The sequence below is a fragment of the Canis lupus genome, chromosome 32, assembly GCF_048164855.1.
Source record: "Canis lupus baileyi chromosome 32, mCanLup2.hap1, whole genome shotgun sequence".
In the NCBI taxonomy this organism is placed as follows: Eukaryota; Metazoa; Chordata; class Mammalia; order Carnivora; family Canidae; genus Canis; species Canis lupus.
Window position 1 is genome coordinate 23,945,484 of NC_132869.1, and position 549,540 is coordinate 24,495,023.

Sequence of the window (549,540 nt, forward strand, 5' to 3'; positions counted from 1 at the left end):
ACAAGCCTTCATGTTGCAGCTGTTCAACCAGTAGGCATGAGTTATTCCCTAATGAGCAACAAAAGGGCACTGAGTTGCCAATGAAATAGTAAAGCACAATGACTAAGAGTTCAGTACCTGAAATCAGATTCCTAGATGCAGATCCTGGGTCTTTTAATTGATAGGACTTTGGGCAAGCTATTTAACCTCTTAACTCCAGTTTTTATCAGTAAAATATATGATAGTACCTAGTTCATAGTGTTGTAACAATTATGGTATATGCAAATAACATGGCATACTGTATAAGCAAACCTGTATGTTGTGATGGTATATTTAGACTAGTTCCCAAGCAAATAAGTGTTTAATGAATATTAGTTATTTTCTGTCTTGTATTTTGTCCTTGTTTTCTCCTCTGACAAGATATATTTCTTAAAAGAAGAAACCATGTCTTCTTTCTCCTTGATAATGATTAATTTTAACTAATAAAGTGTTCTAAAATAAAATGTGTGTACTCATTTTAGAGAATTCCCTTCATTCCCAATCAGTAATCTCCACATATATTTTCCTAAAGATAGCATCAAGTGTGAAGTTGTTAGAAAGGCCTCATGAATTTGTGGGTGGTTAGTATGCACCTGTGTGTTATTTTCAGGTAATAGTCTAATCCTTACCATTTCTTTCTCTATTTCTCTCTCAATCTTACTGTTGTTTTCTGTATCATTCCCCTATTTCAAAAAGTTGCATTGTATATTTGCAGCTAAACTCTTCCCACTGGTTTGTTTTATACTTATTTGAAACTCAAATCATATACTCTTATAAAACACAATTACCTAATTGATGAAAGATAGTATGATTTCCCAAGGTAGGGCTCTGGTCTCTCACCCCTTCCACTTCTTAAAATGGAAATGCTGCTCCTCTTATTAGCAGGAATGAGAAAAAAGCATGGCAGACACCCTGTTCTAGAATACTGAAGCCAAAAGGTGAGATAACAGTGCTGACATCCTTAACCTTGGTCTGCAGTTCTAACTGAACTTAACAAATCAAAGATTCCCTCTTGCCCTTGTTGAACTATAAGAAACTATTCTATTACCTCCACCAACTTCAGTGCATCCATTTGTCCTACTTCTTTCCCCCAGATTCATATGGGGGTCCCAGTGCTGTAGCAAGAGTCTCCCATCCACCATGGTGCCCATCGGTACCACCACAATCCAGGCACTTGCCATAGGAGAATTAAGAAAGGTTAAGAAAGAATGGCACCTGGGTGGTTCAGTTGGTTAAGCGTCTGACTCTTGATTTCAGCTCAGGTCATGATCTCAAGGTTGTGAAATTGAGCCGTCAGACTCCGTACTCAGCAGGGAGTCTGCTTGGCATTCTCTCTCTCCCCTTCCTTTGTCTCCGCCCCCCCCCCCCCGCTAAAATAAATAAATCTTTAAAGATAAAAAAGAAAGGTTAAGAAAGGAAGAGAAAAATGAGCAGATGTCTGCACATGTAAAAAAAAAAATGTTCCAATGTCTGCCATAGCTTAGCAAGCACAATGCATTGGAAAAATTATAAACTTGAGGATCAGAAAAATAAAGGCACAGTTCTAAAGAATAGAATCACATTTAGAGATCACTGAGATAATTCCAATTTCGATGTGTTCCCTGTGGAGAAAAAAATCTGGGTTCATCAAGCAGAAATGCTCCCTACATCTTCTGTATTTAAAAACTTCGATTAACTTGAACTTTTAAGTTCACCATCTGCTAAAAGTCTAAGTCTGTTTTCTTATATAATCAAAACCTGGGTTTCAGCTGGTATTAATAATACATCTGTATTACCCATAATTGCTTCAAGCTTCATTTTGGCATGATTAAGGGTAATCATAATCCTTTGAAAAGTCCATAGTTTATTCCGTTTAAAGCTGCTGTTAGAGTTAATACATTTTCATTTTTCTACATTCCATTCAATTAATCTGAAATCAAATATGCATTTCTTCATTTATCTTTCATTTCATATACCAAACTAATAAGTTTGTCTAGGAATAGATTTATGTATTTTGGTTACCAAATCCTTAAAATATGCACAATAGTATCACATTTATGCAAAGGTCATATGTAAAGTAGCTTCAGCCATCTGGGCTGAAGCTAAGAACCCACAAGTAATTGAAGGTCAAGGTTTCTGGTACAAAAAGTAGAGGTTGTTTATTGCTGCTGCAGCAACCTAGTGGTCTCCTATTGCTTCTTTACTGCCAACTAGCCACAGCTGCAACCAGCCAAAGTCAGAAACATTCTGCCAAGAGCTGGTGGAGAGAAGGAGCTGTAGGCACCGGTACTGCCCAAAAACATTCTCCCTTCAGATACGCTCTCACACTACTAGTTTTGCATATTTCCTTATCATGACTTTCTTGGAAATGGTGATAATTCCTCATCAAGACTTCTTTCCTACCTAAAAGGTAGAATACTTGGCTTTACTCATTTCTTATTGCACTTTCTTTTAAAAATAAAAAAAAGATTTTATTTATTTGAGAGGGAGAGAATGGGGGAACACAAGCAGGAGGAGTGAGAGGGAGAGGAAGAAGCAGGCTCCCATCTGAGCAGGAACCTGAGGCAAGGCTCGATCTTAGGACTCTGAGATCATGACCTGAGCCAAAGGCAGATGCTTAACCAACTGAGCCATCCAGGTACCCCCTTATTGCACTGTCAAGACAGCCTCCCAAGCCTTCAGGAGAAGGAAGGGGCAAGAATGTAGTTATTAGTATTACTGCCTACACAGTATATACTCCTACAAAAATGCCAACTAATGACTCCAACCTTCCCTTCTCCCAAGCATTCAGCTGCTTAGTTGAAGGACTGTACTCCATTCTATCTACTGTAGGTCTTACTTCCAAAATCAAAGCATCTGTCATATCCCCCCAAAATCTTCTAAGCTTCCACCAAGAGGGAAACCTCTCTGGTTTCTGCAATCAGCATCCCTCTACCTCTAATCTACAACCACTCCCCTCAGTGTCCCAGCCTCCGAAAGATAATGTGCCAATTACCTGAGACCACTGAGCCTGATAGCCTCAGGGTTTTTCTTTTTTCTCCTTTATTTTTTTAATTTATTTTTTTCCTTCAATTCCATGTCCCCCCATTCACAATACAGGCAGAGGGTCTGGGCAATGGTGTATACGAGTGAATTTATTTTGCCTCCTTTTTCTGTACAATCATTGTAAAAACAGCCTGTGATAAGCCCCCTTAAGGTTTGGCTGGGCAAGTCTCCTAGATCTCTAAAACCAAAACCCTGCTAAGTGGTCCACCACACTCTATGATCCTGTTTATCATTGAACCATGTACATCCTAGGACATAGGTCTTGTGGTAGACCTACTGGTGTGCAAGGCAACACATCTTCCAGAGCATCTAACATCTGCAAAAACCATGCCTGAAACAGGTTTAGGAGCCCTACTAATAATGTGGCAGGGTGATGATTTAAGCTTCCCTGTTTCACAAAGGTTTAAATCACAACAGGCTTTCAATGGCTATGCTTCCATGCAGTCCCAGACTGAACACAAAACTGACACAAGTGGTATCCAGTGGTTATTAATAAAAAGATGCATCTAAAATGGAATCCTATTGAGGATAAGAATTCAGATTTAAAGAGCTTACACCAAGTCTCAATCATATGTGATCCAAAGAGAGAGATCCTCTTTGCATATCAATCTGACCAATATGATTTGATTGCCTATAAAAAAGCAGTAATCTGGGGTATAGTGAAGGATATATTTGGAAATTCATTATAAACCAACCTGCATTAAGGCATTTTAGCTAGAGAGTCGAAATGTGTTAGGTTTTCAGAGCAAAGTATAGATGTGCTTTAGGAATGGAGGAAATTTATGAAAAGTCCTAAGTTTAACATTACTTTAATCCTTTTCCCACTTCTTACTGTCTCAGGAGATGGGAATAATTCATATTTCCTTGCCTTTTTATATTCATTTACATGTTCCATAAATTATCTTTCTTATATTTATTTCACAAGTACACTCTTAAATTCTCAAAAACAAATCTTACCGTATATCTCTTATTTGCTTTTCCCCATTCTCCATCCTTCTGCCTGCTGCTTACTCTGAGGGTCAAATTTTTCTTTTCTCAAACTTTTCCTTTATGGATATCTTCAATCTCTGTTTCAGCTGGCTTGCCCTAACCCACATTATCTGCCACTAATTTTACATGAATTAATTACCTCACAACCATCCTAAGTCATATGACTCTTTTCAAGATAAATTATTACCCCTAAAGAACTTGAGTCTAAGAATCCACTGAAGTTATATGAGTGAGGCTTTATAAATTTTTAACTGTTTCAGAACAGGTGAGATTGGTTTAACTAAAAGTACAGATGAATTCAAAGGGAAGATGAAACATTCCATGTCTAAGCACATTTATATTGCTATAACCAATTTGTAAGTCCTGATAATATATATGTAAATTGTTTTTATTAGATGCTTTAAACCTTTAGCAGTGAAAATCACCTACTTACTCAGCGAGCTGTAACCATGATGCATTATCTGAAGAGAGAAAGTTGAAACAGTTTTAGTAGACAACAAATATCAGAGGTCTAAAAATGTATTGGACAGATGTATACAGAGTGAAAAGGGAAGAGCTCCTAGGAATAAAATTAAGAGGTTTGGCCACATGACTAAAGCAGGTGCCTGGGGTTGGGGTGGGGCGGCTGGAGGGAGAGGGAAGGAACCCAACCAGAAAGCTACTGAATATGTTTTCCAAACTCATTCAACCTCCACTGCCCCAGATTCCTCCATTTTCCACCTCCTTCCTAATTTTTTCCAACTGAGATCTCTGACAAAGGAGAGAAGATAAGGCAAGGGACAAGAGTCAATCTTGATATCCAAAGACATCAAGGGAAGGAACAGGAATAATAAGCTTACCAATCAGTTCCCCTAAGGAAGATTATGGTAACAAAGCACCCACTTGGACTTCTGAAGGAAGATAGGAAGGAAAGAATGGAGGAAGGGAATCAGAATTCTAGAGAGAAAAACAATATTCCTTAGAAACCAGGTATTGCAAAAAAAAAAAAAAAAAAAAAGGGATCCCTGGGTGGCGAAGCGGTTTGGCGCCTGCCTTTGGCCCAGGGCGTGATCCTGGAGACCCGGGATCGAATCCCACGTCGGGCTCCCGGTGCATGGAGCCTGCTTCTCGCTCTGCCTCTCTCTCTCTCTCTCTCTCTCTCTCTCTGTGACTATCATGAATAAATAAATAAAATCTTTAAAAAAAAAAAAAAAAGAAACCAGGTATTGCATAATCAGCATCTCTTTTATTCCAACTATCTCTCACAAAGTTAAAAGAGTCAAATTACTTCGAAAACCTGATCTTTGAATAATTTAACTACTTTACCATTGCCCACAGGCAAACTGAAATATATCAGGAAAAGTATATCAAGAGAGTATGTGTGCTTGTTAGGTTGAATAAGCTCTTTGTAACTTGGGATCCCTGGGTGGCTCAGCAGTTTAGTGCCTGCCTTCAGCCCAGGGTGTGATCCTGGAGACCTGGGATTGAGTCCCACATCTGGCTCCTGGCATGGAGCCTGCTTCTCCCTCTGCCTGTGTCTCTGCCTCACTCTCTATCTGTCTCTCATGAGTAAATGAATAAAATCTTTAAAAAAAATTTTTTTAAACCTCTTTGTAACTGATCAACAGCCAGCATTGAAAACTTTCAAAGATGAATTTTTCCATTATCACTTTTTAAAATTCCATTGTTCTCCTAACAGAATTAGTGGGATAAAAAATGTGTACCTTTTTTTTCCCTCCTCACTGAAAGGCTGGTTAACGGACTTCCCTAGTCCTTCCAAAGTTATCGCAAATAGCCCAGTGCCCTCTATTGGCATTTCCATCACACTGCTTCTCTAGCCTCCGCAGCTACCTGGGTTGTTTTTAAACATTCTGCATCGACAGCTCTTCAGACAAATTAGTGGCTTAAAAAAGTGCTGTTTGAATTGAACAAAAATCATTTGACAGACAGAAGGAGAAATAGGTACAATGGACTCTAAAATCAAGCAGTACAATTATTTATGGCAGGGTCAATGATTATGTCATTGCCCTCTTTCAAAAAAAATTCAATTTGATTTCTTTAAAAAAAAAAAAACAGCTTTGTCACATGGCTTAATTACCATTAATTGTGGATTTATGTGACTGGCTTCAGAATCAGACAATGAACTGAATAAAACCTAACTCAAGTGACCCAGCAAGCAGGGGAATGACAAGAGACCACCATGCTAGGCCAAAATGGCGGGAACCTAATTTTCTCCAGATTTACAGCCTGTTAGTCCTAGCTGGGAATGGGCTAAGGAAGTAAGATGCTATGAGGAAAGGAAGCTCCCTGAGGAGGACAAGTTGAGCACTTCCAGAGAGGAAACCCTTTCAAACTTCTTGAGAACCATTTCTTGACTGAACCTTTAGCCATACAGTCCTTGATCCAATGGTTTTATAAATGACATTATAGGGTGACCTTTGTTGGTGGGTTTTTTCCCAATAGGTGACTTCATCCTCAATACAAAGGTTCATTTTACTCTCATATGTGAAAAAAAAAATTAGAACCTCCAAATTTGCTACCAAAAACTAGCAAATAATCCAAGAGGAATTTCAATCTGGGACCTATGAGGTCTCCATGTGAAAAAGAGAAAAGACATCACCACAGCCCCCTGCTACATTCTGACAGGTCTATTCCTGGGGCTAGAGGCCTCATAAGTGACATTTCCTTGCAACACAAGGTTATCAAGAAATGATTTCTTTTGCCACTAAAATAGTGAATTGTGGTCCTGCCTCAGCAGTATTGAATCAGTTATGCGCAAGGCATTGAACAAGGGTTGGAGGAACAGAAATAAAACACAGTCTCCATCTACAAGGATTTCAGTCAAGTAGAATACAAAGACAAATGATGTAATGAATATAACACTGTAAACTCAGTAATAAAAATATGCACAAAGTAGGAGCAAAGAAGAGACGTTTCTAGCAAGATCCATAATTTCAAAGACATAGTTTGTTTTGAACCTCCAAATTCATCACTTTCATTCAGTGAGAATTTGGAGACCACCTGGGTTCCTCTCATACATTTTTGATACAGGTTGCAAAGGAAAGAGCTAATGATAAGTACATTAGCCAAAATATGATTTACTCTTAACCAGAGAAGTATCCAACATAAATAGCAAGCTACTCAAAAACATAGAAGAGAGAGTTTCAAGGAGAAAAAGATAGGTTATGTTAGATGGAGATTAGGTTGAGGAAAATTCAAATTGACAGAAAGGATAGCTGGATTTGGCAGTAAGGAGGTCACTGCTGAGTTCAAGACAAACCACTTCAGTAGAGTGATGAATACAAGAAGCCAGGTTGAAAAAGATGTGTTTAAATAGGAAATACAGCAGTCACAGATAGTATTGTAGGTGCAGTTACCTTAAGTGAATGACATGGGAGACAGCACAGGGAAGCATTTTCCTCAGCGACAACAGCCCCTCCTATGCAGTAGAGGTTGAGAGCATGAGTTCTCAGTCATAGAGATCTGGGTTCAAATTCTAGCTATGCCATTTAAAACAATTTCACTCCAAGCCTCTATAAAATTAGATAATCATAATACTTACTTCAAAGAAAAAGTACCTAGCAGAGAATAAACAGTCATTGTGGAAGCTGGAAAGAAATCAGAGAAACCACTATATTTCTTCAATTCTAAAACTTCTATTTTAATGTTTCTGAAATCAGGATGCATTATAGTTAATCATCAGCATTTCCCTTCTTAGCAACATATAAAGTAATGACTCAGCTAACAATCAATGACACCTTAGTGTTTAATGAGTTAGTCCCTAACCCTAGAGCAGTTAGGTAACTAGCCTGGCTGTCTGCAAATTGGCTTAAAAAGAAATGTTAAAATGAATGTTTTGCTTAAATTCACAAGGGCTTAAAAAGGTCTTATGAGTCCTTGCTCCTCATTATACAGTTACAAATAGTAACAGCAGCATCACCTGGGATCTTGTTAGAAATGCAGAATCTCAGGCCATCCCCAGATCTATCAAATCAAAATCTTCGTCTTAACAAAGCCCCTAGGCAATTTGTGTGTAAAGTCAAGTTTGAAAAGCACTGTTCCAGCTTTTTTGTTGGGATTTTTTTTAAGTTGAAGATACTGGTATAATTGGAATTTGGATTCATTTCCTTAACTACTCACCAAAATTTTATTCTTTCGTTAAAAATATAATGGCAAATGGGCATGAAGCTGATTCTTCAAAATCTTTCAACATTTATGATATATCTGGGGATTAATATAACTGTATATGGAAATCAAAATCTCTGGAAATCACATGATATTAATATCAAAGTTGGGGAGATGGAGAATAAAGTTTTACTTGAAAAATTTTTTTCTTCTGTAGCATTACTGAACTTGGTTTTTATATGTTGTTCCAGAATGACCCATTTGTACTGTTGGCCAAGAGGAGTACCACCCAGAGTGAAACCTATTATACACAAGGATTGAACACTTAAGGACTCCACTTAACCCAGCCTGACCAACCCAGATGAACAATAGGCTGCCAAATGTTTGACTGAACATCATACAATAGAAATACTGGATTGTTATGAAATTTGTTGTTTGGTGATATCTAGTGTAGAAAATATAACTCATTAATATGGTCTCTTGTGATGCCCTGAGTAAGGATAATAGTACAACCATGACCAGAGGTAGTGTAACTTTGATTATTCTAGTATCCTCTATAGTGGGATCAATCAAAAGGGAATGTAAAATTAGAAAGCATAGCCCTGAAATGCAATAGTTAATCCTCCACATACAGTCTGGATTGGCTGCCAGAATACAAATAGCTGGAGTGATAAATGTGAAAAGATCAGCAGTCCAGATAAGCCCCTGGACACTGTTTCTTTATAGTGCAAATAAATTAGGTTTTCTATAATTAATGTAGGCAGGAGGAATTGGATTTGAGACTTTTTTTTAATCTCCTTGGTTTTATTACATTGAGTAGGCACATGTGCTCTCTCAATAGCCCCCAGGAATCTGGTATCCATCTCCAGCTTCTTGCTACAGGAGTTCTTTTGCCAGCTGGTTAGGACCTAGCCAAGCCCACAGAGGCTCTTTCTCACCAAGTTCTATCTCCGCTCCATGGAAAACACTCACATCACTTTTATTTGCCCCAGTAATTATGGGGTGCAAGTTAATCTCTAGGCAGTAACCTTTCTATTGCTGCCATCAGCAAAGTAGTCTATTCTTTCAGATTCCCTGGGCAAGAGTCACATCTCTTTTTCCTTTACCTGGCAACATCGGTGGACACATTGTAAGCTCTCCAAGTAGTACTGTAGCCAAACCTCTGTCTTGGCTTCAGTTCCCCTAGAAGCAATCACTGAGACAAGGATTCAAGATCAAGTGGTTTACTTGGGAGATTAGCTCAGAAAATGCTGGTGGAGGAATAGGAAGCCTAGGTATGGTTGGCACTGTGATGCAACCAGATTCCCTCAAGAAGGAAGGCTGCAGGTGTTACCAAAAGAGCCTCAGCTATCAACCCTCTTTGGAGATTACCTTGGCTAAAGAAAATTGCCTCTCCCAAGTCAGTTTTCTTTCAAGCACACCTCACACCCAATTACTAATCACTGTGGGGTTAAAAATGTCCAATCATCCCCCCCAGCTTGGGATGACTCTGAAGAGTATTCCAGCTCCAGAGCTCCCCAAGGGGTCAACTGAGGCCTCTGCTTGGACTGCACTATAGTCCAACTTCTCCCTCTTCTACTGTTTCCATGTGATCTAGTTGAGTCCTCTGGTTTGGCAAACTAGAGGCTTTATTCAGCAATAACTGGGGATATGAATTAGTTTCTCTGCCTGGGCACTGTGGGAGAAACAGCTATAAAGCCAGGAAAACTTTGTTGGCTGACCCACACTCCAAGTTCTCTGACCAAACAGGTCTCTAGTTTTGTTCTACAAACTATTATCTCTGCCTGCCCTTCTCTTGGCCCTCATGCCAATGGGCTGCATAACTTCCAGGTTTCCTTGCCAGCCTTCTGGTCAGATGGGAACAGGAACCACAGTGTGTAAGGCTGTGTCTTAGTCCCTTGCCTAGATAGTAGGGGAGGGGCTATTACAGGTAACTCTCAACTTCCCAAACAGGCTTTCCAATTGGGAGGGCTTGGGAGCTACCCTTATCCTTGGCTACGAATTAATCCCCCTCTGTGTGCTTAGCAAAAGGGCCTTCAATGGCTTGCACTGGCTTTGCTCTGGGAGTGATAAGCTCCACTCACCTGTTTCTCTGAGTGCTACTGGGCTGTACAGCTTCCAGGTGTTCTTGCCAGCTCCCTAGTCAGATATGGCCAGGAGACAATCTCCACAGCAGGTGGGTCTGTGGCAGCTGGGTGTGGGCTAGCCAGGCTCCAAGATCAGCACAATTCTTCATTTGGGGATCCAAATCAAACAGATCTACAACCTGCCAAGTTCCCTGGTCAGAATACATCCCCAACTTGGTTCTGCCCATGAGCCAAACTGCCGGTTGGGATTTCTACCTGGGCACTGCAGGTGTGAATTCAGTCTGCCAACACCCAGGTGTGCTGTGCAAGCCCCTCCTCCCTTCTCCATCACAGATTCCCAGTGGCTGGGCCCTACAGATTCCTGTGAAGTCCCTGTGGGGTGCAATCCAACCGGAGGTTACTTCAAAGTGACATACAGGAGCTACTTGTTTCTCCTAGGTTCTCTCTTGTCAGTGGAGGAACCAGAGGCCCAGGTCTCTCGGCACTGGCATGGGTGAGGGATGAAGCAGTTAGTATGTGGCTGCTACAATTACCCTCCTACTGCAGTCTATCTTGGTCTTTGAGGTGCAGGGGCACTTCAGCATCGCACCCATATTCTCTGGTTCTGTCAGCGGGATCTTATTCATGAGCAGTAGTTAGTTGTTCCTCCTTTGAGGAGAATTGAAATCAAGAATGACTGCTGTTACCATCTCGGTAAGGGCACTCCTCCAAGATTTTTTTATATTACCTTTGCTGTCTCTCTAAATCCTCAGGTTGTGTCCTCAACCATGTCTTTTTTGCTTTTGTGTGTTGCAATCTTTTTATTTTAGATGTTTCCTCTTGTGTGAAAAATCATTCTACTAGCCTTTCAAAACCAGTATGTAGAATCTGGAGCAAGATCTACAACTGATATCATCCTCTGCTTTTTTTTTTTTTTTCATGCAAAAACATTGAACTCCTCTGCACTGATTTTGCTCAGCTTGCCTTCGTCTCTACTTACAGATACACGAGAACCTCTGGTCAGGTGGACCTTGTTTTTCTATAGGGTTATTAGGGACTCTATTGGCAGGCACTGTTGAAAACCGATATAGAAGAATAAAAGTTTGCCAGGATGATATTGTCATTTTCTATCAGCTAGTAAAGTACCAGTGAATATACTACCCTTAATTCCATTTCTTTCCTGCCACAAAGGATAATAAATAATGGTTTTTGACTCCTCCACTGATCTTGTTTCTTCAATTCACTTGTATTTACTTTTCACTCATGTTTGTAGTTTTGAGTTTTATCCTTACATTTCTTGGCCAATCTCTCTGACAGACCCTTTATATCTTATTTCCAGAGAAACATCCACTGCACAAGCCAAGACTGGATTGGCTGTACCTGGATATCCCCATTTATTATGCATATATGTACTGTTCTTAATTTTGTTAGGTGTTTCCCATGAAATGACCCTGAAATTCCATGAATTTCAATGGACCTCAAGGAACTACTGGAGCAACCTGTTTACTCTTACTTTAGGTTTTTGTGGATTTTTTTTTCCAATATCCAACTTAGGGATACATAGTGATGCTATCATATCAAAACATCCACAGCCTTTTAGGTGAAGGTTATTTTGCAAAATCCTCAATAGGAAATCATCTATTAGATTGACAACTTTTAAATATGTTCTTTACATTTCCCTCCTTTGTGTTCTATGGGGTTTTTTTCCCTAAAGCTCAATCAGCTATTTTCTATCCCTTCATAGCACTTACCACTCTCTTTTGTCATTTTGAAGTTTTGCTAAGTACAGCATGTGTTTTGTCCAACTGCATTCTTTTTCTTGCCATGACTCTGTTCATTAAGAATGTTCTAATTTATCTTCTCTAATTTCCCACTTCTTAAATTCTGTGTGTGTGATTTGTTAAATGGGTGTAATGTGTAATATCTATTTGGTTCCATAAAGCCTCTGAATTTTCTACTTTAATTTAGCTTTTCTTAGTTTTCTATTCTTCATGGTTTAAATTTTTGTCCAGGCACGGAAATATATTTAGTGTGTATACTATACCTCTCTGCAAAATTTCTCAACTTTTGGGAAAAAAAAAAAAATCACTGCCATTGCATGTTTAGAAAATTAGTATTTTTCTAATCTACTTTTTTCCCTGCCTGTGCTTACTTCCATATTCTGAGAATTACTGGGTCACTTTGTTTTTGAGTAAATATGTTCCATTTCTCTGAATTAATATAAATATTTGTCATATTTGGATTCCCACATGGTTACTTCTGTCTTTTCTCCTTTTTTGAACTCTCTCTTGCTCCAACTATAATCTTTCTTGTATTGGGTAGGACTGTATTATATTTTCAAATCATTTTTTTTTCTTTTCTGGAAGAATTAGACAAATAATAACCTTCTAACTTAGGTGTCCTTTGTTTGTTGTTTATTCACTGAAAATTGATAGTAAGTGAAAAATCAAGCTTCATCATAGTCTTTCTGTGGGCACTAGTGTTAAGTGCCTCAAATGGCCTGCTGTGTTGCCAGTTGATATGTAGCACAGCCCATGTATTTGGATAACAAGACTTTTTGGTAGAAAAGAGAAAAATCACTCTGCCTGTTTCCCCCTTTGTGATGATTTTAGTCCTTCAAGGTTTTCTACAAATCTTTTCTTGTCACTCCACCTGGCTACCTCATCTTCTGTTTCTTGATTTTATTCTGGATGTTGTCCTTATGAATCTTGCAGCACAGATGCAATGGTCTGTTTTTCTCGTGCTTTCAGGATTTTTCTCTGAATACTTTCCATCCACTTTCATTCCTAATTGACTTCACCGTCTATGTTCTAGAGACATGATTTCCAACTCTATTTCTTTCCCCTCCCTCCACTGGTATTGATCCCAAAGGAACTCTTAATAAATATCCTGCATGCTAATGAACCTAGCCCACAACTATAGAAAAGGGAAGGAAGCCAATGTAAGGTATGTTATCAACTTACCACTGTGGGTAACTAGAGCTCAAACACACTAGAAAACTTTGAGAAACAATATGGAACATGTGCCTCACAATTATCCCACCTGAGGAATAATTCGTTGAGGTATTCATTGGTTGAGAACATAATTCTTCTACAACTATCCTGCCCCATGTACATCAGAGCTGGCTGCAGCTGCCAGAAGTAGCCCTCAGGCAGAATCGTGGGGCTTGGTTAGGAGCTGGGCTGGAGTGCACAGAAATGAGAGGTGCCTGTGGGATACGGGTGGGCTCTGACAGGGTCCACTTCTAGCCACCTGCTCCAGTTTGGGCCTGAATGGAATCATCATCCCAGAGTAATGATGCTACAGAAAGAAAAAACAGATATGGAAGAGTACTAGAAATACCTACCACAATCAAGAAAGTACTTGGATTGGAACCTAAAAAGTGACCATATGTCAAACATTTATTGACTAATATCTACCAGACATTGTATTTGGCTATTCTCAGTCATGAACTCAGCTAATTTTCACAACAATTCAAGATTTTATTTATTCATTCATGAGAGACACACACAGAGATAGAGAGACAGAGACAGAGACCTACGTAGAGGGAGAAGCAGGCTCTATTCAAGGAGCCCGATGTGGTATTCCATCCCAGGACTCCAGGATCATCCCCTGGGCTGAAGGCAGGCATTCAACCGCTGAGCCACCCAGGGGTCCCTGTGAGGCGTGTTTTACTTAACATATCAGGAACTGAAGTTTAGAGGGAAACTTCCCCAGGTTACAAGCTTAATCCCAAATCTAACACAAAATTGCACATTCTTAACCAGACTACACTATTCTCTCTCTCTAGGATCAAGAAGTAGATTTTTTGAAAAGAAAACATTGTTGGTGAGTCTGGGAAGCAAAAGGGCACTACCCATAAAGGTAACTGACTATCCTATAGAATTCACATTAACAGTCTTCCCAACTTTAAAAACTATAGAAATTATTCATACTATAATAACTACATTGCATACCTGGGTTTTATTTCCAAACCTCACTGTTCTTACCTTGAAAAGAGATTTGAGGGGCCACTCATCTAAATGGATAGTGCTCTCACCACTTACTTTAAGATACAGTGAATGACACAAGAGGAAGGGGCAAGGCATCTGAGGCACCACAGTAGCTCCAAGAGAGACTATGCTCCTTTCTTTCTCCTCAGGCATCAGACTATGAAAATTTTTAAATGTTCCCTTATGATAAATGGCCAATTGTTAGGGCATTGTACCATGATTGGGATTTCAGCCTGAAAAGAAAAGAAAAGAAAAGAAAAGAAAAGAAAAGAAAAGAAAAGAAAAGAGAAGAGAAGAGAAGAGAGAAGAGAAGAGAGAAGAGAAGAGAAGAGAAAGAAAAGAAAAGAAAAGAAAAGAAAAGAAAAGAAAGAAAAGAAAAGAAAAGAAAAGAAAAGAAAAGAAAAGAAAAGAAAAGAAAAGAAAAGAAAAGAAAAGAAAAAAGAAATTTCCACTCAGGACCACAAAACCAGGGAGAAAAGTAAGCATGTGGGATGAGTGAGCTGGTAAGAACAGAAAGAGGAAAAATACAAGAGTCAAAAGAACAGAAGTAAAAAGTAGCAAATTACTTTCAGGAAGGAGAGCAAATATCATAGAAATAGAGGCAAAGATTTATTAATAAGAAATAGACTATAATTCTAGAATATAAGTAAACCATTAAGATAATCTGTGAAGATTCTGAATGTTTCTCCTCATTTCCTTTTAGAATCCTAGTTAACTAATAGGTCATAGGTCACAGTTTATCAGATGTCCTTTATCCATTTAAAATAATGCATGAGGAAATGTTAGCTCAAGACTGTTAACAGTGTCCAAACAAATAATACGTCAGAAGCTAATCACCTTGGGAGAAGGGGAGAATGCCTTCAATTCCACTAAGGAAAATTGCTAATATTGTGACCCCAGTAATTACTTCACAAATCAAAGAGTGGTTCTTTGTTATGGTCCTGGGTAAAACCTCACCATTTATCTACTTTGAAATCTGGGACATTTGGCTACCCTAACCTTGTCTGCTAGGTAAAGCATAAATTACAGGCCTGGGAGCTATGAGCAGTAAAAGGCAAAAAGTTATGAAAATTTATGACCTTCCAAACAAAAGCAAGAGATGACTTCTATATATACTGTTTTATTTTTAGATCATCTTCCAGCCACTTCTCCATCATGGTTTGAATTTAGGGAAAGACAAGTTTGACATATCTGGTCACTTATAACTAAAGTTCATGTTTAAAACAGCACTCAAAAAAAAAAAAGTGGCAAAAACTTCAATTGCTCCCAATAAAAAAATATTATTATCAAAAGATTGCTTTATTGTTAGGATTTTTTAAGGAATTGGTCATTGGTCCAGATGTTTTTCTGAAATCCTATTACTATTGGCGTATGCATGAAGAGATCAGAAGTAGATGATTGGAGGGAGTAGTAATAGGTAAAATTATTTTATATTTCAAGCTATCAAAGGAGAAAAGCAAATTGCAAAATTTAATATATATTGTGATTACTCTTTTTAATAAATTCTAAAAAAAAAAATATATATATATATATATATATATATTAGTTTTCTCTCTCTCTCCCTCTCTCTCTCTACATATATAAGATAGAGAGAGAGAGACAGAGAGAACTGATAATATCCTGGAAGAATATTTATTAAACTCTAATATCCTGGAAGAATATTTATTAAACTCTAAATAAAGATAATTCCTAGTGTGTATACTCCTGTATGCTTGATTTTGTTTTCTTTTAAATAAACTATATATTTTTTTAAGACAACAAAAATACCTTTTTTAAGATTTTATTTCTAAGCAATCTATACACCCAATTTAGGGCTCAAATTCACAACCCAAGATCAAGAGCTGCACGCTCTACTGACTAAGCCAGCCAGACACCCTGAAATGCTTTTTTTTAACCAAATTTACTCCTAAGCTTTTCTGGCATGCAATCTTCAACGATTTTCTCCCCAATGGTGAAAACAAAACATACATACAGTTTACAAGAAAAGAAAAGAAATTTATAAGAAAATTAGACAATGTATTTAAAGTACCTAACACCACACTTAGCCAGCAGATGCTATATGATCAAAGGCTAGTAGTAGTGTCCATTGGCTTATAACATTTTCTAAAACCAAAGATCCAAACTTAAAATGTGTATCTATTTTTTATTTTTTAAAAGAAATTACTGCCTGTGCTCTGTTCTGGGATTTTTATGGTTTCAGGTCTCACATTTAGGTCTTTAATCCATTTTAAGTTTATTTTTGCGTATGGTGTAAGAATGTGGCCCAGTTTTATTCTTTTTCAGGTAGTTGTCCAGTTTTCCCAACACCATTTGTTGAAGAGACTTTTTCTCACTGCATATTCTTGCCTCTTTTGTCAGATTAATTGGCCATATATCATGGGTTTGTTTCCACGCTTTCTATCCTGTCTCATTGATCTATATGTCTATTTTTATGCCAGTACCATACTGTTTTGATTACTACTTTATAACATAATTTGAAATCTGGAATTGTGATACTTCCAGTTTTGCTTTTCTTTTTCAAGATTGTTTTAGCTATTTGGGGTCTTCTGTGATTCCATACAAATTTTAGGATTTTTTTGTTCTAATGCTATAAAAATTGCTGGCTTCAGAGCCTGAGCCATCTCACAGTATGCTATGCTCTCTCTCCATTGCAAAAGTCTGGATACAGCTAATGGAGACTCAACCAAGACAACAGCAGATGAGACAGATATAAGGGGACTGATATGACAAGTATTAACAAATTAGAATTTATAGGATTTTATTTCATTTAGGTGTGGAAAGTAAGGGAAAAGACACAAAGATGATGCATCCCAGGTTCCTGGTCAGGGCTGGAAGAAGAATGTGCTATTCCATAATAAGGGGAAGATACAAAAAAATGGAAACTGGCACTAGGTTATGTATTCAGTTTTGTACATGTGATAGATTTGAATTATCTGGGGATGCATTAAGTTTCCCATTAAACAACTGAGTACACAGGTCTAAGCTCAAGGAAGAGGATAGGGCTTAATAGGATTATTTAGAAGTCATCAGCGTATAAGGAGAGATGAAATTGTGAACAAATATAATCACCCAGAAAGAGTGAGCATTGTGAGGTTCAATGTCTTAGTGCAGCCAGGCAAAGTGGACTCCAGTACCCTGGGGCAGCCTGCTGTCAAAAAGAAGCAGGAGCAGGCTGTTGGGAACCCGTATTTAAACTGCAAAGAGAGGGGCGCCTGGATGGCTTGGTCAGTTGAGCCTCTGCCTTTGGCTCAGGCCATGATCCCAGGGTCCTGGGATCCAGCCCTGGGTCAGGCTCCCTGGTTAGCGGGGAGTCTGCTTCTCCCTCTCCCTCGCCCCTCCCCCGCTTGTGCATGCTCTCTCTCTCTCTCTCTCTTTCTCTCTCTCAAATAAATAGGTAAAAATCTTAAAAAAAAAAAAACTGCAAAGAGAATCTGGTGGATCATTGACATTGTTGAATAGAATGATAGAACCCCAGGAAGTATCAACATATAAGGGCTGTCAGAGGCAGAGGAGTTGTGTCAGCAAATGAAACTGACAAGTAGCAGCCAGGGAGACAAAGGAGAAAACTAATAGAGGAGTTAAGAAATGAGTTTCAAGGAGAATGAAGTAGCTAACTGTCAAATGTAGCAGAGAAGTTCACAATTCTAGCAAGATCAGGAGAATGTACATTGAATTTGATAATGGGGCTCATAGGAGAGTGCTAGGGAAGTGTTGGGGATTGAGGGAAGCCTTGCAGCAGTGAGTGAACTGGCATAAGAAAATTAGAGATAATTTAATTATCTTGAGTAAGTTGGCAGTGATAGAGAAGGGCTTTAGGAAGGTAGGTTGAAAGGGTTACATGGCTGAAGGACAGTTTTTAAAAGATCTTAAGGGAGTTCAGGAGAAGAAGGAAAAGATCTGGGAAGAGAGAAAACTTCCATTGGCAATGGATGGAAGCATGACAAGATGAGTTCAGATACTAGTACATACATAGATATGGGGACAAGAAAATGATGGAATTCATGCCTCATGTTTCAATCTGGATCCAATTCTCTTTTCCTTCTGATTCTATATAGCATTATTTCCACTGTGTTTTCTGCTGTCATTTAAGTTCTAATGTTTGGGGCTTTGTTTTTCATATTGTACTTGAGTTGGATTATGATATGAGAAACAGTGTTTCCAACATTTTATTTTGTATAATAGTGTTCTGGTAAAAATTCAATAAATGGCAAAGAAGCAAAGTGTTATAAACTCAATTATTATTAATGGGAATCATTATGTAATACAAGATTGTTTTACTAAAACACTTTTTTTCCTCAAGATTCTAATTTTCATTTGATTTGTAAAGGTTTTCATACAAACATGAAAATAAACAACAATTCACAATATTATTTGAAATGGGACCACTTTCTCACACCATACACAAAAATAAACTCAAAATGGGTAAAACCTTAATATGAGACCTGAAACCATGAAAAATCCTACAAGAAAACAGGCAGTAATTTCTTTGACATTGGCTATAGCAACTTTTTCCTAGATATGTCCCCTCAAGCAACAGAAACAAAAGCAAAAATTAACTACTGGGACTATACCAAAATAAAAAGGTTTTGCACAGTAAAGGAAAAAATACTTCCAAGTAACATATCAGATAAAGGGTTAACATCCAAAATAAGGAATTTATACAACTCAATACCAAATAATAGTAATAATAATAATAATAATCTGATTAAAAATGGGCAGAGGACCTAAAAAGACATTTTTCCAAAGAAGACATCCAGATGGCCAACACACACATGAGAAGATGCTTGACATCACTCATCATTAGGGAAATGCAAATCAAAACCACAGTGAGAGGGATGCCTGGGTAGCTCAGCGGTTGAGTGTCAGCCTTTGCCTCAGGGCGTGATCCTGGAGTCCCACATCCGACTTTTTGCATGGAGCCTGCTTCTCCTTCTGCCTGTGTCTCTGCCTCTCTCTCTCTGTCTGTCATGAATAAATAAATAAAATCTTAAAAAAAAAAACCCACAGTGAGATATCACCTGTTAGAATGGCTAGTATCAAAAACACGAGAAAAAACAAGTGTTGGCAAGGATGTGGAGGGAAAGGAACTCTTGTACACTATTGGTGAAAATGCAAACTGGTGCAGCCACTACGGGAAGTAGTATGCAGGATCCTCAAAAAAATTAAAAATAGAACTACTCTATGATCCAGCAATGGCTCTACTGGGTATTTAACCCCAAAATACAAAAACACTGATTCAAAAGAATACGTGCACCCCTATGTTTATTGCAGCATTATTTATAATAGCCAGATTATGAAAGCAGCCCAAATGCCCATTAGTGGATGAATGGATAAAGAAGATGTGATATATATGTATATCAAACTCAAGTGTGAGCTTCTCTGCTTCTCCAGCATTCATTGAACAGCTTCCTTGGGTCTCTGCCATTTGGCTGTGGACCACCAGTTACTTAACTTTAACCCCTATATCACAGAGTTTTTAGCTTCTAAATTTGACTTGAATGTTAAAGTCCTTAATGGAGAAGCTTCTCCCTGCTGATATTCTAAAAAGCTGGTGACAGCATCTGTTTTCACCTGCACAGCCATATCAGCAGGTTGTCTGATCCATTTTGATGGTGTTTGGCAATAACAATGGCAACAGTTGTTGCTGAAATATCTCCATCTCATAAAAAGAGAAAAGTGATGAAAAGCACTTCTGGCTGAGTGTGGATAATATAAGGTGTTTAAACAACGAGAGGTTCTGATTTTGCAAAGGAGCTTGGTTTCCATCATATGTCCTATGAGCTCCCATCCCAAATCTAAATAGTTCAAACTCAGTTCATAGTTTCTGGTTGACTGTCAGTGGGGAGGGACATTTTTAAATGATTTCTCTGTGTGGCATCACTCAAACTCTCTCATCCAGGTCTTCAGGACTTGTGGCAGATTCTATAAGAGAAAGCACTTTAAGAAACTGTAAGAATAAATCAAGAAGAATATTAGGTCTAGGAACTAATCTAACACACTAAGAAGCAAAGCAAGCTTTCCATTTAGCCATGTTAAAGAGTTGAAGTAAGGAAGACTCCCTTCCCTGTCTCAAGGCTTTGAAAAGACAGCTATGGTAGTAGGGATAATGCTAATATCAGTGGCCTAACTGCAGTGGCCAAGCTAACAATAAAGAGACAGGGTGGCAGCAACAAATGAGCTCAGAAGAGGAGACCAAATATCGCTCAGAAAAGAGGAAGAAGAAAGAAACCCACGAAGACAAAGCACCTAAAAAGGGGCTTCAGAGAAGAGCAAATATGTGTTTGTGATGGAATATATGACACAAACTCTCTCCTCTACCTTTCCTACAAAGTTTTCTATCTCAACTGTTGGTTATTTCAAATGATCTGAATGGTTTTTTTGGTTTGTTCCTATTGACCCTAAAGAGATTATGAGTTTGGCATTGAGAATGGTCCAGAGATGAATCATGGAAATGCTCAAACTGGACCACAGTGAACATCTGGGTGAAGTTCATATTCTTCAACATTCACAAAGTCCCTGCTAAATCTTGAAACTCTCCACTCAGTTCAGAAGAGACTGGATTGGCTCAGGATTTATCAACTCTGAAAACACTCTGAGATTTATTACAAAAGAAATATTTGCTCCTGTGTTAAATATCAAATACTTTCAAACTGTCCCAAACACAAAGCCAGAAAAGAACCATTCCCTAAATTATAATAAACAAAGTAATAGTGTGTGTAGGCATCTATCTTCACCAAGAATTATTGAGGCAAGTTTAATTTTTAAAATAATGTATGTTTTCTTTTTTTATATGTAAAATAGAAGGCAAAGGCATCCAGGGTGATGCAATGAAATAATGAAAGAATGATGTTGTACATACACCATAGCAAAGTTGCATAAAAGGTAAATGCCAGATGGTTACATCACTCCAAGAAGGCTGGCAAAACACAAACACCTCCAACCTCTAATGCAGCAGGGCTTTGAGAAGAGGCAACCCAATCTCAATATAAGAAGACTTGAGCTCCATCTGAAACCACTGGTAGCTGTCCATCTTCCTGCTACCAACAGTACAGGTTGTTCCCAGCCTACAGGGCTGTTGTCTAAAAAGAAACAGAAATGGCATCAAAAAGAAACCAAAAGATAAGACAGATTTTTACACTTCCATCTGCCAAATTTCACACAGATATGTTTGTAGGAAAAATATGAGTGGATTTAGCTAAAATAATAAATAAAATATAGCACTTAACCGTTTACAAAGTACTTGTAGGCAATCCTTAGAGATAGATATTATCTAGAAGTTCTCACTGTAAACTAGTATTACCAAAATCAGTAAGATGGGTAGGAGATTGGAGAGGAGAATGCAGTAGTAGCAGTACCTGGCATTAGTGTCAAGAGAAAACAGCTGCAATCCTAGTTTTCTGGAATGCCAACATCAACTTCATCCAGATGGTAGGCCTGTGAAAGGAGTAAAGCATCCAGGATGTAGGGATTGGCTTGGGAAAGACAGAGAACTGCATGAGAAGAGGATAGGTGGGGATGGCGGAAAGAAGTTTTGTTGAATTCTCCTTGGAAGCTGTGATTCATGCTAACTCAAACACAGATACATTCCAATCAATTTGGGGAGGGGCAGGGGGCTCTTTGTTACATAACTAGTTTACCAAGCCAACTGAGCTCTCAGAGCTGATTCTTCAAACTGAGAGAGGAAAAAGAAGGGGAAACCTAACTAGCTAAATAAAAACCCAAAGACATAAGGTGCATTCAGTTGGCAAGTATATTAATAAGTATGAACTAAATATACACTTGCTGTAGTTTGCTAACCTCAGGTAGCAGTTGGTCTGGCTAGTTCCATCTTCAAAACTTGAGACAAATGAGTGGCTTTACCCACGGAAATTTGGAGCTCTGAAGTACTAGTAAGGCTTAGGCTCACCAGCAGGATGCCCCCTGTGTGAGGGGGGAGAACGGCAGGAAGCAACTTTCTTATCTCAGCCATTTCTACTACCTTCAGGAAGACTGAAAAGCATACTTCAGGAACAAAGCTTTGAACCCCAGGGAAATCCCAGGGAAGACTGAATTATGAGAGGGAATTTAAGATATATATACCTGTCTAAGATATATATCTATAATCTCTCTCAGTACTGATTAATCATTCCTTTGCAAGCATACATGTTCCAGTTCTTAAGCTCTCCATTCATATGGAATAGAACAAACAAGGTTGGTTGTTGTTTGAAATTCATAAGGCTCCTGAGATAGAAAGTTAAAAGGACCTATGATGCTGGCTGGATCTGAACAAATGCAGAGTGGTATTGTTTTTGTTTTTGCTTTAAGATTTTATTTATTTATTCATGAGAGACACAGAGACAGAGGCAGAGCCACAGGCAGAGGGAGAAGCAGGTTCCCATCCCAGGACCCCAGGATCACGAGCTGAGCTGAAGGCAGATGCTCAACCACTGAGCCACTCAGGTGCTCCCAGCAGAGTGGTATTGTAGACCAGTTGTCAGGAGACTTGGGAACTACTTCTGAATCAGCCTCCAACTCTATGTTTTCTAGCCCTTGATTTCCTCACCTGTGAAATGAAGCTAGCATGATAAAAACTGTATTTCAAGTCATGCATGCCTTGGTTGACTGGCAGTGGACACCTGGATGGTTGTTTGTGAGGCTTTGGAGGCTGAAACTAAATTCAAAGGGAAAGAAGATTGCAATTGACTAGTGATGCTTGCAATGCACACAGGATTAGAAAGTATTGACATGTAATTCATCATATGTGGAAGTCCCTTTCTGGGGCTGCAGCTTTATAAACTTATGATTTATGTACTTCAACATTACTGAATCAGGACAGTTGCATTCTTATAGCCTCCATTATTTCTGTCAGTAATTAATCTTATTGGTGTTCCCTTGTACATAATAAATCATTCTTCTTTTGATGATTTCAGATTTTCTCTATCTGGATTTTATTATATTTACAATGACGTGTTATTGTGAATCCTTGAGTATATCTTACTTGGAATTTGTTGAGCTTCATAGGTATGTAGATTAATGGTTTTCCTCAAATTGGGGGAATTTTCAGTCATTATTTCTTTGGAATTTTTTTTCTAATTTCTCTCACCTCTCCTTCTGGTACTCTCATTACACATATGCAGGTATCCTTGGTGGTTTCCCATACTTTTCTGAGGCCCTGTTCATTCTTTTCATTTTTTGTCTCTGTTTTTCATATTATATAATCTCTATTGATCTATCTTTAGGTTTGATGATTCTTTCTTCTGCCAGTTCAAAATGACTGTTGAGCCTACATGAATTTTTCATTTCAATTACTGTACTTTCAGCTCCAGAATTTCAATTTAAATCATTTTTATAATTTATATATTTTATTGATATTCTCTATTTGATGAAACAATGTCATCCTACCTTCCTTTAGTCCTTTGAACATATATAATGGCTGCCTTGAAGTCTATCTATTAAATCTGACATCTGGGCCCTCATCTGGGCAGCTTCTGTTGCCTACTTTTTTCCCTATACATGAGTCACACCTATTTATTTGTATGTCTCATAATTTTTTGTTAAAAACTGGACATTTTGGGTAACATATTGTAGAAACCCTGGGTACTGATTCCTATTCCCCTTCTCTGTGGTGTTCTTATTGTTGTTTGCTATTTTACATGTTTAGACACTTGGATAGACTATTTTAGTGAAGTCTATTTCCCCACCAGAGACAAAGCCTCTTGGATGACAGTGGTTATAGCCGGGCTCTCTTTGTCTCCTTTCCTGATCTCTCTGTTAAAGTGTCTGCCTCATTTGGTATCACACCCAACTGTTCCACTTCGCTAACCACCATCTCAGGGCTCTACAGTTTTCAACAATGCCCTTGGACATAAATTGCTCCATAATCTCATTCAATTAAATTCGGGCAGTAGTAGTTTTTAGGACCAATCTTTGAGGTTTTGTTCTAACCTGAAGAAGGCTCTTCCTTAGCTGTCCCTCTCCAGTTCCCACTAACTGGTCTGTGATTTATTGCTCTTAATTTAGAGCAACAACCTGCAGCATCTTAATTGCTTCCACCAAAGTTTCCATTTTTAAAAAATTTCCATTGTTTTTGAGAGTACCCTTAGGTTTAAACTTCCCCACTTTTTTTTTTCCAAATAAAATCAATCCCTTTGGGGAGAACTTCGATTCATCTTTCTGTGTAGATTGCCTCTCTCCTTGAGCAAAATTTTCAGCTCCCATTCCAAGCACTGGCCAACTATGATAGCCTCTGATTTTCTTGGTTCACCTCTCTCTTGGAATTTCTGCTCTACAAGTGAAATGGGACAAGGGCATTTGGGATCTCCATATTCTTGGCCTGCCATATCTGGGTTAGATCTTCTGCCCTATGAGTGGTGGTTGGGTAGATTAAGGGAACTCTGATTTCTCAGTCACATACAACAGTAAATTAGCTTCTTTAATTCGGAGTTTGAGGGGATGAAAAGTGCTGGATTCCTACCCCTCCTGATGAAATACATTCCTTGATCAGGAATCCAGGGGAGAGAGATCCCACACCCACTAGAATTAGAGCTTCTGTCAAACTGATGGGGAAAGAACTAGTTACAGCTCAAGTGCCACAGACTCTCACTGTTCTTACTCAATTTAGAGATTTTCTTGAATAAATGTTCTTTCATCAGTTGTATGCCCTTAGAAAAATATGTAGAATTTAAATGTTTGGGCTTTATTTTATAGTTTCCAGTAGTTATCCTTGTTTCACTGAGGAGTGGATCCACAGAACTCCTCAAATGCCATCCCAAAAGGGCTGCCTAACAACTGCCTTCTTTTCTTAATAAGCAAACTTAAATTTGCTTTAGTTGCATCTTAAAGTTGTCACATCTTGCTTAACTAAATGGCTGATCATCAGGTATCTTCTGTTACCCAGTTAAAATTGACAAGTGGATAAATACAGATCTATGTTTATTTTCTACTCCATAGAAAGTATCTGTGTCAGCTAAGGCTCTTGGTCATTGTTGAACCAATGATTCTTGAAGGAATGCCTTCTTGCATTCTGTGATGACTAATTTTATGTGTCACCTAGGTAAAGTAGACTAAGTAAAAAAGATTGCCCTCCCTAGTGTGGAGGGACTTCATCCAATCAACTGAAGACCTGAATAGAACAAAAACTAAGTGGAGACTCCTCCTTCCTGACTTCTTGAGCTAGAACATTGGTCTTTTCCAACCTTCAGACTCAGACTGAAACAGTGGCTCTGCTTGAGTGTCAAGCTTGCTGGTTTTGGGAGTGGAAATACATATCCACTCTCCTGGGTCTCCAACTTGCCAGCTGAAGATCTTGGGACTTCTCAGACTCTATAAATACATGAGACAATTCCCTACAATAAATCTCTGTATAGATACACATACAGATATAGGTAAAAAAAATATATAGGTAGATAAATTTATAAACATAAATATATCTATCCTATAATAACATATACCAACCACTTCACCCTTTGCAGGATTTTGCTGCTGCAGATAATTCTCATATTTGGCTTTCTCCAAATGATTAAGAAATTTAGCCTCAGGAAAAACTCCAGGGAATCACTCATGGTTTCTTCTACCTTTTTTTTTTATCATAAATGTTGATTAAGAAAGTAAATTGCACAAATAAAGCTATTTTTTATCCTTTCCTGCTGCATTTTACTCAGAACTACCATAAGGCCATAATGTTCTCAGAATGCATAAAGTCAAACACTATGAGGCTAAAGTAAAATAACATTAACCAATCTGATGGAAACTCACATGAATTGAGAACAAGAGCAATCAGACCAAAAATAGTGATAGAGTCACATATTTTACACTGATTTCTCTATCATTCAGCAGAGAGCAACCCTCTGACCACACAAAGCATCAACTATTTCTAAAGGACTTCCAAAATTAATTTAGACCACCTCCAAATTTAGTTAAGGTAGAAGTTATTGAAATCTAGTGACAAACCTACAACTGTTACAATGTTATTATCCATGTACCATATCCATAGTCCATGCCAGTACTGTGAACAATCGTCTGAGCAGGTTCACACCACTGGCAAAATAATCTGGCAAAAACAATGACCCTGAAATAACACAAAAGACAGTAAACACACATTGTAAACAACTCTGTTTAATTCTATTTATATGATGCCATGCCTACTTCATTAAACATTTGAAGAGAAAGTGGACATTAGGGGTTTTACTGGCTTATCATGACAAATCACTACAAATGACAATCCTATGTTTAAAAGGATTACACAATTGCATCATCACACAGAAATCTTGCTGGCTGCATCTAAGGCAGTTAGTTCTATGGGTTTCTGCTGTACTACTCAACTTGAATCTGCTTTTAAGCCAGTCAGAGAAGATGAGAACCAGCCAGCACAACAGAATCCTACAAACTGATCTGGAAGACAGCCCTTTCCCCATCAACAAAAAATTTGGTCCTAACTTAAACCTTCATTGCCAAGCACCATTTCCAGCCTCTCTTGAGACAAGAAGTGAGACCCCCTATTTTTTTTCAGAAGGAATATGTATGACCTCAGGTGACAAACATAGGTCTAAATCCTCCTGAATCTATTCCTGAAAGAAAGGGATATAGAAGAGGGGTATTCTTCATTCATTCCTTCAAATATTTGCATGCCCTCACTCTGTAAACAGACAGTGAATCAGGTCATGGGATGCAAGAATAAATCGGATACAGGGCCTGTCCTCAAGAAGCATCCAGTCTGAGTATGAAACCAAATAATTGCAACCCCATGTTATGAGAGCTATAAGTGATACATATATTTATGTATGCATTTAGAACTTAGAAGATACTAAAATCTCTAGCTGAGGGGAGGGTAAAAGGCATCTATCTTCACAAAGAATTATTGAGGCAAGTTTAATTTTTTAAAGATTTATTCCTATTCCTCCCTAGCTGTATATTAGTTGCTTTCAATAACCATCCAGCTTCTCCTCAAAATCAAGGGATGCTCAGCCCAGAAAGCTCGCAGATATATATCCACTTCTATATAGGGTCAAGAGATAGTTTTTAACTGTTTTGTTCTTGGTGGTTAAACCACCAGAATTCAAGTTCCTAACACTATTAAACTCAGCTTCCCAAATCTACCTCACGAAACTGCAGTAGAAATTACTTTATTTTTTAAAGTTTGTTTATTTATTCATTCATTCATTCATTTGGAGAGAGAGAGCATGTGCACGCACATGTGAGCATGAGTAGGGCGAGGGGCAGACAGGAAAAGAGAGAGAGAGAGAATCTCAAGCAGACTCCTTGCTGAGAATGGGCTTGATCCCATGACCCTGAGATCATGAACCAAAACCAAGAGGTGGTTACTTAACTGAGTTACCCAGGTTCCCTGGCAGTATAAATTCTATTAATTGACTGCCATTTAACCATTTCCAGATTAATCAACTCTGTCCATTCCCTCTATAAAACAGACAGATGCACAATGCATACTGAATAGACGCAGTATGTCAGCTAGTCAGCTATTCCCTAGCACATCCACAACTTCTACTTCCCTTACATTAATCATATGTTTGCCAGCAGTCAATTGTGTTTGTCCCCAAACCTGTTTATGTCTTGTACTTATAATCTGAATGGGGATTGTGGTAAGCAGAAAAATGCCCCTTGAAGATCGCCCCATCCTCATCCCCAGAATTTGTGAATATGTTACCGTATATAGCAACGGGAACTCTGCAAGTGCAATCAGGGTTAAGGACTTTGAAGCGGGGGGGAGGGGGGGTTGGAATAGATTGGATTATCCAGGTAGGCCCAATCTAATCACATGAAACCTTATAAGGGGAGATTCTTTCCTTGGTGTGCTCAGTCAGAGAGAAAGGTAGTGATGGAAGAGTACTTGGATGCTTGCTGGCTTTGAAAATGTAGGAAAGTGGTCATGGCTGAGGAATGAAGACATGGTCTTCTAGAAGCTGGAAAAGGTAAGGAAACATACTTTCCTCTAGAGTTTCCAGAAAGGAATGTAGTCCTGCCGCACCTTGTGAAAGTGAAACCTAATCCCGTGAAACCCATGTCAGATTTTGGACCTATAGAATTATGAGATAATGCATGTGTATTGATTTAAATCTCTAAATTTTGGATGACTTGTTATAGCAACTATAGAACAAAAATACAGGAATTCAATATCCCAATCTCCCCACATAAACTGTCCCCACTTGGCCTTGTTCCAGCTGCTATGTTTTTCAGGTGTGAAGGAAGGTCCAGGACCATAACCAGATTGCTTGAATTCTGCAGGATTAGAATTAACGTACTCAAGAAAATGAGAAAGCCAGTCTCCAGACAAATTTCTTATAACAGATTTGCTAGATCAAAGCCTGCATACATTTCCAAGATGGGGAATTACAGGGCTACATACTAAGTTATGGAGGATGGAAAGCTTAGAAAAAAAAGTCCTATTTCATAATCCCCATACTAACAACTTATGAATATACAAAGAATTTGGAAGAAGCATGTATGATAGTAAAAAGAGCACAGTCTCTAGATACAGGACTGAGTTTAGTTTCTTCCCTGAACAAATTGCTTAACTTTAAATAGGAATAAAAATACCTAGTTCACAGAGCTGTAAAGATTATTAATAATGCATGTTAATCTTCAGACATACACACACTTAACACATTCATCATTATTGCTGTTACTACTTGTAAATTGTGCTGCTTTTTGACTTTTGTTTCTTGTCCTCTAATGCTCCATTAGGCCTCACTTAGATAACACCTGCCACACTCAAGGCTTCAAATTTTTCATTCACATATGTTGCTTCAGTTGGTTTTGACAATACCCTGAGAGGAAGACAAAGTAAACTCTTGTTTTGTAGAGGTAAAAACCAAGGTGCCAAAATATAAAGTGATTTGCAGACTGCTATTAAGCAGCAAAGCCAAATCAAGAAGGCAAACAATTCAGTACTCAATCCTTTGACTCCCTCACCTGCTGTATATTGATCCTGTCTCTGGTTATTGGAGTAGCTCCCCAGCAAGCCCCTTCACACTGTTTTGTTTGAGACAGCATTGTGATGTTCCCTTTCCTGCACTTTTCACACTGACAGCCTCGTGCATCCTTCCCTGTGCAGTATGTATTGAGCTGTCTTTCCCTCAGCCATCCACTGCACAAATCCTCCCACCTATGTTGTGCAGCAAGAGCACTATGTCCAGTCTGGCTAGCAGGGTCCAGATTTAGAGTCATGTGCTTGCCATAGGTTGGCAATAAGGATCCAAGCTGATAAAAGTTTAAGTCTGTAAAGAAATGTGACCGTCACCCAAATCACTCCACAGATCTATAGAATGGCCTGAAAGTAGGTGTATTTATTATTCCTTTAGTTTCCCCAAAGGGATCACTTTTCAGGATACCAGTGGAAATAAGGTCCAAAAGCATGTAGTACAATGTTTGATGGCCACCTTCTGCCCTTGGCACTCTGGAAGCAGTCTCCATGTTTTGTGTATAAGGACTTCAGCAGTGTGTTGTAAATCATGTGCAAATTTACATATTCTTAGAAGTCTCCTACTATAAACTTCTTGTGCATTCTTTATGGCCCAACCTGAAATGTTATGCTTTTCTATGTTTATTGGACTCACAGAAACTCTGATATGGGTCAGGGATTAGAATCTGGACCAGGAATGTCCTCTATTTTCATCCTTTGGTCCTCCTGCTTTCACAGCCCCCACTGGGGGTAAGGGAAAAGAAGAACCGGAGGAAGCCTGGGAACTAACCTCTAATGAGCCTGGATTATGTCTGGTACAAAGCTGCATGAGTTCTAACATAGCCCAGAGAAGTAGGGAGGCATTGTTATTCCTCTTACAAATGAAGAGCCCAAGATTAAATAATTTACACATGGTCCCACAATAAATAAGTGACAAAACTGGGATCTAAACTCAGGTTTGAGCACTCCTTAAACCCTGGTTCCTTCAACGAACTATGCTACCAGAAGCCTAAAGAGAACACCAAAGAAGACTGATTATATCACAATTTATTAGTCATCAACAACAGCTTTATTAGCCTATAACCCTGATTCTCAAAGAAAGCAGTTTTGCCCTCCAGGAGAAGTCATGTCTTGAGACATTTTTGGTTATCACAACTAGGGGAGGGATGCTACTGACATCTAGTGGGCAGAGGCTAGGGATGCTGCTAAGCATGCTACAGTGCAAAAGATAGTGGACAACAATCCATTATCCTGCTCAAAATGTCAATAGTGGCCAGGATGAGAACCCCCGACCTGGAGGAATCAGTCTCAACATGGACAACTCCTTCAACTTGACCATTCACTCAACCTTTGTTTTCTTCTGCTGTGTTTTTTTTTTTAACAAACTGACCAGAGGATTCAATAATGTTTATTGAGCACTTGCTGTGTGCCAGATATCACCCCTTTAATTTAATCCTCCAAACAATCCTTAGATATTTTCATCCCCTTTTACAGATAAAACTTAGGTTATATAACTTGATAAGTAGCCAATTATTATAAAGTAAAGTTAGGATTCAAATTCAGGCAAGAGTTGATTCCAGAGCCCATGTTCTTAATAAGCATGCATACATAATTTCTCTAAGTTTCTCTCACCATTGTAAAATAAATTAATGTTTTCAAAAATCTTATTAATTTTGTATCACCTTCTTGACTTTTTCTATTAGACTCCTTATATTGTTTGCTTAATATTTTTCTTTAAATCTAGTCAAATTTTTTTACACAGCTTCAATTTACATGTACCTAAATGCAAAACTAATTGACACAATGGTTGTAATTTTTCAAAAACACATTAAAATAAATACATACTTAAACCTACTTGGCTATGCACCACCTGTATCACCTGTATATTATTCTGTGCCATCAAGGCTATTCTAACCTTCTTTGGTAAATACTGACCCAGGCACTTGCTAATGTCCTTTCCAGTATAATGGCTTCTACCTTGAAGTGGCCTAAAGTATAAAACCCAATATGGCTTCATAAGCCATAGATTTAATCTAGGGTCCAAAATACTTAGAATGATAAACAGATTGACACATTCTGTTGTAATGAATCTCCAAGGCACCACGCACATGAAGATGGAAATCTGACAGAGAATTGGTAAATGGCTCAGAACAAGGAAGAATATGAGAGGATGCACACTGGTGAGCAGCCAAATGATGTGCCTTTCTGAAAGAATCAGGAACTGGAGTTGCCCAGTGCTATAGAGGGGGCTGAAAATAGGATGGTGGCTTAAAATTCTGTATAAACAATTTAGTCCTCCCGAATCTCCATCATCTAAAAGTTCTTAATGTGGCCAAACTAGCAATCAAGTGTAAAGGTAGAATAAAGACCTTCTTTTTAAGTCCCATAAGGGCTCAAAGTGTGTGTGATAGGATCACAGGTATACATTCATATAAAACTTTTTATAGGTATACATTAAATTTTAATAGTGGAGAGGATACACCATCTCCAAAGGAAGTTCTGCTGCAAGGGCTAGTCAGTGGAGCATTCCAGAGACCCAGAAAAGACAACTAACTGTCTATTGAACAGCAATTCTAATCTTGTAAATTTTTTATTTAGAAAAGCAGCAAGCCTAATTTTAAAAAATGAAATTCCTATTTGTAGTTATTCACCTCTCACAGAACCTGAAAAACAGAAACACTTAAGCTCATTTCTTTCAGTGTCTACCCAAAGTTTGGTTTTGCCATCATATTGGCTCTCTTGTATTTAATCCTCTCTGGATGTCCAGTTACAACACTCAGGAGCAGTATATCCCATCATATACTTGGTAGATTGTCCACTGTTGAACCCATGCAGAAGGTATTCCCTAACGTTCTCCTTAGAAAATGTTTTTTTTGTTTTTGTGGCAGTTAACCTTTTCTTTGAACAGATCATCTGTATCCTTTGGATGTCTCCACAGGCTTCCAGAGCTTCTCTTTATTCATGGCCTTTATCCTGAACCACAAGCCCCACCTACCTCCTACTCAACTATCCAGTTTATGCCCACCCCTCCACTTTTGACTCTGTTTCTTAGTTATATTATCATTTGATCCCCTTGAACCTTAGACAGTACTCCAGCTCCAAGACCTAACTTTACCCTGGATCACAATTTGGCAGTCAATTCCTACTTCAGCTTCTTTCTGCCATCAGTAGTAAATGCTCTGTATAAGTCAGCACTTCAGTCCTTGTGACTCATGTCCCCATCAGGTCAGCCCACAGGCAGAACCCACACGACTCTGAGAATCCATCCAAGTAAGGGAAATCCTTCAAGCTTCTCCATAAAGTCATAAACCAGATGAGGCACAAAATCTGAAGCCTGGTTCAGATCAAATGACTGAGATGGTGTTTTAGTCCCCTGCCTATGTTGTTGATTGGGATAACTAATGAGAATCAACCCTTGGTCCTGAGGAAAGGGAGAGAGTCGTGAATATTTTTTCACCTTAAACAGCTCCCCAAGGCTAAGGACAGTTTTTACAAACAAATGCTCCCTATCAGGTGTGAAATGTTGATTGCCCTTAGAGAAACGGCCTCTGACTAACAAAAGAAACTCTCAACTCTACTGTAGCCTTATAAATTGCAGACAAAATAAGAGCTCTCCAAAAATTAGTAATGCTTGCTCTATTTATGGATCTTATTCACAAGAAATATACCTAGTTAATATTGTTTGGTGTAGAAAATAAATATCAATGAAGGAAACATAAAACATTAATTCTGATGATATAGCTATCTTTGCCCATTCTTCTATATGCTTATGTTCTAAATAAATGCATTTTTATTTGACTAAAATACATCATTGCAATATTAGATCCGTAAAATTAATTGGAATTTGATTTGTTCATTTTCTACTTACTGGTATTTGGTGAAATTGTGTTATTTAAAACTCTCCAAGCATAATTTTGGGGAAATAAAACTATGAACCAAGAACTCAATTGATTCAAGCCATCATAATTATCTCTGCACTAGTCTGCTACTAAATGGTCTTTCTTTTTTCAAAACAGATTTGTAAGGGGAAATGTTCACCTCCAAGTAATTAAATAGACTTGTTATTCTTCTTGAAAAGAAGCAGCAGGTACCACCCCTAGCTGCCCCTCTGAAAATATTAATGTGCTGGAATTGCCCACCAGAGAAGGAAGTTCAGCCTCTTTTCTGAAATCTGAGTCGTCCTTTAAACCTGGTTCAGGTCAAAGCAGAATGTCATCTGCTAGTCATGCTAAAACCATTGTAGAAAAAATTGCTAACAGTATTGAGATTTGGGCTTCAGGCCTAGTTCTTTTACCTGAATTTGTGACCTTGAGCAAGTCCATTGGATCTGTGTGAGCTTCAGTTACTTGTCATAGGGGAATAATATGTGCTTACAGAGTGGCTATGTACCTCATATGAGAGAAGTGTATAACAGTGTTGGAAAAGTTTAGATCCCTGTACAAATACCAGATTACCATCATCACTGAGTGAAATTTCCTGGTAATTTCCTGGTAATAGGAAGACAGTTACTGAATTCCAATGATTTCCATAACCTATACTTGCCCCATTTCTAGGTATATAATCTAAAATCATTTCTTGCAGAGCCTGGCTGACTCAGTTGGAAAAGCATATGACTCTTGATCTCAGAGTTGTGAGTTCAAGCCCCATGTTGGGTGTGGAGCCTACTAAAAATAATAATAATAATAATAATAATAATAATAATAATAATAAAATCATTTCTTGATGCTTCATTGACTGGAAATAACTGCAATCATCCTTATAAATCAGTTCATTTCACTATTTTCTTTCACACAGTTTTTCCATTCAAATCAACAGCTATGTAATTCAACACCTGCATGTAAGCCCACTGCCTTTCTCTGATAGAGGTAAAGATATAGGGGAGATGAAAAGCAGAAGAATGATAACCATTCTTTTTGTATTTCCATTAGAGACCTTGACCACAATCTAGCCTAATCTTCTTTTTGGTGACTATATTTCCTGTTCCAGCTTTAATCACTGCCTTAGAGCTAGATCACCAGCAGATTGATCATAGGATTATTAATAGCATCAACAGATTCATATGACTGCTTGTATTGTCTTTCACTTCCATCCACATTACCACAGTAAGGTCAGCCAAAGAGAGGTACAGCTTTTCAGCTGCACTTATAACTATACCCCTACTCCATACCCTATTCTGATCACCATTATTCAGTCTGGGTCTGAAGCTGTGGGCCCATTTTCTCTGCCCAGAACACACAAACTTTAGTTATTCTACTCCCAGCAGTGGAACAAATATAAATGCCATATTCAAACACAATTCCTATCCTATAGTTCAGACCTAAGGAATGTCTAATCTTTCCAAATAGTTCTTCCCCCTGACCCCATTAGATGAAACATGATTTGAATTGTACATTGGGAGTCTTGGGAAGGTTTGAAGGAGGAGAATTTCCTATTGAGATATAATTGGAATATTCTGAAGTTTAAAAGGTACAACATGTTGATTTGATACATTTATGTGTAGCAAAATGATTACCATCATTAACTTCATGTAATCTTCATTGCTTTTTAGTGGTGAAAACACTTAAGACTTCTCTCTTAGCAACTTTCAAGTAACAATACAGAACTATTACCTATAGATCATTATGCTGTGCACTAGATCCCCAGAACCTACTCATCTTATAACTGGAAATTGGCACCCTTTGACCATTTCCCCCACCTCCATTCTACCATTCTAGAGTAACTACCATTCTACTCTATTTCTATGATTTCCAGTTTTTAAGATTCCACATGTAAGTGATGTCATACAGTCTTTATCTATTTATTTCACTTCGAATTATAGCCTCAATTTCATCCATGTTATTGCAAATGGCAGGGTTTCCTTTCTAATGGCTGAAATATATTCCTCGTGTGTGTGTGTGTTCATATCCATCTTCTTTATTCATTCATCTATTGAGGTACATTTGGGTTGTTTCCATATCTTGGCTATTGTCAATAATGCTGCAATGGACATAAGGGTACAGATATCTCTTTGATTACCTGTTGTCATTTCCTTTGAATATATACTCAGAGGTGGGATTGCTGGATCATGTGCTAGTTATAAATTTAATTTCTTGAAGAACCTCCATAATGTTTTCCATAATGAGTGTGCCAGTTGACATTGCTACCAATAGTACATAATGATTCCCTTTTCTCCTTATCCAACATTTATTATCTCTTATCTTTAATGATAGTCATTTCTACCAGATGTGAGATGACATCCCATTGTGCTTTTGATTTGCATTTCCCTGATGATTAGTGATGTTGAACATCTTTTCATATGTCTATTGACCATCAGTATGTCTTCTTTGGAAAAATGCATATTCAATTCCTCTACCCATTTTTAATCATATCAGTTTGTCAGTAAGTTATAGGATGTCTTTATAGATCTTAGCTCTTAACCCCTTATTCAATACATGGTTTGCAAAAATTTTCCATAGTTTTGCTTTTTTCATTTTGTTAATTGTTTCTTTTACAGTGCAGATGCTTTTGAATTTGATTCCTACTTGTTTTTTTTTTTTTTTCTTCTTCTTCTTTAGCTGTTTGTGCCTTTGGTGCCATATCCAGAAAGTCCTTGCCAAGACCAACATTAGGGAGCTCCTTCCTTGTTTCTTCTAGGAGCTTTATAGTTTCAAGACTTACACTTAATTCTTTGATCTATTTTGAGCTTTATATTTTTCTTTTTTCATATCCTAACAGACCTTATAATGGCCAAATAGCATGCACATGAAACAGTTCTGTATCAGGATTAGGGTTAAAAGTGGAATGCCAGAGTCTTACTGTTTTCCATGACATCTTTAACTTTAGGAGCTGTACCAGCAAACTAATGTTGCAATCTTTGCTAGGTTAAGAGTTGACAAGAGCCCAGTTTTCTGTTTTCTATTTAGGATTAGGATAATCTTAGAAGCAAGGAAAAGAAATACAAATAGGACAGAATGTGCATCTATCTTTCCTTTTCTTGTCATCTTCTTTCGCCCACAGTATCTCTCTCTTGAAGCTTCCTTGATAATAGAATGTTTCTCACTCCCTCCTTTCCTTCCTTATCCACTATGTGCCCAAGCAGTTTTCTGTTGATAAGCAAGGAAAGGAGGATGGGGCAGGGGGGTGTGGCATGAGGAGGAATGCAGCCTTGGGATTAAACTCAGGGAAACAAAATAAGCAGCTCACCGACTACTCATGTATGGAGTTTCTCTTTTTACCTTTTGATCCCCCTTCACCTATTTCTTTTGAAATAATATTTTGAGTGGTGTAAGACAGGGGTCCAGTTTTATTTTTCTGCATGTGGCTTTCCAGTGCTCCCAGCACCACTTGTTGAAGAGACTATCCCTTCCACAGTGTATATTCCTGGCTCCCTTTTCAAATATTAACTATGTATGTCGAGAATTAATTCCAAGTTCTCTATCTGTTCCATTCATTTCTGTGTCTATTTTTATGCCAGTATCATACTTTTAAAACTATTACAGCTTTGTAGTATATTCTGAAATTAGAAAGTGTGATGCCTCCACTTTTATTCTTCTTTCTCAGGATTGGTCTATTTGGGGTCTTTTTAGTTCTGAACAAATTTTGAGATTCTTTTCTATTTCTTTGAAAGAAATTCCATTGGAATTTTTATAGGAATTGTGTTGAATCTAAAGATGGCTTTAGGTAGAATGGACATTTTAGCAATATTGGGTCCTACAGTTCCCAAACACATGATGTCTGTCCATTTGTTTGTCTTCTTCATTTCTTTCCACAAAGTCCTATGGTTTCTCACTTTGGATAAATATGTTTTTAGATATTTAATTGTTTTTGATGCTATTGTAAATGGGATATTTTTATTTTTCAGAATGTTTCTTAGTATATAGAAAAGTAACTGATTTTTGTGTATTCAGCTATTATATCCTGCAATGTTACTGAATTTATTGATTAGAGCCAACATTATTTTAGTTGAGTCTTTGGAATTTTCAATTTATAACCTCATATCAGCAAATAGTGAAAAGTTTACTTCTTTTCTGGTTTTGATACCTTATTGTTTTTGTCTTGCCTGATTACTCTAGCTAGGATTTGTTCCTAATCTTAGATGAAAAGCTTTTAATTTTCCCCACTGAGTATAATGTTAGCTGTGGGTTTGTCATTTATGGCCTTAATTATGTTAAGGTATGTTTATTCTATACCTAACCTGTTGAGGGTTTTGTCATGAAGGGATGTTCTATTTTGTCAAACGGTTTTCCGTATCTACTGAGATGATTATATGATTAACTACCACCAGATTGTTCCCTGTACCTGTGAGTCTGTTTCTGTTTTCTCTTGTTTGTTAAGTTTGTCATATATGGCCTTCATTATGCTGAGGTATGTTCTCTACCCATTTTAAGTTTTTATCATAAATAGATTTTAAATTTTCTCAAATGCTTCTTCAGCATTTTTTAGATGATCATATTGTTTTTATCCTTTGTGTTAATGTAATGTTACCCATGAACTAATTTGTAGATGTTGAACCATCCTTGCAGCCCTGGAATAAATCCTAGTGTTTTTAATGTATTGCTGACTTCAGTATGCTAGTCTTTGTTAAAGATTTTTGCATCAAAGTTCGTCAGGGATATTGGCCTGTAAGTTGGGGGATGAGGGTCTTTCTCTGGTTTTGGTATCAGGGGAATGTTGAACTCATAAAATGAGTTGGAGGCATTCCTTCACCTTCATTTTTTTTTGGATTAGCTTGAGAAGGATAGATATAACTCTTCTTTAACTATTTGGTAAGATTGATCTACAAAGCCATCTGGTTCTGGGCTCCTGTTTATTGGAATTTTTTATTATTACTGATTCAATTTAGTTGGTAGATATCAGTCTTTTAAGATATTCTATTTCTTTCTGATTCACTCTTGGAAGATTGCATGTTTCTAGGAATTTATCCATTTCTTCTAAGCTATCTAATTTGTTAGCATATAATTGCTTATAGTAGTCTTGAGATTCTTTGTATTTCTGTGGTATCAGTTATTTCTCCTCTATAATTTTATTTGTACCCTCTTTTATTCTTAATGACTCTAGTTAAACTGTTTTCATCAATATACAAACTGTTTTCAATTTTATCTTTTCAAAGAACCAGTTCTTAGTTTTACTGATTTTTTTTCTATTTTTTTTTTAGTTTCTATTTCATTTATATCTGCTATGATCTTTAGTCTTTCCAAGAACTTCAGGCTTTGTTTGTTCTTTTTTTAGTTAATTTAGGTGCAAGTTAGACTGTTTAAGATTCTTCTTGTGTCTTGAGGTGGGCTTGTATCACTCTAAACTGCCTCCTTAGAACTACTTTTGCTATATCCTATAGATTTTGGACTATTTCCATTTTCACCAGTCTCAAAGTATTTTTTTATAAATTATTATAGACTGAAGGAGACTTATATAAAAGGCAAGACATTTGATGATTATTTGCACAACTAAGGGACAATAACATCTTTAAGAATTCTGTTTCTTTTTCTTAAAGAACAACATGTTTAGATTTTATGAGATGGCTACATTTTTTTAGTATACTTGACATGCAATGTTCCATTCTTTACTTACAAGTGTATACCCTAATGATTTGACAAGTTTATACATTATGCTATGTTCACCACAAGTATAGCTACCATCTGTCCTATTATATCAGTATTACAATATCCTTGACTGTATTCCTTATGCTCTGCTTTTTATTCCTGTGACTTACTCATTCCATAACTAGAGAACTGTATCTACCACTCCCCTTCACCCATTTTGCCCAACCATCCCCCAGCAATCATTGGTTTGTTCTCTGTATTTATAGTTCTGATTCTACTTTTTCATAATACATTTTTTAGGCTCATTTATGAGTGGAATCATATGATATTTGTCTTTCTTTGACCTGTTTTACTTAGCATAATACTCTCTAGGTCTATTAATGTCATAAAGGGCATGAAATCCTTTTTGTGGCTATGTAATATTCCATTGCGTGTGTGTGCATATATATGTATACCACATTTTCCTTATCCATATCCATTCTTCTATTAGTGAAAACTTAGGTTGCTTCCAAGTCTTGGCTATTATAAATATTATAAATACCCTCTCTGGTGTGAGCTCTTAAGGAGAAGGGGAAGTATAAACCATGTCATTCTCCCATCTCTCTGACCTGAAGTTTTCCTGCAGCTCCCCTGACACTTGGCAGAATTCTAGTGCTGTCTCTTTTATTTTTAAAACAACAGCTTTTATTCTTTGCCCAAGGATGGAGGAATCTGTCCCTCAGTAGCATCCCTCCCCATTGCAGTTCACAGCATTAGGGGTGGAGTTCCCTTTGTTTTTCTGTTGCTATTTTCAGTATCTTGGTTGTTCAGTAGCTGTTCAGTCAACCCTCAGTTCTTCTTCAGGAGGAAATGATTCTATTAATAGGTATAATTTGGTATGTTCTGTGGAAGATGTGAGTTCGGAGTCTTCCTAGATCACCATCTTGAACCAGAACTCCCTCAAGGTATTTATTTCCTCTTTTATTTCCTTATTAACCCATAGGTTATTCAATAGCATGTTGTTTACCCTCCCTGTGAAGTCCATCTGGCCTAACGTGTTCATTTAAAGCCAATGAACTTCTCTCTGATGATTATTTCATTGATGTAAGTGGAGTATTAAATCCCCCCCACTATTGTATTACTGTCAACTTCTCCCATTATGTCTATTAATATTTGTTTTGTGTATTTAGATACCCCTATGTTGGATATTTATAATTGTCATATGCTCTTTTGGATTGATCCCTTTATTGTTAGGTAATGCCCTTCTTTGTTTATTGTTACAGTCTTTGTGTTAAAGTTTATTCTGTCTGATATAAATATTGTTACCCTAGATTTCTTTTTATTTGCATGCAATATCGTTTTGTATCTGTTCACTTTCACCCTATGTGTGTTTACATCTGATGTGAGTCTTATAAGGACCAGGTAGATGTACCTTGTTTTTTTAATCCATTCACCACTGATGCATTTTAATTGGATCATCTAGTTCATTTACATTTAAAGTAATTATTGATATGTATTCATTGTCATTTTGTTGATTATTTCCTGTATGTTCTTGTACTTCATTGTTTCTTTTCTTGCTGTCTTCCCTTGTGATTTGGTGATTTAGTATTATATTTGTATTCCCTTTTATTTTTTTGTGTATGTACCTTTGTGGGTTCTGGTTACCATAATGTTCATATATAACATCCTGTGTCTATAAGTCTATTTTAAGTTGAAGATCACTTAAGTTCAAGCACATTATAAAAGCACATTTTTACTATACACACACACACCATTTTGGTTTTGATGTCCTATTTTACATCTTACTATTTTGTGAATCCCTTGACTTATAAGTCTAGATGATTTTATTGCTTTTTCCTTTTAACCTATATACTAGCTAGGTAGGTGAGTGGAATACTGCCTTTACTATGTTTACCAGTGAGATTTTTTTTTTCCTCCTATAATATTTTTATTTCTAGCTATGGCTTACTGTTCCTTTTAAAGAAATCCTTTAATGTTTCTTGTAGGGCTGGTTTATTGTCGACTCCTTTAGCTTTTGTCTAGGAAATTCCTTATCTCTCCTTCAGTTCTGAGTGATAACCCAGAGTATTCTTGGTTTAAGTTTTTTTTCTTTTATCACTTTGAATATATCATACTACTCCTTCTTGGCCTGAAAGTTTCTTCTGAAAAATCAGCTAGTAGTCTTTTTTTTTTTTTTAAGATTTTGTTATTTATATATTCATGATAGAGAGAGAGAGAGGCAGAGACACAGGCAGAGGGAGAAGCAGGCTCCATGCCAGGAGCCCAATGCAGAACTCCATCCTGGACTCCAGGATCACTCCCTGGGCCAAAGGCAGGCGCTAAACCGCTGAGCCACCTAGGGTTCGCCCTCACTGTTAGTCTTATGGGAGTTCCTTTGTATATAACTAGTTGTATTTCTCTTGCTGTTTTTAAGATTCTCTCTTTTTATTTAACTGTTGGTGCTTTGATTATAATTTTTCTTAGTATGGTCTAATTGGGTTCATTTACTTGGGATATCTGTGCTTCCTAGACATGGATATCTGTTTCTTTCACCAGGTTAGGGAAGTTTTCAGCCATTATTTTATCAAAATAGGTTTTCTGGTCCTTTCTCTTTCTCTTCTCTTCTCTTTATGGGACCCTTAAAATGTAAATGTTAATATGTTTTATATTGTCCAAAGGTCTCTTAAGTGATCTTCATCTTTCTTATTCTATTTTCTTTTTGATGTTCAGGGTACTGATTTCCACTACCCTATTTCCCAGACCACTGAACTATTCTTCTGCATCATCTAATCTGCCATTATTCTCTCTAGTATAGTTTTGTTTTCAATTATTGTGTTCTTCATCCTTTGATTGGCTTTTAAAAAATATTTTATATCTCCTTGCTGAAGTTCTCACTGTGCTCTTGAATTCACTAAGTATCTTTATGACAATTATCTTGAATTCTTTGTTTGCTTATCTCCATTTCATTTAGTTCTTTTTCTGAGGTTTGCCTTATACTTTCATTTGGAGCATATTCCATATTAAGGTAGATCAGTTATAACTCCTGATCTTGAAGTGGCTTTATGCATAAGGTATCCTGTGAGGTCTAATAGCACAAGACACCCCTTGCTCTGGTGCTCCACATTAAATACCTCAGGAGTGACACTTGTGTAGGCTGCATGCACCCTTCTGTTGTGGCTGGGCTGTTATTTTGCAGAACCAATGGTGTGCAGGATTGTACACCAGCAGGGGGACATGGTTACATGGTCCAGTTGTGACTGATAACAGGTTTATATTGAGGAGCAGGCATGAACCCTCCCTGTCTGAGAGGCCCAACATTGACTTTTGTAGCTATACTGGTGTGCAGGGTTGGCCCTTGGTTTGATTTGCTGTAATGACTGGTTGCAACAGTTGTAGGCACAAGATGGATAGGGCAGGCCTCTGGCATGCTTTGCTGCAAGGTCTGGCTATATGTATTATAGTTCTAATGTGTGAAGCTGGCCTTCCTAGAGCAGGGAACTTGAGAGTGTCTCTGATGCTGGCAGAGGCCATCCACCAGGGATAACAGTGCAGTAAGCTGTCTGGCGGGAGGGGTCCTGAGACAGGTGGGCAGTGTGTGCATGGTGTGACCTGGGAAAACTAGAGAACAGGCAGTGCTAGCACAACAGATAGTGTCAGAAATGTTACTACTAGCACCAGGCAGCTAGTTAAAAGGAAAGTGACAAAGGTGCCCACAGAGTGCTTCCATCCTCAGAGTATGTTCCAACAGATGCCTGACCCTCTAGCACACATCCTTGAATTAGTCAGTGGGTCTTCTTCACATGTAACCCAGGTGCTTTTCAAACTGCTCTCTCTGCTCTGGGACTTGGAGAGAGCAAGAATGTGTGTACATCCTTTAAAAGCAGTCTTCATTTCCTACTGCCCTTTGGTTCTCCCAAACATAAGCCCTAGTGGATTTCAAAACCAGTCATTATTAGGGTTCATCTTCCTTGCGCAAGACTCCTGTGTGGAACTCAATGTGGAGCTTGGAATGTTTGTTCCTTAGGGAGGGTTTCTATGGTTGTGATACCCCTCCTACTTGTGGATCACCATGCCACGGGGTGTGGGTCCTAACTAAACCACTTCTTCATCTCTCCTACCTGACTTGATGTTTTTTTCTTTATATCTGAGCTGTGTATGATATGTTGAGCTAATCTTCAATTTGTTCTCAAACACAGTTCTGTGTATAGTTGTAGATTTTGGTATGTTGGGGTGGGGGTAGATATGAGCTTAGAATCTTTCTATGCTACCATCTTAATCTTGCCTCTCCTCTATGATCCATTTAATGAGTTCTTAAATTCAGTTTGCTAATATTTTGTTGAGAATTTTTGTATCTGTCTGTCAGGGATATTTATTGATCTATAGTTTTCTTGTAGTGTTCTTATCTGGCTTTGGTATCCATATAATGCTAGTCTCATAAAAGGAGTTTGGAAGTGTTCTCTCCTCTTCAATTTCTTGGAAGATTTTGAGAAGGATTGGCATTAATTCTTTAAATGTTTAGCAGAATTCACCTGTGAAGCCATCTGGTCCTGGGGTTCTCTGTGCTGGGAGGTTTTGATTAGTAATTTAATTTCCTTACTCATTGATCTGTTCATGCTTGCTATTTCTTCCTGATTCTTCCAGGGTATCTAATTTATTGAAATATAATTATGGGTTTTTTTTAAAGATTTATTTACTTGAGAGAGAGAGAGAGAGACAGAGAGCACAGAGGGAGAGGGAGAAAATACAGAGGGAGAGTAGCAGACTACCCACTGAGCAGATAGCCCAACATGGGGCTTCAACCCAGGACCCCAAGATCATGACCTGAGCTGAAAGCAGATGCTTAACTCACTAAGCCCTCCAGGCACCCTGGCATATAATTGTTCTTAATAGTCTCTTGTGACCCTATGTGCTTCTGTAGTGTCAGTTGTTATTTCTCCTCTTTCATTTCTGACTTTGAGTCTTCACCTTTCTTCTTAGTTACACTAAAAGTTTATTAATTTTGTTTATCTTTTTGATAAACCAGCTCTTATTTTCATTGATCTTTATTGTTTTTTGGGCTCTATTTCACTTAGGTCCACTCTGATCTTTATTTCCTTCCTTCCTACTTTGGGCCTAATTAGTGTTTTTTCTACTTCTTTGAGGTGTTAAGTTAGTCTTTTTTAACTTGTGATTTTTCTATTTCTTAACATATGTATTTATCACTATGAAGTTCCCTTTCCGAGCTGCTTTGGAGCATCTCATGGATTTGGTAAGTTGTGTTTCTATTTTGATTTCTTTTGAGATATACTTTGATTTCTCATTTTATTTCCTCTTTGACCCATTGGTTGTTCAGGAATGTGTGTGGTTTCCACAGATCTGTAGATTTTCCAGCTTTCCTCATGTTACTGATTTCTAGTTTTATATTGTGGTTGGAAAAGATCTTAGTGTGATTTCTATCTCCTTAAATTTGCCAAGACTATTTTGTGGTCTATCATAATAGAGAATGCTTCATGTGCGCTTGAACAGAATTTGTATTCTGCTGCTGCTATTGCATAGACTGTTCTAAAGATGTCTTAGGTCCACTTAGTCTAATACATAGTTCAAGTCCAATGTTTCTTTGTTGATTTTCTGTCTGTATTATCTATTCATTGTTGAAAGTGGGGTGTGGAAGTCCCTTACTGTTGTTGTTATCTATTTCTTCCTTCATATCTATTAGTATGTGCTTAATATGCTTAGGTGCTTCAATGCTGGATATATATATATATATATATATATATATATATAATACACACACACACACACACACACATCTGCTTTCTTTTGGTTTCCACTTGCATAGAATATCTTTTCCATTCCTTCACTTTGATTCTATTTGGGACTTTAGAGCTGATGTGAGTCTCCTATAAGCAGCAGGTATTTGGGTCTTGTGGGGTTTTTGTTTGTGTTTGTAAGTCACAAATTGGCTAGATGGATAAAAACAATTAGAGAATTTGAATAAAATGTATGAAGTGTAAATGTAATGAAATATAAATAGCTACATTTAAAGTATTGATATGTAGGACTTACCAAGTAAGCCACTTTATTAATTTTTGTTTTTTTGTATGTCTATTGCTTTTCCCTCAATCTCTAACTACTTTTGTATGTTAATTTCCATGGTGGTATGCTTGGTTTCCTCTTTTGTCTTTTGTAGATCTACTATAAGATTCTGTTTTGTCATTACATTGTAAATTACATAAAACATAGATAAAACAGTATATTTTAGACTGATAGCCATTTATCTTTGACCTAGAAAGGCTCCACCTTTTTGTTCCTTCTTTTAATATTACTGATGTTACAATTTACCTCTTTTAATGTGTTATTTAATGTGTTAACAATTTACAGTTATTTTTGCTCGCCTTTAACTTTTATACTACTGTTGAGTGATTAATACACCATCCTAATATAAAGTTACATTTTTCTAGTCTATTCTTCACTTTTACCAGTGCTTTGTGTATTTTCATGTGACTGATGAGTGTCTTCATTTCAGTCTGAAGAGCTCTTTTCAGCATTTCTTGTATGGCAAGTCTGGTGGTGAACTCCCTTAGCTTTAGTTTGTCTGGAAAGGCCTTTATTTTTCCTTCATAACAGAAGGATAACTTTTCTGGATTAAGTATTCTTGGCTGGCAATTTTTATTTTTCCACACTTTGAATATGTCATTCCATCCTTCCCTGACTACTGTAGAGTTTCTGCTGGTATCCTAATAGGGATTTCTTTATAGGTTACTTTCATTTTTTACTCTGGCTGCCTTTAAGATTCATTCTTTATCATTGATTTTTGATAGTTCCATTGTAATGTCTTAGAGAAGATTTTTTGCATTGAATAACTTTTTGCATTGAATAGGATGTTCTATTAGCTTCGTGAACTTCTATGTCCTCTTCCTTCCCCAGGTTTGGCAAGTTCTCAGCTGTGATTTCTTTAAGTAAATTCTGTCCCCTCCTACTTCTCTTCTGTTCTGGAACCCCAATTATTCAGATATTTGCCTTTCTCACGGAAACTGATGGCTCTTGTAGGCTTGTTTCACTCTTTTAAAAATCTTAGCTCCCTCCTAACTGTATTATTTCTATATTCCTACCCACCAAGTTACTTCTTTGTTTTATCTGGTGTGCCCTGTGCAGACATATTGCTCTTCATCTCATTCATTGAATTTTTCAGCTCTATGATTTCTATTCAGTTTGTGTACCTAAATTTTATATTTATATATATAATTTTATATTTTCATATATAACTTTACATATATTTATATAAACTATATATATAATTTCATTCTTTCTGGTAAAGAACTTCTGTTCATTAATTTTATTCTGATTTCATTGAATTTCCTTTGATTTTTCTTATAAATCATTGAATTTCTTCCTAATAACTATTTTTGAATTCATAAATTAGAACACAATATTCCATGCCTTTGAGTTTGGTTGCTGAAGAATTGTTTCTGTGATAACATATTTCCTTGATTTCTCATATTGTTCATAGTTACATGCTTCTGCTTTTACATTGGAAGTAGCAGACACTTCCTTAACTAAGCCCTTATACTTTGGTTCTTACTATTCATCATGCTGGCTTTTAGAAACCTGTCTTTTGTATTCCAGAAACCTGTCTTTGTTGTTATAGCTCAAGTTTGTGGTTTCTCCCCCTTTGCCCTTGACTAGGTTCAATTTCTTGAGTACATCCCCTATCTGCTGGAACTCACTCTCACAGGTGCACTCAGGAACACATACAAGGATGCAGCAGAGTAAGGGGTGTGTATTTAGCAGTCAGGGTTTTGGGGATGCCCTGCCCAAGCCTTTTAAGAACTGATTCTCAGTTTAGTATAGCCAATGGGTCTTGTGAATGTAAGTCCCATTGGCTTTCAAAGCTAAGTGTTTGGGGGGTTCATCTTTCAATTGTAGATGTTAAAATTTGCAAGTGTTCAAACACTTCATTCCTCAGGTAGGTTACCGTACCAGGGGTGGGGTTATGGCAAGTCTGTCAGCCTCTCCTACCCATTTTGACTTTGGGTTTTTTTATTATTCACTTGATATGTAAGAGTTGCACAGGGTTTTTTTCTATATATCTTTTATAGGAAACTGCTACGTATGTTGCTGTAGACTTGGTGTGTCCAAGGTAAGAGGTGAGTTCAGGAGCCTCCTTCAGTGACATCTTGGTCCACAACTCCTTCATTCCTTTTTACTTTTTTTCCTTTTGCTCCTATGATTGGTTATTTTCAAAAAAATTTAAAAGATTTTTTTAGGTATTTATTCATAGAGAGACAGAGAGACAGAGACACAGGCAGAGGGAGAAGCAGGCACCATGCAGAGAGCCTGACACGGGACTCAATCCAGGGTCTCCAGGATCACACCCCAGGCTGCAGGCAGCGCTAAACCACTGCACCACCGGGGCTGCCCGGTTGGATATTTTCAATGGATATTTTCAATTGATCTATTTTCAAGCTCACTGATTCTTTTCTGCTTGGTCAAGTCTGATGTTGAAGCTTTCTAACAAATTTTCAGTTCACTCATGATATTCTTCAGCTCCAAAATTTGTTTGGTTCTTTTTTGTTTTCTCTTTGTAGACTTCTCATTTTGTTCTTGTATTCCTGATATTGTTGAATTGTTTCTGTGTTCTCTTGTAGCTCTTTGAGCATCAAGAACAATTATTGTGAACTTTATATTAGAAAATCCCTGGATCTCCATTTCTTTGGGACCAGTTAGTGGAGATTTACTGTAATCTTTTGGTAGAGTTGTGTTTCCTTAACTCTTTGATTCCTGTAGCTTTGCATAGGTGTCTGAATATTTGAAGCAGTTACCTATTCCAGATTTTATGGACTAAATTTAGTAAAGGAGGCCTTTCACCTGTAGGTAAGGGCATGCTGGAGCATACTGTGACCCTGGGTCTAGTGGTGCAGGGTATCAAGTGCAGGGGCACGTGGCAGCACTGGGTCTAGGGGAATGTGATGTCTCTCTACTCAAGCTGCTAGGATCCAGATAAAAAACTGCATGGATGTAAGCATTGTGGGTGTCTGCAGTGGCTTCAAGGGCTATTGGATTCCTCAGTGGTGCCTCCTGATCTAGCATCTGGGGATCAAAGTAGACAGCAGTGGTGGCTGGAGCTGGTGATGTGCACACACTCAAGTGTGGAGGCCAGTGCCTTTTTAGTGTAAAAGGCCAATTGCAGACACACAAGTTATAGTTGTGGGAGCCAGGGTTTGCAGCAAAGGCTAGGGTCAACTGTGGGCACACTGGAAGCTGCAGGTGCCCTGAATATCATTGTATACCACCTTAGCTGCTGTAATGGCAACTTTACCTGAGACCACAAACATCGGGGAGGCCCTAACTGTTTGTGTGTTCTCCCCTGGCTGCACAGTCTCCACTCAGACATGTGCACTGCACTGAAGGACAGTGATGCGTGTTCAGACATGTGCATTATTAGAAGGGTGAGCCCTGAGTATGCACACAGCAGTGGAGGTCAGCCAAAGGAAACTAGGCCTGGTTTCTTGCATTTACACAGCCACAGAGGTCTGGATTGGTTGCCAGTATAATTCCTGGGCTCCAGAGGGGCTGTGGGAGAAGTTAAGAGTGAAGAGGCACTCAGCTGCCACCAGTGAGTGTGAATATCTGAGGTAAAAGCAGGTGAAATCTTCAAGGAGTTCATAGCAGCTGTGCTGGCTATTAGTTTCTTTGGTGGTGAAAGCTATCAGGTTTGTCTGCAGAGCAACTCATTGGGAGCCACCATCACTCCCACTGTGTGGCTTATACATACAGCCTTTGCTTTTCTTCCTTGTTTCTAGCCATCACTATGTACTAAGTTTTGCCACTCCAGGTCCTTCATGCAGCGCTTTGAAAGTCTAGGGAAGCTGGATCCTCACTCACCAAGAGAGGGGAACTCTTTCTAGCTGAGAAGTTGACTCTTGGTGCTAAGCAATGCCAGCTTACGGAATAGGATGATGCAGGCAAAATGAAGCTGTCTTCCCCACACACATACTTTTTTTATTTTTATTTTTTATTTTTTTGCAGGTATTCTCAGGTGTTTTTTTAATTTCTCTGTGTTGCTAAAGTTTCTTAAGTTCGTTTCCAGAGCTCTCTCAGAGCTGTTTTTGTTCATGGATAATGGTCTAATTTTGATCTTTGTTGGGGGACAGAGATTAGGGTCTCCTACACCACCATTTTAGTGACATCACTCTTGAATTCTATTAAATATTGTCACATCAGCTTCATTATTTCAATTCAATCTTTTTCATCTTTTTTTTTAAGATTTTATTATTTATTTATTCATGAGAGACACAGAGAGAGGCAGAGACACAGGCAGAGGAAGAAGCAGGCTGCATGCAGGAAGCCCGATGTGGGACTCAATCCCAGGACTCTAGATCACTCCCTGGGCCAAAGGGAGGTGCTCAATCGCTGAGCCACCCAGGCATCCCCAATCTTTTCCATCTTGATCAGTGCCTACACTAAGGAACTGCCTTTCTAATGACTGGATCAAGGAGCTTCCTTGCCCCCTGTAGAATCTTTCTGATCTTTAAACAAAAAGTCCAAAGTGACTTTGGTTGTAGTTGGTAATTAGCCCTGAAATCATCAACTTCATTTGTCTTTTTTACTTTCAAAACCAAAGTGACAGGTGTGTTCTCTTGGCAGTTAGCCAGCCCTTCTAGTATCATTGTTCTGTCACCAGTAAGCACGCAGTTTGGAGTTTGAGATGAAAGCCCTGGTGACTCCATAATAACTTTCCAAGGCTGGGAGTTCTGATAGCATTTTGGGAAGGTTACCACTTTGTTTTCCTATGTGTAAAAGCTCTCATATACCAGATTCTTCAGCAAATAAAGGTGATCAAAAATGAGTCTCTTAGCAGTTATGTGGGCAAATGTATACCACTTTATCCATCATTACTTTCCAAAAGAACAGCCTATCTTTTTAAATCACTGTTTTCCATGGCAACTTCTTCACATTGAGAGTCACAATAATACAAAGGTGGCCCATGAAAACCCACAACTTTTGTTCCCAAATTATTCTTTCAAGCAGCCCACACAATCCCAGGCCAAGTCAGCCTTTTCATCCCTTCCGGAGTGGAAAAGAGCCTTTGGAGAGGTCAATGAGAACAGCTCATTCAGGTTTTTTTTTGTGTGTGTGTGGTCATTTTTGGGGAAAAAAAGACCAAATATTTTACAAAGCAGTAGAATAAGTCCTGAAAACTTCTATATACTTCAGCACAAAGCCAGTGCTGAAATCCCAGCACACTGAAAAGTTTCCCTGCAATAATGTTGGTTTCAGAAGGCTAGAGGAAAAACATGAACAAATAATTTTCTTGTTGAAAGAATAATTTGTCCCTTGGTAGAACTGAAAGTCTGCACAGCATTTCAAAATAGAGTCCTTGGGAATAATTTGAAACAAAATAAACTACATTCATAACCTCATTCATCACTCAACAAATATTGATTGAACATCTACTACATGCCAGGCTATATGGGGACTCATGGTTTCCAAAGATGAATCAGCCCTGTATCCTTAACTATAGGAATCTGGCCAAACTGGTTGAAAAGGAAAACCATAGCATTAGCAGCATCAACATGATAATTCCTAGTAAGTACTAGGAACTAAGCTACATATTCTTATTTTTCATAAGAACCTACCCAAGCAACCTACCAAGAAAGTACAGATGATGTATTGTAAGTGATATTCTAGTGTACTGGCCAGCACATACACAGCTAGGTGTGTAGGAGAGTCAAGGTGAAAATCCAAGCCACTCTGATTGCAAAGTCTGTAACTTAACACTATAATATAAACTCAGAGAAAGGACACTGGCAGTTCTAAAGAGAGAGAAATTACATCTCGGCCTTTTTTGTAATTTGGGGGTATTGGAAACCATATTTGCCTAGACTTGGTGTCATATTTATGCACATTTAACATAAAATTTTCCTCAGCCTAGGAACAATTCCAACATCTTTCTTCAGTTTCTCAGGGCTGATTACAACTTTAGGAAAAGTTACCCATTAGATTATGGATTTTAGCATCTTTGTGGGTTTTGTTGTGGGGGTTTTGGGGTTTTTTGTTGTTGTTTTGTTTTGTTTTGTTTTTTTAGATTTTATTCATGACATGCACAGAGAGAGAGACAGATTCAGAGAGAGGCAGAGACATAGGCAGAGAGAGAAGTAGACTCAATCTCAGGACCCTGGGATCCTGATCTGAGCCAAAGGCAGACACTCAACCATTGAGCTACCCAGGAGTCCCTGGATCTTAGCATCTTTGGATGAAACCTGTCCTGAAGTAATCAGTCCCACTCTGTTCTAGGACACTGTCTGTCCTATTTGCCCACTTCTGTCTCCTTTCTCTTCCATGGGGAAACTTACTAGGTGGTTCCCATAGGGTTCATTCACATCATCATTCTTCAAGAACATGATCTGATCCACATGGCCAGAATATTCCATTCCCACTAACCAACCAGTGATTGATCTGGTTGGGTTCCATGCCCATATGTGAATGAATCAGTATCCCCTGGGAATTTTTGCTACCTCAGAAGAGTCTTTTCCTACCAGGTATTAAGTTGGAAGAGTATACCATTTACCATCTTGTCTAACACAAAGGCCTGAGAGACAGAGTGAGGGCACTCTAACAATATTATTGCAGCCTAGGCCCCACATATCTGAAGCTAACCACACACTTGGTCTTTTCAGTACAGAGCTCCAATAAGTACCCTCTCCATAAGCTTAGTATGAGTGGGTTTCTTTCACTAGCAAGCACAAATTATGAATAATACATTAAAGCAGTTGTCTACAGGCTTCTTTGATTATATGTACCCTATCACTAAATTTTGTTCACCCTCAATATATATGCATGTGTTTATTATATACTTGTATTGCTGTTTTAATATATAGTGTAGTTATAAAGAATACATAAAAATATACATTATAATAAAGTGATTAAAAGTTAAATATAAATAAAAGTCTTAATGTTTTCTTTCTGAATCCCTTTGAATTGTCTTGCAAAGTAAAGCCCCTGAATAGTTACCTCCCTTGTTAGAGATCACTGAATAAGTGGAGACTGGGCAAGGCTTGACAGTGCTGAGAAGAAAATCAGAGCTCAGATATTAAAAATGGAGCAGTTCCTCATGGTGATGGACTCTGTGGTAACACTTTGATGGTGGGTGATATATATCACTAGTAAAAATCACAGATATTGAGCCTTGAGAGAGTGGGGAATTTATGGGACAGAATGATGAGTAGCTCAGTAATGTTCTCTACTTTTCAACACCATCATGGAAGCCCTATGTATTCTCCCTGTGGAATTAATTACTCTCTCATAACTCAACTTTGGCTCCCATCACCTTGTGTCATAGATAGGTAATAGCCTATCTATCTCTTTCACTTAACTGTAAACATTTTAATCCCACTTCACTAATGTCTGCATCCCTAACGTTTACTTAACATGGCACTGGGAAACTTCTGTGATGAACAAATGCATGCATTACATCAGTCTAGAGCCAGAAAAAGAAATCAATTTAAGGCTCTTGCTTGGCAAGAGATAAGATAGTAAGAATTCCAATGTATTACTTCTCAGCTGAGGGAACTTCATGTTGAGCTTTATATGGGTAACTTTAAAACTTTGTGGATAAGACCTGCAGCCTGAGTCTACCGCTTCAAAAGAAGAGACCATCTCTTATGCTTTCTCAATGACTCATTAAAATAAATGATAATAATAGCAAACATTCAGTATATGTGATAAGCTCTTTACATGCACCAACTAAAAAATATATATATATGTGCTATTATCCCTGATTTACATATGTGAGAACTGAGACTTTCAGAGGTCAAATAACTTGACTGAATTTGGGAGTCAAACAGAATTATGACTTCAAAGCTGTGCTGTATTAGAGCTTTCGTTGTTAAAGCAGAGCTATGTCCTCTAAATTGCCTTGGCTGCAATCTCTCTCAACCAGATCTGGATCCTCATTGGCTATAGTTCCGTTTAACCCCTTTGCTGACATTCTGCCTCAGCTTCTAGGCCTGTAGTAGAGCACTTCTACCTGATGCTACCCTATCTGAATCCTGATTCTAGCAACTCTCTGCTGCTGCCACCTGGCACCTAGAAAGTACAGAGGCCACTTCAGCCCAAGTCATTCTTTACCAGCGCTGTGCAATCAATAGCCACGTATGTGACTAAATTTCCCAGAGGCCACATTAATAAAATAAAAATAAAGGAAATTAATTTTGATATATTTAACCCAATATATCTAAAATATTAACTTTGCAATACCAAAAATTTGTTAATGAGGTATTCTACATTGTTTTCCATCAAAATTAGCATGTATTTTCTATTTACAGTACATCATAATTGGCACTAGCCACATTTCAAGTGCTCAGTAACCACATGTGGTTAGTGGTTACTGAATTTCTCCATTTTAGCTTTAGACATTAAATCCATTAGCTAATGTGTTCTACCAAATTAAACTGGATTATAACAGGAGTTTATCACTTGAGAGCCAAACTGATATAGCAAGGAAAGTATAGGCTTTATAATCAGATGGTCTTGAATTCAAATCCCAGCAAAATGATACAAAAAATCTTCACTAACTGGTTGTTTATAACAGTGAAAAATTAACATTTCTTAAAAATTGCCTTCACTAGTGTAATGGATAAAAATTGTGGTATCTTTCCATGATGACATATTGTACACCATTTAAATGAACAAACTAAATCTACATGTGTGCACAACATGGATATAACTTAAAAAATGACAAGTGCAAAAATGTATTAAATGATAGGATACCTTAAGTATGAAACCATTTTTTAAAAGTTTAAATACATGTAAAATAATATAATGTTTGTAGATATACACTAATGAAGTGAAATTAGAAAGACATGCCTAGAAAGCTATATATCCACTTGGGAATAGTGGTTCTCTGGGAATGGAAGGCAGGAAATGGGATAACAATGTGGAAGGGAAGACTTCAATAGTATTTGCTATGACTTACTGAGGAGGAGGGGAAAAATTCTAAGACAAAAACTTAATCAATTAACAAATAATATCAAGAAGCTTGCCTGAAGAACACTACATGTATACCCTCTCTTAGCAGTTTTGAGGAAGCAAAACCAGTAAGTACAATTCTTAATCTAGAAAATTTGTAGACAAGCCTCTATTTGGAAATCAGTTTTCCAAGGTAGCCCATCTTCCCACAAGGCAAACCCATACTTCAAAAACACTGGCTTGGAGAAGGTTAGAGAAGCACAGGGGGATGACTTACTAAATATTGAACTTACTACCTAGACAAATCTGGGAAGAAACACCTTTCTGAACAATCTAATGACTTATGTGAAATGGAGCATGACAAAGAAGTGCCTTCACAGGCTACTCAGTCTGTAGGATTTCTACTTGGAGCTATATAAAGCATAAGAAAACTTAAAGTAATTAATGCAAAGTTAATTGCCTTGCAAGCATTGGAAATTTAATACAATGCTTATAAGAGATTTATTCCTGAACATATTTTTTATCAACGTCTCCTAACCCATCTGTGCTTCTGCAATGAGGCTTCTATGCTAAAGTGCTATGACTATCTCCATTTGCTCCATAATAATTATGCAAAACTTTTTTTCTGCCCATCCCAGTTTAATTTAAACACTGATTAAATGAGAAGTAAATTACTGTGGTGATAGTATTGATAGAATCATCATAAACTGGCACTTACCCATGGAAACAAACTGTCCACTAATGAAGTAATTGTACTCTTTATTTTGGGGTTGAGAACATTTCATGTAATCAGATGAAGTGCATACACATTCATGGGTCTCAATAAATGGCTATGTTATAAGAACAACAGGAAACTAACTTCAAGTTTTTATAGCATATAGGCTCTAGTTAGAAAATGAGTCCAGGGAAAGAGAAAATATATAATTTACCTTACCCACTTGGACAATGCTTATCCTGCCAAGTTAATATGTCTTTTAATGAAAGAGAATAGAAACAATTAATTCCCTGAAGAATAAAACATACACATTCAAAGTAATAGAAATCCTGAGAAAGTTTCTACAAAGACCATAATAGCCTTCCACAAACCAGCATGCCACTGGTCCTGGGTTCCCTGCAGATAAACTCAACTGCTTATTAAAGATATTTTATGGTTAATCTTTATTTCCATGGTGGATTTTAAAAAAGAAGTGGGTGAATTAGCCCACGTAGACCCTTTTTTAAAAATCACAATATTAAACCAAAAAGAGACAATTAACCATACCACAGCTTTTCTGGAGAGGAGTCTGGATTGGATCTGGCTGAATAGAGTTCTTTGCAGCTGAAGAATACTTTACTGTGCAGTCTCATCTTTCTGGGTCCTGTGCTGAGGGATGACAGGTCCTTTAACTTCCCTAAAATATAACCCATGGATATCTAAGAACATGCTTTTCAAAACCTAGAACGATAAACTCTCTTGATGGATAAAGCTCATTACTAACTCAGGCAAGTATCTCAACCCATGTAATAGGAGTAAACTAGGACCAGACATAACCTCGATCCATCAGAAATAGAGGCATCACAAATATAGGCAATCAGGTGTGCATAAGCCAGGAGAGCAGTCAGAAAAGACAAAAATGCCTGAACTTCTTAAGAAAAAACATTCCCAGGCAGAGATGAGTCCAAACTTTAGCACATTTTAAAATATTTTTTGTTTCTAATTATGAAGTTAATATGTTCTGATCTAAAGTAAAATCCAAACAAAATAACATTTAAAAACATCCATGACCCCATTTGTTCTTTCAGTGTTATACATAATTAAGAGGAAGGTCTCCCAGCTTCAGCACTATTGATATTTTGGACCACATAATTCTTTGTTGTGGGGGACTGTCCTATGCATTGTAAGATGTTCAACAGGATCCCTGTCCTCTACTGACCAGAAGCTAGTAGCATAACCCAGTGTGGCAGTCAAAAGTGTCTCTGGACATTGATAAATGTTCCCTGAGAGGCAAAGTAGCCCCCAGTTGAGACCACTCTTTTAGAGGAATCACATAAAACTCTGAACCCAGCAACTTTCACTTAATATATTTTCTTCTTTCTATGTAATTAGAAACATATCTGCAGCATCTTTTTTAATGGCTTCAGATCAGTCTATTACATTATAATGTATTCAACTGGTCCTTAATTTAATGTTCCAACGTTCTATAATATGATGAAGATCTCTGCACATACATATTTTGGCACATAATTATTTCCTTAGAATATATTAAGATTTTGGGGTCAAGGTTTTTTACTTTGTTTTTATAACCTCATTTTAAAACTTTGACATACTGTTCGTTGCATCATTTTCTGTTTGAGACTGGTGTCAGCCTTTACTTGGGACATTTTCTCCCACCCTAATCCATGAGTGTAGGTATTGACTTCCATATGTTCACTACAATATCCACACAGTGCCTTGAACAGTACCCAACATACTACGAGCTCAATATTTATTGAATAGAAATATGGATAAATCAAAGAATAGCAGTTAAAATTTCAAACACGATGCAAATTACTAGTTTTGAAACTTACTTTGTCAAAAAAAAGCACATTTGAGATTGATCCTAAAATAAGCTATAGATGTATTTTGATTTCCCAGAAAAAGGAAGAGTATTAAGAAGAGGCAGATTAAAAGTCTAAGACTTGAATACTTTCGAGTTTCAAGTTTGCAGCTGGAGTGAAGAAATTTTGGTGGAGGTAAGAAAGTAATGAATTATTTATCGAATACCCCTATTTCTGGATGTTCTTTAGAAGACAATACCTGTTCAACTGTCCTTACGACTGTATAGCTTCATTCCTGGGAAGAAGAAAAAAAAGACAACGTGGTTTCTTTGAATATTTTCATAAGTCAAGACTAAGAAATTTAGAAGATGCTGCTGCTTTGGCCAAGTATTTGTCTTGTAATGGAAACATTCCAAAATGACATTGTACTATGTACTTGTCCAAATCTAATTAGTGGATCTTGAATCCCAAAGTCATTGGGGAAAATATAAATCTAGTTATAACAAGCACAAAAAATGCTTCAAGTAATAGTCCATTTTGCAGTTATGTCCACCCATAGATGGTATAATACACTTCTCAGAGTAAAAACCCCAACTCTCTTCACTCTTAGATCCTCTCCAACTATTGTTGAAGTAGGTGAGTTCTATGTTTTGTGATAGGCTACACCTTGACAGGAGCATAAATGGAAGGGCAAGAATATGGTATGTGCCTCATTTTAGATTCAAGGAGGAGTCCTAGCCAGGATGTTCATAAGTGGAAGAATTAAAGAAGATAAACTATGTAGATCTTGGAAAATGGACCATACCATCCTCCCTGCTTTATTCCAAGGCCACATCAGTTGAACAGGATATTAATCAAACTCCAATAAAAAATATTAAAATTATTGTCTTTGTACTCCATTTTCTTTTAAAACTTAAGAAACCTCCAGTTAACTATCATAGTGGAATCACTAAGTAATTGGAAAATTATGTAACTACCGCTGAAATTACACAAACATCATGCCAAAAATATTCCTTATTTTGGAGAACAATTTAATAACAAAGAATTTGAGTGTTTAGTAAAATTCTCTTTGAAAAGGGATTATTTGAAAACCTCTTTGCATTAACTGCCTAAATTAAGAATTCCTAGATGTATTAGATGGTAGTCATCAACCTTGGGAACATTAGAATCACCTGGTAGCCTTTTTCCTTTACATCTCTGAATTATAATTGACAAAATTGCAAGATATTTAAAATGTACAACTAGGAGATTTGATATACATTCTGAAAATTCCCTCCATTCAGTTAATTAACACATCTATCACCTCATATGTTTATCCTGTTTTGTGTATGGAAAACATTTAAGTTCTATCTTCATAGCAAATTTCAATTAAACAATAGCGTTATCAACTATAGTCACGTTTTATATTAGACTCTCAGAATTTATTCAACTTACAACTGAACCTGTACCCTTTGACAGACTTCTTCCTATTTCCACCTCCTCCCACCTCCAGCAAACAATTTTCTACTTTTTCTATGAGCTCAACATTTTTGCATTTTAATATTAGTAGTATTAGATTCCACATATAAGTGATATCATGCAGTATTTGTCTTTCTCTATCTGCTTATTTGACTTAGCATAATGTCCTTCAGGTCCACTGTTGTTACCAATGTCCATGTTTCTTCCTTTTCGTGGTTGGATGACACACACTACATTTTCTTTATCCATTCCTCATCCAGCAATGGACACTTAGATTGCTTCTATGTCTTGGTTGTTCTAAATACTGCTGCAATGAACATGGGAGTACAGATACCTCTTCAGTGTAATTATTTCATTTCCTTTGGATATATACCCAGAAGTAGAATTACTGGATCATATGATAGTTCTATTTTTATTTTTTCTAGAAATCTCCATATTGTTTTCCATAGAGGCTGTACCAATTTTACACTGCTACCAACAACGTGTAAGAGTTACCTTTTCTCCACATTTTTGCCAGCATTTGTTATCTCTTGTCTTTTTTATAAGAGCCATCCCAACAGGTATGAAGTGAAATCTCATTGTATTTGTGATTTGCATTTCTATGATGAGTAATGATTTGAGAATCTCTTCATGTACCTATTGGCCACCTGTATATGTTCTATAGAGAAATGTCTATTCAGGTCCTCTACCTATTCTTTAATCAGATTTTTTTCTATCAAGTTATATTATTTCCTTATATATTTTGGATATTAACTTCTTATATATGATATGCAAATATTTTCTTCCATTTGGCAGGTTGCCTTTTCATTTTATGGTTTCCTTTGCTATGAAGAAACTATATAGCTTGATATAATCCTGTTTGCTTATTATTGGTATTGTTGCCCTTACTTTGGCTGTCAAATCCAAAGAATCATCACTATGTCCAGGAGCTTACCACTTATGTTTTCTTCTAGGAGTTGTAGGTTTCCATATCTCTTGTTCAAATATTTAATCCATTTTGTGTATTGTGTAAGATCGTTGTCTAGTTTCATTTTCTGGCATGTGGCTGTCAAGTTTTCCCAATATCATTTACTGAAGAGACTATCCATTCCCTATTGTATATCCTTGGCTCCTTTTGAAAAATTGACCACATATACATGTATTTATTTCTGGGCTCTCTATTCTGCTTTTATGCAATATCACACTGTTTTGATTATTGTAACCTTGGAACTTAACTTGATATCAAGGAACATAATGCCTCTAGATTTATTTTTCTTTCTCAAGATCATTTTGACTATTCAAGGTCTTTTGTGACTCCATAAATATTTTATGACTGTTTATTCTATTTCCATGAAAAAAGCCATTGCAATATTGGCAAGGATTGCATTGAACTTGTAGATTGCTTTGGTAAATGAACATTTTAACAATATTAATTCTGCCAATCCACTACTATGGAATATTTTCTTGTTTATCTATATCTTTTCAATTTCTTCATTCCATGTCTTATAGACATCAATGTACAGGTCTTTAATCTACTTTGTTAAGTTTATTTTTAGGTACTTTAAACTTTTTGATGCAATTGTTTTCTTTCTCTGATACTTATTAGTGTATAGAAACAACCAATTTTGGATGTTGATTTTCTATTCTGAAACTTTATTGAATTAGTTTAATTATAACTGGTTTTTGGAGTCTTTAGAATTTTCTATATATACCATGTCATTGACAAATAGTGACAGTCTTAATTCTTCCTTTCTGATTTGGATGCCTTTTATTTCTTTTTCTTGCCTAATCACTCTGGCTAGGACTTATAGAAACATGTTGAGTAAATGTGGTGAGAGCAGACATCTGTTTTGTTCCTAATCTTAAGAGAAAACGCTTTTAGCTTTTCAATGTTGAGTATGATGTTAGTTGGAGACTTGTTATATACTGCCTTTATTATATTGAGGTGCACTTCCTCTATACCTGCTTTGTTTTTGCCATAAAGTTGTAAAATTTTCTCAAATGCTTTTTCTGCCTCTATTGAGATGATCATACAATTTTAATCTTTCACTTTGTTAATGTGGTATAGGCTATTATTGATTGATGGATATTGAGCCATCTATCTGTGCATGCTTAGGATAAATTCCACTTGATCACCATGTAAAAACCATTTAATATACTATTGAATCCAGTTTGCTAATATTTTTTAAAAGTTCATTTATGTAATCTCTACAACCTAGGTGGGGCTTGAACTCTAACCTCAAGAGCAAGAGTCACCTGCTTCTCTAAGCCAGCCACACACCCCTCAGTTTGCTAATATTTTGTTGAGGATTTTGCATCTATGATCATCAGGATTATTGGCTTATGATTTTCTTTTCTTTCTAGTGTTCTTATCTATTTTGGTATCAGGTAATGCTGTCCTCATAAAGTTTGAGAGCATTCCCTATTCTTTTTTTCTTAGAGCTTGACAAAAATGAGTACTAATTCTTTAAATGTTTGGTAGAATTTAGCAGTGAAAATATCTGTTTCTGGACTTCCTTGTGTCCAAAAGTTTTTAACTACTAAATTAGTCTCCTTGTTCATTATTAGTTCAGATTTTCTGTTTCTTTACGATCAGTTTTTATGGGTCATATATTTCTAGAAATTTATCTATTTTCTTTAGGTTATCCAGTTTGTTAGCAGATATGTTTATTTTTTTAATTTTTTTTCAGATATTTGTTTATAGTATCTTCTAAGATGTTTCATATTCTGTAGTTTCTGTGTGCTGCCACATCTTTCATTTCCGATGTTGTTTATTTGGGTCTTCACCCTTTTTTTCTTAGTCTAACTAAAGGTTTGTCAATTCAGTATCTTTGTTTCATCTCTTCTGCTGTTTTTCTGATCTCTATTTCATTTATTTCTTCTTTGGTCTTTGCTTCCTTCCTTCTGCTAATTTTGGGTTTTGTTTGTTCTTTTTCTGGTTCCTCAGAGTATAAAGTTTGGTTTTCTGAAATCTCTCTTGTTTCATGATGCAGGCATTTACCATGCTGAACCTCCCTCTTAGAATAGCTTTATGTTGTATCCCATTAGTTTTGGTATTTACATTTTCATTTGTCTCAAGGTAATTTTTACTTCCTTTTTTATTCTTTGACACATTGATTGTTCAGTAGTATACAGTTTAATCTCTGCGTTTGAATTTTTCCAGTTTACTTCCTGTAATTGATTTCTAGTTTCAAACCATTGTGGTCAGAAATATGTTTGATTTCAGTCTTTTTTTTTTTTAAAGATTTATTTATTCATGACAGAGACACACACATACAGAGAGGGGGGGGTGCAGAAACACAGGCAGAGGGAGAAGCAGGCTCCATGCAGGGAGCCCAACATGGGACTCGATCCTGGGTCCCCAGGATCACACCCTGGGCGGAAGGTGGCGCTAAACCGCTGGGCCACTGGGGCTGCCCAGATTTTAGTCTTTTAAAATGTACTAAGACTTGTGGCATAACATATATTCTGGAGAATGTTGCTTGTGTACTTGAGAAAAACGTGTATTCCATTGCTTTTGAATGGACTGCTCTGTATATGTCTATCTGATCTAACATGTTAAGGCCACTGCTTCCTTACAAATGTTCTGATTTATGCATTTGTGAAAGTGGGTTATTAAAGTCCCCTAGTATCTTTGTATTACTATTTCTCCCTTTAGGTCTCTTTACATTTGCTTTATATATTTAGGTGCTCCTATGTTGGATGATTAAATATTTACAAGAGTTATATCCCCTCATAGATTCGACCACATAATCATCATATAATAATGTTCTTTGTCTCTTAATACAGTGTTTATCTGAAAGTCTATTTTGTCTAAGTATGGCTGTCCCAGCTTTCTCTTGGTTTCCATTTGTACAGGATACCTTTTACCATCTCTTCACTTACAGAATATGCATGTCTTTACATATGAAATTAGTCTATTGTAAGCAGGATATAGATGGTTCTTGTGTTTTTGTTTTTTATCCATTCAGCCCATCTAGGTCTTTTGGAGAATTTTATCCATTTACATTCAAATTATTTATATTTAATGCCATTTTGTTCATTGTTTCTGCTTCGTCGTTCATATATTCCTTCCTTTTCTTGCTCTTTGTGATTTAGTGACTTTTTTTATTGGTTTGCTTAATTCCTTTCCCTTTGTCTTTTGTGTATCTAATGGAGATGGATTTGTGTAGCTATGATCAGTAGGCTTACAAAAAACAACTTGTAAGTCTATTTTAGATTGGTAACATAAGTTCAAACACATTCTAAAGCTTTTACTTCCCTTACCCTTTCAACCTGTTTTTAATATCACAAACTTTTATCTTTTTATCTTGAGTATGCATTACCAAGTTATTGTGCTTATGGTTATTTTTTATTATTTTTATCTTTTAAACATCATTTTAGCTTTATAGGTGATTATCCTCCACTACTACACCATGAAATTATTCTGAATTTTACTACATATTTACCTTTACCAATAAGATTTACACTTTGTTTCCTTGTTAGTAATTATCACCCTTTCATTTCACCTTAATATGTCCCTTTAATATTTCTTGTAAGCCTGGTTTAATGGTGATGAACTCCTTCAGCTTTTCTTTGCCTGGAAAAATCTTCATCTTTCCTTCAATTTTGAAGGACAGTTTTGTCAGGTAAACTATTCTTGGTTGGCAGGTTTTTTTTTTTTTTTTTCTTTTAGCACTTGAATATATATCATGCCACTTCCTTCTGGCCTACACAACTTCTGCTGGAAAATCTGCTCGTAGTCTTGTATACCAGTTGATCTTTTGTTGTTGCTTTTAAGATTCTCTCCTTGCTTTTAGCTTTAGGTAATTTAATTATACTGTGTCTTTGTGTTGTTCTCCTTGAGTTGATCTTATTTGGATCCTCTGGACTTCCCTACCATGGAGCTCTATTGCCTTCTGTAGATTAAGGTTATTAGCCATTATTCTTCAAATATCTTTTCCACACCTTTCTCTTCTCCTTCAGGGACAATTATAATGTGAGTTTTAATCCATGTGATGCTTTCCCATAAGTCTGTTAAGCGATCTTCACTCTTCAATGTTTTTCTTTACTGTAATATAATCAACATACGTTAGTTTCAGATGCACAACATAATGATTCAACACTTTTATACATTATTCAATGCTCACCAGTGATAAATGTAGTCACCATCTGTTACCATACATTATTACAATATTATTGATTATATTCCCTATACTTCATAGTTTTCATCTCTGTGATTTGTTTCATAACTGGAAGTTTTGTACTTCTTAGTCATCTTTATCCATTTCACCCATCCCCCTACCTGCCTCCCCTCTGGCAACCACCAGGTTATTCTACTTAAGAGTCTGTTTCTGTTTGTTCAGTTATTTCATTCTTTAGATTCTGCATATAAATTAAATCATATGGTATTTGTCTTTCTCTGACTTATTTCCCTTAGTATAATATCCTCTAGATTCATTCATATTGTCAATAATGGCAAGATCCCATCCTTTTTTAATGGCTAAGCAGTGGCCCACACACACACATTATATTTTTATTGATTCACTTACGGATGGACACTTGGGTTGCTTCCAAATCTTGGCTAGTAAAAATAATGCTGCAATACACATAGAATGCATATATCTTTTTGAATTAGTGTTTTCATTTTCTTTGATATGAGCTTAGTAGTGGAATCACTAAATCATAAGGTATTTCTATTTTTAATTTTTCAAAAAACTTTCATACTGTTTTCCACAGTGGTTGCACCAATTTACATTCTCACTAATGGTGCATGAGGGTTTCTTTTTTTCCACATCCAACACTTGTTTTTTTCTTGTCTTTTTGATACTAGCCATTCTGATGGGTAAGAAGTGATAATTCATTGTGGTTTTGATTTGCATTTTCTTGATGGTTAGTGATATCGAGAATCTTTTCATGTGTCTGTTGGCCATTTTTATGTATTCTTTGGGAAAATGTCTATTCAGATCCTCTGTCCATTTTTAAATCAGATTATTTGATTTTCTTTTTTGGTGTTGAGTTGCATAAATTTTTCATATATTCTGGATTAACTTCCTATCAGATATTATTTGCTAATATCTCCTATTTACTGGGTTCTTTTGTTTTGTTGATAGTTTCCTTTGCAATGCAAAAACTTTTTATTTTGATGTAGTCCCAGTACTTTTACTGGGACTTTTACTGGAACTTCTACTTTTGTTTCCCTTGCCTGAGGGGACATATCCATAAATATGTTGCTAAGGACAATATCCAAGAGATTATTCCCTATATTTTCTCTTAAGCACTTTATGGCTTCAGTACTCATATTTAGGTCTTCAATCTGCCTTGAGAGGTTTTTGCTTGTTTGTTGCAGGGAGGGGTTGGTGTATGGTATAAGAAAGTGGTTCATCCTTTTACACGTAGCTATCCATTTTTCCTAATACCACTTAGTGAAAAGACTGTCTTGTCCTCATTGTATATTATTGCCTCCTTTGTCATAGACTAATTGACCATATACATGTAGGTTTATTTCTGGGTTTTTATGCAGTTTCACTAATCTACTTTTTTTGCCAGTGCCATACTGTTTTGATTACTATATTATTAAATCTAGGGTTAGAATATATCCAGCTTTGTTCTTTCTCAAGATTGCTTTGGGTATTCAAGATCTTTTGTGGTTCCTACACATTTTAGGATTATTCTAGTTATGTGAAAAAAGTTGGTATTTTATAGGGATTGCACTGAATCCATTGAGTGCTTTGGATATTTTGAACATGTAACAATATTTTCAACCCATGAGCATGGTATAAACTTTTCACTTATTTGTGTCATCTTCAGTTTCTTTTAACAATATCTTACATTTTAGGTCTTTCACCTCCTTGGTTAAATTTTTCCTAAGTATTTTATTCTTTTTGGCACAATTGCAAATGTAATTGTTAACTTCCCTTTCTATTATGCATGTTCAGTGTATAGAAATTCAACAGAAAAAAAAAGAAAGAAATTCAACAGATTTCTGTATATTTTGTATCCTGCAATTTTACTTAAATATTTTATTAGTCCTAATAGTTTTTTAGTGGTGTTGTTAGGGTTTTCTATACATAGTATTATATCATCTACAAGAAGTGAAAATTTTATTTCTTCCTTACCAATTTGGATGCTGTATTATTTCTTGTCTGATTGCTTCCAGTACTACATTGAATAAAAGTGGTGAGAGTGGCCATCATTGTGTTCTTGAAGTTTTCAGTTTCCCACCAATAAGATGTTAGCTTTCAGTTTGCTATATACGGCCTTTCTTACATTGACATATGATCCCTCTCTACACACTTTGTTGAGAGTTTTTATTGTGAATGTTGAATTTTGTCAAGTCTTTTTCTGCTTCTATTAAGATAATCATATGGTTTTATCCTTTTTGTTAATGTATTATATCACATTGATGGTTTTGTGAACATTAAACTACTCTTGCATCCCTGTAATAACTCCCACTTGATCTTTTTTTTTTTTAACATATTGTTGAATTGTTTGCTAAGATGTTGAGGATCTTTCCATCTATGTTCATCAGAGATATGGGCCAACTGTGTCCTTTATTTGTAGTGTCTTTGTCTGGTTTTGGTATCAGGATAACATTGGCCTCGCAGTACAAATTTGGAAGTTTTCCTTCCTCTTTCACTTTTTGGAATAGTTGTAAAAGAGTAAGTATTAACTCTCCTTTAAATGTTTGGTAGAATTCACCTGTGAAGCCACTGGACCCAGGATCTGGGAAATTAGATTACTGATCTAATTTCATTGCTGGTAATTGGTCTGTTCAAGTTTTCTATTTCTTCCTGATTCAGTTTTGGAAGATTGTATATTCCTAAGAATTTATTCATTACTTCCAGGTTATCCAATTCGTTGGCAAAAAAATTATGATAATCCTTTGTGTTTCTGGTGCTGGCTATTTCTCCTCCCTCACAGCTGATTTTACTTGAGGCCTCTTCTTGATAAGTCTGGCTAAAGATTTATCAATTTTGCTTATGTTTTCAAAGAAACAACTCCTGGTTTCATTGATCTTTTCTATTTGCTTTTATTTCATTTATTTTTGTTCTAATCTTGGTTCCTTCCTTCTACTAACTTTATAATCTGTTTGTTCTTTTTTAGTACCCTTAGGCATAAGATTAGGTTAGCTTTTTCTCGCTTCTAGAGGTAGAGTTGTATCACTATAAACATCCCCCTTAGAACTTTTACTGTCCTAAAAATTTTGGACCATTTGTTTTCATTTTTGTCTCCATGCATTTTTTTTTCTTGATTCACTCATCCATTGCTTAGTAGCATGTTGTTTGCCTCCATGTATGTGTTCTTTCCAGATATTTTCTTGTAATCAACTTGTTTCATACTTTGTGATTGGAAAAAATGCTTGATAATTTCCATCTTCTGAAATTTATTGAGCTATATTTCGTGGTCTAACATGTGGTCTATCCCGGAGATGTTTCATGTGCATTTGAAAAGAATGTGTATTGCTTTTGGATTAATTTTACTGTATATATGTTAGGTCCATCGGGTCCAAAGTCATTCAAAGCCATTTTTCCTTGCTGCTTTTCTGACTGTATGATCTTTAGATTAAGTGGTGTTAAAGCTCCCTATTATTGTATTACTCTGAAACAGAGATGAGCAGTATGCTTGATAAAGAATTCATTTAGCTCTTTCATTTTGACTTTCTTGTTCATTTGGAACTTCTCTGTCTCATTTTGTCTATTTCTCTGTGTATTAGGAAGACCCACTACATCTCCTGGTCTTGAAAGTTGTTACCTTGTGTAGAAGTCCTCTGGTTCCCCATAGCACAAATCCTCCCTGGTTAACAGAACCAGGATTCCAGGGAGGTCTCCTAGGTGGGCTGCATGTGCCCTAGTGTGGGTGAGCTGCATTTGAATTCAGCCTGCTGCAATGACCTGTTTTGCCTGCTGTGGGTGCTTGAAGCAGGGTTTGGTCACTGAGCAGAGTCTGCTCCTTTTCTGTTAAGAGGAGTGTGTGAGATGGCTATGGGCTTATAGGTAGCTAGGTAGGGCTGCCTGTCAGACAAGGTGTCTTGCAAATAGCCTGTCTGCCACTGGGGCACTGAATGGCAGGACTTATCCCCTGCACAGCCACCTAAGAGGCTCAGCTGCCAGAACAGCAGGCACATTGGTGTGTGTGGCTGATTCTCCTCCCCAGTGCAGTAGTTGGAGTGGTGCCTGTCCCTGCTAGGATTGCTTGCAAGGTAAGACAGACAGAGCAGGAGCTATTTTAGAGGTATTCTTATGTTTGCAATATAATCCTGTTTTCATTTTCCTTGACCATGTTGACTTCTGCATTACTAGGTAAAATAGCCACTTCTCTGTCTTGACAAGTGGTCCTATATATGAGAAGTCTTATCAGGTTGGTCTCCGCTCCCTTCATAGTTGTCCAAGCTGCCTTCTTTGTTGTTAGCAGCTTCTAGTTGAAGGTGAGCCAGAACCTATCCCAATGTGTCCATCCCAAAGTGGAAGCTCTCAGTAATTACCTAGATGCAGGCTGATTAGAAGGCAGACCCTCGGGCAGGCAGACCCTCGGTCAGCCAGGGTGGCTAGCGGTTTAATGCCACCTTCAGCCCAGAGCCTGATCCTGGAGACCCGAGATCGAGTCCCACGTTGGGTTCCCTGCATGGAACTTACTTCTCCCTCTGCCTGTTTCTCTGTCTCTCATGAATCTAAAAAAAAAAAAAAAAAAAAAAAAAAAAAAAAAAATTTAAAAAAATGTGGCAGACCCTCAGGCAATAGGTGAAAAAGTATGTAGTTAAGCCCCTTCCAGGAAAACACTGGGAGTTGGACCTTTTTGCCTGCTCCCTCTGCTCTGTGCCCACATGTATGTATAGCTGCAAGTAGCTACTCCTGTGCCCCTTAAGAACTACTTCTTTATTTGCTACTGTCCTGCGGGACTCATGAATGCAAGCCCCAATTCTATGAGAGCCAAGTGATTAACAGGTATGTCCCTTGGGCAGCAGTGCAAAAGCTGGGGCACAAATGTGTGTACAAGTTTCTACCACAATGACGCTGGTAACTTCAAGTGGCTGTAGGGAGACAAAAGGAAGAGATGTCCACTAGTTTCCTCAGTCTCCAGGGAATGCAGGTTGCCCCTAGAGGTGTGCTAAAGCCTGATCTGCAGTCAGCAGCTTTCAAAGTATGCAGATGGTCCCCTTTTAGTTAAAAAACTAGGAAATACATGATTTTGCCTGCTCTCTTTGCACTGGGCCTAGAGAGGGTAGCCACACCAAGTGTTCACATGCCAGTAACCACTCCTTTGTTTGCCACATTCTTATGGAACCCAAGTCTCACTGGTGTTCAGAGCTAGGTGTTCTGGGAGTCTATCCCTCAGGTGGAAGTCTTAAAAGTTGGGGAATGAGATGTGCAGTCCAAAACCCTTCACTCCATAGGGAGAAACTACTAGTTGGGTTTTTTCCTGATCACTGGTCTTATGCTAGGTGGGGTTTAAGAGTGTGCCTTTCACATCCATTTCAATGTAGCTATTTTTTCACTTGGCCAATGTGTAGTCACTTAGTTTCTGGATTTTTTTCAGCAGTAATTGCTCCGTATGTAATTTTACATTGTATGTTCATGGGTGGAAGTTCAAGAGGCCTCCTATGTCAGTCAACCCTCTCATCTGGTAGCTTGTTTAAAAATACCCATGGCTGGGTCTCATCCCAGAGATTCTCATTTAATTTGCCTGGGATACGGCTCTGGCAATGTTAATTGTATGGCTGCCCCATATGATTCTAATATGTCAGAAGACTTGCTTGCTCTGGCTATGCATCAGGCTTGCTCTCTGGATGCTACTGTAGCTCATCCTCAACTATTTTGACCCAAACATTCCTGAATGCCTAATCTCTACTTCTCATTAAGCCAAAGGAAGTAAAATCACTTAGTAGGATCCACATTATTTCTGAGATTCCATTTACCAGTAGGAATGAAATGTTACCATATATGTTATGCATTTTGAGAACATGAAGATTCTTTTCGCTATCAGTTGTGAGACAACTCAGCATATTGAGCATCTTCAAAGCCACTTCTGACCTCAGATGAACACTGAAGGTTGTCATAATCTTTCAGCCCTGGGGAAAAAGAACTGTTGTTGGCAATAATCTCAACAGTCCTGGAGAATTTTAAGAATTGACAAAAGAACGATAAATACCAGATTTTAAAAGTCCTATAAACTATAACAAGACAAATACAATTTCCAATGATTCAAACTTCTCAAGTATAACGTGAATTAATTATTTTGTTGCTAAATGAGGCGAACAATGCCTCACAACTAGCAGACACATTTTAAAACCTAATGAATAAACATTGAAATTGAATAAATAATTGAAATTTATTGCCCCAATAAATAAAAGCAAGCATTGATAAAATTTTAAATTTTTCTCTGGATAACAGGACTAACATATATTTCAGGCCCAATGAATATTTCTTCCAAAATTATAAACCGTAATTATTGGCATTGCTATGCTAATTTTTTAAAAGACTGTGAATTTCAAAAACATTTCATTAGACTTGCTGTCTTAATTACACTCAAACTGGGAGAGATGATCACCTGTCAGTCCTGGAAGAACTGGTAAGAAAAAAGATCCAGTCCAGTCACAAAATAAAAAAATAAAAAAATAAAAAATAATCAAATTACTCCATAAAAATCTATCCAATTTTCCAGAACACCTTTTGGTGCTAGATTTTTTTTTCCTTGAATGAATAAACATATATTGAGCAACCACCTGTGTGCCGGGTATAATACTAGATGCTGTTTAGAATATCAGCTAGAGGGAAATCCCTGGGTGGCTCAGTGGTTTGGTGCCTACCTTTGGCCCAGGGTGTGATCCTGGAGTCCTGGGATCGAGTCCCACATTGGGTTCCCTGCATGGAGTCTGCTTCTCTCTCTGCCTGTGTCTCTGCCTCTCTCTCTCTCTCTCTCATGAATAAATAAAAACCTTTAAAAAAAAAATCAGCTAGGATGGAGTCAGACAAAGCTTAATTCTAAACTCTGCTCATTGTTAGTGACATGGATCAAGCTACTCAATTTCTCTTAAGCTCCTGTTCCTCATCTGCAGAATGAAGAAAGATTAAAGGGTTGTGAATATTCTAAGATATTCTATGCAATGTACCTGGCTGTAGTAACTGGCCTTAGTCTTACAACTCTTGAACTAGATGGTACTACACGTATGCAAATGTGTCAGCAATGGTACTGAGAGGTTTTGACCTACATATTTTTTTTAACATTTTATTTATTTATTCATGAGAGACACAGAGAGAGAAGAGGCAGAAATGCAGGCAGAGGGAGAAGCAGGCTCCTCGCAGGGAGCCCAATGTGGGACTCGATCCTGGGTCTCCAGGATCATGCCCTGAGCCACAGGCAGACAGACGCTCAACCCCTGAGCCACCCAGGTGTCCTGATATTTTCTCCTTTGCGATGTTTTCCCCTACATAATTTTCATTTCCACTGTATAGTCTTCTAATGTATTTTCTGGTAGTTTTTCTAGTGTATCTTCTAAGAAATAGGGGAAATATATTACTACTAAGTCAAAAGCTTTTAGCTCTGTTGTTTTGCTAGTATGAAGAATCTGAGGGCACTGAAGAGAAACTCTGAACAATGCAATGTAGACACCTATAGTTTAACAAAACGTTGAATATGTTGTATTATTATTTTGCTTGGCAAATCCTTTTAATTAGGTGGGCTATCTTTAATACTCCCTACATTGCATTCCTTGTATCATGAGGGCACCTGGGTGGCTCAATCAGTTAAATGTCCAACTCTTGATTTTGGCTCAGGTCATGATCTCTGGTACTCAACAGGGAGTCAGCTTGGGGATTCTCTATCCCTTTTCACCACCCCCAACTTGTGCACACTCTCTACAGAAAACATCTTAAAAGAGAGAGAGAGAGAAGGAGGAAATATGTAACAGTCTCATTAGATGTACGTTAGAAAGTTGTGTTAAGTACCACACACTAGATAGGCATACTTTTCTTGGTGTTCTAAGCGTTGAATGCTTGGCACCAAACTAAACATATATCACTTTATTGTAATATACTAAAGCAAGTATTTAAAAGAATTGAAAACTGAGTTCCTCAGAAAACTAAAGAGCCTATCTCTTGTATTTTTTGGTTGGCTAATATTCTTTGGAGCAATACTCTTTAAGTATTAACTGATTCTTACCAATTCATTGTCCTTATTTTTATTTGTATGCTCTGTGGCTCCTGAAGTAAACTATTTCTTCACCAGCAAAGCAAGTTACAGGCAAAACCTCTTTAAGAACTCTGCCATACAGTCTATGCTCAGTCCCTCCTGGGATTTCTTGACAAGTGAATGCATCAGCCAAACCCAGAAATGCAGGTTGATCTATCACCACTAAACAAGTAGGCATAAGCAAAATTTGGTATGCAACCTAAGAAAACCCTGCTGTTCAGCAAATGTTCCCTACGGTGCAGATTTGATTAATGCTGAAGTCATAGAATGCTTCTTTTCGTATTGTAGTTCACTATTCGTAACTTATTCTTTGTATCTTTCAAGTTATTGGTTATTTAAAAAATAAACTCCAGTAAACCTCACGTTTTCCATTCAGTCACACTTACCAAATATCTTCTATTCACCAGGTACCCAATATGTGCCTGGGATAAGATAGAAACCATCCCTGCACCTTTGGAGATTATGATAGTAGTGGGCTGCCTGGGTTTGCTGAATGATATGGAGAGGTCTGTTAAGATTTTTTTTATTACTAACATTAAAAAAAGAAACCTACTGGCAAGATCATAGGGAAGCCACAGAATCAATGAGAGGTTAGAGAATGAGATCCAGTAACTGGTCCCAAAGGGAAGGTTATGCAGCAGAAATATCACTTTCAATCCCTGTATGATAGCTTCAATTAAGATATATAAGCCAGGGAAAATTTTGGAGCAGGACTCACCTAGTGGCACCAGAAAGTAGAGATTTTTACATTCAGAACATAATACATTTTTAAGAAAAAGGTCACTTCTTTCAAAACAAATTCATCAACAGACACAGAAATGATTCAAATCAGCCTGAGGCTAATTAATACTCAATATAAAGACACGCAGGGCAAAATTTTAAGTCACCTTTTCAATTCTATCACATAGAATAAAAATAGTGATTTTAGAAAATTCTTCCTACAGACTTTGAAACTGGGTTCTATCTTTTTTAATATCAACTTTCCCCTTATCAACAATTTTAATTCAGCAGGCTACTATGTTAATTTTTACAAGGCAGTCTTCATTCAATATTAGAATTTACACTATAAATCTGTGTGATTAAAGTCTGATGTGTTCTTTTCAAACTTCACTTAAAATGTAATCTAAAGGACAAGGGAAAAAAACCCATATATAAATTAGCCCTTAAAATCATGGGTGACAATTCACTGTTTTAAACTACTAGCTGACCAGTAGGAAATATATTGCCCCTCTCCATCTTCCTAACAGAGAATGGGAAATAGTATGCTCATAATAAGTAAATTTTCTAGGTGACATTAAATGCTAAAAACTAACATTTTAAACCCTATGTAACCCTGTCTTTGTGGACTAAGTGCACTGCACTCAATTTAGCCATAGCTATTCCCAAATCCTAATACCCTCAACCTTTCTCCCAAGACAAAGTGCATTACTATGAGGTTTATGTGGTCACACAGCCAATCCTATTAGTTAACATTTTAACACTAGCTCCAACGATAGTGGCCTTGAATGATTACTTTAGATATATTACCTGATTGGTTCCTCATAAAAAATCCTGAGCTTAGTCATGTATCATTTCCATTTTCCCAATGAAGAAACCAAGGCATAGTCAAGTTGACCATCACTCAAGTAACTTTTACAATCCTCTCTCACAGCAATCACAGGAACTTGTGAGGACCAGATCTGAGGCTCTGGATAAATTCCTTCTACACACAGGCACTTGCATGAATATAAACCACTACATCCTCCATCTTCTGTGTGATAAAAAGGCAAGTCACCTAAAAATTTTTCAATCTATAAAAGGAGAATCCTTATCTAACTGCTATCTATAAGATAAACATCTTTCAAGGTTTTCTAATTATAAGAAATGATCTGAGTTTTCTTTAAGTAAACTCTATATCCTGACATCATAAGTTGCATGCTCTCCTGACTGAACCAGCCATATGCTCCTCAATTAGTTTTTTTTTCTGCTACCCTACAGGGTTTTGTAAGACAGATGTTAAAGGAAATTCTTTTCTATGACTTCCAATGCTACATTACCCTTAAGCATTTAGAGAATATAAAAGTTCTCTGTAGCAAGTGTCTAGAATATTTTATGCTTTTGTGTTATACTAACTGCCCAGCAGAGGTCTCAATCAGACAAATAGAAATAATAGCACTGTACCATGCCACTTCTCAGGCACCATTTTAAAGGGACAAGTCAGTGATCCAACCAAGCTTATGAGGTTGCAGGGGGGTAAAAATGGCATCTGCATCCATATAGTTTATAATGATATCTGGGGTCTCAAAATACTATGAATTCCTGACAATTAAGAGAACTGTCTGGATGTTAAAACTGAGATGCAATGTCAGTTCTTCCTTTCAGCTCAATTTCCCAAATTGATAGTCTCAGGCAATAGCTTGCTAACAGGATAGGAAATTTACTAATGGTAAGTAATCTTAAAATGTTTATATTAAAGCAAACAGAAACCTACTTTAGAGTGAAAACTTCAAGTAATTTAACATATGTCTTTGATTTCATATCATTTCCCCTAATTGTTTTATCAATAATGTTGTTTACAAATAAGAACACAAAGGCAAAAACCACACTGGAATTCGGATCTTCTAACACTTGGTCCAGTGATCAGTCACTTTTTCACTAATACCAAAATTAAAAAGTTCTGTCCTCAAAAAGCAATATAAAAACTAACTTAATATCCTTAAAGTTGCAAATAATGTAGAAATATAAAAACATTAAATATGCAGTATATATTTTTAATTAAATATATCTCTTGCTTCAATAGTATTTGGGAGGGAAGGAATTATTTTCTTCCCACTAATACTTTTTTAAGTACCTTTTAAACAAAAAATTTGTACTTTAGAAATGGTCTTATGTGCAAATAATTTGTGACCAAAAACTGTAAGTTGTTTCCTAAAAACAATTAGAGCTCTTTAAAAAAAAAAAAAATCATACAACATATCTTAAAAGGCATTGCGATTCCTTTGCTTCTACATCATTACCATGCTGGAAAAAATCTGGTTCTATCAGGAATCTCAGATTGAATAATGTCCAAAGTGGAAAGTATACAGTGCCATTTCAGGACACACTGTTCAGCTCTCACCCCCAACATTAAGAGCTACCTATCAAAACAATTAAACCAGGTCAAAACAGTCCAACATAATTGGCATAATGGCCTCACATATTGAAACCTAAGATGCTAAGAAACCAAAACAAATACTGAAAATCTTATTTTGATGAGACTATCAAAGTTTTTAGTTCCTTTTTCTAAGCCCCCTTTCTATAATATTAATAAAAGGAATATTTTACTGCAAAGAAAATTTATTTTACATATTGCTAGCCATGAATTTTGTCATTAGTTCTTACATAAGTACCACCTACTGCCACCATCCAAATGGCAGAACCATTTTATGTCCACATTTCACTCTGTATTTATAAAAAAAATTTGCATGACTTACATAAATGTAACTATCAGTGAAGGTTTAACAATGAAGATGCAATCTAACATCCACAATATCTGATGTTCTACAGACAGCAATGTACAAGAGATGTACTTTTAATTACCTTTCATTTGAGTGACCTTATTTAAAATATAAATTGATAATTTATAAGTTCTTAGGCTCCTAAGATTTTCAAACGCACTTATAGAAATGGAGTGAGATTTTTTTTTAAGAAATATCTTCCATGTCCACATCCTCTTGTAATTTCTGCACCATTTTTTCTTCCAGCTGCTTTCCTTTGCCTTTAAAAATAAATTTAAAAAACTATCAATTCAATGTGACTTTGCCAAACTCTTATTAACATTTTATAAAGGATCTTAAATGTTTTTAAATAACAGCCATTTCTAAGAAATTTACACAGGTCTTATGATATGCCATGCATGAAGTAATAAGCATTCCATATACATTTGCTGACTTCACCATCCTAACAACTTGCATTTTAAATATGAGAGCATGGAGACCCATAGGCAGATATAATTTTCCCAAACCACTCAATAAGCCCAGTAAGTCAAAGAGCAAGGATTCGAACCTTGGCCCTCTGGATCCAAGAAACCTACTTTTAAACTGTACTTACCTACCCACAGAGGGTTACCTAAAAAGTTAAATAGTGGCTCAATTCCTTTGTTTTGGGGTAAGTTCATATTGTCTATACATGAAATAATGCTCTAGAATTTTGTCTATTTTGTCTTAATAAAATGAGTACAAAAATTAACCTTGTTAAGACTTTTATATAAATCTATTCAACATGTGGTTACAGAATTTGACCTTCCCCCACTCACCCCCCCCACCCCCGGAATTTGACCTTTACTAAATAAAGTTTAGGCATGAAATCACTCTCTCACCAAAATTTCTCTCCCTTCAGGTAATCTGTATATGTAAATTATATAAAAGATGGTATCTGTTGCCAGCTGAGTAAAAGACTGGTTTTCTAGCACCTCACAAAAGAAACTATGTGCACAGATGACTACCCAAAATGCAAGACTACAAGCAAGTTACATAATCACAAAAGAAAGGTTTTAATATAAAACAGTAGTTCTCAAACCTATATATCAAAATCAGTATCAGAATCCAGAGAGCTATTAAGGAACAGAAGCTCAGACTCAAAATTAACACTAAGTTCCCCAAGCAATTCCCATACTAACCAAAGTTAGAAAACCACTAGTATAAAATGTTGTTCTTTTATAAAAACAAGTCTGAAGCAAAATCTATGAAATTAGTACTCAAATCTTTTTTGATTAGCTTATGGAATATGATTTTATAAAGGGGGGAAAAGAAACACCATATGCAATAAGTTGGAACTGGGAAATACACAGTACAAATTATATTTTTATAAATCAAGTCATATCATAAATGATATATTTATCTGAAAAAATACCCATAGAAAGTTGGCTGATACCCATTAGACAGACCTCAAGGATACAGATTTTTCAACTCTTTACTGAAAGAGAACTCCTGTGTAATGCAGTACTTACCTGCAAGAGGGGCCCGGATAAGATGAATGTTTTGCTTGACTTCTTTGATGTCCTGAACTTTCTGTAATTCTTTATTTTTCTTTAATCTAGGATAAAACATACCAAAGTCAAAATTTCAGTCAACATACCCTAAAAGACATTAATTCATAAAAATCTTATTAGCCACGTATATGAGCAATGAGAACTCAAAATTATTTTCTAGTTCCTAATTAGCTTAATAGGATTCCTACACTACAAACTTGTTCATTGGATTGTATCCCTAGTACTTACTTGGGAATAAAGTGGGATTTATATATTTGCTAAGTGAATGAAGAAATGTGATTGAAGCAGAGAACGAAATCTTAGACATCAATGTCTATTATACAAATATAGTACAAATCTCTATTTGTTAAAATACCTAGATCTTTTCTCCTCCAACTGAGAATACAGTCTCTGTTACCTAGTGTTTTTAAAATCAGTACAAGAAAAAATAAACAAACAAATAAATCAGTACAAGAATACAAAACATATACAAGACTGTCATTTTAGATAAACATTTGGGCTCCCTTTCAATGCTTCAACATTTTTTTAAAGCCAGAAAGCTGTTGGCAGATGCTTTTCAGTGACGAAATCAAAAACAAATGACCCTCCTCTAGAGAAACAGATTCCAGGCTGGAACCAGGGAAGTATAAGATGAGGCCACATCCTGTTAGCCATAAATCAAGAAAGCACCTAAAGAAAAATGAGAAATTGTCAAAATGACATGGGAGCCTGCTGGAAGGAACTCCAATTGGCCAATCTGGAGCACTTAGAACATCTAAATAAATAACGACAAGTAAGTAATAACCCATTAAATATCATAAGAATGAATACACACAGACATATGAATAAATAATGAATATATTTTGAAATTGGAAAAGTTCTTTTATATGGGAAAGCCAAAGAAGAAATTACTGAGTTAGAAAAATCACCATTTGGCAACAATCACTGTAGTAACAGATTCAGACAAGACTCTAACGGATGCCAATACCAGTAGGTGCCAGTTTCAGAAATAAGGCATCCTATGCAGAGTATCAAAGTATTTCCACTAAGATATGTACTGATTAAAAAGGAGGAAAAAAACCTGTCCAATGGAGAAAATTGGCAGACACCTCTTAACTAAGGGATCAGTCACTTGCGACATCTGCTTCCTAAAATGTGTGTCCTTCTCATGCATCATCATTTCTATGATATTCTGCCCAAAGGTGTACCTAATCTAATATAATCATGAGGAAAGCATTAGACATAATACAAAGTGAGGCACATTCTACAAAATAAATGACCTATACTCTTCAAAAATGTCCATGTCATTTAAATGTAAGATGCAGGATTTTCTATTGCTATATTCTAGTTCTATTGCTAAAGAACTGGTGAAATCTAAGTAAGGTTCTATAATAGTACTGTTCAATGTTAACTATACTGTAGTTACATAAGAGCATGTTCTTATTTTTAGAATATATACACTGAAACATACTCAGGAAAAGGGCATCATGTCTTCAACTTACTATAGACAAGGATACAGTAAATGTGGCAAAATGCCAACAGAATATACAAGAGTCCTTTATACTTTCTTGCAAATTTTGAAGTTATGTGAAAACAAAAAGTAGGAAAAAATATCTCTGGATTTCTACTAGTAAATATTTTTCCAAAAGTTACTTGATACATTTATTCATACCTATTCATTATAAATTTAGCTTGACGCTTCTGTTTGATCTCTTCAACTCTCTTCATTGCATCAACTACGAAAAAAATTCATACAAGTTAGCAAATTTTTGCACATCCAAGCAAGAGCTTTAATGATCATTCCTTTATTCTCATTTAGGAATGGGTTAAATGCAAAACTCATAGCAAAAACAATCCCTGCTAAAATAGCTAAAGAAGATAGATACTCTTGACTGACATCACTGTTAACTTTTTACCTTTCACAAATATGTCTCTATTTTACAAAAAGTCTTTATGGCTACATTTTCCCTCTACTTTAAACCAGCTCAATGCTTCTCAAACTTTACAGAAAACCTAGATTAATGGCAACTAATCCCATTCTTAGCTTGTCCTCTCCATTTATAAAAGCACCATTCCAGGCATAAATACCACTATTTCTCCAAATGCCTGGGATATGATCTGCACATGATGAACATTGGTAGAATGAATGAAACCAATTTGCCATGTTCCCAACCACTAATATCCAACTGTTTTGGAAAACGTGTAGACGAACTGAATCCAAACATGCTCTAGAATCTATATCGGCATTGTATAAGACAAACCATACATGTAATTCTACATTTTCTGGCAACCACATTAAAAAAAAATAAAAAAATAAAAAAAAAAAAGGAACATGACAGATTTTGTTTAACCACCCAACATATCCAAAACACTGTTACTTCAACATAATATATAAAATTACCAAGGTTATTTTATGCTTGTTTTCACAGAAGTCTTCAAAAATCATGTATTTTATGTTCACAGCAAACCTTTATTCAGATTAGCCACATTTTAAGTGCTCAGCAGCCCCTCTGGCTAGTGGTTGCCATATTGGGCAGCACATTCTCAATCTAACTGCTCACATTCTATGGATGTGAAGAAGAGCAGGATATTCACACAATCTTAAAATATCTCCCCACGATTTACTTATTAATTACAAAGGATAAAATACTAACTTTACAGTGAAGAAACTGGCCAGAGGCCACCTTAACCAATGATCAAAGCTAACATGGCCAGTTACAGGACAATAGCAGGTGCCTTCTGACAGGACACAATAACAAGAACTCAGCATCGTATCTACGGTATTCCTGTCAAATATCCATTACTCAAATCTAATCTTGAGGTAGCATCAGACAAAAGTCAATTAGGGGTTTTAGGGGTTTTATACCAAACACTTGACCCATACTCTTCAAAACTATCAATGTCGGGGGCAGCCCCAGTGGCGCAGCGGTTTAGCGCCGCCTGCAGCCCAGGGTGTGATGCTGGAGACCCTGGATCGAGTCCCATGTCAGGCTCTCTGTATGATGCCTGCTTTTCCCTCTGCCTGAGCCTCTGCCTCTCTCTCTGTCTCTATGAATAAATAAATAAAATTAAAAAAAAAAAAAAAAAACTGTCAATGTCATGGAATATAAAAACTTGCAAACCATTCCAAATTCAAAGAAACCAAAGAGACGTGACATGTACTATTCTTACACAGGTCTGATTAGATAATAATACTGCATCAATGTTAATTTCTTGATTTTAATAACTACCTCAGTTATAAATGAGAAAGTTCTATTTTTTGAGGAAATATTCTTATTCTTTAGTTCTATTAAATTATTTAGGGAATAAAAGCATGTATGCAACTTAAAGTTCAGAAAATTACAGAAGGATAGAAAGAGAATAGGTAAATTTAATAAAATGTTAACATTTCAGGAATCTGGTGAAGGATATCAGAATTCTGTGACTTTTCTGTTCAATATAAAATTAAGTCAAAAACATTTAAGTGTAACCTGGGGACCAGCCACATTGGCATCATCTGAGAGCTTGTTAGAAATGCATTATCTGGGGCCCCTGGGTGGCTTAGTCACTTAAACATCTGCCTTGGCTCAAGTCATGAATCCCGGGGTCCTGGGATCGAGCCCCACATAGGGCTCCCTGCCCAGTAAGGAGTCTGTTTCTACCTCCCTCTGCCCCTCCCCCCCTGCTTGTGCATACATGTTCTCTATCTCAAATACATAAAATCTTTAAAAAAAAAAAAAAAGCATAATCTTAGGCTCTACCCAGAAATACCATATCATAATCTGCATTTTAACAAGACTCCTCAGAAGGCCCTATGGGACCACTGGTATTAAGAGGATGTTTGTATAAATAAGACAAAGTCAACTCTAATTAAATTTGCACATGCTAAATATGCTAGATATACAACTTTGACTTTCAACAAAAATTGATAAGGCCAAGTTCTAGTACTCAAAAGTATATTTATATCTTAAAGTTCCTCAGGAGGCAAAAAAAAAAAAAAAAAAAAAAAAGAAGTAGCAGGTAAATCCTTTCTAACTATCCTTTTCTAAACTAATACATTTCAAATATTCCAGAAGACTGAAAAACTTTAAATGTAAGAAGTACATGATATTACAAATTGATCTGCAATACAGAGACATGAGGAATAAAATACAAACTATTCTTCCTAGTATTCTTGTTTTTGAAGTTCTCCTGTTTCTGTGAACATCAGCATCTTAACAAAGAATGCTGAGTCCACATCTTCACACTATTCAAAAATGTAAGCAATGAATATAAAACTGTCAACAGATTAGCTTACAGACCTGATATGTTGAAATAGGGGTTGTGAGGAAATAACAAATCTTTTAGAAGAGTAAAAACATATTTTTCTGGAACACTACTAACACACTACTAACAATTTTTATTACTTGTGTTAACCAGCAGGAAATAGTTTTAAGTTCCAAAAGACTCCTACTGTCTACACCAAGCAGATTTTCTTTGAAAAATCTATTTTTAGGATTTCAAAAGGAAAGGATAATAGAATCTATGCAGGAAAATCAACAGGGCACTGCTTCTTACAGATTTTACATATGTATAAATAAGTGGGAGCAAAGGAATTAGAAAATTCCTGGTATTCCTTTGTAACTTACTAGTTTTATTCCATAACTCTCGCTGGTATTTGACAGGTTCATTTCTACGTTTTTCAAATTCAAATGAATTATCCTGTAAAAAGGGAAAGATAGGATTTTAGGAGAGATACAAAAGAAGCATTTCTTCAAACTTTTCTCTTTTTCACAACAGTTCCAAGTGTTCAACCATGGACACATACTAAGATTTCCCCAGGGTGACCCTAACAGATGCAAGTTTCCTTACTTCTCCTCTACATACCAGATGTACAAGACAGCCCAATGGAAAATATCAATCTATATACAAGTGATTTTTAGAAGACAAGAGGAGGATATCAGCCTCATCCTCTAAAGGGTCACACACCAATCATGGAGATTTCAAACAAACTGAAGAGGCTTCCCTAGTTTCCCATTCTTAGCTGAGACTCACAGGCAGAAAACTTTCTTTTAGGCTAAACCATATGATTACCACTTTTCATAGATCAAAAAGAGTCAGATATTGAGACCTTCATATGGTTCAACCTACCTGCCTAACATGTTTATGTATTTCAATATTTATATACCTTTATTATAGTATAAAGGTAGAAAACTACATATCTTCAAAAAAATGTGGTGCTGCTCTGCATGACATACTTTTCTCTCAGAAACTCTTCAGGTCTCCTCTAAATACAGTTGGTATTTTGACAGTTAATAATCCTATTTACCTTAAAACATGTGAAACAATTTTAGAAACACTACAGATTTCTTAGAATAACTATAGGTGTACTTCTTAGTTTTCAAATCTTGAAATAGGCAAATGGAACAGCACTAACTCTGTATTTACCTATTTCATTTATATACACATGACCTATTCAGTCACAATAACCTCAGCAATGACAAGGTAACTGGTCACCAGCAAATGACTGTGATTGGCATCCTTTTTTCACTAATGCAGTTGTCACTTGCATTTGAAGTGCTGTTTATTCTCATCCATACTGAAAATTATTTTTGTGAAAATAATTGTGATTTAGCTTTGCATCTTGTCAAAAAATATTCTCCCCATTCATTGAAAATGAAGCCAGGAAGGGGCATCATTGTAACTGCTTAGATACTGCCCTTAAAGTGGTTGGAAGGAGGAAGTCATGGAGAGAAGGAACAGATTACAGATCTTCTTCCTTCAAAGGTACCTCATGCAGCAGCTTTCACCTCCTTTTATAGGGGTCAAATACGGATAAGTTCCACCAGGCCCTTAGAGCAACTCAGTAACAATCTGGCGATGGAAGCTCATGCATGAAATTCCCTCACCTCTGACTTCCCACTATTCCTCCTTCAAACAACACTATTAACTAATTTCTCTGCTCTCAAAGTCCTGTAAGGAAATCCAGAAACTGACAAATGAGTCTATTACAAATCTCATCAAAGCCTTCAATGCTGTTCAAGAATCCTTTAACCTCTTAGGTTCCTCTCAAAATCCTTGAGTAGTAATTTCCAACTTCACCCCAACCCATTTAAATGATTTTCCTTTTTGTTTGCAGGAGCTAAAATAAGGAAAATCACTTCCATAAATTGAATTGGGAATGTTTTTTCTTTTCAGAATTCTACAGATCTATGGTTTTTAGGATCATGTGAGAATATTATTATGATAGCCAAATACAAATAAATCGCTCACCAATCTTGTCATAGAAAGTCTTGTTATAGTTAATTAAATTACATACCCTCCCACACAAAAGTTAAAATTTTGAAAACTCGTAAAAATTATATTGATAGCTAACTATACTCACCACTGTAAGCTCTTTACCAGCTGCTTTACGGAATGCTTTAGTCCACCTGACCTTGCGAGGATTGCGCTTCTTTTTAAAGTTTTTATGACATTTGGATTTACAGAATCTGAATACCTAAAAGGAAAGTTAAAATAGTGGAGTCAACATTAGGAATGTTTCTATTCTAGGATGTTACCCTGCCAGATAAAATATACTGCAAAGTCTGAGAAAAAGGCAATGGCTCTCACTAACAATTCTTTCTACTTACAACACCATCTAGAAATATATGAGGCATGTAAGATTAAATGTAAACTGAACTATCTTTTGACTATTTTTGACTATCAAATGTCATCAAAACTAAAGATGCAGGGCCCCAAATATATAATTCAAAACTCCTTTTCATAGATTAGCAGTAAAACCTTAAAATCACCTTGAATAAAAACAAGTTTCAAGGAAAGTCATTTATTTAAATCCTTTCGCACTTACAAATTCTCTATATACCTCAATGGGGGTGAAAGTCAAAATGAAGTATAAACATTTCAAATTGTGTGTAGATCACGAATCTGTATATATTATCACAAGTCAAAATACTTTTCATTTAATGTACACTTTGTTCAACGGGGGAAATTCAAGCAGGTCCCTATACACACTAGAACATCATTTTCTTAGAAATAGTATGTAATATCAATTTAATCTGACCTAGGTCAGTCCTTCCTAGCGGACCCTCTCCTAAGAGACAGGAGTCAAAACATGTCTTTATTGTTGAATTACTTTCAAAGCACACAGAAATATAGGAATACAAGTGGGTCTCCTGGAATATCTCACTATGAATCCATATCAGTAATTTCTTTCCTTCATTCCTTCTTTCCTTCCTTCTTTCCTTCCTTCCTTCCTTTCTTCTTTTTTTTTTTGTAACTATTTTCAGCCCAAAGGACTATTACCTTTGAAGTAAAAGCCTCCTACATTTATTACCTACTAGGTAACTCCTAGACAAGTTTCTGAGGTCTGAGGTCTACCAAATGAGAGGTCTGAACTTGTCTTGGGTCTCAATTCTAAACAGACCAATGGAAAGTTACAGAGAAGTCTCCTTGACTTCTGTACCTAGATGTTAACTAAAAAGGACAATGAAGTACCTGAAGAGACTGGAATCATTGGAGATTCAATCAACAATCAACAATTAACAAGGAGAAGGATCTACTATGTATCTGGTATTACCAGGTGCTAGGAACACAAGTATAATTAAAACATGATACTCTACCTCCAAAGCCTAGGCTAGCATTGTAATAAAGTCTCAATTTACAAAGGAGGGACTGAGATCAGGATTGGACATAAACAATATATACAATGATCATATTTAAGTAATATAGAAATACAAAATAAGTGGTTAAATCTACGGTGGGGTAGGTGGTGGATGGATTGTGAGGCAAAACTTCATAGGCTCAAGTTTCCCTTTTAAGCTAGTCATCCATCATCATTCTCAGTTTTCAACATGCAAACAAATGATGTAATACTTCAGCTTTGAAGTTCTTCTTCAGCTTCTTTCTTCTACTGTAAGAATACTTACCAAGTACCCATTAAGGGTGCACAAGTTTTTTATGTTTGTAAAATATATGAAAATATGGAACATTAACACCTATTCTACCCTTAAAAAGCTACCCAGGAAGCATGAGACCGAGCTTTCTATGAAGAACACTCTGAAAAGCTAAGAGAAAAAAGAAAGACTGGTTAAGAGGCTATAAAAATGACAAGTGCTTAATCTGGAACCAGAGTGGGAGGGTAGAAAGAAGGCAAAGACCACTATACTTTGCATAGGCAGACTGATAAGACTTCGTAACTAGATTAAAAAGGTAAAATGTTGAGGCACCTGGGTGGCTCAGTGGTTGAGTGTCTGCCTTAGGCTCAGGTCGTGATCCTGGGGTCCTGGGATGGAGTCCCACATAGGGCTCCCCATAGGGAGCCTGCATCTCCCTCTGCCTATGTCTCTGCCTCTCTATGTGCGTCTCTCCTGAATAAATAAAATCTTAAAAAAAAAAAAAAAGTGAAAGATTCAAAGATGACTATCATATTTCTAGCAAAACTGTCTAAGCATATGACAGCGGTATTAATTCAAAAAGCAAAAAAGATTTGAGGTAATTAGGAACTCTTTCAGTAGGCTCACCATTAGACACAAAAGGGATTTCCCCATCCGGTGGAAAATTCAGACTAGAGCTAAGAAAATACATATTTAGGAATCATTAACACAGAAAAAAACGAGATACCTATCTTCCTTAGTGCTTCAGGGCCTCTGCTTTTTATATCCTCAGGCAACTCTTGCTTTGAACCCACAGATCTTTCCTAGAGTAGACTGGCTCCTCACCAATTCAAAACTGTCCTTGCTAGCAAGAGACTTCCTAATCAACATGAACTTCCACTGTGACTGCCAGATGGACACCTAACTCTAGATAGCTCCCATGATCTGTTGTTCTAGTTCCTATATCCACAGGATAAACAGTGCTCAACAAAAATCATAAAATTATGATGACCTACATCTACAAAGCCATAGTGCCACTGTGAATTAAATGCCAACCTAACAATCATTTAGTTCGTTTCTACAGACTTTTTATCATGTTCCTGAGAGCAAATATTCAAAATCTTTGCATGTTCTTTCAAGTTCCCAAACCTAGGTTTGGTCCCACACTTTCAACAAGAACCCCTTGCTCCTGTAAGAGACAGAAGGTGATGAAGCAGGATGTAATTCCTTAGTACATTAAAATCACCTGTTAAATATAGAGTCCTAGATCCTTTTCTCCTCTACACAAAGATACCAATTTAATAGATCTAGTGGAAACCAGGAATCTTTTTTTTTTTTTAACAAGTGTCTAGTGATTCTGAAGCAAATAGGAGGTCAAATTCTAAGAAACAATGTGTTCAACAGAATGAGATTCATTCTGCTAGAAGACAAATTCATGTATCACTCACAGTCTTTCACAACCAGGCCCCATATTTTATGTTTATATACGTATCTTTTTTTTTTACTTTTATTTATTTATTTATTTATTTATTTATTTATTTATTTATTTTACTTTTATTTTATTCATTTACTTTTTATTTTATTTATTTATTCAAAGCAAGAGTTGCCTGAGGATATAAAAAGCAGAGAGAGAGAAAGAGGCAGAGACACAGGCAGAGGGAGAAGCAGGCTCCATGCAGGGAGCCCGACGTGGGACTCAATCCCGGGTCTCCAGGATCACGCCCTGGGCCGAAGGCAGGCGCTAAACCGCTGGGCCACCCAGGGATCCCCTACGTATTTTTTTTTTTTAAATATAAACACTTACACATGTATTTGTAGCTTTACCCCAAGCCTCTATCACCAGCCACAACCCACCTACCTCCTTAAAGAGATTGCTTCGCTGCGCCTCCGCTCCACGGTTCACTTTACTTCCACCTAAAATGTCCTCTCCTCACTTTAGGCAACATTCAAAATCCAAGATAAATGACCTCTCCTTTCTGGGCCGTTTCATATATGACCCTGCTCAACTCTCCTCCAGCACCTTTGTGATATATTACTACGAGGCCATTAGGCAACATTTCTATCAACTTCTACACGTCACGGACATTCCCAAGTCTTACTGATCTCTTTGGACACAGACCTTAACAATGACGCTTGACTGGGCACGCACTCAACAAAGTTTTCCGAATTCAAGAATTTCCCTCACGTACCAGAGTGGCCAAACGGCCCCAACCCCCCCCCGCCCCCCCCCCAACTCCCAGACTCCTTCCGGCGCAGGCTCAAGTAACTCGGGAACCTCATTGCCGCCAGTATCGTCCAAGGATGAGCCGGTGACCCAGCTCGGCAGGGGTCACCCACAAGGAGAAGTTCCCCAGGTCGAGGGCAAGGCCAGAGCTCCTCACAAAATCACCCTCTCGTGAAGGCGGCGCGGAAAACCCGAGCCACCCCCGCCCCCCCCCCGCCCCGGCGCAGGAGGGCCCGGCGCCGCGCTGGCGAGGCCTCACGCCTGGGGGAGCGTCGCAGAGCGCGCGCTGGGCTCGGCCGCCTCACCTTGCAATCGTTGCGGACAAACATCATGCCGTGGCCGGGGTAAATAGGCCCCGAACAGAAATAACACTTCTCAATACGCATGCTGAAAACGCGTGGGTTCCCACCGACCAAAAGCCCTTCTTGAAAGGAAGTGACGTAGCCGCGTCACAGGAAGTGATTCTCTTCAACACCCGACCCGGAAAAGAGAGAGCGTCTTTCGCCCCAGAGAGCTCGGAGTCCTACGTGACCGCGCCTCCGAGCGGCCGTGAGGCGCAGGCGCGGAGCTGCAAACTCGGCCTTGCGTGGTGCTTGTCTCCCTGCGAAGCTCGCCCTCACAGCGCCTGGTTTTCCTCTCTACCATGGCCTATAAGGTCAGCGTTTACTCATAGCTCATGTGGTTTGTGCTCTGACCCCGGCCGACTCTCCGCACCCTGGGAAGTCTCCGGGAACGCCTTTCTCCTCAGCCCGGCCTCAGACCCGCCCCTTCCGGGCGTCCCCGGGCCAGCGGGGCTGCAGCCTTGAGGAGCTGCGGCCACCGGCGGCTTCGGACGCTGCGACAGAAACACGATTCTCTGAGGCTTGGGGAACGTTACCAACAATTTTTGAAAGACTTGTAATTATTTTTACCTTTTCTCCTTTCAATTGGTATACATGTGGTAAAAACAAAAGACATTTTCGTAGGAAACTAAGGTTCCTTCCTCAGACCCCAGGACTTTCTCCGCGGTGGCAGTCGGTTCCTTTTATTACCTGTCAAGAGTTTTCTCTGCCTAGAAAAAACGTGGTTTATTTTGTTTTAGATTTTATTTATGCACGAGAGACACACACAGAGAGAGAGGCGGAGACACAGGCAGAGGGAGAAGCAGGCTCCACGCAAGGAGCCCGACGCGGGACTCGATCCCGGGTCTCCAGGATCACACCCTGGGCCAAAGGCGGCGCTAAACCACTGAGCCACCCCGGCTGCCCCAAAACATGTTTATTTTGGGGCCTGTGCCTCCCCCTCCTTTTTGACACTAATGAGCATCCTATGCACCCTTTTCTATGTTTCTCTGTTACCTGTCTCCCATTACTGGAATAAGTGCTCTGTGAGGATAGGGTTTTTTTTTTGTTTGTTTGTTTTTTGTTTTTTTTTTTGTCGTTTTTGTGTACAGGCACAGAACAGTTTCTGGCACATAAATATATATTTTATTATTGATGAATATTTTAACATTCTTTTTTTAAAAGATCTATTTGAGAGAGGGGGCACACGAGTGGGGTGAGGGGCAGAGAGAGAGAGAATCCTCAAGCACACACCCTGCTGAGCCAGGAGCCTTTCACCAGTCTCCATCCCAGAACCCTAAGATCAGGAGCTGAGCCAAAATCTAAGGTCTGTGGCTTAGCCAACTGAGCCACCCAGGTTCCCCTAACATTCTTTTTAATAGTTTTGTATTACTACATGAGAATACCATTTTTATTGGCCGCCTCTGGATGGATATTTGTTTCCTACTTTTTAACATAACAAGCATCCTTATATTCCTGATGGGAGAGTCCACGTTGTGTGAATGAAGGTATTGGTTGTTGGAAATCAATCAATCAAGATAGAAGGAAAGTAGCAAGCAAAAAGCAATTTATTAAGGACAGTATTCTCTCAAGGTGGGAGAGCAAGAAGGCCCAGAGGTGGGAACCCCTCTCAGGGCAGAAGGGTCCTTTCTTTTTATAGCCACGAGGTCTTCCATATAGAGGGGGTGGTTTCTAATGGAGGCTGCTTCCAATCACTCGGGAGACTCCTCCTACTGGTTGGGTGGGGGAGTATTTTTGACCCTACAAGGTTTGTACCAAGACCACCATAGTCTTTGCCCATGATGCGCTGGGAAGCCTAAAACCACAATGTAAATGTATTTTAATGAGTCTAGGGGTTACCCTGTGGCAGAGGTGGAAGAGAAGAGCCATGTTCTGCACCTGTGGCTCTTAGTCTGTTAGCCCCAGGTCTTGGAATCCACAGAATTAGGATATTGGGCTCCCAAGCTTCTAATGTGTAACCTATTTATGACCATCCTTGCCTCTAGCTCATGTCTAACTAAATGCCCACTGTATCACTTACTGATACACTTTTTTTTTTTTAAAGAGAACTTATCTTCATAGAACTAAGTCAGGATATGATATGTAAGCTTTTAAAATTTGGAAGATAGTACTGAATGCTGTCTAAAAGGTTTGATCAGTTAACATTCAACCAATAAGATACTAATTTTACATTCTTGTCAAAAATCTTTACCAGTCAAAGGTTAAGATTGGTTTATTATTTTAATTTGCATTTCTCTATGAATGAGGTCATGAATCTTTCCAAAAGTTTGAAATCCATTTTGTTCTGTGAATTGTCTGTTTATGTCCTTTACACAGTAGTCGACTATGTTGATTCTTAAGAGTACTTTACATATTAAGAAACTTAATGCTTTGCTGATATTTAGGTATTATTTCCCAATATATTGATATTTTAAAACTTTTTCCTTTTGTCTGGTAATTATATTTACTTTTCTTCACTAATCATTTGACTAGTAATTCCAGAACAATGTTAACAAAGGCACATACCAGAAATATTAGTAATAAACATTTGCCCAATACTTCATTGTCAACCAAGAGACTAAAACTTATTTTATCCTGGTCTAATCCTCTCCCTATTCCCATCAACAATTGCAGAAGAGCCTCACCAGTCCTCCCAAGCTATTTATACAATTCCTTCCCAACTCAGTTTTCTCCTGCTACTTGAACAAGAAATTTCCTGCCCTTCTCACTTACATGATCACCCAGCATCCTCCTCTTACCTTCATGTCAGAGACTACATCCCTTATCTGTGCTCTTAATTCCATTCCCTAAAGTTTCATTAGAGGCTTTGTTCCTTTCAATCTATGAGCATAGTCAGTGCTTCACATTAGGTTGAATGGATGAGTAGCCTGTCTTTGAAGCTTTTTTCTTTCCAATTATTACAACAGAATACATGAGAAAGGAAAAAAAGACATGTATTCCACATCCAATAAATTAAGCTAAAGTCTTGGAAATACTGTTTCATTTATCCTGCTTGAGAGGCATAACTCCTCAATCTGAAAATGTCTTTTATCATTACCAAAAAATCCTCAGCTCCTGTCTTTGCATATATTGCTTCTCATTTTCTCTAATTTCTTCTTCTAGAATTCCTATTGGACATAAATTGAAGCTTTTTTTTCCCCTCTATATCTCTTCTCTCATCTCTCTTCTCTCTTACTTGCTCTTTATCACTGCTGAAGTCTGTGTAATTTCCTCCAAGTTTCTAGTTCACTAATTCCCTCTCCAACTGTGTCAAACTTGCCGTTTAACTTTTGACCATTAAGTCTTGAATATCAGTGACTAGATTTTTCATACATGAAGTCTTTTTTTAAAATAAATCTTGTATCTTTAATAATGCCTTCTTTTCCCAGATATTTCCTTTCCTTTTGTGTAATTATCTTAAACATTTTTACTTTATGGTCCCCATCTGATGGATATGTTATTTGAAGTCCTTAAGTGTAAAATACTGCTGTTTTTGATTTACTGATCCTTGTTCATGATTGACACTGAGTGAGGAGGAATGCGTTGTCATTTTTGAGAGTTCATCTTTAGTAGAATGTTTTGGAAGAGTCTTGTAAAGTGCAGATGGAGGTCCTCCCTCTGAAAAGATTTTGCTTTGATTCTACCAAGTAGTTCAGAATTATTACCACAAATCACAGTTTTATGTTAATTTCTTGGCTTAGCCATTCAGAGACAAAAAAAAAAATAGGTATTATAAATGTGATCATCAAACCTGTGTAAAAGACTATACATTTTACAGAAAAGACTAAGACATAGAGTGAGCCCTGGCTTTCTGTTTGGGAGTAGGGACTTCCCCATTCCCGTGCCCTATCTCCGCTATATCCAAGATTTTCTCTCCCTGCTCTTGGCCTGTAGTCCTTAAAACCAACACTGGTTGGCAAATGAAACCAAAAGCAAACCACTCTCAGAATCAGGCTGTAATTTCTCTCTTTTGCTGCCATTGCTGTTGCCCTTATTATTGTCTGTTTTGTGGGGGAAGAGGTGGTCACAGGATATTTCCCCTACTTTATTCAGAGATCAACAGTACATTTAAAAAATACATTCATTGTATTTTATCCAGCATTATGTAAATGTTTTATAATGGAAGAACTTTCCAGTTATATAGTCACCAATATTGTCCAAAACAGAAGACCATGAAATGCCTTTCAGAAATTTCCAGTTTATAAAAATATCAAAACATTCCCTTTGAACATCTTAGATTGTTAGCAATCTTGACATCAACTTTAATATACAGAACATACTTCTCAATTTTCTAATTTTTCATAATAAACCATAAACATGTTAGTCTGTATAAACATTTGTTTTTTTAATAAATTTATTTTTTATGGGTGTTCAATTTACCAACATACAGAATAACACCCAGTGCTCATCCCGTCAAGTGCCCTCCTCATGCCCGTCACCCATTCACCCCCACCCCCCACCCTCCTCCCCTTCCACCATCCCTAGTTTGTTTCCCAGAGTTAGGAGTCTTTATGTTCTGTCTCCCTTTCTGATATTTCCCACACATTTCTTCTCCCTTCTCTTATATTCCCTTTCACTATTATTTATATTCCCCAAATGAATGAGAACATATAATGTTTGTCCTTCTCCGATTGACAGCAAAGGATACAGTCAACAAAACTAAAAGACAACCTACAGAATGGGAGAAGATATTTGCAAATGACGTATCAGATAAAGGGCTAGTTGCCAAGATCTATAAAGAACTTATTAAACTCAACACCAAAGAAACAAACAATCCAATCATGAAATGGGAACAAGACATGAAAAGAAATCTCACAGAGGAAGACATAGGCATGGCCAACATGTACATGAGAAAATGCTCTGCATCCTTGCCATCAGGGAAATACAAATCAAAACCACAATGAGATACCACCTCACAGCAGTGAGAATGGGGAAAATTAACAAGGTAGGAAACCACAAATGTTGGAGAGGATGCGGAGAAAAGGGAACCCTCTTACATTGTTGGTGGGAATGTGAACTGGTGCACTCTGGAAAACTGTGTGGAGGTTCCTCAAAGAGTGTGTAAACATTTTTGAAGCTGTTTTTATTTTCAAATTCTATTCCTCTTTGAACATTAACAGTGACTCCTATTCTGAAAACTGTCTCAGTTAACCCTGTTGCCACGGAAGTCTTTCGTGCAGTCCACCCATAACCTACTGTGTCATGGCCCTTTTTTGTGTAGTGGCAACACAATTTTGAAGAAGGCTGCCTAAGTCCCATTTGTCATGGAGTTTATATCTTTTTTTAAAGATTTATTTGTTTGAGAGAGAAAAAAAAAAAAGTGTGTGAAGGGTAGAGAGAGAGGTAGAATCTAAAGCAGACTCCAAACGGAGCACAGAGCCCTGTACAGGGCTCAGTCTCACAACTTTGAGATCACACCATGAGCCAAAACCAAGAATCAGATGCTCAACCAAATGTGCCACCCAGGAGTCCCTGTTGGAGCTTATATCTTAATAGGTAGAGACAAACATAAAACTGTATCAAGTAGTGATTATTGACAGCATGAGTGGGAGGGGCAGAAGGAGAAATATAATGAAGTAGGTTCACACATCAACTTGAGTAGACCACTTTTTAATTATAAGCTTAATTGGCACAAAGTTCACTGAAAATACACTTCACTTTTACAGTCTTATAAATAGAAAAATACACAGATGCACAAAAATGATACTATGATACCAAATTCAAACAAATGATTTCCAAAGAGAATACAGGTTTATTTCAATAACTGAAGATGGTTCTTGCATGTGCACTATATCATATGTATGTTTGTGTGTCATGCTTAAGTCCAATGGGATATGTAGCTGATTGCTCATTAGCAACCTAGAAATATTGAAACATACAAATATTGTCTTCTATTTAACTACATAATAGACCATATAAAATGCTGTGTGATATGTAGCTGTAAAATTATAATTTGCTCCACTGAAGTCTACAGCAAATTTAGAAGGCACTGCTTGTGATAAGGACTCTGCCCTGGTAATGTCTGGATCTTTTCCTCACTGGAATACAGAATTCAAACAGGACTCAATGACTTTCTTAGTATTTAAAAGACGTATTCATTTCAAGAATAGAAATATGTAAGATCTCACTACCACAGCTAACTTCTTTAAAAGACTGGTAGTAAGTGGCAAAGAAACGGGATACATACTCAATCAAAAGCTATTTGAAAATTACCATGTAAAAGTAATTACTTCCATCATAGCTGTATTTTTCTAATTACAGTTCTTCCAAACATTTGCCACCACAAAATATGTTGATTTTTATTCTTTGTTTAAATTATGATGAATGGTATTTCTTCTTAAATAGCCATTAATCTCTTTGGAAATTTTACTCTAATTTACTTAAACCACTTTAATCAAGAATTTTCCCCTTTACCTTTATAAACACCTACCATGAAGCATATTTTAAAACCACCTTTAATATAAAGACACTTAGGCAATGCAGAGGAATCCATGACGTTGGCAAGACCCAGCAAGTGCAATAAATGCCTGTGATCTCAATAAAAAATATAGGCTATAAAGGCTTCATTTTTCTTATATTGAGCTATAGTATCAATGCAACTGCTTAAATACAACTTTTCTTCTCCCAATAGCAAACATTTTATGTAATTAGAATCTAATTCCTTGAATTCCACCAATGTAAAAATAAAACAAGTTGCAAATATCAATAACAAAGTGTGATGGTGAAAACAAAAGATTAGTCCACAAGCTAATTAAAACTGAAGTCTGAAGATGCCCGACCAACATTATAAATATGAAGAAAAAGAAGCTGAATGCTTACTTATAAAAAATAACTTCAGCAGAAGCACCAGCTATGTTCAAATGTGGCCAGCACATAGGCCAAGTATAAATGCACAGATCACAGTGAAATAAAGCCATTAAAATATAATTCCCTGATCCTTTAATCAACCCTTCAGAGCAGTGGGAATATGGTAAGGAGCTAGAAACCCCACTTCAGTTGCTCATACTACATTAAGATACCCCTAGCCTCATCCCCAAGCCCTTTCCTACTAATAAGAGTCACAGTGAGTATATTATTAGTCAATCTGCCTTATCCAGAGTCTATAGATATAACCATAATTTATTCTATATTCATTTTAAAGAGATTGTTTATATAAGTTAGTACTCAAGGACATTGAACTGATGTTTGTATATATTCATATTTAACATTGAAGCGTTTATTTTTTTGAAGTGGTTTAAATGGCATTTTACAAGGTCACCTACACTACAAGTAGAATTTTTTTTTTTAATTTGGATTAAGAACTGATAGTTTTAGAATTGTATCTAAGATTTTGAGTGTTAGACTCTGGACTGATGTATTTTAAGGCAGGAAATGGTATCTTTAGTCATTCTGCATAATAAACTCACTCTTCTGTGGCTACAGAATCCTTAATCCTGAATCATCTACTGCAATGGGCTAAGGTTTTATAAGGCACTTTCGGCTGTGTGAAATACTTCTCATAATTCTCGGGCTGAATCTTAAATATTTACAAAGCTGCAGCAAATTAATCATAAAACCAAATGCTTTATTGATCCTAAGTGGGACAGTAGAAGCCATTTGTACACAATGCCTGTTCATCACTCTCTCTGCTATGTATCACCCATAGAGAAGATCACAGACATGGGCCACTTGAGTTACTGTGTAGCTCACTGGACTCTTCAACAGCCACAGATCCCCTTCTCCTTTGCTTCATTCAAGTGATCTGTGGAGGTATGACCATTGGATCGGACCACTCCTTCAGGAATCCAGGATTTATCTACACATCGTTCCATTCGCTTCATTATCAGGTCCAGGAGCATCTCGATTGCTTGGCTTATGTTTGTCCCATTGGCAGCACTAGTTTCAAAGTAGGGGATTCTGCAAGACAGAGACAACTCAGGTAACAACATATGGAGGGAAAAGACAGTGACCTTTGCCCTTGATAACTTCAAAAATGAGCGTGAATATATAAGATGATAAAAACACTTTACCACAGAGGCACCTGGGTGGCTCAGTTAAGTGTCTGCCTATGGCTCAGTTTGTAGTCCCGGGGTCCTGGGATCAAGCCCCACACTGGGCTTCTTGCTTGCTAGGAAGCTTTCTTCTCCCTCCGCCCCGTCTCTACCCATCCCCTTCCTTGTGTGTGCTCAATCTATCTTTGTCTCTCTCTCTCCGTGTCTCTCATAAATCTTAAAAAAAAAAAAAAAAAAAAAAAAAAAAACTACCATAACAGTGTACACTAAAAAGTTTTTTTTTTAAGACAATAAAATAATTGACACTAAATTCCTAACAGACAAAAACTCCTGGAAATTTTCATTCCCATTTCACAGATGATTAGACTGAGGCTCAGAAAGATGAAGTAATCTGCCCAATTTCATAAAGATAGAAAGTAGCAGGGCTAGGATTTGAATCCACAGCTGCTTGATTCCAGTGTAACCATAAATTCTACTGGTTCAAATTAATCTACTTGTATGAGGATTTCCAAAACAAATCCCTTTCACTTGCTGCACTTGGGGGAGAGAGGGACTCACACTTCCTGTAGGAGCTGACAGGCCTTTCAGCTGGACCTCGGCAATTCTCTCCTCCTTTAGAATAGCTCTTAAAAACTGGTTGAGGAACTCTCAATTCATTTAAACATTTATCCACCCACCTGTGAGTACTGCAAGACATTGTTACTCCACTAATTTTACCATGCCCATGTTCAATCCCCTTCATATACTGACTCTCAAATATCTTAACCAGAGAATGGTATGCTGAGCAAATTACATGGTCTTGGCATACCTCCTACCTGGCTACATCTTTGGTTATTGTGAGTCTTCTTAATTCCATCTTCATCTGCTGCCTTGCCAACAAAATGATGATAATGCATTTTTCCCACTCCTCTGGTCACATGCAGTATTTGATTACCAAGTATGAAGAGGGCATCCTTTGTGTGGATTCAATAAATATTTATTTATTGAGTAGTTATGATGTTATTGAGTTAAATCACTGGAGCAGTGTGTGATGCTGCCATTGTTACAAGAATACTCTTAGATTGAGAAGTCTCAGAATTTCAGCACTTATATTTTTTTCACCATGCTTTTTCTCAACTATGCTATGAAGACTCATTTAATGTCTACAGAACATTTCTCATACTTAAAAAGAAGGCTTAACCATTCTACCACCCTTCAGAAATATATTGTTTCATGGAAAAGCAGCTGAAAAACCCATCCCTCTCCCCAAGAATAATGAGCTGAAACTGAAATACAAAAAGAGAGTGAGAGAGAGAGGAGGAAGAGGAGGGAAGAATGAAAGGAAGGAGAGAGGAAAGGGAAGGAAAGAAAGAAGGAAATAAAGTTGTTGGATGGAAGAACTTGCTTATCATAGTATTGCACATCTAATTTTTTGAAATCCTCTCAAAGTCCATTATAAATAGCACATTCAAGTCCTAAGTGTCGAGTTCCTCAACTGACTCTCCATTAACCTATTTCTACTTTCCATAGTTTTTCCCTCTCAGCTCCTAAAAATTGCCTCACAGTTATTTTTGAGGTATAAATTAGAAACCATAGTTTAAAATACCTTTAAAAACTATAAAATATAGAAGTTACAAACATCTTGGACAATGGTTAAGAGCCATAACCTCGGAAGCCAGGCTACCTGGATTTAAATCCTAGTATGACTTCTTACCAACTATATAACTCTGGCAAGTTATCAAACTGTGTGTGTCAGTTGCTTCATCCGTAAACCTAAATAATATCATTAATCATGGAATATCAATACTCTTATAAGGATTAAATAAGTTAACATTTGAAGTGTTTATATCAGAATCTGACATATCATTTCTGACATGTGTGTCATTGACAAGTGTTACTTATTTCCAACACAGAATAGGTTAAGTTACAAAAGTTTGCTGGTAATTTTGTTAACACTCAGAACACATCATCTCATAGAAAAAATGTCCCTGAGTCATGGACAATCATAGCTCCAAGAGATGTGAGCAATATTATAAACATTCAATTTCCAAAGTAGCTTACAAACTATTTGATTTAATTTATAAGGTAGCTGATCTACAGTACTGCCCTAAATTCTAGTACCTGGGACCATGCTTCCTTCCCTATGTCAGGGATGATTCACTCAGACCTGTCCTTCCCAAAGTGCTTCATGCTCCAAAGCATCTGCCTACCATGAATCCACATCAAATTCCTCATTCCCCCAAGTGATCTTCACTAAATACAGAGAGAAACAGATTTTACTTTACTGATTAATACTGAGGTATAAATGACTGGTGCTTCTAGCAGACCTATAAGCTATTGTCTAATATATTTACTCAAGCAAATATTTAATTGGTAGAACTTCAGGGTTATAGTTGTTATAAATGTTTAAGTCATTCATGTTAATATTGTACATCTTTTAATAAGATGTAGCTTAGATTTAGAACTCTAAATTCAAGTAACAACCTTCTCTCCTTCAAGTATATTTTCCTGCCATTTGTGAACCTCCAGGTCATGTGACCAAGAGTCTAGTTAACAATCTTAATCTTTAGACTAATCATTCAGACTCTTCTGAGCAACTGGGGCAATGCAGTTTTTGTTTCTACAAGAATTAATGAATGTTCAAGTTCACCTGACTCTGTTCTCCACTCTTTAAAAGCTGCCAGAGGAGAAGTGAGATCCACAGAGAATACTCTGAAATAAGACCTTCTTTCCACAACAAAATTATGCTCCAGAGACAGAAAAATGGACTGCCCAGCTTGTCCTAAGGGCAAGGGAAAGGCTAGACGATGGAGTTAGTACTATTTTTATGTCTGTATCTTCTTGACGTCCACTTTTATAAGGCATTTAGGCTACATTATCTGAACACTTCTTATCTGCAAAGAAGATAATAGTGGTTCATGGGGTCATGGCAAGGAGGAATTCCATGAGATAATACAAGTTAAGGACTTAGCACAAGCCTAGCATCCAGCAAGTGCTCAAGAAATCTTAACCTAATGGATTTTTCTTCTCTAAAAATCATACTCTGCTTTTCCTAAAGCTTACTAGGCAAAAATTTAGTAAAATTAGCTTACATTCAGGAGGGTCAACTGTCCCCCTTTTTAGCCATAGAAAGAATGATAATGTTCCTTCTCTCCACATGGTGGTGCTAATGTAGCATTAATTTACTAGGGGCAGTGTCGCCAAACCTTTGAAAAAACCCCATGCAGCTAATTGTGCTATCAATCCAAAAATGACCACTCAACAGCCATTTGGAATGCATGCAGAACACCAATTTTGGTACATTTTTTTAAAAAGAGGTTAATCACAAATGTTAAATAAAATGAGCAAAAGGGCAAACTACTTCAAATCAATGACAAGGGATGGTATTATTATCATTTGCAGGTTTTTGCCAGGATATCTATATCCTGCTCATGCAATAGGTCAGGATCCACATCAATCTGGTTTCTTTTGTATTATTTATTTCCACAAAACTAGAAAATCCTAGATTACAGTTAGAGGTTGTCAGGAATGAAAGCAATTATATTTGATGAGTCTGTCAAATAGTTCTAAATATTTGGCTCACATATGGAGCTAGATATTATAGAAAATGTTTTCACTTAATTAAGAAATGAGTCTCACTACTTTTCACAGTCTGTTGTCTTACAATAAAGGGCTGATGTATGGACTGGTTCAACCTAGGAGATTGTGCCAAATGAAATCTAGATCCTCTACTAAGTTATGTGGGGTTCTGAAAATCAGTTTTGTATGTTTAGGTTTTTTTTTTCCCCCAAGTTTTTCACCACCAGGTTAAGGCAACTATCCCTTAAAATTTCCTACCAGGTGCCATGACTCTCTGGATATGCCATCCATCACTGAACCTCGTGGTAAATCCCTCTGGGAAATGTGATTTTCATCCAATGAAATGAATCAACAAGGCTGGAATTTCCAACTTATATGTGAGTTCCCAAATAGGACCACTGTTGTTTGTTCAGGCACAGTACTTGGAGGAATTATTATTTATGCCAATTTAGAAAAATGTTCCCATGGGTGGAAATTGCACAAGTCACGAAGCCTATAAATCAGCGACTCTTAATACTGGCATATGTTACTGATGATACAATGTATGTCCTACAAGGAATATGGATCAGTCAAATCCTGATGTTTAGTTTCAGCTTATGTGTGTGGTTTTAAAACATGCCCGATGATACAGCATTATTTCTTAAATAAAGGAAGGATGTCATGAAGTATGCAATAAATCAAATTACTCAAGATAAAGCTATTCATACATTTCATCTAGTTCAGACTAGATAGGACACTGAGCATTCTGCTGAGCTAAGCCATTTGGAACCCAGAAATGGTCTGTACTCATATTATTACTGTTGTAAATAAATGTTCTTAACACATTCTTCAATCCAGAAACTCGAGCACTTTCCTTATTAAGAGCCATCCTCCTACAGTGGGGAAAGAATTATCTTAAATTTGCTACCCTTAAGAAAATAAATCTTAAAGGTTCTCATCAGAAGAAAAAAATATAATTGCATGTAGTGATGGATGTTAACCATACCTATTGTGATCGTTTTTGCAATATATACACATATCCAATCATTACATTGTACACCTAAAACTAATACAATGTTATAATCAATTATTTATCAATTTAAAAGCATGTGCTGCCCATTCCTTTGTATAGCACATGAAATATGTATACATTCAATTACCATGCTTTCATCATATTCATAATTTTCTGTATTTCCTTCAACTCAGAATCAAAAACAAAAGGCTTGTAATGACTTTCAACTATCCTGTGTGAAAAAAGAAGAGTGGGAAGGCATTTAGATGCAGCCATTTTTACTCACCAAGTCCTTGCCTGGCAACTTATGGCTGGCATTCCCTCAGTACCAATCCCTGTGTCCCTTCCCAGTCTAGATCACAGCTGATTTAATCAACTATGAAAAAGAAAAAAACCTTTCCTCAAACATGGATTTTCCAGTGATGGGTCATTAAGCACACTTCCCTCACCTATGCATGGCACAGTAAACAATTGCTTCATATTCTGTGCATAATGATTTGCCAACTATACTGTCAAGGGAAGTATCTGCCAGCACACACACCTGATAGTAACTTGACATGCATGCCAGTGGTTCTCAAAGCGCTGTCCTCAGCCACCTGCAGGAGCAATATCTAGGAATCATTTAGAAACAAATTTCTGGGCTCCAAGCCAGATCTACTGAATCAGAAATTACTTGGGAGCCAGAGTTCAGGTGATTTTTGACACACACTAAGTTTTGAGACCCAATAGTATCACCTGAAAGAGGAATGTTACCAATGCTGTTTTTTTTTTTTTTTTCCCTAAAGATTTTATTTATTTATTTATTCATGAAAGACGCAGAGAAGCAGAGACACAGGCAGAGGGAGAAGCAGGCCCCATGCAGGGAGCCCGATGTAGGACTCAATCCCAGGACTGAGAGATCATGACTTGAGCCCACGGCAGATGCTCAACTGCTGAGCCACCCAGGCATCCCAGCCAATGCTGGTTCTGTCTGCTCTTCTAACATATTTGACTTTGTAGCTATTTTTAAAAATGTTTCAGCAACAGTGTAGACTGTCCTCATTTTGACTGGCAGGAGAACAAATTCAGACAAACTTCTGTTTTGCTCCTTTGTCTGACTTCATTTATATTATTATTGAATATAACATACCAGAAAGCATTATTTTGCCCTTGTTCTAAAAAAAAACTAAAAATTACAGGAAATTAGAGGTAAATGGATTATTTGCCTACTAAACATAAAATGTCTGATATTCTTCATTATACATTCAATTCACCCTTTCCATTTTTGACTGCTACACGAATGTCTTATTCTCAGATTTACTTGTCCTTGCAGAATAGAATTCTTGCAGACAAATATATTTTCCATATTTGTACTACAACATGCTCTTTATTAGGTTTGTGAAGTTTTTCTGAGACAGTCTTTCATTCTTCAAGCACATATATATTTAAGAGAAGCACTTATGAATCAATGATTTATTTTTAGGTACTGGGGAGAAGAGATAGCACAATAGTAACAAAAAAATGTGAATTTATCAGACAACATACAAATGATACAAAGATGTGCCATAAACCATACTCTACCACTATTAGCATGGAGATAAACTGACCAACACAACCTTTTAGTACATGTGCAATCAATAAAAATATCAGGATTACAAATGAAAAAAATTCTGTGAAAATGATCATTAAACTTATATACCAAATTTGTGAAATGCATGTGTACTAAATCATTTCATTAAATCTTCTGAAACTGCCAAACAGCCTACAGAACTATATATTTTTTTAAGATTTGAGAGTGAGAGAGTGTGCACGTGTGTGTGCGTGTGTGCGTGTGTGTGTGTGTGTGTGTGGAGGGAAGGGGCAGAGGGAGAGAGAATCTTAAGCAGGCTTCATGCCCAGCGTGGAGCCCAACACCGGGCTTGATCTCACAACCCTGAGATCATGACCTAAGCTGAAACCAAGAGTCAGACACTTAACCAACTGAATGACCCGGGTGCCCCCAGAACTTTATTTTATTCTTCCAAATTCCTAAGGAAATTCTGTTTCCATCTCTTTCCATTCTTCTCCAGTAGATTCCATTATCTTACCTGCTAATCCTTTCTCTCATTTTAACTTAATTCAGAAACTTTAGATAGAGCCCCTCTTATGAAGTACTCCCCAGACCTTGTGAGCTGGGCACAGACAAAAGACTCCCTCCAACTTCCCCTACAGACAGAAGGCAATGTTGGGCTTTTTATACCAGGCAGGATGTGGAATCCTAAGAACCAGAACAGAAGAAACCAACAAAGTCTGAAGAAGTCGAGAGGGGGATAAAGTCAATCCTGGCTCTCTTCCAGCCCTTGAGAACATACTTGTTGGATCTAGCCAATTTTCCTAAATGCCCTATTTCTTTTGGCCTCACTAACCTACTTCTTACAAGCATAGCCTAGGTGCACGGTTTCCATTGCTTCATCACTTACTTCCTCCTTAACCCCTTGCAACATAGCTCCCAGCTCCCAGTTTCGACACTTCACTATTCTCGGTATCTGGCCCTCCCTCTTTCCTTCCCACTACACAATATGAATGCCTCTCAAGAGTAGATAAGCATATCAGAATTGCCTGTGGGGCTTTGCCAGTCTCCACCTCAGAATCACTACACCAGATCAATTGTGTCAAAGCTCAGAAGTGAGGCCCAGATCTGAGTATTTTTTTAAAAGCTCCACAGGTGCTTCTAACGTGACAATCACGTGGAGAGGTTTTTAAAGACACCAGTGCCCAGGCCCTCACCTGTGGTGGTTTTGTACCATGTCAACTTGGTTAGGTTGAACATTTCTCAGAATTTCTTTTCCAGTTAGGGAAGATCACAGGAGAGATTCAGGGGAGTTTTGGGGGTGGAAGCGAAGCAGCAGCCATTCTGTAGCTCTCATACATCATTGCTTACCTACTGGCTCATCTGGTTTTGGCATAAACCAACAACCAGACCTATACCTGCTCCACCTTCCTCCCTTAGTTTCTCCAACTCCTGGGCCAGGTGTGTGTGCTTAGCTCTGTGACAAAGGTCCCTGGCTTCTCTAGGATACCCACACCATCCAGGTCAGAGGTAACCCAGCACTGACCGGGTTTCAGTCTGTCATTATGGGTCCCAGCTGGTGTCTGCTGGTGTTTGCTCTCCACACCTTAAACCCACCTTCTTCCTGACTACCTGACCTGTGGACTTCAAGTTTCCGCATCAGAAACACCACCTTATATTATTTACCTATAATAATTTTTCTTACAGCTTAACCAGCTCTCCAAGTGCATAAGGTCAGATACCTGTAACAAATCCCTTTATATGTAAGTATGTTTCTTCAATTGAATATTGAACCACTGATAAACCACTCCAGACCAATTACCTCAGAAGCTCAGAAGTGAGGCCCAGACACAAGCATTTCTTAAAAGCTCTTCAGATGCTTCTAACATGGTTAAACACCATCTACCCAAGAGTGAAAATCTCCACATCCTATTGCAAATCTGTGCCAGATTATGTAAGCCATTAGAGTTGAGGGGACTACACTCCCCAGCCCACCTTGCCTTGTTCCACCCCTAGAATTGAAAAAGATTTAAAATCCTGTTCTGCCCTACCCTATTTTTTCTGATTTATTCCTTTTTCTTTTCCACAAATATAGCCCCTACCCACCTAACAGATCACCACAATCTCCCTGTCTCTAGTCTTTCCTCCCTCCATTTCACCCCACCCACCACCCCTAGACTGATGTAAAGAAGTACTTATCACATCCCTCCATGCTCAAAAGGCTTTCAGCAACTCCTTGCCACCCACCTCCCACACTCACCCAAGATCAAATCTACCCTCCTTACCTGGTATTCTAAACTCTCCAGACTCCGACTTCTTCCCACCTGGCCAACCTATCTTTCTACTTCTTTCCCAATGTGAACACTATCCTCAAGTGTTCTCTGGTCCTCCATCAGCCCAAAGAAGAAAAAATAGTCATCACACAATAAAGAGAGAAAGGCCCTCCTCTGGCCTCCTTGGATTCTGTAACCAGGGCCAGTAGCTGGGTAACATCCCCTACATACCATTCCATACTACCTCTCTCTCTCTCTACTTCCCGTTCTCAATTCTACTTGCTGCCTCCCACCTATATTAAGGGTAATTAGCATACACATTTGAGTTCTCATTGTATCAGAGGTAGAAAGTAAAGCACAAATTCCTTTGTAGAGGGGACCTTGACATTTTTAATAAGCAGCACCTAACCCCTTCTTTCAGGTCCATTTAATGCTACTGTGATGCTATTCCCAGAGCTCAAGGAAGACCAGTTTTTAGATGATTCTTCACCACAAAAATATAACCTAAACCAAGGGAATCTTCACAATCCTCTCCCAGTCGAGAAATTTCAAAGCCCATAGGCCTCCTTATATGCTGGGGCTCTCTACAGCAGCACATTGAAAGTTTCTTGCTGAATAAAGAGAATTTTCTTATCCCATGCATCTCCTACGTTCATTTTGGGGACACTGACTTATAGTTTGGGCATCTGCCCTCAAAAGTGTCTTCCTTTAAACATCAAGAGATTAATAAAATGGTATTTTTTTAATTTATTTTTTATTGGTGTTCAATTTACTAACATACAGAATAACCCCCAGTGCCGTCACCCATTCACTCCCACCCCCCGCCCTCCTCCCCTTCTACCACCCCCTAGTTCGTTTCCTAGAGTTAGCAGTCTTTATGTCCTGTCTCGCTTTCTGATATTTCCCACACATTTCTTCTCCCTTCCTTTATATTCCCTTTCACTATTATTTATATTCCCCAAATGAATGAGAACATATAATGTTTGTCCTTCTCCGACTGACTTACTTCACTCAGCATAATACCCTCCAGTTCCATCCACGTTGAAGCAAATGGTGGGTATTTGTCATTTCTAATAGCTGAGTAATATTCCATTGTATACATAAACCACATCTTCTTTATCCATTCATCTTTCGTTGGACACCGAGGCTCCTTCCACAGTTTGGCTATCGTGGCCATTGCTGCTATAAACATCGGGGTGCAGGTGTCCCAGCGTTTCATTGCATTTGTATCTTTGGGTATTGAAGCATGGCCCTCACCCAATATTTTTCCTAGGGTTCCCACTATCACATAACATTAATATGTAAAGTAGGTGTTTATACCTCCCAAGGCCTACATCTGAGTGTGTTGTTTCAATTTTTTGCTTTTGCATTTTCCATTACCCATTCATGTGCTAATTTTTGAATTGGGAATGTTTTCACTAGATTTTTCTACAAAAAGACTCACCCATATTTCTCTGCAAGTCCTCTTGCATCCTCCTCTTTTACTACTCTCTGGTCTTCCAGATCACTCTTATTTCCACATAACACTATATCTGGGTTTTCACAATATGCATGCATTTGTAGTTGGCCTGTAAGAAAAATTATTATAGGTAAATAATATAAGTGTGTGATCAATGGAGAATATATGAAAAACTGTAATATGGATATACGGTCATAAGGAAATGATATGCTTTCAAAGCATCAATAACCTAATCTGCAAAACTGAATGATGGGATAGAGATCTAAACCTTATCCTTAAGCATATATCCCACCCCACCTTATTTGTGTCAGAGAGGAGTAGAATTCGCTACCCCTCCAAATGTGTAGGTGTAAACGTGAGCAACCATGGTTGCACACACATGTGGTTTCTACTGAAGAAAAACCATTTGAAGAAAAAATTGAAGAATTTTTAGTGCTTATTGCTAATCTTAAAGCTCTGCTTTTTGTATAGTGTCTCTCCACAGCAACATTTTAAAAAGAACTGTCTTCCTATGAACTAGCTTGTTTCTATCTGAAATGTTTTCACATTTTTCTACAATCCTAAGGCAGATTCAATTCAATTAAAATAAGCAAAATGTAAGACTAATGAGAGAAAACCTAGAATAAATAGGAAGTGAGTCTGTCACCAGAACCAAGGGGAAGCAAAAGACTATAATTCTTATTCCACAGCTTTTATCACTTTTTACCTGAAAACCTATAAATAGGCATACTTTATAAAAAGCAATTAAACAAAAAGAGCTCCACTAATCTAATTTTCCCACTAAAAAGAGCTTTCACTAATCTAATTTCCCAAGTAAAATAAAGACTTATTTCTTATTCACCATACCCCATAATGAAATTAAAGCAGCCCAAACTATCACAAGAAGACCTAGCTCAAAGTTGGAATGACCTAATTTATTTTTTATCATGGTTAACCAAAAAGTGTCGACATTTTAGTTCCTCATTACAAAGTTATGTTCATTATATCTTATCGAGAGAAAATCTAGTCAGCAAGTATTCACTGACCATTAACATAGGCAAGACACTTGGTGCAGATTTTCAGGGCCCCGACCATTGCCTTCAAGAGACAACTGGGCAACAAGGCCTATAGAGAGGCAAAACCAGTCTATTCATGTTTCCAATAACTGCCATGTGCTTTTTTTCCTCCAGGAAGCTGGTAACACATGCTGTCCCCACATGCTTGAATACCCAACCACAACCTTCCTTCCAGGAATCCCCACTCTTCTTTTATGACTTGCCTCTCAGTTACCTCTACTGTGAAAGCTTTCTAGTCTCCAGAGTGGCTCTGTGCTCTATTAACCCCCATATGTGTCCAGTGTCATGATTATGAACATGAACTCAGAACTGACTATGTCTAAGGTTGAATCCTGGCTCTGCCATTTATTAGCTGTGTGACCCTGAGGAAGGCCATTTCTCCATCTGTAAATGGTAATAATAATGGTACTTACTTCACAGAGTTAAGGTATGGATTAAATGAGTTAATTCAGTGATTCTCCAGGTAAGGTCCATGGGCCTTCTTCAGGTGCTTCTAACATGGTTAAACACCATCTCACCTGAGATCAAGTCTACTCTCCTTACCTGGTATTCTAAACTCTCCAGACTCTGACTTCTTCCCACCTGGCCAACCTATCTTTCTACTTCTTTCCCAATGTGAACACTATCCTCAAGTGTTCTCTGGTCCTCCATCAGCCCAAAGAAGAAAAAATAGTCATCACACAATAAAGAGAGAAAGGCCCTCCTCTGGCCTCCTTGGATTCTGTAACCAGGGCCAGTAACTGGGTAACATCCCCTAAATACCATTCCACACTACCTCTCTCTCTACTTCCCCTTCCTTTTCAATTCCACTTGCCTTACCCTTACCAGGAAACTCGTTAGAAATGCAAATTCTCAGATCCCACCCCAGATCTACTTAATCAGGAATGCTGGCATATGGAGCCCAGAATCTGTGTTTTTTTTTTGGTTTTTTTTTTTTTATGATAGTCACACACAGAGAGAGAGAGAGAGAGGCGCAGAGACACAGGCAGAGGGAGAAGCAGGCTCCATGCACTGGGAGCCCGACGTGGGATTCGATCCCGGGTCTCCAGGATCGCGCCCTGGACCAAAGGCAGTCGCTAAACCGCTGCGCCACCCAGGGATCCCCAGAATCTGTGTTTTAACAAACACTCTAGGTGATCCAGATGCACACACACACTTGAGAACAATTAAATTAATATGATACTAACATAGCATTTAGAAGTGCTATGTAAGTATCACCAGTAATGATGTTTAATAGTGTTTATTTTGGAGACTCCTGGAAGTATGATTATTGGTAATTTTTCTTTATATTTTTTCCTTCCTAATTTAAAAAGAGGGGTGTAGGGATGGCTTTTCAGATAGAATACTAATAATAAAAATATAGAGGCAAAAACATGTAAAACATATACCTGTTGGGCTCTGATACCATTCATGTGAGGCTATAGAAGCCATGTTTACAAATTCAGGCTACTTTAGAGTTTCTTTATGAAATAGGCTGCCACTAAATGAGGAATGACTATGGGCATGACTTTCCCATCTGAGCTCCAGGAGGACAGATGAGTGAATACAACACCACCTGATTCCTTTCAGCTATCAGATTTAAGTTCAGAGGACTCAGCTCTCTGTTCAGTCTCCTGAATTCAGCAGGGCTCACCTTTGGACTTGTATGTATTCCATTTTCCGCAGTACATGGACAGCTTTGGAGTCAAGAGAGAAAGGACTGCAATGGCAGCTCTGGAGAAGCAAAGGGAGGGTGGAGACCTGCTCTCCTCTCCCTGGGCAAGTCAGGCCCCAGGAGTCAACTACCTGTTCAATGCAACAGTACCTTTGTTCTAGTATATACCCCTCAAAAAGAAGAAATGAATGATCCCTGTAATATTCAAAATGCTAATAGGCAGAGGACAAATAAAATGTATAGATAATAAATTTTTATTCCTAATTAAGATTTGATATTATGACCTTTGACACTGAACTTTTTTTAAAGGGGGGTTGGGGGAGAGAATATTTTCCATTGAAGATATGAAATCCTCAAAATGTGTAAGTTTTCTCTACCTGTGCATTAAGACTTCTTTTACACTATAAGGAAAACAAAAAATGTATAGATTACACATAATTTCCCATAATTTTGTTATTTATCTAAATCATCTAAAAAGTCCAGATAGGCAAGAGCCATCTGTCTCAGAATTTCCATTTCTACCTGTGAAAACAGGTGGGTTGTTGATCTCCCAATGTTAAGATTGTATGAGCGCATCTCTAATAAGAATCTTATAAAGTGTTTGACTTAAAGCCCAGAACTTGTTAGAATGATACAAAGAAGAGGATGATGAGCAAGGGCTGAGGATAAAGGACTAGAAAATAGCCATCATCATTCAGCTTTAATCGAAATAATGAGGTGTGCAACACAAGCACCTAACAAAGTGAAGCCCATAAGCATAACTAAATTTGAGGAATTTGTACTTAAAGTATTAAATAGCTCTTCAAATCATAATGATTAACTTAGTTGAGAAGGAGCATAAAAGGCTACTGAACTGAAAGCCAAATTCCATGTCCTCAGAGAAGTTGACTACTGGTTAAGTCCCAGAGTCTTCATTCTAAAATAAAGACACACCACCTGCCTGAATCTTCCTCCAGGGTGCTTGCAAGGGTCAGATACAAAGTATGTGGAAATACTTTGAAAATCATGATCTACCACATAAATTACTTATTTAAAAACTCATTCTTAAAAATAAGATTTTCTACTATTAAAACTACAGCCAATGACCCCTTCATATTTTTTTATTTTTAAAAAGCAGATATTTTTAAAAAAGTGTTTCATTTTAAGGATTTGGATGTTAAGAATTTAACATCACAGCCTTCCCCAATAGATTCTCTAGGTTTGTGCTATTACAAACAATAGAGAAAAATGTAATGTTTGCCAACTGTTAGTGGCAGGATTTTAAGAGGCTACTAACCAATCATTTAAGAGATTGGGATCTCTGCAAAGAGCCAAGATGAAGGTAGGTGTGTGTTTCTCTCTCTCTCTTTCTGTGTGTGTGTGTGTGTGTGTGTGTGTGTAGCTCTGAGTACAGAAGAGACAGAGCCAGGGGTGTGATCTATTAAGCCTTCAAGACATATTTAGCTCTATGTAGTAGATGTATTAAGCCCTGGTTGATATAAGCCTGATAGCATACAATAGGCAAGCAGATACTTAGAGATTTAACTTCTCTGGGCTTGTTTCCTTATCTATAAAATGGGGATAAGAGCATCCTCTGTGGAAAAGCCAAAAAGATTACATGGAAAGTGCTTCCATGTTCCTACAGGATAAGTACTCAAAAAAATCAAAGTTAGTATTACTAGGGAAAACAGTATTTCAGTAATGTTTGTCCCCAAAGTAAAACCTTGCTCCTTTAACAGCATTTTTAATAGTACTAGGAGCTCCTCCAAAACAACTTACAACAGAAGCAGAATTTCAGAGAGCATTGTATTGTGAGAAGTGGGGAGCAGGAGACAGAGAAACAATATCACTTACTTATCCAGTTTCTGACATTGAGGAAACTTTGCTCATTTGTCAGATCAAAAAGCAGAAGAAATCCCATAGCATCTCTGAAGAACGCTGTTGTCAAGCTACGAAACCTAGGAACATAAAAGCAGATTGGTCACCTAAATCACGCCCCCACTCCTGAATATAAAACTAACAATAGTGCCATTGGCCTCTTCCAATAATTCATCCATGACAAATTGGGTTTTTAATAATGTGCCATTGTTTTTAATAACTTCACATTATATATGCATATAGTATTTTTTAATTACACAAAATCTAGCAAAGTATGCTATCAAATAGATACCTAGAGCTAGAAAGCATATTTGAAAATATATTGAGGCTTTATAAAATGCCAACAATTATCAAAAGTTCTATTTGGAATCCAATCTCTTAGAGAACAAAGTGATGGGTACCAGAGGGGAGGTGGGGGTGGCTGGCTGGGTGGGTGAAATAGATAAAGGGGATTAAGAGAACACTTATGCCAAGCACCAAGTAATGTATGGAATTGCAGAGTTACTATATTGTACACCTGAGACTAATATAACACTGGACATTAACTGTACTGGAATTAAATAAAAATAAATAAAAACAAGCTGTGTAAATTTTTAAAAATTAAAAAACAAATTGAATAATGATATTCCAAAAGTGTACAAGACAGTTATTTATCACTTACATAAGTTTTTGTGTTAATGGACCATGTGATTTGAAAAACTAGACTGTTGGACAGGGATCACAAGAACTAGCTCATGAGGGATGCCTGAGTGGTTCAGCAGTTAAAGTGTCTGCCTTCTGCTCAGGGTGTGATCCTGGAGTCCTGGGATCAAGTCCCACCATCAGGTTACCTGCATGGAGCCTGCTTCTCCCTCTGCCTATGTCTCTGCCTCTGTGTCTCTCATGAATAAATGAATAAAATCTTTAAAAAAAAAAAAAAAAGAAAGAAAAAGAAAAAAAGAACTAGCTCAGGAGATCTTAGTTTCAGTCAAGAATTTACTGTACAAAAAGAAAAGAATTTACTGTACAATTAAGAGTTAATTAGACTAAAAGCAATGGTGCTTGCTGTGTATATTTTCCTCATCCTGAAAAAGTTTGGCTTGACTTGATGTTACAATGGGTTCCATGACCTTCTAATTTCCATCTCTAAAGACGTCTCATAACTCTGATAACCATTTCTTTGGCTTTAAGGTGGGAGTGGTATTGACTTAGTCCCTATGCTTTCTTGGTACTCTCTCTCCCAAAGCTTTATTCTGCTCTCTCCCCTCTCTCTCCCTCTAAAGGTTGGTTTCCATTTTATTTCAATGGAAAGTCTGCAACTAACAGGCATAGACTCCAGGAAAGGAAATACTGGTATGAATTTGTCACCTAATCTGTTATTTTAAGTTTTCTCAAATATTTCTAATCCATGTTTTTACAAAAAGAGTTCTATATTTTACGAATACATACCAGAGTAGTTATAAATGAAAATATCTGATATTTAGATTTGGCTTCAATATAGTTTGGAGGAGGGGCTAAGAAAGGGTAGAGGTATATATGAAATAAGGCCACAAATTGATGACTATTGGAAATATGTACATGATTTTATTATACTATCCACTGTAGTATATATTTAAAGATTTCCATAATAAAAAGTTAAAAAGAGAACTCTTCAGGTGCACCTATGTGGCACAGTTGGTTCACCATCTGACTCTTGGTTTTAACTCAGGATGTGATCTAAGGATCATGAGATTAAGCCCCTTGTTGAGTACTGCACTCAGTGTGGAGTCTGCTGAAGTTTCCCTCTGCCTCTCCCTCTGGCCCTCCCCTACCCTCGCTCACTCACTCTCTAACTCTACATCAATCAATCAATCAATCAATCAATCAATCAATCTTAAAAAAAATACTTCGAGGAAACTGTGAGAAAAAAAGCTATAACTAACTGAAAGAAATTTTATATCAAGATTTCATGTGGCTTATTTTAATCAAGCAACTTCTGACCATATGAGTTAATTCCAATCAGATTTTCTGTGAGGTTTCAATAATCAGCTGAGAATAATGCATGTATGTCTGTAGTTGTCTTTGTGGCTGAGTAAATAACAAAAGTAAATGGAGCAAAGTGTCTTTAAGAAAAGAACAAGAGAAACGAAGAAAGAGGAGGAAAGAGAATGGGGGGAGGAAGAGGAAGGAGGAAGAGAAAAAAGTAGAAAAAGTAGAAAGTCCCTAAGTAAAATAGTCTATTTGAAAAGGGCTCATTTTTCCTTTGACCTTGTATGAAATAGACATCATTATCATTTCAGACTGAAATTTCCTGCAGATTTAGCAGCAAGTCTTATCTAAGTTCAGTCAACTAATCAGCTGGCCTTTTCCTGGCTCAGGTACTGTGTGAAGGGCATAGCTGGTTTTCGCTTTCCTCCAATAAGGAACAGATAACTGAAGATCTCATACCTCTCTTGCCCTGCTGTGTCCCATAATTGTAGGTGGATTCTCTGGCCTCTGCCAATGGCTCCATCTGGCCCATTGGCTCTGTATACCTAAAACAGCAAAATGAAAAAGAAAACTTTTGAGACCAGTGAAATCTTCTCACTTTTCTGTTCAGTAAAGTGCCCATAAGCATCTAGACTTCTAAAACATCCCATATGGAATACAACCTTGTTTGTATGCTATTCAAATAATTGTCTTTGGATAATATAATAATTTGTATTAAAACATAAATATACACATATATTTTTATAAATATATTATGAAATATATAAATAACACATAATTTGTATAAAAATAATAATCCATTCACCTTTCCTCAAAGTTCCCTCAAATCACTAGTATTTTTCCCTATACCATCTTTATTTATTTTTAAAGATTTTATTTATTTATTCATGAGAGACACAGAGCGAGAGAGAGGCAGAGACACAGGCAGAGGGAGAAGCAGGCTTCACTCAGGAAGCCTGTGCAGGACTCTATCCCAGGACTCTAGGATCATACCCTGAGCCAAAGGCAGACGCTCAACCACTGAGCCACCCAAGCATCCCTCCCTATTCCATCTTTAAAAAGTATTCTGAAGCAATTTTATAAGAAGGACCTCTAGGGGATCCTTGGGTGGCTCAGTGGTTTCGCACCTGCCTTTGGCCCAGGGCGCAATCCTGGAGTCCCAGGATCGAGTCCCGTGTCGGGCTCCTGGCATGGAGCCTGCTTCTCCCTCTGCCTGTGTCTCTGCCTCTCTCTCTCTCTCTCTATGTCCATCATAAATAAATAAAAATAAATAAATCTTTAAAAAAAATAAGAAGGACCTCTAAAGATCTCTTTCCCCATAAAAGCAATGAAACACTGGCAAAAAAAAAAAAAAAAAAAAAAAAGCCAAAATCCACTTTTTCCAAACTCTGAAAATTAACAAAGGCTCACAACATTCTAAGAAGCATCTATTTAAGAAAAATGGCTGAATATCAGTAAAAACAATAAATTTTGTGCCATTTTAACTTTTCCTATCCCATACCATTCTCCCCAACTCCTAGTAGCCTTGAAAACCAAGAGATGAACCATCTGGGGCTAACAAAAGCCTAACCAAAAAACTTGAAAAAGAAAAGAAATGAGATGTACATAGGGATATTTGAAAAGCTCCAAAGTGTTCCTTGGAAAGTTCCAGGCTGGTCTCATGTAAAGGGCTGAACATATGCCTAGGAAAGAATTGAAAAGACCTTATTGTCTTATCTCTAGCTAACTTTGATGCTCTTCTCAAGCAGGAAGTGAAGGCTAAGGCAGAGCTACAAATTGACTGCAGGAGCATTAGGCACATGTTCCCAAATGGGCATGCACACACGAACATGAACACACACACATACACACACACACACACACACACACACAATATGTGTCAGAAAAAGATGACAGACTTACTAGTTCAAGAAATCTGTACACTCAGGGACACCTGGGTAGTTAAGTCAGTCAGTTAAACATCTGACTCTTGATTTCAGCTCAGGTCATGATATCAGGATAACGAGATAGAGTCCCAAGTCAGGCTCTGTGCTCAACACAGAGTCTGATTGAGATTCTCTCTCTCCTTCTCCCTCTGCCCCCCTTCTTAGGAAATGGGGAGGAATCGGACTCCAGAGGTGCTAGATTATATTATTCAAAATGTCCAGCTTTCAATAAAGTATATGAGACACAAAAATAAAGTATGGTTCATACACAGGGGGAAAACAAAATCAGCAGAAACCATCCCTAAGGAAGGTCAGATGTTGGACTTACTAAATAAAGACTAAATAAATCAGCTATTGTAAACATAATAAATCAGCTATTGTAAACATGTTCAAAGAACTAAGAGAAATCATATTTAAAGAATTAAAGCATGGGGGTGCCTGGGTGGTTCATTTGGTTAAGTGTCTGCCATTGGTTCAGGTCATGATCCTAGGGTCCCGAGATCAAGCTTCAAGTCAGGCTTCCTGCTCGGCCCAGAGGCTGCTTCTCTCTCTCTCCCTCTGCTTGTGTTCATTCATTCTCTCTCTCACTCTCTCAAATAAATGAAAAACATTTTTTTTTAAAGAGCTAAAGAATAATGCCTCATTGAATAGGGAATGTTAATAAAGAGATAGATATTGTAAAAAGTAAGTTGCTGTAAAAGGAATAATAAAGACAGTGCTTCAGGCTGAGATAAAAGGACACAGGGCAATAAGTCAAACCCATAAAAAATAAAGAGCACCAAAAAGACAACTACATAGATAAATATAAAAGACAGTAGAAATGCATTTTTATAATTCTTCCATCTGATTAAAATACAATTGAATGAATAATTATAAATCTATTGATGGGCACATAGCATATAAAGATGTAATTTGTATGACAATAACAGTGCAAAGGAGGGAGTAGAAAATGAAGCCATATGTAAGCAGAGTTTCATGATAGTATTGAAATTAAGTTGGTATTAATCCAAACTAGACTGTTAAATTAAGATGATAGTTGTAATTCCTAGGGTACCAACTTAAAAAATGACTCAAATATATAGTAAAAATAATGAACGACAAGGGAATTAAAATGTCATACTAAAAAGTATATGACACAGGCAGCCCTGGTGGTGCAGCAGTTTAGCACCGCCTGCAGCCCAGGGCATGATCCTGGAGACCCTGGATCGAGTCCCACGTCAGGCTCTCTGCATGGAGCCTGCTTCTCCCTCTGCCTGTGTCTCTGCCTCTCTCTCTCTCTGTGTGTCTCTATGAATAAATAAATAAAATCTTTAAGAAAATAAAAAAATAAAAAGTATATGACACAAAATTAAGTAGTCATGAGAAAATATAGGAACAAAAAATAAGACAGAAAACAAGTAGCAAAATGGCAAACATAAATGCTTTTTATCAGGAATTATATTAAATAAATTACTCCAAATAAAAGGCAGATACTGACAAAATGGATTTAAAAACATGATCCAACTATGTACTGTCTACAAGAGACATACTTTAGATTCAAAGACACAAAGAGGTTGTATATAAAAGGATAGGAGGAAAATACCATGCAAATAGTAACTAAAAGAGATCTGGAGCTGTACTAATATCAGGGAAAAAACACTGAGACAAAAATTGTTATTGAGGACAAAGAAAGATATTTTATAATGATAAAAGGGTTACTCTATTGAGAACATATAGGGAGAAAGGGGGAGAAATAAACATGCCAATCATTATATTGGAAGACTTCAAGACTCACTTTCTATAATGGATAGATGAATAAATAGGCAGATGAACAAGGAAACAGAAGGCTTACCACCACTATAAACCAAGAACATAAAAGACATCTATGGAACACTTCAGAACATATTCTTCTCAGGTATACATGAAACATTCTCAAAGACAGGCAATATGTAAGATCATAAAACACGCCTCAATAAACTTAAGTCTGAAATAATACAAATTATGTCTTCACTCAAAATGGGGTAAAATTAGCAATTATTAGCAGAAAAAATTTGGAAAATTCACAAATACATTTTACACAGTCTTAAATTAACAGAGTCTTAAATAACTGATGGGCCAAAGAAGAAACACAAGGGAAACTAGAAAATACTTTTAGATGGATAAAAATAAAAGCACAACTACAAAAAAAAATGATCAAATGAAGCTAAGGCAGTTACCAGAAGGAAATTTATAGCAATAAACACCTATATTAAAAAAGAAGATCTCAAATCAATAACTTAACTTTCAAACTTAAGAAATTAGAAAATAAGAGAAATTAAACCAAAATCAAACAGAAGGAAAGAAATAATAAAGAGTGGAAATAAGGTATCTTTTCTTTGAAAACATCAAACAAATTGATTGACCTTCAGCTAGACTGATCAAGGATAAAAATAGAAGACTCAAATTCCTAAAATCAGAAGGCTTTCAAAAGATCTCCTGTATAACCAGATATACTATAAATAATAAAAATTAAAATTAAAATAATTTGTTAAAGATTTAGTTATTTGAGAGAGAGCACAAGCAGAAGAGGCAGAGAGAGGGGGGAGAGGGGATCTCAAGCTAACTCCATGCTGAATGGGGAGCCCAATGTGAGGCTAGATGTCACAACCTGAGATCATGACCTGAGTAGAAACCGAAAGTCAATGAACTATGTCACCCAGGTGCCCAAATTAAAATAATTTTTAAAGAAATTTTTAAGAAGGACAACACTACCAACCTTACATATATAAAAATATTACAAATGAATACTATGAACAATCATATGCCAAAAAATTAAATAATCTATAATAAATTGAGAAATTCCTAGACACAAACAACTGAAACTAACTCAAGAAGAAATAGAACATATAAAGAAACATATAACTAATAAGGAGACTGAATTAGTAATCGAAAACTTCCCACAAAGAAAAGGGCAGGCCCAAATGTCTTCACTGGTGAATTTAAGCAAGTGCTTAAAGAAGAATCAACACCAATTTTCCCCAACTCTTCCAAACACTTTTCAACTCATTTTATAAGGCCAATATTATCCTAACACCAAAACTAAAGGTATCATGAGGGGGAAAAAAATCTACCAACCAATATCCATTCTAAGTATTGACAACAAAATACTAGCAAACAGAATCCAGCAACATATAAAAAGGTTTATATACCATGACAAAGTGAAATTTATCACAGGAACAGCAAGGATGATTTAACTTACAAAAATCAATCAATATAATACAATACATTGTAGTAGAATAAAGGACAAAAATCAATAACTATCTCAATAGATGCAGAAGAAAAGCCTTTGAAAATATTCAACATCTTTCATGATAAAAAAAAAACTACTCAAAAACAGAAAAGAATGTCCTCAGGTTGAAAAACAGCATCTATGAAAAAACACAGAGCTTACATTATACCTAATGGTAGAGGTCTGAATGCTTTCTCCCTAAAATCAAAAACAAGATGAGGATGTCCCCTCTTATCAGTTCTATTCAACATTTTACTAGAGGTTCTTGCCAGGGTAATCAGGCAAGAAAAAGAAATAATGCATATCCAAATTGGAAAAGAAGAAGTAAAAGAGAAGATGGTGTGATCTTGTATATAGAAAATCCTAAGGAATAAATATAAATATACACACACAATTTGAACTAACAAACAAGTTCATCAAGGTTTCAGTATACAAGATAAATTCACAAAATAAATTATATTTCTATAGTGGCAATGGACAATTCAAACTGAATTAAGAAACAATTTACAAAAGAATGAAAAAGATACTGAAGAATAAATTGAGCAAAAAAGTGTACAACTTAAACTTTGAAAAAGCTACAAAACATTGTTGAAAGAAATGAAAGAAGATCTAAATAAAATGGAAAAATATCTCATGTTCATGGATCAGAAGATGTAACATTATCAACAACCAATATTCCTGAAATTTATCTACAGATTCAGTGCAATTCCTATCAGAGTTTCAGCTGGCTTCTTTGTAGAAATTCCACTTGAATTCAAGTGGAATTGCAAGGAATCCAAAACAATCTTGAGAAAGAAGAACAAGGTGGGAGGACTCATGTTTCTCAATTTCAAAACTTAGTACAAAGCAGATGTAATCAAGATAGTACTGGCTTAAGGATAGACATCTAGATGACTAGAATAGAATTGAGAGCCCAAAAATAAACACATATTCATGGTCAATTGATTTTTCAACAAGAGTGCCAAGATCATTCATGGGGAAAAGAATGGGCTTTTCAATTGTTGGACCCCTACCCACACTGTATACAAAAATTAACTCAAAATGGATCACAGACCTAACCATAAGGGTTATAACTACTTATATGTATATATTTAAAAGGACATTTATCCAGAATGTATTTTTAAAACTCTGAAAAGTGAAGAATAAAAAGACAACCAATTTCAAAATAGGCAAACAATTTGAATAGACATTTCTCCAAAGATTACACAAATGGCTAGTAAGTACATGAAAAATAATTATTGCTCAAAAACGTGTCATTAGGGAAATTTATGTCAAACCTACAATGAGATATCACTTCACATGCACTGGAATGGCTATAATCAAATAGACAATAACAAGAGTTGGTAAGGATATGGAGAAAATGGAACTCCTTCCATATTGCTGGTAAGAATATAAAAAAGTGCAGCAACTTTAGAAAATTTGGAGGTTACTCAAAGTTAAACAGAGAGTTATCATATGGCAAATTAATTCTATTCCTAGGTGTATACCCAAGAGATTTGGAAACATAAGTCCACACAAAAAAAATGTATATGACTGTTAATGGAAGCATTATTCATAATAGCTAAAAAGTGAAACAATAAAATTGTCTATCAATGGATGAATAAACAAAATGTGGTATATCAATGCAATGGAATATTATTTGGCCATAAAAAAGAATGAAGTCATGATACATGCTACAATATGGATGAACCTTGAAAACATTATGCTAACTGAAAGAAGCCACACACAAAAGGAGGCATATTGTATGATTCCATTTACATGATATGTCCAGAATAGTCAAATCCATGGAGAATAGATTAGTGGCCAGAGAAGGGATAAAAGAGGAATGACTGCTAAAGGGCATGAGGTTTCTTTTGGGAGTGAAATGTTCTAGAATGAGATGCACAACTGTGAATATGCTAAAAACCACTGAACCGTACACTTTCAGTGGGTGAATTTTGTTATGTGAATTATATCTCAATAAGGTGATTTTTAAAAAAACAAGATCATAAAATGGAAATTAATAAATATAATCATATACATATATACTGATTCTACAATTATATTTCAATACTAAAAATTTCATGAAATCCTATTCTCACTCAGTGGGTCTGAGTCTCTATAAGACTCTCTGTCAGAAAAGACCTAGAGTAAGAGGGAATGCATTCTTCTATCCTGGAAGCCAGAGACCCTGTACCTTTTCCAGGTAGAATATGCTCCATTGAAAGATCTTTGTCATTAATCTCTTGACCACTTGTTGATCCATGTCATGGTAACAGTTGATTCTTCAGCAAGAAATGTAGTTCATGTGAAGGCAACTCTAACACAGTGACCCCCTGCCATCCCCTCCACCATCAGAATAACTATCAGTCCTATGGCCCCTTATATTAAAAAAAAAAAAAATAAGTGCCCCTTCACCATTCAGTAGAACCTCCTCCTTGGTTTCTTCCCAGATCAACATTCACTACTGGCATTCTCACTCCTAGGTCAACCTCCCCCTCCTGGCAGCATGATGAGTTCTGCCACTTAGCGTTCCACGTGGGACTGAATTAAGATAAAGGTAATTAAAAATGACATCAAAGGTGGATGAAATAGTCCACAAAACAGGAGTAGGGGGATCCCTGGGTGGCTCAGCGGTTGAGTGCCTGCCTTCAGCCCAGGGCGTGATCCTGGCAACCAGGGATGGAGTCCCACATCAGGCTCCGTGCATGGAGCCTGCTTCTCCCTCTGCCTGTATCTCTGCCTCTCTGTGTCTCTCATGAATGAATAAACAAAATCTTAAAAAAAAAAAAAAAACAGGAGTAGGAGGGTGAGGGTGGTTTGTAAGCTTCATAACAAAGGCAGACAAATAACTTTGTAGAGTTCTGAGGGACCATACAAGCCAAAAGGGTATCAAGGGAAAATTAAAAGAAATCTTCCCTTTTGTCTCCTTGGTTTTATATTAAATGTCATTTAGCACAATCTTTTAAATCACATTGCAAAGACTGAACATACTACACTTTCACATGCACCCTTCAATTATATATTCCTAACTTTGTCCTTCTAATTCCTACAAATAAACTAGACAGACAGGAAAGCACTGATTCACAGATCACATTGTCATATAGAACTTACCACTCTTTTCTCCCTGAAATCAATGCCCACTGTCGTGATAAATTTGGAGTTAAATTTGCCATCTGTGTACTGGTAAAGTACACTGGTCTTCCCTACTCCAGAATCTCCCAAAGCTAAAAACTTGATGAGGTAATCATAGTCTCCATCAGACATAATGAAGAACTCAGTGCTTCACCTGTAAAATACAAACAAATGCATATTTTTAAAAAGCCATTAGGAAATATTAGACTATTCCATGAATACTATCGGTTACTCTAATATCCAGTTCAGTAAGTACTATGTGACACTTATATGCCTAAGGGTTCTGTGAAGAGGATTAGATACTATTCACTGCCCCCAAGGGTCTAATAATTTGCTAGAGGAGATGTAACAGAAATAATAAATAACAGCTTAAACTTAATGTGCATATTACAGTACCATTAAGACAAAAATTCAAAGTGAGAATAAAAATTAAGAAGATAACCACCACTAAGTCTTACATGCAGATGCAAAAATTTTAAAAAGAAATAAGGAAGGAGAATGTTACAGGAATAATAATAGAGTGCAAGTGGTTCCAATTCCCAACCCCCCCCCCCACACACACACACACAACTTTTTTCAAAGTCTCCTGGTCCTAGATCTCAGGCTTTTCTCTTTTACTTGGACATTTAGGCAATTTCATTTATCCTATTCATTTCAAATGTCACTATAGTTCTTTCAAAGACAATACTAAATTCACAAGTAAAATTTGGCTTGTGGCATTATTATTATTATTATTACAATTACATACCTCATGTTAAGTCAGACTTTCTTAGAATACCACTGCTCCCCTGGAAACTGAGTTCAGATTTGGGCAGCCACTGTTCAGAAGTCACAGTTGGCTCATCTACCTATACTTGCCTTGGTATTCAAACAAGAAATGCTACCAATTCAGGTTTTTGATATTGACTAAAACAAAAGTGCAACTTAGAGAAGAAAAATTCTTGTTTTTACCAGCAAAGCCTAACCACGGTTATTTTTATCCTTTGCAATGAGCACTTCTCAGGATTTGTTTTTATTCTCTAAATAGATTCAAACTACTGAAAATATCAGTCCAACTGAAAATGTAGTCTGTCTCCAGGAAAGGCTTACTTATTTTTATGCTCCCATTTCTAATACCAATAAACCCTCCTCAAAATCAGAAAAATAATGAGCTACCCCACTACCACCTGCAACTCTACATGCCCATTCAAACATGCATATTCTCCCATCCATACACACATCAGATGCCCTATATTAGATGCTAATTTTCCTTTCATTGTCTATTTCCACCCAGCCTCACATTGAAAAACTTTACTACCATTCTCATGCTTCCTATAGGATTATTTCTATAGGTCCATAAAATTAATAAAAATTCAAGCAAGGACATTTATTGATTTTCTATGTTTTTTCCACTACCCCATCCTCAATTTGGTGACTCGTCTTATGCTCAAAAATCCTGAATACTAACCCCCAAGAGCCACTGCAATTTACTTCTTCATGGTGCCTTAGTAAAGAGCTAGGACCTCACATTCAGATATGGCTGGTCAGCTGATAAAGGCAGAGATTCCACAAACATTCATAACTCTATTTGCACACTGTAAAGAATGACACTTCACAGATGATGGCTTTCCTACATTATAGCTTCTGTATTCACAGGTTTGGGTTGCCTGTATTAATGGTATATAACATAGTCCTCTCCAGAAGATAACTAATATGGTACAAATAAATATGCTAGTATCGTATTATAGGATCTCATTTGGCTCCAAGTTATTCATTAATAAGAGCTAAGAATTTAAAAGCAGGCCCAAATAATGTTTAATCATTTTGGAAGTTCCCCTAAAAATGAATAAGGAAGCAGAAGGCAACTTCAAATTCTGCAATGAGAATGATACAACAACACTGTGGTTACCTTACTTCCTCTCTACTTTCAGGTTGAACAAAGGTTGGTCATTTCTGTATCTATGTTTTTATATCATTTAAGGTACAGGAGAAAATGTTATCACCAATGGCATCACTCAGAAGAGTGCCATTAGGATTCTCTAAATCCACTTGAATGGAATTCAAAGACAGATGAAACTATCTCTGCTGCACCAAAATTTAATGTGTTAGTTACTAGGGGAGAAGAATCACAAATATAAGTCTAAAAATGTTCTTTGTGGGTTTTTCTATTCATGTTGATAGCAATACATAACAATTTGTTCCCAAACCAAGCCATTGTAAAGGAAGTATTAACAAACCAAATACCACAGCTAAAGGTATAAATACCACCATCAATATTAATCATAGTTTGCACTCTTCAAATCACATCTCTAGGCAATTATCTGCCTTGTTAATCTGAAAATAAATTTCCAGACCTTTCACTCTCTGGGTTCAGTTTTCCCAAAGATGAAATACAACCCAGAGAGAATAACTCATTTGCATAGTCTAGAAAATAAATCTAACTCCAAGTTCAATGTCCAGTATACCTCCAAGCTTATTGTCTGTTACTCAAGTTTCCATAAATGCATGTTGGGATTAAAATTACCAGGTACTAATTGTACAAGGCAGCCTAAGAGGAAACACATGATTTTTGAAGTCAAGAAGAACTGGGCTGAATCCCATGTCTCCCACATGCCAGCTACTCAGATGTCTCGGAGTCTTGGCTTCAGGTTTCCGTTCTACGAAAAAGAAGATACTTTATACTCATTCACACCATTGTTCTAAAGATTGAACAAGACACTCTTTGTGGAATACCCAGCACAGTGTTTAGCATATATTACAACTCAGTAAATGTTAGCTCACTCTCTTCACACCATTCTGAACAGATCAGACTGGTTCTAAAGACCCAGATCAATCACTGAAATTGCCTATGAGCAGTTCAAAACATATTTCTAATACAAAGGATTTCTGACTGGCTCAGAGTAATTTGCTGAGTCAACACAGATCACTTTTAAACTAATTCTGATCTTTTTTGGCTGGTTTAAAACATTTTCAATTCATTTCAAATTGATATGCCTATTGAAAAAGAAGTTATGACCAAGTTAAAAACAGGTTCAAATCTGTATAAAACACTGCAGTCCATTCTAACAAGCTCATACTTGCTCAAAAAAAAAAAAAAATCTGAATGGTTCATTCTAGTTCAGAATGAAAGACTCAAATTCAAAGAGGTTACACCCACAAAACTATTTCTGACTGATGTAAAGTCACTTTGGCTAAAACTAAATATATCTAATGAAAATTACTTGGGTCTGGTTTCAATAGCTCAAACTGCTTCAAACTAGTTTTACCTAGCTCAAATAAGTTCTGACCTGGAAGGCAGTCAGAACTGGCTCATGTGAGGTTTGATTGGTTCAGAGTATATTTTACTGAGTCAAGTTAGTGTTGACCAGTTAAATATCTCCAACTGAGTCAAACTTGCTCTAATTTTATCAAACTGCTTATAACTGGATCATGTCATCTATAAAATTGTTTTTTACTGTCCCAGAATGATTAAAAACTGGTTCCAACCAGTCCAAGTTGACTGATCAGAAAGATGTTCAAACAGTTCAAGACTAAAAATGTAAAATGATAAACAGAAGCAAAAAAAGCAATGGTTTGGTGTTTTAAATCTATGTCAAACTAACAAACTCAGATTTTTACTGATAATTACCTCAATTGCAGATAGTCTATACCCCAAATTGATCTCCACTACAATATAGTTTCTTTCTATATCTGAACAGTTTGTATGTGTTGGAGAACAGTAAACAAGTTGAGAAAAAGGAATACAGGCACACTGGCAGAGGAGAATATGAGAAACAATAGGAAAAGGTGTGATGGGTGACAGAGATTTCCTTGGTTGACAACTCACCATTTTATCTCAGGGATCACAGCAAAACATTAATCCATGATCCAACAATAAAACAGAGATTTTTTTTTTTTTTAAAAAAACAGAGATTTCAAGTTAAGAAAAATCTGTAGCAAATTTGGAGGCTATGTAAAGTGTGCCCTAAATTGGTCACAATGACTAGGCTAGTCTGGGTTAACAGACCAGAATTCTAAAAAGTAAGGACCTGCAAGGAAATAAAAGGACTTATGAAGGAGGCAGGCCTTCACTGATAACAGAGATTTTTCAGGTTTTGGGCAGGGTATTGAGGGTAACAAGTTTCTTATCTGAGTTTGCAGCCAATTAGTCAAAGCCTAGAATTAGTGGAACCATTTCCTGCTTCAGCAGAAAATAATTCTAGTGCATAGCAAACTATAGCCCCAAACCCATCCTGCAGTCCAATATATGTGTTTCACCACTGCTTATCACCACCAGATGAAGAAAACTTAATATTAAGTTTAAACTGCTGGTAGAAAAAAAATAAAATAAAAAATAAAAAATAAATAAACTGCTGGTAGGTCTTCATATAGAACCACCTTCATATAAAAAAATTATTTTTGTTTCTTATTCTTATTACTCCAGTCTTGAGTAGTCAGGGGCCTACTCCCCATAAAGAAAAAATTCCATTCCCCAAGTATAGAAATAACATAAATTATTTTTATGTTGGCATTTTAGAGCAGGAAGGGAAACACTGAAAACACATGGTGCAAGATTTGACATTTGGGACATCCAAACAACATTTTGTACATAATATTTGCAGTGGTTGCATTCCAACCTATTGATGCTTGAGAAGTTAGTTCATGAAGGCTTTTCCCAATTACATTACTCTTGCTAAAAGCAGCTCAGAAGCCTAGGTCAGATGCCCACACACCAAGTACTTTACAATCCTTATCACAGTCCTAAAGTCAGGGGCTACATACCACACACACTTCCTCAGTGCCATTCTATAATGGATGCTCCAATGAGAATACAAGTAAGTGCGTCTTGGGCAGTCTATTCACATGCTAACATGGGCTCAATTCCAGCATGTTGTTGAGAAAGAAGAAAAAGTGGAGGTTAAGAACATGGACTCCAGAACCAAATCACCTAGATGTGAATATAGTCATTTCACTTTAGATAATTTAATCCCTGTGCTCACTTTGGCAGCACATATATTGAAATCGGAAAATTTGATCCCTTGGGGTGCCTGGGTGGTTCAGCCAGTTAAGCGACCAAGTTTTGATTGCAGCTCAGGTCCTGATCCTCAGGGTCCTAAGATGGGCCCTGGGTAGGGCTTTGTGCTCAACTCAGCATCCAACTGCTCCTCCCCATCCCCCTCACATGCACTCTCTCTAATAAATAAAAATAAAATATTTAAAAAATAAAAGAAAAAATTGGGACGCCTGGGTGTCTCAATGGTTGAGCATCTGCCTTTGGCTCAGGGCATGATCCCACGGTCCCAGGATCGAGTCCTACGTCCAGCTCCCTGCATGGAGCCTCCTTCTCCCTCTGCCTGTGTCTCTGCCTCTCTCTCTGTGTTTCTCATGAATAAATAAATAATCTTTTAAAGAAGAAAAAAAAACTTTTAAAGAATATTTAATCCCTTTGCTTCAGGTTCCCCCATTTTAAAAATGGGAATGATTTTTTAATTAATTTTTATTCTATTAACTATCACGCATATGCTTTCTTATCTTAAGTTCTTTATAACTGGGATGCATCTTTCATTTCACAGTCTTATAATGTATGACATCTTGCAACTGTTACTAAATGAGGTAGCACTGGAGATAGTTGTATGAAAATATTTCATTAGCATCTTCTAGCAAGATCACAAATGCACCATCAACACATTTTAGATTTGAAGGAGCTGTAAACCTATCTCAGGAGGCTGTGGTAAAGATAGAGTTAATGTATACATGAAGAGTTTAGAACAGTGTCTGGCACACAGTAAATCTTGTATGACTATTAACTGCCATTAGCATCATCATCTTGCAATCTAGCTCCCAATGGTAAATATGCAGACAATATTCCTTTCTTTCCAAGAACTATAAGAAAGAACTATGCCCCTAAACTAAAAACTAATGAAAGAAAAAATTAGGAACTTGTGAAGAGCACTTAAACCAAAGTTCACTTCTTTAAACTCTGTATCTCCTTCAGGAAGACACCTCAAGGAAATGTCTTCTAAAAAGTCAAGAATGACTCTAATTTGGAACATGCAAAAGACTTTCTTACTCTGTTCACTTCCATCTATCCTCCCTACACAAATATTTTTTCAAAGTGCTCTCCACCCTCACTCTCACCAGACTAACAATAGAAAGCAAGGAACACCCACTTCCTCAACATACACTAAGTAGTGGTAATTGCCTTCAGAGAGAAAGTCAATGATCTTCTTCCTTATTTAAAAAATAAAACATATCTTAATTGTTCTTAGGGGAATAAGATAGAAGAGAGTGGTTTTAGTCAGAGCAAAGGAATTAGATTTCTCTCCCTCCCTTCTCCATCTCCACCGCCCCCCCCCCCACACACACCCCTAGCCCAAATACTCCATAAAGCTTCCTATGAAAGTCAGTCCTAGACTCCAACCTTAGGATCCCCTATCATTAGGCAGACTCATTCTGAAACTAATTCAGATAGGTCAGCCATTTCTTGAAAGCCAAATTCTCTATCAGCCATATTTAGTACAGAGAATTTAAAAAGAGGGAGGGATAATATTAACTGAATAGATGTGCCACAAACAGTACTAGACATGCATGATTTTATCAGCACACCACCCTTAAAGATAACTCAAGGGTCTGTACAAGACTTATATTACACAAAGAGTGATATTTTCTTAAATATAATGGGAGGTAGGCTCAGGTTCAAATTCTGACTGTTTCTTTGTCCTGGTCTGAGTTCTTTACACTAAGCCTCCATTCTTTCAACTATAAAATGGAGATAACAATGGTTAAGTGACATTATCCACAGAAAGCTTTTAGTGCATTGCTTATATTAAATGTTCAATAATTGAAACTTGTTTTTAGCAATACTATGACTAAAAATCTCATCAAGCTCTCAGCAAGGCATGTCACTTTATGATCTATTCTTAATCCACTACCTGAACCTTTAGAAAAAACATAGGAAAAATTCAATTTAGATGCAATCACTTATGAGATGTCTATCCATTATGAAAGCTATGCTGGCATTCCAATATAACACTGAGTTTTATCTGTATGATTTTTGGCAATTTCAGAACCGAAATGTTCATCAGTTCAATACTTAAATTTCCAAAAGAGGAAACTGAATGAAGTCCAGAGAAGACAAGTGAACCATATAAAATCAATCAGCCAATTAGATGTGGAGCTGAGCTAGATTCCTAGTCTTCTAAATTCTAGTCCTATACCCTTTTCTAACATAGCATGTCTTTTGTTCTCTCGGTAATCCTTCCTTCAAAGCCAGGAACTTCAGTTATAGTTGATTTGATTCAGGAATCAAAAGTTTTCTGTAGCGCCAGCAATTATAGAGATGAATTACTTTATAAGTAAGGCTTAGACACACAGAAGTTGGTATGAAGGACCTGTACTTCTGTCTCTGTCACAAAGCTCTTCCTTCTGATGAGTTCCCCCCAAGGAGACAGGTCATAAACTGAAGGCATGTCTGCCTCTTGTTGGTCACAGCAAATCTAAGAAATTATGTATCTTGATACTTGTACTATCTCCTGTAAATCCTCTTTATGTCTTTCTTTCCTGTGGTTTCAAAATGTAAAGAGAGCAGAAAAATCATGGTGTTTTTCATTTCCTTACAGATTTATTTGCTATTGAGCTTGATGCATTCCTTTCAAATCAAGATTATTTCCTGTGGTGCTGCCTGAAATTCTCTGTAAGGATACTTCTTCAGGCTCATTCACTAACTCTTTCATTCATCAAATATTTATTGAATGCCTATTTTGTGCTTGGTGCCAGAGCACAATGGGGAGCCAATATTCAACATTAAAACCTTACACTTTTAGCCACTTCCCAATCTATATTCTAATAACTATACCCACTTCTTTGCATTTTCAAAAAAGCCAATCCTCAAAAACATTTTAATATTCCCTTGTAAACATAGTACAATAGGACATGAAAATTCACATCCCCATATTGTTTTTTCCCTGCCGATATGTGCACGTCACATGTTTGGCATGCATATAAAGATGCAAAAGGAATAAAAATGTAAAGCTTAACAGAGAAAAAAGAGAAAACTTTTAAAAGAGAAACATGAGGTATACTGTAAGAAATTTTAACTAGAAAACATTTTGAATTTCTTAGAAAGGTTAATAAGATATTACAGTGTTCCTATAGAGTTTATGGACCTCACTTGCCTTGCCCAAAGTGATTTCTACGTAGAAATAGAAAAATATGAATATAACTATTACTTTTCAGACAAAACACAAAACATCAGGATTTTTGAGACCTATATTGTCTCATGTTCTGTTGTACATATTAATGTCTCCTTATTCAAGGATTCATTTGGAGAAAAATGTTCACGCAACAATGACAGGCATAGAACAATAAAGCCTATCGGTGTTTTTTAAATTTAATGTTAAAAAGCAGTAGATTTTTCTCCTTTTGTTTATGGAACCATTGATCTATTCTTGGTTCTGAAGAATACACATAATAGAGACAGCAGAAAGGGGTAAGAGAAATCATACAGAGTGGGGCAGGACAGAGAAGGCATTTTATAACAAATCAAGATATGAGTAGGGACAACTTGTGGTTACCAAATAAGCCCTGGTTACAACTGTCTTAGATCATTTCAATTCCTAGACCCTAAAGTAAAATACATCTACTTTCACTATAAAAACAAGTGTCCTACCCAATAGTGGGGCTCCCTATTTTCGCAAGAGGAGATAGCCTCTGCCTTCTGGGCCGTGAGTTTCCTCTTTTCAATTTCTGGTCAAGGCAAGAGAAGATAGGTTTCTGCCCTAGCTAGAAATCTAGCTTTTCCTTGTCTCCTAATTGAAAGATGAGTTTGATTTTATCTAAATTGGGAATACTATATAACTGCATTAGATATTCTCCTATAACCTATGATTCATAAATGCATTCCTATCAATACAATGTAGTAATATTATGGATCCATCCTTAACAGTGAGGGGAGATATTCTTGGCTAAAAACTGACAGGATCTAAATTCACCTATCATTTGGCTTTATATTTATAAATGTGCCTGCTACATAGGAATATTTCATTCTCCCCATTTAAACAAAGTGAAAAGACTAACTTGTAGTAGATAGTGGTATTCCAGCAAAGCAAGTTATTCAGAGAAAAATAAAATTACCTGCAAATACCATTAAATATACATTTTCAAATACCGGCAGGACATTTGAATATATCTTCATTTGTAAAAAGTTTCCTCTAGACATTTGCAAATCCTTTATGAGTATTAAAGAGAAAGACTAGGGTAAAGAAAAAATAAACAGTCTCAATCCAGGACTTGATCTACCATTTCTGAAATGTTACCATCACCTCAGTAGGTGAGCAACATAACCCAGTAAACAAATAATACAAGCAACTACACATTAGGGAAGAGGGGGACACTGGAATTATTCTTGAAAATACAAAGTGTTCTCCTGGAAGGCCAGGAGATGATTGTGGGATGATTCAAATGATATACTAGATGTTTTGTTGTTTTTTAATTTATAGAGACCATTGATTGATTCATTTACTTAAAAGACCTTATTTGTTAAGTTTCTTTTAGGGTCAGAATATGAATGTTTATAGGAATTTATGGAAGGTAAGCACTGGGTGTTAAATTACTTATAGATTATGGTAAGTACCTTTTGTTTTATAGATATAAGGTTAACAGGGAAGGGCACACTATAGAATATGGCATTTATAAAATATAGGCCATACTGTGGCAACAGGAGTGGTTGTTTGGTTTGCTGAGCAATATCTCAAACAATATGAGAGCAGTCCTATAATGGACACAACCATATGTGACTTCAATGTCCAACCCATGGCTAAATATGGTTCTTAATGACACCACGAAGCTGGAGAGTCTCCAAGAATTTGACAGAAGCACAAAACCTATAAAGTCTACTCCCACACAATGGTTGCTTTTTATAAGCACATAGAAGATGGTTTTAATAGACATTGGAGTCAAGGTCTCCTATATTCAAACAACAGGATACCACCACCTATCTGTGTAGAGTGAGAAGCAAAATGCCTGATAGATATCAATATGTCACAGCTCTTCTTATGATTACAAAAGATTAAAGCTAGAACACTGATCTTATGGCCTTAAGCCTGGCACTTTTCCACAATACCATAAGAATGACACTGACACTTTATAAAACTCTCAAAGAACGTAGTAAATAGATTTTCTGAAAATGTAAATGGAGGAGTGACTTAAAGTACCTGGAAGGTAGGATAGCTTCAAGCCCAACTGGTTAACAGAGGGAATTCTGTTATTAACAAGACAAATGGTGGCATCTTGCTATGTCAGAGTGCCACCAAAGTCTAGGGCCTGGGACTCAAAGGGAGAAATATTAGAAGTGACATGCTGCTCCCCTAGCCAGGACTATAAGGATGACAAATCAAGTAGCACTCAAAGGACTTGATATTGGAATGTGCTTTTCCAAGGTTGCAAAACACACCGCACCTTTCCATTATTCACTTAGAAATGGAGTCAAGAGTTCTGCCAAGCTTTGTCCTCCCAGAGCACAGCACATGTGTGGTGAGGCCTTTGACCAGCACAGCCTGGCTCTCTCTTGCATCTCACCTGCTTCAAGTTTTTTGTGTGCTGCCATTGTCCAAATAAGAACAATTACATAAATATCCCTGAGTTAACAATAACTAGGGAAGAGAAGAGCTCCTTTATCACTGCCTTTTTTTAAAAAATGAGAATGTGAGTACTCTGTATTTATTCACCCCATAGAGAAGGTGTGTCCAGAATATATAATGCCACCCTGCCTTTCCAGACCCAACCATTTGCACACTAAGATTATTATTTTCACTGTTGTTTTATAAGTGTGATTTCTACAGTATACTGAAATCATTTCACTGATTTCTTCAACAAAGGACAGAAATCATACTGTTACTTTTCTGTGATGAGAGATGCTACACTTGTGTACTTGCAGGAACTATGAATGTTGAGAGCTCCCATCCCACATGTCCTACTCCAAAGGCTAAACTGAACCATTGGTTTCATACACAAACATTTACAATGGCTATGAAGATATGCCAGATATGGATCCACTTTTCCCTTGTCCTGCCTGCCCCATACCCTCACCCTTGTTGGCTAACATTCAGCACAGCTGTCCTCAGCTCTTAGGAATATGCTTTTACGGTACATGGTTGCTTATTGATGCATAGGACCCATCACTTCACAGCTGGCATTCTTTTCCACAGTCTAACATCCACCCTACGACCTCCCCATGTTGGGTTCTAAAAGCCTTTTCTAATAATTGCCCTTGTGCCATGACCTCTCTGCTTTTTTCCCCTTTCCGGCTTTCTTGTCTTAAGATTTTATTTATTTGACAGAGAGACAGCATGTGTGCACAAGCAGGGGGAGTGGCACACTGAAGAAGAAAGAGAAGCAGGCTCCCCCACGGAGCAGGAGTCTGGTTCGGGACTCCATCCCAGGACCCTGGGATCATGACCTGGCTGAACCAAAGGTAGACATTTAACCAACCGAGCCATGCTGGTGCCCACTGGCTTTCTTGTCTCTTATCTCCAAGTACTTTCTCCAAACTCTAGTTTGTGTGTGCAACAACTGACCTTACATCAACAATGCCAGTCAATGAATGCACTTTTCTTTTTTTTTTGTAACACAGTGAGCTGCCATGTTAACTTCAAGATATTGGACCCTCCTCAATAAGCTCAAAAGCTACTGTGTCTTTAAGGACTTCTACTTTTCCAACAAGGAAAAGAGCTTTCCCCTATCTATTTCTGGGAATAGAGCCATTTCAGGAACACAAATACTTCTCAATACTATCCTAGTTTTGGCTTTCCCATAATGTTAATGAACCGGCAGCAAACTGATACAAGTTGGTCCTGAGTTTAAAACACTCATAGGAGTCCTGGGTGACTCAGTCAGTTAAGTGTATGACTCTTGATTTCAGCTTAGGTCTTTTTTTTTTTTTTAATAGTAAATTTATTTTTTATTGGTGTTCAATTTGCCAACATACAGAATAACACCTAGTGCTCATCCCGTCAAGTGCCCCCCTCAGTGCCCGCCACCCAGTCACCCCCACCCCCCTCCCTCCTCCCCTTCCACCACCCCTAGTTCATTTCCCAGAGTTAGGAGTCTTCCATGTTCTGTCGCCCTTTCTGATATTTCCTACCCATTTCTTCTCCCTTCCCCTCTATTCCCTTTCACTATTATTTATATTCCCCAAATGAATGAGACCATATAATGTTTGTCCTTCTCCGATTGACTTATTTCACTCAGCTTAGGTCTTGATCTCAGGCTCATGAGTTCAAGGAACGAACGAATGAATGAACAAAAGACATCTGTAAATATTTCTACCATGTAACAACTTAGTTCCTTTATTTATTTTAATTATTTTAGTCACCACTTATTTGAGAGAGAGCGTGCACATGAGCAGGGGAAAGAGCAAAAGGAGAGGGATGGGCAGGATCCATGCTGAACTCAATCCCACGACCCTGAGATCATGAACTGAGGCAAAATCAAGAGTTGGATGCTTAACTGATTGAGTCACCCATGCCCCACAACTTAATTATTTTAAAAACACTGAAATACTTCTGCTCAGTGAGGGAGACCATCAACAAAATGATAAAGCAACCTACTAAATGGGAGAAAATATTTGCAAATCATATATCTGATAGGAGTTAATACCCAAAATATATAAAGAAAGTCATACATCTTAATACAAAACAACAACAACAACAAAAACAAACAAACCACCCACAAATAATCTGATTTCAAAATGGGCAGAAGACCTGAATAGATATTTTTCCAAAGAAGACGTACAGGTGGCCAACAGACACATGAAAAGATGCCCCAAATCACTAATCATCAAGGAAATGCTAATCAAAGACACGGTGAGATATTAGCTCATATCTTCTAGAATGGCTATTATCAAAAAGACAGGGGATGAGGATGTGGAGAAAAGGAAGGCTTCTATGCTGTTGGTAGAAATGGTGCAACCACAGTGTAAAACAGTATGGAGGTTCCTCAAAAAAATTAAAATAGAACAACCATATAACCCAGTAATTCCATTTCTGGTATTTGTCAAAAGAAAATGCAAAAACTCAAAAAAATATATGTACCCCATGTTCATTGCAGCATTATCTACAACAAATAGATAATTTAGAAACAACCTAAATATCCATCAACAAATGAATGATAAAATAAAATGGGATGGATACATACATACACACATGCACAGAGGAATACTACTCAGCCATAAGAAAGGAAATACTGCCATTTGTACAACATGAATGGACCTTGAGGATATTACACTAAGTGAAATAAGTCAGACAAGGAAAGACAAATCTGTATGATCTCAGTTATATGTGGAATCAAAAAAACAAAACAAAACAAAACAAAACAAAACCCCAAGCTCTTGGATACAAATTGGTGATTACCAGAGGCAGGGACTATGGGGTGGGCCAAATGGGTAAAGGGAATCAAAAGGTAAAAACTTCTAGTGATGAAATAAATATATTATAGGAATATAATATACAGCATGGTGACTGCAGTTACTAACACTATACTGCATATTTGAAACTTGCTAAGAGAATAAATCTTAAAAGTTATCACACAAGAAATTCTGTGACAGATGTTAACAAGACTTATTGTGATCGTTTTTGCAGTATACGCAAATACTGAATCATATTGTACACCTGAAACGAATACAAGGTATATCAAATATACCTCAGTTCTTAAATTTTTTAAAAATATAATAATTTTTTTTAAAAAATTGATATAGGCTCAGAATATCAAACTATTTCCTGATGTTTTAGCACCACTAAAACAATGACACTAGGATTCTTAGCCTTTAGTGTCCATTAGGTGTCAGTAAGTTACAGAGAGCTGGACAGAGATCTTTTTGGTCCCCCTCAGGTCTACTCTCTCAGCAATGTATTTGTAATGTGTGTTGAACTACTCCCTAAATAGTATCATATTCTTTAATAGCTGAATCAAAAGGAAAGAAAAGAAACTCACCTAATGGACAAGGTCTAATAGGATGTACTTATTGATTCTCAGGAAGTCTTTCCTTGTTCCACCTATTCAGTATGTAGTCTTGGAATGGACTGTTTGCATTTCTGTCAGCAGCTGTTTATAGAATGGGGTGTGCCTTGGATTTACTTATGCAAAAGGACTGAGGAACTACAATGTACTTGCAACCATCCAGCCAATTTCTAAATCAACCTGTCGGATCACAGTTGGCTATTTCGCTATTGCTATTGACTTCTAATTTTATTGCATTTTGGTCAGTAAATGTGATCTGCATAATAACAAATATAAGGTCTGTTAAGGTAAATTTTATGAATGTTCCAAGATTTCTTTAAAAAATTTGTAACCTTGTTGTATCCAGAATTACATACATACTAGTTCTAGCTAGTCTTTCACTCTTATATAGATTTATTTATGTTTTGCTCTTTTATCTGTTCGTTTCTGAGAAAGGTGTGTTAAGAAACTGGGTTGTATTTATTTTTATGAAATAAATACAAGGAAAATGTCCTAAAGGAGATAAATATAAAGCACTATAAAAGAACAAGGCTTTGCAGTCCCTATTCAGAGAGGCATTAAGTTTCTGGTCCTCAATTTGTGTTTTGTAGAACTCTGAGATCCATGAAGGTACTTCAAGAGTTCCGTAAACTTTTATTCAAATGTCCATTTTCCCTTGTTATTTTTTTGAATTGGAATAAAAACTCTTATAGTCAAATGAGTTATATACAGATTTAGAGACCTCCAAATTGTTCACTTATGCTGCTTGGCTAAGTTATTTGCTTCTGCTCTTCTAGCATATATGTTATTTGAAATTTCTATAAATGTATCATTAATTTAGAAGGCTATAATTTGCACTCAACTTTTTTCTTTTTCTCTTTTTTAAAACAATTCAGAGTGGATTCATGTGTCCACTCTTGTGAAATTATGTAAAGAAGCATATGCCAGCCATACTCAATACATGACAGCAAGGCTCAGGCACATCTGTTCAGCACGTTTGCTTTCATCCTGTTAGGACTGTCAATTGAGCAATAAAAAAAACGAACACAATATGTTTCATCAAAACATTCAATTATAAAAATAAAAAACAAAATGTAAATGCAATAAAATTCACTTATATATAATTATATAAAATGAACATTCTATTATAGATCACTGTAGAGATGGTTTTATGTTTGGGGAACTTCTTGTTTGACTTACATAAATATGATTGACCTATCCTAAGTTTGGGTTATTTCTTGTCTATAGCAGATCAGTGTCTTTCACTGCCTCAGAAAACTGCTTTGGTTCAGCTAGTAGCAAAGTTTCTTTAGCAAGTTTCTTCAAATGAATTCTTACATGGCACTCCAACATACAAAACCAATGAGAATGGAACCATTTCAATGAAAAAATGAAGATGAGACCTGACTTCCAAGGCCTGTGGTCCAATAAAGACTAATAAGAGCTCCTTGTACACATTTAGAAACCAATGAGGAAAGCTCTACCTTTAACCCAACTCTGAATCATCTCATTTGGTTTTGTTCCTTAACACTTCCTGTCTGCCTAAACACCTGAGACTGACAACTCATTTTGTAAGGCCTGCCAGACTTTTCTATTGAACAGCTCCTAAAGATGCCACCTCTTGGATCTCCTCCACTTACCACAATCTTAGTAGTTTTCTCATCTAGGGGGGAAAACCTAAAATGTATTGATGTTCCTGGTGAGGATTCCAAGAAGTGTTACCTAAAGCTTGAGAGAGTAAGATAAGCCTATAGGAAAGAGTCTTGTAGACAATGCTCAATGGATCATTCACAAGAAACCTAAAAGCCCTGGGTCTAAGTCTAAATAGTCCTGGGAAAATCCAGACCAAACTGGCCAGAAGTGAACCAAGAGGCAGCACTCCTGACACCCCACCTTGGGTCAGGAACCAGTATCCTTGAAACGGAAAATGGTAGGAAGATGTTTGTAAACAGCTACATTGGTGATCCTTTCCTAAAGGGTCTAAATGGACACATTGAGCCATCAGAAAACATATCCAGATTCATCTAGACTCAAGAAGCTATACTCGGGGTATAATTCTCAAAAGTCAAGATATGTTTTGAAGAACAGTTTGAAATATTGATAGAGCAAACTTAAAATAACTCAGAATATATTATTTTGTGCTATGTCCAAAGCCACTTTATACTAAATTATAACCAGAATAGCATAGAGACACAAACTTTTTTTTTAAATACTGATGGGAGAAAAACAGAAAATTCTCTTCACTAACTTGATTTTTTTCTATGAATTCAGGAGAAATTGCTAGTATTATATTTTATCCACAGAACCTCTTGTTACAGCTAATGGCTATGTCATGAAGAATGCTTTTATATGAAAGTATTACTACTTAAAACTATTAGAAAATTCCAAGAAAGCAGAAAGGGGTATAAGGAAAATGGGAAAAGAGCAATCTCTAGTGTTCCCCACCAGAGCAGGCAGGCTCATGTGAAGGGGACACAGAACCACTTCCAGACACAAGGGGTTAAATACAAATGCAGGTGGTCAAAGTCACATCAAAGTCAAACACCCATAAGGTAAGGAACAGATCAAAAAGGGGAGAAGTGGCTTATGGATCGTGAGAGAGTGTTCCACGAATTCAGAAGAACATCTAGTCATACAGACTGGAGAGACCTTCTAGCTCATTACAGCCAGCAGGAGCAATTATCTAGAAAAAAAGGCCCCTGGTAGCTCTTGCTTTATCAAAAACCAGAGAGATTCTCTTACCCTCTAGGTCAGGGCAATTTTTTCCATCTACTTGCTCTCCTCTGTTAGTCCATTCAATTTCAAAGGCTCCCTAATTATTCCAACCAGGTTCCTTCACTAAAGTTTCCTCTTTCTATCCTGGAAAGATGGAAAGCCATGCATCTAGGTTAGCATTTGGTCCCCCAAAGCCATACCTGTCTTTGTTATCAGCTAAGCCTGAGACGCAGGCACCTATGAGAACCAAGCTCCTGTGCCTGAATGATATTTTAAGTCAGGGTCTAATGTATGTAGGGGCCAACATGAATAGGCAAGATGGTCACTCAGAAAGAATCTAGAAAGCCTTGTTTTTTTTTTTTTTTTAAAGAGTAGATAAACCTCAATTAAATTTACTGACATAAAATAAAAATTTTGACTGTGAATCAGTAAGAGAACAAGTCAACTGGATAAAGAAAATTATAGACAAGAGGAGCATGAAGCACATGACAACACCATGAGGTCATAAGAATCCATGAATTTATAAGAAATTGATGAGAAACTTCAGAAATTTTGAGTGGTTAGAGGGCATTAAAGAAACAAATTACATTAATTTTTTTAATGAGGATGAAATGAGATTCTATTTATAAGAGAGGTGACTGTAAAGTAGTAAGAAAAGGTTTTATAAGCCACACATGGAAAAAAATCAATCTCACAATTCTATAAACATGTTCTAATAGTCCACTTTTTAAAATATAAAGACCTTCCACATACCAACAAATTAGATTATAAAAGTTTATAAGTTGCATGTTTTGACGTCAGGAATTATCTTTCCACTAAAAAAAAATAAGTAAACAAAAAGCAATGCTATCAATGGTATCCTTTTTAAATTAGAACCTTCCCACATATATCTGCATATCACATAAAAATACATTGCTATATAGCTATCAAGCACTAAAAATAAACTAAAACTTCGAATAGACCCCAATGATATTAATCAATTTTTAATGAGAAATCACCTTAAAAATTCATATATGAATGTCCCAGAAAAGGTTTTATATATTCACATTTGAGTCCACCGTATAGAAATTACAATTTTTAATTTGAAATAATTTCCCTTAAGTGCTGGTGCCTTTAAGTAGTTGAGATACACATTCCTTCAGCTTCTATAAAATAACTCTAAACTGTGAACATTTTGATAGGAAGGGAGAGATATTAAAGTTCAATTACCATTAATCTAAAAGGACTTAATCTTAAATTCTCTGTAGGAGACAAGAGCTCATAAAAAACATATATAGGCTTCTACTATTAGGAAACTGGACATTTTTCATATCCACTCTAGGAGAAGAGGTTTTACATTTTGCTCAGATGCAAAATGTTTAAGAACTCAGGAGATGCAGTGTGATTTTTCAAACCAAAATGTGGGGCATGTGGTCTGTCAGTGGGTTTTTGTGACCCTTTCAGGAAAAGGAAATATAGTTTGGAAACATAGTTTAGTTGTCAAGGTACTGAAATTTCTAAAGCATCTCACTAATTTATGGGGCAAATGCACAAGAATATGTGAAATGAGGCAGTCCCAGAAAAATTCACAGATTTGGTCATCACAACACATCTCCATGCACATACGACATGTGTATTTATTTGCATTCCCTGTACTTTTGACCCTAGGGCTCTCAGAGCTGAGGCCCTTTTGATTGCCACAGTAGGGAAAAGGGAAGGGAAGTTGTTTCAAAGGAAACATCCTTACGTATTCATGTTCCTTTTCTCACAGCCTCAGTAATTAATAAAATAATCACAAAGTAAGCCAAAAGCTCCTCTACCCACTCCACTCCCACCTTGGAAACCTGTCTTCATAAGCCACATCCTTCTCTGGATATTCCTTTAACCAACATTTGGTTAAACACAACTCAAATATGTATGAGTGTTTTATTTTGCTTAACTCATAGGAGTATTATGCTTCTTCTAAGTACTCCTCTCCCTTCTCCTGAATGTGTCTCAACTCTCCAGTAAACTTGCACATTTCCTGAAGACTGTCTCCTTGTGAATTACTTATCCACCACCCCTCATCACTAGACTAACAACAGGCCAGCTGTCACTCAACTGCTAATTGTGCTTACCATCTGGCTTTCTCCAACAGCCTCTTCCTTCCTCTGGTTCCCTCTGTTCATTGCTGATTTCATTCAGGAGTGACCCAAAAAAAGTGTCTTGGGGCTCCACTGATAGCTGCTCTTTTTTGATAAATTAAATTGTATTAGTGTTCAACTCAACAGTATTTGAGAAGCAACTTCTATGTTGCCCAATACTGTGCTAGCAACTATGAATGGCATGAAAGAAATATGTGACCCAGCCACTCTCCTCAATAAGTTGGTAATTGGGATGATGAAACGAATTCATTTTCAACAAAGGACAAGTAAGATAATCAGGAAACAAAATGTCTAGTATGCCATGTAGACCACCTAGCACAGGACATCAAAAGCACAAAGGGCTTGAAGTCAGAAGACCTAAACTCTGCTACTTACTTCCTAGCTGTGCGACCTATGGCAAGCCACATAACCTCTCCAAGTCTATTTCTTCAATATGGAAATATTTATCCAGCAAGATTATTGGAAGGACTAAAGAATACATTATGTGAATGCATTTTATAAACTATAAACTGCTGGGTAACTATAAGATGGTTTTATAAGACAAATAGACTGTAGGAGGTCAGAAAGAGGCAACTATCTGACCAAGCCTTCAAGCAGGAATCAGAGCCTGAGCTGAATACCTTCCAAGCCTAGAAGGACTTGGCAAGGTGGTCAGGAATAGGAAAGAAAAAGCACATTTGGTGCATGGCTGTGTTTCAACTTCAATTTAACAAGTATTGAGAAACCCTGTCAATTACTTCAAAGGCTACAAATATGACTAAGATAATTCTTCCCCTAAAAATTTAGTCAGAGAGAGACATAAGACCACTATAAATTCAAAGGAATGCTTATAAGTTAATGTGGCAAGTTGAAGAGGGCTAGAAAACTAACCATCAGTGTGTGGGTTTCTAGTTCTGGCTCTGCTACTATCTATGTGCCCCTCAGCATGGGTCACTATCCCTCTCCAGGCTTGTCTCCTTAAATATGAAATAAGAGGTTTTGACTCCATGGTGTCTTTCCTAGAAAACATTCTATTCTCTGATTGTAGGTTCAGAGTCCGGGGTTTAACCATAAGAAAGTTCAATGGTGTCATGGCAGCAGGTATCTCTGGTATCACTTCTTACTTCTTAAAGATGAAAGCCTAGACAAGGTCACCAGCAGTGGGAATGTGGAAGGAATTCAATAGACGTTAATTTAAAAACAATAGAATGTAGTGGCTCAGTGGGCACAAGAGAAAGCAGCAAAGACAAAGAGCTCCAAAAAATGAAACTGGGTGGGGCACCTGGGTAGCTCATTTGGTTAAGCATTCGACTTCTGGTTTCGGCTCAGGTCATGATCTCAGGGTCCTGAGATCAGGCCCCATTTTGAGCTCTGCATCAGTGTGGGGTCTGCTTGTCCCTCTCCCTCTGCTCCTCCCCAAGCTTGCTCACTCACTCACTCTCTCCCATAAGTAAATAAAATCTAAAAAAAAAAAAAAAAGAAAAAGAAAAAAGAATGAAACTGAGTGATCAGACAGCAAAGTAGTGTTGCAGATAGAAACAGGCCACTGAAGTGGGGAAAGGGAAAAAGTTGGAGAGGACATAAGGTTGTCATGGTGGGTATAAGGTTTTTAGACAGGAGAGATGACAAGATTGGATTAGGACAGGTGGAATGTTAAGGGGTCAGCAAAGACACACAGAAATGCCTGAAAACCACCTTCCATTCCCTATGGTCCCATATTTATCTCTGTCCTTGGGACAGAGGCAGGGGGGCCAATGGTGAAATGTCAAAAAAGAAGGCCGTGACTGTACCTACCACAGAAGAGGGAACACACAAGACCAAGGATCACAGCAGGCATTATCAGCCAAACTAAATTACATGGGACATGGTGGGCAATCCCTGCTGTTCTGACAAAATTTTGTTTGCATTCCTCTGTTGTAAGGTATTTTATCTGGCAGTGATTAAAAAGGAAATGTCAGGAAGACAGCTGGATGTCATTTTGCCTCCACAGCATGTTCTCCTTTAGGGAGCCAACATTAAGGCATCCACTCAGTTTCAAACCTCAGACCCTTGCCCATCATCATACACCACCCATCTGACTGCATGTTGATGAAAACATATTCTGACCAAGAGTAATATCATTTTCATTCAGCCTCTTTCTGTATCTCTCTTTCTTGACTTGAAAGCATTACCACTTTTATCACTGATATTAAGAAATGACATGCCAAAACCCTTCTCTAATTACTTAATGCCTGTGGGTTTTCAGAGAAGAATTAGCAGAACTAAACCACATTCCCCCATGTTTTTGTTCTCATTTAAAACAATACTGCTATAAATATGCATGTGCACATCTCCTGATGCACACTAGCAAGATTTTCTCTTGAAAATTGCTTCCCAATATTTTCCTTGCTATATGAACATGCAGGAGTTCTTCATATATTCCAGATACTAGTCCTTTGTCAGTTACAGATGTCACAAATATCTGTTCCCTGTTTGTAGTTTATCTTTTTACTTTTTAAATGGCTCTTAATCTTTGAGTAGTCAAAAGAAATCCTTATTTACCCAAAGTAAAGATATTCTTCTATACTATTTTCCTAACATGTTGCCTTTTACATTTAAGTCTTTAATCCATTGGAAATTTTTTAAGGTGTATGTAGGGATCCAAGTTCATAATTTTTCCCTGGAGAATATCTAATTGCCCCATGAGCATTCATTGAAAAAACCGTCCTTTCTCTAGTGACTCACTATATAAAGGCAGATCTGTTTCAGGGCTCTTTTGTTCCTTGGTCATTTTTACTATCCCTGGGCCAATGTCACAAGACCTTAATTACTATAACTTCATTATACAAGTCTTCCTCAACTTACAATGTGATTATGTCCTGATAAACCCATCATAAATTAAAATATCTTAAGTCAAAAATGCATTTGATACACCCAATCTACTAATCCTTAAGGCTTAGCCTTAGAAGTGTTCAGAATACTTACATTAGCCTCTAGTTAGTCAAAATCATCTAACACAAAGCCTATTTTATAATAAAGTGTTGACTCTCTCGTGTAGTTGATTGAATACTGTACTGAAAGTGAAAATCAGAGTGGTTGTCTGGGTACAGAATGGTTTAAGTGTACCGGTTGTTTACTCTCATGATCAGGTGGCCAACTGGGAGCTGAGGCTCACTCTGGCTACACAGCATCAGAAGAAAGTATCCTACCACATTGCTAGACTAGGAAAAGATCAAAATTCAATATTCAAAGTGCAGTTTCAACTGAATGCATACTGCTTCCACACCATAAAGTCAAAAACTCTTTAGTTAAATCATTGTTAAGTCAGGGACTATCTGTACAACTTTGTGCCTGGGAAGACCAGTCTCCTCAACCTTACTGTGGATATTCTTAACCTTTCATATTTCCATCTAAGTTCTTCAAAAACCATATGGGATTTTGATTGGGATTGCATGAAAATCTATATAGATCAAAATGAGAAGATCGACATATTCATGATATTGAACCTAGCTGTGTATGTACATGTTATCTCTCTCCACTTATTGTCTTTCTAAATGACTTTTAAAATGTCATTAAATAAATTCTCTTCATAAAGACTTTTTACATCTGCAGACTTATTGATAATTTATAGTTTTGTCACTATTGTGACATGTTTTAAAAATATACATATATCTTCTATTATTTAGCCACACTTATTCTAAACATGATAAACATAGATAAAATAATTACATTTTGCTTCTTTCTTATCTAATCTTTCTACTTTATATTTATATTTGTCTTACTGTGGCAGTTAGGAATTCCAAAAGTATTTAATAGACAGTCTTGTCTTGATTCTAACATTTCATCATTAAGAACATTTGCTATAAAAAAAAAAAAGAACATTTGCTATAGTTTTTGGTAGATACTTTTGGGGATTAAGGAAGTTCTCCGTCTATTCCTAGTTTTCTAGGAATGAGTATTACAAATGGGTATCAGTCTTATCAAATTTTATTCTGGCATCTATCAAGAAAATTATGTAATTTTTCTCCTTCAGTCTGTTAATTAACAAGCTTTTACATTTATTGTGCCTTTGATCTTTAGTTTTCCAGTCTCCTTTCTTCTTCTCTGACCTTCCTGACTTCTATTTTTTTTTGTATATTTTTTATTGGAGTTCGATTTGCCAACATACAGCATAATACCCAGTGCTCATCCCGTCAAAGTGCCCCCCTCAGTGCCCGCCACCCACTGACTTCTATTCTTGATTTACACTTTCACCCAAGATTTTTCTTTCAAAGTCATTCTCTTTCTTCCTGGTCAGTCCTAGGATGGGGAAGACTGTAGACCTCAGAGTTGTTCATACACACTTGAATGAATAAAAAATGAAGTATATAGTAAATGCCAGGTATTTGAGGTGATTACCCAAAACTGATCTTCAAATTACATTTATATAAGGTTGTTCTTTTTTGGTGCTAAATAAAACAAGGCTACTTGAGATGCAGTCCCTTAGAGACATAATTATCATAGAAAGTTTTTCAATTGAAATAGTGTTTCATCCCCTAGAGAAATAACAGAAAGTCATTAAGCTATCTTTTGAATTTTCTTTTCAAGACTATTCTTGACTTCAAGTACCAGAACTCAAGCTCCCCCGTTACAGCAGCTAGCAATTAGAGGTAATAGATTTCAAAAATAAGCATTTTGGAAAGATGCAAAGTGCTGCTTATACACACTCTGTAATTCAACATTATCACTCAGAAGGGTCAGCCCATACCTCAAAACCTTGGTTCAGAACCTAAACCAGACCAGCTACAATGATGATCTAATTTGTAACAAACAATCCAGAGATGGAGGGAAAAACATAGGCATTTCTTTTTGTTTAAAACAAGGTGAACAAATCTGATTTTGGCCATGATGCATCAAGGGGGTTTATAGTTCTAGGGAAGTCTGGGCAGGTTCTCTCTTAATAAAAGATTATATGTTTGTTTATTCATTTAATAGGTGAAGCACCCAGTGCATGCTGTGCGAGGTCACAGAAATGCAAATAAGACACAGCACCTATCCTCACAGAGTTTAGCATTTAATGGAGGGCATGGACCACCAAAGCAAGATGCCAAGTATGGTTAGTATCTATAGTAGGCATAATGGAAGGATCTCATGAAACTAATACCTAACCTAGACATGGGCTGGGTGGGTCCCAGGGGAGGTTTCTGAGAAGTGGAGGAGGGGGTTTGATGACTTCAGATACAGAAGTTCTTTAAGTACTCTGCAGTCCTAAACAGTATATATAAAGGTAGTATTCTTTGGGGGGAAACACTCCATAGCTCCATGGTGTAGAACAGGAGAGGGAAGGAAAAAAATCTGTAAGATCCATGGACCCTATCCACAAACTCGCCCCATATGACCCCACTGCCCATATACACATACAACCCAAGAAGCTACGGTTTAAAAAAAAAAAAAAAAAAAAGTCAAGATCCTCGAGAGATACTTGGAGAAACGACTGAAGATGAGTTATCACCCAGGTTCCTCATCTTTCTCGTCTTAACATGCCTCTTGGTATGCTCTGGGCTCTACCCAATCTGCCATCTCCCCCTGCTAGTAAAAGTGTGAACTTAATACTTTTTAAAAGGTGACAATACCTTAATTTTAAAATTAAAGAAGTTGAAACTACATTTCTAAGCTCTACAAATACTAAATTCTAACTATTTAGGATGTTCTTTAGAAAAAAAAAAAACATTGCAAAGTTTTTTTATTGGTCTATGTAATTATCCTAAAATCTGTTTTAGTCCATCATGTGCATCTATTTGACCAAGGATGTTAGACAAGGTATGTTCTAGAAATGAAAAGGGATACTTATGCAAATGAAACAGAAATCAGCAAGCAACTCTATAACAAAATACTAAAATCTTTAGTTCTTAGAAAAGCAATTAAACATCACAATATAGTATTAGAGTCTATATCTGACTCCAAAGAGCCCACAGCCACTTCCTCCAGTAAATAAGTTTTATAACAGTATTTAAAAACAGTGCCTTTTCAGTTTGTGATTTCTACCAGCCTTTAATCACTTTTAAACATTTTTAATAACTATTAAAGACTGAAAAAAAAAGATTTTGATCTAGCCTAAACAAAACATTTAAGTTGTTTTAGAGGGAAATAAACTTGGCTTGACTGACAAATGTGAAATGACAAAAATTCTAAAGCACAGGAGGATGTAGGGAAGGGTAGTACCACCTGGAACAGGTATGGAAGTACCTCTCAAGTAACCTACACCAAATGTCCCTTAAATATAACTGACATTAAATGCAAAATGACATACAAATACCCGAAAGGTGTCAATAGTCTCAAGTAAAGTTTGATAAGTAGACTGGCCTATGGGGACTATCAAAAGACACAACAGCAAAGCTTGAAGTCACTGAGGAGGGAGATGATTAAATTCAGGCACCAGCCTACAAGCACATCAGTTAAAACATCGTGCATTTAACAAACAAGCATTGAGAACATGCCTTGCACTCATAACTATGTGAAACAATGAGGTAGTTCTAGATGACAAGGGTCTAATAGAAGCACTCTCCATGGAAAAGAACTGCAAAATATGTACAAGATGCTAGGCAGGTGGGAATGTTGGGCAGAGAGGGTTAGAAGGAAGAGGAGAAGCCCAATATGCCTGGTGTGGCAATCAGGAAAACTTCAGAGTAGCATCTTGAAGTAGTCAAGGACTAAAATTGGTACACAAACGGACAAGTGATGCATGTGAATGGACAAAAATCACACAGTTCATAAAATGATGTGATAAAGGACTTCACATTTCATATAAACATCATCCTTTAAAGAAAACAAAAACTATTAACAAAATGATCTTTGATGCTAATCTGAAAGGTGTAAATAACTATTGATGGAATTAGGTAAGGGCTGTCTGGTATTCAAAGTACAAAAGCCAGACGAAGCTTACAGCCATGATAAGGGAGCAAGTGGCAGCTGACAGCCTGGGAGGGTGGTAGTGGAGTGAAGACATTTGCACTTGCAGAGGCATAAGAGGGAGAAGGATATGGCACACTGAGGGGGTGGGCAGATGGATGACTAAAGGAGAGTGCATGGGCATAGGAGAGGAGGTGTCCAGACAGAGGCTATGAAGGTGGGAGAGACTCTGCAACCAAGGCCTGAGAGGACTATTCCATAACATAAAAAGTTGGTGTTATCCTCTGGGCAATGGAAAGCCACTGCAGACTTTTATGAAAGAGAGGAACATAAAGCATATAACTTAGAGGGATATTTCCAGCAGCCACATGGAGACTGGGAAGGCACAACAGATAGTCAGGAGGGGATGGGAGAGATGGTGATTTGACTTGTGTCAGTGACAGTGAGAATGAAGAAGAAAGGATTAATTCAAGACATATTTAGGAAGTAGAAAAATCAGTATAATATAACTTCTTAACTCACTGGTTTAGGAGTAAAAGATAACCAAAACTTAGGTTTGGTAACAGAATGAATTAACAGAAAAGATGACTTGAGATGATTATTATAACCAACACTTACTTTTCTAAGTCCTTCTTTTTAAATTTAAATTCAATTAGCCAACAGTAGTATATCATTAGTTTCAGATGTAGTGTTTAATAATTCATCAGTTGCATACAACACCCAGTATCTAAGACCTTTAAAATACCAACTCACTTAGGGGCACCAAAGTGGCACCTGGTCAGTTAGATGTCTCTTGATTTCAACTCAGGTCATGATCTCAGGGTTGTGAGATGGAGCCCCAAGTCAGGCTCCATGCTCAGCATGAAGTCTGCTTAGGATTCTCTCCCTCTCCGTCTGCCCCTCCTGCTTGTGCCCTCTCTCTCTAAAATAAATAAATAAATCTATATAAATAAATCAATAAATATTTATAAATAAATAAACACCAGCTCATTTAATCCTCACAACAACCCTATGAGGGCTCTAATTTTCAGATGAGAAGATTAATATACAGAAAGGTTAAATAACTTCTCCAACTCACTCAACCAGTAAACCGTAGAGCCAAGATTTGAACCCAGACACACTACTACAATGCTACAGCATAACAGACATGATCAATTAAATGTCCCTTAGACATGTTGGACATCCAGGGAGTTAGTTGTGTTTAACTGGCATTTGGAAAACAGAAGTAGGCTTCAAAAGAGAAATCAGGGTTAACAATATGGATTTTAGAGTTATCAACATAATTGATTCCTGAGGCCATGGGAGAGAGAAGATGACCATTCAGAATGAAGGGAAACCCAGAAGGACACTAGTAAGATTTTTTAAACAATAGTCCACAGTCACCAAAGCACAGAGGAGCCAGCTTAAAGACATCAGGACTTTCTCCTTCTTGTGAAACAGGGGAGCCATTCAATATTTGCTGTGTGATAAATCTAGCATTCTCAGCTAAAGGTTCCCTGCTCAGATAACATCAGAGAGAAGAGAAACCTAATGGAGTATGAAATGGAGAAAACAAACAAACAAACTGATGCTCTCATTTCTTGGAAGAATGATCTGTATCTGCATTCTCAGGAAGTGGCTCCTGCCTCCAGTGTATCAGCAGTGATGCAAACTCCTCTCCTGAGCAGCCCTCTGATCTCACTCATCCTCTCTCCACCCTCCGACCCCCCACAGAACCCACTACTATTGAGAGGGTAGGGCCCCAGCCATACTGCAGCAACACCAGGAGCACCGAAGCAAGTAAGAAAACGTTCCCTTGCAAAGACAGTACAAATGAATTAGGGCTTCTGCGAAAATCAGCTTTTCTTTTTAATGGGCTTTACATGACTCATCAGCTATGAGGTATGCAATGCCCGGAGCTCTAGCTATAAATCCACCAAGTGCAGAGGGCAGAAGAAAGGAAGGGTAGCGAAAAGATGAACACAGATCTCAGGAAGCTTTCATCCTAAAAAGAGAAAACAGAAACAGAGGGAAGTGGTGAGCATTTCCTCTTTGAGCACACAAGTACTGAGGGTCTCGAGAAGGCGGAAACTGGATCAGCAGCGGAGGCAGCCTGAGTTCCGGGACCTGTTCAGAGGTGCAGGTCTCGGTTGCTATGGTGCCATCCTGCTGGCCGCAAGGTTTCATCAGCATTTTCTGCCACAGTTCCTGTCGTGTGGGTAGCAGCAGCAAACAAAAAGAAAAAATAATGGTTTTTGTATTCTAATAGCTGCAACCAAGATGGGGATAAACTCCTTTGGAATATATTAAATCCAACCTGATGTCTATGGGTAGGATGCCCTCATGAATAAACACTACTCCCCAAAATATTTTTTTTTCAAAACTGTGTGTGTGTTAATAATCCAAGAATCTAGACAAAGTCAACTTTTAATTAAGGCTTTTTCCCCCACAGTGATTCCTGACAATCGGTGTTCAGGAGTCACAGGAAAAAAGCCTGAACTCACAGCAAAGACAACAAAATGAGGAATTTGGTCAGCGGCCTGGAGTGGAAGTCAGGACATCGCCTTGACTCTGACACCAACCAGCCCCATGACCTGTGTGTCTGCATCCAGATTCCCTCTTAGTGTAAGGACTTGCATAGAGGGAAGACTATAAGATGAGACACAGTGAGACTCGGCCACCTACAAGCCAAGGAGAGGAGCTTGGAACAGATTCTTCCTCATAGTCCTCAGAATAAACCAACCCTGCAGACATCTGCATCTCAGACAATAAGTGTCTGCTGCTGAGGCCACCCAGTGTGTAGTGCTTTGTCACAGCAGTCCCGGCAAACTGGTGCATGTCCAGAAGTAGACAGAATTGTTTAATGAACATCAGACCCCATCAGAACCAAACCCCAGATCTTTCACTCCTGCATACTATCACTAAGCATCTATAAAGGGGGATCCCTGGTGGCTCAGCGGTTTGGCGTCTGCCTTTGGCCCAGGGCACGATCCCGGGGTCCCAGGATCGAGTCCCACATCGGGCTCCCGGCATGGAGCCCGCTTCTCCCTCTGCCTGTGTCTCTGCCTCTCTCTCCTCTCTCTAGGACTATCATGAATAAATAATTAAAAAAAAAAAACTAAGCATCTATAAAATATACGGTCCTTTCCTTAACATAACCACAATACCACGGCCAAACCTAACAAAAGTTAACAATTACTTGGGGGGCAAATTTAATTCATAGAAGAAATACACCTAATACTAAAACACATGCTTACATAAAGCTTTCCCCCATTAAAGCTGTAACAATATTAAAAATAAAATCCCAAAAACCCTTAAGCTTAGAGCAATTCCTTAATCAGCTCTCTTATTCAACATATTATCAGAGAATAAAAATCTGTTACTTTATTAAAGTTAAGAAAAGAAAGGAAAATGCAGTCAGTATTCCTATCCACCATACAGTAACTGAAAATGTATTTTTCAAACTCCAACCCAGAAATTCAGCATGTGTCTTAAAGTCTTTAGTTTAAAAAAAAAGTTAACATGTGCAGTGGTATTCTATGTTAAATCACACATATTCTAAATACATGAAAATTGGCATGGTGGAATTTGAAACCTCTACAAAAAAAATATATATATATGCATATATATATAAAAACACAAAACTATACCTTGAGGGAAGGAGTATAAGTTGTTGTTTTTCTAAAATTTTAGAAAAGTTGCTCCCAACACTTCACCAATTAGACAACTTCCAATCACATGTCCTCTTCAAAAAGGTTACTTCTTGCCTACATAATACAAAGAGAAATGTTAAAGTCAGAATTGCTTACTTATAAAAGGTTTTCAAAAGAGTCTTTTGAAAAGCAGTCCGCTCCATCAACTTTCAAAATCAGGCATCTCTGTAAAAACCCACAATCCAGCTAATTAGTCTCAGCTGTTCGTCATATGGCCTGCAGACCAGTCAAGTGATTTTGCCCATTTTGAGCTTACTAAAACCCAATTCCACTGGCCTCTCAGACAGAAGGTGGCTGTATTAACCTCTTCTGGTGTTAGAAGGCTAGACTTTCTTTCCCCAATCAAAAAAGTAGAATATTTGTTTTCTTAAGAAAGTCTAAGTATTGCATTCTCCAGGCCCTTAAAGGTTATATTAACATTGTTTCTTCACAAATGCAATGCCTGATACAAACCAACAACACAGGAGATCAAATGGAAGTGCAGAAGGAATGGGGCTAGATAACTTACCAGACCTCTCCTGGCCTCCAGACCCATAAATAAAACTGTCTACTGGGAGGTGCACCCAGAATTTTTGCCAGCATTTCAAATTCAACATATCCTGCCCTTGACTTACCTCCTTTGCTCTTCTTTCCAAACCCTGCTTTAGACCCCCTTCTCTTCCTGTGTCTTGAGTAACACAATCCCAACACCCACCCAACAAGAAATCTGATGGTCCGCGGTGACTCCTCCCTCTCTTCCCCTCCCATTTCCAACTGGCCACCAAGTTCTAGAGATCCTTTCTCCTCCCACCTTTATTCCAAGTTTTTATTAGTTCTTGTCTAGACAGCTACAATCAACCACTTACTTGGTTTTCTGGACTCCAACCTGGTCCTGCTACCAATCCACCTCCCACACCACACCCAAAATGATCTTTCCAAAATGCAAATGGATGTCCATCACTCTCCTCTGCAAAACCCGTCACTGACTCCTCACAAGCTCCATAATAAAATCCTTACTCCTTAGACTTCTGCCTTCGGTATCACCCACCATCCCCTGCTCCCTGACTCTAGCCACAAGAACTATTTATAACTCTCTAAAACCAGTGGTTTTCAAAATGTGAAATCAGTATCATCAGCATCAGCAAGACATGGTTAGAAATGCACATTCTTGGGCTCACTCCAGGTGTACTGAATCAGAAGACATCAGGATGGCCACATGGTCTCTGTTTTAACAAGCCCACCAAGTGATTCTACTACACAAGAAACCAAGAACCGCTGCTCTAAGCCCACCAAGCTAGGTTCACCAAAACAAGTAGCCCTTTGGCTCCTTCTGCCAATAACACTAAGTTAGATGCCCTTTCTCTGTGCTTACTCTTTCCCAGAGCTGGTCAACCCTAATGGTGATATCCAATTTATTCCTCCCTCTTGGTTGGTAACTATCTTGGAGACAGGAATTGTATCTTTAGTTCGCTCATCCCACAATCACTTGCTGAGCATATAACGTGTCCCTGAGGTGCTGGGCTTAAACTAATTAATCTATTCTTTGCCTCTAGAGGAAGCCACCCTCTAACTTTGGCAGCTTGATGTATGACTGAAAAGCCTATCCAATCTATAAATTCCTATCACTAACCTCAAGAACTGTGGGCAACTAAAAAAGCCCGAACATAATCAATCTGAAATCTCTCAGGGTGAATGTCATGGAATTTTTGGTTCACATCTGATGTTGACTCAGATGGACAGACATGGTTTATAAAGGGAGAGAGAGTGCATTTTCATGAAGATTTACGTACTCCTCTATATTATCTCACAGTAACCTCTAGAATCTGAAGAATAATAAGGGAATGTACCAAGATTTTTAAATCCCAGATTAAAATTCATTAAATTAGCTTTTCTTAATTACAGTAGTTGAGGAAAGTTTCATATTAGCACTTCAGCATGCTTAGGACTCTCATAGGGATTTCGATAAAATGTTAATTCTGATTCAATACATCTCAGTTCTCCACTTCTAACGAGTACCCGGGTGATTCCCAGGTACTACTGATGGTCCTCATCCAAGAATAGCACTTTGAGTAGCAGGTAAAGGTAAAACTTCTATTTTGCATAGAACTATTGGTCTTCCCATTACAGCAAACTTTTTTTGACCCCTCTGTATTGAAAGCTTTCTAAAATGTCTTTCCAACTTCAGGATAAAGATGGCTTTCTAAAACACCTTAGTTCTGCTACATCCCCATATCTAACACAGCAAAAATAGATGGGTTTTCTTTTAGACATTAACTCACAAGGACAAAGAGAAAATGATTAGAAACAACAGCAACAAAACGTGGAAGCTAGAAAGTAAATGGACAAGAGATAACTGATTACCAAACCTGGGAAAGGTAATTCTTTATCTGCCACTAGGGAAAGCCAAAAAGCAAGTCATCACAGGATCTGCAAAAGAGCTCAGGCATTCAGAGCCCCCAAACATTCCTGGAGGTGACGGGATGGTAAAGTCAAGACTAAAAATAATGGAAGTTTGCTTAGATCCCAATTCTCTAAATACTGAGATACCTCCACCTCCCACCTACATGCTAGAACTTCCAGAATGCAGGCATTCTCCACAGGCAGGTGGTTCAAATGTTCTTCTCTGGAGAATTCACCTAGCCCCAGAGGGAAGACCTAAAGGAAAAAAACAAGCCTGGGACATACTGATCTGACTAGAATTATGAAATAACTGTTGAGGGTGGGGATGGAAATGGCATACACATGTGATAGAGGTAGGTGGGGAAACGAGTTAAAATTGTCTTTCTCCATGGTAAAGCGTCTAGTCATAGGCATTTAAATAAGGCTTGAAACTGAAAATCGACCATAGAAATATCCAGTATGTCATTTAGAGACAAGGGATGTCTCTAAATGTCTGACGAGCAAGTCACCCAATTATAAGAACTGAAAGCAGTTGTCTCTGCAGAGCAGGAAATGACCTGGGGGAGGGAACTAATGGTTTTTTTTATAACAGGCCTGTCCATCTATAACCTTAGTAAAATTTTAAAAGTTAACTCATACAAAATACAGTAGTACATCTCACTCCCCTTCCATGGTTTTGCTTTCTGGGGCTTCAGGTACCTGGGGTCAGTAGTGGTCCAGAAGTGGATGATCCCTGAGGATTCGTCAGAAGGCCAATAGCTGCCTAACGCTACATAACAAAGCCTACGTCACTCACCTCACTTCATCCATCATGTAGGCATTTTATGATCTCACATAATCACATGAAGAAGGATGAGTACAGCACAAAAAGATATTTTGAAAGGGAGAGAGATGGAGACCACATTCACATAACTTCTACTCAGTATATTGTTATAGTTATTCTATTATTGTTAATCTCTTACTGTACCTAATCTATAAGTTAAACTCTAGCGTAGGTATGTACGTATAGGAAAAAACATAGTATACGTAGAGTTTAGTACTATCCACAGTTTCAGGCATCCACTGGGGACCTTAGAACATATTCCCTGTGGATAAGGGGGAACTACTGTTAAATGTAATGTCCATGCTTTACTTTTTTTTTTTCTTGGAGATTCAGGGCATCACAATAAACATCACTAACTTGTTGTGCTACCTCCTCAGCATCTAAGACCTACAGTATTTAGATCCCCTGCTGGGGATCTAGGCTCTGGAGACTCTGAATCTCAGCTTTATCACTCACTGGCTGTGTGATCTTCAGCAACTTCATTAACCTCTCTGTGCTTCAGTTTCTTCATCTGTGGAACGAGGATAATAATAGGACTATTTTGTAAGAATTTAATTATGTGATACATATAAGTGCTTAAAATAGTGGTCAGCCCATAGTGTTCAGTAACAGCTATCTTTATTAAGGTCTGTTTCCCCCTGTAATAAATGCCTCCTGACCACCATACTGATTCCACCTTTTATTCATTTATACTAATTCTCCTTGCTCCCACCTCCAGCCAGATGTCTCTCATCATAGTAATCAGAATGCGTTCCTAGAATAACCACTTCCCCTTCCAATGCTGTTTCTAATTGACAAAGCACCTGGGAACCAAATAATCAAGCTTCTTAGAATTGCACATTGGGGATCCCTGGGTGGCTCAGCGGCTCAGCGCCTGCCTTCGGCCCAGGGCGCGATCCTGGAATCCCAGGATCGAGTCCCATGTTGGGCTCCCTGCATGGAGCCTGCTTCTCCCTCCTCCTGTGTCTCTGCCTCTCTCTCTCTCTATGTCTATCATAAATAAATAAATCTTTTAAAAAAATTTTTAAAAACTGCACATAAAATGGAGGAAAGTGGGCACCAAGGAATGTTCTGAAAGTCTCTCTGTGAGGCAGAGCAACAAGTTTCAATATATGAACCATCTATCTGACTACTCAGAACCCTTTTGGGCTTACTTCCTAACTATCAACTGTAGATCAGTAAGCTGGGTGACACTTAGGGTGACCAACCATCCCAGTTTATCCAGGACTGTTTTTGTTTTAGCACTGACAGTCTTGCATCCCTGAAAACCTCAGTCCCAGCCCTGAGAACCTTCCTGAGCTTGTTTCATCATCTGTAAAATAAAGGGTAATATCTACTTTGAAAGTCTGTTGAGGATTAAATGAGAGAATATTTGTATACAACCTGAAAAATAGTAAGCACCAAGTGGTAGCTCTAGCTACTGTACTAGTTACAGTTACCAACTCTAATATCAGTGGCAAAATAAATTTTCTTAGATGCTTACCATGTAACTTGGTTATTTTCTTCCTGGCAAAAATAATGTGCCTTATATACAATAGATATTAGGAGACTGAAATGTGTGCCTCTGTGAATTTCCTTCTGCCCTTGTCCTACACAGTTTTATTTCAGGGACTAAGACATATTAAAGATATTTAATATTTCAACATTGCTGACATCTCCACTGGGCAAAAGCCTGGGAGGATCTAACCATCTTTTGACACATGTATCTTTTTTTATACAATGGGAGACCTGGGGTATTTATGTGAGTAGCTGCTTCCAAACCTTGGACCAATCAGCATGCCACCTCACAAAGAAGGACATCAGGCATCATACCTGACATTCTTTTTTGTTCTCCCAACATCCCCACCTGGTGCCCAAAGCCTGTGAGCACAGGAAATACTGGAAAACCACAGAACCTCAAAAACGTTGAGGAGCACCCAGTCTAACCATTGGGGTTGGAGCCAGGACTAGATTTCTCCAAACTGGCCTGATGCCCACTGGCAGCAGAATCACCTGGAGTACTTGATGAAAATCCAAAGTCCTGGGTTCTATCCAGGCTTCTGAATTAGGATCTCTGAGAGAGAGGCTAGGGAATTTGCATTTATAACAAGCTTCCCAGGGGATTCCTGGTTAGCTATAAGAAGGTTTGAGAGCAGCTGTTCTAGGGAGACAACAGATAGCAAAACATACAATTACAGTTGGTCAAATGACCTGTAAAGAAGACCATATTTCACCTCTACCAGCCTCCTATTTCAAATCTGTAAAATAAGGATACTAATACTCACCTAGCAGGATGGTGGTAAGAATTAAATGAGGTAAATAATAGCCTTGAACACGGTTTCTCACACATAGGTGCTCAATAAGTATTAATCCTGCCCCCTCCTTCCTTATGTATTGCATTCTAATGAAATTTTATAGCAACAGGCCCCTTTTTTGAATAAATGTCACCAAAGAAAGCAGATGGCTAGCCTAAGTTGAGCCTTAATGTTAATAAGTCACGGACTAAAAGGCGGAGGCCAACAGCTTTAACCAATGATTGAATTGCAAAATGTCCCTATGGACAGAGCTTCTCAAACTTGAGTATGCATCAGAATTTTCTGGATGGTTTTAAAATACATACTGTGGGCCCTACCTCCAGAGTTTCAGATTCACTACTTCTGGGCTGAGAATCTGCATTTCTAGCAAGTTCCATATGGTGCTTGCTGGTCGGCCCCAGAACCACACTGATCATCACTCTGCAGCCCCAGAATCCAAAATCTAATTGATCTGACACTTTGTAATAAAAAGGGAAAACTATGCTATATGCATTTCCTGTTTGACAGCAGACTGGTTAGTTCTATGTAAATAAAGAAAAAAGTAATAAACCAGCAATTTCCGAGGTGCTGCTGCCTCTGCCCTTGAGAATCTTTGTGGTCATGTTCTGTGAACAGTGCAGAGAGAAGGCTGGGAGATTTGAAGGCCATCTCCCTGCTCACCCTATGTGCGACCCTGAGTGAGACACTTGATCTCTCTGAGCCTCGGTTTACATATCTGGAAACAGGGGTGGGCTCAGTCACTGATTCCCAAACCTGGTCGTGCACCATTAACCATTTTGGCAGCATTTCAAAGAAAACATGGATTCCCCAGCCCTGACTGTAAACGAACACATTAGGATCACCAAAGGAGAGACAGAAAAATGTGTGGCTTTGTGTGGGTATGTTTTAATAAGTCTTCCTGTGTGATTTTCACAGGCAGCCAGATGTGAGGAACCATTACCAGGGTGATCTTTCAGGCCTCTTCCAGCAGTTCAGCTCTCGGATCTTTTTGATTTCTAAGTCCCTATGCCCTGAGTCTGTGCTTACCGAGTAACTGTCTTCTTTTATATTTGCTCCCCATGGAGTTTTACTACAGTACATTAGTCCTCAAAGAAAAAAATCTAGGCTGCTTAACAGTTCCACTTCTCACATATCAATAAACTAGCATTCTGGTTTTAGTTTAAAAAACAAAGTCCAATGTAAGAGAAAATGGGAATCACATAGGACAAAATCTGCAAAGTAATCTTCTCTATCACCGACTGCTCATTTACTGTCACTCATTATTAACTTAGCATCTGTCATGTGCATGTATGATTCTAGGGGTTAAGCACATAGCACTTCACAAAACACACAAAGTTCCTGCCCTCGTGGAGAGAACATGTTAGCAGCAAGAGACAGACAATAAGTGAACATAAGGATAAAAATATTTCGAATAGTAATAAACACTGTGAAGACAACAACACAATAACAGGATAGTGAGTGACCAGCAGCTACTTTCAACAGTCACCAGGGTGAAAGCCATCACCCACTTCTTTGAGGGGATGATATTTAAAATGAAATCTGAATGATGCCAAGGGACCAGCCAGGTAAGGATCTAGAGAAAAACACATCGAGGATGAGTTAAGGGCAAGTGCAAAGGCTTTGAGGAAAGAATGAGCTTGGCATCTCCTAGGAACAGAAAGGAAGGAGATGAGCCTGGAAGATGGAGGCACAGGGATGAGCTGAGATCATGGAGGTCAGGATGGCCCAGATCATGAGGACCCCAACAGACTACGGTCAGAACATTTGAATCTTGTACCAACTGCAATGGGAAACGGCAGAGGAATTTAAATCAGAAGAAGGATGTGATCTGATTTACATTTTTAAAAGATCACTGGCTTTGTGTGAGGAATGAGGTGTGGCAGAGGCAGTGGGAGGGGGCAAGAATAGGACCAGAAAAGCAGCAACAGAGGGAAGAAATCATGGTGGCCTTTAACTGGCAGCTGGCACACGGCCATAGTGAGCACTCAGATCTTTCTGGATGGCTTTAACTTAGGTTAAAATCCTAATATACTGGGCAGCCTGGGTGGCTCAGCGGTTTAGCACCACCTTTGGCCCAGGGTGTAATCCTGGAAACCCGGGATCGAGTCCCACATCAGGCTCCCTGCATGAAGCCTGCTTCTCCCTCAGCCTGTGTCTCTGCCTCCCCCTCTCTCTCTCTGTGTGTGTGTTTCTTATGAACAAATAAATAAAATCTTTTTTTAAAAAATCCTAATATACTTGTTTCACTTCCTGTAATATTTCAGAAAGGTCAAGGAAGAGACACTGGTTATTAAAGTTCCACCCGAAAGTCATTTCCTTCAAACAAAACAACACAACTTTGTCTTGCCCATGTTACACCTGGTTACAATCAAGAAATATTAGCATAGGGACATGGAGAGAACACAATGGAGAACCAGCAGACAGACTTGTTTTCTAGAACCTTCAATGTCATCAATTAACCATGTGGCATTGAACACAGTTCTAAACCTCTGAGGTAGAAGGCAGGCTGAGCTACCCGGTTTCTACAGCCTACCAGCCCTTAAATTACATGATGCTGTAAGTATAGTAAATAAGGTTTCCTTAGCTGGGTGGCAAAACGGGCTGATGACTTAGGGTAGGCAGTTTTTGTTGTTGACCTTTAAATCTTTCAGGGAGGCTCTAGATAAGCAGAAAACCAGTATGAATGAAGAAATTGTCCATCTCAATATATCCTTGAGAAACTCTAAAGTCCAAGGTACCCCTGGCACAAGTGTATGGTTGCTGGGTGGAAATTTGGGGAGTAGATACTCCTGGCCAGCTGAAAGCTCATCGTGCATAGGTGCTGAGAGCACAGGTCTCTGAGGAATTTAGAGACCAAGCCTTTAGTCACAATGCTCTCTGTGGGTTTCTGGCAGGCTTCCACTTATGCTGAATCACATGGCAGACTTCAGACAGGCTGTCATCACAGGGTCCATTTCTATCAAATGGTCCACCTGGCATTCCCATAAGGACCTACTCCATGTGACCTCGGAGGGTGACGGTTCTCAGTCCCAAATACCCAAGAGAATCCTTTGTGGGGACTTTAAAAACAATATCAATATCTATGCCCTATTCTACATTTTATGACTTAGAATTACAGTAAGAGAGAGATGTGAAAGACAACAGTCGTAGAGTCAAGCTAAGTTAACTTTATCTGATGGAGAGAATGTGTAACTCAGGAAAATGCAGACAAGGGAGATTCAGTGATTTGTCTAAGGCAGAGTTTTTCGCTCTCGGCACTGTTAAACTTTGGGCAAGATAATCCTCTGTCATGAGGGGCTGTCCTGTGCCTCTCTATCCACTAAATACCAGTAGTAACTCCTTGATTGTGACAACCAAAACTGTCTCCACACATTGCCAAATGTCCCCAGGGAAGGAGGAGGTCAAAATCAGACCCAGGAACCACTGGCATGATATCACATAATTATCAGCAATATTAGAGACTAAAACCCAGGCTACAAACTCCCAGCTAGGTTGGCTCCCCCACATTCAAGCAGGAGCTCCAGAACAAGGGATGAGTCACTACCTGAGGAAGCATCACAACTCAATTCATGGCTTTCTGTGCCTAAGCAGAGCAGAGCAATGGACACTTAACCTTGCCTCTGAACACGGAAGCCCAGTCAGGAATAGCCAGCAGCTTGTTTGGCCACATTGGTCTCCTGTATTTAACTAGAATAACACCTTACCTTTTCAAAGGCTGTAGACCTTTTTACTCATTCTTGGGGTCACTCCCTTGTAGTGGTGAGATTTATTATGAAAATTAATCATGTGTTGTAAGAAACAAAGAAATCCTGACTACCACCATAGGTTACATTTTAAATTTTGGGGGTATCTCAAATGAACATTTAAGTCATAACCTATTTCTATGCATCTTATTCCTCCCTATATTACAGCTACTATAACCAGAATAAAAACACCTTATCATAAGGTTTAGTTAGTTGGCTGAGAACCTGTCTTTGTTTTTAATGATACAAATACACAGTAGATAAGTAACCAGTCATACCCAGATAAGAGTTGACCAGCCCCTCATGTGGTGGGATCAAGGCAGGATAGATAAACTGCAGTTAATAAGAACGAACAGATTTTTTAGTCTCTTGGCAACCAATTTTATTATTATGCTTTGACCTGGCAGCTGGCAAGGCTTTATATGCATATGAATCAACAAACCTATGAAAAAACAAGATTAGTGGCTCTGAAACATGGTATTCTAGTGACAAGAGAAAGCATGTTCATTTTCAAGGCTGCTTTCTTAAATAGGTATAATTTTAAGATAATAATAAAATAACCCAGTGTTTTATAAGAACACTTATCGATAGGGAAAGGTACCTGTATCTATATAATTTATTCATCCTCCCATATCTCTTCCATATTTATTGTATCATAATGTGAGGGGATGGGGGATTTCATAGGAGTAGGCCACAAAGCAAGCAGGCTGTCAAGAAGACAATACTGGGTTGTTGTGGAATTATTGTCAGTAAATCCACGGTAATCAAGGCATCTTATAATAAAAACTTAAAAGGGATAAAAATGTTAACACTACCTCAAAAGGAATAAAAACACATTGAATGACAGGCTTTCTGGCATCATCACAGGGAATACAACCAAATGGTTGCTTTTGACAGTCCTTTGGCTCTCAGAGAAAAGTCAAGCGTGTCTCTTGAGAGTGGCTTTGCCTGCCACATTTGGATCTGAGGACTGGAAGGACAGTATGATAAGGGAGTGATCATAGGATGGTGACAACAGAAGTGATTTAGAGTGGAAATTATTGAATCACTATATTGTGCACCTGAAACTAATATAACATATAACACTGTATGTTAACCCTACTAGAATTAAAAAAAAAAAAAAAGAAGTGACTAACGGTCAACATAAATATATATATATATATATAAAACATAAATATAGATATATAGATATAGATATCTTATGGGAAGGCATTATGCAATAGACAATCCACTGTGCCTGGAATTCCAGTCCTGGCTCTGTCACTGACTCTGTGATCCTACAAAGTGACTCAGAGTCTGTGGAGATGAATTTCCTTAACTATAAAAGACTAAAATAAAACTAAATCTTCTTCAACTTCCTTCTATTTCTTATACTCCTTGAGTTTACAAGTCAATCCTCTCTGTCCTTAAAGTTTTTTTAAAGTAATCTCTACATGCAATGTGGGGCTTGAACCCTCAACCCTGAGATCAACAGTCACACGCTCCACTGACTGAGCCAGCCAGGCACCACTTGTCTATCCTTAAGATGGACACATGTGCAGTCACCAAAATAAGACATAGCTCAGTCATTCTTTGGACATTATCATGATCAATTCATTTCCTATTCATAAACAGGGGTTTACCAAACTAGAGTTGCCAGATTAAGTACAAGATACTCAGTTAAATTTACATTGCATAAAAACAACAAATAGTTTCTTCATGTAAGTATTTATGGAACATACTTATAGTAAGAAGTTATTCATTGTTTAACCAAAATGCAAATTCTTTTTTTTTTTTACCTGCTAAATGTAGCATCCTACCTCTGACCCCACATTAAAAGTTTGATTTTTAAGAAACAAAAGTCTGATTCCATATATGTGGGTAGTTCTAAGATGGCTGGTGCCCTAAATGGGAGGCCTTCTCAAGGGTAGCATATACAGAGGCAATAAACAAACAAATAAGTGAAAAGAAAAAATAACTTTCAGTTTTCCTCTTGAGTAAGTGAGGCATCAAATTTTAGTTAACAGTAGGTAAGATATGAGTAGACCTCACTCATACAAAACAAAGAATGTGGTGAGCCTTCTGTGCTGCTTGACCACACAGGAGGCCAACCAAGCTGGATACTCACTGCTCCACATCTCACCCTCCGGACATAAAGTTAATTACAAACCCTTTATCTCATCCTCCAACTCAGTGCTCCTGTCTGCTTCCAAAGTAATCAGCTTAAGGGAAACCAGATCATAAACTTAAACTTCCTGACCAAGAGGCAGAGGAATAAATGTGGTCTAAGCAAAAACTGCACAAGGCATGAACAGCAAAAGCAGTGAAAGGGAAAAATTACTCTCTTCAGAAGATAATCTTGTTTTGATAATACCATACAATCTTAAAAAAAAAAATACCATACAATCTTGCTTTTCAGGGGCTCACACTATTTTTTGTTAATTTTAGCTTTATTTAAGGATAATTGACATATAAAATTGCAAGATATTGAAAGTGCACTCATGATAATTTGATGGACATTTACATTGTGAAAGGATTCCCACCCACCCACCTAGTTAGCTAGGAGCTCAGACTTTAAATATGCAAGCTCTTTTATTTTCAGGAGGTTTCAAATATATAATTTACTAGGGAAAAAAATATATATATATCCCATGTATATGTAAAAATAATCCTTTTCCATATTTTGCAGTGAAGATACAGATAGGACAGACACATTCCAAGATAAGTTTAAATAATAATGGATGGCAGATTCAAGTTTTAAATAACTTATAAGGTCAATTTCCATACTCTCTAGGCTGATTAATTCCATTTTCACTGAGAAAGGGCAGCAGGAAATCCTACTCAACTGTAGCCAATACTGCTCTATCAGAAGCTGCAGGACAAGATGGACTAAAATAAGATATTTATAGATGTTGGCTAAGAAAAATTAAATGTATAGACTATAAGTTTTCAATTATAAAAATAAATCCAGGTTTATTCATTAACTTATTGGCATACTCAGCAAGAGCTTATCAAACATATAAGACTCAAAAAATCAAAAAATGAGGGCACCTGGGTGGCTCAGTGGTTGAGTGTCTGCCTTCAGCTTAGGTTGTGATCCTGGGGTGCTGGGATCAAGCCCTGCATCAGGTTCCCTAAGGGACCCTGATTCTCCCTCCACCTACGTCTCTGCCTCTCTCTCCCTGTGTCTCCCATGAATAAATGAATAAAATCTTTAAAAAAAAAAACAAAAACTCAAAAAGTGAGCTGAAGTCATGCTCTTCCTCCAGGATAATAGCCTCCAGGATATTACAACCTAGCCATAAGACATAGAAGGCAACATATGCATAAACAGTTGATGTTGATAGTCTGAAGCAATTATGTAATTAAATGCCAAAATGTGTGTCCGGAGTTGCAATTTCAGTTAGAAGCCAAAGAGAGATTAATTGTAGTGCAAAATATTCATCAATAAATGAATTTCCATTTTCTTGAACTGGAATTCAGCACAAGCAGCAGTATCACTGGAGGCAGGCCCCAAATGCCCCCACACATTCCGCCCAGGCTCCTCACTGCCACCGTGGGAAGAACCCAAAGCCTTTACCTTTCCAAGGAGGCTAAAGCCATTGTCTTGGGAGAATAAGAGGATAGAATAGAAGAGACATAGGAGATGTTAGTGTAACTATGGACATTGCTTCTCTTAGGTGAAGTGTGAAGGATCAGAGAGAAAGCAACAGTAGAGTGATCCTCATTTCTCAGCTCTCATTCCCTTTTCATTCTTTCTACACATATTTTTTAGAGCTTATTACATGCTAGAAACCATTCTAGGTGCTATGTACCCCATAGGGAACAAGACAAATTTCTGACCTTCATGATGTTTATTCTACCAGTGGGAGACAATAGCGGCATGTGTGTGTGTGTGTGTGTGTGTGTGTGTGTGTGTGATGACAGTTACTGCTATAGATACTCCAAAGAAAAGAAAAACAAGGCAAGGTAAGAGGGCAAAAAATGGTGGGTGGGGTGAGGGATGTTATTTTAGATGGGATGGTTCAAGAAAGCCCCTTTAAAGAAATGACTTTTGACTTGAATGAAACAAGTGAGAAGAACATTTGAGGAAGACATTTGAAGGAAGAACATTCCAGGCAGAGGAAACAGTAAATGCAAAGGTCTTAAGGTGTGGGTGAAGTGGAGTAGACAAGGGGAGAATGATGGAAGACGAAGCCACATACCACATAAGGTGTTTGTAGGCCATGATGAGGACTTTTTCTTCTGAGATAAAAAGCTCTTGGAGAGTTGTGAACAGAGGAGTGAGTGGCATAATGAGCTCTGGCTGCTGCGTTGACAGTAGACTGTAGAGTGTAAGGGCAGAAGCAGGGTGGCTCTGCAGGGGGCTTTTGAAGTAATTTCAGTGAGAGAAACGATAGGATCTTGGTAGAAGCAGTGGAAATGGTGAGATGGTTTTTAATCCTATATAGATTATATTTTTTCAAAGTAGAACCATTGAGACTTGCTGAAGAATTAGATGTGGGAATGAGAAAAAGAAAAGAATCAGGGGTCACTCCAGAGTGTTTAGTCTGAGAATCTAGAAGAGTAAAATTGCCATCAACTGAGATGGGAAAGATTAAGTGAAAAGCAAATTTGGAAGGGGGAAATCAAGAGTCTGGTTCCCAGAGATTGCTGCCCACTCTCAAACCCTTACATCTGTTCTAAACCAGAGCAACAGAAATTGAGAAACTGATCTTAAATTTCATATGAAAATTCAAGAGACCCAGGATAGCCAGAACCATTTCAAAAAAAAAAAAAAAAAAGAGCAAAATGGGAGGACTCACACGTCCTACTCTCAAAACCTACTACATAACTACAATAATAAAGACACTATGATACCAGCATAAGGACAGACAAATAGATGAATGGAGTAGAATTAAGGGAATAGAAATGAATCCTTACAAGTTAAGAAAGAAAGGTTAGGAGAAAGGAAAGAAGGTGGGATGGTAGGAAGAAAGCCTGAGATAGCTAAATGAGTTTTCCTCAGGCATGAAAATAAAATAAATTCATGATTGAAAAAAGAAAGAAAGAAAGAAAGAAAGAAAGAAAGAAAGAAAGAAAGAAAGAAAGAAAGAAAGAAAGAAAAGAAAGAAAGAAAGAAGAAAGTAGGAATGAAAACCGACATAAAATACAGGGAAAAAATGACCTTCAGTCAGAATCTTTCAGTACTTTATTAACCTTTCTTAATCTCTAACCATCTGTAGAACCCTGTTTTCCAGATTGTTTTGTCCGTAAAGCAAGTTTTTAGGAAGGCAAAAAGGGGGCCGGGGGGGGGGGGGTGGTTAGGAACAATGGATCACGAACAAATTAACTCAGCAATTATTACAGAAAACTTCTAGGTGGTAACACTACTCCCCCCCTCCCAACACCCGAGTAAAGAGCCCACCTTAACGGGATAATCCATGGAATAAGAAAAAAAAAAAAAAAAAAAAAACCAGCTGTTAGCCCACAGAGGTAAGGAAGAGGACCCTGGGGCAGAGCATTGTGAAGCCATGTGGCCCAGGTGGCCAGCAGGAGCCAAAAAGCTGGGAAGAAGAAGTCGGGGGCTCGCAAGATTTGCTTCATTCAGGCCTGACTTGGCTTAATTAACTGGTGAGCTACTGGGACAAAGACAAGGATTTGGCAACGGTTATCTAAGGTGTCTCCACATCAGCGCTGCCAGCGGACAAGACCCTACCAAGGGCCCGGCCCGGCTGCCAGGCTGCGGTTCCGGCCCGCCCGACAGCCCACAGCCGGGAGGGCCCTCTCGCACCCGGAGCCTCATCGACAGGGGTGCAAAGGCGTTAAATAATTAAGCTGAAAACAACAGGGGGGAGGAGAGAACTATGGGGCAGAGCAGGGGGTCTGGGAGCTTCCTGGGACCTCCCTCCCCGTCGCCCCCCTTGGGGACCCTGGCACCTGGCCGTCCCGGAGGCGCCCGCCGCAACCTGGAGCTGCAGCTAAGCAGCGCCTCGCCCAGGCTGCCCGACCCCCGCGCCGAGGGCCGGCGGGAGGCAAAGCCGCTTGTGGGGCGGGCTCGGACGCCAGCCGCCCGCGGGGCTCGCAGCCTCGGGGTCTGGCCCCAGAAGCCGCCCCGCCGTCGCCCGGGGGGAGCCGGAACCCGCCGGCCGCCGGGGTCGCGCGGCGCCTCCCACACCTCGCGCAGCCGCGGGGCTCACCTGGCCGCACCTCGAGGTCTCCCCGCCGCGGGCCTGCGCGCGCGCCGCGTCCACCCGGGCGGCCCTTTTTGGGTCCTTGGCGGGTATTTTCCGTCTGGCCCCACATCACTTCCCGTAAAGGAGAGCGAGGTGGGGGCGGGACCTCCTGCCACCTCGGGGAGCACCCCCGCCCCACGCCGCCGGGGCGCTAGGCGGGCGCCCCCTCGCGCGCCGCTCCCGGTTCCGCCGCACCCGGCGCGGGGCCCTCCTGGGAGCCACGGAACGGCTCCCGCACGCTTCGTTGGCCGCCACCGGGTCTCCACCGGCCTTTCCTGGAAAGCGTGAAATCTTGAGAGAGAGAGAGAGAGAGAGAGTTGTCCTCGTGTTGAGACGCAGGGGGGCCACTCACAAACCTCCAGGATCCGTGAGCTGCGGGGGTGCGGCTTGGGGACCCGCGCCAAAGGTCCTCCCCCCAAAAGCCATGTTCTAAAGGTGTTTTCCAGGGCATCCGATCGGCGTCCCCACTGGCGTAGGGGTCCTGGGCAGCAGCGGCAAAGCCGGTCCCACCCAGGGTTCCTGAGGCCCAGGGGGCTCCTGCGCCAGGTGCTCCCTGGTCCAGCTCCCCGGGGGCCACATCCGTGCCGAACGTCCGGCTCTGCCACCCTCCATCCCGCCTCGCCAGCTCCTCCTTCGGATCCGGCTGGGGCCTGGCCTTGCCGGGGCAAGGGAAAGCTCTGGGGTTCTTGGAAATGACAGGAAGGAGAAAAAGTAAAATTCTGGCAGGAAAAAAATAATGCATTTCTGAGAAGGAAATGACAAACGAGGTCTCTGCTTGTACAGTCTAGTTCGGATTATAAAATCACTCTAAATTTCTAAAAGAGAGCAAATCGTTATATAAAAAAAAAAAAAAAGGCAAAATACAGCACCCTGGAGAATAGCAGCTGTAAGGTGAAAACTGCGAGCCTTTGCTGCCTCCCAGCGGCCTCCTCTTAGCGCTGACGAGTGTGTGCGTGCGCTTGCTTGGATCTGCAGCTGTGAAGGTGGTTCAGGCCACCCCGGGTTACCACTCAGAGGCAACCAAATTTCTCCTCCATTGGCGTCGGGCTGTGGACAGTGGCCTTAATTCTGCGGACTCCCAGGCAAAGCACCTCTGAACCAAATAATTCCACATCGAAGCAGGGCAAAATGATTGAAAATCTAATCCAGCTTCTCTTACCACCTGTTCCATCTCACTGATCTGTGTCTACTTCCACCACAAATCTCAGCTGTCCCAGGTCCACCTACCCAACCCCATCATACTCCAGTCTGCAGCTACTCACAGTTTATACTACAATTAGCTTTTCAAATATATGTCCAATTTACAAAATCACTTATAGGATAAATTATATCAAATTGTGAAATGTTGAATATGCATTCAATGTAATATTTAAAGGGAAATATAACAGAGTAATGTCAGAGTGAGAGATAACTGGTTTCATCAGGGTGATAGTGTCAAGGGATGTTCCCCAGCTAAGAAAGGCCAAAAGACTGTTGTTGGTAGCGGCTAAGACAGGAAAAGTAGACCCATGTTCATGTGTAAAGGAGCAGTTCTGGGAGTTACTGATCAGCTAACAACTGAGGTACCAACAATGCATCAACTGCTAATGGCTGATATGCTACAAGGAGAGACTTCCCCTTCAATCTTCCCCACTCCTGAAGCCAAGCAGGGCTGTAACAGGAATTTATCAAGAAGGAGATAAAAAAAAAATAGACAATGGTAATGTGGCCCATTCATTTCCCTTTCATTCACGGAGTCCAATTTAGGTGCTAGAGATGTAATAGTGAACAAGGTAAATTGGCCCCTGTTGTCAGTAGCTTGATAGATCAACAAGTAAGTAGTTAATTCCAATGTGGTGAGATAAGATCTTCCATAAAGGAAGTAAGAGTGTTACTGGAACACAAGTGACACCAAATCAAGACTTCCCAGAGAAAGTGACATCTAAATTAAGAAGGGTGAACAAGGTAGGAAGATGAAGGAAAAGAGAGCAGAAGAAAGACCTGGAGGCAAAAGAGAGCATCAGGTATTAAAACAACTGAAAGAAGTTCAGAAAAGCTGAAAAACCGAGTAGAAGGAATCAGAGGAGAAACTGGAGGAAGAGCAGAGGCTGGATTTTGAAGAACCTGGAATTATTATAATTTATTTACCATTTACTATGAGTCAGCCAATATGCTAAGAAGTTTGCATATATCCCCTCATATACTTCTCAAAATTGCCCTCTGAAATAAGGACTATTTCTGTCTCTAAATTACAGATAAAGTGAGCCTTAAAGCAATGAAGCAACCTGACCAAGATTATACAGCTGAAAGTGGCACAGTCAGGACTAGAACATAAAACTCATTTTCAAATGGCTACAAGGTTAAGAATGGGTTTCAGAGGCCAATTAGCATGCTGAAATCCAAGTAAGGTATAATAGTAATCTGGTTTAAGAACATGACCATCAGGATGAAGGTGAATAAACAGATTTGAGATACTTAGGAGAGTAAATCAAGAAGACATGATTGTAGGTGGTGAGGGAATGGGAGAAATCCATGAAAATGCCTGTTTCTGGTTTGGGCAACTAGGAACCATTGAGCAAAAGGAAGAGAGTCCTGTTGCAACAGGGTAAAATAAGCCATAATGAACAAGTGTAGGACATTTTAACTTGACATATCAGCATTGGGAGAACGTACAAGTGAGACTGTTCAGTGTGCAATTGAATAAACTGATCCGAGGCACAGAAGACATGAATGGAAGTTATTGCCCAAGGGATACTCAAAGACATGAAAGTCAACGAGCTAGTCTAGAAAATGTACTAAGAGGGCAAAGAGGAGGCTTGAAACAAAACCCAAAGTCTGAGAAAAGAGTGCCCAGGGAAGTAGGAAGAAAACAAAGAGAAAAAGTTATTAGAAAAACTAAATATGTTTAATATATCTTATACCGATTCAAAAACCCTCTCTCTACCACTTCTTACTCTAGTCACAGAACTGGTCACAGTATCTCTGTTGCTATATTTAGCAGTAAAAGGGTATCACGTGGGCAACTTACCTTCAAAGGGTTTAAAAAAAAAATAATGTGTGTGTTCATGTGTGAATACACATATATGGAGAGAGATTAAAGCAAATGTAGTAAAATGCCAACATTTGCGGAATCTGGGTAACAGGTATACAAAAATTTTTTGTGCAATTTTTGCACCGTTTCTCTAAATGTGGCATTATTTCACAATAGTTTTTTTTTTAAAGAACTTTTAGAATTCTCTTTGTGATGAAATTCAATTTGTGATGAAATTGGAGAAACTACCACCTGATTTTTCCATGGAAGGCACTGATAACACTCCTTTCAGGATGACATTGGTGAGGAGGCCACTGACATGTTTGAAAAGCTCAATGGAAAAAAAAAAAAAAATGAAAAGCTCAATGGTGGTTGCGCTTTATGGGCTGAGATTGACAGTTGAAGATGCTGCTGCAACAGGTCTCCCTAGCATAAACTAGAAATAAAAGAATCCCCACTCACTTAAGCTAAAGGCATTCCCTGTCCCCAGCACTGGTCCCAGGCCTTGCTAAAGCCTGCAGGTAAGTGCACTCCACACAGGGGGTGCCTCTGGATCACTTGGCTCTCGTGGCCAAAAGGGCTTGTGTTCCTGGGAACTACAGGATTGTAACAACTGGAAAGTCATTTCAGGGCAAGCTACTATCCTGAGGGCACTGCACAACCAACCAAAACATGCCCCCAGTCTGCCTGTAAATAAGGCCCATTTATTTGTTTCACAGCTTTAAACTGATGGACAAACTCTAGGTTTTTCAGATATCTCAGACTACAGAGGCACTACTAGGAACATAGCCAGGGAAACACCATCTTTGCACCCTCCCTAGGCTTCATCACAGCTAACTGGTACTTCCCAGAAAGTAGTTTATACACTCATCTGAAGTCCCAATTCTTACAACTCTAACTGAGGGGATACCTCTGTATCTCCTGGTCTAGGGGTCAGCAGGGTCTACAATTGTGCGTCCAAAGGATTATATGTATTCACATAATTTAAAAGTTCTGCTTAAGGATCTGGCTTCCAATTAGCCTGAACCCAGGTATTGACTGAGATCACAGGTCTTAGCACATCATCAACAGTTGGGACCCATTAAGAATAAATCAGTCTACTTAGAAAATCACAAAGGTTTCAAAGACAAAAAAGAGGTAGAGCGAGGTTGAACAATAAAGTTCATCTCCTACATAAGACTAGTCCTTCAAGACTGGGAGAGGTAGCTGTTTTGCATTATACTTAGAAACAAATATGGAGAGTCAAGTCAATTGGAAACAGAAAAATATGTTCCAAAAAAAGAACAAGACAAAACCTCAGAAAAAGACTTTAATGAGATGCAAAAAAGTAATCTACCTGATAGAGTTCAAAATAATGGGCATAAAGATGCTCTCCAAACTCAGAAGAATGGATAAATATGTGAGAAGTTCAACAAAGAGGAAGAAAATATAATAAAGAACTAAACAGAAATCACAGAGCTGAAGGACATAACTGAAAAATACACAGTAGGGGTTCAACAATAGACTAGATGAAGCAGAGAAAAGAATCAGTAACCAGGAAGACAGAGCAGTAGAACTCACTCAAACAGAGCAGCAAAAAGAAAAAAGAAATTTAAAAAGAGAAGATAGTTTAAGAGACTTAAAGAACATTAGGCAGAGTAAGATTAGTAATGCAGGGTAAGAGAGGAAAAAGGCAGAAAATTTATTTGAAGAAATAATGGATAAAAAATTCCCTAACCTGGGGAAAGAAACAGACATCCAGGTACAGGAAGCATGGAGAACTCCAAACAAGATAAATCCAAGTGATCCACATCAAGACACATTATAATTAAAGTGTCAAAAGTTAAAGAGAGCATCTTAAAAGCACCAAGAGAAGAAGAACTTCTTATATACAGGGGGCCCCTTAAGACTACTGGCAGATTTTTCAACAGAAACTTGCAGGCCAGAAGAGAGGGGCATAATATATTCAAAGTACAGAAGAAAAAAACCCTCCAACCAGTCATACTCTACCTAGCAAAGCTATCATTCAAAACTGGAGAGATAAAGATGTTTTCCATACAAGCAAGCATTAAAGGAGTTCATCACCACTAAATCACCTTTACAAGAAATGTTAAAGAGACTTATTTAAGCAGAAAAGAATATGCACTAATATCAGCAAGAAAATATAAAACTAAAGATCTTACTGGTGAAGACAAATATATAGTAAAGTTAGGAGAATAACCACTTATAAAGCTAGTATTAAGGTTAAAAGACAAAAGTAGCAAAAATAACCACGACTACAATAATTGGTTAACAAATACACAAAATAAAAAGATGTAAAATATGACATCAAAAACATAAAACATGGTGGGGGAATAAAAATATAGAAGATTTATAATGTGTCAAAAGCTTAAGTTGCTGTTAACTTAAAAAATACTGCTATATACACAGGCTGTTATATATGAACTTCATGGTAACTGCAAAGGAAAAACCTACTATTGATAACACAAAAGATAATGAGAAAAAAAAAACTAAACATAATACTAAAGAAATTCATCAAACCACAGGGAAAAAAGCAAGAGAAATAGAAAGGAACAGACAGGAAATACAAAAACAGCTGGAAAACAATTAAAATAGCAATAAGTACCTACTTACCAATAATTACTTAAAATGTAAATGGACTAAATCCTCCTATCAAAAGACATAGAGTGAAAAAAAAAAAGACATAGAGCAGCTAAATGGATTAAAAAAAAAAAAAAAAAAACAAGACTCATCTATATACTGCCTAAAAGAGAATCTCTTCAGAAGTAATGACAGAAAGGGAAAAGATGGAAACAAATATTCCATGTAAATGAAATGAAAATGAAAAAAAGCTGGTGTAGCTGGTATACAGACTTTAAAACAAAGACTATAAAAGACAAAGAAGGGCATTACATAATGAAAAGGCAAGTCAATCAAAAAAGAGGATATAAAAATTATAAATATTTATGCATCCAACATAGGAGCACCTATATATAAAGCAAATATTAACAGACATAAATGGAGATATTGCCTGCAATACAATAATAATGGTGGACTTTAACACACCAGTTTCCTCAATCATCCAGACAGAAAATCAAAACGGAAACATTGGCTTTAAACAACACATTAGATCAGATGGACTTAATAGAAAAATACATAACATTCAATCCAAAAGCCGCAGAATACACATGCTTCTCAAGTGCATATAAAACATTCTCCAGGACAGATCACATGTTAGGCCACAAAACAAAAAGACCAAAATCATATCAAGCATCTTTTTGATCACAATGGCATGAAACTAAAAAGTGATGACAAGAAAACTGAAAAAATCATAAAATGTAGATTAAACAACATGCTACTGAACAATCAATGGGTCAACAAAGAAATCAAAGAGGAAATCAGAAAATACCTTGAGACAAATGAAATGTAAATATAACAATTCAAAATCCACAGGATGCAGCAAAAGATGTTCTAGTAGGGAAGTTCATAGCAATACATGCCTACCTCAAGAAACAAGGAAAATCTCAAACTAACTTTACATCTAAAGGAACTAGTAAAAGAATAAATAAAGCTCAAAGTTAGTAGAAGGAAGGAAGGAAGGAAGAAAGATCACAGAAATAAATGAAATATAAATAAAAATAAAATTAAAAAGTCAATGAAACTGGCTCTTTGGAAGGATAAAAAAAATTGACAAAACTTTTGCTTGACTCACCAAAATGAGAAGGCTCAAATAAGTAAAACTAAAAATGAAATAAAAGCTATAACTGATACCACAGAAATACAAAGGATAATAAGAGACCTCTATGAATAATTATTTGCCAATGAACTGGACAACATAGAAGAAATGGATAAACCCTTAGAAACATACAATCTTCCAAGACTGAATCATGAAAAAATAGAAAATTGGAATAGACAAATTGCCAGTAAGGAAATTGAATCAGTAATCACAAACCTTCCAACAAACAAAACCCCAGGACCAGATGACTTCATTGGTGAATTCTACAAAATAAAGGTTTAATATCTATCCTTCTCAAACTTTTCCAAAAAGAAAACCAAACAACAAACAAACAAAAAACTGAAGGGGAGGGAATGCTTCCAAAATCACTTTACAAGGCCCACATTACCACCCTAATTCCAAAACCAGATAAGGATGCCACAAAAAAGAAAATTACAGGTCAATATCCCTGATGAATATAGGTACAAAAATTCTCAGTGAAATATTAGCAAAACAAATTCAACAATACATTAAAACTATCATACACTGTGACCATTGACCTTATAGGAAGAACCCTGCCTTAGGCTGCTGTAACAGAATACCATAAAATGGGTGGCTTAAACCACAAATATTTCCCACAGTTCTGAAGGCTGTGAAGTCCAAAATCAAGGTGCTGGTGGATTTGGTGCCTGGCAAGAAGGCCCTTTTCTCGTTTGTACCTTCTTATTATATACTAACATGGCAAAGAGGATGATCATCTCTCCTGTAGCTCTTCTTATGAGGGCACTAATTCCATTCCTGAGGGCTCCACACTCCTACCTTAATTACCTCCCAAAGGTCCCACCTCCAAATACCATCACATTGGAGGTTAGGGATTCAATAAACGAATTTTGCCAGGGACTCTAGGGAGGGGGGTACACTTAGTCCCTACCAAATCCTTATTTTAGAAAGAACCAACTCAAAGCCTCTTAATCTATCTGCTTTCCCTAAGGCAGTAAATTAGAAGCAATTTAGTCAAAGAATTGCAGACATTAATGCTACCTTCAAAGATTTGAAGGATGTGCCAGAGGGTCTCTATATACCCCATTCAATTAATCTCTTTGGGCCTTACAAAAATTAGATGGAAAAACCTCTAGAGATGGATGGATGGTAATAGTTACACAATGTGAATGTACTTTTTTTTCTTTAAAGATTTATTTTTATTTATTTATGATAGAGAGAGAGAGAGAGAGAGAGGCAGAGACACAGGCAGAGGGAGAAGCAGGCTCCATGCAGGGAGCCCCACATGGGACTCGATCCTGGGTCTCCAGGATCAGGCCCTGGGCCGAAGGTGGCGCCAAACCGCTGAGCCACCTGGGCTGCCTGTGAATGTGTTTAATGCCACTGAATTCTACACTTAAAAACTGTAAAATAATGAATTTCATGCTATGTAGTTTTTACCACACACAGAAAACAAACTAGATGGATTATGACAGAAAACAATGGACTATCTCAATTGTAGCTATTCTGTATACAGCATCCTTTTTCTTTCTTGAAGACAGCTTTTTTGAAATATAATTCTCAAAGACTAAAGTCCACTATTTTAAAGTGTACAGTTCAGGGATCATCAGGGATGTTGGCTGATAACATTTTTTTGTGTGTGTGGTATCCTCATCTGGTTTTGGCATTAGGGTAAGGCTAGCCTTGTAAAAGGAGTCTGAAAGTGTACAATTCAATACAATAAATTGACAAGGTTGTCACTGACCACCACTATCTAGTTCCAAAACATTTTCACCTTAAAAAGAAACCCCGTATCCTAGCAGCCACTAATCTACATTTTCTGCATTTGCCTGTTTCAGACATGTCATATAAATGGCCTCTTGTGCCCAGCTTCTTTCATATTTTCAAAGGTTATTCATGTTGTAGCATGTCGCTATTTAATTATGGCTGAGTAATATTCTATCACGTGTTATAATTTGTTATGCATTGACAGACGTTTGTGTTATTTCCACTTTTTTTAAGCTATTATAATAAGGATGCTATGAACAATCATACACAAATTTTTGTATGGATGTTTTCACTTCCTTTGGACATATACCTAGAAGCAAAATTACTGAGCCATATGGTAATGCTGTTTAACTTTTTGAGTAACTGCCAAACTGTTCCACAGCAACTGCACTGTTTTATATCCCACCAGTGACGTGTGTATCAGGGTTTCAATTTTTCCATATTCTTGCTGATGCTTGTTATTCCATCTTGTTTGTAGTCATCTAAGTTTATGAAGTGGTATCTCATTGTGACCTTGATATAAATGGCTGCAGTATCTTTATCAAACAAAAAAAATTAACTCCTTCTCTGCCACTAAACTGACCAATGCATCATTCTCAAAAGGAGGATCAAAATCAGTTCAATTTAACTTTATGTTAGATAGGATTATCATTCCTTGTTTCCTGGTCTCAATTCTATATTTGCCACATCCCAGAAAGGGGATGTTCCTTGAACCTGGGTCCCACAACAAACAGACTCCTGCAACAGAATCCCAGTCTAGCTGTAGTCAAGCAAAGCTAAGCCTGTCACGTGGTAAATACTTGGTACATGAATTAGAATTTTAATGTATACTTTTATGTGCATAGAAGAAAAAGTCAGGACACCTGGGTGGCTCGGTGGTTGAGCATCTGCCTTCAGCTCAGGTCGTGATCCTAGGGTCCTGGGATCAAGTCCCAAATCAGGTTCCCTGCATGGAGCCTGCTTCTCCCTCTGCCTATGTCTCTGCCTCTCTCTGTGTCTCTCATGAATAAATACAATCTTTTAAAAAAAGTCTCAAAAGCTCACACTAAACTGTTGAATGTGCTGATTAAATAAATGTATACAATAATTTCAACCTCTCACTTTGTTCATTCCTGTAGTTTGAATTTTTTAATGTACATATACTACTTTAATAATTTTTTTTCTTCACTCTTTTAAAAATTACCTATGCTGGCCTCTATTCAACATAGATAGCTTATATGAAGTCATAATAAATTTACTTTTCAAGAAATCAATAATAAAAATGAGTTGATTTAAATAAAGCATCTTGTACATGTGATTACACTGATAGCTGTCTTTGAAAATACAAGTTTAAGATTAGAATAAAAGGTAATGAACAGTTCCTACCAATTTCAGTAACACTATATGAAAAATAGCTTCATAACAAATTAATTCCACCCTTACCACCATTATTAATGCAAATTCGTTTAGGTTACCAAACAGATCTGTGTCATATTTGCCATCTTATATATCATCTATTTTCTCTAAAACTTCAACTTGCTCTGAAATACATCATTTTTCAATTTACTCCACCATTCTGCCCGGGGCTGAAAAACTGCTCAAGTATATTAAACTGGGCTAATTGTAGGCTATTTGAGGAGCATTCTGCCCAAAATGGTTAACTTTATTTACTTCATCTATAACCAGTACTATAAACACCATTCCTAGCTATTTTATAAACAGTCTGGTCACCTCTTGCTCCTGCATTCCTAGAAAAACAAAATCTCAACTAGGAAACAAAATATTCATTCATTTATTCATTTTAGTTTAAAAAAAAGAAGCAAATAAAAGTAAGACATTCATTTTAGTTTAAAAAAAAGAAGCAAATAAAAGTAAACATTAAAATTGACAGCGCTTGTTTTAAAATCATTACATGATTTATTTGTGTTTAAAACATATTTGAGAAGTTTTCATTAGATTATTTATAGTCAATGTATAATTTCAATAGAACATTAAACAATTACAGTTCAACTCCATGTAGTATTAACTTTTCTTCTCTTCTGATTCTTGTGCCAATTTCAACTTTTCTTTTAATTCCATCTGATCTCGGTGGTACTGTTCAAATATTGGTTGATAAATATACATCCCTCCAGCAATTCCAAGGATGCTAGCAAAAAGCAGTTGTGGAAGAGTCAATCTCCCAAACATTTTTCAACAAATGGCATACAATGCTTTCCCCACACAGTGGTTTTGAAAAATAAGTCCACGTCCAGGAAAATATCTTCAGATCTGTGTACAAAGAAAATGAAAAACAAAGCAATACCTTAGCATACATCCTTTAAAAGATTCCATGTCACTACTTTCTTTCAGAGTGAGTAGTATTTTCATCATAATTTTCATAATATGTAAATATTACTTGGTTTAACTAAGACAGGAATATAAATAAATAGGAAGCATGACAAATGAGGGTTAGGGCATGGTGTAAGACAAAGCTAAGTCCCATTACAGTATGTTCTCAATGGTTTGAAGTGGGTAATTCTTAAAATGGCAATGAGGCTGGGAAGAGTCATAATCTACACCTTTATATACCATTATAAAACTAACCACTACAAGAAACAGCTCCCCACAAAAGTTGAAAGTGACTGCCAATCCAATCTGGAAGTAGAAGAAAGAGAATTGTTACTTTTCACTATTAGCCTTTTGGGTTGTTTTGTTTTGTTTACTACTTCATGTTTTTTTTTTGCCAATATGCATGATTAAAAATTTTCACAACAGGCTAAAAGATTTGGAGTTCATTCTGATGCTTTAGAAGGTACAAGTAGTCACCAAACACACACATGTAAATAACTGGCCAGCCATTTTTTTTATATATAAAAATATAAAGATTTGGGCAGCCCAGGTGGCTCAGCGGTTTAGCGCCACCTTCAGCCCAGGGCCTGATCCTGGAGACCCGGGATCAAGTTCCGCGTCGGGCTCCCTGCATGGAGCCTGCTTCTCCCTCTGCCTGTGTCTCTCTCTGTGTGTCTCTCATGAATAAATAAATAAAATCTTAAAAAATAAAGATTTGACAGATTTTACTTTTAACGTGAGAAGTAAAGACTCCATTATTTCTCAGAAAATTATAGTTGTGAGCACCATACTCTCTGGAGAAAACAGAGGCTTATGAAAGAGGAAAACAAAGCGACGGATTTACACGTTTTCTTAACCTTTCACCGTCTTCTAGACCTCCGAGGTTACAAAAATCCCTAGTGGCAGAACTAGTACCAGAAACTAGGTTGTCCTTAACATCAGTAAAATGTAATATAAATTAATCTGGGAAAGAAATGCCCGTTTGCTCCTGGGCTCTTGCGGTTAACTAGATAAACGACAGTTTACCAAGCATGCTACGGTTCATTGCCTGAGTGTAAAAAAAAAAAAAAAAGGAGGTAGGGGAGCCATTTTCAAGTCAGCTCCTTGGAAGATAAACCACAGGAAATAGGAAACCCTTGGCCACTAGTTTGCTAAGTGACCCTGACCGAGTCCTTTAACTTTGCCGAACCTCATTTTCCACATCTGTGCAAAAGGCTGAATCATCCCTAGGCCGCCTACCTCGTCCGACAGTTATTGTGAGACCACCAAAGAGTGAGATGCTACACCAACACGTTTACAATGATCATCACTATTCTTATTACCACTGAGGCACCACGGACCATCGAGCGGCCGCTTCGCGTCGCTGACCAGCCTCCCGTTGGCCCCAGCCTAGCGGCGCTCCGGTTCCTTCCAGCGGTTTCCGGAAGAGAAGCTCGGGCGCAGAGACAACGAAGCCAAAGGCGGGCAGCGGTGTCCCGAGGACGATAAGCCCGAGGCAAACAAAGCCGCCGCACTGAGCGGCGGACACCAACCAACCTCGGAGGTTCCTGTGCCGGGGCGCTGCCGTTTCCCAGCTACCCCCGCGCCTGCGAGCGACGGCGGCCGCAGAGGCCAAGTTTAGTGAGCGGAAGAGCAACGCGCGCGCTCTTCCCGGCTCCTCCTTTGCGGGGTCTGAGGTGGCTGGGGATCTTCAGCCGACCTCGAAGTGGGAGCAGGATGAAGCAAGGGGGCGACGATGGCCGGCTCTTTTTCCGCGGATTCCAGGGCCGCTCCCACGAGAAGGTGAAGCTGCGAAAGAGAAAGTCAACTTTGTACCTCAGCCCCCGGAAGAGCAGCGAGCGCCGCGGAGGTGAGGGGCGGGCGGGGGCGGGGGCGGGGGCGGGGGGAGGGCGCCAAGCTCCCCGGCTGTGGCGGGAAGCCGCGGACCGCGAGTGAGGGCTCCATCTGCTGGGCGGGGCTGCCGAGAAATCGCCGTGCGCTGGAGCCGCGCTTCTCCTTCGCTGGCCGCTTGTGCGGCGTTTTATTCTGCGTGGGTTAATTCTGCCGCGGCCCGGTGGGGTGAGTTGACGTGACGTAGCCGGCCGCATTTTAGAACGGGGGCAACTTACCTGAGGTTTACGCAGCTGCACAGGGATTGATTCCTGGGGTGAGACCAGGTCTGACTCCCACTCCATTTATTACAGCCCCTCTCCCGCCTCCAGCCTTCTCTTTGGTACGCTGTGAGGATGTTGACAGGAACCAAATCACCCCCCAGCAGCTGGGCTGTTGATCTGTCAGAGGCGGTCTTTAATATAAGGATGGACTTCTGCATTTAATAAATATTTATTGTGCGCCTTGAATGTGCCAAGCACTGTGTAAGCGGCATGAAAAGAATGCTGAGTTTCCCCTGTGGAGACCTGAGACGAAAAAGGGAGAATCATTTTTGCCAGATGAAGGAGGATTGTGACGGGGAGAGGGTGAGGGGCCGCTGGGCCTGAGTTCTCGACTCGCTCTTTTCCCCTGACCCTTCCTTCGGTAGAGAAGTTGGATCCCTCAGGGTTAAGGAGAGTAACGAGATTATAAATGAATGACCGCACTTGTCACAGACATAGTTGAACCTTTAGGTATTCACAATCACTTGTTCAGGGCCCAGTTCTGAGTATTGTGTACTCTGCACCAGTCCACAGAGTAAAAGGGTTTTTTTTTCACAGGGTTTTCTTTCAGCGGCTGTAGTTCAGTCGGGATGTTTCTTTAAGTGCTTCTGAAGGATGAACGTTGAGATGGGGCGTGTGTGTTGTGTTGAATGTACCAGTTATCTGAAAAATATTTAAATGTGTTCCTGGAGAATAATGGAGGACAGTGGCAGGAACCTAGAACTATAGCAAAAGACTCAAAATGGATTAGAGTACAAACAGGCAGGTCTGAATAAATTAAAGCACCTCTCAGAACCAGCCAGTTGTTGCCAGTTGAGCTCTGTTGTCAGATGTTATTTTAGGAATGCAGCAATACAGATTTTAATATAAAGTCGGATTTTTAAATGTTGACAAATAAATTAACATTCAAAAAAAAAATACTCTGTATTCAGCCTGCAGGCTGTCCACTTGTGGCAAAGAGGCAGCAGATAGCCCTGGTTTTGAATTCTGTTTCGCCATTTACAACCTTTTTGACTTTGGACGAGGCAGTTTAACTTCTTAGTCTTGTTTTCCTTATAGGTAAAATGGGGCCAATACCTACCCTTTCGCACGATTTGGAGGATTAAATAAGGCAACATGAAGGAATGAACTCTCGCACAGACTAAACAACAATAAGGGCTATTTAAAAACATGCAGAGGACCATTTGATATGCCACTGTTTGACTCCTAAATTAGTAATTTGTTAGCTGGTTTCTGTCATTAGCTACCTATATAGGCTATTACCTAATTAGCCTAAGGCCTTAGTTAACCTGATCTCTTTTTCATTGTTATCTTACTATTCTCTTTATACAATTAATTGCAAGAAAGATTGGTTAAATGGAAGGAGTGATGATTACCCAGTGGGAAAGCTCCAGCCCTTGTCTGTCAGCCAGAGTTCTCTACTATGCCTTGAGTCTGAGCAATGAGCAAGGCTCCAACTGGAACAGCAGATTTTAGTTCTGCAAGTAGAACTTGCCTGACTTTTGTGCCACAATTACCTGTTTTGTTTTCTTTTTTAGATCTTCTTGGTGAAAACGTTTATTTGGTCTCATTTACCATAGCATTACGAATATGTAACTGTTTTTTAGTCCAGACAAGTTTTGTTCCAGATGAATATTGGCAGTCTCTTGAAGTTGCACATCACATGGTTTTCAAATATCCTTTGTAGTTTCTTTTCCAAATTAGAAATGTGTATTCATCTTAGAAATTGTGCCAGCTTCTATTGTATTTTTTCAATTTTCCATATATTCTCCAAGTAGTTTTAACTTATCAAAGTACACCATTATTTTATACTAATATTTCTTCTATATCTTTCTTTGATGTTAATACACTTGACTCAACCTTTAACCAGCAGGTCTTCCCATAGTGCTCAGTACTGTGGAAAATATAGATGAAGTAAAAAACACATTCCCTTCATGAAGAAATTATGAGTTTAATTGGCCATTGCATTTTTAACTCAAATAACCAGTGTGAAATGCTGTGTTTTTAAGTTTCATTATCAAAAAAATAGAAATTTTTTATGCACAGACATTAAAACAGATTGTTTCAGTGCTATTCAACATTAGTCCTTAATATCACTAATTATGGTTATTTGACCTGGGAATGGACAGAAAGATTGAGGGGTTACACATACCCCTTAATCTTTGCAAGCATTTACAAGATTCTGCATCTTTTGGGAAAAGATAGTGTTCAGCTACTGGTAAGTTTATATAAAAGTAATGAAAATAGTTATCAAAAGTAGATTTATTCCACCCTTTTTAAAAGGCTCATGTATATTAACTAAATGACATTATTGGTATCACAAAGTTTGTTTGTTTGTTTGTTTGTTTTTAAAGATACTTGTTGCTAAACTCTGACCATATCTGGGAAGCCCACAGTTACAAAGACATACTATGATGTGTAACCCTTTATTATGTGCTAAAACACAAAAACAGCATAAAAGTGTCTTACTTGAAGGAATCCTGTTAAAATTTGCAGACTTTCAGAATGACTACATTATACATTAATTATTTGGACCTTAGAAGTATTCTTCCTTCATGAAAGCATCACGTGAGAGCAGTGTTGTATCTTGTTTTTTTAACTTGTGAGCAGAACACCATGTTATATGAGCTTATGAAGACTAAATGTATATAAACCTACTCAGGATTTAGTGTTGAAATTAAATCTTAGAGAAAATTAATTTGACAATTTAATGATATGTACAATCATTGTGCTATATATGTAGTAATTAGGCAGCAATAGTAATGTTGTAATTCCTAGATCATGAATTTTGGTGTCAGTTGCCAAGAAAGGGTAGTGAAGAACTAGTGGTTCCAAAGTTTTTCTAAACTCACTCTCAAAATCCTTTAAGCTGTCCTCAGATTAGACTCAGAAGTTTGGGCCTTCCCCATTTTCTGTTAGGGAAGTGGCCCAGAATTCCAAAGGCTGTCCAAATCCTGAGGGTTTCTTGGAGCCTGGAAACACATGGAAAGATCATGGGGAAAGAGAATGTAGAGCATTAGCAGAGTTTCTCCCATTGACACATGTAGAAGTTAGGAGCTGTGAATTTGCTTCTCTTGTCAGGTCTTCTAAATTATGTAGAGTAACCATAATGTCTGGAACCACAGGCAAATATGCATGATGTCATCAAGGATATCTTATATCCCAAGAAGTAGGTTATATTATGAATGAAGGAGTCTTCAAGATAGAAAACTTGCTATTCCTCCAGGACCTAGCCACTCTCCTCAACCTGTAGCTGACCCACGGGGCCATCTTGTGCTTTAAAGTAAGCCGCCTCTTGCCCTCCCCCCCATCCTCACCCCATTGTCCCCCTCAAAAAACCTCCATCCTATCTGGAACTTGACCAGGTAGAGAAACATTAAGATGCTATCAGTCATTCATACCTGTCATACTGATTTTTTTGAATGTAGATTACATAATTTTGAAACTAGAAGGGCTCAGAGAAGTGAAATAAATAGACCAAGGTCACAGCATGTTGAGCTCTTACAAGACAGCTTCTCCCTAAACTGCATACTCTCTATGAGTATAGAATTAGGAATGGCTTAGAATTGCACTGTCTGACATGGTAGCCACTGCCACATGTGTCTATTGAATATGTGAGATGTGGCTAGTCTAAATTAAGAAGTGCTATTACTATAAAATTCATACTAGATGTCAAAAACCTAGTACAAAATAAAAATGTAAAATGTTTCTATAATTTTTTATTTTGACGAATTGGTAATATTTTAGATATGTCGGGTTAAACAAAATAAATAAAATTAATTTTACCTGTTTGGGATTTTTTTTTAATTTTTTAATTTGGCTACTATAAAATTTTAAACTATGTACGTGGCTCGTGTTATATTTCTACTGGACAGCACTGGCTTAGAACACGTGAGAAGAAAGGGATATAGAAGGGAGACCTGAATGGGGTTCCACAGTGGGGGCTTTCAATAGTCAGAAGACATACAAGGGCATTTGGCCTCTGGAAGCTTAATGGAGGAATCAGGAGCTTAAAGAACAGGAGAATGGTAAGCTGCCAACACAGTATCATACTCAAGGTTTACCCCTTGCATGTTCCTTCTCTTTGCCCCAAGTTAACTTTTCACATGAACTACTTTCAGGCCTAGAGGTAAGAAGAATATAGATCTCTATGCAGAGTAAACAAAAGGTATGTACATAGATGCCTTTTGCTCTATTTTACAGGGCAATTATTTTTTTTAAGTGAAATTATGAAGTACAGCATACCTTTAAGACTTAAATATTTACAGATTACTGACAAAGAGGAGGAACATAAAACAAAAGTGTTAGAAGCCACTGACACCTGAAAGTAAAGCTACTCTAAAGTTAATAAAGATTGGTCCAACAAAAATACAAATTTAAATATATTTTTAGAAACACATCTTTTGAACAAACCTAGATTAAATTGTGCTCTATCAGTGTGTTATTTTGTTAATGATAGCTCGGACACATTTTTTTAAAAACTCTCAAAGATGTCATTGTGTAATATTAGAATTACTAACTGTAATTAAGTTATAATACATTTACTCTTTAGTTTTACTTTTTTTTTTTTAAGAATTTATTTATTTATCCATGAGAAACACAGAGAGAGAGAGAGGCGCAGAGACACAGGCAGAGGGAGAAGCAGGCTCCATGCAGGGAGCCCGACATGGGACTCGATCCCAGGTCTCCAGGATCAGGCCCTGGGCTGAAGGTGGCGCTAAACCGCTGAGCCACCCTGGCTGCCCCTAGTTTTACTCTTAAATTTACTTTTTAATGTCATCTGATTACTGTGTTTTTGTAATTGTAGAATACTTGTCCTTTTATGGGAAAAAAAAAGTAAATAATTTTATCATCTGTATTGCAGGATGAAAAACAATGTAACTTAGTAGTTAAGAGCACAGGCTTCAGAATCACAAAGACCCGGGTTTGAATCCTAGCTTTGACACTAAGTAGCTTTGTAGCCTTGAGAAAATTATTTAATGTCTCTGTACCTCAGTTTCCTCACTTATAAAGCAGTACCTATCTCACAGGGATTGTTAGGAGGACTGAGTGAGGTGATATATATAAAGTACTTGGTATGATACCCATCACACACTATTATAAATGATTCATAAAAATTTAACTTACTGTTATGCTAATGGAAATCACTAAATGTGCTTCCAAAATAGAACCTTAACGCAATGAACTATTTTGTTGGCTATCTAAATTAAAAGCAGTAGTGTTGTAATATATAAATTACAGAGAGAAAGAATGAGAATGATAAAACTACTTTGGGCATTTTCCTGAAAAATTAATGTAATTTTTGTCGAAAACAGGTATTTTTGCAGAATAGACTAATATATTTGTCTATTTTTGTACTAAGAAGAAGGGCCTTCAGTTGATAGTTGGATCAGTTTGTTGATTTTTATGCTAATTCAGTGTGAACTGGTACATGTTTTTAAATATCTTCTTTTTTTAATTAAAAAAAAAAAAAAACTATTGAAGATTTGGATTCCTAGACTTGCCCAAGCACTCCTATCTGCTATAGCAGACATCAGACTCTACTCCTTAATGAAGCAACTAGAAAATCAGCAAATGGCAAGATGGGTGGTAAGTGTTAAACCCTTTAGAAACTAGTCACTTATTTCATTCCTAACAGCGTAAAACACATGGAAAAATATCAATTCTTAAAACAGCTTCAAAAGATAATTTGAACAGTGTTATAGAGGTACTTCCATAATGAAGAACAACAAAATTCAAGTGGTGCATGCCATATCTCCTTCTGATTGCACCCTGGGTGATTGAAGCCACCGATGCCCTCAAAATCTTTGAGAGTCTGAACCCTAGGAGCAGCCTTTGGAAACATCTTCACTTCATTGGTCAAACCTGTCATAATCCTTGCCTCACTTTCTATAAAATTCAGTTAGGAATAGTTCTTTTTTTCTCTTTCTTTTCTTTCTCTTTCTTTCTTTCTTTCTTTCTTTCTTTCTTTCTTTCTTTCTTTCTTTCTTTCTTTCTTTCTTTCTTTCATTTTACTTATTTGAGAGAGAAAGTGAGAGAGCATGAGCAGGAGGAGAGGGAGAAGCAGACTCCCCACTGAGCAGGAAGCCTGATGCAGGGCTTCATCCAATCGATCCTGGGACTCAATCCCGAGACTCTACCCCAAGACTCCAGGATCATGACCTGAGCCAAAGGCAGATGCTTAACCAAGTGAGCCACCAGGTGCCCCCAGTAGGAATAGTTCTAATTATTGGCTACCTCACAAATCGCCTCCACTGTTTACATCCATTGTTCACTACCTCATACCTGAGACTGAGCCTAAGAAGTATGTTTTCACTGAAGCATTCTTTCACCTCTAGCTAGTGTTTGAAATAAACTCTGTAAGGGAGAAAATGTGTAGAAAACTGTCCTTTGTCAAACTGGCTTATTTCACAGTGGGGAGATAGATTCCTGATATCACATTCAAATTTTGATTTTCTCATTGAAACTATATTCTGAAGAGTGACTGGATTCTTTAGTACTGTGATTAACCTCCTTTGGCTCTTTCTTAAATTAAGTAAACTTATATAAGCCTGCTTAGAAATGTTACTACCTTTTTAATAGTTTCTACTGGAAAATATGTTCTGAATTCCAAGTGACCAATTTATCAACAAATTTCTAGAATATAATTTTTATTAATTTATTAATATTATAATTTGCTAATTATTAAGATATTTCTGTGGGTAGTGTTTTTATTTGCATTAAGAAGACAGCATGGTTTAGTGATTGAGTGGTTGTTAATTGATTCAAGGATGAAATCAGTCTCCTTATTTTGTGCTTATATACACTGCTGAAGGCTCAACCTAAAATGGCAAGAATGTAATACCTTTGAAATTCTTCCTCTAAAGTACTAAGTTGTTATAGTTTAGGAAAAGCCTTTATATCTACAAAACTTTGGAACATTTTTTAAAGGCTGTATTTGAAGAGATAGGAAGCCAGTACCACATGTTTAACATCCTTGCACTAGCTAACAAGTTTCTTTTAAGACAGTTGCTTTGTAGATTTGATGCTTCTGTTTGCATGTTCTTCCAAAAACTGTTTTTTTTATTTTAGTCAATTTACCTGAAAGTATGAACTTACTAACTTTCACATATAATATATCTGGTATTATTATAGACCTATGTGTAATATAACTCCTTAAAAACAATGGGCATGACTATTTTCAATATCGTTTATCTTTTGATGTGATTTTTTGCAATATGTAGACTTGATATTTTCCATAAAAGAAGATAATACTGAGCTTTTCCAATTCTCCCTCCCTATATGTTTGCTTATAATTGTTCTTAGTTTTTTTGCCAGTTAAGCTCTTGGTTCACATGGTATTGCTGTACCAGAACTCTTACAAACACCATGGAAACTGTTCTTACTATAATTGCTCTTTTCTACTATCCTTTGGAAGGTTCAAAGTCTATGAACAGGTGAGATATATTACTGTTAATAATTATGTACAAAACATGAAAGATCTTAAGTATCAACATATTATAATGTCCAGTGGACCCCCAGATGTTCATGAGGTTTATTAAAACCACATTATCAGTTGATACATTTATTATAATAGGAAACAGATATATGCAAACCAGGTAATGAAGGGCAGTTTAATAAAAGGACTATGTATACATGTTTAGGCAATGTTTAGAAAAGCCAATAAGGAAATAACCATAGTACCCCAGGGTTAATCATAGGGGGAAGTTTCTGCTACCCTTTGGCCCTAAGGAGAGGTAATTATTATGGCAATCCATATAAAACTATAACTCTCCCCAGTAGGAGACAGGCACAGCTCGCCATAGCAAGGAGGGAGCTGGGGGAATAAAATACCCTGACTTAACTCTTCTGAAACGCTCCAATCAGTCAAAGCCAGTCAGAAGCCAGAATGCAAGTGAGCTCATTAATATAGTCCAGACAGGTCAGCTTTCCTGCACATAGAGCAAGTGAAGAATAGAGGAAAACAGATCTGGAAGGGCAAATAGAAAATATATGAACCCAAGAGATTGCGTCCAAGATGGAAGCATAGGAAGATTCTGAACTCACTTCCTCACTCAGACATACCACATCTATAGGAACTTATGGATCAATTTCCCTCCAGAAAATCTGAAAACTAGATAAATTGCTGTCCACAACAAAAGGTAAAGACAGAAGAGGCAGAGACACTGTCACAAAAAAATCCAACCCACAGTATAGCAACACACACCAGCTAGGCATTTCTTCCAGAAGAGCAAGGGGTTGGTGCCTTACATTAGGCACTCTGACCCCTGGGATCTGCACTAGAGAAACAAGCACCCAGAACATCTAGCATGGAAAGTCAACAAGTTGACATCCAGGGGCCCCATGTTCTATAGGAAACTGAGATTCCCCACTTGAAAGTCTCACATGAAGTCTTGGTTACCCTTGAGACCCAGTGGAAAAATAGACATTTGAAAAGTGTCCAGCAATAACCCATAGCAGGAGGGATATCAGAGGTGAAGGTGGTCCCTGTGGAGCAAAGAGTTCAACTTCACATCAGGGACCCCCTGCCTGGGGACTCAGGAATATGAATCCCTGTAATGTCTCAGGGACATCAGTGGGGTTTAGCTCCAGAAGACCCCGAGAACTATAGGAAACCTAGACTCTGCTCTTAAATGGCCTGCAAACAGTATCACTTTCTTCAAAACCAGCAAAGCAACAGCAGTTTAAAAATCATCTGAGCTAGACATCAAGATTTATTGACAGATTTTAAGGCATGTACCATAAAGGCTGGGCACTTTTCCCAAGAACAGGAGTTCTCATATACACCATTTTTTGGCCCATCTTCACCCAGCTAGTCAACATTTGCCAACACTGGCAAATGACAGTGTGATACTTTCCATCTACCTTGCTAGCATAGTTTGCCTCACTCTGGCATTCCCCTGCAGACCTGCCCTACCCAACTTGGCAGGTGCCCCTCCAAAGCAGCTGCCACCATGCCATAACCAGGGGGCAGCCTCTGTTGGCACTGCTACCCTTCCATAGTAATTCCAGCCCTGGGTGAGGGAGGCATCTCTGCCCATCAGCTCACCCATACCAGTTGTGGATGGGCCTCATAACCAGCTACACTGAGGCCTGATGCCATCGATCAGCATGCCCACAGGAGCCACAGCCAGGCCTGTGCTAGCCTGCCCATGAGCACACCCACAGCAGTTATGGCATGTCACAAAAGGAGGTCACACAGCCCATACAGAGGATAGTCCTGGAATGCCTGGTACTGGTGACCAAGAAGAATTGTACTTCTAGGCCCATGGGACATTACCTTTAACCCAGGAAATATAGCTGACCTACCTAATACCAAGAAACAAACACAAAGAGATACAATAATATATTTTAAATGAGAACAATACAAAACCTCAGAAAAAGAACTAAACAAAGTGGAAACAAGCAATCTACCTGAAAAAGAATTCAAAGTAATAGTCCTAAAATGCTCACTAAACTTTGAAGAGTGAATGAACTCAGGGAAAACTTAAGGAGATAGAAAAATATTAAAAAGAACCAACGAGAGCTGAAGAATATAATAACTGAAATGAAACATATACTGAGGGAATCAACAGCAGATTAGAAGATGCAGAACAGCAATATGGAAGACAGGGTGGTGGAAATCATCCAAACAGAAAAGCAAAAGGAAAAGAATTTCTTAAAATGAGGATAGGGTAAGGACTTCTAGAACATTAAGCAGACTAACATTCACATTATAGGGGTCCTAGAAGAAGAGAGAGAAAAGGATAGAAAACTTATTTGAAGAGAAAATAGCTGAAAACTTCCCTGACCTGGGGAAGGAAACTGACATCCGGGTCCAGGAAGCACAAGAGAACCCCAAACAAGATGAACCAAGAGTTCTAAAATAAGACATATAATAATTAAGATGTCCAAAGGTAAAGAGAGAATCTTAAAAATAGCAAGAGAAAAGCAACCAGTTATATGCAAAAAAACACCCATACACCCATATTAGCTGATTTTTCAGCAGAAGCTTTGCAGGCCAGAAGAAACTAGTGTGAAGTATGTTCAAAGTGCTGAAATGAAAAAAACTACAACCAAGAATGCTCTACCCAGCAAGAATTGAAGGTGAGATAAAAAGTTTTCCAAACAAAAGTTTAAAGGAGTTCATTACCACTATACCAGTCTTACAAAAAATGTGAAAGGAAATCTTCTAAGCAGAAAATTTTTAAAAATTGTGAAAGAAGAATTTTACTGGCAAAAACAAAATACAGTAAAAAATAGATAAATCACTTCAGGCTAGTATAAAAATTAAAAGACAAAATTAGTAAAATCAATTATATCCATAGTAAGAGAAAATAAAAATACAAAAAATATAATATCAAATACATAATGAAAGGATAATGTACTGTGCTTCTAGAATGAATCTCATGGCACTAAAAACCCATAACACACACACACACACACACACACACAAAACAGAAAGGAACCCAAGCATAACATTATGAAAGTCATGAAATCACAAGAGAGCAAGAAAAGAGGAAAAGAACAGAACTACAAAAACAAACAGATGAATCACTGATCTCTATCTCTGGAACGAATAATACATTGTTAATTAATTGAATTTAAAAAAGATAAAGGCGGGGGGGGAAGACATTCTCAGTTTAAAATTTCATCTAAATAAATAAATAAATCCAAATAGAAAACAGTTAACAAAATAACAATAAGTACACACCTATCAATGATTACATTAAATGTAAATGAACTAAATGCTCCAGCCAAAAGACATGAAATGACTGGATGGATTTAAAAAAGGAAACAAAACTCTCATCTGTGTGCTGCATAGAAGAGACTCACTTCAAACCGAAAAATCATACTGAAAGTGAAGGAATGAACACAGATATTCCATGCAAATGGAAGTGAAGAAAAAATGAGGGTGGTAATACTTGGACAAAAATAGACCTTAATACAAAGACTATAATAAAAGACAAAGAAGGGCATTAATAGTGATAAAGGGATCTAGCCAACAAGAGGCTATAATTGTAAATATTTATGTATCCAACATAGCAGCATTTAAATATATAAAGCAAATTATTAACAGGCCTAAAAGGAGAAATACAGTAGTAGGAGGAGACTTTAATGCCCCACTAGCGACAATGGATAATTAGTCCAGACAGGAAATAAGGAAACAGTAGTTTTAACGACACATTAAACCAGATTGGCTTAACAGACATAGAATATTTCATCCCCAAACAGCAGAATGCACATTTTTTTGAAGTACACATGGAACATTCTCTAAAAGAGATCACGTTGGGCCAGAAATAAGTCTCAATAAATTTAAGAAGATTGAAATCTTATCAAGCATCTTTTTTTTTTTTAAAGGATTTTATTTATTTATTTGACAGAGAAAGATAGTGATAAAGATTGTAAGAGCATGAGTGGGGAGGAAGCTTCTTGCTGAGCTGGAAGCCCAACTAGGGACTAGATCCCAGGACTCTGGGATCATGACCTGAGCTGAAAGCAGATGCTTAACATCTTTTCTGACAACAGTATGACACTAGAAATCAATTGCAATTAAAAAAAAAAAAAAAAACCTGTGAAAAAAATGAAGGCCCAAAACATGCTACTAAACAAGCAATAGGTCAACAAAATCAAAGAGAATTCAAAAATACCTTGAGACAAATTAAAATAGAAATACAATATTCCAGAATCCTTAGGATGCAACAGAAGCAGTTCTAAGAAGTTTATAACAAAACAGGCCTACCTCAAGAAATAAGAATAGTTCCAAACAATCTAACCTAATCTAAATTTAGTAGAAAAAGAACAAAGACCCAGTTAGCAGAAGAAAATAATAAAGATCACAATGGAATAGGGACAAAAAATTAGAAATGATAAGTGAAACTAACAACTGATTCTTTAAAAAGATAAGCAATGTTTAAAAACTTTAGCCAGGCTCAAAGAAAAAAAAAGGACTTAACTCAGAAATGAAAGAGGAGAAGTTACAGCCAACACCATAGAAATAAAAAAGGATTATAAAAGACTATTACAAAAAATTATATTCTAACAAGTGGGACAACCTAGAAGAAATGGATAAATTTAGAAACATAATCTTTCAAGACTGAATCAGGAAGAAACAAAATCTGAATAGACTGATCACTAGTAATAAAATTGAATCAGTAGTCAAAAAACTCCCCCCAAAAGCCCAAGATCAGATAGCTTCACAGATGAATTCTACAAAACTTTTAAAGAAGAGTTAATTAATTTCAAAAAAATTAAAGAGGAAGGAACTCTTCTAAATTCATTCATTATGAGGCCAGCATTACCCTGATATACCAAAAAACAAAAACAAAAAGCAAAATTATGGGCCAGTATTTCTAATGAAGAGAGATTCAAATTCTTCAACAAAATACCACAAACTGAATTCAATAATATAATAAAGGTATCATTCACCACAATCAAGTGGAATTACAGAAATGCAGGGATCATTATTTGCAAATTAACATGATGTACCGCATTAATAAAATGAAGGTTAAAAATCATATGATTATCTCCATAGATGCAGAAGAAGCATTTGACAAAATTCAACATCCATTTATTCATTCTGTATAATATACAATACATGAATATACCTCAACATAATAAATGAATATACCTCAACATAATAAAGGCCATATATGAGAAACCCACAGGTAATAACCATACTCAATAGTGAAAAGCTTGAAACTTTTCATCTAAAGTCAGGAACAAGGATGCTTACTCTCACCACTGTTATTCCACATAGTATTGGAAGTCTTAGCAACAGTAATCAGACCAGAAAAAGAAAAGGCATCCAAATTGGTTAGAAAGAGGTAAAACTCATTATTGCAGCTAACATACTACATATTGAAAACTGTAAAGTCTCCACCAAAAAAAAAATATTAGAACTAATAAATTTAATAAAGTTACAGGATACAAAATGAATATACAGAAATCCGTTGTTTCTATACACTACTAGCAAAGTAGCAGAAAGAGAAACTAGAAGAACTATCCCATTTATAACTGCATTAAAAAATACCTAAAGATAAATTTAACCAAAGACCTGTGCTCTTAAAACTCTAAGACATTAATGAAAGAAATTGAAAATGATGCAAGTAAATGGAAAGATACACCATATTCATGGATTGGAAAATTAATATTGTTAAAATGTCCATATTACCCAAAGCAATCTAGAGATTCAGTGCAGTCTCTATCAATGTACTAATAGCATTTTTCTCAGAAGTAAAAGATAATCCTAAACTTTGTTTGGAACCACAAAAACAAACAAACAAACAAAAACCCCTGAATAGCCAAAACCATCTTGAGACAGAACAAAGCAGGAAGTATCACACTCCCAAATCTCAGATTATACTACAAAGCTATAGTAATCAAAAAAGTATGGTTCTGACACTAAAATAAACCTATAGATCAATGGAACAAAATAGCCCAAAAATAACCCACACTTTTTTTTTTTTTAAGATTTTATATTTTTTATTTGAGAGATGGAGTATGCATGAGCAGAGGATAGGGGTGGAGGGAAAGGGAGAAGCAGGCTCCCTGCTGAGCAGCAAGCCCAACATGGGGCTTGATCCCAGGACCCTGAGATCATGACCTGAGCTGAAGGCAGATGCTTAACTGAACTGACTGAGCCACCCACATGCCCCTAAACCCACAGTTGTATGGTTAATTAATCCACAACAAAGCTAGGCAAGAATATATAACAGGGAAAAGGCAGTCTTTTCAAAAAATGGTGTTGGGAAAACTGGATAGTTACATGGAAAAGACTGAAACTTGACAACTTTATCAACCCATATACAAAATATAAACTTAAAATGTAAGACCTGAAACCATAAAACTCCTAAAAGAAAACAAGTGGTAAACTCTTGGATGTCAGTTTTAGAAACATTTTTTTAGATCTATCTCCCCAGGCACGGGCAACAAAATCAAAAACAAACTATTGGGTCTATGAATAGCACAGAAAGGAAAACCCACCAACAAAATGAAAAGGCAACCTACTGAATGGAAGAAGGTATTTATTTGCAAATGATATATTCTGTAAAGGGCTAATATGCAAAATACATAAAGAACTCATACAATTTTTAAAAAGTAAATTAAAAAGTGGGCAGAAGACCTAAGTAGACATTTTTCCAAAGAAAATTTACAGATGGCCTACAGACATATGAAAAGATGTTCAACATAACTAATCATCAGGGAAATGCAAATGAAAACCAAAATAAGAGGGGGATCCCTGGGTGGCTCAGTGGTTTAGCGCCTGCCTTTGGCCCAGGACGTGATCCTGGAGCCCCGGGATCGAGTCCTCAGTCAGGCTCCTGGGATGGAGCCTGCTTCTCCCTCTGCCTGTCTCTCTGCCCCTCTCTGTGTGTGTGTGTCTATCATGAATAAATAAAATCTTAAAAAAAAATAAGATATCATCTCACACTTGTCAGAATGGCTATTACCAAACAGACAAAAAATAACAAGTGTTGGCTTGGATGTGGAGAAAAGGGAACCCTCATGCACTGTTGGTAGGAATGTAAATTAGTGCAGCCTCTGTGGAAAACAGTATGAAAGTTCCTCCAAAAACTAAAAATAGAAATATTATAGATGTGATCCATGAATTCCATGTCTGGGTATTTATCCAAAGAAAATGCAAACAGTAATAAGCACTCCTATATTTACTGCAGCATTAATTTACAATAGGCAAGATATGGAAGGAACCTAAGTATCCATTAATAGATGAACAGATAAAGAAGGTGTGTGTGTGTGCGTGTGCTCTACTTGCCATAAAAGGAATGAAATCTTACCATCTGCAACAACAATGGATGGACCAAGAGGATATTACTGAGATAAGTGATATTAGTGAAAGAAGTCAGACAGGGAATGATAAATACCACATAATTTCACTTAAAAGTGGAATCTAAAAAACAAAACAAATGAATAAACAACATAAACAGACTCACAAATACAGGGAACAAACTGATGGTTGCCAGATTGGAAGAGGAATGGGTGGATGGGCAAAATAGATGAATGGGATTATGAGGTACAAAGTTCCATTCATAAAATAAATGGTCATGAGGATATAAAGTATAGCATTGGGAATATAGTCCATAATGTTGTAATAACTTTGTATGGTAACATAACACCTCTTTTTGTGGTGAGAATTTTGTAATGTATATAAATGTCAAATCACTATATTGTATACTTGAAACTAATAACAATACTGTATATTGATTATACTTCAATTTTTAAATAAATTAAATATATGGACCAGCTTTGGGCTTATATAAACTGGGGATGCAAATACAAAGCAAATGGAACAACCAACATGAGCAAACAAACAGCTATAAAAGGGCTTCATTTTATTGTGGCCAGGTTGTCCATCCTACCATACACATGGTAGGAAGCATGGGAGAAGGGAAGAATAAGAGATGAGGCTGGAATGGGACTTTGCCCTTCTCCAGTATTTGGACTTTTTTCTGTAGGTAGTAAGGACCTCTTGAAAGCTTTTGAAAGTATGACATAATAAAATATTTAGAAAGAATTCTCTTGCAGTGCCAGTATTTATTTAGGATATACTGAAAGGGAGAAAGCCATAATTTGGTCTAGTTAAGAAGCTACTATCCATTCTTCCTATATAGAAGAGTTATTGGGAAAATCGAATCAAATAAGATTATTTCTGTAGTAGACTCCTGACTGCAAGAAAAGGTATTCACTTAAATTTACTAATATGATGAGAGCTTTTTTTATAAGGCTAAAAGTAAAAATAAGAAAAAGGCACCTTTTTCTTGGAAGAAAATTACCGAATATCTCAGCTACATAAATGAAATGGATGAATTATGTAGAATCCAAGGTAGTTTTGAGGAAAAGTCAATAGCCCAGTCTGTTAATCTGTTTTAGTTTTCAAATTTTAAGGCTTAGCTAGTCTTCATTTCTGTCCTCACTACCAATTGTCCAACTTTCTCACATTCAAAATCAGAAAATCTGACCTAGGTTTTTTTTTTAAGAATTTACTTATTTATTCTTTAGAGACACAGAGAGGCAGAAACATAGGCAGAGAGAGAAACAGGCTCCATGGAGGAAGCCCGACACGGGACTTGATCCCGGGTCTCCAGGATCACGCTCTGGGCTGAAGGGAGCGCTAAACCACTGAGCCACCTGGGCTGCCCTGACTTAGGTCTTTTAAATGTCATTATCACTATTTGGACATAGTTTTACACTGGCCAGACTTAGATTGGCTGCCTGGATTCAGTTAGGACAAGAGGGTCCCTGTTTTGTTTTTTTGAGGAAATTACTTGGCAAAGTTTTAAAATTGGGAGATCTTACATAAAATCTGGGTTTCTGGGTCTCTTGAAAAAATGAGAGGCTTCGCAACATTTTGCACCAGGATTCCTTCACGACAGTATTTGAACCTCCCTCTATGGTCTACATCACTTATTTTTATTACTTATGTGGTCTCTGTAAGCATCTGAATTTGAAATCCCTGCTCTTAACATCCTCACCAACATTAGAAATTTCTCTATAACTCCTTATTAGTTAGTAGATATGTAATGGTACCACAAAGTTTTATTTTTTGTACTTTCAATTTTTAGCAGAGCTAACACTATTCCCATGTGATAATCTACTGTCCATAGTCCTCAGAAGTAAATTATTATAGTGTTCTTTAGCCATTTATTGAGAGAAGTCCTAATAGTAAAAATCCACATTTCTATCCATGATCTTAGAGGTTTGTATGGTAGGCTTTTTATCAATTATACATATAGGTATTTCATTTGGATAAAATTAGCACCTTACTTTCAAAACAAAATTGTATATATTCAGAAGCCCAGTATTGTTTAAATAATCCTAATATTTCCTTAAATGCATTCATTAATTTTTTCTTAGAAAATGGCTTTGTGTGACTTTCTTTTATCTTCTTAGGAGAGACTTGATATCTTTTTCCATCAGGAAAGCAAATGGCAGTTGTATGGCTAAAAGTTAGTATGCCTTCTGGAAAAACAAGGCCAACATTAAGACATAGAATAACTTCTAAATTTAAAATACTAGAGTTAGGATATTAGAATAGAAAAAGATCTTTGTTATTACCTCTTTTTATGGATGAGAAAAATTAAGAGCCAAAAAGTATAAGTAACATACCCTAGTACACATAGCTATTTATACCAAAAGGGAAATGCTCTTATTTTTTTAAAAAAAGTTATATCACAGCATAAATAATAGAAAGTTTATAAACTCATTTCCTAGTTGTCTTGACGACATATTTTCCTTGTTTATAGTGTCAAGTACTCCTCCCTGGTGGCACTTGCCTTCATAATTCGTCCCACAGCAGTCATTCCATGGATACCTTTGGTCTTCAGACATTTCTGGCAAGAACGAAAAAAGCTTAATCTTATTCTGCACCAGTTTTTACCTATAGGGTAAGTATAGCTACAATCCATCTATTAATTTCAATAACCTATAAATTACAGATTATGAACAAGATTTTACATCTTGTCAATTGTATCTTCTAACGTCAATGAGAATTATCAGACTAAGGAAACTTTCCAAATTTATATTTTATATTTTTATATTTACAATTGCGATTAAATAGAATTATTTTAATTCGCTTAAATGGGGATCTTTTGATTTTTCTCACTTAGAACTTTTCTACACTTCATTTCCTAAATATTCCTTAAGTACGTTTTAGAGATACTTTTTTTTTTTCGTTTTAGAGATACTTGATTCTTTTATATTTGTATAAGGCTTTGTAATTTATAATGTGTATTTACATATTACCTCATGACTTTCACAGGTCTTGGATCTAGACAATGTGTTTTAGTTTGTAGTAGAGGAAATGGTTTGGGTGGGGGGAGGGGGAACTTGGTGAAATTAAAAATGCATTAGCCCAAGTCAGTGGGTTGATTGCTATGATGGAATGGGGATTGAAACCCACGTCTTCTGTGCCTAATTCAGTAGCATATATACTAAAATTGGAATAATACAATAAGATTAACATGGCCCCTATGCAAAAAAACAAAAAGCAAAACAAAAACCCATGTCTTCTAATTTTGAGCTCCTAGGGTCATACTTATCCCAAGTATCTAGTAGAGTATCCAAAAGTTATTTTCTGAAGGGCTGAATGCATTCTGACTCCTAGAACAGTAACCTTTTTAATATACTAGTATTCATTCTGTATGAGTATTTTTGGGTAGGAGTTAAAAAGGACTAAATCATCTAGAAGCCAAGTTGCCACTGTTGTCATTTCTCAGATTTATTAATATTGTTTTTAATGTATTGCATTCATTCAGCAAATACTTGTTTAATCCTAGTACATACCAGGTACTATTCCAGATGCTGGAGATATAGCACTTAACAAAGTCCCTGCCTCCATGGAGTTTATATTCTAGTGGGAGAAGACAAAAAACTAAAAACATAGGAGAAATATATATTTGTCAAGTGATAATGCTATAGGGAAAAATAATGAAAGATAAGGATAGAATGCTGGTGTAGGAAGGAAGTATTGTTATTTTTTATAGGGTAATTGGGGAAGACTGCCATGATAAGGTGACATTGGAGCCAAAACCCAAAGGAATTGAGACAAAGAATATTCCAGGCAAAGAGATCAGCACGTGCAAAGATCTTGATGTAAGATGTATTTGACATATTTGAGGAACAACAAGGAGACTGGTGTGGCTAAAGGAGAGTGAACTTGGGAGAATACGATAATGAGGTCAGAGAGATAGCAGGAGCTCAGATCATGTAAGCTTTTACACGGAGAGATAAAAAAGCTTTTTTTCTCATCAGCAATACAATGTATTCTGATAATATATTCATTCAACAAGAATTTAGCGTGCTTTATATCAAGCATTTGAGGAGTCAGAAGTAAGTTGCAGTGTCTCTCCCAAGGTCAAAATGGGGTGAGGGAAAAGAGATACATCAAATTTTTGACCAGCAATATACAGTGTTCCAAGTGTTATATAACAAAATGTTGGGATCCCTGGGTGGCGCAGCGGTTTGGCGCCTGCCTTTGGCCCAGGGCACGATCCTGGAGACCCGGGATCGAATCCCACATCAGGCTCCCGGTTCTTGGAGCCTGCTTCTCCCTCTGTCTATGTCTCTGCCTCTCTCTCTCTCTCTGTGACTATCATAAATAATAATAAAAAAAAAAATGTTGTAGGAGAACAGATAATAAAAAAGCCTAATTCTGCTTGCAGGGGAAACATTAATAGAGGGTTTATAAAGTAGATGATGTTTTAAATAATATGAAGAATAAACATGAGTTTGCCAGGCCTAGGGAAACAGCATGCTTAAAGCTGTAAAGGCCTGAAGGAGCCTATTCATATAAATCAAAATGCTTATCTTGTTTATTTTGAAGGGAAAAATATGAAAGAACAAATGAGATGATGTATGTGAAAATTGAAATTGTACAGTGCAACAAATATGATTCACAGATCTAATTAGTCTTACAGTGTCAAGTGTTGGTGCATTGAGTTGGCCCCAACCAACAGCCTTTTATGTATTAAGCACCCATTAAAACTAACCAGTTGCAGGGGATCTGGCTGGCTCAGTTGATAGAGCATGCAACTTGATCCCAGGGTCATGAGTTCAAGCCCCATACTGGGAGTAGATTTTACTTCAAAAGAACACAAAATTCATCTACACCTCACTTTACAGATGAGGCAGTGGAGGTTCAGAGAAGGAAATGAGACTTGCAAGGTCTTTGGGCTGGTCAGGGTCAGAACAGGGACTAGAACACCAAATCTCTAGCACCTCGGACCTGATTTTCTATTAGAAAGAAAGAAAGAAAAAAACAGTTGTATATCAAGAATCTCTAAATATAGAGAAAAGTCTTGCATTAGTCTTAAGAAAATTTCTAATATGTATGGATCTACTTCTTTTTGCCTTTTACATGACCTTGGAAATTTACGACATCATTTTGTCATTCATTCTGTAAAATCAAATATAATTCAGTTGCCTTTCAGCTGCCACATTCTCACCAACAATTAGCAAGACAAAACAAAGGTATGGGATATCATCATAGATCTTACAGGCATTAAGAAGATAAGAGGATATTATGGACAACTTTTTGCTAATAAATTTGACAACTCAGATGAAATGGGCAAATTCCTAGACAAATACAACTTATCAAAACTGACACAAGAGGAAATAGTAAATATGAATAGTACTATATATATTAAAGTGAATTTGTAATTAAGGACTTTAAACAAAGAAAAATCAGGCTCAGATGGCTTCACTGGTAAATGCTACCATATATTTAAGGAAGAAGAAATGTCAATCCACATAAAATAAATTCCACAGAATAGAAAAGAATAACATTTCCCAGCTCCTTTAATGAAGATACCCTTCCAAAATCTGACAAAGACTTTACAAGAAAAGTCAATTATAAATCAGTATCTCTCATGACTATGAATGCAAAATTCTTTTTTTTTTTATTTTTATTTTTTTAAATTTTTTTATTTATTTGTGATAGTCACAGAGAGAGAGAATGAGGCAGAGACACAGGCAGAGGGAGAAGCAGGCTCCATGCACCGGGAGCCCGACGTGGGATTCGATCCTGGGTCTCCAGGATCGCGCCCTGGGCCAAAGGTAGGCGCCAAACCGCTGCGCCACCCAGGGATCCCATGAATGCAAAATTCTTAAACAAATCTTACTAAATTGAATTTAGCAATATATTAAAAAGGAGAGTGGGGTGCCCGGGGGTTTAGTCATTTAAGCATCCAACTCTTGGTTTTGGCTTGGCCCATGATCTCAGGGTTGTGAGATCCAGCCCCATGCTGGGTGTGGAGCCTGCTTAGGATTCTCTTTCTTCCTCTCCCTCTGCCCCTCCCTTTTCCACTTGTGCACACGCTCTCTCTTTAAAAAAAAAAAAAAAAGGATAATACATCATAACCAAGATTAATGTTAGTTCAGGAATGTGAAGTAGGTTTAGTATTTTTAAATCAGTCAGTAGGATTCATGGCATAACAGAATAAAGGAGAAAATTCATAAGACAATCTTTATTATTTTTAAAGATTTTATTTATTTATTCACGAGAGACACACACACACACAGCGGCAGAGACACAGGCATAGGGAGAAGCAGGCTCCTCACAGGGAGCCCGATGTGGGACTCAGGTCCCCAGGATCATGCCCTGGGCTGAAGGTGGTGCTAAACCACTGCGCCACCCAGGCTGCCCACAACAATCTTAATAGACACAGAAAAGCCATATGATAAAATGAAAAGCCTACTCATGATGCAAGAGGAACAACAACCATTAGAAAATGTGTAACATAAGGGGACTTCACTAATATGATATTTCTATAAAATGTTATAGCAAATCCATACTAAGTGTTAAAGCACTGAAACCCTTTTCCCTGAGGTCTGGAATGATACATGTATGCCCATTACTTCCACTGCTATTTAGTAGATGTCCTAGCTGGTGCAGTAAGGCAAGAACAACAAATGGTTGGAAAGGAAGAAATAAAATGACGTGGCATGATTGTATGTAGAAAATCCAAAAGAATCTAGAGGTAAACTAGTATGATTAGTAAGCAAGATCACCATGTTCACTGGATACAAAGTCAACATACAAATATTGATTTTTATCTGGATGCTAAAACTAGTGGGTAAAAGGTTTTCTTTCTTTTTTTTTTTTTGTATTGTTTTTATTGGAGTTCAGTTTGCCAACATATAGTATAACACCTGTGCTCATCCCATCAAGTGCCCCCCTCAGTGCCTGTCACCTAGTCACCCCATCCCCCTGCCCACCCCCCCTTCCACTACCCCTTGTTTGTTTCTAGTGGGTAAAAGTTTAAGAAATAAATAACAGAATATTTATACAGTCTCAATGTGTCTCCCCATAAAATATTTATTAATTACAAAGGATAAAATAATAATTTTACCATGGAGAAACTTGACAGACACCTCCTTTAACCAAGGGATCAAAGTTAAGAGGTGCCTGGCTGGCTCAGTCAGCAGAGCATGTAACTCTTGATTTCAGGGTTGTGGCTTCAAGCTCCACAGTGAGTAAAGAGATTACTTAAAAATAAAAATCTTTTAAAAGTAGATAATTTTAAAAAGAAAAAATGATCAAAGTTAACATTTCCAGTATTTGGACAGATCACTAAAATGAGATTTCTGATCAGAAGCAAAGAAAACACCCTTTCACTTCTTTGGTATTACTGCCATAACACATAATCTGAATCTGTTCATGGGAAAGCATCAGCCAAACTCAAACTGAGGTACATTCTAGAAAATACCTGACCGGTATTCTTCAAAGATGCCAGTCATGAATGACAAGGAAATATTAAGGAAATATTCTAGATTAAAAGGAGACTACGGAGATGCAAGTGAACACAAATAATCACGGTTTTCTTTTTCTTTGTATAAAGGACATTATTGGGGCAATTGGCAGAATCTGAACAAGGTATAAATTAGATAGCCATGAAAATTTAATATTTCCTGGTTCTAATTGTGATTTATGTAAGAGAATTTTCTTGTTTTTAGGAAATACCCACTGAAGTATAGGGATAAAGGTGAATGATGTCTGCAACTTATTAAGCAGTTCAGAAAAAAAAATGCATAAAGAAAAAGAGAAAAGGATAAAGCAAATATGGTAAAATGTTAACATTCGGGGAATCTAGATGAAGGATATATGGGAATTCTTTATAGTATTCTTGCAACTTTTCCCAGAAATTATGTCAAAATAAAAAATTAAAAGGAAAACAAGTATCATTTACAGTAGTGTCAAAAAAATCAGATGTCTATGAATAAAATAATGAAAGATACACAAGAACTCTACACAGAAAGCTCCAAAACATTAAGACCTAGTAAGTGGAAGAGTATACCATGTTCATGGATGGAAGACTCAATATTTTAAAGCTATCATCTCTCCCCAAACTGTGATATGTATATTCAGTGCAATTCCAATTAAAGCCCAGAAAAGATCACGTTTGGAAGACTGAGCCTCCCAACAGCCATGTTGAGTGAGCTTGGAAGGAGATTTCCCCACCAGAACTGATAAAGCTGATTTAAAAATTTTAGGCTATAAAAAAATAAATAAAATAAAATTTTTAGGCTGAATGCAAAATACCAATATTAACTAAAAGAATCATAGAAATATTGGATGACTTACACTACAAGATATTAAGATTTCTTACAAAGTTACAGTAATTATGACTACTTAGAATCAGTGCAAGGTAAAACAAATAGAATGGTGGGACACAACAGTCCAGCAATAGGCCCAGACAAAAAGTCACTCATTTATGATAACAGCAATAAGGTAATACAGTAGAGAGAGGATAGTCTTTTTAATAAATATATAATTAGCTAAATATCCATATGGGAAAAAAATTAATATTGACCCCTACTTGCCACCATCAGCAAAAAAATAAATAATAATCCAGGGAATTATAGACCTTACTGTAAAGGTAAAAGAGTTGCACTTCTCTAAGATATGATAGAATGTCTTCATGACCTTGAGGCTGGCAAAATTTTCCTAAATAGAATATAGTATTAACTATAAAGGAAAAGATAGATACACTTGAATACATTAAAATTCAAGACTTTTTGTCTATAAGATTCACACCAGAAGACGTTTGCAGTATAAAGCACAACACCAAGAAAAAACTTCTATCAATTATATACAGAACTCATACAAATCTGTAAGAAAAAGATAATAGAAAATTGATTAAAAGACCTGAACAGGTACTTCAAAAGATATTTAAATGGCTAAGAGGTATAAAGGTACTCACCTCATTAGCCACCAAGGAAATGTAAATTAAACCCACCATGACATGCTAGTATACATCTACCCAAATGTCCTAAAAGGATATAGAGGCCTTATATATTCCTGTAGGAATATAAATTGATACAACCACATTGGAAAACAGTAAGAATTTGCTAAAACTAAAACTGATTGTACTTACACTGTGGGGCCCAGTAATTCAACCCTGGTATATACTAGGCAGAAATGTGTGTGTGTGTGTGTGTGTGTGTGTGTGTGTGTGTGTGTGTGTATATAAAACAAAAGGTGCATAGAAGAATGTTCATTGCACTGTTCATAAGAGCTAAAAAAGTTAAGCAGTGTCCATCAACAGAATAAATACATTGTGGTATATTAATTCAGTGGAATACTATATAGTAGTATAAATGAAAGAACTACTGCAATGTATAAAAAGTGTAGTGAAATCTCAAAAACATGATTGAAAGGAACTGGAAAGGAGTCTACAGTGTGATTTCATTTTTGTAAAACTCAGTAAAAGGTAAAACATCCACAGTATCCTAAGTCAGGATTGTGGTCACCTTTGGGAAGGGAGTGGAGATTGACTGGAAAGACAGAAGAGCCTTTTGAAGTGCTGCTAATGCTCTCTATCCTGGTCTATATGACAGTTACACAGTTGTGTCCATATAGTGATGATTCAGGAAGGCTTATAGTGTTCTTTTCTGTGCACATGTTTATGGTAGGCAGCCTCTGAGATGGCTCCCACTAATCCCATCATCTTAATATTCACACCTTTTTCTTGTATCCTCTGCCTCCCCTCCCCTGAGCTGGTGCTGGACATTTTGACTGAATTCTAACAAACAGAAATGTGGCAGAAGGGATGTCACTTCCATGATTGGGTTATTAAAGGGCTGTGGCATCTATGTCAGATGCCCATCTTACTCTCTCTTTGCTGGCTCACCCTGGGGGATGCCAGTCTCCTTGTCAGGAGGTAGTCTTAAAAAAAAGAAAAGGTCACGTTTGGAAGACTGAGCCCTCCCAACAGCCATGTTGAGTGAGCTTGGAAGGAGATTTCCCCACCAGAACCAGTTAAGCCTTTAGATGAAACTCTAGCACCAGCCAACATTTTAACAATTCAGAAGAAGCTTTGACCCAGAGACACCAAGCTCAGTTCCACTTGGATTTTTTTTTTTTTTTTTTTTTTTATTCATTTATGATAGTCACACACAGAGAGAGAGAGAGGCAGAGACACAGGCAGAGGGAGAAGCAGGCTCCATGCACCGGGAGCCTGACGTGGGACTCGATCCCAGGTCCCCAGGATCGCGCCCTGGGCCAAAGGCAGGCGCCAAACCGCTGCGCCACCCAGGGATCCCTCCACTTGGATTCTTGACCCTTGATGAACAATGAGGTATTAAATGTGCATAGTTTTAAGTTGCCAATGTTTTTTTTTTTTTTGTGCAACGATAATACAGTATTTATTACTTTTAGAAACTTTCCTTAAATACAGCTTCTATCAGTGAAAGATCTTTCAATGTGTAAATCCATATTCAGTTGGAAAAATTGTAAAGGATTTTTACAGTGACTCTTGATGCCAAGCATTTTCAAAGCTTTATGCCAATATTGAATTTTCAGTAAGTAAGTTCAGAATGTAAATCACTCTTCTATTTTGTTTTTCAGGTTTGTCACTTTAACTTTGTCTCTGATAATTGATCGTATTTTTTTTGGTCAAGTAAGTAAAAATATATTAAGCTAACAACTATTCTTAATCTAACCATTATTACACTAAAAACTCAATCTGACTTATTAATGAGTATTTGGGAACACGGGCAAATAACTTTTTAAAAATTTTATGGGATGTGTTAAAAAAAAAACTATTGGCATTTGCCTTTCATTCAATTTGCTGTTTTCCATAAAATAGAATTGCGTATTCCTAGTTGCAGTTAAAAGGATTCTATTTTATGGCATTGTTGTCAAGTTTGCATAATTTAGTCAGGTTTGTAACGATAAAGATTAAATTTTTAAATAATTTTAATTGGCCTCAAGTTAATCATCCAGAACTTCAAACAATCAGAATACTCTTCTTCAAGCATTTTATTTGCATTTTATTTCACATTTTAATGTCACGACTGTTGGTAACGGTGTATAGTTGTTTTTAAGTTCCCTGATTTTAAGTCACTTAGGGGCTTTGGAATCAGATTACCACAATTTGAAACCTAGTGCCCTCATTGTTAGCTATGTGACCTTGGATAAGTTATGTACCTTTCTTGCCAGTTTCCTTAACTAGAAATAACTGGTACCTGTTTTATAAAGTTGAAGATTAGGTGAGATAATGCATGTAAATGCTTACACTAGTGACTGGCAGACATGAGCATTTCCTGTTAACTGCTGTTATTGCTGTTACCTTGTGCTACAATTCAAAGGTGATGTTTTCAAAACTTTATCTTAATGTGTGATATCATAAGGTACTAAAGTTTTTAACATGGGTAACACGCATACTCATGTAAAAAACTATCTTTGAGGATCTTATCTCTTATTGTATGTGTAATTTACATTGTTAAAATACATGTTTATTCATGCTTTCTTGAATTGCAGAAACCTAGATTTTTTATATATTAGCAGAACACATTAAAACTTAGAACATTAAAATGAATGATTTCATGTGGTCATTAATCAAAATTATTTAAAGCATTATTTGGTTTTTAGAGTTCATTCAGGATTCTGCCAAATTCCCTAATCCCAAAGATTCATACTTGGCACTAATACATTTCTATTTCTCTTTCTATCAACTATGCCAGTGGACCTTGGTTCAGTATAACTTTTTGAAATTTAACGTGCTGCAGAATTTGGGAACATTTTACGGTTCTCATCCATGGCATTGGTACTTCAGTCAAGGATTTCCAGCTGTCTTGGGTACTCACTTACCCTTCTTTATTCATGGCTGCTTTCTGGCCCCAAAGAGGTACCGAATACTTTTGGTAACTGTGCTGTGGACACTGCTAATTTATAGGTAAGATTTTATTTGTCCAAATCATTAAATTTTTTAATGTTACCAAGAATTTAAATTCTTCAAAAAAATAAACTGTTTATCTTCTGCAAATGTATAAACTCCTATGATTTGTTAGTGGGGATTATTTAGCAGACAGAAAAGGTAATAATTAGGTTGATGCTCAGAATGAATACTTCTGATATGTACAGTTCACAAGGAATACAATTTTTAAGAAGTTGAAAAAACTGTATTTGGTTTTAAAAACTGAAACTACCACAATTTTGAGTATTGAAGGACCAGAGAAATTATATTTTTTAATGAAAATGTATATATATCATTATTCCAAATTTTGAGTAATATGACTTAATTGGATTGGTAATAGAAATCTTCTTTAGAATGTAATTGTACTTTACAACTTCACATTGACATCAAATGTTAGGATTAGGATTACTTTTAACATATCACCACCTTATAACTAAAAAATAATGAGACTACATCCTGAATCATGAAATTCAGTCTCAGTATTTAGAAAACTAGATTATATTTTCAATATATTTATTTCTCCAACTATCATGTAATATGGAAAAATAATATTTTCTCTTAATATCTTTTTTTATTATAGCATGTTGAGCCACAAAGAATTCAGGTTTATCTATCCAGTTTTACCATTTTGTATGGTGTTTTGTGGTAAGTATTTTTGTTTAACAGAAAAAGTTGAGAAATAGACAATAGAGAAATAGACAATATAGAAATAGGACGATAAATTTTCCTTAGACACTAAAATACTTTTCAATTACTAAATGAGAAATGCTTCTTAATTATAAGCTATATTACTGCAGTATTCCTTTTGCAGCCCAAATATACTTTTTTCTGTGTCCTATAATGTGATATAAAAACATAAGGATTTAATATCCAAAGGACCTTTGGGTGGTGATGTTTCTGGCTAGTAGGAATCTTTCATTTTAAAGTAAGGAAATTTGTCTATTTTAGAATAGCATTTTAAGTTTATGATTAAACTATGAAATTCTTCAGTCCACAAATATATTTATAGCTGTTGAGACTTTTTAATGCTTCTTCATACCCATCTGCCCCCTTTAAGACTCATTCTAATGCATATGCAGTTTTTAAAGTGATCCCCATGCCTGATTTTATTTTTGGCCTTTTCTCCATTTTTCCTCTAGGTCTTTTGCAGTAATTTTTTTACATGTGACTTCTACAAAGTCTTATATTACTCAGCTCTGGAAAATGTGAATTTTTACATTGGTTGGTTTGGGAAAACTATGAATTGAAACTTTATTAACTTCGGGCTAATAACAGTCATAATAAATGACTGTTGGCTTCCCTCAAATATTAATCACTTAAAAAAAAATCACGGGACTGAGGAGGGAAGAAATAAGTATACAGCTGAGACTGGAAGCTGGGAAAAACTAGAGTTAATGGTATCAAACTTTTTATACTTAAAAACAAACACAAAAAAACCCAGAGTTAAGCAGCCACCTTTGACCAAGTATACATCGTCTACAAATCTCAGATGTATGTACTCTCTCCAATTGATATACAAACATTATATAAGAACACATATATAATTGATGTATGTATATACACACACCCATATACATCTAAATATTTGATACATCCGAAGTACTGAAACTAAAAGTTCATTTTTGCCACTACTTTATAGTCTCACTTCATATACAGATGTAGGCACAAAATATAGGCATCTAACAGCAATTTGGCAAGTCATAAGAATAGTGGGCCCAGTCACCAAAGCAAACCTGCAAATCTGTACATGAATCACTGTTCAGACTTAAAATTTTTCTTTACAACCACCTGAATTGGAATTAGAGTTATAATTAAATCAAGTTTGGTTTCTGCCCAGATGTGTTGCCATACTGGAGGACAAATATTTGTGTGTTGTTTTGATAGTTTAGGAACTTGGTTTCATTCCATTTTTATAATATGAGGTTTTCTAGCAATCTACTTCTGTGCCATGTCTTTATAGTGTTTTAGAGAAAGACTAGGTTTTCTGAATCCTCATTCTCAGTCCAAAAGAATGAATCTTAAGTGGCAGGTTCCTGGTAACCTGTTTCCAATCCCAAAGATTGAGATAAAATGTTGATGAGGTTGAAGATGATCCCTAATGAACAAGAATCAGCCTTTGTTCCGTCCTTTGTCCACTCAGAAGGATCTTTAAAGGACTGAGAGCTAGCAAAACCCCTCATCTCAGAGGATGTGATGCCTCCTCTGGACACATATACCTAAGGTCCTTGAATTGAACCTGAAGATTCTAATTCCTAGGAGACTTGTTCTCCCACTAAGAGTCAGCAGTGAGCTCACCTGGACATCAGTCTTTGGATGATCAGGAACAGCGTCAGGTGTCCTCTTGGAGTAGTTTTAAATGGCTCGTTGGTCTTTTCTAACTACATAAAATCTTGAGTTTTACTGTACCTCCAATCTTTTTATTATTTTGTGACCAATTGTAACCTGATTTTTATATAAACATGACAACTCTAAATCAGCAATTGCTGTGCGACAACCACCTTAAGACCCCATGGCTTAAAACTTTATTATTGTCTGTGGTTTGGCTCACTGTCACTTCCACCAGTTTCTTGGACAAAGCAAGTCACAAAGCCAGGCCAGATTCAAGAGAGAAACTTCCGGCTCAGGTAGGGATTAGACACACAAAGAGGGATAACTGCAGCCATGTTTTCAAACTACAGTAACTTCTCTTGCCTAATCTGAATTTCCCTCAGCTCTATCCAGAATAGGACTAACTCTGGAAAACACACCTTCTGTAACTGGCTCTGATCCTTAGTGAACTATATAATCTTGTGCCTCCATTTCCCTATGTGTAAAGGAAGGTGCCATTGGTCTAATAACATTGAAATTTTTAGTTGAATCTCTTGTCATTTGAGGTTTCCAACACCTGCTACTAATTCTAGGTTGGGTATCTGCTTCATCTGTTTTACCAAAGAAGCCAATACAGACTTGCTTGTCTCTGATTAGAACACTTTCTCCATAAGCTAATTGTCTTATCAAAACTGCACATACATGTTTCAAAAGCCATTCCGTTAACTTGTTTTAAAAAACAATGGTTCTCTGCCCTCCTTCCCCATTCCCCTCCTCAGGGACATTTTCACTCTTTCAGGTGGTTATTTGGATAATTAATCTCTTGACATAAAATGCTGATAATGCCTTTCACCAAATGCCTTTCACCATCTTTGGTTTTGGCACTACTTAGGACTTCTATGAAAATAGTTTTATTTCCTTAGCAAAGTAGCAATGTAAAATTCTCCCGATACCTCTGTGCCTAATATTCTCCTTATTGTTAATAAAGCCTCTCTTGAAAAAAAGATAAAAATTAAAAAATAAAGTCTCTTTCCCAGGCCCATTCTCCTGTATTTTCCATCACAGAATTAAACCACTCTTTGTTTCGTTCATGCAAACACTGAATTTAAGTTAACCAAACAGCTTTCCCAAGGAAACATCTCTGGTTAGTAGAACTTGGTCGAGATCTTTTTCTTGGGTGTTTAGATCAGATTTTCTGTTTAGTCTTGCCAAAACATGGGTGCATCCTTCCTACCCGTGTTTGATGAGATCAGCAACGTACAGCCCTTAACTTCTCCATTACAATGAACCTTACCTTGGTAAGAAGGAACTGGTATCATTGCTTAATCTGTACAATCTGTAACACTTAAATATCCGTAACTTAAAAAATAACTGTATATCAAGATAAATCATAGGATGATTAGGAGATATGGCTGAGTAAAGAATGAACCAACTCATACAGGGCCTTCTTACATACTCAAGTTTTTAGATTTTATCCTGAAGAGTAGTCAGCTGGGACATAATGGACTTACAACTTTTAATATTAGTCTGATGATAGTGATTAAGAGTCCAATATGCTTATTATAAACTCATGGTACAAAAAGAAAAAAACCCTATAGTGCCATCCTCTAATCTAACTCCATTTCCCAGAGATAATTATCAGTCTTATAAATTCTTACAACTTCTTTTATGTATCTTTTTGTTGGCATAAATAACAGGAGCAAATTCAATATTCTGGGATGTTATTTAGCCCTGAGTTAGAGTTACTGTGGTAGCAGGCCCTTATTCACTACTCACTTTCCAGTTTTCAGTAACCTGCGGTCAGCCGCGGTCGAGAAGATGATCCCCTTTCTGACCTAGCTTCAGGTCAGTAGTAGCCTAACGCTATGTCACGATGCCTGCATCATTCACCATACTTCATTTCATCACATAGGCATTTTACCATCTCACATCATCACAAGGAAGATGGCTACAGTAAAATAAATTTTGTGACCACATCCATATAACTTTCATTACAGTGTACTGTTACAATTACTGTATTTTACTAATGTTATTAACCTTGTACCATGCCTAATTTGTAAGTTAAACTTCAACACAGGAGTATAGGAAAAGAGTAAGGGTTCTGTACTATCGGCAGTTTTAGGCATCCATGGAGGGGTCTTGGAATGGATCCCCCACAGAGAAGGGGGGAACTACTGTTCAGACAGTAAGTTTTTATTCTCATGGAAATTACATGAGAGGCTGAAGGATTTCTGTAAGTGGTTTACAGAAGAAAGCTTGTATTTGCAGAATCTTCAAGTAATTGGCAGAGGGAGTTTCACATTTCAGGTTAGGTAATGCTTACGTTACATTGTGCTATCCATCCCATTCTGAAGCTAGCTCATTTTAGGGTGGATCTTTTCAGTGAGAAGGGTGTGTGTATATGATTTGTACATACAATTACACAGACTTACTGGATGGCAGCTACTAGGATCGTGTTACCTTTTGTGAATACTGAAGAAACCATACTGCTTCCCTGTAAGAAAACCATGAATCTTAAGCTTCTCTTGTGGTGCAGACTAAGCGCTGCAGCTGTAATGTATTTCCAGCTCTCCATTTAACAACTCCAGTTTTTGAAATCCCCTTGGTAATGTTCAGTGTCAGATAGTTTGAAAACCCTGGGAGTATTCAAATTCAAGTCTATTCAACTGTTCCTTCTTCCCTTCTCTTCCCAGCATTTTCTATATATTTTTTCCCCAAAGAGGGAGATTCAGTTCTCTCTGACAGGATCCATCCTAATATCACCACAGAGAAAATATAAGCATTACCTAATTTAAGACTCTTCTCTTTACTGAAACTGCTGGAAATACAAGCACATTTTCTTCCAGCATTCTACCCACAATGCCTTTTTTACAGCATTCACCGCCATGTACTCCAGTTTTATTATCACCCATTCTATTGTGTCCCTAATGCCAGCTTCTGAAAAGCTTTCAAGGAGTATTTAGTGAGTGAACAAACTATTGATGAGTGAACATTTCATAATGCCCACGTTATGCTTCATTTGAATATTCCTGAGGGTAAGTTGTCTTCTAAAATGCCTTGCTAAGGGTAGGCTTTAATGTAGCTTTTTATAATCTGAGGCCACTAAGTATATTTAGCTTTAACTTCTCTACCCAACAAAGCATAGCTCCTAAGCTTGCTGGCCTATTAGTTCTGTACCTATAACTATTACAGATAAGAGAACTTCTGGAATCCTACTTCAATTTAATATCAGTAGGTTCCACATTTTACCACTGCAAACATAAATCTAGATATGTTTTAATGTAGGTTTAGTTTTCTTGATCTTCTCATTTTTTAGTCACACTACGTTTTAGAATATGCTTTGCCTAATCAGCTAGTTCAAGTAGTAGTAAGAGTGAGGGATACATGACATTCCAACTAATAGAATGAATTATAGGTAACCTAAAACTGCATAGAGGAACAAAATTGAGCATCTAAGATTCCTTGACCAAATTTGGTTTGGCTATCAAATAAGTGGCAGGTATCAGAGATCTTAGAATAACTTCATCTTGGAATAGATGAAGTTATTTTATTATTTTTCCTTTTTTTTTTTTTTTTAAGATTTTATTTATTCATGAGACATACAGAAAGGCAAAGACATAGGCAGAGGGAGAAGCAGGCTCCCTGCGGGGAGCCCGATGCAGGACTTGATCCCAGAACCCTGGGATCACGATCTGAGCGGAAGGCTGACACTCAATCACTGAGCCACCCAGGCATGCCTATTTTATTTTCAATTGTTAGATGTTATTTATGTACAATATATTATTTATAATCTTCAAAGCGATGAAAACAGATAAAATCTGTAAAGGCACCTTACCTAATTAAGATACATTTAACTGTACAACAAAATGTACCTTCAGTTTTTCTTAAACTGAATGTTAATACTGTTTCTTTTTTAATTTATAGAAATGGCTAAGTTGCAAAAATGAGTGCCTTCAGCTAATGTGAAGTACCAGATGTGATTCAAGTAAATTACAGGTCTTCATTTACTTCTGTTTTTGAACAGCCCTTCTGAGGCCAAGTTTATGTTAGTGTCTTTAAATGGCAACTGTTCGAAATTAATTTTATTCATGTTCAATTACTGTCAGTGTTTGAGCCAAGCTAAGACAGCTGATAGCAGTCAATTAGGTGATGATCATGGAAAACAGTGCCTTGTCCCCAGCAGGAATTAGTGCTAAAATTGCAGGCAAGCCACAGACTGGATCCTGGATACCCAAATTCCAAAAGAACAATTATCTAATTCCATGGAGACAGTACATGTGGAGTATGAACAAAATGTCAAGTTCATTAATAAGCCTATTCTTTTCCATTGCAAAGGTCTTTTCTTTTATAGGTACTTTCAACAGATCCTATGTGCTTAATATGAGGGACTATTGCTGGGGAATAGGACTATAGGAAGGGACAGGGGACTTTTAATTTACTCTATTTGTTCTGCTCGGTTTTCTGCTACATGCAAGAATTACTTTTACAAATTAAAAAAGAAAAATTGTTCAGCATCTCAGAGTTGCCCAACACTGTAGTGAAAGATAAGACATACTTTTTCAGAAAAAGATATTCATGCCACCATACACATAGTAACTACTGAAAATCTCCCAGTGGTGTATTTTTTAAGAGGACACACTGCCACACATCCTCCAGAATTATGGAGACACAATCCATTGCTAGTGTTTGGGAGATTAAAGAGGAGAGAGAGGTAAATGAACTTCTGTGTAACAGGACAAGCACTGGACAAGATACTGTTGGAAAAGTTACTGTACCCCCATTTGCAGATGGGGGAAATAATGCTCAGCAAAGTAAAGCAATTTGTGCCAGAGTGAGAATTCAAATCTGGGTCTGCTGGAATCCCTAGCCATAGTTTTCACTATCCCTCCTTTTTTCTAGAAAAAGCTAAAGACCTGAGGACAATGAGAGTGAATAGTTGGGAGAAATTATAAAGATGACCTACTGCTTATTTCTTGTTTTTCCATGACACCATTTCAGTCTGTGCTACTTCCATTAAAAATTACAAATGTATTTGCAGTTAACATTGGCTTAGCTATTCTAAAACAAGAATGGCCAGTATTACAGTTCAACATGTCTATCTTCATACAGGGTACTCACTAAACCACCTGAAAACATGGAAGAAACCAGCTCTCAGTTTCCTATTTTTATCGAATATGCTTCTCGCCCTCTATACTGGTTTAGTTCATCAACGAGGTACTCTTGATGTCATGACTCACATTCAAGAACTCTGTTACAATAATCGCAATAAATCTTCAGCTTCAGTATTTATCATGATGCCTTGCCACTCTACTCCTTATTATAGGTAATAAAAGTTGTTCCACTATGTGCTATTAAGAAAATGAAACTACTTTAAAATTCCTTTCAGATTCCTGAATTTAATTAACTGTTCAAATGACGAAGAAATCTGAAACTTCCACTCATATATATTCATTGAATTTTAAAAGCCATTTGAACTATGTCAATGAAAATCATATATATCACTTTTAAATACTGTGTTAATTTAAAAATGTGAATGACTTACATTTAAATGATCCACTTTAAATGTCATAAAATATTTTATAGGTTATTTGAAGGTACCCTTAATAAAAGAAATTATCATTGAACTTCCTACAGATCTTTGTAATACATCTTAAATTTTTATGATTTTGAATTTATCTCAAAACACTCGATTCTAATCCAGATTTAAATACTGGACTGCTGCCCTGGTCTTAAACAAGTTTTTTTTTTTTTTTATCTCTTTTTTTATATTAGTTATTTCACCTGTAAAAATTAGGAAATTCAATTAGATACTATTCTAATGCTTGATTTAAGTATTTCTGAGAAATACATCACTAAAACTACCTTAACTATGCAGGGCATTTAAAAAGAAATCCATTTGGTCCAGTGCTTCCAAATTGCCCAATAACAGTATGAGGGTAAACCAACCATTTTCCTTTAAAAAGTTCTATACCTACTTAACCTGACTTTAATCGATCTGAAGTTGATTTTCCATGTGCACATTCAATCAACTAAATATCAAAGCTAATGTCATTTTAAGATAATTTAACACTTTTGCAATACTCTACCTTGGTCATTCATGCCAATCACTAATACACAATTTGGAAAAGTTGGGACTGCTGGCAAAAGCCACAGGATATGTGTAATACCCAAATATCCCTTCAAATTGTGAGGTTCATCTACTATGTAAAAAGAACTGAGAGTGGTACATTCACTGTCCCTCCATGTTCACATTAGCAGTAACACTGCTGAGAATAGGAATTCTAGAGCCATCAAGATAGTCTCCATACATGGTTGTAGTTGTTGATGTCTTAGGTTTAGGCTGTAAGTACTTCACCAAGTTCTCATCTTATGGTTTTTCAAATTGCACAATGGAGAAAAAAAAATTCTCTAATGCTTACTTTGCAGTAGAAAGACTTGCAGCTTTTTCTCAGCTTGTTTTTTTTTTTTTTTTTCCTGAAGCAAGAGCTTCCTCTTCTAAATCATACAAGTTAAAGTATTAGGGCTTGTGTAAATTTACTTTGAATGCAGTTCATAAATAACATAAACCTCTATCATGTATTTATTCTTCCTGTGGCAGTTACAAACATGGCTTTTGCAGGGCCCAAGTGACTGCCTTAAGTTGTCATAATTCATCAATCAGTCTTTTTTGCATGTATTCTAGTCTATGCCACAATAAAACCATTACTTATTTGGATTTTAATCAGTGAACATATGTTGCTCCCTCTTACTAAATCTTAGAGGAACAACAACAACAAAAAAAAGAAACACACACACACATACACACAGGAACAACTTATTTAAGGATGTGATCCATCCCTTTTCAGAGCAGAAAGGGAAGAGAACGGGAATCCCTTCTGGTTCATGAAGTTTTCTACCTTGCCAATTAAGCCTATAGGGAATTTTACTCTCTTATTAACAAGTCATTCAGCTCATCCCAAAGGCCCCTTCCATTCTTGGAAAAGCATACTAATGTTAGAATATGGAGTCTCCCACACTGCTATCTCACCTTGAAATGGAGTTTCATGCTTTAATCTTGGATGTGAAAGTTATGTTGCTGCTGCACAGGGGAAAGTACATTAAAGGCTTGCTTCTTAACCTTAATGGGACCTGGTTTAGATTCAGACTTCACATTTTATCATGTGAACATGACAGATCTGGAGACTAATTGGAAAACTTTGACCTTTTTAACTTAACTAAATGGTAACTTTCTCTTTACAGCCATGTCCACTACCCACTTCCCATGAGATTTCTCCAGTGTCCCCCAGACCTGACTGGAAAGAGTCAGTACCTTGATGAAGCAGATATATTCTACCTAAATCCCTTAAACTGGCTATATAAAGAGTTTCACAATGATTCAACATTGCCTACTCACTTGATCATCTTCAGCATTTTAGAGGAGGTAAGGAAATATGAAAAAAGGGAAAACTCACTATTTCGCCTCTAGTTTAGCTCTCAGGTAAATAGCATAGCTTTTTTATGGTCCCTTTCAACTCCCATTATTTTGTAATTGGCTCTTTTCCCTGGTCAAAATCCATCTCAGTTCTGTAACTATCAAAATATATGTTACTTACCAGGAGTAAATTCTTTTATTAATAAATTATATTGTTTTGGGGTACCTGGGTAGCACAGTCAGTTAAAAGTGTTTGATTCTTGGTTTTGGCTTAGGTTGGGATCTCAAGATTGCGATCTCAGAGTCATGAGATTGAGCCCCGGAGTCAGGCTCTATGTTCAGCATGGAGCTGCTTGAGATTCTCTCCCCACCCCTGCTCTGCACCTTCCTACCCACTTGTGCTACCTTTCACTCTCTAAAATCAATTTAAAAAAGAAAATATAGTTTTATTAAACAAGTGGTAGAGGCGCCAATCAGGTCATTCTAAAAGTTTTGAAACCAGACTCAACAAAATGTAGCCTTTATGTAAACATTTATTTACTTATAGGAAATAAGTGCTTTCCTAATTGCAAGCAACTATGAGAGAACTGCTGTGTTCTTCCACACTCACTTGCCAGAAGGTCGAACTGGAAGTCACATATATGTCTACGAACGGAAATAAAAAGGGACACTCAACAGAAGATGAAATTCTGAATTGTGTTTAAATCTTTCCTGAAGAAATAGACATTGTTGGGTACAAATATTCAGATGCTGCATAAATATGCCTGTAAACACTGAGTAAGATTCATGGATCTAGGAAAAAAAACTACTGAACTGCTTTACCAAATATCACTACTGAGGAAATGTATGAAAAATGTCACAAAGTATAAAATATATTAATACAAATGCCAGATTTTAAATAAAGACCTTTAGTTTTCCTCATGGTGTAGTTTTATTGTTTCTTCCACAATATTCAGATGTGCAAGAAATTTCACAAGAGAACAAGTCAGCAAGCTCATAAGAAGGCAGCAAATTCTTCACAAGTCAACGGGCTCTTGAACCCACAAAAAGACAAGAAGCAAGTGTAAGATTATAAAATGTTAAAGATGAAATTCCATCACAATGTACTTTTTTCAAGCTCTACTGCAAACTTAACACAAATATCAGTGTTAATTACACTTTGTCATATGATTTGAGCTTGCTTTAAGCTCATACACTGAAAGGAAGACTCATTTCATGCACAAAATCTGTTGCATGCCCGGCTTCCTTAAAACTACAGTTGAACATTTCCAGAGCCAAAAAAATTCAGCAAAGCTAAACTACAGGAAAATGCAAGTTAGTAAGCTTTTGCTTGATGCTTCTGAGTAATAAAGTCATCAAACTGATACTTAGAAATAATAGAAAGACATTATCTTGATAATTTCATTTTAGTTTCAACACCAAACATTGTAGAAAGCATCCATGTTTCTGTTACTGTTTTCTAATTTAACTTAATCATGATGATCAATATTTAGGGTCAAAAGGTAATTGCCCCAATTCTATTTCAAGATTTGCCATGTGTCTTCCATTAGTGCGACCATATTTATGCCATTTACCTTCCCTTTTATAAGGTTGTGGCTGAGGGTGCTTCTGCTCTTGTTTTCGATGCCTGGAGTTTTCAATATTTACCATACGTTGCTTTTTATCTGGTCGACTGAAAGCAGTAAACACATTTTTCATCTATGTTAGAGTTAAATTTAAACAAACAATTTTAATGTTTTTCTCCATTAATTATCTGAACACTCTGAAAAAGGATGTTAGTCTGAAGTATAATCCTAACACAACCAATACCAAAAAGATTCAGTATTCTACTTTTATCCTACAGAAAAAATAGACAAGCATACTGTAGTGGCAAAAAGGAGAAATACTCAACAGATAAATAGAAATGTGACAATAAAATAATGAGATGTGTTTCCGTTATTTCTCCTCTCATTCAGAAGCAACCCCTCCCCACTGGCTTCATTCCTCAGCTGGAATATATACATCTCTCACAAACTAAAGGAAGTCTCTTTTCACAAAGGAAGTCTCTTTTTCCTTTTCCTCTCTTATAGCCACAGCTAAGGTTCATAAGCAAGGTCTATGTTTACTGCTCTCCTGAAACTCCATATGATTAGGCTACTTCTGTCACTACCTCACTGAAACAGTTCAGAATGCTATTCACGGCCACCCAATTCCCCAACTAAGAAATCCAGGCTCTTGTTTAATGTTTAAAGCACTTGACACATATATTCATTTCACTTGAGATGATCTTTGGATTTTCATGCCACCACATTCCGGTATTCTTAGCCTTCTTTCTCTACAACCCTGTAGGTGTTAATGTGCCCCAGGAGTTTCATAAATACCCCAGCCTAGACTATCTACACACACAGAATCTGGGCAAGACAGAGTCACAGAACTAATGGCCAACTAATTCTTTCTACTTGGCTGACAATAGGTACAAGGCACAGTTCTCATCTCCAATTCCCCTTACCCAAAACATCTGGTATCCCTTACCTTAGTGATACCACTATACAACTAGTGACCCAACCCAGAAATCTGGAATTGTTACTATCTACTTTTCTTTTCACAAGAAATACCACCAATTTTACTTATGTTATTCAAATCTGTCTCCTTCCACTCCTGTTACTCTAGTTCAGATACTCATCAGCTCACATCTATTTTTTTTTCAAAGCCCAGCGTCTAGCTTCTAGCTTCACTCTTTGAAACCATTCCTCCAGGCTGTTGCCAGTGATCCAGAATGCAATGAAGCAAGTCCTTTAGCATAAAACAAGGTCCTTCAGATCTTCACAAAAGTTCTGAAATCTTTTCATACCCTAGCACTACCCTACCTCCTAAAAGAGCCATTATCTTCACATCTCCAAATCTATGCAAATGAAGTTCTCCTTCAATGTAATGTCCTACTCTATCTGCTTAGCAAATTCTCATTTCTCCTTCAAAATCCAGTTTAAAGAAGTTCAGTTCAAAGACCACCTCACTCCTGAAGCCTTCTCAAACATCTCTGGGCTAAGGCCACCATATGCAATGTATTTCTTATATTTACCTAACTCTCCAAAAGCTTGTGAGCTCCTTGATGGCAAGAACTTTTCATGTTTTGTAAGGGCAGCCTCACAATGTTTTGCTCATTTCAGCACTAGATATTTAATGACTTAAGACACCAAAATCAGTCTCATTATTTTATAGACACATTACATTTATTCAAAAAGATATATATATAACTAACTCAAAGATAAAAATAAAGCTAACATTTGAAGATTAGGTGAGTTTCATTTACAGAATATAAAGCTGATAAGCAATGGATAGTCATTTTTAGAAATATATGTAAAGCACACACATTGTTAACTTGTGGCTTCCTAAGTTTGCCTCTACCTTTATGAACAATAATTGTGTAGTAACTGTATTAGGTATCATAATTTAATTGGTAAATGGAATAGACAAAATAAGTGGGCCAATCCAAATTGTTACATATGAGCTCTTCTGATTTCAGAGTGAAATCTGTATAGTTCACCCTAGCTTCCCAAAATGAGTAAAAGACTAAAGGAAAATCATTTCACTTAAGGTGATTATCTTAAAAAAAAAAAAAAAAAGGAGATTATCTTTTCATAAACTAGAATGAAAAGAAACAAAAGAAGCTAAAATAGGATTGCATAATCTTAATGTATTTTTAAGGCAGAAATTAAACCATTTGCTCAAGTCAAACTGATTATATAAAATTTTCAGATCTTATAACTGAAAATTTATATAATCAGTTTGACATAGCTATTAACTTAAAATTTTATCTTTTGACTTAATTTATTCTAAGTTCTCTGGCAATAAAGGACTTTTACAAATAGCACTTTTATTTTTACAAAAAACACTTTATGGATAGTAACATTCCAAGATGTTAAAATGATAAAAATGCCACCCAATCTATAAACGTTAAAAACTATTATAATAACATGGTGCTATGTAAACCGACCTGGGTCCATATGGAGGGGAAAGAGTGTGACCAAAGAAGTGTCTATATATAAATCCATCCAACTTCTCAAACACTCCATCATTATCTACTTGATATTCCTTCATGTCTTTAAGATAATCTTTAACATCATTAACAAAGTCAGTGAAGAGCTTCTGATCATGTATAAAGACACCATTTAGGAAAAACTTATTGATGAACTGATCAAGTTCTTTCCAATGATGAAAACTATCCAGTTTTTCTAATAAATACCTTTCAATTAACTGTCTAAATTCATCTATCTTTACAGGATTCAACACTTTCATATTAAAAAGGTTAATGGATTCTTGTTGAGCACATTCAAATATACCAGAACAAGACTTTCTGAAAGAATCATAATTTTCACTACAGTCATGCTCAGCACTGCATTTCTGTGAATTTGTATTTTTTCTAAATTCTTCAAAGTGAATTGGCTTTTCTTTCCTTCCTTCTTTTTTCATAGTAGGGCCTCTATTCTGGTTTTGTGTACGTGCCTTATACTGTGGGTGTATATATTCACTAAAGACTGGTGGTTTTTTAGTTGCTTCTTCTTTTGTGGCACCAAATCTTTTATTGCCCTTTTCATCAAAGATATTCTTGGTGGTATCTTTGAAATGCCTGAAAGTGGATTTAACTGAATCTGAAAATTTTTTCAGATTTTCTTTCACAGCTTCTTTAGCTTGTTTAATTTTTTCTTTATGATGCCTCACAAACTCCTTGGTAGAATTCTTCATGGCATCAAATGTTTCCTTAACTGAACCCAAAAATGTTTCCTTTGGCTTATTTTTAGCCCTGTGGTTTCCTCTGCTCCCTTTCTTTTTTCCATCCATTTCTTGTTTTGCATTTTGATCTTTTGCTTCAATATACAGTCTTTCCCACAAATCAGAACGCTGCTGTTCGAAGTTTAGCTTCTGCTCCAGGTCCGTGAGTCTTTCCCGTAAGATTTCCATTTCCTTTTTGTCAGTCGCTACATTGGGAGAGTCTGGGTTGCCATAAGATTCACTAGAGCTTAACTGCTGGAGTTCCACCTTTAAAGCCATGGTTATTAGTCGTTCTCTCTCCAGTTCCCTCCTTAGCATCTTTGCTTCTGACAAAAGAGTCTCCTTCTGATTCAGGAAGCTGTGGGTCTTCAGCTTTTCTTCTTCCAGGTGCTGCTTAAGTTTCCGATTTTCTGAGATTAATTCAGTCCCTGTCCCTTTATCTTCCAATATCCTAATCTGTTCTCTTAGTTTCCTTAACTCTTCCTGTAATAAAGATAAGGCTTTTTCTTCCTTCTCCAGAGATATTCTTAAATACTGATTTTCTGTAGCAAGGTTCTTTTTCTGAGTTTCAAAGGACATCTTCTCTTCTTCAGTAAGGGCCCAGCATCTTGCAAGTTTTTCCTTTAATGCCTAATTTTTTTTGAAAGAAAAGAAAAATGTCAAATGCTTTATTTAAAAGTTCAATTTAAATCTTTAAGACATAACCCTATATAGAGTATCCTTTATGCAGTATATAGATTTGTAGTGATTTTAATACATAAAAATTAGAAAACACAAGGTTTATATGCAGGAAAATGGATAGCACAGAGCTACATCAAAATAGTAACAGCATGCTGGAAGAATTTAAAGACTGGAAAAAATGAGAGCCTGATCCATCCCAGTAAGATTTCTAAAATAGAGCCAGGGGTAATTCTGATTAGTATTTATTAGTGATTACTGATTATTTCCCATAATCCTATGAAAGCCTGAATGGTTTCTAGGCTCACTTACAAGTCAAGAATAAAGGAGATCGGTTTTCTATCTTTTGACTACAGAACTCCAATCTCTCCTACTAATAAGTCTCCTAAAGAGAACTTAGACAGGACTAAAGGCTTCTCTGACCCTTGGGTGAAGAAGATGATCTTCTATAAAAAGGAAAATTATAGGGATCCCTGGATGGCGCAGCGGTTTGGCGCCTGCCTTTGGCCCAGGGCGCGATCCTGGAGACCCGGGATCGAATCCCACATCGGGCTCCCGGTGCATGGAGCTCCGGTGCTTCTCCCTCTGCCTGTGTCTCTGCCTCTCTGTGTGTGTGTGTGTGACTATCATAAAAAAAAAAAAAAAAAAAAAAGGAAAATTAGAGATGATTTGAGGATTCAAAATAATTCTATTTATATTCTCTACACTCTTTAAAAGGAAAACATTTCAATAATCTTATTCCTATCTGAAAGATCTTCACTTTGTGCAAATTAACATCCCTAAACAAGTTCAGGTAAGTCCTCCAAGTTCTCCCAGCACTTTAAACAGCACTGAATCTTGGTAACATTTATAACTAATTTCTCTGATTTCAAATAATCTCCTGAAAAGACTATCACCAGATTAGCAATGTAAGCCGAGTCAGCACCCTTGATAGAGAGGAAACCATGTTCAATTAGATTTACAGAATTTTGCTGCATTTCAAAGTAGCCTTAAATGATCTCTTTCAACATACATATCTGTAACCAACTTTCACTAAAACAGCAAGAAACTAAACAACATACTTAAACAGGTTAATGGTTACAGCATTACCCGGTTAAAATATCTTATGTATAAATCAGCAAATGATACTTACAACAAACAAACAAATGTCCTTTAGGACAATGACAGTATTTCCACTTGAAAAATAACTATCAGAAAGGGAGACAGAACATGAAAGACTCCTAACTCTGGGAAACGAACTAGGGGTGGTGGAAGGGGAGGTGGGCAGGGAGTGGGGGTGACGGGATGACAGGCACTGAGGTGGGCACTTAACGGGATGAGCACTGGGTGTTATTCTATATGTTGGCAAATTGAACACCAATAAAAAATTTATAAAAATAAATAAATAAATACATAAATAAGAAAAAAAGAAAAATAACTATCTGAAATGGATGGCTCACTATCTGGTTCATTAATCACCAAAGAACAAATTAAAATTTTAAATTTCATTATATTTAGAGGCACGTGGGTGGCTCAGTCAGTTAAGCATCCAACTCTTGATTTAGGCTCATGATCTCAGGATCCTGAGATTGAGCCTTGAGTCAGGGCTGAGTGTGGAGCCTGTTTGGCAATCTCTCTCTTCCTTGCCCTATGCCCCTCCCCTCCTGCTCATGCTATTTCTCTCTCTAAAGAAATTGTTTTTAAAATGTCATTATAATCATTTCATCTGTGCTGCATGTGAGAGAAAACAAGTTTCATGTACCCATAGAAGTGGACCATAGGGTAGTACGGACTAATGTAACATTCATTACCTTTAAATGCAAAAGCACAAGGGGCCACAGTGACTGATAGGTATATTCTGCATTCAGTAAACTCCATAATCTTGAATTAAGTGCCTGATAAGTAAATCCTGCGCAGGTCTCCCACCAAGATCTCTAAAATCCAAACCACACTTAATAGATGGAGGTAAAATGCCTGCAAGAACTGACTCAGTAAAGATTTATTTTTTAAGATTTTATTTATTTATTCATGAGAGACACAGAGAGAGAGAGAGGCGGAGACACAGGCAGAGGGAGAAGCAGGTTCCATGCAGGGAGCCCAACGTGGGACTCGATCCTGGGTCTCCAGGATCACACCCTGGGCCACAGGCAGGCGCTAAACCACTGAGCCACCCAGGGATCCCTAAGACCCAGTAAAGATCCATGCAGGGTCAGTCTCCTAAAAGCCAACAACATCCAATGGAACCAGAAATCTTGGTGGTAAAGAAGAATATGCCTGTTCTTTTTATAACATCCTTTGATCAAGATAGGAAAAACTACACTATTTACAAACAACTTCAGTAGTCCCTGCTTAAAAGACAAAAATCCAGATGTCAAGTGAGATTCTGCCTTCTAAAGTAAGATAATCCTAACACTATAAGGAATACATAAATTGTGAAGGAAATCTAGAGGAATGGAATAAAAAAGGAAGAGTTTACTTTTCTACCCTGAATTTTATCTACAAGCACCACACCCTTCTTATGAAGAACCAGACAGGAGACCAGCTATTACACTGGTCCTCATAAACCCACAAAGGTATTAATGGACAGCCCAGTCCTCCTGTGTTAGGTGAGTTTCAGTAGGCAAGTATAACACACTCTCTTCCATCAGACATAACAAGAAACCAAAGAAAAAGACTGGCTGATTATTTCCCTTGTTCAAGAAAAGATCTTTGAGAGAAGCTACAAACTCTCCTTCTTCTCATGACTGAAAATGTTTGGCTAGTTCTGTGAAAATGTTAATAACAATTCTTTATATATATATTATTAATGATGTTAATTATAGTAATTTAGAAAGAACATCTTTGAAGTCAGATAAATTCAGCTCCACCGATTGGTAGCCTTGGAAAAGTTAACTTTTTTGAATCTCTTTCCCATGTATGAAATGAAGCTAATACCTGATTAATTCATAGGGCTACGGTGGGCAGTAAGAGAAATTCTGTATGTGAGCTAATCACAGCAGTGACTAGGATAATCAACAATTATTACAATATTATTATTGACTCACTAATCTGCTTTGTACTTACATCTGAATAGTGCAATAATTATTAGCTAACAATGCTTTTTTATAAACTTTGTTAACAGTACATACCTTATAATCTATAAAAGATTCTTGTTCCTGTTGACATTGGGAAAGATAATCCTTCATATCATTCAATTCATCTTCATGTATCTTTCTGACTAACTGCTGACGCTTCTGAATCTGAATTGTGCCTGAAAAATGACATTTTTATTAGGGATACACACACACACACACACACACACACACACCACAAACGTTATGATGACCAATATTTTGAAACATAAAATAAAACATTTAATCTGTATATATACTAATTAATCTGGATAGGATTATTTTCTTCAAGGCCAGCATTTCACAGTTCTATAATTCTGATTACATAAAGAATAAGTAAAATCTCATGATGGCCATCATCAAATGGTGGTGGATGAATGTTAATACAAATAAGTCCAAGCAGGTTAATATTTTTTTTTAGCATACACCAAGGGACATTTAAGCAGTTCACTATTCCTTTTGACTAAAACAAGCCAGGCTACATTACCCTTAAAAAAAAAAAAAAAAAAAAAAAAACTTATATAATGTTTTTAATCTTACTATATCAACGGCACTCAAGTTTGTTGTTTTTGAGAGTTTGCTGAGGTACATAAAGTGTTGCCTAAAACAGGGAAAGAAACAAACCATGGAATCTATTCACAGGATGAAGTCAATAAGGAAAAATAAAAGTCTATTTTTTCTCACTATATTTTGCCTAATAAATGATGTAACAGCCCAAAAAGTACAACAAGGAAAATAACTGGCTGCGATTATCCAACCATTCTCATATCTAAATCATTTAAGAGTTCTGCATTAGTTAGGTCTATATTAGAGGACCACCATCCCCATACCTGCAGTGACCAGTCTTAAACCAACTAGGATTCTCTGTATTTTCACCCTAGAAACCAAATTGTTAATTTGCCAAGACATGCTGTTCACATGCTGTTGCATGCCTCATGCACGAGAGAGAAAAAAGAACACTGCAAAAATAAGGCAAAAGGCATTTGGCAACCTGGACCTTAACATCTATCAAGTGGCATACTATTATATAAAGATATCATAGGATTTGTAATGAAAATGATTTTGTAATGATATTTATTATTTCTTCCCCTACTGCTAAAAAAAAAAAACAAAAAAAACCAAAAAAACAAAAAACCTTTTAATTTCTTCAATGATCCTGAAAAACACTAAGGAGAAAACTTTTGCCAAATTACAAACAACTCTTACCAGCTATGATATTCCTCTGTTAAGGTTCACTTCCTCTCTTTCAATTTTCCAATTTATAAGCATGGCAAATTTGTCTCAATATTACTCAAAAGATTTTTGGATTTTTTAAATGTTGAAATTCATTTTTTAAATGTAACTATCAGAGTAACAGAAATCGTTTTTCTTTTCAAACTGCTGACAGGATGAATTCCTTCGCCCTCTGGAAAATAACCTATGTTGTTGAGATCTGAATTTGCAGTACTATTATATAGTTTATGTTGGACAATTATCTTAATGTGGCCTTTCCTAATCTAGTAACTACTGGGATTTTTTTTTTCCATCTTCAGCCACCTAACTATAAAGTGTTACCACCCAAAGTACAATCTTTGGCCTTCTTGTCATGTCTACAGATTTGCCTATTTTAATTATTAAAACACCAGTTTTTGCTATGACGCAGTTTTGCTATGTAAGAGTTCTCTTCTGACTCCAATCTTATCAGAGCTTCCAGCCAATACACCTAGCTGCCTGTTGGGCACAATTTTGGGAGAGTTCTCACCAAAAAACAAAAACAAAACAAAACAAGACAAAAACAAAAAAAACCCCACCTTAATACCTGCCGAATAAAGCTGGATAAAAACAAATCAAACTGCGTTATTTATCATCTAGAAAGCCTTTCCTAGAAACACCCTCAATTCCAAAAATAAAGAACCTACCACACTTCTGAAACTACCAATATCACAAGTATCCTCACTCAAAGTTTTGTTTTCCATTATTATTTTGGTGTCCCTTATTTCACTTTTTTCATCCCCATTCACTATAATTTTCAAAGTCCTGATGACCAACTATCAGGATTACAAACCCTCTTACCTGACTGTCTTAATTTTTCCCATACCATATGCCTTCCTGCACTTTTTCTGAAAAATTACTGCGAGGTCACTCTATAACCTTGAGTTACAGACCTCTATAATTTACAACACTGACACCAGCTTACATGTTCCAACATTTTATTTCATTATTTCTAATTTATCTACTCTGCTGTAGTCCAGCTAGTCTTCTCACTGCTACGAAAACCAGCAAAGTTTACTTTCAGGTTATCGGTTCTCCATTGCTGCAATGTTCCACTTTCCCACTGCCTAGCATAAGCAAGCATAAGACCACACCCCACTCAAATCCTACCACCTCCAGCATAACTCAGTAAGTATAGCCCTTGACTATAATCCCTGTCTGTGCTACATAACTTAGCACCTAGTCATATTCTATCATAGTGTCTGAAGAGCTGGGTAGCCTGTCAATACTTAAAGTAAATCCATGAGAAAATCAAATCAACTGAACTCTTCTGCTGATTAGAATACTGACAGCCTACAATGTAAAGAAAGAGTAAGGGAGACTGGTGCTTCATACATGAAGATTTTTTAAACTTTTATAAGCCCTTTCAGAATCTGACGCAGTACCAAATACCTGTAGTACACTGTTTTACTATCCTTGATCCTGCTAGTTTTCCCTTCTTTCTAGGACAGACAGGATTCTCCAAATTTATAGAGCTAAGGCTGGTGAACATTCTGAGTGATTCACTTAAATAGTATACTGTGTTAAATAATTAGCAAGCAAAGAATGATTATGGAGTATGCACTAACTTCATGGTGCATGAGAAATTCAAACTGGCTCTGAAATCAACTTCAAGGAGTTCTTGGTATGTTGAGATCAGTGCCAGAACTAAGAAAAAAAAAAATGTTGACCTTGAAAAGCTAACAATCATTTAGGTAAGTTTTTATATGTTTACTGAGCTGATCTCATCACCATGAAAAACTATTTCATATTATCCAGTCTTTTCATATTCTGAAAAGATAATTTTAAAAAGTATGGGAAAATTTTTTACTAGATATAATCATTTAAGTAAGTTTTACAAGTAACCAAAACCTTAAACAGAGCAGCAATCTCCATTTTGAAAGCACTCCTCTCTAAATTGTTCTTTCTATAAAGCACTGAAAGGTCATGCAATTGATGGGGTTTTAATGCAATCAACATGAACATTAAATCATTGCCCAACTATTTTAGTAAGAAAGAAAAGATTAAGATAAGACCTTCTCCTCTGTTACCTCCATGTTTACCTGTGGGGAAAAAAATCATGCTCAAAAATACATTCATACATTTGTTCCAGCTAGATAATAAACACAATTAAGCGTAGTACTTCAAGTCAAATCTCATTACAATAAGCTTCAAGGAAGGATACAAATTACAGTATTTCAGTATTAAATTCAAGCAGGCATCCACCAGAAGTCTAACCACTTATTTTTATCAATATAAAGTTAAACCAGAAGAAACACATTTTACGGAGTCTAACTTTATTTTTATTTATTTATGATAGTCACAGAGAGAGAGAGAGAGAGAGAGAGAGAGAGGCAGAGACACAGGCAGAGGGAGAAGCAGGCTCCATGCACTGGGAGCCCGACGTGGGATTCGATCCCAGGTCTCCAGGATCGCGCCCTGGGCCAAAGGCAGGCGCTAAACCACTGCGCCACCCAGGGATCCCCGGAGTCTAACTTTAAACAAGTGTTGTCTCAAGTTTATTCTAACATTACACTATGTTGAATAATGTATCTTTTCCACAAATTAATATAAGGTACCTTTAACTATTCAATTTTTGCATAAGGAACACACTGTTGAAAGGAATTAGCAAAACAGGAATATTCCAAAAGTTAAATTGTAGATCACATCAGCAAAAAAATCTAGAAGTACTTCATTTCATGTAAGGCAAATTGAAATTTATAAAGTTGACAAGATCTAAACATTTGTTTAAAGTGTTTTTTTTCAAAATTCTGATATAGAGTATGTTAACGAGTGTGAACTGTTCAGTTCTCAGTCTCATCTTTTTACAGACACATTAAATAAGAATGGGGGGCACTTGGATAGCTCAGTCAGTTAAGTGTCTGCCTTCAGCTCAGGTCATGATCTTGGGGTCCTGGGACTGAGCCCCCACATCAGGCTCCCTGCTCAATGGAGTATCTGCTTCTCCCTTTTCCTCTGCTCTTCTCTCCCTCTCCCAACTTGTTCTCTCTGCTCTGTCTTGTGTTCTTTCTCAAATAAATAAATAAATAAAACATTAAAAAAAAAAAAAGACTCAATGGTTAGGCTGCCAAATGAAAAATTACATGGAATTCCTTCCTCTTTTCATCCACTTTTAAAAGCTTTGCATTAAAGATACTTAATATACATAAATACTAATAAGGACAATAACAAGCAAAGCTTAGGGGTGCCTGGGTGGCTCAGTTGGCTAGGTGTCTGCCTTCAGTTCAGGTCACTGGAGTCCTGGGATCGAGCCCCTCGGTGGGGAGCCTGCTTCTCCCTCTCCCTGTGCCCCTCCCTGCTGCTTGTGCTCTGTTGCTCTGTGCTCTCTCAAATAAATAAATAAAATCTTAAAAAAAAAAAAGACAAAAATTAAAAATAAACATGCGTGCTAAAAATTCCTACATTTTTAAAATAAACACCACCTAATATTAGTAAGCAAAAATAGCTTTGTGAACTAGGTAGCACTATTCCTGTTTTTCAAATGAAAAACCTGAGGTTTAAATAGACTATAAGCCTTCCAAGGTCATAAAATTAATGATGACACAGAAAACAGATCCCAGAATTCCTCACTCTTAGCAAATGCCCATACACTACACCATCAAATTACGTGTATCAAATCTTCAAATACTTACCATAGAAATGTCCAAATCCCATGCTGATTGCAATCACCAAAGCAAGTATAACACACTTATTGAGACCACTGCTGAACTGGCGTTTACACAACTCCTTAGAGGGTTCACTTTCTTGTTCGGGGAGTAGCCTTTCCTCAGATTCTGAACTAGAAACAGTCTTCTTCCTAGCACGGCGTCGTCTAAAAGCAGGACTAGGCTGATGACTGGTTTCATCACTACTTGATTCATCGTCACTAGGCTGGGATGAAAATACTATTTTAAAAAGAAAAATGTAAATATTAAAAATTTTAGAAAAGCTTTTCCAGTAAATATGTTTTAGTATAATCAATGCCATCCCTACATGCCCTTTTACATAAGACAGCCAAAAACAAAACCAAAACAACACAAATGAAAACTCAAAGTTTTCAGGTTTATCCACATAAAGCCAAAACAAAAGATTTCAATTGTGACACATAAGAATCTGTTAATCATATTCTGTGCCTTTGAGGATCTATCTGGTTTTATTTTTAAAACCTCTCTTATAGTTAACACTGTTAGAACATCATTCTCATAAACTAGTAAACTTCTTTGCTATTAGAACCATAAACAGATACAGTTTCTAGAAAGAAAAAAATTCTCTTCTTCATTCAATTTCAAATAGAGGGAATTTAAGTTCAACTACTTAAGGAACACAGGGAAGTATATGAACAGTTCCTGTGACTTACAAAGTACCAGAACTACCAAAAGTTCTCTATTGGGTATATCTGGACCCTAGTTTCATTTCCATCCTTTGAGTCCACAATCAATGTTCAAAAACTATACAGTTTAACACAGGTTTCCAGAAGTCAGATGAGCCCTTCCCTTCGACTGCCACTCTTACTAGAAGGTTATTAATTTTACCCTCTAGTAAATATGTCAGCATGAGGAAGTGACACAACAGCTATTCCGATATTAAGGACTAGTCTGGTGCTGCTCCTTTATGAAAAGAATAGTAAAAAAGAACAATAAAAAAATCCATAAGAAATCTAAAGTCGTGGTAATATATCCACTAAAAAAAACAAAAAACAAAAAACAAAAAGAACAAAACAAAACACCTTCAGTTTTTTCAAATGTAGAGCTTATTAACAATGTTCCATCAATAAATAAACTACATATTGACACAGAAGGTTAGATGTAATTTCCAAAGGCCAGTTAAAAGAGGGGAAAAAAAAAAAACACCAAATGTAAGGAGATAAAATGTGACCCTCAATTTGATACAAACAGCTCCAAAACAACAAACATTCATGCTTCAAAAAAGTAAAACAGTTCTTTAGAAGACAGGATATCCATGCCACAGGAAAGCTAGTGACTTGGGTTAGGCAGTAATTTTTAAAGATGGGTCACAAAGGATTCAGTTAACTTTCACACCAACAACAACAAACACAAAGACAAAAAGAACTACTGAATGAATGAATATTCCTAATACTCAGTGATACAGATGCCACTGAGAGATCTTTTGGTCATGACCCTTATGCCCATCATGTTTATCTGGTTATTCTTGATCACTAGTTTTTCCCAGATGCCGTCGCCTCAGCTGTGAGGTTACATTTCTTGGACAAAAAGAAAGAAAGGAAGACTTAAACAAAGCATTACATAATACAAAGGCATCGCATTCAAGATCATGGCTGGATATTTAAGTCAGATTTCAACAATACTAAAATGGGTAAATGTAAAAACAAATCATTTGTCGAAATTCCTTAAATAAATTTAATTCTACAATAGCATATCGCCTTCATATAGATTCTAAGTAAACAAGCCAGCCTCATCCATATTAATAAATTGATATCCTTATCCAATGCTTCCATCTTTTTTAACCCATACATGTCATAGCTGAAATATTTTGATTTTTAAATTTCTTTCAAAGCTTAACTTGGCCCAGAGTCCAAGATGCAGGCAATGCAAAGGCATGCAATAAGCTTAGCCAGCTTTATTACAAGATCAATTTGAACACCTGTTTAGAGTATCACAGATGACAACAGTTATCTTTAAAGCACTCAGTAAATAGTAAATGTGACTAGGCACACTCAGCTCTAGAAAAGCTGATCAGATTTAGTCACACCACCTTGGAAAGCAAGTTGGCTAGGAACATGGTGTTTCAGCTGATCATCCCATCCCCTTATGCATTCAGGAATCTTCCACAGCTTCTCCCACCACCTTTCTTTTGTGAATAAACAGGAAAAAAAGATGTATAAAGCTTTAATATAAAGACTAAAAAGGAAAGAGAGAATTGAAAATACTTATTTTAATTATCACTCAACATTGTTATTTGTGCTCCATCAAAATTGATCACGCCTTAAAAAAAAAAAAAAAAACGTATGTGCAATATAAACTTTTCTACAACTCCCAACTTTGCTTTCTTGGGGGGAAGTCCTGTGGGGGCAGTGGATAGTATTCTTACATGAACAAAAAGTATACTGCCATAAGAATCTAATTCAGAAGAAAAAACCTGAAGTTGAAATCCTACAGAAATGGAGAAGAAAGGAAAAATCAAAATAACCAGGCAACAGGTAGTAGGGATTAACAGACCAAGAAAAACAGGTGAAAGAACGAAGACCCCTGGCAACTGATTTATATATAATATTTTCAACATAATCCAAAATATAATTTTTTGAAACTTTATAGCACTTTGTTTATTGAAATAATTCATTCCTTCAGGAGAGATAGCAATGGATAAAAATATTCCTAATAAAATATGCCTTTTAACTGAAACTGTAAAACTCCCAAGAGCTGCAAGGAGATAAAAATCAGAGTAATGAGCTTTGAAGTATCCAAGTTCCTGAAAACATTGTTTGTAAGATCAATTTCTTAAATGTCTGCCTAGACCCTTCTGCAATCCTCCTGCTTCAATGTGACTTTTTCCGGCCCATGAATATTCTCATATTCAACCACCATCTATAGTCTTCCCAAAAAAGAAAGGAAAGAGGGAAAGAAGACTACTTGAGTACAGCACAGACCCTGGAACTAAATGAATAAAATAAGTTTGAACAAAAAAGATTCTGAAGTCAATTCATTAGTCCTCGTAATACATACACTATGTATACCATTCTGGCGAAGGCTGGCCACTAAGAATGCCAGAGGAGTATTTAAATATTTGAAAAAAGTGTTTTCAAACTCTTGCTTATAAGCAAACTGTCATTAAATGAGATAGCTAAAAATCTCTATTTGACATTTTATTAGCTTGAAATGGCATAACAGCAATTCCTGGTTCTGGCAAGTATAAATATTAAAGAATGGTAAACTCTAAGAAAATGACCTGAAATAAACACATCCTTATTTCTGCATCAAATTAGGAAATTTTAGGAGTCACTGACAGTGTTCCAACTTGTCTTTCTCCCAATTCATCCTTGAGTTACAAATCTTGGTTAGTAACTGTGAGTTCATCATCATAGGTCTGCTTCTTTTATTTCCCAGTAACTTTGTGTCTAAATATTTATGTCCACCTTGAAAGATGTAATATATATCCCTCAAGCTAAGCCAAAGAAACAGAAAGGAATAAGCTAAGTACTTCAATTTTAACCTCTACATCACTGTCTGAATAGTAGGCATTAAGTGCATTAATAACGTGACTTAAAATAGGCACCCTTCCATGACTCAATCTAAAATGAAAGATACAAAGGTCAGGGGTTTTGGGATGTTGTTGTTCTGCTAGCTCTTTGAACACTGTTTAGCACATAAGTAGCATTCAATAAATGTTTGCTAAATGATTAATAACTGAAAGGATCTAACAGACTTCGATAAGAAGCTATTTCACAATTTCTAAAATACAAAATTTGTATCATTCTAAGTAGAAATCGACTTTCTTCTGCTTTTTTGTTATAATGGCTCAATCTTCCATCCTTAATATCTAAAATATGTCAAATTCATTTTGGAGTGTTTAAGACAATAACAAATCTCCTTGAAGATATTATTTTTCATCTTTTACTTAATAAAAGATGGCATTTATTGTTATAACAATTCTGCTGTAGGCCCTGTGACCTAAGAAAACACTAAACAGTAGATTTTACCAAAAAAATTTCAACTGTAATAAAAACTTGTCCATTATGTAAAATGTGGTCCCAGGAGACCTTACATCTCTAGCAGTGTATTCTTTACGCAGCTCTTACCAGTTTCTGGCTGACAGAATGTGTACTGGCTGCTGGAAGAAGAGCCCATGTTTAAGTCTTCTGGACTCTGTGCTTCTTCAACAATTAGAGTTTCTGGATTTCCAATTTCTTCTAACTTAGGTGGCTCAAGGGTAACAATATCAGAATCATCACTGACAGTTCCAAAATAGACATTGTCTTCAGATGACTTTTCTTCTTCTCTCTAAGGAATAATTTTAGACAATAAATTTACTGTCAGTGTCTAATAAATTTAGAAAGTAAGTTATTTAACACCCTTATATTTTCTATTTTCTATGTAGTTCAAAGTGTATACCAGGATTTAAGTAGTATGGTAATTTGGGCTTAAAATAAAAGATAGGAGTCCTGCCCAAAAGACAAAGATTACTCAATACCAAGTTCATCTTTTAGTTTGAAAACACCATCAAACCCCTTAGCAATTCTCTCAGAATTAGATCAAACTGTTGCTAATCATCATAGGCTGCAGAAGCTGATAGGCCCACCTTTAAAGCCAAGGACCACACAAGGGAGAGAATTCATTTCTCACTAATTCCATGGGTTTATCTGAGCATAACTCTGTAGTCAGAAAGCCCAGAAAAGAGTGATTACAAATTTCTCTGGTTACACATATCACAAACTTCAATAGCTATGTCATATACAAATCATCTAGTTTTATCCAGAAGTCAAGTAAAACATCAAAAAACAAGATTCAGTTTGTTCTCAAATTTAAAAGCGAACCTTCATTTTTAGGTAAATCCTAATAACGTAATCTCTCAATATAATTCAAGAATGCAATCTATTTCCAAAGAAAAGCATATTAGAGGGGAAATGAACAGAAATTACTTTTGCAATTACTTTGGTAAGTTAAAAGACATCTCACCTAAGAGTTTAAGACAGAAGCTAACTCTAATCATAAAGGTGACTGATCTATGGAGTCTCAAAATTTTTAATAGAAGTTGTTTATAATTCATAAAGCAATAGAATGCACAACCTGAAATGGAAGCTTTAATTATTCCTTAGTATTAATTAACAAATATTGTATGTCATATATCCATAGAGTACAACACAAGTTTACCTCAAGTGCTGACTTCGTTTCCTCCAAAGCTGGATAAGCAGCTTCTCCCATTAATGGTGTGCCATTTTGGCTACTCTCTGATAAAAAGCAAAGATCAATTCAATCAATTACACTTAACTGAGTTTTTGTAGTTCACAAAGATTATAATTTGAGTACATAAAATCTATTCCTAATTTTTAAAAGTGGATTTAATTAAATATCATATACAATGATAAAAGTCACTCTACCTTTGCGTTTAAAAAGATTTCTCTATTCAAATTATTTGAAACTGTCGGAATTATTTCAGATACTGAATTCACTTAAGATCTACTAAAAAACAATATAAATCTCTAAGTAAACATAATCTTTTTTTTTTTTTTTTTTTTGTAAACATAATCTCTACTTTACAATACCAAAGTAATGAATCCAAGGTATCTGTAAAAACCTGTTAATTTGGAGGGATGCCTAGGTGGCTCAGCAGTTGAGCATCTGCCTTTGGCTCAGGGCCTGATCCCAGATTCCCAGGATTGAGTCCCACACATCAGGCTCCTTGCAATGGAGCCTGCTTCTTCTCCCTCTGCCTGTGTCTCTGCCTCTCTTTCTGTGTCTCTCATGAATAAATAAATAAAATCTTTAAAAAAAAAATCTGTTAATTTGGAAAACCAATTTTTAGACATCTGATGGTACATTTTCTGAGTTCATGACGTTTATTCAAAATTCCTAAAAGTATTACTATTCTAATGATTGTCAATGCCTGGTAACGCAAGAATCAAAACTATAGCTTCAAATTATGAATTCTTTGCAATAAAAAAGATTCAAAAGAACACAAAAAATAAGATAATGTCACTATAACAGATATATTTTAGAAGAAACTCCTCAAATAAAAGGGTGTACAAAAAAGCTGAAGTTCATAAAATTATATTTTTAATGAAAAAAGCTATTAAAAGTTTAATACAAGTTAAAAATACTACAAAATGATAAACATATACATTTTATGCATAGCAAAGAACACAACCAAATGTTAACAGTACTTACAACCAGATAAAAAGAATTAAAGGTGACCTAAAATTTTTTTTGCTCATCATTTTTTTCTGTCATGAACATGTATTTCTCATATAAATTAGCCCCTTCAAAAATTAAAAAACAGGAGAAAAAAAGAAAAACTATCCCATTTGTATGTGTTCCATAGCCCCTAACAAAATATTAATCTGAAATTAAGACTCTTCAACAAAGATGGACTTGGATCCAAAGACTCTCAAGGAAGTTTCAAAGTACTTTTACATATGTGAGTATATGCATTACTTGGGAGTAATAATCCACAGCTTTCAGATTCTCAAAGAGCTCTCTGACCTATCAATGATGAGAATCAGTGTTCCAACACGAATAATCAATATAGGCTGAAGACAAGATTAAGAAGTATAATCTATCATACTTCTAGGCATGACATACTCACTTTAATCTCCTGAGTAAATGTTCTGTTTACATTTTAATGCAGTTTTTTAAAAAAGTTTAAGAAGTACTTTAAAAATGAAGAGTACAGCATTTAAATACCTTTTACCACCTCTAACCAACAGTAATTTGAAGCATGATAACTAGAGAATCCGAGTTTAGTAAATCCCTTATGATTAATTATTTTGTAAATCACTAGCCTTAATCAATGATTAGCAGTATTTAGCTACTTGTTACACTTGTAGTATCAGAGAGTTATACAGAGGCCCAAATATATACTACAGCTGCAAATAAACAAACCTCTGGGCATTAGGTACCACTACCTACCTAATCCACACTAACATTCTAGTCATTCAGTGACCTGATCACTTAAGTTAGCTAGAAATGCTGCCCACCTAGAAAAAAGGTTAAAGATTCATCCTGTTGTTTACACATCATATTTAAGAAAAAAAAGACCTTTTTTAATATCTTACCTCCCGGCTCTGACTGCAATACTTGTAGTTCCTCTTGCTCTAAAGATGTACATTCTGGAGCGAGCTCACAGCTGTCACTGGCTGTACCATGTTCAGAATTCACCATCTCTATATCAGACCCCTATGGAAAAAGTGATAATCAGTTATATGTCTATCAGCTGCTCAAAGTTGGACACGACTACAGGTAGATATTTCCAGTGTTAAAAGTCCTAGATGCCATACTCCAAAGGGAGTGGTATCTAATCTAACTACCTTTTATTCAATTTAGTCCATAAAGACCTATGGCAGGAAAATGGCAGGATAGAATCACAGGCTAAGATTCTTCATATATATATATATATATAAATTTAAATTCTAAAAGTCAACCAAAAATCAAATGCTCTACTCGATAATAAGCCCAAGCAATAAATTTGATCCCAGAGGATGTTTTTAAACTAAACTTTAGCTATTTCTATTAATTTACTTCTACTCAACATTTATGAAAGTACTATGCAAGGCACTTCACTATGTGTTATGAGGTATAAAAAATACAAATCCAAAATACAAGTTTATAGCCTATTCAGAGAAATTTCCATATGCAAATAACTATTTACTGTGACAATGTAGAAAACTAAAAAGCCTAAGGGCAAGGATTAAAATGAATCTATAGAATGAATGGAGTAAACCTTCCCTATAAAACTTTAGAGTATTATTTATTTTTCCAAAGTTGTCCTCCCTACTGTAATGTTAGACTGTCTTCTCTATAATAAAACAGTGGATCTTAGTTTTTTTTAATCCTTTATTAATTAGCAAAATAAAATTAGCCACTAAGCTCCTTCTGCCTATCCCCAATGCCTCTCTCCCAATTTTTCCTGTGGTTTACTGACCCATGAAATCGAAAGGTCTAAGTTCTCCTGACATATATAACTCAAAACAGTAAAAAGAATTCATGAATGAGAACTCTGAGTGTTAAGACACTTGCTTAAGGTGGCAGGAAAATGATAGAAACAGGCAAGGTTAGGGCTGAATTGGGGATTGCAGGGGAGACCAGTTCTGGCCTAGGAATGGTGCCAAAGGGAATGATGGCAAAGGGAATGATGGCAAAGGGAAAGGAAAAGGAAACCTGCATAAGAGACATTAGCAGCAGAACCTGAAAACTAGATACAAAGGGAAGGAGGATAAAAATACAAATATGATCTACTGTAAGACAGGATGTCTCTATTACAGAATACTCCAATGACACACTTGGCTGAGTGCCAGAGGTTTACTATCTTGCTTCATACTACAGACTCACAAGTAAGACTCTCACAGCTTCCTTGATCCTATACTATTAATTATCCTGAAGGAGAAGTTATTCCTATGGGAGATGATCTATGCTTTACAGAAAACAGGTTAAAAATAGAAAAGTCACTTATTAAAAAAAGAAAACAGAAACCACCTCAATCTCAATTGATACAGCTGCTATCAAATTTTCAAACTTTACTGCAGAATAAAACATCTCTTCTGGTTAATGTTGATTTTAAGAAGACATGAGTAACCAACTGTCTAAACCTTAAATTATCAAAGTAATTATAAAAATACCATTTAAATTTTTATTAATCAAAGAAAACAAGTCAAGGCTTAAGAGATCCGAAAAACAAATAGAAAATCTATAGATAAATCCATTAAAACTTTAGATATAAATGATTTTTAACTTAGTGCTTCTATTCATTAGAATTTTTTAAAAGACTTTATTTATTTGACAGAGAGAGAGCACAAGCAAGGGGAGCAGTAGGCAAGCAGGCTCCCCAGTGAGCAGGGAGTCCAACATGGGGTTCGATCCCAGGACCCTGAGATCATGACCTGAGCTGAAGGCAGACACTTAACCAATTGAGCCATCCAGGTGCCACTACTCATCAGAATTTTTATGACTTTTCTACAATAAACACATATGTTTCCAGTGTGGAAAATAAATTAATGCTTATTATATGCCAGCTATGTAATATTATACTTCTATAATAAAACTCTTTTTTTTTAAAGTGTTCTAACCGTAGTCCTTTTTCTATCAAGTTCTGTTAGTAACATAATGTAGCATAACATATCCAAAGTAGAACACATGTTCCCCATGCTCCTTTCTGATCTGTTTAAATGCAGACTCTGACATTTTCTAGTTACATAACCTTCACCAAATTACTTAACCTCTCTAAGCTCTAGTTTTCTCATCTAAGAAATGAGAATGAAAACACTCTATACCACAGAAGTTGTTCAAAATTCTATGAGAATGTAGGTAAAGTACAGGGCCTAAATAATAATAAACCCTCAATTAATATTTGCCTAATGTCTCAAAGCCAAGGAAAGCAATGTACAATAATGCAGAAGACATTAGCTCATGAGGAGTTTTCAGAAGTGAAGATTAATGTGGGTGGGAAAATGTCCAAACTATAGACAATGGAACCTCAGGTTTCAATGTAGAAAAATACTGACCTTCAAAAAAAAAAAAAAAAAAAAAACAGCTGATACACTATAATATTACAAATGGCCTTATAAAAATGTTAAATAGCATACCTCATGATTGATGACAGTCCAACCACAAGATGAATCACTGTCACTGGAATTTTCAGACATTTTTCAGGTCTACAAATAAAAAACATATTGTCACATGGGATACATTTTTAAAAATTCTATAGGAAGCACTATATGTGCCCAAATGCAAAAAGTGGCTTACTGCCTGCCTTCTAGGTGAAACTGAGACAACCCACCCACAGATTTATCACACAGGACATATAACTGCATACTTGCATGAACAAATACAACCAAACTTTTAAGACAAAGAGATCCTCCTGAACTAGAATAGTAGACAGTCATACTGTAGGAATAAAAAAGCTGTGGTCTGAAAGAAAATGTAAGATTTGGCCAAGCAGAACTGAAGGGAAAGAAGCCACTTTGTGTGGGTAAATCAAGGTTTCATTAAAAGATCAAATAGGGGAAGAGCTCCCAGGCCAAGCAAAATGAAGTCTAAAGTACTGGCTACATGAAGCAATGGAGATTTTTCAAGCAGGGACGACACGATCAAACAGTTTTTATGAAAATAACGGTGTCAGCAATACTTCACCTAAATTAAAATGGTAGGAAAACGACCAGAGATCGGTTAGAAACTTGTGGTCACTGACAATAACGTAAACTTAAGTCCTAAACCAGCATATATATATATATATATACTGGTCACTCTAACTGGTTTATTCTCCCCTTTCTATCTGAAACTCCTATTTAAACTTCAAAACCAAGCTAACTAAATGGTAATCTTACTGGCTTTGCTGTATATATTTAAGTCCTATAAATGCTTTTATTATTGTACATACATGGAAAACACACAGAATCCATCTTGATGGTTGGTGTTCTAACAGAATTCTATTTCAGACAATTTAATATGGAACCAGTGTTCCAGTAAGAACAAGGCAAAAAAGAGTGGTCTAAAAATTTTATTATTTTAAAAGGAGAAGGTGTTGGGATGCCTGGGTGGCTCAATCTGTTAAACATCAGACTCTTGGATTTCAGCGCAGATCATCTCTGCACTGAGCATGGAGCCTGCTTAAGATTCTCTCCCTCTCTCTCTCTCTCCTTCTGCCCCTACCCTTACCTCCAAAGAATAATAACAAAATGAGAAGGTGCTTAAGTCACAAATGATATAAAAATTAGCATGTTTTCAGAAAAATTATTCAAAATCTAAAATAAGATATAAAGATGACTGTATCACTTTTACAGTCATGTTAGAGCATTTTCTAATAAGTTACCTGAGATCACCAATTAACCTGATTTCCTACTTACAACTGATTAGGGCCCAGGCAGTTTATAACTACAAATCTAAAGGTAAACTACTACAGTGCAATAAATGTTTTCTTTCCAGTAGAGAAGACTACCCCAAAGGTTATAGTCTGTATACCTTACAGAGTATTAACCAATTGTATATCTTAGCAATTTTATTTCAGTATTCCTTATTAAACTGAATATATAACTCTCAATGCCTCATGAACCAGTTTTCATGAGTTTAAAAAAACTTATGATATGTTACGATTTGTACTTCATTTTTTTAATAATAATCTGAAAATTATTGGTTGATGTATGAGACTACACAAGACAGTAATTAACTTAGCAAGAGGAAAGGAGAATGGTCAAAGAAGGCTTTATAAATAAGGTTGCAATGTTTTTTAGACATGCTCTCTCGCATTAAGAGTTATTACAAAAAAATAAAGTTGTTTCCTCGTTAAAAAAAAAAAAAAAAAAAAAAAAAGACACTGGAAGGGTTTCCCAAAAGAACAGAAAAAGCATCACAGAACAAAAACAAAGGCAGAAAAAATCAAGTATGAACATTCTAAGGAAGGCACTAATCCAGCATGAGTGGAATATTAAAAGAGTATCAGATAGGAATCTTTAAAAGTGCATATATTAAGATGAGGAAGCAATTCAAGAGCCCTCAACCTGCAGGATACAAGCCATCAGTGCAATAATCCCTGGAGAAGATGAGCGCCTACATTTAACCAAGACTGACGAGGGGGAGAAATTGGGAATGATTTTAGAAAACATGAAAGATTTTTTTTTTTTTTTTAAAAGGACTGAATAACTAAATATAGAAGAGGAAAAGAGTATTGGTAGGAGAACTCCCAGGTTTCTGGTTTAACCAGAAAAACCATTCTATATGGAACAAGAAGGAAAGCTGGCTGAAGCCTAAAAAGCATTCTTCACCATGTGGAAGATGGTAATTAACTTCCTCTGAAGCCCACATTCTCATGCTCCATCTCATCCCTGAGATTTACCAGCTTTATTTTGTTAATAATCTTCCAAAATTTGTGGGTTACCAAACCCAATCAGAGATATTTAATGTGTTTATCTCCTACCCTTCTCTAAGTAATTTCCATTAAACAGTTCTTTTAAACAGATAAATTCCTAGCTTTTGTTTTCCAACAAAGTAATCTAACAGCTCAGTTGATGAAATTAACAATGCCAACAATTCAAAATAAGGTTATATACAATGCTGAATTGAGATGACTTTTGCATAACTGAGTTTTTCAAATCAAAGAGCTCACTTAAATCAGGGCCCAGTTTAATTCTTTATTTACTCATCTTGAAGGAAGAACAAGTTTGACATCTAGGCCAAAGGAGAAAAAGAATCCCTATTGGCCACAACACCAGAAACAGTTTGGATAAGTAAAATTCACAGCCCTACTAAAGAATCATTTTAAGTCAGCAGTTCTCAAAAAGTTGGGTGCACTGCAATTAAAACTTTAAAAAAGTAAATTTCTGAGCCCCACTTTAGACACACTGACTCTAAAAGCTGCCATTGTATCTGAACTTCCCCACTTGACAGTGATCTTCCTAAAATGATAATTTTATTATATTACCTCTTTAAAATGTTAAATTTTTCTTTTTTTTTTTTTAAATGTTAAGATTTTCATATGGTCTTTAGGATAATGCTCAAAGGCATTGTATAGCTAATGCTTTATCTCTAACACCTCATCCTCTCTCCATCCACTCCCTTTCCCCTCATGATTTTGATTCCCTTAAAAGGTTTGGCTTTCCCTTAACTCCAGGGCTTTTGCAAATATTCTAATCAGTTCCCTATCCCATTACCTCAACCCAAACTCCTGTACCCACCTTTGGTATCTCAGCTAATGCATTACTTCCTTTGTGAACAATTCCCTGACACCATCCCCAAAGACTAGTATTTTCCCTAATCTACTACCTGAAAGAGAACGCTGTGCTGTAATTACTTATTTACCTATTATATATTCCCAACACACAGCACATTGCTTGACACATATTAGGCACTCAAAAAGAAGAAAGGTAAAGACTTCTGGATGATGATGCAGTAAGTAACACAAGTCTAAGTGTTCCTCAAGGAACTCAAGATTCTAGAGGAACCCATGAGGTTTGTTATTTTGACCAAATGTAAATGCACAAACCCTTAATTATTAGCTTTACTAATAGTTCAGAAATATGCAGAGTTTATGGAAAGTTACAAGGCATAAAAAAATACAAAGTTATAAAGCTAAGGGTGCCTTATGAAGATAATTAAGCTTGAAGCACTTTTCTACACTCAGGCTTCCTTTCATTCCTGAGTAGTTTCTTTAATCAGTCATACATATCCATAATTGCTTAGGTTTCTTGGGTATTCAAATATAATCTCTACAAAACTAAAATCACTTCCTGCTGTTCTTCCTGTCTTTGGTTTCTGAGAAAAGCATCAGCCAAAAACAATCTGGCTATAAGGAAAAGCCACAAAATATCAGATCAAAAATCCTAGATTTAGGATAATTCAAACCCCACCTTGACCCAAAATTCCAACCAAGTCTAACTCCTTCCTTATCCATTCCCCACTTCCACTGCATAACCCAACTTCATCATTTCCCACTTCAATTACAGTAACAGTTCCCTAATGGATCTCTACCGGCAATCAATTTCCTTCAAGTCACTCCTACATAAGGCTGACTACACTAAGTTTATTCTAAAACTTAAATCTGCTCATTTAAACTTCTGAATCACACTGCCTTCAAGATAAAACCCTAAGTCCCAGAATAAGAGATTTCAGAACAGGAGACATTATTTATATTGACTCTCACTTCTTAAGAAATCTTAAAGAATATTTCTTCACAACACATAAGATTTTATATGTAGAACCCTATGGAAGAGAATGACAATAATCATTACAAACATGATTTCAACACAGAATATAACACATATTGGTGATAACAGGATTCCATGGAGTCTCATCTCGTTTATGAAGCTACTTACAGCAGAAAAGTCCAATTCTACACTGGTATAATCAAATTCTTCAGCAAACAGGAGGCCTACGGTGAATAACATTTTAAATTCATTCCTTTATCCATCTGTTGAACATTTACTGAGGTCTTAGCACTTGCTAGGTATTGAAAATGCTATACACCAAGATTCAAAACAAATAGGAGTCTTACCTCCTGGGGCTTAAATTCTATTCGTAGTAGAACTATGTTGAACTTTACCTGGGCCCTGTGCTAGACAAAAGCAAGAAACACTGAAAAAATCTCCCAGTCCTGCTTTGTCTTCTGACAAATGACTAACTGCAAAGGACCAACTTGCCCTCACAAAACGCAGTTAAGAGTCATTTCCATCCCTCCTCATGATTCCCTTGTTTACTTGTCCCTATAAAACCCCTTGGTTTTCTCCGAGATGTTTCTCATTAATGAACTTTCTCCATATTGTAATAACCTGAATTAAAATCATCTCAGTTGTTCTGTGCATTTCATTTTCCACACTGGAGACATTCAATCAACAATATAAACAGCTAGGTGTATTTGATGGTTTATTTCCTAGTATGGACAAAACAAAGGAGAGTAGCACAGAAAATGCTGGGTTGGAGAGGATTCATTTTTATTTTTTATTTTTTTCATTTTTAAAAACATAGGAAAAGCTTCATTAAAAAAATATATCTTACCATCTATTTTGAATAGGTGAGGAAATCATTATGCAGTTAACTGGTGGAAGAGCGTTTCTGACCAAACAGCAGGTACAAAGTTGGAATGAAGCCTGCCTGCATCTCTGAGTAACAGCAAGGAAGCCTGTGTGGTAGAGAAGAGTGGCCTAGCAAGAAAGCAGGAAGAGACAAGAACCGAGCACTAACAGGCAGGGATGGACCATGTAGGGCCTTACGGATCCTAAGCCTTTTTTAAGCTTTTTATTCTGAGATAAACTAAAAGTCACAAGAATTATGAGGAAAGAAACAGCACTCTGGTAGCCTTACTGAGACAGCATTGTGAAGGTAGAGCAAAGGCAGAAGCAGGTACGTCACTTACAAAGCTACAATAATCTAGCTGAGAGATGATGGGGGTTTGGACCAGTCAGAAGTGGACAGGTAACACATGTATTCTGAAGGTACAGCTAATAGCACTTTCCGAAATACTGAACGTAAGGTGTGAGAGAGGACTCCTGGGCTACACAAATACAAAAATGAAATTGCCACTGAGACAGGAAGGCTTCAAAAGCAGTAGGTTATGAAAAGAAAACTAGTGAACTGTCTGGGGGCATGTTAAATCTGAGACAGTGATGATCACATCCAAGTAAAAACATCAAGCAAGATGCTGGAGCCTGAATTTAGGGGAGTTATAGTCTAAAGATGTAACTGTAAAATAATTTAGGTGGCAGCTGTCAAAAGAAATAACACAGCAACAATTTTATCTCATAATGTACAACTAGAGTGAGTATTACCTGATATGATGGTGCCCCTCATCCTTCCTGAGTAGCTACATTTTACTATGGAAAAGTGTACGGTTTCCTGCCACCATATCTTCTAGAATTAGACAGGATGGAGAATGGAGGCATTATTCTCCCACACATCCAAAATTCCAAAGCAAGCCAACCAATGGGCTGTTAGCAAAGGTCCCAAGAAATGCTGCTGTACTTTAAAGATGAGTCAGTCCAGCTAGCTTTCAAGAACCTATTTCTAAATGCTTTTCAAAGACTCTGGAACTTTCACCTCCCCAAAAGGATATCATGGTTTAAACCAGATCATCTTAAGAAAGGGAAAAGAATCCAAGATCTCAACTAATAAAAACTTTTAAGATGTCTTTTATACTCTAGTTTTTGTCCAGTAACAACCCCACAGAAATGTTTTAAATGAGCCTACCTTGATCTGGAACATAAATATCACATTCATTCAGTCAGTCAGCATATATTTATTGGGCCAGTGCTATGTGCCGTGCATGAATTATTCCAAGTGCTGAGGATACAGCACAGTGAGGTACTAAATCACCAACACCTTCCCTGAAGAGAGCTCATATTCTAGCACCACAAATAAGCAGAATATACGGTAAACCATTTGACAGAAAGTACCGGGGAAAAAAACAAAGTATGAAAGAGGAAAACTGAATGCAGGGAATGGAGGGTGGGTAGGGATTCAAATTTTAAACAAGGTTAGGGAAGGTCTCCTACAAAACAGTAGGATACCTATTTCTCCATAACCTTAACAGAGTAATAAATAACCCTCTTTAATTTCTAATCATCTCATGAGCAAGAATGATCTCCTCATTTTAATCTGCATGTCCCAGATAACTTAGTGGGATTGTACATCTCCAATGTTTATTGGTGATCCTTATTTCCTTTTCTGTAAATTATCTAATGTTCCTATGTTACACTCTCTTATTGGGTTATCTTTATTGATGTGTAGTTCTTTATAAAATGGGTCATGAAATAATTCACTGTTAACACAACAAATATTTTCTTCTAAAATGCTTCAATTTTTAAAAAATTTCTTCTATCATAGATATATTTTTAAATTTTATGTTGTCAAAGATAGAAGATGGAGAACAAAGTGTTCTTTAGAACATCTGTATTTTAGGGACACCTGGGTGGCTCATTCAGCTCAGGGCATGATCCCAGAGTCCCGGAATCGAGTCCCATATCGGGCTCCCTGTAGGGAGCCTCCTTCTCCCTCTGCCTATGTTTCTGCCCCTCTCTGTCTCTCATGAAAAAATAAATAAAATCTTAAAAAAAAAAGGAACACCTGTATTTTATATCTTGCTTTAGAAAGTCTTTCCTAAGATTACAACATTATTCTCCTATATTGTCTACTAACACTTTTTCAATTTTGGCTTTTACATTTAGCTATTTAAATCTATGTATCCAGATTTTTTCCCTTTAGTATTAGAAATTGTCCTGATTATTGAAATTGCATACTTTCTATGATTTGAAATGCCACTTTTTATTATATAAAGTTCTACAGATTTATGAATCAGTTTCTGTAGTCTCCATTCTATTCCACTGATCTATATTCCTTGTACCAATACAATGCTATTTTATATATTATGGTACTTATCACTAGTACCATATTTCAACTCTTTCCTAAACATATACAACCACTCTAAACACTTACATACAACGATGAACTGATTGCAGGTTACAAACAATACTTACTCCAAGTACAATTTTTTTTTCTTCCCATTCAAAAGTCTCCCCCTGACCTTGAGAATAAGTATTCTCTATAAAAAGTCAAACTCTGTGGAGATATTCAGAAGCTTTCACTACCGGCTCTAACCTACCAATCACTTAGGTCTCCCTCGAACTCTCATCTGGACAAACTTGCTGTTTGCCTCCAGGACACAGAATGGACAGTCCTACCTCCACATCTTCACTTACTCAAGTTCTATTTCCTGGAATGGTTTCCTCCTTCCTTTCTTCTGATTTTTATATTTAAGGCTCAGCCCTCCAAAAAGTTTTCCTAGATCACAGTATCTGACACAATTATCTCTCCCCTTCCCTTGAATCTACGGTATTTACTTCTTACTTCTTAGCATAACGTACCTAATGGTAGTTTATATTACTTTTTTCCTTGAATAACTTTGCTTATTAGTACTACATTCAAGGCTTTGATAAAAACCTCCAATTTTAACCCCACCCCTAATTTGCCTGTTAAACTTAGCACAGTTATGAATATTTTTTAATGTTGCCTATTCTCAAAAGGGATTGAGAGCCACTAAAATCACTAACCACAATGAAGACGTCGAAATAGAAAAGCTTAAGAAATCCACTATTATCAAAAAAAAAAAAAGAAAGAAATCCACTATTATCTAACAATTTCACCCACTCTTCAGCGCTTCCCAGCAAAGTCTCCAGCAGCAAGGAAAGAAAATTTGATGATGTCTAATACAACATCACCCAGCGGTCTTACAAGGTTACTGTATTCCTCAGCTCTAAAAAGACCTCTTACAAAAGCCTAGCAGAATCTATTTTTTAAAAAAGATGGAAGTCTCCAGCTGGAGCTGGCTTCTGTATCATTTCATCTTACTTTCAGCAATCATAGATGATGATACTCTTGCATCTATCAGACCAGCCTTTCTGATGTAATACTGAAGATGCTCTCAGTTTGGTATTAAAGACAGTGAAGTCTAGTCTAGATCTATGCCAAGGCATTTTACTCTCTAACTGTTGTAGCACAGACAGCCCTCCTTAAAGTGCTACACTTTAACCTCAACCCAACATAAACTGTTGTGATGCCACTGATCTACATTAACAAGTCACTTTAAAAAAGAGCCCTACTGAACTCATTATCTTGTTCCTTGAAACTGTTAGTAAGCACATACTTCACTACATTTTCAAGCATCTTTAGAAAAATCATCAGTAGAAATTTCTTTCTGATTGTAATGTTAGACTAAATGGCTTATCTTGAACAGCTGGCTTCAGTAATAGAAGAGTTTTCCCTCATGATACCTAGCCTTGGTAAAAATATAGACATCGTAATGTATATTGTGGGTAGAAGAGTATCTTTATCCTTGGTTCCATTTTATAATTCCTATCACTATGTTCCCTCTGTCTCACTCTTCTTTTGTTACCTTCCTGCATTTTATCTACCTCTTTAAGTTGCTTCAACCTTCTGGCAACAAGATAAATTCATTCATTCACATTCATTCTGCAAATATGTATTAAACACCAGTTATATAAAACTATTCTAAATCCTTTTATTACAATTACTATCCTTCAGGGCATAAAATAGACTTTGATTAGGCAAAATGCAAAGTGAAGCAAAATGTGCAGATAAGAGTGTGGAGGGTATTTCAGGTAAAATTGAGACCATAAATAATGGCAACAAAAAGCATGGGCAAGAATGTCTTCCTCAACAGTGGGAGTACATACAGTTTATTTTTGCTGTAAATTTAATTTAAATGCACCTGGGATATATCCTTCCAAACATTTTATATAAGCATTGGGGTCAACAAGTTCCCTACCTTACTTTTTCCAATTAGCCATATAACAAATTATTTAATGTTTTAAAAATTAAAAATGACTTTTTAAATAAGATTTTATTTATTCATGAGAGACACAGAGAGAGAGGAAGAGGCATAGGCAGAGCGAAAAGCAGGCTCCCCATGGAGAGCCCAATGCAGGACTTGATCCCAGGACTCCAGAATCATGACCTGAGCCAAAGGCAGACACACTCAACTACTGAGCCACCCAGGTGTCCCCTAAAATGACTTTAATGACTACATAATGTATTATGTATCTATCATAACTTATTATCCTATTAATGGACGTTTAAGTTGCTAATGGGTTTTTATCATCAATGAAAAACAGTGATACAGGACACCTGAGTGGCTCAGCGGTTAAGTGTCTACCTTTGGCTCAGGGCATGATCCTGGAGTTCCGGGATCAAGTCCTGCATCTCCCTGCATGGAGCCTGCTTCTCCCTTTGCCTAGGTCTCTGCCTCTCTCTCTGTGTCTCTCATGAATAAATAAAATCGTAGAAAACAAAAAATAGTGATGCAAGAAAAAAAGTCATCAAAGACTTTAAGTTAGATGGTTCTGACATTATGCTTTATGGTAATCTGGCAAATTCACATTTCAAAAGTTATTTTGACTAGGGGCACCTGGGTGGCTCAGGTCAGTTAAGTACCCAACTCGATTTCAGTTCAGGGTTGTGAGATTGAACCCCGCCTTGGGCTCCATGCCGGCCACAGAACCTGCTTAAAATTCTCTTTCCCTCTCCATCTCCCCACCTAAAACAATATTGGCATAAATACTCCTGTAGTTAGATGGTGAGAAATGTATCTCTTTCAGGAATTAAGGAGTCTTCAAGCTGTTCACTGTGGGAGGGAAAAACCTTCCATTTTATTTTTCTTTTTTCAAAGTAGTCTAATCTTAAGTGATGGCTCAGTTTATACTTTTTTTTTTTTTTTTAACCACTTACAATGCTGACCCTATTTCTGTCCCCAGATGCTAGCAATAAATAAACCTAGTTTAGGAGTCCCTAGTACCCAGTAGGCCTTTTTGTGCTGTGGGAAACATAAATACTACCCTAGAGAGGTTGATTTCAAGCTTACTGGCTAGAAAGATCAAGTAAACCCTTTATTTGAAAAAGACTAAGTTTCTGTAGGACTTTTTAATCTTTACAGTAGATAAATCTTGCAACATATTTTCACCAAGCAAAAGCAAAGCTAAATGGCCTTCCAAAAACATCAAGGACAAAAGATCTGACAGGTAATTCTGAATATGGAACTAAGTTCTGGCTGCCATTTTGGATGCTTAAAACACAACATAAAAGCTTCCCACCATTGGTGTAAAAGGTAGAGGATGAAAGAGATGCATAAATAAAACAGCCACTTTCACATAAAATACTTTTGAATTAAAAAAGAAAGCGAATTTCATTGTTCTCCTATCTTGCCTCTCAAAGGAAAAAAATCAGTTTTTTGCCAAGTTGCATCATTCAGGAATCGCAGTCTCCATTAAATTTCATAAATGTGATGTTACAAAAGACTTTCAATACATCATTTTCTGTTTGCCTTGTGAAAGATCAGCATTAATATAAGACTTCATAAAATTTTAAGATCACTTGGTAAAATAGGGCTAAAGATTTAAATATACAAAATGAAACCACAAAGACTCAAAGAAAATGGAAAATAGCTTTATAATCCTGAGGTAAATAAAATATTTTTCTAAGCTTTACACCAAACTCAGAAATTGGAAAGGAAAAGATCTTAAAAAGCATAAACTTATTTGCCAAAAGTCACTATATATAAATATGAATGATATACTGGAAAGATATCTGTGATATGTATGACAGAGTTTTCAAAACACTTCAAGTGCACCAATAAGCCAGTAAGAACAAGGCTATAACACTGAGTGGAAAATTTAGCAACGAACATGCTGAAACAATTTATGGAAAACATAAAAATAAATTTACAATAGTGAAAAAAATACTCAAACTTAATACCAAAGATAACAAAGGAGAAGCAAAATTATTTTAACACCTAACCAATTAACAAAGACTCAACAGGTTAATAAGTTAGGGGAAAACAGACATTGTAAACAGTGGAAATGTATACCATCATCCTTTAAGTGATTTCTTTAAACTTTTAAGTAATCTCTACATCCCATGTGAGGCACAAACTCCCGACCCCTAGCTCAAGAGCCACATGTTCTTCTGATTGAGCCAGCCAGGCTTCGCTTCCTTCAGTGATTTTTAACAACAAAATTTTATAGGCAGATACACTGTGACCCACTAATTCTCTTTCATTTCCTATTCATTTCATTTCTAGGAATTATCTGATAGAAATACTCACCCGAGTATAAAAATATATACACCTACATGTAAGAATGGTTGATGGAACAGTTTTTACAACATAAAATTAGAAAGCAAAAGGTATACCAAGAGTGAATTTATTAAAATTAAAATTTGTAATATCTATAATTAATGCAGCCATTAAAAAGATAGAGTAGATCAACATGTCCTGTCATGGAGAAATATCAATACATTTTAAAAAGCAAGACAAATATGTATATTAAAATGCTATTTACATTAATCTATATGCAATATTAAAATGTTAGAGTATCTTTCAAATATAAAAAACTAAAATTACAGTATGTTGGCAAATTGAATTTGAATATTTAAAAAAATTATATTTAAAAAATATAAAACCAAAACTATATGTATCTGCTAAATTTTCAGTGACCAGTTACTAACTTTATAGTCAGCAGAAAAATTTTTTTTTTCTAAAATAAAAAGACAAACCCAATTTAAAGTACAGTATATGACAAGTACAAATCCAATCATCTTCTGAAGATGACAAGTTAAAGGGCTTAAAGGAGTCATAGAAAAATGTTTCCCATCTGAGGAATGAGAAGTCAACTGTAGAAAACTGACACTTTGATGAAACAGAGCTTTGATGAGGCCACAGTGCAGTAATTATGGCAATCAGATGTGGGTCCTATGGCTGCCCTGCCTCTTGTTACTATATTCATCATGTGAGTGGATACAAAGATAACCATAACCTATCTATAGTAAGTTACCCTCTCCTAGTTCTAATGGAGTGGAATTTCATTTAAAAACACTGAAATCTATCACTAAAGATAGGTATCTGGAAAAAAAAATCTAGAACAGAGTAGTAATTTCACTTTACCCATGCCCAGAAAAAGGCATCAACACAGTGACATGCAGCAAATTAACTTTTTGATCTAGAAAATAAATAAAGAAGTGAGTCAATACACAATTTCTTCACAAGTTTCCTTCTATGATGTAACATCCCTCAAATTGGGAAACAAAAGCAACCACTGCCATATTTGAATATAAAAGTACTCTTTTTTTGTTTCCCTCTAAAGGAAGCCAGCCACACCTTTAATAAAAAGTCTGAAATGACCCGAGTCAACAATATGAATTCAAACACCATAGGGAAATTAAGATGCCTGTTAATATGTAAACAATGTTTTCACCAGGTGTTTCATTCTGAGAAAAAATCCTGGTTTTCTGAGATTGTTTTATCTTAAATCTGGAAGAACCTGAAAGAGCCAACATATACATAAAACTTGACCAAGTTCCATACTCATTTGGGCACCATGAGGCTCTGGTGGCCCCTTTTTTCCTTTCATGAATAAATAAGTAAACTATTGGGTTTTTGCTTGTTTTCCTCTATTCTCAAATTTTTAAAAAGTAACTAATTTTTGCTTATTATAAAATACATATCCATCATGTATCTATACCCTTTAATTCATCCTAATTTTATGAAAACCAAAGGGATTTTGCACTTCTATTGTTTTCCATTTATAAATACAGAACAATGAAATATACATCCATTGTTACTTTTTAGTATTAATATTAGAAAGTTAGTAAAGATAGTGAGTTATCAACTAACCATATGACAGCTGTTACCAACTGATGCATGATACATATTTCTTTGCCTTTCACTTTCACTTATATTTACTCTCATAAAGTCCTCAGAAAAGTTTCTAAAAGACTTTCCTACTTGAATGTTCTGTATGTCCACCTTAAAGTTAATCTCAACAATAGATGCTATAATAGGCAGGGTTGACTCCCCCAGAAGGTGTCTAAGCTCTGAACTATTTCTGAAAGACCAATGCTTACACATGCAAAGTATCTCTCAGAGGACCTAGGATTTGATATTCAGTGTAGGCTCACTGTTATGAAATCAACTTAAAGTGACATTTTAGAATATTAAACACATTTAGAACATTAAAAAACATCCACTTCCTACTGTTAGAACTTAAACTGATGATCTTCTTAGACTTTAGATGTGCGATTAAAAAAAAAAAAAAAATCAAAACCAAAATCAAAAGCCCAACCATAAAAGCACACTGCAGTTTCAGGACCTTTAATGCAGCAGAGTGCAAAGTCACAGTCAGGAGAGGGGCCAGGTTTCCTTCAACCTAGAAAAAGCCAAAAAAGCTCTACCAAAAACGTCAAATTAAGATTCCCATTTAACTGTTATCCATCAAACTTCGCAATCAAGAAATATGTATCACATTCTAATCACACTTCAAATGTACAATGTACTTTATGTAAATGTTACTTATGTAGGCCAATAATACTTTCCATGGGCAGATCACTCTGCCACTTATAAAGTGATATCATTCTCACACCTGATTTGATCTTCACAAATACTCCATGAAATAAAGCAACTGGCTATTATGTACAACGTACACATGGAAATAAGATAGTCATAAATTATGTGCTCAACATCATTAAACATCCTGACTCCCAATCCAATGCTCTTTTTACAGTAATTTCATCATGATGGCAACATGAACCAGAAGGCTTTAGGATAATGATTTATGGACAAATACTAAAGAAAAATTAGACTTCTTACTTCCTGTAATGAAGGAAGAAAATCTTTGACTCACTTTACTAATTTTTTAATACTTCCTTCAGAAAACCCTACTGGCCCTTAATCAAGTTTCCACACATCATATGTCCTTTAAAAAAAGAAAATCCCTAAACTTATCAGTTACTTATAATCCTTCCCACATTATAGGGCTAAATTACACCTTAGAACTCAAACTGAGGAACTTTTTTCAAGTTTATCTGGTGCAATATATTGGACATGACCTCTGAAACACACTCATACCACTAATTTGTTTTAATCTAGTCAAAACTATAAAACTGCCAGCAAGGAAATTCTTGAAAATATAAGTTATCACATACATTATGGCAACTTCCTCACCTAACCACACATAAGCATGCAAACAATCCAGCCTCTAGTAGTTCTGCATTGTTAGATGAGTCTGCATTTTCTGTTTTAAAATATCCTGGGCTTAACAGGCCTTGCTGCTGTGTCTATGTTCTTTACATGTAAGAAACTACTGCTCTGAGATCTTAGCAGTTCATACTCACCTAGCTTGTTTAAATCTTTATTTAACTTAGATAAGAATATAACTACACAATCTAAACTATAATACTGTGGAACCAATTAGTAAATCAAACACGTTCATCAATGTTTCTTATGCTCTGAAAGTGGACCCAAATATCTAATAAGGATATTGAGCCAACACAATACACAAATATACAAATTCAAAGTACAAAACAGTGAAAAGGAATTGAAATCTGGGGAGGAAGCAAAGCTTCAAAGAATAAGAAAATAAAATATAACTTGAAAAACAAAAAAAGCTTTACAATGGATATTTTATTAAGACCTCATGAATACTTGGAGTTGAAGTTAAACCTCAATTTTTGAGGACTGATAACTGCAAAAATACACAGAATATTCCTACAGAAGACCAATGGGACCCTTTCTTTACAACAGAAAACAAAATGTGGGGTAAATAATATGCTTCTTACCCACCCATATCCAACATATCCATAATAGAAAATAAAAGTAAGCACAATCCAAAATATCAGTACCATATAAAATCAGGTACTCAAAGTGATTCAACGAAAACAAGTTTTAAAAGCCCTCATTTCATCATCGCTTAACCTCTTTATTTCCACGAGCAAATGCTTACAAATAATAAATTTAAAATTCTCCTATTTCCAGATCTTTTCAGATTAATATGCCCATCTTTTCTCAGTTGATAGATTTACAGGAATAATCAAGATTACACTGCCTCAACTAAACACGAAGCAATTTTGTCATTGATCTTATGTACAAAATGAAAACAGATTAAAATGAGAGGTACAAATGCTAAGAATTATTGTCATATTTGGAGGGTTTTTTCCTTTTAATTCCAATTAATGCATTTCTTGCCCCTTCCAAATAATTTACATTTCAATTGTTATTCATATATTCTGTGGATGGAATAACAGGGGCTCTATGTAGGTTTTCTTGTTGTTCCTTATTCGCTTTTTTAAAGCAAGGTTTAGAGTCCATGGAATTTGCTGCACTTCTATCCTTTTAAAAACTAAGTTCTTTCCTTCAGAAAGTTTGAAAGACACCAGAATGTATTAAAAAAAAAAAAAAAAGGTCATTTGTAGTTTCACCATCTGATCACTTTTATAACTTTGAGCTTATTTCTAGTAGACATGATCACTTCTGGTTCTACAGTTGCGTTTACAAAATTAGAATTATACTATTTTCTAACATCTTTTCATTTAAAAACTGGTATTTCCCACACCCTTGAATATTACGGTAATCATTTGAGAATGATTTAATAGCTTAATTAGAATTCTGTCTTTAGCATAAAGGGTTAAAAATTATGCATTAAAAAAAGTACCCTCATTTTCTCTGTCCCTTCACCTTTATGATAGGAACTCGGGAAAGAATAGTAAACTAAACCACTCATACTAGCGTCCAAGGTGTGATAAATTATATCCTTCTGAGAAACGTGGGACCTAGTAAGATTCAAGCCCTAAACCAAAAATATGAAGCGCTAAGACATTCCAAGTACCATCCAATGGATGTAACGTTACTCGTGGAGGCAAATCTAAAATTCGCAAGACTCCCTATTCCAGATACAAGAAAGCTCCACTTCGTTTTTAAATAAAGCAAATGTAAAGCAGGGCAAATTTCACCCACTCAACAAAGTACCGTAATTGACGGAGTTCGTTAAAATTTCCGCTCCCGATGGCAGAGCTGGATTCGTTAAACAAAGGTTAAGTAGGTAGCGCATACAAGGAACTGCGTGGAAAGCTGCTCCAGAGGAGTCACCTATTAGGAAGACCACGCTAAGATGGGCCGGCTGAGGGGGAAAGGATAAGGAAGATCTGACCCGTCAGCCTGGCGTCTAAGTAGAAATCTCAGCTGCATTATTTAATATTTAATCTTTCTATTCCTGGCATCACGGGGCTCAAACGTCACCAAAAAAGATGGGCCGGCTGAGAAACCCGGCCGGGTGACGCACATAACATCTTACCATATGGATTCTAACCCACCAAGACCAAGAAGAGCCCAGGTCAGCCCAGGGAAGGAAGGAGGGTCCCCCGGGCCATCAGCTCCCCCACTCCCCTGGCACATCGCTCGGGTAAGCGAGCAGGGATCAGAGGCTGCAAGACCTCCCGACCCGACACCACAGGGGTCGGCGCAAGCCCGGGGGGCTGCGGACTCGCGCTCAGACACCTCCCCCGCGCGCGCTCCCGCCAGGAGTCGGCGCCTCCTCCGCCCCCGGAGCAGCCCCAGCAGCAGCAAGCGGAGCCTCACAGAAGACCCCGCCCCTGCCTCCGCCAGACCACTCAGCTGCGGATGCCGGACGGTCCCCGACAGGCGGCCGCGACTCCTCTCGCGGGCTTCCAACCCGCCTAGGGCCGTACCTGAACGGGCAGCGCCACCCCCGACCGACTGTGTTGACTGTCGCGGCGGCGGCGGTCACAGCTCCGAGCACAGTGACGCCTCTCTTAAAAACAACAACCTGCTCGCAGGCGTCCGCAGCCGGGAGGCGGCGGCCGGCGGGGCGCCGCAGCGCATGCCGGAACTCGTAGTCCCGCCAGCTCCTCAGGTCCCGCGCCGGAGGAGGCAAGAACTACTACTCCCAAAGACGAGCGCAGCCCGCCGCGGCTCGGCTGCCGGAAGCTGGGCGGGGCGACAGCGATCCCCACAACATCCGGGCCCCGGCCCCTGAGTTGCTCCGCGGCCGGTTGCTATGGAGACGGGCTGCTACTACCTCTCCAAAGGATTCGCGGTTTCACCTCGGAGGCTGCTCTCTGGATTAGGCGGATTAGTCGATACCTATTGATCCGGCGGACCGTTGACATTCTCTTTGCTGCTTTAATTGGGTGTAGTAAAAACCCTGCGCGTTCGCTGGTCTTGCCAACCGCTGCCGGGAAAGACTGCGTTTACGGAAAAAATAAAGAAGATACCGAGGATGACCGAGTACGACTGGGTGGGTTTGGGTAGAGGGCTAAATGTTTTTGACAGTTCTTATTCCTTACTATAAATTTGGAGCACCTTGTACCGCCACTCGCCCCACCCCCCCAAAAATACATTCCTAGGCAACCACTGGGCTACACAGATGTAAATGTGCATCGCGTTGAGCCAGAATTGCCCCTGAAAGTATACAATTGGGGATGCTGTGCAACTCGTACCTCGTTGAAAACAGCGGTGATGGTGATGGCTTTAAATGAGGACGTGCCTTGTTAACTTTACATTTTCTTACACTGTGCCTTGTTCAAAAAGGACAGGAGCAGAAAAAAAAAAATGGTGCACTTGTATTCACTCTTGGTGGAAACGTAGAAAGTTAAGGTTTAAGGTTAAAGTTAAGGTTCTTTTCCCCAGTTGTGGCCAAAAAAAAAAAAAAAAGAATTAAATAAGAAAAGCATTAACAAGATTAACGAGGCAGATGATGGGGCTGAGAAGATACAAAAAGGTTCCTCAAAATTAGACTTTCGGAGGGTGTTTTTGTTTGCTTTTGGTGTTGCTATGGTTAACATCGCCTGTGACACACCACCAAAAACAAAACAAAACCACGATTTTTAATTTTACAATTACACCTTCCATAAAGAGCATTTTTATTATATCTAAATGGCTTGTTCTTGTTTATCTTTTTTTAAAATGTGTGTTTATAACAGAGAAGTCTGAAAAGTGACAGTGGCTTGGCTTTCTCTAATTCCAGGGGAGCCTGAGAACTACATTTGTGAGAAAGCTAATACCATGTCTTTGTAGATTTTTATTCTTTTCAAGGCACTTTCATAGTCTTAATTTTTTAAGACATCAATTTCAAAGGAATCATTTAAAATTAACTTTTTTTATCCTTAAGTAAATAATATTTGCTGATCCTGTGTGTAAACTGACAAAGCATTTGAAATAATCCTTTTATAATTATTTGAATTAGGCTGTTTGGTTTTTAATTGTATCTAATTTGAACTCCACATTTTAAGAATATCAGATTTGAAGAGAGTAAAACCCAAATAAGAAAACTGCACTGAGGCCTATGACATAAAGTAAAAGCAGTGAGTATTTTGTTTCTAAGTCTGTAAACATTTTTTAATTATCCTGGAAGTCAGAAAGATTCTGGTAGACACATTTCCAGATTGTGTGGTACAAATTATGCTAACAGAGTTTATCAGCTAATTCGTCTTCTGTTTTGGCTAGATTTGGTTTACTGTATTCCATTTTGGGCCAAAGATAACCAGAATGTAGTAGAAGGTGATTGATGAAAGAGAGTCCTCTGTGACTGAGGTTGCCCTGGCAACCTGACTGGGTGTCCATAAAGTAAGTTAGGGTTGGTACTTTTTCCTACAAGTCATAGGGCAGCCACCTTCCACTCAAGAAGCTTTCCCTCTGCTCCAGAAACCTAGACTTTGAGAAAAGCTGATCTGTTGAGAGATACCATTCGATTCTGGTGACTTCCTATTATTATCCAATGTCTGCTCTTGATGTTTAAAACAAATTAATAGGCAACGAAAAAAGTAGTAGCAAGATCTGATGAGTTCTACTTCCAGCTTTGCCACCTCCCTTCAAGATTATGAATATGAAGTATTAGTAAACTGTACTATACCAATGTAGTGTTATTAACCTGCAAACTTCAGAACTGAATCCTGGAACATCATCCATATGCATTGAGGTACCTGAAAGGAAATGGTAAAAACTAATTCTATTTATATAGCAATTTATCACTTACAATTTTCTTTCATTTTATCTCCAGAACAATAAGAACTATGGTAGTTTTTTTTTTCTTTTTTTTCTTTTTATTATTTTTTTAAATTTTTATTTATTTATGATAGTCACACACACACAGAGAGAGAGAGAGAGAGAGGCAGAGACACAGGCAGAGGGAGAAGCAGGCTCCATGCACCAGGAACCCAACGTGGGATTTGATCCCAGGTCTCCAGGATCACGCCCTGGACCAAAGGCAGGTGCTAAACCGCTGCACCACCCAGGGATCCCGCTAAACTGCTGCACCACCCAGGGATCCCGGTAGATTTTTTTCTTTATCAAGTTTTGTTTTAACCAATTTACAGATGAAAGAGGTGAAATCATGGTAAGGTATTGGAACCTAGGTCACAGTTCCTGCCCAGTGCTACTCCTCCAACACTCAAATCTGAACAAAGGAAAAGAAAGTGGATTAACTACTTCATATTTACGGAATAGAAATCAGCTTTCAAAACAGATTAGGTCCCTGACCTTGAGAAACTTAACTTTGCTGAGACATTAAATTAAATAACCCAGGAATTCAGAATGAGCGAGGTTATGCTAAAGAGGGACCTGACTAATCTGACCCAAATGTGAAACCCAAAAAAGGTTTAAATCCTTATTTAAATCTGACACAACAGCTCTGTAAACATTCTAATCTTTATTCTAGAGTGGGAGACATTGAGATTATATGTTACTGGTATTAAAGATTTAGAATTTATAAAGGGCCTCAGCCACATGCATCACAAGTATCCATTCTAGAATTTTCAAATAAAAGGCACTTTAATGCATATAAACAATCTATTTAATACCACCTCAAAAGATCAGTTACAGTACCCTGCAAACCACCTAGAAGCGATTTAGATATAATAATGTAACCTTTGATCTGGAAGGATTTAGGTCTTAAGTATTCCAGAAGCTGCCAAATTTTTTGTTGTATTTTTAAGCGATTCTTATCACAAATCAGAGACCTTATCATGAATAAATCTACATATTCCTTTATGCTTTATGAATAACAAAATCACTTAGTTCTGATAAAAAGAAAACCAGGGGCTAAGGTGGAATCACTTGCCCCCAGGACAGCAAACCAACACTTAATTGCAGTATCAACCTCTCCAGGAGTGAAATTTTAAGCTAATCAATCAGAAATTTTCTATTAAGCACCAATAAGATGATCTGTCACCTGGGCCTGCCCTCTTCCCCCCCCCAAAAAAAAAAATTGGGGGTAATCTGCATAACAAGACCCTCTGTCCTTTGCCCTAAGGGAAGGTGACCTTGTCTAAAACAATTTTTTCTTTTTTAAGTAAATTCAGTTATTTAACATATAATGTACTATTACCTTCAGAGGTAGAGTTCACTGATTTCTCAGTCTTATATAATATCCAGTGTCCATTACATCACAAGCCCACCTTAATGTCCATCATCCAATTACCCCATCTACCCATAGCCACATGCCTCCAGCAACCTTCTTTGTTTCCTATGATTAAGAGTCTTTAAAAAAAAATAAAAATAAATAAAAAAAAAAGAGTCTTTCAAGGCTTTTCTCCCTCTCTGATTTCATCTTATTTTTACCTCTATTCCCCTATATATCCTTTTGTTTCATAAATTCCACATACAAGTGAGAACATAATGATAATTGTCTTTCTCTGACTTATTTCGCTTAAGCATAATATCCTTTAGTTCTGTCCACATCATTGCAAATGGCAAGATTTCATTCTTTTGATGGCTGAATCATATATATATATATATATATATATATATATATATATATACACATATATATACACACACACCACATCTTTATCCATTCATCTGTCCATGGACATCTCAGCATTTTCCACAGTTAGGCTATTGTGCACATTCTGCTATGAACACTGGGGTGCAAGTGCCCCTTCAGATCACTACATTTGTATCTTTGGGGTAAATAGCTAGTAGTGCATTTGATGGGTCAGTCATAGTCACTCTATTTTCACCTTCTTGAGGAGCCTCCATAGAGTTTTCCAGAGTGGCTGCACCAGCTTGCATTCCCTTTCTCTGCATCCTCACCAACATCTGTCCTTTCCTGACTTGTTCATTTTAGCCATTCTGACTGGTGTGAGGTGGTATCTCATTGTGGTTTTGATTTGTATTTCCCTAATGTTGAGTGATGTTGAGCATTTTTTCATGTGTTGTTGGCCATTTGTATGTCTTCTTGGGAGAAATGTCTGTTCATGTCTTCTGCCCATTTCTTGACGGGATTATTTGTTCTTTGGGTGTAGAGTTTGATAGATTCTTTCTGGATTTTGGATACTAGCCCTTTACCTGATAAGACATTTGCAAATATCTCCAATTCTGTCTTTTGGTTCTGTTGACTGTTTCCTGTACTGTGCAAACACTTTTTGTCTTGATGAAGTCCCACTGGTCCATTTTTGCTTTTGTTTCCCTTGCCTTTGGAGATGTGTTTAGCAAGATTGCTGTGGCCGAGGTGACAGGTTGCTGCCTGTGTTCTCCTCCAAGATTTTGATGGATTCCTGTCTCAGAGTTAGGTCTTTCATCCATTTTGAGTGTATTTTTGTGTATGGTATAAGAAAATGGTCCCGTTTTATTCTTCTGCATGTGGCTGTCCAATTTTCCCAACACCATTTGTTGAAGAGACTTTTTTCCATTGGATATTCCTTACTGCTTTGTTGAACATTAGCTGACCGTAAAGTTGAGGGTCCATTTCTGGGTTCTCTACTGTGTTCCACTAAACTATGTATCTGTTTTTGTGCCAGTATCATGCTTACAATGACAGCTTTGTATTAGAGCTTGAAGTCCAGAATTGTGATGCCACCAGCTTTGGTTTTCTTTTTCAGTATTCCTTTGGCTTTTCGGGGTCTTTCCTGGTTCTGTACAAATTTTAGGAATATTTGTTCTAGCTCTGTGAAAAAGGTTGATGGCACTTTGGTAGGGATTGCACTGAATATGTAGATTGCTCTAGGTAGCATTTTTGATAATATTCATTCTTCCAATCCATAAGCATGGAATGTTTTTCCACTTCTTTGTGTCTTCCTCAATTTCTTTCATGAGCATTCTATAGTTTTCTGAGCACAGGATCCTTTGCCTCTTTGGTTAGGTTTATTCCTAGGTGTCTTACAGGTTTTGGTGCAGATGTAAATGGAATAGACTCCTTAATTTCTCTTTCTTCTGTCTCATTGTTAGTGTATAAGAATGCGACTGATTTCTGTGCATGATTTTATATCCTGCCACTTTGCTGAATTCCTGTATGAGTTCTAGCAATTTGGGGGTGGAATCTTTTGGGTTTTCCACATAGAGTATCATGTCATATGTGAAGAGTAAGAGTTTGACTTCTTTGCCAATTTGGATGCCTTTTAGTTCTTTTTGTTCTCTGATTGCTGAGGGTAGGACTTCTAGTACCATGTTGAATAGGGGTGATACTGGATGTCCTGCCATATTTCTGGCCTTAGAAGAAAAGCTCTCAGTTTATCCCCATTGAAAATGAAACTCAATGTGGGATTTTATATGACTTTTATGATACTGAGGTATGCTCCCTCTACCCCTACACCGTTAAGAGTTTTAATAAAGAGAGGATGGAGGGATCCCTGGGTGGCTCAGCGGTTTAGCACCAGCCTTTGGCTCAGGGCGCGATCCTGGAGTCCCGGGATCGAGTTCCGCGTTGGGCTCCCGGCATGGAGCCTGCTTCTCCCTCTGCCTGTGTCTCTGCCTCTCTCTCTCTCTCTGTCTACATTGAACAAATAAATAAATAAATCTTTAAAAGATAAATAAATAAGGAGAGGATGCTGTACTTTGTCAAATTCTTTTTCTGTATCTACTGAGAGGACCATATAGTTCTTGTCCTTTCCTTTATTAATGTAGTATATCACATTGATTGATTTGTGGATTTTGAACTACTCTGCTGCCAAGGAATAAATCCCACTTGGTTGTGGTGAATTATCCTTTTCATGTACTGTTGAATCCTATTGGCTAGTATTTTGGTGAGAATTTTGGCATCCACATTCATCAAGGATATTGGCTTGTCTCCTTTTTGGTGAGGTCTTTGTCTGATTTTGGAATAAAGGTAATGTTCGACTCATAGAAAAAGTTTGGAAGTTTTCCTTCCATTTCTATTTTTTGGGACAACTTCAGAAGAATAGATATTAATTCTTTAAATGTTTGTTAGAATCCCCTGGGAAGCTGTCTGGCCCTGGACTCTTGTTTGTTGGGAGATTTTTGAATACTACTTCAATTTCCTTGCTGATTTTGGGTCTGTTCAGGTTTTCTCTTCCTATTTCAGTGTTGGTAGTTTATATGTCTCTAGGAATGCATCCATTTCTTCCAGATTGCCTAATTGTTGGCATATAGTTGCTCATAATAGGTTCTTTGTTTGTATCTCTTTGGTATTGATTGTAATCTCGCTTTCTTTCAAGATTTTATTTCTTTGGCCCCTTTCTCTTTTCTTTTTCCTAAGTCTGGCCAGGGGTTTATCAATCTTATTCATTCTTTCAACCAGCTCCTAGTTTCATCGATCTGTTCTACTGTTCTTTTGGTTTCTATTTCATTGATTTGTACACAAATCTTTTTTTTTTTTAATTTTTATTTATTTATTTATTTATTTTTGATTTTTGCACAAATCTTTATTAATTCTCTTCTCCTGCTGGCTTTAGGCTTTGTCTTCTGTTGTTTCTCCAGCTCTTTTAGGTGTAAGGTTAGGTTGTATATTTAAGACTTTTCTGGGCAGCCCAGGTGGCTCAGCGGTTTAGCGCCACCTTCAGCCCAGAGTGTGATCCTGGAGTCCCAGGATCGAGTCCCACCTCCGGCTCCCTGCATAGAGCCTGCTTCTTCCTCTGCCTGTGTCTCTGCCTCTCTCTCTCTCTGCATCTCTCAAATAAATAAATAAATAAATAAATAAATAAATAAATAAATAAATAAATAAATAGTCTTTTTAAAAAATAAGACTTTTTTGTTTCTTGAGAAAGGCTTGTATTGCTATATACTTCCCTCTTAGGACCACCTTTGCTGCATCCCGAATGTTTCAAACAGGTGTGTTTTCATTTTCATTTGTTTCCATGAATTTTTAAAATTCTTTAATTTTATCATTAACCCATTCATTCTTTAGCAGGATGCTCTTTAACATCCATGTATTTGAGTTCTTTTCAAATTTCCTCTCATGGTTGAGTTCAAGTTTAAAAGCACTGTGGTCAGGGATCCCTGGGTGGCTCAGCAGTTTAGCACCTGCTTTTGGCCCAGAGCCTGATCCTGGAGCCCCAGGATCGAGTCCTGTATTGGGCTCCCCGTGTGGAGCCTGCTTCTCCCTCTGTCTGTGTCTCTGCCTCTCTCTCTCTCTCTCTCTCTGTGTGTGTGTGTGTTTGTCTCTCATGAATAAATAAATAAAATCTTTAAATTAAAAAAAGCACTGTGGTCTGAAAATATGCAGGGAATGATCCTAATCTTTTGGTACCAGTTGAGAACTGATTTATGACCCAGTATGTATTCTATTCTACTCTGTATGTACTTGAGTATAATGTGTATTCTATTGCTTTAGGATGGAATGCTTTGAATATGTCTGTGAAATCCATCTTGTCCAGTGTGTCATTCAAATCATTTGTTTCCTTGTTAATCTTCAATTAGATGATGTCTATTGCAGTGAGTGAGATGTTAAAATCCCCTACTATTATTGTATTATTATCAATGTGTTTCTTTAATTTTGTTATATAATTGGCTGCTCCCATGTTAGAGGTATAGATATTTATAAATGTTAGATATTTTTACTGGATAGACCCTTTTATGATGATATAGTGTCCTTCCTTATCTCTTATTACAGTCTTTGGTTTAAAATCTAATTTGTCTGATATACGGACTGCTACCTCAGCTTTCTTTTGATGTCCATTAGCATGATAAATGGTTTTCCATCCCCTTATTTTCAATCTGGAGGTGTCTTAGGGTCTAAAATGAGTCTCTTACATACAGAATATCAATGGGTCTTGCTTTTTTATGCAATATGATACCCTGTGTCTTTTGATTGGGGCATTTAGCCCATTTACATTCATAGTAACCATTGAAAAATATTAATTTAGTGTCATTGTATTAGTGTAAAGTCATTGTTTCTGTATATTGTCTCTGTTCCTTCTGGTTTGTGTTACCTTAAGCTCTCTCTTCACTTAAAGGATCCCCTTTAATATTTCTTACAAGGCTGGCTTAGTGATCACAAGTTCTTTTAGTTTCTCTTTGTCCTGGAAGCTTTTTAATCTCTCCTTCTATTTTGAATGACAGCCTTGCTGGATAAGTATTCTTGGCTACATCTTTTTTTCATTTAGCAATCTAAATATATCATGCCAGTCCTTTCAGGTCTGCCAGGTCTTTGTGGATAGGGCTGCTGCCAGTCTAATGTTTCTACCTTTGTAGGTTATGGACCTCTTGTCTGGAGCTTCTCTCAGGATTTTCTCTTTGTCTCTCAGATTTGCTAGTTTCACTATTATATGTCAAGGTGTTGACCTATATCCTAGGTATATTTTATTTTATCTGTTTGTTAGAAGAAACTACATCTCAAAATTGTAAAGAAAGGAAAAAAATATATATATATATACAAAAATAAAATACATTGAAAGATTAGAATGTAACTGTAAAGATGAAAATTTAAAAAGACTTTTTTAAAAAGGGAAAAAAGAGAATATGATCAGACAAGTGAAAAGAACAGAGCAATACATAGATTCTGGGTGTATTTGGTCTGTTGGAAGAAACCATATCCCAAAATTGTGAAGAAAGAAAAACATATATATACAAAAATAAATACAATGAAAGGATCAAATGCAACTGTAAAAATGAAAATTAAAAGTGACTGAAAAAAAGTTGATAAAATAAGAAAGAGGTTGAAAAGGAAAGAGAAAAAAATAAAATGAAAAGACTAAAGAATCATGAGGAAGAAGCCATAAATTCTATATACTATTTCCTCTGTATTGGAGTGGTAGAGTTCTCTGTGAGCAGTGAGCTTGGAATTAGCCAAAGGTTCTGGCTGACCTTCTGTAGGAGGAGCCTGTTGCGCTTATTCTCAAGTGACTTTGCCCCTGGTGGAATTCCACCACCCTTGCCAGGGAGCCAGGCTAAATAAGTGGCTCTGGATTGCTCTATGTGGCTTTTGTTCCCTGAAGGTTTTCGAGCCCCTTTAGAGGATAAAAATGAAAGTGGTGGCCTCCCAACCTCCAGCCCCAGAGTTGAAAGCTCACACCCCCACTCCTCAGTGTGCCCTCAGGGAGAAGCTGTCAATCCCTCCCGGCTCTCTGGCCTCCATCTGCACTCCATGCTCACCTAATCTGCAACCCAACGTTTCTATCTCAGGCGCACGACCTCATTTCAAGTCTCCAACTCTGCAGACTCTGCAGTGCGCATCTGCGCTGCTCCTCCTGAGGGAGGGGAAGGGTCTTGCGGTGGTTCTGCCACCCCCTGGGGTCCTGCACAGAGACTGGCTGCCCAACTACCACTCTCTGGTTCACCGTTTATGGCAACCCCAAGCTGAATGCCTACTACAGGCTTGCTCACTGCAGCCAGCTTCCCTAATTCCTGAAACAATCTTTTCTTTTGCTAGGAATTTATCCTTCCTATGAAAACCTTCCATTTTGTACCACTCCTCCAAGCTACCCTCCACTTCCTGGATAGGATGCTGCCTGAGTCATGAAAAGCCAATTAGATCTTCAAATTTACTTGGTTGAATTTTGTTTTTTAACAGTTGCTATTGTTACATTTGGAAGGTCCTGATATTCAAGTCCTCAGATTAGGAAACAAAACAATCTAGTCCATCTCCTTTATTTTATATTTATAGACAAGGAACTTGAATCCTTGTGAAATAATTTCATCAAATTCACAAAGCTATTAGTGCCAGTATCAGAACACAGAACTGGTGACACCTAATAGGTTCTTTTTACAACTCTTAGAGCAGAAGATACACAAATACCAACAAGATTCCCAATTAGTCTGCTTGACATGTTCTTGTATAAACCATGCAAGTATGATTATGGCCCTCTCTTTCCCCACACTCCTTTGCCTATCTCCCAAAGGCCTTTAACTCCTGACCATGGCTTAGCCACATCTTTCATAACAAGTGTGTGTAGCCCAGTACTCACAGCCTTATGTAGGGATCAGCAGCTTGAGCATTACCTGGGAATTTGTTAGAAATGCAGAATATTGGCCCTACACCAGACCAGGGGCAGAATCTACTTTTTAACCAGATTCCTGTGTATTTTATATGTACATAAAGGTAAGAGAAGCACTGTACAAGAGAACACTACTATGGACTTCTGGTTCCAGATAACTTCTCAGGGTTATTGATAAAACACTTAGTAAAGTCAAAAGAATGAAGTGGGCTTTAAAGGTGGCTAGGTCAGTAGTTCTATCAAGAGAAATATTCATAAAATAATGATCTAATTCCCAAGAAGTAACCAATGAAGTTTTTCTGAGGCCAAAGATCAAGGCTCTGAGCTCAAGATATTAAGACAATAGTACAATAAGTACCTCAAACCTTTGTCAATTAAAATGTCAATCTTTAAAGAAATGGATGGTTAACCTGGAGAACTTGAGGAAAAAAGACCAGCAATTTCATCTCTAACACCTGTTTGCAATAGGGTAATTTACAATAAGAAAAAGACTTTTTCCCCTTATGCAAATGCAGCAGTAAAACAAGTGCTCTTGGACTGGATTTTCAAGAAGATCCAAAAGATTTCTCAAAATTGTTTAAATAAATTCTTCTGAAAAGTTACTTTGCCTTGTGTATGTCATTAAGGCAAAGCATGAGAACATAGTATAACAGTCTATGATACCACTTCATTTTATAAACTATAAATTTACAAACTTTATAAATTCTATGGAATAAATGGAGTCTCTAGATGATATCCAAAAGAAGAAATAATCCAGGCTCCCTTATTTTACAAATAGGAAACTGAAGCATAGAGCATCAGACTTATCCAAATTTTCACATTCCTGGCAAGTTTAGAAGACTACAACCTGGGTCTCGTAACTCCAGTGCTCTTTTCGCTAACCTTAATTCAGATTTTTAAATCCCTTATCCACAGAAAACTACTTTCATAAAGTTTATTAAGGATACTCTTCAAGTAGAACATTAATAGTTGACTGAAGAGTTGATTGAATATGGTTTTATATTGTCCTCCTTTGTCAGAGGGTTAAAAATACCTTTCTCCTAGTTTGTTTCTTCTATAATGTGATTTTTAATCAGTATGTAATTCATTTGAAGTTTATTTTGATAATATTTGAAGCCAAAGATCTATATTTTTAAAAATAGGTAGCTAGTTTCCCAACATCATTTACTGAGTTGGTTCCTTATATGTTTGTTTTCCATAAAATAAATTGTAAGGCTTAGGAATTTTGTATTATTCATCATTACATTTCCAATATCTAACAATGTGTAGCACACAGTAAGTACTCAATAAGTATTTGCTGAATTAATGAATGAATGAATAAGTTTATATAGTCTGTTCCATTTGAATTCTTTTATCTTCATTAACAAAGCTTGATGTTTTTAATAGACTTGACATTATGAAGGATAAAGCATATTATGTGCACATGTTAGGAAGCTACAGGCACTTTTGCATACATTCTTTTTAATATCTCGCTCCTTCACATCCCCGAATAGGTAAATTATTTGTATTTTAAATATTTATATATTAAAATTTGTAGTAAATTGTAGTAAACACCACCCAAGTGTTTGTCCAGAAACCTAGTAGTCATCCTTGATCTGTCCCTCTTCACCACGACCCACAATCAATCACCAGGTCCTGTGAATTCTACTTCCAAAATATATTTCAGATTTATTTCTCTCCCTCTCTATACCACCACCCTACTATAGATCATTGTCATCATCACTTGTCCTTCTGTAGCTCCTTTCTATATCCATTCAAAGCGCTAACAGCAGCCAAAGTAATCATACTAAACTTGTTCCTTAATGACATGCATCTCCTTAAAATCCTTCAATAGCCTTCTATTGCTTTTAACATGAAAATCCAGATTTTTAACAGAGTCAACAAGACCCTTAAGATCTGGCCCCTGCCCTTGTATTCTCATCTCAAGCCATTTTCACTCTAACTTATTTGACTTTGGCCTCGCTGAGTTTTTCTTTATTCCCACTTCTGTCTTTTCTGTCTTAGATTCAGTGACACTCACTAGAATGGCCTTTCTTAGCCCCCATACTAGGTTAGTACCCCCTAGAAGTTTTCATAAATATCTTGTATTTTTTCCCTCCATAGCACTTACCACAATTGTAATTATTAGTTGTGTAATTATTTGCTTAATGGTATGCCCACAAGGCTAAAATCCCTAAATGTTTATTTTGTTCTCATCTCATTCTAGAATTCAGCAGTATGTCCTCTTCTAACTATGCCTTATTACAGATTTTCTCCAAGATTTCCAGATGTTTTGATAAATTCTCATGATTCTAATACAGGATTTTTAAAAGCTATCTTATACATACTTTTGATAAGTTTGCTTTGTACAGAGATTATGTCACTTAATGACAACTAGCCACTGCCCTCAAGAGAACAGAATTTCCAAAAAAGTGAAGTGGACGTGCTTTTTTGTTTTGTTTTCTTCTAGCTTTACTGAGATATACTTGACATATAACAGTGTATAAGTTTAAGGTGTATTACTTGATTTCTTGTAGGTATGTATTGTAAAATCATTACCACAATAATTACCTCACATAATTAAAGTTATTTTTGTGTTGAAAACATTTAAAATCTACTGTCTTAGCAACTTTCAAGTATATAATACAGTATTGGTAACTCCGCTCATCATGCTGTACATTAGATCCCCTGAACTTATTCTTCTTATAACTGGAAGCTTGTACTCTTTGGCCAACCCCCCTACCCTGGCAATCGCCATTCTTTGGGTTCCCTTTTCTTCACATCCTCACCAACCCTTGTTATTTGACACTAGCCATGCTCACGGGTGTGAGGTGATATCTCATTGGTTTTTTAATTTGCATTTCTCTGATGATTAATGATGTTGAACACCTTTTCATGAATCTGTTGACCATCCGTATATCTTATTTGGAAAAATGTCTTTCAGGTTCTCTGCTCATTTTAAATCAGATTGTTTTGTTAGCACATTGTATGAATTCCTTGAATATTTTAGATATTAGCCCCTGATCAATATGTTTTGCAAATATTCTCTCTCATTCCACAGGTTGTCTCTTCATTGTGTTGATTATTTCTTTTGCTGTGCAGAAGCATTTCAGTTTGATGCAGTCTCACTTGTTATTTTTGCTTTTGTTGCTTATGCTCTTGGTGTCATATCCAAAAAATCAATGCTAAGAACAACATCACAGAGATCTCCCCTGTGTTCTTTTCTAGGAGCTTTGTGCTTTCAAGTTTTATATTTAAGTAACTAATTTTGAGCTAATGTTTGTGAGTGGTATAAGACAGGGTTGGTGCTAACTTTGTTTTTTTTCCCCAAAATTTTGTAATGGAGAATGATTTGATGTGTTTATATTTCAGGACAAGAAATGTGCTTCAGCTTCAGATTCAGGCACAGAAATGAAACCTGAACAACTTCCTCCTTGTGTGAACCCTGGCAATCCTGTGTTTTCATGTATGTTGGACCCAAAGACACTCCAGACAGCCACCTCACTATCAAAACCTAAGATGATTATGTATAAAACCAATTCAAGTAATTATGGTGAATTTTTACCTATGCCACAATTTTTTCCTTGCAATTATACTCCAAGGGAGCAAGTATTTTCAAGCCGTATCAGAGCTACCGGATTTTATCAAAATAACTCTCTAAATGCTGCACCTGACAGAACAAGAACCCTTGATTTTCCTAATCTTCAACACACTCTATGAATATATATTCCTTTGCATATTTAAGAGAAAATATATTCAGGAAAGATGAGCTTTAAATCCAAGGCTAGAATACCTAACTTGGAATTTAAAAGTATTTTAATTTGGTAAAGAATACCTTTAAGAAATAAAGCATTTAAAAAAAAAAAGAAATAAAGCATTTGAACTGGTAAATGATAGTGACTTCTTAAATAAAAATGTGTTCAAAATAGAAAAAAGTAGACACATTTTAGTGCATTTTGGTTTTATTTAGTGTTCTCCAAAAGTTTAAAAAGGCTTTCAGGATCTCAATTGTCCACTGAGTATATTCATTAAGACAAAGGAATATAGGAGCACTACGAAAAAAATTGAATTAAGCAAGAACATCTAGTAATTTCCCACTTTTCTATTATTTCAGCTAAAGGCTTAGAACCTGGGGGAAATGTTAGTTTCCACTGCTAGGCTAGTAGAAGAGAAGTCTTGTTATTCATTCATTCATTTTGGCAAATATTTATAGAATGCCTGTTTATGACAGGCATCATACAATACAAATAGAACACAGAAATAAAAGACAGTATCTTTTATTAGTTTCAATGAACTGTATTTTAGGGGACTGAGATTAGCAAATTAGTAAATGTGATAATTTATGTAAAATATGCAAGAGGTCTTTCAGACACAAAGACAGATTACTCAAACTGAGACAAAGGACATCAGGAGAAGCATCTTGGAGAAGGTAAAACCAAAGGAAAGTTCAGTTCAGTAAGAAGAAGCAATACATAATAAGAGAACAAAGATGCAAGAGATGTGGTACATTTCTTATAAATGCAAATAATTTGATATATCATTAACACAGTGTGAGCAGTGGTGGATAAGAACTATACTATTCTTCAAATTCTGTAATTCCTCTGTATACAGAGATTTATTTATTTCAACTGCCATCTGTTGAAACCACACTTTAGTTTGAGTATCTTTACTTGAAAAAAATCACTGTTGGTTTCAGGTTCCAGATACTAATATCGAATTAGAAAAATAATCTTGTGAGTTGCTAGGGCATCAGAAAAGTTGGATCTTATGTTAACAAAAAAATGGTTTGATGTGAGGAAATAGCTCAAACTCTGCCTCATTAAATTTTTCCAAATACCTCAAGATTTTCTATTTGATAACACAAGCAAAAACAAAAATTAGTTTTGTTCACTTCCTCTAAAACATCAAAAATCCTGGAACTGTACAAGATATCCAGATGAATAATGCAAATTTAAAAATTTGAGTTTAGTACCTTTTTCTCCACAAAATCTGTTATATAACCTGTTTTTCCCCTTTGTTGAAGGTTCTCAATTTGTGGCAAGGGAGGTCAACTTTTCAATATTTAGAATCCAGATAATAATCTAAAGTTTCTTACTATGGCAGGTGGTGAGGCCTTTGTTTTGTTGTTGCAAAAATTCTCAGATAGGCTATGTCTCAGAATTAAGCTCATTATCTGGGCCATTATGTAATCATTCAGGGCCTGTTAAAGTCCAGGGATATTCTAGGCACTAAGGGCCTACCCCGATGGAACTTAGATTCTAGTATACTCTAGTAGGAAAATAAAAGACCCAAAACCATATGTATAGATATATATGTGTTTAAGTATATATACATGTTTACATACTGTAAATATGTTTACACATGTTATACATGTTTTATATACATATAGGCATATATTTACATTTATACATATGTATAAGTATGCATATGTAAATTATGTATACATAATTACATATGAATATATATGCCTGCATATACATATAAAACATGCCAAGTGATAAATATGGAGAAAAATGAAATAGGGTTGGGGGAAAGGGAGTGCTTGGGCAAAGCATTGTTTTTGGTAGATTGGTCAGGGAAGGTCTCTGATAAATTGATGCTTGACCACACCCATGAAGCAAGTGAAGGAAGTATCTGGGGAATGTAGAGCAGTTGTGAAACAATTGAATTTGTGGTCTGGTGTTCAAGGGAGAAGCCCAAGTTGAATACGGTCAATTTGAACAACAACCACACAATGAAATTATCTGAAATGATGAGACCCAATAGGACTATAAAATATTCATGGAAAAGAGACCTAAGGACTAAACTCTAGGGAACTCCATCATTTAGAAGTCATGGGAATGCAATGGAATTGGCAAAGAAGTCAAACTCTCACTCTTCACAGATGACATGATACTCTATGTGGAAAACCCAAAAGAGGGATCCCTGGGTGGCGCAGCGGTTTGGCGCCTGCCTTTGGCCCAGGGCGCGATCCTGGAGACCCAGGATCGAATCCCACATCAGGCTCCCAGTGCATGGAGCCTGCTTCTCCCTCTGCCTATGTCTCTGCCTCTCTCTCTCTCTCTCTCTCTCTCTGTGACTATCATAAATAAATAAAAAATTAAAAAAAATTAAAAAAAAAAAAAAAAAAAAAGAAAACCCAAAAGATTCCACCCCCAAATTGCTAGAACTCATACAGGAATTCAGCAAAGTGGCAGGATATAAAATCATGCACAGAAATCAGTCGCATTCTTATACACTAACAATGAGACAGAAGAAAGAGAAATTAAGGAGTCTATCCCATTTACATCCACACCAAAACCTGTAAGACACCTAGGAATAAACCTAACCAAAGCGGCAAAGGATCCTGTGCTCAGAAAACTATAGAATGCTCATGAAAGAAATTGAGGAAGACACAAAGAAATGGAAAAACATTCCATGCTCATGGATTGGAAGAATGAATATTATCAAAATATGCTACCTAGAGCAATCTACATATTGAGTGCAATCCCTACCAAAGTGCCATCAACCTTTTTCACGGAGCTAGAACAAATATTCCTAAAATTGGTACAGAACCAGGAAAGACTCCAAATAGCCAAAGGAATATTGAAAAAGAAAACCAAAGCTGATGGCATCACAATTCTGGACTTCAAGCTCTAATACAAAGCTGTCATCGTAAGCATGATACTGGCACAAAAACAGATACATAGATCAATGGAACACAATAGAGAACCCAGAAATGGACCCTCAACTCTACGGTCAGGTAATGTTCAACAAAGCAGTAAAGAATTTCCAATGGAAAAAAGTCTCTTCAACAAATGGTGTTGGGAAAATTGGACAGCCACATGCAGAAGAATAAAACGGGACCATTTTCTTATACCATACACAAAAATACACTCAAAATGGATGAAAGACCTAACTCTGAGACAGGAATCCATCAAAATCTTGGAGGAGAACACAGGCAGCAACCTGTCACCTCGGCCACAGCAATCTTGCTAGACACATCTCCAAAGGCAAGGGAAACAAAAGCAAAAATGGACCAGTGGGACTTCATCAAGACAAAAAGTGTTTGCACAGCACAGGAAACAGTCAATAGAACCAAAACACAACAGACAGAATGAGAGAAGATATTTGCAAATGTCTTATCAGGTAAAGGGCAAATATCCAAAATCCAGAAATAATCTATCAAACTCTACACCCAAAGAACAAATAATCCCATCAATGAATGGGCAGAAGGGGACACTTAGCTGGCTCACGGGTTGAATGTTCGCCTTCAACCCAGGGCGTGATCCTGGAGTCCCGGGATCGAGTCCCCCGTCGAGCTCCCTGCATGGAGCCTGTTGTTAGCAAGAATATTGCTAAGTTGGTTTAGCCAGAATCCCCACCATCGATTTTTATCACTTTCTCTTTTTTTTTTAAGATTTTTTATTTATTTATTCATGAGAGACACAGAGACAGAGAGAGAGAGAGACAGAGAAACAGAGAGACAGAGAGAGGCAGAGACACAGGCAGAGGGAGAAGCAGACTCCCATCAGGGAGCCCAATGCGGGACTCAATCCCAGGACTCCAGGATCATGTCCTGGGCTGAAGGCAGGCGCTAAACCATTGAGCCACCCAAGGATCCCTATCACTTTCAATATCTGACCAAATTCTTCATCCCCCACAATCCCCCAGATGATACTCAGTCATCCTCGCCTGCCTTCAGCAAGAATCCAGTTAGGTCAGTTTAACCAGAATCTCCCTACCACTGATGTTTCCTCTTAGTAATTTTCCATCCACTTACAACCCCAACCTCCACCCCCAACTTGCTCCTTAGCTATCAATCATTACTTGTCCATTGTCCATGGAACTGACCCCAATTCTATACTAGAGTCTCCTATCCTATACTGTAGTAGGCAGTAGTTCCCAAGTGGAATCTGTTTTTACTGCTGTAACTACTGTCCAGCTCCTGTCTTCCCTGACTCTAGGAAACCAGGACAGGATATGTTTATATAAACGTATGTGTTTACTTTCCATTAAGCTATTTGATAGCATTTATTTATTAGGACTGATATTATTATTTCTGTCAGTAAAGAGCTAAAATGTATAAAAGAAAAATTACACCAAACCTGGTTTGGGAAAAACCATTTTTGCTTGATGTAATTCACAAACCTCTTTCTGGGAAGGGAAAAATGAGTGTTCCTCATTAAGTACTTTAATGAGACAAAGACAAGTTTCATGAAACTGGTTACCCATCTACCCTAGCTGACTCTCAAGTGACTATCAGTCAAAGGACAAGTGATACATTAGAAAATATTATTTTTTAAAATTAAGTCTAACAATAATTTCCTATTCCTATATAGCATCCACTGCAAAAATGGGCTAGTCATGATCTTTCCTTTGTAATAAGTATTTTGATACAGTTTTGATATTTATTCATAGCCAAATCTGTCAAAATTTTATCTTTAATAAACAGATATACTTTGTATTTATGTATGGTAATCACATAGTAGTAGGGGATTAAAGATCCCTTTAGGCAGTTAAAGATCCCTTTAGTTTAAATTTCTGTAACAGCTACATTTAGCTTAATATCCACTTGGTATCTTAAAATTAATTTCAATCAAATGATTGACATTATGAAAAAAAAACTAAAGGACTACCATAAGAATTTTTACTTATCTTTTATTCATAGGCCTTAATAATAATTGGCACTAAAGGAGATGGGGAGTGTTGAATTTTAACTCTGTCACTACTTCAATCTAAGACAAAAGTCCCTTGCAGACTAAAGGAGATTGCTTAAAAGAGGTCAAGTATTTTGTGAATACAAACTCATCTATTGCGATAAATAAAGTCCAAGATTTTACTTAGAGAACAGGATCAAAAATATTAATAATTAGTTAAGATTAGCCCTTCTATTCCTCCAAGGATAGATCTTTTGCCCCTAAGACAGCTATTGGGCCCAGTCTTTTGGTGGGGGGAGGGGGAGATGGGTGGAGGATGATAATAAGAAGAGCCTGAAGAACCACTAGGTTGGTTAACATTTTGAATATCAAACTGGTATTTGACACACATGGAGACCCATCTTTACTTTGGTAACGTTTATTTTTAAAAATAAAAAAAAACAAACCAATGTTGATTATAAGAGAAAGCAATCCTGCCTTATTAGAAGTTCTATTAACTGGAAAAGGCTGCTATGTAAATTGTCTAAAGTTGCTTTATAAAAGTAAAACTCTCAAGGTTGCTGAACTAGGATACCCAAACATATTCAAAAAAGTATTGTGTTGGGGAAAAAAAAGGAAGAATGAAGCTGTTTTATGGTCCATTTGAATGATATCAGATGTCATTCATCTGTCAAATATTATAAAAACTTATTCCTAAAAGTTGTCTTGTTTTTCTAAAAATCCTGTAAATACAATTTTGATAACTGCTATATACAAAAGGGAAGCTGTACTATTTTTGCTTAATGTTTGCATCATCACAGTGGTACGATCCAATTCCAGTATCATAATATTCTGTGCTAATTTCACCCTTTGCTGTCTTTTTCTTTTTCCTGTTGTACTTGAAGGTACTAGAAAACATCTCATTAGAAAACTTACCTTCACCAGATAGTATGAAATATGATCAATGTTTTGGGGAACACTACATATAGTTAAAAAATAAGGTTTCCTAAAGAGTTGTGTTGCTAGATTGAACTGGTCTACCCTCCCACAACAGAAGATGGAGAAATAAAGGTTTTGTGCATTGAATTCTAAGTGAACATCAGTACTGATTATACTAAGGTAAACCATTCAATTAAGTAGTATATTTAATTTAAAAAGTTATAAACATGGTCCTTCATTTTCAAATTTTACCTTGTCAAAAATGAATCAGTAATGTCCCCATACTTGTCACATCAAGAAATATTTTGTTAGTTATAAGGGCAAGCTGAATTCAGTAACAACAACAAAATGTGTATGTAATTAATCTATGTATTGAAGAACAAAGAATTAAATCATTCTTAATTTGATTTACTTATACAGAAACCATTCAAATCAAATATTTAATTTTTTGTAGATTTATAATATTTTGTCCTCTACAGAACTAGAGAATGAAAAAGAAAGTGATTCTGTACAATCAGCCATAATATTTACAAAGATTTCTAATGCCTCCAGTTATTTTTGAAAAACTTAAAACAATATCTAGTACAGTACCTAGTTGCTTCAGCAGTCATTAAGATTTTACTTCTGTTCCTTGAATTATTTTCCGAATCTTCTCAGCATCATTTTGTACAATTTTGTTGGATGGATCAATCTTAAGGGCAGCTTCATAATCCTGTAGGCCTATATTTAAATAGTAATGATGGTCGATAAAATTAATATCTTATAAATACTTGTGTTATATGGAGGATATTTTTTAATAAAAATAACCACTAAGAACATGGTTCAGGACAAGTATCAAGTTTTAAATCAGATTCTCATTTTCGCATATGTGTCTCTATGTAGTATTTCCAAAAGATTGCATAAATTTTTCAGTGATTTCAGGAATACTTACACTCATTACACTCAGGATTTAGTAAGAAGCAATTCTGTTTTGTTTTTTTTTAAGATTTTATTTATTTTTTCATGAGAGACAAAGAGAGAGAGGGGCATGAGACACAGGAGAAGCAGGCTCCATGCAGGGAGCTCGATGTGGGACTCAATCATGGGGCTCCAAGATCACACTCTAGGCTGAAGGCAGATGCTCAACTGCTGAGCCCCCAGGCATCCCAATTCTGGGGTTTTTGAAAAAATATTTTTAAATGTATTTAAGTAATCTCTACACCCAATGTGGGGCTCAAATTCATGATCCCAAGATCATGAGTTGCACACTCTTTGGACTGAGCCCTCAAAGCATCCCAAAAGCATTTATTTTAAATTCAAGTACAAATAAACTAAGAGTATAAACTCATGAAAGCATAAACAGACTCAATAAAACTCACATATATAAAGGACATTTTTATTACCTCATTGAAAAAGTAATAAATGGCATCTTATTTGGAAATTCCAGACTTAAAAAAATCATTTTGGTAGACTCAATCCATACTTTATATAATTCATAGACTACAGTTTGTGATTTTTTTATAGATACATCTGCAGAATTCCTTTGAGGAAAATTGGTTTAAAAGGAAAGCATTGTGGACTATTTGTTAAATACACATAAATGAGTCTAAAGCTTTACCAAGATAAGCAGTGAGAAAATTTCTTTGAGAATAAGGAAACTTGAGTACCAAGTGCTACTGATTTGCCAAAACACTTGAAGAAAATCACTTAACTTCTCCAAGCCTCCATTTTCTCATCTTTAAAATGAAGAGTACTTTTAGCTCAAAAAGTCTATGATGCTATAATTTCTAAAGAATGCTTTAAAATGTTTTATTCCTGTCTTGATAATTTTTAACTTCATGAAACTGGATAAGAGACTTAAAAGAAATGGATGGGAACATAAATCTAATTTGGATACTTTGGTTAGAAAAACCTCCTAAAAATGTCAGAAACAAGTTTAAGGGCAGCCCCGGTGGCTTAGCGGTTTAGCACTGCCTTCAGCCCAGGCGTGATCCTGGAGACCTGGGATCAAGTCCCATGTCAGGCTTCCTGCATGGAGCCTGCTTCTCCCTCCCTCTCTCTCTCTCTCTCTCTCTAATAAATAAATAAAATATTTTAAAAAATTAAAAGAAAAAAGAAAAAAAGAAACAAGTTTAAAAACAAAGTCAGAGGGACCCTGGGTGCCTCAGCGGTTGAGCGTCTGCCTTTGCCTCAGGGGGTGATTCCAGAGTCCTGGGATCGGATCGAGTCCCACAGTGGGCTCCCTGCATGGAGCCTGCTTCTCTCTCTGCCTGTCTCTGCCTCTCTCTCTGTGTCTTTCATGAATGAATGAATGAATTAATGGGTAAATAAATAAATAAAATCTTTAAAAAAAAGTCAGAAATAATAAAACCTTTTAGACTAGACCATTCCTTGGAAAGGCATCATAAAGGAGTATGCCTTTAGGCCTTGAATAAAAGAAAGTTGACTGGCCCTCTGGGTAAGGAGGAATGGGAAGAACATTAAAGATAAAATGCCGACTACCACAAAATTTTGCCTTTGGAGCAACATGAATAACTGAAAATGGTCCCTAAATACATTAAAAATGAAAAACAATTAAAAAATAAATGGCTTCTATAAACAATGAGGCTGAAACCAAACTTGGTACAGTCTCACAAATATAAGCAAATTATCATACAATGTGGTAGATCAGTTGTTTCTGAGCTCATATGTGTGTCTGTCTATATGACTAAAGCAGTTCATTTTAAATTTCTACTATCTCCTAAGTGACTCATTTATAACCTTTATCACACATCTTTCCATAGAAAAGTTGTCTGGATACTACAGCATTTTCCTAAATCTAAACTTGTTCACATCTTGTTTTAACTCCCTTCTACAACAATAATTTTTTAAATATTTCAAAATCATTTTTAATTTTGTCAGATAAATTGCAAAGAATATATTAAGTGCTAAAAATATAAAACAGTAGAGTTCTAAAAAGTTATTATCTTAAATAATCCCAATAATACTTCTTTTTGGAATATAAATTGGAACTAAAAACATTTCTATCAATTTCTTACCTTCTATGTACAATTCTAGTTGACAGAATGCTGTCCCACGTCGTATATATGCCTTCATTCTTCCATTAGCATTGTCTGGAACAGGTGGTGTCAATAATTCTAGTGCCTTACAAAATAAAATAAAGACAATTTACTAATTCAAACTTGAGCAAAAACATGATAAAATCTTAACTTTAAAACAAGCCTCTAGCCTCACCCACTGAAAGTTTGAAACTAACTAGCATAGAAATTTATCAAATACTTCTATTTATGTTGAACAATTTAAAGAATTCCTCAGTTGTTCTGATACAATATTCATACCCTTTCTCCCAAAGTGATGATTTGGTATAACTGTGAAACCTCTACAGCTTTACCTTTATTAACAGAAATGATTAAAGAATATTGGAGGTCTTTATATTCAAATTGGGTGATCCAGTTTATTCATTTATTCGATAAATATTTGTGCACAAAATTGTGATAGTAAAGGGAAAACTGGATCATAAAAATATTGTCAGATCTTTCAATAGCTTAATGAGATCAAAGTATGAGGATGTGGTTATATCCTTCATATTTTCAAACTCAAGGAGCCACATAAGAGATTTGGCACGTGATTTTCCCTTAAAACAGGTTACTCTGACATGGGAAAAAAAAAAGAAAAAAACTAGATGTTTAAGATAATGACATGATATTAATAATGAAATTAGGATATAATAGGTTATTCTGAACACTGGGAAATTATTATAGCGCTATTCTTCTATTGTGTAGGTGGTAGTGATAGCATGAAAACACCAAGTTTTCCTTCTTCAACCTTGCATTAAGTCTGCAAAGCTTTACTAAAATAAAGGGTAAGCACAAACTGACAAGCATTTACTAATTTCCTTGTGAACTTCACCTGATACACTGAGGCAATATAGTACCTTGAAGTCTCAAAAAAAAAAAAAAAACAAACAAACAAAACACCAAAAAACAAAAAACAAAAAACACCAGCTCCTTGCCTATTCAAAAAAAAAATCTTTCTTCCAGTAAAAAAAAAAAACAAAAAAACAAAAAAAAACCCATAACAATTACATAAATTTATTCAATTACATAAATTTATTTTTTTTTAATTTTTATTTATTTATGATAGTCACAGAGAGAGAGAGAGAGGTGCAGAGACACAGGCAGAGGGAGAAGCAGGCTCCATGCACCAGGAGCCCGACGTGGGATTCGATCCCGGGTCTCCAGGATCGTTCCCTGGGCCAAAGGCAGGCGCCAAACCGCTGCGCCACCCAGGGATCCCTCAATTACATAAATTTAAAAGAAAAAAGATTAAGGGCATCATTTAAACCAATAAATAAGAGAGTAACAATTTTAAAGCACGATATATAAATAAATATATATCTATACCTTAGAAGAATCTTCAATGGCCTTGTGTAGGTTTTTTAGTTTTAGGTGGCAAGCAGCACGATTCAAATATAACAGTGGAATCTTGTTATTTAGTCTTATGGCTAAGTTGTATGCATTAATAGCTGCCAAGTAGTTTTCTGTTGCAAACAATTTGCTAATGAGACAAAAAGAGAAAAGGAAAACAACATAACATTGAAATACAAACACAGAAATAATATCTAATGATATTAGGCAGAGGAGATGGCATACCTCCCTTTTTATCCTCTGTGTAATGGACTTCATAGACTGCACTGACTCCACCTTTCCTCCACGTACATCAGCATGTAATCTGAAAGGGACTGACCTCGACCCCAACTCCAAGGGTAATCATCTGTAGTTTAAACCAATAGGCATATTTCCATCCTCTTGACCGTAATGATTGGCTTGGGAGAGTTTTGTGACCTAACTTGATCTATTCAGAATGAAACCTATGACTTTGTTTCCAAAGTTGGAGAATGAAAAATTAGGAAAATTCCTCTTGCTAGATACAAATGAAGAAAGCACAGAGCCCAAAACTGTTGGTGACCATGTTTAACACCATGGAAACACCATAATTAAGCTGGAATTATGAAAAGAATAAAAAAGGCAGACAGAAACGGAGTCCTTAGTGTTATAGTTAAGCTGCTGGATCAAGCTTTACTTAAAATTCAACAAACCTTTAACTTTTTAGTTATATAAACCAATAAATTCCTTTTAACGTGGAGCCAGTTTAAATTTGTATTTTTTTTTTTTTGGTTACTTGCAAACAAAACCATCTAATAGATCAAATCTTCCAAAATTCTCTTCAAATAGATGTATCTAATTAAAATATTTAGTTAAAATGTAAAGTGTTTTTTATGAAAATTCTTGGAATTCTGAAAAATGCATAAATATAAGGAAAATAGAAAATACCAAAAATAAAAGTACCATATAACACTTTGCATTCATTTCCAGTTGCTTGTACTGCATACTGTACAGTTCTAGAACATGATACCATCAAAAGTAAAAGCACCCAGTAAATCATTAGTAAAAGGGAAGATGACACCACTGTGACATCTAACCTAAGCCTGACTCAAGTTTAAAATAACTTGCACACACTGGAAAAGCTAATTCTCTGGTAACAGTTTACGTTTCTGAAATGCCTCATACCAGCCAGGATATTTCTGAATGAAAGTTAACAGAATCCCAACAAACTGGCTTAAACAAGTAAGTAAATAAATTATCTCACATTTAAAAAGTCCAGAGGGAAAGGCTACATGCCCACTGAAATCAGCCGCTTGAGGATGTTATCCTAAGGCCTAAGGTTCCTTCCATTTCTCCATTCTACTGTACTCAGCAGCTACTTCATTGTAAGGCTGGTTTTCCTTATGCATGTAAGGTGGCTGCATAGTTTCAGGTGCAACATTCAAGGACAATATTCATTAGAAGAAAATGGGACAGTATCTTCTGGCATATGCTCTGTAAGAGCAAGAAAACCTTTCCCAGAAATCTCCTGGCTCACCTCCTTTCCCATCTCACTGACCAAAAGTACCTACCCTTAAAAAAATATTTTGCCTTACTAAAACCACCAGTCTCTCCTTCTTTTCCTCAATCTTTCTCCCCCCACCCTTGTCTTTCTCTCCTTACTTTTACTCCTTAGTACTATATATTGCTGTTTTGGAGCATCTAAGAAAATTCAACAATATGATCATCTTTTCATATTAAGATATATGGAGATACACTTGTCTTACAGTGTTTTGTTTCTTGTTTTTTTTACAAAGTAGTCTCGGATCTGAGCCAAGATTTCTGAAACCAGTCTCCTCTTACTGATGGACAGAGTTTTTGTTTCCCAATTCTTTGCTTTTATAAACAACATTTTAATACATATTTTTGTACATCTAGCTAAAAACAAAACAACAACACAAACAAGCAAACCCACCAGCAGTGTAATGAAAACAACCCTAATTCGTTGAAGTCAATCAGAATTTATCCTGGGACTTGAATAGGGTCCCCATCCTAAGTCACACGGATAAGGTCTACATACCTAAATGAAAAAGGGTCTCAGCCAGTAAGGATAAAGGGAGACATACATTTTGGCTAGATAACCTATAGTGTCTACTACAAGCCTTTTGTTTTAATTGTGATAAAATATATGTAACATAAAATTTACCATTTTTAACCATTTTAAAATGTACAGTTTAGTGGCATTAAGTATATGTAAATTGTTGTGCAACTATCAATCACCAAGTCCATCTCTAGAACTTTTTCATCTTCTGAAACTGAAACTTTGTACCCTTAAACATGAAGTCCCTTTCCTCCTATCTTTGACAACCACCATTCTATTTTCTGTTCTATGAATCTCACTGCTCTAGGTACCTCATATAAGTGGAATCATACAGTTATTTTTCCTTTTGTAACTGGCTTATTTCACTTAGCATAATGTCTTCAAGGTTCATCCATGTTGTAGCATATAACAAGAGTTTCTTTTAAAGACTGAATAATAATCTATTGTATGGTTATACCACATTTTGTTTACCAAAACATCCATCAACAGGCACTTGAGTTACTTCCACCTCCTGGCTATTGTGAATAATGCTACCATGAACATGGGGTTACAAATATCTGTTTGTGTCCCTATTTTCAATTCTTTTGTATATATGCTCTGAAATGGGATTGCTGGGTCATATGGTAATTCTATTTTTAATCTTTTTGAGGAGACTCCATACTGTGTACCATCTTACATTCCTACCAACAATGTTCAAGGGTTCTAATTTCTCCACATCCTCACCAACACTTGTTATTTCTGTTTTTTTTTCATCATAGTCATTGTAATGTATGTAAAGTAGTATCCCATTGTGATTTTGATTTGCATTTTCTAAATAATTAGTGATATTCAGCATCTTTTTATGTGCTTTAGCAGGGTTGGGGGGAGAGAGGCAGAAAGAGAGGGAGACAGAAACTCATGAGGACTCTGCACTCAACAGGGCTTGATCTCACGACCCTGAGCTCAGACCTGAACCAAAAACACCAACAGTGGGAAACTATACCAACTGCACCATCCAGGGGTCCTGCAGTTCTTTATATGTAGTCTGGATTTTAACCTTTTATCAGTACATGATTTGCAAATATTTTCTCCATTCTATGGGTTGTCTTTTCACTCTGTTAATAGTGTCCTTCATGCATGTCTTTCAAGCTTTTAATTTTGGTGCATTTCAATTAACCTATTTTACTTTTGTTGCCTGTGTTTTTTTAAAAAAAAAGATTTTATTTATTTATTTTGTTAGTATATCTATCTTTGTATTTAATTTAATACATCTTCTGGAGATAATTAAATTGTTTCACAAATGGCTAAAAATATGAAGTGGAGGGGTCAACAGTCTCATCAGATTCTTTTTTTGGGGGGAGTTCTTATTTATTTATTTATTTATTTATTTATTTATTTATTTATTTATTTGTTATTGGAGTTCAATTTGCCAATATATAGCATATCATCCAGTGCTCATCCTGTCAAGTGCCCCCCTCAGTGCCCATCACCCAGTCACCCCAAACCCCCACCCACCTCCCTTTCTACTACCCTTTGTTCGTTTCCCAGAGTTAGGAGTCTCTCATGTTCTGTCATCCTCACAGATATTTTCACTAATTTTCTCTCCTTTCCCCTTTATTCTCTTTCACTATTTTTTATATTCCCCAAATGAATGAGACCAAATAATGTTTGTCTTTCTCCAATTGACTTATTTCACTCAGCATAATATCCCCCAGTTCTATCCATGTTGAAGCAAATGGTGGGTATTTGTCATTTCTAATGGCTGAGTAATATTCCATTGTATACATATACCACATCTTCTGTATCTATTCATCTTTTGATGGACACCGAGGCTCCTTCCACTCTTCAGAGTGTAGGGATAGAGGGAACATTCCTCAGCATCTTAAAAGCCATCTACGAAAAGCCCACAGCAAATATCATTCTCGATGGGGAAACACTGTGAGCCCTTCACCTAAGATCAGGAACACGACAAGGATGTCCACTCTCAGCATTATTATTCAACATAGTACTAAAAGTCCTAGCCTCAGCAATCAGGCAACAAAAAGAAATAAAAGGCATTCAAACTGGCAAAGAAAAAGTCAAACTCTCCCTCTTTGCAGATGACATGATACTGTACTTAGAAAACCCAAAAGACTCCACCCCAAGATTGCTAGAAGTCATTCAGTAATTCGGCAGTGTGGTAGGATACAAAATCAATGCCCAGAAATCAGTGGCATTTCTATACACTAACAATGAGACTGAAGAAAGAGAAATTAAGGAGTCAATCCCATTTACAATTCCACCCAAAACCATAAGATACCTAGGAATAAACCTAACCAAAGAGGTCAAGGATCTATACCCTAATAATTACAGAACACTTCTGAAAGAAATTGAGGAAGACACAAAGAGATGGAAAAATATTCCATGCTCATGGACTGGAAGAATTAATATTGTGAAAATGTCAATGCTACCCAGGGCAATTTACACATTTAATGCAATCCCTATCAAAATACCATGGACTTTCTTCAGAGAGTTGGAACAAATAATCTTAAGATTTGTATGGAATCAGAAAAGACCCCGAATAGCCAAGGGAATATTAAAAAAGAAAACCAGAGTTGGGGGCATCACAATGCCAGATTTCAGGTTGTACTACAAAGCTGTGATTATCAAGACAGCGTGGTACTGGCACAAAAAGAGACACATAGATCAATGGAACAGAATAGAAAACCCAGAAATGGCCCCTCAACTCTATGGTCAACTAATATTCAACAAAGCAGGAAAGACTATCCACTGGAAAAAAGACAGCCTCTTCAAAATGGTGCTGGGAAAATTGAACAGCCACATGCAGAAGAATGAAACTAGACCATTCTCTTACACCATACACAAAGATAAACTCAAAATGGATGAAAGATCTAAATGTGAGACAAGAATCCATCAAAATCCTAGAGTACACAGGCAACACCCTTTTTGAACTTGGCCACAGCAAATTCTTGCAAGATACATCTATGAAGGCAAGGGAAACAAAAGCAAAAATGAATTACTGGGACTTACTCAAGATACAAAGCTTCTGCAGCAAAAGAAACAGTCAACAAAACTAAAAAACGATGTCATTTTAAAGAGAGAAAGAGAGAGAGTGCAAGTGAGCAGAAAAGGGAAGGGCAAAAGGAGAGAGAAAATCTCAAGCAGACTCCCTGCTGAGTGCATAGCCACACTCAAGGCTTGGTCTCAAGACTCTGAGACCATGACCTGAGCCAAAATCAAGTTAGATGCTTAACCGACTGAGCCACCCAGGCACTCCAGTGCTTTTGATGTCACATCCAAGAAATACTGCCAAATCCAATGTTATAATGTACTCTGTCCTTGATTCTAAGAATTTTATAGTTTTAGCTCTTATGTCTAGGTCTTTGAACAATTGAGTTAATTTTTATGTAAGGTGTTAATAAGTAAGGGTCCAGTTTCTCACCACTATGTGTTAAAAAGGCTATCCTTTCTACATTGAAAAACTGTTGAAAATCATTTGATCATAGAAGGGAAGCCTATTTCTGGACCATCTATTCCATTGGGTCTATATGTCTTTAGAAATCTTATATAACATACACATTTGAAGAACAGTTCCATATTGGAGGCACCTGGGTGGCTCAGTTAGGCATCTGACTCTTTCAAGATTTTGTTTATTTATTTGAGAGAGAGAGAGAGAATGAGAGACAGCACAAGCAATGGGGAGAGGTAGAGGGAGAAGGAGAAGCAGGATCCCCACTGAGCAGGGAGCTAAACGCATGATTTGATCCCAGCACCCTGGGCTCATGACCTGAGTTGAAGGCAGATGCTTAACCAACTGAGCCACCCAGGTGCTCCAAGCATGTGACTCTTGATTTTGGCTCAGGTCATGATCTCAGGGTTGTGGAACCAAGCCCATCAGGCTCTGCACTGGGAGCCTGCTTCAGATTCTCTCTCCTCTCTGCCCCTCCCAACTCTAAAAAAATAAAACTAAACTAATAATTAAAAATTAAATGAAGAACAGTTCTATTTTTCATCCTTAATGTAAGTATATAGTTTTATAATAGAACAGTTATGTCAGAAAAATTCTCCCAGGTTCTAAGGGAAAAAGAGTTTACAATGAGCACTATTAAAAGAACCATTGTAGAAGGCATAATAGCAAGAAATGTGAAGCATTAAAATATTTTAATGTTTACATATACATATTAAAACATAAATCCAAATGAACATTACATTCTTTTAATGTAATGCCATTACAATGCCACTACAAACATCCAAAGTTTTGCTTTATGGCTTTCAGAATGATGTTAAACTTGGAAATAGCCAAATTTCAAAAGGAAAGGGAAATAAAATTAAACCTGTAACTAAAGTGCAGTAACTGCTGAACATCAAATTTAAATAGAGAAGCTAATAACCATGAAGTCTCCCTTAATGTTCCAAAAAAAAAAAAAAAAAAAGGCAGTGTCAGGGAAAAGAATTATGCAAAGGTACTCATTAATTCAACACATACTGAGTGCTTATTATATGGTACATACAGTGAGAACAAAGAGAAATGGACAATTGCAGACATTCTGTCATTTTAATGATAACTGACTGGTATGCCTTTATAAAGAAAGAAACATTCTGATTTGCAATGGCCAAAAGGGCCAACCATTTTATACAAGAGTTGAGTGTGGGAGAAGCAGCCAGGGGCAGGACCAATAGGAAAGAAGAGCTGTAGGACGAAGTAAAGAAAAGGGCAGAGGAAAGCTAGGAGAAATCAGAAGTAGTAGGGCTTAGACACAGCACTAGGGGTGGGAACAACACATTCCAACAGAAGACAGAAGAGCTCTGTTGTGTGGGCAGTAAGAACTGGAACAGCCACCTTCCCCTGAAAGGACTTTAAAAGTCCTTGTCTCTTTCAGCATCTCATTGTTCAAAACAGAAAACATTCTTGGGTCTCTTGAGAGCTTCTAAAGCTGAGTATCAGCATGCCTTAGTGAGGGTACATCAAGCAGTACGACTTAGCAATCACGAAGGAAACAGGAAGAGGAAACTACATACTAAACAAAATGACACGTTAGGCCATAATAGGTACTGTGTCACAACAGAATATTATGGGCTATAATATAAAATGCATACAAACAAGCAACTGAACAAAATGATAATTACCTCAAAGAAATTACCTTAGAATATGGATTCTAAACTTCCTTAAGTCAGGCAAAAGGTAGCAGTATAAGAAAGTTGCTTTATCTCCAGAAACAGTTTTTAAAATGTAGCAGAGCAAGGCAAATTTGGCAGCTCTGTCCTGAAAGCAGGCAGGTGCAAAGGACTGTTGGGAGACGATTCTCCATGGGAATCTTCTGTTTATGAATGTCTTATGTCAGATGCATCAACAGCTTTTAATTGGGACAATCTTTTCAAAGATGTTTATATAGCACACAGCCTTGGAAAATAGAGATAGTGTCTTCCTCTGAGACAAAGAACAGATTATTTGCTGTTCGGTATTAAAAAAGGATAGTATCTCCTTGGGGGGCAAAAGTTGGACATGTTTGGTTACAATCTTCTTATAAAAAATTGTGTTCCTTGGGGCACCTGGATAGCTCAGTCTGTTAAGCGCCTGACTCTTGATTTCAGCTCAGGTCATGATCTTGGGGTCCTGGGATGGAGCCCTGTGTCTGGCTCCTATGCCACAGAGTCTCCTTGTCTCTCCCTTCTGCTCTACTCCCCCCACCCTCCCCCGCCCCAACTTGTACACACACACACACACCACACACACTCTTTCTCTCTAAAATAAGTAAAAGTAAATTTATAAAAAATTATATTCTTTAAGTATGGTATCCTCAGCTATGGCTCAAACCTGGGCCTGCCTTTGTATTGGCTTGTAGGACTTGAGAGGCAAAGAGAACCAACATGAAGTTCACAGCGCTTGCTCTGCCTTGATAATAGTCCTTTGTCTCTGACTCATGAGTCTTCTCCCCCATATCCATGAAACTGTGGTAGGCTAACCCTTCACAGTTCGTGCCAGGGCATTGACCCAAACCTAAGGATTAGAATGAAATTCAATTTGGCAAATAGAATTGTATACTGTGTTGGGAGAACGTGGTCAATAATCAGCATCAAAAAGTCCAACATGAAGTTAAAGGACATCCAGACAGGCAGATAGAATCCAACCACAGAACATACACAAACAAGCAAAAATATAGACTGGCAGACTAGGTTAGTCTGTTAGCAGATACCAGACTTCTACAAACAAACCTGGGGTTCAGAAGTAGAATTAGTCTGGTTGCAAAAGGAAAAGCAAAAGCAAAGCAGTTCCTTAATCTTAAAAGGACTAGAATATTAGGCAAGCTACAAAATCTGGCACTTAAGCCAAAAGAACAAAAAGAAAATTCAGGGGGCACCTGGGTGGCTCAGTCGGTTAAACATCTGAGTCTTGATCATAGCTCAGGTCTTGATCCTGAGTTCATGAGTTTAAGCTCCAAGTGCAAAGAAAAGAAAAGAAAATTCAGACTTAAGATAGGGTAGACAACGACTTTATGTGATAATAGCAAAATGAGGCTGGGAACTAGATTGTAGAATAATATATATCCTTAATTCCCTCCTATATAACTTTACATTTGCTGTAGAGACTGAGGTATGACGATGGGATTCAAGTGGCCCTAAGGTGGGAAAAGAAGGGATTTAAATCTGAAGTTAAGACAGGGTCCAAAAAAACTTATGCTAAAAATCAAGTACAGAGTAATGTCAGTGACACAGAAAAATGGTCCATTTACTTTATATGATTACAAGTGTCTAGAAGGGTAGCTATTAAAGTTATTTACAGATTCTGAGTCATGTAAGGCTGTTAAATAATATCATACCATGGACATATCTAAATTAGAGCATCTAGACTCTTTTTTATGAGACGTTCTCAGTAAAAAGCTGTGTGGTACATAATGTTAATTGGAAAAGGTAAAATGCTCTCATGAGCAAATAAAATTACCTAAGCTTATATATTTTCCCGGAAGATAGACATTTGGCATTTAAAACTAAGACAGCAGTGGAAGGTTAGGCAAAGAAAAATGAAAAAGCTATTGCTCTTTTGAAAGGCTTGCCCACCTCTACCCTTTTGTGAAACAAGTGTCCCATGGGTTTTAGCATAGAAAAAACAGTTGGACTGTTTTTGTCTGTGTAAATATAGAAGGCTATCACAAAACAAAGCCTCTGGAGATAAAAGTATTTCATCCTTTGGCTTAAATTCAACACACTACTTCTGAATCAGTTCTATTATGTCTACTTCTATCTTTTGTACTGCATTACATTGCTAGCAAGGATACATTTCTAACAAGTCTTACCTTTCCTTTTATCTATTTGTACTTGGCACTATGATTAACTGTACTTTGCTCTGTTTCTCTAGGTGTTATTAGTTACTAAGTTTTCTTCCATCCCTCCTCATTTTCAACTCTCTTCTGTTGGTCCTCTTATTTTGCTTCCTTCTTGTTCTATCTAATTAGAGGTAGTAAGGAAAATGGTACAAAACCAAGAGACTAAAAGTAACAACAATCTACCAGTCATGTCTGCTGCAAATTTTACTTTTGCACTAGATTGCTGCCAATTCTTTGCTTTTGCCAGCAGTCAATTTTATCTCTATGTTTTGATTTTTAATTTTAACACACACACACACACACACACACACACACACACACACACACACGGTTTTACTGCACTGGTCAGTCAAAATTCCAACCCTGGCTCAACAATCTTATCTGCCCTTTCTACTTTTAAATCCAAATCACTTCATTAGCATATCAGAAGACCAAACCAACACTGCCTAGCACCTTTAGCCAGGCCCAGCATCATGACATCTCTACCAAAAGACTGTCTCACCATGTCAATCAACCCTGTTATCTTTGAGCACTGATCTAAAAGCACACTTCTCCCTTGTCTTTATGTTGCTGGCCTTTCCTATTCCCATCCTCACATTCCCCTCTACTCCTTAGCACTTTTTTTTTTTTTTTAAGTAATCTCTGTGCACACCCTGGGGCTTGAACTCAAGACCCTGAGATCCAGAGTCTCGTGCTTTGCTGATCAAGGCAGCCAGGGGCTCCTCATTTGTACTTTCTTATTCCTAGTTCTTTCCATAATAGACTCTACCTCCCAGTCCTGTCTTATACCCTCAACTTTTCCACAGAATCCTTTCTAACATAAACCTGGCTCTGCCCTGAAGGCAGTGCTAATCTTAATCTCTACCACCCTCTCCCCCCAACTCCCCACATGAGGGTGTGGAACTGCAGGAACTGGCATTGTCTTGGCTCTCTTCTGCTAGAGCCAAGCTATAACTCTTTTATAGAAGTCCCTATCCTTTGGGACTCCTGACATCTTTACCCTATACCCTTTTAGTCACTGTTGGTACTGGCTTTTTAAAATCACTCTTCTGATATTCATTAAGGGCTTTGAAACCTGGTTCCCATCATCTGTTTCTATCCCAACTTCTGCCATGATTCCAGAAGATTCTAAGGTTTATGTATATAACCCATTTATCAATTTAGTCTTAAAATACCTAGAACACCTACTCAATATACCTTCCTTTCAACTCTACTTTTGCTACCCACTGCCAGGGCCACACATTGGCTTCCATCATCGCCTGAACTGCACTACCTTAGAAATAGCAAACTCTGGAATCCCAGCCGCTAATCAGAACTTTCTATTCTACGACCTTTCCCTTTATACTACATCTTCAATCATACAATGCCCTCTAATTTCTTAATGGCTCCATTTTCTTAGCCCAATGGGCCCCTCGTGGCATCTCTTCCTTTCTTTTTTTTTTAATATTTTATTTTATTTTAATTTTTATTTATCTATGATAGTCACACAGAGAGAGAGAGAGAGAGGCAGAGACATAGGCAGAGGGAGAAGCAGGCTCCATGCACCGGGAGCCCGACGTGGGATTCGATCCCGGGTCTCCAGGATCGCGCCCTGGGCCAAAGGCAGGCGCCAAACCACTGCGCCACCCAGGGATCCCCACCTCTTCCTTTCTAACCCATCCTGGACTTCATGGCTAAATATCTGAGCTATTTTCCCATGAACAATCTAGTCCCTTGCACTACTAGTCTTTTACTGTACTTGTCAGTTAAAACTCCCACTCTGGCCCAAAGATCTATTCTTAAATCCAAAAGACTAAACACAATAGGAGATAAATTACACAGCTATACTGACATCTCTAAGAATTCATGTTCTCCAACCTGGCAGGGCTAACAGTATGCACTAATCAATTTCCCTTATCTAGGCCCATACTTGTCTTCACTTTCTTTCCTCCCGTCTCAGAAAATGAAGTATCTGTCCATTCCAAGTCAATCTGTCAACATTTTCTAGAGCAAAGTAATCAATCCAACAGGAGAGCCCATTCAGCTTTGGTCATTTCAGCATTCTCAGATTGCAAGGAGGAGCAATTTATAATCAAACCACTTAAGACTGCCTTCACAACTGGGATCCAAGGACAGGAAGTGGATTTTATTAATCTGTGAAGTAGTTAGAATACAAGCTTTGTAATCATATTGACCTGGAATTGAATCCTGGTTTTACTCATTAAGCATCACCTTAGCCATGTTTTCTTAACTTATCTCTCCCTGTTTTCCATGTTCGCAAGATGGGGATAAAAATACTAATGTACAACTAGTCACATTGTTATAGGAATAACATGTGAGCTATTTTGTGTATAGCTGTTAGTTTCTCAATAAACATTTGTTGAATAGTGCATAAATAGTAGGTTCTACCTAACTACAGTTGTTAGGATTTAATGAGATATATATACACAAAAGCTCCTGTATACTATCATAAGAGATGAACATATTATCTGTGATCTTGATGACAGCAGCTTAGAGATAAGCAAATGTAATTAAAGCAATGACTTAGAATGTTACAGCTGGGGGGCAGTGCAAGCAGTTAGCCAAGGAAAATGGGTGAAAAACAAGAGAGACTTCCATTTAATATGTGCTGTGTAAATTTTGCCCCTGCCCAAAATATTTGTTATTTGAAAATTTTTAGGTGAATGCAACTTTTAAAAAGAGGAAAAGGAAAACAAAATCAAGACAATCCATTCATTCTTGGCTTTCACCTAATTTTCTTCCCTCAGCTCAGAGAGATTTCAATCACCTCTTCTTTCTCTTGCTTCCAAAGCTATTCAAATCTTTTATATTCTTAAGGAAACAACACAAAACAAAAACACTTTAAATTTTCTACTCAAAAATAAGTTAATTAATTAATTAATTAATTAAAATAAAATAAATTGTCTACTCCATTGGCTTCTGGGAGTATTTTTGTGTACTCCTTTCTTTTGTAAGACCTTCAAATGTCGGTAGGTCACGGAGTGTTATCCTTAGGCTACTACTTTCCTGGCTTATACACTCTGTGGATATATCGGCTACTTTTATAAATTTAACTACAGTATAAATGCTGATAACCTCCAAATCTATTTCTACAGTGCTGGCTTCTCCTCTGGGTTCAAACTTGCTGGACAGTGTCACCCAGACTGGCCCAGAGACATCTCAAACTCAACATATTATAAACTGAACTTAACCTACATCCTCTCCTGACATAGTTTCTAACCTATATATCACACTATTATTTCTTGTCTCTTCAGCTTTTGTTCATATTGTCTCCATTATTTAAAATGAATGCCTTTCTTTCCCTTTCTCTTAAGAGTCCTACTTGTCACTAAGAGGACCTCAGGTGCTACATTCTCTACGAAGGTTTTTTTGAACCTACCTTCCTCCCTTTAAGAGTAGGTGCCCCTCTTCTCCATTCTCATTTTACCTTGTTCTTTTCTATATATTGTATTTCCCATATAGTATAATAACTATTGTGTGTATGTCTGTCTCCTCCACTGATCTTTGTAGCTCAGAGCCTAACCTACAGTCTGGTAAATAGCAAGCAATCAGTAGATGTTTATTTAATGGTTGAATAAATAGAGAGGAAGGGAGGGAGGGAATAGGGGAGTGAGGGAAAGGGGAGAAAGAGGAGGAATGATCATGTAGGGCTTTAGTGGTGGAAGTAAGAGAAACCAACCTGTCAGACCCAGGCCTCTGACCTTCAGAAAAACTGTCATTTCAGCTCAACTCCACATATAAATCCCTGGTGTAACAGGAGAAAAAAACAAGAAAGAACAGAGAAAAGACAAGAAAAGAAAAATATAGACATTGTGGTAGACAGATAATGGAAACCTTCTCTCAGGGGCACCTGGGCAGCTCAGCTGGTTAAGCATATGCCTTCGCCTCAGGTCATGATTCCAAGGGTCCTGGATTTGAGCCCTCCATCAGGCTTCCTCTCAGAGGTGAGTCTGCTTCTCCCTTTCCCTCTGCCCTTTCCCTTGTTCATGCTCCCTTTCTCTCTCTCTCTCTCTCAAATAAATAAATAAATAAATAAATAAATAAATAAATAAATAAAACCTTTATTTAAAGAAAAAAAGGAAATCTTCTCCCCAAAAGATGTCTATATCCTAATCCTCAGGACCTGTGACTATGTTGCCTAACATGGCAGGAATGATTCCACAGATAGGCCTAAATTAAGGTCTTCAGGTGGAAGATTATGCAAATGAGACTACTCTAATCACAAGGATCCTTATAAAAGAGAGAGGGAAGCAGGAGAATCAGAGTTAGAGAAGGAGATGGGATTATGGGAGCAGAGGTCAGAGTGATGTAATTGCTGGCTGGAGGCCACAAATCAAGGAATATAGGCAGCCTGAAAATTGGAAAATAAAGGAAATAGATACTTCCTTACGGGCTCTAGAAGAAACACAACCATTACTTTGATTTTAGCCCAGTGAAACCCATTTTGAACTTCTGACTTCCAAAACTGTAAGATAATAAGTTTGTGATATTTGAAGCCACAAAACTTAAGGTAGATTGTTATGGCAACAATAGAAAAATATTATAAAAGCATATGAAATGAAATATAACAAGTAACATCTACAACTCAAAATATGAATTCAAATTGCCATTCATAATGTATCAAAATTCACTGTTTTTGATAATTGTATAAAATATTCATACATAGATCAACATATAAATAAATAAAAGGACTTCCTGGACATAACATGATCATTTATAAGATAATTTGGTAATCTTTTAAAGATGGATATGAAGAATCAAAGAAGCTCTAATTTCTAAAAAAAAAAAACACTTTTTTTTTAGAGAGAGGGAGGTTTTTTAAGTGGGGAGGGGCAGAGGGAGAGAATCTTAAACAGACTCCATGCCCAGCAGACTCCAGCCCAATACAGGGCTCAATCTCACAGCTCTGAGATCATGACCTGAGTGGAAATCAAGAGTTGGAAGCTCAACTGACTAAGCCACCCAGGTAACCCTAAAAAACACATCGCTAAGAGAGGTATGAGGAAGAACTAATGCTAAATGTAAGCTATTTTAAAAGGGATTTTAATAAGTAACCAAAAGATGTCATATATTTCACTTCTGTGACATTTAAATACAAAAACAAAAATAGGAGCCTTGTTAATATGATCTGACTTTTTAAATATGGAAGCCCCGCCTACCTAATTTGCTTATTTGCATTATCTTTCCCCAACAACACATACACATAAGCACATATGTCAAGATATCTTGAAAATATTTTAAGACTAAAGTGTACCTAATTTATTATAAATCTCATAGCCAGAGTTCAAGCAACGTACTTTCCTTTGTCCTTTAGCCATTCTGGGTTCTTTTCTTCTTCTTTTAAATCAAAAAGTTCAGGAATATCAGTATTCAGTGCTCTTCGTGCCTCTGCTTGTTTGTGTAACCACTGAAATCAGAGAATAAAGTCTAATGAAGGACACAAAAGTCATATTTTTATTAACAGCTACTTTGAGATATCTCAGCTTCTACCATAAGATGGAAATACTATTTGTTATGGACTAATTATTTGTGTTTTCCAAAATTCATATTTTGAAGTTCTAATCCCCAATATGATAGTATTTGGAAATAGGACTTTGGGGAGGTAATTAGATTTAGATGAGGCCATGAGGGTGGGGACCCCATGATGAGATTAATGTCCTCATTAGAAGAGGCACAGCTCTCCTACCACTCCTTGTACTCTTGATCTTGGACTTTCTAGACTCCAGAACTTTGACAAAATTCTGTTGTTTAAGCCACCCAGTCTAGGATATTTTGTTAGAGTAGCCTGAGTAGACTAATATACTATTTGATAATGTGATTTTAAACTTACAGTTTTTGTCCTTTTGGCTTAACATTACTAGCTGGTCAAGATCAAATGTATGAAAATTTCTAGTGCAAATTTCCTACAAATTTCTGGGAGTTCATGTGATTATTATTTTATTTTTCTTGTTCATAATATATTTGTTTTTCCATATTGAAAAAATATAAATGACTTTTAAATAATTATAATTTTCTAATTCTAGAAATAATTTTACAAATAATAAAATTTAGAATACATTGTTTATTTTTTTTTTAATATTTTTATTTTATTTTAATTTATCTATGATAGTCACACAGAGAGAGCGAGAGAGAGAGGCAGAGACACAGGCAGAGGGAGAAGCAGGCTCCATGCACCGGGAGCCCGATGTGGGATTCCATCCCGGGTCTCCGGGATCGCGCCCTGGGCCAAAGGCAGGCGCCAAACCGCTGCGCCACCCAGGGATCCCTAGAATACATTGTTTAATAAGAAAATAGTAATATTTATAAATTGTCATCATGTCTTAAGGATCTTTAATTACTTCCACAACTTTTCAATTGTGAGAGGCAACAATTAATACCTTGTAGTAAAAAATGCAGTTCTTAGTGCCTACATACAACTAAAGATACAACATTCAAAATCCCAGGACCCAGGAATTTATAAATTTATAAACTGAATGAGAGATATTCTAGAATGTCATATTAGAAATTACTGATGTTAATAATAATTAGTTGTAATAACATTAAAACAATACATGTCCAAATCTCTTACCAAACACATATTGATCCCTTACTAAAATACAAGTTTATAAATCTAAGATAGGAAGTGATGCATTTGACAAAACAGATGGCAAGTGTAACAGTTTATCTTCTGGAATAAGCAATAATACTGCATACTAAATCAATGTTCTCTCATCAGTGTTCAGGAGGCAAAAAAAATTCTGCAAAATATAGTTTTTTTTTCAAAACAAAATACTGAAATGTATTCAAGAAGTAATATCTTAAGTCTAATAAATATTTAAGAAATTCAAAACCCAGTATTAGTTTTAATAGATGAAATAAAAAATCAAGTATTTTCATTTGTGATCACTGTAACTAAGAACAAGTATATCTACCTCCTCTTCTTCTGCTACTTGTGATTCTCGAAGAGCAGTTGGAAATACTCGAGGGGTAAAGTTGATTTTAATACTGCCAATAGAGCGAGGAGCAGGAATACTATCTTCCTTTAACTTCTCCAAAAATATATTTTCTGAATTTCTTCCTTCAAAAGCAATATTAGCAAATGAGTTATCTTTCTCTTATTTTCTAGATAACAATCAAACTGACCTTTAAAGTAATCACACATCAAAGCTACTTCTAAAATTCTATACAAATAAACCAAAGATAATCTCTGCTAGAAGCAATGTAAAATCCATTATCAAAAGTGTGGCACCTAGTTATCTGTTCTTTAATCAATGACTTCAGCTACTTTTCTAGGATTCTCTTTGTTAAAACAGAAAGAGAATTTTAATTTACATTCATTCCAGGGAAGGGCACCCTGAGCAACTCTACATCCACTTTAGAAAGCCATCATTACCAATGCTCTCTCTATTTCCCTTAAAATCCTACAGCAATATCTTCTATAAGCTTCCTTATCACAGTATAAAAATTTTTCAGCCATCAGAGATAGCTAATGAAAATAAACAGAGCAATAATGAAAAGCTATACATTTTTTAAAGATTTTTATTTTTTAAAATTTATTTATTTATTCAGAGAGAGAGAGAGAGCGAGAGGCAGAGACACAGGCAGAGGGAGAAGCAGGCTCCATGCAGGAAGCCCAATGTGGGACCCAATCCTGGGTCTCCAGGATCACACCCCAGGGCTTCAGGCGGCGCTAAACCGCCACGGCCCCGGGGCTGCCCAAAAGCTGTACATTTTTTGTATACAGTTTGATGTAATAATGATTAAGTCAATATAAGAGGAGAAATTATGCGTTAGAATATAACATATATGAGGAAAAGGAAGGAAAGGTAACTTTAAAAAAAAAGGTAACTTTAACGATGCAAAAGTACAAAAAATACGATACACTGATTTAAAAGGCAATGTCAAAACTTTAAAAACAGATTTTCCACAAATGTGAATGAAGAGGAATATCCTTAATATAAAATGAATACATACAAAAAAGAAAAAACTTCTAAATTAAAAAATTTGAAAATGGCCTACATTGACATTTCCAAGAGATGGAAGAGCAGGGCAAGGAGGAAAAGGTAACGACTCAAACAAGAAAGCAGTATCAAAAAAAATTTGAGTGCAAATTTTCTACAGATGCCTGTGGTTGATACATCTATCCTTCAGGATCCTATCCATTCTCCCCTCTTCCTTTTAGAGATAGAATTTGAGTTCTAAGCTAAGCAAATGACTGTGTCATGCTATAATCTACATAACTCAGCCTTCCTTAAGATTAGGTGTGCTTATATACCAAATCTGAGACAACAAAATGTAAATAAAAGTGATATATATAATGGATCATCTTACAGGTAAGCCTGCTTGCTGTGGCTCCTCTTCCCTTCCTCCCACTGGCTAAAACACAATGCCAGCTGCAGGATCAAGAGATAAAAGCCAAATGATGCGATGACAGAGATGGCCACTAGCCTGGATGGCCTTATAGAACAAAGTCATCTATCAGGCCAACATGGATCACTGTTACATAATAAGTATTAAATTATGGAGAACTAAATTCTGTTTTATTTGATCTGTAATTTTGGATCTCCTTATAACAATTAGCTTTAACCTACCTAATACAATGTCCCAAGAATTTTATATCGAAGTAAATTGCTTACTTATAAATGCAAAAGACATTCCTAGATACATAAGAACTAAGTAAATATACTACCTCACCATCTTTTCAAGTAAATTAATCAAAGGAATGTTCCAGAACATAAAGAAATGAAATTAAGAACCCAAGAATAGGGAATTTAAGGGTAAAAATTAAAAGGACTGGTTTTCTCCACAGTGGAGAACACTAAAAATGTTGTGAATAAGATCCTTAAATGTTAGTATAACGGAAGGAAAACAGAAGAAAAAAAATGAAGTATATAACTTTAGATTATTATATTAATGTTTACTAGGATACAGAACATGAAGGGAGTAGCACTATTTCCATAATTAAAAATTATTTTCTTATTAATTTTGCTAAAATAAACATTTTTAAATGTGCATGAAGAAACATTAAAGTGACCACCAGTTACATTAAAAACAGAATTATCTGAACTTTCAAACTCTTACTGTAAAATAAGACAAGCAATAAAACATAAAAAGAAATTAGCTGTTTTTAGCATAGGTTAAACTTTTAAAAACTTACAATTTCTGGATAAAATGCTATAAACACATAAAATGCTTCATAAAAATATGACAAAGGTTCAAATATACAGTTCAGTTTAAAAAGTAAGCAAAGAAAGTCTTATCAGTGATTTATAGCAGTGATCAGTGATTTACAGTCTTATCAATGATTTACTCTGTAATGCAAAACCTGACAAAAAAAAAAGCTGTTTGGAAAGATATCTATATCTGAAATCATATATAGAGGCCAAATCCTGGAAATTTAATGCTGATATAATTACAGAGGTGGGAAACTGGAAATGGAACTGGAAGCTTAGAACGGCTGCAATCTTAGTGGGATACTTATAAAATCACTGTCTTGGTCCAGGAAAAGTGAAGCCTATTCTTCCTGGGGCTTTAGACAGGAAGCTTTAGACAGCTTTAGACACACACACACACAAAAAAAAAGTCTCTTGTGAGAAATCAAAACTCCAGGTGTCCCTTGTGAGCAAGTCACTTCCACAAACCAGAACAACTGAGATTTTTTTATAGGCACGCATAAAAAAAAAATCCTTGCTGAAGATGAACACAATCAAAAACTACAAATCACATGAGGAAACAATCCAGTACAAAAGGAGAGTGAACAGACATGACAAAACAGGAGGAATGGCTTCCTAAGAATTTGAAAGAATAGAACAATCTGAAAGAGATTAAAATAATTTTAAACATGTTTATTTTAGAGAGCAAAGATGGGATAAATCCATAATAAAAAATGAAGAAGTTAATGACAAAAGAACAAACAAAAAAAGATGGAACTTCCAAAATGAAAAATATTGTCACTGAATTTTAAAACTTTTAGAATAAGTTTAACAGCCCATTAGGCATAATTGAAGAAAATATGCAAACTAGAAGAGATCTGAGGATAACATAAAGAATGCGTCAAGAAATATAGAGAACAGAGAAAGATGGTATTTCAAGATAATAGCTTAGGACTTCTCAGAACTTTATTGAAGACATACATTCTTTGAATAAAAGTGTATTTTCCAAGTTCTGACATTATGAAACAAAAATAAAACTACACAAAGACTAATAAAAGTACATCAAAGTGAAGAATTTTAAAGCAACTAGAGACAAAGGATGGCTTACCTTATAAAGGATCAATAGATCAAGAACAGACTTCTCAGCAACATTAGGGGGCAAAAAGGCAATAGAAAAATATCTTCAAATTACTGATAGTAACTATCAATGTGGAATTCTGCAACCAGCAAAACCATCCTTCAAGAAGTATATATACTGACTGAATTTAACATCCACAAATCTTCATTAAAGAACTACTAAAGGATTTACTTGTAAGGGGAAGGTAATTTAACCCACATAGAAGTGGAACACAAGAAGCAAAGACAAATTAAAAATAAATAAATATGCATCCATCTAAACTAGTATGACTATACAGTGGGAAAAAAACCCACACTAACAATAATGACTATATTTAGGGATTTAAAAATAAAGTGAAGTCAATTCATCTTCCTTCCCCCTAAGAAATGACTAAAATGTTTAGACAATTTCATAGAATATGGGTATAACTGGAATTTATGTACTAAATTTCTTTGTAATATTTACAACTATGTAGAGATTAACCTTAAATATTTGTTTAATATGCATGCTACAATTTAATAATTAGAATTATATCTATGTACCAAAACATATACAAAAAATTTAATATTAATCAAGGAACAAAAATAGAATACACATCTTTGGGATTTTTTATTCAATTAAATTTTATTATTTTTTAAGTTACACATTTTTTATTAAAATATAATTAACATACAATGTTATATTAGTTTCAGGTGTATAATGCAATCATTCAACAATTCTATACATTTCTCAGTGTGAAGCCTGCTTAAGTGTCTCTTTCCCTCTCCCACTGCCCCTCCTCCTGGCTCATGTGCTTTTGTTCTCTCTTTCTAAAAAAGAAAAAATAAATAAAGTTGCTGAATTTCATGTGCTTTGGCATGAATATTATAAAATCTGCCATAGTGGATGATAGACTCTTTCAATGGGGAAATTCATTTAAGTTTGCAGAATTTTTGTAATATCATCTCCTCTCTTCTGTCTCTCCCTCTCTCTTTCTTATATCCTATTATTTGATGTTGAACATCCTGGATGGATATTTTGATTGTTTTATCTTTTCTATTTTAAATTCCTTTGTCCTTTTGCTCTACTTTCTGAAAAAATTACAAACCATATACTAACTGTTTTATTAAATTTTTCATTTTTATCACATTTTAAATTTCCAAACTGTTTTATTCTCTTAATATTCTTTACTATAGCCTCTTGTTCTTGTTTAATGATTAAAATTTGTTTTCCTCTCTATGAAACATTAGTTATAATTAAGTTTTCTTTTGTTCCCTGCATTACTCAGTTGTTCCAAGTTGCATTTTTCTGTATCTTGTCTATTGCTTCCTATTAGAAATAAAGTATAAACATTCTGACTGGAAGTTCTGTGTACATGACTCTAAAATCTGTTTACTAGTAAGTTTCAGCAGGGTGAACCAGCTGGTCCATTACAAATGTGAGAATTTTTTCATCCTACACTCATTAGCTTCCCTATAGAAGAATTCTAGAATCTGCATCCCAGGTGCACTGGGCTTGTGCAAGCATATGTGCATGTAAGGGGAGAGGAGTGCAGGAAGGGATCCCTTCAACTGGTATTTATATTTTTACAATGCAGACTTTGCACTTGATTTCTGTATTTTCAGAGCAGAATCTCATTCAGTCTTCAACTATGCAGAAAGTAAACCCCCAGTATTTACACATTTTAAACTAATCCTTTTTTTCCCCAAAAAATTACATTTGCCCTTACCTTTAGGGGTTCCTGGTTCTTCCAAACTGAAAAATGACAGATTCACATGGCCTAAAGTCTCACCTCTCCCTTTACAATGCTTTAATTGCTTAGCAAGCAAGTCAAAACTACTTCAACAGAAGAGCAGTCTGATACCAGTAACTGAACTCTTTCTAACAAGATAAGGCAGCCCCTGTAGTTAATTACTTAGAAGCTCAGTGATTCCTCTTTCCCAGTCTCCTATAAATATACACAATAGTACAAGGGCCAGGAATGTCAAAGGAGGCTTAATGATGGCTGACCTTAAGCATAGTGTGGAATAACAAGAACTTGAGGAAATCATGTACATTTGATGCTTTTCTGCCTAAAAGTATTCCCAATAAAATTTATTCAATTTTACAAAGCAATAATTCATGTACAATAAAATGTACTCGGGGTGCCTGGGTGGCTTAGTTGGTTAGACATCCAACTCTTGGTTTCCACTCAGGTCATGGGCCCAAGCTCAGCTGGGAGTCTCCTTGAGATTCTCTCCCTGTCCTTCTGCCCCTCCCCCAGTTCTCCTATGCACATGTGCAAACATGCTCCCTCTTGTTCTCAAATAAATCTTTTTAAAAAAAATAAACTGTACTCATTTTAAAGTGCATTAATTCAATGAGTTCTGACAGATGTTTGCACCTATGAAATCAAAACCAGACAGAAATTTTCTATCACTTCTAAGAGTCCCCTATAGTCACTTGAAGTTCATCCCTTCCTTTTATCTCTGGCCCCAGATAATCACAGATGTGCTCTCAGTCATTATAAAGTGGCTGGTATTTTCTAGAATTTCATGCAGTCTGGACTGTTTTGGTCTCTTTTATTGCAGAGTAATATTTTACTTTATGAATATATGAGAATTTGTTTATTCACTCAACTGGTGATGAACATCATTTCCAGTTATTCACCATTGTGGATAAAGTTGCCACAAATATTTGAATAGAAGTCTTCAGGTTGATACATCTCTCTTGTGTAAATACTGAAGACAGGAAATGACTGAGTTACATGATAAGTGTATACTTAACTTTTAAAGAAAGAACCAACCACTCTTCCAAAGTAGTTGTACCATTTTACATTTCTACCATCAGTGTATAAGAGCTCTAGTTGCAGCATATCCTCAACAACACTTGTGTTGATGGTCTTTAGTTTTCCATTTTAATCATTTTAGTGCATACACACTACATACTGTATCTCACTGTAGTTCCACTTTGCATTTCCCTACTAACAAATGATGTTGAACATATATACTCATGTGTCTATTGGCTGTCATATCATCCTCTGTGACAAATCCATTCAAATCTTTGGTCCACTTGTTTATTGGATTATTTGTCTTCTTATGTATCTATTATGTACACAGTGAGGCAAGAGCATACCTTCATTTGTTTCCATAAAGATATTCCCATATGTACCAGACCTTCCTTCCCCCCATTGAATTGCCTTTTATTAAAATCATTGAACCATTGAACCATACATGTGTAGATCCATTTCTGGTCTCTGTACTGTTCTTTATGTTTGTCCTTTCACCAATTCCACCTTGTATTGATTACTGTAGCTTGATGCTAAGTCTTCAAATCAGGTAGTGTGAGTTCTACATCTTTGCTCTTATTTTTAAAAATCCCTTTGGCTATCCTAGGTCATTCACATTCCATAGAAATTTTAGAATCAACTTGTCAATTTCTACAAAAAGCTTACCAGGATTTCTAATGGAATTGCATTACATCTATAGATAAATTTAAGAAGAACCGACATCCTAACAGTATGTTTGGAATATGGAATATTCCAATACAGAAACAATGAGTTTCCAAATCAGGAACATGCTCTATCACTACATTTATTTAGGACTTTTGAAATATCTCTCAGCAATTTTTCTACAGTTTTCAGTGATGTGATCTTACACTTCTTTTCTTAAATTTATTCCTATGTATTTTCTCTTTTAGTGCTATTATAAATAAATTACAATTTAATTTTCCAGTTGTTTACTGCTGATAGATAATATTTTAAGTGACTTTTATAATCTTATATCCTGAGATCTTGGTAAATTCAGTTATTAATTCTGGCAGTTATTCTTCAATTTCTTAAGGATTTCCACATACACAATCATGTCACCTACAAATACAGTTTTACTTCTTCCTGTCTAACTTTTATGCTCTCATCTCTTCTTCTTGTCTTAATGTAAAGGTTAGGACCTTCAGTATAATGTTGAAGAGAAACAGTAAAAGTGGACATGCTTGCCTAGGTCCTGAACCTACAGGGCAAGGCAAAGCATTCATTAATTCACCAATAAATATGAAACTTACCATACATTTTTTTGGTAGAAGGACCTCATCAAAGTAAGAATACCTTTCTATTCCTAATTTGTTGAGAAATTTTTTTCATAAATGGGTGTCTGGTTTTATCAAATACCTTTCTGCAATAGTGAAATGACCATATGTTTTTCCTTTACTCTATTAATATAGGTAATTACATTGAATGATTTTCAAATGCTAAACCAACCTTGCATTCCATTATCCATTTCTATCAGTCAAAAGTTCTCTAGGCTACATGAAGAGAAAACATGACTACAGTTGTTCAATCAAGGATGAGTTTATCTTCTCACTTAAGAAGCTTAAAAGAAGATAATCCAGTGCAGAGGTACCAGCTTTGCAATGTCATTAATGTCCCAAGCTCCTTCTTCCTATTCCATCATTCTTAGTGTCTGGCTTGCCTCTTTGTGTTTTTGTTTTTTTTTTTAACAATCTTTTTTTTTTTTTTTTAATTTTTTATGATAGTCAGAGAGAGAGAGAGAGAGGCAGAGACACAGGCAGAGGGAGAAGCAGGCTCTATGCACTGGGTGCCCGACGTGGGATTCGATCCCGGGTCTCCAGGATCGCACCCTGGGCCAAAGGCAGGCGCCAAACTGCTGCGCCACCCAGGGATCCCCACCTCTTTGTGGTTTTAAAATAGCTATTGAATTTTCTGGCATAGACCTTCATCTTAGGTCCAAAAAGGAAAGGGGAAACAAGCAGAAAGTATTAATACTTTTCTATAAATCTTTAGCAGATTTCTTCTTGTATTTTATCAGTCAGAATTTGTCACTGGACTATCTCTAGTTACAAGAGAGTCTGGGTAAATGAGTTTTGCTTTGCTATGTTTTGTTTTACTAATTTAAAATTATTTTGTAGAAATAATTTGATGTGCTTTGTTCCTTATTTTTTCTTTTTTTAAAGATTTTTTAAATTAATTTATTCATGAGAGACAGAGAGAGAGAGAGAGAGAGAGAGAGAGGCAGAGACACAGGCAGAGGGAGAAGCAGGCTCCATACAAGGATCCCGACATGGGACTCGATCCCACGACTCCAGGATCACGCCCTGGGCCAAAGGCAGGCGCTAAACCACTGAGCCACCCAGGGATCCATTTTTTCCTTTTTATAACAAAAAATTTCAAACAGATACAAAAGTAGATAGAATAGAATAATTAACCGTCATGCATTTGTGACCTGACTTCAGTTATCAACTGTTATCAGTTATCAACTTCTGGCCAATATTATTTCATCTTTACTTCTATCTATTTTCACCTACTATATTATTCTGAAGCAAATCTCAGACATATATTTTTCATCCATAAATATTTCAGTTGGTATCTCTATGAGATAAGAACTTTCTAAATCTAACTACAATTACATTATCACATCTAAAGGGAAAAATGTAATTATTCTTTCATTACTACAAATATCCAATTGCTATTTAAATTTCCAAGAGACAAGGTTTTTAGCTGAACACATTTCTTCTGCCCTCTCCCTCAAACCATGATTCAGCTGGTAAAAAAGAAAGGGAGAATATCTGTTCAATAGGAAATCTGCAGCACCTGCCATACCATTTTATTCTGTATATAAAAAGTGGCTTTGGGAACACCTGCATGGCTCAGTGGTTGAGCATCTGCCTTGGGCTCAGGGCATGATCCCAGGGTCCTAGGATTGAGTCCCACATTGGGCTCCTCATGGGGAGCCTGCTTCTCCCTCTGCCTATGTCTCTGCCTCTCTCTGTCTCTCATGAATAAATAAATAAAATCTTAAAAAAAATAGTGGCTTGTCTGTTGTATTATAATAGTGTATATAAAAGTGGCTTATCTAATATATATTATATATACTCATATTACAAATTATGAGTCTTACTTGCTGATGTGTCAAAGAACAGGAGTACAATAACCCAAATTCCAAACATCTAAGATAATTTTTTAAACCACATAAAATCTTATTGAAATGTTTTGCTTATAAAATCATCTTAATATAAATGACTAAGCAGTTTTCAAAATGACACCACTCAATATTTCAGTTCTAAGTCCAGAAGAGTATGGAGTTCATACCACATTTTAAGTCCTATGCCTGCAAAGTAATTGTGTCATAGCTAAGACTTCTAGCTTCACGTTAAGAGATAAAATTAGTGGGGTGTGCCTTATATTATGGGATTGGTAATTAAAACTTCTGAGGTTTTCCTTTTTCATCACTAGTAATATTTTTATCAAGCACAAACTGAATCACTCTTGAAAGTTACTGTAAGGCTTTGGGATGCCTTAGAAGGTAATAGTTTTCCAAACCAGGATTATACACGTTGAGTACTTTTTCCCTAACACATTTGTGAGTGAAAATATCTCCATATAATACAGACAGACCCTGCTAAAATATGTTATGAATTAAATAATGTACATGGCTAATCTGCCTGTCTTAGCCATGTAGCAATATAACACAGCAGTTGTCACCTATTCTAAAGCCTGATCACTTGAGTCCAAATTCTGACTGCCATTTGTTAGCAGTATTACCTTGGGCTGGTAAGACTCTCTGTGCCTTTCCTCACCTGGAAAATGGGAATTATCATGGTTCCTAACTCATAGTTTCATTTATTGACTTTTCAACACACTAGATCTTACTTAAAGTAGTAAAGACATATAGCCTAGAGCATAGGTTTAGATCCAGATAGATGTGGGTTCAAATCCCACAGGTTTACTTATTGGATAGTTGTTTATTTTTTCTGAATATCTGTTTCCTTTAAAATAAGAATAGCAGCACTTATTCCAAAGTGTTGTTTTAAGGACTGGGTGGTATACCAATAAAGTCACCTGGCATAGGGAGATCACCCAATAAATGTTAATTAATTATTATTATTATATAAGTGATTTTATTACAAAATGTTCCACTACTAAATATACCTGAAACAAAGTTTAATATTCTAAAATCATATAAAATCAAACTCTTAGCTATCAATAAATAAATATGTTCTTTTATTTCTGAACACATCAGGATCAAATGTGAGATGAGCTCCTATTTGCTTACAACTAAGTTTGTGCAATAGCACTCATGTTCCTGAGTCATGTGAGGAAAAAGTCTTTAATGAAATTCCTAGTTTCTTTTCTCTAAAGAAATAAATGAATGCCCCTGGCATTACTAGTCTACAAATAGTCTTTTTGGATCTGAGTTAAACACTTATTTAACCACACCAGCATACATTTCAAAATGAAGCACGCAAGCAAAAACAACACTGAATCCTTGCTCATTGTATTTTGAAAATGTCACTATTTCCTAAAGGAAGAAATAAATCCTTCACCTTAGCCTCTATATGGTAGTACTTGTTCTCAGTATACCAAAATAATGACCTAATATTGTAAATAGATTACAAAGAAAAGGGATATGTCTACTTCAAATGGACTCACTTTCCCAGAAAATATTAAAGTAATCATACCTTTCGTGGCAAGATTTCTAGATTCCGAAATTTTAGTAAGGCTCTTATGTTTTAATTTGTTTCTCTCTTCTTCAATTTTCTTTCCTTGTTCACAAAATTTCTCATCTCTCTGAATTCTTTTTTGTTCTTCAGCTTTTCTTTGACATTCTTTCCAGGCTTCCAATTCTTTAGTTGCTTTTATTCGTTCCTTTTCTTTCATATCTTCTATTTTTTTCCTCTCTTCTTCTTCAATCTGAAAAATTACAATTATCAAAACCTTAAAATATACAAAATGCAACACTTTAAAAATAATAAATTCATTATAATTAATTAGTCTTACCTCTAAACTCTTGTCATTGTATATGAAGCAGAATAGTGAATTAAAAATTAAAATGGGAACGATAAATGATGTCATGGAATGTCATGGAATAAAGGTTTTAGTTTTTTAGTTCCAGATTTACCATTAACTATTGATAAAATTTTGAGCAATCTTCTCTAGCCTCAGTTTATCACATGTAAAATGGGGGCAGGCATTCAGTTAAATGATATCTAAGGGTTTGGTAAAAAAAAATTATTTTTCTAAAAATCAACTCACTTCTCCCAAAATTCACACACACACACACGCACACACATGCATGCATGCACGCACACACACACATTTGCCTTTCTACTTATGCCAGTCTCCCCTTGTCTTGGGACTGAAGTTGTGCCAACCTTCCCCAAAGGAATGAGGGAATAGTAAGAAAGGAAATGGGAAGGATAAACTAGGGGGTTTGTCTATGGTGGGTGGAAATGTTTGAACTTCGAATGCTGCTGCCAACTACATTTGCAGTAACAATTACTTGAAGTTTCCACAAGAAAAGCTAACTATCAGATGAATTTGAAAGCAGTACATTGTACAGGAGTGTGCTAACTTTTCTCCCTTTCACAGACTTCCTTCATATGGGCAAGGAAAGAAAATCTTGTGAAAGAGTAACTGGTTGGTGTATATAATTGATTCTATGTGTCTGATTTTCCTGTGGTAACAAAATATTCTCACCTCTATCCTCTAGAAAACAAAAATTCTCATCCCTGTCCTCTAGACAAGCAGTGGCTAATAGATATTTTCTCAATGATGGTAATGTTGTGCTATTTGATACAGAAGCCACTTGCCACACATGGCTATTAAGCACTTAAAATATGGTTGATGTGACTGAAAAACTACATTTTTATTTCATCAAGTTTCATTAATGTAAATTTAAATTAATTTACATTTAAATAGTACCTTTGGCACAGCTCTAGAATAACATGTTGGGATGAAGTTTCCTAGAGGCTGAATTATTTCAGGATACAGAATAAACATAGGTATGAAACTGCACTAAAGAAGTGTTCTTTAGTGACCTAATACCCTCCTCTGGAAGACTGTTTGTTATTTTCCTATTGGACTGTGGAACACTGGCTTTAAAATAAATTTCACATATTACTGAACAGGAGATTCCTATAGTCCCAGAATTGCATATAAGGCGTAAACGAAGCACCAAAGATAATAATTTTTACATGTTCTAAGTCCAAAGACTCGTCAGTGAGCTGCCAGTAGGTTAGGCCAGGAAGAATCTTACATGTGGCAATGAGCCAGCCTTTAAATGCCTGACAACAGGGCATGATGACCAGTCAGTGTGAGCCAGAGGCAGCCACAACCTAAAAGGAGAAGATGAAAACTTCACCCAGTTTAATGATGGGTTTGCCTTTTCTCCTGCTTCCTCTCTGCCCCAACACATGGAAGAAAGGAAAAGTGTGTGGAGTCAGAACACCCTCAATCCCTCATAACTCCTATAAGTGGAGTGAATTTTGAGAAGTTTTTAAAAATGTGTAAGACTAAGTCTTAATTACCAAAGAGGAGACTGTCCTTATAACCAAAAGGAATAGGAAAATTATGGTATTACACCAAAGGTGAGGTAATTGAGAGAACTATATATATACATACATGTATAACTTAATTTATAATAAGTTTTATAAGAAACAAAAAAAAGTCTAACTCTTCAGGAGGTAATGGGAAAGAGGAGGGATCAAAAAAGGCTTCATAGAATAGGTGAGAGACTAGAATGAAGAGAAAAACAAGAATACTACAAAATTCCTTATAATAAAAGGAAAGGGGAGACTGAATATATGAATGACAGACAAATACTAAAAATTCTTGAAGTTCTTTTATTAAAAAATATAATATGGGAAACATAGCACTTAAAGGACTGTATAGTAACAGGAAAACTCAGAAAGGTAAAAAAAAACAATCATCACACGAAGAAACTGAATTTTAAGTGCTTTGTACTATTAAAAATAAAAAGATGCCATTTAGTGTGGAGTATTAATTTAATATAGACAGCAAATGTAAATAATAGGGGGATAATGAACAGGTCCTAAACCAAATTCCTGAAGAAGGGGAAATCTATACTTAATTTGGAATGAATGTCTAGTTTATTAAGGCATTATTCTTTATAAGCCAATACATATTATGAATTACATGCAAAAATCATAAAATATTAGCAAATTGAAGTGAGGGAATTAAAATTATAATGCATCTTGATAAAATAGCACATTTCTTATTTGTGATATTAGGAAATCAAAAGAGGAAAACAATGTGATCTTAGTACATGCCAAAACAGCAGTTGATACTAGGAACAAAAGAAAAATTTTAGCTTAATAAAATGACTCCTATAATGTCATACTTCATGGTGAAGAATTAAAAATATTTCTAGCAAAGTCATTAAATCCAGTATGCCTACTGTTTTGTTACTTTCCTAGAGATCACAACCTATACAATAGAATTTTTAAAATAAATATAAAATTTTATATGTATTAAAGTTTTATGTTTTAATAGATTTTTAAAATAAATATAAAAATATAAATATAGATTAGAAGGAAATAAAATTGTCATTATTTGTAAATAACATAGTTTATTACCTAAAAGAACCAAAATAACAAACTGACAAACTATTAGAACTATTAGAAAAGTTAAGTTCAGCAAAGTAGTCATATACAAGATCAACTTATATGAACTCATAAAAACTTACCTTCCTACAAACTGGCAATAAACAATTAGAAAAATAAAATGGAAAAATAATTTCATTAGCAACTGATAACAAATTTTTAAAATGTCAAGAATAAACTTAACAAAATATGAGTAAGTCCTAGCTGTATGTTAAATAGCTTTTCTGAGGGGGCTCCTGAGTAGCTCAGTTGGTTAAGCGTCCAACTCTTGATTTCAGCTCAGGTCATGATCTCAGGGTTGTGAGATTGAGCCACATTGGGCATGGATCCTGCTTAAGATTCTCTCTCTTCCTCTCCCTCAGCCCCTACCTCCTTGCTTGCACACACACTCTCAAATAAATAAATAAATAAATAAATAAATAAATAACAATGATTTTACTGAGGGGTAAGTCCAAATAAATGGAGATAAATGCCATGTTCCCCGACGGAAATCTCAATAATGTAAATATATTCATATTGTGAAAATTAACTTATAAAGTCAATGTAGATCTAATCAAAATACCAAGAGTACTTCTTAGGGAGCTTGATAGGTAAATGTGAAATTCACCTGCAAAAAAAAAAAAAAAAAAAAGTACAGATTTTATAGAGGCACTAAGGGGTTGGCAATTCCCATGCACAAATATCAAGTAAAAGCTGGACAAATCTATCAAAGAGAACCATTTCAGAGCACTGGAAACTAAGCAAAGACAGCCTGCAAATTGAGAAGTGTTCATTCTAGAATAAATGCTAAAGTTACAGGTAAAAACAGTAAGATGCTGTGCCCTGCCTGAGGTTGCTGCCAACCACCCACTGCCAGCTTGAATGAGACTGGCAGTTCTGCCAACATGAAACTAGCAAGAAAAACCCAACAACTTTGTTGGCAAAAAGGGTAGACTCATTTCAGGGTGGGGAGGTGAAAATCCATGGCTTTGGTGGATAAAAGTGATAGACTTGGTTGGTAATGAATAAGGAAAATTTCAAATTGGGGTCTGCAGTTGAAGTCCTGGTTAAGGTGAGTGCCTGACTAGTCAGAAAATTAACAAGAAGATCATGTAAATGAAGAAACCACAGAAAGTCTATGACAAGCTTACCATACAACTCTGGCTAAACAGAAAGCTATATACTTGTTAGGGAGACCGGAGGAAGCTTGGCATAAAGTGAAGAAGGCAGGACACCTGGCTGGCTCAGTCAGTGGAACGTGTGACTCCTGATCTCAGGGTTGTGAGTCTGAGCTCATGCTGGGTGTAAGAGATTACTTAAAAATAAAATCTTAAAAAAATAAAAATGAAGCCAAGGAAAGTCTGAAAACTGGCTCCAACTTCGAATGTATTCTAAAAGCTATCCATAAACCAATCAGCAAAGGGTGGGAGCCTCTACCACCTCTGCCCATATCATTAGTTAACAATTAAGTTATGCAGACACAGGAAAGATTCCTAAGGAAGCCAGCCTAAAAAAAAAGAATTAAAAAACTTAACAGAGACATCAGCAGCTGTGTGTCAAAGGAGACTAGACTCACTTCACAAAGTACAGGCAAGTTACTAAAAAATAAACAGCCCTCAATAAGTAAACTATAAACAAAAATAAAACAAAACCCAGAATTGCTATCATCTATTAACTAAAATGTATAGTTTTTGAAAAAGTAAATAAAACAAATGGTATAGTTTTCAACCAACAAATGTTCAGAAAGTAATTGGTAACAGAAACTTGTCAAATTGGATGAAAACAAGAAGTTCAAGAAACCCAGAGATATATACAAAGAGATAAACACAAAGAGATATACCTAGATAAAACTTAGTGAAAACTGCTAAGTTAATACAAAAGCCAAACAAAGAAGAAAATCTTGGAAGTAGCAAGAGAAAGAAGGTTCATCATATATGGGAAATGACAATCCAAACAAGCCTAATTCCAAATTAGAAACAATGGAAGACAGAAGACAGTTAAATGCCATGTTCGATATACTGATGGAAAAAATATATAAACTATGAATTCTATGTTCAGCAAAACCATTCTTCATAAATGAAGATGAAATAAACATATTCCAAGTTAAATAAATCTATTGTTAGCAAACCTGCCTTGCAAGATATACTAAAGGAAGTTCTTTAGGCTGAAAGGAAACGGGCACCAGACACTAACTTAGATCCACAAGAAGGAATGAAGAGCATGGGAAATGGTAAATGTGTCCATAAATATAAGAAACAATACAAATGGATAAACAAAATGTGGTATATAAATAGACCATTATTCAGCCTTAAAATGGAAGAGAATTCTGACACAAGCTCATGCTATTATGTAATAAACTTGAAGACATTATGCTAAATGAAATAAGCCAGTCATGAAAGAACAAATATGGTATGATTTCAGTTACATGAGGTACCTAAGGTAGTCATCATAGAAACAGAAAGTAAAGTGGGGGTCTGAGGGAAGGTGGGAATGGGGAGTTATTATTGTTTAATGGGCACAGTGTTTTACTTTTGTAACATGAACAAAGCTCTGGTAATGGATGGTGATGAAAGTAGCACAACATTAATGTATTTAAAGCCACTGAACTGAACAATTAAGGAATAAAATAATAAATTTTATGTAATGTATATTATATCACAATTTAAGAAGTTTAAAAAAACAATACAATTCAACATCCATTTATGATAAAAACTCTCAAAGTGGGTACAGAGGTGACATACCTCAGTGTAAGAAACCCCATATATGACAAGCTCCCAGCTAACATCACACTCAATGGTGAAAAGCTAAAAGCTTTTCCTCTAAGATCAGGAACAAAACAAGAATACAAACTTTCACCACTTATAATTCAATACAGTATTAGAAGTCCCTAGTCAAAGCAAGAAATATAAGACATCCAAATCAGAAAGGAAGAAGTAAAACTGTCACTATTTGCAGCAGAAATGATATTATATGTAGAAAACCCTAAAGAGGGGATCCCTGGGTGGCTCAGTGGTTTAGCGCCTGCCTTTGGCCCAGGGCATGATCCTGGAGTCCCAGGATCAAGTCCCACATCGGGCTCCCTGCATGGAGCCTGCTTCTCCCTTTTCCTGTGTCTCTGCCTCTGTGTGTGTGTATGCGCGCGCACGTGTGTGTGTGTCTGATGAATAAATAAAATCTTAAAAAAAAAAAAGAAAGAAAAGAAAACCCTAAAGATTCCACCAAAAAACTGTTAAATTCAGTAAAGTTGCAGGATATAAAATCAATGTTAAAAAAAAAATCTGCTGCATTTCTGTATACTAATAATGAGCTTTCAGAAAGAAAAAGAAAGCAATCCCATTTACAATTACATCAAAAGAATAAAATACCTAAAAATAAATTTAACCAAGGAGGTAAAAGACTTGTATGTTGAAAACCATAAGACTAAAAATAAATTTAACCAAGGAGGTAAAAGACTTGTATGTTGAGAACCATAAGACATTAATGCATTAATGAAAGAAATTAGAGAAGACACAAATAAATGGAATATTCCATGCTCACGAATTAGAAGAATATTGTTAAAGTGTCCATACCACACAAAGCAATCTACAAATTCAATGAAATCTCTGAAATTCCAAAGGCATTTTTCACAGAAATTGAAAAAAACAACAGTAAATTTGCACAGAACCATGTAAGACCCTGAATAACCAAACAATCTTGATAAAGAACAAAGCTAGAGGCATCAACCCCCCAGATTTCAAGCTATTTTACAAAGCTATAGTAACTGAAACTTAAAAGTATGGTATCAGCATAAAAACAGATAGATCAATGGCATAGAATAGAGAGCCCAGAAATAAACGGATACATATATGGCCAATTAATTTAAGACAAAGAAACCAAAATATATAATGGAGAAAGGACAATCTCTTCACAAATGATATTGGGAAGACTAGATATCTGCATGCAAAAGAATAAAATTGGACCACTATCTTACACCAAACACATAATTTAACTCAATATGGATTAAAAACTTGAATGTAGGATCTAAAATCATAAAACTCCTAGAAGAAAACATAGGCAGTAAATTTCTTGATAATTGGTCTTGATGATGTTTTTTGGATTTGACATTAAAAGCAAAGATGAGAAAAGCAAAAAAATAAACAATGGGGATATCAAACTAAGAAGCTTTTATAGCAAAGGAAACCATCAACAAAATGAAAGGGTAACCTGCCGAATGAAAGAAAATATTTGCAAATTAAAATATCTGATAAGGGGCTAATATCCAAAATATATAAAGAACTCATGCAACTCAACACCAAAAATACAAACTATTCAATTAAAAAATGAACAGAGAAGATCCAAATAGACATCTTACTAAAGAAGACATACAGGTGGCCAACAAGTACATGAAAAGATGCTCACATCACTAATTACCAGGGAAATGCAAATCAAAACCTCAGTGAGATATCACCTCACACCTGTTAGAATGGCTAAACCAAAAAGAAAAGAAATAACGAGTGTTGGTGAGGATACAGATCTTGTGCACCGTTGGGGGGAGTGTAAATTGGTGCAACCACTATGGAAAACCATATGGAGGTTCTTCAAAAAATAAACAGTAGAACTACCATATGATCCAGTAACTTTACTTCCAAAGAAAAGGAAAACACATATTCAAAAGATATATGCACTGCCCCAGCTTTACTGCAGCATCATTTACAGTAGCCAAGACATGGGAACAACCTAAATATTTACCAAAGGATGAACAGATAAAGAAAATTTGGAATATAAACACAATAGGATATTGTTTAGCCACAAAAAAAAGAATGAAATCCTGTCATTTACAACAACATGGATGGATTTTGAGGGCATTATGCTAAGTGAAACAAAACAGAGAAAGACAAATATCCGATCTCATTTATATATCGAATCTAAAACAAAAAAGTCGGGGGTCCCTGGGTGGCGCAGCGGTTTGGAGCCTGCCTTTGGCCCAGGGCGCCATCCTGGAGACCTGGGATCGAATCCCATGTTGGGCTCCTGGTGCATGGAGCCTGCTTCTCCTCTGCCTGTGTCTCTGCCTCTCTCTCTCTCTCTCTCTCTCTCTGTGTGACTATCATAAATAAATAAAAAAAATTTTAAAAAATAAAACAAAAAAATCCTAAGCTCTTAGATACCATGAACAAACTGCTGGTTGCCAGGGATGGAATGCTGGGTTGGGTGAAATGAGTAAAAGGGGCTAAAAGATATACATTTCCAGTTATAAAACAAACAAATCATGAGGGAGGAAAAGAGGACTGCTGATAGTATATTACATTGTTTAGTCAAGAAAAGAAAAGACAATACAGACTTTTTTGCCTTTACTCCTCTTTATTTCTTTAAAAACCTGTGATTTTTTAAAAAGTGCTAATTTTCAAAGTAAAATTATAACAGGTGTTGTTGAGTTATAACAAATATATATACATGAATGGCAAAGCAGCCCAAAGATAATAGTGATAATAGTGTTGTATTACAGCAAAGTTGCTATGTCTTATTGGAATTGAGTCAGTGTTTACCTGAAGTAGATTATTATAACTTAAAGATACATCTAGCAACCATTTAAGTATTATAGCAACCTAAATATATATATTATAAAGGGGCTCTAGTTTCAGCTTTGACATGCAAAAAGCTTAGACGTTGTCACTCCAATCTTTGCAACAACAAAAAAAGACAAACTGAAAACTAGAGTTCTTGGACTCATCAGAGAAGAAAGTTGCAGGGCAAACAGCTACCTTGAAATCTGGAGAGAAAGATGTATCCCAAAAGACAAGGATCTGCTTGCCTGTAGCAAAAGTAACTAGAGCTATAAACTAGTAGGAACACTTAAATGGTAATTTTGACAAAATACTGGAGCCTAAGGGTGGACTAGTAGGAGAAGGATAAACTCTTTGAGGCCCCAGTCTTAAGGAGTGCCCCCATATTTTTGTGGGCTTCACCTCCAGAAACCTCATTAGGCTACAATGGTGAAGCTCTGGATAGGATAACTTTGAGTCTCTGGCAAAGGGAGGGGAAGAATAATCATTGTGATTTACAGAAATATCCAGAGCATTCTCCTTAAAGACCTACTATCCAGAAAAAAAGGACCCCACCAGAGCAGAAGTCCCTTATCCCTGCTGGGGGAAAAGAATCTCTCCCACTCCAGTCTTCTCCAGACTTCCTGTCCCCCACCTAAGGAAAGAAGAAAATAGTTAATAGTCAGGGATTCAAGAAAATAAACCTTGGCACTACAGCCAAGGAAGGGAATAGGAGACAGTGGGGAAAAGCTGCCTCACCAGGGGAAGACTTGTAAAGATCACAGCCCCAAGTTATAGGCCCCCCAAAAAAGTGATATTGAATTGAAAGATTATGGACGCTTCCCCTCCCTTGTAATGTACTACCACACCGAAAGTGTTCTAGGATAATGAGAGTATATTATATAAGAGAATCTTACAATAAAGACTCCCTCAGAGGAGGAACAGTTGAAGAAGCCAAGAGTCAAAGGAGGAGTTTAAAAAAAAAAAAAAAAAGGCACTAGAGACCTTTAAAGCCTCTCATATCTACAGCCACAGCTAACATTAAACATAGCAGCCACATTAAAATAAATCTATACCCCAACAACCTAATAACCTCAGTTTCTACCACCTAATACATATCTAGCTTTCAACAAAAAAATTTCAAGACATGTCAAGAGGCAAGAAAAACACAACATAGAAAGACAATAATCAACAGAACCAGATTCAAGATATAACACAGAATGATCAGACATGAAATTTAAAATAACTGTTTAATATGTTAAGAATTCTAATGGAAAAAATAGACAATGTGCAAAAATGCCCAACTCCAGGCTTGAGCCCATGACTGAGAGATCACGACCTGAGCCAAAATGAAGAGTTGGATGCTTAACCAACTGAGGCGCCCAGGTGGCCCAGGTAAGAATACCATAAAGTATTATCATACACATGTAGCTGTATATACTTCTAACAATGAATTCCCTTAAGAAAGAAAATTAAAATACTAATTCAGTCTGAAGTTTAATAAATAAGGTTTTTAAATTTTTCTTGGAAGTTGTAAACTTCTGAAATTATGTAGTTGTTTGTGTTCTATGGAAATGAGAATCTGATGTTTAAGAATGATATAAGCATCTGTTACAGCCAAAGCTAAAATGTAACAAAATTGATTTTTATTTTAATTCTCTTCCCACTGTGAACTAAATCATGGTCCCCAAATCTACATGTTGAAGTCCTGTCAGATGTGACAATATTTGGAGATAAGGCCTAAGGTTAAATGAGACCATAAGGGTGGGGTCCTAATACAACAGCATTAGTGTCCTTATAAGAAATAGACACCAGAGCTCTCTCTCGCTCTCTCCACTTTGTAAGAATGCAGTGTGTAGGCAGTCATTTGTAAGTCAGAAAAAGAGTCCTCATGAGAAAGTGAATTGGCCCACACCTAGATCTTGGCCTTCCCAGCCTCCAGAACTGAGGAAATAAATTTCTGTCACTTAAGCCACTCACTCTGTCATTTTTTGTTATGATAGCCTGAGCCAACTAAGACACTTCTCTTTTCCCTTTGGCAGATTTTCAAAATAGGTGAAAGGGGCCCAAAGAAAACAGTAAGAGCTATAAGGAGAGCCAATGGCTAATTAATTCACAAACCAAAAATAAAACTCATGAATTACTGAGAGGAATTTGTTCAGCTTTCCAACAAATCTGGACATAGGTTATTCTCTCTTTATTTATTTTATTTTTTATTATTTATTCATGAGAGAGACAGAGAGAGAGACACAGACCCAGGCAAAGGGAGAAGCAGACTCCATGCAGGGAGCCTGACATGGGACTCGATCCCGGGTTTCCAGGATCACACCCTGGGCTGAAGGTGGTGCTAAAGCGCTGAGCCACCCGGGCTGCCCAGTTATTGTCCTTTTAAATTTACTTCATTAAATTGACATCTGAACTTACTATAAAAGCCTAAGAATTTGTAAGTAACTTGGAAACTACACATGTACACAAGGATAAAAGCAAACTCTCATTACGCTAGTTGGTTCTCTCTCTCCTTCAATGGAAGTTATTATGTGGTAGAAAAATCTGTTTTTACACTATATAATTTCACAACCCTGTCATGATCGTTTGGTACCTTTTAAAGATTCAGTTTCAGCTTACTGATGGAGAAATTTTCCTTAAGCCAGTACCCAAGTTTACTATACACAGAGACAGTACTGATGTATTTAATGTTATGTATTTTACAAAGTTCCCCTTTGACTAGCCTTCATATTCAAGGAACAAAGGTGCCTCACTGGCTCAGTCAGTAGAGCACAGGACTCATGATTTCCAGGTTGTGAGTCTGAGCTCCATGCTGGGTATGGAGATTACTTAAGAATAAATACTTTAGGGCAGCCCCGGTGGCTCAGCGGTTTAGTGCCGCCTTCAGCCCAGGGTATGATCCTGGAGACCCCGGATTGAGTCCCATGTCAGGCTCCCTGCATGGAGCCTGCTTCTTTGTGTCTCTGCCTCTCTCTCTCTCTCTGTGTGTCTCTCATGAATAAATAAATAAAATCTTTAAAAAAAAAAAAAGAATAAATACTTTAAAAAAATTCAAGAAATGAAACAATGACAGAATTGAGGGAGAAGGAAAACTGCTTCTCAAACCAGGTTTGGACTACTGAAAATGAGTTAATATATTTTTGTATCCTGCCCTTTATCTCATCCTTGGTTCTCAGTAATAATTTTATTTGTCTCTGATGATTGACTTTTGCAATTTCCTTTTTAGAGATGCCTAACTGCATTCTGCTACTTCCATCTCAACCGATTTTGCTGTTGAGAAGACAGGAACCATTCAACAACTTCAGTTCTTTCAATTTTTCTCTAAATAAAAGTATTTCTTCTTCTACACACTGTTCTTTTGAAAGCCAACAAATACCCTAATGGGTAAAATTAATTAATTAATTAATTAATTTTAACCATGCCTCTGGAAAAGATGAAAAAGCTTGAAGTAAAAGTAGACATATGTAGGATTGCTAAAAGTCTACTTCTATACAAATGCTGTGAACCTGGAATATACTTAGACAAAAAGGAAATAGGTCAGCATAATTGACAAAATGCATATATAAGAAAGGCAGTTTTAGAGAATACTGCCTTTTCTAATGTTACCACATTAATGAGTAAAGTTAATATCTCACATGCTTAGAAATTTGTTAGATTTACACATAAAATTAGTACATTCCTATTAGAGCAAAAAGAAATTAAATGTAGGAAAAATGGGGCACCTGGGTGGCACAGTCAATGAAGCATCTGACTCTTGGTTTCAGCTTAGGTTTTAATCTCAGAGATAATAATGAAGGTAACAGGTGGGTTTCAAAGATACATTTCAAATTAAAATAGCATTGAGGAGCAAATCAAAGCCACAATGAAATGACATCTCACACCTACTAAGATGGCTACTATCCAAAACAGATTATATGTTAGACCAAAAAGTATTTAAAATGTTAAGACTATTCATCATCTCAAGCATCTTTTCTGACCACAATGCCATAAAAGTAGAAATCAGCAATGAGGAAAATGAAAATTCACAAATATATGGAGATTAAACAACATTCTCCTGAACAACAAATGGGTCAGAGAAGAAAATAAAAGGGAAATCAAAACGTATATTGAAACAAATGAAAATGAAAACACAAAATACCAAAACTTATGTGATGAAGGAAAAACAATTTATAAAAGGGAACTTTATACTGATAAACCTCTACCTTAAGAAAAAAAAAAAAGGATCTCAAATAAATAACCTAACTTTATATGTTAAGGAACTAGAAAAAGTGGATTAAACCCAAAATTAGAAGAAGGAAAAAAATAATAAAAATCAAAGCTGAAATAAGTGAAGTAGGACAAGAATGACAACAGAAAAGATCAGTGAAACTAAGAGCTGCTTCTTTGAAAAGATAAATAAAATTGACAACTCTTAAGCTAGACTAAGGAAAGAGGAGACTCAAAAAGCAAAATCAGAAATAAAAGAGGAGACATCACAACTGATAACAGAGAAATACTAAGGATCAGAAGAAACCACCAAGAATATGATATAACAAATTAGAAAACCCAAAAGAAATGGATAAATTTGTAGAAATGTACAACCTACAAAAACTGAATGATGAAGAGAAAATTTAAACAGACCAATTATAAGTAGAGACTGAATCAGTCGTAAAAAACCTCCCAACAAAGAGAAGTCCAGAATGAGATGGCTTCACTGGTAAATTCCACCAAATATTTAAGAAAGAACTAATACATATCATTTTTTAAAAATCTTCCAACACTAAAGAGTGGGGAACACTCCCAGATTCATTTTATGAGGCCAGCACTACCTTGGTGCCAAAGTCAAATAAGGACACTACAAGAAAAAAATACAGTAGGCCAATATCCCTGATGAATATACATGTAAAAATTCTCAACAAAATATTTGCAAATTGTCAACAGTACATTGATTCAAAGGATTGGGGATCCCTGGGTGGCGCAGCGGTTTGGCGCCTGCCTTTGGCCCAGGGCACAATCCTGGAGACCCGGGATCAAATCCCACGTCGGGCTCCCGGTGCATGGAGCCTGCTTCTCCCTCTGCCTATGTCTCTGCCTCTCTCTCTCTCTCTCTCTCTGTGTGACTATCATAAATAAATAAAAATTAAAAAAAAAAAGAAAGGATTATACACCATGATCAAATGCGATTCATCCCCTGGATGTAGGCTGGTTCGAATATATGCAAATCAATCAATGTCATATACCAATCTAAAAAAATGAAGAGTTAAAATCATATGATCACTTCAATCAATATAGTAAAAGCACTTAACAAAATTCAACATCCTTCCATGATAAAAAAAAGACTCTCAACAAATTAGGTCTATATGGAACATATCTCAACATAATAATGGCCATATATGATAAACCCATAGCTAACATCATAATCAATGGTGAGAAGCTAAAAGCTTTTCTTCTATGATCAGGAACAAGACAAGAATACGCTCTCTCACCATCTCCACTCAACACAGTACTAAAGTCTAAGCTAGAACAATTCAGCATGAGAAGGAAATAAAAGTCATGCAGATTGAAAAGGAAGACATAAAAGCATCTGTGTTCGCAAGTGACATACATAGAAAACTCTAAAGACTCAAAAGGAAAAAAAAAAATCCTGTTAGGACTAATAAACAAATCCAGGGATCCCTGGGTGGCGCAGCGGTTTGGCGCCTGCCTTTGGCCCAGGGCACGATCCTGGAGACCCGGGATCGAATCCCACATTGGGCTCCCAGTGCATGGAGCCTGCTTCTCCCTCTGCCTGTGTCTCTGCCTCTCTCTCTCTCTCTCTGTGACTATCATAAATAAATAAAAATTAAAAAAAAAACAAAACAAAAAAAACAAATCCAGTAAAGTTTCAGGACACAAAATCAATATAAAAAAAATCAGTTGCATTTCTACTAGTTTCTAATAATAACAAATATCTAATTCTGATAGTTTTTAATAACAAACTGTCAGAAAGAAAAATTAAGAAGAAAATCTGATTTACAATAGCATCAAAAAATAAAATACTTAGGAACAAATTTAACCAAAGAAATGAATGACCTGTACTCTAAAAACTATAAAACATTGCTGAAAGAAACTGAAGAAGACACAAATAAATGTAAAAATATTCCATGTTGATGGATTGGAAGAAGTAATATTGTTAAAATGTCCATACTACCCAAAGTGATCTACAGAGTCAATGCAACCCCTATCAAAATTCCAATGTCATTTTTCACAGAAATAGAAAAAAACAATCCTAAAATTTGTATGGAACCAAAAACAGATTGTAACTAGTTAAAGGAATCTTGAGCAAGAAGAACAAAGCTGGAGGTATCATATTTTCTGATTTCATACTGTATTACAAAGCTATAGTAATTAAAACAGTATGGTATTGCCATGAAAACAGAGACACAGATCAATGAAACATACTAGAGAGACCAGAAATAAACGTGTGCATGTGAGCCCAGAAATAAACCTGTGCAGTGAGCCCAGAAATAAACCTGTGCATGTATGATCAATTAATTTTTGACAAAAGCACCAAAAATGTACAATGATGAAAGGATAGTCTGTCTAATAAATGGTGCTAGAAAAAAATGGATATTCACATACAGAAGAATGAAACTGGATCCCTGCCTTACACTATGTACAAAAACTCAAAATGGATTAAAGACTTGAATGTAAGATCTGAAACCTAAAACTTCTATAAGAAAACATAGATGGTAAGTTCCTTGATATTCGTTTGGCAATGATTTTTTAGTCTTGACACTAAAGGAAAGGCAACAAAAGAAAAAAGGTGAAACAACATCTTAAGAGCTTCTGCACAGCAAAGAAAACATCAACAAATGAAAAGATAATGTACGGAATGGGAAAAATATCTGCAAGCCACTAGCCAGTAAGGGGTTGATATGCAAAATATAGAAAAATTCATATAATTCAGTAGCAAGAAAATAAATATAAACATTTAAATGGATCAAGGATCTGTCTAGTCATATTCCAAAGAAGATATATAAATGACAAGTGTATATTTTCGAAAAAAAAAACCCACTATCTCCAAGAAATGTCTATACTATCATACCATGTTCACTGTAGTATTATTCATGACAGCAAGATAGAGAAGCAAACTTTTTAAAAAAGATTTTATTTATTTATTTGAGAGAGGAGAGGGGCAGAGGAAGAGGGAGGGTATTACGCTGAGTGAAATATAAGTCAGTCAGAGAAAGACAGTTATCATATGGTTTCACTCATATGTGAGATATAAGAAACAGCATAGAGGATCATAGGGTAAGGGAAGGAAAACTGAATGTCATCAGAGAGGGAGAAAAACCATGAAAGACTCTTAACTATAGGAAACAAACTGAGGGTTGATGGAGGGGAGGTGGATTGGGGGATAGGGTAATTGGGTGATGGGCATTAAGGAGGGCACATGATGAGATGAGCACTGGGTGTTAGACAAAACTGATGAATTATTGAACATTACATTGGAAACTACTATATGTAGGCTAATTGAATTTAAATAAAAAATTTTAAAAAAATATATTTTTAGAAGATTTTATTTATTTGAGGGGGGAGGGACAGAGGGAGAGGGAGCCCAATTCAAGGCTCAATCCCAGGACCCCAAGATCACGGCCTGAGCAGAAGTCAGATGCTTAACTGACTGAGCCACCCAGGCATCTCTACAGAAACAATTTTAAGTGTTCATTGATGGGTGAATGGTTAAAGAAAGTGTGATAAATATGTATACACACACACATACAGTCATTATGTTCATTATGTATACATACACCTATATATACTATGTATATACTTTATATAATATATGCATGGTTTATATGAAATACTACATGGTATCACATGTAGAATTTTTTTTTTTAAAAAGATTTTATTCATTTATTCATGAGAGACACAGAGAGGGACTGAGAGAGGCAGAGACACAGGCAGAGGGAGAAGCAGGCTCCATGCAGGGAGCCCGACATGGATCATGCCCTGGGCTGAAAGCGGCGCCAAACCACTGAGCAACCCAGCTCCCCTAGAATTTCTTTTTTAAGTTGAACTCATAGAAACAAAGAACAGAATGGTGGTAGCCAGGGGCTAGGAGGCGGGGTAAAGGGGAAGAAGTTATAACAGGATACAAATTTTTAGCTAAAAGTGGTGAGATCTAATGTAAGGGTAATTATATGAAGTGACATATGTATTAATTAACTTAACTATGGGATTCCTTTAACAAAATATATGTATATCAAATGTTCACATTATACACTTTAAATATATTACAATTTATGCCAATTACACCTCAATATAACTAAAAAACAAAATACTTAAAATAAAAGCCACCATGGCAGCACTTTGAAGGAATAACAAACAACAAAGTGTATTTGGTCTGTAAAACTTCTCAATAAGAAATATCAAAGCTAATAAAGAAGAAAAGTAAAATTCAAAAGGAACAGTGATACAAAGACTGGGTATACTAACAGCATAATTAAGTGTCTTATGATGCTAATAACTGTTAATAACAAACAAGGTAAGAGAATGAAGATTTCACATATAAAGAGTAGATCAAAAAAATTAGAACAGGAGATGCCGGGGATCCCGGGGTGGCTCAGCGGTTCAGCATCTGCCTTCAGCCCAGGGCGTGATCCTGGAGACCTGGGATAGAGTCCGATGTCAGGCTCTCTGCATGGAGCCTGTTTCTCCCTCTCCCTGTGTCTCTGCCTCTCTCTGTGTATCTCATGGATAAATAACTAAAATATTTTTTTAAAAAAAGAACAGGAGATACCAAAAGCACAGAGTCCTAAGAATGGTTTATAGGGAAAATGCTAAATGTGTAAAACCAAGAATCAGGATTGTGAGAGAATCAATAGGGTCAACAAGGTGCTGAGGTACACTGAAAGGGAAGAAGACACAGAAAAAAAAAGGGGGCCTGGGAGACACAAAAAATGCTAGCAATATGACCGTTACTATTAAAAAATAGAATAAAAAAGAGCCAAGCAGTTCCTTGTGGTGTTTTTGTACATTGTACACATTTCCAATAAACAGGGCATCTGGGTCACTGATAACATTTTAAGGCCCTATAGTAAAACCCAGACAATTACAGAAAGCAATTCATACCTCATCTGCATGAGTAGGCAAAGTTGTTTCATACTTTGAGATTTCTGATTTCAACTTCAGGAAAATGACAGTAGAAGAAAGCACTTCAAATTCAATTTACCTAGATTAAAAGCTTAGAGGGCAAAAGTGAAGTAGTACTTCCCCTGAAGAAGAAAACAAAAAGAAAACTCAGAAGAGGGCAATCTCTAAAACAGGAAAGAAGAGAAAAAGCAGGCCATAGCAGTCAAAATTGTCAGACAAAGAGAGCCTGCTTCAGATGATTAGCCTGGCATCAGTATTTCAAACTTTCATTAATCACTTCAAAACCCATACCTTCATCTCAATCTTTCCCTCTTGCTTCCTTCATCCTGAAAACAAAGGCTTCTTTTAACTATGTGTCCTTAAGAATTTTCCAAATCCTGTTATTCATTATTCCTGCCCTCTAGTGTCCAAAGATAAAATATCCCACTCTTAGCTAAGACTAATTTTTTTCAGCTGTTCCAACCTTCATCCCACCCTGTTCCATCACCATCAATCCCCTCCCTTGGTTGTACTATCAACTTCTCCCTCTTTACTAGCTTCCTTCAATATATAAATACACTCAGGTTCTTTCCATCTTACAATACAAAAGCTCTGCCTCCACCCTGGCAACCACTTCATGCTCATTAGCCAGAATGAGCTTTTGCAACATACAAACCCAATTAATTTGATAGTCTTGCTGAAAAATCCCTAGGGAGTTCCTATTACCTTCAGAAAAATTTTCAAAATATTAAGATTTTATTCTGACCAACAAATCTTGCCTCATTGGGCCATGTTCTGTCATGGATTTATCCAAGCTGTCTGTAATTTTTCCATTTATTCCTCAGATACCTGTGACTCATTCTCCAATACTCAGCATAAACAACACTGCCTCGTATTTCCTGCCTATACTCTCAGACTGAGATACCAGTCTTTTGTCAGTGTTCTCTTTTTATCCTCCCATGACTTCTCATGCATCCTATGATGTAATCTCTTTTTTCTTGTCCGTCATCTTCTGTATATCACGAGTAAACTGAAAGTGAAGACTTGTTCAACTCACAGCAACACCTTTCACAGTATTCAATAAATGACTCTAAAATGAACGAATGATAGATCAGCACAAAGATACCAAAAAGCTGATGCTATAAACCAAGTGGTAAGCAACAAAGACTTCAAGATTCACTTGAATATGTGTTGCAATGTGTCCAAATTTTAGTATCATTTTACAACATCTAAAGCAATTGTTTTGTGGGGCTTACAAGGGAGCCTGTCTTCCACTGGGCCTTGTTATATGCAGACGTGGATCATCTCACTATCAACCTAAGGATGAGCAGACACAAAGAAAAGGCAGTGCTAAAGGATGATGTAGAGACATGGAATCAGAGCCTTGTTTTAACTATATCTGATCACTGCTTTATCTCTGAACTTTTCCCGCTGGATGAGTCAAGTCCTCTTTATTACTTAAACCCTAATCTTTTAAATTCAAATTAATCGAATAAAGTTAATTGCAAAATGAACACTGAGCTCTTGAGGAAATGTCAGTTATAGATTCTTTAATCATTTCAATATGTCAAAATGAGAATATGAGATAAGAAATTACTTGTAAAAATTAATCAGAATAGGTAAATCTATAAAGAAAAAAAGTGGGATTAATGGTTGCCTGGGGCTGGAGTGAATGGGAGAAATGGAGTGACTCTTAAATGGCACATGGTTTCTTTTGGGCGTGATGAAAATATCCCCCAATGTTGTAATGGACGCACATCTCTAAATACTATAAACTAATGAATTGTAAACTTTACATAAGGTGAATTTCTTGGTAAGTGAATTATCCTCAAAAAATATATTGCTGATTAAAGCTTTAACTTGAGGTGGCTCAGCTGGTTAAGTGGCCAACTCCTGATTCTGGCTCAAGGTGTGAGATCAAGCCCCACATTAGGCTCCAAGCTCAGCGGGGAGTAAGAGTCTGCTTGTGATTCTCTCCTGCTTCTGCCCCTCCCCTTGCTTGTCTGCTCTCTCTCTCTCTAAAATAAATAAATAAATCTTTCTTTTAAAAAGCTTTAACTTGGAAGCCTCAACAATTAGAAAGACATTAATATCAATATTTAGTGTTTAGCTAGGATCTTGTTTTAAATAATGTCTATTATTACAAAATTTAAAAAGAAGTAAAACACTTTTACCATAGAAAATTATAATATTTTTACTCCCTTGGAAACAGAACATTCTCCCTAAAACAATCTATTGTTCAACCTTTATACTCTTCATTTTCATCAGATTTTCACACATGTAAGTAGTAGATAGCCTCTCTAACACAGTAAGTCCTATAACCAAAGTCTGAATGAAGAGGTGAAGAAGTACAGTGGTTGGAATAAATTATCCTTACACAGTTTACTATTATCTCTTTAATTAGAGAACTTTCCTATCAATCTGCTATTTACCTTCATCATAACATTTAGTGCATATTTTTGATCTTCTCGTCTTGCTGTAGCTTTTGCTTCTGTAGCTTCTTTTGCTCTTTTTTGTGCTTGTAAAATAGATTTCTCCCTTATTCTTTGCATCATCTCTTTGTCAACTAAAATAAGAAATATCACTAAGTTAGGATTTTGATGAATGTTTGACTTACAAGAAGACTGCTTAACATACTGATGCAGGATGAGACTGCGTGTGTGTGGGGGGGGTACCCAACTTCACATGGAGAAATGAAAACCTTTCTCAATATTAAACTGGCCAAGAAGCTAACATTAAAAAGTAAGCAAGCAATTATAACAGCAATTAATTACTACAGAGGGAGAGAATGAGAGAGAAAGAGAGAAAACATGAATGAGAAAAAGTGGGAACAAGAGAGAGGATGAATAAGGGATGATTAGGACAGGGTGAGGGCCATAGAAGGGAGAGAGCAAGTAGTGAAATGAGAGGGGGAAGCAGTAAAGAGAGGGAGAGGGGACAGTATGGAGGGAAAGAGTCTATATTTATCCTTCTCCTTCTCTGTCAAGCAACCAGAGCTATTTGCTTATAAACTGAATCATAATAAGTCATCACTATGAAGTCTCCTAGAAGAGATGAGGTTTTTTTTGTGATCTACAATATCACATAAATATATATACTTCTTCATTAATGCATTAAATAATATATAGCAACAAGTGTAATAAATACTATAATATCAAAGTAGTGAGTACAAAAGATAAATGTACTTGTGATATAAATGTACTTGTGATATTTGTTGGTAACTGTTGTTGAGAATGCTAAATTTCAGTTAGCAGTTAAAAAGTATGGATTTTTAATTTTCAAAGAAATTGTCTTAAAAAGAAAAAAAAGCATGGAATTTTTACTCATTCAAAAATCTTGGCTAGGACTTAAGACTGGAATTAAGTCTGAAGCCTTTCCCAGCCCTCATCCTGTTTAATAATAAACTAGCAGACAATTGGACCAGCTTCAGGGGCAAAGATAACTAAAAGAACCTACTTTCACATCTAAAAGAAATGAAAAGTATATCAAGAAAAATTTTCAGGAAAAAAAATAAGCAAATATGTTTTGAAAAATGAGGACGGGGATCCCTGGGTGGCGCAGCGGTTTAGCGCCTGCCTTTGGCCCAGGGCGCAATTCTGGAGACCCAGGATCGAATCCCACGTCGGGCTCCCGGTGCATGGAGCCTGCTTCTCTCTCTGCCTGTGTCTCTGCCTCTCTCTCTCACTGTGTGCCTATCATAAATAAATAATAAAAAAAAAAAATGAGGACGGCTAGGTATATAGACTAGAGTTCCACATACTGTACATGAAAAATAATATTGTTAAATAATTTCACTGAATTGCATGTGTAACTGAGTTTGATTTCTAAAGGAATCTCAAGCCTGGTTTTTGAAGTAAAATCAATGTTCAATACTTATTACATAAGCTGGTTTTAAGGCTGTTTTAGTCTAAATCAGAGGTTGGCAAACTACAGCCAAATATAACCTGCTGCCTGTTTTCCTCAAGCACACAAGCTAAGAATAATTTTTACATTTTTAAATAGTTGAAAAATCAAAATAATATCTTGTGACATATAAAAATTAGATAAAATTCAAATTTTGGTATCAATAAATATGTATTGTTTATTGGCTACTTTTGTGCTACCATAGCAGAACTAAGTAATTATGACCATGTGCCTCATAATATTCAAAATACTATCTGGTACAGAAAAAAATTGTTAAACCTTGGTTTAAGTGGTCAAAATTTGGAATGGATGATCATATTACCATGAGAGAAGAATCAAGCAGGTATGCATCGAAAGCAGATGTATAAACCAGAGAGGGAGATCATGATTAAGAACAAAAATACCATTCCCACTCCTGGAAAAGATGGCCAAAGAGGTTAAGAAGGAAATTTGACATAGAAGAAACTGTCATGTAAGGAAAAGTAACAGGTTCTCTGATATGATTTTTTTTTTTTATATCCTAAAATGTTGGCAGACTAAATGTTTCCTGGAGACAGATACGCACATAGATATACACACACACACACACACACACACACACACATTTAAGTCAGTGGTTCTCAAGCCTGGTCAGTCATCAGAATCACCTGGGGTCCCACCACTCCCAATCTGTTTATCTTAAAATAAGCCATTATAGTAGATGATGGTTCTGGACCCGTCTTACTTTAAAATTTAAGTTTATCAATAAGAGTTGAAATAAATTAAAGTGTTTACATTTAAATCTTAGGTAAAAAGTCAGAACACCCTGGGTAAGTTTCATGACATAGTCCTAGTCCCCATTTCAGACTTACTGAATCACAAAGGAAGGAGTGAGTAGGACAGCAAGAATTTGGTTTTGAAAAACTCTTAAGTTTGTCTGGAACTGATTAAAGAGCTAAAGTAGTCTGGCTATGGTAATCTACCTTAACCAGTACTTCCTGAGCTGAATACTAGACTTGAAATATTTAATTTATTTATTCATGAGAACAGAGAGATAGAGAGAGATAGAGAGAGGCAGAGACACAGACTGAGGGAGAAGCAGGCTCCATGCCTGATGTGGGACTCCATCCTAAGTCTCCAGGATCAGGTCCTGGGCTGAAAATGGCGCTAAATCACTTTTTCACTTTAGAGAAAAATTCTACCTGGTCTTGGGGATTCCAAAATTAAATTCCACTGCAAGATATCAAGAAATAATTAATATAAAGAATGACTGACTGCAGGGTGCCTAGCTAGCTCAATCAGAAGAGTATGTGACTCTTGATCTCGGTGTCATGAGTTCAAGACCCATGTTGGGTGTAGAGATTACTTAAAAACAAAAAGAATGACTGCAATCTTCCCATTCTCAGTAGTTCCTACTCAAGACTCAATGCCAGAGGCCTAAGAGAAATTTTAGGCCATAGGTATAAATCCCTAGAATATATGACAACTAGAACAGGGAGAAGAAAATAGAGGTAAAGCAATAGAGGGCAATTACTGACCCACAGAGCCAATAGAGTACTTATTAAGAGTACAGAGTACAGGGATCTCAGCTTTGCACATCCCTGGAAAGCTTTGCCCACTCACAGAAACTGACTCGATTGGTCTAGGGTAAGTTTCAGACCTGTCTTATTTAAAAGTTATGGGGATCCCTGGGTGGCTCAGCGGTTTGGCGCCTGCCTTCAGGCCCAGGGCATGATCCTGGGGTCCCGGTATCAAGTCCTGCATCAGGTTCCCTGCATGGAGCCTGCTTCTCCCTCTGCCTGTATCTCTCTCTATCTCTCATGAATAAATAAATAAAATTTTAAAATAAAATAAAATAAAAATAAAAGTTATGTAGGTGATTCATATATGTAGCCAGGTTTAAGAACCACTGCTCTAGAGTCAAACCGCTAAAGCTCCGGTTCCAGTCTGCCCCTTAGTAGTTGTGTGACCTGTGCCAATTATTCAACCCTTCTGTGCCTCAGTAGCCTTGCCTTAAAAAAAAAAAAAAAACAATGGGGTAGTGGGGGGTAATCCAAGTAATAGGTTGTTCTGAGGATTACCTAATACAAAATAAGTGCTCAATAAAGACCATACCTAGAGGCTTTATCCTCTGAAGATACAAGGCCACATGTTTGAGAAGTATTATAAATGTGCTCTAACTTTTGAATTATTCAATCTTTAAGTTATTTAAGTGGTAGCTGAAGCACTATGTCATTTAAATCATGCTCACATTCCTATTTTTTCTTCTAGAAGAGAAACAATTGTTTTGGAAAAAAATTTTAAGGTATAAAATATAAAAAGCACAACCAGATGAACATCTTTTAATAAAAAAAAAAAAAAAACTTACCACCTGACACAGAAAGGGTCTCCCACATGGCCGCTTCTTTTTTATATAAGGTGAATACAATAGTGTCATTCCCAATCTTGGCTTTGCTGTTTTCATCGTCTATGGGCGCGTAGAGAAACACTTCAAATAAAAATGGAGAAAAGTTGACCTATTCAGAAAAGGGTAAACAGAGGTTAATTTAGTCACACAAAATAGAGACACGGGCTTAAAAAAAAAAAATGATAGAGGCCAAAATCATTTTTTTTTAATGCCTGTTATAAATTTACTCGAGGTCGCGAAAGATACAAGGCATATGAGGAAATTGTGGATAAAATAATCTCTGGTCTGATGATATCTGTCTATGGATGAGGTATCACCTTATGGGATTCAGTTAAAAAAAAAAAAAAAAAAAGAACTAAATTTCAGGACGCTTATCTATCTGCAAGGCCGCGCCTGTGCCGAGGCAAGCACACAGCAGCGCTCAGAGGCTGCGGACCACGAGCCCGGGACGCGGCGGGCCAACTGCAGCTCCTACCTTCAGATAGTTTTCCGTGCAGAACACGTCCGCGTCCCTGACGCAGACGCCTCGCAGAGGCACGGAGATGAACACCGCAGTCTTCGTCTGCTGCCAGTTGTAATCGCTAACGAGCAGCGGCATCCCGGGCGGTGGCTGTCCCAGAGGATGCGGATGGGTAGGGCTGGCACCTGCTCGGTTGCCAGGGAAGCCGGGGTTACCACGCGCCAGCTCTTCCGGGTCAGGCCGCGGCGCCCGGCCTTCCCAGCGTGCCCCGGGCGCGCCCCCGCAGCCCCCTCGCGAGCTCGCCTCGTGCCGGCCCGGGCCACCTGCGCCGGCCTAGAGGACTTCTTCGGCCCTTGTCGCTTCCCCTGGCCTGAGTGAATCACCCAAGAAATAGGGCTTCGTTTTAAGAAAGGAGGCTTGCGTCTGAGAATGCGAAAAAAAAAAGAAAAAGAAAAAGAGAGGGAAGGGAAAGGAAAGGAAGAAGGAAAAAAGAAGGAAGGAGGGAGGGAGGGAAGGAGGGAGGGAGGGAAGGAGGGTAGGAAGGAAGTTAGTTATGGTAAAGAAAGTATAAAAGAGACACCTGGGTGGCTCAGCGGTGGAGGTTGAGCACCTGCCTTGGGCTCAGGGCATGATCCCGGGTCAGGGAATCGAGTCCTGCATCAGCCCCCGTGTGAGGAGCCTGCTTCTCCCTCTGCCTATGTCTCTGCCTCTCATGAATGAATGAATGAATGAATGAATGAATGAATGAATAAATAAAATCTTTAAAAAAAAAAAAAAAAGGGAGGGAGGGAGGGAGGGAGGAAGGAAAAGAGTGCAAAGTCCCCAGGTCAAAGCAGCCCTGACTTTTGTTCTGATGGAGGCTGTCAGAACATCATTTGGTGTTCCTGTTTTGGAGATTTCCTGACCATACAGATGTCAAGTCCTGGGAGCTCGGCCTTAACTATTGTAGTGCTCCAAATCTTGTCAACTGTAAGGCTACCAAAAAAAAAAAAAAGAAAAAAAAAAAAAGAGGTAGGGTTTAAGACCTGGGAAGAAATGGCCCTGACTCACGTGACAAATGCTTGGCTGCAACTCAGCTGTAGGATAGTTTGGATTTACAGGGATACATTTTACATTTGCTTAAGACTTAGAACTTTAGCTCTGGAAGTAAACTTGTAGGTGATGTAGTTCATCCCGCATGTTTGAGGAACTGGAGACACACACACTTAACCCCATTGCCACTTAGATTAGTGGCAGAATTGTGATTAAAATCCTGATCTCTTAACTCCGATGATCGTTCTCCAGGTTGCTTCCTCTAGATTCAGTCTATAAGTTACAGGAATTACATGTTCAAAATTCCTGGCTGGCCTCATTCCATTGGGTGTCTGACTCTTGGTTTCCATTGGGGCTCTGATCTCAGAGCCAGAGAGCAGAGGCATGGGCTGCAGGCTCTGGAAAGAGTCTATCAGATTCTCTGCCTCCCCCTCTCTCCCTGCTTACTCTCTCTTACTCTCTCTAAAATAAATTAAATCTCTTTAAAAAAAAAAAAAGGCGAGCAAAAAAGACTGAATTTACATGAAATTTAAGCACCAATGAACCACTTGCTTCCTATGGATTTTAAACTTTTTACTTTTGCCAGCCATTAAACCAAATTTCAAGCTTCTTGAAAATATCTTAGAGGACAGTTTAGGAGCAGGAGACTTGGGAAGAAAAAAAAATATCATCTTTTCCCCCAAACAGGCCACTCTTGTGTGTCTTATCCAATTTTGTCAAGGGTTCATCATCTCAAGGTTCTATAACTTTGAATACTGGGAGCCATTCTTAGGCTTCTTTTCACTTGTCCTCACTTTTGGCATTTTCTCCCCTTTGGTTCTATTCTTACTTCTACCATTTTGTTTCAGACTTTCCTGTGTCTTGAAAAGATTTATGCATTTCTTTCATATAAAATTTTAAATATTAGATTCTCTGACTATATAAAGACACAGGTAAAAGTATAAAAGGCGTCCCTTTTATATTTTCTTTACCGTATGGAAGATAATGAAAGGGATACTTTGTGTGGTTTGGGCCTTGAAAAAAATTGTTAGCAATCACTTTGTTAAGCATATACACGCCTCTGCATTTAAGTTTTTCTCTGGACTACCATAGTCTTACTAAATTTTCTACCCTCTGAATGAATGATCTTTTTAAAATATTGATAAGTTTTATTACTGAATCATTACATCAACTAATACCAACTTAAAACATTAATTTGTATACATTGGTTTATGATTTACATATTTAAACAGTGTTTCACAGCCTTGAAACCTTCAATCTTAAAGTCTTAAACTATTTCTTATTACATTTTTAAAATGAATAAGATCTAATTTAACCCATGTTTAGGTGGAAGTTTGGTATATGGCAGAGGTGGCTCTGCATGTGATAGGGAAAAAGCACAGAAAGGAATGACATTGAATGCACTGTTGCTATGAGAAATAGTTACCAAGAAAAAGTGGGATTAGATTTCTACATGCATATGGTGTCATACACAAAAATGAATTTCAGATGAACTAAACACAAAAGTTTGGCTATTAGAAATACATACCCAGCAACAAGGAATGTGAAGATATTTTACATATAAACCCTTCAGCCAAATACTACAGGCACATATGTACTTGAACAAGTTGAGTTCAGTACTCACTGAGCAAGGTAGAATACATACCACTGAGTGTCTCAGTAAGAGGATGTTAGAATTTAAGGAAAGGTCGGAGGGAAGAAGGATTCCCTCTAGATTGGGTTCTTTCAGAAAGAAAGGGTAATTCTATGATTACTTAAAGATGTGGCTCTTCATAGCAGTTTCCAAGCAAAAACCTGAAAACAAGCCAAATGTCTATCAATAGTTATATTTACACAACAGAATATCATAGAACAGTGAAAATGAATTAATTATGGTTATACACTGGATGGATGAGTGAGAAGAGTAAGTAATCTATCTGTTAAGAATTCTTACTTATGGGACACCTGGGTGGCTCAGCAGTTGAGCATCTGCCTTCAGCTCAGGGCCTGATCCCGGAGTCCCGGGATCAAGTCCCGCATCAGGCTTCCTGCATGGAGCCTGCTTCTCCCTCTGCCTGTGTCTCTGCCTCTCTCTCTCTCTCTCTCGTCTCTCATAAATAAATAAATAAAATCTTTAAAAAAAAAAATTCTTAAAAAAAAATAAAAATAAAAATAAAAAAGGGATCCCTGGGTGGCGCAGCGGTTTGGCGCCTGCCTTTGGCCCGGGGCGCGATCCTGGAGACCCGGAATCGAATCCCACATCGGGCTCCCGGTGCATGGAGCCTGCTTCTCCCTCTGCCTATGTCTCTGCCTCTCTCTCTCTCTCTGTGACTATCATAAATTAAAAAAATAAAAAAAAGAATTCTTACCTATGTGGTAAAACAATAAAAAAAAAAAGTAGGGCACAAGAAAGGACAGTGGTTAACTCCTAGGTGAAGGCTGTGCCAATGGGACCCTTTGTGGGCTGATGTACACATAGACACATGAATTAAGACAGAGGTTCTCAGAGTGTGGTCCCCTGACCATAATATCAGCATTATCTGGGGACTTGCTAGAAATGCAAATTCCCAGACCCTATTCCAGGTCTACTGAACCAGAAATCTGGAAGTGGGACGCAGCAATCTGTGTTTTTCCATGCCCACCAGGTAATTCTGACCCACTACCAAAGTTAGAACCACTAGGTTAAGGGCTAGGATTTATTGGTGAAAAAGAAAGCTTGCTTACAAAGCTAAGGGAAAAACACAGGCTCCGGTCATCTGCCATTATCTCAAGGAGAAGTATATTGGGGCCAGAGCACTTTGTTGGATCTTGTGTGAGCTTACATTATAGGAGAGAAATTCCATCCCTTCATTGCTCTCCCTTCTTATAGGGCAAACATGAAAAGAATCTTGCCAGTAAGGTAATCACTGGGACACCAGGCAGTCTTGGTTTAGGTGCAACTATTTATAAGATTTATCCAAGATGGACACATAGGTGGCTCAGTCAGTTAGGCGTCCAGCTCTTGATTTCCACTTGGGTTATCATCTCATAGTTGTGGGATTGAGCCCTAGCTCAGGCTCCATGGTCAATGGGGAGATTAGGATTCTCTCTCTCCCTCTCTCCCTTGCCCCTCCCCCTGCGGGCTCTCTTTCTCTCTAAAATAAAATAAATCTTAAAAAAAAAAAAAAAAAGGCTTGTCCAAGAAAGTCAGCTACTCAGTATCTGCACACTTTGAGTCACATGGAAAGTTTAGTTGTAAGATAGTACCATGGCCAGTTGAGTTCAGATGCAGTCCCTCCCACTGGAAGACCAGAGGTCCAGGTCCTTTTGGCTGGTTTCCTAAGAAAACCCAGGGAAAACACCCAAAATCATTTTCATTTGATTCCATTAATTACATCAAAGCAAGCCGTCAGAGCACCAAAGAAATTGCCAAGTTATATTTCTCTCTCTGTAATTTTGGGTGATGGATATGTACTATTTGTATTAAAGTAAAAATTTAAAAACTAGCTCTATGGTAGAGGAAGGTCTCTATTTTCTTCCTACATACTGTGAAGTTCTTAGGGAGTGAAAATGTACATTATGAAGCAACAATTAAATCTGATTTGTTATTCTTAACCTAAAATTAAGTAACTATAATTTTGTTTATTTTTGATGTTCAAATTGTCATATTGGCAATTGGAAAGGGTTGATTAGGACTTTTAATGCCATTCTAGAATTTTAAAAGCTCTTTAAAGATCCTCTATTCTTAAAACACGATGATTTAGACTCACTTTGAAATTTTTTCCTTTAGGAAATGGAATCAGTCATTCTCCAAGAAACGAACCTTAGTTCATTTTAATGGCGAATAGCATTTCAGACCAAAATCTAGGCACTAGATTTTACATGCACTGATTATTTTACTATTTCAAATTTGGGCTTTAGAAAAAGACAATGTGGTTTGCAATTAGACAAGAATATATAGGTTAGAGCTCATTTAGAAATTATAAAGTGCCTATTCTTTTCCTTTTATTTTTGGTCCATATACCTTAGATTTATAGTTACAGAGTATAATTCATGATGATTTTTCCTATTAGATTCCTTTAGCACAATATCAATTATTTAATTTGTTTTAAAATGTCTGATCTAACATATAAAGAGCTTGAAAGTAACCACTCCACCTGTGTAAAAAGCTGAACAAAACAAAATATCAACACCTCTTCTTAGATCCATAAAAAAAGCAAGGTCCCAGAGCAAATCACTACCCCCCAAAATAGAGAGACCAACAAATGAATACAGAGAATCACAACCAATCAGAGAAGAAATCTCCATGGGAACCAGCATCAAGGTAGGAAACCTGAACTGTAGTTTACAAATCACTGGAGCTCATTGTGGGTAAGTCCAAGACAAAAATTCCATGGGCACCCCGCCATCAGGGATCCCCTACACTTTTGTGAATTTTACTACCTGAAGCTGTGCCAGATTCTCACAGTCCACATAAGAGAAAAATCTCCTGGTGCTCCCAATGGGAGAGGAGAAAAGGAACCATTCTGAAATATGCAGAGCATTCTGTTCTTTTTAGCAAGATCTGCCCTCAGAAGAAACTATTTAACCAGGTCCTAACCTACTGGAGTTTTATCAGAATTTAACTGAATTTATATCATCCAATGCATATATTAGAGAAGAAAAATCTAAAGTCATTCATCTAAGCTTCCACTTTAGGCAACCAGGAAAACAGGAGTAAATTAAATCTGAAGTAAGGAGAAAGAAAAAAAGAATAAAAATTAGAGCAGAAATCAATGGAATTGAAAACAGGAACTCAATAGAGAAGATGAATAAAACAGTTGGTTATTCGAAAAGATTAACAAAATTGACAAACCTCTAGCCAGGCTAACTAAGAAAAAACGAGAGAGGACACAAATTACTAATATCAGAAATAAAAAAGGGGACATCACTACAAATTCCATGAATATTAAAAGGATAATAAAGGAATACTATGAACAACTCTATGCCTACAACTTTGATAACCTCAATGAAATGGACGAATTCACTGAAAGACACAAGCTCTCAAAACTCACAGAAGAAGAAATACACTATCTAAGTAGGCCTATACCTATTAAATAAATTGAAGCAATAATGAATAACTTTCCTGACACAGAAAGCACCAGGCCTAGATAGGATCACTGGTGAGTACTACTAACCTTCTAAGGGAGAAATTATGCCAATTTTCTACAATCTCTTTCAGAAGATAGAGGCAAATGGTATACTTTCTAAATCATTTTGTGAGGCCAGACATACAAGCTTCCCAGAAATCTCCAAAGAGCTATAGCCAGCCTTGTGCCAAGTCTTTTTTCTTTCTTCTTCTTCTTCTTCTTTATTTTGTACCAACTCTTGAAGTTGGGTATTGTCACTCCTCCAACTTTGTTCTTCTCCTTCAATACTGCATGAATGGATAAATAAAAATCTTTAAAAAAAATTTTTTTAATTAAAAAAAATGAGCTGAAGACCTTAACAAAAACACTTCCAGAGAAAATATACAGATGATAAATTAACATATGAAGAGATGCTCCACATCTTATGTCATCGGGGAAATGCAAATGAAAACAACAATGAAAATAAAAACAACAACATCAACGAGATACCACTATGCATGTATTAGAATAGCCAAAATCCAAAACGTTGACAACACCAAGTTGATGAGCATGTGAAACAACATCTTCATTCATTGGTGGTAGGAATACAAAATGGTAAAGCCACTTGGAAAACAGTTTAGCAGTTTCTTAAAAAATGAAACATACTTGGAGCACCTGGGTGGCTCAGTCAGTTAAGTATCCAACTCTTGATTTTGGCTCAGGTCATGATCTCAGGATTATGAGATCAAGCCCTGAGTCAGGCTCTGTGCTGGGTATGGAGCCTGCTTAGGATTTTCTCTCTCCCTCTCCCTCTGCTCCTCTCTCTCTCTCTTTCTCTCTCTCTCAAAATAAATAAGTAAATAAATAAATAAAACTAAAAAACAAACATAAATTTTAAAAGTTAAAAAACAACAAAATGAAACATGCTTTTACTGTATGATCCAGCCAGCTCCTTGGTATTTGCTAAAAAGAGTTAAAAACCTACATCTATACAAAACCTGTACACAGATGTTTATGGTAGCTTTATTCATAACTACCTAAATTTGGATGCCACCCAGATGTCCTTTAGTAGTTGAATGAATAAATAAACAGTGGTACATCCAGATAATGAATATTATTATGTACTAAGAAGAAATGAACTATTGAGCCATAAAAAGACAAGGAGGAAACTTAAATGCATATATTACTAAGAGAAAGAAGCCAATCTGAAAAAGTACATACTATATGATTCCAACTGTATAACCTGCAAAACAACAGAAGCAGTAAAAAAAAAAAAAAAAAAAAAAAATCAGTGGTTGCTAGGGGCTGGAGAGAAGAAGAAGAGATGAATAGGTACAGTACAAAGGATTTGTATAACATAATTATGGATACATGTCATTATACATTTCCAAACCCTTAAAATGTGAAACACCAAGAATGAGCCGTAATGTAAACCATGGACTTTGTATGATAATGATGTGGCATTGTAGGTTAACCAACTGTAACAAATGTACCATTCTAGGAGGCTGTGCAATGGGATATGGGGAAGCTCTGTATCTTCTGTGAAAATGAAACTGCTCTAAAATATAAAGTATGTTAAAAAAAGAAAAAAGAAAAAAAATCTTAATTTATCATTAAGAAGAACAGCTCTTAGGAGAATTTTGTATGCCAGTTACTAAAGAGTATTATAAGAGAAGAATATAAACAAATATAAATTTTTTGTTTTGTCAACAATTTTTTAAAACATTTCATAACTGAGTAACTCAGTTAAGCCTCTGATTCTTAATTTCTGCTCAGGTCATGATCACAGGATCGTGAGATTAGGCCCCCACGTCCAGCTCTGTGCTGGGCATGGAGCCTGCTTAAGATTCGCCCTCTCCCTCTCCCTCTGCCCCTCCTCACCCCTCTCTCCCAAAACCAAAAAAAATGTATAACTGAGTTTAATTTAAAATTTTATCTTTAGATAAATGTAGATATTTGTTACCATAACATTCAACGGTTAAAAGTTCCAATATTTATCAAAGAATATCAGTAAATATTACATTAATATAAAAATTAATACAATTAATATTATTAATGAAATATTAACCCATTACTCTACAGTAGTTCTAAAACAAGACAACAAAGTATTTAGTAAAATATGCTCTGTTTTCTTACTTGGACTAATATACTGTCAAAATGACCTGGAAGGCCAAATTCAAATTTGAATTCTCAGTCTCCTGGAGTTTTCTGCAGAAACATAGCAGAGAAAAAGCCTATATTTCAGCAAAGAAATATACACACAAGAAGTACAGGCCAGCCAATGCGATCTTGAGAAAGAAGAACAAAGCTGAAGGTACCACACACCCTGATTTCAAACTATACTACAAAGCTATCATAATCAAAACAGTATGGTACTAGCATAAAAACAGACACACAGATCCATGGACCAGAACAGAGAGCGCAGAAATAAACCTGTGCATGTGTGATCAATTAATTCATGACAAAGGAGCCCAGAATATACAATGGGAGAAGGACAATCTCTTCAATAACTGGTGTTGGGAAAATTAGCCAGTCACATGCAAAACAATGAAATTGGGCAACTACCTTACACATAAACAAAAATTAACTCAAAATGGTTTGAAGGCTTGAATATAAGACCTGAAGCCATAAAACTCCTAGAAGGAGTGGTAAGCTTCTTGACAATGCTGGCATTGCATTTTTGGATTTTACTCCAAAAGCTTAGGCAAGAAAAGAAAAAATAAACAAGTATGACTACATCAAACTAAAAAGCTTCTGTACAGCAAGGGAAACCATCAATAAAGTGAAAGGTAAATTACTGAATAGTAGAAAACATCTGCAAATCATATACTTGATAGGAAGTTAATATCCAAAATATATAAAGGACTCAAAAGCAAATAAGATGAACAGTCGAATTAAAAGATGGGCAGAGGATTCAAACAGACATTTTCCCAAAGAAGCCATAGAGAAGGCCAACAGGCACATAAGAACATCTTCAATATCACTAATTTTTAGAGAATGCAAGTCCAAACTACAATGAGATACCATCTCACACCTATAGAATGGCAGCTATAAAAACAGGGGTGCCTGGGTGGCTCAGTTGGTTAAGCATCCCAACTCTTTATTTAGGCTCAGATCATGATCTCAGGGTCCTGGGGTCAAGCTCCTCACTCAGTCCAGATTCTGCTTGTCCCTCTCCCTCTGCTCCTCCCCTGCTTGCTGTCTGTCTTAAATAAATAAATAAATAAATAAATAAATAAATAAATAAATAAATAAATCTTAAAAAACAAACAAAAACAAGAAATAGCTAGTGTTGGAGAGGATGTAGAGGGAAAGGAATCCTCATACAATGCTGACAGGAATGCGAATTGGTGCAGCCACTATGGAAACTAGTATGGAGGTTTCTAAAGAAATTAAAGCTAGAATTAAGCATATGATCCAGCTATACCACTTCTGTGTATCTGAAAAAAATGAAATATGAATTTAAAAAGATATATGCACTGCGATGTTCATTACATTATTTACAACAGCCAAGATATGTAAACAACTTAAATGCCCATCAATGGATGAATGGTTAAAGAAGATCTGATATATATATATTATACTACTATACTACTATGCTATATTTATACTACTCATATACTCATATACTACTATATATATATGAGTAGTGTATATATATATATAATATATATAACTACTACTCAGCCATAAAAGAAGGAAATCCTGCCATTTGCAAAAACATGAGTAGACTTTGAAGATATTTTGCTAGGCGAAATAAGTCAGACAGGGAAAGACAAATACTGTATGATTTCAATTATATGTGGAATATATATATGAGAATATAAGAAAATATGAGAATAAACAGAACAAAACTCATAGAGAGAACTGATTGGTGGGTATAAGAGGGGAAGGAGGTGGGAGGTGGGCAAAATGGGTGAGGTAGGTTAATTGTATGGTGACAGATGGTAACTGGATTTATTGTGATTTTTTGTAGTGTATACAAAGATCAAATTATTAGATTGTACACTTGAAACTAATAATGTTATGTATAAATCTTAGCTCAGTTTAGAAAAAGAAAAAGCAGCAGCAGCACAGGCCACCCTCTGCAAGCTAGTTAACAAAAGACTTATGATGTTCCTAGGGATACTGGGCAGGAATTCCAGATTTGGGCAGCCCAAACATGGTCTAGAAGAGGGAGCATGGTGGTACATCCTCTTGACCCACAGCTTCTTTGCCTTTTGGAGAAAGTGCAAATAGAAGAAGGTCAGAGAAGGGCCCTCAAAAGCAAGGGGTTCAAGATCCAAGGCAGGAATTTGGGGAATGTTAACATCCTTTCCAGCTAAAATCACTGATTGTTTGATTATTTTACACTTGATGGTAAAATTTGGTACTACAATCTAGTATTCGAAATCAGGCTAATTGGGTTAGAACCCCACTCTACTTTTATTAACTGTATGATCTTGAGCAATTTCGGCCCCCCCTTCCCTGACCCTTAGTTTCCTCATTCTGTAAAATAGAGGCAATAATATCTATTTGTAGGGCATTAGGATGATTAAACAGGATTTTGTGTAAAGTGCTCATTATTGTTGCTATATAGATATTTGAACAGATCCAGGGCTTTTCTCCTCTACTTCAGCATAAGCATTTTTTTCTGACACACATCCTGGACATGAAATGGCTTTCCACCTGTGTGAGAATAAAGGTGAATCTTTTAATAATCTTGAACTGAATGCTGTTGACTTTGACAACTATGCTATGATAGAGACTACAAATCCAATCTCCAAGTCTAGAGTATTTCTCAGATCCATTCACTTTTCACTGCCACTGTCTTAATTTCTTGAGTTATCAGTAATCACCTAGTAGAAGAATAACTAGGTAAGCAACCAAGTATCTGAGAGTATCTAATACAATCTTATCTTCAAGACCCAAGACTCTCCTCCTTGACTGAAGACCCAATTTCTAGCCTGCAGCTTACAGCAGACACTCCAGCAAGTATGAGAGAAAAACAGAAATAAGCTCTGATGATAAGACTGAATGGCTGAAGCTAAATGAGAATGAAGGAGAGTAATATTCTCTATTAGGATGCAATACATGACTATATAAGAAGGATTTGATCACTGTTTCCCCCAAGGGGAAAAACATACTGTGGATGGTGAGGACATTGACATATTATCCTTAGTTCATAATCTTTGAAATATTTTTGTATAAGGAGTACTTACCTAAAGGTTGACCTAGAGAAGATTGAAATTTCCTTTTGATTTGACACCTCTTCTGATGCAGTTCTTGCAATCATGTTGAGCCAGTTAAGAAATAGGAAATATATCTGACAATCCCAAATATTTTTACCATTTACTATTTTTTTGTAAGGTAAAAGAACAAATCTTTGTGACTTCCCAGGGAACCTCTTGGAAACAGATGTTTTAGGTCTAAAAGACATTCTGGAAATGTATTATATATATTTAACATATTAAAATATAGAATAAAAATATATTTATATTTATTTGTAGGGTCTAATCTTAGCATAATCAAAAAAGTTATCATGGGAGATTTTGTCACTCAATTAAGAAAGGGTCATAGAAGTAAAAAAACAATGAATGAGTTTTACTTGGCTATTTATTAACCAAGGCACACTGGAAGTGACAGAAATCATAGAAGGTAACACCATTATAAGGAACTTTAGCTTTTTAGACTTGAGGACTTCTGTGTTTGTTTTCATGTTAGTAATCAAGAGCATGACAAAATCACCACAAAGCACAGAAAACTTGGAAACTTTCCCAGTGAGATACAAAATTTTAGTTATCTGGGTGTATTACAGACTGTAAAGAATAACTTTTTTTTAACTACTTTTCATTAACAACAGACTAAATGCTCTAAAACCAATTTATCATTTTAATGTAAGGGAAAAAAACAAACTCCAGTTTTGCATTGATATGATTATTGGCAATAGATGTATCTTAAATTTTTAAAAAATCTTAAATTTTTAAATATAATCTTAATAAAAACTAAGCAAAATTTGCCAGAAACTGTAACACATTTCATTGCTTCTATTTATTTATTTATTCATTTATTTTTAAATATTTTATTTATTTATTCATGAGAGACACAGAGAGAAAGAGAGAGAGGCAGAGACACAGGCAGAGAGAGAAGCAGGCTCCAGGTAGGGAGCAGGATGTGGGACTCGATCCCAGGACTCCAGGATCACACCCTGGGCAGAAGGCAAGTGCTAAACCGCTGGGCCACACAGGCTTTCCTCATTGCTTCTATTTAGACTCATTCTCTGTGCAAATAATGAGCCAAGGCAAATAAAGTTCTTTCTGTATAACTTCTATAATTTTCCTCATATTCTTATCTTCTTTAACATTCCATATCAAATACTTTAGAATAAAACTACTCTCTTCATACTTCCTTGCCACTACTGCACCTAGGATGGTCTCAATCACTCACATTCAACCAAAGAAACTACTTACACTTCACAGAAACTACTGGAAGAGACCACTGAGGATTACCTGTCATATACAGCAAGCATTTAATGGAGCAGTACAGCTCATAAGTACACATAATATGGCCAGTCATCTCTTTCATGCTTTAAGCTTCATTAACAGGACCCAAAAATAGAGCTACTCTGTAACCAAAAGAATATAATCCAAAACTGTACGCATGAAAATTAGGCACAGAGTAACATTCTATATTACTTAGAAGTTATCAAAGCATCCAAAGATTATTAATTAATTAACTCAATTTAAGATAGTTCAAGGTCTTAAAGTTAACATTTAAACTGACACACTATAGGACATAATATATTCTTGATGTTTAAAAATTTTGTTAGAAAAAAAATTTTGTTAGAATTATAAAGCAACTAGGTTAAACAAAAAAATTAAGATTTATTTATTTTAGAGAGAGCACGAATGGGAGGGGTGGAGGAAGAGGGAGAGAGAATCTCAAGCAGACTATGGGCTGAGCCTGGAGCCCAACAAGGGGCTGAATCTCTGAAATCATCACCTGAGTGGAAACCGAGAGTCAGTTGCTCAATGGACTGTACCAACCCCGGCGCCCCAAACAAAATTTTTCATTTTTCCTTATCCTGAATATGCAGGAGTCATGTTGGTTCATCAGATCCATTCTATATAGAAAACGCAGGAAGTTCTCTTTTTAAGAGAAAGCAAATCCAAATCTTTAAAAAGAATAAAATGTGTATTTGTATTTTACTTCACACTGATATAATCAGGAAGAAGGTATAGCTGTTTTTTAAACCTAAATTATCAAATAAGTTTGATTTGATTGCATGAACTTGATTTCTTATTTTAAAAAAATGCTTCTAAGCTAGCAGCTTCTGTGAGAATAATTTTTTCTCTAAAAGATTACCACATTTAAAGTATTAGTTGTAGAGTTCATTTTGGGGAAATTTTGAAATGATTAGATTTATATAAGTGCTTTTTAGTCTCTATAAACGAAGGTTTCTCACCCTTGCCACTACTGACATGGAGGGCAGCTAATTCTTGGATGTGCAGGGCTAGCCTGGGCATTGTGAGGTGTTTGGCAGCATGCCAGACCTCTTCTCACCAGATGCCAGAAACACCTCCGGGTTGTGACAACCAGAAATATCTCTAGACATTGTACTCAAGGGGAGAAGGGGACAGTTGCTGTAAACCTAATCAGAATAGGGCGCCTTTATTTTAAGAACTTTAAAATTTATTAATACAGCCCAGAGGTAGGATTGTATCTCACTTAAACAAGCAGAGATAACGGCTTTTTTCACTTGTAGATGGCCCAAAACATAAGAATCTTACAGCTGCAGCTTAGCAGGTTAGCAAGGGGTTAAAAGTAGACAACAGGAAAATTGGATTGCTGGGTCATATGGTGGGTGTATGCTGAATTTTACAAGAAACTGCAGAACTATTTCAAAAGTACAAATGTTGCATTCCTACTAGCAATGTATGAAAAGTTTCAGTTATTTTGTATATTCGCCAACACTTGACATTAGCCCTATTAAAAAAGAATTTTTTTAAGCAAATCTAATAGATGTATTGGTATCTCTTATGCTTTTGATTTGCATTTCCCTCGAGACAAATGATGTTGAGCACCTTTTTATGTGCTTTTTTGTATTTGTTAAAATCTTTTAATCATTTTTTTTAAAAAATAGTTTATTTTGCGCTGTGAGCATGTTTTGCATATCTGGATACAAGTCCTTTGTTGATCCATGTTTTTCAAGTATTTCCTCACATTCTGTGGTTTGGATAAAGCTTAATTTATCAACTTTTAAAATATTTGTCCTTTTGAGTTTTATCTAAGAAATGGTTTCCAAGCCCAAATTCACAAAGTTTTTGTTTTCAACTAGAAATTTTATAGTTTGAGGTCTTAAATTTAGATTTGAGTTCCATTGTGAGTTTTTTAAAAATACAGTGTCACATGTGTAAGTCCAGGCAACTTTTTTTTTTTTTTGCATATGGTTATCCAGTTGTTTCAGTATCATTTGTTAAAGAATCATTTTTCAACTGACTTCTCTTGGCAACTTTTCCAAAATCAATTGACTGTGTATGTGTGCATCAAAACAGTTAAAAAAAAAAGTCTTCTATATTTAACCTCTGTTTTTGCCATTTCCAACATTCTTTTAATTTTTTTGGTGTAGTTTCTCTCTGGTCTAATCTCACCTACAGAACTTTAATGTTTCTGTTAGCACAAGTCTTATCAGCGCATGAAACAGTTAATGTACTGCTCCTCTCATTGGAAAGGCTTGTCCCTCTGTGCTATTGTAGCTTTTGCAATCAGCTCTCTGATGATGTTAGGAAAAGTTAAGGTTTTGTAAGATTGTCCAACTTCTTTTATTGTTAGGGTGGAAGTGAAGTTGTTTGTAACTTTCTATATCCTAAACTTATGCTTTTAGTTTTGATATGTAGTATTTAAATTGTCTTCAGGTTTAAATGTTAATAACTTTTGTTTTAAGTGGTTAAGAGGTTATTTTTATTTACTAAATATATAGGTTTCTTTTCAATACCATTTGGCCAGGCAACATAGTGTGCATGATAAAAATTCTCTGAAATGTGTTCAGACTCCATGACTTAGGATATGGAAAAGTTTTTGCAAATGTTCCTTGAGTGTTTGAAAGGAATGTTTATTTCTTTATTTAGCACCGGTTACTAGATCAAGCTTGTTCATTTTGGGGCCAGGTGCTCTTGGTTGCTTATCTAAAAACCATTCTCCTCTTTTCCTTGCTTTCAGAACCTCTATTTTGTTTGGATGGCAGTATTTTCAGAAAAGTTGGGTCTAGCTCCAAAGGAAGAATCATGTTTGGTCTAAACTAATGATTCCTATTTCTCAAAGGGGAAGTCTGCTGGAGACTTCTGAAGGATCTTCCTCTTTCATAAAAATAGAGCAACATGAGCCTCGTTTCCTGCTTGCTTTGCATGTTATTCTGTAAGAAAATGGATATATGGAGCAGTGGTATCCATCTTGCAATCCTAAGAGGAAAGCTAAGAGAACCATAGAGAAATCTACATGGTTTCCTGATACTGAGCTGATGAATTAACTGGTCCTGGAACTATCTTCAAAGTTCATTTTATGCGAAATAATAAAATGATAGTTTTTGCCACATTTGGTTAAATATTCTAAATGCATCCTGATATATGTTTGTTTAATATATAAGCAGAACATATACTTGAGGTCTCATTTTCATATACAAATTTTTTTAAAATCTCACACAATTGCTACTTTTTTCTTCCTGTAATTCTAACTTTTGCTTTATGTATGTCGAGGCTCTGTTGTAAACATATGTATTCATGATTATCCCATCATTTTGGTGGGTTTTTACTTTTATAATTCCAAAATATTCTCCTTCCTACTGATATTTTTGTCCTTATTTTTTTGTGCAATCTTTAAAAAAAAACAAAACAAATCTTTTTTCCCCGTTTCGTTGAGATACGATTGACATGTAACATTAGTTTTAGGTGTACATGATTTGATATATATACTGTGAAATGATCACCACAGTAAGTTAACATCCATCACTTCACAGAATCTTTTTATGATGAGAATTTTCAAGATCTGTTCTCTTAGCAACTTTCAAATATATATCAATATTATTCACCATGCTGCACATTACATCCCCTGAACTTAATTATAAATTTATAACTGAAGTTCATAACTTTTGATTCTTTTACCCATTGTGACCATTGTGACCCCCACCCTTCTGCCTTTGGCAACCACTAATCCATTTTCTGTATCTGTGACATCAGTTTTTTTAGATTCTACATTAAAGTGAGATTATGTAATATTTGTCCTTCTCTGACTTATCTCACTTAGTATAATGCCTTCAAGGTCCATCCATGTTGTGCAAATGGCAGAACTTCCTTTTTATAGCTGAATAATATTCTATTGTAAATAATGCTGCAATGCACATGAGGGTGCAATTGTCTCTTTGACATAGAGATTTCATTTCCTTTGGATAGATAGCCAGAATTGGAATTGTTGGATAGTTCTACTTGTAATTTTTTTTAGGAAAACCCATACTGTTTACCATAGTGCGTACCCTAGTTTGCACTCCCACCAATAGTGCAAAAGGATTCCCTCTTTTCCACACCCTCATAATACTTGTTACCTCTTATCTTTTTGATAATAGCCTTAAATTCTATTTTGTCTAATACTAACATTACAGTAGCTTTTTGATTAGTATTTTCCTGTTATACATATTGCTATCTCTTTACTTTAAAAATTATGTTTTCTGATGACCAAAAGAATCCATGTTTATTGCTGAAAATACCAAGGAGAAAGTCACACATTCTTTCATTATCCAGGAATAACCACAGTAATATTTTGGCATGTAACCATTCCAGACAATTATCTCTAGGTAGGTATACATGAATATATAAATTATTTAAAAACTAATTGTGATCATCCTGTATATTACTTGTTTTTTTTTAAGTTTTTAACTCAACAATTGTCATCATTTGTTCCACTTTTCTATACAGCATGAAGTTTTAATTCTTCATAATTTTACATTATATAGATAGCCTTGCTTTTTTTTAAAGTATAGAATCATTTAGAATTTGGCTTTTCCACTTCTTAATGAATATCATTGTACATCCCTCATTTCTTTGCTTTTGAAATTTCTGCATGTGTCCCTGTAAATAGTATTTGGACCCAAAAAAATTCTTTGGTCTGATCTGTCAGATATGTGAATTTAATCCATTTACATATATGTAACTACTGATAATTTGGTTTATTTCCATTTTTGTTTTTTATCTGCTTTCCTATCTTCTATTGGCTTATTAAATGTTCTGTATTCTGCTTTACCCTTTTTTAAAGTTTATTGTATTTATATTTTAGTTGTGACTTAAACTGTGACTTTTTAAATACATACTTCACAATTTTTCTTTAAAAAATCTGAAATTATCCTAAAACACCTGAGCTGAGATCAAGAGTTGGAGACTTAACAGACTGAGCCCCTTTCATATATTTAAATAGAACTTCCATCCATTCAAAGTTTACCTTGATGTAATTTTCTTATTGTCATTTTTATTACCTCTTATGCCAAGTTGCATCAACTGACACACTTACATACATCTTTTCATGTAAGACTCTAGAAACCTAATGGTTATTTCCAACAAATTTTGGAGGTCTTTTGTAAACCTGATCTTACAATTCAGGCAAGTTTGTTCTTAATATTGCTATAGTGGTGTCTCTGTTTCAGGGATTGTTAAGCTGCTGAGGTTGTAGAACTTTTCTCCAATTAATTTTCTCTTAACGGAACTGAAGTCCTAATTTGTTAAAATCAATCAGAGATAGGTTATGCTCAGATGTTCTAAGGGAAACTGAGGACTCAGTGTTATGTATAAACTTTACAGGGGAAAAAAAAGAATGCATATAACACGACCTATCCAAAAATACTAGCTTGGTCCTCAGTATAAAGTTAAATTCCTAAAAAATTTTTTAAAATTAAAATAAAATAAAATTCCTGGTAAGTTGCAGGTTATTGCCCTGGTAAATGTTTTCTGGAACATTTCCTACTCAAAACCACGACTGTCATACCTATAACCTAAGATTGTTCTGTTGAATGTCAAGCACTTAAAAAAACAGTTGTTTTTCTCTTTAAAAACTAGCTTTATTCAAAAGAATCCGAAGCATAACACTATAGGAACAAACTTACAATACATATTGTTCAAGAAAGCCTGCCACACATAATTTCTACTAATAGTAGGTCTAAATGTTGATAAATAACATTCTTTATACAATGCACAAATGACATTTAGTATGAGCCTTACAAAGAATGGCCAACAATAACATGGACTGTTTTGATAGAACCTCTATTTGTCTTGCTACTTATCTACAGAATAAAAAACTAAAATGTGGAAGATAAATTCTTCTTAAATTTTACCATGGTGTTTAAAGAAGAAAGAAAGGGATCAAAAGGAGGAAATTATAAGAATTAAAGATTTTAAAAAGAAAAAGTAAAGTTGGCTTACCACTATTAATAGTAATTATTAAAAAGTAATTCAGAATTGATAATTTTTGGTTTAATACTTGGAAGCCCTTAGACAAACTATCCATTATTCACTATATTCAATCAGTTACCAAGCCAATTGTATTTCTCTGAAAACTGTAACTTGTACAAAACCATACAAAAAAAATAAACAATTTGGGGGTAACCTAGTCATTTCATAACTTAAAATTTTTCCACAATGCAATTCATGAATCATTTAATACTAATACTTCTTTAAACCTCTATGATTTAAATAGAAACAGACTCATTTCTAAGAGATTGTATGTGAAGATACCAAGAAAAAAATTAATCCTTAACATGTAATTCTAAATTTTTAGCCCCCAAAACAGACCCATGTAAACACTGGACATTCAAATCAAATATAATGGAATTATACTACCATATGATACATGGCATTTTTAAAAACATTAAGAACCAAATCAGATTTATTGCTATGTCAGTCTTATCAATAATTAATCAAATTACAAAATACACTACATAACCACGCCAAAAATGATGCTGTATAGAGATATCATTTATGTAACATAGGTAAACATTTATCTTGTAATATACATCACTAATATAGTAAAACCTTATTCAGGATAGTTTGAACTGATAAAAGTCTAAAAATTTGAATGCTTTAAAAAGATATGCAGTTTAAGCACTCATAGCTTTTTTTTTTTTTTTTTGCTTTCAAGTATACAATTTCAAATATACAAATTTGCATTGGCCAAATATTACATATTACAATCCATTTGGGTACTTGTTTAAAGACAAAAGAATGTTTTTTTAAATGATATTCTCAAATAAATGCTCTATAAAGCTTAACGTTCTTCCAAGATCAAACATTTTTTTCTTTAAAATCTTCATTATGACTTTCATTAACAAATCTTTTCATCAGATAGTACAAAGTAAACACCATTTAAGCCTTGGATCAATGGTTACAAATTCTAAGTAAATTAGAGGACTTTTATGGTACTGTAACAGCTTTAAATGAATATTAGCATTTCTACTTATTTTGCTATGGTGAAGTGAATGGAATCTTTTTTTGGCTGGAAGATATCAGAGTAGGTTCAAAGTCTAGTATGTAATTTTAATGGTAAAGGCTAAAAAAATCCTAATATGCACAATCAATTAAGATAATAATTCCTTAGTGATAACTGTGAGAGGAAAATAAAAATTTTAAGAAGTATTTATTGTATTATGAGTGTTATGAATTGCTAATTTTACCCCCTCTCCCATTTCAAAACATCAGGCCATCTACTAATCCATAAATATTGATGTTTCACATACTTCATAGAGTAGCTTAAACATACCAGCATAAGAAATAATTAGTATTACATAGTAATTTCCTTTGCCATAGGAATAAATGTTGGACAAAGTCTGGAAACATTTTATTTTCCAATTTGAATTACAGTAATTTTGCCACAGACCACAGCACTAGTGCATGTGTTACTTTAGACATGCTCTAAGAACAAAACAAAAAAATTACTGCAAAAATACATGTCACCAATGTGGAACACACTCAGATTTGTATAAAAGTACTGAACTAATATCCCAAAAAGAGGTATATGTAAACAGTACATAAGGAAGAAATAGTTTTAATATGAAACAGTCATTTAAGTCACATACATCATGATAAGAAGCAGGACTTTCTTTTATAAAAGATATTTTAACTAACAAGCAACATCATCTATATCACCTACAGAACAAGGAAAGTACAAGTATTTAGAGTAAGTTTTAATATAATTGCAAGTAATGGATTTTGACAAACTATGACAAAGATTATCCATTGAGTTTCATTAAAAACTTTAAACTAAATATAGGCCTCTGATGTATTCATGTCTGAGATAGCCATTTTTCATTTCCCCTAGACTCTATGTCCTGGGAGATGTTAATGCCAGCCCTAGTCTCCTTACTCCAGGAGTACCTCTAAACTTCCACCTCTGTACCAAGAGTTAGAAAAATGCAGATGCGACTTCTATACTGTTCTACTGGATAAACAGAATAGGCAAAAGGGGCAAGTTACTAACATTTGGAAGTGAGAAAACTCTGAGTTCAAAAGTTGAGGAAAGAAAACTGTGAAAAGTCCAAACAATTAAAGGAAATTGGGAAGTACTCTCAAGATAGCATCCATCAATTCAATAAAAAGACTGCTTCCCACAATGCCTGAAATGTGGTCTTATTGTTGGAAATCTTAGATATTAGATAAAAATCTATTCTGAATAAGCAGCCTTAAAAAGGAAGTTTAATCCCACTTTCTTCACTATCTTCATTTGCATTTTGGTGGAAAACATTTTTCCCTTAAACCTGGCCAGCCATAACCACAGGAAAAAAAAATGGGAGTTCTAAGTGGAGGAAAGATGAAATTTTGAAGCACAGAGCATCCATTAGGGGAAAAGGCAAGTTGGCTTGTATTGTATTCCGCCAGAGGGTTTAGGATGGAAAGAGGGCAACTAGGAAACACTAACACCAAGAAACTTAACTCTCCTGAATCACATTAGGAAAAAGGAAAGACCTCTGTTTCTTTCTACCTCCTACATTGACTGGTTCTCTAAAGAAAACTGAGCGCTGGTTTACTACTGGTTAACTACATTATGGTTTAAATAAGCTTTTATGAGCTTTCCTAACAATCTAATTATTTTATATAACGTTCCAAACTACTATTTACAAATGAACTTTGGGAGCCTGGATGCTCTTAATTGAACTTTTTAATTAAAAAAAACTAAAATAGCACAAATGTTCATGCATATGAAACCTCTATACACTGTAAGAAAATGAAATCCAAAAATTCTTTAGAGCTCCCTTAAAAAAATCATTACTTACATATTTTTTCCTGTTAAATACAATTACTATAGTATGCTGGACAATAAGTACTAGCATTTTTAATATGTTCAAGACAAACAAGTTTGAAAGAATACTAGATAAGGACTCCTGATACTTATTTGGATGATTAAAGTCAGCAGAATTCATGGTGACCCACACTATTGAGGTTTTTTCCTACCAGTAGGCAGAGTTGGAAGTCTTTAAAAAAAATGATTTCTTTATATTGTGCTAATCTATGAAGAATAAACCCTACTACAGGAAAATCTTGCTTTATGTACATAATCTCCTAATCTGGATAACAAGAATCCTAATAGCAGTACTATAAAAGTATTTCACACCAAAGGAAAACACTGTTCACAAAACTAATTCTAAACACTCTATCTGAATAATTTTTCTTTTATTCAGCTAAGCTGTTTCAGCATTAGTGAGTCCAGTAGCATCTAGAACAAATGGACTAGGAATTCTCTACTGAATTGAATAAAGCAAGTTCTGGGAAAGGAACTGACGATTTAAAACTATCAGCAACAACCTAGCTGTCATGAGAAAGCCTCATTGCTGAGAGTTAGTCAAGTTAAACTTAGACAAAACTTGAGAATATAAGAGAAACTTCACGATTTCCTTCTTAGTTGTGTATATGTGCCTTTGTGTATATGTGTGCATGTGAGATGAGGCCTTTCATGAAGGAAAAGGATTACATGAAAAAAGGTGCAGTGCTACTGGAAGATTATTCCACCTATGTGTATTTCTTTCCATTACTTAATATTTTTAAATGTTCAGGGCAACTCATCACTTGTCCTAACAAAGCCATACCAATTTGTATAATAGCCTTCTTTGGGTCAAATTGAACATTCTTATAGTTCCTCAATTTTCCTATCAAAAACCATCTACGTAGTTTTTGACTTAGTGTCACATAGAGACAAATGTCGAACTAGTTAAGAAGAGTAATTCAAATACATGAAAAGATTCACAAACTTTGATCAAACTATGATTATAGTTTGCCCATGACTCACTGGTAGTCAATCATGGGTTTTTCTTTTGAATATTTACAGACTCTTATTTAAATAAGGTGCTCTGAAGACCTAAGCATTTGAATAAAAATTCACTTGTAAGTTTTCAAAAACTATTTGGAAACGGAAAAGAATCACATTACAAATCAAGTACCTTTAGACTAGCTTGGAAGAAGTTACCTTACTTTCACAAAACTACTTAAACTGTAACCAACAGATGGCTTAAGAAACTGCAGAATTGATTTTAACAATAAGTACAACTCAAGTACTACCATGTAAAATGTTAACTTCTGAGGACACTGGAAGATCCTATTCAATATCTAACTATGTTGTCATAAAAACCATGATTCAATGCTAAGACTGGGCTTGTAGCATGCAGTGCATCATTTCTTCAAAATCAGCACTCACTAGGATTTCAAGAACTAGGTCCTTAAAGATTTATAAAATCATGTATTTCTAATATAAACTATAAAGTAAGCAACATGGGATCTTCAAGTATGCTACTGAACACATCAAATGTCAGAGTCAGCTAAAAATACTGCATTTTAACCTGCTTCAATTGGTAAAGTTGTCACACCAAGGAGTACCTAGTATTAGAGTCTATGCCATTTCATTTCCTAAAATTTTAAAGATATATAATTTACAACTATATTGAAAATATTTTGTACTCACCTCTAACTAGTCACAGGTAAATGGAGAAAACCTTCTACTACCTTGTACCATATGAAATTGCTGTTTTTGTAGGTCAAAATTAAAATGCTATATTTAAAAAAATAAGTTTTATTCAATCAAAATATGCATGAGCATTAATAATTTTCTACTAGGATATTAAATATTTCATTTTTTAAAAACTTGTCATTTGTTCAACTATATAAATTGTTCATATTCCCCAATTACTGCTTAATTGGAGAACACGTTTCTTAATAAGAAAGCTTCACATGATGAAAAAGATGGTAGTTTGCTGGATAAAGGTTTGGTAACTATAATGGACAGGACAAAATTTAATATCCCAATTCAATTAACTTTGCTTTAGTGGCTTCTGACATATGAGGTCAAGTGCTGCCATGTAATAGTGTGGGCTCATGTTTATTAACCAAACGATGTTTTTTTAATCAAAAATTTCATGCATAATTTTAATTTCTTGGCAATATGCTGCTACTGTCATTTCACCAGGGTTTAAACAGTAGTAACTAATTATCTTTCGCAGATCACCACATGGTCTTCAGAACTTTTTTGGTTACAATCATTAATGGTGGCCCAAGTTTGGGAGCTTCACCAACATCCAACCATTGTATGAATTGCTATGAATTGTCATACAGTTTCTTTCTTTTCTTTTTCTTTTTTTGTCACAGGTCATGATCCGCTCTAAAAACAGGTTTCCACTGTTCTGAATCTTAATGAGTATACCTCTGTCTCCATTCTTGATCATCTCCCAGGAGGATGTTCTTGGGTCCATCTTTACACTTTCCCCAGTCACCAGAGAAACTCCTACTTCAAGGCCTTGAAATTGTTGTTTGTAAGTTAGCTTTCACCCTGGCTCTTAATTGGTCTTTGCTCAAAATGGAGTCTCATCTCCCCTGAGGCTTGTCTTTAAATCCAGATCCCCATAACAAGATTTTTCAAACCACCACTGAGCAGTTCTTTTATCAGCTGAGCCTTCTAAGGCCAATTTGATATTTCCACCTATCTCATTTGCAGTATGTCCTGGCTTGAAATCATATTAAAAGACGTATTCACAAATCTTCCGAGGATATTATGTTATTTCTCTGGAAAATAATAAAATAACAATAATCAAAGGAAACTGAAGAACATACTATTAAAATTCTAAACAGCACAACTAGAAACATACTTCACTTCAACTCTAATTGCAGTCATTTTTCAACTGATCTAATATTAGCAATTTCATGTGGTACAATCCACAAGTTAATCAACAAATACTTACTGAGCATCTACTATATGCTAACATCCATCTCGTATCTGTACAAACAGATATCTTGGAAAGACTGACTCAAAAATAGAAAAATCACTAGTTTCAAGGACCCTAATGGGAAGAAATCTGGTATCATACCCTATTATCTTTTTAAAACATCCATTAAAATGTATGCTTTCTTCCATGTTATAGCTACATATACTTTTTTCTGAAAACATGTCAAATAGATCCTTGAAAGATTTTTGAACTGTTTAATGTAATATTGCCAAAGTTCAGCTCTGCAATGTACATTTTTCAATGATTCTAACTTTTAAAAGTCAAAACTTGCCTACATTTGCTATATATTATTTTGAAGCTTCAAGAGGCTTTTATGTTTATGATTAACAACAACAACTAACATTTATTTGTATAGTACTTTCTAAAGCACCCCCATATACAATAGTCTCATTTAAGACAACAAAGACAATACAAAATTTGCACTGGTGATGAAGTAGAATATTAATAAAAACTAAAAGGCAAATAATCTTTTTGCATGTGCATTTAAAAAAATAATGTCAAACATTAAAATCCTGTGTCACCAAACCTCTGTAAGACACAGGAAAAAAAAACTTTAATTCCTGTGACTAAGTATCACTGCCCACTGCAGGTGGGCCAAAAGTTTCTCGAGTACGCATTAACTGGACATCTTTGTCCGCCATGCAGGTATCACAGCCCCATACTGCTGATGCTTCCGCAGTTAGGAGGCCATAAGCCGTTTCAGTCATTCCAGTGCAGATCCGATGAAACCACTTCTGACAAGAAGCTTCACATAAGATGGCATCCTGATCATCATTCACTTCATTTGTACAAATTCCACAAGGATACACTGGGTCGGAAGAAGAATGGCCATGACGGCTTGGGTGAAGAGAGGATTTATTGCTTTTCTCAGTGGTGCATGTATCTGGGGCACCTCTTGGTTGCCGTGGTTTATTCTGTGTCCCATTTGCATGGCTGTTATTTGTAGCTTCTGTGGTGCTTGAACGGCTGTTCTCTTGATTTACTGCATTGTTTCGATTAACATTTTTTAATTCAATATTACTCTGATTCACTGTGTCATCCATATTTAAGTGAGGTGGATGAGTAGAGGAATTTTGATTAGTGTTTTTGGTTGCTCCTTGACTAAAGTCTTGTTTTGGAGGTGGTGCTTTTGCTTGACCGAAAGTGTTTGGGGGAGGAATAAAAGAATGATTAGATTCTAATGGAGAAGTAAAATTTGAATTATTTCCAGGGACAAAGTTAGATGCTAAGTCAGGGTTAGATACTTGGTTAGCATTCTGTGGAGGAATCTGATTGAAGTTTTCAGCAGGATTTTGTCTAAAATGTTGATTAGGCATGTTAACATTCTGACTCAGTGCATTGTTATAAGATGGATTTCCAAAGCTTGCATTATCATGTGGCCCAAAGTTAAATGCATGAGGTCGATTAAAACCCATGCCCAAAGGATTCTGAGGAAATGGGTGTGGCTGATTCCTGAGTGAGTAAGGACCACAGTATGGGGAAGACATTCTTGGAGGAACGTGAGGTGGCATTCTGAATGTGCTATAGCCTCCAAAGCCAGGATAACCAGGGCCAAGATATGGATTTGATGAAGGTAGTGGTTTATAGGAAATAGTATTATAGTTGTCATCAAATGGATTAGCAGCCACTAGATGGTCAGAGTTTGGATTCGGTGGTGGAGCATACTCAGACAATGGAGGAAAAGAAGGCCCCTGAAATGAGAATGTAGAGTAAAATATAGGTTTATATCAAAGAAGTCATTAAAACTGCTATCTTAACATGTAAGAACCTAGCTTTAATCAAATTTCTCTTGCTATGTGTTATGAAAATCTAATTCTTCATTTGACCTTTCAATTCTAAATAGTTTTTCATACTTAATTATATTTAATGATTAAAATGTGTATATTTCTTTCCTTTACAAAAGGAAAGAAGGTATGCTTTTCTGAGCTCAAACTCATTGTTACTTCAAATTCCAAAGGTATTTAATCTTCAAAAGAAGCTTCATTATATAATTTTCATTTAATATGCGTAACCATAATTCTAGAATCTTTCACTTAAACAATAAAATTAAGTAACTATAAATAGGATCTAAGTTTTTTTTACTAGCTTAACTTCAGGGAGTAGCTATTAAAGTTTTCCCCATGCACTAACTACTATGCTTCCGGCCTCAGAATGGAAAATATAGTTCTAGTTTTAGCCACATTGCAAGTTTAACACATGGTAGCCAAAATGGGGAAAAAGTAATCTGTACACACATCATATTTATTCACAGTCTTTAAAATAAAAACAGAGTAGGGATCCCTGGGTGGCGCAGTGGTTTGGCGCCTGCCTTTGGCCCAGGGAGCGATCCTGGAGACCCGGGATCGAATCCCACGTCGGGCTCCCGGTGCGTGGAGCCTGCTTCTCCCTCCGCCTGTGTCTCTGCCTCTCTCTCTCTCTCTCTCTCTCTGTGTGTGTGTGACTATCATAAATAAATAAAAATTTAAAAAAAAAGAAAAGAAAAAGGTTGTTAAGTAAAAATGAAGGTAGCTGAATAAAGTATGGAATTAAAAATAAAATAAAATAAAATAAAATAAAATAAAATAAAATAAAATAAAATAAAATAAAATAAAATAAAATAAAATAAAATAAAATAAAATAAAATAAAACAGGGCTTCAAATTTTCAAATGATAAAACCAAAAAAGCCGGTTTTTGTGACTATTTATTCCAGCACAGGTTATATACAAAAGATACTTCTGTGACTGCTTAATGATATGTACATTCTACTGAATCATTCTAACAGCTGAACAGTGCTTCAGGTTAAACCTGTGTCCATCTATTTTAAAATCTTTTAAATATCTATGGTTTTTAAAAAAGATTTTATTTATTTATTCATGAGAGACACAGAGAGAGAAAGGTCAAGATATAGGCAGAGGGAGAAGCAGGTTCCATGTAGGGAGCCCGATGTGGGACTCAATCCTGGAACTCTGGGATCACCCCTGTGCTGAAGGCAGACTCTCAACTGCTGAGCCACCCAGGTGTCCCAAATATTTATGCTTTTTAAGTTAGATTTAAGAATAGGCATTTTAATTTGTCTATGTTTCCTTCTTGCAATATCCACTTTAGGCCTATACACCACCAAATAACCACTAGTTGCAGAGTAAAAAATAATTTAAAAATCACTGCAGAATTCACTCTTAGGTTATGAATGAGGATAGGAAACAAACCCATGACGAAATTTAAATTTACCTCATCAGCTTCATCTTATAAGTGAACAAAAACTGTTATTAAAGAAAATGTCAATTTACCTGTGTATTTGTCTTGCGTTTTTTCTTGTCTGGGCTTCCTAGTTGTACACCTGGCCCTCCTAACCCATCCAGTCCACTATCACCACCTAAAAAATAAAATCCAGGTAACATTTCCACTTGTAACTGAAATCATTTTATATCTCTCACATCAATATCATAATTATCTGTTAATATGTGTTCTATTTTTCTTAGATAAAAGCTATACTAAGTTTTTTTTTTAAATCTCTATCCTTCAAAAAAGTCTTCCCTATAATTTCAGCCAGAAATATTCATCTCTACTCTCACAGTATTTTTTATTACTCTTTCAGTGGGAAAGTCTCTATCTTACCCTCAAAGCTTTAGTCATCTGGTTTCTTATCCTTGAGGCAACCACTAGTTTCTGCTCTATCTTCCAAAAGGTAATCTAGATAAATTCCAGCATAGTATCTTTTGACAGGAGTACACAAACCATGGCATGCATACTATACACAATGCTCTCTATATATTGCTTTCTTCTTGGAAATCATTCCATGTAATTACATACAGAACTGTTCCATCACCTAATGACTGAATAGTATTTCATGGCATGACTATACCATAATTCATTAAACTAGCTCTCTCCCTATTAATGGATATTTAGGTGGTTTCCAAACCTTTGCTGTCTGCAATGAAATGCAGACATTTCTTAAATACATGTACAAATCATTCATAGAACAGGAATTATGACATTAAAGGTATGTGGTCTTTAAATTCTTAAGGGTAATTGTCAAAGTACAATAATGTATGTATTATTTTCTCAACAGTATATGATCAAGCTAAAGCAAAAGGTCAACTGTGAATTAAAGAGGCTTAAAAATTTATCAATACATAACATTGTGAATGAATTAGTGTCACTGATTTGTATACTTAAAAATTGTTTAAATGGGAAGTTTTATGTTATATAGACATTACCAAAATAAAAACCAAAAAGTACAGAATTGACATGATCTAAAAAAAATAGTTTATCAAGAGAACTTTTTCCCATTTGAAAAACACTTTTTATGTGGAGGATTCTGATCATTAAAAAAGTAGATAGAATAAAATTATGATACATATATAGATACACATTTGTAATAGATTAATAAGTTCAGTGAGTTGACAATTAGAGGAGACCTGATCACATATGTGGATTCTGAGAAAGGTTCTTTAAACTGAGATGAACAGGATAAAAAAATTTTAAATTAAAAAATAGACTGACTTATAGGAGGATAACAAATCTCTCATGTAAACAGCATAAGAGCCTCTAGGCAGAGAAGAGCATATGTAAAGATTCTTAAGTAGAAAGAAGCCCAATGTGTTTGAGAAATTTAAGAGAGACCAGTGTGTTAAGGGACTCTGGAGAATGCCACTAGAAGAGGTTAAAGAGATAGGGAGGGACCAGATCATTTAGAGTAGTATGGACTGAATGTGTCTCCTCAAATTTTCTATTTTTAAGCCCTACCCCACAATATGATAGTATTTAGAGGTAGGACCCATTACCTTGAAAAAGGTAATGAAGGTTACATTAGGTCATGAGGGTCAGGCCCTTATGATGTGATTAGTAGCCTGAGGAGAAAGAAGAGTGTGCTCTTCACCCCACTGTGGAGCACAAACACAGCAAAGACCACGTGAGGACGCAGGCAAGAAGGTGGGCATCTACAAGCCAGAAAGAGAGTACTCACCAGGAAGTGAATTGGCTAGCACCTTCATCTTGGACCTCTCAACCTCCGAACAGTAAGAAAATAAATTTCTGTTGTTTAAGCCACCCAGTCTTGCAAGATACTTTGTTCTTGCAACCCAAGCAGACCAAGACTAGAATAAGCAACACCTTCTTCTCAGAGATTTGAGTTTAAACTCCACAATGGCCCTCCTGTGAATTTACACATTCTAATAATTCCAGCTTCTTTCCTGTGGCCTTAGGAATGGTAGCTGCTTCCTAGTCGATACCTCTGTGGAAACTTCAGTATCCTATTGTGCCACTTCAGTTTAATGTCTGTTAACAATACCTTAAATTCTTTCTACTAAAAATAACTGGTATGGTTTCTATCTCCTGACTAGATCCTGACTGATATATATCTCAAGTGCCACTAGCCAGAAACTGTCATTACTATTAAGTTAACATCATTCCAGACATCCAGATTATTACCTACCTACTTCTCCTTCTGGAATACAGGGCAACAGTAATACCTTTACAAAGATGGGATACTATTTTTAAATAAAAGCACTGAACTTCATTATAATGTAATAAAAAAACATTGAATGTTTAAGATAATATGGTATCACATCTTATTCTACTTTTTCCATCCTGTTTCCATCCATCTACTTTTCTATATCTAGATTCAATTCTTTATTTCAGCTAAATTGTCTTTTATCACATCTTTGAATACTTTTTCTGCTCTATTTGTCGAGTACTGTATTTGGGGGCACCAGTTATCATTACACTACAGAAACTTATAGCAGCATATCTATTAATTAGCTCTTCTGACTACTGTTTTTCTTATCTACTTAATCTAAATATCTGTAGTTTTTCTATCTATAACTCAATTGCTAACCATATCTATTATGTTCTTTATTTTTAATTTATTTGTTCTATAATTATGTTGGTTTAGTCCTCAATTGGTTTCCTGAGTTCTGCAATTTACATTTAATCTAATTTTGTTGTATTATCATCCTGTCTTTGAACTCTTATTTTTACTTTTGTTTTTGTTTTTTTTCATTAAGGTCTACCACTTGAAGCACATATGAGATATTTCCTTCTGTCCTTTAGGTTATGAGTCTTCATCTTCTGCATGCTATTTCTTTTTTCTTTCTTTTGTTAATTCATTAGTTTACTCTAGCATGTTTGCACAGTTGTGCTTTTATTTTTACCTTGCAATTCTGTCTAGATCTTTTATTTGCTCTGATTTAACATGGGTGCTTTCTGACTCTCTTTTATTCACATCTAAGATTACTTCAGTTAGGAGATATGCTTTATGTACTGAAATAATCATGTGATTTCCCTCCCTTTAAATTATGTGTGTTCAACTTAAAACTGATATTCCTGAAATAAAGCCAACATACTCACTTTTATATGAATGTTATTATTTTCATGTGACTGGAGATATCTCTTTAGAATGCTTGCCTATAGTATTAAGATTAACCTCTTGTGTTTCCTTGGAACCTCCAGGTTTTTAATTCTGACATTTTGTTAAATGCTCATCTACCTAGTCAGGAGGTGTAGTAACCCATTCTCATGGGAGGTTTCCCTGTGTTCCCTGATTCAATTTATATCCCTGGAGACTTCTTTTTTGTCAGAGAAAGTTCTCCTTCTCTCTCTCTTTTTTAAACCTTCTATTTCATGCATTTTTTTCTTACTCAAAAGAATAAGATAAAGAGTAGTCATTTAATTTAATGTAAGCTATGTAAGTCAGCTCTACTTTTTTTTTCTTTTTTTAGTTTTTTTTTTTTTTTCTCAGCTCTACTCTTTTAAAAAAAAAAAAGAAATAGAATGTAAAGGAGTCATACCACTGGTAAAAAGCAGCACTGAAATCTAAAACCAGAGTTTTGTTTCCTTTTAAGTTTTTCACCATATTCACAAGATTGTATAACCATTACCGCTATTTAATTCCGTAACATTATCATCACCCCATCATATACTCATTAGCAGTCATTTCCTAGTCCCCTAGGCCCTGGCAGTCATAAATCTACTCATACATATTTACCTATTCTGGATATGTCATATAAATGGAATCACAATATGTGGCTTTTTATAACTTCTTTCATTTATACTAGAGTAATATTTTCAAGGTTTATCCATGTTATGGTATGTATTATTTCCTTCTTATAGCTGACTGTGTGGATATACCACATTATATTTATCCATTGATCAGTTGGTGAACATTTGGGTGTTTCTACTTTTTAGCTACTAAGAATAATGCTGCTATGAATATTTATGTACAAGTTTTTATATAAACATATGTTTTCAATTCTCTTAGTATATACCCAATAATAGAATCATTGGGTGATATGGTACCTCTAAGTTTAACATTTTGAGGAATTGCCCAACTGTTTTTCCATACTGGCTGTGCCATTTTCCATTCCTACTTGCTAAGTCTAAGGGTTCCAATTTCTTCACTTCCTCTCCAACACTTATTTTGTTTCTTTTTTATTTTATTTTTTAAAGATTTGAGAGAAAGAGTGAGAACAGGGGTAGGGGCAGAGAGAGAGAGGGAAAGAATCTAAGGCAGACTCCTGGCTAAAGGCAGCGCAGGGTAGAATTTCATGACTCTGAAATTATAACCTGAGCTGAAAACAAGAGTCAGATGCTCAACTGACTGACTCTTCTGTTTTTTAAATACAGCCATTCTAGAGAGTATGAACTGGTATCTCTCATTGTGGTTTTAATTTGCATTTTCAAAATTACTAATGATATTGAATATCTTTTCATATACTTATAACCATTCATATGTATTTTTTACTTGAAGAAATGTCTACTCCAGTCACATTTACCTATTTTTTAGTTAAGTTGTTTATCTTTTTTGTGTTATGTTGTAAGAATTCTTTATGTATTCTGGATACTAGAGTGTTATCAGTTATAAGATTTGCAAATATTTTCTTCCAATCTGTGGCATATCTTTTCACTTTGATAGTGTCTGTCCTCTGACACATAAAAATTTTTAATTTTGATGAACTCCAATTTATCTATTTTTCTTTTGCTTGTTTGGATAGAACTAGATTCATATTCTAACCTGCCTCCCTAAAATCTTACCACAAAAGACAAAAATGAAAACTTCTGGTTCAAACTACAGGAGCTCCTATTTTTAAATTCTTTGATGTGGTAGGAATCCCATTTTAGTAGATGGTAAGTAAAGAACTAATAGTGAGATCCAGTCCAACTCTCAGTCATTGATCCAAACTCTGATGGTTCAAGAATGATTGAATCTATTACTAATTTATAACTGTCCAGTAGCCCATATAAAATAAACTGATGATTCCATATTAACAAATCGTATTCACTTTTCCTTAACAGTACATACTGATATGCTGAGCACAGAAATGTGTTGTTCTCAAATATGAATACCTAGAAATTTTGATGAATGTGGTAGGAAAAAAGAATTAGCAATGATTTTAGAGGTCAAATAATAGAGTGTTATATAAATAAACAAAGGTACCAAACAACAAAGTCCTATATTCCTAACATCTGTCATAGGTATTTTATAACAAAAATATAAAAAGAAAAACGTAATCCCTAAAAATATAAACAATTACTAATAAATTAGTCACTAATCTCCAACCTAGAATATATAAATTCCTACTTATAGCATTAAGAATACTGAAAAATAGGATGCCTGGGTAGCTTCGTGGTTGAGCATCTACCTTCCACTCAAGGCGTGATCCTCAAGTTCTGGGATCAAGTCCCACATTGAGGGATCCCTGGGTGGCGCAGCGGTTTAGCACCTGCCTTTGGCCCAGGGCGCGATCCTGGAGACCCGGGATCGAATCCCACGTCAGGCTCCCGGTGCATGGAGCCTGCTTCTCCCTCTGCCTATGTCTCTGCCTCTCTCTCTCTCTCTCTCTGTGATTATCATAAAAAAAAAAAAAAAAAAAGTCCCACATTGGGCTCTGCAGGGAGCCTGCTTCTCCCTCTGCCCATGTCTCTGCCTTCTATGTCTCTCATGAATAAATAAATAAAATCTTTAAAAAATGAATACTTAAAAATTATAATTTTATAATTAAAATGCTGTAATTTAAAGATGGACAAAAAGCACCCTTAATTAATGTTATGTAACATCTCTGTTCACTTTCCAAAAATTGAATAACAATTGTTTGTATTCACTATAAGGCAAGGCTCTGACATTTGCAACTATATTTTTTCTTTAAGATTTTGTTTATTTATTCATGAGAGACACAGAGGGGGGGTGGGCAGAGACACAGGCAGAGGGAGAAGCAGGCTCCCTGCAGAGCTCAATGTGGGACTTTTTTTTTTTTTTAATTTTTTTTAACGTGGGACTCAATCCGGATCAGGCCTTGGGCTGAAGGTGACACTAAACTGCTGAGCCACCTGGGCTGCCCCCATTTGCGACTATTTAAATAAATTTTATTATTTTCAAGTAATCTTTGAATAAAGCCACCTTAAGTCCTTTTTAGAAACTGACTTTTAAGGTATTAATTTTTTATTTAAGAGTCTAACATTCCCCCTGATAAAGCAAATTTTCAAGTTCCCACTGGTGTCTGTTGCTCCATTTATTATTCGTCTAAAGAGTTAAATATATAACATTTTCAATGGTTTTGACTCTTGGTCTTACCTGGGTCCTTCCTGCTGCCTGTAATACTGGTAGTTCTTCACTATTAGGTAATCATTATGTTAGATCAGATAAAGCTAATTAGAATACAAGCTACCAACAATTTCCATGATTCTTACTGTTTAAAAATAAAGTGAAAGTCCAGGATTCAGGGGAAAGGGAAAGTAGTGATTATATCTAGTCATTTAGGTTACCCTCAGAGCTTAGGTACCAAAGCTTCTCTGTAGTTGCTCTATATAGCTGCTGCTGTTAACTGTGCAAGGTAAATCATGAATACTCAATCAGGAGCTGAAAGCTGTGGGGCAGAAAACCAAGAAAAGGGGAACTGTCAAAGCTTACTGTTAACACTAGCCACTGTGATCCTTTTAATCAGTTAATACTTGAACTTCTTTATCTCATCTCTTCACTCCTACCTGCCCAGCGACCTCTGAATGTACAAGCCAAATGGACAATGGACGTGGGAAAAGGTAATGACAATGGAACAAGAAGACTCTTTTATCTTAAGAAAGCAAAGAAATTTTTATCTCTCTAGATATTATCACCCTATGTTATGCCACTCAATCTCAACTAAACAAAATAAATCTCTTATCTCGTCTTTACCCTTTAACCTTCATCTAAAGCTGAAAGTTGAAGTTATGTGTCTCTTCATAGTCTTACAGAAAAGTCTAATATATTAAGGCTATTTTTCTTTTTTTTTTTCTAGATTTATTTAGTTATGATAGAGAGGGAGAGAGAGAGTAAGAGAGAGGCAGAGACACAGGAGGAGGGAGAAGCAGGCTCCATGCTGGGAGCCCGATGCAGGACTCGATCCAGGGACTCCAGGATCGCGCCCTGGGCTAAAGGCAGGCGCCAAACCACTGAGCCACCCAGGGATCCCCCGGCAATTTTTCTTATCTAAAGAATCTACAAATTATTTTTTTAAAGATTTGTTTATTCATGAGAAACACAAGAGAGAGAGAGGCATAGGGAGAGAAAGAAGCAGGCTCTCCATGGGGAGCCCTATGCAGGACTCGATCCCAGGACTCTAGGATCATGACCTGAGCCAAAGGCAGACTTAACCACTGAACCACCCAGCCATCCCAGAATCTACAAATTGTTAAAGATTTTCTTGTTTGAAATCTATTTGTAAGTATAAAATTATTTTTTCTACTTCTAAGTACTTTTTATTTTTGTAAACTGTGGAGTATTTGCTCTAGGGATTTTATGTATTTTTTTTTGCTCTAATTATATATTATATAAATTCTACCTTTTTATTTCTTCTATTAAAGAATATTTTTTAAAAGATTATTTATTTATTTATTAGAGACAGAGAGAGAGAGAGAGGCAGAGACACAGGCAGAGGGAGAAGCAGGCTCCATGCAGGGAGCCCAACGTGGGACTCAATCCCAGGACCCCAGGATCACGCCCTGGACTGAAGGCGGCGCTAAACCGCTGAGCCACCAGGGCTGCCCAAAGAATCTATTTCACTTTAAAGTCCTTAAAAAGGAAGTAAGGGTATTGTCCTGTACACTAGATGTGGTATACCTTTTATGTCATTTAAGTTTTCATTTTTATCTTCACCTTATTTGCAATAATGGTTTCGTTTGTGATACTGACTATTCTCATAAATAGTGAGTGTTTTATTTTAACATTTTATAATGGGGTTCCAATCCAAGTTGGTGATGTAGGAAGATCTTGAACTCACTTCCAACATGGACACACCAATCTACACCTATTTATTAAGCAATTCCTCTTGAAGAACAATTGAGGGCTAACTGAACAGCTTCTGCACAACAAAAGATATAGAGACCACATAGAGAACAACAAGAAACACAGTAATGAAGGGAATCCTCACCCTCAACAGCTGCAATCTTTAGTGGGGAGGGATAGCACTGAAGGCCGACTATGAGCACATTCATCACCTCTGAGGCACAGAAAAAGGTACTAAAAGGGGAACTAAAAGGAACCAGTCTAGAACTCTTGCCAAATGATTGGGGAGCAACCCTGTGGGTTGGAGGACTGGCGAGCACCATGGTTTATGTTTCCCCTCCACCTTGATAGAGTGGATAGGAGCAGGGTCCAGGTATCCTGGCTGACCTACCACCTCAGTGAGCCCAAGGCTTTTAGCCATCCCCAGCTGTTCCACCAAGGTAGCCCCAGTATAGCACGCACAGGGACACCCCTGTTCAGAAATCACTACAGTTCCAGCCCTCTGGCCAAGGTAACAAAAGTGCAAAGCACCTCAGAACATTCTAGGCCCACACCACTTTAGCGCTAGACAAATTGCCAGGGCACACCTGGTGCAGATGCCTTAGGACCTCCTGGCCTGTGCCTGCTTTGGCTTCCAATGCCCTCTATGTGGAACATCCCAGGACCCATAATCTGTGTATGCTTTGGTTCCATACACCCAGCTACAGTGCCCCTTGAGCCTCAAGACCACTCTCACCCTTTGGCATGCATCCACTTCACCTTCAGTGGTTTTGTCAGGGTACTCTCACAGAGCCTGGGACTCCAACCCAGCCTGCTTCAGCTTCAGCTGTCTGGCCAGGGTGCTTTGTGCCTGGAGAGTCCTAGGACCACACTGGCCCACACCCACTTCAGCTCAGACCATCCCACCAGAGCAGCCCCAGCACAGAATTCCCCAAGACTACCAGTCCAGCCAGCCATACTCCAACCAGGCAGCCAAAGTCACCAGGCACACATGGTCTACACAGAGGATGATCATGCATAACATCAGACCATTCCTTCGACTTTAGAAGCGGCTGTTCTGCTTAATTCACAGAAAATAGAAAGTCCGCCAAAATGAGACAGGAATATGGTCTAAATGAAAGAATAAGACAAAGCCTCAGAAAAAGAACTAAATGAACTAGAGATAAGCAATATGCCTGATAATGAGTTTAAAGTAATGGTTATAACGATGCTCACTGGACCAGAGAAAAGAGGGGAAGAACTTAGTGAGGACTTCAACAAAGAGATAGAAAATACAAAAAAGAACCAGAGTTGAAGATTACAAAAACTGGAGGGAATCAATGGTAGATTAAAGGATGCAAAAGAATGGATCAGTATTCTAGAAGACAGAGTCATGGAAAGAACCCAACACAAATAGCAAAAAGAAAAGAGAATTTTTTAAAAAATGAAGATAGGTTAAAGGATTTCTTAGACAACAACAAGTAAACAGACATTTGCATTATATGGGTTCTTAAAGGAAAAGTAGGAAAAAAGGGGGCAGAAAACATATTTGAAGAAATAATAGTTGAAAACTTCCCCAACCAGGGGAAGGAAACAGACATTCAAGTTTGGTAATCCTAGAGAGTCCTAAACAAGATGAACCCAAGAAAGTCCACACAATGACATATATTTATTAAAATACTGAAGATTGGGCAGCCCTGGTGGCTTGGCAGTTTGGTGCCACCTTCAGCCCAGGGCATGATCCTGGAGACCCAGGATCAAGTCCCACATCAGGCTCCCTGCATGTAGCCTGCTTCTCTCTCTGCCTGTGTCTCTGCCTCTCTCTCTCTGTGTGTGTCCCTCATGAATGAATAAATAAAATCATCTAAAAATATATTGAAGATTAAAGATAAAGAGAAAAATTTTAAACATCAAGAGAAAATAAAATAGTTACATATAGGGGAAATCTCATAAGGCTATCAGCAGATTTTTCAGCAGAAACTTTGCAGGCGAGGGACACCGGGTGGCTCAGTGGTTGAGCATCTGCCTTTGGCTCAGGTCATGATCCCAGGGTCCTAAGATCTAGTCCCACATCAGGCTCTTCTCAGGCAGCCATTTTCTCCCTCTGCCTATGTCTCTCTGTATCTCTCATGAATAAATAAAATCTTTAAAAAAAAAAAAGAAAAAGAAAAAAAGACACTTTGCAGGCCAGAACAGAGTGGTATGATATATTCAAAGTGATGAGAGGAAAAAAACCTATAACCAAGAATACTTTAGGCAGCAAGATTATCATTCAGAATTGAAGGAGAGAGAAAGTTTCCCAAACAAAAGTAAAAGTTCATTATCACTAAACCTGCCTTATGAGAAATGTTAAAGGAACTTCTCTAAGTGGAAAATAAAAGGATATAATTAAAAGTAAGAAAATAATGGGGGTGCCTGGGTAGCTCAATCAATTGCATATTTCAGAGAAAAATAACAAATAATCACCAAATTTGTATGGAACCACAAAGAGCCCAAACAGTCCAAGCAATCTTGAATAAGAAAAACAAAGCTGGAGGTATCATAATCCCAGATTTCAAGCTATACTACAATAGTTACAGTTATCAAACAATTTAGTACTGGCACCAAAACAGTAACATAGATTAAGAGAACAGAATAGAGAGCCTAGAAATAAACCCATGTTAATATAGCCAATTACTCTATGCAAAGGAGGCATAATGGTGAAAAAAATAGTCTCTTCAAGAGCTGCCTGGGTGGTTTAGTTGGTTGAGCATCAGCCTCTTGAATTTAGCTCATGTCATGATCTCAGGGTCATGGGATTAAGCCCCATGTCAAGCTCCACGCTCAGTGGGAAGTTTGTTTGAGATTCTATCTCCTTCTCCTTGCCCTTCCCGAACTGCTCACACAAGTACTCTCTCTCTCTCTCTCTTAAATAAATAAATAAATGAATGAATGAATGAATGAATAAATAAATAAATAAATAAATAAATAAATAAATAAATCTATCTTTAAAAGACATAGTCTCTTCAATAAATGGTGCTGGGAAAACTGGACAACTACATTAAAAATAATGAAACAGGACCACTTTCTCACACCACACACAAAGCAAACTTAAAATGGATTAAAGACCTAAACATGAGACCCGAAACCATAAAAACTCCTAGAAGAAAACAGGAACCAATTTTTCTAACATCAGCTTTAGCAACATTTCTCTAAATATGCCTGCTAAGACAAGGGAAACAAAAGCAAAAATAAACTATTGGGACTGCACCAAAATAACAAAGCTCTCACACAGCAGAGGAAACCATCAACAAAAGGAAAAGATAACATACTTAATGGGAGAAGATATTTGCAGATGACATATCTCATGAGGAATTAATATCACATAAAGAACTTCTACAACTCAACACCAAAAAAAAACAAATAATCTAATTTAAAAATGGGCAGAAGACATGAACATTTTTCCAAAAGAGACATACAGATGGCCAACAGACACATGAAAAGATGCTCTACATCACTAATCATCAGGGAAATGCAAATCAAAACCACAGTGAGATATCACTTTACACCTGTCAGAATGGTTAGCATCAAAGAGACAAGAAATAACAAGTGTTGGCAAGAATTTGGAGAAAAAAGGAACCCTTGGACCCTGTTGGTGGTAATGCAAATTGTTGCAGCTAATCTGGAAAACACTATGGAAGCTTCCTAAAAATTTAAAAATAGAAATACCATATGATCCAGTAATTCCACTAACTGGATATTTACTCAATACAAAAGCACTAATTTGAAAAAAACATATGCAACTCTGTTTATTGTAGCATTATTTACAATAACCAAGATATAGAAGAAACCTAAGTGTCCATTGCTGGATGAATGCATAAACAAGATGGGACGGACGGATGGACACACATGCGCGCGCACACACACACACCAGAACTATCACTCGGCCATAAAAAAGAATGAGATCTTGCCATTTAGGATAGCATGTGTAGACTTAGAGGGCATTATGCTAAGTGAAATAAGCCAGATAGAAAAAGGCAAATACCAAGTGATTTCACTTTTATGTGGAATCTAAAAAAAAAAAAAAAACATTTAAAAAGCAGAAACAGATTCATAAATACAGAAAACAAACTAGTGGTTGGCAGAGGGGAGGGGCTGGTGAAGGAGAGTGGGAGATAGAGGTTTCCAGTTATGGAATGCGTAAGTCAGGGGGATAAAAGGTACAGCATAGGGAACAGAGTCAAGAATATTATAATAGCATTGTATGCTGACAGATGGTAGTGCAACTACTTGTGGTGAGCATAGTATAACGAATAGTTGTCAAATTACTGTGTTGCAAACCTGAAACCAATGTTAACAGTGTGTTAATTTTATTTCAATTAAAAAAAAGGTTTAGTATTTTCTATTTTTTCCTTCAAAAACAGCTTTGCTTCAAGAGTAGTTCAAATAAGTATACATTTTAATTAGTATGCTGCTTAAATGACACAAACTGAGTCTGTGTCCCTCCCAAAATTTACATGTTGAAATCCTAATCCCCAGTTTGATAGTACTTGGAGGAGGGGCCTTCGGAGGTAATTAGACCCTGCCCTCATGAATGGAATTAGTGTCCTTATAAAACAGACTTCTGAGAGCTCCTCTGGCCCTTTCACATGTTACAACGCAACAAGAAGACTGCCCAGGAAGTAGGCCCTCACCAGATACAAAATCTGCTGGCACCTTGATCTTGGACTTCCTAGCCTCCAAAATTGTGCTAAATTGCTTATTGTTTATAAACCACCCAGTCTATGGTATTTTGTTATAGCAGCCTGAGCTAAGGCAGTGCTTAACACACTGCCTGGCACACAGTGGACCCTCAAATACTAGTTTTCATTTTGCTTTCCTTTAGACAAAACTATACCATAAGCTGACTTCATTTCTATTTCGTTTGTTCTTTTTCTTCCTTTTCTTTTCCTTCCTTCCTTCCTTCCTTCTCTTTCTTTCTTTCTTTCTTTCTTTCTTTCTTTCTTTCTTTCTTTCTTTCTCTTTCTCTCTTTCTTTCTCTTTCTTCAGATTTTTTTATTCATGAGAGACACAGAGACATAGGCAGAGGGAGAAGCAGGCTCCCCACTGGGAGCCCGATGTGGGATGCTACCCCAAGAACCCCAGGATCATGCCCTGAGCTGAAGGCAAGATGCTCAACTGCTAAGCCAACCAGGTGTCCCACTTCATTTGAGTTTCTATAATATTTAACACCCTATCAAAAGATCTAATGTTAAGCATTGTCAACACATTCAGTCGACAATCAAATATCAGTATTTTATAGTAGCACAGAAGTCTGGGATATAATGTCAGTTTATTCTATCATTTACTATGGATGTGAACATCTTAGCTAACAGTTTTGCCTTCATCTGAAATGTACTTCTCTAATACTGGTCTCTACCATTAAATGGCAAAATTATGAATTAGTATGTGAATACAGTATTATAAGAAATGGCCTTATATGATTGAAATGAAAATGCCATTATACCCTTTTAGAATGTAACGCAGAAAGTGTCCGCCATGTGATGCCCAGAACCTAGAGCAATCTGGGTATATAATAAATATTAAATTCTGAAAACCCTCAACATCTGTGATTTAAGATTTCAAATATTTGTGATGCTTGGACCAGCTGTTCTCCCCAGACTAATGATCTTTTTATTACTGAAGTGCATGAGGTTTAAAGTTGCTAACAGGGGCTCCTGGGTGGCTCAGTCAGTTGAGCATCTGCTTTTGGTCAGGTCATAATCCCAGGGTCCTGGGACAGAGCCCTGAGTTGGCTCCCTGTTCAGCAGGGAACCTGCTAATCCCCCTTCCTTAGTGGCTCCCCCTGCTTGTGTGCTCTCACTCTGTGTCAAATAAATAAATTAATTAATTAAATTTTTAATTTAAAAAAATGAAGTTGCGAACAAATGTAAAGCTTATTTATAGGAGGGTGGGTGGATGGCATTCATGTGTGAGGCTGACTCTATACAAGGATGCCTCTAATAATAAGCTTATTTTATTAACAAAGTCAATCAAATTTTTTAAACAAAAAATTTCAGAAATAAAGGAGAACAAAACTGCAAATATTCATAAAAATCGTGTAATAAACAGCTTATTTGCTTAGCAAAACTATGAAATCTGAGGGGTTTCTGCTTTTATAAATTTTTTTGGTTGTCTTTTCTATAAAGGGAGAGAGTCTTCATTTCTGTTCAGTTCATATTCACTCCCAATCAAAACAAGAAAAAATATGCTGTCTTTTACTTAGTAATTGATTAAATATACCTAAACGTCAATGTTGATCACATTACTTGTATTTTAGAATGAGTATTTTAGAATGCATATTCTATTTCTGTTTTAAAAGTAAACAGGTAACTTTAAATGTACCAGGCAGTGTTGTAAGTGCTTTTACATATACTAACACAATGAATTCTTTAAACAACTCTATGACATAAATACAAGTATTATTTTCATATTGCATGAGAAAACGGATGCACAGAGAGGTTAAGTAACTTGCCAAGGACCACATAGATAGTAAACAGTAGAAATGGGATAAGAACCCAGCAGTTGGGCTCCAAAGACAAAAGCTGTATTATTTTTCAGCATTGCTATTACCATGTCTATAGAGACTGGGAATAGAAGAGACCTATAATCATTCTTGACTAAAGTTAGGGATGTCTTAAAGGCAAAGATGACTTATACCCCTTGAATTTCCTGCAATAAGAGGGTCAGAAGAGAGAATTGTATAATCTTTCCTAAGAGGTAACCCCTCCCCACCTCTAGGAAAGCAAACTTGGAAGACTAAATTACTAAATTACCTAAGTTGTTGAAACCTCTTGGTCAACATTCATCAAATTAGATTTCAGAAACATCTGTTGAGCTTATTTAAATATAGAAATATAAATAATAATTCCTCCCCATAAAGAGGAATTCTCTCCCATAATCTAGAGAAAACAATGTTTCTTTTCTTGAAACTCTTAAATTTAATGTGATAAATATTATGATCGAGATGAGCACAAGATGTTGAGGGAACAAAAGGAAGTCCCATCTAATTTTTTTAAATTTGTATTGATTTATTTATTTATTCATGACAAACACAGAGGGAGAGAGGGAGAGACACAGGTAGAGGGAGAAGCAGGTTCCACACAGTTAGCCCAATGCGCCGGGACTCGATCCTGGGACTCCAGGATCACGCCCCGTGCTGAAGGCAGGCGCTAAACCACTGAGCCACCCAGGGATCCCCAGAAGTCCCATCTAATTTTGACTGAGGGAGGACTATTAGGAAAGACATCCTGGGCAGTTTCAAAAAGCTGATGCTGTGAGGATGAGTAACCTACTAAAGGTGGGGAAAAAAGAGAGCGAGCCTAACAGAAGGAACAAAATGTGAAAAGAAAGGCTTAAAGGCAAGAGAAGCCATGACGTCTAGAAAGGAGCACACTTGGAGCATAGGAGAGTGTTTCATGGAGTATGAAGAATGAAGAACTAAGGGGCAGGCCTGGACCAAATAAAAAAGAGCCAATATAAGAAAAGTTGGATTTTTATCCAGAGATAACTACTGAAGAAGTTTACCAAAAAAGAGTAACACGACTGAATTGTGTTTTGGAGCACAGTGGCAATGGAACATAGTAACTAAGACTTTCAGCCAGAGTTTAGCTCTAGCTTTGACACTAGCTGAGTAAACTTGAATGTTATTTAACCACATAGTACTTGACCTTTCTGAGCATCAGTTCGTCAACTGTAAACCTAGAATGATAATAACATCTAACTCAAAAGGGTTACTGAGAGGATCAAACAAGACATCCATTTAAACAAATTAACAAAAAAGATATTTTTTAAATAAATAAAACAATTAACAGACTGCTTGGTAAGTGGTCAATAGGTAGTAATTATTTATCACCAGCAATAGTAATATGGAAAATGGATAAAGAGGGATAAAACAGGAGGCCAGGAAACCAGCAAGAGACCCATGATAATAAAGAAATAAAGTCTGAACTCAAGAAGTGGTTATAGAAAGGTCAAGGAGATGGTAGGTACAAAAAGTAGTAAGGAGACAGATATTCTAAGACTTTGGAACAGTGCTGGGTGGGAGTGGGAAATGGGTAGGGTCACTGGATAAATGATATACACCAAGACCGGGTAGGAGAAATAGCATACCGGACAACCCATAGATGGGTACCTTTCAATCAATATGTTAAAAACAAAATTCATTTATCTTTCCTTCATAAATCTGCTCTTCCTTTAATATTCCTGTGACACTATTCTTTTGTTTTTTTTTTCTTCTGCCTCTCAGGCTACTCCTTCATATTCTGCTTTTCAGCGTCCTCTTTTCCTTTTTGTCTCCTGAATATCAGCGTTCCCAAAGTTGCTTTTCTCAATGCTTTTCTCTTCTTACTTTCCACTCTCTTGGGTGAGCTATATACTCCCAAGGCATCAATTAGTATTCACTTGTTTACTGATAACTTCCAGATCTCTATTTCTGGCTCAGCCCACTTTCCTCAGTTTCAAACCATGTAGATCTATTATGCACATTGAAGCAACCCAAGGGGATATTCGTTTAATGTGCTGAAAATCAAACTACTTTTCTGCCTACCCCTCCTATGCACCAATTAAGAAATATAACAACAAAATTCCCTAAAATCTTTCCTTTCATTGGCTCTTCCCCTCCACTTTATGACTACATAAATTATGTTGCTTCTCCAATCTTCATCCAAATCCTCCATATACTCATTAGACATGTGCCTACATTTTTAGCAATGTCTACTTTTAGTACTTTTATGATATCTCTAAGCTATTCTCCCATTCTAAAACACAACCCTGGGCACCTGGGTGGCTCAGTGGTTGAGCATCTGCCTTTGGTTCAGGTCATGATCCTGGGGTCCTGGGACAGAGTCCTGCATCAGGCTCCCCATGGGGAGCCTGCTTCTCCCTCTACCTTTCTGAATAAATAAAATCTTTAAAAATATATGTATATGAAATAAATAAAAATATATATAAAATACATTCCTAACCTCTCCAATGTAATTGCTAACTCTGGTTAAAAACTTTCCACCTGGAATGAATGCCTCAACTTCCTTCTTCTTCTCTAAATTTCTCTTTCTTCATTCTCTTTTTCCTTCCTCCAAGACTACCTCTTCATTTCACTGAAACCTTGATGCTATTCCCATCTCTCACCTGCAGAGATCTGACTTCTGAGAAAGCAGCCTTGTCTCTCTCATCCCTAGTTTCCCACATTGAGTGCCCCTAGCACGTGGTACATATTTTAAAACATGTATTGAATGCTTTATTAATGAATTATCCACTCTTCTGCTGCTTTTCAGTTTCTCCCCTCTCAGGTTCTTCTGTAAGTCTACAAATAATGTTTGTCATTTTTCAAGGGAAATAAAAAGACACTTTATCTTTCCAAGCTACTGGCTATGTCTTTCTGTCTACCACCAAGCTTCTTTACATCACATCTTTATCACTTAATTTTCACTACTTTAAAATGTGGTTTTCTCCCAAAAGTGCCTTAAAATAAAGACTTTATTTATGAGAGACACAGAGAGGCAGAGACACAGGCAGGGAGCCTGACATGGGACTCGATCCCAGGACCCCAGGATCATGCCCTGGGCTGAAGGCAGCACTAAACCGCTGAGCCACCCAGGCTGCCCACCAAAAGTGCCTTCTTAAAACCACTGCTGACTTACTAGGTCTTTTTCATGTTCTTTCTACATCACTCCCACAAAGGAATACTCACTGCTTCTTAGAACTCTTCTCCAGGAGGCATTCCTTGATTTCCTTAAAGATGGGTTATATATGTCCTATTATTTCCTGTAGATGACCACAGCACTTATCATGCTGTTTGTAATTACTTATTTGTCTCTATGCTAGACTAAAGATTTCTTGAAGACAGCATTATGCCTTCTTAATCAATATTTCCACTGTCTGGCACCACGACTGCTCGATAAATATTTGCTGAATAAATGAATGGATATTGTGATCAGATCAACACCTAAGAGTTCTAAGAATATTGGATAATAGTGGGAATGTTGGTTAAAATAAGGATGACAAGGTAACATTCTAAGAGAACAATCAAAAAGCAGCATAAATATATGAATGAGTTACTTCATGTATTCACTCATTTGGCATTTACTACAGGCAAAAATGAGGGGAGAAATAGAAAGATAACTAAGATACTGTACCTATCTTCATGGATCTTTCCTATAATCAAGAGCTGAGGGTCTGGGGATGGTAAGAACTGGTAAAAAATAAGAGATACTTTGCCACTAAATAGAAATTCTGAATCTAATTTTAAAATATCAGGACAAGTTTAGAAGACTACAGATCAGCTTCCTCTGGCCCACTCACCTTCTTGATTCAGGTCTATCATCATCAGTTCTCAAAACCTAGTAGGCATAAAGATCACCAAGGGATCTAGTTGAAGATGCAGAGAAATCTCCCAGAAATCCTGATTCTGTGGTTCCAGACACCTTCTTTTTAACAAATATCCCATGAGATATACTTCCGGTCTACAGAGCATATTACTGTAAAGTCCTTAGTCATCCATGTTGTCATACTTTTGCCATATCTAAGCTCCATGTATAATATTATTTGCTTAACTAATTTCTTTAAATTGAATTGAAACTGTGTATCTTAGCCTTATCCTAAACAAGAGGTTTGGTAACATATTTTTTTATAATACACACAAAATAAAGACATAACTTACTTAAAAGTCTATCTGTATACATCAGTGGATGGGAAAAGTTTAAGAAGCACTGCTCACAGTTTATATTCTGCAAAGACCACATCCTGCATGCAGTCTTAGAATATAAATTGCAACAAAAAGTTCCAAAGCAGTGAAGTTCAGCAGAATTGTGCTTCAGAAGAGCTCATGTAGATATTCTGGTACCTTCTATAAAATAACCCAGAATGTCTTAAAAATTAACATTAAAGTCACTATAAAGTGACTTATTATAAAAACCCCTCCTCATATTGACTTAATTTAAAAAGTGCTTTGCCTTTTATTCTGCTACTTAACTCACAGAATATTCTTAAGATGACACCTGAGGCAACTGCAAACAGCTAAGGCACCAAACTTAAAAGCAGTAACTGAAACAAATTAAAGACAAAGCTGTGCTCTAGACCTACAATAAAATACCCATCCACTTTTTAAAAAACTACATTTAAGACTGATAATTGAGTTCAAAGGTAGAAACTTGAAACCTCTGTTTCTTTTCCTTCAGCCCCAAAGTAATTTATAATAATAGGCAAAATAATATGGCAAAAATATCAGAGGAATAATTGTATCTCAGAAAGGTCTATTCCGTAAAGGGTCTGGCAACTCAAAACCAGACAGAAAAGAAAGCTGAAATAGAAAACCTTTACTCAATGAAAGACTGTGTTGATATTAAGCCTTAAAAACAATATTCTGCTGTTTTGTGGATACCACATTGTCATTGTGTTACAATCCAGTTCTATAGGTTTAATCTCTAGTCATGTGGAACAAAAACATGGATGAATGACTGTGGTTCTTGATCTCTATAACACTTAAGTCAATTGGAAATCTACCTTACTACTTACTGATTTATAAAGCACTTTATCCTGTTTGGATGAAAGAATTATTGCAATAGCCTCCTAACAAGCTTCCCTGCTTCGGCCCTTGTTCCCTAGGGTCTATTCTCCACAGAACAGCCAGAGAAATCCTATTAAAAATATAACTCTTGGGGTGCCTGGGTGGCTCAGTTGGTTAAGTGTTTGCCTTTGCCTCAGGTCATGATCTCGGGGTCCTGGGATTGAACCCAGTGTCCAGCTCCGTGTTGGGGGGGGGATTCTGCTTCTCCCTCTCTCTCTGCCCCTCCCCCCTCATGCTCATGCTCTCTCTCAAATAAATAAAATCGTTAAAAAATATATATATATACACACACACATACATATATATATATATATATATTTATATAACTCCTCTCACCCTATCTTTCTACGCTGCTCATACGTACTGCACTCCCTTTGCTCAATCTCTGCTGGTTACCATAACTTCTTTTCTGTTGCTTGAATACACTAGGCAAATTCCAGATCCAGGGCCTTTGCACTTGCTGTTCCTTTTGCCGAGACTGCTCTTCCCACACATATCCATATGGCTCTGGTCTATCACTTCTTTTGGGTCCTGCCTGAAACATCATTTTCCAGATGAGTCTTCGTACCTATAATCCCTACCTCTCCACCTAACCACTTCACCTGCTTTGTTTTTTCTCCAGAGCTGTTACTATTTGACATTCTAAGCCTTTTGTTTATTATCTGTTTAGAGCGTGAACTCCTGCTGGGTGAAGACTCTTCATGCTTTGTTCGCTGTTGTACCCCCCCCCCCCGTGCCAAGAACAGTGCATAGCACACAGTACATGTTCACTAAATATTTGCTTAATGAACAAACAGTGTTATTTCAACTTTGGGACTTTCAGCCTTAACCCTGTTTAGAGCTGAAAATAAAAGCTGGCGGATATCCCCCAAATTTCCAGCCGGTATTTGGCGTCTGTGAACTTACATGCATTATCTTTTGTCTGGTACAGCGTTCCCTCCGATTTTTCTTAGATAGTAAGGCAGCAGGAAATTTCCTAACTAGCGTGCAAGGAAGAAGCAAACCAATCACGTATAAAATTGCTTTTAGGTGATTTGATTCTCATCCATAAGCCAATAAAGAAAATGCCTTTTGAATTTATACAGTGTCTCCTCTTAAACCCAAGGAAAATAAGCTGTCGATTTGTTGCCTCGGAGGGTGGGCAGGGGGGGCCGGGGGCGCTGGGGGAAACGCGAAGGCCCGGTGGCACACCGTCCTCAACAGCGGCAACTCTTGAGCGGTCCAACTTACTTTTCGGGGGGTGGGCATCGTTCGTGGTCTCTGCCGGGGGGTGTTTCTTTCTCACCCTTCGAGGTGCCTATTGTGCTGTCTTGCGAATGAGCCAAGGTGGGAGAGGAGCGGGGTACGCAGGGATGCTGAGTGCGGCTTCAACTGCCGCCTACCACAAAGTGGAGGAGGCGAGGGCTCCGCGCGGGTGTCTAGGGGCGAGCGGGCTCCGGGGCCGCGCGCCTCGAACCGCAGCCTCGGCCCCGGGGCGCGGGCGGGACGCGGGCTGCGCGGAGTTAGGCCCGGACGGAGCCCCGTGGCCTCCCAGCGGCCGGGCACGCGGCCCCCGCGCGCCCCGCTCGCCCCGACCCCCCCAATCCCGCGCCCTGCCCGGTTACCTCGAACTCTCTTCAGCGAAATGGGATCCTTCTCCTGTTCTGCTGACATTACAGACCGCAAAGCATGACTCCCCCCCAGGCCGCGGGAATTCGGTCTCTTTGATGCTGCGGCGGCGGCTCCTCCTCCTCGCGGGGCCGCTGCAGCTGCGAGGCGAGCCTCCGAGCCGAGGCGCGGCCGAGGGCGGCGGGGACGCGGGCCGACTTTGCAAAGTTTGGGAGGAAGACGAGGCCTCGGGGCGGCCGGGCGGCGTGCGGGGGCCGGCGGGGCTCAGCGGCGGCGGCCGGGAGCGCGGCCTGGGGGCGGCCCCCCGCCCGGGGCCGGCATGTGCGGAGGACTAGCGCGCCGCCGCCGCCGCCGCCGCCTCCCACTCCCGCTCCTTCTTCTTCTTCGCCGCCGCCGCCGCCGCCGCCGCCTCGGGAGCCGCTGACAGGGGAGGCAGGAGGCGGGCGGCCGGGCCCTGGCGGCGCACTCACAGCGCCCTCTGAGGAGGAGGTCCGCGCTCTCGCCGCTCCCGAGTCGCAGACACAAAAGCCCCCAGCCTGGAGCCGCCTGCAAACCCCGCTCTGGGGCGGGCGAGGGACGTGGCGCGGCCCCGCGGCTTCCCCGCCCTGAGCTCCCCAGCCCCGCGCGGGGACGGACTTCGGGGGGCGGGGGCCGCTGCCTGGTCCCGCGGCGCCTGCCGCCGCCGCCGCCGCCGCCGCCGCCGTCTCGCGCTCCGCCTCGGCCCAGCCCCCACGGCCCGCGCGCGCCTCTCGCTCCGCGCCGGGACTCGCGGGCCCGCGGCCCTCGCGGCCGGGGCGGGCAGTCGCGCGCCGAGGGGCCGCCCCGCCCAGCCCAGCCCAGCCCAGCCCAGCCCCGCGCCCGGCCTCCCCCGCCGCCCGCCAGGCCTGCGGACGCCCGGCTCTGCGGCCCGCACGGCCCGGCCCGGCCGCGCTCCTGCGAGGAAACGGCGTCTCCGAACTTCGTCGGAGGCCACAGCAGGCATCTTGGCCTCGCGGCCGGGGATCTGAGAGAGGAACGCAGGACCCGAGGAAACTTTGTAAGCGGGAGCCGGCGAGTCCTCGGCCGGCGTGTGGAGATCCGCATTCCCGGCTCCGTGTCCGTGGTCGGGACACCTGTTTGTGGAGTGCCCCAACTTCAAGTTTTAATCGCTTGACTCTTCGAGAGAGAGAGAGAGAGAGAGAGAGAGAGAGAGAGAGAGAGAGAGAGAGAGAGATGAGGAATTTCATACAAGAGGGGAGGGGGGTGGGGCGGCGAGAAGACCGGCCCTGAGGTACACGTTACACTTTCGGAGAAGGAGCCCCAGTGTGATCGACTGAACATTGGATCTGGTCGCTGATTCCCATCCCTCAGGTGGGCTTTGTGACCTGAGGCAACCTAGGTAACCTCTCTGAGTCTCACACTGCACGGTCTTTAATAAAAGGCCGCGGGGCTGCATCTCTGAGGTCTCTTCTGGTCTCTTCTGGTCCTGACATTCTTTGACGTGCGTTTACAAGACTCTTGTCCCTGTTTGTGCTTATAGGTTTCCCAGTAATCCTGCTAAAGAGAATCTGTAGGTGCAGGCTCTGAACTTCAGTCAGGTGAGACTGAGCTTATTGCGGTGTTAGAATCACTGAAAAGCACTCATGAATCGTAGGAGGACTAACCACAAACAAGAGGCGGCTCATCCCTCCGGAGACAAGACTCCTAAAACTCACTCCACAGCACATACAGTAAAAGGACAAAAACAAACATGAAGCCAATGTATAGTCCTAACAGCTACGTAACAGGCAAGCACCTCAGAAGCAGCTTTAAAAGGATATGGATGTCCAGGGGACAATTTTCACCCTTTCTCTAGTAAGTTTTGAGGAAATGTCTCAGAAGATGGAGACTGAGGAAAATTTTGTACAGGAGGCACATAGGAGGGGAAGCCCATCCTCCTCCCCACCCTTCAGCAGCTAGAATGCAAGCTCCCTGCAGGCAGGAATTTCATCCAGTTCACTACTGTCTCCTCTGGTCCCTAACAATGATGGGCAAGTGTTCAACATTTTCTGTTGTTGTTGAATGAACGTGTGAATTAGACTGAAAATGGCTCTGGGATGACAGGATTGACGGTTTTGTTGAGTGTGATAAAGCCTAAGCTAATTTTATGATAAAGCAAAACCCTATACCTTACAGGGTGTTGAGAGATGTACTTTGGAAATATCAGCCAATATGGAAATGTAGAGTTTTCTTTATATAAACCTAAGTGCGAGGAGAGTGGTTGAGCAAAATCATTGCTGAGAGATTTTGAATTCTTTATTGTAATTCCCTAAAGGTAGACACTCAGAAATAATATGTAAATCAAGAGAAGCGAATTGGCCGGTTTCTAACGATTTATCAAGAATAAAAAGACCATCTTACTCAGCGATGGATTTTTAGATTGATTTGACTTCCAAATTCTGACTACTTACTTGCTACATACCAGAATTACTTGGAGGGCATTCTAAAATTTTACATTCCCTAGGGGTTCTCCCTCTCTCTGGGCCTGCTGTTTCCCCTGCTAGTCCTCTCTCTCCCTCTCTCTCTCTCTGTCAAATAAATACATAAAATCTTTTTAAAAAATAAAATTTCAGATTCCCAAACCTCTCTCCAGATTTACTGAGTCATGATTGTTGAGAATGAGGTCTGGAAATCTGTCTTTAAATGTTCTCTGTGTGATCCTGCAGCAATGAGAATTGTGCTTTATATTCCTTATGCTTCCAGTATGACAGAAAATATCCCTTCACTTTGCTGTTGTAGTTTTATCCATGAGACTTGATTATGAATTCCGGAGTTCATCTTTACTCCCTCTTTCATAAAGAGAGATTCAGGTAAATCTTTTGTTGGTGGGCTTACTCCACTGTTTAAAAATACATGCTCAGTTATGCCTTAAACTCAGTAGAAAGCACAGCTTAGGGTCAGCAAACTTTTTCTGTGAAGGGCCAGATAATAAATATTATACATTTCACAGGCCTTGTGTTCTCTGTCACAGCTACTCAACTCTGCCATTGTAGTAGGAGATCAATCATAGGCAATATGTCAACTAATAGATAGGGCTGTGTTCCATTAAACCTTTATTTATAAAAACGGGCAGCCAGAAACTAATCTGCTGACTCCTAGACTGGAGGTTGGATCACATAAAGGACTTCTGAGCACAGGGGACAGGCCTCTGCTGCAGATACAAATGAAGGGGGCATTAGCTAAAAATGGATAAACTACTCAGGACCAATGAGAAATGAGATCCAAGGACGGAATGCAGGGAAATATTGATATTTTATCTTATTCTCTTTATTTATTTATTTGAGAGAGAGAGCTCAAGTGGGGGTTGAGGAGAGGCAGAGGGAGAAGAAGAGGAAGAAGGGACAAGCAGACTCCCTGCTGAGCCTAACAAGGGGCTTGATCCCAGGACCCTGAATCATGACCTGAGCCAAAGTGAGATGCTTAACTGACTGAGCCACCCAGGCGCCCTAACACTGGTATTTTAAAAGATGGGTAGAGGTAGAGGAACCTGTAAAGGAAATTGAAAAGAAATGAAAAATAAAAAAACAAGACTGTTAGGGCAATTGAAAGAAAAAAAAAAAAAGAAATGATCAACATTATCACATGCTGCAGAAAGAAGTACTCATTTCTGTCAGCAGCCATCCTTTGCCTGGAATCTACTAAACTCCTTGTTTCATATATTTTGAAGTATTGAATTTATAGTTTTTTCTTTAAATATATAACATCTCAAATTTTGCTTATCTGTATTGTGGAAGGTAGCATAATGATGTGTTTAAGTATAAAGACTGATATAAGTTGGTTTAGATTTACATGTAAACTTTTTTCCAAGAAAAAATATTCCCGTAAGTTCTATATTCAAACACTTAAAATCATAAATGTGTTTAAAATTGAATAGAAAGAGGGGCACCTGTGTGGCTCAGTTGGTTAAGCGACTGCCTTTAGCTTAGGTCATGATCCTAGAGTCCTGGGATTGAGAGCCCAGTCTGGGCTCCCTGCTCAGCAGGGAGCCTACTTCTTCTCCCTCTTCTGTTCCCCCTGCTTGTGCTCTCTCTTTCCTCTCTCTCTCTCTCCCTCTGTGTGTGTGTGTGTCAAATAAATAAATAAAATCCTTTAAAAAATTGAATAGAAAAAAGAAACCAAATCTAGGTGTTCGGGAGTTTTACAACATTGGTTTAAATCCTTTCTTGATATAATTGCAAATGTGCTCAGTTTAGCAACCTCTGTACATTAGTCAACCACATCCAGGAGCCCTTTGTTGACAAAAATAGATGGGTTATTGAAAGCTCAAAATTGGGGGCACCGGAGTGGCTCAGTCAGTTAAGCGTCTGCCTTCAGCTCAGGTCATGATCTCAGGGTTTTGGGATCAAGCCCTGAATCCTGGCTCTGTGCAATGGGCAGTCTGTTCCTCCTCACCCTCTCCGCCTCCCCCGCTTACATTCTCTCAAAAAAAAAATGGAATCTTTAAAAATAAATGAATAAGAAAAAAGAAAGCACAAAATGGAAAGAATCACAACAGCAAACTTTTGAGGATGGCTTGAGTCAGGATTCAATTGGGACACAAAAGCCACACAGTAATTTGAATAGGGTAAGTTTAATACAAAGAATTATTAACTATGGTAGGAGATTGCTGTAGGGAGGGATTGGATAGTAAAAAGTCAAAAGAAGGCTAAAGCATGTGGGAAAAGCAGGGGCACCTGGCTAGCTCAGTCAGGATAGCATGTGACTCTTGATCTTGGGGTCCTGAGTTTGACCCTCACATTGGGTGCAGAGATTACTTAAATAAATTCATATTAAAAAAAAAAAAGAATGTGGGAAAAGCATTCCCTTAAGGGGGGAGAAGCCACTCCTCTTAAGGCTGAGATAGAGTACCCAAAGGAGAGGGTCCTCTCTTTCCAAGCTGAGATTTTGACCTAATTGGAGACTGCCAGAGGAAGCTGTCGGCTCTTGCGTGCTGCCTGTATGGAGCCTGGCCCTGGATAAGTTGCCAACACTACAGAAGCTGGAGGCTGGAAAAGACATGGGTGCTGCCCACCAAGAGAAGCAACCGTAACAGGAAGGCAAGCGCCTTCCTCCTGCACCCACTACTGACAAAGTATAACATCATCCCAGCTGGAAAGCAAGAACATTTAAAAGGGGTCTATCTTCTGGAGGGTATTATGCTGAGTGAAGTAAGTCAATCGGAGAAGGACAAACATTATATGTTCTCATTCATTTGGGGAATATAAATAATAGTGAAAGGGAATATAAGGGAAGGGAGAAAAATGTGTGGGAAATATCAGAAAGGGAGACAGAACGTAAAGACTGCTAACTCTGGGAAACGAACTAGGGGTGGTAGAAGGGGAGGAGGGCGGGGGGTGGGAGTGAATGGGTGACGGGCACTGGGGGTTATTCTGTATATAAAAAAGGGGGATCTATCTTAATTTTTGCAGAGCAGGGAGTGAAGGATAAATTGAGGTTGAGTGCTAGCATGCACTTTAACCTAGGAGACCTCCCTAAGTGACCTCATTATCAACAGCACCTCTAGTTCTGGAATATGCTCTATCAAAAAATAGTGCCTTCCAAATTTTTGCTATCTTGTCCTAAATGTATATTTGTTTTCAAGGCTATGAAATATGAGGCAAAGTTTAACTTCAAAATACCCTTGAAGTCATTCTCTTTAACCTCCTATATCCCATCCATTAATTTTATAAATTCCATAAACTTTACCTCCTAAACATTTCTCAGATGTGTTCATTCTCTATTCCTGCCTTTATATCTTTTCTAGACTAATACCCTAATCACACAGTAGTTTCCCCCACATTCACCTTAATCTCTATTCAAATCCATTTTCCACTCAGTAGCCAGAATGCTCCTTTTTCATTTGAAAAAATTTAGATTCACAAGAGATACAGGAAAGGCCTGTGCCTTCTTACTCTGGCCTCCCCCAATGTCAACATCATGTACAACCACAGTGTAGTATCAAAACCCAGAAACTGACATTAGTACAATCCATAAAGCTTACTCATATTTTACCAGTTATGCATGCAGTGGTATGCATCTGTATGTATATTTGTGTGGTATATAGAGCTCTATGTCATTTTATCACATGTATGACCACCACTGCAATCAAGATACTCAACAATATCATGCCACAAGACTCCCTGATAGCAAGAGTCCCTTGTGTTATCCTTTATGGCCCCACCCACTCACTCCTTCATTCCTAACCCAACAGGGGCAACCTCTAATCTATTCTGTATTTTTATAATTATGTTATTTCATGTAGGTTACACAAATGAAATCATCAAGTATGTAACCTTTTGAGTATTATTCCCCCATATAACATAATTTCCTTGCATCGTGTGTGTCAGTGTGTTGTTCCTTTTAACTACTTAGTGATATTCCACGGTGTGGATATACCACAGATAAAGCATTCACTCACTGAAAAAGACTACATGGGTAGTTTCTACTTTTTGGCTAGTATGAATAAAACCATTATGAACATTAATGTACAAATTCCTGTGTGAAAATAAGTCTTCGTTTTTCTGGGATAAATGCCCAAGAATGCAGTTGCTGGGTTGTATGGTAAGCCCATTTTTAGTTTGAAAGTCACTGCCAAACTATTTTCCAGAGTGTGGAGTGTTCTTTTTAAAACACAGAAATCATCCTGTCATCACTTTACATTAAACTCCTCAATGGCTTTCCATTGCTATTATAATTAAGACTAGATTTTTCTTAAGATGTACTATAAAGCTTATAGAATATGATTTCCACTGATTTCTCCAGCCTCATCCTATGCCACACCCCTTGCTCTTGAAGCTCACTGGCCTTTAAAAATTTCCTCCAACATTCTCCTGCCATGAGGGCTTTGTAAATGTTGCCTCTTTGGGGAGTCCTCTTCTCCCAGGTTCTCATCTAATTAAGTCAAATTCAACTTTAAAAAAAAATTATTTATTTATTCATGAGAGACACACAGAGAGAGGCAACGACACAGGCAGAGGGAGAGGCAGGCTCCCTGCGGGGAACCCAATGCAGGACTCCATCCGAGGACCCCAGGATCACACCCTGAGCCAAAGGCAGATGCTCAACCACTGAGCCACCCAGGCGTCCCTTGACTTTTTTTCTTGAAGTAGTTATCCCAAGTATTTATATCCTCAGGGAAGCCTCCTTCTAGTCTAACTCAGGTTCAGTTTTTTCATCTATCCTTTCCTTCATCACCTCTCTCAGTTTGAAATTACATATTAATTTATGTGAATATCTAATCAAATTTTGTCTTCACCGCCAGACTTTAAAATTCATGAGAGCAAAGGTTGTGTTGATTTTTGCTTAGTATTGTCTAGCATATATCAGATGCTCAATAAACATTATTTTTCTGTGAGGCGCCTGGGTGGTGCAGTCAGGAAAGCATTGACTCTTGGTTTTGGCTCAGGTCCTGATCTTGGGGTCCTGAGATTGGGCCTGTGCTCAGTGGAGAGTGTGCTTGAGATTCTCTCTACCTCTCCCTCTGCCAACTCGCCCCTCACGTATGGGCACTCTCTCTTTCTAAAAATAAATTAATAAATCTAAAAACAAAAGAACAAAAAACACATTAATTTTTGAATGAATGAATGAATGATGTACTTGCAAAGAATTCAATGTCAAAGCCTTAATATTCAGTAATTGTGTTTATCCATTATTTAAGATGTATTAACTACTCTAAAGCTGGTGGGGGAAAAAGATAATTAATTACTCATGATCAGGGTAGTCTGCCAAGCAACAGATTCCTTTAGCTGAATTTCAGATCCATACACAGTTGATGTTAATACATTCTGAAATATATATTATTTCAGCTAAGATTTATTTTTAAATATTCTATTAGATAAATATTATTGGGAAATAAAAAAAGAGAGGCACCTGAGTGACTTAGTCAGTTCAGCATCTGCCTTTGGCTCAGGTCATGATCTCAAAGTCCTGGGATTGAGCCCCATGTCGGGCTCTCTGCTTGGCAGGGTGTCTGCTTCTCCCTCTGCCTCTGTGCTCTCTCTCTCAAATAATAAATAAATACATTTTAAAATAAATAAATAAGGAAAGGATTAATACGGCATTTGTAATTCCTTAGAAGTATTAAGGAGGCTTAGATGTCAAAAAAGGGAACAAATGACTGGGTAGCTCCCCAGTTTGATCATTGTCATATGAACCTGACAAATCTTTTGTAATCAATGCCCAAAGACTTTTGTTTAACATAACCATCATAAGAAAGTCCATGGTATACCTTTCCTGAGAAAATGTGGTTAAAAATATTCATAGTTAAGTAGAGGTGACTCGAGTGAGGCACCGGTTTTTGATCTTTGATTTTAAAGATGGTGAATCATGTGCTTTTTATGTGACAGCTGATGAAACCAATATGGCAAAGTGATGTGGGATTTTTGCCTTGTTTTGCTCTGTTTCTTATAGCAATGGGAAAAGAGGCAGATTTTTTTCAGGATGTAAATACTGCCAACATAGGCAGACTGCAACACTGTGGGTGCTTGAGAAATTTTTTAAGAGCATGTGGGAATGAGCAAGAAATGTGCATACTCGTGAATGAAACACAGCAAAGCAGGACTACCTAAGAAACATGACAACTCTTGGTGTTAAAACAACAGACTGTAAATATGGAACAATTGGCATTTTATGAAATCTCTTTGAAAAGACAGAAAATGTGCAATTTTAAGCCTTTTTGGTTTGTATGTGTGTTTGGACGGAAGAGCAGGAAAAAGAAGGCAAGGTAATAACAAATAACAACTTCGTGCAATAACCTTCGAGTCTCCCCATTTCTTTGTAAGTTCACATTTTCTGTGGAGATACAATTTACATATCATAAAATTCACTGTTGTCATGTGTACAATTCAGTATGTAGTATTTTATTCACTTTTCAGTATATTTTTGTATATTCAGAGTTGTGCAACCATCACCATATCTAAATCCAGAACATTTTTATCACCTCAAAAAGAAACCCTGTAGTGGTTAGCAGCCACCTTCAATCATGAATTTCCCCTTCTCTCCCCCACCCCAACCCCCCAGCCTTGGCCATTGCTAATCTACTCCCTGTCTCTATGGATTTGTCCTCTCTGGATATTTCATTTTCTAGAACTGGAATCATACAATATATGGCCTCTTGTGTCTGGCTTCTTCCACTTTGCATAATGTTTTCAAGGTTCCTCCATCATATGTATCATTCATTCATTTTTCTGGCTAAACAATATGCCACTGTAAGGGTGTACAGAACATTCCCCTCTTAAATTTTAAAATTTTGAATTATTTTCAAAATTACAGAAGAGGTACAAGAACAATCAAAAGAGCTCTCATATATCCTTCACCCGGATAAATGAGCTAACATTTAGCCCCATTTCCTTTCCTTCAGGCTCTTTTCCCTCTATACACACACATTATTATCCTTGTTGCTCTTATTATTTTTCTGAACCATCACGCCCCTCTACGCCTAGTACATTCAGTGTGTATTTCCTAATTATGAGATGGCTTATATATCTTACATATCACAGGACAATGATTAAATTAAGGAATGTTTAACACTGGTAAAATGCTAGTATCTAATACACTGTCCATATCTAAACATCACTAATATTCCCAGTAATGTCCTTCATACGAGTCTTTTCTCTGTGATCAAAGATCCATATTCCATTTAACCATTATGTATGTCCCTTTGGTCTTCCTTTATCTGGAACACTGCTTCAGTCTTCCCTTGTCATTCATGATGCTGAAATCATGTTGTTCTACAGAATGATGCCCCGTTTGGATTTCTGTGGTGTTTTCTTAGGATTTGATTAAGATTTTTGCATTCATGGCAGAAATAATGGATCAGTGAGGCTGTGTCCTCCTCGGTGCATCATTGCAATAGAGGCACATGATACCAAAGTTTTATTACTGGTGGTGTTAACTTTGATCACTTGGTTAATATGGTGTCCTCTACATTTCTCTACTACAAACTCATCATTGCTGTAAAGTTAGTAAATACTCTCTGGGAAAATATTTTGAGATTGTGTTCCTTTCCTCATGAAGCTTTCATTCACTACTTTTTACATCCATTAATGATTCCTAACCTAATCAGCTATTATTATCCTAGTTGCAAAAACAGTCATTTTTAATTCTGTCATTCATTCTATGGTTCTTAGTTGGAATTCTACTGTAAGAAAGATCTTGCCTTACTTCTTTTTCCTTTTCCTTCCTTCCTATCAGAATAAGCTTATTTTATTCAATGGGTTATATTATTATTCATTTTTCATTTTTGATACTCAATTTGTCCCAGATTGGCTGTGAAGAGCCCCTCGGGTGGCTGCTGTGATCTTTTGAACATATCCCATAATTCCTTGAACACTTCCTTACTTTCTGACTCAATGAGATGTTCGGGAATCCAGTACTGTCTCTGCGCCAGCCTTGGGATTAGCAGTTTCCCCCAAGGAGCCTTGGTCCCTTTTTAGTGGGGAATGATATTTTTAAAAAATATTTTTTATTTAATCATTTGAGAGAGAGAGAGCAGGAGGGAGGGTCAGAGGGAGAGGGTAAAGCAGACTACTCACTAAGCAGGGAGCTCATCATGGGGCTTGATCTCAAGACCCCGGGATCATGACCTGAGCTAAGACAGACACTTAACCAACTGAGCCACCCAGATACCCCAGTGGGGGGAATGAGAATTAGAAAACAAACTCTGAGTGCTTGGTTTGCTATTGCCACTAAAGTGTCACTGCTTACAGGCTTTTGGGGGGGAGAAGGAGGGAATGCAATTTCATATAGTTCAACCACATATATTAAATCATGAATTCATATCAATACATGTGGGTACCTCTAATTCTGAGCCAATTTCATATGGTTCTTCTTTGCCTTTATCCCTTCTCTCTTTGTATCTTCCCCTGCGGTGAGAACTCTGGTTCCCTGAGCTCCCATTTTTATTAGGGCTTTTGTCATTAAATAAGCAAAATGTGAAAGCACAGTTTTCATTTCTAATTTCAAAATTGTATTAACAACACACACAAATTACAAACACACGCACTCATGTATATGTGTACAGATCATTTGAGAGTATATGGTCATTCATTTTAATGAGTTTTAGTCAGGTCTTCTTTTCCCAAAATGCAAACCTTACCACTTACCACTCTACTATTATGTCTTCATTCTTTTGGATTGTAAAATTGCTTTGCTTTTGAAGAGCTATCTATTAAAATGTAAATTACAGCTTTATAATTAGTTAATATCTTACACAGAAATTAGTAGATAGCTCTCACGAGGTTGAGTTGGAGGGAATTGGAGGTGAAGAAGTTTGGGACAGAGAGAATTAAGGATCAAAGGAAGTAGGGGAGGGTCAGATAATACACAAAGTTAAAGCTTTCTACTGATCAATTTTCTTTTATGTATGTATTGATCTCAGCATGAATATTTGTGTAAACATATGTCATCAGTACATATAGTGATATAGAGTCAGTGTACGTAGAGTGGTCAAGTGCTCATTTTCTTGGATCCAGGCTGCCTGACTCCAAATCCTGCCTCAATGTATATTAGCTGTGTAATCTTTGGCCTCTCTGAGCCTCACTGTCTTCATCTGCAAAATAGGGACAATAAAAATATGTATTTCATAAAGTTGCTGTGAGGATGAAATGAGTTAATGTACATAGAGTGCTTAGAAGAGTGCCTAAAACAGGAAGTGCTTTGTAAATGCTTGCTATTATTGCTGCATTTAGTCTGTTTTCTTACAAAGATAGAATCAAATACTATATACCTGTTACGTGAACTCGATTATATTCCCTATGTTTATTTCCCCACCAATGAGTAAAGACCTGCCTTATTCTCTTTCATGGCATCATAATAGTCATTTATATGGGTGTACTCTAACTTAATTTTTAACCCCTACTGATGAGACAGGATGTTTCCATTTCTCCTATTATAAACTGTGCTAAACATTCTTGTACATAAATCTTGTGCACTTTGATAATTTTATATTCTTGCCAAACTGCCCTGTAAAAAGTTGAATTAAGTTGTATAGCCTTCAGTAACTTGTTTGAATTTCCTTCCTCCAAGAGGAAGGAAAACTATTTCCTCCATTGGTTTTCAATGACGTTTTCTGCTTCCATCCCATCCTATCCACAAAGGGCATGTCCTACCATCAACAATGTCTCGCGCTAAATGATTCGTAGTGGTTCGATGGTGCAGTAGAGACTACAAGTTGTCTCTCAACTGCCTTCCTGCCTCTGTCTTTTCCTTCCTTCCTTCCTTCCTTCCTTCCTTCCTTCCTTCCTTCCTTCCTTCCATCCTTCCTTCCTTCCTTCCTTTCTTCCTTTTCAGAGTAACAGAACTCTGTCTCTATACTTAGCTGGAAAAATGCCTAGAATGAAGACTATATTTTCTAGGCTTTCTTGCAGAAACGTGTAACAAGAGACTATGCTCTGAGCCGTGAGATGCAAATGTCCTTAAAAGTAGGAGCCATTCTCTTCTTTCCTTTATGTCAGCTGGAACAGGATGTGAATATAATAATGATGCTCCAGCAGCCATAGATGATTGCAAATGAACTCAAAAAGGAATCCATGCATAGGTGGAGTAAAGAGATAAAGAGAGCCTGCAAGGCTGACACTGTTGTGTCCCTGACCTGCCTTGTACTTAACCCTTCCAGTCTTCTTACAGAGAGAGACATAAACTTCTATTTTGTTCAACTCACTGCTATTTTCAGTTTGTCTCTTTCTTCTGGTGAAATGGAGCCCTAATAAAGCTTTATATGAGAATCTCAGGGTTGAGGGTTGTGAGGGGAAGGTGGTGAATAATTTGAAAAAGCCTTTTCAGATAAAAATCACTAATGTAGGTCTTGCATATTTTTTGGACATTTTAAAATTCTGTTTTTTAATATTTGTTTCCTGCCCCTGTGAACTGGAACATTGAAACATTGTATATTTAAATAAATTCTTGCCTGGATCAATCAATAATTTTTAATAAATAGAAAAGGAAGCTACTAAATTTAATATCCTTAAATTTTAAATTTTATTGAGTTTGTTTGGCACTTTGGGCATAAATTGGGTGTCTATATATATTAGTCTGGTTCTGTACTCTGTTTCGTCCTGTGTATCTTGGTATGGTATGGAAAATATACTGTCTTGATTGTGGTTTTATAGTAAATCTTGGTTTATGGTGGTATAAGTAGTTGTTTGTTTTTTACCTGCTATATAATACACCACAATTTAACTAAATGGTAGTTTACTTGTCCTGCTAAGAGAAAGGTTATTTCTAGATTTTTACCATTATAAATAGTTCTGCCAGGGAAAATTTTGTATTTCCTTGTGCACCTATGAAAAAGTATTTTTCTAGAATAGATACCTCAAAATGCAATTGCTAGAAGTTGCCAGATTGATGTTCAAAGTAATTGCATTAGTTTATTATATCCCTCCTAGAAGAGGGTTAAGGGATCTTAGAGCTTTCAATTCTTGCAAATAGTTATTATTGTCAGGCTTTTCTCATGTGTGTCAACATCACGAGTATGAAGAATTATTTCCTTGTTTTAGATCCAATGATTTGTAAGTCATTTGGATTTCCTATTCTGTAGATTGCCTATTTTATATCTTTCTGTTGTGTGGCTTGAAGTTTTATTGCTTTTTGAAATTCTTTATAAAGTCTGGATACCAACCCTTTGAGGTTAGTATTTGCACATAGCTTCTTCTAGTACATGCTTTGCTTTTAATTTCGTATAGGTTATCTTTAGTCATGGAAAGACTATAAAATTTAATGTAGTTGAATTGTCCATCTTTTAGTTGTAGTTTTTGCTTTTAGTTACATGTTTTAAACTATCTTTGCCCCTCTTGATATCATAAACATTCATTTTCTTCTAGAGTTTAACAATTTAGCTGTATTTTTCACAGTCCAGCCTTGAATGTTTTCTTCATTTATTTATGGCATGAGGTAAGCTTCTAATATTCTCTTTTTCATTTGGAAATTTCCATGAGAAACCATATTAGGGTTTTCTTTTGAATTGCCTTACATAGAGATCGGGGGTATTGACATTTTTGAGATAGTGAATATTTCTTCCATAAACATGTCCTACCTTCTTCTTTAAATAGGTCTTCAAACATACCCTTCAATAGTTTTATAATTTTACACCTATTTGGTATGATTTATTCTTAGTCCTTAATTTTGTTGATATGGCAAATTATACTTTTCTTTAGAACTGTATGTTCTGGGGGTTTGTTGATATTTACAAACTTGATTGCACTTTGTATTTTGATCTCATAACCCATCAGTCTTACTTGCCCCCTCTGTTTAGACTCATAGGTTATAGATTTTTCTTGGATTCCTACATAGGTGCTCACATTATATGCACATAATGAAGTTTTCTTTCTTCCTTAGCAATCCTACCTACCTATGTAGGTATGTGATGCTGTCTAGCTTCTCTAGCACATTATTGAAGAGGAGTGGTAATGTTCTCAAGGTTTGTCAATGTTGTAGCACGTATCAGAACTTCATTCCTTTTTTATGGCTGAGTAACCTTCCACTGTATAGATGCACCACATTGGGTTTATTCATTTATCTGTGGATGGACACAGGTCATTTCCAACTTTTGGTTATTGTGAATAATCCTATCAATAAAAATCGCTGTATGAGTATATCTGTTTCAGTCCCTATTTTCATTCTTTTGGGTATATACCTAGCAGTGAAATTGTTAGCCCATATGGTAATCTATGTTTAGCTCTTCTGAGGAAGCTGAACTCTGTTCCAAAGTGGACGCACCATTTTATCTGATTAGCAATGTATACGGTTTCCAATTTCTCCACATCCTTGCCAGTATTTTTATTACATACATCCTAGTAAGTGTGAAGTGGTTTCTCACTGTGGTTTTGATTTGCATTTCCCCAGTGACTAAGGATGTTGAGCATCTTTTTATGCTCATTGGCCATTTGCATCTTCCTTTGGAGGAATGTCAATTCAACTCCTTTGCTGATGTTTGAGTTGTTAGTCTTTTTCTTGTATTTTAGAAGGTCTTTATATTTTTGTCATATATAGTCAGTGCTGATTTAGATTTACCCACATGTCTCTATGTCTTTGCTTAACAGGCTTTTTGGTAAAAACAGCTTGATTGAGATAGAATTCATATACTATATAATATACCCACTTAAAGGGTAAAATTTAATGGTCTTTAGTATAGGAAGCCTATACACAGTGGTGAACCACCATCTGTGGTGGCAACCACCACCACAATCAATTTTAGAACATTTTTGTCATCCCCAACAAAGGACCCTATCTATACCCACCATCAGTCATGTCCTATTCCCTGAAACCTGCCAGTCCTATGCAACCACTAATCTATTTTTGTCTCTACAGACTTGCCTATTTTGAACATTCCATACAAATGGAATCATACAATATGTGGGGTTTTCTGACTGGCTTCTTTCTCTTATCATGTTTTCAAAAGTTCATCCTCGTTGTACCATATATCAGTACTTCATTTCTTTTTATTGCTGAGCAACATTCCATTGAATTGATATACCACAATCCATTTTCCATTTATCAGTTGGTAGACATTTGGGTGTAAGGAATAATGCTGCCATGCACATCTGTACAAGCTTTTGTGTGAACATATGTTTCCATTTCTCTTGGGTATATAACTAGGAGTGAGATTGCTGGGTCAAATAATAATTTTGTGTTTAACTGCTAAACTATTTTCCATGATGGCTGCATCACCTTACATAACTATGAGTAATGCATAAGGATTCTAATTTCTTCACATCCTTGTCAACACTTGTTATTACCTATCTTTTTTATTATAGCCATCCTAGTGGGTATGAGGTGATATCTCATTGCCTTTTTGATTTGAATTTCCAGCTCATCATTGCTTCTTGCTTCTCATATCTTCCTTGTGGATTTTTTTAAAGATTTTATTTATTTATTCATGAGAGACAGAGAGAGAGAGAGAGAGAGAGAGAGAGAGAGGCAGAGACACAGGCAGAGGGACATTCCTTGTGGATTATATTTCTTCCTTTCTGAAGTATATACCCTTTATTTAGCAAAGGTGTAAGAGTGGTAAATTCAATCTTAATCTAGAATTATGCATATTTAACTTATTATATGATAGTTTATTTGGGTATAGAGCTCCATATTGTAGTTATTTTTCTTTGTGATGTTTTGAAGATACTATACTACCATCTTCTTTTATTATCACTGAGAAATCCTCCCACTGCAATCTGTATAATCTTTTTTCCCTCTTTCTGCCTTTTAGTTCTTCATTTTGTCTTTGATGTTCTGCAGTTTCACTGAGATATCTGATGTGGATTTATTTTTATATTTCTAGATTGAGATTTGTACTTCCTCAATCTGATGAGTTCATAAATTAGTCATTTTCTCTTTGAATATTGTTTTATCCTTCATTCTTTCATTTTAGAGTGGCTGTCAGAAGTATGTCAAATTTCTCTTTACCTCTGTTTTATTTTTTCTGTTTATCTATTTGTGTTGCATCCTGGTTAATTTCCTTACATCTTCCAATTTTAGAATATTCTTTCAGTGTATTTGGTATATTTAACAGATTTTCAAAAATTCAATGACTGTACCTTTTTATTTCTAGAAATTCTATTCATTTTAAATATACTTTTTAAAAAATAGCTTCTTATTCTCTTATGCTTCTCTATGTTCTCCACAATCAGTACAACATCATTTCAAGAAGTTACTCTTCTATTTTTCAGTTTCCCTTTCATTTCCCAAATCAGGAAATTTTTTTAAAAAGTAAGAATTCAGCCATCTTACAAAAGCTTATTTAGGCCCTATTTTATCTGTTATTTCTAGACCATCTAGTGGGAGCATTTTTAGTATTTCTTAACCTTTTAAAATAAGAATATTAAAAAACAAAACCAATTTAAAAAACTAACTCTTCAATACTTTTTTTCTGGTTACAAAAGAAAATCCAACACATTTGTGGGTAATAGAGATCATGAGAGTCCCCTCATGTTCCTATTAGTAGGTGATCACTGTAACATCTGAGTATTTTCCCCTAGCTTTTGGGGGCATATATCAACAAACTGTTATCTATAAAAATGGGCTCTTCTGAAACAGCATTGTATGCCTTGATCTCTCTTATATTGTTATATACAGATGTGCTTCCTGTTAAATGGCTGCAGAGTATTTCATACTATGGATATGCTATATTTGAACATTCCATTATTGATAAACATTTAGGACATCTTCCATTTTCTTTTTTACTCTTATCAGCAATGTTATTATAAGAAACCTTGAATATTTATATGAGTACCTGTATTATCATTTGTGTAGAAGCTCCTAGAAGTGGGATTACTAGGTTGTAGGGTGTGTGGATTTAAGGCATTATTTAATACTGCCAAACTACTCTTCCAAAGGTTCAGCCAATTCCTCCTGCCTCTGATGACTCTCATTTCCCCACATCCTGGCCAGCACTGGTTGTTATCAATCACTTTAGTTTTTCCTAATCTGATGGGCAAACATTAGGTATTGTGTCATTTTCACTTGCACTTCCCCGATTGCTGGTGAGCTAGAGTATCTTTTCCCATACATTTATTGGTTAATTTAATTCCTTCTCTGTGCATTTCTAATCCACTGCCAAATTTTCTCTTCTTTCGTCTTTTTTCTTATTGTTTACAAGGGCTTTTTCTATATTAGTGGTATTTTCTTCCAGTGTCTCACTTGCCTCTTGTTTATAGTATCTTTTACTGTATAGATATTTTACATACAAAAAATAAAACTTTAACCTGAACTAGAACCCTGTCTAACTGGTTGAGCTCTCAGCTTTTAGGCTACCTACTATTTAGTTCCTGAGGTGATCAGCCATCTACTGGAAAGGGGAAATTGTTATTTCCTTGCTGCTATGCAGTATGCCAGATGAAAACAATTTTTAGATCCCTTAAATAGATTCTATTCCTGTTGCTTGGAGTGGACTCTGTAATCATCCCATACAGGATATGAAAGTCATCATTCTATAAAGTGAAAGCTTTTATTCTCCATTCCTTGAAAGAAAACAAGAGTAAAAGAAAACACTTTTTTTTCTTTTTTAACTAAGGAAAACTTTTATTTAAACTGTGCAATCGATCAGTATTTAGACAGCAGTTTCATAAACATTTTGGCATTTAAACTTTTACTCATTTTTGGCATGACCTGTTGGATAGTATATAAACTACCCTGGGGAGGGGGGAAATACTAGGCAATATTTACTATGATGCTAGAAAAAGAAAACAAACCCACATTATTAAACAAAATGTTTTAAGAAGACATTAAAAAGGTACATTCAAAATCAAGGCAAACATTTGCTTTCTTCATGCAATGGAGTTCACAGAGCTGATCCCCTGAGTCAAGTATAAAATTAAAATAGCTCAGCTCTAGAGTCCATTAGCTAGTCTGCAAATGCTGCCCTTACAAGAAAATGGTATACAGAGTGAAAGGATCCAGAACACCCATACTATGATATAATATAGCTGGCTCCCACACTTTCATTTAATTCACATCTTTGAAGAAAAGAGAAAAAAATCGCGCATACACAGACATAAAATCTTGTCCAACAATGGCAACAAACAAACTTACATAATATATGTCCTCTATTCTACTGATAGGCTAAGGCAATGTGTATGTATGCAGGCTCTGCAAATTCTTTTAACGGCTCAAGTCGCTAAATCATCAGTAATCATTTTCATTTGCAAACAGAATAAATATAGAAAATATGGTAACAGGAAGAAGGTTTTAGGTAAAAATTGAAAACATTTTTGTTGTTTTTAAAGACAGTTCTGTAGAAAAATAAACTTCCTTAACATAAAATTTTAAAGATGATTTTAAAAAACTGTGTCCATATACCAGGAAATACTTACATGATATAAACTTGAATAAATCTGCAAAGATGTTCAGATTCATGATAATCATTATTGCTTCCCAAGAAGCTTTAAAGGTAGATTTTAGTAAACTAGAATTAGGTGCCAGTAAGTGTTGCCTTACATAAAATTCATTCCAAACAGTTTAGAGAAATGTTAAGATGCTCCATAACCTTGAAAAAGTAGATCTGTAGATAAATAGTAGCACTTTTCTCCTCACCCATCTACCCCTCCCAAGATATCTAACCCTGTTTAAATCTGTAGAAGTCAAAATATCAAAAGAAGGGAAAGATCTAGGGGAGTAGAGACATGGAGCCTTACCTGCTCTTTGGTGAAGGTCAACTCATAATAACACCATGACAACTTTTCTGACACTCACTCCACAGGTAAACTTCAGGTCTTTTTCAAGGATGCATGGTGCCAGTCATGGTGCCATGGGGAAGCCAGAGCAGCCTATCTGAAGAGATCCCATTGGCAAGCACAATAGATAGGAACTAAGGTTCTTAGATAACTGGTCCCCATCAACACCAGATTTGTTTCTATGGCGAGTCCTCTACCGTCAAGATTTGGAAGCTGTAGGAGCTTTATTGACATCTTATCTCATAGTGTTCTACCTTTGGTGTAGCAGTCTTGAAGTAAGTTCCATATTATATTATCTTTTAACCAAAAATGCCTTCACAATAAATGGAAATTATAAGGAAGGAGAAGCATGGAGGTCCCAGCTTTAGATTTGAGTTTTGACTATTGCTCGAATAACCAAGATTCCAGGAATGATGTTAGGCATCTAAAGTTAAATTAAAAATTCATGAGTCCTGTTCTCACGGACTTTATAAACCAAAAGGAATAGATAGGCATTAGATACAAATATAAATATAAAATGTAAATATACATTTTTAAAAACCATATTAAACTGATATTTTAAAAAGCGAGATGTTGCATAATTAGAAAGGCTATCCAAATTAAGCTAATTAGCTATTATTTATAGAACTCCTTTCATAGGAAATTTCATTTTTGGCAATTCTTGAAAGATCTTTAGTAGCTGTGAGGGTATGGGGCACACTTAAACAAATCTTGATAGTCTCTGTGATTAACTTTTTTCTACTATGAAAAATCATGTTGTAGAATAATACTTAATACTTTTTCCAGCTTTCTTGATACATAAATTACAAAATATATCAGTTTAAAGGGTAAATTTTGATAAAGCTTGGTAATTATATAATTATGGTAAATAGAACCATAATAAAATGTACAACAATGTCATCTTAATAAAATGAAATTGAGGTTGATGACTTCCTATTTTGTACTCTCACAAGTACTGTAAATTCCCATTTCCTTTTGTAGATTTTCTACATTACAGATGAGGGTTTAAATACTAGCCTTTATCTTTTAGGAATTACTTTCTTCTGTTAGTTTTGGGTGCATATACATGAAATGCAAACATTTTTCATTTTAGCACAGGCAAAGTATAATTGAAAAGACTGCCCTATTAAAAAAAATGTTAAGAAATGTTTCACAGCCTCCTAGAAATGACTTTAAGATTATAATTATTTACACTTGAATTTCCCATTAAGTCTGCACAGTACTATTGCTTCATTCTGCAAAACAAATTATCCTCATTTCATGGACAGAGCAGGAACAGAAATAGGTTATGAACTTTCCCACCAAACAATTCTCAAAATGGTAAATGATTAGAATTTAGGTGCTCCACTAACTAAACTTACACTTGTTCTATTATACAACTCTCCCTCAACTTTGCTCCCTCTTAAATTAGTGTGAAGAATTAATTAGGTTGTAGTTCATATAAAAACTATGACTCCTCAGATCTAGCAAGGAAGGATGACCAGTTACATGCCTGGCTTTTTCCAATTTATAAATTCCTATCTGGATATGGGGACTACAGAAAAATCACTAAAGATAAAATCCAATTCTGAACACCTAATCTATTCGGCAAATGCTTAAATAGAAGAGGACTTTGGAAACCATGAAGACCTTATTTCTAATGGAACCCTAGGCACAAGCATCTGTTTTCAGGCACAATTTTGGCTAGGAGAAATTGAAGGTTTTAATGGAGAAAAGAAGGAGATTAGGAGATGGCAAGGGAAGAGTTATAGCTCATCCTCCTAAATTCCTCCCATGAATAAAGGACACTACTAAGACTTTTCTCTGTTGATTGGCTATTACCATGTGAACAGGCTGTGTTGACACTGTGGAAAGCACCATGGAGCTTGGGTAATAAGATATAATTTCGTAGCTGAGAAACGTATCCTAGTAGAAATCCTACCTACTTTGGAATTAGAACTTGGGTTTGTATATAGGCTAAGCCACTTAACTAGCTGTGATCTTTGGCAAGTTAGACATTTTAAACCTCAGTTTCCTGATCTCTAAAATGGGGAAAATACTTGCTTTGCAGAATGTAGCTGTTTGCAAGAATGAACCATGTGTTTGGCACACCACATATGTTCAGTATATCATATTATCTCTTCCTAGGGACTAGAGTCAAAAGCAGCTGAAAAATGACCAGCACATTATCCCTACTCAGAATATCATCATAGCTCTATTCCATAACAGACACAGCTTTATCTCCTTAGTTAAGACATACTGAAGATTAGAGTTAGAACTAGAAACTATCCTTCAAAACTAAAAGAAGATTTAACTTGAATAATCCAAGAATTACAATGAACTAGAGCTGTGGAATCTAAAACTTTCCAGGAAAAGGGACAATTGAAATCAAAGAAAGAACATGACAAAGAAGGTAACACTGCCTAGCATTTGCACAAGCTGATAAAATGAGTGGAGGCTCCTACTGAGATTGATAAGAAATCAAGGGGTTACCAAACTGAAAATATAAGAGCTAGTGAAGCTGAAGAAAGAAACCTGATTTAAAAAGTAGACAGGTGGCATGTTGCAAATATGCTTTTAGAAGATGAAGAGTGTATGATCCTATTCATCTACTGAGTCCCTATGTTTGAGATTTATTTCTCCCAACCCTCCCCCAGCAACATAATTACTTAAGAGAAAAGCAGGAAGTTCAACTATAATAAGAACAATTATTGGAAATTTCTGATGAACTTCCAAAAATTGGAGCCAAATATTCAGGAAACATTCTGTTAAATGCATAGAATTGAGATGTTAATTTGTGAAGCACATAGTCAAAAAGTTTAAAGCTGAACTGTATTTGCAAGTGACCTAGAGAGGAAGTTTAATGTGTACATTTGATAACTACACGCCAAAGTTTTCATAGCTTTGAAATTTTGAAGATCCCTAAGACCTACATGACTTCAGACTTCCAATCTCTGTAATGCAACATTTTGTAAGGATCAGAATTCTACAGTAATAATGTATCATCTATGGTAGGCAAAATAATGGCCACCCACAGAAGAGCATGCCCAAATCCTTGGACTCTAAATATGTTACCATATGTGGCAAAGGGACTTTGCAGATGTGATTAAGTTAAGGATTCTGAGATGTGGGTTATCCTGGATTACCCAAGTGGACCCAATGTAATCACACGAGTCCTTAAAATTGGAGAACCTTCCTGGTTAGGGTCAGAAAAAGAGATATAATGATGGAGGCAGGGTCAGAGTGATGCTACATTGCTGGTTTTGAAGATGGAGGGAAAAGTCAATAGCCTCTAAAAGTCAGGGGAAAAAACAATGAAACGGATGTTGATTTTATCCCAATGAGACCTGTGTCAGCCTTCTGACCTATTGGTAATAAATAGGTAATATTTATTTAATACCAATAAATATTTATTTAATACCAATAAATATTGGTAATAAATCTGTGTTGTTTTAAGGCCATTAAGTTTGTGGTAATTTGTTACAGCAGCATTAAGAAAATACAGCATCTGTCTGATAAAAATGCAAGACTGTCATAATCTTAAACACCCTCAAAGACTTAAAAAGGGAAATTGCCTGAGAAGATTAAAGCCTGCAAACATACACATTGCATTAGCCTGTGATCTTAATGTCCTGAGCATAAATCAACTTAACACAGAATTCTATGTATATGTTCTTCTAATCATCAATAAGTCACAAGTAGACACAAGTAGACAACTGGTTGTATATGGTAATCTCCAGAACCCTCTAACTCTGTGCTCACAGCCCACAAAAAAATTATTTTGACTATTAAACTAAAGTAATTTTACCAGAGATCCATGTGGCAAATTGTTAGGAACACAGTTTACAAAATATACATTTAGTCTTAGAAAGATCATGACTCTTTCCATATGGTTGGAACTTTCTTTTACATTCAGTATCAAAAATTTACATTCAATGAAATATAAACATATATTGGAATCACTACAGCCACCACTGAAATGGAACCACATCTGGATATTCTTGCATAAAAAAAAAAGATACTTTCAATTCCATCTTTTTGTGACACTCTTGAAAGGTGTCTCCATATGGACTTGACCAATGATCCTGAGTAGTCAACATGAGCAAGTTTCTGGTAGAAGTCCTTAACAAAGTCAAGACAAACTAATGCAAATCACTGTCATTGTTCCCAATGTTGGCAGTGCTCTTGTTTGAAGCAAGGGCAAAGGCTTTTCCCTGAGGATCGAATTTCCCAGGTGTGCCAAAGCCGGTCTTTTAAAAGCTACTTAGTGGATAAAAGTGTGTTCTTACTTTTAGGCTAATCAAAATATAAAACCCTAGATTTCATAAAAGGATTATGGTTTCACCCAAGGTTCCCCCTCAAATTTGAAACACTAGGGTTCCTTAATGCAATTCAAATATTTCAATTTATGGACAACTTTAAAGAGCACATCAATCAAAGGACAGCCCACTTAAACAGTGATATGATTTGTTTGCCCACTATATGCTACTGCTCCCCAGAGATGAGAACGTCTCTATTACTTAGGAACTGCCTCAAGCCTTCGAAGTTAACCAGGTAGTGCTTTAAGCAGGAGGAAGACTGCACAGACTAATTCAGGGGTTGCCATATGCTCTGGAATGGAAAAACTTGCTGAGATTTCTGTTGACATCTCACTCTCAAGGTGCTTAGGAAAGTAATCACATCATTTGGCAAAAACATCCTGTGACTGAATCAGCAGATTTAATGGAAAGTCCCTATGTACGCTATTTGGATACAGACTAGGTTCTGGAGAGGCAAGTTTGGTTAACATAAAAACAAGAAACAACAGTTTAATGTACAACTAAATTTGTCTATATGAAGAGGTAACCTTAAATATCTTTGGTTTTTTAAAAAAATTTGCTGATAAAAAGTACTTGAATAAAAACACTGATAAATACCAACATAATTGTATTGCTTTTAATTATGTAAACTTAGCCCTTTGATATCTTTGCTACTAAAGCTAGATTCCTATCAGCCTCTAAATAAATTTATTTCAAATCTGCTCATCTTTACTTACTTACAGGCTAATCTATATATTTTAATGGTCTTTGGTATGAAAATACTGATGAGCAGTATCTTGTAATATTTGGCATAAAAATGGCGTGTGTGTATCAGTACTTACAGCAAATAAGTCTTTGGAAAAGAATATAGTTACCATTTGCATATTAGCCCTGTTGGAATGAAATACCATGAAGTAACACCACTATGAGAGATGAATGAGAATCTTCACATTTTAGTTACAGTTTCATACATAAGACTTCAAAGAAGCTAGCTTTGGCCAAGTAAAAAGAAGTCTTTGGTGTATACTAAATATCTTATTCAATGAGACCAAAATATTTATCTTTGGTGAAAAGATTTTTTTTTCTCTCTAACAAGCAGTTTCAACAATTTAAAAATAATACTGTATTTGAAGATTTACTTGCTGAAGAAAAAAAATTACAATTGAAATTCTTTGGAACTATCTGCAGGTAAAGAACTTATTTTAAATGCTCTGGTAACAATAAGGTAGTTGAAATTACTAGTCTATTTAACTACAACAATCAATATAAACCCTATTATTTTGGGTTAGTAACTACTTACATAAGCTTCATACCTAATAGATGTTTCTAGTTAATTCAATTTTGGGGGAAATAATAGTCAAATTTTTACTTTCTACTGAAAATTCTTTGGTAACAGGATTATTATGAAAAAATCTGCATAAGAACAAAATGAAAAGGTGAAAAGGTTAAAATGTAATGGTAAATAATTAGCGAACAGTTATAGCCTAAAGATCTATAATAACCATGGGCCTATTCATTAAACAAAAAAACAAAAAACAAAACAAAACAAAACAAAAAAACAAACGAAATACTTTCCTTTTTAGGCATTTAAAATGATTCAAATTCATGCAGTCCTGGACACATCTTCCATAACTATGATGGATGACGTTTCAACTTTGGATTTTATTTGCTTTTTAATGAAAGTTTAAAAACTAAAACTCATTGTTTTCCTTAATTTTGTATGCTGATAAACGTTGGCCCCACATACCTACTTACGAACCAAGACACCATACCCTGTCAATTTGCCCATGCTTGCATGAGGCAGCTTAAAAGTAACAAAATGTTCCCTGAGTACAGGAAAAAATAACACTAGAATAACTTTAAAAGGAGGTAGTATAAAACAGGAGCTATAAAGGCAGGAGCAGCATTTTTCCTCGCCTCAGATTGTTCACCTAAAGCTCTGCTTTTTTTGTTCCGCCATGAAGCCCATACTTAGATAACTAAATGGGGACTTTGAATTTAGTTCAGAAGTGGTTGCTAGCACTTAATGTTGGTCTGCTTCTGAACATCTCCAGTTTGGCACAAAGCTACAGATTAAGAAACAATAAGAGATGCATCATCAGACACTGGGATAGGAGATGATAGAGGTGGAACTATCATCCAGTAATAGTCTTTTGATTTTAGAACACCATTTAGCATAACTTCCCCCCTACCACTCCATCCCATAAATCAAAGGTTTCAAGGGAAACCCATTAAGATTCCTTTTAAAATGAGGCTCAGAAGTCATTTCCAGACAATGTGAAGAAATACTTACAAAAAAATATGGGGCCCCCTCTCTACACCATAGGTTTAATTCTTTTTCCTCTCCCACTGCTGAGTACCTATGTAGGTAACTGTCTCGTGACTGAAAGAAGGCCTATATTCTATGTGGCTGAGTAAACAGTTTGCTGATTTCAAACCAGCAAGAGGATTAACTCACTCCTGGAGTTAGCATTCCTCATTCACAGCATTGACACTGAAAGAAGATTAAATAGAGTACCAAATTCTCTTAAGAATTCAAGAAAATACAAGCAAGGTGGTAGAGCTCTGAATACTTATCCCTAAACCAAACCTGCATGAAAAACAAAAATGTTTTGATAAGATACTATACATCAAAATAGTTATTGACAAAATCCAAGAAACTCTTAAGGCAACTTTCTGTACTCCTGTCCTGAACAACTTCATGAATATTAAAAAGGCATAAGGCAAAGAATTTCATAATATATAATGGAAGGCACTGTTACCATGATAACCTCTAGTTCATTTTATGGTCTACTGTTGCATTTATCTTTATTCTTAATATTTTATGAAATTACTTTACCCTTTTTAAGTCAAGGTGGGATTAAAAACAAAAACTAAAACTTCAACTGATTCTTGTTAAAAAAAAATCTATTTTTTACATGGTGGTTTGCAACTAATTCTGGAAACGGTGAGGATGCTTTGCAAACTAGACAGTGCAGCCTTTGGCTGACTGTCAGGCAAAGGGGAAGGTAGAAAAGGCACGGCTCTAGGCAGCTGAGGTTTGGGGTACAGCAGGTAAAGCACTCAGACTCTAATGCCCAAAATATAAAGGCCCTTGAAGCCACAATATTCCCTATATGCTACTGAATAGTTCTGTTCTCAAAAGAGAGACTTTTTTTGTTTTGTTTTGGTCATTTGTAAAATCAACAGTCCCACTTTTTCTCTTCTCAGTGGTATGACAGTCCTCACAGCCAGAGGTATTACATTCTCCAAACCATGCAGATATCATAGTTTTCTTAAAAAAAAAACAGAGCTTCAGATAAACATTCTTACTCATATACCTATATGACTCCTTTGATCACACACACTACACATACAGCAATGAAAACAAAATGCTACTAGGAAGTATCATTGGTTATGGAGCGGAGATAAACTATCACAATAAACGAGGTAACAAAGTTGTCTTCTGAGTTTGCCATCTAGCAAACTGAGGTAGATACTCAGCAAAGGGGCTTTCAAAAGTCTTCCCTTTGCTCCAGTGATATATTTTATAATCCAGTCAATTAATCTTGACTGTCTTTTCACATTGCTGACAATGAAACATTCAAAATACATGAGTTTAAAAAGAAAAAACAAAACACATTCAAAAAAAAAAAAAAAAACAGCTGAAATACCCAATAAGACATCAAGATTTTCACAAAAGGCTTTGGCTCCCTGTTCATTGTCCTTCGAACAGACTTAAAGATGAGAATACCTGAACATGGCTGTCTAGATTGGGAAATCATTTTTATCAAAGCGTAGCATGGAAGATGGTGGCTGCAGAAGTGAACAGGAAGTTTGCTCGGCATCCAGTGGCCCTGCCTGGTCTTCACACTTCTTCACTGAGGGATCCCCACCGGAATCACTGCCAGTGAAGGAACTGGAAGTCAGGGGTGTGGTGCTTATGACTGAAGACAGGTGTATCTCATCATTGGATTCGTGGGAGAACCTTCCAGAATCCCCAGTCTCGTGGCTGCCTTCACTATTCGCTGAGTGCTCGGTATCAGCAGCAATACCAAACGGTCTTGGGAAGCTGGCTGTCTGACTTGGGGAGCTAGGGGAGTCTTCATCACTGATTAACACAGTAGTGCCTGGCTGGTAAAAGCAGACTGCTTGAGTAAATCTTCTTTGAGGCTAGGCAAAAATACGTAAGACACTATCAGTGATGGTAGAGTGCTCTTGAAAAATAATATATAAGATTTTATATGTTCTATATATTCTGAGATAGTAATCTGTTCCAGGACATAGGTGAAAGGCCATCATCATGAAGAGATTATCTAGTTCAATAGCTCCCTATCTGAGTGGCAGCACATCAGAATTACTGGGGCAAGTGAAGTGTCCAAAGACTTCTTCAGTGGCTTTTGATGCATACTCTTGCCACATCCCTTCCTTGACTGCCCCTTATTCCCTACTGAAAAAGCACAGCTCTGGTTCCTATTCTGTCACTTCAGTGATCACATACCATGGATTTCGACAGAGTTATGCCCCAAGTTAATAAAATGATATCCAGACAGGAAACGAAAATTAAAGCATTCATTTACATTTTCCTTTCTTTTTAATTATCATTTCATGATACCATGGGGTGCCAAAATTTTTTCTCATTTAGATGGGTTACCTGCTCAACCTTTATCTTCTTAGAATCTTGGAAAAAAAGCCATTTTTTCTTCGAGTTGTTTTTAATTATAGGACCATAGCTATTAATTATGAGGTCAGTTCCTCCCTGGAAAAATAAAAGAAGAAAATGTAAATACTATATGTTTCAGTTTATTACAAGTAGTACACAAAATTTTTAAATGTTAAAAGAAAAAACTGTCAGAGACATCACTATTTCTTCTTTTACACAAGCAGTACACCACAAATTCAGAGTATTTGTTAATGATCAAAAAGATATGATAGATTTATTCTTGGAGATATATATGTTAAAGTATTTGGGGTGAAGTATAATAATTCCAAAAGTTATTTTCAAATGTTACAGCAAACAAAAATACATAGAAATATGACAAGATACTGACAATTATTTGTGCATTCATTACATTACTCTTTCAACCTTTCTACATATCTGAAAAACTTAAAAACAGTTGGGAACAAAAAACAATAGGCCCACATGTATTTAACAAGATGGCAATAAACAGAGGATTAGCTCTCAGGCTAAGCCAAGGGAAAGGAGAGATCTGACTTCTCTGCCTCATACAGGCTCCATTTCACTTTTCAATTAAGATTCTCTTTTTTTCATGTCTTCCTCCCCCATGCCTCTTTTCCTCAATCCTTTCTCATGCCCAGTTCCAAGTGTGTAATAACAGAACACCGATGTGTTTTAGTACTTTTTATACTTATTTAGAAGTTTTAGGTTCCAGTGTCCCAGATTAATTGGAAATAAATTGAATGGATTACAATTGTATCAGAAAATAAAAGCTAAATTAAGTTGCAAACAAAAAAGACAATAGGAGTAGCAAAAAAATGAAGTCATTATTATTTATTCATGATAATATATAGCACTGTACTAGATTCGAGTAGACTGTATCCGTTAAATATAATTATATAAAACTTAGTATCAAAATTGCCTAAAATTTTGTTATATTTTTGCTATTCTAAATTTTAGGGAAGGGTTGAGGAAGAATAATTTATACCAGGATTTGTCAAACCTTCCCTGTAGAGGGCCAGACAGTAAATATTTTAGATTTTGCAGGCCTCATATGGCCTTGTTCTCATTTTCTCTTCCTCCAAATTACTCTTTAAAAATGTGAAAAAAAAATGTGAAAAAAACAGTCTCAGCTTATACAAAAACAGGCTGTGGGTTGGCCTGGGGTGGGCTATAGTTTGTGGATACCTGATTATACTGCATTGGTTAGGAGAGCTATTATAATAACGCACACTATCTAATGTTGCAGTATGACTAAAAATAATTTTCAGTTGGTGTTCCTAATGCTTATCACTGTACTATTATTACGTATAGTGGAAAGGACGTGAAGTAACATCCCCCAATTACATTTCTTTACTATATCCAACTTCCTCAGGCCATAAAGGGAAGGATCTTGAGACATCTATTTAGATACTCCTATTTTTAAAAATAGTTTATACCTGACATGTTCTAATGTCCAAGGCTGTTAAAAAATCAAACTAAGTATAAAAGTGGATTTATAAAAAAAACTGCCCATGGAGTAAATATAGGACAATCCAAATTATTGTAAATATAGACTAACGACCCTGGTGTCCTTGCCTAAAACATGGTACCTCCATATAATCCCATCTGATTGAATTTATGCTATTGTCTCATTTTTTCCTACATCTCTTTAATCTTTTATTCCTTTGTCTTTTTATCCATCCCTTTCTTCTTCTCCATGTATTTTATGTAAGGAAGGATCTGGGGTGAAACTGGTTTATATTTCATTAAGTAAAATTGGTTATAAAACATTGAACATATGATTTTTTAGCAAGCCAATTTCACACATAAAGGAAAGATGAATGGAGGGAAGGATTACACAGCAAATCAGTATCTAAGTTCAGAGTACCTTTGCATCAATGAAGCTGTTTGGCATTATCATTGGCATTAAGGATTCTTCATTTTCTACAGTGCCTCCCAGGTTCTTTCCTACTTCATTTCCACTGGCTAGGGAGACACTAGTACGAGATAACTGCTGAGTTCCATTCTGTGCCATCTTGGAAGCAGAGGACTTCCTGAAATATTGCAAGAAAAGGAAATCTTCCAATTTCAAAGGAGTTCTAGATGAATGTACCAAGTTTGGCCTATAATAACAACTGCAGACAGTGGAGTTCTTCAATGCTTGTTTCTCAAATATTTAAAAAACCGACTGTTAGATTTTTACCTCGAACTCACTGCTGCAAACTTTTATGCTTTTAGGAAACTTCTTTCTTTTTGCCCCAATATCTGCTTATATAAAATTATTTTTTACACTTAATAAAAACTTAAAAATTTACAAAGTACTATTATTTATATTGTTGATTATTTCAAACGTATGCAGAAATTATAATTTTAAAATATAAATATTCTTTTTCAGGCCTGCAGATTATCACACTAACATAACAATTCACTTGCCAGATAATGATGGCAAATTTATAGCAGCACTTCTTCTGCAAGATTTAGGTATCAATAAAACAATGTACATAAAAATGTTTTTTGTATAGAAAGATTTTATCAAAAAATTCCTAAAGTGATAAAAAAATTCTTAGTGAGAAACTTGTACAGCTAAATATACGAAAGATGTTAGAATTTTTTCTGTAAAAAAATAAAAGAAAATAAAATAAAAAAAGAATTCTTTCTGTAACATAATATGTTTTCTATATTTTTATGCACAAGTACCATACATATAGAATAAATTCTGAATAGTCAATGCTAAATGGAGGGAGTCTAGCAATAAGATTATTCAAAAAATAATGTGTATCTGACTTTGCTTTTTTAAAATACAACAAAGAACCTTAAAATAAATGAAAGCAAAAGCCAAAATATAAAAGGTTAGGAATAGACAAATTTACTGAATGCTGAGAATTTAGCCAAAGTCAAATTACAAATGAGATTGCCTAACAGAGTTTACAAAGAACGAATCCCTAGTTATTGCATTTATTTTAACTCCATGTCTGGAGAATCCCAAACATATGTCCTATGGAAATAAGAGAGGAGCCCTCAATGGCAGGCTACTTAGATAGGAAAATATTCCAGACTATAAGGAATTTCCTCAATCAGCATATACATCAGATTAAATGTGCCATTTTTTAAAAAGAAACCAAAGCATATACTTTGTACTTCTCAAAATAAAAAGGAAATGAAGAAACTAGGGCCTTAGTTAAGAACATTTTATTGACAGTAATGTTTTCAAATGGCAAAAAAAAAAAAAAAATTCTACTTCCAAAGTGAGCACATCTCTATGGTAAATTAAGAACTTAAGTAACATTATTTTGAAGTGGAAAATCCCAGTTACTCTAGAAGGCACTTGATTTCAATTTGCTTCTTGCAGTTACTGTAATTTAAATGTTTTTTTAACCACTTTGACATGTCTAGCAATGGAAACACACCTGGCTTTACTTCGGTATATCAAGATGAGAACACAGATGAGGATACAGGTCAAGGCTATGCCAACGCCTACAGCAATGCCAGTCATTGATTTTTGGTCCAGATGGTAATAGCCTGAATAAACTAGAAGCAGAAACACATTTACTCAGAATCGATCAGAAAAATAAATTATTCCATTTATCATAATTTTAAGATTGCTATTTACTTTTCTATAATTTTTCTTCCTCTCAGGAAAAATTTTGACAGTATCTGTGTCTAAGCAGAAAAGACTCATTACTTTTTATCAGTGATCTCAAAGATCAGTTTATATTCCCATACTGAAGATTCTTTGTTTTTTTAAGATTTTATTTATTTATTCATTTGAGACACAGAGAGAGAGGCAGAGACAAAGGCAGAGGGAGAAGCAGACTCCATGCAGGGAGCCCAATGCAGGACTTGATCCTGGCACTCCAGGATCACACCCTGAGCTGAAGGCAGATGCTAAACCACTGAGCCACCCAGGCGTCTCCCATACTGAAGATTCTAAATACGAGTTCTAAATACTGTATTATTACATCAAACATCAGTTAATAACTTCTAAGGCTAAAAGGCACAAGGCATAGATGTTTCTTAAACCAAAGGGTACCTTTCATGTCATGTTACTTTAAAAGCAGATATGTGTATTATTAAAGATTAGTTTTCTATTTACATATTTGCATTTACATAGCAGTGCTCCTCAAATTTCAATTTGCACATGATCACTAAGGGATATACTAAAATACAGATTCTGATTCACTTTGTTGGGGGGGGGGCATGATTCTGCACATCTCACAAGGTCTTGGGCCATACTCATGCTACTACTCCCTAGACCCTCTGAGTAGCAGGTATCTGAGATGTGAATAATCTTACTCTCCTCCCATGATAAGGTGGCTACTATGGGTACAGGTACCTTCCTCCAATGCTTAAATCTATCTGCCCTGCCTTTCCCTTTTTTCTTTCTCCTTCCCTGTTTCTCTCTCTCTCTCTCTCTTTCTCCACCCTCCAACCCCCCAAGCATTGAAGCACTCAATGACTACCTTCTGAGGAGCTATGAGTCCTTAATCCTGCTGAGTTCAGCTGGTATTTCCTCCATTTAAAGCCCCCATCGCCCTCCACAGACCCACTCTCCCAAAGAGGAGGAAAAGAAGGTATCTTGTGCTGTACTACAGGGATCCCAGGCTTCCTTTGGGACAGGACAGTTGCTCTGAATGGAGTGAGGGTGGCTCTTTAAAGATATTTCTTCCAATTGCTTTTCTGGAGAGAAACAACTTTCTCTCTGGAAAGACTGTTTTTCTGTGGTAAAAACTCTTAATGAAAACCATGCTCTCAGCTTCAACACCACACACCCAGCACTGTTTATTTCCATGAAACAAACCTCCCTGGAAGCCTCCTCCCATCAGTTTTGGGACCGTGTGACTCCTTTGTCTTGGTGGCTGCACAGCTGGGAAGAGAAGTAACTGGGACACAGTGGTCTGAAAACCACAGCTCATTGTGAAGTAAGTTTGTTTCTTACAGAGTGCAGGAAACAACAGCCTGTAGCAGCATGGCATCAGGACTGCACCAGCAATTCAAGAAACCAAGTGCAGGTTTAGGGATATGGCCATGGTAGGAGAGAAAATAAAGTGCAGGAAAGCTGAAAAAACACTCTACGTTCTTAAGAAACATCAGTGACTGTGGCAGTATACAGACCCTTGGCATCAGCAGAATCCAAACGTCTGGGCTTCTGATTTGATTCAGAGGTTTCCTTTGGAAGTACTGCTAACTCCACAGAATTTGAAAATGGTCCTTCCCCCACCTCATTGGATGCAGATATCTTGACAATGTACACATTTCCTGCCACCAGGTTTTCTAACAAAGCCATGGTTATTGCCCCTATAAATATATCAATTAGAAATTAAGTAAACCTTATTTTTTATCTTTTATTCATTCTTTCAAACACACAATCATGGCCCTTTACTTAAATATTTTTCCAATTATAAAAGTAACACCATGTTCATGATAGAACATTTGGAAAATACAGACAGATACAAATAAGATGACAATCTCCCTCTGTTAACATTTTGGTGTGTTTCTGTGTGCGTGCATGTATGTATGCGGGCACTGTACATGTATGAGTACATATTTATGCATTTTTTTTATATTTTAGAGTTTTCACTTAACATTGTACCATGCACACTGCCTTTATTAATCCTTCTCTGTAATTTTGTTTTAGCAGTAGTTTTTTAAAGTAATAGGTATTTTTGTTTAGTTTTTTTTTTTTTAAGATTTTATTTATTTATTCATGAGAGACACAGAGAGAGAGGCAGAGACACAGGCAGAGGAAGAAGCAGATTCCCTGTGAGAAGTCTAATGTGGGACTTGATCCCAGGATCCCGGAACCATGACCTGAGGCAGAGGCAGACACTTAATTACTGAGCCACCCAGGTATCCCTGTTTAGGTTTTTATATAATGTTTTTTGCCCCCCAAATCTTACATACATATGTATGTAAAAATCTTATAAGATATCTATCTATCTATCTATCTATCTATCTATCTATCATCTATCTATCATCTATCTATACTCTACATAGATATGGATACAAACAGCATTAAAAACATTTTGCAATGGAGTATTTCAAACACGGGTAAAGAAAGAATGGTATAATGAACCCATATTCAACAGTTTTAATTAGATTTTCTAAATTCAATGTGAAAGGCTTTTTTCTTTTGGAAATGTTTAGGGGTACCTAGCTGGCTAAGTTGGTAGAGCATGTGACTCTGAATCTTGGGGTTGTGAGTGTGAGCCCTACACTGAGTGTAAAGATTACTAAAAAAAAGTGAAACTGAGGGGAAAAAAGAGAAATGTTTAAACTACTTATGGTAATCACTGATTTTGTTCTTCTTAAATTAGAAGCAACACAATAATTTTTGCAAGTGTGAATATATTTCCCCACTCTCCCAATCATTATCTAAAATTTCTTGAAAATGAACAGGAAGGAAAATGCCAAAGTTATACAGGAACAGAATGCTGAAGACCTAGACCTCAGATTAACTATCAAAACTACCACCAGTAATCCATCTAGCATCTACTTATCTCCAAAGTAACCATCACTTGAATTTATATGATATTTGGTATCAAAAGGTGTTTTCTTGGTTGGCAGGATGGCTAAGAAGGATACTTATTTGTCTACTGCTATTACTTGATGGGTCTTTCTACTCTTGTTCTGTCACTGCACCGAAGTATTTTTTCTTACAAAAGGGACTCCCACCCTAGGAATTAACTCTAATGTTAAGAATGTAGGTGCAACAGAATTCAACCAGAAAATTGTTCCAGCACAGCATTTGTGAGTCGATATTCACAGGGAATCTAGCTTCCCTAAGGTGACTTCATCTCATTTTCCCCTCCACACAGAACACCACTACAACAGCTTCAAAGAACTTACTATAGCTTGTAGCAGTCACCTGTAGGCAAGACCTATTATTCTCTTACACTTGCTAGATATATTTCATGATGCAAGTGAAATGTGGGGTGATTTCAGAACTCAGGTCATGATTCAGAGGCCACCTCTGAGGTCACATGGTGTGAGGCAGCTGAACCAAGCAGCTATGCGAGGGCTGAACATGGCTTATTTTCATGTTCTCTGGTTTCAGCTTGGCCTGAAGAGAGTGTGAGCTACTTGAGTACACAACTGTTAAATAAACAAACTGATCCTTATTTAGATCAGGAAGAGTCTTTCTACTGTTACCATGTTCTCAGGCAGGTGAATAAAAACTAAAGGTGCATTGTGACGTGTTACAGTTAACTAGAAGGAAGAACATTTCAATTTCTTCACAAGAGGCATATAAACAGAGTTTCCATTTTAGCACAGAATACTTTACATTTAATTTTTTAAAATGCTTGGCAAAAACCAGTCCCCACCTGAAATTAAAGGTCTTTTCATTTAATTCAGGTTTTACAAACAGATGAGCTGTGTGGACATGTGCTGCAAGTACTCCTCTTCCTGCCACAAAAAGAGTCTTCCTTCACACAAAAAAGAAAACTAACATTCTGGCTCCTCTATGAGGAAAAAAGCAGTTCATTCAAAGCAGTTCCCAACTATTTAAGTGATGTGCCTGTCCTTATATTCTCTCAGCGCATTATCTCAATCTCAATTATTGTGATTATGCCAATCACTGCCTTTCATATGTGTCTGAATCTTAGCTATCCTAGGAGTTTCAGAAACCAGACAGTACAATAGCCCCAGTGTTGGATCAATGTTGATCAAATGCTGGCATGCTACCAACTAAGTAATTTGTGACTTGGGGCACATTACTGAACTTTAACTTCCTCATGGGGGCAATAATCCCCACCTCATATAATTATTAGAAAGGATTAAATAAACTACCACTGGCAAGTGTCCCGACGTATATAAGTGTATATACTCAATGAAAGTGAGTCTTCTTCCTCACCTCTGACCCTCTCTTCTTCCCCTTGAGGACAGAAATTTTTTTTCATATTTGAACAGCTTAAGGTGGCTGGCATAATGCTTGTACAAGATAATTCTAAGTGCCAATTGAACTTATATTAAAATATGAGCTATTTATCACCAAAAGAGTGTTCATTTAGGATAAAAAAGCATAGGGTATGATTTTGAGGTTGGAGAAGCTCCAGAATGCAGTCTCAGAACTCACTTCTGTCTACACTCTCTAAAGTGATTGTTTTCTAGTTCCACATTCTTAAAGATCATCTACTTATTTATACCTTCTTTCTATACCTGTCCCATGAACTTACCCCTCTTACTGCTTAATCAACTTCTCTACTTGGACATCTGGGACGCAACTCAAATTTAACGTGTTAAAAACCAAATCTTTGATTTCCTCTCTTTTTTTCCTTCCACTCCTCATCAATCTGCAGCAAACCTCATAGGCTGTTCTTTCAAATTGTGTCTTAATAGCTTCTTATTACCTTCCTCATTGTCACCCCAGTCCAAATGCCCACTAACTCTCACGTGGACACTTGTATATTCAGTGGTCTCTCAACCCCTACACTTATCAACTTATAATCAGTTTTCAGATGGTTGATAAAGCAATCCTTTTAAAATGTAAATCTGATGAAACGTCTTTCATCTCTCTTAGAATAAATTTTGTGGTCTACAAAGTCTGACCTATAAAATCTGCCCTTGGTTTCCTCTTCCCTGATTGCCTACTATGGGCTCTTCCCCTAGCCTCTAGCCTCCCTGGCTTTCTTGCTGTTCCTCTCACATGCCAAGCACACTTCTGTCTCATGGCCTTTGTGCTTCCTCTAATATATATATATTTTAAATTTATTTACTCATGAGAGACACAGAGAGAGAGGCAGAGATACAGACACAGGCAGAGGGAGAAGCAGGCTCCATGCAGGGAGCCGGACATGGGACTCGATCCCAGGTCTCCAGGATCACGCCCTGGACTGAAGGTGGCGCTAAACCGCTGAGCCACCCAGGCACATAACTCTGCTTAGATGTCATTTTTTCCAAAAGGACTTAGCCTTACTACCTCCATCACTCTGTCTCTTCCCCACCCCACCCCACTGTAGATTTTTCTATTGCATTTATAATATATATTACCTGGATATCTGCATATTTGTTTGTGTGTCACCTGAGATATAAGCTTCAGTGGGGAATGAACATTGTTTTGTTCACTGTGGTACTGCCAATATCTAGGAAAGAGCCTATCACACAGTAATCACTCAGTAAGAATTCATTTAATAAATCAATTTGCTCCTATTATTGATACTCTGATTTATTTGATGAATGTTGAGTTAAATTCCTTTATTGGAGGACTTTAATTTCCAATGTGAATCTCTAATAGGAGGATATGGTATATTATTTAGGCTAAACTTATTTTAGTCATATAACTTTTTTTGTTGTTGTTTTGTTTTTAAGAAAGAGCATCTTTACAATTGTGGGAACCTCATGCTACAAGGAACAGAATTCAGGAACTGCTATAGTATATGGCATAACTTCCTATAGTGCCTTTTAGATGTTAAAATAATTGACTAGTTTGTGCTAATTTGTTGCATATCAGGAAGGTAAAGGGTTTTAATTTCTGACTCACTTTAAATTACACACAAGTATAATTTCATATCACGTTTCTGCTCAACCACTTTACCATGTACAGTTTTAGCTACAAATATCATCTGGTCAGAAGGAATATTTTTAATATGTTTTCACTAGTGAAAAAGTCTTATTCCACTTGGCAATAAATATGTGAATTAATTATACACATAAATATGTATAATATGTAAGATTAGTAGATATAGAAGAAATAGTTATATTTTCCCTCTTCTTCCTCATCTTTTTCTACACTTTCACCTTTCTAAAATTTGCCACAATTAAACATTAAAGGTCATTTAACATTTTATTTTTTTCTTTGAATGCTATAATGTATTTTTTGCTTTCAGTTTAAAAGTGAGTGACTCAAGGGGCACCTGGCTGGTTCAGTTGGTATAGCATGCAACTTGATCTCAGGGTTGTGAGTTCAAGCCCCACACTGGGTAGAGATTACTTAAACATAAAATCTTTTTAAAATAGATAAATAAAAATAAAAATAAAACTGGGTGGCTCAAACCCTTTATGTTATTTGCTCTCAAAAAAATAAACTCAACTGTTTTTTACCTATATTGTTTATTCCGTCCTTCATGAAATACCAGCATTAGTTATAAAAAAGGTTCTCTACACTTAAAATGCAAAAGCTTTTTGCTGAGAATTTTTCCTAAAATCACAAGAGTAGGATAATGGCAAAAATAGATTTTTTTTCTCCTGTGGATGATTATATAGTTAGAAAGACTTATATAGATGTAAAAACCTGCAATTACAATCCATTTTACTACTGGGTCATCAATTAGGCAAAATGTTGTTTTCTGAGACTTGTCTGAAACTGACTAATGAGTGAGTACATTAAAAGGAACCAAAACAAAATACAGTTTCTTTTTTAAGCAGGTACAAATGAAGAGCTAAAGGGAAGAAGTGCTCATGTGATAAATCAGGTTAGCCAGTGGTCAAATGTGTCAATAAATCATTTTAGAATTAACTAAACCTGAATTATACATTTTAAAAATATTGTAGTAGTTTGATAAGAATAATCGCCCCAAATAAATTGTACTCTCATCTATCTACACCCATGGGCAGTCCTCTCCCACACTAACGCTGGGTTCGCCTAATTTGCTTTGCCCAGTGGGACATTAGCAAATGTGATACAAGCAGAGGCTTGCAAAGCTTTGTACGTGCAGCTTCTTCCCTCTTTTCTTGATGTTAGAACTCTCTCTTGCTGTTTTTAAGCTACTCACACTCCGTTCACACTCTGTTGAAATCATGAGATGATTTCAGTCTCATGAGTGACCTCAGGAGAAACCAAAAGAAGTGCCCAGCTGATCCCAGTTCAAACTGCTGAGTCACAGAACTGTGAGAGAATAGGCTGGCTAATTTTTAAAGTGGTTTGTTAGGTAGCAATAGATAATTCACGCAAATATAAAATTGTATTGCTGGCAGGTAGTCATTATTTTCAAGTCTTTTCAGTGACTAGGAAAGCACTACTTAGTGGGGCTTCTGCATAATGAAAAATGTGAATGTATGACTATCAAAATTCCAACTAAAGTACACCATTTGTTTGTTTTACAATTGCACAGAGTTTTATATTACATCCACATAAGTGTCTTTAAAGTTTATCTTCTCAATTAGGTAAATATTCCCTTTAAAAGGTAAAATGTATGTATAAATGCCTAATACTGTAAAAATGTTTAGACTTTGGAGGTGGCCAACAAATTTCCTTCTTGAAATCCTTCTGAAGCTTTTAATTGCCTGGCAAACCGTTCTTTTCCCAGTATGCATGTCTGAATGAAGAACGTGCCAAAATAATGAAGCTTTACTATTTATGCGATGGCCCATCTAAAAACTGGCATGTCGGCCTTGCCCAAATGGAAGATTCAAAAATATAAAATGGATATAATGTTAAAAGTATGCAGTAAGAATGTTGAATATTTTAGAATTCAGTTTTTCCTAGCTAAAAAAAATAGTGTTAAAACTTAAATTCCCTGTACTTAAGTGTATCCTGATATTCATATGGGTCGATTTATTTGTATACAGACCATTTTAGTATAAAGGTCTGCTCCCTTAAGCCAGATCTTCTTCCAGTGTTTGCTACTCCAGTGCAAGACATACCACCAGAAATCTAGTAATCAACTATAATAATTCTTCCTCCCTTACCCCATTCTTTCTCTACTTAAGCTACCAAGTACTGTCAATTTTACCTCTCTAGTATCTTTTGACCATCCACTCCTTTCCATCTCAGTAACCTAATCCAGGCTTATAGTTTCTTTCCTGGACCACTTGCATCGCCTCCTAGTCTCTACATTACTTTTACCATCCCTCCTACACCAAACCTGTTCTATTCACAATAGTCATGAGTGATCTTTCTAGAATATGAATAAGATATTCATGCTTAAAGTATGCTAATGGTTTTCCAATGCTCTTTCAATAATTACTTCATAAATTCAAAACAAACTCTAGGTCCTTCTGTTTGCTTATCATCAATAATCTTACTTTTCATCCTCTTTGATAATTTACGATTATATTTACCTTCTCGGTGTAGGACCTGCCACTCTCCTGCAATCCAGGCCTTCCTGGATGCATACAAGATGGTATAGCGCGTCACTACAGTCTCTGGGCCATCAGGGGGTTTCCAAGAAACCAGAGCAGTGTCATCCTCTATCAATGTCACTTTTACTCCAACTGGTGGGCCTGCTGGTGCTGTGCACACATGTAGAAAATATTGTATTACCAGGATTAAATGGTGATAAATACTCAAATACCTGGCTAATAGACCGATACTCAGGAAAAAGAGTGTGAAAATCTAGAAACCGCTATAAAAACATTTCAGAATCACAGCTTTTATAAGTCATTAGTAATAAGAGTAAACTTCTATTTTTTTCTTCTTTTTCTGAGAGTTAATTTCATTTTTATAATGCTTAAAATACCCCCCCCCCACTAAAAAAAGGAGGAGATGGTAGATTTCTAGAATCTAGAATTTCTAGAATCTAGAATTTTAGGGCTTTTGATATTGTTTTGCCAAATTGATAACTAGAAAGGTTTACAATTCCACCAGTAGCACCCCAATAGGTACTGAATCTAAATTATGTTTCTTTCTTTTTTAAATACAACATTTTATTTATTTATTCATGAGAGACACAGAGAGAGAGAGAGAGGCAGAGACACAGGCAGAGGGAGAAGCAGGCTCCATGCAGGGAGCCTGAGGTGGGACTCAATCCTGGGTCTCCAGGATCACGCCCTGCGCCGAAGGCAGGCGCTAAACCGCTGAGCCACACGGGCTGTCCAAATTATGTTTCTTACTAAAACGTACAGAATATATATTTCACTTGATCTAGGAAGCCACTGAAGAAAATAATTCTGAGACTAAAACATTTAGTTATTCTCTAAAAAATTGTGAATCGGTGATTTTACAAGGCTTATTATTAGACTAATAATTTATATCTGTGAAAGCAGGCAAGTCCTGGGATTTTAGTTGACCCTATGTTTAACATAATATAAGCTAAAAGTGTGAAGAGTTGGCTTTTGGCACCACATCACATATGGAATATAGCCAGAAACACAGCCAAGAGGCCCTAGGCTCACTGAAATAAATTTCCTTCCTTTGCTTTCTCTCAGCATAATTAGAATAGAGCTGCGACAGTCCTTATATAGATCACCTATTTGTTCACCCTCATTCTAGAGAAAAGGAAATGCAGGTCTATAGACATAAAATACCTTAGTGAGAGGCATGGGTAAGCTACAGAAATGGTGCTTGATAGGGTATCATCATAGCCACTGCAAAGTGCACAGCCAAGCCACCACACACATTACTCCTAATGTGGGTTCCTAGCATCATTAAATACACTATTCACTCACTTCCATTTTCAATTATTTGGGTACATTCTTGAACAGCACACCTGATTTTGGAAAATTTAGTGTTTCCTAAAGAGACACTAAATTTAAGTCCACTGGCTTGTGTGATATATACAGTGAGAGGAAAAAAAGCTACTATAATTAAAGAAAATAAATTTCACACGAAACGAAACAAATGCATACAGGTCAACCAGGGTGGCAACCATGGTAGTATCTTTTTTAAAGCGACATCTCTCTTTTTTAAACATTTAGATAAATGTCTTTACCTTCTGGAAGCGTAGAATGGTAGACTACGGGACTCCAAGGACTGGAAAGCTGATCCACATGCAGTCGTACAGCAAATTCATATTTGGTGTTTGGTTCTAGACCTTGAACCAACATATGAGTTTCTGATCTATAAAATATGTAATGAAGTTGTTAATGCTGGTCATACATTGTTTCTAAAAGATTATCAGTATTTCAGTCAATACAGGTAAGCATACTGTTATAATTTATTACCTCATTTTCTTTAAAACAATTTTTTAGACTAAAAAAGCAATCATATTTGACCACCTGAATACTATTTAGTATTATCCTATAGAAAGTAGCCTACAAATGGCCCTCTGACAGGAAACTATGATATTAGCAGTATAAAAATATCCCAACACAAAGGGATAAGGGATTTCTTCCGAAATACTGGAAGTCAAATAATTCTTTTAAACCGTAATGATGGGCATTTTTCTAACTGCAACCAAGAAAACAGAATAAGATTTATTTTTTGATGCCAGGGTGAAAGTGGTCTTTTGTTTTTTCCTTTAAATATGCTACGTTTAGCCACTTGAAAGTAATAACAGCTTCTTGCCTAATCTTGCTGCATGAGGCTGAGGAAACCAAACCAAAATAAAATAAAATAAAAATCACTTACAGAAACTAAATGTCAAAAAAATGCAGTTTTCAGAACTGAATATGGTAAAGATGCAAAATTCCCAGCCATTTTATAAGGTAAGTTTTGAGACAGATGCTTACAGCTAAAGGTCAAGCTGGCCCAAGATAAAATAAATGTGAATGAAGTGAAGAGCAAAGAAAACCAACATTAATAAAAGCTACATACGTTTGAAGGTATAGAACCAAAGAAGCATTCTGTAGGCCGACAGGGTTACAGCGGATGGTGTAGTTAATTATTTGTGCAGTGGTGAATGCAGGCCTCCTCCAGTGCAGGAAGATGGAAGATGAGGTGTTAGCCTTCGCATAGAGATGGTGAGGTGGTGGTGGAGGAGGAACCATGCGATCACGAACAGCTATTGAAAAAGACAACGTTAATTTACCGCATGGCATAATATTATTATAGAAAGTGGCAAAATGATAAAAATCACAATTCTCCACCCTATTAGTTGACTTTAGGTTCTCCTTCCATTAAAGAGGTTCATAGATACATCTCGGATGTATTATTCAATTCTGAGCAACTCTTCCAAGAGTTAGATGAGGAATCACATATTATCAATACTTAGATGGTAGAACAGAAGCACCAAGAAGTCAAACTACTAGCCAAAGACATTCAGAAGGCCAACGATGGACTTAAAACTACACTGAGACCTCTTCAATAGCAATAAAACAAAACAGGTCTTAGCAGCAGTAAAACTGAAGGTGACTGGAAGCAAATAGCCTCAAGATTAGAGCACATAGGTATTCAGGGCTATTTTTCCCAGTTACATTTCTAATGGTTTTCTGCTTGCAAAAGTAAAATAGGTTCTTATAATTAAATACATCTCACTTAAATATTTATTTTGAGCATGTACTTGTTCAAGACAATATGTTAGGTGGAAGATATAAAACCACCAATGATTCCATGTAGTAATGAGACTTAAATTTACAGAAGGAAGAGGAGAACAAGGCCTGTGAACCATAGAGTGACGTGTGCTACCATAACTCTTACTTACACACGCATCCCGGAGTGCTGACGGTCTGATCAGCCTGATAGCCATCTTCTATGTTGTTATAAGCCAGCAGCCTCACATGATACTTTCTTCTGGGGTCTATAAAGAAATTGACAGGTAATAATTTGGTCCAGCCCTCTAGATACAGTCCTTTAGAGCCTTTGTAGATTTTGGTTTAAAAATCTTTTCGATGCTGGGGTGCCTGGGTGGCTCAGCAGATGAGCGAGCATCTGCCTTTGGCTCAGTCATAATCCCGGGGTCCTGGGATGGAGTCCTGCAACAGGCTCCTCAGAGAGCCTGCTTCTCCCTCTACCTATATCTCTGCCTCTATCTCTGTGTCTCTCATGAATAAATAAATAAAATCTTAAAAAATATATACATAAAAATAAAAATCTTTTGGGTGCATAACAGTTCTAAGTAAAATGAGATATTTTTCCTTGCTCTATCTTACATAATGACTCAGCAATTCACCTTAGTATGACATTGCTACTGTGACTGTTTCCCAGTGATTCAATTGTACTTAACCTCGCTTCAAACAATTACGTTACCACTGTAACTCTTCCTCTTCCTCCTCAACTGGCCAGAGATAGATTCTTGATTCTAAAAGCCCTGGGAGTCACCTGATGGATCACATGTAAGAGATGACATTACAGAGACGTTTTTTGTTTAGTTATTTGAAGGTTGGCTACCTTAAAAAGCATGGAACTCAAAGTGAGAATATTTTCCCCCTCAAAGGTAAGGATAATTGTAATTGTCATCCTTTAGTACCTTTAACAAGTTTTATAACCACGTGTTATTCAGATTTATTTCTACATGTGCCCTTTCCATAAACCTGTTTTCAAGTTGACAGCTGAATTCACCAAGAAAGAGGAGTTGGAGCTCCCTCTACTGGTGCTGTTGCAATATGAAAATCAAAGTCCATCCCATACATACAGAAACTAAAAATTTTCAGGTTTTTGAGGAAATAAGTGGTTATACATTAAAAAATTTTTTTTAGTATTTGTGGTTATACATTTTAAATCACATATTTTAGAGCATATTCAAGAAGTTTTAATGATAGAGATACATTTAAATATAACTGTTTATGATAACAGTTACCTAGAGAGTACTTGCTTAGGACAAAAGTAAATACCTATTGAGAAATAATGTATTTCTTTTTTCCTCCCCAGTTTTGCTGAGGTGCAGTTGATGAATAGAAATTGTATATATTTAAGGTATATGAGTTGATGTTTGACCTATGTATACGTTATGACGTGATTTCTACAATCTAGAAATAAACATATTCCATCATCTCACATAGTTACCATTTTTGTGTGGGTATGTGTGTTGAAAACAAGATCTATACTCATAGTAAATCTCAAGCATATAATATAGTATTGATAACTATGGTCACCATACTGTGTACATCAGATATCCAGCACTTACTCATCTTGCATAAGTGCAACTTTGCATCCTTGAGCAACATCTCACATATCCCCCACCCCTGACCTGAGCCCCTGCCAACCACCATTCTACTCTCTGCTTCTATGGGTTCAATTATTTTGGATTCCATACATTAGTGAAATCATGCAATAACTGTCTTTTTCTATCTGGCTTATTTCACTTAGCATAATATCTTCTAGGCTCATTCATCTTGTGAAATGGCAGGATTTCCTTCCTTTTTAAGGGTGAATAATATTCCACAGTGTATATAAGCCATATTTTTTTTTTTTAAGGAGAGAGGGAAACAAGCCATAAGAGACTCTTTTTTTTTTTTAATTTATTTATGATAGTCACACAGAGAGAGAGAGAGAGAGGCAGAGACATAGGCAGAGGGAGAAGCAGGCTCCATGCACCGGGAGCCTGACGTGGGACTCGATCCCGGGTCTCCAGGATCGCGCCCTGGGCCAAAGGCAGGCGCTAAACCGCTGCGCCATCCAGGGATCCCATATTTTCTTTATCCATTCACCTACCAGCAGACCCACATAAGGTATAGAGATTACTTAAATAAATAAACTTTAAAAATAAAAATAAATAAAAATTCAAAAATAAAATGTGAGGTTTATTAAACTTTCCAAAATAATTTAAATCTATACATTTTAAAACGGATATATTCTATTAATATTCAAATGCATTAAAAGTATGTCCTAAAATATCAAATTTTTATTTCTGTTTCTATTCATTTGACAAAATTAAAACCAGAAGAAGAAAAATTTATATAATTTAGAACATTTCTATACTTTTTAGATAGGAAGTAGGAAGACTAATATTTTATTTTATCATAGAAACTGGTTTTTGATACTTTGTTTTATTTGAATAATACAAAACTTCTGTAAGTGTTCTTCCCATTCTATAGACTGTGGTACCAAGGTGTTAAGTACCAGGTCCAGTGTTACACAAAGCTAAACTAAGTACTTGTGGATATTTCTATCACAAAGAACACACAGTACCCTTTAAATTTACACAAATACATGTGCTTTTGTCACAGCAGGTAAGTTTGTCATAATCAACTTTAAAATAAAAATATTTTCAAACACTTTATAAAATAATTAGAGAAAACACAGAAATACATTTGGATTTCATTACTCAAATGATTTCCAACATTAAGCCCTGACATTCTAAGATTCAAAGATTTCTGTTCATGTTAATGGCAACTTAATTTGAATCTGTGTTCTTCTTTCTTTCCTCCTAACATACTGTTGAACTCATTAGTTAACTGAATCCTGAGTGCCATCTTACAAATACTCCATCTGAATGGTTACAAATGGAATTCATTTGGCCCTCTGCAGTCTAGTTCTTCACACATATTTCTTTATTCTGTTTCTACTCAATCAGAAGAGTATCTTTAGGAAAACCTTGTGAATGTAGAGCATCACGCCAGGAATTAGGAGATACAGAAAAAGGATGGATGAAACAGAGTTTGCCCAAAGTAGCTCACATTCTCAGGGAACCAGACACAGATAAGGTCAGCTCTTACAGAAAGATGATCTTGATGAGGGTTGTGAGTATGGGTGGAAAGATTAATCTTTTTTTTTTCACTGTGCAAACAATCAATCAACACTTCATGAATATTTTTCTGGAATGGCTATTTATTTTTAGTCCTAAAATCAATTCTTCATTTTCCCTTCTTTGTCTTTAAAAAAAATGAGTTGCTTACATTAAATTTTAAACCCCAAATTAACCTTTTCTTGTTGATCAGAATCAGTCATGTGTCCTGAGAAAATGAGAGAACAGCACACCTAGCACCTGTACAACCCACTCAGCACTGCAACAACCCAGTTCGAAGAGGAGCAGCTCTTCTGGCACCCATCTGGAAATCATCCAAGTTGCCAGAGCAACCATCTCCAATGCTGGGCTCTTTCCCCTACTCTGTTTCCATGAAGTCAAGAAAAGGCAAACCATTAGGCTGACAGATCAAGTACATCAGGTGCATGAGATTCCTTTCCATCCATTTCTTTCCATTCCATTCCATTTCTATCTATTCCTTTCTATCCATTCCTATCTATCTTGCACAGAAAAAGTATAACAAGAGCCAGGATAATTTTGGAAACTGGTTTACTGGAAAAAAAATTAAGGAGAAGGAAAGCCTATTTAAAGTCTGTTCAGGGGCTCTTGGGTCAGTTAAGCATCTGCATCAGCTCAAGTCATGATCCCAGGGTCCTGAGATCAAGTCCTGCATTGGCTCCTTGCTCAACAGAGAGCCTGTTTCTCTCTCCCCCTTTGCCCCTCCCCCTGTTTGTGCTCTCAATCTCTCCCTCTCTCTCTCAAATAAATAAAATCTTAAAAAATTATATGTCCAGGGATCCCTGGGTGGTGCAGCGGTTTGGCGCCTGCCTTTGGCCCAGGGCGTGATCCTGGAGACCCGGGATCGAATCCCACATCGGGCTCCCGGTGCATGGAGCCTGCTTCTCCCTCTGCCTGTGTCTCTGCCTCTCTCTCTTTCCCTCTGTGTGACTATCACAAATAAATAAAAATTAAAAAAAAAATTTAAAAAAATATGTCCACATGTGATCAATTCTTTATGTTCTCCGAAGAATCTCATTTAACAAAATTAAAGTGTCAGGTTGGGGGTCAAGCTGAGCAGCAGGCCAAGTGCATTTGCCATGTGCTTCTCTTAGGCTATGAGAAATATGACTCCAACCTCAAAATCTAGTCACCTTATTATTTTGGTTTGTTAATCCAGAGACCCTGAAACAACATGTTGTAGCACAAGTCCTAAAACTCTACAGTTCTGAAAAGACCCTCCAACGCATAAAGGACAAAGCAGAGACCCAGGATCAACACTGCAAAATGCCACAGGGAACCATTTCCAAGAACTGCTAACAGTCCCTCTTGAATCAAGCATTGCCACGTATGTGGTGCTTGGTTCCACAAGACTCAGCAGATGTAGGCTCTGTGGTTTAGGGGGAAAATAGCAGAGTCAGGAAGAGCAGCCACAAAGAATAGTACAGGCCTTCTCAAATCCCAGTAAGGGGAAAAAGAAGAAAGGGAAAGAGGGGAGATAGTTGGTCCCATTTTCTTCAAAACTCAACACAAGAGGCATAAAAATCACTCATTGGGGCTAATTCTTAATGGTCTCAGGGATGATGGCTCAGACAGGTAGTATTTGCGTTTATGGTTAAACTTAAAGATTTAGCAAAATATAAAGATGGAGGGTCAGGAATGAAAACTGAAAAATTTAACACAAACCTCCAGTAAGTGTCTGCTTAAGTTAACATAATCATGGTCCCAGCCAAATTAACTTAAACTTTTATTATGGAGTCAACCTTTGGCCAAAAAATGAAGATCTTCTTCCTGACATTGCTATGACTACACTCCTCTCTTCTCTGGCTCTAGGACTTACCTTATCTTATTTCCTTCCTGATTCATTCTCACCACTAACTCTTCCACTTGAGTTTGTCTCACTTGAGAAGAAATCAGAACCAGAGGTCTGGTTAGCCAAGAAAGATTCACAGGTTATCAAATATTTATCAAATGCCTACTAAAAGACACTATATGAAGACTCAACAATTAGAAAGCTGTAATTCTTCGGATGCCTGTCTGGCTCAGTCGGAAGAGCATGTGACTCTTGATCTCAGGCTTGTGAGCTCCATTCTGAGTGTAGATATGACTTAAATACATTTTTTAAAAAATAAAGTAAAAATAAAAAAAGAAAGCCATAATTCGTACTTTTAATTTCAATCTACCAGAGTACAGACGGACAAATTAATATTCTGAAAATATTATTTACTAACTGTATAGACTTGAGCACATTTTCTAGTTTTCTAAGCCTTGTTTATTATCATTTGGAAAAAGACAAATAATCCCCTACAGGAATTTTAAGAGTATTAAATGAAATCATGGCTATTAAGGACTTCATACAGTTCCTACAATAGTAATCACACAGTATTATTATTGTTGTTTTTATAATGAGGAAAGTTGCCCAGAAGAACAGAAAAGCTACTATCAAAAATATAGTACACTTAAATGTGGGAATCATCTTTGTAAAGGCAAATAAATATCAAGGATGTTCATTCATACAACAAGGTCTGGAATCCAGAATGTCAGTAAGTGAGCTGTTGGCAAATACTAAAGCTGAGCTTGAACTATTCTCTGTCCTCAATATTCCCTGGTTTGTGGATCAGGCAAAGGCTCTCAAGTGTGTGTCTGACTTGTATATATGATTGAAGGAGCTGTGTTCTGTGTTTATGGCCACAAGAATGCTTGCTATTTTGGCAACCATGTCACATGGTGCATAATCCTCTCAGTTTCAAATTCACCTTCACCCACGTCTTCCATGTTAATTTAATAATCTCTCATCTGCTAGCAAAGAAACTACCTGATGATATAAAAGCTTTAGAAAACAACATAATAGACTTCTTCCCCAGTGGAAGAATAGCAGATTGTTTCATGAACTGGAAATATGGAAGTTGGAGGGCTAGCATTAGCAACAGTAAGCAGATGGAGACAACAAATTCATTCATTCTGTTAATTATATCCAGTTTTAACAATTATGTATTTATTACCCTCAATGAAGAAGAAAAAAGTTAAAAAAAATGAGATTCTCTGTAATGCCAAGTCTTTTAAAGATGTACTGATCAAGGACCTAAATTTCATTCTAAAAGCCCCTGATTCGGGCAGCCCAAGGGGGCTCAGCGGTTTAGCGCCACCTTCAGCCCAGGGCCTGATCCTGGAGACCCGGGATCAAATCCCACATCAGGCTCCCTGCATGGAGCCTGCTTCCCCCTCTGCCTGTGCCTCTGCCTCTCTCTCTCTCTCTCTCTCTCTCTCTATCTGTGTCTCTCATGAATAAATAAAACCTTTTAAAAAATAAAAAATAAAAAGCCCCTGATTTAACAATACTCTCTCTCTCTGTGTCTCTCATGAATAAAACCTTTTAAAAAATAAAAAGCCCCTGATTTAACAATAATAGTGCATTAGCTGTATCTTTACACATTTTAAGTAACCTGCAAAAAACTTTGCTATAATATACACAATTTTCATTGCAACATGTTCCCAAAGACCACAAAACAACAAAAAAACCCATGTCGTCTTCCAGGATTTTACTTGAATAACTTGCACTTCTCTTATAGACCACTAGATGACACCTGTGTGCATGTACGGAGCGTATTGGCCCCCCTCATCCCACTACTGAAGGTGGGAGCTATTCAGGTACCAGCTGAAACTATAGAGCAATTCAAACAAGTATGCACGGAATAGGGCTATTGCTTAAGTTTCAGCAAAAGAAGGTCTGTATGAAATGCAAACAGTGAAAAGGAAGAAGGGTGCCTTAGATCAGTACTTGTCATATATATAAATATTTCACATGGAGTTTAAAAAACTCTGTGTGCTAGATTTTGCTTTTGTCACCTGAGCTCTACAGAGAAGGATGCTGAGACAAACAAGACAACTTTCCTAATGACTCAGCACTACTCTGAAGCTAAGAGATAGTCTAGCACAGCAGTGAAGGTCTCAGATGTCAGGCCCAGGCTGCCTGGATTCCAATGCTAGCTAGGCCATTACTGTGCAACCTGGGGAAGTTATTTTCACTCTCTGCATCTTGGTTAAAATCAATTATAAGATGGGTGATGATGATGATAACAGAATCTACCTCTCAAGGCTGTTGGGAAGAGGAAATCAATTCACAGGAAGTGTCTACCTGAGCACCAGTGTATAACAATAATATACTAATAAAAATGTCAATAGTAATAAAATAATTACTAGCAGCATCACATTATTCCTAATCCCTGCTCCCTCCCAGGTAGAAGGGCAGGCTGGCATAGTGTTTAAAGGATAGACTCTGGAACCAGACTACTTGGGTTTGAATGGAGTTTCCTCATCATAAAATGGGGATTAGATGGATTTATATTTATAAAATGCTTTTTTTAAAAAGATTTTATTTATTTATTCATGAGAGACAGAGAGGGCACTGGGGCTGCCCTATAAAATGCTCTTTAAAATGCCTGGCACAGTACTAAATAAATGACTATAGAGGAGAGGGCTGGTTGGAGAATTAGAGGATTTGAATTTTAATCTTGGATTTAGTAGCTGTGTGGCTGCAAAAGGCAGTCCTCTGGAAGTTGGTTTCCTCATCTTTAAGATTAGCAAGTTGAAATATATCAGTTGTTTTCAAATTTGTTTAGGTAATAGTGTATTAGGGAAGCTAATTAGGGAAGACAGAGGTACAAGCAAGTATCATGCAAGACAGGAATAACTACAGCAAGGAGATTTGTTAAGACTAAGCGAATTCAAAAGAAGGAAAGGTTACAAGTAGTTTTTATTGCGGGGGAGGAGGGCTTCATTGAAGGAGTCATGCGAGCAGAACTGGACCTTACAGTAAGAATAGGGAAGAAGAGATTAAGGCCAAGGAAAGAATACAAGCAAAGGCTCAAGGACAAGAATATGTGGATCAGGGATGAGTAGTGGGGAAAAGTTTGGCACGGTTACATGAGTGAAGATCACGCAGAAAAGTTAGGCTGGGGGTAGATCTCAGAGAGCTTTGAGAACCAGGTTAGCCATTGTGGATTTTGTTATATAGATACAAAAGATGGCTTGACTAAATGGAATTGTTGAGAGAAGGGATTAATGAGAAGTCAGAAAGCTCCCAAGTTTCCAGCCTGGGTGGACCAACAGAAATGGAAAAGAGACGCAAAGTCAAGGACATGCTGAATCAGAGATGCCAGAGGAACATGCACGTGAAGCTGTTGAGCAGGTGAGAAAGCGTGGGCTGGAGCTGGCAGTGAGGATGCAGAACTATAGTCAACTGTCATGTACACGGAGGGCAGGGTACCAAGGAGGAAAGATAGCAGGGACTAGAAAGCTGGGCGGCAAGTGGTGTTAAGGAGTCATGAGGAGAACCAGGAAGGTAAAATATCATGGAAGCCATGAGAAGACCAGCTGACACTGTCCAGTGCTACTGAGAAGTCACTGATTACCCTCAGTGACAGCTGATATCTAGGTCGTTTAAGAGAGTAAATTCATCAGGAAAGTGTGGGGTTGGCGGGTAGCAGAAAACATGGACTTAAGTAGCAGGGAAGTAGGGATAGAGCTATAAAAGAGAATGAAAATGAAAATTAATTATTTTCTGACATGTACCAAAATGTTAATAGTGCTATCTAGCTCTATATGGTAAAATTTTTAGTTATTTTGCTTCCTATATTTCTGTTTACAATAAATATGAATTGCTTCAGTAATAATAAAATAGTCAAGAATTATTGGGGGAAATTATCTTTTATATGCCAACAAGCTACTATATACTTTATATGCATTATCTTAAATAATCCTACAACAGCCTTATATATTACTAATATTTTATATAGGGATGGCTGGGTGGCTTAGTGGTTGAGTGTCTGCTTTCAGCTCAGGTAGTGATCCTGAGGGTCCTGGGATGGAGTCCCGTATGAGGCTCCCTATGGGGAGCCTGCTTCTCCCTCTGCCTATGTCTCTGTATCTCTCACGAATAAATAAGTAAAATCTTTTAAAAAAAATTTTTATATAGATAAGTTCTACTTAAATAAAATAGCTCTCATCTCAAAATTAAGCATTTTTCTGTACAGAATATCCAAAACTCTATTTCAAACTTCCCACATTCTTCAGTATGTTAGAAATAACTGAAACTTGTTTTAGTGCTTCAAAATCATCTTTCTTAGCATCAATTACTCTATTTCCACAGCACAGAGCAGTTGGTTTCTTTGCTTTTAACTTATTTTTGTTGACCTTCAGCTCCAATTCTGCTTCTAGGCCTATTTTCTCAAAGCCAGGGGCCCTATAATTACTAATGTTAGAGAAGCCAGATAGCAAAACATGTGATAACATGTGTAAATTAAGAGAACACATTCTAAAGAACAGTATCATTTCTTAATGAATGGCTTCAAGACTTAAACCCCTTTTTCGGGATGTCTAGGTGGCTCAGCAGTTTAGCCCCTGCCTTTGGTTCAGGGCATGATCCTAGAGTCCCGGGATCGAGTCCCACGTCGAGCTCCCTGCATGGGGCCTGCTTCTCCCTCAGCCTGTGTCTCTGACTCTGTGTCTCTCATGAATAAATAAAATCTTTAATATTAGAAAAAAAAATCTTTTTGGCTCATTTCTGGGTTTTAGGTTATCTCTGAAGTAGGCCCTGAATAAATGAGTGACATGAATGTACAAAGTAGTTAAATACACAGAACAAAAATAGAATAATCAGAGATGTAACATTAAAGAAAAAAAAGTAAGGAGAAAACACTTAAGAATTCCAATCTTATCAGATTTTGTTCATCGTTCTGCCCTTAAACTTCTTGAGAATACAAAAGATAAAAACTAATAGGTTCACTTGGTAGGAGGTTCCCACACCACACTTTCTCCCAAACACTGAAGACCAAGTGTTCTATGACAGAAGATAAACTGAGACAGCAAAACTGATAGACATCCATTCAAACTCCACAGATTCTTTGTTGTAGTACTAACACTTCTAGAAATTTGGTTTCCTGGAAAATGTATAATAGAAAACTATTATTTATCAAGTATATAGCTGTGGACCAACAAAAAGAGATAGCATTGGGGTCATGAAAACCAGGCCTTTGTTTCCTTCAGCTGCTGTGTTGGTGACATTCCAGAAGCCTTGAAAAGAGTCGGGCTGGAGTGAACAGGTCCAGGGTAGATAAAATTAAGAAAACATTTGAGGTCAGGACCATGAGAAAACTTTTATCTGACATGAATAATGTCACCTCTGGCATTGTTTCTAAAATCCAAATCTAGGTTAAGACTTAATGAGTTTTATTCCCCATCCTTCTAGGGAAACTTCTCAGGTGGTGGGGCAAAAGTCTTCCTAGGACCCAGAGGAAGATAAAGTACTCGCATCTACTTTGGGACAGTCCTTGCCACTTGGTTCAATTTAGACATGGAACATGTTTAGTAAGACATCTTAAGAAAATACAAAGCAGGGGATCCCTGGGTGGCTCAGCGGTTTAGCGCCTGCCTTTGGCCCAGGGTGTGATCCTGGAGTCCTGGGATCGAGTCCCACGTCAAGCTCCCTGCATGGAGACTGTTTATCCCTCTGCCTGTGTCTCCGCCTCTCTCTCCCTCTCTCTGTGTCTCGAATGAATGAATGAATGAATGAATGAATGAATGAACGAATGAATAAATAAGTAAATAAGAAAGAAAATACAAAGCATTACTTTAAAAATCACTTACTACTTTAAATTATTTACTTAAAATACCAGTATAGAAAGCTTTGCTAATGTTAGCCACAAAGTGTCACAATTAAGATGGCTACAAAGCATTAAAGAAATCAAATTAGACTATATTTGCAGAGGTAAGTAGCAATCTGAAAATCTGCTGATACAAAATCATCACATGTGAAGTCCGGAAATGTTAAATTAGGAAACCCTCAAAATAAGAAAGGTAAAATTCTGAAGGATGAAACCTAGTATCTGGCCCAATGTCCACTTTTAATCTAATCTTTTGTGCTACAAGGTTTTGTGTGAGTCTTTTCAGTGCCATTGTTCCCCTGTGGTTGGACTAGAGAGCCCCTTGGTCTGGCTAGCCAGGGTGACTGCACTGCCCCCAAGCCTGTCCCTCAAACACAATACCCCTCATATAATTATTCAGAGAAGAGGCCAACAGTATGACTGCTGTGACACCTGGGTCACGGCCTCTGACACAAGATCTGGGGCCAGCCCAAGTCTGGTCCAGCAGCAGAGGAGCAGGAAAAATGCTAAGGGGGAAGGGTGGGAAAGAAAAGCAGAGTGGAATACTCTGCTTTAAAATGCTATGTTTAAGCACAGTAACAAAAACACAAATCATATGTGAAAAATGTGATTTGCGTTCATGTTATCCAAACGTTGTTAGATTGTATGTTTCTCTGAGAGAAACCTTAGAGAGATGAGAGCAGGCCTCTTTCAAGTGGGAATTCTTTGTTTTCTATCATCAGACTTACATTAGGATGGAAAAAGTTAATTCATGATGGTTAAAACAATGCCTGACATGAATGTGCTCGTATGCTAATTTAAAAAGGTTTTTTGGGCTAAAATATGTAACTTTTACTTAAAGCCTAGTTTAAAATTTTATTCTTTGTTTATAAACTGAATTTCTATAAGGAATTAATGATAAACATTTGTCACATCCATTTTAAATTTAAAGGATTTTTGTCAGTGATCCCTATGCCAAAATGTTATGTCTGTTCTGTGATAATACACAGTATTTGAATGTAATATAGACATGTTGGCAGATGGAGTGTGCAATCCCCCACTGCCCAAATTTCCCCGTGTTCTGTGTAACAACTCTCTATGAAGCTGATGGTAGAGTATTTGTCTAAACCTGAAATGACTCAGTCCCTTTTGTTCTGCCCCCCTGAAGGGCCTTAAGACAAATAACACCTCTCACTCCCAGTGAAAACATCCCCTCTCCTACTGAGTTTAGGATAATTTAGAGGAAAGTTCTTTGTATGTGACATTTGAGAATCAGTTTCTTATCAAAATAAGTACATCCTACTCATAATTTCTCTTTTAAACACCACCCCTCTAAAAAACTGAGATTGTTTTTGCAAAATCCAGAAGCAAATGGCTTTTTCAATCATACTGCCTTCACTAATATTTTGGTCATGTTATTTTTTGAACACGGGATTTCAGTTTTATACATCTATCAAGCTTTCAAGACTTCTTGTAAAAACTATTTTTCATTTTTGACAAATGCATTACTTGAGGTTGTCTGGATAAGAAATATTTGGTGTTGAAGATTTCTACTTGAACATTGCCATGAATGAATTTGATTTACATCCAAACCTTGAAAAACAAAACCTCCCACAAACATGTTTTTTTTTTTTTTTATCCTTTATATTATTTTCTTATGACACTCCTTTCCTTTTGTGAATCCTTGTGGAAGAAAGACACCTCACGGGTCCAATTTTGTAAGATGAGAGAGCCACGGAGTCTCTCCACCACATAATCAATTAATGGAATTATGCCAGTGGTTGATATTGTCTAGGGGTGGGGAGGAGAAGGTGGCAAACTCCAGAAGAGCAGTGGGGCTTGACTTTCCCCAAATTTAGGATAGCTTTATGTGAACAGTACTCATAAGATTGGTCTACATATATGTTCTTGAATAACTTAAAAGTGAATCAATGGAACAATGGCTGATTATAAGAATTCAGAATTACAAGATTTAAAAATGTGTTAGAAGGCAACCCAGGTGGCTCAGTGGTTTAATGCCTGCCTTCAGCCCAGGGCATGATCCTGGAGTCCCGGAATCGAGTACTGCGTCTGGTTCCCTGTATGGAGCCTGCTTCTCCCTCTGCCTGTGTCTCTGCCCCTCTCTGTGTGTCTCTCATGAATAAATAAATAAATAAATAAATAAATAAATAAATAAATAAAATCTTTTTAAAAAGTGTGTTAGAATGGGGAGGTACATGCAGCTTCCTAGGATAATTAAGAGGCTATAAAGATTACAAATAAAGTTTACTTAAGAAAATGAAGTAAATTACTTTAATTATGTTGATATTTCTATCATGAGCAATCTTTACCCTAAAAACATCCAAGTACTTGACTTATGATACTGTATTTGGCTTAGCATTTGTTTAAGTAGCTGCTCTGTCTGCCAACACACTCATGCTGTCTGTCTCACATACATCACTGCCTTACAAACAATATTTTCATAGACTGACAGAGAGAGCCTATTCATGACAACCAAACTTCCCCTGAAGCCATGAAATAAATTTCCTTCCAGGACTAACATTTCTCTGTTTCACTGTCATGGGCTTGCCATGCCATTTTGACCCTTTTGTGAGGCAACATGAAAATACCATCTATCATCTCCTGAACCGCAGCGACTTGGTCGGAGGTGCACAGTTTCATTGCAAAAACATCTGTGGTTTGATAACCATTCCTCCAAATCTCAGCCCTCGGCAGTTAAAAGTATGCTTACAAGATGGGAAGGATGCAGGTAGACAGCTTGAAACCAATCTTAAATTTCTTCTCAAGTGGGAAATGCATGCCAGTGAAATATCAGCCTCATCAATCATAGTGATAAAACACGATCATGTTATTTATTTATGCCTCCTTTAGAATTCACAAGAAGCACTATGTTACAACAATTTATTTAAACTTTGCTGAATGTATCACTTGGAAATAGATTTTAATGTTAGCAGATAAGGGAATTATGGGAGTTCTTTGACACAAGCAGGTGCAGGTCATTACCATGTTAATTGGCTATCAACAACAGCCTACTCAAATTCTACATAAACCTTAAATCTTTCAGGTACTAAAAGACATTGAAGATCACTGGGGTACTGGAAAGTATTCAGTATATCTTAAGATGATTTTCAACACATATAATAGAGACGCAAACAATCTGTACACACAGAGTTAAACCAAAAGGATAAATAAAACATTTAACAGAAGATCTAAGGTCTCTTATATTCAATATCTTTCGGCAGTGCTACTGTTTTAGCCATGTGTATAGTCACTGTAAAACCATTCTTAATGTGGAGATATTGATTAAAGATTACAAACAAAGGGCATTTTTAACCTTTTAAATTAAAAAAAAATCTTGATGATTTGGTTTGTTACTTGTTCTTTGATTTGTGTGTATACTTGCACGCATACAGGTGTGCAAGTATACACAGACACACACACATTTCTTTTGTTGAATCATTACACTTCACACCTAAATACTTGGACATGTTTCCCCTGAGAACAAGGACATACCCTCCTATACCTCCATAATACTATGATCACATCTAACAAATTTAACAAGAACACAATTTTATTTAATATATAACTCATTTCTAAATTTCCCAAATTGCAGAGTGCCTGGGTGGTTTGTCAGTTAAGTGTCTGCCTTTGGCTCAGGTCTTGATCTCAGGGTCCTGGGATCTAGCCCTAGGCTGGGCTCCCTGCTCAGTGGGGAGCCTGTTTCTCCTTCTCCCTGCCCTCCCTGCTCAGCTTGTGCTCGCTCTCTCTTTCAAATAAGTAAGATCCTTAAAAATAAATAAATAAATAAAATAAATTTTCCAAATTGCTTCAAAAATGTCCTTAATAGCTATTCCCTCCTCACCAGCCCAACTGAGGGCCACATACTGCTGTCATATCTCCTTCATTTAGAATTGCTCCCTGTCTTCTTCCTATCCTTCATGACAATGACACCTTTCAAGAATCCAGTACAGATGTTTTGTAGACTATCTCACAATCTCTATTTATCTGTTTGTTTCCTCATTATTAGATTCAGATTAAACATTTTCCTTCTTTTTTTGAGGAGGTAAGACTACTATATCAGTGAGATTATGATTCTAATATAGGGTCTTTTATTACGGGAAATAAAATTAACATTTTTTGCAAGTAGATTTGTTTTGAATTTTGAATTTGTTAGATTGCTTGTTGAAGGGGAATATTAAAAAAAAAAAAGAAGGGGAATATTATGGTTTCAAAAGCTTTCATAAGCGCAAAATAGCCTAATTTCTTCACTGGCCAATCTTACCTATTTATCTACATTTACTTATATAAATGTTCATATTGAACTCTTGCCTGACACTGAGGACAATAACGAGAAAAGAACCAACATACTTTTAGGCTTCTTGAAAGATTTCTAGAAATACCTAATATTTTCTTATATAATTAATACAAATGTAGATTTCTTTTCTAAAAAATTCTCAATGAGCCACACTGGAATGTCAATATGTAATATGCACACAGCATGCAAATTAAAACATACAAGGAACCAAGGCCACACAAGTGTGCCACTGAATCAACATGGGAAAGAGAATATGATTAAAACAATCCCTGTAATTTCTCAGGATAGAAATGTGCGTTAGCAAAATGAGAGAGAATGATGTCTCCTTACTTCTTGAAGTTCTCAGAGATTTAAAATGTAGTTTCTATAGTTTTGTGGAGTCAGAATTAAGGCCCATCTGCCATGATTTTTCTTCTGCGACAAAAGGTCATTTTATGAAAAGAATGGGAATGTTTTCAAGAAAGGGAAACACACTAAAAACCATCCTAATTGGCCATCCAGATGGAGAAGGGTGAAAGTTCAAAAAAATTATTTTAATTATTTCCTCTACTAATATCTCTAGATCATCCAAAATCCTATAACTTGTCAAATGATCCTAGAAACCACAAGAATCTTCTTTCCTTATTAGGTTAAGTCATTATCAAGCAAAAGTTAATATGGTTTCCAATACATAAATTCATAGAGAATCTCCAACAATTTGAGCATATTGAATTTTTCTGGAGGTACTATATTTTGGGAATTTAATTACTATATTACAATTTTTTTCTAATAATTAAAATATCCTGTGTCTCACAGCTAGCAGTTTTTGTGGTTTTCTTTGGTTGCAAGGAAGCTCAGAGGTAAATTTACAGGCATTTCTAGCAACTGTACAGGCCCTTACAGCATGCAATAAAGCTGCCAATATCCTAGCTTCATCGCTTTTCCAACTTTTACTTATCTTTGTTCCAATTTCTTCATCTAGGTATATTCAATTAATAAAATAATTTTTTTATTCCTCATCTAGGTATGTTCAATTTAAAAAAATACTTTTTTATTCCTCATTAAGATTAAATGTTATAGAAAGTTGATAAAACTCAGACAAGCAAAAAAGGGAAATAAAAATAAAATATCCTAATATAAGCATCCAGATATAAGCATTTTTAACATTAGGTTGTATGTTTTGTCATTACCTTTTCTATTCATATACACACATATTCAGTATTTTTAAATATTTTATAGCCTGCTTTTTTCACTTATACTATTAAATATTCTTCTAAAACATTCCTTTCAATGTTCACATTTATTCAAATTATATGGATGTACCACAGTTTATTTTACTAGACCTCTGTAACTGAATATTTAAGTTTCTTTCAGCTTTTCGCAATTATAAATGACCCTGCATGCACACACTATAGTTAAATGTGCATGTTTATGGGGTGATTGGGTGGCTCGGTTGAGCATCTAGCTCTTGGTTTCAGCTCAGATCATGATCTCAGGGTCATGAGATTTAGCCCTGTGTAGGGCTCCACGCTCAGCTGGGAGCCGGCTTCTCTTCCTCTGGCCACCTAGCTCACATGCACTCTCTCAAATAAAAATAAATATTAAATGTGTGTGTTCATTAGTATTTTTTCTGATAGGTGTCTACTAACAGAACGGCTACATAAAAGAGTATCTGTATCACACCCCTCCTTTTGGTGTCACACAGTAATGCCTAGAAAAGCTGTGCATCAATTTAACTCCTACTATTAGTATGAATGTGGTTTCAAACAACATTCCCAAACCCTTACAAACATTGAAACTTGGATCACCTATTGATTTATTTTGTTAAATTTTGTGCTTCCATACTAAGTCACTACAAATCTTTCTTGCAAAAGGAAGCAGGAGATAAGTACATTTGAAATAATAAGTCAGATATTATTTACACCATCTACTTAAGAAGATGGACACACTGTGGTAATCAGGCAAAACTGCCTGAGCAGGTTTCTTAAGTTATTGCTATCTTTCTGGAATGCTGAGAAAGCGAAGGTGACATTTTAACCTTCAGCTGAAGCAACAGCTCTAGTTTCCATAATAAACCAAGGTATCAATGAAGTTAGCTATCTTGGTTAATTCAAGAGGCCTCTACCTATGCAGGGCAGCCTACATTTTCTAGGATGTTATGCAAAGTTTTTCAAGGTTTCAAATGTTTTAGAGTAGAAAAATTTGTAAAATCTCAATAAACTCTGTCAGGATTATGTTATCACACTAGTTTATCCAAATCAACTGATAAATCAGAATGTTTAAATAATGAGATACTCCAGTATTTAGCCTGTTCTGATGATTACTCTACGACTGTTTATGTCATGCCTTCTTGAATTCTTTCATTATCCCATCACAGATCTTCATCTAGTTAACCTATTATCCTTCATATGTCAATTCAATATCAGTTTCTCCAGGAAACCTTTTTCTTTTTTTAAAGATTTATTCATGAGAGACACCGAGAGAGAGAGGCAGAGACACAGGTAGAGGGAGCCCGATGTGGGACTCGATCCTCGGACTCCAGGATCACGCACTGAGCCAAAGGCAGAAGCTCAATCACTGAGCCACCAAGAGCGTCCCTCTCCAGGAAATCTATCCTGACCTCCACCTTCAAGCTACCTACTGTCTAAAAGCCTTGTAACTCGCTATGCTTTTCTATCACAGCTCTTACTTAAGTTTGCATTATGATTTCTGTGGTGATTTTATGAGTATCTATTTTCTCTTCTAGATTGTACAGCTTCATAACTGGGAAGTTACTTAGAAATATCTGATTCAATATTTTAGAATAGTGGTCTCCAAATCTTTTCATTTCATCTTCCATTAGTAAAATATTCTTCTAGCATGCGTTTTCATAACACATATACTTTTATTTATAACATATATATGTATGACTGTACTAATATACTATGCACACTAATTATGAAATAAACATGTACAAATATTTTTAAAGGCTAAGGTACAAAATATTTTCTTCCAGTAATGGCCTGTCTTGCAGCTCCCCTCCACCTCATGGAGTGTGCAATTAGTACAAAGCTAAAAATTTATTTGCATGAACTTTTTTTTTTTAAGAACAGGCTTAAAACAAAAACAAAACAAAATCCACAAGCATAATTACTGCTTTACAATTTTTTTTCTATTCACCCTGAAGTTTCTTTCATGTGCTAATGGTGGTATTTAAAAAACCTCCTCTCCTTTAACTTACTTAGATCTTTAAGGACCTCACACATCTAAAGACTCTTTACATTCACCAGAAACTTCCAGAGTGGTCTGAGGGCTGACAAGCAGTATGATTAATGGACAGTATTGATTTAATTTTCTACAAGAGTTTTTCCTTCTATAAGGAAAATGGTTCGTAATTCATGTCAAACATTTTGCCATGTTTACAGATTTGTAAAAATAGGAGAACAAAAAGCTTACTGAAGTTTTTCCATCATTCAAAAAGTACCATTTGAAAGTTCTGGCCTATAAAACAATCAAGAGCTGATCAGTGGCTAGGAGTATCTTCATCTTCCTAAGACCAAAGAAACACTGCTTTTATTTGTCACCATTTTAATGAGGTTTTTACTAGCACATACAAAAAAGAAACAGGAAATAAAACACTAAAATCAGTTTAATAAATAAGCTTCAAAATATAAATACAAAGTGCTGTAGAGGACAATTGGATATTTCAGAAGATACATAAATTAAAGGTTCAGGATAAAACTCTTAGTTAAAAAATGATTAAACAGATGTCATCATCATCAGATAGTACATGATTAAAGTTTCTTCAAATGCCTTAATTTGAAGTGTCATTTGAAATCAAGCTAAACATTCTGTTTTAGAGACAAATAGTGGGACTAATTTTGATCTCACGTACTTTTTATATGTTATATATAAAGAAAAACTTCACTTCTTGCCATATGAAGAGGTATATACAAAACTGGTGATTCTCATTCTCATCCACATTTTGATAGTACTTTTTTTTTTTTTAAGACTTCTGTTGTTCTGCTTTCCTTAAAGGAAAAATATTTCAAATGGAAATTTAATTTGAGGGAGTCAGAGGAAGGGATATTTGCTAGTAGCAAAGGAGACAGAGAAGGATGCTTTGCCCAGGGCATCCCTGACTCAAACTACTCTAACAGCAAACTCCGAACTTAAGTGACACCAGACTCAAAACTGGAAACACATCACAATTGGCATTTCACTTTATGGACTAGTAAAAATAAAACAACACACAGCCAATTGAAATAATGGAACTTCCTTATCCTGCTTATTTTCTCCATCTCCACAGGGGCCGTACTTTATTTAGGGCGCTTTTCAGTGGCATGTGAATGAGACTCCACAAGTACTGTAAATCTTTACCCAGCACCATAGGTCAAAGGGTTATCTGTGCTATGTAGTTTTAGGGTAGATGATTTTCTTTTCTTTTTTCTCTTTCTCCTTTTTTAAAGCAAAAGAACAAAACGAATGCATATGAATCAGAGCAAACTAATTCAGGTACTAAAAAAGTTCCTCTTCTACAGATAAACTGCTTTCTCAAGAAACCACTAAATATCAACTTTTCAGGCATTCTACAAAGAGAAACCAGATGCAACTGAGCCCCCTCCCCACCTCCATTGTCTGCTAGAAAACTTGCCACACAGCTGCTAAAGCAGTAAAACAACTTGAAACCTACAAAAGTGATGACCATTTAAGCAAATGCATCCCTTTCGTCGTTCTTGGGGAAAAGAAAAAAACAAAAAGTAGTAGCTGTGTATCGTTTTTGTTCACCAATTACACTACCTTTAATAACAAGACAGATGTTTTTCAGAGCTTTCCATGTTTTAGAGCATTCTGAAAAGTGATGACTATTCAAGACTAAGAATATAAAAGCCCAGGAAAAAACATCAAAATTCTTTCCTCAATTATTTTTTGGGGTTTGACACAGAACATTGAACCTTATTATTTTTCAAAGATTTTAAAAGCATATTTAGGACAATATGGGCACTTACTTCTCCCTACCTTCTGTCTCTCCAAATGATTTTTCTAAAGTGAGAAATAAAGTTGTTAGGCATAATGTCCCATAGGATGTGATTAATACAATTCGGATACAGGCAATATACAGCAGAAGAGCGTAAGGCATTTATTCTTTCAAGAGTCATTGTCATTTTAATGCTGTTCACAAGCCTCTGAATTTAAGAGGCAAAAATGCAAATTGTGATGATATTGATATTGCATAAAATATCTTCTGTAATTTCTTACAAGATTTAGTTTGGATTTGCCACCTATATTTCTCCCATAACATAGCAGCAATGACTTACCTAATCCTCTTTACTTCTTTCTTGTTTAAAATTCCTCTATTTTTGTGTGGCAAGTAAAAGAAACTGGTAAATGGTTAGAATTGCACCAAATTAAGATTATACGTAAGACCTTACCTATATGGAAACTATAGAAAGAACTTCAGTTTCCTGAAGTCTAGGAAGATGATTTTTAAGAAAGACTGTACTGAAAGTGATTAACACAGAAAATGAGAAAGTTCAAGTTTTCACAGAGTAAAACAAATTTCAGCAAGATTTGTTGGATGCGTCTCACTTTCCTGAAAATGACCTAATGTCCTTTGTTTTATAGTTATGCTGACAAAGGGTTCTTCTCAAGTTTTTTGTCAGTTTCTTTGAAGGTGGCTAAGCCAGAAAGATATCAGGTCTCTTGGAGCAGGGCTGCCTCAGCATGCAGCCTTAACTCTCAGCTGCACACAGATTCACCATTTCAGATCTGAAATCTATACATATTAAGCTGTTACAGACATCTCCATAAGACACCAACCTTTTCAACCCAACATGATCAAAACTCAACTCAGTATCTCCCACTTCTCCAAACCTGATTTTGCCCCCACCCCAAATCCATGGCAATCACTAATCTCATTCTGACTTTTCAAGAACGTTATATAAGGGAAATACAGAATATAACCTTTTGAGACTGGCCTGTTTCACTCAGTATAATGTCATTGAGATTCACCCACAAATTGTTGCAAGCAGCAATATAGTTCATCGGTCTTTATTGCTGAGAATATTTCAATCATATGGATATATCGCAGTTTGTCCATCCATTCACCTATTTTTTCTTTAAAGATTTTAATTATTTTTTCATGACAGAGAGAGACAGAGAGAGGCAGAGACACAAGGCAGAGGGAGAGGGAGAGAAGCAGGCTCCATGCAGGAACTCGATCCCGGGTCTCCAGGATCACACCTTAGGCCAAAGGTGGGGCCAAACTTCTGGGCCACCGCGGCTGCCCCATCCATTCACCTATTGAAGGACATTTACTGTTTCCGGTATTTGGGGTGTAATAGAGCTATACATTTTTGTGTAGGTTCTTGTGTGAACATAAGTTCGTTTTTCTAGAGTAAATACCTAAGATGGGACTGCTGGGTCACATGGTACACACACATCTAACTTAAAAAGAAAGCACTTAATGGTTTTCCAGAGTGGCTATACCATTTTGCATTCCTACAATAATGCACAGGAGTTCCAGGGGTTCTGCATCCATGTCAGCACTTGTTATTGGTTGTCTTGGCATTTAAAAACGTCCAGTTATTCTAATAGTTATGTAGTGGTAGCTTATTGTAGTTTAATTTTAAATTTGCATTTCCCTAATGGCTAATGATGTCGAGCACTGTTTAGTAGACCCCTTAAGGTGTGACCCCTATATCTGAAGGCCTCCCATCAAGCTATATGTAATCAGTTAAATCCTGACTGAACTGCGATCAAGAGTCAGACGCTTAACTGACTGAGTCATCCCGGTGCCCCATGATTGTTGTAAGCCTAAAACAACTTCGCATCTGCCTTCTCTTCAAGAAACTACTGTCTTAACTCATGCCCTCATCTTAGATTATTTCAACAACCATTGTATTGATTTCCTGTCTTCAGTGACTCCCTCCCTGGCCCATACTCACTGCATTTTCTAAACCTATTCTTGACACTGTCATTATGTTATCTTTCTAAAACAAGCCATATTTTACTCTCAGTGAAAAATTTTTGATGTTTCCTCATTGTTTGTATTGTAGGAGAAAGACCAAATCAATTATTAAGGTACACAGGGTCTTTAAAATGTGGTTCCTATTTAACTCTATGGCTTCAGTCCCTACAACTCCTATTCATGCGACCCATGTTTTAGTCATAGTACACCAATGAGGTTACCTCTTCAATCTTCTTTTTGTACCTCGTAACTTTCTATTATTGGGATGACTTTCCTCCATTCTCTACAAGGCAAACCACTCTCCATCATGCAGTAAAAATTAGCCATTTATCCTTTGTGCTTCTAGAACACTGCCTATACCGCAGTTTTGTCTATTAGCACTTTTCCTATGGATGCTAATAGGTCCTTCATGCTGACCTTAAATACTTTGGAAGCAGGTATGCCATCTTATGTTCATATTCCTTGTCCCCAATACAGGATCTGGTACAGAGTATGTGCTTTCAATCAATATACACTAATTTTTAAATTTTAACAATAATGGAAAATAAACTTAATATCCATAATTAGGGTGGATAAACTTTAATATGAAAATTTTAGGAAACAAGAAATGGCAATTAAATTGGTATACATGCAATCTCATGTTATTAAGCCAAATAGCTTTATAGAAATATAAAGTTCTAAGAAAAATATATATATTGCATCAATCTTAAAATTAGAAATTTTGCATTTTCAATCAGCACTATCTTCTAGGCAAGGTCTTCATGAGGTATGAGAAGAAATCACACGAGTCAAAACTGCATGTTGTGGGGATGGTTTCACTTTTGTGATTCATTTACTGGTAATTTACATTAACTTAATGGTAACCACAGCAGCCTATTATCAGTAACTTCTAAATTGAGTTCATCTTCTGATTTACAAGGTCACCGAGCTTCCGTGTCATAAGTCTTCTATGAGGGGCCCAAAAAAACAACCAAGAAAGCATAAAAGTCTCTTTATCTGAGACCTACTGAGTTCCATAAAACACTGTACTCACTGTATTCACAGTGTTAAGGAGGGCTTTGTAAACAGTATTGTAGCTCTAAGAGCCTATCCTAAAGCTCAATGGTAGCAGCTAAGTGGGCTCAAAAATATTCTTCTTTTGAGTGGTTAATAAATACTCCTGGTTTCACACTGTGGTTTCAAAGAATAGTTTATATTACAGGTTTATGGAATCCATGGCTGTATTTCCTTTACTCCTTGTTCATTTAAAAACATGAAATTTAATTAACTTAGCAATACGTGTGTGTGTGTATGTATATACATATATATATGTATACATATATATTATGTGTGTATATATACATATATATATATATATACAGTGATTGTAATTTCCAAAAGTTGAGCATACACTGATTAAAAGCAGCAGAATATGCTGTTTTCTGAAGAAATCTTTATTATTTATGTTTATGGAAATTGCCATGTGCAACAGGACTGTAGCAAACGGGGAGTATAGACTTTTCTAACTACTCTGAATCAGTAAGCAAGCAAAAAAGCAAGCTTACAAAAACCTCTTTCAGGGAAGAGGTAGGTCTGAGCTGCTTCGCATCTTACTTCTCCACATTATATTTTACACACTGCAACAGAAAGCTATTTTTAAACAAATCTAATCATGTCACTCACTGGCTTAAAATCATTTAGTGGCTTCATGCTGCCCTTAAGATAAAGCCCAAATTTCCCCATGTAGCTTACCAGGCTCTGGCAGCACTCTGTGGTCAAATAGTAACACTTTATCTCCTCTGGAACATAGTCCCCTCATCTCTTGGACATCCCATGTGAATTTCACCAGTCCTGAGTTCCAAGTTCTAGGTTCTTCCCCTCTCTCTTTTCAGAGCAGATTTACCATGAAGTTGTGAAAAATTTTTAAATTTTCAACCCTTCACTTGTATGGAGTCTATACCTACAATGTAGGTACAAGGTTCTACACTGATAGTGTATTTTTACATTATTTTTATGTTATTATATATTATTTTATTAGGTTCCATATAAACCTGTACTTGCCCTGATTCTTTGCCTGACTAATCTTACTCATCCTTTAGCTCTCAATCTAAATATTACTTCTTCCTGGAAGCCATCCCCATACCAACCCTGAAACAGATCAGAAGTACCTGCCAAATGTTGTCAAAGAGTTTGTCACCTGGTATTTTAGTTGCTTATTTGTTAGTCTTCCTCCTAGACAAATGCTACGACCATGTTTACATTAAATATGGCAGTACCCAACAGTGGGACTACCATACAGTAAGCTTTGTAAGTATCTGAGAATGAAATAATGACTTTGTGAATGAGTACTACTGAGTCACTGGAACAAAACACAGGGAAGAAGGCCCCAAACTGGAAGATTATACCTGAGACCTTGTGATTGCATCCACTTCCTGGATGTCCGGGAAAAAATGCATTGATTAAAGGATGATACCCATAAAAGGCCATGTATTTCCCCATATGAAAGCTGAGAAGTATGGGGGGATAGGACTAGAAAGAAAATATGCAATATAAAGTGCAATAAAAGTAGACTTCAGAGAGGGCTAGTGTGCAACAATAATTAAAAACTATAATTGGCCTGACAATTATGACAGTTAGCAATATAGGAACCCAGAAGGCACAAAAACAAATTCTGAATGACTTCCAACAAGAGTAACAAACTAACACTAAAATTTATCAATTTATAATGAATTAATATTGGCTATTTAAAAAAAAAAATACTAGATCATCTAGACCAGTATTTCCCAATTCCATGTACATACTAATCACCTAATAATCCTGAAACAGAGATTCTGATTCAGTAGAGTTGGAGAGGGATAAGGGAAGTCCGAAATTCAGCACTTCAGTAAACTTCCAGATTATGCTGCTGATCCTGGGACCACACTTTCAAGAGCAACAACACTGGAATCTACAATTGGCAAGAGACAAAACAGGACCTAAAGACACCTGCAGATTGAAAGTGGGGGTGGGGGAAACATCTATCATGCAAATAGAAGTCAAAAGAAAGCTGGAGGCTGGAGTAGTATTAGACAAAATAGACTTATTTTTTAAAAAGATTTTATTTATTTATTTGACAGAGAGAGAGAGAGAGAGAGCAAGCACAAGAGGGGTAGCTGAAGAGGGAGAGGCAGAAGCAGGCTCACCACTCAGCAGGGAGCCCGACATGGGGCTCCAACTCAGGATCCTGGGATCACAGCCTGAGCTGAAGGCAGATGCTTCACCAATGGAGCCACCCAGATGCTCCCAAAATAGACTTTAAAACAAAGACTGGGGGTGCCAATAAAGTTTTATTGGAATATAACCATATCCATGCATTTTTGTATTTCATATGGCTGTTTTTGTGCTACAGTGGCAGAAGTGAATACTTGTGGCACATTTTATAGCCCACTGTATAAGTCTGTTCTGGCTACCATAACAAAATACCACAGACTGGATGGCTTAAACAACAGAAATTAATTTCTTATAGTTCTGGAGACTGGGAAGTCCAAGATCAAGTTCTTGCAGTGTTCAGTTTCTGATGAGAGCACTCTTCCTGACTGAAGAGAAGCCACCTTCTGAGACAGCTACCTTCTAAGTCCTCACTCACATGGCAGACAGAGTTCTGCTGTCCCTTCCTCTTCTTATAAAGGCACCAATGTATCGTATTAGGGCCCCATCCTTAAGACTTCACTTAACAGTAAGCACCTGCTCAAAGGCCCTATTTCCATAACCAGTCACTTTAGGGGTTAGGGCTATAACATAAGAATTTGATGAGGACATAAATATTCAGTCCACACCACCACAAAGCCTAAAATATTTACTATCTGGTCTATTACAGAAAAGACTGCCTACTCCTGGTCTAAATGTTACTTCTCAAAGTGGGTAGGAATGCAAAGATTTTAGGCCCCACCCAAACCTTTAAAATCTGCATTTTAACAAGATCTTTAGGTATAAAGTTCAAGAAGCACTGGTTTCCAAATCTAATGATCAGGGTAAATCATGTGGAAAAAAGTGTTTTAAATACAGATTTCCAGGCCCCATCCTAGATGAAAAATTTTAAAATTACAAGAGCTAATACTTGTTGAGGACTTAGAGTGCAGTTTTCTAGGAACTGTGCTAACTTTTATGTACATTATTTCATTTAATCCTCCTGATGTTCTAAAATAGCTGTTTTTAAATATTATTATTAACCCTATCTAAAAGATTAGGCAAATAATCAGTATTTAATTTGTTAATAAATTACAGAGCTAATGTCAAACAACAAAGATAAAATTTACTTCATGGATATTTTTCTTTTAGCTGTCAGTGCCAAGTGCCTTCTATAATAGAGCATTATAAATGATGTACCATGGGGATGACTGACACCATTTGAGGTTGCAAGATGATTCCCCGAGGGTTGACACTTAAAAGCTGGGGAAGATTTTTCCAAACGGAAAGAGATATATCTCCGATTTTGTTCAGGGAGTATCAAAAATATTTTAGGATGGCAGATAATCTTTCATCCAAGAGAAAGAGTTTAAGGAAAGATTACCAGATGATGCACTTTAACTTCTGTATAGTTCTTACAGTTCCACAAATCTGTAAACATTTTGTCTTTAAATGAAGATAATTGCAAACTGGCAAAAAAAAAAACTTTGTTATTCTCTTTTTACATAATGTCTTGTTAGATAATGTTAACGGTACTCTTTTAGTAACAGGATCTTTACCTTTTAAAAATTTTTTATTTATTTATTTGAGACAGAGAAAGACAGAGCAAGGCGGAGGGTGGGGGGAACGGAGGAAGCAGAGGGAGAGGGAGAAGCAGATTCTCAGCTGAGCAGGGGCTCAACACTGAGCTCTATCCCAGGACCCTGAGATCATGACTGGAGCTAAAGGCAGATGCTTAACTGAGCCACCGAGGCACCCCAGTAACAGGATTTTTAAAGAAATGGATGCTCCATTTCTTCTGAGGTATTGATTTTTAAATTTTTCAAGGATTAAGGTTCTAAAGATTGAGCTGAATACCTATCATACCTGTTAGGTTCAGATACTGCAGAGAATGACATATTTAAAATTTTTGCTTTCCTAATAAATGGAGAAAAAAACAGTTGAGGATTTCCTAAAATCTGCACTGAAGTTTCAACATTTTTTGGCTAGCTAACAGATTAAACACAAGAAAGGGTAACTTAAAAGAGAATCAACAGAGAAATAAGTGAAATGCAATACTTTTACAATGTTCCCTTTGTCATAATTTGTCCTCTCACTTTGTCAGTCAGGCCTACAGAATAGGTGGTTTCCAAAATTATTCATGTAAGAAGTCTACTGACTTCAGCTAAATGAATTTTTTAATTCTTTGAAAGGAAGAAATGGAAGAGTGCAGATACTGTTCAGAGGATCTATTTCTACTAAAAGTGGAATTTAACAGTGATAAAGCACAGGAAGAACTGAAGAGAGGCAAAAAATGTGAAGTATGTCCCCAAAGATCTTGCCTGTGGTAAATGACAGCAATGTCAATGGAATTTCTACACCAATCCCTAAAAATGATCTGTTAACAAATAAATGCAAAGCGATCTCATAGAAACCAATGCTATTTTATAAAGTCAGCACTAATTTGGATGGAGCGCTTAATGATGCCTATATTGTTGACTATACGTTTAGAAGAAACAGAAGAATCCTGGCATCTGTAATGATATTTGAGTTGGTAGCTGACATCAAGGCATCAAATTATTTGAAATGAATTTATAGGCTAGAAGTCAGTATGCTAAGATATACTTGAAACTATACACAATCAGAAGATTTGTTTATAAAATACGGTGTGTTTTTTTTACTCTATCTTAAGAGGTGCAGTGAGAAAGTTACAAAACAACCACAATACAAGGATTTCACCTGTAACATGTTTCCAAAGATTTTTCTGAGTGTTATCTAAGGCTTCCTTGTGTGAGAGGAATGAGGGAACACAGTCTCTGAAAAGACTTTGGCTTGCCTTAAAACGTGACTTCCATATTTCGTAAACTGAGTGATTCTCGTTCTCTTCAAAACAAAATCACTATTATAGTGAGGTTCACAATGAACCCTCTCTGATAAAAGTAGTCTTTTTTTATGCCACAAAATCTTGTCCTGTCTTGACTAATGGAAAGATTACAACTCCCTCCAGCTATATGAGTTTGGCTCACCAGTGGTAGTTCTTGATTTTCTTCCCTCAGATATGTAATCACACAACCAAATCCTATTTTGTTATGGTAAAGGATAACACCCATAGGACTTACTTTTACCATGCTTCTATACAAACTGGCTAAGGGACTCTAAATAATTACTTGTTACCAGGGACTGTTTCTTTTGCCTCCTATCCAACCACCCCCCTACCCCCCCCGGGGCCCCCGCAATAACAGGGAATTCCAATTTTGGATTTCTCAAAAAAAGATCTGTGAGTTTTGAAGGTATTCAAGGAATCTGGGAACATTACTAATGATTTCAAATATTTCGGATCTTTATAATTGATGCTAAAGCTCATGCTGATTAATCAAGCTTGCCGTGAAATTTAATAGCACACATTCTTTGGCAAAATGGAAGCTAAAGATTATAGGTGTCCCAAACACTAAACTAACAACAGCACCATCTAAAAAATCCCCTCTTCTTCCCATTATATAAATACTGAACAATTAAGAGGTTTCTGACAGCTTATGAAAACAGTCCTCTTTGCAATTAAAAACTCTAACCTCAGAATTTGAAGCCAATTTCTGAAATAAACAGACAAAAAGAAAGGAATGAATTATTTCAGTCTATTATCAGGGAACACAAGTGTACTACTAATTTTGCTTCAGTTTATTGTGTGATAAACTTAATGAATGTTTTAAAATTCTGCTTAGAACAGGTAAACATGAAAAGTGCCAAAGAGGGGAAAATGAGTGAAAATAATCACAACAAAGATGCAAATTTTGAAGAAAACCTCAAGCCACATTTTAGAACAAATCATATAAACATTAAATCACAAGCTAAAATGCTGTTTTCCCAACCCCCTAAACCATTTCTAATTAAAAGCAAACTGTGTATTTACAAATCATTAAATCAGAACAAACCAGCAAAATCAAAATATTTCCACTGCTCCACCAATATTTATATCATACCAATAAAGACACGAGGATCTTTCCAGCCACTTTAAAAACCAAAACATTCTACATTTCTGAACTGAACATTGAAGGTTTAGCATAAAATGTTCTAAACAACTTTCATTACTAAGTACAATCAAATTTAGTTAATCAGAATCTTGGGAGAAAATCAGGAAAGTAAATCATGTTAATATCTTTTGGTTTAATTCTTCTTGTTCTGAGCAGAGTTCACATCTGTTAAATCTTTTTATTCAATACTACAATGCTTTATTTAGAAAAATAATTTGTAAATTCTTGTTAAATGAAACGAAATACACAAAATCATTTATTTATTTATTTATTTATTACAGAAACAAAGAACTGTATGTGTTACCAAGGAGAATGGTCCTAATAACATACTTTTTAGTTGAAAACTTGATTACCAGAAGTAACAAAAGGATGTGTATTAGGGTATCAGAGAAGGATTAGTTTGAAAATGAAATTTTGAGACATCAGTTTGCTACTCAAATTGACACTGAATCAGCAAACAGAAGCATTTAAATTTCATTTCCAAGCCCACTTAGTAAATCTAGTTCTAGTTAGAGCATCTTTAATGTACAAAAGCTCTGTGAAAGCAAGTATTCACCATGCAAGACACAGATAGGGTTCCCTTAACCTACTGCCCTCTGCACACATCACTCTCTGTTAAACAGGCAGCTACCGCCAGATGCTCTTGCTAAAAATGGTCACAGATGGTCAGTTGTCCAGTTAACAGAACATACTGCCCTCCCAATAGCCAAAAGTATGAAGGAAAGGAATGAGAACTCTTAACACTTGCCTGCTTAGTGGGATATATCCATTCAACTTGCTATAAGGTTGGCGAGGCCTCAACAGTGTCTTTCTAAAAAAGGAGGACTCTGTAGACCCTAGGGCTCTCAAGATTAAAAGGCATCTTAAAGGTGATCTAGTCAATAGCTGTACAATGCTTGCACCTACACAACAGCATCTCTGCTAGCCAACCTGTTTCAGCCCTGGCTTGGCACCTCCAAGAAATGGAACCTGCTGACCAACAAGGAAGTCTTATGGCTGTTGAAAGAGTCCTCTGTTACCCTGCAGTGCAATTAGCCCACTACTCAATCTAATTCCACAGTCAGGAAACATGGAGTTATTTTAACAGAGGTATATACCAACTATAACAAAATAATTTCCCAGTTTATGTATTATACAGTGATTTTAAGTCGAATTAGTATAAACAAAGGATTTTACAACATAAAAACACAGGCAGTAATCTATGTAATTTATTTTTAAATACTGAAGGAAATAAACGTTCATAGTGTTAAAAGCTATTATTCAGAGATTATAAAAATTTTCAATAAAGATCGATGGGTCTTTTTTATATTTATATGAACCCATAGAAAATGTTTAAATTTTAAAGCATTGTACTTATTTGACAAAGTTGTTTTTTTTAAAGATTTTGTTTATTTGCTAGAGAGAGAGAGCACTCATGAGAGAGCACAAGCAGTGGAGAAGGAGAAGCAGGCTGCCCATCGAGCAGGGAGCTAGATGTGGGGCTCGATGGGATCATGACCTGAGTGAAAGCAGCTGCTTAACCAACTGAGCCACCCATGTACCCCTTAAAAATTGACAAAGCTTTAATAAGATATTTCCCTAAACTTTTCACAAGCAGAGCATTATTCTATTCTTCCCAACAAATTATTCACTTGTTTATTTTTTTTTATTCACTTGTTTAAAGTAAGCTATGTGTTCAAGAAGAATGTTCTATGTCCCTATCTTTTGTATATTCTATTTAATTGCCTTAACAGTGAAGAAACTGGGAATACTGAGTTTGATGTAGGATTTTTCATCAGCAATTATCCCAAATCCTGTTTACTACTTGATAACTTAGTATAACTCTTTTGAATAAATGATTTGAATATAGAAAGGGGAGAGCATACTGAGAAGCCATGGCTAGAAATAAACACTCCTGACTTTGGTGACACCTTGGGCTAACGTCTCTGTATCGATGGTTCTAAGGAAGGTCACTACAGAACATATGTAACTTCTCGTCATTTAAACTGTGTGACAGGGATCAATAGTGAAATTTATTTAAGCAAATGTGGATTAAATTAAAATCTAAGACAACAAGATTATAAGCAAAATGCCATCTGGAAAACTACAGCAAAGAACCAGAGGATGGGGTCCTATGTCCCTGCCTCTAAAAACATTCTCACCACAGCTTGTCATTGCCCAGGGTCTCAGGACTCCTGCTGTTTTCACAGTCTGTGCCGTGAGGCCAGAGAAATAAGTGGAGCTACCCACAGTGGGATCACTGTGCCTCTTTCCTTTCTGTGCTCCAAAGGGTAAGTATGTAGCAGGACGGAGAGCACAGTACGCACAGAAGATGCTATAACATTCAGTAAGAATGTAGTTTAGAATCATAATTAAAGTTGCTGCTTTAACAAATAACTAAGCAATAACCAAGTGTGCATTTTATACCCTGAGTATATCTCTTTATACTCATGTACTTATCGTAGACATAAGTTTCTTTACTTTCTATTATACATGTTCACCTTATGAAATTCTTCACTCAGCAAAGACAGCATGAACAGAGAATAAAATTGTGTCTTTCAGAACTATGATAAACCCAAACCCAAAGTTAAGTGCTTTTTCTCTGGTGTTTCTGTGTTAGAGCTACAAAAATGAATATTTATAGTGACAAGGGTCATATGTAAGAGCATTATTTTGTGTGTAATTTAAATATACTTTATGGGCAGCCCAGGTGGCTCAGTGGTTTAGCACTGCCTTCAGGGTGTGACCCTGGAGACCCAGGATTGAGTCCCATGTCAGGCTCCCTGCATGGAGCCTGCTTCTCCCTCTGCCTGCATCTTTGCACCTCTCTCTGTGTCTCTCATGAATAAATAAATAAAATCTTTTAAAAAAAATGTGTATATATATACTTTAAATGTGAAAATAATACACTCTCAGGCAATTTCTAAGTTAATTATTGTATATTTTCTTATCACTTGGTGATATTGCTATTTCACATTCCTATTTTACATACACCACATACTCACAATAATTGATCAGATCTCACTCTACCAGAAGAGAACTGTAGAAAGAAAATCAGAGGTGGGGGGAAAACAGACACAATGTTTATCTGATGTTTTGTCAGTAAGTCAGTTCTTCTGCCTTATATCCAAACACTCTTTTCCCAACTAGTCAGAGAGGAAGGAAAAAAGGAAAGTGCAATATGGGCACACTCACCTAAACCACTCAGAGTATAGAGAAGGTCACTGGTATCCAAGAAAATGGGTCCATTTTCCTGCTGCCCTTCTTCTTTATAATACAGCTTGTACCCCTGAATGGTTGCTGTGTCCTCAGCATCTTGCTGCCACCTCACAGAAATGGTGGTACAGTTCAGAGGCTCCAAATGTAACTCTGGAGACTTAGGAGCTAGAAAAATTCACCAGAAATGTATGTAAAAAAAATCCATAATTCATACAAATACATCCAGTTTTAAACCAATAGCTACAAAAATGTGCAATTCCAAACAATTATATTTTAACTTTCAAAATTCCACAATGATATTAAGCTGTGAGGCAGAAATAAAAATATAAAATACTGCCTTAAAAAAAACCCTCCTAAGGTATATAAATAAGAACACAATACCATCTTAAATTGTGTATTTTAATTTTTTTCAAGAGATGAGTACTTCTTAATTTTGACCATCCAATATTCCTCTGTGTAGAACAGGCATTATTATTAATCAATGAGCAACAAAAAAACCCCAGTCATGTTACATCTCACATTATTAAAAGAAGAGGATTTAGGACTTTCTAGCCTTATGGTCTATTAAACTGATGATTTTTAAAAAATGTATGGCAATAATATTAATTAGGTCTCTATTAACATGTAGCTTTCAATAATTCAGTTTGATTTGGACTCGCCCATCTATGAAGAATTTACTAAGCAAACTAACAGAGTAACCAGAAGTTTTACACACTATCGAGCTCTGTGTCAAAAGGCACTATGCAACAAAAAGTTTAAAATTATTTTCAGTTAAGGCCTGATCGATGGAATATTTTCATTCACAAAACACCATTTAAATATAACTTAGATTTTTAAAAAGGAAATTTAAAAAAAAATAAAACTATTCTTCTTCAATTATGTTTACAATTTACCTTTCACACTTGTAGCTTTGGGTGTCCTATGTGAAGTCCACACTGACGACTCTCCAAGCCCCACTTTGGTGGCAGCAGTAATCCGTACCAGGTAGACACTATCAGGTTTCAGGCCCTCCAGAAGGTATTCATGGGTGGTCCCCGGGAGCTCCAGAACTTGGATGGAATTCTCAGTACTCAGGCGGAAGGACAGGCGATAGAGGACCACCTGGCCCCGCCGATATTTGGCTGGGATTGGTAGCCAGGAAATGAGAATATCGGTGGGACTTCTACTTGTTAAACTAATTTCAGGAGGTCTCAGGGGCACTAGTCATACAAGAAAACAGGTTGTTTATGAATATTTAGAATCAAAACTGTCAATCAGCACACCAGTATTTACTGAATTATCTTATGAGCAACACATAACATAATAAAGGAAAGATACTTTCTGCCCTAGCAGTGGTTTTTAGGCAAGTAGATCACAAACCAGAAAAAGAAAGGAAAAATAAAGGAGGACAAGCACAGAGAACCAAAGACAGCAAAGTGTCACTAAAAGTAAAAGCCCAAGTCCTCACTGTGGCTTCATACAAAGCCCTATGTACTAATATGATGGACTCCTCACGGATTCTGTTTCTTTTCTAAGATTTTACATATTCACTTGAGACAGAGGGATAGAGAGAGAGACAGAGAGAGCATGAGCAGGGGGAGAAGAAGAGGGAGGAGAAGCAGACTCCCCACTGAGCTGGGAGCCCAATGTGGGGCTTGATTCCAGAATCCTGAGAACACAACTTGAGCTGAAGGCATAGACCCAACCATCTGAGTCACTCTGTGCCCTTCCTCACTGATACCGTGCCCCAATCTCCTACTGCTTTCCACTTGTTTCTTCCACCCCTTAGCAATATTCATTTTCTCTGCCAAGCATGCACTTCTCCCAGTCACCTGCCCAGAAGGCTCCCTCACTTTCATTTCCTTCAGGTTTTCATTGAAATGTCACCTACTCAGGAAGCCTTTCTTGGGAGACTGTCTCAAGTCTCAAACCTTCCCAACATTTCATACTCCCTTTCTCTGCTTTTTCCCCAGTCTCCTAGATACTTATCACTATCTGACACAGCATATAATTACATAATGGACTCTTTATCTTGTTTATTGTTCCTCTGCCTCCTCTCCTGCTAGAAAGTGAGCTCCATGAAATCAAGAACAATTTTTTGTCTTTTTTGGTCACTACTAAAGAGCAAATAACCCATAGCAGGTACTCAATGAATATTTGTTGCATGAATGAAATAATAGGTGGAAAAGAGAAAATCAATTTATTAAACATTTCTGAGTCCTTGATGTGTATGAACTTGTGAATTCTCACAGAAACCAAAGGAAGTACCAGGATCACTTCCACTTTATAGTTGAGGAAACTGAGGTACAATGAGGTCAAATCACTTGACCAAGGTCACACAGGTCATTACTGAAGGAGCACATGTAGGCAGACTGAACAAAGCCCACATTCTTATCCCCTCTTCTTTACTATTTCTTATACAACAATACTTCTTCTATCACAGGGCTATATAGGGGTTAAATGAGATAATGAAGAGAAAGTTTTTAGAACAGGCAGGGGCAAGCCCTCCAGTATTAGTTGTATCTGTGGCACACTACTATGCCCCTGCAGAGACCCACATATCTCAACCTGAAAGTATGGGTTTAGGAAATGGAGGGAAACTGGTGTAGAAATATGAAAAGCAGTCTCAAAAGTCTATATGTTATTCTGAAAACAAAATGAAACTTCATTAAATAAAAAAGTTACAGAGTAAGAAAAGGTTTAAAGAAAAAAGACTTTGAGATCATAACTCAAATTGGCAAGCTTTAACAAGTAGCCTGCTATGGTTCGACTTCTTTTCTTCAAGGATATAGGGAGGAATACACCACAAACAACCCCCACAAATGCCAAAACAACACCCCCCCAGCCTGTGTTTCACCTTAGATATGCATGTCAAAGGTTAATTAACTATGATGAGAACTTGAGAGCTCATAAGTACTGTGATTTACTCTAAAATAGAATAGACCCTTAAATGAAAACTGAATTTGGAATTTAGCATCCAGATCAGCATTTTTTTTCATTTAATCAAACTCTGAATTTATAAACATCTTAATAAATATCACAATAGAAATGACAGTTAAGAAATCTGGGACCAGGGATGCCTGGGTGGCTCAGTGGTTGGGCACCTGCCTTCAGCTCAGGTCATGATCCTGGGGTCCAAGATCGAGTTCCACATCGGTTTCCCTGCAAGGAGCTGCTTCTCCCTCTGCCTATATCTATGCCTCTCTTTTACAGTCTGTGTCTCTCATGAATAAATAAAGAAATCTTAAAAAAAAAAAGAGAGAGAGAGAGATCTGGGACCAAATGAACAAAGAAAATGATGTGGAAATCATTTACATAAAAATGTTTTGAGGGGCACCTGGGTGGTTCAGTTGATTAAGCATCTGCCTTCAGCTCAAGTCATGACCTCAGGGTCTTGGGATCAAGCCCCATATCTGACTCCGTGCTCAGTGGGGAGCCTGCTTTTCCCCTCTCCCTCTGCCCCTTCCCTTACTCTCTCTGGTTCTCACTCTCTCTCTCAAATAAATTTTAAAAATATTAAAAATATGTTTTGAAAATTAAGGGTAGGTCATTTTGTGAGGATGAGAAAACATTAATAAAAGAAGAACTGTATAATTAAGCATATGTTAAATTATTCCCTTTTCACAGTGAAGGGTACAAAAATGGGTCTACTAGAGAGCCCCTGGAGAAAGAGAGAAAGATAACAAATCAGGAGAGAATCAGTCTCAAGATTTTCTTAATGGATGGGATTTCCCACCATTACAAGAATATATGGAGGTATGCCCTCAAAAGGACTACAACTCAACTTCCAACCCATAGCCAGTTAACAAACTGAACAACTATTGCCTTCTTCCTTAAGCAGAATAAATATACCTAAAAACAAACTAACTGTTGAACTTTTAAGAATTTTTTTTAACTGACAGTTTATTAAATTTCAAAAACTCCCAGGTTCAGAAGTCCAAGACCTCTGACCTCTGGTCATTATATACACTCAATATATTTACTCATTATATTTATATTTAGTCATGCTTAGAAAATTTCACATTTTGTTCTACTCACAAACACTACAATGTTGAAAAAATATTTTTTTAAAAGTCAATGTATTTACCATTTAAACTAGGAAACTTGAAGAAATACAGTAATATAAGAATTTTATTAAAATTTATGTTATACAGGGGCTCCTGGGTGGCTCAGCAGTTAAGTGCCTGCCTTTGGCCCAGGGCATGATCCTGGAGTCCTGGGATCAAGTGCCAAATCAGGCTCCCTGCATGAAGCCACCCTCTCTCTCTCTCTCAGCCTATGTCTCTGCTTCTCTCTCTCTGTCTCTCATGAATAAATAAATAAAAATCTTTAAAAAAAAGTCATTAAAAAATAAAATAAATAAAATTTATGTTATACATTATAAGTTATAAAAACTCTTTACCCTTACACTACTGTCAAAAGTTAGAGTCAAATTTGAAATTGCAAACTAGGGATCCCTGGGTGGCGCAGCGGTTTGGCGCCTGCCCTTGGCCCAGGGCGCGATCCTGGAGACCCGGGATCGAATCCCACATCGGGCTCCCGGTGCATGGAGCCTGCTTCTCCCTCTGCCTGTGTCTCTGCCTCTCTCTCTCTCTCTCTCTCTCTGTATGACTATCATAAATAAATAAAAAATAAAAAAAAAAAAAAAAGAGTTTTGAAATTGCAAACTAGCCTGCTGGTTACTATACCTGTTTTGATTATATTTTTAACCAAAAAAGAGGATATTTTTTTCTAATTTAAAACACTTTTACTGATTGAAATGGATTAAACATATTAATGTTCATACTTATAATAACCTACACTGTGTTTTCTTACCGTCTTCTAAAGTATTCTGTGTCACATGGTCAGACATCTGGCTGGCTCCCATTGGCATATATGCCACAATATAGAAAGTATAATTGCTGGCAGGTTCTAAGTCATCAATAATATAATGAGTTGTGTCATTTCCGATGACTACTTGATACTCTTCATTATTTAAACCTAGATTAAAGAATCAGTGTTTAAAAATTATGAATATTAGAAATAAAATTAACAGGACCAATTTCTCTTACTATGAAACACCCATCCTCCTGTCTAACCTTTGTTATCTTTTGTGACTCTTTAAAAAAATGTGAGTAGGAAGGACTTTATTTTCTAAAAGTAACTATGTCTTGCTACAAATTAGTAGTTTGAATTCTTCCCTGGTAAATCAAATCGAAAATAATCTCTTCTCAACTTGTTTTAGTATCTAGTCAAAACCTGCAACAGAGACAATGTATGGCAGTAAGGCAACAGAGCTTAACACTACGGAACTCTGTAGTTTGTAACAGTGTAAATTTTACTTGCTTAAACTCACAGCTTCTTTTTTCTTTTAAACATGAACATAAAAGGAGAGACAGTAGGGAATGTAATGGCTTTACTCTTTATAAAAACAAAACAAACCAAAAGTTGTCCTGCAAAAGATCTCATTTTGGCTCTAGAGATTCTATTAAATTTGACTGACACAAGTTCTTTTTATTTATGCTAAAAGCAAAAGAACTAGGAGGCACAGAATGTGCTTCAAGACACTTTGTTCCACAATGAACTTTTTTTTTTCCAAAGAGGAAAAAAAAATTCTCAGCAATTCTTAATAAAATATGCATGGCAAGGTATAGAAAAGAATTTGTCTTTGTGGTATTTAATTCCTACAGAGCAAATCTGTAAAGGGGAACAAGAGCACTGGCAGCTACTGTGCTTTGCGAACAATTCACAGTAAATGCACGTCAACTTAATCAAAACTCTCTAAGGATGAAGGCCCTTCTCCCCACACTGGATTTATAAACAAAACAGAAGGCAAATTCCACTATTAAGTTTTCCCACATTTCTGAATTAACTTGATAGCATTTTAATTAGACAAGATTACACCCATTTCACAACAGACTGGCTAATGGCTCGTTAATTAGGAACTGCATAGAACGATTTCTGACCTACCAAACAAGGTCCTTGAGTTCGAATTAAAAAGCCTTGTTCTGCCCTTGAATAGGACCACTGAGCCGCATGTGGAGGCTCTAATGAAATGACCATAATAGCGAACAAGAGTGGTCTCCACCAAAACCAGCATTCCTTTTACCTTCCTAAATCACTAAGAAGGGAATTAACATACTCCAACATGCTCAGTTAGACTTTCATTCTTCTTGCTAACACAACCCCTGATTTAAATTCAAAATATTCCTTTTCAAAATACTACTTCAAAGTACAAAAAACAAACAACAACAAACCACCTGTTTCTATGGACAATCATACCATTGTTTTTGGATGTTTGTTTTAATACCTATTGCATAAAATCTAGACTGAGTATACAACTAAAATTTGCGAACTTCTATGGTTTCCATGAGAGATTCGTAGAGAAGTCTCTAGGAGTTAAAAGTAGTTTTTCCTTTCCCTCTAATTTATTTTCTTTTTTTTCTTTCTTTGCCAAAAGAAAATACTAGGGCAAGAAAGACTGAAAAAAAAAAAAAAGGAGTTAATAGTTCTGAATAAAAATTTTTAAGACAGATTTGATTTCTACTTTTATATAAGAAATGGCATATTAATAATACTGTTCAATTTTCAGAGAGTTCTCAAATGTTTTCAGGAAACATACAAAATCAACTTATGGGGATCTGATAATGTTTACTTCTCCCCCTTAAAAATAACATGCTATAGTGATCATAATTCATATTATTTTACAAAGCAGTTGCAGCATTGTTCTTATGTAACTACATACTTAAATTGGTATATTGAGTTTTAGCTAAAGAATTTATATCTTGGCTGGAAAGAAATTCATTACTCCACCACTCTAATTTTTAGCAGGCAGAGATGGGACTTATTTCTAAACAGAAAAATCTTAAGCTATACTTATATATACAAAGTATACAATAACAACAGACTATAGTAATATAATACAATAATAAAAACATTTAGCAAAAGTTGATATGCAGGTGATAGATTATTAAAAGAGATAAATGCCATAGAAGTACAAAAATATTTCCTGGATTATGTAAGATGTCATTCATCCTGAAATTATTGACAGCAAGTAACAGTGAAAAATAAATACTTCTCAAATTTCTTACCTTCTGCTTTCATGTAATGCACAGAATAAGCAATGACTTTGTCTGAATTATAAAGTGGCCTCTCCCAAGCTAAAAGAATTGCTGAACTTGACATGGTTTCAGCATGCACGTTGTAGGGAGCACTGGGTCTGTCCTCTGACATTACTACGGTTAGTCTGGCTCTAGATAAAATAGATCCTTGGCTGTTCTCAGCCATGCACTGATAAATAGCATCATCTTCAGGAATAATCTGGTTAATTACCAATTTACTGAGGAAAGAAAAACATATTTTAATAAAAAACTCTAAGAATGATATAAAAATTGATGTAAAAATATTGCTAAGTTCACTCTCATTTTAAGTGACAAAAGTTACTAAAAACAAAATATGTAATCAACCCTACTGAAAAATCTATGCGTTATTTCAAATTACTCTTATTTTCTGAGTTCAGTTAAGTAATAGTGATATTCAAACCCTGTTTGCTTTAGGTGAGAGACTAATTTCTTTTTTAACATTTGGCTTTTATAAGAAAGTATATTACTCTGTAATAGTGTCTAATTTATATAATATTACAATGTTACAAAAATTCAGATCAACAAAAAATTTTAAAGTTTTGTTAAGCATAACAATGTTATTAGAAGGTTCACATTTATACTAATAAAAATGAGTTCTTAAAATCATTAAGTTTCAGGTGTGGAGAAATTCCTAGAGAGTTGAATATTTCCTTCTAATTTTCTCATTTTATGGAAGAAGGAACTGAGACCCCAAAGGGTTAATATGCTTGTTAATAACTTAGCTATTGGCTTATCAGGACTAGAGTCCATGTCTGGGGAACTGTCCAACATTTATTTAATTATAACCTACCACTTCCACAATCCACATATGAAATACAAAAGGATCTGTGGTGTGCTGATGTTATAATCTTAATTTCTTGTTTATTTTAATTTTAAATACCAAGATAATTTAGATATTTAACATTATAATCAGTTCACATAACAATTATTAAAGCCATTAAATCTTACCTAAAATAGTAGCAAAGTGACATAGCCTACCTGTTGTACATTTTAATTCTACCATTTGAATGTATCTTTCTCCCGTTTTTCAGCCATGACATTTTGGGTGAGGGGATTCCTTCTGCTTGACATACAAACCGAGCAGTACCAGCTCGAGGCCTTGTTAAACTTTCTGGCCATTCAACAAATGAAGGAGGAGCTGTTTTTAAAGAAAAAAGAAAAAAAAATTCTGTGTCCCCAACAGGAATGATACAGAGTCAAGGAAGAGTATAGCAAATGACTTAAGTCTCATCCTTGACAATATTTAACATTCTGAGCCTTTATCTATGCTCTACACATCTTTCCAGATTCCTTCTCTCAGCATTGATCATTTAGATGTCCATTCCCCCAGGGTTTTCCCTATTGAGACCCTCTGTGTAAACACACTAAAAATATGTATACTATAATCCTACTTAACTAAGCCCAATAATATATAGCCACTTGTGAATGCATACAATCAACAGATTAAAATTTTAGATTGGTGAACGGATATGTGGCTTTGTGGGTGAGTAAGAAAGACAATAAAAGAGATGCTTAAATAAGAAGGAACATAATGGTATGCAAACAGGTTAATGACTTTAGAATGATAATTACATTTTTTAAAAGATTTTATTTATTCATAAGAGACAGAGAGAGAGAGAGAAGCAGAGACACAGGCAGAGGGAGAAGCAGACTCCATGCAGAGAGCCTGACATGGGACTCGATCCCGGGTCTCCAGGATCATGCCCTGGGCTGAAGGCGGCGCTAAACCCAGAGCCACCCACCCAGGCTGCCCTGATAATTACATTTTAACAGAGGGCTTTAATTTTCTCCTAAAATTCATTGTTGGATTACAATATTTCTCAAATCAATGCTACAAAATTCAATAAAGGTAGAAGTTATGAATGAGGTAAAAGAACAAAAGCTAAATACAAGATTCTCCTGAATGCAGAATGAAATAAACATACCTAATACAGTCAAAGTTGCCATGGCAACTGTAAAGTTGCGTGTGCCTGGGGTAGTGGCCCGACAAACATACACTCCAGCGTGTTGCAGCTTGACATCAGATATCATGAGATTACCATTTCCAAGTACTCGAGTATTAAAGACATCAATGGATTTGTGATCTATTTCCAAGAGAATACTTTAGTTAAAATAATATAGCATATAAAAAAATAATAATGTAGCATATGATCTAAAATTATGTGAAAAGATCACTATCTAATCATATCATAAAAAGTATAAAATTTTCATACAAAAACCTTTCCTCTACACACTGAAATGCTAAAAAGTTAAAAGCCACTTAAATAGGAAACATGTGTTTTGTATATAAAATAAACATTTTATCAGTTTCATTAGAATGAACTAAGTTCAAAGACTTTTTTTCCCTGAGAAAACTTACCAAGGCGGCTCCAAGAAATGATTGGTTTGGGATTTCCTGTGGCCACGCATTCCAAAACAACAGTCTGATGAAGAGACGTTGTTATGTTCTGTGGGCCTGCTATAATGGTTGGTGTGTAGAAGGAATTTGACTCTTTAGCTTTGAGGAGGAAAAGGCACAATATGAAAATAAATTACAAATAAGATATAATAAATGAAACAAGTTAAAATATCCTTAAGTTATTCACTTTAAAAATAACTTGAGATATAACTCACAATAATATATAACTCACCATTTTAAGTCAATGATTTTTAGCATTTTCAGAGTTGTGCAACTATTACCACAATCAATTTTAGAACATTTCCATCACCCCAAAAAGAAACATCATACCCATTAGCAATCTCCTCTCCCCACAGCCAGACAAACACTAACCTTTCTGTCTCTCCAGTTTTGCCTATTCTAGACATTTCATAACAAAGGAACCATGTATTATATGGTCTTTTTGTGACTGGCTTCTTTTCACTAAGCATAACGTTTTCAAGATTCTTCTATGTTGCAACATGTATCAGTATGTCATTTCTTTTTATTGAGTAATAATAATAGAATAGTATTTAATTACATGGATAGGACACATTTTATTTATCCATTCTTCAGTTGATGGACATTTAGGTTGTTTCCATATCATTCACTTTTAATTGAGGCTCAAACATTCACTTAATCCTTTCGGTAATCTTGTTAAGAATTTATATGACAGTAGGTAGGAGTGCTTCTGTCTTTAATCTTTCATACCAGTAAACTAACAGATACTACCTGATATTAAAACACAGTATTAAAAATGTAATTTCAGTTTTTCAATAATTTCCAAAGAGATTTGTTAACCTTCAAGGATCTTTTGGGGATCTTGTAAAAAATAAACATTCATATGAAGTTCAACAATGTCTTTAGTCCAGATTTTCTTCCACTATATTCAAGTAAATGTAAATTGTTTAAAAATTAAAATAAAAAAACTAGCATCTATGTACAATTCCATTTTAATAAAATAAGTATTTCTTTCTTCATATTCATCTCTTTAGCTAGTTTCCCTTCTAACTACATTCATGTATGGCAAAATATAGAAAATTATGTTAATGTAAACAATGATAATTTCTGGGTATTGGAATTGGGAATATTTTTAAACTTCTATCTATGGTTTTTTACATTGTTTAAATGTAAAAATTTTTATTTTTTTTTTTACTTTTATAGATATCACTCTTTATAATAAGCATGTATCATTTTTATAAATGCAAATTATAATTTTTCTTAAAACAACAAACAAAAAAAAAACCAAACTGGAAGAAAATATATCTTTATTCACAAAACAAATATTCATTCTTCCTTAAAACATGTTGACATAACATAAAACAAGCAGGCCTATGAAAGAAGTGGTGCCTAATAGGGATTTAAAAAAATGACCATTTCCAACTAGATTACAACAATCTAACTGAAATTAAAATACTATTTTATGACATACAGAAGAAAAATTAATAGCTGGGCCAATAAAAATTGAAATCACTCCTGTGTGGTACCTGGAATCACTGTTAGAGAGGCTTCTACACTTTTACGTCTGTGGGCTACAGTAGCAGCAACACAACGATAATTTCCAGCATCTTTTTGGCCAACATCATAGATCTGTAATACTCCTGTTGGTAGGGCAGTTATCCTGTTATGAGAAGAAAGATGATTAACTTCTTTGTAGATTTTATACCTTAGTTTAGTATGTATTCTATAATTAATATATTCAACCTTTTTAGAGTGCCATATGCAATATATTAAAGACCATTTAAAATATTAGCTTGATTCAACTGTTTTCATTTGGGTCACTACAGCTCTCTAAAACACACATAACTATGCAGTAGGTGGTTCGTGAAATCTTCCAGTCCAATTTTATACACAGTTACACTTGCCATTATAGCTATATAACTGGTGGTCCAGAGCTTCGTATGATTTTTCCAAATCCTGATTTCTTGTCCATTAATACAGAAGTATTCTCCAAAATACACTTAGATGTATGTTTAAAAAAAAAAACCCAAAAAACAAAAAACACTTTCTTAAATAACTTCTTCCATCTCAGTACCTGACCATTTTGAAATGATTTTTACCTACTTTGGAATACTGCTACTTATTAGGACAGAAATCAAACTTTATGAAGTTGCCAGTAAGTTCTTGATCCTTAAACCTCAACACCTTCAGAGCACTAGGGATGTGTTTGCGCGCGCGCGCGTGTGTGTGTGTGTGTGTGTAGCCAAGAGGAGACTGAAGTGGAAGGTGGAGAGAGAGTGGGCAGCTACCAGAGCACATGAGAAATCCTGCTATTGCCAGCAGTGAAGATCTAATTTGGTTTCCTAAATCCTTGGTCTACAAAGCAGGTGTTCAGGTGGTCCTCTGGTTGTAAAAGATGTTTGAGGAAAGCAATAAATTAGTAAAATAGGGTATTTGAATTTTGATCTAAACCAAGAAACAGAAATTATTCCCCATGTGCCAGAGACATCATGATGATCTAATTCTTTCCCTAAGTTTGAAATGTCTTTAAGAAGTTGGTAATAGCTAATGTAAATGAAAATAGCTCCATAATGGTCTTTCGCCCTATAAGTCTCCTGACACCTTCAAACTCCTGCATTATCTCCAAAGACAAAAGCTGCACTTACCTGTCCATAGTTACAGGTAGAGTTGTCCGATTTAATTCCCATGTTATGACTGCAGGAGGGTTTGAGGAAATCTTGCATGCAAATCTAGCAACTCCACCTTCTTGGACCTCAGTAGAAATTGGTTGAACTTCAAATGCAGAAATAGCTATAAGATAAAGTTTGACAAATTTAGAATAAGTACAGGTACTATTATACTATACTATACTTGGAAATAATATCATGATAGATATTATTTACCAGACTTGAACTCCAAGTTCACCAGCCCAGATATAAGACCAACCCAACTTAACTAGTACAAAGATAATTTAGGCAATAATTTTGGAAAAACCACTGACAGTTGCCTAGCTCAGGGAATCTGGTCTTTCTCAGGATGAAATTCTAAATAAGTTATTTAGAACCTATTTGGAGAAAATAAATTAACACAATAAACAATAATGGAATGTAATCACATACCTTTTTTGTGTGGTACAAGCTACAAATCCTGCCATATTTCAGAGAAGAGGGAAATTGAGAAAGAAAGATTAGACAAGTAAAAACCATTTATAGGGATTGGTTTTGAATTAAGTTTTGAAGACTCAGTTGGGATTTAGATAGAAGGGGAAAAGAAGACATTCTAGGTGAAGGGAATAAAGTTAAAGCAAGCACAGAAGAAACATGTAGCCTATGTTCACAGGATTTTAAGGAAACAGCCAGGACTAACTACTGTAGAATATTTCAGATTAAGAGACCATGGAAAAGTAGAAAAAGAATAGAGATAAAGCAGATTTGTGCTATGGCACAAATTAAGACATCACTGAAATGTTTGAGGAAAGGACAATAGTAGTCCTGATAATAACAATGTTTGGGAGAAATCAATCAGGCATGGATACACAGGATAGAGTGAGAAAAGGAGAGCCTTAAGTCAAAAGACCAGCAGGCTGTTTAAATAGGAATGACAGAACTGGGTGGTGGCAGTGAGAATGGTGAGATTCTACAGATATCTCAATGGAAATAAAGAGTTGGTTCTCCCTGGACACAGATATGTTGCTCTGTTTGGAGTCAAATGAGGTTGGTATTGATGGAGCTGAATGAGAAAGGAGAGAACGAAGACAAATGGTGTATGTGCCTGATGAATAAAAGGTAGAAGACTCAAGAGACTATTTTTAGACTCATGTATTTCCCAAGTGGAGATAAATCTTGAAGTGTTGATATTTCTAGAGAGAATTCTTCTTTCTCATTCTAGGCACACCTCCAGGAGCTAGTCATCAGTGTCCATTTTATATTTTGATAGAGCCCAGATTCTAGGTAACACTGTGGTTTTCCTTCCCTCTACTGTCTTTCAGAATAAAGAAAGGGCCTCAATAATGGTCTTACTCCTCCTCCGCAGACTCCAGTTCAAAAATTTCATATGGCTTTACCGTTTATCAACAAAGCGAGAAGTTACAAAGAAAAGCAGAGGGAATAAGGTCTACATGACTTATGCTTAGTTAGACTGGGAAGGGTAAAAAGTGACAGAAGACAACACATTCTGCCTGAGACTTAGCTTCATCAATCTGTAAATACATCATAAGACTTTAAAGGTCTAGGACAAATGGTGAAATATTTGTAGGAGCATCTACTTCCAAAAAACAAAGTAGGGGTAGAGTAATACTTTATGTGTGTATGTAACTAAAAATTTCTGCTTCCTTAAGAACAGTGGTTCTCAAACTGCTATCGTCAGTGGATAACAAAGTCAAAACCATTTTCACAATCACCATCATCTGCCTTTTTCACTCTTATTTTTCAAGTGTACAGTGTTTTCCACAAACTACATGATGGATGATACTGCAACAGACTTAATGCAGAAGGAGATATGCCTGATTTATGAAGCATTAATTTCTCTTATTGATCCTCTATTTACTTTGTTCATGTATGAAGGTGTGAGTTTTAGTTCTGGTTGTCATTCCTAATCCAACCTATATTCAATTTACAGATTTCAAAGTGAGAAATTAATCTTATTCTCCAGTCTTCACCACTCTAGACCAAAATATCTAATATAGTATAATTTTTCTTCATAAAGCAGTTGTTCCTTCAGCCCTATCTATCTCACTTCTTCCATCACCCCAATAAATCAAGCACCTGACTCAGTATGTTTTATCTCCTATCTTTTTCTCATCTCTGACTTCTCCCCATCCCTAATAGTCCCCTCTTTGATCCAGGCCTCTATCCTCTCCTGCCTGAAGTCTAGTAGGCACCTCTTAGGTGGTATCTCTCCTACCAGCAAAGTTACCTCCAGAGTGATAGTCAAAAAATAAAATTTGATTTGTGTGGCTGATTAATTAGTCCCTGCAAATTAATTACTCTCTTGCCTCAATCACTTACAGTTATGTTCCATGAGCCCTGAACTACTTATAATTCTCTGAATATACCATGATATTTCACACCCCTAAGCATTATATGAGCATATCCTTCTCTCTCAAATATCCTAGGTCCCTCTGTCCACCTGGTGAAATCTTATCATTTATTTTTTAGCACCTGGTTTGCTTGTCCCAATCTTTGGGCTGATCCTTTTCTCTACAAATTCTGTACACTACAGACCCCCACTGCTACTTTTATCCCACAGAATTAAAACCACTCCTTCACATTTTTTCCTCCCCTTCCACAGTATGAGCTCCTTAAAGGCTAGTAATGGGTCATATTCTTTGCAGGATCCCTTAAGACAGTAAATGGCACAGACTCAGCGCTAAAACATTTGTTGAACTTACAAACTTTTTCCTCCAATTACATTAGGTCTTTAAACACAGTAACTAGAAATGTAGGGAGTTTCCCAGGTACAAATATTTCTCATCTTAAGAGGAGAATAATGTTTTTTAGTATTATTTTTTTGTTTGTAAAATTCCAAATGGTCCTCAATATTTCAGTGGCATTATCTTTAGAGACAAAAATCTGGTCCCCCACTATTAAAGGATTTTTATGAAGATTAAATAAACCAGTAATTGAGGGCTCTTTATATGACTTTAAAAATAAATGTAATTATTGAGAATAAAGATAATCACTTTTGCCTTGAGTAATTTCCTTCTAACCACTTAGGCACCTGAGTGTTGTTTTCTAAAACCATAAACTTCATCTAACCAATTAAACAAAATCATCTTTCTGAATCTTTTTTTTTTTTTTGAGAAGCTTCCTGCTCCTCCCCATCCCCTTGCCAGATGCATAAATCTATGAAACCTCTAAAATTTTTATTTTGAAAATGGAACTAACTTTGTATTTTGGGTCAAATGTACTAGAACTCTGGAGTCAGAAAACTCCAAGACATAAGAGGTAAATGGATATATCCTCTGACCCAGTAAGGGTATTTCTTTTGGGGACAGGGGAAAGGACAACTATTGAGATATAATCATGGGGCACCTGGGTGGCTCAGTGTTTGAGTGTCTGCCTTTGCCTCAAGGTGTGATTCTCAGGGTCCTGGGATCCAGTCCCACATCGAGCTTCCTGCAGGGAGCCTGCTTCTCCCTCTGCCTATGTCTCTGCCTCTCTCTCTGTATCTCTCATGAATAAATAAAATCTTTAAAAAAAGAGATATAATCACATAGCATATAAATTATATCCTGTACAATTCACTCATTTAAAGAGTACAATTCAATGGGGTTTTTTTTGTATATTCAGAGTCTGCAACCATCTTCAGAATCTATTTTAGAATATTTCCATCATTCCAAAAACAAACTCCATATCCTCTAGTTACCATTCCTGAATTTTCCCATCCCCTACTTAACTCCAGTCCCAGGCAATCACTATTATAGTTTCTTTCCTCCCTCCACAGCTTTGCTGGGTTGAGAATGACGAATAACATTGTGTACAACATGATTATTTGATACATGTATATACAGGGAAATAATTACAAAAAGGTTAGTTAGTTAACACATCCAACAAGTAAGGTATTTCTTGACCACACTCTGGTTCTCAGCAAGGTCTCAAGCAAGTATAAAGATTTTTTTAATCCCCCAAATACCTTTATATTTAGCATTTTTATTTTCTCGTCTCTTGAAAATTCAACCTGCTTGCAAAATCATTTTTCCTAAAGAAGACCAAGCCAGATACCCCTTGAGGCTCTCCTCAGTGCCTCTGAGACTAAAGAAAAAAAGGCATTTATGATTCAACAAATAAAATTAAGTTGCCATCCTTCTGTCCATAACTCCTCCATCTGGAGAACCAACCCCATTCTCTTTCCTCACCTCGGAGAACCTGATGTATCTGCCAGTTATCTTTCTCTCTCTCTCTCTCTTTCCTGCATATTCAAATTCTTCTTCTAGATCCTTCTCTCAGCAGATAAAAGTGATTTTCTCCAAACCTCAAAATACAAGAACAAAACTTCAGACCTCTTTTTATGGCATGTTATCCCTCTATCTACCTTCTCTCTTCCTGAAGGCATTAAAACTTTTCTAAAAAGTAGTTCATTCTAGTTGCCTCCCTTTCTTCCTCTCTGACTTTATACCTCAAACATCTGCCTTCTTCCCCTATTATCTTATTGAAACAGTGTCAATGACATTGCACACTCTTATTTCTTACACACTTTCTTATCTATTTCTCTGATTCCTCCTTCCAGTTTCCCTTTTCAAGGGCGCTCCCTCCTCCTCTGCTCTTCCTTCCAAAGATTCTTTCTTTTCCCTCCAGATTATTTTTTGGGTTACCTTATCCACATTCAGTTTTCAATGACATCCATCTCTTGCTGTTGATGCCCTAAAATACATCTCCAGCTTAGGTCACCAGCCCCAGAACATCATACTCCTGGCTCCAATGTGCTACTGCACATTTTCACCTGCACCATCACCTTATAAAAGGTACTTCCAACTCAACAAGTCCAAAATGAAATCATTTTATTTCCTCCAAGCCTGTGTCTTTACTTGTTTGTCACATGACTATCCAGATACTCACCTGAGCTAGACACTGTTAACTCCTTCTTCTGCACTCTCATTCACTTGTTCCCACTAATCTTAACTCCTAAACACATGTCAAGTCCACTCCTGTCTTCCTCTCCCAATGTCTCTCACTGGAATCACTATAAAAGTCTCTTATCTGGTCTTCTTATTCCCGTTTGTTTTCTTCCACACTTCAAAAACAACCTCTAAAAATACACAAGTATTGGATATAGCCGTACAGGGCTCCCAAGCTGCGTCTGTCTATTAATTCAAAGGCTTCCATAGGTCAACCCATTACTGCTAAAACCAAAAAAGGAATAATCTCACAAAAAATGTGATTCCGATTTTAAATGTCAAAAAGCACTGTGCCTTAGCAACCCCTCCTTCTAAGTCTTTAAACTGCTTAGCCTCATTATAAGTAAAATTGAATGTATATATCCTTGCTACATCAAAAGGAACAAATAGCTTTCTTTATGCCAACTACATATTTTTCATTCTTCTTGGCTGAGTACACTCTCAATAAACAGGTTTATTTTTTTGCAAAAAGAAAAAGTATTTTGACATCAATTACTCCAAATAGTTTATATGGTAAACATGAAGCAGTATTTAAAAAGTCACTCAAGTATATTTTAAAAACACTTAATATCTCTATTAGAGATATACAGTATAACTATGACACAAGCATTTAGTTTCACAAGTCACACAATATCAATCGCATTATCTGTATAATCACATCATTCATTTAGGTTGTGGTTTACTCATGCTGGCAGGCTTTAAGTGATACAATTATTCATAAATAATGGGCCAGATTAACTATCTCCCCAGCCCAGAAATGGATTTTAATTATATTAACTTTTGAAAAAAATTAGGCTAAAGTAACTTCTTCTAAGTTTATTCATTCAATAAATATTCATTCAGTGTCTAGTATATTCCAGGTGTCAAGGATTCAATAATGAACAAAACTAACAGAGGTGCTACCCTCAGGAATCTTTGTCTAGTGATACAGAAAGGCATTTAACTAAATTACTATGCAAGCATGTAACTTCAAACTGTGACAAGTGCTTTCAAGAAAAAATACTGAGTATTACGAAATACTGAGTATTATGAAAAAGCTATATCCAATACTTGTGTATTTTTAGAGGTTGTTTTTAATGATAGAAATAACAATAGCTTAACATATTTTATTGCCAGGCAGTGCTTTAAGTGTATTATATTTTCCAATTTATTTAAATTACACAACTATTATTACCCCAAATTTCAACTGAAGAAACTGAAGCACAAGGAAATTAAGCACCTTACTCAAAGTTCTGCAGCTAGTGAGTAGTGAGGCTGGGATCTAAATCCAGGCAATCTCCAGAGACTCTATATGAATTCTTTCATGAGTAAAAGTTTGAGATCCCCAAGCTCCTGTTGAAGATAAAAATTTCTGGTTCTACATCCAAGTAACTCTACTGCTCTGGTACAAGTTAATATGCATTGACTTTCCAGTTGGATAAGAATATGTGTTAAAATCCTAAATTTCAGGATGCTTGGGTGGCTCAGTAGTTGAGCATCTACCTTTGGCTCTGGTTGTGATCCTGGGGTCCTGGGATCAAGTCCCCCTCAGGCTCCCTGCAGGAAGCCTGCTTCTCCCTCTGCCTATGTCTCTGCCTCTCTCTGTGTATCTCTCATAAATAAATAAAATCTTTTTTAGAAATTGTAAATTTTCAAAACACAGTAACACCTTTAAACTCCTGCATACTAGGACCTGAAGCGAAGGCTATTATCACAAGCAGGAATACCTCTATCTCTAGGAACTCATTAAAGATAAGAGAGACTGGAATGTATGTAAATTAAATCATATTATCTCAGTCTAATATTTATTTAGAAATCAAATATATATATATATATATATATATATATATATATATATATATATATATATATAAATCTATTTGAGGGGTGTCTGGGTGGTTCTGTCAATTGAGCATCCAACCCCTGATTTTGGCTCAGGTCATGATCTTGGGTCATGGGATTGAGCCTCATGTTGGGCTCCGTGTTGAGTGTGGAGTCTGCTTCAGATTCTTTCTCTCCCTCTTCCTCTGTCCCTCTCTCCACTTGCTCTTTCTCTCTCCCGCTAATTAAATGAACAAAATCTTTAAAACATTAAGACATCTATTTGAAAAACAGTTTACCTAATGGAAGTGCTAGCTCTTCCTATATTATTATTCTCCTAGTTCTAAGCTCCATACATTTGATCATCAGAAAGCCAAATCCCTAGGGAACACTTAAAGGTAGGGAGACCATTTAAAAGCCTATTAGAACAGTAGACGAGAGACCGGTTGTGGATCTAAATGATGCAGAAGATTATGGAATGGAAGGGAGGGCACATATAAGAGATGAAGTACACCAAACAGCATGATTTGGCCACGAGGTGTTCAAGGAAAAGAGAGGGAAGGATCCAAAAGGCTGAGGTTTCTGACCTATGTACCTGGAAGGTTGGGGTACAGTATGGTGCCTGCGCAGGGAATGCAAAAGAAGAGCTCACACAGACTGGTGAATCACTATTACAGACTCTGATTTCCTCAGGATGAGAAGAAATCAGATATATGAAGGAAGACTGGGACACTGTAAAATTTACAAAGTAAAAAGCTAGGGATTAATAATATAAACCTCAAATATCTATCCATCTTGATTTTTTTTCATGGGTTCAGGTGGTTCAAGTATCAGGCTGTCATTAAGAGTTGAAGAAAGACATCCTTGAGGTTTTAGAACAGCAGCCTATAAAAATAGCAATGTATAACATGTAAAATTAGCAGAGAAAAGAAGTTCTTACTTCTTAGACTCTGCTGGAATGAGTTTGGGAAGCACAGTATTTACTGTTCTTCCAATTTAACTTACTCTCATTTCTTGATGATAGAAGTTAAGGTATTAGAAAATTGAAGTAGAGGACTAAGGCAAAAACCTGAGCCTAAGTTGGTTTAAATAAAATCAGGAATAAAATCCAATAAACTACAGGGCATAATTTAGGCAGATAGAGGGGGTCAGTACAGCAGTACATCCTTGCATTTAAGAGTGCAGATATTAGGGGCACCTGAGTGGCTTGGTCAGTTAAGTGTCTGCCTTGGGCTCGGATTGGGAGTCCCAGAATCCCAGGGTCCTGGGATTGAGCCCCATGTTAGGCTCCCTGTTCATCAGGGAGTCTGCTTCTCCCTCTCCCTACCTCCTCCCACCCCCAGAGTCTGCTTCTCCCTCACCCTCTGCCCATCCCCCACCACTGGTGCACTCGCACACCGCGCACGCGCTCTCTCTCTCTCTCAAATAAGTAAACAAGATCTTTAAAAGAAAGAATGCAAATATTACAATCTATAGCCCTGGGTTAAAACCACAGTTTTGGACTCATGTTCAGGTGCTGTGTGCCCTTGAGAAGTTACTCAACCTCAGGTCTCAGTATCCCTCAGTAGGGGATAATATCTTATAAGGATATTGTAAAAATACTAAATGATACACACATCTACATATATGTACACATATACACACAGAATAGCATGAGCATGTGCTCAGGCACTGCCTATCACCTAGCAAACCTACCTACTAGGGGTGCTGGAGGCAGTAACAGCAATGAGATGCCCTGCTATGAATCACTGCTTTTACTTTCAGAATGATGACTTGCAGAAAGGCAAACAAAGGATGTTAGTGACCATTATGCAGTAAAAATAAACTTTACAGCCCTAACAAAGGCAGAGGTATTCTAAGATTTAAAATTCTTCTTTTCTACCAAGCCAGACTATGTAGGCTTTATGTAAAAGAACATAAAATGGGGAGAAACAAATAATTTTCCCATTTTTCATGCGTACAGATAAATTATTTGGAGAGGATAAAATACTTCAGTGATGAAATAATAGGGGATAAATTACAAGAAGACAGGTAATTAAGTTCAGCTCTCTAGGGTTATAATTATGTGTGACATTTTTTGTACTTATATTTTTCCTATAATATACATAACCAAGAAAAAATAATATTTAAAAGTAAATTTTATATGCTTACATGGGTTATGGAATGAAAAGTCTGTCTATATAAATTTTCTACTGTTGCTCCACTACGTGATTAAATCTCTCACTTTTAATTTTATTGGCCTTCTTTTTAGTACTTTAAACTTCTCATTCTTTGGGTTGACATCACCATGAGCTATGGATGCTTGAGTGTCTCCCCAACCAGTGCCCTCAATCTGAGAATTACTAGAAAAAGAATATCTGAATAGGTATTTTTCAAAAACAACAAAAAATTGTATAGAATTTTACATGAAAACTTAGAAAGTTTAGAATAGCACACAAATATGCATATCTCTATCATCAGAGCCTTAAACTTGTTTTCCAGCAAATATCTTTCTATTTTGAATTTTTCCTCACCTTTTTAAATTTTATTTTTTAAATTTTTACTTAAGTTTAAGTTATCATACAGTACAATATTGTTTTCAGGATTAATTTTGATTTTTTTAAGGGGGGCATTAAATAGCAAAACATCTCTTATGTTCTTATGCAAATCTTGGCTTTCTCCTTAATATGGACTTTGTTTCTGCCAGTTAGGTATGATTTTACAAGACTATAGCCTCCTCGTGAAACCTGACCTCTTTCTTCCCTCCACAAGCAGTGCTAACATAAACCAAGAGCCCCACAAGAAGTCATTAAAGCAGTGCTGTTAAGAGGCCAAAGCTCTATAAAATAGGTAAGAAACAAGGTCTCAAGAAACATGCACCATCCTCAAAAACAACCTTGCAAACATAATAAATGTAAGTGCCTATTTTATTTGTGACTTCCTTCTTTCCACCTGTCTACTTAATCATTTGCTTCTATGATTTATAGTCAGGAAAAAAAAGGATCAAAGACGCTAAGAGGAAAATGTTCTCCAAATCTTTATTTGATCAGAAAGCAACATATATGTATATTTCTATACTGGAAATGCTGGACTACAATATTAAACTAATGTGCCATTCATGTTTCTTTAGAAAGGTTGCAATGAATAAAAAAGAATACTTAGTACATGTGGGTTTTAAAACGAACTAAAAATTATGGAAACACAGTCTGAAATGAAAAAGCCTTTCAATAATTTAAGTTCACAAAGGATGGAGCAAAAAATAAACAAACAAAAGAAGTTCACAGATTATTCCCTAGTTTAAGAAGAACATCACTTTCTTTTGTAAATTGAATTTAAAGTATTCTTTCATGAAACAGGAAATACTTCAGGCAGTCACAACCTTGTTGCAGGGTTTACACCAGTGGTTCTAATGCTGTGGATCAGCCAGGGTTCTAGAGTCCTCAGATGGTCCGAGACTCCACCCACTCCTTGGGGAGTCCTGAACAGCAGGGGAACATGGCCACTAGTCACATTCCAGAGCCCCTGTGCTATTTCCATCTAAGTCACTGATCAGTAGCTCTGAGGAAATGTGCAAGCTCATGAAGAATACAGGGAGATTTCTATCTCAGACTCTCCCATGTGTACAATTCCAGAGTCCTTCACACAGCTTCAAGTTTATTTCTATGACACTGGTCTTTCAAATCATGCATTTGTCTGTTCTAGACTACTGATCGAAACATAGTTGTGAGTTCTTACCTCCAGGTCCAATTCACTTTGAGTCTTCAAACTTGGAGACTGACTTGCAAGTGAATAGGAAGTAGAGAGACCCAATTCATCACTTAATCAAAGCATTAGGGTAATTGAGGCATTACCATACTGAGATAAAAACCTGATCAGGTAACCCTCAGTCACCCTGATGCTTTGCCTACTGAGGTAAAAACCAGCCAAGGAACAAGTTTCAAACAGAAATTTAAAATTTATTATATCCTTAAGTCTAGGCAAGAAACTATGTATACTTTTTAAAAAATGATTTTATAAAAAAAAATCACTTCCTTAAGAGAAATAATGTAACACATGACAGATGTCAAACTCTTTATTCAGCTATACCAAGCATAACATAGTTATTTTATAAGTGGTTTATTATCTGACTTCTAGTCAAGTTAATATCCTGCTTGAACCACCTTACCATCTCCTTCCCATTTGCAACAGAAAACTCTCTCATCTCCCTGAGAAGTTATGGTAATTTTGGCTATACCACTCCCAACTGTATAACCCTCAGCAAATTACTCTTCTTAAATATATGTGGTTATGTAGGGGTGCCTGGCTCACTCAGTCAGTAGAACATGCCACTCTTGATCTGGGGATTGTTAAATTTGAGCTGTTGGGTGTAGGGATTATTTTTTAAAATGTCATTATGTTGGGACACCTGGGTGGCTCAGCGGTTGAGTGACTGCCTTTGGCCCAGGGTGTGATCCTAGAGTCCAAGGATCGAGTCCCACATTAGGCTCCCTGCATGGAGCCTGCTTCTCTCTCTGCCTATGTCTCTGCCTATGTCTCTGCCTCTCTCTCTGTGTGTCTCATGAATAAATAAATAAAATCTTTAAAAAAAATATTGTTATGTAAAATAGAGTTCTTAAGAAGGTTTTTTATAGATTACAGAAGGTAAACGCATGAGAGCACTTAGCATAGTGCCCATAACATTAAAGACATTCAGTGATTTTTAACTATTTCTATTATTTTATTGGACATAAATTTTCTCCCTTACCACCTAAAAATCTCTCCCTCTTCACCTTGTTTCTCTCCCTTCATTCCTGGTTCTGAGGAAGAAGTAACCATTCCAATCTGTGCCAAGGTTAGCCTTCTCCTGATACTCTTAATCCCATCCCTAAAAACCATCTCTGCGCCCCTATTTCATTTATTATTCCCATTCTCTTGCATCACTTTCTCATTACTAGTTTCTTCCTTTCTGAGCTCTCTCACTCTCTCTTCCCAAATATCCATATTCCTTTGTCTCTGGAAGACATTCTGGAACAGTATGGCCTGGACTGAAGAAGTGACTGGGGATAGAGACACGGGGACAGAATAGAGATGTTTGGAATGTAGAATCAGTATGACCAGAACTTAGTGGCAAATGTTCCAACAGTGCAAGTTAACAAACATTTTCATAATACATTGCTATTGACAGTCCAATATCAAAGAAGCTTAATGTATAACCAAAACAATGCCTAATGATGCTATTATATCGTCAACTAATGGAACTCAGAGCACTTAAAATGACTATGTTATACACAGGAAAAAGTCTGTGATATGCTAAGTGAAAAAAAGATACAAAATTATACTGACAACTGTTTCATAATGATTCAACTAGAGAGTCAGAATTCACTCTTATGACTGCTTTTATTCTTTTTTTTTTTTTTTTGACTGCTTTTATTCTTAATAAAATATGAACAGGCCAACCAAAGCTCTTTTTAGCAGACATCTAAGAGCTAGCACTTGACAACAATCCTGGGCTTAATAGATTGGCACCGGCCAATGTTGATGCAGAGTAAAGCAAAAGATTAGTGCACAGGACTACGAAAAAAGAAAAAAAAAAATTAAGCAAAGACATTTTACCTCTTTGATAAACTTAAAAGTAGCTCAAAAGAACTAAAAAAAAATAGCTCAAAAGAACTAAAAAAAAAACATTTTTAGTTATAGGAAAGGATACTTTAGGAGAGAAGCAAGATTGAGGCAGGAAATTTTATTGATTGGTTTATTGAATAAGTGAATGTGTATGTAGGTAGCTACTATAAATATGTAATAAACATTTGTTAGGGGATCCCTGGGTGGCTCAGCAGTTTAGCGCCTGCCTTCAGCCTGGGGCGTGATCTTGGAGTCCAGGGATGGAGTCCCACATTGGCATGGAGCCTGCTTCTCCCTCTGCTTGTGTCTCTGCCTCTCTCTCTCTCTCTCTCTTTCTGTCTCTCATGAATAAATAAATAAAAATCTTTAAAAAAATAAACAGGGATCCCTGGGTGGCGCAGCGGTTTAGTGCCTGCCCTTGGCCCAGGGCGCGATCCTGGAGACCCGGGATTGAATCCCACATCAGGCTCCCGGTGCATGGAGCCTGCTTCTCCCTTTGCCTGTGTCTCTGCCTCTCTCTCTCTCTCTGTGACTATCATAAATAAATAAATAAATAAATAAATAAATAAATAAATAAATAAATTTAAAAAAATAAACATTAGTTAGCAGAAAAATTAATGTAAAAGTTGCTGCTTATTTTTCACCTTAAAGAATATGGTAAAAGATTCCAAATTAAATGGAAGTTTGAATGAATTTCATGGTCTCAAAGTACCTTCCACCACACTATTATTCCAGCAGTGTATGTTGTCCTCCTGGAAGTTAAATCTCTGACACAGAGGTAGTTGTGGTACAAAGAGAGATCATGGAGTCAGGAGCTCTAAGTTGTGGTCTTGGCTCACTTTCTCACTACCTTTAACACACATAGAACCTTCTCACACTATTGTTGGGAATGCAACGTGGTACAGCCACTCTAGAAAAATAGTATGGAGGTTCCTCAAGAAGTTGAAAATACAGCTACCCTATGACCCAACAATTGCACCACTGGGTATTTACCCCAAAGATACAAACATAGTGATCTGAAGGAGCACCTGCACCCCAATGTTTATAGCCACAATGTCCACAATAGCCAAACTACACAAAGAGCCCAGATGTCCACTGACAGGTGAATGGATGAAGAAGATGTGGTATACACACACACACACACACACACACACACACACACACAATGGACTATACACAGCCATCCAAAAGAAATCTTGCCATTTGCAACAACATGGATGGAACTTGAAGATATTATACTAAGTGAAATAAAGTCAATCAGAGAAGACAATTATCATATGATCTCACTTATATATGGAATTTAAGAAACAAAATAGAGGGTCAAGGGGAAGAGAGAAAAAAATAAAACAAGATGAAATCAGAGAGGGAGACAAACCATAAGAGACTCTTAATCATAGAAAACAAAGAGGGTCACTGGAGGAGAGGTGGAGGAGACAGACTAACTGGGTCATGGGCATTAAAGAGGGCACATGATGTAATAAGCACTGAGTATTATATAAGATGGATATATCAAATGACCTCTACCTCTGAAACCAATAATATGTTATATGTTAATTAGTTAAATTTAAATTAAAAAAAATTTTTTTAAGATTTTATTTATTTATTCATGATAGACATAGAAAGAGATAGAGAGGGGCAGAGACACAGGCAGAAGGAGAAGCAGGCTCCATGCCGGGAGCCCGACGTGGGACTCGATCCCGGGACTCCAGGATCACGCCCTGGGCCAAAGGCAGGCACTAACCGCTGAGCCACCCAGGGATCCCTAAATAAAAATTTTTAAATGACTTTTAAACACCACACATAGATCAGTACCTCCTTTGAGGTAGTGCCATCTACCTTACAGGTTCTTTTGAGTAGGGAGTAAGATTACAGGCGTGAGTGTTTTATATATCCTACACCTGGGGGTACGAACGGACCTTAGCTATGAGGCAGAAAGCAAAGCAAATTGAGAAACAGGGCTGAACTAAGGTCAGGGACCTGTATTTTTTCCAAGTTCTGTCATAAATGAGCTGTATGACTTGTCAAAAGTAAGCTCTCTCTGTCCTCATACTCACAATGGTAGTGCTCTTCTCCATTCATTCATTGACTCTGCCCCCCAGGCTGGGTGCTGAGCTGCAAAGAATGGGCCCAGTTGCTTAGGGCTGGGTGTGAGAGAGATGCAGGCCCACAACCATGGTTGCTTATTGGCAACCCAGCTTTCTCTTAGGGAATATGAACATGTCCCCAAATCAGACTGTGGTGATGGGTGCCCCAAATGAATATAAAAATATTTTTTCACTATATACTTGAAGTGGGTGAATTGAATAACATGTGTACTATATATCAATAAGGCTGATTTTTAAAAAAGAAAAAAATAGTAGTGTTCTTCTCAGCCATCACTGTCATACTTTCCACTTCTAAAGAACCTTTCCAGAGGCACAGTTCAGTATGCCCTGATCCATCTTTGAACTTGAAAATGTAAGATTCATGGAGCTAAAAGAAATTACTGGTCCAGCTATAGCCGCTGTAGCCTTTTAAAAAGACCCAACATTGATGATCTTAATCTAATGATATGTTCCAAGCTATCCATAATTTTCAATGGCAAACTTACTAAGGCTGAGGCTTAATTATTAAACAGAGGACTCTTTTTAGTAGACTTTTCCTACTGTTCCACTTTTTGGTACCCCTTCCAATGCATATACACACAAAAGAACAAGTATGATTAAGTTGACATCTGTCTCCTAAAACATACAAGGAGCTAAAAAGCCAGAAATTAGTAATTTCAGCAGGCCAAAAAGTCATAATGCTTTAGATATAACTGCCCATCATGAAATATCTACTAAAATGAAATTAACTCACAGTTAGTTATGATGGCAATGTTCTTTGTGTGAAGTTAGAAGACTTATAATTGGACTATGAGTGACTTAAAATCAGTGAAAAGGTGCCTGGGTGGTGCAGTTAGCTGACTGTCCGACTCCTCAGTTCAGTTCAGGTCATGATCTCAACAGTCATGGGATCAAGTCCTACATCAGGCTCCATGCTCAGCACGAAGTTTGCTTAAGACTCTCTCTCCCTCTCCCTCTGCCCCTCCCGGCTGCTCTCTCTCTTTCTTTAAAATAAATGAATAAGTCTTTTTAAAAATCAGTCAAAAATTTCTTACACTAAGTATTTACAGCATCATTAGATTGTATGTTTGAGTTCTAGTATACAAGGAGGCAACGACATTCTTAGACCTGTGCTTAAACATATGTATCATAAAGCACAAGAATGTGCTGGGACTTAGACCAGATTTAGCCAGCAGATACCATGTTTATGAAAAAGAATGCAGACAGTCAAATTATCCTTGGTCTAAAGGGTCTTGTCAAATCTGGAGCAGGGAACTATTAAGCCTGAAAGTGGCATAAATATATTAAGTAGCCAGCAGATGTTAAGAAGGTTGGGTACAAAATATATGAAAAAAAGAAGTGGCATTGACTAAAGACAGGAAATTTTCCCAGGCCACACCTGTCCTTACATGTAGAATAAAAAGCTACATCCTATTATAAAATCTTAATGGAAAGGTAAAGGAACTAGAATAGCTAAAACAATTTTGTTTTTGTTTTTTTGTTTTTTTTAAAGGTTTATTTATTTATTCATGAGAGACAAAGAAAGAGAGAGAGGCAGAGACACAGGCAGAGGGAGATGCAGGCTCCATGCAGGGAGCCCAATGTGGGACTCGATCCCGGATCCTGGGATCACACCCTGAGCTGAAGGCAGATGCTCAACCACTGAGCCACCCAGGCGTCCCAATTTTGAAAAAAAGGAACCAAAACTGTAGGATTTGCTCTACTTTATTTAAAAACACAATTTCAAGAATTATGATAAAGCTATAGTAATCAAGGAACTATGGCAAAATTGGCAAAAGGACAGAGTCATAGATCAGTGGAACAGAAGAAAGAGTACAAAAATAAACCAAAACAAATATGTCAACTCCTTTTTTACAAAGTTGCAAGAGAAATTCAAGAGAAAGGATGATCTTTTCAACAAACAGTGCTTGAACCACTGAACCCCCATATACAAGAAATTAATCTTCACCTATATTTTATACCTTATGTAAAAACTAACTCAAGGGGCGTCTGGGTCGCTCAGTTGGTTAAGCACCTGACTCTTGATTTAAGCTCAGGTCATGATCTCATGGGTTAGGAGATCCAGCCCCGTGGCTGGTCTGTGCTCAGCCAAAGTCTGTTCAAAGATTCTCTCCCTTTGCCCCTCCCCCCACTTTCTTTCTCCTGCCCTCAAATAAACAAACAAAAATTAACTCCAAATGGGTCACAGAACTCAAGGTGAAACATTAAACAATAAAACTTTTTGAGATAAACATAAAAAATATCTCTGTGATCTGGGTTAGGCAAAGTGTTCTTAGGACACCAGAAGTGCAATCCATGAAAGGAAAAAACTTATCAACTAGATCTCATCAAAACAAAACAAAACAACTTCTGCTCTTAAAAAAAAAAAAAAAAAAAAAAAAAAACTGTTAAAAGAATGAAAAGACAAGCCATAAACTGGGACATAAAATTTGCACATCACATATCTGACAAAGTATTAGTATCCAGAATACATAAAGAATTCTCAAAATTCAGTAATTAGGAAATACACAGTTAAAAAGGGGGCAAAAGATGTGAACAGATACTTTACCAAAGAAGATGCATGACTAGCAACTAAATAAAAGATGATCAGCCTCATTATTAAAAAGAAAAAGATGATCAACCTCATTAGTTATAGTAATAGGGAAGTACAAATTAAAACCACAATGATATACTACCACACACCTATTAGAATGGCTCCAAAACAAAACAAAACAAAACAAAACACAAAACCACTGACAATACCAAGTCCTGTTGAGGATGTGGAATACCTGGCATCCTCATACACTGCTCGTGGGAATGCAAATTGGTAGTCACTCTGGAAAACGGCAGTTTCTTGAAAGTTAAACACTTATCACACTTATCATAAGCACTTAAAGCATTCCCATTTTTTAGATATTTACTCAATAGAAATGAAAACTTATGTTTACACAAAAGCCTATATAAGAAAGGTTACAAAATCTACAAAGATATCCACAAATACATTTATGTTAAAAACTGGACTTGTGATATATGAGTAAGTGCACTTCCTAGTTTGAACAGACTAGCTCTAACGGACTTGTTTGGGACAATTGAAAAAACTTGAATATTATCTAAAAATTAAATGTTATTAAGGAATAACTGCTACTTTTCTATAATATGATCATGAAATTGTGAATTTTAGGAAATATTCTGACTTTTCAGGGATGAATATTGAAGTATTTAGGGGTAAAATGTCATGATGTCCATAATTTGTTTTGAAATACTCTAAATTTATGAACTAGATATGTCAAAATGGTTACAATGATTTTTTAAAGATAATGGTTAAGTATTTAATATGCTAGCCTACTTGTCTTCATGTTTTTCATAATAAATATGAAAAAAACAAGAAAGGTTACAGAAGTTTTATTTATAATAGCCCCAAACTGAAAATTACCTAAACATCTTTCAACCAGTGAATGTATAAACTGCAGTAAATCTATACAATGGTATACTACTCATCAATAAAGAGAACAAGTTATTAATATACTCAACAACAGAGATAAATCACAAATGCATTAGGCTAAGTGAAAGAAGCAAAACCCAAAAGGCTACATACTATATAATTTCATTTATATGACACTCTGGAAAATGCAAGATAATGTGACTGTAGGTGTTAGGGGAAGGGGAGGGTATGACTACATGAGCAGTGAGAGAATGTTTTGGGGTGATGACACTATTCTGTATCCTGATTGTGGTGATGGTTACATAGCTAGGTATTTCAAAACTCACAAAACTATGGACCCAATAAAGTAAGCTTTACTATTTCTAAAAAGATTTTATTTATTTTAGAGAGAGAGAGCGAGCATGAGCAGGGGGAAGGGCAGAGGGAAAGAAATCCTCAAGCAGACCCCACTCCCTTCCCCACTGAGCACAGAGCCCCATGTCTAGGGCTCATTCCCAGGACCTTGAGATCATAACCTGAGCTGAAATCAAGAGTCAGACACTTAACTGACTGACCCACCCAGGAGCCCCATATAAGCCTTAAGTATGTAAATTAAAAAATAAATTTCAAAAAAGGCTATGTTCTTTACAAAACAGAAAGCCTTTTAATTTTCTAGTTACTTTTAATAAAGGATCATAAATTAAGCAAAATGACAGCACATATAAATTTTACAAGCCAACTCCTACAGACCATCTTTACTTCTGTGAGGTGACACCTGATTTTCCCAGTACAGAATTCTTTCATACTCCCAGGATTTCAGAGTATGCTTCTTGTTCCATTGTTTTATCTACTTTCTGCCCCTACCCACAGGACAAAGCCTATGTCTTTTCATCTTTGTTTTCCTGGCATAGCATACAGAAAAAAAAGGCACTCGAGATACTTGATAAACAAATGAAGAAGATAAACCCTAGGTACATATACATCCAGTTCCATCACCAACTCCATCATCTGGAGCGTATATAGTATAATGTGTGCATAATAACCATCTGAAGGACCACATGATGCTAAAACTAAGTTTACATTATCTTTAGCATACTGTAAATGAAAAGTGTATGCAAAAGTATTTATCCTAATAGGACGGATCTATGATCCTGAGGAACAAGAAGAGTAAGAAAACTAGAGCTCTCAGGACATCTGGGTGCTCAGTGGTTGAGTGTCTGCCTTTGGCTCAGGGCGTAATCCCAGGTCCAGGGATGAGTCCCGCATCGGGCTCCCTGTGAGGAGGCTGCTTCTCCCTCTGCCTATGTCTCTGCCTCTCTTTCTCTCTCATGAATAAATAAAATCTTAAAAAGAGAAAGAGAGGAAGGGAGGGAGGGAGGGAGGGAGGGAGGGAGGAAAAAAAGGAAACCTAGAGCTCTCCTCTTCCTCTTCCTATGGAAATGGTGGGAAAGCAGTCACACCTCTGCTGAGGTGTTAGTAAGGCATCACACACACACACACACACACACACACACACACACACACATAGGCAAGTATCTAAAAAAAATGAGCCCTTCCTGAGCAGCTCAGCACAGTCCTTTGCCTCTTGATGCCAGCAGCACACTGCAAGATTGCAATTCTGACAGGGACCTTTCACAGGCTGCTGACACAGCATATGCTGCAGATGCTTGTCAGTTCCCAGGCCCACTGACATTCTGAGCCCATCTTGGGAAGTCTCATAATACTTAGCCTGACACAGATTCCATCAGACAAGGCTTGAAATTAGTTAGAAATGAGGTCCTAAAACCACCTAGTTTGATCCAAAGAACCTTATATGTGAAATAGATTTTCTAGAGTGGTGACAGGGTTTTGGAATTCATGTTTGATGAAGATTGCTGAACATCTGAGTGCCCCTTCAGGATTAAACTGCACCACTAAGTGCTTAAACAAAGGTGTATTGTTTTGCACACACATTTGTGCCACAGCCATACTTCTACTCTCCTAAAACAGAGGTGGAAAGAGTTCCACTGAATGAAGGTTTGCAATGCTGAAACCACAACTACTTCTGACAGCCTCAGCTACAGTTGAAGTACAGTCCTCTTTAGCTACACCCCTGGCCTATGTTCTGTTGGTGTTACGGTGACCATCCTAAAGAGATCAGCACAAACTAGAGAGTGACAGGCAACAGGGGTGGCTTCTCAGGACCAGATCATAAGAACACCAGAAGGAGATGCAGAAATGTGATGCTCTAAGAGAAAGGGTCTGTCTTGGTAGAAATTTAAGGAAGAGATCAGGAACAAGGGAAATCACACACCAAGCAATATAAATAGGAGCAGGCTACCAACAGGAAAAATCCATTGAAATAAAAATGGTTTTCAATAATTTTTAAACCACCATAAAATTACTACCAATACTCCTTGTCTTCCTTTTTAAAACTTATGAAAGTAAGCCACTATTCACTTTGCCTTTCACCTTTCCCAACTTCTACTTAATCTTGCGTTAAAAGTCTTTTTTAAATAATCAAACTCCAGATGGTACTCTCATAATCTAGACAGAATCTTGTTAGTTGTAAGTAAAATCTGATCTTACTTTGAAAGACGTCCCCAACTGGGATTTTCCTCTTCTCAAATTATCTGTCTTCCCAGCAACAGTGTGTGGTCACAGAAGTGTACGAGACATGCTAATGCGTTTATCAAGTGATTATTCTTGGCCCCTTTGCTGGCAAAAACAAGCAGGAAACAGTACAGAAAAAACATGTCTAGTAAGCCACATTATCCAGCTTCAAAGCTGTTCAACTTGTGTGGCTCCTATGAATTCAAGGGGAAGAGAAAAAGCGCCATTGCTTTGTCTTCACCAAGACCACTTCCCCTTCAGCCGTTTGCCAAGTGTTTGTCTTATATTGCCTAATCCAAGAGATGCCTTTCTTATGCCTTGTTGTCATTCCATAAAGAATTAGTTCTGCTTAATAGCTCAACTGTGCAGGAAGAACATTCCATGCAATTTTACACTTTGCATCAGTCAGAGAAACAGAAGGATCAAGAAAGCATTAAGAAGAGTGAAGTTTTGTAACAAAACTCATGTCACTTAGCAACTTCATCCAAGTAGAAATTTATAATGAGAAAAATACAGAATCCATCAAAATTACAGAGAAATGTTTCTACTAGGATTATTTTTGCTTTTCCAAATGATTATCTCACCCAATGTAATTCAAGAGCTTTGATACATTAAATTATTTTTTGATAAACTTTACAGTATTCTTTTCCACTGCTGTTATATATATTGCTTTCTCAGATTATAATCAGCCTGGTTTTCCTTTCTCTTCCTCTTAATAACTTCACACTAAGTGGATTTTTAGTAAATGCCTGTTATGCAGTACAATTCATTAAACTTTATGTAATCACAATTTATTATATCAATTAAATATTGTATATATGACATTCAATTTGTAAACTGGGAATCAATCACTATGAAATGTCTGGGTATCTCTTTCATATTCTAATAGCTATTAAATTGAAGACAAAGCCTGTTTAATTGAAAACAGAAAAAATGTATATATATATATATATATATACACACACACACACTCTCACACACATACATGATAAACTTGTTAAAGTGAATTCATAAAGTAGACTTTGAGTTCTAAGCTACCAATCCACAATATAATGAAGTCTTTTAATAATATTTAGCTTACATTTTTATTAGGCTTGACCACATAGCCCTAAAGGGGAAAAGACAGAATTAACTTACTACATGTGTTATATATATATATATATATTACCTCATTTAATAGTCTTAAAAACCTTAACAGGTAAGTAATATTACCCTTACTTATGGGGTATGTGTTCTGAGAGGTTAAGCCACTTGTACAGGGTCACAGAATTAGTAAAGATTGGAGCCAGGAGTCAAAATGGTGTTATTGTTTTTTAAATTCCACTCAAGCTGCAGCCCTAGAGAAGTAAAGGGCTTCCCTCAAGCACTTTAGAGCAGTACTGCCAGTCTCACCTTGTGAATATACTCTCCCAATAGGAAATATACATTCATACACAAAGCACAGTTTCCCTCTCCCCCCGTTTCTCTCCTTTAGTAATTCCTGGAAGCAGCAACAAGAACATATTTCCTGAAAAGCAAAACCCACAGGATGCTTTGCAGTCAGAGAAGGCTTTGCAGAGGAGGACATGTGTGGTTGAAGCCTGAAGGACTAACAGGCAGCAAAGGAATATTAAGTGTCATCCAGGCAGAAGGTGGAGCATAGGCAGAGGCAAAGAGCAATGCACAACACATTCAGAAAAATAAAATCCCACGTAATGGGAATGTGAGGTGTATAGAAGAATCAAGGGGTAAGGTGAGGTGGGGAGACATGGAGACAGGGTGGTAAAGGATGCAGCCACCAGGCAGGCAGGGGCCAGGTCATGAAGAGCCTTGCCTATTTATGCTCCAATGCTTTGCTACTCTAAGTATGGTTGGTCCTTGGACCAGTCTTCTAATTGGTTTGATTTGCAGTATATCAGGATCCACCCCAGCTTATCAATTCAATCAGCACTTTTTCAGATGCCTAGGTGACTTATATGCACTTTAAAATTTGAGAAGCACAGCTCTAACCATTTAAGTTGCATTCTGAAGGGAATGACAAGCTACTAAAATATTGGAAGCAAAAGATACACACGGTCAGATTTGAAAGCCATACGCAAGACTGATTACAAGTAGGTACAAATGCAAATGTGGGTTTTTTTTTTAATGGTTTACTTGCTATTGGAATGATTGTTTCATAAGTGCTTCCTGCTTTTATACTCTCTGTTTCTATGGTTGTCAGGACCTGGGAGGTGGGGAGAATAAGGAATGGTGGGTGAAAGGTTACAAACTTTCAGCTATAGGATTAATGAGGTCTGAGGATCTAAAGTACAATACTGTGGCTACAGTTGATAACACTGAGTTGAATAACTGAAATTTACTAAGAGAACAGAACTTAAGTGTTTTCATACATACACACAAAAATAAATATGTGAGGTGATGATATGTTAATTAACTAGAAGAGGGGAATCCTTTTATAATGTATAAATATATTAAAACACCATGATGTACACTTTAAGTATCTTACAATTTTATATGTCAATTATAACTCAACAAAGCTGAAATTTAAAAAAAAATTCTTCCCTATTCATACAGAGGCTTCTAATGTTAGGAGGAACATACAAGTTTATCTCAAACACCAAGAATGCACCTTCTATAGGACAAAAGCATGTCTAATCATCTCCAACTACTGATTTGAATCAAATTTATGCAATCACGCTCCCTAAACTGTTTCATCAACTCTAAACTGTTGCATAAACAGCTCATCTTATTTTACCTGTTGAGGGCCTTTGAATTAGTTAGGTAGGGGCAATACAGGCTACTTATAAATAATTTTTTAAATGAGCAAAACATACATTCTTCTAGAAACTTCTGCTAAATTATATGCAATGCTTAGCTCAGAAGAATAAAAGCATAGAATTCTGGACCACAGCCATACAGAAATCCTCTATAGTGTGTTCAATAAGCCAAATCAAAACAACACATGGTTTATAGGAATGGGCTGAACAAGACTTGCAGCTCTTATTTCAGCTGCTGTCAAGTGTCACATTCATTCAAAGAGAGGAAAGTTAACTGATAAAATCTGCTTTTTAATGCCTGTTATTGACAAAAGAGAGAGCCAAACAGCCTGACTTTTTCTTTGATAGCATATAATGAATGTCATTGAAAAGATTTAGTACTTAAAGAAACATGACCTTGCTAAAAAAAAAAAGAAGATAAAACTGATAACAGCAAAAATGTAGTTATGTGTGTTTGAACATGAAATGCATCTTTTATAGTGACCCAGAAGTTATGATACTTCCACCCATATTTAGTCCTTACAGCCACCTGACCCAAGACTGATATACCAAAAGGATCATGACTTTGATTTGAATAAAACTACATTCAGAACCAATTGTAAACCTGGATACCCAGCTTTATGTAGAGTGCTGTTCATAGCCTAATTGCTCACAGATACACATTTACTGATGGGAAGAGTCCACAGAAAGGTAGAGTAAGCTGGCAAAGAAAACTGAGGTAAAGCAGTTAGTGTGAGAGGAAAGAAAAAGAACAAAATGGGAAAAATAAAGGGAGAACTATTACATGACAAGAAGACAAAGACAAGGACGAGATCAGGAATAAATGGTGCAAATAAAAGGAAACAAAATTTAAAAACAAAGGAATGGGGTGCCTGAGTGGCTCAGTAGTTTAAGTGTGTGCCTTCAGCTCAGGTCATGATCTCAGGGTCCTGGGATCAAGCCCCATGTCAGGCTCCCTGCTCAGTGAGGAGTTGGCTTCTCCCCTGCCCCTCACCTTGCTCATGCTTACTCTCTCTCTCTCTCAAATAAATAAATATTTTAAAATAAATAAATTAATTAAATAAAAATAAAAACAAAGGAACAGAGGTACCTGGGTGGCTTGGTCAATTAGATACAGCCCATTCTTGATTTCAGCTCTGGTCATGGTCTCAGGCTCTTGGGATGGAGCCCTCTATTGGACTCCGTGCTATGCAGGGAGTCTGCTTAAGGATTCTCTCTCCCTCTCCCTCCACCCACACCCCCCCTCCCCCGTGCACTCTCTAAAATAAATAAATCAATCTTTAAAAAAAATAACAACGGAACTAATCACTGCTAAACAATTATGACAATAGTTTCTAATACATTTTAGTTTGGTGACAAAGTACTGCAGCTGACTCTATTAGTATATATGTTTAGCCAGAATTATTTCAAAGTGATCCCTGCTGGCACTATGAAATAAATTCTTAAAAAATTATCTTGGAAAATGAGTAGTTAATAGAATTACAGATTTTCTTAAGGTATAAATGACCTTACTGACAGTTTAAATTTATGATTGTAATTATGGATGTAAGAATGTGATCAAAATCAACAGTATCAAGGGAGTCCATAACAAAAAGTATTTATACATTAAGTGAAAAATAAAAACAAGTTAAATAACCAATGTAAACTGAAATCTATTTAATAGGATTACAACAACTACTTTGGAAAATAGCTTTGCAGTTTATTAAAAAGTTAAATATGTATCTATTATACAACCTGGCCATTTTACTCTCAGGTATCAAGCCAGGAAAAAGGAACTCACAGTCCACACAAAGATTTATACATGGTAGCTTCAACAGCTCCACACTGTTGGAAAACAACCCAAGTGTCCCTTAACAAATGAATGAATAAATAAGCAGTGGTATGCCCACACAATGGAACACTAGTCAACAATAACAAAATTAAACTACCAATATATATACAACACGGATGAATCTCAAAATATTCATGATGAATGAAAGAAACCAGACAAACAAAATAGTACATATTATATGATTCTATTTGCATAACATTCTAGAAAAGGCAAACTAATTGGTAGTAACAGAAAGCAGATCAATGTTACCCATGGATGGGGAGGAAAGATGGATTACAAAGCACAAAGATACTCTGGGAGTGATGAGTATGTTCATTATCTTCACTGTACATTGGTACATACATATATCAAATTCACCAAGTTGTGCAATTTAATATGTACAGTTTATTGCACAATCATATCTCAATAAAGTTTTAAAGTTTTAAAAGAATGATGGAAAAAACTCTCTGTGTGTATGGACATGCATATGTCTGTAAATATACAGAAAAAAAGCCTTGGAAGAATCTACACAACCATTAACAATATCTACCTCTAGAGGAACTCAGGACTTAATTTAATTTCCATTATTTCAATATTTATTGGTAAGCATCTCTTACTTCCGTAACTTCAAAAATAAAAATAGAAATCATTTAATATCCTCAAAAGCCTCATTTTCTGAAACTTTAGGTTGTAACTGGAGCATAATAGTCTAGAAGTTAATATTTTCTTGGTTAGGATATTTACTATAGGTATGTTTAGGCAGTTTTACTTTGTTATTAAATCACTCTTCTATTTTTAATAATCAAAAGATCTTCTCTAAGCTAAAATATTACAGTTCTTTAAATGCATTTAGTTGATCCCTGATCAGTTTAAATATTTGCATTATCTACTCAAAATTATCAATTAAAAAACACTAAACCCCCAAAATTTTACCTAACACACAGTGAGAGACAGAAGGAAAAGGTAAACTTTTTACCTCCCTGAAAAGACTTGCCTTTTCTCCTCTAAAATGCTATATAGCAGGTATGTTTTTTAAAAACACAAATAAAAAACAAAAACAAATTTTTATGGTGAGGGCTCAGAAGGAAACTGAATTAGGTCCACCAATTAATAGCCGTGTGACTGTGTAAGTTATTTAATATCTCTATGGCTTAGTTTCTTAAATATAAAAGGATGAAAAATTTATGTCACCAAGTTGTTGGGAGGATTAAATATCTATATAAAGGATTTAATTCTGTCCATCCTTTTCCATTCTTCTGTAATCCTGATTCATTTACAACTTCTGTCTTCCAATTCTTCCTCATCCACAGGTGCCATTAGCTTACAAGACCCATGTCTTTTCTATCCTACACAGATGGTCTACTGAGCTAACTTCTATACCCTTTGCCTTTTCCCATTTCACTCCTCCATCACTACATTTCCTACTCATTTTTCAACTCCATCATGATGATAGTGATGGACCAAATGGTCCATCCTCAGCTGATTTGGACTCCATAGCATCTACAACAGTGGAATTTCCTCATCTGGAGACTTCCTTTCTGATCACCACTATTTTCTCTCACTACTTTTTTGACCCGCTTTGATGATTCTTCTTTGTTCACCCATTCCTTAAGTGTAAGGCTGACTGTGTCTTCAGTCCTCTTTATCTTTGCACACAACCTCTTTTGTTAGCAACCCCATCGACTTCTGGCACTCAATGTGCTCATAACTGCTAAATCTACGTTTCTGGTCTAACTTTTTTCTTGGAAAATCTTCAATTCTACCAACAATATGGCTAAATGTCTCCATCTAGATGTCCCAAAGACACCTAAAGTTTGGTATGACAAGACTAAACTCACTTCCCTTCTCATTCATTCTTATTCTTTCCTCTTCTTTACCCTTTCTTCCTCTACCTGCCCCCTAGCACTTTCTTTCTGCCTACCCACCCCCATTTTCCTTTCGAATCCAATTTAATATTACCAGCCAAAAACACAAGCCATAAATCTTCAAGTTATCTTCTTCAAGAGTAAAATCACCAAATCTTCATTCCCACACTCTTTTGCATATTCTTTCCACCTGCAGTGTATTGACTGCAAAAGTAGCTAACATTCTTTACTCTTCCATATCAATGCTGTTTCCGATGTAACTTTGCAGCTCCTTCCCTCCTCTCAAATCTGAGCTACTCCTGTGACTTGCTTTGGCCAACAGAATGGGATAGAAGTAACAGCATGCTAACTCCATGCCAGAGCCTTGAGAAACCCTTGTGTGATTTCCCTCACTTTCTTGGAACTTGCAACAGTCATGTGAAGAATCTCAGAAGAGCTTGATGGACAATAAAAGACATGTGGTCCAATCTCTCCCATCACTTCAACCAACAAGCAGTGATATGGGTGGAGATCATCCCAGACCAACCAGCACCCATTTTTTCCAGCAAATCTGCCAGCTGACTAAAGATACATGAGTACAGCTGAGATCAGCTTTAGACACTTGTAAGCAGTAATACATACTTACAGTTTTAAGTCACCATGTTTAAGAGTAGTGTGTTATGCAGTGATAGCTAAACTGATCCACTTTCTTGTCTACTCTCATGGTTATTGCCCTAACTCATGCATCCATCTCTGAGTTGGCTGTTGGAAAGGTCCCACAGTTGGTTCCCTTATTTTTTCTCTCACCTTGTAATCACCCATGTATATATGTGTGTATAAATTATAAAAATAATTTTACTAATTATGTATATGTATATATACAGTGAGGCAATTCACAAACCATGTAACCTAGAAATAATCAAAAAATTAAGAAAAAGGTATGTCAAGAATGCATAAAATCTATGTAGATGCTAGTCTATTTTGTCACTACCATAAAATATATACAAATCTATTATAAAAGTTAAAATCTATATAAACTTATGCAAACACTTATAAGCCATACATGGTACCATTTGCAGTCAAGAGAAATGTAAACAACCATAAAGATGCAGTGTTAAATCATAACTGCATTAAATTAACTGTGTTACATACTGTACTATTATAATAATTTCATAGCCATCTCCTATTGTTATTGTGGTGAGTTCAAGTGTTGCAAGTATCCACTTAAAATCCTCTCCTTGTGAGCATATCATCTCTCCAATAAATTGCAGATAGTGGTAAAAAGTGATTTCTTGTGTTCTTGCTATTAGTGATTAAGTTTTGGAGGAGTGAGAAGTTATATGCAGATTCTTGATTATGCAGGGGTTAGATGCACAGGCATTGTTCAAGGGTCAATTGTGTGTGTGTGTGTGTGTAAATAGAGTATTTGCTCAGTGAATGAAGATGTAAGTAATAAGTAAAAAGTAAGATAAACAAGTAGATGACAACTCTCAGTAGAGAAGGGAGAGATTACAGTGAGATGAAATGATAAAAGGACAAATGATTCTGGATACAGGATTTGATTGGGTCAAATTAATATAGAGCAATAAAGGCATTCCCAGGCCTCACAGTAACCCTGTCAATCACACAACTGCAACTTAGCCTTTTAAATAAAATGAATAAGCTTACGTAGAATCTTGAATCTTTTTTTTTCTACACTGATAAGTCTTTGACATAAGAATGTGAACTCTAGAGGGTTAATGAATCAATCACTAGCAACCCACACTATAGTCAAGATGGTAAAATGAAATGCTTGGTCAGAGTTCACTGACCACTGGTCAAAGACAGACAAAGACCCCTGTCTCAAATAATAGCTTTAGTCTTCAGAGAGAGGGGCTCATTTTCTGTACCAGAATGCAGCTTTGCTGTGTGTCTCAACCAAATCCACAAATTTCAGGTGGATTTGCGTTTTTGGGGATATTATAATAGCTAATTGAAAAGCAGCTAATTCAACTCTTAATTGTTAATCTGATTTGATCATTAAGACAATCAAAATAATGGTACAATATCTGGTTATAATAATTGTGCTACATCCCAAACTGAATCAATCATGTGGCAATCTGATTGATAATTCAAGGGCCATGCTAAATCAATGTAAGCCAATTTGGTGCAAAGCACAGATATGGTTTTGACTTTTCAACATATACCAGGGCAAATGTTATTTCAGATTATTAGTAGCCTTTTATATCATAAAATTTAATGCAAATCCAAGTTATTGTTAAGACTTGGAAGTAAGAAAAATACTAAAAAGACACAAGATAAAATTTAAAAATTAGCTGTTCAATAATTCAAGCAAACAAAAAACATTTATAATCATAATTAAATAATTTAATTTCAGAAGGCACTAATAGGTCACTTTATCTCTGACAAAATATGGAAATGTATTTTAAATCACTCATCTAAAGACTGTTTATTCAAACATATAGAAGAGAAATACAATAAACACTTATGTATAGTCCACCAAGCTTTATTAAATATTAACACTTTGTCATATTTGCTTCAGATGTTTTTTAAGACTATAAAACAGTACAGATTTGGTTGAAGCTTCTTGAATATCTCTCTCTGACCTGATCTTATTCCTTCCATTCCCAAAAGTAACTACTATCCTAAATTCAGTGTTTAAGTCCCACGGACATTTTTTCTTTTTAAAGATTTTATTTATTCATGAAAGACACAGAGAGAGAGAGCGAGAGAAAGAGCAAGAGAGAGAGAGAGAGAGGCAGAGACACAGGCAGGCTCCAAGCAGAGAGCCTGATGTGGGACTCAATCCCATGACTCCAGGATCATGCCCCTGGCCAAAGGCAGGCGCTAAACCACTGAGCCACCCAGGGATCCCCCCACGGACATTTTATACTATCACTAAGTATGTATTCATAAACAAAATATGTACTGCTCTGCATACTTTCAATCTATATACAAACACATCATGCTGTATTCTGTACTATATATGCTCAACTATGGGGTTTTTGGCTATTTATCCACATTGACACATATAACTTTAATCATTTTCATTTTTTTAATACTTTAAATTTTTTTTATTTATTTATGATAGTCACACACAGAGAGAGAGAGAGAGGCAGAGACATAGGCAGAGGGAGAAGCAGGCTCCATGCACCGGGAGCCCGATGTGGGACTCGATCCCGGGTCTCCAGGATCGCGCCCTGGGCCAAAGGCAGGCGCTAAACCGCAGCGCCACCCAGGGATCCCCTAATCATTTTCATTTTTAATGAAATTAATTGAATTCATTTTACTGTATATAGTAACCCCACAATTTGTTGGCTATTTGCATTCATTCATTCATTCATTCATTCACTCATTCATGAGAGGCAGAGACATAGGCAGGGGAGAAGCAGGCTCCCTGCGGGGAGCCTGATGCAGGACTCCATCCTAGGACTCCAGGATCGCGCCCTGAGCCAAAGGCAGATACCCAACCACTGAGACACCCAGGTGCCCCGGCCATTTTCTTATTGATGGACATATAAGTTGTTTCCAACTTTCCATTATCACAAAGGATACATTAAGGAACATTTTTATATATGTCTCCTTATGTACATGGGCAAGAGTTTTTCTATGACATATTCCTAGAAATGAAATTGGTGTGTCAAAGGGCATAAGCATTTTTATTTTTCCAGATATTGCCAAGTTGCTTTCTAAAATAGTTATACCAATTTAGATTACCATCAGTTTTCTCTGCCATTATTTGGAAATACATATCTTTATTAATATATATTCATATATTTTTGTCAATCTGGTGGATATAAAATAGTATCTTAAATCCTTTTTTCATTTCCCTGGTAGAAGTCAGCTAAGTATACTTTCCTGTTTAACAGCTATTTAGGTTTTCTGTTCTATTACCTGTCTCCTGTTAATAATCCTTTCTACTAGGATGTCTTCTTTTTCATTGATTTGTAGGAATTCTTTATATAATACTTAGCTACTTATCATTTGTTATTTAGATTCATTGTAAATATTTTAATTCAGCTGAGGCTCATCATTTCATTCCTGATTTATTTTTATTTTATTATTTTTTTTTAAAGATTGTTATTTATTTATTCATAAGAAACACACAGAGAGAGGCAGAGACATAGAGGGAGAAGCAGGCTCCTCTCAGGGAGCCCGGTGTGAGATTTGATCCCCAGACCCCAGGATTACGACTGAGCCAAAGGCAGAGGCTCAACAATTGAGCCACCCGGGCATCCCTCATTCCTGATTTATATTGACTTTTTGAAATTCTGAAGTTTTCAATTTTAAAAAAGTTATAGAATTTATTTTTTTCTTTATGGTTTGGGCTTCTTACAAATTATTTTTAAATTCTTCTTGATCCAGAATTAGGTACAAACCTAAAACTTCAGGCCACTCAAACCCTCTATACGTCTCTTCTGTTGTGGTTTCCATAGATGTTTCTCTCTTTTTTTGAGCCAGGATATCTTTTTAAGTTTTCTATTCTTATATGTTTCCTATCATTGTTATGTATTTGGAGAAGAGAGAATATGTCAAAGCATTAACTCCATGGCCCATCTTTTTTTTTAACGGAGAAAAGGCTTTAGGTTAAGGATAAGTTTCTAAATAAACACTATTTCCAGGGATCCCTGGGTGGCTCAGAGATTTAGTGCCTGCCTTTGGCCTAGGGTATGGTCCTGGAGTCCCAGGACCAAGTCCCACATAAGGCTTCCTGCATAGAGCCTGCTTCTCCCTCTGCCTGTATCTCTGCCTGTGTGTGTGTATGTGTGTGTGTGTCTCTCATGAATAAATAAATAAAATCTTAAAAAAAAGGAGAGAGACTATTTCCCTTGCTTAGGTACCATAAAAGCTTTGAGACATTGTTTCAGGTGTCATGATGCAGTCCAAATTGTGACTACTGAACTCTCTTAACCACTTACACTTTAAAAACAAACATACACAAAACAGCTATAAAAGATAATACATTTTTTCTATCTAAAAATGTTATTTATGCAGTGAAATTGAGCAGCAACTTCTTAAAACATACACATAAACATCTTTGATGTTGCTGAAGTTAAAATATAGGAATAATCCTTAGGAATCTCTGTTTAAGGAATTCAAATGGCAACCCCACAAGGGACTTTTGAGAAACATCTATTTACAAAGTTCTTTAACCTCACAGGAGAATTTTATCATACACAGATAGGATACTCTAATAATATTGAATACTATAGTTGTAATTTTTCTCTTAATCTAACAATTTATCTCTCATTTATTAAAATAGTAAAATATATTAAAGCCAAAAACATTTAGTAAAATATCAGCTGTTTGACATTCTTTTTATTTAAAAAGAAACAAGTAATATATATCTATTGTTTAGTTGAGGCTACAATGACAGGCATCCAAAGACCTCAGTGCCAAAGTCTGCACATTTCTTTCCTGTCTAATGAATTAGTTTTCATCATGCCCATGGCAAAGCCATAAGACAATAAATCCGAATTTACAGGCTAATCAAGAGATTTTCCACTTTCCTTCAGGGATTAGAACACTTTCTCGAAATAATCCCAACTATGTTTTTAATCTTATTGATTCATTGATTCTATACACAAAGCTATTAGACTATTAGGAATTCTAGCCCTTATCCCTAAAAGCAAGAGCATAGAGTTAGGAGCTGACTTGGGGCCTTGAGAGTATTTGAAGCATTTGTAAAAGTGACCTAAGGGCAACTCCAGGCCCTAAAGGATGCTTTCAGTGTTTGCAAAAGCAGCAGGAAGTTCCTAATCCCTTTTTCCTTAAAAGAAGAGATAAATGTCTTTGATTTGGGATCAAAACATCCTGGGTCCTTTGGAATTATAGTATCCAAAAAAAACCCTGAGTACTAAGGATCCAAACTAGAGGTCTGTGGGGAAAATAATATTGGTTTTAAGATTAGAAAGGGCTAATCTTTAAGTTAAAAAGGCAGTGAAAAAACTCAAAAAGGAATTCAACTGCTATTGGTTTGGTCTATCAATTAACACCAATTCCAAGTGAGAGCAAACCTAAGAGGAAATCTTTGTGATAAAACTTTTAGATAAACAATTCATTTCTTTCTGAATTGGCACATATTGGAGAAGGCATACGTAGATTATCCATTAAGTGCATGGCTATTAAAATGCTCAACACTTGCTCACATGAATTCATTTTTTCAGATACCATCCAAAAGCTACCAGAGAGACAGAGAATAGCACTTTCCTTGAAAAGAAATATTATTTAATACTTTATAAATGAATTTAGATTGACGATCAGCTGATTCTCCAAATAAAATTTTGTTATCAATCATAATAACCCAGTTTGTTGTTAACTAAGACTGAGCTTCCATTCAGAATAATGACAATTACTCTGCCAACTACAGAACCTTCCTCTTCCTCTCTAATCCATGGACTAAACTAGTAATTAGCCCTTAGTTCTATGAGAGGCAAGGAGTCACTGAAGAGGTTTTGGACCATCAAGAAGATTTCAATAGGATGCTGTGAGATCTTCATAATATGGAACTATCTTCATGTGCTGAGCGGATCTAATCTTCAAGAATACAATATAATCTAGTTTAAAATTTTTTTCTAAATAATCTATTAGGAGAAAAAAATGACCTCTATTCCTTTCTTTTTTAGTTTTGTATCTATCTAATGAAAATATACAAAGATATAAAAATACTTAGGATTATAATTGCTGAATTCTACACAGCATAGAAAAAGTAATTTCACAGAAATATATGTAACAAAAGTATTATATATGTGTATATATATTTATAAAACTTGATAGCCTTTAAAACTCAAGATGTGATTATGAAATTAGAAGAATTTTTCATTTTCAATGGGATTCATGTCTAATAATATCCTCACATGCAAAGTGTGGTGCGAGCTATGGTAAAAGATGTGGCTTTAGCCACATGATGAAACAACTTAACAAACAAAACAACTTAATGAAAAGTGGAAAATCCAGCCATTGATGCAAAGGCTTTAGTTACATGACACAATTAAGTGACAGAAACATCCAAATCTCTATGGGTCCATCCTAATGTCATAGAAACCTTGCTTTTACAGGAAAGTAGAATATATATATATATATATATATATATATATATATATATATTTAATACAAGTACAATTTTCTAACTTATTTTAAACAGAATACTTTAAGTAAAAATATGAATGTTATCTCACATAAAATAGTATACACAAGAAGGCACATTACACCACACCATTTCCTATTGAAAACTGTCAAAATCTGGGTAAAGTACAATATTATCCTGCAGTGGAATTCTACTAGTAGTTAATGATTTTACAAAGCCTTACAGGGTAAAAGCTCTCTCCTGCTGATTTATGAGATGTTTCTTTCAACCATGCTTCTCCAGTAATTCTATGTAAGGGAGGAAAAAGCAAGAGGCCACAGTGAAGGTTCCTGGGATTTGCCATCTAAAAGCTTTTATTCTTCCAAAGAAAGAAAGTTATGACCTTTGACATTGTGCTATGGTGCCGAAGAAACTGCTCATAAATGTATGTCAGTAATGAAGCAGAAATCAATAATTTCATTTAATCTAGTGAACTATTATGTAGTGGGACACAATATGTTTGAAGAGCCAAATGTCCTTGTCTTATTAGTGACACCTACGTTGCTGTTTCATTAAGATAAAAGTTTTGTTTCTCTGGTTTATATTTTTAAAATTCATAATTTTCACTATCATATATGAAAATGTCCAGCATTTTAAAGTTAGCATGAACTCTTTTCTTGAGAAAAACATCTCATAAAAATTCATGCAAATTTTAGGGCAATATTTTCCTTTGACTTCAAATATGGTCATACTGCATTTATGATAGGTCTCTTAAGAATCAAATTACTTTTCATAAATAATTTTACACATGTGTACATATATAACTAGTTTTATAAATATACACACTTTTAAGCCTCTATATTAGTTGGATGGCTTAATAAAAGTGAATAACTGAACTGCTTAGAAAACCATAGTACCAAAAAGAAGGGTTAGGGGATTGATTGTTTTCTTTAATTGGTTTTAATAAATTATTTCCAATATTTACAGGTTAATAAGAAACAGTTGTAAAAATAAATAAATAAATAAAAAGAAACAGTTGTATTTGTTATACTATGTCAATATTATTTGCAAAGTTGATATCAGAAGATAAAGAACAAGAAAGTTTGTTTCTTTTCTTTAAGATTTTATTTATTTATTCATGAGAAACACAGAGAGAAGCACAGAGACATAGGCAGAGGGAGAAGTAGGCTCCCCACACAAGCCTGATGCAGGACTCGATACCAAGACCCTGGGATCATGACCTGAGTCAAAGGCAACCACTGAGCCACTCAGGTGCCCCAGAAAGTTTTTTTCTTTAAAAATCAAGCTTTTTCTCTTAAGGTGAAGACCTAGTAGGCTAAAATTTTAGATGTACCTATTTTGAAGGGATTTAATAGATGGCACAGAGAAGTTTAATAAATAATGAATGTCTATTAATGATTTCATATATTCACTGATTTTTTTAAAGAGTATGTTCCCAAGGCAGAACTGTACATATGTAAGTTATTTCAAATAAAATACAATAACAATTTAATCACTTTATTTACACTAGTTAAATAACTAAATTTTCTGATAACAATCATGACACTGATAAAAGTTTCAGGAAAACAAAAAATGGTATTATTTTGCTAAATCATAGCACAGTAGTATTATTTCTAAATTCTAATATATTTACTTTTTGTTTTTTGCCCAGCATGGAGCCTAATACATGGGTTTAAACTCACAACACTTAGAGAACTCACAACCCTGAGCAAAGATCAAGAGTCATGTGCTTACCTGAGTCATCCAGGTGCTCCATCATTTCCAATATATTTCTAACTTCTAATTATTTATATTTCTAGTTTCTACAGTAATGTTGGATAATATTAAAACAATGAGAAATTATCTTGCTGTTAAGTTTTAAGCAAAATTTTCTATCCCTAAAAATTGTGCTTGTGTTTTCTCTAAGACTTTAATAATCTATTAATCGCCTAGGACAAAGAGTGTTTTTCTAATCTTGTTTTATTGAAACTCTTTGTGGCATCTGATGTTGTTTCTAAATTCTTTGAAACTTCTCCTTTGGCTCCTATGACTTAGCACTTTTCTGGGTTTTTTTCACCCCCTCCTGACAATTGCTTTGGTCTCTGTTGATTGACTTGCTCTGTACACTCATCCTGCTCAAAATCACCCATGATTTAAACTCCACTTGATAACTGGTAATGCTCAACTCAGCATCTTTATGCCATGCCTCTCCTGACGTGCAACTGTTCTTTGGATCACCTGCTAACCAGTTCCACCTAGACATCTCAGACACCTAACATGAACATTTTCCATGCCAAGCTCATAACTTTGATCCTTGTATTGACTCCTTTTCCTGTGTTCTCTATTTTAGTTGGTGGCACCACCATTCGCCAAGTCACCCAAACTAGAAATATTGACATCATCCTGAACTTCTTCCTCTCCCTTATTCCCCACATCTAGCAGGTGTTGCAGATTTTTAATCCTAATTATAACTTTGAGTTCCTCTTTCTTTCATCCCCTTACTACTCTAGTCCAGACCCTTATAAACTCTCACTGTGCTGCTCTCAACAGCCTCCAACCTGCCTCTAGCCCTGTTTATTGGACTTCTGTTTTCCTCCCAGATTCCAGTAGAATGAAAAACACAAACGAGCCAATCCAATCTCCTGCAGCTCATCACTCACAGATTAAATTCCAAGTTCCTTAACATGGTATATGTTATAGAATGAGTCTTTGCATGAATGGATCCTGCCCACATTTCCAACTGCATTTCTGGCCACCATTTCCTTGAAATTCACTATCCAGGAACACCAAAAAGCTTATTATTTCACACATACCATGTTGTTTCTCACTACTACAACTTATTGGACTATCTATCCCCCTCATTTAACATCTAGTTTTCCTTTAAAGTTTAACTTAAGCATCACTTCCACAAGAACCTATCCATAAGTGCCCATCACCACTCCACCCCAAATTCAGAGATGCATGGAGAAGTATTTAGAGGTAAAGTGTCAAAATATCTGTAACTTTTTTAGAAAGAAGGATGAAGTAAAGTGGCAACTATTAATTAGCAGCTGGGAATCTAGGGGAAAGGTATTCAGGTATTCATTATTCTATCCTTCCACCTGTCTGTAGATCTGAAATTTTTCAATATAAAAAGTTGGAGAAAATAACACCACATATGCAACTCTGCTAGGAATATACTCTACTATTGCACAACCATACTGTTTTAGTTATTACCTATTTATGAATTCCTTTCTCCCTCTAACAAATCATTGAAGTCAGAGACTATTTTTTATTAACTGTGGCATTCTCAGGACCTAGCAGAGTTGGCTTTCGATAAATATTTGTCGTAGAAATGAATGATAGTCCTAAGTAAAAAATAAGCCTACACACAAAATTCTCAATCAGCAAGTATTGTAGTGTTTACAATGTGCCATGTATGTTGGGTGCCCTGGCAGTAGAAGGGAGTATCACTCAAGGTCACCGAAAAGTCCCATTAACTAACATGGGGATGTGACAAAGAGGAAAGACAGAAATGTAGTTGGGAGGGATGATGAAAATTAAAATGAAGAGAACCAGAATTATACAGAGAAGTGAAGTTAGGAACTTAGTCCTTAGAGATCAGGCACATAGTTTCTAAGTACAAAGAGATTCTTCAGGACTCCATCCTTATTTCAGTTCCTACAAAATAGTACACAATAAATATAGATGCTTTCTCCCACTAAAAATACACAAAAATGCTGCACAGAACATAGTCAAAACAATATCACCACCACTAACAAAATGTTAAGTTCAAGGTCAGAGCAGTAAACTCTGGTCTGGTGCCATGATATCTTAGATGTGGCTATAGGCACTAAAGGCTTCTAGAAAGTAAAAGTGGTTTTGTTCCATCACAACATAGTTAATGGAGACCTGAAGCCAGGATCTTTTTTTTTTTTTAAAGATTTTATTTATTTATTCATGAGAGACACAGAGAGAGAGGCAGAGACATAGGTAGAGGGAGAAGCAGGTTCCACGCAGGAAGCCTGATGTGGGACTTGATCCTGGGACTCCAGGATCATGCCCTGAGCCAAAGGCAGACACTCAACCGCTGAGCCACCCAGGTGTCCCTGAAGCCAGGATCTTGAAAGCACTTGGAGAAAGGATCAGTAGAAACATTCATTCACCAGCCAGATTAGCAATAAGAAAGCTTTATTCTCAATGAAAAGAAATGTTTCCCATGAAAAATATAAACCCCTGACATATATCGCACACTTGTGTAGAATCTAAATCTATATAACTAATGTAAAGGAGCCAAGAATTAACCCCAAAATTGGTTCATGACCAGTGAAACCTTGGGGCACTGAAGAGAAATAAGCACTTCCATAATATAGTATATACTAAGCCTTGCTGAAAAGGAGATCATGGTAAAGAATTAAAAATCACACAAGGAAACAATCTGCCATAAGGGAAAATTACCAGACACAGAAAAGAAGGAGGCTGACACTTCAAGAACTTGAGATAACAGTACAGTAGAAGGAAATTATAATAAAATATCTTAAATCATGAAAGAAAAGACAAAAATAAAAACCATAGGCAATGAATAGTATCTTCCTGTTCCTCAGTTACTCCATCTTTAAAATTAAAATAAAACTATGTGTCTCATAAGATTATAAGGATTAGACAAAGTAAATACATGTAAAGTGCATAGAAAATGCCCCTCCCCCACTCAGTTGCCATTATCTATTATTTGGCAGTAAATGTCAGATGCCATATGATTTCACTCATATGAAGAATTTAAAAAACAAAACAAATGATCATAGAGGAAAACCAAGAAACAGACTCATAACTATAGAGAACAAAGTGATGGTGACCAGAGGGGCGGTGGGGGGAGGGGAATGGGTTAACTAGGTGATGGGGATTAAGTAGTGCACCTATTGTGATGAGCACTGGACATTGTATTTAAGTGCTGAATTACTAAATTGTACACATGAAACTCATATTACACTGTATGTTAACTCACTGGAATTTAAACAAAAACTTTTTAAAAAGCCATAGGGAGTAACACAAAAAATATGCAAAAAATAACAAGAAGAAAAAAACAAAATAAATTTAAAAAAATAAGAAGAGATGAATAAAGCCTAGTGTGAGACATCAATGAGCAGACTAACATATGCATTATGAGAGTTCTAGAAGGAATAGAGAGAAAATGGGTACAAAGAATATTTGAACAAATAATGGCTGAAAACCTTTGAAATCTGATGAAAGAAGTAAATGTACATCCCAAAGAAGTTCAATGAATTTCAAGTGGATAAATTAAAAGAGATCCACAAGGAAATACATTTATAATCAAATGTTGCAAGATGAAAAGAAAATCAAGAAAACAGTGATAAAAGAAACTCATCACATATTTATTATTATTCCTCAAATAAGATTAATAGTTAATTTCTCATAGACTGTGGAGGCCAGAAGACAGTGGGGGTGACAAATTTAAAGTGACATAAAAAACTGTAAAACAAGAACTCCATATCCAGAAAAACTGTCCTTCAGAAAGGAGAGAGAAATTAAGACTTTCCAGATAAACGAATGCCAAGGCAGCATATTCCATTAGACATGGCCTATAATAAATGCTAAGGGGAGTCCTTCAGATTGAAATGAAGGGACAGTAGACAATAATTCAAAGCCATACAATGAAATAAAGATCTCCAACAAATGTAGCTAAATAGGCAAATACTAAAATCAATATTATTCTATTTTTTGGTTTATACATCCGTTTCTTATTTCCCACATAATTTAAAAAACAAATAGATTTCTATAAATATATATATATATATATATATATATATATATATATATATATATATATATATCTGTTTACTGGGCACACATGTATAAAGATGCAATGTATCATAATAACATAAAAGGAGACACTGACTGCACAGAGCAGAATAAAAGTAAGGTGACATCAAGTCAAACTAGATTGTTAAAATGTAGGATATTAAGTGTAATCTCTATGGCAACCGCAAAGAAATATCTAAAAAATATGCACTAAAGGAAATGAAAAGGGAGTCACAAAGGCTCACTACCCAAAATCAACTAAACACAAAAAGAATGCAGTAATGGAAGAAAAGGACAAGAAAGGTACAAGACACTCAGAAAATAAATAGCAAAATGTAAGCAATCCTTCTTTATCAGTGACTATATTAAACATAAATGGATTAAACTATCAAAAGACAGAGGCTGGGAGAATGGATTAAAAAAACAGGATCAAGGGGGATCCCTGGATGGCTCAGCCATTTCGCACCTGCCTTTGGCCCAGGGCACGATCCTGGAGTCCCGGGATCGAGTCCCGCGTTGGGCTCCCGGCATGGAGCCTGCTTCTCCCTCTCCTCTGCCTGTGTCTCTGCCTCTCTCTCTCTCTCTATGTCTATCATAAATAAATAAAAATAAATTAAAAGAAAACAGGATAAAAAAAAAAAACCCAGGATCTAACTACATGCTGTCTACAAGATATTCACTTTATATCCAATGACATAAATACGTTGAAAAAGGTTCCATAAATAGGACTGGAAAAGGTATTCCATGCAAGTGGTAATCAAAAGAGAGCTGGGGGCTGTACTAGTAGCAGACAAAAGCAACATTAAGTCAAAAACTGTTCTAAGAAACAAGGAGGACATTATATACTAATAAAAGGGTCAATTCATCAAGACCACTTAACAATTATAAACATATGTGCACCAAACAACAGAATCCCAATATAGATATGAAGCAAATACTGATAGAATTGAAGTGAGAAACAGTTTTTTTTTTTTTTAAACCATTCAACATTTTTTTTTTTATGATAGTCACAGAGAGAGAGAGAGAGAGAGGCAGAGATACAGGCAGAGGGAGAAGCAGGCCCCATGCACCGGGAGCCCGATGTGGGATTCGATCCTGGGTCTCCAGAATCACGCCCTGGGCCAAAGGCAGGCGCCAAACCGCTGCGCCACCCAGGGATCCCGAGAAACAGTTTTATAGTAATAGTTGGAGACTTCAATACAGCACATTCAACAATGGATAGAACATCTAGACAGAAGAACAATATGGAAATATAGGACTTGAGCAATACAGTATACTAACTAGACTTAGTAGACACATAAAAACACTCTACCCAATAAGAGCAGAACATACATTCTCCTCAAATGCACATGGAACATTCTGCAGGATAGACCATATGCTCAGTTGGAAAACAAGTCTCCATACATTTTTAAAGATTAAATTCATATAAGGTATCTTCTCCAATTACAGTGGAATGAAGTTAGAAGTAAAAGAACAGAAGGAAAACTGGAAAAAAATCACACACATGTGGAAATTAAACAACAAACTATTAATCAATGGGTCAAGAAAGGAAAGAAAGAGGGGAGGGCGAGGGGGGAGGCGGCGAAGAAAAAGAACAATAACAACTCCTCTGAGACAAATGAAAATGACAGTGCAGCAATACTCAATAGATCTGTAGCTGTAAATCCTACAATAAATAAGAAAAAAAGATCTCAAATCAATAACTACATCTTGAAGAATTAGAAAAAAAAGCAAAAACTAAACTAAAAGCTAACAGAAGGAAGAATAAAGATTAGTAATGGAGATAAATGAAAGAGGCTAGAAAAACAACAATCAACAGAACCAAAAACTGGTTCTTTGAAAAGATGAACAAAATTGACAAATGGTGAGCTAGACTGACAAAGAAATAAAAATAAAAAAGGTATAAATAAAGAAATGAAAATGAGGACATTGCCACCAACTTTACAAAAATAAAAAAGATTGTAAGACAATATTATGAACAGTTGTATACCTACAATTTAGATGACCTATATGAAATGTACAAATTCTAAAACACATATTATCTACATGACTCAAAAATTAATTAAAAATTGCAACAGCCTACAATGAGTAAAGGGACTGAATCAGTAACCAAAAACCTCCCAACTAAGAAACGTCCAGGACCAGATGGCTTGATTGGTGAATTCTACCAAACATTTAAATTAGAAATAACATCAATCTTCTCAAACTCTCCCAACAAATAGGATAGAACACTTCCTAACTCATTCTATGAACCCAATTCTAATACCAAAGCAGATACATCACATGAAAATTACACACCAAGAAAAGAAAATAACAGACCATCTTTATGAATATAGATACAAAGTCTCAAACTGGATCTAATGTCATATTAAAAAGATGGTATTGACCAAGTGAGATTTATCCCAGGAATTCAAAAGTGGATCAACAGAAAAAAATTAATCAATATAATATACAACATTAACAGAACAAGGAAAGAAACTATATGATCATCACAATTGATATAGGAAAAGCAGTGAAAAAAAACCAACACCTTTTCATGATAAAACACCCAGAAAACTAGGAATATAATGGAACTTCCTCAACATGATAAATGGCATTTATGAAAAATCCATAGCTAACACCATACTTAATGGTGAAAGACAGAAAGCTTTTCCCTATATATTTTTTTTTTTTTACAGGATGCCTGGGTGGCTCAGCAGTTGAGCGTCTCTGCCTTTGGCTCAGGGTGTGATCCTGGAGTTCCAGGATTGAAACCCACATCGGGCTCCCTGCACGGAGCCTGCTTCTTCCCCCTCTGCCTGTGTCTCTGCCTCTCTCTCTGTCTCTCTCATGAACAAATAAACAAAATCTTTAAAAAAAATTTTTTTTAAGAAAAATACTCTATTTTTCAGTTTAGTTTCTCTTACATTAGACTGAGTAGCAAGTAAAGCAAACATTCTTCCACGTTGCCAGTGAAGTAATAGTCTCAAAAGTGGGTAACATGAACAAGATTTTTCAATAGCAAAAGGAAACTTATACCTAAGGTCCCATTTCCCAGTTGAGTGTTATTTCTACAACTCCTACCAAAAAACAAGAAAAACTCGAGGTCATTAGAAACCTAGTGTCCTTTAGGAAAAAACATGCACATGAAAACTCTACCACCAGGTAGAGTAATTCAGGTACAAAATGCAAACACTCTGTTTACTTGACAAGTGATATATTCTTCACTTGGTAAGAGTTATAAGACTTCTGACAAGTTCTGCAAAACTGCTTGAAGTAAGTTTTGTTAGTACCTTGTATGTTACACATATAAGCACTTTCCCATCAGATGTTACCGTCTTTGCGGTGCCAGTAGCCATATTTCTGCTTTAGGAACAGGATGTACAGACTATTCAACACTGTACTAGAAGTTCACACCAGAGGAATTAGATAAGAAAAAGATATAAAAGGCATCCTAATTGGGGGGGAAAAAAGTAGAACAATATCTTTCACAGATAACATGATTCTATATATAGAAAATTCCAAAGAATCTACAAGAAAGCTACTAAAGTTAATAAATGAACTCAGAAGAGTTTCAGGGTATAAGATCAACACACATAAAGTCATTGTGTTTATATACACCAGCAATAAACTATTCCATTTGCAATAGCATCTTAAAGAATAAAATACTTAGGTACAAATTTCATTTAAAAAGTGTAAGACTGGGATCCCTGGGTGGCGCAGCGGTTTGGTGCCTGCCTTTGGCCCAGGGCGCGATCCTGGAGACCCGGGATCGAATCCCACGTCGGACTCCCGGTGCATGGAGCCTGCTTCTCCCTCTGCCTGTGTCTCTGCCTCTCTCTCTCTCTCTTTCTCTGTGACTATCATAAATAAGTAAAATTTAAAAAAAAAAATTAAATGTCGTCCTATCTAACATGACATGACTTCCCTACACAGTGTATTATGCCAATAAAATATTTTTTAAAAAGTGTAAGATTTGCAGACTGAAAACTATAAAACACTGCTAAAAGAAAATAAAGATCTAAATATGCAGAGGGATGTATTGTTCATGGACTGGAAATCTTAATATTGCTAAGACATCAATATTATCCAAAGTAATCTACACATTCAATGCAATCTGTATCAAAATTCCAAGACTATTTTATGCAGAAATGGAAAAGCCAATCTAAAAATTTATATGGAATTGCAAGGGGCCATGAATAATAATAAAAAAAAAGTCAAGAGAAAGATGAACAAAGTTGGAATACTCACATTTCTTGATTTAAAACTTACTGCAAAGATACAATAATCAAAATAGCATGAGACCAACAGGATAGCACCAACCATCCAGAAATAAATCCTATAAACCTATAGTTAATTGATTTCAACAAGGATGTCAAATCCATTCAATAAGGAATGAAGTCTCTTCAATGAATGGTGCCCGACAACTGGATTTTCACATGCGAAGTGAAACATGCGAAGCTAAACCCTTACCACTGGATTTGGTAATAGATTTTTAGGTCTAACAACAAAACCGCAAGCAACAAAAGAAAACATAAATTGAATTTAATCAAAATTTAAAACTTTGTGCATCGAAAGACATCAAGAAAATGAAATGACAAAATACAGAACTGGAAAAAATATCTGCAAATCATTATAACTGATAAAATGAATATCCAGATTATGAAAAAAAATCCCAAAACCCAACAACAATAAAAAAAAATCAAAAGCCCAATTTTTAAAAATGGGCACTAGATATTTCTCCAAAGAAAATATATAAATGGCCAATAAGTACATGAAAAGATCATTAGTCATTAGGGAAATGCAAATCAAAACCACAATGAGAACACTTCATACTTACTGTGGGATGATAATAATAATAATGAAAATAATAAGCATTGGCATGGACATGGAAAGCTGAATCCCTTGGACATTGCTGGTGGGAATGTAAAATGGTGCAGCAACTGTGGAAAATAGGTGACTCCCCAAAAGGTTAAATGTAGAATTACCATATGATCTAGCAACTCCACTCCTAGGCATATGCCCAAAAGTGGTGAAAACAGGGACACGGATACTTGTATGCCAACGTTCACTGCAGAATTATTCACAAGAGCCAAAAGAAAGAAAAATCCAATTATCCATCAACAGATAACTAGATAAATATAACATGGGTATATTATACAATGGAACCTTCCTCAACCATGAAAATGAAGTACCAGTACATGCTACAATATGGATGAAACTTGAAAATATTGGGCTAAGTGAAAGAAGCCAGACACAAAACTTCACATATTGTACAATTCTACTTTTATGATATGTCCACAATAGGCAAATCTAGAGACAGAAACCAGATTCATGGTTCCAGGGTATAGGTGAAGAAAGAACTGGGAAGTGTGGGGTTTCTTTTTGGAGTGAAAGATATATTCTGAAATTAGATAATGGTGATAGATGTATTAAACCCACAGAATTACACACTTTCAAAAGGTAAACTTTGTGATATGTGAATTCTACCTCAATAAAACTGCTGCTAAAGAAAAAAAATGTCCACACTAGACATAGGCTATCACTATGCCCCTCTTTCGAAGCAATAATAATGACACATAGTCAATCATTTATTTAAATTTCAACCTTTTGACTACAAGAGAGCCTCACTCCATTGAAGGTTATTTAAAGATACAATGAGTCCTTTTGCCTCGTTGCATCCGAAAGAGCAAGATGGGTCACCAGCAGCTCTACTGGAGCCACCCAAGGAAGTCTGGCCAGGGCTCTCGTTCTTGCCGTCTCTGTTCAAATCAGCATGGTCTGATCCGGAAATACGGCTTCAACATGTGCCGCCAGTGTTCCGTCAGTACGCCAAGAATATAGGCTTCATTAAGTTGGATTAAGTGAACTTCCTTGAATGGGTCATCCAAGATACCTACCTTAACTGCAGATGTCCAAGATACCTACTTTGATGCTGACTTATTGTACATAAAATAAAAATACTCCAATTATGAAAAAAAAATAAAGATACAATGAAAATCTGCTTTAGCTCAAACTTTCATTTGTACAGATATAGCAACAAATGCTGAACCTCTAAAAGGACTGGAGCTCAATCTCCCTGCATTGAGGTTATACTCAGGATAAAATAGAAACATTATTGATTTTATTTGAAAATTGCCTATTTACTACATCAACACAACAAAGTCTTATACAGCAGTAAAGGGTGAGCTGCACAATGATAAAGTCATACTTTTAAAATAAATATTCAGAAATTAAATGTGTCTTTTATATCAGGGTCAGTTCCACTACTATTCTCTTTTCTATATTCTGGATTAGATGAGATATATTTGAATATATAGAGACACATTTTCACACAATACACAGGAGAAAATCTTTACCTAATACTGCAAATTCAGGACTAGAATCAGCACACCTGAGATCTAGTAGTTGTATCCTTGGGCAAGGCACCGGTCACTTCTCTATTGACCAACTTGTAATTTCTCAATGTACCATTTGCTAAGCAATAAAGTTCTCTCCCTAAATATCATAGCTTCCTAGTTGACATCTGGCATACTGAAAATTAAACTTAAATTTCACAAAGTTTCTTCTGCCTATATACTATCTTTCATGCATTATTACAGTTTTCTAAAAATGTAGTAAATCATCAAGGTAAAGATACTTTCAAGCTTTGAAGAAATCGTTCCATCACTGGGGATAACTTTTGGTAAAAATTTTGGTAATCTTACTACTTTACTGAGTTTGGTCCCTAAGACAGAGCATGGAAATGTGACTTTCTTGAATACATAAAAAGTGAATTATTTTTATTAAAATAAAAACAGTAAATACATCTGTTACAATTATTTAAGAAAAGCTGTGATCTCTTTAAAAAGAAATGCCAAAATGGCAATACCAACATCAAAGCATTTTTTTCCTATTATGTGTTCACTTTGAGGTCAATATTTTAATTGGAGTTACTTTAAATCCAATCAGAGGGGCTCAAGCTAACTCAGTTTGAAAGCTGGGGGAAAAATTAAACCTTATCATTCTTAATAGGACTTGGTGGTGGGTGGGGGCAGGCAGTATAATCTATTTCTACTAAAACACTAATAATACATTAGCAAAACTCTGTTAAGATGAAATTGGCACTATTTCTTTTAAACACTGAGTCAATAAACATCAGAATACACAATTAATTAGCCAAAGCAGACGCATTTGTAAAGCTATACCTCTTGCGTACTATGTCAACCTTCAAAGAGCACAACTATTATGAACTTCCCAGGGCCAGGCAACATAATTTATTTTGATTTATTTTTCTGACTTAAGTCAGAAAACAGTACTAGTTCAAATTATCAGTATTGGTTTAAGACTTCACCCCCACCAAAAGTAGATTCTCCTATGATACATGGCAAGAGTATGAATTCTTAAAAGTACCAAGTTAAATAATGGCCAAGCTACTGTAATTTTTTTCTCAGTGACTTAAACGGTTCTCTTAAATTTTTTCTCAGTGACTTAAATGTGTGATTTAACTCAGTCTTATAAAAAATATAATTTACTGGCCATTTGCTCAGAATTACAGTAACAGAATTACAAAAATAGGGTACTGTGTTGCTGAACACCTGTGCCCCCTCCTTTTTGTCCAGCTGCCCATTTTTACAGGTAACACAAAGTAGGGATCAGAATGATTAAGTAATTTGTCTAAAGTCGTATAAATCATCAGCAATGGAGAAGACATAAATGATTGGCTCTCTTGCATTTTGTCATTCTGGTTTTCCACTGCAGCTCCCAGTAACTCAATAAAAATATATAGCAGCACTAAGAATATTTACCAGATATTGGTACCTGTCAACTTCATAATTTCTTTATGAAAGCACAAGAACAAGAAAACAAGAACTCAAGATCATTAAAATTCTGTTTTACACAACTATTATTTTCCTTAAATATAAGGAAATGTACATTTTTCTCTTCTAGTTTGAACTGATGATTTGTTCTACTCAAAGCACTTTTTTGGAGTAGAACACATGGTGCTGAATGTTCAGTCATCCGTGCTCAGGACTAGAGTCACTCATTAAAAGATTCTGCCTTCTCCCTCATCCATCTCAACTGTCACTTGAGCTACCAGTGGCTACTGGCCTCTACAGGTGACCAACTACCTATAGGAACAATCTTAACTTTTACTATCATAAAAAGCTAACCAAAATGAAACCAAACACAAAAAATGATACCTTGAGAAAGATGAGGACTATGCAATCCCTGCGTACTACTACTAAATAATCTAAAACAAGCATTTGTCATAACAACCACTCAAAATTTGTCTGCAACTTTCTGCATACTAGTTAACATACTACGTATGGTGTTTAATTCTTACTCATTGATGCCCTCTCAAGACACTACCATCTTTACATCATTATCTAGAGGAAGTTAAATTGTTTCTGCCCCAAATAAGTCTATGGTACCGTTGAATTAGCTGAAAAGATTTCTGTTAACCATTCACCCAGAGAACCACCTACCACACAGCAAATGTAATTCTCTGGGCTATTAATCTCATACAGTTTTACTTGTCTCCATGCTGAGCATCACAAAAGATGTTCTTTAACATTTGCCACACATGGAGATTTCTCCTATCTTTTTCAACACTGGAGCCCATCACATCAAGAAAATACAATGTACTGAGTAAACAGAGTTAAGTGAAATTTGCATTTATGCTTTGTCTAGATATCCTCAAGAAAAGATCTAAAATACTGAAATCAAAATGAATGGACCTATAGAAGGATGAACTCTTAATATCAGGTTTCAATGTACCATGTGTGGAAAAGGAATGAAGAGGCAATATCACCCCCACTTAGACAAACAATGACTGAGACACATTTTTTTTTAAATCAAGCTTTCTTCACAATACTTAAAAATAATAACTGGTTCTCCAATCAATACATTTAGCATTATTAACACCAAAAGCTTAGATTATCAAACATAAGACAGAAATAGTTAAAATAACTAATGGCCCAGTACCAACTTGGAAAAAAAATTTCTACCTCTTCAGAAACAAAGTAGTTCTCAACCAGGATGATTTTGCCTCCCAAAACACATTTTTTTGTTGTTACAACTGCAGTGGTGGGGAGGCGGGGATGCTACTGGACTGGCATCTGGTATGTAGAGGCCAGGGATGCTGATGTACATTCTAGTCTGCATAAGAGTGTCCACAATGAAGAATTATCTAGCCCCAAATGTTGATTGCACCAAGGCTGAGAAGAAATCCTGAGGAATGTAACCCACAGTAGTAATACAGTCTCCACTTTTTTAAGTTGGTGAAGTGAAGGAGATCCATTTTGAGTAGTACTAAAAAGACTACAAAACAGTGACAATAAAAAGGCCATTTTGGAGGATTACTCCCAAAGGATACAATTTAGAGAAAGTAGTCTTTATAAAGTAGCATCATTAAAAAACAAAACAAAACAAAAACAAACTATAGAACTGTTCCAAACAGGAGTTTACTATTATTTCATAAATTAAGTTATTAGAAGAAAATTTCCTTGAGGTGCCTGGGTGGCTAAGTTAGTTAAGCATCAAACTCTTGATCTCAGCTCAGGTCTTGATCTCAGGGTCCTGAGTTCAAGCCCTGCACTCAGCTCCACATCAGCATGGAGCCTACTAAGAAAGAAAGCGAGAGAAAGAAAAATTTCCTTTCTATCAGTTCTAAGAAATAAGCCCATTGAGGACACAAGTTTGAAACAATGATTGCAATCTCCAACAGTCACTTAATTAACCTAGCCACAGATGCTAAAGATATTAAAAAATGTATATACATAAACATGAGAAAAGGGCAAGCCTCCCAGAAACTGAAAAAACAAACATTTTTAATTCATGCCTTCTGCTCAGCCTATAAGAATTTGGCTTTTAACACTCATCAAAAGCAGTTTCTGAGAACCAGAGGTTGAAAGAAGAAAAAAACAAGGAATGTAAAAGTCAGGAAAGCATTTGTCAGATTACTGTCAGAGACCTTTGTGAGGATGACACCTTTATCCTCTGCAATACATATCCCTAGAGCGATTCACTTGGCTTCAGGATTACAGCCACTGAAGGTAATTTAGTACATTTTTACCTTTTTGCACATCACTATTGTCAATTGCTGACTGTGAGCTTGTTCTGTGCAGATTACTATGTTAAGGCAACTGCCAACATTGCTTCAATTACTACAACTGTGTTTTCTTCCTCTCTTATTTATCAACTTTAAATGATGAGCTTAAAAAAATGCTTTTCCAAAGAGTCTGAACACTCAGAAGTATTAAAATAGTCCTGAAAGTGAAAAATTTGGGGTACAATTTTTAGGTTTCCTCTTAAAACATGTCAATAATCACAGCTGTTCTTAAAATTCAAGTATGGTCCTCAACAAAATGGCTAACATTATTATTTTTCATGAGTCATTACTAATTTAGAAGCTAAAAGTAATTCTAATTGAGTGAATCTGCCTAGGAGAGATAAAAATTATCTCTCAAAACTGTAGTCAGGGATATTAGGGTTTTCAAAAAGGTAACCTCAAATTATTTATTTATTAATCAAAATACTCCTTCAACTTAAAGTCCTGCTTAAAAGATTTGTTTTTGTGGGGTTTCTTGGTATGGGTTTGTTTTGTTGTTTTGTTTTGTTTTGAGTTTATTTTGCGATTCCTTTAAATTGCTCTGGACTCCATCAATAGGCCCAGCTGTTAAATTCAGGAGCAATGACAACAAATCCCTTGGCAAACAACTGCTGAGCATGAGACCCTTTCTTTAGAATATCAGAGATAGTTGACAAAAAAGGGCCATACCAAATGCCCTTTCAAAATTCCATTAAGAAGCTGAACAGAAATAAAATAAACACATTTATATACATCCTTTTTTTCCCATTTATATACATCTTAAAGCAAATTATAATTCTACCCTCCAGTGGATCCTGCTTGGTTATAAAATTAAAAATCCAACAATTCTGAAAAACAGTGAGATAGTGTTACAGATGATGAGAAATGATGAGAAATGATCCTCACTTAATCAAGTGCAAAGTGGGAAAAACTGGTTCTATTATCCAGAGATTATCAGGTACCTGATAAACCTTTTAAGAAGACAGACTGAAAGAACCAAGTGTCATTGTACATAAGCCTGTAGAACTTCATGTGCTTTTACTTCCCTGGCTTTAGCAATTGTAAGATGGTCAATTTTTAAGTTAAACATGTACTCTTGAACCATAACCCCTTCTCTTTAAAGATGATTTTTCTTGGATCTCAGAAAGAATCTTCTGAACCTTATCTACAGTGTTGGCAGATTGGTCTCTCAAATACCTCAATTCTATCTTATTTTTCTGAAATCAAATGACTTTTGTGTTACCTCTATTGAAATTAGGGCAGGTAACTTAACAGCTTGAAGTGAATATGCTCACATGTAAGAGATGTTTCCCTTTACAGCATCTACAAATCTCACTCAATAAGTGACAATGTAGCAAAATCTCATCCATCTTGGGTCTTAGATCATTAATAAAATTCAAAATGTAGGCTAATAGTCTCATAGTTCTTTCTCTTTTCAATCACCCACCTTATTTTTTAACATGAGTCATTAAATGTTCTCAATATATTTTAACTCATTTTAAGACCAACTTTGGGCTATAATTTATATACTACTCTTTAAAATAGAAGCCATACTCATAGAACAGTTTTTCATTCATCTAACAACAAAAGTCCTCAAGTTTCACCTCCTTTTAAACTGAAGTGATAAACGTTTTATTCATGGAAAACAAGCTACATCCTTTTAAAGGAAATCACTATTGCTGTGTAGAGATATAGAAACAGACCACTTTCCCCACCCCAGCTTTTCACATGCAAAAATGAACCTCAAAATCTTTAGGGGAAAAAAATCATCATAAAGTTACAATACAATGGTCTTCCAGTTAACAAATGCTCACTTAAAAAAAAAAAAGATTTTTCACCCAAGTGAACGGTCCTGAAATACCTAAGAAATATAAACTGGCTTTATGTTCTCTTTCCCTCTGTCCTTAGACTTCAATTTCCACCTTTTATGGAAAGGAAATAAACAACCAGCTTCCTGTTCAATCACTAGCTTACAGCCAGTCTTTTACACATCATAGAACACAACCCGCCTCCTCCTTTACTTCTCTCAAACGTCTCTTATCTTAATTTAAACTTGTTGAAATATGAGACCATTTTACCACACTAATGCTTTTCTATGAAATTTATCTTAATGTTAAGAATGCAAGAAACATCAAAATGTCGGTAAATTATTTCTTATTCCTAAAATGTTTAAATTATTTACATACTGAAGACTTAGCACCGGTGAAAGTGAAAACTGGATTTGCCAAAAGCTAAAAATATTGAAATTTATAGGAAATGGCTTAATCTTCTGTTCTTACTATTGTATACAACTAGAAAAAAGGGCCTCCCACATACTCTCCTTCCTATTCTAGTTTCATGAAATGTAAAATGGCTAAAATGTCTATCAATTAAAAGGATTACCTTTTTAAAAAAAAACTAAATATTACTTTAACCCTATACTTTCCTTTAAAAATGGGATGCCTTAGAAAAACTAAGTTAGACAAATTCTTTTGTGCTTGGATGAACAACAGGAAAGCAAAGCCTCCAGGCCTTTGGGGAGGAACCTAGTCCCTGCAGCCGGCTCTGATGTGCTTGGGAGATAAGGCTCCATAGTGACACTTAAGGAAAGGCCTGTTCACATTTGAATTTCTGCATTCCTCAAGAACAATTCATGGCAATAACTAACTTTGCAGAAGAGCTACATGAAAGCTTTGGCCAATGAATGAGGGTCATCTGCTCTTTATCACAAGGGTAAACCTCATCCTGGCCAGTTTCTAACCTTTTAACCCTGTGAATTCCTAATTTACACATGAATAATGGAATTCTTGCCTAGAGAGCAACTTTCAGCTTCTAGTTCCTAAGTTTAGAAACCAGGACTTGATTGCCTATGTGTTAAAAACTCTAAAACTTGCAGAGATTAAAGTTTTAGATTTTTAAAGGCTATATTATTACACTTCTGAAACAAAGATATGTTTGCTGACAAATCTTTGATCAGGAAATAAAAACAACATACTTGCACCCTGCTGCTATCAATAACTAGGAGAGAACTAGCTTTTTTAAAAAAGCAAAACAGAATGTCCACTTAATGCCTATTCTCTTCCTGTTTAATATGTATAACATCTTTACCCTGAACATAGGATAAAGTCATTTGAGCCTATGTCATTGGACATTGCTTTTTAAATACCTAAACTAACTTTGTGAGTTCAGAATCTCTAAGTCTCATATTTCTAAAGAAAAATCTAAAACTATGCATTTTAAATCTGTAATACTGAATGCAATTTCCTAGCAAAATATCTCCACAGAGTTCAATAAAACATGTGCCTATGAAAAGTGTGGCCCCTACAACTGAGTACAGTTAACATGTAGCAGCCATGTCTACATATTTTCACTAAAATTAAGCTCTTGATACTAATTATATGAAAACTACTTCACCACAACAGTCTTCAAAACTATCATATCTAATAATTATCCATAATTTTTACACAGTTACACAAATCTAAGGACTCTAAAAAAGCCATACTAACCTTTGTTTCACTGTTAATAACACTTATCATACTATACAGACTTTAAAGCTCTATGTGTTTTCAAGGCATTTCTGGGTACCCTAGAATTTTGTCAGGCTTCTAAGGAGGTCCCGGAAATAATGTGTGGTCATGATAAATGCTTCATCCTTTCAAGGCCCATCTGCCCTCCTCCACCTTTCTATCCTGCTCCTCTTCTCTCCAGCAAAGAAATACAAGCTACAATTCCTGGGTATGAAACATTTTCCACAATCCTGAAAAGGTGACAAAGTTACAACTCTATACAACAACTTTATGTTAAAATTAAATGAACAGAACAAAGGCATTAAAAGCACACTATCTTGAAAACACAGAAAAACCGTAAGTCAACAACAACAAAATGATTTTTGGCCGGTGATTATGGCAAAAAAAAAAAAACGTTTATCAGAAATTTTCTCAGGTTTTTGCCATTCTTGAGGGGGGAGGATAGAACTGGAAACATTTCTACTTTTCTGATATATTTCAATGTTAAACTATCTTTGCTTGCAACTTATTTCTACAATTAATCATTACTGTACAAATAAATTAATAACATGATGGTAGCATAAATATGGTCATACACTGTTAAAAGAGTCAAAGTCACTTAGAAAACCCCTGCCAATGGCTTCCTAAATTTCACCTGTGTAGACTATTTCCTAAATAGTCTGAAGAAACTATTTCCTAAAGATTATGTCTTTATCTCAAGAGATCCCTCTTCCTATTGTTCATCCTGTAAATGATCAATTTGTCAGGATAGCACAAAATCTATCTTTTGTGGATTAACAAAAGAATGTAGCTAGAATACTTGTAAAAACTATTTTTAAGATACAGTTGTGGTTTTAAGATTTGCATTGTCTATTGTCATCTTAAGTGTTGCGTGTTTGATCCCCTGGAGAGATGGAAAACCTCAGTGGGAACAAGGAGTTGCCCATTCATCCTAGGCCCATCTTTACATTCAACAGTTATCAGGTCAACCACCAAGCACTGGATCACTTGGACAAATGGCTGATCTGATGGGGCTGTTAATACAAAGGAAATCATTAGACAGCAAACTTTATGACAACTGGAATAAAAGACGCAGATCTGGTTTAAATCCATTAGGCATAATATGGAAATGGCCTTAACCTCTTTCTCTCCCAGCAGAAAAAGGCTAGGAATACTTCAAAGGCTTGAGAGTTACTGACCAATGCCCTCTCAACAATTAAAAGGCAACAGGAGTGATCTTAAAGCACTCAGGGAAATGGAAGGTTGGGCTATAAGAAAGAGTTAGCACTCAAAGGCCACATCTACAAGGCAGAAAGATTTGCTTGTGATTTTTAAATTTTAATTGTTAATTTATGAAAGATGAGATTTTAGAACTTTCATTGCATTAGCCAAACTTTTACACCGAACTCTTGCTCATACACTTGTAAATTTATACAAAGCCACTTCTACAGGTTTAGGTGTTTGAAATCTTTTTTTAAAAAAGATTTTATGTATTTACTCATGAGAGACAGAGACGAGATACAGAGAGAGAGAGAGAGAGAGAGAGGCAGAGACACAGGCAGAGGGAAAAGCAAGCTCCATGCAGGGATCCGGATGTGGGACTCAGTCCTGGGTCTCCAGGATCATGACCTGGGCCAAAGGCAGAGACGCTCAACCACTGAGCCACCCAGTCATCCCTAGGTGTTTGAAATCTAACTTGACTTTCCTTCTCAATCATTCATTTAAATTTATATTTTTTTCTTAGATTTTTCTGCATGCCTACCAACTACTACCTCCAGGAAAATTCTTTATGTTTGTGTGATGTGATTTTTAGAGTTAGCACACAGTGAATCACAAAATCATTAAAACATAGCAATGAAAAGTATCAAACAATGAAGAATTTATACACTTACTTGACAAGGTAAGATGTGCTTTTTGACTAAGAATGGCTCCATATTTGTTCATTGCCAAGCACTGATAAAAGCCTTCATCAGACTGCTCTCCTCGCTTGCCTTCCACTTCATTGATGTATAAAGAGCCGTTAGACAGAACCTGGATCCGTTTATTTTCAGACACTTTTGCTCCATTTTTCAACCATGTGACCTTAATAGGAACTTCTCCATGAGCCTGGCAATCTAAAATGACTGGGTCCTTTCTTGTGACAGTTACATCCTGTGGTTCTTTTATAAAAAACAGTTCACTAAAGCACCACACTCCTATAAGGAAAAAGGGGGGGGGGGAGGCATATCCAGAATTATAGGTATAAAGCCATTTCTTAACACATAATTGTAAAACATATTCAGGGTGTAGCATGACAAAGTTTAAGAAACTATATTAGTTAACTGATAAACATCTTAATAAACCAATCTAAGTTTCAGCAAAACTTTTCAACAAATCAGAAAGAACATCTTCAACATTTATCTAAAAGCACAGGGAAGATTTCATGATCTTATGCCTTCTAAGAATCCAGTTCTCAAGCTTCTTGCTACAGTATCAAAATCATCAGGAAAACTCATGAGCACAAGCTGTTTGCTACTTTTACAAGCTTGTCAAAAAGAGCTTGAACAGAGTAAGTCGTAAAAGTCTAATTTTACAAGAAATCATTAGCAAAACTCCAACTCTGTGAACAAGCAAGTTTATTTCTTTGTCCCTTGAAGTGTTTTGGGTTCCCTGGCACCTACTCCTTTGGGAAGTGCATTTATCTTTCGTGACAAATTACAAGTTTGCATTTTTATATCTGTCCTTTACTGCAAGGACTCTGCCTCCTCTCCTTGAAAGAGATCAATTTACTTAATTTCTGCAGAGTAAGGTAGGTATTTAATGGACAAACAGTTGACTCTGAAATGTTGGTAACTCTTGCTGATTGTACTCAGTGGGTGATCGGATTAGAAAACATTTATTTCCTCTTTCTTTCTTTCTTCTTTTCTTTTCTTTCTTTTTTCTTTTTAGAACTACTAACTGCTGGAAAGAAATGTGTGACTAAATTGGTCCTTACTATCTAATAGGGATAGGAGATTGCTTTATCAACCAATACCCATTTTTATCAGAGCAGAGGAAAGGTTTTACTCTAAGCATACCCATCGTCCTGGTCCCTGCCAGGAAAAAGCATCCGATGACTGCCTAATACCCTGTCACCTCCTGTACTGTGCGCAAAGGCCACCTAAAGTCTGGCATATTGATTGGGGAGTGTTAGAGGAGTTTGGGAACATTTCATCTTCCTTATGATGTTCTAAATACATGACTACAAATTCCCGGGACTGATCTGCTTCTCATAACCTCACACACTAGCCGCACTCCCCCGCTCGGGCTGCGGACTTCTAACACATGCCCAGGGCGACGGGAGGACCCTCACAGCCTCGCGCTGCGAGGACCACTCCGGAAGGCGCCCATTGTGTTTCCGAGTCACATCTGACTTTGATCCTTTTCTCATGTTAACAGAAAACCAACTCCTCCTGCAAAGATGAAAGTCCGGGGTTTGTAATCTGTAAATAAATAAAATAACCCCTTCTCCTGAACATCTCTCCTCCACGCCCCCACCCACCCCACCCCCCGCAATCGTCACATCCACCTTACACTTTTTTTTTTTAATCTCTTTGAAGATAAACCAATGCAGATGCAAACGAGAAAAAAAAATTAGTTCACCCAAGTTTGCATAAGGCTAACCTGAAGTTTGGAGGAATCTTCACATTGGTACACACCTCAGGGCCTGCTTCAAAATTCAAAATACCTGGAGGGGGGTTTGCGGAGGGGGGGTTCCTATGTAAATACTTCCTTTTAAGCTCTGGGGACCTTTCTCCCCTCCGGGGCACACACTGGCCACGCACCTTCCAGTCTTCTTGCCTTCCCCATTCCACCCCTCCCTTCTCCTCCTCTTTTGATCCGGATCCGAGAAAACGCGGGCACTAGGGGTGCTGCCCTGGACTCTGGTTCACCTAGTCTCTCCCCTGCCCGAAAATGCGTATGTGTGGTCGGGGTGGGGGAACCCCGCTGCAAAAGGGGAAGCCGCGAGAAGCCGCCGCGCCCCCTGCGTGGCGAGGCTGCCACTAAGGAAACAATATAAATAAAGCCACGTGCGCCGCGGCGGCCGGGGCGGGAGGGCGGAGGGAGGGAGGCGGGCGGGCGGCGCGGAGCCGGGGCTGGCCGCCGAGGCGAGGACGCGGCCGGAGCCCGGACAATGGCGCGAGGAGAAAGGGGGGAGAGTGGACAGCGGGCGCCACGGCCACGCAGCCTGCCCCTCGGGGCGCGCAGCGCGGAGGCGCGGGTGCGGGGGCCGCGCCCCCCGGAGCCCCCGCGGAGCCCCCGGGCCGCTCAGCCTCCAGCAGCTGCTCCCTGCCGGCCGCGGGAGGGGGCAGGGTCCGGCGGTCCGCTCGCCGCCGAGGACCCGGCAGCCCCCCAGCAGCCCCCCCCCCCGCCGCTCCCTCCTTCCCAGCCCACTCGCGCCTGCTCCAGCCCCACAGGCGCACAAGGAACGCAGGAGAAAGCGCGCCCACCTGGAGCGGAGCCGAGGAGCAGCAGGAGCAGGAGCGCGCGGAGCAGCATCCCTGGCGGCCGCGGCCGGGCGAGGGGTCGCAGAGAAGGCGCCATTCAGCGGGGCCGCGCGGGCATGCTCCCCGGCCGCCCCGCCGCCCCGCCGCCCCGCCGCCGCCCCCGGGCTCCCCGCGCCCCCGCTGCACGCGCGCAGCCTGGGCTTCCCGCTCGCGCTCCGGCGTGGCCTGGCCTGGCCTGGCGGGCGGCGGGCTCTGCGGCCGCGGAGAGGCCGGCGCACGGACACCCGCTCGCGGGAGGCGGGGGGCGGGGGGCCCGAGAGTCCGGCCCGGGGGCGGAGTGAGGCGGCGGCTGCGGGGGGCGGGGGCGGGGGCGGCGGAGTGGACGGCGCCGCTGCCGGCCCGGGGACTACTTTCTACATCTGGCCCCTGGTCTGGGGACCGCGAGGTCGGCGCGGCCGGCGGAGGGAGACGCCGGGAGGGGGCCCCGGGCGGCCCCGCGGGGAGGGGGCGGGCCCCGCCGGACAATGCACCTGGGGGTCAAGCCCCGGCTGAGGGTCCCCGGCCCGCGGCCCCGCCCCCGTCGAGGACGGAGCCACAAAGGCCGAGCCCCGCGGCCGGGGCTGCCCGGGGCCCCTCTCCCCCCGCGCGTTTGGGATTCGGGGAAGGAGGGGGCGCGGCGGGGGAGGGATGGTGCTGAGAGACGCGGAGAGGCCGGAGACTTTTCCCCTGATGGCCCCTGCCCATCCCCCGCCTCGCCTCGCACGCCGAGGCCCTGCGGAGGGAAGACGGCCTCTGCCCGCTCCGGGGATGTGTCAGCCGGGCTGGAGGCATCTCCGGGGCTGAGCCCCACATCTGGGCACGCGGGGCTCTTGCCCTCCCCGCCCGCGGGCAGATACAGCCCTGGCTTAGAAACACCTCCCGAAGGATTCGCCGAGCCGCTCCGTGAATCACCTTTGGAGGAGACGTTTTCTTATGTTGGCCAAGTTACTCGAGCTCTTTATTTCGTGAGAACGGTGCGCGCAGAAGGGCCCTGTCCTAACAGTCGAGGCGAGATCAGGGGATTTCTGGGTTCTCTGCGCTTGCCTGGGGGGAGCCAGGCTTTCATAGGATACCTGGTTAGAAGTTCAACGGACCGGGACAGACAGAAATGTTATTAATTTGTTCACATCCCTTAAAATTAAGGATAACAAGAGGAGTTAAAAGGTACATTTATTTTTTTAAAAAATGCAATCAGGTTGCTAAACATACATGGATCATAGCATTTCCATGTGGATTAGCATTCGCTAATCCAAAACTAAATCTGTGTATGGCACATGATGAGGGCCCAGGCTACAAGCTCTCCTTAATGAAAGCTGCCGACAGAAATCTAGCTTTTGTCACTGACATCCACACACTGCCTTCAGCATGCTCCCCAAATCCTCCTTATGAGAAAAGGGTTGGGGGGGTGGTGCGAGGGAGACCAACCGTTTTAGAACATCTGCTGGGAGGGCAGCACTACCTTCTCCGGAAGCTTTCTCTAAGGATCAGCCTGTTTAACAATTCTAACCCATGTTCCAACAGTAATACCCTTGGCTATACTGCCTCCAAGACCTTACTTAAAATTTAGATGCATAGAATTATTTCTAAGCAACAGAATAAAGGTTCATGGAAAGGGAAAAATGTTGAGGTAATAAAATGAGATACTTGCAAGAATGTTTTGAGTATCTGATAAATTTACACCGATTTACATGACGTTCTTAACTGTGCGCCTAAATTCTCTAATTGTATGACATTCTTCTTCCTCTTGACTCCCCCTTCTCCCAGTTTCCTTTCAATTGACCCTAAGTGCTCATATTTCCTGCATACGAATTGCTAATAAGATGCTTTTATACTCTCTTTCTTGGATAAATCAGTAGAATAAAGGCTGGGGGAGGGGAGAGATAAGCTAGAAAGCAGGGGAAGAACTTTTTTTTAATTGCCACTTTGCCTTCCTTTAGCATTTTAATTGATCATAGAAGCCTTTGATTCTTATAGGATGGCTTTGCATGTTGAGTTGCATTGGAGATAGCATTGCATCGAATATGAAATAAAATATGTGATGTGTATATACATACATAATGTGCTGAGATTAAACAATTGTATGGAACTTTTCTGATCCATTTACAATCTCATGTTAGGTGGTAATAAACTTACTCTGATGATGTAATTATACCATATTACATAAAATTTGCAGAATACCCAAGGTTACTCATTAGTAAGTGTGGTAGCTGGGAACCAGAATTCATGTGTTCTGATTTGTTGTCCTTTCTACTATATAATCCTTTTGGCCTTCAATTTAAACTATTTTTTCCTTTTTTTCCCTTAAATATTTATTTGAGGTGGGGAGGGGCAGAGGGAAAGGGAGAGAGAATCCTCAAGCAAACTCTCTGCTGAGTGTGGAGACCGACTTGGGGCTTGATCTCAGTACCCCCTGAGATCATGACCTGAGCCGAAATCAAGAGTTGGCCGCTTAACTGACTGAGCAACCCAGGTGTCCCCTCTTTCTCTTTTATTTTTTTTAACACCTATATCCTGTTGACTCCAGAATTATAACATACTTCTTTAAATAACACAGTACATATCTTCTTGGACAGGTATGTTTTCTTTCATAATACTTATATCATGTACCAGGAATGTATAAACTACTTAAGGGCTCATTACACAGTTCTCAAATGCTCCATAGATTCCAGTATAGGACCTTACATTTGGTAGTAACCCTGTGGTGATGAAAGGCAGGTTTTTTACTGTCTCACAGACTAGAGTTCAAATTTCAATATTTTGTAGATACGTTATTGTCTCAGATCTCATCTATTTAATGGGAATAAGTGTAATACCAGTGGGCTGCTATGATATAATGCATGGAAAGTACCTGTGTGTAATAAGTAAAAATTTCCAAGAGTGATAAATCTTTGTCCTTTCAGAGTGGGGTTAAATTTTAAATATTTATGTTTTTAAGAGTCAAATCTGATTAATTTGTTTGGTGACTGCACTGATGGTGACTCTAATTATTTCTTTCAAAAGTTCCTAAATTGGTCCTGAAAGAGGTAGGAAGTGCCTAGTTGTTTGATCTCCCAAAGTTATCCCCTTGAAAGATAAATCCCATTGAGATAAACAACTATCTAAACTCTATTTCTATTTTGATTTCACATGCTAAAACAAGAAAAATTACTTTTGGGCTGAAAAGAGTAGAGCCTATGTAGTTGAGAACTGAAATCTGAGGGCAAGTTAAAAAAAAAAAAAAAAAGGAATTGGTGTTTCCTTAAGTAAATTCAAGTTACCTAACCCAACTTTTGGGGGGGGGGGGGTGGGGAATCACATAACTTCACCCATCAAGTTATGAAGCTATACCAAATGAGCTTCAAGCTCTCTGATGTCTGAACATCAATCTGGTTCCATGGAATCTTCTTATAACCCTGTGTATGTTTGTGAAACAAGAGCATAAGAAAAGAGTTGTTCAACTTTTCACTTAATATGTATTGAGCGCCTACTGTCTTGGTTAGAAGATTAGGCCCTGAACAAGCATCAAATGCTATGATTGTGTCATGATTTCAGAAACCACTCACCCATGAGCTTAATTTTTGCCATCAGAAACATTCTGAAATGGATTTTTTTTTTAATAGGAGGGTGGTAACCATTTTGTGGAATTGTAAAATGGTGCAGCTGTTATGGAAAATGGTATGGAGGTTGCTCAAAAAATTAAAAATAGAATTACAATATGATCCAGCAATCCTATGTTCAGGTGTGTCTCCAAAGAAATGAAAATAGGATCTTTTTTTTTTAAGTAGGATCTTGAGGAAATATTTGCACACCCATGTTCATTGCAACATTATTCACAATAACCAAAATGTGGAAGCAACCTAAATGCATCAAGAGATAAATGGATAAAGGAATGTTCCATATACAAAGTATGTGCTGGAATATTATTCAGCCCTAAAAAGGAGGTCCTACCATGTAGGACATGAATGACTCTTGACATTATGCTAAGTGAAATAAGCCAATCACAAAAAGACAAATAATTACACGATTCCTCATTCATATATGAGGTGTCTAAAGTGATCAAACTCATAGAAACAGATCGAGGAATGGTGGTTGCCAGGGGCTATAGGAGAAGGAAATGGAGTTGTGGTTCAATGAGGATGAAGTTTATAAAAGAAGAGAAAGTTCTAGAGCTCTGTTGTACAGTAATGTACATATAGTTAACAATAACTTATGTCTACTTAAAATTGTTGAGAATGTATTATGTGGGATTTTCTTCACCACAATAAAAAAGAGTATTGTAAATGCATAGGAAAGGCAGTGGTGATGACAACAAGGCAGAAGCCCATGTTTCCTAAGAATACATATATCAAGGTAAGTCAAGGAAAATAGAAAAGCAAAACACATCTAGATTTCAACAAGACATCTGACCACCTACATCTCATGATATTCTTATGGAAAAATACTAATTGGCTATTAAAGGGATTATGCAAAATCACATTTGATTGAAATATCTACTCCCACTTGAGGGCTCCATATTGTCAACTTCCTTTCTGAAATCTTTTAAAATCTGTTCTCCATTCACTATTTCCTGCAACTGGCCATGTTCTAGCTCTCAGTACCTCTCACCTGAGCCATTGCAGTAGACTGGTCTCTCAACAGACTTCTCCCAATTCTTCTAATCTTTCCATGCTCTGATCCATTTTTATAATGACTACCAGATTAACTTGCCTGTGATCAAGCTTTTCTTCTGATCAAAAATTTTTCATTGCCCCCTCATTGCTTGTAAAACACCAAAATGTTCATTATATAACAAATGTCTTAATCCTAATGGCCCTTTGCTCTGGCCCAAACCAACCATTACAACTTTACAATCCATCTCTTCCTAAATGTATTCAACACTCAGGCCAAAGTGAATCAATCAAGTACTGTTGATTGCCCAATAGCACTTGAATTGTCCTGACTCTGAGCCTCTGCAGAAGCTCTTCCCTGAGCCTAAATATTCTTCACCCCACACTGTTTTGAGGGCCTTCTAAATTTTATCTATGTTTTCAGACAGCACAGATGTTATTTTGTCTAAAACCATACAGTATTTTTGTGGCATACGACATACATATTTTATCACTAGCATTTTAAGGGCACAAATCCTGTATGACTCATCTGTGTATTCTTTAAAGTGAGAAAGACATTGGCCTTGCAATGAAGAGGAACTGAATAGATATTTATTCACTGAAGAAATAATGAATTACTATGCTGAAATTTCTATTAAATAGGTGGAGAACAATTGGAGAAAGTTCTTCAGAAGAGTAGTGCCAAGTCCTGTACTTGGAGATGAACCTGTCTAGTCCACATTTACTATTATTGGCTTGCATTAAAATACAAAGGACATATTTATCTGAATTTGCATGTAAAACAATACCTGGCCAATAAGTTGCATGATAGAATGAAAATTTTTTGTATTCCTGATAGTGGTCTCAGAAGGTGGAAACTAAGAAGAAACTTTCTGGGGGGACTTTTTGGTGAAGATTTGTTACTAGTTATTAGTTACTAGAACAGAAAAGGGGAAACAGGAGCCAGGAGTAACTCATAAGACACCAGAACTGAATTGGTCATTCCAGGGCAGGAAAGGGGAGGTGATCAACGGTTTGTGGTGGAAGAGAGCACAACATGTTCAGAACTGAGGCCAAGAGTATTGGGCATCCCCTTGCATATATACCAGCAATGGGAAGAGTCTCAGAGGAACTGCTGAGGGCTGACCACTCATTCAACAAAATACTGAGCATCCAGTGTGTTCCAGGCACCAATAAATGTTGCAGATACAATTATAAAAAAATTACGTAGGGGCACCTAGGTGGCTTGGTCCATTAAGTGTCTGCCTTTGGTTCAGGTCATGATTTCAGGATCTTGGAATTGAGCCCTGTGTTGGGCTCCCTGCTTATCAGCGAGTCTGCTTCCCCTTTTCCTCTGCCCCTCCCCCTTGCTCGTGTGCGCACTCTCTCTCTAATAAATAAATAAAATCTTTTTTAAAAAAGAAAATTATGTATATACTGAGTATCGTGATAAAGTGCAATATTTGGGATACTTTGAGAACAGAGCTTAAGAAATATATACCCCTATAGAAGGATGAGATGAGAAGGGAGAGAGCATGCTACCAAGAAGTATGAAGGGTCTCAGATTTTGCCCTGCTTACAAGCGAACAAGTTAGCCCACTACCATTTTGTGGATACTGGTAAAAGACACAAAACTCCTGTGTCGGAGATGAAGGACAGTTATTACTCATGGCAATAGCAGTAGCCAAAGTGCCAGCAATTTTGCGTCAGTTCCCTAAGCACACACAAATCCCACACAGCTATATAGAAAGGGCCGGATGCCACTTAACATATAGTTGACTATGTTATGGGAGAGAAATTCTAAGCTTAAGAAACCCAAATCTTGGAATTCCCTTGGTGGCTCAGCGGTTTGACACCTGCCTTCAGCCCAGGGCCTGATCCTGGAGTCCCGGGATCAAGTCCCACATTGGGCTTCCTACATGGAGCCTGCTTCTCCCTCTGCCTGTGTTTCTGCCTCTCTCTATCTGTGTCTCTCATGAATAAATAAATAAAATCTTAAAAAAAAGAAAAAAGAAACCCAAATCTTAAAAAAAAAAATTGCCCAAAACTTATAATGGGCAGTAAGCATGCCTTGCCCTTGTCCCAGAGAGAGACACTGTCTTCCTCAGCTATTCGCTATACCACCATCCTTGAAGAGACAGACCAAACAAAGAACAAAGAACAAAGTGTAGCTGGTATCTCTCTTGCAAGCTGTTCTCTCTTGGGCAGAAATTCGAGAGAACCATGAAGAATTGTCTCCCAAAACATGCTTCACAGAGGAGCTGATATCTGTAGTAGATGTTGAGAGTGGGTAGAAGTTTTCTAGTTGGACTGGACTGTGGCTAGTGTTCCAAAGAGTAAGGTGTGAATATGGCATTGAAGTATGAAAATTCAGGATATATTCAGGAAACCATGGGTAGGTCAGTATAGTTTGAGTACAGGCCACAGTGAAGAATGGGAGGAAGGGAGGCGGGGACATGTCCAAAGAAGCCTCATGCCATGCTTAGGAGCTTGAACTTTGTCCGGCAGGCCATGATTTCCCAAAGGCTTCCCTTTGGTCAATTGCCTATGGTGCATTCTTGCTATCTGCCTTGTGCCAGGCACTTTAGCAATTTTATCTCACGCAGTCTTCACAACAAGATAGGCTAGGTATTGCTATCCTCATTTTGCAGATGAGCAGAGTCTTGGGGAGGCTAAGTAGCTTAATCTGGTTCACACAGCAGGTACACAACACAAGCATGATGCTCCCCCAAGTCTAGTTGACTCAGAGTCCTTGTTCTTAGAACCCTGAGTGTCCTGTGAAAAAGTTGAAGAGAGGGAGAAGTGATAGCAGGAGGCAGACAGATAAAACTACTGACAGATTCTAACAAGAAAACTTCTATTAGCCAAGAGTTGCTTCTATATTTCTTATGCTCTGAAATGACACTACTCACTGGTTCTTACTGGCACACTTTCCATTCTCCTATCACAGTCTACCTGAGGCTACCACCTGTTTTCCTCCTTTGCATGGACCAGGAAACCTCAGGCAACTGGTATAGCTGAGGTGTGTGTGATGGGTGAGAAACATCTCCCTTGTTTTTAAAACAGCATGGAATTTAACTGAGATAAACTATCATTTTTTTGGCTAGTTTGATTCCACTTGATGAACAGGACTCAAAGCTGGGGCATAGAGAAACCTAACTTACCTGCAGTTTGTGAGAAAAAAGATACCAATCTCAAGTGAGCCAAAAATGTGTGTGGTTGCAAACCTGTGCTGTGTTCATAGATATATATTGTCCAGGACAAGGAAGGTTTAGATTTACTATATGCCACTTTGGTCATATTATATTCATCTCTGAATACCACATTTTATGAGTCAAAGTCTAGCATTCAGGCAGAGAAGAACCAAGAAGATGAAATATTTGGAAGCCAAAATAATAATATTATCAAAAGCAATAGCTAATCCTACTCTACAGAGAAAGGCGCATGCCTTGGAGAGGTTAAGAAAGTCGCTTAGAGTTATATAACCAATGAGTGATAATGCAGAATTCAAATGTGGACTTGTTGCTTCATGTGTATTTGTTTCTTTAACCACACCAAGAGCAGCATATTACTGGATTCATCGTCTTTGATCCTGTTCAAAAGTCTATAGAGACTGGATTTAAGACCGACTGAGTTTTTGTTTCAGGAGTTCTATTGCAAAGCATTTAAGAAATAACAATCAAAATCATGTATGCATGAAAACATAGCAATGGGATGTCTAAATATAACTTTTGGCATCTAAACTTAATTATTCCCTCCTTTAGCAATGGGCTTGTCTTCATTTTTTTTAACATTTTATTTATTCACTTGAGAGAGAGAGAGAGAATCAGAAACAGAGCATGCATAGAAGGGAGGAGGCAGAGGAAGAGGGAGAAGCAAGCTCCCCACTAAGCAGGGAGCCCGGTGGAGGGGGGAGCTCGATCCCAGGACCCTGAGATCATGACCTGAGCCAACAGCAGACGCTTAACTGACTCTGCCATTCAAGCATCCCTTGTCTTCAAATAAAGGTTCTATTTCTAGGGAGGCCTTGGTGGTGCAGTCGGTTAGGTGTCTGACTTGGTTTGGACTTGGGTGGTGATCTCAGGGTCGTCAGATCCAGCCCCCTGTCGACTCTGTGCTCTGCTGGAGTCTGTTTGGGTTTCTCTCACCTCCCCCTCTGCCTCTCCTCCCCTCCCTGCTCTCTCTCTCTCTTACTAATAAATAAATCTTTTTTAAAAAGTCCTGCTTGTAGTGCTGCTTGATACAACTGAAGAAGAAGAAGGAAAAAAAAAATAAGAAATGGGAAATTTGAGGTTGCTAAGGAGGAGTGTGGTTAAGATCTGTAAAGCAAAAGTAATAAGAAGAGGTGGAAAAATGTTTAGAGCAAAGAAGTAAAAGTTGTGGAATACATTCACAGTATGATTGTGGGATTTAGAAATTCCGCACTTTCAAAACCGTCCTGCTGCAGATCTCCAGATCACTGAAGAGGGGAAGGTTTTTATTCATGCTCTGCTTGGTGGATGAGAAAAAGAGAAAAGTGGTGGCAAGGGAGGGAGCATGTGTACTAAGATATTGGCCACAACACCTTCATGCTTCATTAGAGGCACTCCAGGGGTCTAAGGGTCTTCAGCACTCCATTTCTAGACACACCCATGCTAAGCTTGTATTTAGTACATTCATAAATCTTTTATGACTGTCCTCAACTAGTGCACCATGCCTCAACACCTTCACGTAGCACCTAGCAAAGTGCTTTGCACACAGTGGGCCAGGGGGTCCCCAAATTTTCAAAAGGAGGAATAAATTACTTTGACTTTGTGTCCTGATGAGTAGAGTGGTGCTGATAATCTAGAGTCCATAGTTGGTATGCATGTGATGGGGCTGATGTGGAAGTAGGGAAAGTTCACAGTTAGAAGCTTCTGAATTATATCCGCCCCACTCCCAATTCACCTGGCCAGTGTTCCAAGGCCCAAGCTTCAAGGAACACCAAGCTGTCTCCACTCCCTGCCATGGGAAATGTTGATGGCACACACGGAGAGATATAGTAGCACTTTCTAGCACATAGTTTACTGAGTTAGGTTTCATGAACCAATAACTTTTTTAAAAGATTTTTTAAAGTAAGTTCCACATCCAATGTGGGGCTCGAACTTACAACCTTGAGATCAAGAATCGCATGCTTTATGGACTGAGCCAGCCAGGTGCCCCTGAACCAATAATTTACTTGATTAATTCCTGAAAGACCTCTGTAAATTGGTAAGTAATTTAATGTTTCATTGAAAATGAATTTTATATCACTGGGAAATTTGAAGTCTATCACTTTCAAGTCTATCACTACATACTGGCTTGCTATTTCTCCTGCTCCTATCATAAATAATAGCATTTAGTATTTAGTGAGACTTAGTATTTACTAATTGCCATTTAGTGTGTGCTGGGTGGCCACAACCACATGGTTCACCATCTTATCTGGGAGCTCATGAACCTGTAGATCCTTGACGAAGTCACATGTTTCCAGCTAACATACATTTATGTTTCTCTATTTTATGAGTTGTATAGCTATCATTGCCAAAGGATAATACAATAGGTGAAGGTGATTAAAGGAGAAGAGTTTTAATAATTGGCCATTAGAGTTAGAGAAGAAAAAGTAAATAAATGTAGGCATATATATCACCATACAAGTAGATTATAATTCTTTTGCTTTGGTTAGCATTTTTCACAAAATTTATATTCTGCAATTTCAAACTTCTCATTAAGACTAAGACTGATGACTTAAAATACTAGTTGCCCTATATTTATTTTTTTAATACTGTCTGTCAATAAATACTCATTTTATAACATAGAGTAACTTTCTTATGTAGCATTTTTTGGTGATAATGTGATCGTGAACAATGACTGAGTAGTTTGATATGTTCTTAGTTCAAAGTTCTCACACTAGTGAAGGAGGGTTCATTTCTTCTAAGTCTTAACAGCCTTTGAGAATGCAAAGCATCCTCTCCAGAGTGGAGAAAGGCTCTGTGATACACGAGGTGACAGCAATATGTACACTGTGCTGGAGAGATTGGGTAGGAATGTGTTTAAGTAGAGGACAGGACAATGCAAGATAGGATATAATTTAAAATATTAATTTAAATGTTATTAAGGTAACACATGTAGATGGAATTAAAAGTCATGATGCAAATGAACAGTTCTGTGCATCTTGCCCCACCTTGTCAGAACCTCCACCTCCCTCCTCCAGTCTGGGCTGGTTTACTCCATCAGCCTGCTGCCTCGCTGTTGTCTTGGGACTCTCCTTCCTAGCTCTCCAGAGTTGGAGCCATGTTTTCTGGATCCCACATCATCTTCTTTCTTGCATATTCCTTTATTTTGTTAAAACATATTCTGTAGTAGATCTCCAAAAAAGGAGCTTGGAAGGTATTAATTTGAATCCTTGAATATTTGAAAATATTTGTTTCACTCTTTGTGCTTGATTGATGGTATGACAAGATGCAGAATTCTTGAATGAAAATCATCATCCCTAAAAAAAAAAAAAAAACGGAAGAGGAAAAAAAAAAAGAAAATCATCATCCCAGGGTGCCTGGCTGGCTCAGTCAGTAGAGCATGTGACTCTTGATCTAGGGGTTGTGAGTTCAAGCCCCATGTTAGGTATAGAGGTTATTTAAAAATAAAACCTTTAAGGGATGCCTGGGTGGCTCAGTCGGTTAAGTGTCCAGCTCTTGGTTTTGGCTCAGGTCCTGATCTCAGGATTATGGGATTGACCCCTGAGTTGGACTCTGCACGGGGTGTGAAGCTTGCTTAAGATTCTCTCTCTCCCTCTTCCTCTGCCCCTACCCCTTCTCTTTCTCTCTCTTTCTAAAAGAAAAGTTAAAAAAAAAAAAAGAGGTAAATTATCATCCTTCAAAACGTTAAAAGCATCCATCGTCTTCTGTCATCATTTTGTACTGAGGAATCCTATAACCATTCTGACTTACAATTCTTTGAATATGGGGTTTTCCCTCCTTTTCTGGATGTTTTAAGGATTATCTCTTTATCAAAGGTGTTCTGAAATTTCATCATGATATGCCTTGATATGGCTTATTTTTCATTTATCATTACAACAACCAGTGGGGTCTGAGTTGTAAATTTCTTGAGAGCAAAAACTTTACTGACTTATATTAGCTTGCAAGGTTAACTGATCATGACTTCAGAAAAATTAGAAAATTGTATTTTGAATAGTTATTTTCAGTTGTTTGCCTAACTTATCCCAATTTAAATTTTTTTGTAATATGAAATTTCAAAAGCAGTGTTCTTTTCTAAAAAGTAAACCAAATACCATATAATAATGCCTTCCAGGACAGCCCTGGTGGCGCAGCGGTTTAGCGCCGCTCACAGCCCGGGGCCTGATCCTGGAGACCCGGGATTGAGTCCCATGTCCGGCTCCCTGCATGAAGCCTGCTTCTCCCTCTGCCTGTGTCTCTGCCTCTCTCTCTCTCTCTCTCTCTCTCTGAATGAATAAAAAAATATTTTTTAAAAATAATGCCTTCCATTCATACAATTTTTACAGTTTATGAGGTGTTTTCACAACTTGATGTCATACAATATTTTATCAGCTATTTTATAAAAAAAGTTTTTTGAAGATATATCATAGAAACAGTGAACAAAAACTCATTTGACATTTTCCTTTTTCTATCTTTTAAAGAAACAATAGAAGTGTGTTTTCTTTGATCAGGGATCAATCTGGCATTTTCTTTGCCCCAGATAAATTAAAAGAACAGGTTAATGAAGAAAAGCTGTGTGGTGAAGAATGTAAGAAATGAGTTAGGTAATTTGCATGTAGAAATGGAAAAACCATAGAGAGAAAAAAGACAAAACCTCTAAACAACTTGATGACCTGAGAGAGGAACCAGGCTAGTGTATTAGAAGACATAGAAATTGAAACAAAATGTTATACTTTGCATACAAAGCTGACAAAAGAGTCCAACTTTACAATTACATAACGGCCCCACTTGCTGAGAAAAATGTAAGCAACAAATTCTCCACTTTAGATGCCAGAAAATGGGGAGAATTTCTGTGACAAATCTTTTCCTCAGTCTCTGATTTTACCACCAAATAAGTATCTTTTGGCTTCCTATCCAGTCTAAGAATAGAAATATATCTGTTACTTTTGTCTTCAGTCTAAGACTAGCTTCCGTGGGGGATCCCTGGGTGGCTCAGCGGTTTAGTGCCCGCCTTTGGCCCAGGGCGTGATCCTGGAGACCTGGGATCGAGTCCCATGTCGGGCTCCCTGCATGGAGCCTGCTTCTCCCTCTGCTTGTGTTTCTTCCTCTGTGTGTGTGTCTCTCATGAATGAATAAATAAAATCTTTAAAAAAAAAAAAAAAGACTAGCTTCCGTGGCTTTCTACAGTATGTGAATGCTCATAAGGGTAGAACAAAAATTCAAAATTTTGTTAAAACCAGATTTGTTTCACTAAATTTTTTTTGCCTAATGTTTTTTTTAAAAGTTCAATAAAAATGCAAGTCTTAGACTACATTGACAAAAAAAAATGCTCATTTTAACTCCTAAACTTCACTTGATTTGGAACTAAATATATACATGAAGCTCTTTCCAAATTTTTACTTTTATTTTTATAGTCATTGTAGTTATTAAGAGTGAATTCTCTAATCTTGAGTCTAATGACTTGGTTTCAATTATTCCCATCATTTACTTAGTTTCCTAACATTGGGCAAGTTGCTTAATCTCCTGAACTTCAGTTTTACCACCTATAATATGTGGATGATAATGAGTATCTACATGACAGAGTTGTTTAGAGGATTAAATGAGATAACAAATAAAAACGGCTTGGTAGAGTGCCTGGTATATAGTAAATAAATGCTCAATAAATGTAAACCATAATATGTTTGCATATATACTGTACAACTGGGTTCCATGTTCAAGTAAACACTTAATACTCCAAAAGAGTTCCAATTTGTTTTTTCAGTGAATGTAAGGAGGCTTCTTGGCTTCCAAAGAGTCAGAAAAATATCTGATGCAATCTTTCCTCCAAATGAACTACCACAATCAATGCAAAGGTATCCAGTTCCATGTCTATGATGACCAAAAAGCTTCAAATTCACCTGCCCTATCAAATAGGGTTATACACCTATTTGTAGGGTATATACATATACCTTTTCCAGATGTCAATGATCAGTGTTACATATAACAGTCATCTGATGTTGAAAGAATTTCACTAGTTAGACTCTGAAGTCATTTGTTAGATATTGGAAGCAACTATGACCAGATAAGAAGGTATTTTGTATAAGGAAGGTGCTGAGCAGCTTATGACACGGATTTATCCAGTTTTGTTTCCTTACACTGTTTTGATAGGCCGTATATTACTCATGATACATAACAATGGCTGCTTAAAGTTCCATGGTTTAACACAATAAAAGCTTATTTAATGCTATCCTATGTGCCCTGTAAATATTCATGGTTGGCGGATGAAGATCCACATAGTCATTCAGGGACCCAGGATCCTTCCACCCTGTGGCTCTATACCATCAGACAGGACTTGAGTCCTCTGCTGGGGATTCTATACCTGGCCTTTATACTGAGAAAGAGATAATAGAGGACTGTGCAGGAGGTATTTGTGGGGCACATAATTTCAGCCCATGTTTCCATGGACAAGAACTCAGCCACATGTCTAATACAATGGAATTATAATCATGTAATCTCTGCCATAGCCCAGTTCAGAAAGAAAGCCAACAAATACTCTAGAAGCTATCAGTGTGTGTGAAGTCAACTAGGCACCATTGTCTGGTCAGAGAAAAATTCTTGGTATCTATGGTCAAAAAATGGTTTGACAAGAAGAATGGTTTCCAGGGGCAAATGCTTACCTTGTATGTGACATGGCTAAGTTCTTTAACCTTTTTGAACCTGAGCTTTCTGTCAGTAAATGGGAATCGTGTAGCATTTACCTTTTAAGGTCGCAAGGACTAACATAAAAAAAACGTTTGTAGGGGCGCCTGGGTGACTCAGCTGGTTGGGCTAAGCACCTGCCTTTGGCTTGGATCATGATCCTGGTATCCTGGGATCGAGCCCCACATTGGGCTCTCCTGCTGGTGGAAAGCCTGCTTCTCCCTCTCCTCACTTGTGCTCTCTCTCTCTCAAATAAATAGATAAATAAAATCTCTTAAAGGAAAAGATGTTTGCAAAATCCCTAAAACATAATAAACACCTAACAAATGCAAGCTATCTATCATCATCATTATTACTATTATCAAGATACTTTACTAATATTCTTCTTAAAGTCCCTCTAGTTTCTTCCAAATTTCTCTCATATTCTATGTTTTTATGGTTAGCTTCACTTTTGGGCATCAAAGTCTGTATCAGTTACCTATTGATGCATAACCGATTACCCCCAATTTAGTGTTCTAAAATAACAGTAAATATACTTCATCTTTACAGTTTCTGTCAATGTGTTACTTTTCTATGGCTGCTATAACAAATTACCACAAGCACAATAACTTAAAATGACACAGATCTATTATCTACCATCTCTGTAGTTTGGAATTCTAAAACTCATCTTGGGGGGCTAACACCAGGATGTTGGCAGGGCTGCCTTCCTTGGTGAAGACTCTAGGGAGAAGCTGTTTGTTTGCACTTTCCAGCTTCTAGAGGCTACCACATTACTTTTCTCATGCCCTTTTCTCCATCTTTCAAGCCAACATAGTGGTCGAATTCTCACACTGCTTCCCTCTGACCTCTTCTGCCTTCCTCTTCCATGTTTAAGGGGACATGGGATTACATTGTCCCACTGGGAAAATCCAGGATAATATCCCTATTTTAAAGTCAGAACCTTAATTCCATCTGCTACCTTGATTCCCCTTTGCCATGTAATATGATGTATTCACAGGACCTGGGAATTGTGACATGGGCATCTTGGAGAGATGGTCTTTATTTTATTACAGTCATTAGAAATTCAGTTGCATCTTACCTGATTTTAGTCAAGACATCAGCTGACTTGGAGGATGCACTTTCCAGGCAAGTCATCAAGTTAATGTTGGTTCTTGGTGAAAGGCCTTGGTTCCTCCCTACATGGGCCTCTCTTCTACTACCTGCAAGGGTTCCAAATATGACTAACGACTCCCCCCAAAGTGAATGATCAAAGAAAGCAAAGCAGAAATGGCAATGTCTTTTATGAGCTAACTTCAGAAGTCATGCACCAATATTTCCACCATACTCTATAGATCACACAGACGAACTCTGCTACCATGTCAGAGGAACTATATAAGTTGTGAATACCAGAAAGTGAGGCTAACTGGGACCATATTGGAGGCAGGCAATCACACTGCCACACCCTTCATTTGAAATCCCTTTTGACATCTCTTGCCACCACCACACTCCTGTTGCTTCTTCTGCCCTGTTTGGACTCAACAGTACCCTTCATTTTGTTCATCTGTTTGCAGGTCAGTTCCCCTTTCCTTCATTTTGAACTCATTGAAGTTGGGGGTTACCCTTGTTTGGTTCTGAATTCCACATCCAGTGCAGTACTGTTGAATTAAATTTAGTTGAGGAAAGAAAGTCTGAGGACCAGAACTTGAAGCAAACTTACTCTTATAAGGGAAAATTGCTGAGTTTGGATGGTAACTTATTTGAATTTGAATACTAATCAGAGAGAATCTTGAGATAGTAAATCCCTTGAGTAATAAGATATCTTTACAGTAAATGTGAGAAACTTGAGGGCTGGGGGCGAAGCATGTCTTCTTTTGATTGCTCCCCTGCCTTGAATAAAATTGAAACTTGATGACTATGCTGAATACCTACAGTCTTTTTAATTGTCTATTTGGAAAAGGAGACTCCTCACTCTAAACAAGTTGCTCGTTCAACAGTTGACAGTATGATGAGAATAATTAAGGATGATTGCCATATGTAGGTCCCCTATTTTTTCTCTCCAAGTCTCTCTGTGCACCAGAGACTATTGACAATTCCTCCAAAGACAAGATTTATTTGAACCCCTAAAATTTAAGTTTCCAGCCATCCTGGGTTCTCTCCTTATTAAAAAGCAGCATGAAAGATTACAGGGGCGCACACTGTGTTTATCCTGTGAGTGTCCATGTGAAATGTACTCAGTTTTCCAAACTGTGTATTGATCTAGACTCTTTAGATAATTCTGTATTAGTGAAAATTATTATAGCCCTGTGTTAGTGAAAGTGATTTCAAATTAGACAGCTTGAATTTCTTAATAAAAGTCAAAGAGACTTTGGTTAATATGAATTGAAAGGAAAGAGTCTGCCAGTTTCTGGCCAAAAGGTGACCCCTGAAAAGACATATTTGTTAGTTGTGAGTGACAGAGGTTACAGAGCCAGCCAGGACCATTTCTAAAGTGTTAAGCTGACCTTAGGTAACAAGGTCAGGAGGTCAGAAGAGGTCAGGATTGGTTGAGGAGAACCCTTTGCCTTTTGTGGAGAGCTTTTAAAAGGCTTCAGCTTTCTGTGCCTCCCTCTCTTCTTTCTGGACTCTCCCTGCATGGCTGTTTTCTAAAAGCCAGCATGATTTGAAAACTGACTCACTGGCTGACCTTTCCAGCCTCAGGGCACATGGACAGCCAGATGCTGGGGTTCAAGCCTCTTTCTGTTTGGCAGGGTGGCCAAAGCTACGAAGAGTGGACATGGGGTATCTCCTATCCCTCATGCTGACTGTAAGTAAAACATTTTGGGCACCTATCCCAAATACTAACACTGCTTTCAGCCCCAAACTACTTAAGAACCTTCATATAAGCTTCTGAGACTTTGCACATGGTGTATGCTCAGCATAGGGCTGTACTGGTTTCTTTGGCATCTTGCTTGCTTATTACTTATGTAGTACTTTGGACAATGATTTCTTATTAAAGAGACATTGTCGGGGGATCCCTGGGTGGCTCAGCGGTTTAGCGCCTGCCTTCGGCCCAGGGCGCGATCCTGGAGTGGCGGGATCGAGTCCCACTTTGGGCTCCCTGCATGGAGCCTGCTTCTCCCTCTGCCTGTGTCTCCACCTCTCTGTGTCTATCATGAATAAATAAATAAATCTTAAAAAAAAATAAAATAAAGAGACATTGTCTTTCCCCTTTCTGCACATTTTAAAGCGCGTTTGGACAAACAGCTTTTAAAGAGAGCAATTCAGTGACTTGCTCACCTTTACCATAACTGACTCAGGGACATTTCTTCTTCATTAACGTCTCTCCGTCAATTTAAAAAGGAAATCAGCAAGACCTCACCATGAATTTTCTTTATCCCTTTACTTCCTCTTTACTTTTCTTTGGAAAGTCTACTGGAATCTGGGTCTGACTTTTGAATATTTTCCAGGCTTCCAGCTATAGTGATCTCAGCTTCCTGAATCCACAGTTGGCTACAGCATCAGGGTGCTCCCAGATGAGGCTGATTGAATGGTTGAAAGTCAGAGCCTCCCCCTCAACCCACCTTTCCCCATGGTGTTTGCCTGTTGAGGACTTAGGCAGGCAGATGGGTGGTTCTGGCTGCCAGATGCTCACCTAGTTCCTTCTGCCTCCATTTTAGGAGAAAATAAACAGGGGAGGAAGAGGAAATGATTGTTAATGATCATGGCCTCACAAAAATCTAGCGTATATACTGGAGGAACAGAACGTGGGAAGGAAAGGCCCTGAGCACTTGAGTGGGAAATTTGAATTTGTTTCCATCTGATTCATTTCAACAAATATTGATGAGTAAAATTCTGTAATGTGAGCAATGAGGATGCATAATGTAGGCCCACCTCTTCAGTGGAAGAGGAAGAAAAATATATACAAAACTTATATACAACCAACATAAAGACATAGAAGCAATACTCATGGGAATTGAGAGGAGGAAGGGAGTCATTCTGATGGAAGACTTTCAAAAGGCTATGTGTAGGAGGTAGCCATTTTAGCCTGGTCTTGAAAAATGGGTATAATTTAATGAACAGATTTTGCTGGGGGGGGCGGGGAGCAGAGGTCAGGGAGCATATTCCAGGGAGGAGGAAGAGAAAACAGCTTGTAATAAATCCCAGAGGAGACAGCAGATATCAAGAGGTATACAGGTAGAAATTAGTGAGTAGCTTCTTGAACAATTAAATATTAGTGTGGAATCATCTTGAGGAAGAAAAATGTGAAATTATAATCACTACATGGAGAACAGGGAGAAAATTTAAAGACAAGATCATTCTGGAGGCTTAATTTAAAATTATTTTTGTTAAGAAAAAAATAATATATGTACATGGCAAGAAACACTGGCTCATACAGAACATCTTAGAGAAATCTTAGTAGTTATTTAGACATGATTGGGATTAGGGTAGAGGTTACAAAAGAGAAGATAATCTTCTACATGGAGTGACACTTCCTATATTTACAATTATTTTAGGGATAAAGAATAAAATTTCAATTAAAAGCTTCATACAAGGCCAAATCCTGAAATGGTGGTTGCTGTTACTATTTTGAAATTTTTTATGATGTTCATTGCTATTGTCATACTTACAGAAAAAATGAGACTTGAAAGTGCTTGACCCTGTGAAGAGAGGGAAGAAAACATCAAACATTACCTTAGGGAGTTAGTTAGAAAATGGAGGTTCCAATGGTACGTATTCATCCTCTCTGATGGTTGAGTAATATTCCATTGTGTATATATATACCATTTGCTTCAACATGGATGGAACTAGAGGGTATTATGCTAAGTGAAATAAGTCAATGGGAGAAAGACAATCACCATATGGTTTCACTCATATGTGGAATATAAGAAATAGTGAAAGGGACCATTGGGAAAGGAGGGAAACTAAGTGGGGAAAAATTAGAGAGGAAGACAAACCTTGAGAGACTCCTAACTCTGGGAAACAAAGGGCTGCAGAAGAGGAGGAGGGTTGGGGGTTGGGGTAACTAGGTGACAGGCACTAAGGAGGGCACTTGATGGGATGAGCCCTGGGTATTATACTATATTTTGGCAAACTGAATTTAAATTTTTAAAAGGACAAAAAAGAAAAAGAAAAGAAAAGAAAATGGAGGTGCCAGGGGTACCTGGGTGGCTCAGTCAGTTAAGCTTCTGCCTTAGCTTAGGTCATGATCCGAGGGTCCTGAGATCAAGTCCCCACCTCATTGGGCTCCCTGCTTAGTGGGGAACCTGCTTTTCCCTTTCTCTCCTTCTGCCCCTCCTCTCATTCTGCTTGTGTGCTGTCTCTCACTCTTTCTCAAATAAATAAAATCTTAAGAAAGAAAAGAATAGAATAGAAAATAAAAGAAAAAAGAAAAAGACCATAGAGGTGCCAATGCATCAAGAGTGAGACTAGGATCTGGGACATTGAGTCCCCTGTGGACCCTTCCCTCCAGCCTGTGCTATAAGCTTGGCTCACTTCTTCAATCTTCAGAAACCACTGTTGTTTCCCTATCAATTTCCACTGCATCCTTCTAAGCCTGGGCCAGTGCCAACCTCTTCCTTAAGACTGTTCTCTCCTGGGCAGCCCGGGTGGCTCAGTGGTTTAGTGCCTGCCTTCGGCCCAGGGTGTGATCCTGGAGACCTGGGATCGAATCCCACGTCGGGCTCCCTGCATGGAGCCAGGTTCTCCCTCTGCCTGTGTCTCTGCCTCTCTTGTCTCTCATGAATAAATAAATAAAATCTTAAAAAAAAAAAAAAGACCATTCCCTCCCAACAGTGTTTACAGCATGCTGCTTGTACTTTGCTTTTGTTTACAATTGTATTTATTTATTTGAGAAGAGCGCTCACAGGCGCACGAATTGAGGGGTGGTGGGCAGAGAAGCAGATTCCCTGCTGAGCAGGGAGCCCAACTAGGTGCCGAGCCGCAGGCAGATGCTTCATGGACTGAGCCCCCCAGGCGCCCCTCGGTTGCTTGTACTGTGAATATACACCTCTCAGCACGTCTGCCTCCCCCACTGGACTCTGGTGGGTGCCTTGCAATGAGTGGATGCCCAAGAAGCATTTATTGAGATAAAAAGTGGCACATGGTGGGTTTAAAGTTTACTCAAGGTGAATTTTTAATGTAGGTATTGGAGATAGCCCCAAACCCCAGATGTACAAAAAAAGTAAAGTTGCATTTCTGTAAATCCTATTGATTTTTCTCAGGGTGACAGAAATTTAGGAGGTCCCTCCTGCTTTCCCCTGGGACTAGATATAATTCCTGGAGGACTCAAAGAGAACCATGTTGTTTTAGTCTTCCATCTACACAGTTCATGGCTGAGGTGTTCCTTATTCTTTGATTCTTCTCTGTGTCCCTCAGGCTCAAGGGAAGTCATTCTACTACCCTGGGGCTGTGTGGGGCCAGCTGCTCAGACCCACTCTAGAGTGTACTCCCTCCTGTGTCTGCCAGAGGACTGGAGGGGGGATAAGTGTCCTCTGCTCTCACCCTCCCTACACCCCTCCCCCAGGCAAATTTAGAAAAGGCAGGAGGAACAAAATCTGCTTTTTCAGAGAGCTACTTGGTATGATTTTTTCTGTCTTCTTCCCCAGACTGGACTTGCCTCCTCCCAAAGCAGAAAATCTTCATCCTGGCTCAAGAGTGGGAAAACTCACTCTGATGTCAAAAGTTTTCCCTTCACTTAGTAACGCACTGGATATCCTCTGGTCTAGCTACCCATTAAGGAAAGGGTGGAGGTTGGAACAGGAAATACTGGGGTGGGGGAATCATGAATATTTCAACCACCCAGGCATCTGGCAATGTGGGGCTCATGGTAGAGAGAAGAGAACCAGCAAGGTAGATTTGGGAATAAAAAAACATAGAATGTTGATAATGGAAACTGAGAGTGAATCCATTTTCTCCATGTGTGTCTTAAGGGGAAAAAGAAATCAATCAAGTCATTTTCTGAATTAAGCACTGTGCTAATTAGCCCTAAGGGACAGACAGGAAGCTTGCAATTTACTTATAAGAATCTTTTGTGATGTGGCCCCAGGGTCCCTCCATAGCCTTTTCCCACCACTGTCTTCCTTGACCACCCGCTTCTCAGCTCCACCCTTGGCCAGGCTGTTCCCTGAGGCTGGAATGTCTGTGGGGCTCTCTCCCTTCTCTTCCCCAGCCGCCAACTCATCCTTAAAGGAGATCAAATGACTTCTCTTGAAAGCTTTCCTGATGCCTGCAGCAGTTTTCTCCTATAGCTCTCTCCAGACCAAGGTATTCCAGCCACCACTGACAGGGGACTAGCTGAGGGCAGGGACTGAGTCTATCCCCAGCAACTAGCACAGTGCTTGGCACATGGTGATTACTTAGCAATATCTGTTGACAGAATGGAGGGATTATATATACGTTCAAGGAATTGCATATAATTCCAATCTACGGTGCTTATTCAAAACAGTAAAGACATCTGAGCAGTCAACAGTAGTAAACATTTGTTGTATGTTCTAAATATGAGGGGATCCCTGGGTGGCTCAGCGGTTTAGCGCCTGCCTTCGGCCTAGGGATCCCAGGATCGAGTCCCACATTGGGCTCCCTGCATGGAGCCTGCTTCTCCCTCTGCTTGTGTTCTCTGCGTCTCTCTCTCTCTCTCTGTCTCTCATGAATAAATAGTAATAAAATAAATAAGTTGCAACCCACCCTTCATTTTAAATAAATAAATAAATAAATAAATAAATAAATAAATAAATAAATAAATAAATAAGATTCCAAGCACTTTACCTTCCTACTGTTGTTTAGTCTGAGCCACAAACCTATGAAATAAGCACAACTTGTATTTCTGTTTTCAGATGAAGACACTGAGACCTGGAGAGGCCAAGTTATCTGCTTGGATTACTTGCCCAACCCTAAGACCAGTTGCCCAGCCTTGAGCAGGCTTCTTAATGTTTCCAGACTCCACAGTTTCCTCATGCTTGAAGTGAGGGTATCGGGCCCTGTGATCTGCAAGATCACTGGTGGTTCGGAAAACCTGGGATTTAATAGTCAGGAATGTGACTAAATTCAATGTGTGCCAATGGTGGAAGTGACAAGTGCAGGGCTTGAAGTGGAGAGAGAGGTATTCTGAAAGCAGATGCTGAGGGAAAGACCCAACTGGGAGGCAGAGGCAGTCACTATGTTCCCTTCTCACAGAGCAAGTGGTCGACTTGCCCCTCTTCTCCCTGCCACATGTCTTCCCCACAGTTCCTTTAAAAAGCCCTTTCTTTCTTCTTTCTTTCTTTCTTTCTTTCTTTCTTTCTTTCTTTCTTTCTTTCTTTCTTTCTTTCTTTCTTTCTTTCTTTCTTTTCTTTCTTTCTTTCTTTCTTTCTTTCTTTCTTTCTTTCTTTCTTTCTTTCTTTCTTTCTTTCTTTCTTTTTCTTTCTTCCTTTATTTCTTCCTTTATTTCTTTCTTCTTTCTTAAGATTTATTTATTTCTTCACAAGAGACACAGAGAAAGGCAGAGACATAGGTAGAGGGAGAAGCAGGCTCCCTGCAGGGAGCCTGAGGCAGGACTCGGTTCCAGGATCCCAGTACTGTGACCTGAGCCGAAGGCAGGTTCTCGACCCTTGAGCCACCCAGGTATCCCATGAAAAGCCCTTTCTGAAGTTTCTATAGTTTCTTTTCCTTTACTAAAGCTGCACTACGTGCTACTCATTTCTCCTGCCTTTCCGAGGCAAGAGGGATGGATGCTGGAGGGGATCTGCTAAGGATGCAACCTCTAAGATGGTATTGGGCTCCTTATTCTCTAGATGCAGCCCAGGCCAGTCACATGGGGCCCCTCTGAGATGGCAAAGGGTGGCAGGTGACCAGAGCTAAGTAGGTTGTGGGGTGAAAAAATGCATCTCTGTCTCTGTTGGTTCCTTCAGTGTCCACACACCCAGTTCATGAATCCCACTCTTTCTACTTCCCACAGAGCTTGTGTTTCTCTCCCATCTTTCCCTCTACCTCTATCTAGTTTTAGTACTAACTACATTTTTGGCTTGGTGCAGTGATCTCCCTAATAGTCTCTTCTCTTTCTAGCTCATCTTACACCAAGCCGTCAGATTTATTTTAATCACAAGTCTGGCACCATGATGCCAGAGCCCCAACCTTCAGACCTTTTCCATTCTTTGTCCTTCATGTTCTGGTCCCAAGCCCTTTGTATTCTCACTTTCTACCATGTACAGAGCCACCACCCCACCTCATCTGTGTCTGTTGAAACCCCTCGGACCTAGTTCAAATGTCATGACTTTGATAAAGCTTACCCGAATATCCACACACTTAATCATCCAGAGCATATTTTGGTGCCTCTACTTTAGCAGAAGATCCCAACCAAACTTGAAGGTCACATTATTTTTGTAAATCTGCTTCCAACAAGTTGTAAGCTCCATGAAAGTAGGAATCGCATGTTTCCTATTTCCCACAGAGGCCTGTAGGCAATCTTCAGTTAATGGGCACTTAGCTGCTGAACATGTGAAAGAACATAGAAATGTACAAAGGTGGAAAGCAGGTAGAAACTAGAATGCATTCAGTGGGGTTGAGCATCGTGAGCTAACACTGCCTACCTTCAGCTAAGACAGGGAATGTGTAGAGAGCCTATTTTGCTGAAAGCCAGATATGATGGATATCTGCCAAAGGATCCTGGTAGTGGTTCCTGTGCCGTTTTCTGCTCCTGGGCTTCCAATCTGGTATGTCATGTCTGTCTGGATCCTCCAACCTCTTCCACATTGTAGGGAGGGATTTGTCCTGTGACCTCAGTTCTCTGAGAAGAATTATTGGTTCTTGGTTTATTTAGCATTTTTCTTTCTGTGTGGATGGGAGTGATGACCTCCAAGTTCCTCACACATGGGATCAGAAACTGGAAGTCTCTGTCAGGTGTACTTTGGATTAAGAAAGAGTCAGATGACTCCAATTTGAGAAGAGAACCCAGAGCACCTTTGGGTACTTGTGCAGTGGAAGTTGATCCCTCAAGATACCTGCCGTGCATGTGATTTAGTGTCGGCAACATCCAGGCTTAGAGTCTCTCCCCTCCCTACCTAACCTCCTAAGAAGGGACTCTAGGGGAAATTAGCCACCCCTGGAGCCATCAGCTATGGCCAAGGTCAGCGGGGCCGCTCCTTAAATGGGTCTCTGTGAGCCTTGCAGAATCACAAGAAGTGCCTACCTCATGCTCAGAGATCCTTGTTTGAAAAGTTTGGCAGAAGAGAGAACAGGGCAGGAGGAAGAATAACCTCTGGAGGAGCCAAATGTTGGGTAAGAAGAAGAGCTATTACTGTCCAATCCCCAAAAGTTGGAAAATGAAATGAAAACAAGACTTTTTAAAAAAAATGTTATTGTTGTCCTTAGGACAGTGTTTTGGAGGCTGAAGTGGGCAAAAGTGTAAATAACAAAGAAATTGATCTTAAACCCACTGATTTGGATCATACTTTTGAAGAACCAGCTTTTTGGAAAGAGGAAACAAGGTGACAGTTGAAAGGAGGCTATAAATTCCAAGGCTTGTTCTCTTTTCATGTTGGTGGAAACAGGAGGGTGTGATTGGAATAGAGTCAGGCTGGGAGGTGAGAGGAGGGGTCAAGTAAGCAAAGGTGAGGGTGGGGGGACGGGGGGGGGGTGCAGTCTTGGGGATAGGACAGGGCTCTGGTAGTCATGGCAGCTTCTGAGAGCAGGTTTGCTGCTGGCAGGATTTCAAAGATTAGGGAAGGCTTCAGGGCCAGAGTTTAGGTGGTAGTAGTGATTATGTGTTCAAATACAGGAAGGACCTCTCTCCCTCTGAGACCACAGGGAAGATAGAGTTTAGTTGTAAAGGCAAGTGATATGCGGACCAGCAGGGTGGCAAGGTGGCATGAGGCTGAGCACATAGCAGCAGCCTGACACTTTGATCTGTTATCTTCTTTCTTTCCAGGTGGGTATCTTCCTGAATTAGTTTTCTAGGCCTGCTCTAACAACGTATCCCAAACTGGATGTCTAAAACAATAGAAATTTACTGTCCCACAGTCCTAGAGGATAGAAGTCTGAAGCGGGCCTGGTTCCTTCTGAGGCTGCCAGGGAAAATCTGTCCCAGGCCTCTCTCCGAACTGCTGGTGGTATGTTGACATTCTTTGGTACCCCTGGACTATAGATGCATCACTCCCGTCTCTGCCTTCACCCTCACATGGCATTTTCCCTGTGCCTTCACATGGCCCATCTTCTTATAAGGACACTACCCATATCAGTTTAGGGGTCCATCCTACTCTAGTGTGACGTCATCTTAACTCATGACATTTGCAAATACCCTACTTATGTAAGGTCTCATTCTGAGTTATGGGTTGTATTCTGAATCAATGTATTTTGGTTTTGGTAGGGGCGGGTGCGGGTACGATCAAAATGATCACAGTTCCCATGTTACAGATCGGCAGACTGAGGCTCCGAGAGGCTAAATGCATTGCCCATAGTCAGCTACTGAGAGTCAGAATGAGGATTTGAACCATATCTCTCTACCTCCAAGGCTGAAATGCTCTCATCTTCTCTGTGAACAGAAAATGGGAAGTTTGAGAGAGAGAGAGAGAGAGAGAGAGAGGGAGAAGGTGGAAAAAAGGGAGGGAGGGAGAGACAGAGAGAGAGAGAGAAAGAAAGAGAAAGAGGTTAGCAGAAGTCTCTGTGGGAATTGAGCTTGAGAAGTCACAGGAGGGTTGTTGGCAAACGGCCAGATCTCAGTCGAGCTGGAGGACATAAAATTGTCGTGGTGGGGCTGCACAGTTGGATGTCAATTGATATGTTTTACTAACTCACAGTATTTACGCACGTTAAGATGGGAATTATAGTATTAGAATTTGAGAAATCCTGCTCCAATTTTTGAGGAACAACACATGAGCACTATTTTTAGAGCAGAAGGTCAGAAAATAAAGGTAACGACAATAGCAATAACTAATTCTTCTAGAGCGCTTTATGGTGTATATAGGCGCTCCCCCTGTGCGGTACCTGTGGCCATCCTTAATTTACTGACAAGGGAAGGGAGGCTCAGGAGAGTAATTACTCGGCTTCCCCAGGACCTCCCAGCTGGTATGGAGAGGAAAGAGGAATGGCCAGGGTTCTATCATGTCCTCTTTTCACTGAATCCCTTTAGATACTTCTTCACAGAGATGGTAGTGAGAGGAGCGGGAGCACAGCACAGTGAAAAAAGAGAAGCAGGACAAAGCCACGGTGGACACCATCAAAGGGCACCATCAAAGGAACAAGGATCACACAGGGTGGGATCACAGAATCAGGGGAGAAAGAGGTGGAGATGAACAGCATCAGATGCTGGGGGCAGGTCAAGAGGATGAAGACTGAGAAAGTGTCACTGAATTTGGAAATGAGTAGTTCCCCAGTAACCTCTTCAAGCTCTCAGAGCTTTCTGGAGAGCAGTGGGAGGAAGCTGGAGTGCAGGGGGTGGGGTGGAGGAAATGGGATGATGAGTGGCTCCATTTTTCATTCAGAAAGTTTGGCAGGGAAAGGGAAGAGAGAACAGGATCGTAGCTGGAGGGCACAGCAGGACCCAGCAAAGGTTTTTCCAAGGGGGAGGCAGGGGGACCTGCATGTCTGGAATACATCTGATTTCAAGGCTCGCTTCTGCTTCCAGATGTGCAACAGTCGATGGTGAACACAATAACATCTCCATCTGTCAGCCGAGCTGTAGTCCCGCTTTCACGAAGGCTTCCATGTTT

The 549,540-nt window shown here is 36.9% G+C and overlaps 9 protein-coding genes, 2 long non-coding RNA genes, 1 other non-coding gene and 1 pseudogene across 19 annotated transcripts; 5 read left to right on the forward strand and 8 right to left on the reverse strand.

Annotated features, from left to right (window-relative positions):
- Window positions 1-3,071: 3,071 nt before the first annotated feature.
- On the reverse strand, window positions 3,072-3,196 carry LOC140623417 (small nucleolar RNA SNORA51). The gene has a single exon (XR_012023033.1). It is a non-coding gene; the product is annotated as a small nucleolar RNA SNORA51 (small nucleolar RNA).
- A 70,755-nt stretch (window positions 3,197-73,951) lies between these two features.
- On the reverse strand, window positions 73,952-86,644 carry RSL24D1 (ribosomal L24 domain containing 1). Its single transcript, XM_072808723.1, has 6 exons — window positions 86,003-86,644; window positions 81,985-82,098; window positions 80,249-80,321; window positions 77,314-77,377; window positions 75,621-75,706; window positions 73,952-74,390 (listed from the first exon to the last, which is right to left on the reverse strand). The coding sequence occupies exons 1-6, from the start codon at window positions 86,081-86,083 to the stop codon at window positions 74,317-74,319; spliced, it is 492 nt and encodes a 163-aa protein (XP_072664824.1). The 5' UTR covers window positions 86,084-86,644; the 3' UTR covers window positions 73,952-74,316.
- Window positions 85,706-103,074, forward strand: LOC140622936 (uncharacterized). The gene is made up of 4 exons (XR_012022593.1): window positions 85,706-86,352; window positions 97,828-97,943; window positions 101,793-101,848; window positions 102,780-103,074. It is a non-coding gene; the product is annotated as an uncharacterized lncRNA (long non-coding RNA).
- On the reverse strand, window positions 91,612-163,498 carry RAB27A (RAB27A, member RAS oncogene family). 3 transcript variants are annotated; one of them, XM_072808720.1, is made up of 7 exons: window positions 163,340-163,498; window positions 147,880-147,996; window positions 118,596-118,770; window positions 110,790-110,875; window positions 108,360-108,463; window positions 103,803-103,926; window positions 91,612-93,913 (listed from the first exon to the last, which is right to left on the reverse strand). In XM_072808720.1, exons 3-7 carry the CDS (start codon window positions 118,746-118,748, stop codon window positions 93,715-93,717), a joined length of 666 nt encoding a protein of 221 aa, XP_072664821.1. In that variant the 5' UTR covers window positions 118,749-118,770; window positions 147,880-147,996; window positions 163,340-163,498; the 3' UTR covers window positions 91,612-93,714. The 3 variants fall into 3 exon arrangements, with proteins under 3 accessions (XP_072664821.1, XP_072664822.1, XP_072664823.1); XM_072808721.1 differs by having other exon boundaries at window positions 163,350-163,496; XM_072808722.1 differs by lacking the exons at window positions 147,880-147,996; window positions 163,340-163,498 and adding an exon at window positions 132,561-132,696.
- Window positions 163,499-173,719: 10,221 nt separating this feature from the next.
- PIGBOS1 (PIGB opposite strand 1) lies at window positions 173,720-175,987 on the reverse strand. Of its 4 annotated transcripts, none has more exons than XM_072808671.1 (2): window positions 175,690-175,987; window positions 173,720-174,093 (listed from the first exon to the last, which is right to left on the reverse strand). In XM_072808671.1, exon 2 carries the CDS (start codon window positions 174,010-174,012, stop codon window positions 173,848-173,850), a length of 165 nt encoding a protein of 54 aa, XP_072664772.1. In that variant the 5' UTR covers window positions 174,013-174,093; window positions 175,690-175,987; the 3' UTR covers window positions 173,720-173,847. The 4 variants fall into 4 exon arrangements, with proteins under 4 accessions (XP_072664772.1, XP_072664771.1, XP_072664769.1 ...); XM_072808670.1 differs by having other exon boundaries at window positions 175,476-175,986; XM_072808668.1 differs by having other exon boundaries at window positions 175,393-175,984.
- On the forward strand, window positions 175,742-213,620 carry PIGB (phosphatidylinositol glycan anchor biosynthesis class B). Its single transcript, XM_072808666.1, has 12 exons — window positions 175,742-176,002; window positions 177,824-177,959; window positions 178,383-178,503; window positions 181,770-181,874; window positions 183,591-183,721; window positions 193,529-193,669; window positions 201,631-201,682; window positions 202,749-202,960; window positions 203,562-203,626; window positions 210,398-210,611; window positions 212,528-212,708; window positions 213,247-213,620. The coding sequence occupies exons 1-12, from the start codon at window positions 175,870-175,872 to the stop codon at window positions 213,358-213,360; spliced, it is 1,605 nt and encodes a 534-aa protein (XP_072664767.1). The 5' UTR covers window positions 175,742-175,869; the 3' UTR covers window positions 213,361-213,620.
- Window positions 213,215-252,712, reverse strand: CCPG1 (cell cycle progression 1). Of its 2 annotated transcripts, none has more exons than XR_012022570.1 (9): window positions 252,640-252,712; window positions 235,716-235,784; window positions 233,193-233,313; window positions 231,292-231,368; window positions 230,220-230,421; window positions 226,099-226,350; window positions 221,234-221,355; window positions 214,274-218,078; window positions 213,215-213,732 (listed from the first exon to the last, which is right to left on the reverse strand). XR_012022570.1 is itself a non-coding variant. In XM_072808665.1 (9 exons), the coding sequence occupies exons 2-9, from the start codon at window positions 235,773-235,775 to the stop codon at window positions 214,182-214,184; spliced, it is 2,430 nt and encodes an 809-aa protein (XP_072664766.1). In that variant the 5' UTR covers window positions 235,776-235,784; window positions 252,640-252,712; the 3' UTR covers window positions 213,215-214,181. The 2 variants fall into 2 exon arrangements, 1 of the variants encoding a protein (XP_072664766.1); XM_072808665.1 differs by having other exon boundaries at window positions 213,215-214,371; window positions 216,673-218,078.
- On the reverse strand, window positions 233,296-328,598 carry DNAAF4 (dynein axonemal assembly factor 4). 2 transcript variants are annotated; one of them, XR_012022572.1, is made up of 11 exons: window positions 328,350-328,598; window positions 327,836-327,983; window positions 324,018-324,151; window positions 304,040-304,271; window positions 293,272-293,417; window positions 291,658-291,767; window positions 276,998-277,151; window positions 275,633-275,738; window positions 273,207-273,335; window positions 235,716-235,784; window positions 233,296-233,313 (listed from the first exon to the last, which is right to left on the reverse strand). XR_012022572.1 is itself a non-coding variant. In XM_072808667.1 (10 exons), exons 1-9 carry the CDS (start codon window positions 328,470-328,472, stop codon window positions 273,226-273,228), a joined length of 1,263 nt encoding a protein of 420 aa, XP_072664768.1. In that variant the 5' UTR covers window positions 328,473-328,598; the 3' UTR covers window positions 254,571-254,892; window positions 273,207-273,225. The 2 variants fall into 2 exon arrangements, 1 of the variants encoding a protein (XP_072664768.1); XM_072808667.1 differs by lacking the exons at window positions 233,296-233,313; window positions 235,716-235,784 and adding an exon at window positions 254,571-254,892.
- Window positions 252,249-266,949, forward strand: PIERCE2 (piercer of microtubule wall 2). The gene is made up of 3 exons (XM_072808251.1): window positions 252,249-252,635; window positions 252,728-253,198; window positions 266,431-266,949. Exons 1-3 carry the CDS (start codon window positions 252,249-252,251, stop codon window positions 266,776-266,778), a joined length of 1,206 nt encoding a protein of 401 aa, XP_072664352.1. The 3' UTR covers window positions 266,779-266,949.
- Window positions 328,599-346,483: 17,885 nt separating the features above from the next.
- PYGO1 (pygopus family PHD finger 1) lies at window positions 346,484-377,509 on the reverse strand. Its single transcript, XM_072808672.1, has 3 exons — window positions 377,108-377,509; window positions 355,974-356,059; window positions 346,484-354,397 (listed from the first exon to the last, which is right to left on the reverse strand). Exons 1-3 carry the CDS (start codon window positions 377,154-377,156, stop codon window positions 353,273-353,275), a joined length of 1,260 nt encoding a protein of 419 aa, XP_072664773.1. The 5' UTR covers window positions 377,157-377,509; the 3' UTR covers window positions 346,484-353,272.
- A 477-nt stretch (window positions 377,510-377,986) lies between these two features.
- Window positions 377,987-379,497, forward strand: LOC140622907 (uncharacterized). The gene is made up of 2 exons (XR_012022573.1): window positions 377,987-378,489; window positions 378,631-379,497. It is a non-coding gene; the product is annotated as an uncharacterized lncRNA (long non-coding RNA).
- Window positions 379,498-404,164: 24,667 nt separating this feature from the next.
- On the reverse strand, window positions 404,165-522,619 carry PRTG (protogenin). Its single transcript, XM_072808673.1, has 20 exons — window positions 522,457-522,619; window positions 519,880-520,182; window positions 464,754-464,898; window positions 463,635-463,768; window positions 462,091-462,228; window positions 461,657-461,815; window positions 460,710-460,869; window positions 459,681-459,928; window positions 457,426-457,590; window positions 453,525-453,830; window positions 452,608-452,796; window positions 420,421-420,516; window positions 419,595-419,781; window positions 418,771-418,898; window positions 417,182-417,352; window positions 410,297-410,479; window positions 408,592-408,712; window positions 407,073-407,238; window positions 405,179-405,283; window positions 404,165-404,697 (listed from the first exon to the last, which is right to left on the reverse strand). Exons 1-20 carry the CDS (start codon window positions 522,548-522,550, stop codon window positions 404,293-404,295), a joined length of 3,603 nt encoding a protein of 1,200 aa, XP_072664774.1. The 5' UTR covers window positions 522,551-522,619; the 3' UTR covers window positions 404,165-404,292.
- LOC140622708 (small ribosomal subunit protein uS14-like) lies at window positions 510,058-510,411 on the forward strand (annotated as a pseudogene).
- Window positions 522,620-549,540: the final 26,921 nt, after the last annotated feature.

Bases quoted from the DNA above. Each gene is read 5' to 3' on its own strand.
- RSL24D1 (XM_072808723.1), bottom strand. From the start codon at position 86,083: ATGCGTATTGAGAAGTGTTATTTCTGTTCGGGGCCTATTTACCCCGGC. The intron at 77,378-80,248 runs GTAAGTTACAAA...TTTTTTTCGTAG, and splicing joins AGAGTTATGGAATAAAACTA to TTGATGCAATGAAGAGAGTT. The intron at 74,391-75,620 runs GTAAGTACTGCA...TTATTTTTAAAG, and splicing joins TATCCGGGCCCCTCTTGCAG to GCAAAGGAAAGCAGCTGGAA.
- CCPG1 (XM_072808665.1), bottom strand. From the start codon at position 235,775: ATGTCTGAAAATTCCAGTGACAGTGATTCATCTTGTGGTTGGACTGTC. The intron at 230,422-231,291 runs GTAAACTTGTGT...ATTATTCCTTAG, and splicing joins AAACGAAGTCAGCACTTGAG to AGAGAAGAAGAAAAGTCATC. The intron at 214,372-216,672 runs GTCGGTTTACAT...TACTGCTTTCAG, and splicing joins TCCCCTCCATATGGACCCAG to TCGACCAGATAAAAAGCAAC.
- DNAAF4 (XM_072808667.1), bottom strand. From the start codon at position 328,472: ATGCCGCTGCTCGTTAGCGATTACAACTGGCAGCAGACGAAGACTGCG. The intron at 304,272-324,017 runs GTAAATAGCAGA...GTAATTTTTCAG, and splicing joins CACTAAATGTTATGATGAAG to ATTGAAGAAGAAGAGAGGAA. The intron at 275,739-276,997 runs GTATAGATATAT...TTATTTTGTAAG, and splicing joins CCATTGAAGATTCTTCTAAG to GCACTAGAATTATTGACACC.
- PYGO1 (XM_072808672.1), bottom strand. From the start codon at position 377,156: ATGTCAGCAGAACAGGAGAAGGATCCCATTTCGCTGAAGAGAGTTCGA. The intron at 356,060-377,107 runs GTAACCGGGCAG...TTTATTTTTTAG, and splicing joins TTCGCTGAAGAGAGTTCGAG to GTGGTGATAGTGGACTGGAT. The intron at 354,398-355,973 runs GTAAATTGACAT...TTCTCATTTCAG, and splicing joins AACGCAAGACAAATACACAG to GGGCCTTCTTTTCCTCCATT.
- RAB27A (XM_072808720.1), bottom strand. From the start codon at position 118,748: ATGTCTGATGGAGACTATGATTACCTCATCAAGTTTTTAGCTTTGGGA. The intron at 110,876-118,595 runs GTAAGTTCTATA...TTGCTGTTTTAG, and splicing joins ATTTCAGGGAGAAAAGAGTG to GTATACAGAGCCAATGGGCC. The intron at 93,914-103,802 runs GTGAGTCTTTTT...TCTGTCTTGCAG, and splicing joins GGACTTGCAGAGAAATATGG to AATCCCCTACTTTGAAACTA.
- PIGBOS1 (XM_072808671.1), bottom strand. From the start codon at position 174,012: ATGTTTGGGAGATTGACTCTTCCACAACTGCTTTTTGCTAGCATCCTT.
- PIGB (XM_072808666.1), top strand. From the start codon at position 175,870: ATGAAGCAAGGGGGCGACGATGGCCGGCTCTTTTTCCGCGGATTCCAG. The intron at 178,504-181,769 runs GTAAGTTTATAT...AAACTATTGAAG, and splicing joins AAGATAGTGTTCAGCTACTG to ATTTGGATTCCTAGACTTGC. The intron at 203,627-210,397 runs GTAAGTATTTTT...ATCTTCATACAG, and splicing joins ATTTTGTATGGTGTTTTGTG to GGTACTCACTAAACCACCTG.
- PRTG (XM_072808673.1), bottom strand. From the start codon at position 522,550: ATGGCGCCTTCTCTGCGACCCCTCGCCCGGCCGCGGCCGCCAGGGATG. The intron at 459,929-460,709 runs GTAGGCTATGTC...TTCTTTCCTCAG, and splicing joins AGAATTAAAATGTACAACAG to TAAATTGGTAATTAACCAGA. The intron at 410,480-417,181 runs GTAAATATAATC...ATATATTTATAG, and splicing joins GCAGGTCCTACACCGAGAAG to GGGCAATAACCATGGCTTTG.
- PIERCE2 (XM_072808251.1), top strand. From the start codon at position 252,249: ATGGATTCTAACCCACCAAGACCAAGAAGAGCCCAGGTCAGCCCAGGG. The intron at 252,636-252,727 runs GTACCTGAACGG...CGCCTCTCTTAA, and splicing joins CTTCCAACCCGCCTAGGGCC to AAACAACAACCTGCTCGCAG. The intron at 253,199-266,430 runs GTACGACTGGGT...TTTATATTTCAG, and splicing joins AAGATACCGAGGATGACCGA to GACAAGAAATGTGCTTCAGC.